General features: G+C 39.8%; 13 protein-coding genes and 1 long non-coding RNA gene across 33 annotated transcripts in view; 8 read left to right on the top strand and 6 right to left on the bottom strand.

Annotated features, from left to right (window-relative positions):
- The window catches only part of CNGA1 (cyclic nucleotide gated channel subunit alpha 1), a 22,395-nt gene extending 13,054 nt beyond the window's left edge, over positions 1–9,341 (bottom strand). For 2 of the 8 annotated variants that reach the window (XM_089525197.1, XM_089525196.1), the window contains exon 1: positions 163–1,219. The gene's annotated coding sequence lies outside the window, so the exon portion shown is untranslated. Of the gene's footprint in view, positions 132–162; positions 1,220–6,630; positions 6,840–9,330 lie in introns of those variants that run through there. The other 6 variants (XM_089525200.1, XM_089525199.1, XM_089525198.1 and 3 more) reach the window with 6 other exon arrangements.
- A 296-nt stretch (positions 9,342–9,637) lies between these two features.
- NIPAL1 (NIPA like domain containing 1) lies at positions 9,638–32,097 on the top strand. Its single transcript, XM_089525205.1, has 6 exons — positions 9,638–9,704; positions 20,554–20,820; positions 24,850–24,906; positions 25,913–26,003; positions 27,295–27,455; positions 29,150–32,097. Exons 1-6 carry the CDS (start codon positions 9,662–9,664, stop codon positions 29,776–29,778), a joined length of 1,248 nt encoding a protein of 415 aa, XP_089381331.1. The 5' UTR covers positions 9,638–9,661; the 3' UTR covers positions 29,779–32,097.
- A 1,495-nt stretch (positions 32,098–33,592) lies between these two features.
- Positions 33,593–113,067, bottom strand: LOC149312710 (tyrosine-protein kinase Tec-like). The gene is made up of 20 exons (XM_089527219.1): positions 113,015–113,067; positions 111,785–111,920; positions 106,834–106,971; positions 76,054–76,236; positions 57,128–57,232; positions 55,955–56,036; positions 54,824–54,952; positions 51,497–51,537; positions 49,917–50,092; positions 49,581–49,646; positions 48,595–48,649; positions 48,150–48,229; positions 46,322–46,449; positions 44,328–44,396; positions 42,728–42,899; positions 41,787–42,003; positions 38,761–38,825; positions 37,695–37,813; positions 36,381–36,538; positions 33,593–35,032 (listed from the first exon to the last, which is right to left on the bottom strand). The coding sequence occupies exons 1-20, from the start codon at positions 113,065–113,067 to the stop codon at positions 34,958–34,960; spliced, it is 2,247 nt and encodes a 748-aa protein (XP_089383345.1). The 3' UTR covers positions 33,593–34,957.
- Positions 113,068–130,379: 17,312 nt separating this feature from the next.
- SLAIN2 (SLAIN family member 2) lies at positions 130,380–177,410 on the top strand. Of its 6 annotated transcripts, none has more exons than XM_089525207.1 (10): positions 130,380–130,921; positions 139,798–139,946; positions 143,057–143,221; positions 146,396–146,557; positions 147,975–148,334; positions 153,484–153,621; positions 160,959–161,036; positions 168,566–168,881; positions 173,238–173,329; positions 177,021–177,410. In XM_089525207.1, exons 1-9 carry the CDS (start codon positions 130,401–130,403, stop codon positions 173,302–173,304), a joined length of 1,956 nt encoding a protein of 651 aa, XP_089381333.1. In that variant the 5' UTR covers positions 130,380–130,400; the 3' UTR covers positions 173,305–173,329; positions 177,021–177,410. The 6 variants fall into 6 exon arrangements, with proteins under 6 accessions (XP_089381333.1, XP_089381334.1, XP_089381332.1 ...); XM_089525208.1 differs by lacking the exon at positions 177,021–177,410 and adding an exon at positions 174,629–176,212; XM_089525206.1 differs by lacking the exon at positions 177,021–177,410 and having other exon boundaries at positions 173,238–176,212.
- A 9,206-nt stretch (positions 177,411–186,616) lies between these two features.
- On the top strand, positions 186,617–212,544 carry SLC10A4 (solute carrier family 10 member 4). Of its 2 annotated transcripts, none has more exons than XM_089526969.1 (3): positions 186,617–186,664; positions 207,992–208,202; positions 211,468–212,544. In XM_089526969.1, exons 2-3 carry the CDS (start codon positions 207,999–208,001, stop codon positions 211,987–211,989), a joined length of 726 nt encoding a protein of 241 aa, XP_089383095.1. In that variant the 5' UTR covers positions 186,617–186,664; positions 207,992–207,998; the 3' UTR covers positions 211,990–212,544. The 2 variants fall into 2 exon arrangements, with proteins under 2 accessions (XP_089383095.1, XP_089383094.1); XM_089526968.1 differs by lacking the exon at positions 186,617–186,664 and adding an exon at positions 205,323–205,541.
- A 4,159-nt stretch (positions 212,545–216,703) lies between these two features.
- ZAR1 (zygote arrest 1) lies at positions 216,704–223,128 on the top strand. The gene is made up of 4 exons (XM_089526967.1): positions 216,704–217,375; positions 221,200–221,292; positions 221,388–221,462; positions 222,925–223,128. The coding sequence occupies exons 1-4, from the start codon at positions 216,704–216,706 to the stop codon at positions 223,066–223,068; spliced, it is 984 nt and encodes a 327-aa protein (XP_089383093.1). The 3' UTR covers positions 223,069–223,128.
- Positions 223,129–225,039: 1,911 nt separating this feature from the next.
- Positions 225,040–408,628, bottom strand: FRYL (FRY like transcription coactivator). Of its 3 annotated transcripts, XM_089525215.1 has the most exons (65): positions 408,609–408,628; positions 398,014–398,195; positions 387,053–387,157; positions 352,428–352,627; positions 339,662–339,715; positions 337,785–337,924; positions 336,986–337,082; positions 334,876–334,955; positions 334,705–334,785; positions 334,035–334,203; positions 332,083–332,175; positions 330,493–330,591; positions 328,352–328,453; positions 325,741–325,785; positions 317,871–317,974; positions 317,633–317,741; positions 315,644–315,730; positions 314,601–314,772; positions 312,376–312,508; positions 311,974–312,081; positions 310,477–310,714; positions 309,968–310,153; positions 309,799–309,885; positions 308,201–308,469; positions 307,459–307,654; positions 303,659–303,783; positions 302,653–302,710; positions 302,281–302,372; positions 300,267–300,439; positions 297,566–297,726; positions 297,123–297,233; positions 296,335–296,489; positions 296,045–296,144; positions 295,350–295,518; positions 292,884–293,143; positions 291,974–292,114; positions 291,252–291,420; positions 289,940–290,024; positions 288,111–288,223; positions 284,615–284,765; positions 281,605–281,708; positions 280,909–281,094; positions 279,198–279,399; positions 277,850–277,971; positions 275,863–276,053; positions 275,122–275,216; positions 266,478–267,085; positions 266,050–266,147; positions 263,745–263,915; positions 262,615–262,755; positions 260,279–260,476; positions 259,441–259,602; positions 259,247–259,321; positions 258,775–258,951; positions 252,838–253,038; positions 250,283–250,453; positions 243,100–243,353; positions 240,335–240,539; positions 239,481–239,630; positions 238,348–238,446; positions 232,338–232,406; positions 229,647–229,664; positions 228,725–228,835; positions 227,376–227,572; positions 225,040–227,083 (listed from the first exon to the last, which is right to left on the bottom strand). In XM_089525215.1, the coding sequence occupies exons 3-65, from the start codon at positions 387,123–387,125 to the stop codon at positions 226,828–226,830; spliced, it is 9,246 nt and encodes a 3,081-aa protein (XP_089381341.1). In that variant the 5' UTR covers positions 387,126–387,157; positions 398,014–398,195; positions 408,609–408,628; the 3' UTR covers positions 225,040–226,827. The 3 variants fall into 3 exon arrangements, with proteins under 3 accessions (XP_089381341.1, XP_089381338.1, XP_089381339.1); XM_089525212.1 differs by lacking the exons at positions 387,053–387,157; positions 398,014–398,195; positions 408,609–408,628 and adding an exon at positions 385,567–385,805; XM_089525213.1 differs by lacking the exons at positions 387,053–387,157; positions 398,014–398,195; positions 408,609–408,628 and adding an exon at positions 375,729–375,786.
- Positions 408,629–421,343: 12,715 nt separating this feature from the next.
- OCIAD1 (OCIA domain containing 1) lies at positions 421,344–433,469 on the top strand. 2 transcript variants are annotated; one of them, XM_089525216.1, is made up of 8 exons: positions 421,344–421,500; positions 423,720–423,804; positions 424,965–425,018; positions 425,852–425,899; positions 427,171–427,297; positions 431,133–431,344; positions 432,285–432,437; positions 433,285–433,469. In XM_089525216.1, exons 1-8 carry the CDS (start codon positions 421,432–421,434, stop codon positions 433,320–433,322), a joined length of 786 nt encoding a protein of 261 aa, XP_089381342.1. In that variant the 5' UTR covers positions 421,344–421,431; the 3' UTR covers positions 433,323–433,469. The 2 variants fall into 2 exon arrangements, with proteins under 2 accessions (XP_089381342.1, XP_089381343.1); XM_089525217.1 differs by having other exon boundaries at positions 421,349–421,452.
- Positions 433,470–437,558: 4,089 nt separating this feature from the next.
- Positions 437,559–450,019, bottom strand: OCIAD2 (OCIA domain containing 2). Of its 3 annotated transcripts, none has more exons than XM_089525219.1 (9): positions 449,862–449,937; positions 449,359–449,439; positions 447,026–447,127; positions 445,635–445,725; positions 443,772–443,825; positions 441,602–441,649; positions 440,359–440,464; positions 438,750–438,836; positions 437,559–437,655 (listed from the first exon to the last, which is right to left on the bottom strand). In XM_089525219.1, the coding sequence occupies exons 2-8, from the start codon at positions 449,374–449,376 to the stop codon at positions 438,755–438,757; spliced, it is 501 nt and encodes a 166-aa protein (XP_089381345.1). In that variant the 5' UTR covers positions 449,377–449,439; positions 449,862–449,937; the 3' UTR covers positions 437,559–437,655; positions 438,750–438,754. The 3 variants fall into 3 exon arrangements, with proteins under 3 accessions (XP_089381345.1, XP_089381346.1, XP_089381344.1); XM_089525220.1 differs by having other exon boundaries at positions 449,359–449,419; positions 449,862–449,898; XM_089525218.1 differs by lacking the exon at positions 449,359–449,439 and having other exon boundaries at positions 449,862–450,019.
- Positions 450,020–457,712: 7,693 nt separating this feature from the next.
- Positions 457,713–482,747, top strand: CWH43 (cell wall biogenesis 43 C-terminal homolog). Its single transcript, XM_089526970.1, has 16 exons — positions 457,713–457,755; positions 459,304–459,495; positions 461,411–461,531; positions 461,800–461,954; positions 462,757–462,940; positions 464,782–464,870; positions 468,946–469,200; positions 469,869–469,994; positions 472,843–472,922; positions 473,622–473,727; positions 476,878–477,013; positions 477,768–477,917; positions 478,802–478,946; positions 479,770–479,831; positions 481,601–481,756; positions 482,380–482,747. Exons 1-16 carry the CDS (start codon positions 457,713–457,715, stop codon positions 482,465–482,467), a joined length of 2,088 nt encoding a protein of 695 aa, XP_089383096.1. The 3' UTR covers positions 482,468–482,747.
- LOC149312718 (uncharacterized) lies at positions 475,004–479,482 on the bottom strand. The gene is made up of 4 exons (XR_016281427.1): positions 479,386–479,482; positions 478,226–478,371; positions 475,923–476,005; positions 475,004–475,267 (listed from the first exon to the last, which is right to left on the bottom strand). It is a non-coding gene; the product is annotated as an uncharacterized LOC149312718 (long non-coding RNA).
- A 7,591-nt stretch (positions 482,748–490,338) lies between the features above and the next one.
- Positions 490,339–519,182, top strand: DCUN1D4 (defective in cullin neddylation 1 domain containing 4). Its single transcript, XM_089525221.1, has 11 exons — positions 490,339–490,479; positions 501,599–501,669; positions 503,443–503,482; positions 507,406–507,520; positions 508,872–508,963; positions 510,396–510,466; positions 511,338–511,429; positions 511,780–511,888; positions 513,380–513,484; positions 514,979–515,081; positions 515,193–519,182. The coding sequence occupies exons 1-11, from the start codon at positions 490,455–490,457 to the stop codon at positions 515,246–515,248; spliced, it is 879 nt and encodes a 292-aa protein (XP_089381347.1). The 5' UTR covers positions 490,339–490,454; the 3' UTR covers positions 515,249–519,182.
- Positions 519,183–523,076: 3,894 nt separating this feature from the next.
- SGCB (sarcoglycan beta) lies at positions 523,077–535,936 on the bottom strand. The gene is made up of 6 exons (XM_089525222.1): positions 535,836–535,936; positions 534,459–534,668; positions 533,522–533,707; positions 532,097–532,288; positions 531,003–531,134; positions 523,077–527,530 (listed from the first exon to the last, which is right to left on the bottom strand). Exons 1-6 carry the CDS (start codon positions 535,881–535,883, stop codon positions 527,327–527,329), a joined length of 972 nt encoding a protein of 323 aa, XP_089381348.1. The 5' UTR covers positions 535,884–535,936; the 3' UTR covers positions 523,077–527,326.
- Positions 535,937–540,714: 4,778 nt separating this feature from the next.
- Positions 540,715–563,434, top strand: SPATA18 (spermatogenesis associated 18). 2 transcript variants are annotated; one of them, XM_089525225.1, is made up of 13 exons: positions 540,715–541,127; positions 543,981–544,086; positions 544,247–544,362; positions 545,766–545,884; positions 549,444–549,539; positions 552,183–552,317; positions 553,226–553,463; positions 554,317–554,475; positions 555,447–555,622; positions 556,632–556,755; positions 557,803–557,895; positions 559,823–559,868; positions 561,353–563,434. In XM_089525225.1, exons 1-13 carry the CDS (start codon positions 541,041–541,043, stop codon positions 561,358–561,360), a joined length of 1,503 nt encoding a protein of 500 aa, XP_089381351.1. In that variant the 5' UTR covers positions 540,715–541,040; the 3' UTR covers positions 561,361–563,434. The 2 variants fall into 2 exon arrangements, with proteins under 2 accessions (XP_089381351.1, XP_089381350.1); XM_089525224.1 differs by lacking the exon at positions 561,353–563,434 and having other exon boundaries at positions 559,823–560,265.
- The last annotated feature ends 13,282 nt before the right edge of the window (positions 563,435–576,716 follow it).

Below are 576,716 nucleotides of genomic sequence, written 5' to 3' on the forward strand. Positions count from 1 at the left end.
TTTTAAGTTCCTGGCTTGATCCATAGATCCTGGCAAATACAGTATGACCAATACAAAAGGAAAATATTTTTCTAGGACTTGTTAACTTCTTGGCAATAATAATATTTATCTTACCTTTATTTGAAGCACATAACTTCTTGGCAATAATAATATTTAACTTACCTTTATTTGAAGCACATAATCATGGATAACCAGAAGAACAGCAACAGCACCAGATTATTTCTGAACAGGTCATCTTTAATCTCTTCTTGTGTCTTGCTTAGTCAGATATTTTCTAATTCCTTTTAATCTCATTAAGGCTGTCGGCATTTGAAAGCTTCTAAACATTTTCAGGAAACAGAACACCAGTTTTTCACCATGCTTCTGGATAGGTGCTAAAGGTTTTGAAGGACTGTAATTGTAGCATATGATTCCCTTATGATTCCCTTATATACTCTCCATGCTAAAGCCTGTTCCAATGCCAGTATTCAGACTGAAGATCAGCTGCTCATGTGCCTCATGTGAGATTTGCACTCTCTCCCCTGAATTTTCAAAAAACCTGCAAATGCTTAATGGATGCTGCCAGAACAGCAATGTTTGCTGAGGCTTAGGCCTTCCCCTATTCTCACCAACATTACTCTGGACATGGTAATGCTAAGAAAATAAAATGTCCCTTTTCCCAATTATACCATCGTACCCATGTAGATGTTTATATCCTGAGCTAATTTTTTACAGTTTTTTTTTCACTTCTTCAAAATAATTTGCATTTATATGCAGAAATAATTTTAAAGATTTAAGACAACACGTATTTCTTTTCTCTAATCCCCAGTTTTTAACTATTATATCTAGACGACTGGGTCTCTGTTATTCTCATTTCCTGTTTGTCAATCTCAATCACATGCAGCAAAACACTGCTTACCTTCTTCCCAGTTAAAGATTTATACCCAGAGATCCAGAATTAATTTTGCATCCTGCTTGTTTTCAGTTTTTAATAGATAACAGAGGCACTGATTTATTCCCATTGCTGTGGTCATCACAGCAATGACTTATACTGAGTCAGATCATTAGTCCAGCTAGCTCAGTGATGTCGACGGTGTGTAGCAACTGTTTCCAAGGTTTTAGGCAGGAATTGTTTCAGCCTTTGCCAAAGATGCCAAGAATTGAAATCCAAACCATTCACTGTACATACAAAGCAGGTGTTCTGAACTATATGGCCTTATCATTCTCATTATCATCATGGCAGCGGTGATACTAGGGTCCTGGGCCGCACAGCAACTATGGCGGCAGCCTGATGGCGGTGTCCTATCTGCACGGCTGCCGCCATTTTCACATAATGGACACATAGCGTCATGGCGTGTGCATTACATCACAAGTGTGCCACTGGCGCACTTGTGACGTAACCCGGGCGCTGGTAAAAGAAGCTGGAAAAACCAGGTTATTTTATCTCCGAAGGGACGTCGCGCGGTCTAACAGCTGCGGCATCCTACCAGAGTTAAAATGGGCGCCTGCAGACCACCATTTTCAGGCGGTCTGTACTGCACTTCAGTTTACAACACTGAAGTAAACTGGGGACAAGGGAGGAAGAGGAAGGGGAGGAAGGGGGAGAAACTGTGACATTTTAAAAGCAACAGAAAAAAAACGACCAATAGAGGATTGATGGGCGGATATAGTATCTAAGCATCCCGCAGGTCCATGGTGGCAAAACTGTGGCATGTGTGGCACTGGGGAAACGCAAAGCCCTCTCTGAGGGCACGCAGCAGAGGCCCGGAGGAGCGAGGGAGAAGGAGAGTGGAGGATGTGCATGGGGAAGAAAGCCCCCGTGCTTCATTCCTCCACTTCTCCAGAAGGGATTCCAAAAGGTACTCCATTTTGAGCAGGGAGGCTAAATGGTCCAGTGCATTCTGGCCTGAGACAGACAGTCCAAAAGCGCCATGCTGCCGCCAATATTTGGGTTCCGGAGCGCGCAGCATCCACATGCTTGGGAACCCTAGGACGTATGGGCGGCAGCCTAATGGTGGCCTCCCATCCACATGGGGGCCGCCATCTTGATGTAAACGACACGCAGCATATAGATATTGCTGCGCGTCGCTTATGTCACGAGTGCAGCAATGGCGCACTCAAGATGGGTGTGCAGCAACCGAAAAAGAACTTGGTTTTTACGGGTTCTTTTTGGGGTGGAGGGACGCTGCGCTGTTTGGCTGCTGTGATGTCCCTCCATGGGAAAACAGGCCACCACCAGCCCAGACTTTTAGGGCAGTCTGTTTCGCGCCTCTGTTACTAAATTTCAGATGCCCTGAGACAATAGCCATGGAAAGTTGCATGTCCTAATGGCAAGCTTCCTAGACTGGTCTTTGGCCGTTTTAGCAAATGAGATACAGAAATAGATTGATCGTTGGTCTAATGATCAAACAGAACCTTTCTTATGTATGTTGTTGGTGTCAAGTCATTTCCATTCTGACTTATGGCAGCCCTAAGGTGATCCTATCATGGGGTTTTCTTGGCAGCTTTCTTCAGAGAGGATTGGCTATTGCCATCCTCTGAGGCTGACTTGCCCAGGTCACCCAGTGGGTTTACGTGGCCATGCTGGGAATCGAACCCTGGTCTCCAGAGTTGTAGTCCAACACTCAAAACCACAACAGCATGCTGGCTCACATCTTGTTTAGTATACTTCCCAGTCTTGTATTATGAACTGATAGCACAAACAAAGGCATCTATCATTCTAAGTAGATATGAGCTACTTGACAGACAGAGGAAGGAATCATTGCAAATGAAAGAAAACAATCTGCCTTTGTTACAGTTCCATTAAAAACAACAAGCATTTTATTTTTCAGTTTGCCAGCACAGCTGTCTTAGTTTATAGGCCCAAGAATTTTTATAGACTACCTCTATTTCTAACATATGCCAGCAAAGGCAGTTTGCCATGTGACTATGGGCCTCCAACAGAAGTGACCAACTTAATTCAGATCCAATAAAACAGGACCAAGATTAAAATACATAACAGTGTTCTTATTTACATGTCTGCTCAGACATAAAGCCCATTAATTTCAGTGGGGCTTTTCTCCAGATAAGCACCTCGACAATTGCAGCTTTAAGCTCAATGACTTTGTTAGGTGTATATTTATGTCTTTATGTTATATGCTGCCTTTCACCTAAATTTGACCCAAGACAGCTCACAAAATATACAGGTGGCTCTCCGTTTTGGAGGCCCGTGCTTATTCAAGCCCCATAGGCTTGAACGGAGTGTTCCCCTGTGTGCACGACAAGGATGCGTGCGCCATTGCAAATAGCAGAGGTCGCCCCTCCGCATAGATTCAAAGGTGTGCATCTGAGATCCGTGCATTAGGAGGGGCGACTGTACTTTAAAAAACAATACTAAAAAAAAATTCAAAACATCACATCAATAAAATAAGTTAAAATGAGGGAAATGATTGATATTTGGATTCAACGCACAAATAAATATATATACATATATATATAAATGTGTGTGTGTGTGTGTGTGTGTGTGTGTGTGTGTGTGTGTAATATATATAGAAGCTAGTAGAAATAGAATAAAGAGTTTAGCCTTTAAATGGGCCTCTAGAATAGAAAGGCAGAAATGGTTTTTAAAATACACACCACACACATGCACCCTGTAGAAGAGTTTTTGGATTCCAGGACACTGCTGGATGAAAAAGGTGGTTATCTTTTGAATTCCACACAAATGTTATAGAGAAGGTAGAACACTAATTAGATGGACACAGAGCCTCAACAGACCAGTGATAAATACTGGCCTGGCGGCAGAGTGGGGATATGGCATCCACACAACACACACCCCGATGCTGCCCTGACATTGCCGTCACACCGTGTGTGTGACTGCAGGTGGCGTTATAGCGCTTCTCTGGCACTGAGGCCAGACGACGCAACACCAAAGGAGCACCGAAAAGCCGTGGTGCCAGCGGCTATGGGGCCATTTCTGCGGTGCAAAAAGGAGATGCTTTTTGTGGGTCCTTTTTGCGCCACATAAAGGCCAGATTAGGGCTGCAGTGTGTAGTCACCGTGGCCCCTATCTGGCACTGAAAGGGGAAGCCTGTTCAACCTCACAATCCTCTTTTGCCTGAGAATCTTTTTGTAGTTAACGAACTAAAAGATAGATAATGCAAACATGAAAGTGAAGATGAACAGTTAATAATGAGACTTTGGCCTGAAATCATGGTTCAAGCTTTGGTCAATTGCATAGCTTGCATGATAGTTAAAATTAAGCCCAAAAAAGTACTTTAGAAGGAGGTCTGTAAATACGATGAAGGGAATTTTATTTTGAGTAGGTGGGAGGTGTAAACAGGAGCAAGGATAATGTATTTATTTTAGGCATTTGTGCTTTGTTGAATATTTTGATGACTTATAAAGTCACAGGGGTGGGGAAATAGTGCCAGGGAAAGGGATTTAAAACTTGTGTCAAATCTGGGGTGTGCCTACTTGCCTAGGACATCCCTTGTTGCAAGACTGTAATTAATAAATGGGATATTTACAAAACATGGATAAATGACTTCTTTTGTCCTGATTAATTTGATTTTGTACTTTGGTACTTAGAAAATTCTATCTCACAAAAATAAAAAATTATTAAAAACATGACACACTTAATGTATGAAACCATTAAAATATATATAAGCCAGCACTTCAATAAGAAGCCTCCCTAGGTGCAATTATATGTTAAAAGCCTTGTTTGAAAATAAAGATTTTTACCTTCAGGCCAAAGAGGAGGAGGGAAAGGTCCAGTCTAGTCTCTCACAGGAGGGAGTACCAAAAGAGAGGAGCAGCCACTGAGAAAACTCTGTATTTAAGCAATGATATGGGTGGTTGGCAAACCCACCCAACTTCAGGTGCCATGTAAAATACCCAAAGGTACTAGAGCCCATCTGATCTTGGAAGCTAAGCAGGATCAGCCCTGGTTAATACTTGAATGAGAGACCACCAACAAATGCCAGATGCTGTAGGCTATATTTCAGAGGAAAGAACTGGCAAAACTATCTCTGAATATCCGTTGCCTAAGAAAACCCTATGAAACTGATGGAGTCTCCATAAATTGACAGGCGACTTGAAAGCACATATACACCCGCTGTATGCCGAAGATCAGTACTGAATTTTGCCTGTTGGCTACAATTATTTCTCTCCTAGAAATTCTCCAGAGACTGGCAGCTGATGGCTCAGGTCCTGGCACTGGTCCATGGGCCACCTTTTTGATTAGCACTGTCCTAAACCATGGATAGGAATCACCCAGCTCTCCAGAAGTTTGTGTGCAATTCCCAGCAGTCCTAGCCATCATATCCAGTGGTAAGAGATGCTGGCAGTTGCAGTCCAACAACATATGAAAGGCTGTATGATTCCCACCCCTGCCCTAAACTTTTTAAAACATACTTATGGTGAAGTTGCCTTGGCTGACGTACAGGTGGAAACACTGACTGCAGTGTTATACTGATCTATCTCATTTTGAGACCCATTGAACTGAATGGGAGCTATAGACATTGAAAGACTTGCATAATTGTAAAGCATGTCTTTAAGGTAAAGTCTTCCTGTTCTTTGCATGGTAAAGTTCTCGCTTGTCATTCCTCTGACTTCAACAGTCATTTGAATAGAAGAGCAGATCTCATAGCCTGACAACTTTTCCTCAAGGCCTGTGGAAAAGGAGGTATCATGGCAAATTGGAGTGTTAACACTTTGAAGTTATACAGCTGAAAGTGGCTCCATTTGGATTGGTAGCTATACTCCCACTATTTCTTGGTAAATGTATGAAGTCAAGATAGTGCAAATTGCTTTCTCTATTTCATAATTAATCTTGAACCGGAAAAACTAGATTTGAGTTTCTGCCAGATGAACTAAGGTAAACATATATAACTCCTGGCAAGTGCAAGAACATAATAAAAGCAGCCTTAATTTAGCCATAATTTAATCAGAACTGATCGTGTTTATAAGAAATTTAAGGTTTATAAGAAACACAGAGGATTGGTTTTTTTAAGTGGTGATCCAATAAACACTACAATAGATTTCTTACACAATCCGGTCCTAGTAGCTATGTGGTTTAGGCAGCCAGAGATTAAAAATTTGCTGTCAAAGTTCTGTTGTCATCCAAAATTAATTGAAAGTTGTTTCACTGTTGCCATCTTAAACAGTACAAAAATATTCATAACCTTCTTTTTAATATACATAATTTATACATCTTTATTTCTCTGTTCTTGCATACGTGAGTGAATGTCAAGAGTGCGTCTTGGTTTTCCCCTGTTAAATAAAATACAATTCATTGAGTATTTGCCTCTGTGGTTCTTCTTGCCTCCAACTTTGGTAAACATAGGGATGATCCCAGGGCTGCATAACACAGCCAATATTTAGAGCTAATATTTAATTGCCCGAAGGCGAGCTAACCTTAAAGGAGAGCTCCTGTCCTGGTTACATAACTGCTAGTTTGGCAGAATCTGGGACTAGTGACGGGAGCTCACTCTATTCCACGGCACTTGGGCCTTGAATTGCTGAGCTGCCAATCTTGCGATCTTCAGAGTAAGCATCTTTAACTGCTGAGAAACCGCATGCCTATGCTTGACCTTCCACATTTGCTGGGGTTAGGGGCACAGGACCCCCGTGAATGTGGAAAAACTGCAAATAACAAAAACACTATGTTTTTACCTGAGAGAACATATCTCTAGGAATCTTTAGATCTGTTGGAATATCCTATTGTTTCCATTTTAGTCATCTTGGCTTTTGAGGCGAGCTAAGGCATTATTTACGCTCGTTCCTCCACATTTGCGGCTTTGACTTTTGCAGATTTGGTTATTCACGGATTTTATTAGTATGTTCTCTCTAGGAATCTCTAGGTCCTCCAGGGAAATTTTAACAAAAAGTCACACCGAAGGAACTAGAGATTTCAAGAGAGAACACTCCACTAGGCATTTGTAGCTCCCCCAGAGCAATTCTGTGATTAATGTCTGGCAAATATTGAGCTCAGGGTTGCACTGGAGGACCTAGAAATTCCTAGAGAGGCGTTCTCTCAAGTAAAAGCATAGTGTTTTTGTTATTTGCATTTTTTCCACATTCATGGGGGTCCTGTGACCCTAACCCAAGAGTATGTGGAGGGTCAGGTATATTTTATAAATGTGATTTAAAACAATTCCAATAAGAAGTATATTTTTTAAAAAAAAATCCAGAATGACTAAACAGAAGCTATCATATTTTTGGACATGAAAAATTAGAAAAGACAGCAGTGTTTGGTAAGATAGAAAGCAGAAGGAAAAGAGGAAGTCCACAATACAGGTGGCAAATGGCATCCTGCACACTTTGGTGTCTGGTGCGGGGTGGAGCTGTTTTGGGTGGCAGTGACCAAAAGGGCACACATGCCTCTCTTTTTTGCCGCTGCAGCAAACCAAAAGGGCTCTTCTGGGGTATCACCTAGTGTGGACCGCATCCCCGGCACCTCACTAGTGACACCACTGGCAGATGGGCCATGAGTTTGCTGGATTTCAGCAGGGCTGCTTATGACCTGGAATGCGTTTAACAAGTACAGTGGGCCCTTGGTATCCGCTGGGTTTCGTTCCAGGACTCAGCTTGGATATCAAAATCCATGGATGTTCAAGTCCCATTAAAGACAATGGCATAGTAAAATGGTGACCTTTACACAAATCATCAAAATCAAGGTTTGCTTTTTTGGAATATATGTATATGTGTGTGTGTGTGTGTTTGAATATTTTCAAACCATGGATTCTTGAATCTGTGGAGGGCTGACTGTACAATCTTTAGAGAGGCAGGATCTGGAGGTTGGAAAACACACACAATGATGACTGAATATGCTCCGTAGCTTAAAAATTATGGTTGAGTTGAGGGTGTGTCTACACTGTAGAAATAATGTACTGTGCCACCACTTTAAGCGCTGTAGCTGCAGCCTATGGAATACTGGGATTTGTAGTTTTGCAAGGCCTCTTGGCTTCTCTGCCAAAGAATGCTGGTGCATCACAAAATTACAAATCCCAGGATTCTGTAGGATGGAGCTGTGGGAGTTGATGTGGTGTCACACGGCATTATTTCTACAGTGTACATGCACCCTTAAGAAATAATGCAGTTTGACACCACTTAAAGTGCTCCATTCTGTGGAATCCTGGGTTTTGTAGCTTCACCTGGCATAGTGGTTTGAGTGTTGTCATACGACTCTAGATATCAGATACTGAATCTCTGTCCAGCCATGAAACCCCCTGGGTGACCTTGGGCAAGTCACACTCTCTCAGTTTTAGGATGGTCATAAAAACCCGCCTCTGACAAGATCTTGCCAAGAAAACCACAATAGCTTTGCTTTAGGGTCAACATAAATTGGAAACAACTTGAAGGTGTACAGCAAAAGCAACAATATCTTTAGCCTTCCCAGCCAGAGTGTTGGTGCCTCACAAAACTACAAATCCCAGAATTCTGTAGGACTCAGCCAGGGCAGTTGAAAGTGGTGTCAAACTGCATTATTTCTACAGTGTAGGTGCAGACAGAATAATTCCAACTGAGGAGGAAGTATGGAGCATCCCTAAAGTGAGCATGGCAAGGCTGCATCCACACTGCAGAAATAATCCAGTTTGACACTGCTTTAACTGTCATGGCTCAATGCTATGGAATTCTGGGAATTGTAGTTTTGCGAGACATTTATCCTCCGAGAGCTCTGGTGCCACAACAAACTACAATTCCCAGGATTCCCTAGCATTGAGCCAGAGTGGTTAAAGTGGTGCCAAACTGGATTATTTCTCCAGTATGGATGCAGCCTATGACTCTGGAGACTAGGTTCGTTTCCCAGCGCAGCCATGTAAACTCACTAAGTGTCCTTTGGCAAGTCACACTCTCTCAGCCTCAGGGGAAGGCAATGGAAAAACCCCCTCTGAAGAAACCTGCCAAAGAAACTCAATGATGGAGTCACCATAAGTGGGAAACGAAGGCACACAACAACAACAACAACATGTTTGTTATATTGTAGATGGATAGATAGAAGAGAGACAGCCTGGTCTAGTGGTTTTAGTGTTGGACGACTACTCTAGAGACCAGGACTCAGTTATGTAAACCCACTGAGGAGACATTAGGTAAGTCACACTCTCTCAGCCTCAGGGGACGGAGTCCATGGCAAACGCCCCTCTGAAGAAACTTGCCAGAGAAACCCCATGATGAGAGTCGCCATAAGTCAGAAACGACGCCACAACAGCAACATGTTTATTATATGATAGATAGATAGATGATAGATAGATGGACAGATGGATAGATAGATAGATAGATGAGATAGATAGATAGATAGATAGTCTGGAATGGTGGTTTGAGTGTTAGACGACGACCCTAGAGACCAGGGTTGGCTCAGTTATGGAAACCCACTGAGTGACTTTGAGGGAGTCACACTCTCTCAGCCTCTGAAGGGGGCCAGGGCAAACTAAGTGTTATTGTTATGGCGCCTGGGTGAGGCGGGAGCGGGGGCCCCCTAGCGGTGGCGCCACAATGGCGGGGCAGCAGCGCCTGAGCCCTGAGCCCTGCTGCCTGCCTCCCTCTGCGCCTGATTGGCCGTTGGGCGGCGGTTGGTTGGGACTGAGCCCCCTAGCGCCGCCTGGGCGTTCTGATTACTCTCCCTTTCTCTTTCTCCTCCTTCTTGGCTGCCGTCTGTGAGGCTGCCTCTGCTGCTGCTGCTGCTGCTGCTGGTGCTGCCGCTGCCATGGGGGAGAAAGTGGTCCCGCGCCGGGAGGAGTGCAGGGAAGGTCAGTCCCAGCCTCGCCTCCTCTTTCCTCCCTTACATGATCCCACAATATGGATGGCTGCTACTTTGCAAGGTCCTGGGATCTGTAGTTTTTTACACAAGGTCCTTAATCTCTGCCCAAGAGGGGCTTCTTGGTACCTCCACACAAAAAACTACACATCCCAGGATTGGGTGTCACACCAGGGAGCTTTAAGACGGCTTTAATAAGTGCCCTGGCTCAGTGCTGCTAAGGGGTCTCCTGGGAGTTGTAGTTTATTCTGGCCACCAAGGAGATGGCTTGATTATAGTATCCTAGGTCCAAAACAAACCACAGAAACGATCCAGTTTTGCAATCCCAATTTGGAGACCGCTTTAATAAGTGCCCCTGGCTTGGTGCTGCTAAGGAAGCTCCTCTGAGATTTGTAGTTTGTTTTGGCCACCAGTGCTAGGAATTGTAGTTTATTCTGGCCACCAAAGAGATTGCTTTTAATTCTAGTATTTCAGGTCCAAAACAAGCCACAGAAATAATCTAGTTTTATAATCCAGTTTTGAGACCGCTTTAAGTGCCCTGGCTCTGTGCTAAGAAATCTCCTGGGAATTATAGTTTACTGAGATTGCTCAATTGTAGTATTTTAAGGCCAAAACTAACCACAGAAATAATCCAGTGTTGAACCCGCTTTAACGGCCCTGGCTCATTGCCAAGGACTGTAGTTTATTTTGGCCACGAGGGACATTGACATTGCTTTTAATTACAGCATTTTAGGTCCAAAACTGACCACAGAAATAATCCAGTGTTGAACCCGCTTTAACGGCCCTGGCTCATTGCCAAGGACTGTAGTTTATTTTGGCCACGAGGGACATTGACATTGCTTTTAATTACAGCATTTTAGGTCCAAAACTAACCACAGAAATAATCCAGTGTTGAGACCGCTTTAATTGCTAGGGAATTCTAGGAGTTGTAGTTTATTTTGGCCACCAGGGAGATTGCTTAATTATAGTATCTTAGGTCCAATCCAAAACACACCACAGAAATAATCCAGTTTTAAGACTGCTTTAATAAGTACATGCTCTCAATATACTAGGAAATTCTGGGAACTGTAGTTTTGTGAGACAGTTAGCCTTCTCTGTCAGAGAGACTGGCGGCCAAAATAAACTACAATTCCCAGGATTCTCTAGCACTGAGTCAGGGCAGTTAAAGTGGTCTCAAACTGGATTGTTTCTGCAGTGTGTTTGGGACCAAAGTGGTGTCAAATACATTGTTTCTACAGTGACTGTTGTTGAGGTTGTTGTGTTCTTTCAAGTCGTTTACGACTAAGGTGACCTTAAGGCAGTGAACCTGTTTTCTTGGCAAGTTTCTTCAGGGTGGGTTTACCACCGCAGTCCTCTGAGGCTGAGAGAGTGTGACTTGCCCAGGGTCACCCAGTGGGTTTACGTGGCCAAACTAGGATTCGAACCTTGTCCTCCAGAGTTGTAGTCCTACACTCAAACCACTATCTCACACTAGCTTTCATGTTTTTGGTTTAGAAGCACATATTCCCAACTCCCCATCTGTGGGTAAGCAGAAATTTGGGTAGTGGTTTGAGCATTGGGCTACGACTCTGGAGACCAGGGTTTGATTCCCAATGTGGCCATGAAACCCACTGGGTTAGGCAAATCACACTTTCTCAGTCCCAGGGGAAGGCAACAACAAACCTCCTCTGAACCAATCTTGCCATGATAGGTTTGCCTTAAGACAGTGATGGTGAAGCTTTTACAGACCGAGTGCCCAAACTGCAACCCAGACCCCACTTATTTATTGCAAAGTGCCACATCCCTCTGGCTTTCTAGTAAAAAACTCTGGCAAACTCTGTGCTGGGGCGACAGCATGTGTGCCCACAGAGAGGGCTCTGAGTGCCACCTCTGGCACATGTGCCATAGGTTCGTCATCACTTCCTTAAGGTCACCATAAGTCGGAAATAAGTTGAAGTCACACAGCAACCAACAAAATTCACCAAGCGAGACCTTCCTTGCAGTGATGGGGAAGCTGCACATGTTGGATTTCTGCCTGTTGTGGAAGTGATTTGTGTGCCTCTACCAAATAAAAAGGAGGAGGGCAGCCCTGTCAGCATTGGACACAAGTTGCAGGGGAGCCAGTGCGGTGTAGTGGAATGTGTCTTGAACTTGGGGAGTCCTGGATTCAAATCTTTGTTCATGAAAACCCACTCAGCCTCAAAGGAAGGCAAACCTCTGAATCATTCCTGCCAAGAAGACCTCAGGATGGGGCCGCCATAACTCAGAGTGGGCACATAACAAGAAGAAGAATTTGAGGGATAAGACGTATGTCCTTGGTCTAAAAGCATTTGAGGAATTTCTTTGAAAACTTCAGGAACTGATTACAGCACCTCAGTATTGAAGGAAATTCATTCTGTGCTTTCTCATGAAGCTCCAAGGCCCTGAATTAAGCTCCAGTGTTGTTACAAAGAGAAAAGAAATAGTAGAGGATCCAAAAGGAAGAGTGAACTTCCCGGAAAGGTGGAGAATAGATGAGAGACTTATGAGAGGAAAATAGAGACAGGATTGGAGAAGGAGCACACACAAGCCAAGGTTTTAAACATGGGACAGTTCACCAGGCCTTAATCCAAGGGCAAAGGAACAAGGTGACCAGATGTCCTCACTGCAAAGGAGGACAAGGCACCACAAAATGTCAGGCATTCAAGAAGAATGGAGGGAACATGACCAAATAAAAAGCTCAAAACACGAATAGAAATGTAAATCCATGCTTTTTAGTCATGCTCAGAATGGAGGGCATTTGGAATTCCTCTTGGACAGAAAGTTGAAAGAAGAATATGTCCTGGAAAAGCAGGATGTCCGGTCATCCTGCAAAGGAAGGCAGTTGTCTCAGGGAAGCAAGTGTTGGGTAGCGTGAAGCAGGAGCAGGTGCTACCTGGCCCCTTTTTCGAAAGACACAGCTGTGTGTTCCACATACACAATTCTTGCCTAGGTCCTTGAAACTCGCCTGGTGCACTTAGGTGGAGAATGTTGTGCCCTTCCTAGTGCTGAAATAATATTTTCATTGCCATCTATAGTTGGAATTCAGAAGAATCCTCACACTGCAGAAAATCTTGGCTCAGTGTTATGTTATTTCCTGTTGTTGCTGTGTGCCTTCAAGTCATTTCTGACTTATGGCAACCCTCTCTTGGGGTTTTCTTGGCAAGTTTCTTCAAAGGGGGTTTGCCATTGCCATCCTCTGAAGCTGAGAAACTGTGACTTGCCCAAGGTCACCCAGATGGGTTTACATGGCTGAGCTGGGATTCAAATCCCGGTCTCTAGAGTCATAGTCCAACATTCAAACCACTACATTATGCTGGCTCAACTATTTATTTATATTTAGCTCCTGGAAAATTGGTAAAGAAAGTGATTTTTCAATATCTCACAAAACTAAAGTTCCCAGAATTCCCTAGCATTGAGCCAGGACAGTTAAAGCAGTCTCAAACTGGATTATTTCTGCAATGTGTTTTCGACCTACATGTCTAGCGTGTTTCTTGCAACTTCATTCATTGCCTTTGCTCACTCCCACTTCTTTTGCCCTAGTACTAAAGCGTGACTTTGAGCATCTTTAAAGTGTCTTTTTTGTTGTTTTTGCATATTAAACACAACCACCTAGGGACTAGGCAGACTGAATAAAAAAAGGTGAAGTTTGAAAGCCAGTGTTTTTAAGTAGCAGGCTGAAGGCAATGTTAATACCAACACTTTTACTCCCAGACAATCCATTGGGATACCTCAGTGTGTCGTAAATAGGTTCTCTTGCTGGTCCTGGTGGGTGTTCAGCAAAGCAGAATGCCAATTAAGGGCATGGGAACAAATCAAAGTTTGGATAAATTCCTTTTTTGGATTTTCATTCCAAGAATCCCCTTGCTGATAAGTTTACTGGCTACGCCAGTTAGAGGATTCTGGGAGTTTTCATCTAGAAGAGTAATTTTCCCAATCTCTGTAGTAAAGCCAGACAGAGATGATCTATGCCTGAGGCATAAAATGCAAAATGACATAATTTTAAAGCAATTTTCTGGCATCATATGCAAACCCACCACCACCACCACAGTGATAGAACAGCTGTGCAGGAGTGAGACTATATATGAGTTTTGAATGAAAACACTTTTACTTGGATGTGGAATAGTAAAGAGATGTAAAGAGTAGTAAAGGGATGGAAATAATCAACTGAAAGGATTATGACTGGAAAACAGAGGGCAAGAATAGTCCCAAGTCAAAGCAATGTACAGAAGGTATGTTAGGATCGCTGCTAGATATTTGGGTAATTTGTGGTAGGTCTGCATGAGTTTCTCTCTCTCTCTCTGACACACACACACACACACACACACATATTATTTAACAACGGTGACATAAATCCCCCCACCCATCATTTAAATAGGCTGCTGAAAAAAGAAAGTTAATCCTTAATTGAATTGAATGTCTATCTGCCTTGAGCCACACTTCTGCACCTGACTTCATTTGGTGGACTATGTGGTTTTGGTTTTAAAAAACTCAAAGTAGATTGAGGAAGCCTGAAATCTGCCCACCTTTGCTGTATGGGAAGGGATGTAGAGTGCCATTGGTCACAGGGTGGGGAGATATTGTTGTACTAGAATAGTACTAGAATAGATTTGCCAGTGGTTGAGTGATCTGGCCTTGTCGGGGAGTTACCCAATAATAGTAAACCGAGATGGGTTGGTGACTGTTTTTGATTTAATTTGAATACCTGAGCATCTCTTTAAGTTGCTTGAAGAACCAGTTTGAAATTTATTGCTGAATTAAAAACCTTTCTCCCACTGTTAGACACAGCACCTGTGTGATATAAAAACTGTGATCTTTGATCTAGAGTAACCAGTATTGTTATTGCACAGAAAAGCTCACGTTAAATGAACATATGCCTTCACCTTAAAGCCCTGCGTGGGATGGGCTTGCTGTAATGTTTCTAAAAATTAGGAGACACATTTTTATAGGCAGGGAGGTATTATGGAAGATAGCTTCATACTGAACAGGCTTTCTGGCCCTTCTGTCAACTGAAACTCCATTGCAGTCGGAAATATGTAAACATTAGTAATTGTTTCAATGTTTGCTTCATACACCTTCCCTGCCTCTCCCTCCACTTCCTTGTATGCATATTAAAAGTAAATAATCAATCCTATCAATTTATGGTTATGTATGGCAGCATACACATTATGTTTGCCCACTACCATCTGACTCCCTTTTACGAAGCTCTTGCCTGCAAAAGTACATGCTGTGACCTGTCCATTAATCCCTCAGATCTTCCATGGCAGGTGGTTCTACCTTTAGTTCCCATTGATTCTGTTGGTGTAGTGCCCATACTGCTGCTCAGCCGTTTCTCTTCCTGAGCTCTCTGAGTTGCTCTCTTCCAAGGAGGAAGAGAAACTGGGGAATTCAGTACCTGTGCTGAGACCAGTAGCATGTGCAGAGACCACACTCTAGACATAATGATTTGTGCTGGGCAGAATGAAGGTGACGTGGGTGTGGTCTGCACCCGCTCCTTTTCACGCTATATTGGGGCCAGGGCAGCCTCACCAGCAGCCCTGTGGCCCCAATTCGGCGTTTTTCTGGACCTCTTCTCCATGGTCTGGAAAAGGGGTGTCATTGGGGCTTCATGCTCCCGGACACCCCGGCCCTTTCTCCTCTGGATCATTGGCAGGGCCATGTAGTTGCCGTGCCAGCAATCTGCTGCCAGGAAGAAGCTGCCTAGAGCAGCCCTTATGATGTCTCTTTGTCGTGCGGATGCTGTGTGACGCGCATAAAAAAGGGACAGGAAATATCCTCCTGAGATCCCCCTTTGCAACTCAGTACACTACAGGTGACTCAAACAAGTTGAGGGGAGTAACAATACTTTTCCTGGCCCGTTTTAGCCTTACACAATAATATGTGACCCATATGGTTGCTTTCTGATTTTGGAAGGAACCATAGCCAACACCACTCCCACGTTAGCAACCTTTTATTCTCCCAACTCAAATCCACAAGCTTTTATGTGGTCCTTTCTGCAAACTTTGAGGGAGCTGGCAGAAGGGACAACTATTATTGGGGGAGATGTGAAGGAGGTGCTTGACTATAAGATAGAGAAATCCCACCATCCTTTCAAGACTAAAAGAAAGCTATCCCTGATTTCAGACCTTATATCTAAAGAAGGGATGCTAGACCCGTGGAGAATACTTAACACATCACCTTCTGTTCACACACCACACCTACTCTAGAATTGATTATTTTCTTGTTTTGCGATCCTCCCTTTCTAATGTCATTGATGTCCAGATAGAATCTATAGTCTATTCTGACCATGCAGCCATAGTGCTGACCTGGCAGTTAAACAGACCCACGGAAACATTGCATTTGGAGGTTTAACCCCAGCCTTTTTCTTAACAAAAAGTACAAAACCCAGATTCAAGATGAAATTAAGCAGTTTTATTTGGAAAATAGGAAGCCAGAAACCTCAGAGGCCTACTGTGGGATATCTTGAAAGTGGTCCTCAGGGGCCTATTAATTAAAGAGGGAGCCACACAGAAAAGGCTCAAAGTTGCCACTAAAACCAAACTCCTTCAAGACATAACTCAGTTGTCACATGCCCACAAAGAATCACTTGATTTTAAGATCTTTCACCAACTCCAAATGAAAAGGGCAGAGTTAGCGGCATTAGATGCTAGGAAAATACAAACTGTCCTACATTATACCAAGGCATATTATTATGAGTTTAACAACAAAAACTCACGCCTCCTGGCCAGAGCGGTTAAGTGCAAGGCTAGGAAAAGTACTATTCTTACTTCCCACATCAAGAAAGTGGTAACAACCTCAGACAAAATACTACAGGAATTTAGAGCTCCCCCCCCCCCCACAAATTATTCACTTTGGAGCTGCCTCAAGGTACTTCATTAGATAGCTTTGTGAAATCACTGACTCTAGGAAAAATTAAAGAACCCCACCGAATTTTCTTGAACAAACGTATCCAATTGGATGAGATTTGAAAAGCAATTGATAAATTGAAACCGGCCAAGTTGCCTGGCCCAGATGGATTTTCAGGTCAATTTTACATGCTTTTTATATGAGACTTTGTAATGGACTTTCAAAACAGGACACATCCTATGAGGATTGAAAGTTCTTTATTGAATTTGTAAATGAACCTTCACACCACCTCCAAACTTCGGACTCTCACAGCAATTCTGGAAGGACACTTTACAACTCAATGCAAAGACTGAACTGACTGCAGAAGAATCCCACCCATGGAATCCTGCAAACTATTGATCACTGAATAACATCACATCCTATGACTATTGTTATATTCGTTATTATGCTGCACTGTAATGTTTGACTATCTTATAAAGACTTGAAAATCAATAAAAATAATTTTAAAAACATCTTATTTATTGGAAACTGGAGTCTCATTTTACAGTTAATACTGGTAAACACAGGTGGAAAGGTCCCTGCCATTACCCTCCTCTTGCAAGTCATCTTTGAGGTATAACTTTCCCACATTTTTAAAGAGACGCAGGAATTGCTGGTGGGGACTCCCAGTGCTCCCCCAACTTTTATTAAAACAACTCTCTAAAAAAAGTTGTTTTTCTATTAACATTCTCTGATAAATAACCACTTGCACAGGAGGTCTGTTGTATTCCTATAGAAATCTGCTCAGAAGTCAGTCCCATTGAGTTAGGTGGTGCTTACTCCCTGGTGAGTGTAGTATTTCAGCCATGATGTTTGTAGTGGAGATACATGGAAGACATAAGTGCTTGAGACAGTGCTTCTATTACCCAAAAATGTCATTGTGGCGGGTTACAAACCGCCATATAGTACGCGATGAGCGTGTACTAGGGTTAGGAAGGGGCGGTGCTTCCGCACCCCCCTAACCCTAGTACGCGCTCTGCGCACACAAAATGGCGGCTGCCATTCCACACAGTCGCCGCCATCTTGACGTAGCAGACGCGTTGTGTCCGCACGTCGCACCCCAGAAATGACACCGCGAGCGTGCGACTAGCGCCTCGCGGCGTCTCTTCCAGGGCCTGAGAAGGAGCGTGATTTCCACACTCCTTCTTTGCAGCGTCCGGGAGCCGTGCGGTTTAAAGGCTGCGGCTCCCGGACGCTGCAAGTGGAGGCGGAGCCAGACCGCCGCTTTTCGCCACCTGTGTATTCTTCTATAGAGCCAGTGTGATGTAGTGATATGAATATTGGACTAAGACTCCTGGTGATATAGGTCTGAATCCCTGCTTGGCCATGGAAAGCTTGGGCAAGTCACACTCTCACTGTAAAAGAAAGGCAGTGGCAAACCTCCATTGAAAACCTCATGATAAAATCACCTTAAAAGTCAGAAACAGCTTGATGGTGCACAACTTTCTCTATGCTTCCATGTCCAGTATTGATTTATACAGTTAAAACAAGTGGGAAATTGTTTAAAATGTTGCTACCGGCTCTTCAGCTTGATGAAGATTTCTAGACAGAAATGCCTCATACATATAAGACATACCTGTCTCCTGTTTGTGTTTTCATAACTTTGCAGTGTAGATTAAGTTTAATATAATATGTATCACAGAATTGTCTGAGGAAGACCCAGACTCATTGTTTGGTTGCTCCAGTTGATGAATCTCCAGCAACATGGCCAAGACCACTGTTTGACAGTGCTAACCCAAGACATTTTGTTGCCTGAAGAAGAGCCTGGATGGCATAATCTCTTTCCTAAGGCCTGTTACAGACTGCCAAAATAAAGCTGCTTCGGGTCTCTTTGAAGGTATGCTATTTAAATTATGCATGGGTCCTAAGAGTCCGGAGGTTGCGCCAAAGCCACACTCCATTCCTAAGCACTGGAGTGCAGCTTTGGTGCAGCTTCCAGATTCTTAGGGTGCATGCATCATTTAAACAGCATACCTCCAAAGAGACTCGAAGCAGCTTTATTTTGGCGGTCTGTAACAGGCCTAAGGCTACCATTTTTAAAAAACCATGCTCAGACTCCAGTTCTGCCTTAACTTATTATACACCAACAGAGGGAAAGAGATCATTGTTCAGCCATCTGGGTTACTTCACTCTATTAGAGGGCAGGATTAGAACTAGTAAGAACAGATTTGGATCAGTATAAGGCATCTTTTATATGCAGCTGTGCAGTCCAAGGAAGAATCTTAGAAGTAAATTTTGTTATTTCTAACAGGTAAGGTTTATTAAGAACAGAAACCCTTACTGTTTATTCTGTTTTACTAGAGCCACATAATAGTTATCCCATATTTGTCTCATTTCATACTTCCCCAAGAAGTAATTCCAGCAGTGGCTTTCTATGGCCATTTTTCTTGTGAAAAGTGAATACTGAAGCCTTGTTCTGTTTTGTTCACAATATATAGATTGAGCAGATGTAAAGCCAACATACATAGGCATATATGTCATAAGCAATATCAGTCCAGCCCTTTGGTATCTAGACATTTCTCCTGTCAGCCAGCAACATCTTGACATCCGTCTTCAAACAACCCCCAGACTGAATCTTTTCCCTGCTTTTATCTTGAATTCTGGCCAAATTCAAGATTCAAAAAACATATTCTTCTGCTTACAACCATGTCCCAAGGTGGGAGAGCGGGGAATGGGGGATATAACATGAAATAGCAGAGGCCCTTGAAATACTTTGATCATTAATTGAGACTGTATTTTCCACCATAAACTGTCAAGTATTTGTACCATCTGGTTTTTACCAGGATTGTCTTCTGTGATTTAATTTTTATTCTTTTTCTTGGGAAGTGTCAAAAGGCAGCCTTGCAAATTATCTAAATGTAAATGGTTAAAACTGGAGCAGAGATCAGAGACCCATTTGTCATGGGACAAATAGTTTCTTCCAAGTCTTTTGAAAATACAGACATATCTCAGTTAACAGTCTTAACACATGATGAAAGAAAGATGAACAGAACAGGAGAGTACTGGCTTTCTCTGTGCCTCATAGCACTTCTGTTCTCTTCCCGAGGGAGACAGTTATAAAAGAGTGTCCTTTGTTGTTCTGGAAAAAATCTATTTGACAGAAGGTGTGCTTTTATGACCGTCTCCCTCGGGAAGAGAAGGCAAGTGCTCCGAGGATTTGTGGAGAGGCGCAGAGAAAGCCGCTACTCTCCTGCTCTGTTTCAATTTTCTTTTTTAATGCAATAAGATTCAAAACCTTTCACAAAGCCTCTGAGGCTCCTTTTTACAAAGTCTTTTTAATCCCTTGCAGCTTTCTTTTCCTCCTTATCCTTGGTCTAGCTGGACATTCTTTAGCAGTATCACCATTGGTACAAGGAGGGCTGGAGAAGCACACACTTTCAATATTAAGTTGCAACAGTGTATGCAATAAAGCTTGAACTGGGAAAGAGCGGGCAAGGTAAACAAAAACTGCCTCCAGAATTTCTGAATGAACATGCATGAACAGCAAAACAGAGAAAAGGAGAGAGCAGATAAGCTTGCTTCACCATCTAGCCGCAGCATGTTTAAAAAACATAGATCTGTAAGTCTGGCCACCAAAATGGAAATCATAAGGAAAGTAGAGGCTGGTAAAAGAGGAAAAAGTCCTCCCTGGATGCATTTTGGAGGAAATTTTCATTTGGTCTCCAGAAGATTCAAAATGTTTTTGTTTACTTATGCATGGTATACCTGACCTGTTTGTTTCATTTCACATATGCATATTGTTAGTTTTGAATAGAAAAGCTGCCTGAAACATGTGGAACTGTTCTTTTTTGTGGTATAGAAACCTATCCCTATTCTTTCCATGTTATTCTGTCTCTGGTACTGGATTTTCTGTTAAAGAAATAATACACAGGAATGTATCTCATTAACTTATGTATACATGGATAGATTTAATATGTGTCAATAAAATATATGTTTCCCCCTCCCCCTTTTCCTTCCAGGTGAGGTGTTTCCTTTGATTTGCCCCAACTCTCAACATGCCTGGTGTCAGATCCTCAACATATCAGAACTCCAAGCCTCCTTTTTTGCCTATTCTGGCAGATACCCCAATGAAACAGAGCTGAGTGTTTCCACACCCACAGGAAGCAAGTACAGTTTATACGCAGGTGTGGCTTTAGCCATTGGGTCCAGCATCTTTGTTGGTTCCAGCTTTATACTGAAAAAGAAGGGCCTTTTGCAGTTGGCTGAAAAAGGATACACTAGAGCAGGTAAGAAATATTAGTGATTCCAAAGAAATAACCTACTTCTTGTTTTGCTACAGAAATATCAAACCCCAAAGTCGGGGTTGAAGTGTGTATTTAAAAGCTTAGCCATGTTATCAAATCAGGAAATTATGGAGAATGTGGCTTCTCAGAAACACCAGGAAACCGCCACCAGGTCATGATTTGATTTGTGCCTTTGATTAGTTTTGTACTGACTAGGCAGCTCTGTTACAGTACCATGTGTTAATGGTAGTCATTAAATCCGTCTCCCTTATCTGAAATGCTTGGAACTAGAAGTGTTTGGAATACCTCTATTTGCATATATGTACATAATATGGGATCTTGGAGATGGGACCCAAGTCTAAACACAAAATTCATTCATGTTACATATATATCTTATCCATACAGCCTGAAGGTAGTTTTATGCAATATTTTTAAATGTGTTCATGAAACAAAGTTTGTGTACATCGGAAAGTAAAGGTGTCACTGTCTCAACCACACATGAAATAAGTTTTGGGTTTTTGAGTATTTTGGATTTCATAATTCTGGGTAACGGAAGTTTTATTGCTTGACAAAAGTAACCCGACATGCAACAAGGGAAAGGTGGCTTTCTCCTTACTCTCCACATGGTGTCAAGCACTTCCATTCTCTTCCTGAGTAAAAATGGAAGGAGAATGGAGGTGCCAAGACATCGTGCAGAGAGGAAAGGAGAAAGCTGCTTCTCTCTTGCTACATGTCAGCTTACTTTTGTTATGCAGTAAGGCTTTCAGCCTTTATAGTTAGGTAACCTTCACAGCTGAGTATCCGACTTGATAAAAGCTTATGCTGGTAGTTTCATTTGTGAGGAGTCAGTGCATTATATTTTTGTTTAATTGTATTTTTGTTGTTTAATTTTATCTCGGTGGTGGCAGTGTTTGATCATGTGTAACTCTTGTATAATCTAGCTTCTTAGAGTCTGGAAAATACAATGATTAGCAGTTGGAAAACATTAGGTGTTCCTCCTTACTGATAAAGAATTTTTTTAATGCCTTCATAGTTCATATTTTACTACTCATATATTTTACTACTAATTCTATAGCTCTTCGGTAACATTTATTATCATGATTATAGCGCATCAGTGAAGCCTGTTGAACTTCTCATATTGCGTCTGTAGGCCTTCATGATGGTTGTTTAACTTCTCATTCCAATTGTAAAAGGACATATGGTTGAAGACTTATTAAAGTGTGAATTTGTAATTTATAAGTGTATCACTATTTCAGCTTATTCAGCTCTTCTCCATACATACATCATAAGTACAACTTTTTAATGCAACTTTTCAGTACTGCTTGTCCAACTTTTCAGCAGAATTGTTAAAGGACACATGGCTTGAAGACTAACGGACAATAAAGTTCTGATGAAAATCATTTGTATTATGGACTTTAATCCTTAAATTTACTTTATATTGACTTCATGTTAACTATCTGATCCCTTTGCATATATTCAGTGTTACTAATTATTTGTTGTACTGTATATTACTTATTATTTATTTGTTTATTTATGGTATTTATACCCCACCCTTCAGCCCTAAAGGCTCTCATATTGCAACGACTATAGTTACACTGTTTACACAGTGACTTTGGTTGATAAGAATTCTTTTATTTTGTGTACAGTATTTATATTTATTACTTCCTTATTAGGTTTAACTGTTTTCCCCCCTGAATTTAATTGGTGTTTTGTATCTGTTTGAGGCTTTCCTACAGTTTTGTTTTGTTTGGAGGCTTGGCCATTTAAAGATGATTACCAAGTCAGGAAATTATGCAAAGTGTGGTTTCCATGCTTCTTAGAAACAGCAGGAAACTGCAAGAAAGTATTGGCTCTTTGTAAGGATTTTTCTCTTCTCTGTAGTTGGTGGAGAATAATAATAATAGAATTCAAAGACATAGCCAAAAAGTGTTAGTCTGGAAAATCATTATGCAAAGGGAACTTCCAGCATCTTTGAAACTAACTAAAAGAGAGAAGTTGTTAACATGAGCCTTCATGGACTTCAGCTTACTTCTTCAGATGCATTTGAGGAAGTAGGCTCGAGTCTAGTAAAGCTTGTGCTATCAGTTAGTTTCAAATAATGCAAGATCCATCATCATTATCATTTCTTATCTACCTTTCCCTGTGGATCAACAACAACAATTAACACAATACATAAGATCATTTAAAAGAGAATATAAGATCAATACTTAATAATATCCATTAATACATACTTTAAACATCATAATATAAAAATAATCTGGATAGGCCAGATTGTTCTTTACTGTTTTTTGCTTCTGATTTAAATACAGACAGTGTCTTGAGCTGACAAATCTTTTCCAGCAGATCATTCCACAATCTGGGGGTGGCCAAAGAAAATGTCCTCTAAGTAACAGTCAGTCTAGTTTTGATTGACTGAAGTAGATGTCTCTTGGAGTATGTGAGTATATGGGGCAGATTATACAGAAGAAGGCAATCCTATAGGGCTTTAAAGCTAATAACCAACACTTTGAACTCTGTCCAGAATCTTATTGGCAGCCAGTTTGAATAATAGCTATATGTAGATAGCGGCTTACATGTTGTGGAGTTGTGAGGAATACATTATAGCAGTGGAACTCAAACATTTTAACCTTGGGACCCACCTTTACATCAAATAAAGAGGTGACAATAGAGTGGGGGCCCACCCACACACCACTTCTGACAGATCTTGCTGTTCTGCTTGCATTGGATCCAGCACTTAGTTCTGCCCCAAAATTGTCATTTTGGGTCTACTGTAATATCAAAAGCTGCTAGAAAACTATGGCCTGAAACAGATGGGCAGACAAGGGTAGCTTCCGGCTGCTCCGCGCGTGTGTTGTTTACAAAACGCACACCCCTGGAGCAGCCAGAAGCCGCCCCAGGGCTGCACTGGAACCGCCTAAGGTGGCCCAAATCCGGCCCCAAAAGGAGCTGATCTTTTCCGCTCCTATTCAGGCTGCAGAGGTGCCCATGGGACCATGGCAAGTGTTCGCTGCAGCCCTGGGGTGATTGGGGTGGGAGCAACTTCTAGCCGCTTCTTCATAGAATTGTAGAGTTGGATCTGCCTGTCTGCTTTGCCTCTATGTTAGACCTCAGAAAATGATATGATTGGTTTAGAATAGTCATTATTTATAATAAAAAGTGTTCTGTTAGGACATTTAAGAGGTGATGCAATAAAATCAGATATTAGATTAATGTTTATTAATGGTAAAAATAAACATGGATTCCAACTGGAAAAAAATCAGGTGTTCCTGGTGTCTCTGAATGGTTAAAAAAGGTATGGAATGCAGCACTTTCAGTGAAGTTGTGTAAGCATCCAAGGTGGAAGGACAGTGCAGAATAGATTAATTAAAGTAATTTCCATTAATTTCAGGGTTGGATTACAACCTTATTGTCTTGTTTTTTGGTTAGTTGGATTTATATCTTGCCTAGCTCCTTAAAATGGGATTCAAGGAAGCCCATATTAATAATTAATAAAATGCACAATTAAAAATAAAATTTAGAAATACCTCACTATGGAAAAGTACAGCACCTAGCTGGTAACAACCTCCTTCCTCAGCAACTGATCAGTTGCCCAAAGCCTGCCTGTTAAAAGAGGTCACTTTCTCACAGTGTGGTAAAACATGGCGCACATAGCAAAACATTGCAACTATACTTGCAAAACATTGCAGCTATATTGATCATATCTCTCACACACTTTTATTGTGCTGTTTTTCATTTACTAGATGACAAAAATAAGACTCCAGACAGGAACAGTGAACAATTACTTTGTTAGCACCAAGTAAAAATTCAGCTGAAATAGCAAAGTAGACAGTTGTTGTGGCTCAGTCTGTTGTTTAAATTGGTCATGGGGATGTTATTACACAAAAATGCATTTGGCTAGAAAAGTGACAGATCCTCCCCCCCCCCCCATGTAAATCCTACAACAGGGTGTGTCTCAAAGAAATTGTCACAAGCCTTGCTATAATATTTTTTTTCTTAAAATAATAATGGCGTGTTTGTGTTTTGTTTTTTCAGGACAGGGTGGGTATTCTTACCTGAAGGAATGGCTGTGGTGGGCAGGGCTGCTTTCAAGTAAGTATTAAAGCATTTTTTTTATTTGAGTTAAAAGTACACAGGAGATTCCACACACACTCCTTTCTCAAGGGATATACTAGTGTTTCTTAGAGTAAAACCTTAAAGCAAAGGTAGGTGGGGGCAACTTATTTCAGCCCAAGGGCCAGGTTTGGTTTAAGAGATATTCACAGGAGATGCATTCCAGGATTGGGCTGGGATCAAAAATGCCAGCGTATTTTTAGCTTTCTGCTCTTAATGCCCAATAACTAAACCTTAGGAGAGCATTACAACTTTTTTAAGAATGGGGAAGAAAACCTGTTTTCCAAAACAGTACTATTATTCATTTTTGTGTCACTCGTGTAAGTGACTGGAAAGGGCTGTGGGGAAGATGGTTGACTGTCCCTCCCTCCCTCCCACTGCCTCGCTTACCTGCCCCCCCGGCCACCTGGGCCTGAGCGGCTGTGGCACCAGATTCTGAATGGAAGGCACACTCCCCCACCCCCTAAGCAGTGGCGGCTGCTGAGGGGAGTGATGCCATAGCCACCAGAGTTCTCATTCAGAGTCTGATGTGGCTCCTGGGTGAGCGAGAAAGGGAGGCAATGCCTTTTTCCCCCTCATCCAGCAGTCATGCCAGTCCCACTGGTTGTACCACCTCACCAGGTGTACACCTCCCCGATATGTCACTCAGTACATCCCCCACCCCCTGCAAGCCCTAGTGATGTCTCTATTCCAAAGCTTGGAAACCATGAAAGAATTGTGTCATGGGAAGGGGGCATGATCATCTTGGGAAGCCCTGAGAATAGGAATCGGCACCAAACGCAAAGGTTCCTTTTCCCTGCCTTAAGATGTAGCTGTCAGACCCTGGTGGTTCCTGCTTTTACAAGAGTCTCCTTCCTTTCTCTATCCATCTGATGCAGTTGCCTTGGCTGAGAATAGGAATGTCAGTAGTATGATCAGAGGGGAATTTAATGCTAAAGATATTGAGAGTGATCGTTTCTCTGCTAACACTAGTGTCTTTTTGCAGTGGGAATTGGAGAAGCAGCGAACTTTGCCGCCTATGCCTTTGCACCAGCAACTTTGGTAACTCCTCTGGGTGCACTTAGTGTACTTATAAGGTTAGTACAAATCGGATTTACTCATTGCATTGGGATATCCACTATATTAGGATAGTCATTTTGTGGCTCAGCTCAAATGATGGACTCTATGTCTGTATCTGCACTGAGAAATAATCCATACTGCAGAAACCACCAGAGTTGATGCCACAACAAACTACAATTCCAAGAATTCCATAGTACTGAGCCACGCCAGTCAAACTGGATTATTTCTGCAGTGCGGATGCATCCTACGAAAGTTGTTCTCCCGTTATAGTTGTATTGTTTTAGAAAGTTCTGCAAACAAGTTACCAGGTTGGCTTGTAAGCTAACAAGTGCAAGAGCAGCTCTGTTGGCACCGTTTATGCATCTTGTTTGCTTGGTCTGGTGCTGAAATAACATAGGAGGAGTATGCAGCAGGCAAGCCTTTTGATTACCCAGTTTTGAACCAGTGTATGTGTTCACCCAGCTGGAGATCCATCATTCATTTTAAGCAGAGATTGGAAGAGTTCCTTTATTGAATTTAAGCACCAGAATTCCCTTGCCAACATGGCCACTGGGGGGGAGGATTCTGGGAATTGCAGTCCAAAACCTCAAGCTTTAGTACTGGGAAAGTAGATATACAGGTATACCTGTACTATTCTGTCCATGCTGCATGTCATGTACTTTGGTACAGATATGATCTGCCAAGGCAACATGACCACAAATAATCTGTGTACTTTTCTGGTGTTTCTGATAGATTATTCCTAATGTGACCAATTCACATTCCAATACAAGCTTTCACTGCACAATGAATTGTCTATGCTATGGAAAAATTGAAAGAAGCAATGGAAACACACAGGAAGGTTACAGATGGATGTGGTCATTTGGAAATAAAAATTCTGCAATTTTGACTGCCCAGCAAAACCCTGGTTTCAAAGCATCTTCAGTGCTGAACAAAACAGAGAAGGACATCAATGTACCTTGTTGTCAACCTCCAGCCAGGTGTACACATGAACTACCCTAAGAGCTTCCATATAGGAACAGCTCTGCTCAGAACATCTGCAGTCTTCTTCCATACCTTTGCCCAGGAATTTGTTCTCTATCTTTCACCCCAGTGTCCAATTGTCTATACTTCTCCTATGCAGATAGCATTAGAGACCAAGTCTGTACTAATCTTTCCACAACTATTTTGGTCTTTAAGATGTTACAAATATGTATGGTATTTTCTTTAGTGCTGATTCTGAACTTCAGTTTTTAGATCTGTTAAAAATGAAACGTAAAATGTTCTTTTTAAAAAATTGGTTAATGCGTCCTTTCTTTAAAAACCCAACAGTGCAATACTCTCCTCCTATTTTTTGAATGAAAAGCTCAATATCCATGGGAAATTAGGCTGCATCTTAAGCGTCTTGGGGTCTACGGTGATGGTGATTCATGCTCCTGAAGAGGAGCTAGTGACATCATTAGATGATATGGAAACAAAGCTAAAAGATCCAGGTAAGTAATTCAAATGCTTACTTTAGAATAGTATGGTTAGTGAAATACCTTGCAGATATTTCTGATTTATTCCAGGATCTGTTCATTCATTGGAGAGAAGGCTGTGGGACCACACATGTTCTGTTCTGCCTCCAGGGCCCCGGCTGCAGGGTTGGGGAATCTTTGGTTCCTCAGGTGGTTCAGATTTCCATCAGTCCCACTCACCGTGGTTTATAATAGTGAGGGATTATGGCAGCAAAAGTCTCAAAGGTCTAGAGGGCCCTCTCACACTCTACCACAGTGTTCTGTCCAAGACTGCCTCCTTCCATAGGAGCCTGCCTGAAATTTGAGATCCTCAACAGAGGTCCTGCTACATCTCCCAACACCTTGCAAGGCTAGGCTGATAAATATGTGTGTCAGGATATTGTCTGTTGTAGTACCACAACTGGGGCAGCTAAGACTGTATTATTTCACCCTACCCTTCAGTCTTTAAATTAGGGGTGCCTGCTCTGGCTTTTTAAATAGTCTGTGGTTTTAAATTAAAGAGGTGAGTCAAGCCTGCTTTAGAAAATGTTATTCATATCTTTAATGTTTTAATTTTTTTTATCATTGTACACCACTTAGAAGATCCTGGTAGGTTAAAAGGCAATGCACAGTGCTTTAAATAAATAACAGTAAACCAGGGTTGTTAGGAAGCTTGAAGACTAGCCAAGTGCATCCAGCACATTCTCTGACTCTTTCCATCCTCTGTGCAATTGGAGCTGTGTGTGACTCAGAGTGTAGACTTTTGTATAAGACATTAAAACTTGCACATACTGTGCTTTCTCCCATCACAAGCCAAAGAGAGAAGATGATGTCTGAGTAAATATCACGTTCTCACCTCAGATCTTGGCTTGGATGTACCATGTGCTCTTGGCAGACAATAAACAGTCTGCCCTGAAGTCAGGAGAAGAGGTGTTTGGGGATGTAGTTTTGAACAGATGTCAGGCAGCCAATCAAATCAGGCAGTGAATCTGAACAAGATTCTTTATTTTCTCTGCCCAATTCTCTGAGCAATGTTCCTCATTGATCAGAGAAGCCCACCCCCTGTGTGTGTGTGTGTGTGTGTGTGTGAGAGAGAGAGAGAGAGAGAGAGAGAGAGAGAGAGAGAGATGCTTTGTTTTGTTCTGAGACCACGAGAGGCTTATGCCAAAGCAGACCTTTGGCTCAATAACCTTCATAGTATCTGCATTCATTCATTGTCTGTTACAGAGCTCTGCTACCTGAAATCCAGGCAGCTGTGAGAACTGGATCTGGAACATGTCAAGTGTATTTACTGTGTGTGCTGAGCTTTGTTAAGAGGTCTGTGGGAACTCAATATCTGTGAAAAAAAATCTATCATGAATTTGCTATTTGAATAGAGCACTATAATGAACAAATTCTAATGGGATTTGATCCAGCTCAGGCTTTCACTTACATAAAACAGTGAAGATTATTTTCATCAGTTGCTTTTTGCATCACTTATCACACTGTGTTAGAGGGTCTTCTAATTCTCCAGTGCAGAGTTTTAGGGGCTGCAGACCTCTTGTCCATTCCTACTTCTGTGAATGACAGCATTCCCTGTGCAGAACTCTTTTTGTGGCTCTTGATACAGCTGGCTGAGTTAATTGTGAAAAACATTTTGGATCATTGCTTGATTCACACGCTCATACAGTTCTTCTTTCTTTTTCTTCCAGTGTTCATTGCCTTTGCTGTTGTTATAATTGTGATCTCACTGGTGCTCATTTTAGTAGTTGCTCCAAGGTATGGTCAGACAAATATCCTGGTCTATATCTCCATTTGTTCAGTGATTGGTGCTTTCTCCGTCTCTTCTGTCAAGGGATTGGGTATTGCTATTAAAGATATACTATATCAGAAACCAGTTTTCCGAAATCCACTGGTTTATATTTTGGCTCTGGCTTTGGTGCTGTCCGTCAGTACTCAGATTAACTACCTCAACAAATCATTGGATGTGTTCAATACATCTCTTGTGACACCCATTTACTATGTGTGCTTCACAACCACAGTGGTGATCTGCTCTGTCATCCTCTTCAAGGAATGGAACAGCATGGAGCTTGGGGATATCATTGGGACACTGAGTGGATTCTTCACCATAATTATTGGCATTTTCTTTCTGCATGCTTTCAAAAATGTCACAATCAACTGGAGCCAGCTGACCTCTTCTTGTAAAAGAGACTCCCTCGTGCCTCTCCATGGTTATGAGGCTCATCAAACTTTACTGGAGAACATGGAGTCCTCGGCCTTGACAGGTGATGAGGATAATACCCTGTTCAGTCGAGGGAAGGAGCTAGGAGATCACCATTGAGTCAACCAATCTGACTGAACAGTTAACTAGAGTGAAAGCCGTCTTCAGAAAACATACCACCATTCCCCCAGGAGAGAGAAAACAGGCGCTATAATGTTTACTCTTGGAACAGAAAAGGAAATGTGAAGATAATGTTCCTATTTATTCCCATCTTTGGCAGCATATGAACTTCAGAGACAATTGTGATGCTGTCTGAAGAACTAATACTTGCTGAATGATAGCATTATATATATGGAGATGTAGTGTATTTTCATAAATAGCACTTTATAATTCTACTGTATTTTTAGAAAGTCACTTGGTTTACAACTGACTTGGTAAAGGTATCTGTGTGTGGAAAATCATGACCTTCCCTAAGGCTGTCAGCTTACTATAGTTTTTTGATGTCACTTCAAAGTTTTTCAGCTAGCAAATGCCCGTAAGAAAAATTTTCTAGCAACAAACAAAATGATTTTTAAAAATTCATTTAAAAAGAGATCTTTCATATGGTAGTTAGCACTGAAATATCTTGTAAGTAATGGGTTGCATTCAGACTAAGTCAGAATTTCCCATCATGCAGTACCTGATTTCCTCTAAGATTAAAATAAAAATTGTTGGTATACAGTATGATAGATCAGCCTCAGGATGATATTTTTGATTTACATTTTTTATTGTTTTACATTTTTACTGTAACTTTAAAACTACTTATTTAGTTCAGATAGCTTTTTTTGTAAATGTGTAATTCGTTGTGAGAAAAAGCTTCCACCAGAGTTATTCTCATTGGCTATTCAAATTCTTCTATAATAATTTCCTACAAACTTCTTCCAAATCTGTGTTTAGTCTATTGCAGGTCAACCTGTTCTTGTTCTTCTTTGCTCTGCTGAAATGACTCATGTTTATTTCAGTGAGGTTTTTCATACAATAGTTTGATACATTCTGTCAGCAGTGGAGGGAATGTGTGACCTTTTGGATATTACTAGACTGCCATTCTTATCAGTGCTGCCCAACATGACCACTGAATGGCAGGAATTGTAGCCCCACAGAATTTGGGTGAACACATGTTCCTCATTCCTGAATTACAAAACTGATGTAATTTGCAGCTGACTTCCATTATCTTTGGCTGAAATCCAACAGACAACTGACAGATCTTATTTTAATGGTACATAATAGAATTACCAGTGAGTACTAGTTCCACTGTAATTTATGGTAGATCTGGAGAAGGTTCTGGGGTGGTTTCAGACCCATCTGAGATGTTTGGTGGTTTCTCAGAAGCCTCTAGGTCTTTGGGTATGCTGAGGTGCATCAGTAGATAAATGCCATGGCTGGTTTCTGTCTGTTAGGCTAGGCTCACACTCCTCCCCTTGGTTAACTAAAGAGTGGGGAGTCTAGGGAAAGGTTGTTCCAAGCTGAGTGCATTCATGGGAGTCTAGCTATAGGACATGTCTGATGGCATGAAGCTTGTTGTAACTAGGACTCAGAAATGTTACCCTGGATGCAGACCTGATGTGTGAATGGGTAGCAATGGACACACATTTCCAGGCAGAGAGGATTAGCATGGAAGATTGCCAGTGCTTTGTTTATATTAAATCTGCAGCCCATTAATATATAGTCTGGGATTTCCTCACCTCCTCCAAATGTCCAGAATCAATCCATCAAAGCAACTGCCTTCACGAAACTCCTTATGCAAGCTTACATGCTGAGGCTCCTTTATAGTAATGGTGTCCACATCAGGGCTGTAGAAGAGTCATTCAGCCTGCTTTATTGAGTTGGATATCAAAAGAGGTGATTGGAGTCCCCCCCCCCCATGGGCCTAACATAAATCTCCCAGCTAAGTACCCAATGCAAAATGTAATCTCCCCCCCCCCATATTAATTCCAGAAGCATATGAGGATATTCACCCAATCTCTGTGTGAAAGAAAATGTTTTTGTTGGAATTACTAGTATGTTCCTGAAAAGCTAGCGTGGTTGTGGGTGCATTTGTAGCTTCCTCCCAGTGTGTAAAACATGTTTGGTATTACACTTACTTGTTTCACCCAGTGTTTCTTCATGTTAGGGATGGCATTTGTCCATTATAGAAACTTGGGCAAGTAAGAGAGTTAAAAGTATCTAATCACTTCAGGAAATATTTTGCTTCCATTGTATTTACCCAGCACTAATATCCAGTATGAAATGATCAAACATGCTTCATTAAAAGTCCTACCAGAGAAGTGTGTGCAGGAAAACCTTGTGTCCTTCAGGAAATAATTTCTTCTTTCTGTGTATACCTGCTTTTTGACTCAAGTGTATTGGAATTAAACTTAAAAAAAAAAACAACCAAAAACCTTTCTGACAGAAGACCATTGAAATGTGACATTGAAATGTCATAAGGAATAAAGAATGTGTTTTATAAAATATGTGTTCCCGCTTTTTAAAAGTATGTTTTTGGGAACTGTACTAGTTCCTTTAGGACAATATAGCTCTGCTTTTCCCATACTTAAATCGCCAGACAGATGTGGTCAGGACCACACTGTTTGCTGTCTGCCTCTCACCCCATTTTCTCTTCTGTATCAAGAGGCTCCCAGGAAAGAACACTTCTGCGGATGTCTGAATGAAATGCTTGCAGGTACATCTGGATGAGGGCTACACAAAGTTAGGCTCAGGACCACGAACCTCTCAGCACTGTTCTTTAAGAAATTTCTTGGTTGAGATATTCTGGACAAGGCTTATCAAAACAAGGTTCTACTTTGGACATGGCTTCTTTCTGAAAGACAATACGTTGGAGTACATGGAGAAGGCTTTCTCTGCAATGGCTTCACTGTTTTGGAGAAAGACTAGATGACTGGTATGCTGTTGATGGCATATGCTGGTGGTTACAGCCCTGTTTGTGCTGGTTCATGAACTATTGCAGAAGGAATCATTCAGTACTTCCTCCTGCAAACCCCCCCCCCCCGCCACTTCCTGGAAGGAGCAACAACTGGGGTCACAGTTCTGTCTGCCCGCCTGATTGCATTCTGGCTGCTCAAGCACACAGGTCCAAAGGATCACTCTTCTGTTGTGGAGGCGGCTCCTTCAACCCCAAGTGCTGAATAGGATCAGAGACAGATTCAGCTAGTAGTTAAATGCCTATACTGCAGCCACTCACTCACAAACCATAAGGTTGTGAGTTCAATACTAGCCAAGAGCTCAGGTTTGACTCAGGCCTGCATCCTTCTGAGGTCGTTAAAATGAGTACCCATCTCGTTGGGGGCAATTAGCTTACTGTTGTAAACCATTTAGAAACTGCTTAGGTGGTATGAAGTGGTATATAAATGAATCTGCTAGCTGCTATATTCAGCTGGTGGCTAGGAAGCTGGAGCTTTGCCTGTAAATCCTACCCTGGCTATTGTTGAGGTAAGCAGTGAGGAGAAGGATCTTATGTTGAGGGAGAGCTACATTCTACCAGATTCTAATGAACATGCCCTTTGGGTGCTGCAATATGGCTGGAGGTCATAATATGGTAGTAGAGATAGCATTTAACTTTTGGAGAACTTCATTTTTAGAGCCATCTTTTAGTCCGTGTGGCAGAGACCTTGGTATCTCAAAAGCCAAAGAAACAGAGGAATAAAGTGTGAGGACAGGTTTGATCATTTGAGGCTGTTCTCCCGTTGCATATAAGGTAGCCTAGGCGACTGATGTACCAGCAGATGATCAATCTCTTATAAGAACAGTTTTTGCCTAGTACAGTAGTCATTAACAGCAAAGTCTTTTGGGAAAATCCTAAGAGGAGGAGCTATGACTTCATTATGTCACCATCAGTAAGTTGAAAATAAAACGAGACAGCAGCCTTTATCAGGATTTTAAAAACCATGTATTTGTTGAACACATTTTATTGCATAATATTTCATTATTAAAGCTATATAGAACATTATCAGCTGCAGAGGTAGAACAACAAACTGACCCAAGAATTTCCCAATTTATAGCAAAGACAAGTAGGTTTGTTCTCTTTCTGCTGCAGGTGTTGTCAAACTGAGGCCTGAATCCTATTGCTAGTTCCGACCAGAACAGGCCCATCTATGTGTGATGAATCACCATTCAATAACCGATTCAGTGGGTTTACTGTAGTTGGAGCAAAACAATAAGATTCTGGCCTGTATGTGCAACGTATAACAGTTCAATGAATTATGCTTTCCAATCTGCTAGCAAAGAATAAATTTCCTCTTGATATAAATACATATGTGCAGTTTATATATTTACACTATGTAGATTATATTATAATTTATTAATTATGAATGCTGTGTTTACAAGTCCACCTTAAGCTTTATTTAACAATATCCTAGACTGTGTACTTAAGGTGAGTTACAGCAGCTTCCAGTCCCTTGGAACAACACTTTATTTTTACTCTACCTTCTCCTTTCTGCCTGGATCCTTTCAATAGCCCTGTGAGGTAGGTTTGGCTTAAGAGTTGTAACTGGCCCACAACCCATCAACCTCCTGGATTTCATGGACTGGGATAGTCTTCCTGGCATACTGTTCTGTCACTGCTTGGACTACATGCATCTTCACTAAGGGTACACTGTTGCTAGTGTATGAAATAACATAAGTGACTTAAGGTTTGCCAGTCTCCACTATGAAATTTGCCAGGGATAGTTTGCAATAGCAAAGGAAAAGCACAGTTGTTACAATGTGATGGAAGAGCTCCAAGTCCATGGTTGATAGATGCTGTAGTGCCCCCTCCCACCTTTGAAAGCATCAGAAATAACATCAAACCCATGAACTAGCAGCAATATTTATAGCTGTGAACAGATACTGTGACTAACAAGGTTTTCAGGAAGACCTCTGAAACATTACTGTGGTAACTAATGGCTCCAGACAGATGCTTAATTATGTTCTTCAGAATCTGAATGGAAACAGTTATTGATGGAAAGGAGAAATCATCTGTTCATAGTTCAGTCAGTGTTTTGCGACTTAGAGTTCAAAGGGTGGATCTAACCCTGCCTCTTCCTCCAGCTTCAGATGCACATTTTCCACCTCAGCACTGGTGTCCACTTCTCAGACGTTGTTGCTTAAAAACCTGAGCAAACTGGGGGTTTCTCAGTAAAACTCTTGCTTTGTTTGAGTAAGGAAAGAGAATGTACTGTTGCCTTTACAATGTAGTCCTTCTAGACCTCATCTCTGACCAGGCTTTTTAGTAAAAGCATAACAGCTGTCCCTTCACTGGTAACCTCTGTGCTTCTGTCATGCCTTCTCAGGAAGAAGTATCCTCTGCTAAAGCATCAATCATTTGCAGCAGCTCATGAAATGTAGGACGGCCCTCCGGTTTCTAGAAATGAACAGAATGTGTTAACTACCAGTTCTTAAACTCCCATTAATACTGTTTTGCTGAAGCCATAAAACAGGAAGCAAAAACTAATGGATGGAGTATGTAGAGGATTCTATTAATCTGCTTTACTGCTCAAAATACTATGAATAATTGTGGGCAGGGAAATACAACTATTTTTCACTTTATAAATTTAAGAGACTCGGATTCAACTTTGTGTAGAGAGAAGGAAACATCAAAAGAGAAGGGACAGATGCCTTGGGTATGAAGTCAAATAATTTCTGTCATGACTGCTGGTCATGATTTCATATCACACAGCTCACACAGCCTCCATGGAAGGGAGACTCGGGTATAAAAGCAACAGGAGGCTCTAACAACAGTGACAGAAGGTCTTTGTTTGCTCATTTTGTTTTTCATGACTCTCGTGAAACAAATTCCATCTAATTTCTTAGAAGTTTTTTCTTCATACACAGCTGATGTACAGTCAGCCTTCCACAGATTCAACCATCCATGGCTTAAAAATATTCAGAACAAATATAAATTCCAAAAAGCAAACCTTAATTTTGGCCTTTTATATAAGGGGCATCATTTTACTATGCCACTGCATTTAATAGGACTTGGGGATCCATTCTGTAACCAAACCCTAGTGGATATCAAGGGCCCACTGTATTTTAGGTCAAGTCATTGCTTGATGCTATATAAAAAGGAGGAAGGGAGAGTGATTAAAAAAAATGGCAGCACCTTTAAAACTATCTGATTTTTGTTTTCAAAAGAGCTTTCGTGGATTGTGGGTTTATATCCAGGAAAGCCCATGCTAAAATAAAAAACAGTCTAAAAGATACAGCAACTTTTTTTCTCTCCCCTTCATCTAGTTGAGAAAGCAAGAGACTAAGATGACTACTTCTTTGAAAAATTATCTTGATGCTACAGGTTTGCCAAAAACTAAGCATTTCATCCACTTACCATTTTTTATGATACTTTTGTTATCCATGATCCTATGAGTGAGGTTTACTCATTCTTACAATTCTAAAATTACCCCACATCCACTTCTGAATCTCAACTAAGTTTCTCACATGCTTCTGTCTAGTTTGTTCCTTAGCCAATATGGCATGCTTATCTGTCTCCCCATATTTTGCAGCAATATTTGTTTTCTCTCATTGCTTCTATGCCTCAGTCACTGAATGACAACTGTGAAGACAGATTTATATTAATCTAGCACTACTGAGTGTGTGATACCTTGGCAAACCACACACACACACACACCATTTGCTAATTCCCAATGCAGCTGTCATAGTTACACTAAAATTTAGGAAGCATCGCATGGAGATGTTCAATGTGTATAGTGACATACCTCATGCCAGCATATCATCATCACATCATAAACACCTGTAGAAGCTAACTTTGGCCGAAACAGGCGGTATCCCTGGCCAATCATAGTCACTACTTCATAGTTTGTATTTGTCTCAAAAGGCATTTTGCCTTCAGTAAACACCTCCCACATGAGAACTCCTGGAAAAGGAAGAGAAACAAATGAGGCTGATTAGCTTGAAGATAATCTGAAATAGACCATATGAGATTTATATTCTGGAATGGCACTTGTGTTGATAGGAACTGAATACCAGTAAGCTACTTAATTGCCATGATCCTCTGTGACAATTACAAATATGTGACTTAGACCCAAAACAGACAGTGCTGGTGCCATTCACACCAGGACCATGGCAACTGCACATGCCCAGTCCCGAAGTCCTGAACCAGGCCACCTTTGAAAACTATGTGGCCTTGGTGTGGCTTCTGGCCATATTTGGGGTATGAGTCATATAAACAGCATATCCCCAACGTGACCTAAAGCTGTGTCATTTTGTCTGTTTCCACTTGTGAATGTTATGTATTTATAATTCCTATGCAGCCCCTAAATTAGGGCCTATATGGGGACCATTAAAGTCCCTCGGTGCCCACTTACTGAGCAGTAGCAGCTTGCAATAAACATGGGCCCACTGGGAAACAGCTGATTAATGTTTCCACTCCCTCTTGCATGAGTAATCTGCAGCATATGGGGGAATTGTAATGGGACCCTGCTTCTGCCAATTGCACCAGAGATCACTCATGGGGTGGGTGGGGTGGAAATCGCAGTCAGCTACTTCCTGAACAACAGGAGAACAAGCCTCCATCAACTGCAGTGACTGCTTCCCTGTAAATTAGGAGGAGGGAGGTGGGTGTGCTGGGATTCACTGCACAGCACTGTAACTACAGTGACTATGCATACATATCTCAAATGCAGGATTCCAGCCACTGTCCTTAAGACCTGCTAGTCCTAATTCTTCTCAGACAATTTCAGAATTAACATTGGAAAAACAAGGCCAGCCAAAGGGACATTCACATTTTTGAATTTTTATTTTTAAATTCCACTTTAATAATAACTGATGTATGGAAACTAATCTGGGCTTTGTCACAAAGTCCTTTGTTTGACTTAATCCAGTCACTGATCATGTTTTAATTCCTATTAAGAAATCATAAAGTTTTGTTTCATTATACCTTAAAATCATTCCTGTTTCAGCTCAGTTTCTGAATAGATTGAAAATTACGTACCACTGAATCTGGGGGAATAATGATCTCTCCATGTTTAAAAACAAAAGAAAAAGGAGGGGGGAATTCAACATCATCTTACCAAAAGACCAGACATCTGACTTGCTGCTGAATCGACTATAATTAAAAACCTCTGGGGGACACCATTTCACAGGAAACTTAGCACCCGAAGAGCTTGTGTACTGGTCATCAAGCACATACCTAAAAGGGAAGGCATTGTGATCTTTGTAGTCTAAAATCAGCAGTAGTAAAACACTCAAATATAGAGTGTGTACCCCTTTCAACAGCTAATAGTAGCTATGGCGATTATGTGATGGCTAGGTGAATACATTTATATTGAAAAATAAATGCTATGATAATCAGAGTTATAAATTCCACCTTAAATTATAATTTTAGGGTGTTCAGCTTGTTGTCCTTGTGCACTTAATGTTTCTCTTGTGATTTTATATTTCTGTAATTCTAGTGTATTTTGTTTTATGGCATAAATTCTATTTTTAAGGTACCCACACAAGAAGAAGCTATTAAAAGTGTATACATATACGTCCTGTATCAGTTTAAATCACCACCTAGTGGCTACTTGTCAACTTCACAAACACCACTTGGAAATTTTGACCCATGGAAGCATATTTCTAAGCAAGACTAACACCTTGCCTTATTTACAGAATATTATAGGGGCAGGGTGGGGTGGGGGAGATGCATCTGATGAAGATTTCCTCTGCCTTCCTCTGTTTTTCCACTACTGCTTTCTCCTTTCCCTCTTTTCTGGGAGGAAAAGATGTAAATTCTGTAGTGTTAGGAGCTCTGCATCTGGAAGAGCCCCATTGTAAATGCAGTCCAGCAGGTATGGATTAGGAGGCTTCCCAGATATTTGACAACCAGCTTCCTGATGTTTTGCAGTCTGAAGTGAGCTGTTGGAGCAGGAGGTTTATGGGGCCCCCATCTTGGGAGCCCCCATCTATAACTGATAAAGAAATGGTCTACCAGGATTTATTTTGATTGCCCACATGTGTTTCAGGTCTGCTTTAGATACAAATGTGGCTTTGCCCTTCCTCCACAGTAACTTACAGTGGAACATTTCAAATATGCCAGTGCAATGTTTGAAAGAAATTTAACCCCATGAGGAAGAAGGGTATAATACTGATCAGTACCTGGTCATTCCAAAGTCAGACACTTTCACCACTCCTGACTCATTCACTAAGCAGTTCCTAGCAGCCTGAAAAACATAAGCATCATACAATTAACAATGAGGATGCATTCAGGTATGAACGTGTGCATCATAAGTGCAGATGACTGCACCCAGGAAGGAGTGGCGCTAACACAATGGAAACAAGTTTGCAACCTGTGACCTCCCAGGTATTGCTGGTTTGTATCTCCCTCCTCTTGTATCATTGACTGCATTCACCAGGTTGTAATGAGGGCTGGAGTCCAGCAACATCTGGAAGGCCACCTGTTGCCCATCCTGATATAAATCAAGCAGCTGCTTCTAGTGTTATACATATTTTGGGTATAATTATGGGCAGATTAAGGTTCAGATGGGCTTTTTCAGAGGACAGACCCTGTAACAAGAATGATAAAGAATTCTGTGGCAGCTAACAAATTTATGTGGCAATGATATACACACTTTTCTGTAGGTAAGCCTCATTAAACACTAACCTCTGAACTGACATGTGAAGGACTGTACTGTTTCTATGAGCCTTATCACACTAGACGAATCCTGCACAGAAACGGGATTTTAAAGTAAAAAAGTGTTGTTTCTATCAACTTTCCATTCGCTTTATTTTCACGTTACTGCTGTTTGGAAAAAAAGTCATCTGAAAAACATCCCACATTTGCGTTTTTCCCCACTTTTAAATCCTGTTTCTGCCCAGGATTCGGCTAGTATGATATGGTCCTATGGCATAAGGTTCGGAAGCTACAGCTAGTTCAGAATGCAGCAGCCAGATTGATCACAGGTACTCCGAGATCAGACCACATAACACCTATATTAAAATCTCTCCACTGGCTACCTATCAGCTTCCGGGCGCAATATAAAGTGTTGGTCGTTACCTATAAAGCCCTACATGGCTTGGGCCCGAGTTACTTGAGGGAGCGCCTCTCCCTACATAATCTGCCCCGCACCCTCAGAACAACGGGGAAATTTTTACTTGATTGCCCCAAGGTAAAACTAGCAGCAACTCACCGGAGGGCTTATAAGGCAACTGCCTCTACCCTCTGGAACACACTCCCAGAAAAAAATCCGACTCTGTTCTACATTTGAAGCCTTTAAGAAGGCATTAAAAACTCATCTCTTTCAAGTAGCATATCCTCCCGGTTCTGTTTAGATTAAGGATTCCCCCCGCCCCAATAGATGGTTTTAAGGATTTGCATATGGTTCAGGTTTTTAGGAGATTGTATGAAATTGTGATTACTGAGCCATTTTATTGTTTGTACTGTGACATGTGTCACATGCTTACTATGTTGTGAACCGCTTTGATCTACAGGAAAGGCAGTATATTAATAAAGTTTTTATTATTATTATTTATAAGCTGTTATTGACCAGGGCCCACATTATGGACATTAAGAGGCCATGTAAGTGGGTAGGTAAATATACTGTAAGTATAGAGGTGGAAAGAAGGGAGGGAGGGAGAGAAGAGTATTCTGTTTTTCCTTCATCCTTTCAGGAAGTGAGCCCAAAGGATCACACAATCTGACAATGTATTTTGCTTAGCAACTGTTATTTTTTTAGCAGTACTGCTATAAAATAATTCAGTGTCTTGAACTGCTTCTGCATGTATATTTTAACTTTTGAAATTTTAGTCTACTAGACAAGGCTTTAACAGTGTAACAAGAGGATTCAGAAAGGAAATAACTGCATGGTTTATAACTTTACTGTTATAAAGTTTCCTATGTGAGGAATTCCTTTGTTTCTTGAATTTGCATTTCTGTATGTGTCAGGAGTTTGCAATATGGTTTTGTCCTGTCATAATGTATATGTAGTGATTATGTGTTTTAAGAATGTTTTAGAACTGTGCACTCAGTCCAAGTGCTGGTGGGTGACTTCAGTGTCTCATTTTCATATTGCTCCCCAATTTGTAGATCTCTACTACTTCCATATCAGAAAAAGATTAAGTATGTCCCCTATGAATTACCTCTGGGGCTGCATCAGCACTGCAGAAATAATCCAGTTAGACACCGCTTTAACTGCCATGGCTAAAAACTATGGAATCCTGGGACTTCTAGTTTGTTGTTCTCTGACAAAGAGGTCTGAATGTCTCACAATACTACAATTCCCATAATTCAATAGCAAGGAACCATGGCAATTAAAGTAGTGTCAAACTGGATTATTTCTGCAGTGTGGATGGAGTCCTAGGGCCAAAACAGACAGCCCTGAAGGGACATCTTGAAGCTGCCCCTTCCGAAGACGGAATGGGGCCGCAGCAACCACACGCCATGGCCCCAATCTGCCTTCAACCCAGCCAAAGAGAGCCGCTCGTTTTTGGCCGGCTTTTCCCACCCTGCCACATCGGGAAGCCACCAGAGTACTTTGAAGCCGCCCATGTGTAAACGGTTAGAGCAGCTTCAGGACATGCGGCGTATAAAGGGCTGCCTGTTTCGGTCGTAAGTCACAATACCTTACCAAAAAAATTAATTTCAACTCTCCCCTTTGTTCAAAGTGGTTTTTAACAGTAACCACTGAATTCTCATATATGATTCCCAGGCAGGAATTTGGGAAGCTTTCCAACATAAAGCAAATGTTTAATGAAGAATCTAAATAACATCAAGTTTATTGGGAACTGTTAAAAAAGTGGAGATTGTATCATGCTGTTTATATAGATGTGACAGTTTGGGGTAGATGTAGGGTGACCACACACTAAAGAGGCTAGGGCTTTATATTTGTGCAGAAGTGAGAATTCTGGCAAATACAGTTGTTTATGCATGGTAAAGAAAATGCTTAAATTTTTCCTACTACAACAATATTAGGAGATGGAGGGATCCTGCCTTCCATGGCCTTCATTCACCTGAGTTGCATAAGAGACAATTATGAACAATCTAAAAGAGGAATCTGAACACCAGTTCTTTATCAATTATGTTTTGTGCATGAATCAAATCACGTTAAATACGTATTATATTTTAAAATACACGGTATATTATATAAAATATAGAATCGCTGTAGAAATGTAATAATTGTATTTACCAGATCTCTATGAATAAAGCTATTTCCCTCTAGGTATTCCATTCCTTCACATACATCCTGGCACATTGTCAGCAGGTTGTCTTTGCTAAAGTGTCCACGCCTTTGCCTAAGGTAATTCAGAAGGCAGCCATGCTCCATGAACTCTGTCACGATGTAAATAGGTCTCTGCTGAGTACAAACACCATATAGCTGGACTAACTTTGGATGAGTTAGCTTCCTGGAAGGAATTTACATACACACATTACTTGAGGTTTAGATATTACTATATAAGCATAGTCTGCATGGGTTGAACTAACTTTACACAGAAAGTATTTAATAGAAATGTGAGAGGCACAGAAGGTGCTGCAGAGAATTTGTGAACTAATTTGCTTCTATACTCATGGCTTTGATATACAGTGGGCCCTTCACTTATGCAGGGGATCCATTCCAGACTGCCTCCCCCCCCCCCCCCGCATAAGGGAAATACTGTGTATGCTCGAGCCCCACTGAAAACAATGGGGCTTGTGCACGCAGTGTGAGGCGGTGCGCATGCCACAAACGCATGTGTCATTGCCTCTTCTGGTGCGTGACTTCAGCATAAGCTTAAAGCCATGTATGACACGCCCACATATGACGCAGGCGCATTGTAATATAAATAAAAAGAAACCTAAACATATGTATCATATTAGTGAAAGTGTAAAGAAGTGTAAAATGTAGTAGAAAAAAAGAATCACAAAATGTAGTCCAAATAACTTCATAAGTGTTGTAAAGTTAAAAGGTTTTCACTCAGTAGCAGCTGGAGCCATGAATGAATATTCATGTATTCCTGCATGCTACATCTGATTTTGTATTTATCATCCAATGGAGTCAGAGCACAGCCTCCTCCAAAATCTCAGAGAGTAAGCATTTCTTGAAATACATGAGGGACACACTGCTTAAGGCATTTAAAACTAGTTATTTACATCATCACTTTAGCTTCTTCTATAAAGTCCTCTTCATACATTGCACCTTCTCGTATTGCTTTGATGGCCACTTTGTACTGTGCTCTCCATTTGCCAAGACGCACCACTCCAAAAAGACCACAGCCCAGTTCTCTCATAAAGGTGAGCTCTGCTGGATTGATTTCCCATTTCTCTATAAGGACAAAAAATGTACTTCAGAAAGTACAGGATGCTCTAGATCCCCAAGATAAAAGTGAGAAGACACTAAACAGCTTTCTCATTCCTTTTAAAGAAATCTCATCAGCCCACAGCACACTGAGCTCTCATAACCACTGTATTTTTGGATCCATGTGAGGATTTCCACTTCCTGTTCTCAAAACCTTCCTGCCAAAAGGGATTTTGACAATATCCATCCTGCCCCTGACATCTTGCCTACAGGCAGCTCCTTTGTCTCCAAATAATGACACTTCCATACTAGGTTAATCCTCATACACAGCACCTCATCCCACATCTGTATCCCAATTTAGCCATTTGGCTTCTCATGAGAATTCAGGCTTGATTTGATCTAAGACTCATTCGTTTGTCTTTTTGGCAGGTCATGGTATCCATAGAACCCTCATCCAGCATCACATTTCACATGAGTTTATTCTCTTCCTGTCAGCTTTCTTTACTGTCCAGCTTTCACAAACATACATAAAAATCAGAAATTTGATGGCACAGACATAGCTTAGTTAACAAAGCTTCTGACAAAGAAGATCCCTTTTGCAAAGTATTTTAATGGGAGCCCAGGTCAACCTACTCACCCCCACACACCTTTTTTTGTTTTCTGCCTAACTGGAGGTTTATAGGCATTGGCATTGGAAGGATGGTGAAGGAGAGCTGAAGAAAGGCAAACTTTCAGTGTGTTGGGTTGCTGCATTGTGTCTCCAGTAAATAATGCAATAAAGCTTTACCCAGGAAAGAATGGTGTTCTACCCTAGGCAATCCTACTGTAGCTGTGTGTGCTTACACACAACAGGCAAGATAAACAGTCACCTCCAGAATCACTTACTGACCATGTATGAAAAGCAAACAGAAAGAAAAGGAGAAAGCAGATGAATCTGCCTCACCAGCTATCCTGCCATGTTGAAAAAGCATAGATCTATGTATTTCGCCACCAAAATGGAAATCATAAGAAAAGTGGCGGTTTTTGACAGGAAAAAAATCATCCCAAGATGCATTATGAAAAAAGTTTTCAAGTAGTCTCTGATTCAAAATGTTTTTGTTCACTTATGCAAAATTTACCTTTAATCTCACATGTACATAATGCTAGTTTTGAATAAAGGATTTGCTGAAATGTGTTAAACTGCTCTTCCCTTTTGTGGTGTAGGAACCTATTCCTATTCTTTCCATGTTCTTTCTATCTCTGATACCAAAGGTTCTGTTCAAGAAGTAACGTCCAGGAATACATCTACTTCATTAACTGAGGTATATCTGTATGCCTTTGCACTTGATGATCTTATCTCGTTCTTTCATAGCTGCCTTTTCAAGTCTAATTAGTCCTCATTTTTGTAGATTTACAGAATCTATTTTCCCCCAGAAAAATAATGAAGCATGTAGTTTTTAATGACATGCAAATTACCATAGCTGAATCCTGCTGTGGTTGGTTTTGTCTTTGGGGTGACTGGGTATCGTAACCTTGTCACAAGACCTGAAATTCATAGAAAATTGATATTGATAATAGTCAACATCAGAAATTAAGAAGGACAGTCAAACTTTTCTGTTGTTTAGAACTAATCATCCTGTTGCATGACTGAGCATGTTTTACACTATGTCAAATACTTTTAAGCACACACAGAATTCTCTTTTTTTATCAGGAATGTAAGGTGGCACCCAGCATTTCCTCACACAAAACTTTTCTTTACAATGGCAGTCAGAAGGCATTAAGGTGCAGTTCTGTCCTCTTGATCACTGAGTAGCCATGGGTATGTGTCCAGAAGTCATTTGGCTTGCATTATGTAGTCAAGCATAGGAGCAGCTTTTGCCCTCTTGGACCTTGAGCAAGTATGTTGGAGAACTGGAATGGTGAAGGCTGTTCCTTTCCTCAGCTGCACACCCTCAAGCTGGATGGTGCTGCTCCACTCTCCCCAAGCCACTAATTTGCCAAGGGGTGCACCTGTGAGCCATTCAACTTGCATTGCTCAGCTGGAGAAAGCAGCAGCCTTCATCCTCCAGCATAAAGAAGAACTTAACCTGAGGTTACAATCATAACTATCTTTATTTGGACGTAAGACCTGCTGAAATAAGAGACAGGACCTCAATCTCTAAGTGAGATTCACTGAAATCAATGGGTATTAATTGCAAATAATGTGGTCTGGGGTGTTACTACTAGAAACATGAATAGATCTGACAGCAAGTGAAGAGTACTAATGGGACCCAGAATTTCACCTGCTTGCCATGTACATTAAAAAAAAGATGGCACAAAAAGCCCTCCCCCAAAACCAGCTGACACAAAAATAGTTCCCCAAAATGTTGCCATGAAGATACATTTTGTCCCAATCAATGCTGAACCAAAAAATGTCCTTGGCCACTCTTTTTGGTAAAAAAGAATTCAAATACTCTGGCCGACAGTAGGATGGCCCAGTTCAGCTGAAGCTGCATCTGTTTTTCATTGAAGGGTAAGAAAATACCCTACATCATAATAAATTTACATTATAAGTAATAATAAGCAATAAGCATTTATATTTCTATACCACTTAATAGTGAACTCAGTACTCTAAGCGGTTTACAATCTGTAAGTCAATAAGCTGGGTACTCATTTTACCAGCCTACGAAAGGATGGCAGGCTGAGTCAACCTTGGAGCGCCGGGATCAAACTCACAACACTTGTGGCTGCAGTACCAGCATTTAACTACTGTGCCATCGGCTCCTCTAAATCATAATTTAAACATAATTCCTACCTTTCAATGTAGTGGAAATTCAGACACTTGGTTTTTTTTTAACGCTATTACATTTTGGCTAAAGCATCCTGTACTAGTTGCTGTCAGAAAGGAGACAGAGGGCCTGAACAGATAGGCCCAAATAAAGCTGCTTTGGGTCACTTTGGAGGTATGCTGTTTAAATGACACATGCATCTTACGAGGCCAGAAGCTACACCAAAACTATGCTCCAGTCCTTAAGACTGGAGCATGGCTTTGGCATGCAGCATTTAAACAGCATACCTCCAAAGTGACCCAAAGCAGCTTTATTTTGGCCTGTCTTTTCGGGTCCAGAGTCTCCAGGTATCATTAAGGCCTCAAACAGATGGGTCAAAAGGACTGCCATCAGGCCATGTTGGGGGCATTGCATTTAGGCGCCCCATGCCCTAAACATGGCCAGTAGCTGCCCCAATCTGGAAGAACCAGGCCAAAAAAGAGCAACCTTTCAGCAGCCCAGTTCAGTACTATGGCGGCAGCCCAGATTGGGACTGGGTGTGTGCAGTTGCTGTGGTCCCATCACAAATGGCGCTGGCGCAGTCCTGGCACAGTCCTTTTGGGTTGTCTGCTTCACCCCTGAAAAAGGTTCTTTTCTCCTATGTTATGAATCTAATTCTTAAAGCAGCACTCATTCAAATGATAGAAACACAGATTCATATACCTGCAGCATTGTGTTTGTGATACTCAATTAATTCAGGAATGGAGTTGAAGAGGTGTTTTTCTGCTAGGTAGTACTGTTTTTGTGGTGTTTCCTTTATATGATAGTGTCTTATACCAGATAACCCTTCTCTAAAAATAAACAACAACAATGAAACATTTAAAATATTGTACAGTATTTTTTAATTTAAACTGAAGAAAGTGGTACTATCTTAGTAACAAATTATTATCATCATCGCCATCACCACCACAACCATGACCATCATCAAAACTATATGATAATAATATATGCAAAACGTTGAATCAAAGTATAAATATAAAAGTTATTTGAAAAACAATTTTACAATATACAAAGTTAAACTTCATTAAAAGACTACATACAAATCTAAAAAAAAAAACACCAGACAGAACTGAAAGCCAAGTGAAGTCAGTTTCTAAAAGTGTGGTGGCAAAAAATCTTTTAACTTCCATTCCTGCTTTCTTTTCAGCAGCAGATAAAAACATTTTTATGCCGCTGGGCTTTTGCACACTGACATGGGTGCTGTATATGGTTATATAAGAAGGGTTTGTTTTTTTTAAAAAAAAAGAGTTTTAAATTTTAACAATTTAATGTTTTTAATCTTTTGAAATTGTTTAATTCTTTTTTAAACTGTGTATTTTTAATGTTCCATATTGTTTTAACTTAGACTGTTTTAAATTTTGTTAGCCCCCTTGATTCCCTATACCGGGAAGAAGGTGGGATATACATAAATAGTATAACAACAACAACATCATCTTGGCTTCAGTAAGGAGTGAGTTCCAAAGTCAGAAGCAGCCACTGAGAAAGCCCTTTGCTTTGTTCCCACTAAATGAGCCTCATATGGCGGTGGTGCTGGACAAAGAGAAGGCATTTCCAGAAGATATTATAACTTGGGCTCATAAAAGGAAAAACAGTCCTTCAAATAGTCTGGACTCCAAACTGTATAATGTTTTCAGATGTATGGAAATCAATACTGAGTTAATTAGGAACATTATTTTCCTTGCATTGTTTACTGATGTGAATTGCCATAAAACAATAATCACTCTAATCTATTCTGTTTATAATGATCATGGAAAGCTTGCCACCTCTGCAGTAGGTCTTAATTGTTATTTTCTGTGAGCAAGAACCTGCCCAAATAATTTCCACTTTACAAAACAATTGAAGGTTTTCTTGGCATCTTCCACAGAAACTACTTCTGCTGTAAAAGCAAAGAGGGCACAGCAGAGGGTTAAGATTTGTCCACTAATCATTTAGTGATGAGTGTGTTCTCCCTTTACAGTTTCTGTTTTCACCACAAGAAATACCAGTGGAACCCAGGTGCTGCTGAACAGAAGTGTTTTAAGTGCAGCCATGTGGCAAAAAAGAAGGGGAATTTTGGCATCTGAGAGATGAATGAGATTGAAGTTCATATTAATAAGAAAAAGGCAAAGTGGTTTTTGCTGAGAAGCTGTTTATATGTGCAGGGGATTTAAGAAACTGAGTCTTAAGTCAGTTTATTTTAAAATGGAAAAGGTGGGATGGGGAGAGAATGAAGGAATTCTGCAGCACCTACTGGTTATTTCAGCTTTCATGGATATCAATCCACTTTCTTCAGAAGCGAATGTCTTATTAGGTTTATACAGTCTCAAAATGTCACTTTCTTTAATTCAGTTGATCCAGTTACCTGCTTGCATAAATGGATCGTGGAAGTACCTATTTCATTTTACTCAGCCACAAAGGTTTAATAAAACACAAAGTATTTCCTTTAAAATCTGAATATCTGTATATTTAAAAGAAACAAAAAGAGAATATAGTAAGAGGTTGCATGACTTACCCTCCAAATTTTGCATAAAGAGATACTGTATATAAACCTGGCTGACTGGAGTCCCTCACCATAAAGCCACCTTCTTTATCCTAAAATGAAAGGGAAAAAGCTGTTGTTACCAAACTACTTCATTATTTTTACTATATGTATGAGTCATGTTTATTAAGAAACATGAAATTCTTAAGGACACCTTTTAACAGTTCTGTTCTGTATTGCAGTTAGAACAGTTGTTGTTATATGCTTTCAAGTGAACTTTGACATATGGTGAACTTATCATAGGGTTTTCTCAAGGTTTATTCAAATGAGGTTTGCTATTGCCCTCATCTGAGAGAGTGTGACTTGCCCAGGGTCACTCAGTGGGTTTCCATGGCTGAGCAGGATCCTGGTCTCCCAGATTCCTAGTCCAACACTCAAATGCTGACTCCCTTAGAAACAATACAATACAAAGGCTCACCTCATTTCTGAGGAGCTGTTCTGCTTTACTCCTGTTCAGATTTCTACAGTACCACCTACAGAGGAAACAAAAATATTAAAATGTGTAATACTTTGGTTATTACTCTTGCACGCTACAGTCTCAAAAAGCCCACAGTGTCCAGACAAAAAGCTGCGGATCTCATTTCATGGTAAAGATATTAGGAGTGGACCGTGGAGTCCTTTTCCATTATTTCTTTTCACTGTGAGTTAATTTGTGTTCTTACTTTACTGTTGGCTTAGAGTTTTATATTTCTACTGGTAACATTTAGTGCTAGTTAGCTTGTTCATGAGAATTTCCAAAATATTTATAGTCTCTAATTAAGAGGGAACTCTTCATTGATAATCAATAATACAGATGTAACACTAAAGCACTGTTAAGATAAAAACTAAAGATGAAAAGGGATTTTGGCTAGAGGAGGAAAGAATAGGAGGGAATAGACAAGACCACAAACTTACTTCCAGCCTCTAAGGTGTAATTAAACGACTGACAGTATTATGTTTACACAAAGCCACAGGAAATTTTGGATTGATTCTGTTCCCCTGTGATGTACTGTATACACACATGGGCAAACATCCAATTTTCTGATGTAATGTAGCAATGCTACTATATTGATTCTATGTATAAATATGAAAGGTCTCACTATGTTCATCGGCTTCTATGGCTATAATTTGTAAATGAAAGCTCTTATCCATTTGTCATCCTCTGTTAATGAAGGTTTTGAAAAGAGCAGACAGGTATGTTAAAAATTTGTTCAAATTCTCCAGCCTTCTGGAAAAATCCAGGAAGTCTGGGATGTGATCAGGAGAAGTTCTTAAAGGTTTCCTTATAAGAAGCAAAAGTAAGTACATCTCAAGAGATTGATGTCATAGGTCACTAGATTTAGTCAATTACTTTCTCATGCAGTTCTCAAAACCTGTAAGAAGTATTTGTTCACATGTATTACAGTATGTGCAAATTTTACTTACTCATATTGGTCTAGATTATTGGACTTCTTTCCTGTTACATAGTTGCTTGGAATATATCCTTTGCTTCTATATATGACAAAAAGAAAATTACAAGGTATAGAGAAATCATAAAATAAAAAAGCCTTGGTAATAAGGTTTCTTAAAAATATTTCATAAAATTTCAGAGTCACCTATCTAACCTATATAGCACATTCAAAATAATATACAACCTTCAACAGACTTATCACCATAGGAGGGGACAGACCTGCTAAAATGGAGCAATCGTGGCTTCAAGATTCCCTGCACCACACAAAGAATTTTTCTCAGTACTAAAAAACTGAGACAGTATTTCCTTACCCATATTTGTCTCTTGCTTTCCACCAATGAATGTCATTTTTTTCAATTATAGTATATTCTTCACCTCTTTCTAGTCTCAAATCATGAGGTTCCGTGGGCTGAAAGTCATACATAGCTATTACTATTTCTTCCTCTTCTTCCTCCTCTTCTGGAGGAATCGGGGGTGGAGGTCTTCTCTGAAAGAAGATATTATAATATATTATTATTATTATTATTTAATGAAAAGTTCTAATAAAGATATTAAATCAAATTAATTATTACATATCCTGACACGTAAAGTAACTAATGGTGGTAATCTCCGTTACTATGCTGAGGAGCCAGCATTGTCAAAGACATCCTGTGGTCATATGGCCAGCATGAATGCACAGAAAACTGTCACCTTACCACTAAAGTGGTACATATTTATCTACTTGCACTTTTACATGCTTTCGAACTGCTAGGTCGCAAGAAGCTGGGACTAGTGGTGGGAGCTCACTCCATCATGCGGTGCTTGGGTCTCAAACTGCTGACCTAGCAATCGTCACAATCAGTGTCTTAACCACCAAGCCACCGTGTATCATATCTTGACATGATTAATTTATAGATTAGATTTTGAATGAAGCTAAGTGAAATAATGTTTTTCGTCAAGAACATTGACATTGAAATCACCTGACAACAGAAGTAATTAAAAACAGTTTAATGCACAAGATACTTAATTATGAGAAACAACAGTCTAAATCCAATTGGCAGTCCCATCTAAAGGTAAAAAGTTTCCCGGTGATATGAATCCCTTCTTCCAACTCATCCAACATCATCCAGCTTCAGAGGGAGAGAGGCAGTCCAGCTCCATCGGGCCTAGCCCAAAGTAAGATGAAGAGCCCTCCCTCCAGCCCATCTGCCATGGCCATGGCCCCAGAGGGAGAGACAGACCAAGGAACTTGATCCCTTCCCTACTACCATTCCCTTATTCTTTTGTGTCATGTCTTTTTTATATTGTAAGCCTGAGGGCAGGGAACTGTCTAATTAAAAAAAAAAATTAAGCCACTCTGAAACCCTTTGTGGCTGAAGAGCAGGGTATAAATACTCTAAATAAATAAATGTCTAGTTTAACAGACTGTAGGAGGCGGTGCTCATCTCGGTTACTAAACCAAAGAACCAGCATCGTCCAACGACAGCTCCAGTGGTCATGTTGCCAGCATTACTGTCCAGAATGCTGTTTACCTTCCCATCAATGTGGTATCTATTTATCTATTTGCACTTTTACATACTTTTGAACTGCAAATGGATTAATGGGATTTACGTAACTGCAGACTCAAAAATTTCCCATGATTTGGTGGGTCTACTTTAGTTGGGAACACAGGGGCTTCTTCTGGCGTGGCTTTCAGCGTATGCTGTGCCCACGTAAGATGTGGGCGCACTGTAGTTGTAAAAAGTTGTATAACCTTGATCCATTGCACATTAGACTAAATGTGAGAGTTTTTTCTTTAACAAGACAAATATATCACAGTTTTTAGCAGTACTGAATGGTAATTACAATAGGATTTAGTTGGATATAAATGCCATCAACTCCAGTTTTTCAGTGTTTTGAATATTTCTCTTACCTTATTTTTATCTGGCATTTGCACAGGCAATGTCTTTATACCTAAAGAAACAATTTAAAAAACAGCAGTCTTTACATTTATAGTTACTATGTGTTTAATACACTTTTAAAATGTTTTGTTTTGTTGCATTCTTTGCTGCAAGTGATAAATATGTACTTGCCTTTTTAGTAATATTATAATTTATTAAAAATTCAATTACCGTATATACTCGACTATAAATCGACCTCATGTATAAGTCCAGGGCAAGTTTTGGGGCCAAATTTATGGATTTTGCTATGACCAGTGGATAGGTCGAGGGTAAAACTTAGGGGCATATAGCAAATGATCTAAAGGATGAAGCAAAGCAAAACAATGTCAAAGAACTTACAAAATTACAGCAGACATAACTCTTTGTGCTCACTCTTAAAGCTGGATGGATGAGAGAGTAGAGAGGGTCAGTGCTTCCAGGACAGATTATACTCTTGCTTTTCCCCAGGAGATGGTTCCTTCTTTAAATAAGAGTTAAGGTACAGTACTTACATTAACTCATGGCTATGTCGACGCAGGGTTTTTGGTCAATTTTCTGACCTAAATTTCTAGACTTATATATGAGTATATACAGTAGTAATACTATCAGCTGTCCAATATTTTTACAGCCTGGAAATAACAAATCACAAGTAATGTAGTTATGTGTGTATGTGTGTTTCTGTGGCTTCAAGTCACTTATCAGTTTATGGCAACACCATGAATGTTTTTATAGGGTTTCCTTAGGCAATGAATATTTAGAACTGTTTTTTTTTTCCAGTTCGTTCCTTTGAAATACAACTTACAGCACCCGGTATTTGTTGGCAGTCTTCCAAGTACTAACCAGGGCTGACTCTGCTTAGCTTCCAAGATCAGACAGGATCTTGGGCCTTTAGCAGGGAAGAACATGAGTGGAACAAAGTTAAACTTTAAAAGTAATGTCATGATTGGGAACAGTGACAAGGTGGAGCTTTTTTGGTATAAGGAGTAACATTTTCCAGATACTTTCTCTAAAGTGTAATTTTTAGGCATTTTAGAGACATTTTGGCAGGATACATACCGCCATTTAGTACGTATAGGATACGTACTAGGGTTAGGAAGGGGCGGTGCTTCCGCACCCCCCTAACCCTAGTACGTATTCAATACGTACAAGATGGCGGCGCCCCTTCTACATGGGCGCCGCCATCTTGACGTATCAGACGCTGAGCGTCCGTACGCGTCGCGGGCGTTGTGACGTAGCGAGTGCGCCCCTGGCGCCTCGCTACGTCGCAAACGCGACTCAAGAAGAAGCTCCATTTTGGAGGTTCTTTTTCAGTCTGCACGGGAGCCGCGCCGTGTGGAGGCTCCGGCTCCCCCGCAGACTAACTGGCGGCGGCGGCAGACCGCCGCAAAGCGGCGGTTTGTATCCCGCCAACGAATGGAATGTTCCATTTTTATGCCATTCTCTTATCAATTTTAAAAAGGCTGCAAAATTCCAGTGAGCAGCAGTATGAGTTAATTTCCAGTAAATAACAAAATCAAATTATTTAATAACATAATGAGTAAAACAATGAATTACGTTTTTAAAAATAAATGTCTGCATTCTGAATATGATCAATTTTATGTGATATGAGCATATTTTATTTAATGCATTACATTATTAGTTGGTGCATGCATTCCCATGACATAACAAACCAAGGATTGTCATGATCAAACACTATACTGATACATGCTGCTAAGCGGCTCCCACTGCTTAACAAGCCATGGAACTTTGACTGTAGTTGGCTTTTTGTGTTGTTTGGAACTGGGCAGCTTCTCATTTCTAGTTTGCTTCCCACAAACCAGAGGAAAAATATTCTGAATTATTTTTCACTTTGTTGGGAGGGAAAAACCAGACAAGCGATGCCACCCACTGTCAACAACACAATTAACTAAACACAGACCAAAGCTACAAATTAATGACAAGACAGGTTGCCAGCAGTTCCCTGGCTGTCTATTTTTCAGCTGATTTATTCATTATAAATTTTCTGTTGTTATTACATCTTTTTGTCTTCAATATGTACATGTAGATAGTTGTAAGTGAAGGCATTAAATTATGGACAAAAAGAAAATTAAAAAATCTACTAACATTTTTGAAAGATCACAAGAAGATTAAGGATATGTTGTTGACTGCTTAACCATAGTTGCACAACCTTTTTCTCCTATGTAATGTGCAGACTGTCCAATCAGTGTCTAAGTATGATCAGCTGTTAAGTTAATTTCACAAGGGCATTATGCAGTCCAGAGACTTTAAAGATAATCAGACTCCATGGAAATGGCAGCAACCACACTGGTTTCATACTTGTAAAGAAGTCTGAGGCCTCATGCAGACTGGTGGCTTGCAGTGTCCTCTGGCTGCTCCAGCTCCAATTAGCCACCAATCTGCTAGGGACCATGGCAATCACACAGGCTGCTATGAAAGCAGCCTGCCACCAAGGTCCCAAATGGGCCACCAGCAAGGAGAGTTTTTTCTTCACTCCTTTTTTCAGCAGCTTCAAGCCAGTTTAGATGGCCTTGGAGCTGCTTCCAGCCAATCTGGGGACATGCGTCATCTACATGCTACGCTCCCAAAGCATCCGGAAGCCGCTCTTTTTTGCCTGTGTTTTTTGCACCTTAGTCAAAATAGAAGGGGCAAATGAAAACAAACTTTAATAAGAAGGATGGGTGAAAATAATCTGACTGGGGTTTTTAAAAAGAAATTCTCAAAATTTGCAGAACCTATTATGAGGGTAGTGTTTAGTACCTTAGATGGCTCCTTCAAATTTCAGATTAAACCCCAGAGTGGATTCACTGTCCTACTAACATGGATACCACTAGTAAGCACTGTTTGTGGCACTGTTGTATTAGAGTTGCCACCCCAAACAGGTCATTCATATTTAACAGCTACAGTGGGCCCTTCCCTTACACGGGGGAGCCATTCCGGACCCCACTGCATAAGGAAAATCCAGTGTATGCTGGAGCCCCATTAGAAATAATGGGGCTCGTGCCTGCGGCATGGTGTGGCACGGCCCCATTACTTCTTCTGGGGTGCACGAGGGCTTTTTCCGGTGCGACTTTCAACGTATTCTGAAATCAGCATAAGGCGCACCCGTGTATGACACAGGTGGGGAGGAACAGTACAATCTGATTCTTCCTGGAATAGCTGCAGCTGTTGAACTTAGTGAGCACAAGTGATTGAGAAATTTGTTTGCTATAAAAATTTCCCCAATTCTGAATTCTTGAAAATTCTACATAAAGAATGCCTTGAATTCAAGAGAGTGAAACTTACAAATTCACCCATCCCTCTTATGAAACACAAGCACTTACCGTTTTCAAAGAGGTTATATTTTTCACAGCCGGGTGCTAATTTTTCTGTCTGTCTGCAACACTGATAGATTCCATCTGTCCAGAATTTAGGGTGGTACTTTACCATTATGTTATTATTATTTTTAATTTCTACCAAAAAACAACAACAGATTTCTGTAAATTAAGACCATTCCAAACTACTGTACTAGTAATAATTAAAAATTATAACATAAATATCAGTGACAACAACGAAATACAAAACACTTATGCAGCCTGGAGTTATTTACAAATTGCCCAGAGTCAAACAATTTAAGGAAAAATAACATGTTTTGGGGAGTTTGGGTCTTGGAATAAGTGTGTATAATGTTTTTTGTTTTTTTGGGGTTTTTTGCCAATCATATTATTGAAACCAGAGAATATAAACACAGTGTGGATGTTAAATAGTCACAAACCTAAAACTATTATCCAGCCTCTAGCAGAAATGTATTCTGATTTCATTCCAAAGTTAGTATCAGAGTTCTTCTAACAAATTTGGGAAATTGCTTGTTAATAAAGTGTTTAAAATTCTCTTAATAAAAAGAGTACTAAAAAGTACATCGTAAAGCAGGAAACAGTAAGGAGACAACCTGCTATCCAAATAACTAAGAGAAAGGGGTTATCTACAACATGTGATATCCAAAGGATTGGTAAAAGCGGCTGGCAAATCTATACTTGAACTGCTACAAAAACAACAGAGACCTCAAACTAATCACCTACACTGTTCCTGACATTTAATCATATCACTAAAGATATACAGGTCATACATAAACTTTGGTGCTTGTTTGGGAATATTCCAGGATGTAAACAAAAACCAATGATTTCATTGAAAAGAACCACACACACATATACATATATATATATATATATATATATATATATATATATCAGGGACTTAGTAATGTACAATGATTGCAAAGTCTTAAAAATGGATTCAACTTAGAGAATTTGGAAAAAGATCAATTTTGGACTATAACTCCCAGACTCTCTTGCTTTAAAAAAAAGTAGGATTCTTTAGTATGTATACATGGAAAAGTTCCTAGCTTTTTAGATTAGAATCACTGCACATATAGTAGACTAGACTCAAATATAAGTATCATGAATAGATGCAATTACCTTCTTTCAAATTCCATACCCACTGATCCCTGCTGTATGCAGTGGGAGCAAAAATATAAAGTGTGCTATTATCGTAAACAACCTAAAAAGAAAAAGATAAAAGATAAAAGTGATTATAGAAATGGCTATGCAGCTATTACACCATTATTATCTTTTCCATAAACACTAAATTGGGATCAGTAAAGGGACTGGATGAGGGCCAACAGTTCTGGCAGAAGGAAGGTTCTGTTGGTGTGTGGTTTGTCCACTTGCCCAAGAAGGCTAAGCTGAGAGAGGCAGAGGTCAGCTGAAACTTTCTCATTTGTAGTGTACAGCTTTCTAATTAATTAATTAATCATTGCTAATTAATAATAAACAAAAAAAAACTGCATGAAAAAAATCTTGCAAATGTTTAAGAAGGGAGTACAGGGGTGCATTGACTTTGGCCACAGGTCAGTACTGGAACTAGTTGGAAGTACAGTGGACCCTTGTTATATGCTGGGGCTTGGTTCCAAGATCCCCCGTGTATAACAAAATCCGTGGATGCTCAAGTCCCAATAAATATAATGACATAGCAAAATGGTGTCCCTTATAAAAAGTGGAAAATCAAGGTTTGATATTTGAAATTTATACTTTTTTTGAATATTTTCAAACCGTGTATACTTGAATCTATGTATAAAAAATCTGTGTATAAGAAGGACCGAGTGTATTTCTAAATAAAAATACATTTGGTGCATGGTAAAATGAAAAACACAGATTTGCTCTTCTTCAAAATGGCATGGAACTACACTATGCCTAGAAAGTTAGCTGGATATTTTAAATGCAAGCAAGAACACTTGGGTGTCTGTTGAAATTCTATGAATCAGATTTTATAACTAAGACTTGTGTTGGAGCTATGGAGTTTATCACATGTGAGGAATTTCTCTTAATTTTGAATAAAAAGAAAGTGGGGCCAGAACACATTCACGTGAATTCGCTAGTTCAGTGAATTTATGTGAATGCGAACTGCGTTCGAACTGGCTTCCCATTGCCTGAAAATAGCATACCATTGCCTGAATTTGCATGTAGTAGTCATTACGCAATAACGTGAAACCCCATGATTGCGTTCGGATTGCCATTGGATTATACTTCCAATTTCCCTTGTCTGATAAACTCCTATGCGTTGTATGTGAAGCAATGTTCACGGAAACTTACCTGAAATGGATATTTATTTTGACATGGAATGACAGCACCATCATTTTTCACAATTTCAACACATTTGATTTTTGAAATGTCAACTGATCCTTTTCTGTATTTTTTCTGCAACATGATAAAAAGTTGTTAAGAGACATTTTAGAATGCATGAAATTCACCTACAAATTGGAATAAAAGATATAACGAAATATAATCCTTTATCAACTTTGCCAGAAGAGGGCCCCTTTGTTCAACTGAAGCTTGCAGAACTCTAGGGCTTTTCACAATGGTTTTGACAGATTCTTGACGGTGGTGCACAAATGAACTACACTTTCTGTCAGCTACTAAGAACAGCACTATACAATTCTAAAGACAGACTTCAACAAAGCAACAAAAAAAAAAACCTAGACAAGGTTGAGCAGTACAGGAGAACAGAGGGGAAACCACATGGGCTTTATTTCTCTTCTGATTGTATAAAAGTATTTCCCCATTCCCACAATTTTCATTACTAGGCGTGTTCTTAGAAACCACTCCTTTCAATGAAATTATTATGATTCATCTACAGCAAGAGGAACAGGTCTGCACATCCACATACATTAATTTTTTCTGTGTCACCACTGTACCCCACAAGGGGATTTGCTGAAATCTGAATCTAAATGGTAAAAAGAAATGCTCAAAAAATGACATTCACACAACTGTTCCTCAGCAGTCATGTCATTTAATGAAGTAGGGAGTCACCTTTAGGAGATAACAAAAAAGAGGACAATAAAAATTGCTGGTGCATGTGTTAACACACCTCTCAGGTGAGGCAATGAAAAACAATATGCTGAACAAAGACTTTCTGGACAATTCCTGTGCAATAAATGTGTACTTATTTTCTATTCACTCTGCGCAGTCCATATTTCCCCTCAAAATACATTATACATGGATGTGGCTTACGTGGCTTTCAGCATATGCTGGAAGCCTGTGCTGGAAGAAGCCTCGGCACACCAGGAAGAAATAATGGGGCGCATGCCGTGGGCACGCACCCCATTACATCTAATGGGGCTTGAGTTTACTCATTTTTTCCCCTACACGGGGAGGTCCAGAACGGATCCCCGCATAAGAGAAGGGCGCACTGTACCACCTGTGCTCTGCATCAAGGCATGTAATAATGCTCCCCACTTACATAGGGGTTGATGGGGGGAATGTAATAGCATGTGATTGTGTGGCTCGACAGACCGCCCTTTGGAGTGGCGTCCTACTGCCCCTTCCAGTACCGGATTGGAGCTGCAGTAACCGTATGCCGCGGCCCCGATCAGGCACTTTGCCACCACTAAAAAGAACGGCAAAATGCAGCTCCTTTTAGCACCAGAAAATAGGTGTATTTGCTGCAGCGGCAGCAGCTTTTCACCACTTCTTTGTCTAAACACAGCGCCAACAGAGTGCCGTGATGCCCCCGCCATCCAGTTGGGCATGTGGTGCAATGCGGTGTGACACCAGCATGGGGACAGCTGGTGTGTATATGCCACAGCCCCATGCTGCCATCATGCCGGCATATAACACTGGTCTGTTTAGCCCCTGTATCATTTTGTGAAAATTCTAATTTCTTTTAATACCATCTATTTAAAACATCTAGTGTATATAATGAGAACTGAGAAGCCATAAATATTTAACTATATTGTTAGGTTTTTCAATTATTTTATCTTTTTTAAATGATTGGGATTTAAATACAATAACTTTTTGTCATTTTTTGTTGTTCTTGTATCTTTTAAAAATTATGTTATAAGCTACATTAGGTCCCTATATTGTGAGAAAGGTGAGATATAAATTAAATAAATTAATAACGCTATAAAGTAATGTCCTCTTTAAATAAACCATTTGAACTCTGCTACAGCACTGCCTTTCTGTAGTGGATGGGATTGTGTGCAAGAGGCTATACTTCTGGTAGTATTACTGCTGGTAGAGTCTCCCGCTCCAGAGTGGCTTTTGCTGGGCCTGGGAAGCCAGAATAAATATGCAAAACAGCTACAGGGCAGCAGCAGTGTGGGGCAGGGGTTTACACTGGTGGAGGATCAAAGGCACTGGCACCATAGCTAAGCCTTGTTAGTACAGTAGCTCTTGCCATATGCAGTGTCTGCCTCATTCACCCCAATGACAATGAATGTACACAGCCAGACCAGCATGGTTGCATGCTGCCACTGGGGACAACGGGACTTGAGGTCCTGAATTTTTTGTTATTTACAGGGAGATCCAGAACAGAATCCCCACAGATACAGAGGGCTGATTATACTATGCTGAAGTAATAACCAGTAAATTGCTTCTTAATGCTTTCTGAACCATAAAAACTTGATGGTGATATAATCCAAAGTAAAATAAGAGACAGAAGATGAGATTCCAAGTCACAGCCAGGGGCACTCAACCAGCTATTGAGGAAGAGCATAGGGCAAGCAGAAGTAGTACTGCGTCCAATGATACAACTAGGCTCAAACCAAGAGGATATTCAGCTGCTGAAGAAGAGGCAGAAGAAGTTCAGAGCTGCACAATACATATAATAGGAATGAATGAATGAATGAATGAATGAATGAATAAAGTAAAGCTCAAAATTTTCACTAAGCCCATCACCATCCCAAATACAATCTGAAGAACAGGTTGTTTAAAGGTTGCTATAAAATTTAGAGACCATATAAATAACTGATTTGCAATACAAAGCTGAAGAAGAGGGAACCAGAAGGAATCTGGACTGAAGCCAAGGAAGGGCAATCAAAATTGTGAGGGGCCTGAAAACCATGCCTTATGAGGAGAAACTTAGGGAGCTGGGTAAGTTTAGCCTGGAGAAGAGAAGGTTAGGAAGTGACAGATAGCCCTGTTTAAGTATTTGAAGGGATGTCATATTAAGGATGAAGCAAGCTTGTTTTCTGATGCTCCAGAGAACAGGACCCAGGACAGTGGATGCAAGCTACAGGAGAAGAGATTCCACCTCAACATTAGGAGGAACTTCCTGACAGTAAGGGCTGTTCAACAGTGGAACGAACTCCCTCAGAATGTAGTGGAATCTCCTTCTTTGGAGGTATTTCAACAGAGGCTGGATGGCCATCTGTCGGGGATGCTTTGATTGTGAATATAGCATGGCAGAGGTTGGACTGGATGGCCCTTGTGGTGTCTTCCAACACTATGATTCTATATACTGTATGTTCATGCATTACAGCCCAGAATCAGGAAGAATGTCAGGATGTAAGAATATAGATAAAGCTAAAAATATGCATGAAAAAGTCTGTAGTTCTTAAAATAAAATACAAAAACTAGAATTGTGCAAACACTAAGATAATCAAGGTACAGAGGAGAATGGAAAGGGCTGGCTTAACAGCAATCAGAGGACTAGTCAAGTTTATTCCTATTCTATACTTCTTTCTTTCTTAAAAGACTTTATTCACTCAAATGGACCCATTCTTCCACCATTGCCACTCAGACAGATCACATGCACACAGACATGGAAGTGAAGGTACATTTCTCTTAATGAACACCATCTCAAAGCTTGCAAACTTTACCTTTTTGGCATTATGATGTCCAGAAACCCTAGCCAGCATGGCCAATGTCCATGCTGACCAGAGGATTCTGAGACCTCCAGTCCATGAAAATAACATTTCAAAGCTTTGCACGGTTCTATCATCAATAGTATTTTAAAAAAAATTAATCCCTCTTTTTTCAAGTTGCTTTGTCTACTTGTCCTCCTAACCTCACCCAGTGCTGAAAACTAACATTTTCTCCAATTCCCCCCTTAAATTTACAAACAGTTTGAATTGGAGACCATTGTTATTTTTGAATAAAGTAATTAGCAGAGGTAGGGTTGAATGGGGTGTGTTTTGGGTCATCAAAAGGGGGCACAGAGTTAAGGAGCTAGAAGAGCAATGCTTGGCATGTTATCTGAGTTCTGAGGTGTTTTGTAACTAAGACATATTTCTGTTTGATCTGGACATCAATTTTGAGGATTTGCTGTTACCTCAGGTGAACTGCAAGTGCATCCTAGAAAGAGTTTATCAAACAGGAAGAATTTCTCTTAAATTTGAATGAAAAGAAAGTGGGGCCAGAACACATTCACTTAAAGTCGCTAGTTTCACACAATTATGTGATTACGCATTGCATTTGAACTGGCTCCCCATTGCCCGAAAATAGCATGCCATTGTCCAAATTTGCGTGTGGCAGTCTATCATGCAATAACGTTAAACCCCATGATTGTGTTCAGATTGCCATCGGATTATACTTCCAATTCCCCTTGTCTGATAAACTCCCTAGAAAGCACCCTACACAAATATGTGCCCCAAGGCTGCTGTACTTATACTAAAAGAGAAAACTTGCAGCATGGATGAAGTACCTTTCAGGGAAGCTGGTATTTTAGGAATGCTTGATAAATGCCAAATGAGCCTCAGGTTGTTATACTGAGAAACTGAAAGAAATGTAGTACATACAACATGTCTGCAACTTGTGCCATACCACCCACAAAATTCTCACAATTTTGTTTATTCATTCATTCAGTGAATTTTGCCTCATAGCATACTGTTTTCAGGGTGACTTATGTAAATACAGACATAAAAATCTATATCTAAAGTTGACACTCAAAAGCTCAATCCTTTCAAGATTGGCATAGAATAAACATAACATGCAGCAACTGCTAAAAGATCTGAGATGTTCCATAGATAAAAAAACACCACTTCAAGGTACCAAGTGGGATGCAAGAATTTACTTAATGTGATATGCTAACAAGATTAATTCCCCAGCTAATAACATGATTCCAATTTGGCCTTCAAAGTTATAAAAGTTGCAGTTTCCTTTGAGTGTGATTATTGCACACATGAATCAGTGCTGTTTGTACAGACCTTTCCCACAGAGTCAGCTGCATCATGGAAAGGTGCCAATTCTGTAGTGAAAATTCATATAGGGTACCGTAGTGAATCCAACCCTAGTGGGCATATGTATGACGGGAAATGGCTTGGGAACACTTGTAAAAGTACATCTGGATCATACTAAGTGCAATATTGGAGAAATAAAGGTCTTTGAGAATACTGAAAAGTTCCTTTTTTGAACGACATCCCCCCAACATTCCCCAGGCATCATAGCCACTGGCTCTTCTGGCCAGGGAATGGTAGAAACTACAGTCCAAAAAGGAACTTTTCCAGATACTCGTAAAAGTGTGAAAATGGGAAGTCTAGGTCCTCCCTATCACTCCAATAGAACTGGGTAGAAATTCCAGCTTAATTATCACCTCACTCCACCCCTCAATTCAACACACAGTGACAGTAAAAAAGATTTGTGTGATTTCATGGTTTTCAGAGCAAGGAGCTCCAATCTGAAAATCAATGATGTATAAGGAAAGAGGGCTACAGAGTATACAACATACTCAAATACACCTTATTTTATAACATGCACATCACCTCCAACCTCTGGACTCTTACAACAACTTCTGGAAAGACACTTTACAACTTAACACATTCGATGGGTCGCATTTGTGAAACCCTGTAGACCTATGACCATTGAGCAATATCACATCCTGTGGTTACTGTTTTATATGTTCCTATATACTGTATTCCCTTTTCCTTTTATCACTTCCTTAATTGCACTGTAATATTTGACTTTTTTATAAAGATTTGAAAATCAATAAAAATAATTTTTAAAAAAGATATTTAAAAAGACAGCAGCTGAGATGCTATCCTGCTTAAGAGTACTCTGATTACCTCTGTTTGCCTGTTTACACAAACTTAGGTAAGGCATGAGAGGATAACCAAAGGAAAAAGAGTAAGGGTGCCGCCCGGTTTTTAGATTCACTGATCTTTTCGGTGGTGTGTGTGTGAAATGTGTAGTAAGAATGTCCTCTCCACCAGCATCACAACTAATCAGAGAGGAGCAGGGTTCCCAGATCTCAGGGCATAGCCCTATGGCTCAGGACCTGGCTCCTTTTCTCCAGTTCTCATGGCAAGGGAAAGAATCTTAGGGTGAGAATGTTACTTTGAAATGTGTGACTGTATATTTTTCTTGTCATTTAGACCTAGTATTTTTTTATTGAACTGAATACTCTGTGCAACTGTGGCCAATGCCAATGCTCAAAATCACATGCTCAGTTTTATCACCAGAGGTTGTTACTTGTAATATCATCAGGAATAGTCTCCTTTGATATCACAAATGGTCATCCCCAGGTTTCAGGTTTTGGCTCTGTTATCTCAGGGTTAGAATGTTCCTCACCTGGCCATCCTCAGCAGAAAATTCTTGAGGTCTCATTCACCATGTTTGAAATGGGGGTGCCAAAGGTATAAAAATTGTAGAAAATCAGGGTAATGACCAGTACAGTAGGTTTAAGGGTGCAAACCCCTTGTAAAAATGGAAAAAATGCAAAAAAAATGCTATTTCTTTTTTTTAACCTGAGAAAATACATCTCTAGGAATCTCTAGGTCCTCCAGCATAACTCTATGCTAAAGGTTCACCAGTGGTTGACCATAGAATTGTGTTGGAGGACCTACACATGTCTACAAAAGTGTTCTCCAGCGAGACTCTATGTACAACTTCTGACAGAGTTGTGCTGGGGGACCTAGAGAAATCATATTAATCAAATCTATGAATAATCAAATCTGCAAAATTCAAAGCCACAAATGTGGAAGGCCAACTGTAATTACAATTAAAATACACTCTCATGTAGAAATTATTTCTGCAGATGCTTTGTTTATAAATCTGCATAAAATCACCCCTTAATAGAATTATCTGAAAGTGAATCACACTGATTGTAATGAATTTGCTTTCCAGATAATGTATTTAGTACTACAATGCCAGGAAGGTTTACAGAGCAATGAAAGGAGGACTATAAAGGAGCTTTTTTTTTTTAAATAATGATGATGATGACTGAGAATAGCAAATGCATTTCTGTACATTATCTTTGAGGAGATCAGATAACAACAGAATGGATATGGAAAGTATTGGATTATTTAGAGATGGATAGATTAACAAATCTGGTTAGAAATAAGTCATTTAGAGACATTTAAGAAAGAATGAATGGGAGTGATAGAACTACTGAAAGGAATATTAGCCAGTTAAAAGAGAGAAGGAAATAGGAAGAAAAAGTTCTGAAAAGAAAAGAGAGAGAAGTCTACAAGTAAATAACGGAAAGTAAAGATAGGGAAATAAGGAAGATGGAAAGAAAGAAGAGGAAAAGATAAAGGTATAGGTAAAGAGGAGAGATTTAGGAAGTCATTTTTATGTGTTAAGTAAGAAAGAGAATGTGATGTTAATGGAACTGACAGATCAAGAAGGAATGAATGGGCTGGGTAACTTGTGGTTGTTTTTACCTTTTAAATTGTTGTATGTGATGAAAATCATACTGAACAACAACAACAACAGAAATCTGAGGAGAAGGACCTAGACTCAAAATCACCTCTCCAACTCACTGCTCCTCTGAGGGCACATACATATTTGTACATATACATGTCATGGTGTATATTATATTTGTGTGTGTGTGTGTGTCAGTCATGGTGGGTGTGAGAGAGAGCTGTCTGTCATTTCAGTCACTTTGGGTTGTGGTCTCACCCACTGCTGCAGTGTAGTCCCAATGTTCTTCATAGAATCATAGAGTTGGAAGATACCACAAGCGCTATCCAGTCCAAACCCCAGACATGCCAAAATATACAATCAAAATACTCCCTATAGATGACCATCCAGCCACTGTTTAAAGACTTAAAAAAGAAGGAGACTTTGGTTTGGACCAAAACTGATAAGCCATGTGTCCTTGAGGAAGATGTCATAGTTATTATGCTCACATTGCAGATGGATGGCATTCTTAGGGCCACTGAATGAGTTCATTTCTGAAGGCAGACTTGAAATGGAGACTTTTCAGTTCACATCAACTCAGTGGAAATTACTTCCAAGTAAATATGCAGAGGATTGCTTGTTGTACTCCACTACACCAGTAGCAACTGGTAGAGAAGAAAGTAAATTTCCTAATGGTGGGAAAAGGTAGACAAGTAGAACCTATGGACAAGTGATTATTCCGTATGTACAATGTAAGCAGGAATTGTGTCAGTCCATTTTTTTCTGTCACACACCAGGCAGACAAACAGGTGTTCGTATACAGCCATATTCCAAACAGGAGGAAGTCCACAGACCATAGATAGACTACATATACATGTAGTTCAATAAGTCAGGCATGCAGACAACCCCTCCTCCACACTCACACAAGCATAGCTAAAAAAAGAAGAGTATCTTTAAGTATTTTTACAATACTATTAAAGGGCTGTAGAATCTAAAAGAAGTAGATAAATACAGCTTGCGTACTGTTGCGGCAAGGAATGCACACTGTTTTGAAAATACTAGAAGATGACAAGGAGTACATACCACATAATTTGTTTCAGCTCTGGAGATTCAAAACAATTATAAATTAGGCCTGTGTTGCCATATGTACAATGGATTTGTGTCACCACTCTTTTCCTTCAGCTCCAATGGACATAACAGCATAATGAGGGAACACAACCTGAGGGGAGGATGGGCAGGTTTGTGTGAATTCACAGATGACCACTTGAAGAACTAGTTACAGGTAAAGAACCTGTCCTTCTTCGTCATGGTCTCTGAATTACACAAATGAATTAGACTAGCAAGCTGTAGTCACAGGAGAAGGGAATGTTGTGACACCAAGCACCATGTGTAGTAAACCAAAACATGTTTTATTAAACAACAAGTAAGAAGCATGCAATAAACAACCCTCAGTACAAACCAGAAAGCAGCACTGCCCTCCCAAAAGCTGCATCATTCCTTGCCCTGGTAACCAGCCTGTAGTGATAGATGAAAATCAATGGGTGGGACCAGATTGCAGCTTTGCAGACATCCTCTTGGGGCATTCCACTGAGAAAAGCAGAGGATGCTACTACCACCCTGGTAGAGTGTGTTCAAATTCAAGTGGGAGGAGTGTTCTTAGGCTAAATGAATGGTAGTAGTCACCCATTTCAAGAAATGTTGAGGAGTGACTGGTAATCCAAGCAGCACACAGCCTCTCAGATAATCTCAAATCCAAAGTCTGGTCAAAATGGGATGCAAGTGCTCTTCAAACATTGAGCAAATGCAAAAAGCGCTCGGTACCAGTACGTAATTGAATTTTGAGCCAATGTAAGTAAAACAATGTCCTTGCTCAGATGGAACAAAGATACCACCTTAGGAAGGAAGGTGATGTCCAGATGGAGAACAACTTTGTCTTTGTGGAAACAAAGGTAAGGCTGGTCCACATGGATTGCACAAAGTTTACCAGCGTGCCTAGCTGAGGTGATGGCAACCAGGAAGGCAGTCTTCCAAGTAAGATGGCTGAGATTGGCTGTAGCCATTGGTTTGAAGGACTGTTTGGAATGTTGCATGAGGGCCAATTCAAGACTCCAAGACAGCATCTGTACTGAAGAAGGAAGAATTTTTTTATTAGTGGGGCTTGAAAAAAGGATGGATGACCGTCAAACTGGTAGTGGGCACAAATGGCTGCCAAATAACACTTCAAAGAAGAAATGGAGAGACCAGCTTCTGCTAGAGATATCAGAAAGTCCAAAAGCTGCAGAACTTGAACCCAAGAAGATGACAGGTCCTTGTCGGCTAGGAACGCCAGAAATCTGGTCCATTTGAGATGGTAGGATTTCTGTGTTGATGGCTTGTGAGCTGCCTGTATGATAGTTTGTATGGAATTGGGCAAAGAAGTCATGGTCAAATCCACCAACCGACAAGGTGAAGCATCTCCAGGTCTGGATGTCGAATTCGTCCTCTGTGTATAGTGAAAAGGTTGCAAGGGTACATGGAGATACTCTTTGTGAGCCAGCTGGAGGAGAGAAGCGAACCACGGCTATCTCAACCACCACAGGGTGATCAGGATGGCATCTGATCTGTCCTGTCTCATCTTCCCCATGACTCTGGTGATGGATGGGAATGGAGAGAAGGCATACAACAGTTTTCCTGTCCACTCGAACAGGAAGGCATTGCCTCGCGAGCCTGAAGCTCTGCTCCTTGAGCAAAACTCTGGGCACTGACGATTCAGGTGGCTTGCGAAGAGATGGACCAGCAGTGAGCCCCAACATCGGAACAGCTTCTATGCCATGTTGGGATGGAGCATCCATTTGTAATATGAATCTGAGGACCACCTGAGCTGGTCTGCCAGTTTGTTCTCCTTGCCCAGTAGTTGGACTGTGTGCAATACAATGTTCCTTGCAATGCACCATTCCCAGTTGCAAAGGTTGAGGTTGAATAATGTCTGGGAACTCATACCATCTTTTTTGTTGAGGTAGAACATGATGGTGTTGTTGTCATTGAGCAGGAGCACAGTTCGGTGTCCAAGGAAGGAATAGGAGAATCTCAGAGCTTTTTCCACTGCTATCATCTCAAAAGTGTTGATGTGGAAAGGTTTTTCTTCTGAAGACTACTTTTCTTTGTAAGATGCTCCAAGTGAGCTCCTCAACCCTCCATCAAGGCATTGGTTGTGAGGGTGAGCTGTGGTTGCAGAGGAAGGAAGGGCATCCCCACATACACATTGGAGGGGTCCAGCCACCAGTCTGGTGTCCTCACCACTGATCTTGGGATTGTGGGTCTTTTGAAGGGAAAGTGAATTCAATGTCTTAAACCAGAGTCTGCCTGGAAGGAGCTGTAAAGAACCAAACATCCAGATATGGATGGTTATACAATGCTGATGAAGGAAGGCAGCTAGGATGGCCATGCATTTTGTGAACACTTTGGGAGCTGTAGAGAGGCTGAAGGGCAAAACTGGTAAGGATGTTGCCCCACTGTAAATGCCAGGAATCTTCTGTGGCAATTTTGGATCCCTACTTGGAAGCAAGCAACTGGAATCGGTTCGATAGCATCCTTAGAAAGATGTGTGTGAACTTTGTCGAGTAGAATGTCAGAGGAGGGTGTAACCCATAAGATTCCTGTAGGGGGAATTTCTTCGAATTTGAGGACATAGCCCTTGTTGATGATATTAAGCACCCTGGAGTCTGATGTTATGGAGGCCCATTTGGTGACATAACAGGCTAGTCTATGTCCAAAGAGAGGCATACAGAGGAAGCACACACAAGGAGAAAGTCACTGGCACTTTTTACCTTGGTTGTCTTTCCTCTTAAAGGATGGTCAGTATTGAGGATGAGGAAGATTGAGAAGGAAATCATTGTCTCCTTGGTTCCAATGGGCTGGGACCATTTGTGCATAGGATGGATGTTGCCAGCCCGATCAACGACATGGAGTGATGCATGGCAAGGAAGAGGACGTGCCATATTTCTGTCCCGTAGTCTTCATTTTATGTTTGAAGTCCAGCTTCTCATCCATTTCCTTGTTGAAAATGCTGGAATCATCAAAAGGTATGTCAGTTCGGGCCTGAAGAAAGAGATCTGAAGCTCTAAGCCAGGCATGGCGTCAAAGAGCCACCGAACCTGACAGCACCTTTTGCACACAGACCGGTATTCCTGCTGGTAAGCTAGGGAAGCAGACAGACAGACGGTCACTCACTCTTATGTGAGGCAAGGGAACTCCACCAGACAAGTGTGGGGAGTGGGCAGAAGGCGGCGAAGGAGACCAATGAAGCTGTCTCACCAGGGAGTCCACAAGTTCGCCTTCCAAAACCGAACCGCTCTGAGTACCACCTGTAGAGACAGGGTAGGAGAGTTAGGTTTGTCAGACAGTTAAGCCTCAGATCTAGTGACCCACTTGGTGGGAGTGCAAAGAAGAATGTTGTGTTTCTTCTTTCTATCCTCCTTGTCTCCAGATTTCTTGGAGGGCTTAGAGGTTGAGTGAGAGACAGTGTCGGTTTTGACTGTCAAGGACTTCCACTTTTTTGTGGGAGTGTCCTTGGATTCATGGGCCTTGGGTTCAAGCCTACACTAACTTTTGGCTGAGGAAGGGGCCTCATGACTCGGTTTCGAAAAGCCAGGGAAAGTGGTGTAATTGTGATGAGGCAATTCTGTCACTGAAGGCCTTCTTGGGACTGGAGAGGGCAGGGGCACAGAAACAGTTGTTGAGGGAGGCACATGCGCCTTCAAAGCCCTTTCATTCAAAATCTCCTGAATTTTCCAAACCTGAGGTGTGAAGGCCCTAGAATGGGAACAAGTTTACATATTGTGCCCCTCACCAAGGCACAGCAAGGATTTTCACCTCACATTCCTCACAACTTGTGAAGGACATGGACTGAGAGGCCATATTTACCAATGGAAGCATCGCCAAACAGTCATTTCAGGGCTTCTTTTTGCTCCGTGCGCAGGCCGTGCTGTGTGGTTGCCGCGGCCTGCTCCCGGGGCTCAAAGAGACGGCATTAAGCTGCCCGTCTGTCAAGCCCCTAAGTAACTATGGTCAAATGATTTATAGACAGGAAGTTACAAACTTATAAAAGAAAAAAAACAGTAATACTTTAAATGAGAATTGTGTTCACTCCCTTCCACAGGTCCCAATAGGCCAGAGAGAATTTTCTTGCTTCCTTTGTTCTGAGAAAAACAGCAATAGTCTTTACAGCTGAATGTGTAGTCTCCTCCTCTTCTACACAATAACCAGTGCCTTATCTGAAACACAGCTTCCTAGCTCTGCATCAGCATTTGTTTTCAATGACGACACTCAACCCAAGCACTTGAAGCAACAGAGGGCAGCTGAACACTATGAACATTGCCTTTCTTCACTACCGTGTGGCCATAACTAACTCATACATCCTAAGTCAAGGGAAGGCATTCAGACAAGAGCATTCTAATTTCCCTTCCACCTGCTTCTCCTTATTTTTGTCCATGCAGTAATTATCTTCAATGTTTCTTTCACAGGCCAACCAGTACACATTTAACAGAAGGAGATAAGAGCAGATTGTGAGAAGGATAAAACAAATGAACTGATAACAATTTGCAAAACAGTCAGGAGGCTTCTGGTGGTAAAATACCAAGCAGTTGACTCACCCTGGAATGAATATGAGCAATTCTTATTTTTTTAAAGCTAGGCTTGCTGTGAAGATGCTCTTGTAGCAAATCAAAGCTTCTAGGCCAGTTTTTATTGGATAATGTTCTTTGTATCATACAGGAGTTATTTCAAAGAACTAACCATGCTGACTACCATTTTGACTTTCCTTCAGTCCAAAAGCAGGATGCAAATATTTTGACAAACAAGCTTTGAAATTGATGTGCTGCAGCAGCACCTACTAAACACCAATATTTCACTGTTAACACAAAATTCCTAGACAACTAGTACCCACGCCATTCCTCAATAATCAGCATTGTCTTTCAAAATCAGGAAAATGTGTTTTTGAGGCCACAAGGACTCACCTAGTCACCCTGTGGATTTCCATGGCCATGTGAGGAACTGAATCCTGCTTTCCAAAGTCATAGTTCAATACTCAAACCACCATACCCAAACCACTGGCTGTAGGTGTACTTCCTAGTAATTCCCATCAATTACTACAACTTTTTTACTTCTTAGCTAACTGCAGCACTCTTTCCTGTCTTGGTATATCAAAATGCCAAATTAAAGCATGCACTTATTGTTGTGGTTCATTTTGGTTTGGAGTAGTGCCTCGTGACATGGTTTCTGGGTATTAACCTTTAATGCCTGTACAACTTGCTGCTTACCCATACTTCATTTTGTTTCTCACCCAATACATTTCAAGAGAAACAGGTCATCTTCCCTTGTAGAGAGGCGTGCTTTTAACAAAACAAAACAATCCTTAGAATTCTAGCAGTATAGCTAAAATTTACTTTGACATGCCCTGTGGGAATTGAAGCACTGAGAAAGCCAAACAAAAACAGAGATGCTACCGTAACAGCTCCTAGCAATGGTAAAATGGTGTTAAAATTCTAGAAAGATTTTTAGAAGATAAAAAGTTTATAGAAATAATACAAAATTTCTAAAAGCTATAACAAAAACAAAAAAAACTACAAAATGAGAATTAGTGGGAAGGAATTTGTTAGGACCAATTATAAGGAAGATTGCAACACATCAGTCATGCAAAACTGAGAAGGGTAAGAGGGGAATGGGCATTCTTGCATCTAACATCACAGACCTTGACACAAGCATGCCATCCATCTGAAGAAATAGACTTAAATCTACAAAAGCTTATACAGTACTACCAATTTCTTTCTTTCTGTCAGTCTCAAAGGTGCTACATGTCACAAGCAAAAATTAACCAAAATGTGTTGCCTTTTTTGATTTATTTTTTTTTAAAAAGAAGTCAGAATTGTCTTTGGATGAGGAACCAACAAGAAGCTTCAAGAAGCTACATGAAATTGCACAGCACCATACAAACACAAATTGCCAGTCTGGATTAACCCTAAAATTCGTATGCCACTTTAAAGACTACATGTTTACTATAGTAGAAGCTTTTGTGGATTGTCGCACATTTCATTAATCACATCTGATGAAGGCAACTATAATCACGAAAGCTTAAGCTATATTACATGCTAATCATAAAGGTGCTAGAGGACCCCATGTTACATATACAACTCTTAATAGCTTTCATGTTATAAAGAATATTTAAGGCACTATGGTCCAAAACACACTGCAGAAATAATCCAGTTTGAAACTGCTTTATTTGCCCTGTCTCTATGGTAAGAAATTCTAGGAACTGTAGTTTGGTGAGACATTTAGCCTTCTCTGTCAGGGAGCTCTGGTGCCACAATAAAATACAGTTCCTAGGATTCTCTAGCACTGAGCCAGGGCAGTTAAAGCGGTATGAAACTGGATTATTTCTGCAGTGTGTTTTGGATCTATGAGTCTTGAACCAGAACTCCCATCAGCCTTACTTCAGTTCCTTTCTTCTGCAGCAAGGTCTGCTGGAGGACTTTCAGGCTATGGGGTGTAACACAAAAGCATAGTAATGCACTATTCAAATATCCATCACCTGACTTGGCAACTGGTTAGGTGATCCAAGCAGGAGTGGGCAAAAGTTAGATCAAGATCTACTAGTAAATCTTACAGAAAGTAAATGTGAAACAATTTCTATGTGACTAGTTCTAGTACTGAAAATGAACTCCTGGTCTGAGCATATGTGCTGAGGCAGTTTTTAAAAGCTTTTAAAAACATTTGTCATCAGTGCTTATGCATTGTGAAACTGCTGGGTATATAACTTGGAAGTTATCTCACATGACTGCACTACAGGATTGTGGCAAAGTGAAGTGGTGTGAGTCAGTTGGTGACCAATTAAAATCCCATCAAAGTTCATAGGGAGTTAGCATCCCAAAGGCAACAGAGTTGAAGTCCTAAGGTCAAAAGGAAACAGAGCCTGGAAATATTTCTTCTTCACAACTTATTCCAGAATCCCCCAGTCAATATGGATATATATAAATAAAACCCAAAGTAATGTTTCCTAGTTTTGGGAAGAAACAAGGTGGTCTTCCTCACTTCTGCCTTCATGGCTGCCACAGTAGCTCAGGAGGGCAGACAAATATCTTCTATAACAGGCCTGCATAATGTGGCAGTAGGTAAGGGCCAAAATTTAAAAAGGATAAACTTCTTTGGGCTGCAGATAGGTTTTTAGCAGCTCACTTTTCTACATTTCACTTGAGAGGTGAGAGTTTATTCTTCCTCTGCTACAGCTGTCCAGTTCTTTTCCGGGAGAAAGCAGGGCAGCAAAGGAACCTTGAGGAGCAAGCATTTAGATCTACAGTGTAGATGCAGACTGAAAGAAAGAGGCTGGTAGCATGAGATTTTGTAGATTTGAGGCTACTTCCTCAGATGCATGAACTTTCAGTTAGTCTCAAAGGTGCTACAAGATGGGTAGAGGTGCCTTCAGCAGCACCCCCAGCCTTCACAGTCCCACGTAGCTGCTGCCTGGTGGGACTCAAAGGCACCACCACCATGCCACTCCCAGGCCCTCAGAGTGAGGGAGAGGGAAAATGAATAGAGAGGTATTGCCTCACTCCAACCTTATGCTACTTTCTTGTGGGGTAAGCCATAGTGGTATAATGACTGGAGATTTGGATTATGACTCTGGAAACTAGGGTTCAATTCCCTGCTCTGCCATGAAATCCACTGGGTCACCTTGGACAAGTCACATGCTCTCAACCTCAGGGGAATGCAATGGCAAACCTCCTCTGAAGAAATCTGGCCGAAACCCCCTGGCCTGAGGGTCACCATAAACCAGAGACGACTTGAAGGCACACAACAACAACAACAACAACAACGAAAGCTCCAACAGGAAAGCCAGAGTGGTGTCAAAGTTTAAAAATTGGAGACCAGGGTTTGAATCCCCTCTTGGTCCACTGAGTGACCTTTGGTAAGCCACACTCTCTCAGCCTCAGAGGAAGGAAAAACCAATCCCTCTGAACAACTCTTGCCAATAAAACTCTGTGATAGGGTTGCCATAAGTTGGAAAAAGAAGGCACACACCCATTAACCTCAATGGGTCGCATCTTCACACTCACATTACCAGTGGCTACTGGGATGGCAGTGCCTTAGGTGTCCCGTGGGTGGGGCAGAAACCCACAGGATTCTGAAGGATGTGGGAGTAAAGGAGTCTTCAAAGCCCCATGGGGCAGAAGCCCCACAGGAGTCTGAAGAGGGTGGGGAGAGGAGCCTTCAGAGCCCCATGGGGTAGAAACCCCATGGGATTCTGAAGGGTGTGGGAGAGCATTCAGAGCCCCATGGGAAAGAAACCCCACAGGACTCTGAAGGGTGGGGTGGAAAGAAGCTCGAGGGAGTGAGGGAGGGAAGAAAATGGCTACTGGGGTCTGTTTTGCAAGGGTGCTGTGGTTTGGAGCAGGTCTGCACAACATGCAACCTTGACTACAGCCAACAATGTCCTCCAAATTGTTGTGAGCCGCTTGAAATGTTTTAGTGGACCGCATGCGGCCCATGGGCCGTATGTTCTGCAGGCCTATTCTATAACTTTAAGTCTGTTCTCTGGAGCTACTATTTTACACTCCAGGGGTTTCAGAGGAAGCTAAGATGGCATTATGGTTAAATGGCAGTACTGCAGCTACAAGGTTGTGAATTCGATCCCAAGGCTCAAAGGTTGACTCAGCTTCCATCCTTTTGTAAGTTGATAAAATGAGTACCCATCTTGTTGGAGGTAACTGGCTTACAAACTGTAAACCACTTAGAGAGTGCTGAGCTCACTGATAAGCGGTATAGAAATGTAAATGCTAAATGCTGGTATTTAGTGAAAGCCTAAAATCTGTCCATCCCTATCAATGAGAGACAGCGTCCTTTCTGTGAACCTGAATGAAGGAAGTGACGAAGTGCACCTTATTTCTTCCCAAAGCTAGGAAACATTACTTGGGGTCTTTTTTGGACTTCCATGTTGTCTAGGGGATTCTGGAAGACGTTGTGAAGAAAGAAATATTTCTAGTCTCTGTTTTCTTCTGACCTTAGGACTTCAACTCTGTTGCCTTTGAGATGCTGACTCCCTATGAACTTTGATGAGATTTTAATTGGTCACCAACTGACCCACACCACTTCACTTTGCCACAATCAGGTAGTGCAGTCATGTGAGATAAATTCTAAGTTATATACACTGTCACAGCAGTTTCACAATGCATAAGCACTGCCAACAAATGTTTTTTTTAAAAAGCTTTCTTTCTAGCTATTTTAAGAAAGTGACCTGTACACCAACTAGTTCTAATTTTTCATATAACTATGTGCTTACGAAGCCTGTTACACCACCCAGGGCTTCCATCCCAAAATCCAGAACATGCTTTTTCAGGCTGACTGCTTCTAAGGATTTTGTAGCAGGCATCTCCAGTGACTGGCTCATACCCAAAGCTTCCCTTCATTTGCTGGCTTCTCTCAGCTTTCCTGCTCTTAGACTTGAGATTCAACTTGTCCAGTTTCTCCCTCTCTCAAGCATCAGTTTCCACTGCTCCTGCTTTCTATATTCCCACCACAGGACTTTCAGACAAGGTCTCATAGGGCCCATTTGCAGTATAGGAACACATAAAGCCATGATATTGATCCATCAAGCACAGTATCATCCACTTTGACTGACAATTGTTGTCCCTGATTTTAGACAGAAGACCTAGTTCAGAATGCCAGTGACTGAAATCACCTACAGAACCTGGGTTATTGGACAGTATTTGAATATTTATCAATCAATGAAAGGGAAAGAACCCAGGATCATTCTGTATACTACATGTGGCAGAAGACAGGATGGAACTGCAACTCCCCAAAACAGAAACAACATTGGTGTGAGAAAGACGTATAGGATGGAGCTCCCTACCATTGTTTCCAGGGTTCCTAAAATTACCCTGAACAGTACAAGATGGAACTGTCCTGTAGTAAATTTACATTTTGGACTACAACTCCCAGATTCCTTCAGGAGGATTTTGGGAGTTGTAGTCTCAATATCTGCAGCTCTCATATAGCAAAATAAAATTAAAAGGGAGTGAAAGAATGGCCACCTAAAAAAACTTTAGATGTCATATATTATGCAAGCCTTAATAGCCAAAGACATTCCAAGTTAAAAATTTAGGACGGGATGTATGCATTCCCATTTCAAGAAAAAGAATAACATTTTTTCATATTATGATAAAACATAAATAGAAAGGCATCACTTACTCCAACAAAATTCTTTCTTACTATAAAATGTATTGTAACTTATTGTAAAGAATATATTATTATAAACTTTGTGATTGTAGTCGTTTCATTTGGTTTTATTATTGTAAAATACCCTGGGAGCACTGCAAGTTGGGAGTTACATAAACATTTGAAAAGACTAAATGCTACCTTACTTTTTACTACTTGTTGGAGAGAACAACACCAATCATTTAGTCAATATATATTACTATAAAACAATAAAGGAAGCAGATGGAACAAACCTATTTTTCCTACATTTTCAGTATGAGTTAGTTTATCCTAAGTAAGATGTAAATTACTAATATAAAGAACTATGATGTCCTCACTATGTGCTAGCCACATGTTCCTAAGGCAGTTATAATGAAAAGACCCCCAACCAACCCTCTCACAAATATTATCTCAAGGAAATGGCAAAATAAATGCATGATTTAAACCCAGTTTCTTACCTCTGGACGACCTTCATAATATGTTAACATCGATTTTGTAAGCACAAAAAGCCTCTCTTTGTAATTTAAAGGAGACGTCCTCTTCTTTTGTTGAGATCTTTTAATCAAAGTCTCTTCTAGAATAGCATTCATATTCATTTCAGCCACTTGATCAATCTTTCCCCAGCCATTGAAGATCCAGTTCTGTAAAAAGCAAAATAGTACATGGATATCATATTTTTCTGCAACATAGAATCATGGTAGTAGGCAGTGAATTTCTCAAAATGCAGTGGAACTGCACTCCTTACACAGTAACTCAGAAATTACAAAAGTTAAACATTAAGCAGAAAGATTTATACTTTACTTAGCTGAGGTAACACATTGCCTCTACCTGAAGGGCTGTACTTCACTGGTATGAGGAAAAAAAGCTTCTCCGCATACTTAGGACTCCTCCAGACTGCCCAATAGTACTGGCAAAAGTTGGGGCATTCTGTTTTGAGATTTCATGCACTGTAATGCCTTTGTTTGCACTTCTGCATTCAGTTGTTTCTGTTCCTGCATCCAATTGTACCCTAAATATTTTTTATCCTTTTTTGTCCTTTTGCTGATTGCTAGCTGCAGTGCTACCAACAAATCTGAAACTTTTCTCATGCCACTTTAGCACTACAATTGTAAAATGAGAGAGGGGTGCAGAAGAAACCTTCAGTCCCTAGGTGATGGAGTATCGGAGGCACTGCATTGCAGTGGTTCCGGTCCTACCTCTCAGGCAGGTCCCAGAGGGTGCTGTTTGGGGACAGTAGCTCCAGAAAGAGGGAGCTCCTTTGTGGAGTCCCTCAGGGAGCTATTTTGTCCCCAATGTTGTTTAACATCTATATGAAGCCGCTGGGTGAGATCATACGGAGTTATGGTGCTGGGTGCTATCAGTACGCTGATGACACCCAAATCTATTTCTCCATGTCTCGTTCGTCGGCCTCGAATTCTAATGGCATCTCTTCTCTCAATGAATGTCTTTGGGCGGTAATGGGCTGGATGAGGAAAAACAGATTGAAGCTGAATCCGAACAAGACGGAGGTGCTCATGGTAGCGGCCCCGAAACCAAGAATTGGGTTGCAACCACCAGTCCTGGACGGGGTCACACTCTCCTCTAGTGACTGCGTTCGCAGTCTGGGGGTGCTCCTTGACTCGTCGCTCCTGATGATAGATCAGGTTAATGCGACGGTCAGGAGCGCCTGTTATCAGCTTCGGCTGATACGCCAGCTGCGCCCTTTTCTGGAAGTAAGGGATCTCGAGACAGTTGTGCACGCGCTGGTAACCTCACGCCTTGACTTCTGTAATGCGCTCTACATGGGGCTACCCTTGTGCCTGGTTCGGAAACTACAGCTGGTTCAAAACATGGCAGCCAGGCTTGTGTCAGGAACATCCAGAAGGGACCATATCACTCCGGTTTTGAGGTCCCTCCACTGGCTGCCTATTGGTTTCCGGGCCCAGTACAAGGTGTTGGTTATTACCTTTAAAGCCCTAAATGGCTGGGGTCCAAGCTATCTCAGAGACCGCCTCTTCCCATACAATCCTCCCCGCGCTCTCCGGTCCTCTGGGAGGAACTTGTTGCAGCCTCAAAAATCGAGGCTTGCGGCGACCTCCCGGAGGGCTTTCTCTGTTGTCGCCCCTAGGCTCTGGAACGGCCTGCCGGACGAGATCCGTCAATTAACATCTTTGGACAGCTTCAAAAAGGCTGTCAAGACAGATCTCTTCAGGCAGGCCTTCCCATACTGAAATATCCCGGCCTCAGGATCTCAGGATTTCCCCCTCCTCAGTAATGTCTCCAAAGCCCCCTTTTCTTTAGAACTGAAGTTGCAGTGGTTTATTGGTTGGTATTATTTTGTTTAATTTACTGTTATTTTAACTAGTTATTGTGGTTTTAAATTAGATATGTTGTTTAATAACTTTTTAAGGGGGGAGGGAAATAAATTGTTTTTATGCTGTATGTTATTTTAATGCTGTAAACCGCCCGGATTGGTTCGCCACAGGGCGGTATATAAATAAAAATTTATTATTATTATTATTATATTGTAAGTGGACATCTAATGGACGAATGAAGTCTCCAAGGGAAAGGTCACAACCCCATTTGAAATGTCCTTAGTGGGACTACCCAATAATACAGCAGGAGAACTGAGATAATTGATATAGGTGTTTATCACACAGAGCTTTTTGCAGCTCAGATCCGAAGTGACTGTGGGTCCAATGATGCGAATTCACGTTATAATGTGAATATTTTATCACACCTGGTTGCCCTTCCATTGCCTTTCCAAATCGGGGAATCGAATCTAAGGCAAGTCACTTGATGTGGATTCAAGCAAAGTGGAGTGAGTGCAAATTGTATTACCACACCGGGGGCATTCAACGATTCGAATCTGCACCCTTGCGCATGCTCAGTGGGGGTCTGAACGCATCGTGACCTTGTACGTTTGCAAGTTCTTGTTCCCTGTTTCACGTAATTGCGTGAATATTTGCCTCGTGAATATTTCTGTGTCTTCTTCATTCCCCTTTTTTATTTTTCCTTCCATTTCAGCAATTTCAACACACACATAGATAGACAGACACAGACAGACAGACATATCTGTATATTCACATTCATGCACATACACGCATGTATATATTCCAAAAAAAATGAGTTGCCCTGAAAGTTGCCCTGAAAGTGAAAGGACCACCAAAAGGAAATGGGGGGAAATTGCAGCGCTGCATCATGGAAATTTGCAACCCGAGGGGTTTGCGGTGGTGTGCCAGAGCAGAAGCAAAGTTGCATTCCACACCAGACCAATTCGGAGTGAAATTGAAGTGAGCTTGAAAGCGAATTCTGTGAATTCACTTTTTTCCGATTTCGCCAAAACGAGGGGTCACTTTGGAATCACTGCGGATGCTCCACAGAAGGAGATCCCATAGAAAGGAATCGTGTCTGATAAAATATTCACGTTATAACGTGAATTCGCATCATTGGACTCGCAGTCACGTCGGATCTGAGCTGCAAAAAGCTCTGTGTGATAAACACCATAGATGTGTGACATTTACAACCCTTGCAGTGGGAGTAAAAATTCCAGACTAGTACTAGAATTTTAGGTGCAGGGAATGGGAAAAGAAGAGTGCTGCAACAATAACAACAACAATAATAACATTTTGCCTTTTTCCCAGTTCGGGATTCAAATATGCCTATCTGTGCATTTTTTTTCTGCAAAGTAATTTGGCAAGTTGTTCAGAGTGAATATTTTGTATGGATTTTAAAGAAATAATACATTAAGTACAGCTACATCTCTGTCAAATCCTGAGCCTTTGGTCCAGGCTGCAAGAGCCCTTGGTGTTGAAGATGTATATGTAATAAAGAACAGAATGTGTGTAGCATATTAAATACCATATATACTCAACTGTACATTAACCTCATGCATAAGCCGAGGCCAGCGTTTGGAGATGAAATTATAGATTTTTATATGACCCATGGTTAAGCTGAGGGTAAAATCTGGAGGCATGTAACAAAGGATGTAAAGGATGAAGCAAAAGAAAATGATACCAAATAACTTACAGGAATAACTGTTTGTGTTCAGCCTAAAGGCTGGATGGATGAGGAGGGAACTGCAGTAATTGGTAGCTATGCGATGTGTATGAGAAGCGACCAGAAACAGGCAGGGCTAAGAAAATATGCACATATCAAAAAGGATGTAAAGGCAAAAAAATGGTGACATAGGGTCTGTACAGATGGGCAGCATGCAGCCGCCCCTTTACTGGCCAGATTGGGGCCGTGGCAACCTCACCTTGCGGCCTTGATTTGTCCTCTAGAGAGCGTAAAAAGGAGCCACAAAAAGTGGCTCCTTTTTTGCGCCCTCCAAGGGGCACCATAGCCACCACAGCACGGCTTTATGATGCCCCTTTGTGCTATATCATGTGGATGCAACACCAGAGGGTATCATGATGGTGTGAGTCGTGTAGGCCAGCGTGTGCCAAAATGGTACCCTGGGGCGGGGTTAGGGCATCCAGCATGTGGACGCTGTGCCCTAACTACACTCACAGGCTGGCACAAAGTGCAGGTCTGTATAGGCCCTATGTTAGCAGGGATTGTAGCCTTTAATGTGGCAACTTTGCCTGAGTTTAACCTAGAAAAACTGGCAAACATACACAAATGCCTTATTCAAATTCCTCAAACCACAATTCTACAATACCTCTTTGAGGGGAAGCACTAAAGAGCTGAGCCAGTATGGTGTAGTGGTGTGAGCATTGGGCTATGACTCTGTAAACCAGGGTTTGAATCCTGGCTCAGCCATGGGTGATCTTGGGCAAGACACACTCTCTCAGCCTCAGAGGATGACAACGGCAAACCCTCTCTGAAGAAACTTGCCAAGAAAACTCTATGATAGGTTCATTTTAAAGGTAAGGTAAAGGTTTTCCCTTGACTTCACTGTCTATTTGTGTCCAAATGTAGGCGCTTGGGTCTCAAACTGCCGCTGTTGACCTTGTGGTTGTCAGAGTTGGTATCTTATCCACCAAGCCACCGCATTCCTTGTAGGTTCACCTTAGTGTTGCCATAAGTCTGAAATGACTTGAAGGCACACAATAACAAAACAACCAAAGACTTGCCACTGCCGCCATTTTCCTATGCAGGCATCAAATAGGCTAAAAGCAGTACTGCGGTAGAGAGAATAGGATGGGTTAGTGCTTCTTTTAGGTGCCTCTGGGAAGGACTAAGCTCTTGCCTTTTTGCCATTCTACTCAGAGAAGGGGGTGGTTCCAATATTGATAAGAGTTAAAAGTACAATGCTTACAAGACCCATCGATAAGTCAACCCAGGTTTTGGGGGTAAATTTTTTTGACTAAAATTTCTAGACTTATACATGAGTATATACAGATAGGCGTTTGAGACGTTGTTTGCATTTGTTGAGAAAGAAGGTATTTGTCTGTATCTGGGCAAGTTTCTTGAAGCACCAAATTTAGCTGAATGAAGTGGAAATCCATCAACTTCTTTAAGAAACTTGCCCAGAGTTCCACTTCATTCAACTAAATTTGGTGCTTTCCATAGTGGTAGAATGAAAAGCTACAAAAGCTCATGTGACAAACTTCTTTCTTTTTTTCAGTTAGTCTCAAAGGTGCTACAAAATCTCTATACATATGACTATATACAGTATGCATGATATAAAAGCATACTTAGGCAAACCAAAGTAAACAAAGTCAGTGGATTATTGTGAACACCTGCAATGGATCCAAGCCAAGCAATGTACATATAGATTTACCAAAAACCAAAATATGAGGGAAAACTTCTCTAAAATGGAGACTAGATGGCACCTGACCCCAGTTAGGCTAGCAAAAATATATAAAAATTGTAACCCTATAAGTTGGAAATGCCAAAAAGACTATGGCTCCTGGTTTAATTTGTGGTGGACATGCCCGGTGGTAGAGAAATTTTGGAAAACAATTCACATCACAGTCTTTAACATACTGGAAATCTCCTTTGAAATGAGACCTGAATTGTACCTTTTGAATATGTTGCAAGATTTGAAAAGTGTACACAGAAACAAGTTTTGGAAAATAATATTATACAGTGGTACCCCGGGATACGAATTGACCGCGTTACGAAATTTCCGGGGTACGAAAAAGTTAGATTTAAAAAAACTGTTCCGGGTAACGAAAGATTTTTCGGGTTACGAAAATCTTTTCGGCGCGTTTCGGCGCGAAATTCAAAGCGCGGCTAGCGGCTAGCGGCTTTCCAGCGGCTTTTCGGGTTGCGAAATGTATCGGGTTACGAACGGCGCCGCGGAACGAATTAAATTCGTAACCCGAGGTAGCACTGTATATGATTTCGATTGCAAGAACTTTGCTGGCACAAACTTGGAAAGTGTCTGAATTACCTTCTGTGGACAATTGGCTATATAAAGTGATTGAAGCAGCTGAAATGGACAAAATATCATGTACTATTGGTGGAACCTCTTACAGTAAACACAATCGAAGCTGGAAAGCTTTATTTTCATATTGTGAAAAGATTTGGAGCTATGACAATTAATTCTTACGAGACAGTATAGTAGAGCTATAATGGAATATATTTCTTAAGGAATGTCAATAAGATAAGAACTTTTGAGCATTCATTTAACTATAATTTATAAGAAGTAGTTTAAATATTAAAAAAATCACAACATCTAAACAAGTCAAATGGAAGATATGAATAGAAGATACAAACTTAGTTTTGTAATAGAACTTTAAAGAATGAATTATTGTCACTTTGCTATGTTTTTTTTCTGTAATTCTTTTAATAATAAAATAAACTTTAAAAAAACACCTGCAAACTTGCTGTTGGGAGACTCTAAAGAGACAAGGTCGGAGCAGAACAGGGCTGGAGAAAGCCTCTTTGGCACTGAGTTCTAATAGTCCCTTTGGCCATTCTGGGTGAGGTTGATGGACGTGGTAAACCAAAACAACTAGTGCCTAAGCTTCCCCCAATGGTGAAGTAGAATTTTTCTCCCTGATGCACTGTTTTTTTTTTATACTGTATATATAATTTGTGATGATCGTATTTTCTGTGGAGGAAGCAAATGAAATTGGCATTCTCTATTTGTACTCTGTAGAGATCTAGAGCCCTTTCCCTCTAACACAATTATAGCACTACAATTCCAATTCAACCACCATGGAGCCATCTTATTGAACCCTGGGGTTTGCAGTTTAGGGGGGGGGGGGGGCATTGAGAATTCTCAGTCAGAGAGTTCTAGACCTTCATCAAATTACGAACCCAAGAATTCCACAAGATGTTCCCATGGCAGCTGAAGTGGAATATAGCACTATGATTTGTTTCGTGAAAGTGCACCTAGTCCATTCTGTCACTTCAGTATTCTAGTACCTCTTTTCTACCTCACTCTGCTGCTCACTCTATCATCCAATCCTAGAGACAGTCCATGTTAAGTCCTTTTCTAAAAAGAAAGAAAGAAAGAAAGAACAAAAAAGAGCAACATCTAGGGGCCTAACTACCAGCTATTTCCAATACCAGTCTGAAAACTAAGGGGCTGTGCAAACTGCCCCTGAAGCGGTGGCCTGCAGCCACCTCCATCTTTGCCAGATCGGGGCCGCATGCTGTGGCCCTGATCTGGCCTTTCCAGGGCGCAAAAAGGAGCTGTAAAAAGTGGCTCCTTTTTGCGTCCTGGAAAGGGTGCCATAATACATGTGGACGCAGTGCCAGAGGAGCGCCATGATGCTACATGCCATGTGGTGCAGCGTGCCACTGGGGCAGAGTCAGGGCATGCGTCATGTGGATGCCATGCTCTAACTCTGCCTCCAGGCCAGCCTTAATGGCCAGTCTGCACAACCCCATAGTGACTAAGAAATAGATTGGCAAATGAGATTTAGAGTTAATAGGTGTAAGGTATTAGTTATTTATTTATATCCCACCCTTCTCCCAGTAAAGGGATTATAGGTAATGCAAATCAGAATAAAACTCCTAACTAACAAGAATGTGAATTAACTCTCAGTTAGACTTTGGGATTGATGGATCACAGCAAGCTCACAAAAATAGATCACAGAAATTATTTTCTTCTGCTAAAAATATCAAGTGCATTTTGGCCTCCTCAAATAATAGTGGGCAGAGCTGGAGAATACGGAATAAGATCACTTTAAAAATATGAAAGGCTGGATCACCTTCATAAGGGACTGAATATCAGGATTTTTATTTCAACTCAATTAAAAAATTAAATTCATATATATTTAAGGCAACCTAAATTAATAATGCAATTATCTCAAAATACATTATTTACAAATGAAGCTCATTTCTATATAGTAGCACGATGGCCACTACCTACAAAAAAGAACTGTATGTAGTATATGCCCAGATGTTGGGTATATTGTCAGCTACTTGCTATGACAAACACAAATACAAAGTTTTCTAAAATGGTATACTGTACTTCAAACCACCACAGTCTGCAGATTGTTAATAGGGGAAATTCCTATAAAATTGGGACTTTCACACTTACCTGTCAAAATCTGAGTTGTGTCTTAATATATTTGTGCTTCAGTGTAGGTTCCTATTGAAAAACGCACACAGCAGCAGTACTCATACAAATCATCCAACAGATTGAAACTGAGAGTCATGTGGCTCATCATGTTTGCAATACCTGTGGGAGTTTCAAAATGCGATCCCTCCCAAATTTCCATAATTCCCAGTGCCACCAACCCTTGTTCAGCCAGTCTAACTTGTTGAGATAGTCAAGCTCCACAACTACAAAAAGTCATCAAGAGTTTCAGATGCTTAGCTCATCAGGTTGCTAAGATGTTTATGACTCTCAACTCTAATTGTCAAAACAACACTTGTATAAGCATATTTCAGATGCAACATCACAATGTCTAGTACATGAAAACGGAACGGTATAGCCTCACAATGATGCACATGGGTTTCATTGTGAATATTAAATTTTTTAGGGTACCACCATAACAGAGAGGACATTGAAAGATGGTGTGTAGGTTGTCTAAGATGTACTTAGTGTTTGTTAAACAGCAGGACATTTTTACACTTGTCTTTCAAAACAGACAAGATGAAGTCTCCCTCATAAAAGCAATCAGCTCCTCAGGAGACAACAAGCCAAGACACAGCTCAGAAGAAGGCAGAGGCGCAATGCTTTATACTTTTCATACTACTTTAAGATTATTATTGGGGCTGCAGTATCATATAAAAGCATACCATATCCACAATAAAATGCAACCATTTCTAGAACTCCAAATATGTTTTAAAAACCTTCAAACCTGGAGAAAGGGAAATTGAAGAAGAACATATGTATCTTTACCAAATGCAAGGGCATTGGACTTAACAAGTACAATTTATATAGTTCTCAAAAGGAAATGAAAGCCAATATACTCCCTCCTACCTTTCCATTAACCTTAGCTGTCTAATAATAATAGTCTGTTATGAACTTAAACATTTTTATCTGTACATCTCAATGCCTGTTTTTTAAAAAAATCTCTAAACTCATTTTCCACACAAGGAACTTGCAGCACTAGGACACTGAGTAACTGTCACTGACTGAGTCAATGGCAAAATCAATCCTAGTCTTCAAAATCTGATTTTTCGTCACCTACTCCTACATACTTTGAACTGCAATGGAAAAATGACTGAAATTTCTGATAGACTTGCCTGAGCGCCTAAAAGATAACCTTAAAAAGTCATATCCATCATCAAGAAACACAAAGAGACTATGTATCCAAATCTGTTTGGCTCTGTGGCAAATTCAGTGCCTTTTAAAATAAAAGATTTTAAACTGACCATGGTTATAGGTCAGTGGTGTCGAACCTAGGCATGTGTGCCAGAGGTGGCACTCAGAGCCCTCTCTGTGGGCACACGCACCATAGTCCCAACACAGAGTTCACCAGAGTTTGTCACTAGAAATCCAGAGGGATATGGCACTTTGCAATAAATAAGTGTGTTTTGGGTTGCAGTTTGGGCACTCAGTCTCTAAAAGGTTCTCCATCTAAAAGGTTATAGGTATTCACCAACTGGCTTCAAGTCAATGCAGTGAATCCTAAATTTTCTTCCAGAAAGAGGGGGGGAAACTATCCTGTCTGCTGGAAAGAAGAGGCAATTTTCCTCCATTTTCAATATTTACTACAGGACATCATTCCTACATGGGGAGGGAAAGAAAAATATTGCAAAAATGATAAGGGGGAAAAATTGGTGTGTGTGTGCAGAGAAACCCTGAGAAGAAGAATCCTGGACTGATGAGAGTCTTCACAGTTCAAGATGTATTCTGCACAAAATGGACATGTGGTGGTTTTGCACAGAGAAAAGCATTTCCATGTAGGAAACAACTTTTTCTATGCACAAAATGCAGCACTTGTGGACATTAAAGATTAAAGGTATAGGTTTGTCCCTTGTCAAAACTGTCCAGTCGTGTCCGACTGTAGGGGGTGGTGCTCATCTCCATTATTAAGCCGAAGAGCCAGCGTTGTCAAAGATAACTCTGTGTTCATGTGGACAGCGTGACTGCACAGAATGCTGTTATCTTCCCACCAAAGTGGTACCTATTTATCTACTTGCACTTTTACAAGCTCTCCAACTGCTAGGTTGGCAGAAGCAGGGACTAGTGACAGGAGCTTACTCCATCATGTGACACTTGGGCCTCGAACTGCCAACCTGCCAATCTTGCCATTGTCAGAGTCTGCATCTTAACCGCTGAACCATTGCATCCCTGACATACCACCCAAAATATCACATGGTTGATTAGCACTGAAAACAGAATTTCATATGCTTAATATAACATTTTCAGGTAGAAGTCCTGAATTGTGAATTGCCTTTGAAAACTGTGGTTTTCGAAGTCTCTCCTGCAGCAGGAAGAAAATTGCGAAAATTGCTTGTTGCTTGCTTTGAGAAGAAAATTAGTGACAAATTACATCCCTGCTCCCACACTGTTTCAGAGGGTATCCCAAACATCTGGAGAGGTTGAATGGTTAAAAGAAGAAGAGATGAAAAATGGCTTTCTCTTTCTCTCCCCCCCGCCCCACCTTCTACCAACATGAAAGTCTGAGGAGTGGAACGCTTCTGTCTCCTTACAACAAGATACTAGATGGGATCTAAACCTCTGTAGTCTAAAAATGACTGTGGTTATTGTATAATTTGGGAGTGGGTGAGAAAGATGTCATGGTTTATATATGTATTTGATTCAGAAAATGTCTTATCTGTTGGAATAAACATAGTCAAATCCAGACCATCTTTACACTGTTCCAAGATTAGGCCTATAGAATGCTATCTTGTTCTTTCTCCTTGATAACATTTAATTACAAAAATTTTCTTTGTGTTACCCAAAACACAAATGTCTACATTCAAAACATCTCCCTCCTGTAGTTAGGCATGGGATATGTTTGCACTGCAAACATAAACTAGTTGATAGAAGCTATGACAAACGAACTTTTTTAAAAACGAATTTGCAAGGTCTGCTAGTGGTATGGGATGTGTGGGCATTTGGACCAATGTATGCCAAACTGAGCAAAATACCTAAATTCTGCAGACAGTGTAAATCATGCAACTTGGGCAAATAGAAATGGTTTCTTTAACTTTGTATAACACTTTCTCCAACGTTTTTACTAATCTGCATAGTGCACACCACTTTCACTGAACAGAGAGGACGAAGAACAAGTAAGCATTTGGGGTACTAAACTTAGCTGATTAGGTTGTTTTAAAATGTAGTAAATAAATGCCTCGCCTTATGATACAATAGGACAGAAAAACTGTCATAATGAATGGTAGTCCTTTGAACAATTAAGGCCGTTTTTCATTAAACAAATATCCATAAAAAATAGCAATTGCTTTGTTCTTCAGTATTCCAATGGTCTGTAGTCATACTAAAATACTGATATATTGTGGAACTGCTACAGAACTAGCCATTTAGTACAAAGTAAAGGAAAATATAAATCACAAATAACTGCTGATTTCCAAATAATCAAACAATTTTCCAAATAATTTATGTTCCACATAAAACTATGTGAACAATAAAAATGGTGTATAACTCCTATTAAAGTTTGTAATACAAAATGTGCCAATTTTCTCATTTCCTGAGTAAATATAATGTGCTTATTATCTATTGCTCTTCAGTTTACAGGAAAATGTAACATGACCTTTGGGTGCTAAATATATTCTGCACTGCTGACCTGTACAAAAAATAAATATTTAAAAGTATTTCTTGCAAGACTTTTCTTAGCAAAGACAGTCATATGAAATGGAAACTGGAAAATATATATTAAAAGGAAAAACTCTAATGCATTGTGGGATTAAAACAACAACAAAAAAGAAGAAGTCAGAACTTGCTTGTCTGCATTTAAAAGGAAACTTACCCAGAAATTCTCAATTGTCTTGCACTTGGCTGTTTTATTTTAAGAATGAAGCAATGATAAACATTTTCAATCATGCTTCTAAATTCTAAAACTGAAGCTTCATTCTAAAAAGGGTCACTTTGGCCCAGAACAGAACGTTGCTTTGCGGTGGCCTGGGGCTAAAATTAGGGTTCGGGAGAACGGAGCAACTGCATGTTCCAGAATCCTAGCATGTGGCGATAGCGCCCCCCACATAGGGGCTGCCATAATGACGCAAGCAGGGCACAGCGTCGACACACCGGGCTGCCATGCCTGTGTCATTGACATGCCACAGTGCACCTATGGCTCACTCATGGCATCCGTCGCAGGAACCAAAAAGAACCCTATAATAGCTAACTACCAGAACTAACTCTGTTGATTATCAGCAAAAGTTCTTTAATTACCAAATCTGAACCGTTTTTCATAAAGTAAATATAATTAATAAATAGTTAAACTACTCTACATAACTAATACTGTAGTTGAATTTCTTTTTCAGTGTTCATCACCAGCTGTTGCAGTTCCATGCCATGTACCCTTTCACAACATCTCCTCTAACAACCAAGAAAACTGTGGCTTCTAATCCTTCCACTATCGCAGTGAACCAAATTTGGGGAGTGAAGAAAATATTATAGCTAAGTTCCTCTTTTTAGCTTCTTCAGAAGAAAACAGCTTTAGGGGAAACAGTTTAGACATTAACTCAAATGCTGACATATTTGCTTTCTTGGAAAGTAACTAACATGAAATTCACCAATATTATGATAGAACTAAAGGGTTGCTTCATAGAAATCTGTTGTGTCAAAGCACATCTACTCTGCTCACAAAAAAACTATGGATGCAGGCCATTAAAGCCTTTGACTTCACAACAGATTGTATTTTCTCACTTTAATTCACCTTAAATATGTTTTTTTCAATTTAATTAGACCACACATTCAGTTACAACTAATTAAATAATAATAATTTAAAAAGCATGTGTAATAAATGAAATTAATCTCTTTCTGTATAGTTATTGTGCCTCTTCAAGTTGTTTCCAACTTAGGGTGACTCTAAAGTGAAGCTGGGGTTTTCTTGCCAACATTTGTTTAGAGGAGGTTTGTCATTGTCATCCCCAGAGGCTGAGAGCATGTAACTTGCCTACGATCACCCAGTGGGTTTTATGGCCAAGCTGGGAATTGAACCCTGGTCTCCAGAATCATAGTTCCAACACTCAAAACACTACACCATGATCTCTATGTATGCATGAGTGTAAATCTGCATTAAGGACAGTACTACAGTTGGCCCTTGGTATCTGTGGGTGATCCCCCAGAGGCTACCAAAATCCACAGATTCTTGAGTTCATGCTGTCTCCATTGGCGGCGTGGCAAAAAAACTTCAATGGCAGCACATCCACATGGCTGCCCTGCTATTAGGGACAATCTCCATTGTCCCCAGTGGCAGCATGTGCACATAGCCACACCACCATTAGAGGCAATGGGTCTCGTTGTCCCTAATGGCAGTGCAGCATCGTGCATGTGCCACCATGGGGACTGTCCCCAATGGCAGCACGACCACTTAGGCTTGCCATCTATGGGTGACTGAATCCGCAGATGGCAAGTCTGTAGTTAATGAGGCACGATTATAGTTCTTCTATCTTGGCTCACTATTTTAACAAGCAGTGCTGCAGAAAATATGACGTATGTCCAAACACACTTGCAAGTAATCCCCTATCTGCCTTGTGAGTAAAGAAAAACTATGTGAGAAAAGAAAAACAAGCTGAAGCCACCATATGGACAGATTGCAGATGTCCTTTGGATGCACTGTTTTGTTTTAACAAAGTGCCACACTGATGAAACCTAAAGTGAACCTTTACATCATACTTTCTTTCTCCAGGGTCGGGCTTTTAGAATTCTCAAGGAGAAAGCACCAGTGCTTCATCAACCTACAAATCCCAGGATTCCACATTATGAAGCCATGGGAGTTAGAGCGAAATCATAGTGCTATAATTGTATAATGTGAAATGGCTCCAGGTCAGTGGCGTCCCTGCCCAGAGTGCCACCTGGAGCAGGGGTGGGCTTCCAGGAGTTGGGCTTCCAGGGGAGAGGCCAAAAAGGTATTGCTCCACCTCGCTGTTATGGCGCCATTCTACTTATGTGGAATGATGAACACGAGGTGCAGCACAGGCTCAGCCCTCTCAGCATCCCCTCTGGCCTTCCAAATTCTGTGTGGCCATGGCCATGTGGGATTCAGAAGTCAGCCACCCGCTTGCCCACCCACCCCAATCTTCCAAGACCCATGTGGCCGTGGCCATTCAGAACCTGGAGGGCAGGAGCAGCAGCCCACCATCCATAGGGTTTACCACCCCAACTCTGAGGTATCAACAGATGTGACCCACACCACTGAACACACACACACACACACACACACACACACACACATATGACAACACTGCTCCAAGTAACTCCTATAAAAGTATTTAAATGGGAAGCTACACAAACAGAATCCTTTTCAGTTGTGGTACTTCTTTTATAAAATGCACACCCCAATGAGGCTTACCTGAAACTCACACTTTTAGCTCTTTTTCTTTCCTTTCCATTTATTTATTTATTTATTTATTTATTTATTTATTTTTGCATCTGGTAAAGATCTTATTTTCTTTCCAGGCATTTTAATTTTTTAAAATGTTTCCCGCACATTTTTTTATTGTGTTGTATTTTTAAAAAATATATTTTTGCTTTTCATAACTCGTCCAGAGAATTTTTGTTGTTGAAGGAATTAAATTCACATGTTTTGCAGGGGTCATTTTGTTTTTGGTAAAAGAGTATCTAGAAAATCGTCATCTTGAGGGAGACTTTTCATGTCAACTCCTATTTCTCTTCACTCTTAATGGTTCCCTCTTCTCACTTAAAATGTTATAATCCGTTGTATATAAACTCCCTCCATCTCTAGCCTCCCCATGCCCCACTTTCCCTCTTCTCTTTCTTGATCTCCTATGTGTGCTCACATGATTCCACAGTTCCTCTCCTGCCTCTTGTTGCTATCAACTCTCCAACCTCTGTGTAAGGAAACGCTACCTATTCCAAAGGCTGGTGTGCATTTATTCATAGATGGCCTACCATTTCTGTCAACAAAATAGAAGCAGCCAGGAGGATGTGACAGTGGACAGGATGCAAAGATACCAGGACAATGAGAGTATTTCTCTTGCCTCAGGTGGCAGGACAGTTTGGGCTCCTACCATTATTTACAAGCATGAAGTCTATAGTCATCTAAAAACAGTGAAATCTTACAGATGTCCTTCTAGAAATAAGTCCCATTTAGGTCAATAAAGCATACACCTAGCTATGTGGGAATAGGAATGCCTCATATACTTTAATCAAAGAATTGCATGGTATCAAACAGTTTCACAGTTGAAAGTGGAATAGGAGAGTCCATCTTTGATAAAACATCTTACTTGCTTACTTGCTCTGAGGTTTCTGTTGCTGTTATTTGTTGTTGTTGTTGTTTTTAGTTCTTACACAATTAATGCAGCTACTTAAAATTCTGGATTTCTTTGAAGAGTGAAACAAATAGCCATCCTTTGCCCAGGTACAGTTGGCCCTCTGTATTCATTGATTCTTTATCCATGGATTCAAGCATTCACAGCTTGAAAATATGTTTTAAATATATAAATACCAAAAAGCATACCTTGATTTTGCCATTTTATATAAGGGACACTATTTTTCTACCCGTTGTATTTAATGGGACTTGAAAATCCACAGGTTTTGATATCCCTGATGGGTCCTAAAACCAAACTCCAGTGAATACCAAGGGATCACTGTATTTCTGTAATGTAATCATATGTATGTTTACTTGGAAATAAGTTCAACTCTGTTCTGGGAAGCTATTCCTAGCTAAAATGTGCACAAACGTATTGGCTCTATCAGTTTCAATGGATACATTCATTGTTTGTTTATTTCTCTCCTAATGAAACCAACACGACTTAAATGTGCTTAAGGGGTGAAGTAGTCAGCCCCAATTGCCACGAGACCACCACAGGATCGCAGCAACCAGACACCATGCCACATTCTCGAATGGGCCGCAAAAATGAGTCGTAAGAAGCTGCTCCTTTTGTGGCTGTGTTTGGACCACATTAGGCGGCCCCAACACGGCTTCTGTGCGATCCAGGTGTGTGCATCATGTGCACACCCTGCCCTCAAGCAGCACGACGGTGGCCCTTTTGGCCCATCTGTTTGAAGCCTAAATCTATCAGTGTCATACTCCCCAAAATAACTGAAAACACCAATTTCTCAGAACAATGAAGTGTTAATTTCTAGTTTTCTTACTCACACTATAACACATTTCACTCATTCTTTAGCTAATGCTATTGCAGGATAAAATGGTGGTACACGATAAAATCTGCTTTATTTTTTAACATTTTTTTCCAGATAACAGTCTTTGTAAGCACAAAGTTCCTCTACTCCATCTACTGGTATCTAAAATTTTAATATGCAAGATGTTATCTTTGACAACATGTCACTCTAGCAGTTGCCTATCACTAAACAAGATTCTTTATGTCATGCCTCATGATCTGCTAAACCTAACAGAAGTGGAAACAACAGGCTGGTTTACTGGTAACACTAACAGAGTTTAGTGGTCAGCATCCTGTGACTCTTTTGATATTATTGTACTGCAGCAACCACCATCTCATTTGCTATATTTACAGAGATTACAGTTAATAATAAGCCCAGCCTTACTCCAAGCAACTATAACTATAATTCAGACAGCTCAAAATAGGCCATGTTCATAAAAATATAATAGTCCAAGTCCAAAGCAAATGGCTCACCCGATATATTTACTAAAATCAGTGAAACTTAAATTACTTGTGATAAAACTTTTCACACTGATTTAATGGGACCCAAATCCAACTATTCTACTGAAGAACCAAACAATAATTTTCTCAGCCAGCAAAGTTTACTAACATTATAGGGGATGAGATGTCATTTCCATCACCCAGACATTGGACAAAGCACCAGAAAGCATATGAATGGGCTTAAGGGCTACTGCCACCAAGAAAACCAAAGCTGAAGTGTATTCCTAACTTCAGTGACATCAGCTAAACTAGTATAATTTCTTCTTCATGGTTTCTGTGACTCATACAAATGGGTCATCTGTACCTATGCAATGCATCTCTCAGAACCTTCTAGAGCTATGTAATATGTGTTCCGGTGCTGCCTCTCCCATTCTTTGTACACAGTTCCTGCTTAATTCCCTCAGCTCCTTTTTATCTGTTGCATCATCATCTTCATTAGGAACTGTTCTTGAGTGTTCATTCTGGGGATTTTCAGCTTAGACTTACAGTTTTTGGTCTTTAACTCTTTCCTTCTATTCTGTGCATTTTAGGTTTGGCATTTCAGATAATAGTGTCTTTTTTGAGGGGAGTGTTACCTAACTCTTCTTGCAGATTACATTTTGGATTTGGAGTTGTGGTTTGACCGCCCTGTCTGTCCATTTCTGCCTTCAGGGGCTTATGGCCGCCTCCAGTTCTTTCAAGAAGTGTACTTCTTGTGGTGGTAAGACATCAGAGAAAGACTGGAATTCTATGTGCCTTTTGTACCTAGGAGAGGGGCACAACGTGGGAACCCATACTGATTGTAAAGCATTTACACTTCAGGCACACTGCAATTGCTCCTCGAGACTTAAGTCTTTCCTTGGGAAAATGCCATAAAGGCAGCATATCTAACCACTGAGAACGAGCACATTCAGCCTCTGTTGGGGTTTTGTCTCATTGTCCATTTTGACCTCTGCACTGCACATTGAGTCCTGCAGCATTTGACTCATCTCTTCGGGTGGCTCTTAACAGCTCTTTGTTGGAGATGAATTTTAGGTCCGTGAGACCTCAAGATGCCATGAAATGCCCAGTAGTGGGACAATGCTTCTTGTCTTCTTGTCGATAGTGTCATGATCCATACAAGCACCAAGAGGTGAAAGCTTTCTATGCCAAGTGTTATGTACAATGCACTGAAATCTCCCTATTATTACTTTGACCAGTCCCTGTCTCTGGTATATTATTACTATTGAGACTACAACAACCATCACTTTCATGGTGAGTTTGATGAACTCTCATCATTCTCAGGCATTGATACCAGCAACCTCAGTACCTGGTCAAAGCAAATTGCCTTCACCTACTCCATCCCAATCCAGGGATTCTGGTGGGGCATGTGAGCTGTCTCCTAGGACTTCTCAGGCCCATCTCTTTTCCTGCATTACGACACTCCGGCCTCCTTTTCCGAGTAGCTTGCTAGATTCTCATTTTGTGAGTCACAGAGACCATGAAGAAGAACAGTTGCTTACCTGTAACTGTGGTTCTTCAAGTGATCATCTGTGAGCTCACACAACCTCATCTGTGCTCCCCTCATTGTGTCCTGCTCTCCTTAGCTCCCTAACTGCTGCTTTGGCATCCAGGGAACTGAAGAAATTGTGTGGGAACTGCATGTACTGAGGATAGGAGGTACTACCACCAAAATGCATATTAGATATTTCTAGATGGTTCCTAGAGATGCAAAGCACAAGTATAGATGACCCATTTGTGTGAATTCACAGAAGACCACTCAAAGAACCACAGTTATAAGCAAGCAAGATATTCTTCATCTTATTGAAATCAGAAAGACCCATATGTCTCAGGGCTGAGGCAGACCCATCTCTATACTATGCATTCACATATAAATAGAGAGTTAATGACAACACCAGCATACAGGAAAGGATCACTAAACCTCTCCCTCACACAATTACCTTGCATTCAATCTATTGCTCCACCACTATTTTCAGTCCTCAGGTCAAAGCCAAGTAAAGGAGGTATACAGCAAAATAATGCAATGAAGGGAGGTAAAGTATATGCGGTTGGACATGGGGAACCATAATTTCTATCCTACATTATCATTTTACCTTTCATGTAACACCCCCCACACACACACCCAATGTGAATGGAGTCGACAGGCAAGTAACGGGCCCATCATATCTAGTTTAGTCTTAATCATTCAGCTCAACCTTTCTTAATGAAAGAGTAAAAGAGAACAGCCAAAAATGTAAAGGGGAATACATTAGGTCTTATTATGCAATAGGAATGTATACATGTTAAAAGGAATCTTAATAATAATTGTACTGGGCAAATGAAACAGCAACAACAATCAACCATAACACTATTGCAATACCCTCTGCCCTCTCACACACCTTTTTGCCTGTTCTTTTTCTCCTGCATTGGTCTCTGATCCAGCACGTCATGACAATGTCGCAAACGGAGGGGCTGCAGAAATCTACCATATATGGAACAGGATCACTCTCTAGAAAAAGAGCCTCCAACACTTATACTTTTTCTGTTCCCTAAAGCCATCAAAAGAGGTAATATTTGGATAGGAAGATCAAGTCTCAAGAGAACGGTAAAGAAGACGAAAGACAATCAGGAAAGAGCAGTGAGGGGGAGAAGAAACCACAGAAGAGCAGGGGGGAAACCACTAGTATACCCTGTGACTATGAGAAGGAGGAAGTAGCATGTGGTGGGTGGAGGAAGCAGTATTAAGAACGGACAGCAGTGGCTTAGCTATCCGAAAGCCCACATAAAAATATGTCATGGTTCAACATCTAAATAGTCTGTTTTCCCTTGCAAATGACCGTATAACTTATATTAACTGTGCCAGACAGCAGCACTTTGTCTTCAATATATAGTAATAAAATCTAGAAAATATAAAAACATAATATGCAAAATGTATCAACTGGGGGGGAGTCAGACTACAATACTTATAACTACTGTGTTTTTATTAACTTCATCATCTATACACATCTCTCCCCTGGAGAAAAAAAATGGTCATGAAAGATGTCATCTCTAATGTAATGGGCTAAAAAAATCTGGGGGTGGTGACAAGAAGGGATGAGCTGTCACAGAGGTAATGCTAGCAGACTGGTTACTATTGGTTGCTCTGATCATGTTGACAGGTAAAAGAAACCGAACAACCTAGGTTAAGAAACTTAAAAGAACTGGGGGGGTCTAAGAAATAAGTTGAAGGGAAGTAGATTGTTTTCTGGAACCATTCTTGGTCCAGATACTAAATATAACCAAACATAACTCGCAGCAGCAGCTAGTATGCCAAATATGCTCATTTCTAGAGACAATACACCTTAGTTATATTACATTTGGGCTATCTTAATGTACCCTCCAAGAGTCTGACTCTGAAGAATGTACAAAAATGATGATCAGTTCAAAAGGAAGTGACCAAATTGTTAATCATGAATGCTTCCAGGGATCATATGGCTCCCTTCCTGAAACATCCACACTGGCTTTCAATCTGCTTCTAGATCCCATTCAAATGCTGGTGATAATCTTCAAAGCCCATGATGGTTTGGGATGTTAGGATATTTGAAGAAGCACCTTCTTCCATATGAGTCTATCTGGATACTCATATGCACTCTTGTTCCAGTGTTCCCAGAAAATGCCAGCAAACACAGATAAGGCCTATCCCATGGCCAATCAATCCAATGCTCTGGAAGGAGCTTATTGCTCACCTTTTAAAACTAGCTCCAGCCTCCTGGGCTGTAGCTGGGATGTGGGATGGAGGCGGGGATGCTCGCTCAATAAATTGCCGCCAAACCACTGGCCACCATCAGCCTGGGTCCTAGCTGGGTCCCAGCCACACTCTACTAGCACTTTTTAGAAGTTGGAGGAAGAGGGGTGGTAGCGGTGACAGAGCGGTAAGAGGAGGAGGAGAAAGGAGGAGGCAGTAGGGAAGAGGAGGAGGAGGAAAAAAGGGGAAGAGCGGCAGTGGCAGTGGGGGGAAAGAGAAGGAGGAGGAGGAGGAGGAGGAGGAGGAGGAGGAGGAGGAGGAGGAGGGAAGAAGAGGAAAAGCAGTGGCGGAGGCAGGGAGGAAGACGGGTAGGAAGAGGAGCCAAGGAAGAGGAGCATGAGGAGGAGGGAAGAGGAAGATGAGTAAGCACAGTGGTAATGGGGCGAGTGAGAGGAGGAGAGGGAGGAAGAGGAGGAGGAAGGAAGAGGAAGACTGGAGGCAGAGGTGGAGGAAGAGTGAAGAAAGAAGAGGAGGAAGCATGGAGACATCGGCAGTGGGGTAGAAGAGGAGGAGGAGGAGCAGGAGGAGGAAGAGGTGGTGAGAAAGAGAAGGAGGAAGAGGCAGCCCCCTGTAATGGTGAGAATGGAAAGGCGGGCAAGGCAAGCTTTGGGGGGGTGGGGGGTGGGACAGTGAAGTCCCATTGACTTCAATGGTAGTGTGGCCGCAACACCATTAAAGACAATGGGACTTCAGCATTCACGCATGTTGATATTCGTGGGGAAATCCGCAATGTATCCTCCGCAGATACCGAGGGCCCACTGTAAAATCTTTGCTTTCTGATGGCTGAATGTACTAAAACGTGCACAAATTTTTAAAAAATTGTGTATAAAATTACCTTCAGGCTATGTGTATAAAGTATATATGAAACAAATTAATTTTGTGTTGAGATTTGGGTCTGACCTCCAAGATAGACCAAGCATTTTGAAAAAGGGGATACTTAACCTGTAATAAACAAATACAGTGGGGCCTCATTATCTGCAGACTTGTCATCTGCTGATTTAAGCATCCTCGGACGGAAAGCATCTGTTCCAGACCCCTCACCGATACCAAAATCTGCAGGACCTCAAGTTCCGTTGTCACCAATGGTGGCACATGCACAGTGCTGTGCTCCCATTAGGAACAGCCCCCATTGTGCCCAATGATGGTGTGTGCACATGACTGCACCGGCATTAAACACAATGAGAGTTCAGGTAAGCCCCATCCTGCTGTCCCTAATGGCAGCGTGGCCATGTGCATGTGCCATTAGGGACAATGAGACTTGATGTCCCACAGATTGGGGGGGGGGGGGTCAGAACAGATCCCCCATGGATACTGAGGTCCCACTTTATATGCTTCAGGGCATATAAGCCTATTAAACACTACAAAACTTTCTTCCTTTAAATGCTGTCCAGTTGGACTGAAGTAGTAAAGATGATCTGTGTTGGACTGTGCTGCAAATCTGCTTTTTGTAGATCTCAATGTCATCAAACGCCTGAGTTTCATTTCAGCTGTCATTTCATTTCACACACACACACACACCCAGGGCACCCTGACACCACACGCCACTCCAGACAGTGCACAGCATCATGGCGCGGTTCCAGCACTGCATCAAGATGATGCAGTGCTGGAGGAGTGTCATATAGCCATGCCGCCACAGCTATGGCATCCTTTCGAGAGTGCAAAAAGAGCCTTTTTTGCTGCTGCTTTTTGTGCCCTCGAAAGGCCAGATCAGGGCAGTGGCATGACTCTGCCACTTCCCTGATCCAGCTAGGAAAGGGGCAGCCTGTCGAGCCCCTGACTCTCCCAAAAAGCTTCTATGCTTTTGCATTAGGAAAATTATAGGTGCTGTTAGATAAAACAGGCCAAATTCAGTCCCAATTAAAAAAGATAAAATAAAAAGGTTTTACCTTTGTTGGAGACATAAACCTCAAATAGTAAAGTCCCAGTCCATTAGCTCCCTCTTTTTTTATGTGTGTGTGGCTAAATGCAGTATCTTCACATTCAGGAAACATATCCAGGGATAGTCGTGTTGGCCATATAGCAAAGTACAATAACGTCCACAATCAAGAAAACAGCAATACTTTTATTTGGCCAACCATAAAATATGTCACAAACTTAAAATAGAATTGTATTCTTAGATGTAAATACTGTACTCTGTTCTGCTGTCCATTCTACTTCATCTAAATGTAAACTGCCTCCCTTTGTATCCAAAGCCTACTCTCAAAAGGCAAAGTCATTGATACGTTTGGTAAAGCTAATGAAATCTAAGCTGAATATTGTGGTACCCTACTTATAAACGCCCCATTCCATAAAAGTTAATAATCCCAATTCTTTCAATTATGAAACACTGGTAGTTTTCTGCCACTGAATTGTAATAGTCTATAGCATTAAAGACTGGGGTATACCTCTGGACGTTACTTGGGGTGGAAGTTTAGATGGAAGCAGGAGTCAAGAATGTGCCCATATTTTAGAATATGCTTGGGAAAGGGAGAATATGGAGTCAATTTCCAGTGTTTTTAGTGGGTACAACCCACCCCCATCCTTAGCTCTAGATATAAATCAGTGACTTTTGTTGTTGTTCCCTTTAGAGAATTAAGAGTGTACCTTTTGGGTTGATTGGTGCTTGAAGTTAAGTTACAATATGGGTCCATCTGTGTATTTATTTCTCATCTTTCTCCCGCAACAGGAGCAAGGTATTGAGTCAGTATGGGAGAGTGGATTTGTAGTCTGGATCTCCTTGTTTTGGAAGGTATAGCTCTAATCATAAATTTTTGTTTTAAAACCAAAGTTTTTTTATTATCATTTTTATTATTATATTACAATATAATTTTATTTAATTGTATGTGCTGTTTGGGGAATTTCCCCAATTTTTGTATTGTAGGAAGATGCAGGGGGAAAATACAACCTATATAGTGGCTAGAAACATAACAATGAACAAAGCAAACATTCAACAAAAATAACCTAATAGCTTAGACTCATTGTACCAAGCAAACAAGTTCAGTTTCTCTGGGTCACCAAAGAATCTATGTATTCAGAAAGAAAAGCAATATACTATTGCTGTTTAAGCTTCTCTCTTAAAGACACAGGTCTCTCATAATATACTCATATATAAACTCCTCCTCATAGGATGTTGCTGTTCAAAGTTTTCTGCAAAAAGCAGAGTAGGTTCAGAAGTATTCTATCAGAAGTTAATCCTACTTTAGATGGGGAAGAAGATATAAACTACCATTTCACTCCCTAACTCCCTTTATACATTGTCCATTTGGGTAAAATGCACAAGTAGAGATTTTTGACTTTCAGGAGGCTGAAACTGAGAGTAGAACTGAAGGACTAAAGGGCTGAGCAGAAGGGCCAGGATAGCACAGGCTGAGCCCATGCTATTCTGGCAGCATTAGGTCTCCAGGCTGATGAAGGGACAGGCAGGTGTTTACATACTCTCTGTTGACCCAGGACCTGCTACCGGCATGTGCTCCTTACCTTGCTACACTGTCTCTGGTATGGAGAAGCATTCCCACCCCATTGCCGTGTCTGATGTGGATCAGGTGCCCTGTTTCCATGTTAGAAACAGCGATGGGGGGCTTCTCGGTACCAGTGAAAGGGCAGCAAGGGGTAAGGAGTGCAGGAGGCTGTATAAACAGCTGGATTTTGCCAGGAAACTCAACGGCAAAACTGGGATCAAATTGACCCAAGGGAAAAACCATTTACCCCAGGATCAGACTTGAACCACCGTATCTATGTCTGATCTGCCAGATTTGGGCTTGATTTTGGCCCCAGCGATTTGGCCTGTGTCATCTGAACTGGACAATGCAAGACCAGTGGGGAGGGCAAATTGGGCCTTTGGCCCTGTGCAGACAACCCCTAAGAGGTAGAACATCTGTGTCAGTGACTAACAGCAGCAGGGATGTAGCCAAGGGGGGGGGGGAATCTGTGGGGTCCGGATCCCCCCCTTCCATTAGATACAATGAATGGTGTGTGTCACTGCGCCCAAGCCCCATTATAATGGTGGCGCTTATCCTGGACTCCCCCCTTCCCAAAATCCTGGCTATGTCCCTGACAGCAGTGAATAACACAGTGACCAGAAATGGGAAGTAGGCGAGAGGACAGCATCTAGCATTCTATTCTATAACATGGCTGGAGACATATGATAAATAATTGTTGTTGCTGTGTGCTTTCAAGCCACTTCCAACTTACAGCATCCCTAGGCGTTTAGCATTTTCATAGCAAGGTTTTCTCTGAGAAGGTTGGCCCTTGCCTTCCTGAGACTGAGAGGGTGTGACTCTTGTCTCTCACAGACCTAGTAATCATTCAAGTCACTACACCATATCAGCTCTCATAATAAATAATACATAGATACAAAAACGGAAGTCCACACAGTCCACATAGCATCTCATCATAGTGAATATGTCTAGGATGAAAAGACTCATACAGCTTGGACCTTTTGTTATATCAGAAGGGTAACATGTACTGAGAGAACATTTCATGCATCCTTTGGAAGAAGTCATTAAATACTGAGCAGCAATTGTATGAGAAATATATGTGGACAAGCACATCATTGTTGAAGGCTGATACACATATTACACCACAACCTAGAGACCATTTTATGTCATTCTACGGAACATTTCACCACATTATTTATTTTATGCAAATCAGACAGTGGACTGTTTTGTCGATACTACTGTAGAGGTGTGGAGGAAAAACTGATCTGCATAATAAGTCACTTCATGAAAATAGTTTATCATGTGGCAAAAGCTATTTAAAGCTACAGGCTGTGGAAGCATCAACCTCAACCCTTTAACAAAAACACACAAGACTTTAGTTAGAAGGATGGCAGAATTCACACTTAGGGGAAGTGTGGAAACTAGAGATACTGGATACACTCTCTCATAGGAAGCCACTGGGGGTGAATATGTAAAGCAACATATCAAGGGCCTTAATGCAGCAAGAGGCTTTTCTTCTGTCCTTTCCACTGGCAGCTCTCTGCATGGTCTGAAAAGAAAACTGGCAAATTCCAATGCATTACAAAAGTATTCTGCATCTAGTCACAAGCCTTCATGGATCTGTACCACATACAAAATTTGTGTGCATTGTCATTCTAGTACAGTGCATTTGAAGTGAACTTGGAAACAGAAACACTCTTTAAGATCAGTAAATTTGGCTCCAGAAATGTTAAGGCCTAAAACATAATATTCCCTCACTTTTCATTTAACATGCAAAGCCCACAAGGGACAACCTTCTTCTATACCACATCTGGAACAACCATGCCACCCACCCACAACTCCACCTCTTGAGGACTGCAATGGTGGTGTATTCTGCAGGCATTTCTCCTCCTGCACATCCACTGCCTAAATCACACACCTCACTTTGCCCAACAGTAAAGTCAGCTCTGTAGAAGCATTTAGTAATAAAATGTAACATGCTTATCTTTATGATGTTGATACCACCATTTGCTTATCTGGGTGTAGTATGTGGATGTATGCATTAGCCTTAGTTCTGTAAGTGGAAAGATACAGTATACTCTACAATTTCATAGTGCCACTATCCTCATTATGTTGCAATTGCATGTTTTATTGGTTAGTATATACTATCTACTTGCAAATGTAGTTAGCAAGATGTTGTATGGCTTACATTTGACAACTATGGTGCTAAACGGTGTTTCCTGGATTCTGGAAAATGGCGTGTTTGATCTGTGTGATTGCAAGAAAAAGGGGGTAAAGGGCATTTTCACATGATGCAAGGCTTAAACCAACATTTCTATAAATCAATATGTGGTCAAGTAATTACCAAAACTATATTACAGTCAGCAAGGAGTAGTTTCTAGGCCAAAGTTGGTTCCGCAAGGATGAAATCTGGCTCTGCAACTGGAAGTCTAGAGAATAAAGATACATGAACTACTTAACTGCCTGTGATATTAGAAGTTGCTGTTCAGAAAAGAAAGGTTTTCAGTCCTGTGAATGAAAAGCAGCACTAGAATTTCTCTTTATTCACCTGATAATGATGGGATTATGGCAACATCATAGCACACTAGCGTGATAGTGAAGGGGGCATCCCACTATGCTCTTACCACTTTTCCCCATGTGATAAAGTCCAGAATGCCAATAAGGATGGAACTGCAGATATCCAGAGAATTAATTCTACAGTTTCAAAGACATGCATGAAAAAGCTTACTCCTGAACACAGTACATTCCACTTTGTGTGAAGGTAATAATATACAAAGAGGTGCCATCTGAGATTTGTGAAACCCAAACCACATGCAAACCCAAGCTGCAAGACCTTGAACTAAACCCCAAAGCTTGCTGGCAGCTAGTGCAGCTAATAAAACAAGACTGCTCAATGGTACAAGATGCAGGACAGAGAAAAGGAAGTACTTCTTCACACAGCACACAGTGATATTGCAGCAGTGATATTGTCGCAAGATGTGGCTTACCAACCTGGAAGGCTTTAAAGGGCGATTGGAGAAAAAGAGGACTGGATAAATTCATCCAGGACAGACACATGAATGGTGGAAGCACTTTCCACTAACTTAAATTCAGATTGTTTCCAAGGTTAATCTCACACAAAGTGCATGGCAGTAGTCAAGCCTGGAAGGAACAAGAGGATGGGCTAATGCGACAAGATCATCTCAGGGTGCATCTACACTGTAGAAACATTGCAGTTTGACACCACTTTAATTGCCATGACTCCATCCTCCAGAATCCTGGGATTTGTAGTATTGTGAGGCACCAACACTCTTTGGCAAAGAAGGCTAAAGATCCTGTAAAACTACAAATGCTAGGATTCCATAAAAAGGAGCCACAGCACTTAAAACAGTGTCAAACTGCATTATTTCTACAGTGTAGATGCACCCTAAGAGACAAAATTAATCACAAAATTAACAGAAAGCACTTCTAGCTGTTACAACAACTGTTACAATAACTGAAGCTGTATTTGAGAATGTCAACTCAGCAGTTCCTTCCTAAAACCAAACTGCTTTTTAAAATTAGCCATAGCTTGTGTCATCAGCAGTGAAAACGGCTAGGGTGAGAAACCTCTGGCTGTACTTACATTTTCCTGTGGTTCTATATTTCTTCTTTAAATTTTAGTCGTTGATAGTTCTGATGATTTCTGCTTAACTCTCACTACTTTGGTGGGGATGGGGGGAAACAGATGTGAATTTCTGTATACCTCCTCTACCAGTTGGTACTCTGTATATTATGGCAGGCTCTCAAAGGAAAGTCGAGAAACAGAGGCAGCTGTGTTAATCTAGGGAGGAACTGACTGGAACAATGTCACCCAGGCCTGTTACAGACTGCCAAAATAAAGCTGCTTCGGGTCTCTTTGGAGGTATGCTGTTTAAATGATGCATGCATCCTAAGAATCCGGAAGCTGTACCAAAGCTGCACTCCAGTGCTTAGGAATGGAGTGTGGCTTTGGCGCGCCCTCCAGACTCTTAGGACCCAAGCATCATTTAAATAGCATAGCTCCAAAGAGACCCGAAGCAGCTTTATTTTGGCAGTCTGTAACAGGCCCCAGTAAGCTGAATTATGTCGAAGTGGTAAATTGATACTGTGAAACCCCAGTCCAAAGGTGCATCTACATTTCAGAATTAATGCAGCTTGACACCGCTTTAATTGTTATGGCTCAATGCTATAAAATTCTGAGATGTGTAGTTTTGTGAGCTATTTAGCTTCCTCTGCCAGACAGCTCTGGTACCACAACAAACCCAGGATTCCATAGCATTGAGCCATAGCAGTTAAAGCAGAGTCAGTGTCAAAGTACATTATTTCTGCAGTGCAGATGCAGTCAGACACTCTAAACCAGTCTTTTCCAATACAGTATCCCCCAAACATTTTGCACTTCAACTCCCTTCACCCATAATCTCTAGTTAAGATTGCTGAGAATGATGGGAGTTACAGTCTAAAACCTCTGGGGGCCTCAGTTTGAGGAATGCTGCTCTAACCACTTACATCACATTGGCTTTTACACAGTAGTAGTTCTCATGGTCACATTAATTTTTTTCTACACATCTCATTAAAAAACCCGTATCAGATCAATAGAAGTTATTGTATTGTGAGTTGATGTTAACTTTCTACAAGGAAAGTGCTAGGATCGATGCAGTAACACATGCCACTTCAGACATCACACAGGACAGGCATGTCATTTGTAAATTCTACATATGCAGAGATGAAGAATAGCCTTGAGTGATGTATCATAGATGGGTCACTGGCAAGCAACCCAATGTACAGTTGGACCTCCATATACACGGATTCCTCATTAATGGATTCAACCATCCATGGCTTGAAAATATTCAAGAAATATATAATTTTCAAAAAGCAAACCTTGAATTTCCCATTTTATCTAAGGGACACCATTTTACTTGTTGCTGTTGTTAACTGCCCTTGTGTTGACCTCAGTTCATGGCAACCCTGTGGATGAGATATCCCCAAGACCACCTGTCCTCAAGCTCTCTGCTCAGGGCCTGCAGGCTAAGGCCCATGTCCTCCCTTATTGAGTCTGTCCATCTAGCATGCAGTTTTCCCTCTTTCTGCTGCCTTCCACCTTCCACCATTGTCTTTCCTAATGATTCATTTTTCCTCATGGTATGGCCAAAGTACGACTGCCTCAATGTAGTCATCTTGGCTTCCAGAGAGAATTCAAGCCTGATCTGTCCTAGAACTCATTTGTTTGTCTTTTTGGCCATCCATGGTATTCTCAGTACTCTTCTCCAGCACCACATCTCAAGTGAGTTTATTTTCTTCCTACTGGCTTTTAACTGTCTAGCTCTCACATCTGTACAAGGTGATGAGAAATACATTGGTTTGGATGATCCCCTTCCCAATCCTAGTCTTTTTCTGATTCCTGGACTGCAGTCTCCATTCTTATCAATATTTGGACATGGGTATGGGAACTCTGACCATTTCAATTTTCTCATGGTCTAGGATGAATTCTTGTAGATCGTCTGTTGTCATTATTGTACAACATTTTGCACCATTTTACTACCTCACTGTATTTAATGGGACTTGAGCATTCATGGATTTTGATCTTCACAAAGGATCCTAGATCCAAACCCCAGTGGATATTGGTGGGCCCACTGTACAAACGAATAAATCTTCCTGATTTCATCTGAGTTTTCCTCCTCTAGGCAGCAGAGTTTCCCATAAGGTTAAGAACCATCCAGCCACCATCTCCATCTCATACCTTTCTCGGTAAAAAGGGTGCACACACATTGCCAACTGTCAAGCCACATGCTTTGCATACACAAGGCTCCACACAAGATCTTCATTTGGAAATATATGCAGTAGCAGGTGCTGCAACAAAGATCTGAGCTGCTTTAAAACAGAGGTGGGCAAGTTCCAGGTCCATAGAATCTCTTCTGTTACAAACCTGAAAGCCATCATTTTCTTGACCATTTGCAAAATAATTGTTCCGGTGCATGGTCCCAAGGAAGAGGATGTTTCTGAGTACAACCTCAGCCCCAAAAAATCTGTGGTCAAGACCAGAATCAAACTCTGAGTCCCTTTGCACAAAATCCAATTCCTGATTCTTCCCAACTACGTACTTTTTCAACACCAAATTGGAGAGGAAGGCTTTATACTATTGTCAGGCAAAGGGAAACACAGAGCTCCTTGACAGTCTACTGAAAATGGCTCTGGAAATCCCAGTCAAAGTTCTTTCCAATGCTCGGAAAAGCTATTTTGGGGACTACAGCACCCAGAATTGGACTAGAAAAACCACAAATGAGATTCTGCAATGGTAAGACAGGGGAGAGGGGAGGAGAAGTTACAATATATATTGATAAATAAAAATTTAAGTAGCTGAATGAGCAGTGGAGCTCCAGAAAGCAAAGGACTGGTGTACCTCATTTTGAAGTGAAATGATGGTATACTGCCTTCTAAAAGGTCTACATCTGGACTGCAGAAATAATCTGGTTCAATACTACTTTCACTGCCATGGCACAAGATCATAACAAACTACACTTTCCAGAATTCCATAGCACTGTGCTATGGCAGTTAAAGTGGTGTCAAACCGGATTATTTCTGCAGTCCGGATGCAGCCCGGATGCGCTAACCACAAAGGAGCACAAAGCACTGCACAATATAGGTTATTCAAGAAAAATGTAGGACTAAAAACTAAAACACTCATATACATGTATCTTAGTCATGCTCAAAATGGATGGCATTTTGAAAATCTCCTGGAAAGAGGGTTGAAATGTAGGACATGTATTGGAAAAATACGACGTCTGGGCACCCCATTAAAGTGACATGAAACAGGTGCCACCCCATTAAGCGCAGATTTTAACATGCACATCCAGCCGCACTGATGAGACTCAGTATACACTTGTGTGAGAGAAAAAACCAACACCAAATGTGGCAACAGTGGGAAGTTGCAAAAGAGGAAAAGCCACCACTAAACTCCCCAAATTTTGTCTTACTTGAAGAAGACTCTGAAGAGGTGAAGTTGCTCCTTCTTCTGAAGCAACAAGTGTCCTGCGGCGGGTCTTGTAGGAGGTCTGCGTTGGGACTACAAGAGGGTCTGTCCACACTGCAAACAGGGTGACCAGATGTCCTAACTGCAAAGGAAAAGAAGGCACCACAGAATGTAGAACAGTCAAGAAAAAATGTAGGAAGTTACCAAATAAAAAACACTCATTTAACGCAATACAAAGCAAACCACCCAAGTGTCCTTTCTCTACCCTCTACAATGCCCTCTCTTTCATTGTCCTCTTCCTGGTTCTTTGGCTGCATCCGCACTGCAGAAGTAATCCACTTTTACACCAGTTTAACCGCCATGGCTTCATCCTACAGAAAATTCTGGGATTTGTAGTTTTGTGAGGCACCGACACTCTTTGGTGGAGAAGCCTAAAGTCCTTGTAGAGCTACAAATCCCAGGATCCCATAAGACAGAGCCGCAGCACTTAAAAGTAGTGTCAAGTTGCATTATATCTCTGCAGTGTAGATGCACCCCTTGTGTGCCACAACAAACTACACTACCCACGATTCTACGGAGCCACGAAAGTTAAAAGCGGTCTCAAACCGGATTATATTTCTGAAGCCTAATGGAGGGACGTTTTGGCATTCCTCCTGGGCAGAAGGCAGAAATGAAGGGCAAGGTCCTGGAAAAGGAGGACCTCCTTCGCTCACCCTGGATGGAGAAATAAAACAGTTTGACAACCCTTTGACACAGGTCCAAAGCACAATGCAGAAATGAAATGGACTTAATTGGTATGGCACACAAGATACTTAAGTAGGATATGCAAAATATTTTAATTGTGACACAAAAAGTGGAAAAACAAGGGGTGAATACTTTTTTCAAGGCACTGTAATATAGGATGCTAAAATTAACACACACACACACACACACACACATATATATATATACGAGTGTCAAAGAAACATGCTTCAGAAATTAGATATAAAATTAGATATAAAATTAGATATAAAAGGCAACACTTTGTGGACCAAAACACTCTGCAGAAATAATCCAATTTGAGACTGCTTTAACTGTCCTGGCTGAGTGCTAGGAAATCCTGGGAGCTGTAGTTTTGTGAGACAGCTCTGGTGGACACAATAAACTACAATTCCCAGGATTTTGAGCCAGGGGCAGTTAAAGCGGTCTCAAAGTGGGTTACTTCTGCAGTGTGTTTTGAACCTTAAGCTGCATCCACACTGGAGAAATAACCTGGTTTGGTACTGCTTTAATAATTACCTCAGCAGCAAAGACCTCCTCTTTGTCCTTCTCCTTCTCTAGAGTCCCTTTTTGTTGTTTTCAGTCTAAAGAGAGAAAGAGGAGGAGGGAAGGAAGACGGAAACCACCGCCTCTGAAACTGCCATTGCTGCTGCCTGTTTCCCTCCTCCTGGCTCCTCCCGCCCCTGACACGCAAGGGAGACTGACACGTGTACTTTTGCACGTGTGAATGCAAATAAGGAGGCAGGAAGACAGAGAGAGAGGGGTATAGCAGGTGTTCAGGGCTGCCATGAGGCTCTGGGTATGACACTCAGTCCCATCCAAAAAAAGTCACTCTTTTTGGACTTTAGTGCAAAACGCACTGCAGAAATAATCCAGTTTGAAACCGCTTTAACTGCCCTGGCTCAGGATTTCATACTTTTATTGTTGCACCAGAGTTTTCTCTGCTAGAGAAGAGCTCAGTGTCTCACAAAACTACAGCTCCCAGGATTCCCTTGCACTAAGTCAGAGGCAGTGACTAAAAATAATAAATAAATAAATAAATAAAACTTTTATTTATATCCCGCTTTTTGTTTCGACAGTCTAAGCGGCGTATAACATTAAAATGATACAATAATATATACAATCCCCCCCTTTAAAAAAGGATTAAACAGTTCTAGCGATTAAAATTACAAAGACTAAAATCTAACAACAATAAAATAAATAAAACTTATGAATAAAGTAAGTATGATGTTAACACACAGAGGAACTGGGGGGGGTATTGTATTTGTAGTGAAGACAATAAGATCTGAATGATAAAAAGTTCATACAAACTGCATTTATTTCATTTCTATGCCACCTTTCTCCGCCGGAGGGACCCAAGGCGATAAAACGATTTAAAGTCTCAATAAAATTAAAAACAATTAAAACATCTACACCGCAGCATTTGTTTGTAGGAGGTTTTGCCATTGCCTTCCTCTGAAGAGGCTGAGAGAGTGTGACTCACCCAAGGTCTCCCAGTGGGTCTCTATGGCCAGAGCTGGGAATCAGAAAGCTAAGCCCCAAAATATTTGTTGGCTATAATTCCAATTACTTGACTTTCATTGGTCTGAGCGCCAAATACTAAGAGATTTGCTTCTTGCTGAATAATTGATATGCAAAACCAAGAACACTTTTGTCTTCATGTGCTTCTCCCTTCCCTTGTATCCTTGTAAAGAAAGGGCTAACTTTGCTTTATATGCACCGCAGAGAAATTCAGGAAAATGGCAATGGAAGATCCTTAATAAGTTCCCTGTTGAATTACTGGGGTTGGATCCACACTGCAGAAATAATCCGGTTTGACGCCACTTGGAACTGCCACAGCTCAGTGCTATGGATATCTGGGAAGTGCTGTTTGTTGTGGCACCAAAGTGGGTGGCCTTGGGCAAGTCACACTTTCTCAGCCTCAGATTAAGTCAATGGCAAACCTCCACTGAACAAATCTTCCAAAGAAAAACCCATGATACGGTCAATCAAATGTACAAATTACAAACAAGTTTAAGTAATGGGTGCATATATGACAAGGAGTCAAAACATGGTGGAAGCAAAGAGGGAGGTCTAGGTGATGAAACAGGAGGCTAGCACAGATTTATGGTTCCCTGAAGAGGCCTCTCACAAAATTTTCACGACCTCCCATGTACCTAAACTATAGGTTAAGGGGATGACTAGGATGTTGTTGAGAATGCATATGTGGGAACATTTATCCTCATGCAATAAATTGAACTGAATTTAAACATAACAGGCTAATTGTATTTAAGTTTTTGCTACTTCGCACTAATTTATGGTACCTGCCACAAGTTTCCAGCTGGTGCAGAGGAGTCATAATACACTGGTCCCTCCACATTTGCAGCTTTGACTTTTGCGGATTTGATTATTCACGGATTTTATTAATTGATTATTCACGGATTCTGTCTAGGAATATCTAAGTCCTCCAGCACAACTCTATGGCCAACTTTAACCAAAAGTCACGCTGAAGGCCCTAGAGATTCCTAGAGAGAACACTCCACTAGGCATTTGTAGCTCCTCCAGTGCAATTCTATGGTCAGTGTATCAGATGCTGACCACATAGTTGCATTGGAGGACCTAGAGATTCCTAGACAGGTGTTCTCACAGGTAAAAACATGGCAGTTTTGTTATTTACAGTTTTTGCACATTCATGGGGGTCCTGTACCCCTAACCCCAGCGAATGTGGAGGGATGAGTGTAATTTTACTATAGACCAGTATCTGTGGTAAAGTTTGTTTCATTCATCTTCAAGCCACAGTCTGGATGGCTTGTTTCAGCCAGATGAACAAGAGTTTGGTAACTCTTGTTTTGTCAGTCAAGCATACTTTATAATGAGCAAATAAAACTATTATTCTAACAGCAAACTCAGGTAACGAATGCTAACATGTGGAGCCAAATGAAGCCACTGAGAAACAAGATGGAAAAAACATGAAAATGCTGTGATCTGGGGAAAATAAGAAAACAAAACAGGCTAAAGAGGACTGGATGTGCTTCTTTTTGGGGCAGGGGGAGTAGAAACTGGTTAAAGTAACAACTGGATGGAATGGAGCATCATGTGGCAGGATATGTTCATCTGGTTTGAACCCTAAACATTTCTGTTGCAGGCTTACTGAAATCCAGTGGTGGTATTAAATTGAATGAAATGGGGAGAAGGTCTTAAAATTATGTTTATATTCAAAGCTTCATTGAAGGAGTAGCATAATTCTTGCCCATCTACAGCAATATATCTTCAAAGCAATATGGAAAGATAGCATCTGGCCCAAATGTACCAGGATGTTTCATGTCTAAAGCCCTGTACACATTGGCTTTAAATGCTGGGTTGGGAGTGGAGTCGGGGTGTAGCGTGTCACGGCACTCCTCCGGCACTGTGTTCGCATGACACAGTGCTGGTACAGAGCCAGAGGAGTGCCATGACACTGCGTGCCATGTAGTGTGGTGCACCGTGTCATGCCACCTGGGGTGCAATAGCTGCACTCAGAAAACTATCAAATTTATAAATCCTTTTCCACAGTGAATTCAAAGTCAATTTGAATTTACATTAGTGTGAAATGCATCTCTAGTTCGGCCATGGGATTCCCTCCTCCTGTTAGAAACAGACCTCTATTCCCATGATCCTTTGTTGTTGCGATTTTCCTTTCTGTACTTCTTGGCTGCCAAGAGCAAGCAGCTGTTTCGGAGGAAAGATCAAAGTGGGGAAAAGTAAAGGCAAACCCCCGAAGAAATCTTGCCCAGAAAACCCCATGATAGGGTCTGGCATAATTCTGAAATGACTTGAAGGCACACAACAACAATATAAAAACTCAGTTTAATGATCTGACAGGAAATGTTTCTAAACAGGAGGAGGAGGAAGGGAGGTGATTGGTCTTTTTGGCTGGTTTCCAGATGCGATCCTGTCTTCCCTGCACAGGTGCACACATGCTAATTCGCAATGAAGAAGCCAATGGGTACGTGCTCATGTGATGAATGCATTCGCATTCGCACTGCTTTCTCTTTGGGATGGATGGTGTGTTGTCTTTGCGTGTGATGAGCTAGTGCGTAATTTCATGCATTTTCGAACTGGGCCCACTTTCTTCTTCTTTCGGGATGGTGATACATTCCTCCTGTGTGAAAAAGTCCATAGTGTCCAAACAGAGGGAGGTGATACTACCATTTTGTTCAACTTTGGTCAGACTTTACCTGGAATGCTGTGTCCCCTGCTGAGCACCAATGTTCAAAGAGGAATTGGACAGGCTGGAATATGTCCAGAGGATGACCAAGATTGTAAAAGGTCTGGAGACCAATGAAGAGGAAATTATTCTCTGCTACCCAAAAACTAGAACACAAATCAATGGATTCCAATGACAAAGAAAAGAGATTCCACCCAAATACTAGGAAGAGTATCTTGACTGTAAGAGCTGTTTGACATTGAAAAAGACTGCTTCAGAAAGTGATGTGGTCTCCTTTGGTGGTCCTTAAAAGAAGTTGGATGGCCATCTCCGCGGAGTGCTTTAGTCATGTAGTTCTGCATAGCAGTTGGTTGGGCTAAACAGCCTTTGATATCCCTTCTAATGTCATGATTCTATGTAACACAATATTATTATTTTTATTTAATTCTATAATAATGGTTTGTTGTTACATATTTTTTGCATTTTAGTAGACTTAGTAGAAAACATTCTCTACTTTAGTGTTATAATCAGCATGAAACAGAATATTTTTTCACTATATACAGATGTACACCTAGAAGACATAAATTAAATAGTCTTAAAAGCTTTATAACAAAAGAAGTTAATGAGAACTTAGAAAAGGATTCATTGTTCTTGTGCCCTCCTGTTAAAGTAAATAGGGGGAAATAAAGAAGCATGTTAAAAAATCCTTATGTTTTGATACACAGGCATGTGATTGCTAGCTGACATCTGTAGCATGACAAGCAATGGATAATTCAATTAACAGTTAACAATACTAGGAACCTAACTGAGAGGAAATACCTCATTCCTGCCAGCCAGCCCACATTGTTTCTTCTGGGAAATCTTGTAAGGGAAAAATGCCACTAAAAATAAGGCCAAGCACAGCCTTTGATTCTTTCACAAAGGGTTTAGCTTTTTGGTGCTTTTGGCATAACATTTTAAGACATGTACAATGACAGGAATATAATTCTTTTGTCTCCATCATGTTGTTGTACAACAACAGAATGGGTTCTTAAATTCATGAATGTTAACATTCTCTTTCCCACATTGGTTGTCTCCATTGTCTCTGACCCAAAGATAGCCATTATGTTGTGTAGATGCCAGTGTTGGGATACATTATCTGTTTCTGAAAATGGCATTTGGAGATACATAGTTCATTGCTGCACCCCATCTTCTTTATCCTACATTTCTTGGGTGTAACAATTGCGTGTGAAATCTTACTTTTCATTAAAGAGTTACAAACCTCTTTGCAAATTGAACATTTTCTTCTTCATACCCATTTTTCCACAACTCCATTATCAGAACCTTTATTTGTTTCATAATTTATTTAAAATATACTCTGCCATTCAACATGGTTCTCCGGTTGTCTTTCAGCATAATGCACACCACCGATTACAAACAGAACCATCAAGTAAGAGCAAAGAATTAAATGCAATGATAATAAATTCAGTAGATGAAACCGATCTGCAATTAAAGCATTTGGCAAATCAAGTTAAACCCTCATTAGATAAATATAGAAGTATTTACTCGAAGGTAAAATGCCATAATACAAAGTCACGACCAGACAAATGACTAGGTATGGTCCTTCTATTTGAGCTGTGGTGGCAAGCAGTTTGCATGTCAGTGGAGTGTTGAGTCCAGATTGTCACTCAAACTTCAAAGGTGTCAAACCCAGTCTCCAAACCAAATTCAGCACCTTGGATAGCTCCTTTCAAATTCAGACTGAAGCTGGAAGCAGATTCAATATGGAGCCACTGCTTCTTAGCCAAAGGAAAAGCTTGATTGATGCCACTGTACCCTTGGGAAACACCTCTAGTCAGCTTTGGAACTTAGATTCATTAATACGCATAAGGGATTGTCTCATGGCATTCTCAACTGAGTAAAAGATGAAAGACGCCATTCAAATATTACCATTTATCCTTCGATGTAATCATCCAAATACGTTTAACTGTTCACACTCTGACCTCTAGTGACAGCAATGGGGTATTTATTTTCATCTTCCTCTACCATTTCCAACTTGTACATATGCAGAATTTCTTTAATTTTTCTCTCTGTCATACATGTTTCCCCCACTATGGCTCTTTTCCTCCTCTAAGACCAACTTCATTTGTCCTTTGCCTTCTTACATTGGTGGGCAAAGTGCAGCCCATGGACTGGATGTGGCTGTTGAGACCCCAAAGTATGACCCCTGAAGCCTTCTAAATTGCTCCAAAGCTGCTAGTTGCCACACTTTTAAAAAAATTCCATACCAATTTTCATGTCAATTTCAGCTCAGAACTGGACAACTTGACCCCATCCCTCAGAGCCTCCCACCTTGAACTCCTCAGCAAACAATTGGCCAAAAATTGACAAAAATGGTACTGAAATGTGAAAATATGGCCCACTGGGTGAGGCGTATGGGAAAAAATGGCACCCATCTCCTCTGCAATTGCCTGCCCTATTCTAATAGCTTGTTTGCTCACTCACACTTCCCTCCCATATCAGTGTGGGCACAGGGTGGACAACTTGTGTTCCTTCAGATACTACTAAACTGAAACTTCAGCCATCTCTTACCATTGGCTGTGCTGACCAGATTGATGTCAGTTGCAGTTATCAACACTCAAACCAAAGCTAAGGTGTGACATATAAGTCTTTAAGGACTATTTCACCTGTTGCTAGAGATAGTACAGATAGCTTTAATAATTTATTGCTATCAAATAATATAATGTTACAACAGAATCAGGAAACGCTTTGCTGCCTGGCAAAACACTTTATTAGCAGCTCAAAGCAAAATGTGATATGAACAGTTGCCACTAGGTGGTGGTGACTGATCACTATGATTGCTATATGTCAGGAAAATGTGTTTCCAAAACACACTGCAGAAATAATCCAAGTTGAGACCACTTTATCTGCCCTGGCACAGTGCTAGAGAATCTACAGGAAAAGACAAAAGTTTGCCCCTTCCTCTTATCTCCCTCTCCTGAACTGCGTGCAGTTTGTAGCAGTAAGCTGAAGACAAAGCAGGAGGAGAGAGAAACCAGGACCTTTGAAAAGCAGTTGAGAAAATGGGACAAAGTAGAATTAATCAGGACTGCCCCTGCCAAATTGGCATATAGACATGTGTATAGGAACAGTGAATAGGTCACAAATGTGTGACATTTGGAGCATGGGGATGGTCAGTTGGCCTGCCTGCCTGCTCCTTCTCTCTCACCAGTGATGGGCCAGGTAGAAGATTGCAAAATCTGGTATTAAAAGTACGGCCTAATATAAGCTTTGTATGTGACACTGTCTGCACAGATATGTTTTAATGATTATAAGTGTATTTTTAAACTAAGGGCCTGAACAGGCAGGCCAAAATAAAGCTGCTTCGGGTCACTTTGGAGGTATGCTGTTTAAATACACATGCATCTTAAGAGGCCAGAAGTTGCACCAAAGCTGCACTCTCGTCCTTAGGACTGGAGCATGGCTTTGGCATGGCTTTTGGACTCTTAGGACACATGCATCATTTAAACAGTATACTTCCAAAGTGGCTCAAAGCAGCTTTACTTTTTTTTTTTAATTGATTGATTAAAAAAACACATATACAAAACAAAGACAAACGTTCTTTATTTTGGCCTGTCTGTTTGGGTCCTAACTTCTCTGTATCCCTGTTGAATTTGGATCAAAGAATCTTGTACGCTGTAAAGCAATGTGTTTTTCACACAATGAATCTGGATTACATTTAGAAACAAGGGAGTGAGTTCAAAATAAATATTTTTAATTTTGAAAGATTTTTTTTTTAAATTGGAATTTGCATACATGCTCAAGTGATACTGCAGTGTGTGTGTGTGTGTGTGTGTGTGTGTGTGTGTGTGTGTGTGTGTGTTTAGGGTGTTATAATTACAGAAAAATGCAGAGAAACTGGTATTTTCCTAATGAAGTTGGCAACGCTAGCAAAGGTGGAGCAAAATCTTCTTGGAACATTGGAGGCCTGTGAAGGGTGGAATCTTAGATCAGAAAGTTGCCTCATCAGGGTGGAGAGTTGTACAAGTTCCAGTGTTTTGTAAAACAGCAAATTATGTTACTAACTTATATAAACGCAGCTATTCCCATTGTTTTATTATTTTTAAATTGGCTATAAGATCACATTCCTATTGCTATGATAGGAATATATTTTCCAGGACACTCAGTTTCTATTCAAATTGATAGTTTAGAGAACAACTATACATCTATCTATCTATCTATCTATCTATCTATCTATCATCTATCTATCTATCTAAACCTAATGACCATTCACAAATAATAATTGATAAACATCCTGGCAGAAAGCCAGCATGGCATAGTGGTTTGAATGTTGCACTAAGACGCTGGAGACCAGGGTTTGATTCCCCACTTGGCCATGAAACCCACTGGGTGACCTTGGGTGAGTCACGCTCTTTCAGCCTCAGGGGAAGGCAATGGCAAACCTCCTCTGAACAAATCTTGCCAAGAAAACCCTTTGATAGGGTTGCCATAAGTCAGGAATGACTTGAAGACACACAATAACAAAAGTGATAAATTAATTTATACACTTCAAGCTACTCATCAGTGATATAGGTGAGTAGATGGGACTAAAATTTGGATGACATAAAACCAGAGGACTAACAGTCTTCAAAGTTGATCCTAAGTGCAACAGTCTGCTGTTCCCGAACCCAGAAGGTAGCAGGGCATGGATGAGTGTTGCTGGTTCTTTTGTCTGGAAGAGGCCTTAGGACCTTATCACATGGGGAAAATTGGGCAAAATTGGGGGTTTAGACAGCAACTATCTCATGTAAAACACAATATTGCAATTAAGGTTTTCACATGACATGGCTATTAAACAAGCAATAAACAGCAACAAATCATTCACGGGGAAATCCTGAAAATGATTTGTTGCTATTTATTACATGTTTAATAGTGATGTGTGTGAAAATCTTAATTGCGATATCGCATTTTGACGAGGTAATAGCTGTTTAAACCCCCCATTTCCCTCGTGTGATGATAAGGTCCATAGTTGGTATGCCTGCTTTAACCTCTGGAAAGCACTACAAATCTGTATCTTCCAACATTTCACCGATGGAAACTGGGATGTGTGGCCAAGCAACATCAGAGTGTGGGAAGTGGCGCCACTAGGGGGTGTGGACTGCACTGAGTGACACCCCAGAAGACACCCAGTGGGGCTCTCCTTTCACTGCTGAGGGTGCAGTGCTGTTGCTGGTGCCTGCTCCTTCTTCTTCACTGCCATAGCTCTCTCCCTGAGGAGCAAGACAAGGCAGCAGAAGAGAAGGGCCCCACTGGGTGACTTCACCTTTCCCCAGCTCCCTCCTCACAAGGAAACTGCGTAGCAACGGAGAGGTGAGCCCAGCCTTCCTGGCTTCACCTTTGCCTGGCTCCCTCCTTGTAGGGAAGCCATGCAGTGGCAAAGGAGGGGCAAGCCTCCTTCCCATCACTTCCCTCACTTACTTGCCCTCCACTCCCCTGCATCCCTGGTCTGGCAGGTAGACAGATAAGGAAGTGGAGGAGGTTACCCTCCCTGCATCAGGTGACATCAAGCCTGGGGACACCACTGACCACGGGGTAAGGGAGAACAGATAATCTAGGAGACGCTGCAGTAGTTAGCTTTCATTCAAATCTACAGGGAAGGGTAAGATTTTGCCTCCTCTTGCCCTCTCCTCCCTTTGGCTTAACTGAGTGAAAACTACTTTTGTGCTTTGAAAATTTTCAGCAATTGAAGCAAGAGGAAGAAGGGAAAAAGTGGGAGAGACATTTTGAAAGCAGCTGAAAAGCTGGAATGACAGGACTCTCCCAGCCAAATCAGCACAGCAGGAGGGTATGCAAACCAGTATATTTATTGGCATTCCAATTTATATAATAAAATCTCTAGGGGGTTTACATTAGAATTTGGGCCTTTGGTGACAAAGCAATATCAGAATGCACCCTCTGAGCGTACTCCTGTCTGGAACACATTGAACCCAGTTGTCTGGTTAAACCATCTGCATAACCATAGTAATTCAATCTTGTTTGGGCTGAACTTCAGTTCATTGGCCCTGATCAAATCTGTTACAAATTCTTCCACTGCTTCACCTGATTCAGTTGTAAAAGGGAAAGAGAGCTGGAGATCATCAGAGTACACACTCAAATCTTGAGGACATTTTTTTTTACCATAAAAGGCTGTCCAGGGGATACTGGGAATAGTAGTCTCCCCCCAAATTTCCCAGACTATGATATACTTCACTCCAAGTGACACAATATCCTCCTCAGAGGCAAGGTTTCACGTAGATAGTGAAAAACAGGGAAGGCAAGAGGGAACATTGCAGGACTCATTAATATTAAGTGGCACAAACCTAACCCAAAATCCCTCCAGGCAGAAGCAGAATAATTGGAACAGTGGCTTGAATTTTACTGGGTAATCCCAACTGGAATAAACTCACTGAATAATTGCAGAATGATGAATCAGGACAAAGCTAGATTCAATGGCTTTACTCCAGTTAAGACTTAAAAAAAGATTTAGGATAAAATACCACCAACTCCTAACCCAAGTTAGTATCCAAGAGTATACCACACCCAAGAGTCACAGCAGTGGGAATTCTAGGGAAATAAACTGTGGTTGTAAATCTGTGCTTATTCCATTCCCGCATGCAAGAATGATTTTGTCATTTCTCATTCTGCAAGAATGTGTTTCCATTTTGTAGGACTATTCTTACTTTTGGACTTCACTGTGGGCAATGTATTTGTACAAAAAAGATGTGGTTTTCCTTTACAGATTTTTTCTGGGCTGGGGTGGGGTGGGGTGGTAGGAAACATTTAGTCCAAAATTCATTTACTCACATGTTAAAAAATGTTTTGGCATAGGAAACAATGCAAAACATAGAAGTTTTTTTTTAATGCAGAAATCCCTTTACCTATACTAATTGTTTAAAGTTATACAAACTGCATAAAATTTAAACGATGCACACAAATACGTGGATTCCTATGCAGAAAAAAGTATAGTTTTCCTACATGTGCTTTCTGCAAATAAAGAAGTTACCTAAAGTAAGAATAGGAATCAGGCATTTTGCTGCAGACAGAAATATGTAATGCCTCCTTGGAACAAAGACTTATAGTTGCAGAGATCTACTCCCAAGGAGATCTTCCCTGTAGGCAAGCTCTCCTGAAAGCTTCAAGTTGAGCCTTGTCTTGCCATGATCTTGCTCCTCCAAGATTACCCCTAATAACCTGACTCTGGGGTCACATTGCCTCTCTAAAGTGGCACACCATTTCTCCTTAGATGAAAAGGGGCTTCACATTCATCCTTACTGGAGGTCTCCTCTTGTAAAGATATGATAAATCATCAGATTTATACAAGAGTGCCTGGGGCAGTACAACAATAATAAAAAGGTCTTGTGTTTTCATTACTTGTGCTCTACTTACCTCTTTACTTGCTTCATAGCCCTAAATTCACAGAGAAACAAAGAAACCAACTGATTTCTGTCCAGTGGAAGAGAGTGCTTAGGAACTATTGTGTCAGTCTCTAATAATCTGATATTGTGACCTTATAAACTAGAACATACATGTTTTTAATGGAACACATATCAATCTTGACCATTAATGTATATTTTTTGGCTTTTTATTATTTTTATTTAATAAAAGCAGTAAAAATAATTAAAGAGAATAAAATCAGATATGCCAATATCTAAAGGAACAATAAACATAAATACAGATTAAACATATACAAACATTGACTAACTACTTCCCAGTTGCTGGTTGTTCTTCTACTATACATGAAATGCTATTAATCCTCGAAACCCAATACTAATATTTCCCCCCATGAGTTTTTCAATTATCAATACATTCCATTCCTTCTTGAAATTTGACAGTATCCCTTCTTTAATCAATGTTGTCAACCTGTCCATTTCTGCCAAGTCATTTAGTTTCATCAGCCAGTTCTATTGCACTGGAATCACATTCTCTTTCCAATTCTGTGCATACAAAGGTATAGCGGCTGTCATCATGTATTGTAGTCAGAATTTCTTTAAAAAGCAAACAGCATAGAAAAGATTAAAAACTTAAGTGGTGCTGAATATTTACCAAAAGACAGGGTCAAATCTACAACTGCAGCAGAACTCTGCAATATTTAACAGAATTTAAAAACAAAACAAAAACATAGTAACATGATAAAAACCATGCAGCAAATCCAGAAAGTACTAGGATTTTTGCCACTCAAAAGTATGCATGTTTACTACAGATCTTTATTTTTAGATACAGATACAGTATTTGTAGTCACCTTGTGATTTCAATAAACTTAGGAAAATACTGGGTACGATCCCGTGGTTAGGAATATTAAAAGAGATGGGAGTTCAGGACAGATGGGAGTTTCCCAAAAGGGAGATATTGAAGGCACAATTTCAAACAGATCCAGTGAGGAGGAAAAATGGAAGGTGTCACAAGAAACCAGGATGGATGGCTAAGGAACTTTCAACTGGGCTAAGTTTTGAAAGGAACATGTATATGAAATGGAAAAATGGGGAAACCCACAGAAGAGAAATTCAAACATATAGCTAGCATGTGTAGGGCGAAAGTTAGAAAACTAAAGTGTAGAATGAACTCAGGCTTGCTGTAGAGGTTAAGAACAATACAACAGGTTTTGGGGGGTATGTTCATAGCAAAAGGAGGGAGGAGGAAATGGTAGGGAAGTTGCATGGAGAGGGTGGCAAAATGCTGAGGACAGTGAAAAGGCAGAATTATTCCTCATGCCTCAGTCTTCTCACAAAAAAGGGTGCTCAATCTGCAAAAATGGAGTAAATGATGCAGTAGGGGAAATGCAGCACAGAATAAGTAAAGAGACACTGCAGGAATTCCTGCTTAATCTAAATGAATTCAAATCTCCAGGGCCAGAGGAACTACATCCAAGGGTATTAAAAGAACTGGCAGAAGTAATCTCACAGAGCCACTGCCAAAAATCTTTGAGAACTCCTGCAAGGACGTAGCCAGGATTTTGGGAAGGGGGGGGGGTTCCAGACTAAGTGCCACCATTATAATGGGGTTTGGGCATGGTGGTGCGGTAGCACGTACCATTGGTTAGGCTTTGGTTAGGCCTCGCCTGGAATGCTGCATCCAGTTTTGGGCACCACAATTCAAAAAGGATGTTGAGAAGCTGTAATGTATCCAGAAGAGGGTGACCAAAATAGTGAAAAGTCTGGAAACCATGCCCTATGAGGAGCGATGGAGCTGGGTATGTTTAGCCTGGAGAAGAGATGGTTAAGAGGTGATATGATAGCCCTGTTTAAATATTTTAAGGGATGTCATATTGAGGAGGGAGCTAGCTTGTTTTCTGTTGCTCCAGAGAATAGGACCAGGAACAATGGATGCAAACTACAAGAAAATGGATTCTACCTCAACATTAGGAGGAACTTCCTGACAGTAGGGGCTGTTCGACAGTGGAACACACTTCCTCAGAGTGTAGTAGAGCCTCCTTCCTTGGAGGTCTTTAAACAGAGGTTGGATGGCCATCTGTCAGAGGTGCTTTGTGCATTCCTGCATGGCAGAGGATTGGACTTGAGGTTTCTTGAGGTCTCTTCCAACTCTATGATTGCATGAAATTCCAAAGGAAACATTAGTCCCATTTTTCTCAGCTCAATAATCTGAGTAAATGCAGTATCAGGGGATAAAAAGAAAACTAAAACAGGTCTGACTTTTAAAAAGCCAGTTTGGATGCTGTTTTTTTCTGAATCTCATAACAGATCTAAAGGAGCATGTATGAGCATGTCTGGATAGCTGGGAGGCAACAGTGTCTTTACAAGTAATCTAAAACATCTTGAAAGGCAAAAAACTGGCATGTAATTGCAGAATGCAGTGACCTTAGAAGGCACATAGGTGCTACTTGTTTGAGAATATCCCCATGGGAAAACTGTATCATATATGAGAACACTTTGTAGCTTAATCCTTATCCTGATAATGTAACTTTCTCATGAAAGGAAGGATTTTGATGCGTCCTTTCCAAAAGAAAGTCCCCCACATCTGAAATGGTCCTGTAAGGAAAGAAAACAGTGAAACATCAGCAGAATCATTGCTGAACTTTCTTTTTTTTTATTTATTTATGAAAAATCACAACAAATATATGCATATCTTACAAAACACATAGTTACAATACTGACAGAAAAATAACATTGCTGAACTTTCTAAACCCTTGTTTCCATATCAGTGAAACTGGGCCTATACTACAACTGTTAAACCTGTAAATTAAAAGGGAAATGTTATCTGGACAATTTGGAAATTATGCTGGTTTCAGAGGCATTACTGAAGTCAGAATGATCAGTTTCTCTTTATCCAAATGAGTTTGATAATGCACAGTGTCAACCAAAATGTTCAGTATATCCATTCCTATGTCACTGTTTTGAAATATAGAAATACTATCCAAGACAAATTATCTATTTTAGTTGGAGAAAGCACAATGAATTATAGCTTCTCGTTGCATAAGGTTTCTGTGTATCTTACAAATTATTTGTCTAATGTGCACATTTCCACACCCTGTGCTTTGAAATGATGTATACAACTGAAGAACTCTAATTCTGTCATATTTCATCCCCTCCCTTCCATCCAGGAAGCTACATCAGCCTGTAGAAGAGAGCTGATGATAACATTTCCAGAGTCACTCCTGTAAGATAATAATCTATAAGCATTTGCAACAGTTACAAATCCTTCACACAACTCAGTGTAGTAGGCTATATGATTCATGTTCTAAAAGCTGATAAATATCTGCCCAAGCTGTCCAATGAGTTTAACCATCCTAAAGAAGGTAGAATTTTCAAGTTATGTATCAGCCTAATACATGAAATAGCTGCTTCTGCTCTGGACTTTCTGAAACCAATTCCTCAGATAGAGCACTTTCAGTTTTATACGTATTTATTTTACATCCTGCCTTTTTCCTACAATGGGATTCAAGGCAGCTTTAAAGCAAGCAGAGAATGGAAGGGAGTTTTGGGGACTACATCCCTCTGAATCCACAGCCTTATAGACCCCTCAAAGGGGGGGGGGGTCAAACGGGCTTGGGCCAAAGCCCTTAAACCTCTAGCTAAGACTAAATGTAAGCTAAAGGGGGTGAGCCCCCCCCCCCCCTAAATTATGTGGCAAAACTGAACCACCAATATTCCTATGTAGTTTTGACTGTTCAGGCATTATCAGACAGAAGCAAACTAAATGATCAGGCATTGAGAAATATTAAGACAGTAACTATTGTTAAGACTTCCCTAGAATAATAAAGGTTTCCTGCAATCTACTTTTGGCAAATTCAGTGGTGTCACCCCCTGAGATGTCATCCGATGTGGGGTGTGGAGCTTCTGGGGGCAGGGCCAAAAGGGAACCACCTACCCCACTGCCATGCGCCAATCTACATGTCAGTAGAAGGGTGAATGGAAGGGAGAGGTGTCTGGACATGCTCCCTCCCTGCCCAGCCTCCCTCCTTACCGTGCGCTGTTCTACCTACTGTATATGTAGAGCAGCGCATGGCTGAGACCGAGTATACCAAGCCCCCTGCTGCACACCATTCTATGTAGAAAGCAGCATATGGCAGGGAGGGAGCATGCTCAGCCCCCCTCTCCCTGCTGTGCACCATTCTACTCATGTGTAGAGCGGCATGCAGCATGGGGGGCTGGCCACACTCTCTTGCTGTCACATGCTGTACCAAAGTGATGACACCAAGGTAGGGGACACTTTGCTCCCTTGGTGCCACTGCGTCGTTCTCCTCATGATACTATTCTCATGAGGAAAACAAAGCAGTGGCAGAGAGGTAAGAGGCAACTGTGTGTCACCCTTCTTCTGGAATGTCACCCATTGCAGTCCGCACCCCCCAGCAACACCATTGGGCAAAATGACTTGGGACTAAGCGGCCCAAGGTATTTCGAAGTTCACACTGTGCTTGTGAAAATCTTCTTATATATGGGTATTTGAATGATAATGGATGGGCAAAATAATTTGTCCTCTCTTTGCAATTAGGTCAAGTTAATGACAACCTGCCTGCCAATGTTGAGCCCTCTGCAACTCAGAAACAATTTCAGGATCCATGTGCAACCCAAAGTGCTGGGGTTTGTGGAAAGTCCAAAATCTGAAAACAGGGCTTATAGGACCTGCAACAAAATGTTCCAAGGTATTCTCAGTTTCTAAGGGAAGTGCTCCTTTTCTGTACTCTGCATTGTTTTCTCTTGGCAGAGAATCTCAGGAGGGGAAGGAAAGGAATACTCCACGCTCTCCCACTTCTCTGCTCTGCTATATCCGGCTACAGGACAGTTGTTTGGGTTTGGTTGCTAAGCTTAACTAGACACAATACAGCAGATTTAACCAAGAGAAACAGGAAAGAAACCCAATGAAAGATCACATGGAAATATGAATGAACTGTAATAATTATACTGTATCATAAGTTCTTAATTGACTGTTAAATAACACAGCTAAAAAATATTACAGTGCCAAGAAACCATACCAAGATGTTGTTAGCTCCTGAAGCTCTGGATGCTCAGGTTGGAATTCATTAATGGAAAATAATGGGGAAAAGAGTATATAGTTGCCCCTCCGTTTTCGTGGGGGATCTGTTCTGGAAATGAAAAATCGCCAATATTCAAGCCCCATTGGCTTTAATGGTGGTGTGTGCCCAGGGGCTCCTATTTTGTCCCCCTCCGTTTGCTGCCCACAAACGGGCAAGAGACGCGGGCTCTAAGTCTGTGAAAACAGAAAGTGACTATAATTATTTTCCTTGGAGAAGGAGGCAGCTGAAAACACACGTATGCTCCTTCTGTCAAGGGACATACTGTAAAAATGAAAACAATATGAAGATCGAATGGAAAGGGGGATGTCAGTCACTTGCCTCATTGCAAAAATACTGGGTATCATACTGGGGGAAAATGTAGGATATAAATAAACTGAAACAAACAAATAAACACTCTTGGCCATTTTAAAGGTAGGATTTAGTTCCAGGTAAATTGGGTTATAATTACTGGTCTGCAACCAGGATCAGTGCATGCTTATCCAGAAATAATAATTCTACATTCAGACTGACTTGCTCCCTGCCTATATCTAAGTTTTTACACAAGTCCCTACTTCATATCCTTACTCAGTAGTATGCTAATTACAAAAGAAAGAGTCTGAAGGCAGCTTGTTTCTAGACTGTCAAGATTGTATAATCTTTTCAGCATTATGTCAAGACTTCTCTATTTTTTACTTTTATGGCACTTGTTTCATGCACTTGTTAAGTCACCTTTCAAGAGTGCAATCTTCTCAAAGAACTTTACAGTATAAAATATATAACGGTACATCAACATTAAAGTTCATAAAACCACAAATTGTTTGTAAAATGAATTTTAGAATGAACGAGTAATAAATCCATATGTAATATAACTCTTTCAATCAGAAGCTCCAAAAAGACCTCATATAAAACAACAAATGGAGCTAGGCTTACATGGCTCAGGCCATAATTGCAACAGAGCAGGTGTCATCACTAGGATTAGACCTTCATAATATGCCAGCTAGTATGACCTTTAACAATGGTTTTAAGACTTAGGCAATTTGTATGGGTGTCAACAGTGTTTCAAATAGCTGGGATCCAAATGATCCAAAATCAATTTTGAACTGGGCCTGGAAATATATCTGCAATCAGAACTGTTACTGAAGTACTGTTAAGACTCAACAAGGAATTTGAGCATCTGTATTCTCTATCTCCTTCAAAGAAAGCTTCAAACACAGTGCATTACTGCAGTCCTGTCTGAATGTAACTAAATACATGCATAAATGCTAGATCTGTTTTGCTATAAGGGCACAGCTGACATAACAAATAAAATGGGTGAAAGTGTCTCTTGGCTCCTTCCACCAGAGAATATTGAATTCAGAAACACTCCCAAGTCCTTCAAAGGGAGCGCATCTCCACCTCAAAGCAACAACTGAATCTTTCTACCCAGATCAGCAAACTTCTCCACCTACAGCCATTCTGTCTTGTTTGGATTAAGCTTCTGCTTGTTTGCCTTCACTCATCCGCAAACCACCTCCAGACATTTCAGACAGGAGCTCTACAGTCACCTTGCAATCTGCAAGTGGAAAATAAAACTAGAATTCAGGAATGAATGAAGAACAGCCACTACTGATAAGGTTCGAGAAAGGGAGGAGGGCAGGGCCAGCAGCACACAATAAAATGCGTGTGGATATGTGTGTGTGTACACACACCTATGCTCACACATACACTTTTTTAAGGCAGTGCTTTCACTTTGAAATTATTCCACATAGGTCACACTAGCCAGGGCTCATCTTTTCAGCTGCTAACATTGCTTTTCCAATGAGCTCTCAACGCCAAATGAACCACACCTATGATGACAACTTTCTACCTGCTGACACTATTGTACTAGTAGGCAGACTTGTTGCTGACATTGCCACAAAACCATTGGAAGAGAAGTCTTGTGAGGCAACTGTGACAATAGCTGCAGACTTTTTTCTTACTGTAACTCTTGTTAACGTATATTAAGGCAATGCGTCTGAAGACCTTGATTTCTTTTTTCTCTTACGTTTCCTTACCTGGATTTAAGTCTCACTGAATACAGAAGAAATAACTTCTCAGAGAACAGGTATAGGAGTGGTTGAGAGGGTGAGGCAGCAAGAAGATAATTAAGAAAACAAAAAGCCTATACAGAAACCTGCTTTTGTCTTTCTTTACTGTTCTCAAAAGCATATCTGGGGAAGGAGAAACAAACACTAAATGGAAGAAAATATAAGGGGGGAATTAGACATTCAAAAGGAAAAACAAAATAGATGACTATTCCAAGTCTTTTTACTTTGTATATTATATAAAGTACGTTTATTTTAAATATTAAGACTGCAATCTTAACCACATTTTAAAGGTATAACCCTTAGTATAAACAACTGGGATTTACTTCGAATTAAAGATGCGAAAGGATTTAACTTGCTATTTGTCTTCATCCTTTTTAAAGACCACCAAGGCAAGCTCTGCATATAAACAGAGTAAACTACAAGCAATATTTTACTTGTAATAATTTTGTTGAAAAAAATACTACCGAAACAGACTGACTTGTGACATAACCCAGTTTTAAACAAGCAGAGTGCCTTTTTGTATAAGCTTGGACCGATTGCCCGAAGGAATCCTACCAAAATTAAAGAAACTATTCAGGCTCAAATGCTGTCAGGAGTTGGTTATGACCTAAATAAACCAACGGAATATATTAAGCAGAAAGCAAACCAAGCATTAAGGAATTAGGTATAATTTTGAAAGGCCTCTAGTTTAGAAATGTTGCCTCAGCTTTTCTGAGTGCCAGTTTTTACAAGGGTGAAGTCAATGTTTCCTAACTGGTCTGATGCTGCCTAGTTCATGGCTACATCATATAGACAGATACGATGACCTAGGCATGGCTTCCTCCCAGGCCCCATTTCTGACTATGTTATTCTAAGTCTGGAGTTGTGCATACTTCTCATCATATGTGAGAAATGCTTTGCTGTATTCTCAGGAGACTTGCGTCTAATGAACTGCGCATCAGGTTGCAACCTCAGGGATATCCTCAGGGATCTGTACCAAGAGAAGGAAATAACAACCAACTAGTTATGTGCAATAAAATAAAAGAAGAAAACAATAGCTAGGAGTGCAGGGACTTCATTCTGCCTGTGTGACCTAGAAGCCCCTGGGTCTGCCATTCCAGACACTGCAGGATGAGGCACTCCATACATGCTCAGATACCCTGCAGGTTCTGATCTGCTGTTGAATATGAGGAGGAGATGTTTGTTTAATGTGGAGTGTAGCTGTTTGCAAGCCTGGTTTATGCGTCTATTCTTGACATACAGTACAGTACTTTTATGTTCCATATGCAACAATTTCATTACTGAACACAGACCAAAAAGGTCAACCAAAGAAGCCGTTCCTTAAATTTAATTCGTTCACAAACAACAACCTCCAAAAATGTTAAAACCAAGAATGAGTGGGGCTGAAGCAGCCATGGCACATTGGTGGCATGTAATGGCTTTTTGTTGCTGCCTGCCTTCAAGTAATTTAGGCCTGATGGCAACCCCAAGGCTTTCAGAAATCACATCAAAGTCTTCTTACAAATGCAAATTTCTTAATTCACTCATTCATTTTTAACATTATGTTATATTGCAAAATTATATATATATCTATATATCTATGGGGAAGCAGGTGAATGCCAGAGCCTCTTTCTGCCAAAAAGGTAGGTGTGTGTGTGTGTGTGTGTGTAAATACAAACATTTACAAGCTTTCAGAAATCACATCAAAGTCTACTTAACAAATATAAAAATTCTTAATTCACTATTTTATTTTAACGTTACCTTACACTGAATAAACTTTCAACATTAATTATAAATATATACATATATAAGGAAGCAGGTGAATGTCACAGCTCCTTTCTGCTAAATGGTGTATAGGTGTGATTACATACACATACACACACACACACGGTGTGTATATGTATGTGTGTGTGTGTGTATATATATATATATATATGGTGTGTGTGTGTATATAAATATATGGTGTGTGTGTATGTATATATATATATATATATGGTGTATGTGTATGTATGTGTGTGTATATATATATATATGGTATGTTTGTGTACATATATATATATATGGTGTGTGCGTATATATATATATATATATATATATATGGTTTGTTTGTGTGTGTATATATATATATGGTGTGTGTATATATATGGTGTGTGTGTATATATATATATGGTGTGTGTGTTATGTATATGTATATATGGTGTGTTTGTGTATATATATATGTGTGTGTGTATATATATATATATATACAGACACACACATCATATGTATATATATACACACACACCATATATATATATACACACATACACAAACAAACCATATATATATATATATATATACAGAACCACAGCATATATATATATATATATATATACAGAGAGACATACACACAATACATATATATGCATATACATACACTCACATCATATATATATACAGATTATTTATATATACGCACACAGACCATATATATATATACACAAACACACCATGTATATATACAGACACACACCATACATATATGTACATATATATACACACTGACACCACATATATATAAATATACACACACCATATATATATATATATACACACGTACACACAGACACATCACATATATATATATGGTGTGTGTATATGTATATATATGGTGTGTGTGTATATATATATATATAGATATAGTATGTGTATATGTATACATAAATATATATGTATAGTGTTTGTGTGTATGTATATATATATATATGTGTGTGTGTGTGTGTTTTCAAAAGTTTTATTAAGGAAAGTAAAAATAGTGGATAGAAAGAAGGAATACAAATAAGGGAAGACCAAGATTGATCCTTTCTGAGTCACAATCTCAGTTCTTCTGGGTTTTGTTTTCTCTGGCTGCATTCATCCCTTCCTGGGTGGCCTTTTAACCTTCTTCCCTTCTTTCCCTCTGTCTTCCCAGATTTTAATCCTAATCTGGACAGTGCTTCCTATTCTTTCTTTCTTGTCAGAGATCCGCCTATCTCTGAGTGTGTTTGCAGTCCTTTTCCTTCTTTTCTCCTTCTCCCTTTTCTTTTCCCAGCTACGTTTTCTTTCTATTAAAGAATAAGAGGTGAATACACTGAGTCTATATAAAGACCTTATCATCCCAAACACTGGTTCTTCCAGATCCTATCAGTGTCCTACAATGCATGGTTTCCTTCCCTTTGCCTTCCTTCTCTTCGCTCTCTCTTCCGCCTCCTGATCTTCCCTCTTTTTCCTTCTCTTCAGTCCTTTCCTCTTTTGTGCTTTTTGTGTCAAGAGAGTCCTTTTCCTAACTCCCATCTTTGCTGTTCTTGCTGGTCCTGTCTTTCCTTGGAGTTGTCTTCTTCGTATCCCTCTCCATGGCCATGGGGCATTTCAGGAACCCTTCTCCATCCCAAGCTGGGAGGCGGCCTTTAGCCAGAGTCGCCCTTGCCCTCCTCAGCAGGGAGAAGAGGACCCCTTTCTCTCCTCACAAGGGGAAAGGCCTCTCTCTCTCTGCCTCGCCTTGGAGGGGCTGCTGCTTCTTCACGTTCCCTCCGGACAGGAACGACATTCCCAGAAAGCAGAGGGAGAGCCCCCTCTCTGTCTCTCTCTGGGAGTCTATATATATATTGCCTATATGTCATGTATACACACACACATGGATCAGAACATAAATATATCATGCCTATGTCAATATAAATCGTCCTGATATAATATATAAGCATAAACTGTATATTATATATATATATAACTTATATATATATATATATGAAAGAAGCCAGGCCCTGCGCCGTTCTTGACGCCGCCGCCATGCTCCCTCCCTCCCCCCCCGAGAAAGGAGGGAGGCGGGGCGTGCTGTCGGGGGGGCCGGATGTGACGCGTGAGGGAGGGAGGGAGGGGGCGGGCCCTGTTCTCGTTAGCAACAGCTCCGCCCCCTTCCTTCCTTCCTTCCTGGAAGGCGAGGCCGCGTCTGGCGCTGCGCTTCCCCCGGGGGCCATGTAGAGGGCGCCCTGGGCCGGGCTGCTCGTGCCGAAGAGGAGCCAGGAAGGGAAGCGGGGCCGGGGAAGGGAAGGCCGAGGGAGCCCGGCTGGCTCTGTCTGTCCGTCCGTCCTTCGGGGGCCATGGAGGACCTGGGCTCCAGCCTCAACGCCGACGCCGAGGTGCGGAAGCTGCAGGAGCTGGTCAAGAAGCTGGAGAAGCAGAACGAGCAGCTACGCAGCCGCACCAACGCCAACGCCAACGCCGCCGGAGGAGCAGGAGGAGGAGGCAGCCCCAAGAGGAGCCTCGCACCCGCAACAGGGGCAGGGGCAGGAGCGGGGGCCCCGGGAGCCTGCTCTCCGCTGCTGACGCCGCCCTCGGCCTCTTCCTCGTCCGCGTCCTCCTCCTCCTCCTCCTCGCCGTCCCTGAGGAGCGGCAGCCCCTCGCTCTCGGGGCTGGACAGCCGCTGCCTGAGCCCCAAGGCCGGGACCCGGAGGCCTCTCCCCGCCGACGACAACGGAGGAGCGGCAGCAGCGGCAGCAGCAGGAGGGCGCCTGGCGGCAAGAGGCTCCGGGGAGAACGGCAGCCTCCTGGACGAAGTGGAGCCCCTCAGGCCCGAGGAGCTGGAGAGGCTGGCCGGCTGCCAGGAGGACGAGACCGGATGGTAAGAGAAGGGAAGGGGGTCTCCTTCTCCTTGCCCCGGACACCCCCCTTTGCAGGGGGCCCAGGCGTCCTCCTTTCCCCGGACTCCGGGCTCCTTTCGAGGAGGACTCCCCAAATGCCTGAGCAAGAAGCATAGGCTCCTTCTTTCTCTATGAGTGTTTTGAGCTTTGCTCCATGGAGTCCTAGAGCCATGAAATGGGGAGAGCAGGCTCCTCTGCCTTTTTAGGGGAGACGTTGTGCAAAGAAGCCTCGGAAGGCCTCCTTCTGGGACACCTGAAAGGGAAGCCACAGAGTTGGAAAAGGGACCCCAAGGGCTGCCCAGTCCAGCCCCATTCTGCCATGCAAAGCATCCCTTGTGGCAGATGGCCATCCAGCTCCTGTGATCACATCCTACATTTCCCCCTCCATTTTGGGGTGCCTTGTCCTCCTTTGCAGTCAGGAGGGCATCTGGTCACTCTGGAGGGGTTATTTAGGGGCGCAGGTGGCGCAGGGGCTGGAAACCAAATTATTTACATGCTGCCGCTTGGTATTGTGGTGCCCATATATGCAGTTATGCCATGGAGGATCTTGAAGGCTGAAGGCCCCCTCTTTCCGACTTGGGTGCTCAGGAGACATTGGGTGCCTGTTCCTATGATAGGGAGCAGTTGTTCCCCAGCTGCCTCAGGCCAAGGGAAGTGTCAGAACTCAGCCTTCCCTTTGGGCTCCTGGATGCCCTATATCTCATCACACACTAGTAAGTAAGTAAGCAAATGCGTTTGCCTGGCCAAGGCCTTGACCAAAAAGAGAAACCAAACAACACACAAAGAGGAGCAGAGGCATTACTAATACATGACATCACCCAGTCATCCAAAACAACATCACTCTTATAGGCTCAAACCAGCCCTAAAAACCTAATCGTGGTTTTCTTTAGGCAAATCCATCTTGTAGTCTTTACCCTTCTTAGGGAGAGAAGCCTTTATTAGATTCCTATCTTTTTGGCTTCTCTGATCCAGTGAGGCTGAACAAAATGTTTCATTACCAGGGAAAGGGTTTGGAAACGGAGGCTCCCTTTGTCCTTTCCGTACAGGACTAAGCGGTGGCTTCCATACACTTTTTGCTGTCCTTTCTTTCTTGTTATATAGCAACCCAGAATCCTAGCAGAGAAGCGTTTTCTTTTGCTGGGCGGTGCTCCCTGACTCTTCAATATACTGTTATCTTGAGAGCTGGGGTTTTGAGAAAGCGTGAAGAGTTCTTGAAAGAAAGGGAGAACATGGCTGTAAAGAAGCTGCAAGATACAGGACCAGTCTTTTATAAGGATCCTTGAACCCTGGCCTAGACCCATCCATGTCTCCAGAATTCATAACACAGAGAGTCTCAAAATGGGGACTGAGGATGGGCAAATAAACCTTGTCCATCAGCTGTCAAAACAGCGTTATCTTAGGCTTTCCACTGTGGTGCTGATAGAAAATAATGTCATGTGCATGCTTCACACACAAAACCTTAGCTTTCAATTCAAAAGGGGAACCAGCAGCATAGATTTAAGAGATGGTGATGCGCTCCTTTCCCATTCGGCGCTTGTGCAAATTTTAAGAAAGAAGCCACAATATATATGTGCCTTAACCAGTCGTAACTCATGTGATATACTTGTGTTTTGAAGTAGAGAAGGTGCCATATAAAGTAATCCTTATGAGGGATGCAGCACAAGAAGCGGACAGGATATGGCACAACCTCGGTTCATTGCTTCTGTAAAAAGGTTTTGGAAGTAGCGTGTCCACAGTAGAATTATATATATGGTACAACCCCAAAAGTAGGGCAGCTGGAAAAGATTAGGAGGGTTGTAATTGTGGGAATGAAGCAAAGTTATAACCAAAGGAATATGGTTTGTGTATGTTCGGTAATATAATATCTACTTCTGAGCTGTTGAGACAACATAAAGAATTGGTCTATAATGTCTTGAAATGGGACATAGGAAGTTTCCTTGCACCAAATAAAATCATTAGTCTATTTAACTAGTACACTTCAGCAGTTCTCCAGAGTATCCAGCAGCTGTGTTTCCAGAGCTTCTTGGAGATATTGGCAGATTGAACCTTAGGCAATCTACATACAAAACATGCTCTTTCCCACAGAGCTGCAACCTGTTGTTCTTGTTGTTGTTGGTGTATGGCTCTAAGCCATTCTTGACTTATGGCAACCCTAAAGTGAACCTAACAGGATTTTCTTGGCAAGTTTCTTCAGAGAGGGTTTGCCATTGCCATCCTCTGAGGCTGAGAGAGCATGACTTCCCCAAGGTCATGCAGTGGGTTTTTATGCTCAAGCAGGGAATTGAACCCTGATCTCCAGAGCTGCAGTCCAGATTAGCAGAATCTTTGGTTGTCCTGTGAGAAGTCCTTTCCTAGCCCTTCTCACTATATGTCTGATTGAAGCCAGATACTACTCTCCCTCAGATACTACAAGCAGGTTGGAGCACTGTATTTCACAATAATTATTTCCCTTGATATGTTTTTTGCTTGGCATGTGTGGTTCTGTGCCTTCAACTTTCTTTTGACCAAAACTATGTGAGTGTTTGATCAACAGAGCCTTCACATAACTATGTAGACTAGCCAACTTTTCTTGCTCTTGGATGTATTTAGAAGTTCAAATAAGGCAGTCTTCCATATTTCTAGAAGGTGGTGGTGACAGTATGGGAAGTATGGCACCCTCAGCAAAAGTGTGCTATGGTTGCAGAGGTGTTACCATAGTTGCAGAACAGTCTTTGGTGATATTAATTAATTTGGCACAGTTCCCATGTGAATTCTAAGTGAAGAGCTTCCAAAGCCGCATGCCTAATAGTGGCCACCCTCAATGTGAAAATGCTGGAGGTTAGATTTGTACTGGCATGCTGTATAACTCACATTCATTTTAAAATGTGTACATCCATCTAATGAGGTATGGGATTAAATACCCTTTTGCAAGCTCACTCCCTTGGCCACATTTTTCATTGGTGGTGGAGATGGTAACAGTTGGGAAATTCTTGTGAGGCTTCAGCGCAGTGCATTGCTTTTATGGCTCAGAGCAGCACCATTTTGGGACTGACTGACTGGAGCAAAGAGTTGGAGCATGTGGCAGTGGGGGAGAAGCAGCAGCAAAAAGGAGCTTTCAAATTTGGGACCCTGCTTAAGCTTTGTGAGCTTTGTTGGGACTTGTCTGGCAGGTTGGAGTTGCTCTGCTGCTCCTGTTTTCTTTCATAGGACTGGCTGAGAGAAGAGGTAACAGAAGAAATAATGTTTGTACATGTCTGTGGGGGACACTTGAAGCTGTGTGGGAAAGACATGTCTTGGGTGAAGGAGAGGAAGGAGTATCTGGGGTTGATTTTTGGAAAGAGAGTGGCTGTTTTTGAATTTGCAGTAGGACAGTAGACCTAATATCAAGAAATATACATGGGGGGAACTAGGGTTGTTGCCCAAGATTAAAGGGGTTGTAGCTGAAAGTTTGGGGACCACTGCAATAAATTTAATGCTTGTGAAATGAGTTGTGCGTAGGCTTATTTTAACTTCATTTTGTAATTCTCTGACAGCATAGAGAATTGTTGTCTATTCAGAAATGCATTCCATCAAGTTAAATTCATAGGTGGAGATGGATGTTCTGTCAAGGTTCATTTTGTATTGGTCCTCATTTCTCCAGTGCTAAGTTTGTTCTGTCACAGCTACAGACATTTTTAGTTTGCAATTTTTTTTAATTCACACTTTATATTCATTAGAGCGGGGTACAAATACACTAAATTAATAAATAAACATATGCATTGTTATGTGCATTTGTAAAAATACAGTGGACCCTTGTCATCCGCTGGGGTTTGGTTCCAAGATCCTCCATGGATAACAAAATCCGTGGATGCTCAGGTCCCATTAAATATAATCATAGCAAAATGGTGTCCCTTATAAAAAAATGGAAAATCAAGGTTTGATATTTGAAATTTATACTTTTTTTGAACATTTTCAAACCATGGATGCTTGAATCCGTGTATAAAAAATCTGTGGAGAAGAAGGGCTGACTATATTTTAAGTGGTTTTTTAAAAATAAATGAAATATTTTCATGGTCATTTAAAAAAAGAAATAACCTGCATGTATGTACACATTTTTGTGCAAGTTTTGTGGACTACATCAGCAACTTTGGAATTTAAATTCAGAGGGCAAACTGTGTTCCAGGATATGTGTTTGTTTAGGAAGTTTGGATTTGGTAAACTTGAAAAGATAAACTATCTGGGCTAGTGTTGAGAGAAAAATCTGTGTGATGATGTTCTGTTACCACTCTTCTTGGACAACATATGCATAGGCACCTGTGATTCAGCACAAAAATAGATTTTGGCTTCTTTTTAAAATGATGGATGTGAACCACTGATGATTGGCAGCTTTCAAGTCTTGCAATTCTCAGTTGCATTGTGGTCTGGGCTTTGACAGGGCCATTCTAAGACATCCAGGTTCTTCTCTTTAAACCACTCCAATGTGTTACCCTAAATGTGTGGGGCTAGTAGAGCTTCCACTTGCAGTTGCAATCTACCTGAATTAATTTGGTGACACACTCAACTTGGCTATGCAAGAGATGTGATGTGCAGGATCAATCATCAGCTATACCAGTACTACATATGGAGATCCCAGGCATGAGGGAACTGTACATATGTCTATTAAGAAAAATAAAAAGTGGCATACACATTAAAGTAACACATTCAGATCAAAGCATACAGAGTTAACAAATACAGAGAACTGGAAGGAGACAATGGAAACTGAGGGTTGGTTGAGGCAAAAAATATCTTTCTTGAAGAAAAGGTCCAAGGAAAACCAGGAAGAATGGGGACTGAAGGCTTGAGTGTGTGGGTTTCAGGAGAAGACGGAAACAAAGGACTCAGACAAAAGCCTGAGGGTGACATGCTTTTGGGGAATGCAGGCTGCCACAGTTGTAGCAAAAGGGTATCATTTGGGGGGGTTATATATATATCCTTAATCCATGAGTGTTCTGTGGGGAAACAAAAGTTTGATTCCTTCTGATGGAACCTCAGAAGGGTTTGTTTGAGTGTTTGGAAAAATGAGAAATTTTAATTGTGATCGATGGTGCTTCCTGGACTTTACAACACTTAGACAAGATCTGGATTCCCAAAACTAAGAAGACAGGTATGGAGTACTCAGGGATACATAAAAGATAAAAAAGGGTTTTGGTCTTGTTTGCTCTCACAGAACTCATCCATAGGTTGTTTCCTGTCAGAAATGCAGAGTAAGGGGGGGAGGTGCAGCTGTGCTCTTTTTTGTGAGCTTCCTCCTCATGTCATTCCTTATGACTGTGGTTACATGCAATTCATATACCCCCAATGTCCAGTGCCATGTTGATCATCTTCTATCACATCTACTCATGCTTGTCCATATCAGATTATACTTGAATTGATAAATACATTAGGATATGTCCAAAGCATTACAAGTGTTGTTTTGGCTGTGTGTTTAAGATCATTGTCCTGTTGGAAGATGAATGTCCACCCCAGTCCCAGGCCCTCTTGCAGAAATGAATCAGGCTTTCCAGTAGAATTTATTTGTAATTAGACCCATCCATCTTGCTTCCAATCCTGACCAGACTGTCAGTACCTTTTGAGGAAAAGAATCCCCATAACAAGATGTTGCTACTCCAGTGCTTCACCACAGTGATGATGTTCTCAGGGCAGTGAGCATTATTGGTTTTGTGCCACCCATAACATTTTGCAGGAAGACCAGAAAAGTTGATTTTGATCTCATCCAAGCAAAGAAACTTCTTCATGTCTTCCATGCCTCCTGCATATCTTTTGGCCAACTCCAAACAGGATTTGATATGCATTTGTTTCAGCAATGGCTTTGTTCTCGCTATTTTCCCATGAAGCCCTGCTTTGTGGAACATACAAGTATGATAGCCTCATGTATCCCTTCTTTCTGCTTCAGCAGAAATAGGACCCTTTGAAGGCACCTGTCTAACTGCCACTACCTTTTGGTTTTAATTCTTGCACAGGAACACAATGGGATATGGCTGGGATTCTTCTGTACTGTGCTTCCCATCTTTGATGCTGCAGAGCTAGTTATACTGGATGGCCCTTGTGGCCTCTTCCAGCTCTGATCTCCCACCACCGAGTGAGGAGATGAAACCAAGCAAAGGCACGTAAGGGAGTGTGTGAGAGAAGAAGTACTTTAAAAAGGAAAGGGATTATTCTAAGCGGGAAATCTCCATTAGCAAAAGATGTCTCTCTTCATGAAAGGGCACCTTTCCTTTCGGGCAAACAGGAAATTATCAAGTTACAGACTAGTCTAGATCATTTTCAGCCAACTCAATAAAGTAATCAAAACTTCTTGATGTGACTAGTTAATACATTCTCCTGTTCTACTCACACCTAACTGGAATCATGAGTGCTTGATGTTCATGGGAATAGCTAGGAACCTGGACATTTCTGTCCAGTGTCAACCATCTTCCCCTGGGGTGGGACAGGAGCCCCTGCCCCAGGTATCCCTTTGTTCTTGTTTCTTAGATTATCTCACTTCGTAGTCACCCAAGGCTTTTATAACCTCTGCTGAGAAGGATCTTAAAGGTTCACACTTCTGTCTAACTGGCCATTTCATGGGGCAGTTGTTCCCTTGTCATGATTCTGAGCCTTATTGAAATGTAACTTAACCTCACCACATCATTAACTCTTTGTTATTAGGGAATAAAGACAATTCCCTCAGCTGTCCTGCCCTGATAATAGGAGCAGCCCCATTATCACAACAGGTGACAGATGTCCAATGGATGGGTTCGCCCATCTCAGCTGCACATCCCTCCAGCTCCATCAGAATTACAATTAGCCTTGTGGTTACTTCTCTGACACGCCTCTTCTAGTCACTGTGTTTTAGTGGACAGCCTTCTCTAGGGTTTGTTGCAATTGATCAATATTCTTTTGATTGTATAATAATGCATTTAACAATTTCTGAAGAATGTTCATCTTTTGCGACTTCTTAAAAAAAAAAAACAACCCTGGTTGATGTTTTTGCACAGCTTCATCCTGGAGTTGCTTTGATAGTTCCTTTGGCTTGGTGCTGCTGTTTGATTGAGTATGCTCTCCAACTATGTGGCCTTCCAGAAACAGTGGCATTTAATTAGAGATCTTGTGACATTGGACTCTTACACAGGTAGACTTCATTCAGCTACCTGTGTGACTTCTGGAAGTAGTGGGTTGCACCAGAGCTTGTTTAGGCATGCCACAACAAAGGCAGTGAATGCTTTTGTCACCAACACAGGACTATTTGTTTTTGTTTATTTGATTTTGGTGTCACAGTAAAGCACCTTCAGTGTTGAATATGTTGTGTACATCACATAGTAACAGTACCTATAAAATTTCACTTCCAGTTTGTAGTAGCACTACAGAAAGTGGAAAGGGCATGTGTATTTGGTTGTGCATGTGTGTGTGAGAGAATAGTTCACTGCAAAGTGTTGCACCTAGCATGAATGCTTCTCTTTCCTTAAAGCTATTTTCCCTCTTACAGTATCCAGAAGGCATTTGTACTGTCTTTTCAGGAATCATGCTATAGCAACAGTTATTGTCCTAAAGAGTATGCTGAAAACAATTCTAGCAAAATGAGAAACAGATATTAAAATCTTGTTTGAAATCTTGAATATTCATTTTTGGAAGGATCTTTTGTAGATGATTGTATTAACAAAAAGCAAAGTGTCATTTTTTTATGGGTTAGTTGCACCTTCCTTCTATGCTACTTTGACCTTTGGTGCCCCAAAGAGCAGCAAAACATTTGTAGAAAAAACCAATGCCAGTCCATCTGTGCTAGGATTGACTTTGTTAAGTAATGACAGCTGCAATTATTATTTTGATTACAATGATAACATGAAATGCCTTGTTACTAAAAAAACCAAAAAGCATTACATCAGTTGCAGTCCAGTGTGTTTGCTGTTTGAAACTGCTGAGTTTACAGCATATGAACTGTGTAGCAAATGCATTGTTATTAAAAAATAAAATATAAATTATAGTCTTCAACTATTGTTCTTACATATAGGCTTCAATAGATAATGCACTTTCTATTGGGTTTTTCTTAACTCTTGACAAAAAATTAGGCTAGCATTTCCCCCCACATTTCATATTTAACTTGGAATCCTAAATACATCTACCAAAGAGTATACTTGAGATAGTGGGAATAACCTTTAAATAGACATGCACTGTACTGTACATATTTTCATTATCTTAATAACAAGCCAAATGTTATATGCAGCTCTGAGTAACATTAGCCAGATATTTTTTTCCATTCCATATCATGAAGGAATCTTCACCTTCAAAGGTGATTTGGAGCACAGAAAAGTTCTACATGGGGACTGGTGCCAAACTGATCTTTACCCTCACTAGCCTTTTCTGTCAGAAACTTACTCATCCCACAGTCTTTTCTTGTCTTCTTGGCTTCAGCTGTACAATTACCTCAAAAAGGGGGTTCTGGAAGCTAGATGTAGGACCTGTAGCCTGCAAGGCAGAGATTTCAGGAGAAAAATAATTGACAAAGGAAGGATTAAGTACTCTTTTATTTACCATAGCCTTTTCATGCTCTTTTTCAAGGTGTATAGTACAAGGGAGAAGTATCAAGATAATGTTACAGACAACTGTGGCGTAGCACCTAGCTTGGCTCAAACTATAAGGGTCTAATGTAGACATTGATGTGGCATTTGTGGGTGCAAAATCAATGGGTATACAGGGCCAACTGTAGTTTGAATGAACCTATTCTTTGATATCCAGCTGCTAACTTATTTTCAACAAAAATGAGGAGAACATAGGATAACATGTCATGAGCTGTGCTCTGTTCTTAATGAAAAATACAACTTCTGCTTCAAGGTTCTAATTTTTTATATATCTGCCTCTGATATTGGCATGTTTTGGTTTCCACTAGGCTGTACACATCACCAAAGAAGAAAGCGACTCCAGTGCAAAAATCCATTAGTCCTCTAGTTTGGTGCAGACAAATACTGGATTACCCAACACCAGATATTGAATGTGCCAAAAAGTCATTGATTCACAGGCTTGAACAGACAATGTCAGGTGAGTATGCGAGTCAATGTTTACGTTCATATATTATACAAAAGCAAAGTTTAATTTTGAAAAAAAAATAGTTACTAGGTAATTTTCAATCCAGTCTACTTCAGCATGAATATTAAAAATCTGGGGAATGTAAGTGCTTAACTATGTATTATACATATTGCATCTCTAAATTGTAACTAAGATTTTGGAATGGAAGTTCTATGGGATAGTCCTGAGGAAGCATAATTTCATAGTAAACAAATCTCTGTGTAGCAAATGGAATGGTGTAACATATGACTGTGATGTCAGTGTTCTTTTTAGTCAACCAGAAGTACACAGGCGAGGCAGCTGCCCACATAGATTAATCTCTGTTCATGCTCTTTGAAGTAATACTCAGTCATAACTTTTTAATAAAAATTGTTCTCATTTAGGCAAGGTAAGGTACTGAAATAGACTATATTAGAGAAGATGAGCTAATATCTTATGTCCAGATATGTAATCAGGAACAGAAATTTAAAAGAAAAAAATGATGGAATTAGAGAGAACCTGTGGTCTCATCAGAGTTAGGTGTTTCAGTAATTTTAAACAACACTCTGAAGGCTGCTGTTACTTTACCAGTTTTTCACAATAGATTTTTAGATAGTAAGAAAGCTAAAGATAGAAAGCTAAATGTCCATATTAACTATAAGTATAAAATTTGTTTGAGATGAGAACTCACAAGAGTTTACATTATTATGCTAAGCCCTTCTTTCCTTATGAGGTACTCACTTTCTCATTACCTCTAACCTCTTAGGTCTTGTCCACTTTGTGAAATTTAATTGCTTTTTTCTTTAATGCCATAACTAATCATATTTGAAGCACTAAGCTCACTACTTTTTATTACTTTTGTTTCACTGAGCTGAGGATAGGTTGAACTCAGAGCATGACTAAGCTAGGGCAGAGAGACAGAAAAAGAGAGAGAGCGAGAGAGAGTTTCATACATGGATGTTTCTGGTTGCAGAAGCAATGCATGGCCTTCAGTCTGTTGATATCATATAAATTCACTGGATGGAAACTGGCATACAATGGGCCCTTTCCTTACATGGGAGATCTGTTCTGGACCCCCCCTCCCCCGTGTAAGGCAAAAAGCGCGTATGCTCGAGCCCCATTGGATAGCTGTGTGTTTGTGCCACACGCACACATGGCATTCTCCCTTTTGCCACACGGCTTCAGCGTAAGCTGAAAGCCACATATAGTGCTCCCAAGTAAGGTGTGGGCACATGGTACATCATTTTGGTCTGTCTTGACATTGTACTGCATTGGTGACGATTGGCATGACATAGGTTCTCACCTTTGATTTTCTTACCTTTGAAACCTTTGGAAGATAGTTGACTGCAGATCACGACAAGACTCCTTTGCATGTCTAGCTGAGGGTTTATGCAAGTAGAAGCAGGCTTCTTCAAATGAATCTAAATGGATAGGGACTCCCTTCACTAAATCCACAAATTGTGAGTCCGGAGAGCTGAGAGATGTCGTTGTATTGAGCCCCTTCCATAATTTACTGAGTAGGGTCCATTCCATTATCTGTTGTTTTCTTCAGTAGAACACATCTTTTCTGCTATGATTTAGTGCTAGAGGTATAACCGTATGGTATTGTGAGCTGTACTAAGGTGATGAAGAGATGTAAAGCATAAGTTTTAGCTTTGTTTCTGTGAGTGGTATATTCTGTACCTCAACCTTATACCCACTGAGGAAGAACATCAATTTCAGTGGAACCAAAGCTTCTGAAACAATATGTGTTTGAATTAAACACTGATAAAGAATATAAATTAGACCCTGTAGAAACAGGAGTCAATCATGATGCAATGTCTTCTTGAGTCAATCAAAAGCTAATGAGCTAGTGAGGTGAAATGGGAGAGCTTAGAATACATTTGGTGGCTGTGAGTGGGTTGTAGTAGTGCTGCCAGTCTTGAGATGGTCAAAGATACTTTTCCCCTTGGCTGTGTTTCTCCACTTTCATTGCATCTTCTCTGCACATAATTCTCACATGTACTCCAAATTATACAAATGTTTACTGAAGTCATTATTTTTCTGTAATGCTCTGTACATTTGGGCTTCCAGTAAGCAAAAAATTAGATCTACTTTTGATTGCTGTTGACTGCCCTCAACTTGATCTCGGCCTATGGCAACCCTGTGGATGAGACATCTCCAATACCCCTGTCCTCCACTGCAATGCTCAACTCCTACAAACTCATACCCGTGACCTCCTTAATAGAGTTCATTCATCGAGTGTGTGGCCTTTCTCTCTCTCCTTCCCTCCACTTTTCCTAGCATTATTGTTTTTTCCAGTGAGTCCTCCCTTCTCATGATATGCCTGAAGGATGACAGCCTTCCAGGGAGATCTCTGGTTTGATTTGGTAGAGGACCCATTTGTCTTTTTGGCTGTCCATGATATCCTCAGCACTCTTCTCCAGCACCACATCTCAAATGAATTTGATTTTTTTCCTATCTCATATCCATAAATGGTAATAGGAAATACAGTGGCTTGTAGGATTCTAACTTTTGTGCTGAGTTGTATATCTTTGCATTTTAGAATATTTTCTAGTTCTTTCATTTCTTTTCTCATTCTTTCTAGTTCTTCAGATTTCATAAAATCTATAGAATCATGCAAATACCAATTAGGAACAAGAAAACCCCGTAGCATAAGAGGAAATAAAAAAGTTAAGGGTAAAGGTAGTCCCTTGACATGCATTTCTAGTTGTAACTGACTGTAGAGGGCACTGCTCATCTCTGTTACTAAGCTGAAGAGCCAGCATTGTCCAGGGACTGCTCTGACGGTCATGTGGCCAGCATGACTGCATCGAACGCTGTTACCTTCCCACCAAAGTGGTACCTATTTATCTACTTGTATTTGCATGTTTTCAAACAGCTAGGTTGGCAGAAGCTGGGATTAGTGACAGGAGCTTACTTCATCATGCAACACTCGGGCTTCAAACTACCAACCTTCTGATCTTCCGATACATAGATGATTATAAATTCTGGACAGTCCAGAGTTCTTCATTAAAGGAATACATGTGATTAAATGCCATAAAGTTAAAGTCTGATTTTAAGTAAACAATGTTTGAATTAATTTTTCTTCTTTTTAAACATAGCCCTCAAGAGACATAGCCTCTATAACAATCCATTCAGCACGGTCAATTATGCAAACTCCTGTAGTTCAAATGCAGGCAGCCCCTACAACAGTAGCTTCAACTCTCCTTCTTCCACACCAGTGAAGCCTCCTTTAGTAAAACAGCTCATACTTCCTGGCAACTCAGGTAAGATCAGATCTTAAGTTGCAAGTGATAAGCATGAAAAAAGAACATAACTATGAATGATTTGATTTCTTACAAGACTTGTATCTTGACAAGGCTGTTCAGAGAGAAAAATTATTTGCATATTTGTATAGCTACGTATAATGCATTTTTCCTATTAGTGAAATCAGTATATTTTCCCTTTGATAGTAAACTAAATTATGTTTGGATCCAATTAATAGAGTAGAGCCTAAAGACTGTAACTGGGCAGATAGTGCTAGTGGATAGCATAAATAATAGAAGGACAATAGGACCAAAATAAGGACAATAAGACCAAAATTAAGACCCAGCAAAATACAAATGAAAACCACCCAGGATCCCAGCAGACAACAGACCATTAATTAAGCAGACACAAATCCTCCATGAATATCTTCCCATCCTGAGGCCTTGCCATTCAACAACCGAACACTAACATATAAATCACTTCTCCCAATCTAGAGTCATCACACAGTGTGTGTGTGTGTGCGTGCGTGTGTGTGTAAACATACCCCATTCACTTACATGCTAGGATTCTCTTAAGATGCAAGCCACAGATGCCGGCGAACTGTCAGGAATAAGCTCTTCTAGAACATGGCCACATAGTCTGAAAAAACCACAAAAAAACAGGACAATAATTTTTTTAAAAGCAAGTTGATAATTGTGAAGTGCTACACTGTAGCTGCTGACACACCATTGTCTGCAATGTGCCTATAAACTTTTCCTACATTTCATGATAGAAGTATCTGTCTGCAGCCAGAATTAATCATAGTGGTAGTTGCAGCTGCAACCTCCACACTGCATACTTATTTTAGAAGATGTGTCATTAATTCATCACACAGAATCAGGTGCACAGCTGCTAGTTCCACCCTCTTGGGTCACTGAAGGACTGCATATACTCCAAAAATTGGAGAGAGAATAAGTTTTTGCCAATTGTAGTCAGTAGTGACCCCAGACCAGGATAAATATATGTCCTGATTTTTCAGGACATGTTCTACATTTCAACCTTCTATGCAGGAAGAATGCCCTCCATTTTGAGAATGACCAAGACGCCCATTGAGTAAAGTTTGTTGGTCCCCTTCAAGAAACGCATCAACTTGGCAGCCTGTACTCACTGCAAATAAGGGGATAAGGTGGATCCTTCTTAACATCCTCTTTCCCTAGGAGCAGCAGCAGCAGACAAGGCTTCCCCCAGAGCTTGGGGTACATTTGTTTCTTGGAGGGGAAAAGCACAACCAATGTGTTATGCTATTGGATGATTCAGGACACAATGCAGATATTGAAATTCCCCCCCCCCCCCCTTAATTTCAGCACAATGGACAAATGAAAGGAATAGTTTAAATGTAGACTTGGTCAAGTGTTTGTTGCTAGCAAAGTACAATTTTAAACAATTGTTCTATAAGTATATTGCAAGCCAGTAAGGCATTTTGATGAAGATAAGTTTATCAGACAAATACAGTTGAGTACTTAATGAAATACAGTGTTTGTAATATAGTTGTAAATAAACCATATGAGATGAATTTATATTTAGATTAGCATTTTTAGCATTTATGTTATAATGTCTAACATTTTCCTTGAATGTCCTATATTTTGTGGTGACTTGTCCTCCTTTGTGGTTATGATATCTGGTGACCCTGCCCAGGACACCCTAGTAGTGGTCTCCAGGCCATTTCACCACATTCTGAAACCTTCTCACTTTTCTCTGGAAGCTAGCTTTCAGCCTATGCACGCCTTTCTTCAAAACAGAAAAGGACCATAACAAGAAATGTGATCTTTTCCTACATTGAAGAATGGCTGAAGGAGGCCTCTAGTAACCTAAAAAGGTGGGCAGTGCCCCCCACGACTGGATAATTTGGCAAAATGATTAGAAGGAATTAGCTTATGATTAGAAAGACTAAGGTATTGAAAGAAGTGAATATTTTCTAGTTTCAGTGAGAGAGGTATGAATGTCTGTATATATGTATAACTTCCGAAAGAAATATTAGAAGTCACTTTATCTTCTTCTTTCTCTTTTCTTCCTCCTCCTCCTCCTTTGTAATTCTTAATATATTTTAAAATTCCTAATAAAATCATTTTTAAAAAAGAAAAGAAAATGTGACAAAATGGTCTGTACTACCCAGAGGCTTGGTATTCTCAACCATTTGTGGGCAAAACCATTTCATGTACACCCTGTTTGTGGGACCATGAAGGCTCCTGAGGCAACAAAAACAGATTTGGATGGGATATTGCCTATAGGCTACACTTTTCCTGTTCATGCCATTGGGGAAGCTGCTGGCAGTGACCAACTGCAGTGTTTTTTGCAGTGCTGTCAGATTCTTGTAAGCATCGTCCCAACTTTTCATTTGATGCAGCTAAAATGGACAAAACATCCATGGTCATACATTCTCATGCTGTAAGTGAACCTGAAGGCAAATTAATTATGCTTGCTCACCATAACTGCTGCCACAGATTAGACTGGAGATCTAGTCTTTTTTTTAAAAAAAATGTTGCAGATAATTTCATAGTTTGAAAATTAGTGTGACTAACATTATGAATGTTGTTCTATACAATTTAAGACACTGTGAACAAGTTTTCTATAATTTTTGTAGCTCTTTGAAATCCAAAGTACTGTATAGTTATTGTCTTGCATTATTGTTGCAATAATCTTTTGAAGCAAGTAACTCTGGTTGAAGTGAGCCATCCTATGAATCTTGGCATATTCAAACTTTTGTCCTTCTACACCAACTAGAGACAGTAAAAGTAATCTATAAAGTGGTTGTTAATGTTTTATATTGAGGTCATTGATACCTGCTGTCTACAATTTTTCTTTTAGCTTGTGGGGGCATAGTTTTGTGTGTAAGTTTTGTTTTTGAGATCTGAGCAGAATAATTCTAAAAAGAATTGATGACTCTGAAATGTGCATCCTCAAGAACAAGTTAAATGTTCCAGTGTTACATCCCAGTTACTTTTGGGTTTTTGATGAGAGTTAAAACTTCTTTCATGTGCACTAATCAAGGTTACTGATATCTGACAGACTGTAAATTGATCTGCACTTGAACTAAAGGAAAGTAAGTTTCTGTGTCAGCTAGTCTGACATCCGTTCTCTTTCCCCATATTAAATTATTTGCACAGGTAAAGTAATAGATGTCTGACTAGCTTTTTTCTGTCTTCCTCTTCTTATAGGTCATTTCAAAAGTTCAGCAGATAGAAATCCTCCACTAAGTCCACAGTCTTCAATTGATAGTGAATTAAGTGCTTCAGAAATGGACGAAGATTCAATTGGATCAAATTACAAACTGAATGACTTAACAGATGTTCAAATTTTAGCTCGAATGCAAGAGGAAAGTAAGTGTTTTTCACAGCTAAAGGCAAACACTGTTTCAAGGCCATTGTCTTTGAAAAATTAATCCTTCTTGTTAAACTATGGAGATTAAATACAGGGGGGAAAACCTGTGTAGTAATATAGAAAGTGATGGGCTTGCTTTTTCTAATGTGTGGAGCAATGGAAGACTTGAGAGGCCTAACAGAGGAGAATGCCATGACCTGAGAAGCCATTAAGCCAAGTGAAATGGGTAGGAAGGCAGAATTAGAAAACAAAAGTAAGCAAGAAAGGAGAGGTATAGATGACATGGTGTTGCAGAGATGTGGAAGATATGTTGAAAATAAGAATTAGCACTTCAGGTCTTAGATGCAAGTATTAAATTCTCCATCCTGCAAATTTCATTTATATGATGTGGCATAAAACTGTTACACTGCAGGTGATGTCTCTCTCTGCCTGTCTTCAGTGTTCCCACTGTGTTCTTAGGAAGTGTTGCAAGGAACAGTCCCCCCAGCTTTTCATATGAATACTTTACAACAAAATTGTATTGATATGTTGATCTATATTTCTTCCGAAATGTAGTGGATTGGGAATGTTGATAGTTTGAGATGGCATTTTCTTTCCTTTTGCTCAAAATAACATCAAGCTTGTATTAGGTCTTTTCTTTGAGCTGTAGAGGCATTTTCAAAGAGGAGAGGTTGCAAATCCAGATGATTTACAGTCTGGTTCTGCCCCCCCCCCCCCCTCCCACCCCAGCAGATGAGAAAAAGCAGGCATGCTGAAACCCTGTTATAGTCAATGGGCAGCAATGTGTTTGTGGTCACATTGGTACAGCCACTTCACTGATGATAATGGGGTGGGGTGATTTGTGGACACTCAAGTTTGTGGATGGCTACCCTACTGATATGGTGCCCCCTCTCTATTTGTCTTTAGTTCTAAGTTGTTGTTGTTGTTGTTGTTATTATTATTATTATTAAGCTTTATTTATATAGCGCTGTAAATTTACACAGCACTGTACATACAATCTTTTAATTAGACGGTTCCCTGCCCTCAGATTTACAATCTAAGAAGACATGACACAAAAGGAGAAGGGAATGGTTGTGGGGAAGGGGATCAGGGACTGGAGGGAGGGCTCTGTTTCTTAAGGATAGGACTGATGGCACTGGGGAGGCCTGATGGCATTGGGGCTACCTTCTCTTCCCCTCAGAGGCCAGGATAGAGTCAGATGCCTTCTGGGAAGGGCTCAGTTCTTTTAGGGGAGGCCTGATGGTATTGGCCTACCTCCTCTTCCCCTCAGATTAAATGACATTTCCAAGGTATGGAGGGGATTCTAGTTGAAAAATCCTTCTCTGAAATCCATGTTTATATTAATTTAGTGTGAATCAGATGCAATCAGAATTTCAAACAAAACTGAACATTTAACCATATTCTTACTACTTTTAGGTCTCCGGCAGGAATATGCTGCTACTGCTTCCCGACGTAGCTCTGGTTCTTCATGCAGTTCTATGAGACGAGGTACATTTAGTGACCAGGAACTTGATGCACAGAGCTTAGAGGATGAAGATGACAGCTGTCATCATGCAGTGCACCCAGCTGTTAACCGGTTCTCTCCATCCCCACGCAATTCACCAAGGCCTTCACCAAAGCAGTCTCCACGGAATTCTCCTAGATCTCGATCTCCTGCCAGAGGAATAGAGTACAGTAGAGTATCACCCCAGCCTATGATTAGCCGTTTACAGCAGCCTCGTCTTTCACTTCAGGGCCATCCCACTGATTTACAGACGAGCAGTGTCAAAAATGAAGGTAAAAGATTTCATCTCAAATTTTGTACGTTGAGCATTAAAATGATAATAGTGTGCTCCAAGTTAGTATGTTGCTCACTAAGTTGTATTTAAAACCAGCTGCATAGTATGCCATTACTGCTGATTTCCTGAGAAACACACAAGAAAAAGTAGAATAAGCATCTTCACTATTCATTAGGATGGTTAGAAATCAATATGCTGAGAAAGCAGTTGAGCTAATTTGGATTTAAGGAAATGTAGATTACAGGTTGAGTATTCCTTATCTCAACAGCTTGAGACCAGAAGCATTTCGGATTTCAGATTTATTTTGGATTTTGGAATATTTGCATCTACTTAATGATCTTGGAAATGGGACCCAATTCTAAACATGAAATTAATTTTATGTTTCAAATATACCTTATACACTTAGCCTGAATATGATTTTATATAATATTTTCAATAATTTTGCTACAGTTGCATAGTCAAACTACTCTAGTGGTACATAGTACTATTGGCAAAATATTCACTAAAAGAGTTTCAAGGCTAGCGTGGTAAAAAGAGGAATAATATATACTTTTTTCCTAATTTTTGCTCATTAATTGTTGGGAATAGAATTGCCAATGAAAACTGTTGTCACACAACAGTGATGCCCATTAAGTAATGCTCTGGCATGCTGTTTAGCTGGGTTGAATGCTCTTTCAGTATATATATATATATATATAGGAAGATAAAGGTTACATGATACACTGAGTTATACATTTATAATGAATATTTAATTACATTTATTTATATATAATTTCTGTTCTGCTTTTCCTTTTGAGGAAAAAATCAATATGCTGATAACAAAACAGAAGAAAACATAAATTGGAACAAAATACAGAACACCATATTAAAAATACATGAAATATTGGCTGGACATACAGTAATAAAGCAAAACAGTGTCAAAAGTCAAAAACAAGCAAAAATAGCAGATACATACTAACACTAAAGTTTATGGGCCTCAGTAAAACTAAACTGGGTAACCTCGAATGGTTGTCCAAAATGTGTTTTTAACTGGACATAATGAGGCAATGTGTGAGACCAGGCAGCTTTTCCTGGGGAGGCATTTCCACAGGGCTGACATTATGACTGAAAAGGCCCTTTCCCAGGTATTCAGTCACTGAATCTGGGTCATTGTGTGGGAACATGGTTTTGATTTGTAAATAACAGTAATAAGATCACACACACACACATACAAATCAAGTGAAGCCTCATAACTAGATTTTGTTTTAAAAGTTTTTCTCAAGTTCATAGTAGAGTAAATATTGAAGTTAGAACTGTCTGTGCATTTCAAAAATCATGAGTTCATTACAGAATAAAAAATAACCTGTATGTATGTTCCCCAAACATTTTCATTTAAAGGGTTTTATCATTTTGTATGGTGTTTAATGAGGTATGTAAAACTAACTTTTGCATGGTAACCACTAAAAATGTGACATCTCACATATTATGGAGAACATATGAAAATTGAGACTATATTAGGAGAGTCCACAAACATTGTTTGGCACTGTTGTTCCTCTGTTGTTGTTGGATGTTCCTGTTCCTCCTCAATGCTTCACCTGCTTAGACCTCTTGATGCATGCTTTCAAATATCTTGCATTGCTAATCTTGCTTTGCAGAATGGGGTAGGTTCAAAAGTGTCATATAGTAAAGGTGGGTACAGTTGGCAACATTTACTCAAGTCCTTAAATTTCTCATGTTCCCATTTGCTTCCTTGAATTCCTTGTTCCAGTGCTTTCAGTTCAGTAAGTCCCAGCTAATGTTGACATACCTGAATTGCATGCTTATAAGCTACACTTGTGCAGGGTATTGTCTAAAGAACTAAAATCTGATGAAAATGGGTAGGGTAGAATAGCAGTCTTCACTGCACCACTTGTCCATGCCATCCATTGGTTGGTTAGTTCTTTTTTGTATGTGAAATTAAAGATTGTTTGAGTCAGTGGTTATAAAATGTGGACTATATTTAGAGGATGCCTTCTTCTTTTTTTCCTCAAAAGGCTTGAAGGTGAAGTTATGTGGAATATTGTTCAAAATACAAATTTTATTTTATTTTCTGCACCTCTTTAACAGATATTGCCCTTTCTGTATCTCTTTATGAGACAATAGGCACCGGTTAAGTCTCTTAACTCCTGTACATGCTCTAAATCTAGAATGGGATAATTTCATAGAATGTTATGGACACTCCTCTGATAGCAGGCCTGTAGTAAAGAATGTACATTTTCCAGAGTAAGCCAAGTTTGTAGAAGTATGAAATTTTGATCCTGGCACCTTAGTAACTTTCTCCTTCATAGATTGTGCCTATTCTTTTCAATCCACTCACCGATATTGAGTGGAAAATGGTTTACCTCCAGGATCTACAGGTAAAATTTCTCTCCCCTCTTCTGCGCTGTCATGCTTCTTCATCCACCTGCACTGCACTTTCTGCCACCCTTCTCAGATGTTCTGCTTGCCACTGACTTAATATCATGCCACTAGAAAAAAAGTTCCTGGGGTGGGTGAAAAAGGGAACAAGAAAGGAAACTGGGATGAAAAAATGAGTAGCGGCATGAGCGTTGGACTACAAGACCAAGTCTGTTTCATAGAAGAGGAGTGGTAGTGTTATTTATTTTCTACAAAGGGCATCAGAGCATGTGATTGTTTCACTTTTGGCTCTTTCCAGTCCTGTGGTAGCCAAAAAAAAAAAAAAAAGTTGCTGAAAACAAACACATCCTGTGATTTCTTTTAAAACTCTGCTAGTGTATCTCAAGCTTCCTTGCATGCTCATATACCCATGCACCAGGAGTAAGCAGCTAGTTAAAAGGAAAGAAAATACAATAACTTCTTTGGAAATGGCTTGAAAATTTAACAGTAGATTCTGTTGTCTCTTTTTCCCAGGCAGATTTGATAGTATGTGCACATAGCACAAATGAAAGAATTGTTGCAGCTTCATTTTAAATCATTGATTCAAGTAGTGTCAATATGTCTGGAACTAGATAAGATTTTAAAAAAGAAAACACTTTGTAGGATGTGAGAGGCCCAAGACCTCATCTTCTTTCTATACTAGGTGGAAACTAAAGAAAAGGCTGACAGCTGCTGGTTCTGGTATTGGGCTGTAAAGATTCTAGTATTTCCATAAAGATATGCCCCTGCCCCTGCTAATAGTACACAAGTAGCTTAAAGGACCAGAGCTTTTATGTGGGTATGATTCCTGTCACAGTCCTTTCTGTAGTCATAGTACAGCTGCATGGAGTAAGAGGTTCATGACAAGAATAAATTTTATGTGTGCATGCATGTTACATACATGTTTTTAGGTTCTGAAATAAAACCCTGGCATATTTTCTTGAATAGAATGAACCATGCTTCTTTGAACAGTCCCGCTCAGCTCCTGCACCTTGCTTACATTATTTTTCTTACTTTGAACTTTTCCTTTTGTTTTCTTTTGCGCTGCCCTGAAAGACAGAGACATACCAACAACCACAAGAAAATCACTCAAATCAAAAGACAATGCAGTAGATGCAAAATCTGTGCATCGTGATATGTGAAAATTTGTTTAACATATTTGAAGAAAATCAGTCTTCTTGAATGTTTAGACCTATGTCAATAGCAGTCAAGGAAACTTGGCTCCTTCATTTGCAAGTCTGATAAATGTAAGAAAATATGTATCTGAGCTTTTATTAAGTGAGATAATTCAACTGATGGCAGCTGCTAATCTTGAGGAAGCAGTGCTGTGCTTTGTACTACTTAACCCAATGGGGACTCAGGCTATGCGGTCACATCCAGTTTTACCTCTAACTAGAGTAGAATCAGTGAAGATGGGATTTATACTAGTGTTCACAAGTCCTGATCATTTCAATGGGGTACTCTTAACTGGAGGTGAAATTGGATTTAGTTTATTTTGTTTTATTAAAGGAAGTTGCTGAATTCTGTGTCTTCTTGTAGGCACTTGTGTTCAAGTATTTTGTTCTAATAAAACATTCTGTGGAATTTGAGTCCTTCAGAGTTGATGACTGGTTATTATTCTCAGTAAGAACAGCTCCATTTGCAGTTATGAAGGAGAGGGCATTTTCAGCAATGGCCCCATACTTATGAAATGCTAAGCCAGTTGAGCTGAATATTTCTCTATTGCCAGGCATTTAATATGGATGAGATTGGCCTTAGGTTAATTGGTTATTTTTATCTTGTTAATTCAGGAGGGATGTTATATACTATATACTGAGGCATAATATATTAAAATACATTACAGTTGCATACTTAACTGTAAGGTATCTTCAGCCTTTTTAAAGAGAAGACATCCAAAAATATATTAAATGGCAATAATATATCTGGCCTCACTACTGCAAGCCTCTAAAAGAGCCGTGAGGACTCACGTGTTTTCCTGAAAGGACTTTATTGAGCTAGTAGATGTTCAGTAAGGATTTAGCTATCATTTTGTGGGGGATGTTGGATTTTAGTGTCTTTAGTGGGGTAGATGTTTGTGCTAGTGTTGCTGCTAATGTATATTATTAATTTTAAGGCCATGGTTTTTGAAACCATATGATTGCATATTTATACGTTGAACATCATCTTCAGGAGGGCTTCCTTGAAGTCATTGGACATTTTTTGTCTGTTTCTACTTCATATAAGTCCTGTTTTCCTGACATAACTATGATAAGTGAAAATTTGATTGTAGGCAAGAAGGTTATAAAGGTAGGCCCTTGTCTATGCATATTCAGTGTGCATGCGCTTAGGACTCTTTTGGCATGATTTGGAAGCATTGTTTTCCAGCTGTATGTACAGCTATTCCATGCAAATAGTGAATACAGATAGCTACTTGCACTTCCTTAGACCATAACCACAGTTATTTTGAGAGACCAGACTATCTTATTATTTTGTTTCCTAGGTCCTAATTTTTCATACTAGATAACAAAAATTAAGATTAGTTTATCTCTGGATGAAAGACAGTACAAGTCTCTCTCCATAGACACATTTCAAAGAAACATTTAGAATGTCTCAAATGGAGTTTTTGTTAGATAAAAATTTGTATTGTGCAGGTTTGTAGCAAACTCTTTTTTTCCCTCAGGTCTTTTGGGCTTCAGATTATCATGGTTGGTATAACAGTTCAGTTTCCTGCATCAGTTGGTATGTTGTGGTGTTCTTATCTTTCTTTAATACAGAAAAACTAAGACGTAGTCTTCCAAACCTGTCCAGGACATCTAACATCCAAGTTGAGTCTGTGAAAAACAGTAGAAGTGACTCAAACTTTCAAGTGCCAAATGGAGGAATACCTCGTATTCAACCTCAGCCTTCATCCAGTAAGTATCTTTACAGTGATTCTGTAAACACTGCTTTGAAAGTTGGCTGAAAATGAAAGCTGTGTGTTTACAGTTTCATGGTAAAGGGATTACACATTTCATGGGGATAATGCTAACTTGGCCAGACCATATATATATATATCGAGTAATTGAATTTATTTCTGAAAACAGTACATAATTATGAAGTCTGTGTTACAGAAATATTCTTACTGTCTGGACATCATGACATATACTTAAATGAGTTTTTTTTTCTCCATCAATTTATTTCTTAATAATTCTTTAAACGCCAGGTTTACTAAGTAGGTATAAGTCATTTTTAATATCAATTTCATCCTGTTTCCTTGTCATACAGCATTCTTCATCTTTGAAGTGTGCAATTGTACATCTTCACATGCCTTAGTACAATAGTGAAAAGTGTGCTAACACTGCATTTCCATATTTTGCAATTATGTCACAGTGCTAATTTCATTGTTTATATTAACTGTTGAGAAGAATATGAAGACAGACAGAATCTTTCTGAACTCTGGGAAATCCTCTGATGAGATAAGAAAGTTGAAAATTGAGATATCAGCTTTAACTCTTTAAAATATCTGTCGAATTGAAAGCCAGATTAGAAAGTCAAAGCAAAAGAAATTGGAATTTCATGTGTTTAGTATCACTTTTCAGTAATTACAACTGGAATTTAATTAGTCCTGAGAGACAGAAAGTGAGAGAGAGAGAGAGAGGTCACATTCTTTATAACTAAAAGTTTGTAATCTGAATGAGAGGTAATAAAAATTAAAACAATATTTTATGTAAAAAGTTTGCACATTTAAAATTTTCACAGCAGGAAAAAATGAGAGATCAGAATTGGCACTCCTTTTCCAAATTGCAAATTATAATCCCTACAGGTAATACTGCATACATGCTAATATTGAACATGCTAAGCATGGTAAGAACTAAAAAAAAACTTGCATAAGCATGTAAATATCCATCTTGCCAAAGAACAAACCTCTTTAAGATACTATTTAGAGGGGATATTATAAAAAAGAAGATCTGACTTCTCAAATCCTGGTCATAATTTCTATGTTTTAAAGATGTCAGTACAGTTTAGGACTAAGAATTCTTTAAAATTTAGAGGGGAATGGAAGTGCACTAAATAATTTCTTAAACGCTTAGGTCCAAACTAGATAAAATATCAATGGCTAAATATTGTAGGCTTCATCTTCCAGCTGCAAATAGTAATTGTTAAGAGGCCTATGACAGAGACCATGCGGGATTGTTGGAGGAAGTTAAACTTTTCACCAGAGCACTGACTAAAATAACTCCCTGAAGCAAGCAAACATTACTACCATGAAAGGATTTTAGTCATAATTGAAGAATGGGCAAATTTGAGCTCCCCCTTCCCACCTACCATTGTCTGTGAGGTCCCAATAGCTGTTGTTTGAAGTTTTAAAATGCATGTTAGGCTAAATTGCATATTTAATATGACATGTAAATTGACTCCTAGTGAATGTTGCAAAGATTTATGTATAGAAATCCACCCATTTTAACTTTCCCTATATATGTATTTCAATCTTTTTGGGTCTGGTGGTTTTTCTTTTTTAAAATCCTGCTGTACTTTTGTAGTGATCTTCCTATTCTTTCCTCAGGCTGCTGCTTTGCATGAGTCAAATTGGGAAGGTTGCTTTGATTTCTGACCAGTTTTGCCTTTTGCTCACTCAATAAAGTTTGAAAGGCTGTGGTAACCTAACATGTACAACTAGTAATAAAACACATTGGAAATCTATTAGTGTAGTTTAAATTAATATAATTAGCAAACATGTACAAGTGTCAATACTTTCCAAACGGTAGAGCTGTATATTCAGAAATGTCATTTTCAGTTTCATTTTTCTGTAAAGTTCTATAGAGTCAGTGGCATTAATACAAAATATTGGAACTATAATGTGTTTCAACTATGGTTTGTCAAACTAGTCAGGAAAGTAAAGGAATTGTAAAAAAAAATGTTCAGTTTTGATTTGATGGTATCCCCAGCTCCTGTGTCAGTAACCAGATGATATCCTGAATGTATTTCTGGCACTCCTAGGCTATCTTGTCTTCAACATAGCAGTAGTTCACTGACTCAGCATTGGCCAGCTGCAAAAATGGAGCAAGGAAATCTGTTTCAATATTCTCTGAACCCAGTTACTTTTGCTCCTTCCTATATGTGTCCTACAATATTGTTTTCAAAATTACTTAATGTTTTACTGCCACTGAATTGGAAATAATTTTTTCAAGACTCCTGCTTTGCAGTTCCAATGCATTTTCAAGAGATATATTGGCAGTTCAGAAAGATAACTGATCAGAGGTGAAGGAACATATCTTATTGCATGGATGCTCAACCTCCCAACATTGGCTCAGAGAAAAAAAGACCCATCTCTCCTTCTTTTGCAATCAGATCTTCTGCTACCCTTCTGCCAAGCATACTAAGTGAGACATTTCACAGTTATTACCCAAACACAGTGTGCACAGCAAATATGGGCATTACTTTACCCATTGTCCAGTTTGCAAGTTGGCTCTGGACTCATCAACCCTAAACCATAAAAATCCGCTCTTTATCCTGGGGATATGTGGTCCTCTAGATGAAATTTGATTGCAGTTTCCATCACCCCAGCAAGCAGAGTCCACAGTGAAAGATTAGTGGAGTTGTAGTCCAGCAACATCTGAAGGGTTACACATTCCGCATTGATGCCATTGGAAGTTGTTATATGTGAGTGACCAAAGCTTTATCAGACGTGATATGGTAATAATTTCTCCTTAAATTTTTCCTTAAACGAAAATGCATCACAAGTTAGGTAGCAAATTCTGCCTGTTTTTTTTTTCCCTTCCACATTTCCTCTTATGGAATACTACCAATCTAGAAGTAATAATGTCATGTTGTTTTATAATTTCCTGGAATGGGAGGACAAATAGAAACGATGTTCATTCTTCCATTAGAGTACAAATGGAGTTTGTTTCAATGAATGAAAAATTGGAAATATTTTCTGTTGGACTTTGTTTATTTTGTATATTGTTGGATGATGATTCTGTAGACCAGGGTTTGAATCCTGGCTCAGCTATGTAAACCCACAGGGTGACCTTGGGCAATTCACACTCTCTCACCCTCAGAGAATGGCAATGGCAACCCCCCTCTGAAGAAACATGCCAAGAAAACCCCATATTAGGTTCATCTTAGGTGCCGTAAGTCAGAAACGACTTGAGGGCACACAATAACAACAGTTGTTCTGAAAATTCACTTTAAATTGTTGAGTATCAGGGAGCCCAAGTTGTAGAATACACTATCAAATCAAAATTGATAATGAAAAAACTCTTAATCTAATGATTAACCTAGTAGGTAAATGTGAACAATAACATGTTCAACCAACTTATTATAGATCCAAGATAGTGGGCCCTTGGGATTTGGTTCCAGGACCCATCCACCTCGTGTGAGTAACAGAATCCATGAATGCTTTAAATAGCATAGAAAAAACTTGTCCCATATATAAAATGGCAAAATCAAGGTTTGCTATTTGGAATTCATACTTTTTCAGAATATTTACAAGCCATGAGTGCTTGAATCTGTGGATAAAGAATCCGTGGATAAAGAGGTCCCACTGTTTGTGGTAGCAGTGTTGCCATAGGAGAGTGCCATTTGTCTGCAATGTCTTAAGCTTCATGTGCCAAATTTCTGGCCTGCAGATGTGAAATTTTTTGAGTTGCTAATTATAATATACAACTTACCCATAAAATCAGTTCTTACAAAAGGATTGAAAAGTAGTCAGCAGGCTTCTGTTCTGGAACCAATGATGTTTCATTGGTTATTACTTATCTGGATGCAGTGGCATAGCCAATTTTACAAATTATGCCTACCCATTTGAGTCGTTGTTCAAGGTGGGAGGAAACTAACTTTCTATATGTTTTCATGGAATCTCAGTCAGCTGTAGCTATCAGTAAAGCGTATTTTGTTTTTAGAATAGGAAGCTCAATGGTTTGTGGAAATTATAAGGACAAAGTCAATGTTAGGAATTATGAAATAATTAAAAATAAAATGCAGGCTGTGCAGTTCCACATAAGCTTGTAGTGCAATCATATTTGAAAAGCAGACCAAGTTCAGTGGGTACATATGAATAAACCCCTTGCAATTACACATAGCTGCTTTGGTTGTTTATTAGTTCCTGCCAATCCACAATCAGCAAAAAACAAAACAAATAAAAAACCCTATGTCCACAATTAACCATATGTTTCTGTTATGTCCAAACTTGGAAATATATGGTAGATAGTTTTCAAACAAGTCAGGATTTAGTAGCCAACCATAGTTCAAATTTGGTTCTAAATCCTGGCTTGTTTGGAATCCATTAATCATTGTTCTCAGTTTGAATATATCAGAAAGCTATGGTCAAGTGTAGCTTCCTGGCTTGTTTTGCTGCTCAGCTCATGCAAAAGAAGAAGCTAAAACATAATGATAAAGCTGTTGTCTGTAGGTACACAAAACACATGCCTGTCATGGATTATCAAGATGGGAGTTGATAATCCAAATACAGTCACTTTATGTCGATCTGCTCAGTCAGTTTCCAGACAGATGCACTTATCTAGAAAGGGGATGGTGAAGATGATTGGGGAACTACAGCAAAAACAGTGTGGAGAGAGTGAAAGACAATGTATTGTATCTCAAGAGATAAATTACCCAACAAAATGCTTTGGTATTAAGAATAGTAAAAAGAAAGAAAAGAGATATTCTCGCAAATTTATGGAATTCACAATGCATGCATCTTAGATTACTTTAAAATTAGACAAAATATTATATGGCTGGCTAGGCCTATATAGTTGGTTATCTATAATAGTTTAAAATTGCATTTACATATGCACAGGGAATGAATTTCTGTTTAACTAATACCAGAGTGGGGTGAGAATAGCATGGTTGTTTAAGCCATGCTGATTTTTAAAATTAATTTACTTGAAAGTTTCTGTCTGGCTACTATTAGAGGCAAGTACTAAATAGATGTTTGGCCTGTCTTCGCAAAATTATTCTTACTGTGGCTAAATGTAGGATTATAAACAGTGTAATACCACTAATTGTATAACAAGGTGCTGGTTAATTTACTGTGTGTATATATTCATTATATCTCAGGAGTGGGCAGTCATTGGAGTTAGAGGGCTGCACTGCCCCCCCAGGAGTTTCTGGGGTTTTCCCCCCCATTCCAACCCCAATGTGATTTTTTTTTAAATATACCCAAATGGTTAAAAGATGTGGAGAGCAATTGTGTCATGTTTTAGGGATTTATAACAGGAAGTAGCAATAGTAAGTACATTTCTATACTGCTTATCAGTGCAGTTAAGCATTTCCTAAGTGGTTTACAATGTGTAAGCTAATAACCCATAACAAGCTGAGTACTCATTTTAGCAACCTCGGAAGGATGCCAGGCTGAGTCGACCCTGAGCCCCTGGCTGGGATTGAACTCACAATCTTGTGGTTTGTGAGTAAGTGGCTGCAGTATTGGCATTTAACCACTGCGTCACCAGGAAGCGACATAGACATCAACTGCCTGGTCAGTTCTTGACATGAGACCAGGCATGATAGGAAATAACCTGTGGTCTATGGGCTGCGCTTTCCCAATCTCTCCTCTAGTTGGTTATGGACGGTTAATTTTGTGTGTTACTTTGACAATAGAGTTTACTCTGATTATTTTGATCTATTTTTGCATAGGTGCTTAAATATTTTAACTAAGCAAGCCATCCATATTTTTTCCTTTCAGTAGAAGTACAGTGGTTTTTGATAAGCAATTTTTTAATGGTAGAAAACTTACAGTGCAGTATTATACATGTATACTCAGACATAAATTCCACTGAGGTTAGTGGGATTTATTCTAGTGTAAATATGTATGGTATTACATCCTAAAACTAAATTCAGTGGGATTTACTTCCAAATAGAGGATTAGGACTTCATTTTCAGAAAAAGTGGTTTACATCCATTTATCCAGAAATAATTGCATTTTTCTTTCAAATAATTATATCTCTTCCTTGCTGAAGGGAGATGGAGACAGATCAAGGACAAATAATAGCTACTCTGTATATATTCATAGTTTTGCAGTTTCTAAAATGTCATTGTGATAGAAGTTACAGTTTTATCTAGATGTTACTCTAATTCTCAGTGCAGTATTGCTTGGCATAAACATATATCCAAGGAAGCAAGGAGCAGATTCTTTTTTAGAAACATGGTCCAGACTTTAACAACTTTATCCAGGTTTTAGGCGTAGACATCAAAATCATATGTATCTCAACTTTTGCATGAAATGTTTTCCTTGCTTCGTTTTTGCTTGAGTATTAGTGCTTGTGTGATTCTTGGCAATGTAGATTAAAATGAAACTGAATATACTGCTAAACCTATGTGAAAAACAAGGTTTTTAATCAGGATTGTTGAAGTGATTTTTGGAGTATGTGATTTAACCTGGGTTAGCAATGATCACATACTATCACAAATCCAGTTAGAAGGTAATGTGTGCACAGGCAATACAGTACTAGAAATATTTCTCTCAGCCTTTGGACTGTATTCCTTATTCAGAACTGAAACTTCATCTGAGGCTCATAAATGCAATGAACCATGCTGTGTTGAATTATCGTTAATGCTCTTTAACCTTTGATTTACCGGTATGATGTTAATTCATTTCCTCTTTGGCAGGCATTAGATTGCACTGTAGTTTGTTTGAGATTAATTTTGTCATTTAAACTTGAGCCTACCTATTCTATGTAAGAAACTGTAGTATTGAATTTGATATCTTGACACATTCAAATGGTAGATGATTTGACAAAAAAAATTGTATGGGTTTTGTAAACTGTGTTTAGCAACACAGTTTTCTTTAGCTTTTGAGAAAAGAGCTACCTTGCAGAGTTGACTAGCTGATGAAACGTGTCTTGAGAATTAAATGTGACAGCTGTGCTTGAGTTGAACTTTGCATGGATATGGCTGTGGCATGTTTGGCTGGTGGTTTGTTTTCACTTCTGGGGGTGTATACTTCTGGCTTCCTAGGCTTTGGCCTGCAGAAGCTCTTTTCCTGCTAAAACACTTAACATATTTTGTACTACAAAACGTTTGACACTTCCCTTTGCAATCCTTCTTAGTCCAATGAACATCACTTCTTTAAAAGGAAACACATCACTGCTTCTGCTACTTCTGCTGGAGCCATAACAGCTTTTGAAAACTTTCTGCTTTTCGTTAGCTTTTTTTGCTTCCTGATACTTCAAAAGCAGATACAGTTCTAAAATCCTAAAGCAAATTTTGAATTGTAGTTCACATTCCTTATCTTCTCTCTTTAGACAGATGTAATATGTCTTTGTTTCAACAGCTCTGCAAAGGCAGAAAAAATTGCCTCGTGTTGCCTTCAAAGCCAAACAGCTACTTCCTTCTCCAGCTACCAAAGGAGGTAATTAGCTTATAGCTTCTTATTGAGCTCCGGCTAAACTTAGAAAATTGTTCCCTTGTGCTTAAACATCTGCAATTGAAATAACAAATCTATAGACTATCAGGAAGTGAATTTAATGGTAAATATGTCACAGGTTCTTCTATATAAAACATTGCTACATTTTTCTAAATAACGACTACTGAGGTCTTCCTTCATATCTCACATTTCTTTTGGAGATTAACAGTGACATGTGGCAATTTTTGATCTTAACATTTATTTAAAACGTTGCTGTGGGATCACATACAAAATTCCTTCTTAATTAATTAACTTGCCAATCATACTTGAATTTTAGCATTTTATAATCTACTTTAGAAACAGATATAGATCATGCCCTGAACCAATCATCACAATTCTTCAGCTACTTTTATTCTAAACTTTCATGTTTCTAGGTTTTGAAGTAATGCCTAGTGGATGCTACTTATATTTTCACTTCAGAACAATAGAGCTCTCACTATCTTACATATTTTTGAAAATTTGGGTATGATTTCAAGGCATCAAGAACTGATCAGTTACTCTTCCTTGAAGTAAACCCTCTTGATAGTTTTAGTAGTCAGTATGGTACTGAGCTACATTCATTTGTTGAATTCTGAAGAGACCTGTAAAATGTAATGATTATCCTTCTTCTTTATTTGAAACTGAATTGAAATTGAATTGACATCCTCACATACCGATGGCATATAGATATATATATATGTCTGTGCCTGGCTTCCACCCCACCAAATGCATCTGAGGAAGTAGACTGAAGTCTACAAAAGCTCATGCTGCCAATTTCTTTCTTTCGGTTAGTCTCAAAGATGCTACAAGATCTCCACGTATTGAAATTAACCAGTTAGACATATTTGGTACAGTTCTAAGATTTCTTAATACCCATCCATTTCTAGATAAAATCTTTGATTGTTGTTTCCTTAGTTAGCATTTCCATTTGGTCTGCTCTGTTTTAGGATATCTGGAGATCTCAGATACTTTCCAAAAACTAATAGGTCCACTTACTTGAGAATAGAGCTATTTCATTAGGATGATTATTAAACAAAATATGCATCTGAAATATCATATTTTTTATTCAAATTTATAATACATCAGTTAACATGTAGTTGTATTTTTTCTCAAATGCTTGCAAGAACAAAGTGTTCTTCCACATTTAACATTGAAGCTTAAACATTTTTTAAATACAGTATGTATTATGCGTGTAACATCTTTCCAAATTATGAGTACAGACATAAGTGCAAAATTACTAGCAAATTCATGCTTCAGGAAGAGTCTCATTCTTTCCTCAAACCAAACTTCCTTCTTTTCCAAACTGGTTTGTTCTTACCTGCCATATTATCTCACGATCTGTGGTCTGAAGAGGGAGAGTTATAAAGCAAGAAATTGAATTGGATATTTTCAGGATTAAAAATGAGAAAGCATGAAACAAGATGGAGTTAGAATCTACAGTTATGCCCCTTTAGAAATCCAGTAAGATAACATTTTTATCCATTGCTGTATTATCCAGATAATACAACTGTTACAAGAATTTGTAGAACAAAGTATCAATGGCCAGGATTTTTACACATTTTGAATAATTTAATTTTCCTGAAACCAGATACACCATTGAACCATGAAAGGTGTCCTGGTAGTGACCTAGAAAACATCTAAACTATTTTCATCTGTAGTCTCATGATGGAATTTTCACAGACACCCCTTATTCAAGTAGCTTATGATGTGTATAAAGCTTGAACTCATTTCATGTTGGTAAGATTGAAAGCACACAACAACAAAATAAAATATTCTCATAAAACTCAAAGTCTAGCCAAGAACGAGTCCCTGTGAAGGATCTGTGAGGGCAGAAAAATGAAATACTTTATTGCAACAAGTCTTAGAACTACTGTAGCTGAGCTGTATCCTTTATAATTGTACCTGTTTAACCACCTCCACATGGGGAATACATGCGTGATGATTTCTACTTCAGATGCTGGTAATTTTATTACATTATTGTTTATCTTATATTTAGATGAAAGATAATACTCTCCACAATAATATTAGAATCACAGACCAAAGCTTTATTCACAGTCTTGGAGAATACTGGCAGAAACACTCAAAAGTAAAATGTACTCTGCAGTAAATCACATGGATGGGTATAGATTTCCATTTTATCAGATGCTTGTGCTTGATAGATAACAAACTCTTTTTTCCATGATCTTAAAATATCAACAAAGGCATATTACATGATTACATGCAACATAGGGCCAGTTATCATCTGCTAAAAACTATTCTGTGCTTATTCTGTGCATTCTAATAAAAAGGGCAACCTCTTCTCCTACCAAATATCTCCTCAAATTGAAACAGTGCAGTTATGGATCAATAACCTGAGAACCAAGATTCTCCTTAACCCCTTGCTTGCTTGCTTGCTTTATTTATTTATTTATTTATTTATTTATTACAAATTTTAATTTTGTATTTTAAAAAATCAACTTACCAAGAAAAAATAATAAATAAAATTCAGTTTAAAACAGACCAAACAACAAATGTAAATGGTTCATTTCAAATTATTGAAATCATTGTAGGTTAAATTTTAGAAGCTTGATGAAACAACCAAAAACCTCTCCACTTAGTCAGGAAGATAGTATTTCTCGAACTATAATTGTAGTCATGGGGCCCGAGCAGACGGGCAGGATACCATGGGCCAAGCCCATGGTATCCTGCCCCTGGTTCTAACCAGGGTCAGTCCCTGGACTGGCATGGTGAAAGGTGGGTGTTCATACATTCTCACATCACTGCGCATCTCTTACCTGTAACTGACATGTCTTAGAAGGCCCGCACCATAGACATAAACAGAAATGAGGTATTTAACTACAGTACACTCACATGGTCAGGCGCCCCCTTTCGACATCAGCAGCCACAACAGGGGCCTTCTGAGATGATGCAGCTGTAGATAATGGGGCCATGTGGTGTGCCCACTGTTGCCACAGAGTCTGCAGCCAACACTAGGTCTTTTTGGCCTGCTCTAAAGCCACTTTGGACCAATTCAGGAAAACTGAATTGGCAATTCTGGCACCAGGCTTTTGGCCTGCATCATACAGACAGAATGACAGCAGGCTGGGGGAAATATGGTCCTGTTGGCCTATGTGTACAGGCCCATGGACAAACTGACAGGCCCGTGGACAAACTTGTTATTAGAAACCATGCCACCAAACTAAAAGCCCTAGATATTGCTTATCAAAAGTTTTGGAATCTTGACTTCATAAATAACCTTTGGTGTGGAATAGAAATCATACTTTTTGATCCTCTAATTGTAACTGGTTCTCCTGCCCTACCCACTGGCAGCAAACCTGAGTCTCCTAGAGTTGTTGCAAAATCTCCTGAATATTTCAACACACATCACATCCAATTTCCACTCTGTTTAACACTGGTGGTTTATATTTTGTATTTAATAGCATCTTATTTAGGTCTCTGTCCCAACTGAAACTTGGTAGTTCTTGTCAGATTATATCTGAGGAAGCTTCATCATGCTCCAGTGCCCTTTGCAATGCCCACCATTAGACTCTTGACAGGAATTCAAAGTAAGAAAAATGTCAGGGTTTTCTGTTGGTTCAGTTTTGAACCCAGTAACTTGTAGGCAGAAAATATTGTAAAAAGAGCAGGTTTAGACTTAGAAGAAGAGAAGTGAAGATAGGGGGAAGGAGCATCAACCATCTGTGCAGATGACACCATACTACTAGTGGAAAACATCATAGACTTGGAACAATTACTAAGGAAGGTTAAAAGAAGAAAGTAAAAAGGAAGGCTTACTGCTGCACATGAAAACAAAATTAATGTCCATGGAGGATCTACATACTGTATATATTCGTGTATAAGTCTACAAATTTTAGTCAAAAAATTGACCCCAAAACCTAGGTAGACTTATCCATGGGTCAATGTAAGGACTGTACCTTTTCTCTTATCAAAAATGTGAGAACTGGAAAGTAAAGAAAGTGGATAAGAAGAAAATCAACTCATTTGAGCTGTGGTGCGGAGAAGAGTGCTGAGAATACTGTGGACAGCCAAAAAGAGACGAACAAATGCACCCTTGAACTTTCCCTGGAAGCCAAGATGATCAAATTGAGGCTGTTGTATTTTTGGCCATGTAATAATAATAATAAATTTTATTTATATCCCACGTCTCCAAGCAGGCCGAAGCAGCTAACAATGTTTGCCCTAAATGTTTGGTCCCACAATAATCCTGGAATATTTATTTGGGCCTGTTGAACTATTAGAAATTATAGCCTTTTCCACTTTAGAATAGTTAATAGGCAGTTAACATATCACTTAGGTTCTGCTTATGCTATACCTCAAGATGTTTCTTACACCAAGAAAGTATTCCAGCATCAAAATATTGATATTGTATCACATGGAAATTCCAGATTTGGATTATTTGCTCTGCTTCATTATGCATTTCCCTACAAAACGTTCTAATCTGCTTTCCGTTTATTGAATTGTTGCTTCCTGATGAGTACACTTCATGTGTGTCAACACTGATTTTGACTGTTCCTTTAGCTGTGCTCAAGGATTTTTTGAACATCTGTTGTTTCATTAGTAATGTACAGTGTGCCCGTGCCATGTGCGGGTGCATTTTATGCAGCTTCCAGTTTATGCGGAAGCTGCGCGGGAGAAGAACAATGGCACGCGTGCCTGTGGAGCACGCACATCGCACCGCCACATACATGCACCCCATTATTTCCTATGGGGCTCGAGCGTAGGCAGATTTGCCCTTATGCGGGGGGATCCACATAAGGGGAGGGCCCACTGTACTTTATTTGGTCAATGCTTACCTCAGAAAAAGGGCCACAACCCTATCAATAAGGTGTTCCATCTGTCTTAAAACCATTGGAGCTGAAAAGGAGCAATGCAGATATGCAGAGTTTTTCTCTGGAAGCTATAGGTATTGGGAGATATTCTCTGAGCAAAAGGCTTCTTTCTGTTCAGAATTGAATTAACTAGGCAGTCTTAATAATTTCATCAGGCTGGCCATGGTTTGGAGCTCAAACAAAGAATTCCTTTTTTCCATCACATGCTTCCTCTTGTAAAGGCTTTATTGTTACAGTGAAATTCACAGCTGTGTACAATAAGTGGGCAGTGTGGTGTGGTGAAGTATTGTACAAAGTCAGTTTTGTTGTGAATTCTTAGAATATCTTAGACCATTTGAAAATAAAGGACAAGAATCTAATTTATTATGCTGTTTTAGAGGCTGCATGAACATACAGGAATATCAGAGAGGGCATTAATCTCTGATTTTATTCATAATCCCATATTTAGAAACTAGTTCAGTATTCAAAATTCTTCCTCTGCTATGCTTGAATTGCATTTCTTATTTCGTTACAGATTTAAGAGCATTGAAAGTTGTGTTTGATATTTCTTTTGTCCGTTTCTCTTCCTTTATTTAGCCATTCTTGCAGTTCATGCTATTGACCTCTTCTAAAAATATCTCATTTGCATTTGGCATTTTCTTTCCATGTATCCATTGTATTAGCGTTGTATCTATGTATCACCATGTTTTATCCCATAATATCACTATGGAATATTTCCATAAAATAGTTTAAAAATTGTTATCTATATCTTGCAACTCTCCTATTTTGAAGTGTTCATTTTGCCAAAGCATGAAAAAATTGAAGGTAAAAGCTTGAACTTTCTGTTCAAACTTTCTTGTGATGCATTCAGTTTCATGATATTTCAGGAATTTTCAGTGAAATATCCTGCTCACTTCTGTGGAACATTGCGCACCATCACTTTCCATTGGCTGTCTCTATACCTCTTGAATCTCTTAGTTAATGTCTTGTACCCTTTCCATAATTATTCTTCCATTGGGTGGTTTTGATTGTCAGATATTACCTTATATTTAGATCACTTTTATTTAGGTATGTAATGTTTACAGTAGAACCAGTAATATAGATCTTATGGGATCTACTTTTCTTTACTGATAGGATTCCAAGATCTGTCTTTAGGTATGTAATGCTTACAGTGGAACCAGTAATATAGATCTTATGGAATCTACTTTTATTTTCTGATAGGATTCCAAGATCTGCCAGAAAGAATCTTTCTGAATATTCTTAGAATTACAAAAGTGTGGTGCTTCTGTGTATATCCTGATAGTTGAGTTTTATTTTTAATAGTAAACCTGAACTGAGCTTACTGTTTTCTTCCACAAGAGTCTACTACTGTTTACTGCAGTGCAGACTTTATCAATTTCATCTGCCTGATTTAGGTGGAATAATAATTTTGTTGTCATCTTTGTTACGTAGTTGGAAATTGAAAACTGTTGTTAATCTACTGCAAACAACTCAAAGATCTAGCTGTAGAACCCAATCTGTCTTCTCCTATGTCCTAATATGCATGGTTTTATAGCTTAGATTTTGAATTAAGAGATGATTGTCACTTCCAGTTCATTCAGACTTAAATGTGCATATTAAAAAGTACTACATTATATTTCAAACTAAGGCCCGATAGAAATGGGCAACAAGCGCCGTCCGGGGGCCAAAATTAGGGTTCAGGAGCGCAGAGCAACCACACACTCCTGAGCCCTACTGCGCCATAATGGTGCTTCCCCATCTACACGGGGGCCACCATGATGATGTACGTGTGGCGCAGCATCCAAATGGTGCCCGGTGCATGGCCTTTTTAGGGCTCTCGGAGGCTGTGGTGTTTGGTTGCTGCAGCCTCCGTGTGGGGCAGAAAAGGGTGGTGTCTCGGTGCTCATTTCTGCCTGTCTGTATTGGGCCTAACTTGGCCACTATATTATTGCATGAAGACATGTAAAGAGTGCCACTTGCTTATATTTTTTCCCTTCCAGTCATCAAATCCTATCTTATGAGGTGGCAGAAATAGTTCGAGTGGAGAAAGTATTCAAAGAGATAGATCTAGTTCAATTATGTAGAAAATTCAGCGTCTCAAATAAGAGCTTAATAAATTGTAGAATAACACTTTTTCATAGATCTGGATTAAATGACTGCAGTCTTAATTTTTGTTGAAAATACCACTTGTTTTCTGACAGGATACACAGCATACGTCTGGGTATCTGTGAACAATGTTTAAAATAACGGTATGTAAGGAACAAACTATAAAAATCAGTGCTGTGCTAACCTGTAGTTGGAGTTACTGAACAAAACAACAATGTCCAAATATAGATGTAATCAGTAATTAGCTTATCTGAATATGATAGAGAAACAAACACATTTTTGTTATGGCTTGCTATGAAAGCATAGCTCACAGCAATCATAAATGGAAGCAGGCTACATGTTGAACCAGACATCAGATTGCTAATCCCTTTGAGTAGAATGTTATAAGCATGTGATAAATTAAGCAACTTCTTTCTCAGAAGTTATTGTTTCTCTCCAAAGATACTTGAGCATCAGCATAGCTCATATTCTGTGTAAATCTCCACTGTATTACACATGCCTTTCAGTTTCTGTCTGTTTTTAATCTAGAAGTATTTTGATGCTCTGCTATTGAAGTGTGACCATTCTGTTTTAATTTTCCAGTTCCCTCTCCCAGTAAATTTCGTTCCCCAGCAGCACCATCTCCTCTGGCTCTGAGGCAGCCTGTAAAAGCATTTAGTAACCATGGACCTAGCTCTGCTGTTCCAGAAGTCATCCAGCTTCCACATAGCAACTCTTCACCAGTGCAGTTAGCAGCTCCAAATTCAGCCTCTCCAAGTCCAGCCAGCAACATCAACAGTGCTACACTTACAAGACCTGCAGGGACAACAGGGATGAGGAGTGGCTTGCCAAGACCTAGTGCCCCCTCCACTGGGAGCATACCAGTGCCTCGTAGCAAACTTGCACAGCCTGTTCGCAGGTGAGTTTGTTGCTTTGATTTTCATATTGTGGAAGCATTTCCCTGGCAGAAAATAAATACATGCATACCATGAACACTAGTGTGGTATTCTATTTTATTTCTAAGCTTAAGGGCAGAGTGAATAATTGGGGAAACCTAGAAGTTTGTGGAGTACAAATTTATATTAAGCAAACTGTATAAGGTGGATTTTACTGTGAATTATTGTTAAAAACACCTGCTTATGTAAATTATAAAGCAAATGCAGTTCATTATCCTTATTGATAGTTGGGGCTGAGGCTGGTAGCACGGCTGATGTCAGCCCTTTAGTTCACATTGGAGGTTTCAAATCAGGCTCAGAGTCATTTAAAACAATCTTCAGTGCATTTATTACTATATATTTAATATATATATATTGGTCATCTTTCAAGACTGTGGTCTTCCAAAGGCATATTGCAACATAAACTGTTACAATATTGCAAGTCATAAGTGGGGTCAAATCTGGTTTAGATCCCCAGTCAAAAATCCCTCATATATCTCAGAATATAAAAAGTCCAGTCAACGTACAATGTCCTTCTGACATCTTTGTTCTCCTCCTCCTGGACATTAGTTATAGGTTTGCTGTTACAACTGTGTTGCACTCTTTGTGCAAATATACTAGTAACTTATCAGTTTTGTGTCATGCAGTCTTTTGCCATGCAAAGGTAGGAATCTCCCCTCCAACCTGGCAAATCTCCAGCTATCTTGTTGGGTGAGGGAGCTTCTCATCCCCTTTTTACCTCATCTTACATTTCCTTTATATGAGCTTACCTTCAACCTGTCATTCTTCCCTTTGTCAGTTAAATATTGATCTCCCTTGTGATTGGATCTAAGTTTACCTGCTTGGCTACACATGTACAAGGCAATGTGCTGAAACCAGAATAATCCACCTCGGGCAAATGAAGCACAGCCTGTCCTTCATTCAGAAGCTCCATTGAGATACATGCAGTTAGGATTCGCTTCATTCACCTCACAGTAAATAAATAAATACTTGTGACACATTGTTAACATCAACATTGAGAACAAAGAAGAAATTTCTGGCATAACTTTTATTAATTTTCAATTCCCTCTGCCACACAGGTGCAGATAACATGGGCATTAGATACCCAGCAGCATTTTGTTTCATAGCCCTATTTGTTCTGTCTATTTTAGATATCCTTATTGGCCCTTCCAATAGGTGACTGCCTGGAATAGCAAAAAAAAGCACTACACAGTGCAGCCTTTTGTCATTTCCATTTGGGCTAACCTGTTGACTTCTTTAAGTACTTTTGGATTCATGCAAAGAATGCAAAGGTTGCTGTGTTGAATTACCTCAGACTCCCTTTTAAATTATCTAAATTTAAAATTTGCCTGAAGTACAGAAAGGAAAGCTGCTTCCTGGTTTTCATGCACTACCTCTTCACTGAGGAGGGGGCTTGCTGAAGGGGTAACTGACCAAATAACCCCAATGTGTATCTTTATCTGTGTTGTAGTCACTCTGAATAAAAGTAGTTATTTCATGGACTTCATAGTTCGGCTATACATTTGAGTGACAAATCTGACAAATATCGAGTTAGCTTTGGATCACAAATTTCAGACAAGTTATTAATATGCGATAATTACTCTCTTTTAACAATTTAGTACCACTAAATAACAATAGACTACCACCAATTAATTCCTGTTACAGCTGAAATCATGTGTGACATCCTCTTGTCAGACAGAATCATAGAGTTGGAAGAGACCGCAAGGGCCATGGAGTACAACCCCCTGCCATTCAGGAAATCTAAATCAAAGCATCCCCATTGACAGATGGCCATCCAGCCTCTGTTTAAAGACCTCTAAGGAAGGAGACTCCACTACACTCCAAAGAAGGAGTGTGTTCCACTGTCAAACAGCCCTTATTGTCAGGAAGTTCCTCCTAATGCTGAGGTGGAATCTCTTTTCCTAGAGCTTGCATCCATTGCTCCAGGTCCTAGTCTCTGGAGCAGCAGAAAACAAGTTAGCTCCTTCCTCAATATGACATCCCTTCAAGTATTTAAACAGGGCTATTGTATCACCCCTTAACCTTCTCTTCCCCAGGCTAAACATGCCCAGCTCCCTAAAATTGTGGTGCCCAGCACTGGACACAGTATTCCAGGTGGGGCCTGACCAGAGCAGAATAGAGTGGCACTATTACTTCCCTTGATCTAGACACTATACTTCTATTGATGCAGCCTGAAATCACATTGGCCTTGTTAGCTGCTGCATCGCACTGTTGGCTCATGTTCAATTTCTGGTCTACTTGGACTCCCAGGTCCCTTTCACATGTAGTCTCGTTCAGCCGGGTGTCACCCATCCTATATCTGTGTTTTTTATTTTTCTGCCCTAAGTGAAGTACCTTTCATTTCTCCCTGTTGAAATTCATTCTGTTAGCTTTGGCCCAGCTTTCTAATCTATTAAAGTCATTTTGAATTTTGATGTAAAATATAAATGATATAAAGAGTGGTTCCCCCCCCCCTAATACAAGTAGCAGTCTGATTAGCCTGTTGGCTTGGGCTCCAGTGTACTGATGTTCTGGATTTTGCAGGACAGAAGAGTTCAGAATGAGATTTGGAACAGAAGTGCACAAATAGCTTTCCAGGATAGCTGTCTCATCAGAGCAAGTGGTTTATCTGTTGACAATTGCCAGGGAAATATTTTTGTCACCATGTCACCTCAGATATATTTAAATTTGACTGTGTGTATGTGTTTAGTGAAAAGTCTGTATAGCAGTTTACTATGGATAATGGCTGACCACAGGGCAACATTGTTTGTAATACACAAAGGCAACAGCAAACCCTCTCTGAGCAAACCTTGCCAAGAAACCACCATTTTAGGGTTGCCATAAATCGAAAATGACTTGAAGGCACATACCAGCAAAAAACTAGTTTCATGCAAAGGTTGTTTGGAGGATTTATAGAGGGAAGAGCTGAATGTAGACTTGGTATGCAGAATAATGTCAAATGCCTTGTCCCTCTAGGCCATAGTCAGTATTTAATGTTACTTGATCTCCACTGATCTTCTGTTAAAATAACACATCCTTTTTTCCAGACCATAGGAAAACTGTGCATGCAACTTTTTTGCAGATGTGACATTATAGCCTCTTTTAGTGAAACTATTAATGGGATCATCAAAGTAAGAAATAACTCAGAGATATTCTGCCTGATTATCATTTTAAAATGTTTCTGTCAATTTGGGTACAAATTGCTTCTAGGAGGATCGAGTGTATGGCACAATATTGGCTAAATGTCATTAAATCTCTAACCTGCCTGCCTACTTGACTGTCTGAAAGTCAGTGTGATTGATAGGTCATGGGGAAAAGTTAGAATTAAGGTTTCTCTTTTCTGTCTTGTTGAATACAAGTGACTTCTGAGTGAATAGTGCTGCTCTTATCAGGATTAATTCTTAATAGATTGAAGGTGTACAACAAAGCTTTTTACATAAATTTCATTAGTTGAATTAAGCACAGTTCACTAGCAGCAAGGCCCATGTTTTATGCAGTTCTTGTGCATTTTGCTTACGTAGCACAGATGAGCCAGTAGCATGTGTCTTTTGTGGGAAAGTGCATTACATTGTTAGGATTGATTTTAGGCTAAGAGGAAGAATGGAAGCAAGTCTTTCAGTAAGGAGCTGCCTGGATGGATGGATGGATGGATGGATGTGGGAGGGAAGGGGAGAGTCCAGAAGGCCAAATAATTCTGATAAAAACTATCTTCAGATCTAGGCCGCTCTAATTCAACATTCTGTTTTCATCAAATGTATCTGAAATATATCAGAAATATTAAAACTGCATTAATGTTAATATTGTTTATGATTCACTTAAACATCTAAATCTAATTTTAATCCTGCTGAAAATAAAACCATTTGAATCAATGCGGCTTAAATTAGAAATGATTGAATTCCTGTTGATTTCAGTGGTCTTTGTTACTGTGGTTAAATCTGGAAGTAACCAAAATGGATTTGTTAAAATTTATCTTTCTATATGGAATAGCTTTTCAGAATAGTTGTTGTTGTGTGCCTTCAAGTTGTTTCTGACCTATAGTGGCCATAAGGCGATCCTATCACAGGGTGATCTTGAAAGGTTTCTTTAGAGGGGTTTTGCTATTGCCTTCTGCTGAGAAAGTGTGACCTGCCCAACGTTACCCAGTGGGTTTCATGGCTCAGCTGAAATTTGAACCCTGGCCTCCAGAGTCATAGTCCACCACCCAAACCACTATGCCATGTTATCTTTCTTCAGAATAGTAGTAGGTGCTAATACATTCAATTAAATGTGATGTTAAAGGAAGACATACATTCATCTTCTGTTGTGGGTGAAGACTTTCATGTGACTACATTTTATTTCAGAACATTGCCAGCTCCCAAAACCTATAACAACGTGAAAGATGAGAGTTGGAAGGACGGCTGCTACTAAACTACAAAGTTGCATTACTCAGCAGGTACTCCTTCACCAGGCTAAATGACAGATCAATATGCAGACTGATCAGATAAGACTTTGGGGGGTTTATAAATCCCCAGATCTCTCTGTCCTTAATTAGCACAAACTGGCAGAGATTATAAAACAGCACTTTAATGACATTAACATCAGATACTTGGTGATCACACAAATCACTTTTACATGAATCACTTTTCACCTCTGGAGCTCCCCCCCTTGCTTCCTAAATTGTTATAAAAATTATTATAAATGCTCACATGATTACAATAACCAACATCTGAGCAAATACCTAAAAATGCCAAAGAAATATCCATTTTGAAAAAGCAGCATGTAAAATAGTAAGCAGTTTTTCTGAAACATCACACGTTACTTGATTTGATTTAAAGTAAAATGTGAACAATTTGGAAATCTAATATATAAAGATTTAACTTATTAATCAAAGCAAAAAAATTGGATTGCAAAGTACTAATGTACTTTTGAGATTGTTTAAAACAATTGTGGAAGATTTGAACTGAGAAACAGTTGAGATAAAATGGAACAGTTGTTTCTGGGGTCTCACTAAAAGTGGTAGGGAAGCCACATCATTATTTTTTTAAAAAAACAGTCTGGATTCAATAGGCTTCCCATATTTGAGTGGGAATGGCTTCATCCTTTTATGTTGACTTGACATATCTGATTTTATGTTATGTTGTTTTGATTGCCAAAAGGGCTTTGTATCAGTTGTACAATCTTTCTAAACCCAGCAGTTCCTGGCTCAGGAAGAGATGGCCTTTGCTATCGCAGCCACATTTTTAACACAATACGCTTTTTTGAGAAGTCCTTTTTTAGAGCTAGTTTCCTTGAAGAAGAAAAAAGGAAGTAGTGTCCATTAAGAAATTACACCGCAGTGCTTATAGCCTGGAACTCAAGTGAGCATGCCTCTAGATAACATGAAAACAACTATGCACTTGTAACCTAGACATTCTAAGGAGATGAGTTGTACTGTTGATACCAAATGATATATTCATGTGGGTAATTGTTTCATGGTATGACGGAGTCTTTATCCTTTTTTCAAAAGACGAACAAAACAAACCCAATTGATTTCATAAAATTTATTTTTACTTGTAAATACTTCTGCTGAAGTTATTGCCCATGTTAATGTTTTAACGATGTACTTTGCCTTACACCTGTATTTTTACATTGTTGGTAAAAGTTTTCTTTTTTAAAAAACAAAACCCTGCCACATATGTTTACAAGGTATTGAGTTCCTCTAGTGGCTGTATACTAATCAATACTTAATGTTTTTGCCTTTCTTTGTTGGTAGGTTACCCTACCCAGTAGAAAAACTGTTACTATTGAAACCTCAAGCCCCTTCCCTTTCCACATTTTAAAGTTGTTTTGGAAGACTGAAAATATGTTATGTGAAGGTAACAGAAAGGGAGGCCCATCAATCACAAGAGATATGCCTTTTGTTATATGGGATGATTGGACAGTCTCTCATTATGACATTTGGCTGTCAGTATGTAGCACTTGCAAAATGTTTAATGTAACAAGAAGCTAGTCAGGATATGACTGAAGAATCCACCAGGCTCTGTTGGAGTACAGGGTAGATTGCCTTTTAACTTCATTCGTGCCTGCCTCTTAAAATGTGCTTTGGAACCTTTCAACAAAGGGTAACTGATTTTGGAATTTCACTCCTCCAATTCTTAGCTAGTCTTCATAGATTAGTGGATTAAAAGCCATGCAACTTTTACTTGAATTGGAAAAGTGAACAAGACACGATAGGACCAGATAACAGTTGCAAAAATCTCACCACCTATGGGTAACCTTTTACTGATTAAAGCAGGGCCTTTCCTATTACCATGTTTAATCCGACTATGATAAACTTTAGAATTTGAGTTTATAATGACACAACACAGGATTTCTCATGCACAAGTTAACTGCCAAGACAGACATGCAGATGCTATGTCCTCTTTCTGATTCTCAGATTAACTAGATTTTAAAAGTAGATATAAATACATTTCTGCTTCATAGTGGAATGATTTTTGCTGCATGAATCACTAGCAAAGTATGGGAAGCAGTGCCCCTTTTGATTGTATACAGCATGAATTATATTTTGCCAGTCCTCACATCCTGTTAGGTCAAAAATTATATGGCGTGTCTTCCAAAATTAACTTAACCTACCTATAGGAAAACAGAGGTCAGGATTAACAGCTGTGTTTTGTAGAGCACAAACTCTGAGGTTTCCAAATGATTTGAGATGAACCTACATGATTCACTTTCAAAACTTAGCTCTAACAAAGTTGTTACTGCATTCTTCAGAAGTAAAGGTATTCTTATTTGTGCTTTTATTGGGGAAATACTTCACTGGTTTTCTTTCATTCAGAAATTACAGATGTTGTCTTTTTAACCAAGTTGCATTACCATATTTTATAAACTACTGTTTTTATAAAACTCGGCTGTTTAATCATTTTGAAGATGTATTAAGTTAGGGAAACATCCTGCTGCTACATCAGAATAAACATCCATCAAATACAAATTTGTCAAAGAAGAAAAACTGCCAGTTTACTAGGGGAGGCTCTGTGCATTACCAGTTTGATTACAAGGACATCCTAGGACTTTTCTGTGTTTAGAGGTTTGGATATATTGGGGAAAGTGTGAAAACAAATTTGATAAACTAGTGCCTATGATTTACTTAATTTATGTTTGATAATAGTTGTAAGGGTTTTATGAATGTGGATTATTTTTTGTGCCAACAGCTCAGAATTGTTGTATGTATGTAGGCAGAAAAGAAAGGAATTCTGCTTCCAAAGTTATTTAATTTTTCCTCAGTGTTTGAATGTTTTTTGTAAGTGTTAATAAAAAAAGTGTAAAAAAAAGGAAAGATATAAATATTCTTACCGTAACATTCTTTGACTCCTTTTTTAAAAAATAAAACTAAATATTATGTAAAATGGAATATTGGAAGTTTCTTGGGGTAAATCCAAATCATTTTGGTCATTGCTGTTCTTTAAAAATGCACTGGCTTAAGTTTGAGAGCAACATTTTTTAAAGTGGTTCTGCTTTAGCCATAAGGGGATGGAAGATCTGATTTGAAGATACGACACATGAATGAGAAAAGGATTAAACCCCCCCACCACCACCACCTTCTGAATCAGTTCCCCAAGATCATCTCTTTGTTTAGTGCTGATACTAGAAATGCGCCCAGTTGTTGAGGGTAACTGCAGGGAAATGAATGATGGAAACTGGGAGTATTCGGCAAATTCATATTTCCCTCTTAAAATACAAGAGCTGTGTGCCTCCATTTGTGACTGAAATACACTTAGATTTAAAAATACGGGCTTATTGCCATCACACCAAGTTCCCAGTATCTTTTTCCCCACACACAACTGTGGGGGAGCCCAGCCTGGGGCAGGATTGGGATAGCACTTCATTTAAAAGTATGTGTTACTTTCATATCTAGTTTCAAGCTCTGTAACAAGCAATATCAGCTGTTTGGAGTACTGAATATATGACCAACTCATGTAATAAACACCTGGCTTGACAACAGTACATGAAAAAGGGATCTAGCAGTCTTAGTAGACCACAAGCTAAACATGAATCAATAGTGTGATGCAGCAGCTAAAAAAGCCAGTATGATCCTAGGCTGCATCAATAGGAGTGTTATTATCTAGATCGAGGTAAGTAATAGTACCATTCTGTTCTGCTTTGTTCAGACTTTACCTGGAACACTGTGTCCAGTTCTGGGCACCACAATTCAAGAGGGATATTGATCACTTGGAACGAATCCAGAGGAAGGTGACCAGAATGGTGAAAGGTCTGGAAACCATACCCTACAAGGAGAAGTTTAGGGAACTTGGTATGTTTAGCCTGGAACAGAAAAGGCTAACGGATTACACCATGGCCATGTTTCAGTATTGGAAAGGATGTCATATTGAGGATGGCTTCTTGTTTTCTGCTCCTCCAGAGTCTAGGACACAGAGCAATGAATTCAAACTGCAGAAAAAGAGATACTACCTAAACATTAGGAAGAATGTCCTGACAGTAAAAGCTGTTTGACAGTGGAATATGCTGCATCAGAGTGTGGTGGAATTGTCTCCTTTGGATATTTTTATATAGGCTGGATGGCTGTCTGTCGGAAATGGTTTAATTGCGTATTCCTGCATGGCATAGGTTGGACTGGATGGCCCTTGGATCTCTTCCAATTCTGTTTCTATTATTCTAATGGGTTGTAATCAACAAAAGCTCATGCTGAAATAAATCTGTTAGTCCTAAAGGTGGCATGAAGACTCCTCTGTCCCCTTCTATTTATACTAAAGAAAACGCACATAGCTATGTCTTTTAAAATGGGTTTTTAATAGTTCCATAACATTCATTAACAGTTTCATTTGATATATCCAGATGGAGACTTCTTAGTGCTGCCTGTCCATATACAACTATTCCCTCTTTTTCTCCTTTGTAGATTTTCTGTAGGGGTTCTTAGTGGTGTGTACACATAGGTAAGTTACAAATGAAGCTGATATCATTTGGAAAAATTCCAGAAATAAGGCAGGACAATTGTAGAGGAAAAAAAATCCCACATTTTTTCTCTAATCTTGAATAGCCACCACTTTATGGAATGGAAATGTAGTGAACAAACTTTTTCAAATGAGCATGTTTTTTTCCCCCAGTTCAGAGACATAGCCATGTAAGTCTGGAATCTTATGCAAAGGGATATTGTAGCACTTTTGAGACCGTGTAGAAAAAGTAGCATAAGCTTTCATAGACTTTGTCTACTTCTTTAGCATCTGAGAAGGTAGACCAAATCTATGCAAGCTTATGCTACAATTTCTACACCATCAGAATCAAAAGTGCTACAAGATCCCTTTGCATACCAGTTTTTTTTTATGCAGAGATCCAGGATAATGTTGCAGGAGCAGGTTAACCAATGAAAATTCCTACTTCTCCCTATCCTATATAGGTACACAGAGCTATGCTATGCAGTATTTACCAATAGGAGCAAAAGGCTTGGTAGAGGGAGGTGATATTCACTAAATTTTCCTCAGAGTATACCACAGTCTGCATCCAGTTGGGCCCATCAGGTATGGTTTGTAAAAACACAGACAACAGAAGTTTCAGCCACAGCGTTCCACATTACCACTAGATTGAGAAATGTATCTGCTTTGCCTTTTGTTGTACGTTTGTCAGAAGGTGAGAAACCCAATTTGTACATTCAGTTGATTCCTCGCAGAAGACTTAGATAACTCTTGAGTGACATCTGCTGTTGGTGTTTTTTCTTTTTATGAATAATAAATAATAATAATAAATAAAATTTTTATTTATATACCGCCCTTCCTCAGATCAGGGCGGTTTACATCTTTCCAAAACCACAATACAATACACATTAAAAACATATCACACCATTAAAAACAATTACCATAAAAACAAAAAGCCCCGAGTTAGCCAGTCCTTCTGCCAGTGAGGAGGAAGGAGGTCCATAGAACTCTTAGTCGGGGAATGCGTTGCCAAAAAGGAAGGTCTTCAGATCCTTTTTGAATTGGGCCAGGGAGGCGGCCGAGCGGAGCTCTATGGGCAGCGTATTCCACTAATCCAAGCTGTATAGCTGTAGGCTATATTTGAGGGGAAGGAACTGGCACCTGTATATTCCCTTCCTAAGAAAACCCTGCGAAAGTCCATAAACCAACAGGTGATTTTAAATTGCATTTTTAAAAACTTTATTATTTATATGTATATAACAAATTCTAAAACAAACAATTCCTCATAAACTAATAAAAATACAGTCGGCCCTTCTTATACACGGATTTTTTATACACGGATTCAAGCATACACGGTTTGAAAATGTTCCAAAAAAGTATAAATTTACCTTGATTTTCCATTTTTTATAAGGGACACCATTTTGCTATGTCATTATATGTAATGGGACTTGAGCATACACGGATTTTGTTATACACGGGGGATCTTGGAACCAAACCCCAGCATATAACAAGGGTCCACTGTAGGATTATCTTCTGTAATCCATATCACATGGATATATATGATATATATATATAATGTATGGAATGTGACATGGAAAGTGCATTTTTTTAAAAAAAGGCAAAAGACAAAACTACATGTACAGCACAGATTTTAAGCAAAATGATTCTCTGAAGATGCCAGCCACAGATGCTGAACACTGTCAGTATACACTCTTAGCCATGCCCAGGGGGTGCCAGAAAAAAATAAACTCTCAATCTGTGGTTAGAGGCAATACTAGAAAGTTACACTTCCCTGGTATCACCATCTGATTGTGTTTGTTTGCATTGCATCTATCCAGAGAACCTTTTGCAATAGAAGGCAATAGGAGCAGGGGAGAATGTGGTAGAAGAATATTGAATAATTCATAAAGCTGTATTAGAAAAATCTTTAATATTTCTAAATATGTATGCACTTCCAAATTATATTCCTGGATGACTTGGAACTTACCTGATGGTCTTACTGTGAAAGACTCTTAGTCCGAAGTTGGAAGGATAAGTACTCACCATTTGGGAAGAAAATAATTGCAGTTATTCATTCCTGGGTTGAAAAAGGTGTTTCCCAGTAGTCATCAACCTCTCTTGGGAAAAATAATAGATGAGCAAGGGCTTTGTATATTTTTCTACTGATAGTCACTGCCCCAAAGTGTGACACAGGCTCCGTAGAGAAAAACAGTTCTGCAGTGAAAAACACATCCTCTGTTGAGAAATGGGTTTTCTGTGCAGGAAACCTATTTTCTACATAGAAAGCAAGGAGGGGTTTGTATCTTTTAAAATGTGCAGAATAATTCCTTTGCAACACTTTGAGACGTTCCAGTACAAGGAGAACAGTGCAGAGGAGTATTATTTTCTTGCCAAAGCAAGAAGAAAACTGTTCATTTGCCCTCGCAAGCAAGAACAAAATAGTTGAAAATTTACATCCCTATTCACCATCCATTGGTCAATAAGATCTTACGGTTTTGATCATCCATGAATGTGGATTCTGCCCATGTAAGCTAAAACTAAAATACCTTTGGGGGCATATATCAGTTTATATTAATGCAGGGGTGAGCAAAGTGTGTCCCATGGGCTGCAAGTGGCCCCCAGGGCTGTTTTTTCCCGGTTCCCAGAGCCCCAAAGGGTAAAAAGAGCCATTCCAACATGTTTGGAGCCATCCTGGACTCCCTGGTCGCCATACGTTGGAAATTACTTGAAAGTGTACAACACGTGTACATCCTAGTTTAAATCTGGTTTAATGTTGACATTTTATATTTTAACTATATTATATTTGATTCAATTTGTGAGCCACCTTGTGTTCTAATTTCATTGAAAGGTAAGAGTATAAATAAAGATGATGATAACATCCTATGTATCCCTTCCCTCTTTTCTCTCTCCCTTTTCTTTGTATTTATAGTTTACAAATCCAATAAAAATACTTCTATATTTTCACCTAGTATGCTGGCATTTTAGAGATTGTCAAGGAGAATGGATAAGGTGTGAGAAAAAGCATTCTAAACTACATTGTTGAATCCACAGCAAGTAAAAGTACAGTTTAGTGGTTAGAAGGTCTCAGAGACATGACTCCAAAAACTGCTTGGAGACTGACTAGGTATGTCAACCGATCTTCATAGTAAGGAGGTATTACTGTGTAAGGAGCCAGTATGGAGTAAATTTCTCCAGAGGGTGTTTGCCTTGGCCATCCTTTGAGACCGAGAGAGTGTGACTTGCCCAAGCTCATCTAGTGGGTTTCCATGGCTGAGCAGGGATTTGAACCCTAGTCCCCCTAGTTTCCTGCTCAAAACCACCATGCCATGCTATATTCAGATTCTTAACATTTAAAAGCTATTGTCTTGTAGAGCCTATTCCAGGGTTCTGTTTCATTATTTAACCAGTTTTGTATTTCAGCATTCAATATTTCAGTAGTATAAGAACCAAAAGAGTTAATCTCAATTTGGCTGGGACTGAATGCTTGGAGGAAGCTCCCTGTGACATCAGCACTGTTATAGATCGCATCCAGCCTAATGTCCCTTGGGAGCATTGTTATAATTTATTACTAGCAAGACAGGCTCAATTAAGGGCAGAATGATGTATTTCTAAGGGAACAAAGGAGCGGGAAAGGTTAGTCATAGCTCTGAGCATTGAGGTCAAGAGGGAGTCGTCTGCAATACGCTGCTCTTCTGAGCCATATGCCAGGCCAACGCACTGAATCCAGCAGCCGTATAGTCAGGGAAGAACAGGCTCTGATTCTACCTTTGGCAGTTTGCAGAAGAGAGAATAAGAACTTCCAAATGTCAAAGAAATAATAATATTCTTTGGACCATTTTTGCACTGTATAGCTCAGCAACTTCATCCCAGGGATACATTGGGGGAGAGGGGTGCATCACCACAACATGTCAATGAAGTCTTGTGCATGGGGGGAAAGTGCAAATCCTCACACCACACCGCTCCACCCCATGCACCTCTGGTTCGAAATATGGTTTGTGACACAAAGGAAAATCAACTTCCAGGAAGCATCTAAACAACAAATCCTCCTTGCATATCCTCTCACCCTGAAGCCTTGCCATTCATCAAGAGAACAATATACAGATTAACACAGTCACACAGTATATGTGTGTATATACACACACACACACCACTCACTTCCATGCCAGGATTCTCTGAAGATGCCAGCCACAGATGCTGGCAGAACATCAGGAACAAACTCTTCTGGAACATGGCCACATAGCCCCAAAAACCCGCGAAAATGTTATGTTTCTTACAAGTCTTGTGGCACCACATCACAAATGGAGCAATGATTGTGGTGATCAGATGTGAAGGAGGCAACTCTTCCTGTTTGTTGTTGTGTGCCTTCTGACTTATGGCAGCCCTAAGGTGAACCTATCATGGGGGTTTTCTTGACTAGAAGGGGTTTGCCTTTGCATAAATAATTCCCAAGATGCATTTTAATGGATTTTAAAAATATAAGTAGAAAAGACGGGGAAAGAAAAAAGGGAAAGTACGTAGGATATGAATGTGAGAATACATTAATATAAGAAACCAGAAACAAGTAACTGCTGCAAACCACATAAATAGTTTAGATAAATGTATTCTTGCTCTGTTTCTTAATACCAACTTGGCCATTCAGCTATTCCTTGTTTTTTTAATGCTTCTTATTTCTATCCCTTTCCTCATTAGGTTTATGTGCAGTTTGGAAAAGAAGCAGTAGAGGGTGCCATTGCTTTTTTCCTCTCATCATTTCAAGGTTGCTGATTAATTTCCATGTGCTCTCTTATTTAATTTAATCTATTTTTTTTTCTGAATTTAAACTTGTTACAAAAATGGGTCCAGTTTTAGAAACCACAGTAGCATTCTGGGAGTAAATCCTGGCAGTGTCCTGTTCCCATGATTGGTTCCAGAGAATGGCACAGTAAAGGAGCAGGGAGCAGCTTGAAGCCAACAGAAGCTCCACTAAGGTCTGATCAAACTGGAAAAAATCTGCAAAAGCAGCAGTGTCCTTAGCTGTATTAACTAGCTTTGTGATTATATTAACCTAGTTGTATTAACTTGGTTTTATTGTTGTTGTGTGCCTTCATGTTGCTTCCAACTTATGGCAACCCTCAGGCAAACCTATCATGGGGCTTTCTTGCAAGATTTGTTCAGAGGAGGTCTCGGCCTTCTCCTGAGGCTGAGAACATTGAGCTGCATTAATGTGACATTAACCTGGCTAGAAAGTAGACAAAACACAATTCTTTTTACTTCAGGAAAGTCCCAAAAGTAAAAAGAATTGTGTTTTGTTGACTTTCTAGCTGGTTTAATGTTGTGTGAACCCCAATGTGTCTGAAAATCAATTGCTCTTTGCTTGTCTTCTTAGGTTTGGGTTTTTTTAAAACCCCGTTTTAAATCCCATTTCTGCATGGGATGCCTCCCGTGTGATAAACTCCTAGGTTATTGCATTCAGTTAATAAACAGATGGTGTCATATATACACACACGCGCACACACACACACACACACACACACACCCCTTCAGCACAATAATGAACTACAATCTGGGTAAATTTGCTTGCGTGAGCCATCCAGACAGAAGTTTCTGAGTAATTTATTTTATCTACATGCCTCATTATTTCTGGCCCTTACTTGCCTTGCATAAATGACCCACTAATGGTCTCTTTTCCAAAAACTCCCGAATCCTCCATATGTCTGGCCTTAAATGTTCTCACTCCAGAATGCCAGCCTTGGGCTGTTATCTAACAGAGGGGATGAAGTTATCCCCTTTGTGCAAAACAGCAATTTGAGTGGAAATCCTGTTTTCACCAGGATAACATAGTACCCTAAAGGCACCAGATCCCTTTTGATCTTGGGAGCTGAGCAGGGTCTGGTTAGTTTTTGGATGGGAGATCACCAATGAGAACCTGGTGCTGTAATGTAGATTTCAGAAGATGAAACTGGCAAAGCACCTCTGAGTATTCCTTGCCTAAGGAAAACCCTATGAAATTAATGTGGTAACCATAAATCAGCAGGAGACTTGAAGGCACACACACAGACCACAGAAATAGTATTGTCTATTTAGGGTTTTATTTATTTTCCATTCTCATGCTCCCCTGAGAATGCAATCTGCTCACTGCCATCACAGTGCTGTCTCTGTGGCATGTTCTTAACATATGGTAATTAACCTGATCATCCAGACTAAATGCAGGCTGGTTTTATTTTTCCCATAAGAATTGTAAAGGCAGCCTGATAGATTAGACTAGTCAGGAAAGTGTTCTCTAAAGTGGCATTAAATTTAAACGCCCCTTGAAAGTCCAATTGACAGTAGCAATGCCAGGTGAATTTTGCCCCTTAACACCCACTACGGCATCTTGCAACTGCCCTGAGGTATAAGGTTACTGTTTTTATATATATTATACACACACACTCACACACACACACCCATTAATGCAAAGGGCCTACCGAGCTGACATACATGTTCTATGTGGATAACATTTTAACAACTAGAAATGCAATTTATTTACAAATTCCATGTTGCTGCACCAGAATGCACATGGCAAGGTGAAGGCAGTTAGGAGTGCTCTGATTTGCAAGACGTAGCATAGGAAGCCAGGTAAATACATAACCAAAGATGGAAAGGAAGAGAGATGTTGGCACCTCTTCATCATGGAACAGTGGTGGACTTCCATCATAAATGCTATACCTTGTAGCTCAGTGGTGTAGGGAATGGGGGTAAGGCAAAGGCCTGCAATAGTATGGGTATATTGGTGCCCACCAAGGCTGATGATGCTTAATACAGAACTATTTCTTATTTGAAAACATGTCTTACAGTCAGAGGAGAAACTAGCTGGGCAAGTACATGGTCGTAGATCTTCCATGGGGGAAGAAGCAAATATGAAAAAACAACACTCAGTTTTATTTCTAGCATGCTGATGCTGTGATTTAAATGAATTTTAGAGGTGCATCTACATTGTAGAGATAATGCAGTTGCTGCAGCTCCATTCTATGGAATCCTGGGATTTATAGTTTTGTGACTGCTCTGCCAAAGAGTGCTAATGCCTCACAAAACTACAAATCCCAGGACTCTGTAGGATGGAGCCATTGCAGTTAAAGTGGTGTCAAGCTGAATTATTTCTACAAAGTAGATGCATCCTGAGTGTAAAACTGCACACATGCAGAGTTATTTGGGGTTTGTTATTCCCTAATTGGCAACCCCTTTGTATTTGTTTTGCTGTAATATATCAGGAATGTAAACCCTGGAACTATGGATAGAGATGAGTAAACCCTGGAAGAGAGGCAAGGGAGAAATCTAAGTTGTGTGCTTCAGAGCTGAAATAAAAACACGTGGCTGGCTAGCTAAAATGGATCCTCTTAAAATTGACATTTACAATCACCTAGCAGCATCATTGCCTCTTCAAGTTTCAGGTTATTTGTACCAACTGTCAAGAGTCTGCTTTTGGATATACTCAGATTAAAATGAGGGGAAACGCAGACTTTTAAGAGTGATTGTTGTGGCTGCTTTATAAATGCCCCATTTTCTTTAAAAAAACACACACATATCAGATAGTCCTGAACAATAAACCACCTGTGGTCTGAAATGTAAGGGAGGAGGACAGCTGTTCCTGACCTCCTTAATGATTCCTCCTTAATGATTCTGGGCCTGAGGCCCAGAAAGGCAGAAGAAAACAGACAACAATTTGAAAACAGCAACACTGGCTTATGTTAATAGTGAACCAAGATATATTCTGATCCTATGGCAAATTGGAAGAAAGCTGGGCCCAGCTTTGCAGAAGGGGAAGCAGGAAGCAAATGAAAGCTGGAAAAGAGCAAAAGGGACCCATGAAGATGGGTGGCGGGAGGCACAGTTATACTGCAGTTAACAATTACGGGGCATTTCTTTTTTAAAAGAAATTTTTGGAGCAGAGGCAAAGATACCATGGAATGGACAGGAATAGGTTCCCACATCATAAAAAAAAGGGGGCAGCAGTTCAATATGTTTCAGCACACTTTATATTCAACATTAAGAATACGCACATGTGAAATGAAACAGCCATCTTGGCTAAGCCTTGCAGAAGTAGACCAAAAACCTTTAAAACCCTCTAGAGACTGTTTGAAGGCTTCTTTCAAAATATATCCAGGGATCCTTTCCTTTCAGTAGTCTCTACATTTTTATTATTTTTATTTTGAGGGCCACACTTAGAGATCTGTGCTTCCTTAGTGTACTGAAGGTAGGCTTATCTGCTTTCCCCCCTTTCCCTCTGTTTTGCTGTTAATGTATACTCAGGGTTTCAGGAGACAGCTGCTGTATACCTTGCTTGTTGTAGGACTTTATCACACGTGAGGAATTTCTCTTAATTTCGAATGAAAAGAAAGTGGGGCCAGAACGCATTTACGTGAATTTGCTAGATCAGTGAATTTACATGAATGCGAATTGCGTTCGAACTGGCTTCCCATTGCCCGAAAATAGCTTGCCATTGCCCGAATTTGCATGTGATCACCTCTCACGCAATAACGTGAAACCCCATGATTGTGCTCGGACTGACTTCCCATTGTCCGAATTTGCGTGTGGTAGTCTATCGCACAATAACGTGAAACCCCTTGATTGTGTGATAGACTACCACACGCAAATCCGATTGTGTTCGGATTGTCATACTTCCAATTTCCCTTGTCTGATACCGTCCGCAGACTAGAGTAGAATCCTACTCTTTCCCAGTGCAAGCTTTATTGCATTCTCTGCGGCAGACATGCTGCTGAAACCTGAATGTGTTTATGTGTTTCTGCAACCCTCCTCCATCCTCCCGGTGCTGATGCTGCTAAACAATTTTCAGATACACAGAAGATGAGAAGACAAAAGGTGTTGAGTAGGCAGAAGATGACTCCGTGAAAAGGATTTGGTTAACTAAGGTATGCCTATAATGTGGAAGAATTGTGAGAATGAAAATAGGGCAAGGGGAAGAGAAAAATTGCTTTAAAACAGATAGAGAAATGAAAAGCCTTCCTTGATAATATTGCCTGATACTGATGTATGTATATATAGGTGTGTGTGTGTGTGTGTGTGTATGAAGTCATCTCTGTAAATCTTTTTAGCTGTTTTGGGGAGGAGGAGTGTATTTCATTAAATTCTCTGCATTTCAAAATTCCCTTATTAACATAGGTTTTGGATGATGGTTGTGCAAGGACATGTGATTTGGACTAAAAACCTTTTATTTAATTTAAAAAATCTTGCCATTCTTCAGTAGTACGTCCTATGCTTGGAACAACATCATTACTATCCATCAAATCATACCCCATTCCTTGCCTCTAAATCTCTCCTTGATACTGACTGCTTCCTCAAGGACTCTGCAGAATCTCAGGTTTTCTTTGAGTCATCAAGTTTTAATGCCAGAGCTCCATTCAAGGACATTTTTAAAAAGAGTGCCTTTGAGCATGTGCAGAACATGTTTCATTCATTGTTACCTACACAATGGTACACAAATAGGATTTGATGAAATAATCTTGAGGAAAAGATGTGATGTCATGAATCATTATTCCAGCATGTGTGTATTACAGCAAGTGAGTGTGTGTAAGTATGAAGGAGAGAACATAATCCTGTTACATAAACAAATAACTATACAAAATTGAATTTTAGCCTCATATAACTAATACAGGAAGCTCCCACTTATCTGATGGGCTAGGGACCTAAACACTGTTAGAAAGTGGAATTGGTTGAAAAGTGGAACTCAGGGTTTTTTAAGCTTACAAATGCATTTTGGCTATTGCAAATCATAAATAACACACTATGGCCCCATTCCCACTTACAAATAAATCTGTGTGTGATCTGAATCGATGGATCAATTCGACAGCAGAGCATTGTTCCTACTACATTTGCCCCGATTGCATTTTCTTCCACTACATTTGTTCCAATCGCATTCTTTCTCTCTAAAATAATCCACTTGTGGTTCCCATTCATGAATGAAACGATTCAAAATGATTTGGTTCCAGCCGGCCGAAGGGGAAATTTAAATCGATTCCAATCCTCATACGGTTCTCACTTGTGCAGATTCGATTTATCAAAAAAGAAGTGGATAAATAAGCGTCAAAAAGACTCAGGTTAAATGGTTCTAGCGTATGCCCCCCCAATCGCTTCAGCGATTTGGAGTAAGCGGGAACCGGGGTCGTTTGAACCAGTTCAAACCAATTCACGATCCAATTTAAAAGGTAGTGGGGATGAGGCCTACATATCATGTTTGCCTTTGTGCAAATGCTATATAACACATCATATATACAAAAATAAAGCAAAATGAGCAAAAGCTTATCTTTAATGTCTTGCTGTATTATAAGTACAAATATTGTACAGTAATGCTGTTGAAGACACACTACCCACAATCTCAGAAGCACCATAGACTGAGTGCAGGTTGACGGAGTAATACAGAGGGGGAGGAAAAGGCACCAAGCAGGACTCACTCGGTTGCAAGTATCTGTAGATGGTTTGGTGCCATTTTGCCCGCTCAGCTAGCAGCACACACATGCAAGCAGTCCAAAGTGAACCTTCATAAGAGGAAGAACTTTTGACATTCTGCTGTTTCCATGCTTGCAAATTATACAGATCTGTTCCATTAAATCAAGGAGGAGTACATTCTTTGTGTAGGCAAGTTGCGGGACCATATATGCACACACACACAAGTGGTCCCAAGCAAGCCTCATAGGCAGGAAGAAGTGATGAAAAAGCAGATCCCTTGTCAAATGAATGGAACTTGTCTTTAATTTATTAGTGACAAAATAATGAGTTACCAGAATCATAGAGTTGGAAGAGACCACAAGGGCCATCTAGTCCTACCCCCTGCAATGAAGGAAATCTGAATGAAAGCATACCCAACAGATGACCATCCAGCCTCTGCCTAAAGACCTCTAAGGAAGGAGACTCCACTACACTCCGAGGAAGGAGTGTGTCCCACTATCAAACAGCCCTTACTGTCAGGAAGTTCCTCCTAATGTCAAGGTGGAATCTCTTTTCCTGTAGCTTGCATCCATTGTTCTGGATCCTAGTCTCTGGAGTAGCAGAAAACAAGTTTGCCCCCTCCTCAATATGGCATCCCTTTAAGTATTTAAACAGGGCTATCATATCACCTCTGAAGAAGCCTATAACTAGTACCATTTAAAAAATTAATTAACTACAAGCATCACTATTTTTATTTCCATCTTCTTCTACCTCTACCATGTCATTCTGTGTCATCTGCCCTTTCTGCTCTGTCCATCACTGCTGAATACAAATTCTTAAAGTGCCTTGGGCCAAAGGAAATATGACTGCAGTAGTTCCATGTGTCAAATAGCAGAACTGACTCAACCATGCAGAAAGAGAGGCAAGGACCTGTTTGTTTGTTTTTTAACAATAGGAGAAGGATGCCAGTAAGGACTGCCCTGTCCTTGCCTTATCTGCACTTTATCTCCCTGCAGTTCCACTCCCTGAATGCCCTGACTGCCATTACTGGGAGAGCAACAATGCTTTCAAACAGAAAACTTATCCTTTCTTCATAACTGGGCTAGTTTCAGTGTTTAAAGATTTGGAACTGCCACCATCATGTCTAGTTTGGATCTCATATATTAGTGGCCTTTGATAACAAATTGTGGTGCTGTCATTTACCTATGGAGTCCTTTGCATCTAGGTCTCTGAAGGGTGGCTTTCCAGTACAGGAACCTGCAGGATGTAGTTATAATGTGAGACCCTCCTTCAAACAAACACACATATGCAACTATTTTAAATTTACATGGCTAGAGATCAGGGCAAGGGTCCTTTTGATTGTGTCTTCATCTCTGTGGAAAGAGTCATACCTGGTGCTCACTCCAACAGCACTGAAATGGCAAGGGCTTTTATTTGTCCAGGAATTTCAGCATGCAAGATAACAATTCTTGACTATGGTTTATCCATTTTGTTGTATGTTATGGGATTATATTACTTCCCCCTTCTAATTCTCATCTTCATTTTTTAAAATGTACTCTGAGATTTTTCACTATATGATAAAATACAGATGTTTTAATGCACATACACACAGAATAGGAGTGGCAACACGGTTGTAAAACCCCAGACCCACAGTACAATATGGATCTGTACATGTGAGCACTAGGCTAAATATAGCCCATCAGCTTTTACTCTGCAAAATCAGAGAGTTGCCCTTGGCAGGCCACAGTTTACATCTGGTGGGCTGCATTCATCTTGGTGTGCCATGACCTATGCAAGGCTACTTTAAGGACTGAGCCACCAAATTTAAGGATTTCTTTTTAACAGCTGTGCAGGAGGTGGAATTCCCTTAGGTGTAGCTTGGCCTGTAAGTGACACTTGCTGGAGTGTTGGACTGGCATTCCAGACCACCATGTTCTAGACTTCATGGAGCTATGAAACTCATTGGGTGAGCTGGGACCAGTCACTCACTCTTAGCCTGACTTTTCTTGTCGTGTTTTAATTAGTATTATTTATTTAAATAAACTTTATTGACAAATCAGTTTACAAAAATTCTCTCAGTGGGTTTTTGAGAGCACAAAAGTGAGGACGAGAGGCATCTATGTTATATTGATCACATGAGAAGAAAGGTAGGATACAACATAAGAGAGAAGGCGGCAGCAGCAAGAATGCAGATTCTCCTTTACCTTTCGATTCCACAATTCTGAATGAAATCAAATGCAGGGAAATCTTTCTGAGTGAAAAATTGGATCATCAGCTGTGGATTGTAAATACAATTCACCCAAGATGACTGGGAAGAAAGGGGAGATGTTATCCTTTACCTTTAACAGCTGTGCAAATTGATGGGTTTTCCTCTGGTGTGGCTGGTCATGTAAGTGACACATGCTGGATTTTCCTCTTCTACCCAATTTTTAAAGGGGCTTTCTGTCCTCCTTTTCACTGGGTAGAGCAGGTGAAAAAAATTAGCACAGGCACACACAACTTGCCATCCAACCAGTGGGATGCAGCAAGTGTGCCACATGTTGTGCCCTTGCCATTTTCCAGTTTTTGTAGTCTTGAACTAACAAGAGAACCATTGAGGTTTATTGAGTCCCTTCTAGTGCACTGTGTATGGCTGATGTTCAGCTTGATAGCTCACCAGCTGTGCAAGTCTGTGAAGCAATGACAGATAACACCTGGAACATATAGACCATGGTAGGCAAAGCGTGACCCTCTTCATCCATCTGGATTACAGCTCCCAACATTCCTCAATATTAGCTATTCTGGCCACAATTGCAATCCAATAACATTGGGAGGGCTGCACTTCACCCACCTCAATAGAGACTAAACAGTGTCCTCAAACAGCTGCATTACATTGCTGAACTTTAAAATAAAAATTCTGGAAACTGCTGTGCTACCTTGTGATTGTGAATCAACTGTTAAAATACATTATAATATTAGGAAGCTGCCAAAGTCCTGTGCCCAAAGTGGGCATATGGCCATGGATGTAAATGGGAAGCACTATCAATCGAAAATAAGGATACATCTTGTGGAACATTGGGTCCTGAGTCACTGTGTTCTCATTTGCTGATTAATGGTACTGTTAAAACACACACGCACGCACACTGGAAACACTAGAATACGTGACAATTTTTAGCAATTGTGTGTGAATAGAGTAGCTAAGAACATGATGAAAAGAGTGTTGTGAAGTACCACAACAAAATTCCTCCCCTGATTATACTGTGATCTTAAAATGAAAGGAGTACAAAAAAAGGAAAAGGTCTTTAAATGTCTTCCCTCAGTCTCTATTTCCAACATTTTCAATTAAGTGTAAAGACCAGATTACCTGTTACATATCTGATAAATTTAACCATTTCCTAACAACAACATGAAAGGTAGATCATGAGAAACTGCAGATTTAGCGGATCCTTTTTCTTCTGACCATTTTCTGATTCAATCTCTCCCTGCATTGTTTTTCCACTTGTGCAAAAATAAATATCAATACCTGTGCCTTTCCCCTGTAAAAGGAAAAATAGCTCAGCACCCATGTTAACACTGTAAGCAGAAAAACACCTGGAAGGGAAAAGATTAAGCTGCCCCTATCACCTACTGCTTTTCACAGAAAGAAAGAAAGAAAGAACTGTTACACACATTTGCTGTGTGATGTCAAGTGTGGCTTTAGAGTATGCATTCATTAATTTCAAATACAGATCTTTGGGAAACACAGAAGGACTCTGTTGTATCTACAAGTCAGAAGATATTAAATGAAGAAAGGACATAACAAGAGAATACATTCCATGCCAGCATTTCATTTTAATGTTTTCATAATATGCTTATCTTGCTGTTCTTCAGAACAATGGAAATGCTCACCCACCCCATTTAATCTTTACAAGAATGCCATCTTTTATTGGAAGATAACAGCAAGCTCAAGATCAGTTAGTAAATTTTGAAGGCTTTAAGGATTCAGCATTCTTTCTGCCACACCTGATCTCACTCCAACTGTTTTTTCCTCCTATCTAACTGAAGCTTCCTACAAGGGTCAGAGAGAACTAATGGCTTGTGAAATTTTCTGCCACATGTTTCAAAATAACATGCCTTGGATACTATGCATCTTGGCTTGGGATTAGTGAGAGGGACATCATCAGCCTTCCTCTGTGTAAGTGTGTGTGTATGTAAAAAAATTGGCACTGAAGAGTTAGTGCATGAACTGAACTATACACCCCTCTGGCTAAGTTCCTCTAATTTGTGAGGGTATCCACCAGATCTTGCATGTGCTTTGACAGCACACTGGGCCGTTCCCTCTACAAAAACCTCCATAATGACTTTGGGACCAAAGAGGAGAGGGAGCAGAGTTTCTCTGCACATTAGCCTTATGGCATTTTACAAACAGGGTGATGTTTGATTATGAACAGTGTTTGACATGGTGTTCATAATATGAAATCAAGATAACCACCTGTGATGGGTTTGGGTCAAAGACGGGTGGGAACCATTTCTCATGCATGCTTCTTGCAATCCACTCCACTGAAGCCACTCCAATGTCACATTCTGTTGGAGTCAGCATTCTAAAAGCTGGACTCCAGAGACAGTGACTACTGCAGCTTCTACATTTGTGCCATTTTGTTATCAGCTCTGGCTGAAAGGAGCTGATTTCCAACAGCAGGGTTCAGTTCTGTGTGAGGCAAAGGACAAAGAGTGGAGCCCTTCCTCATTCCATGTTCAGAAGCTGAATGGGCTCCCAGTTGAATCTTACTCAAGGCAAGTGATGGGATAATTTCCTACTCTACACTTGTGGGCAACATGGCAGTTTAGGAGACCCTGGACATGTTGCATGGTGCACAGCTGTACCTGCCAACACAGAATGGCTGGGGTAGGAGGGTCAAAAGGGAACTGTGTTGGGGATAGCGCTGCTACCCCTCAGTGTCTCTTGCTTGAGGTGGCCATTCGCTTAATGGCAGGGATGGACAGTCTGGCAGAGATCTGGCACCATTCTTCTACTTGAGCTGAATGCTTTTTGGCTCAAGTACAAAATCTGCAGTAGCTGTTCCCAGAGCTGGAAAGTGGGAGTGGAGAGGGACAATATAGAAAGAGAGGATAAAAAGACAAAACACTTTCTCTTTGCATTGACCTTCCTCCTTTCCATCCTAGAAAATAATGTGAGGGTCCTCAGTTTTACCGAACCTTTAGCCTTGAAGCAGTTTAAAATGCCCAGTAGTTAAGTTAGGGGAAACAGTAATAATAACCCTTCAGTTAGGGAAAATAGCAAAATCAGCTTGGAGAAGAAAGAAAAAGAGGAAGGGCTCTCATGACAATGGAAAGGGGACCCACTATCCTGTAAGTGCAAAACTGTTGGCCCCTAGTTAACCAGTGAGTTGTTTTGTATAATTCTCCTGCGCTTACATTTACTCCAACCACGATGGATATTTTTAAAAGAGGAGGGGGAAATCTCCCACTTTTTCAAAGAATAAACCATTCAACTCTTGCTTTTAAAAGAAACAGAATCTTTGGAAATTAGATTCAGATTTATGTCTGCTGCTTGTCCTAGAAAAAAGGGCACTGAAAAGGCTATAAGCTCATTATTTTCCCAGCCATTATGTCTGTGTCCTCTGTCTAGATAGCGGACTGAATGACAGGAACAAGTCTGTGCCACTCATTCCAATCTCTAGTTTATTTTGGGCACAGAGGAACATTAGTCCATCTAACCCAGGACTGCTGACATGGACTGGCAGTGGTTTCTGCTAGGAGTTCCCTCAGCTCTACTGGGAGATGTTGAGCACTGAACCTGTGACTTTCTGTGTGCAAAACACATGTTCTGCCAGTGATCTGCATTCCTTCTCTCTTGTCCCAAAGCCATAAATACAGTAAATAAATAAAGGTTTACTTTATTGAAAAGCTCTCTAATTGAGTTACAGGGTAACACAATGCAACAGGGATGGATATAGTCTCAAGGTGATCACTTTGGAATATCAAGTAAACAGTAAATGTGAGTTAATTTTGAAAGCAGCTTCTATTCTAGAAAATGAAATTGTGAAGATTAGCAATTACTGTATGTTCAGCCTCTGCTCTAATAAGGCTGCAATCCTAGACATCTTTACTATGGAGTTTATCACACTGGGGCTAATTTTGGCATTAAAGAGAGATTAAAGTGCATTTAAAGCATCCCACAAATAAAGCAAAAATGGCAAGTAATTGTGCAAATGATTATCACACACAATTGCATAAATAAAGTGATATCGAAGATGCATTGTCACTGAAATCACGAAAGTGAAACGGTGTACGTTAATGCTTCTTTGTGACCACTTTAGTGGTGGGTTTTGGGCAATGTCGTGTGAAATTGTTTCGCGTAATTATGCGATTTTCCTGGAATATTCATGGGATACACTCCCAATCTCCTTCATGTGATAAACTCCTATGAAAGACCTCAATAGGGTTTACTTCTTGGTAGACATGCCTTGGATGGCATTAGTAGCCTGTAGGTGATCCTTTCACTTTCCCCCATCCTCTGTGTAAATGAACAGCTGCTTTTCCTCTACATGAGGACAAATAAAGGGCTCCTTTTCCAAATTTCACTGAAGTGGGGACAAGATGGGCCCACCTTACCATGACAGTGGGTGGCTTACCTTGCTCAAGTAGAGACAGGGAGGACAAAAACCCTGTTGGCTAGTCCCTAACTAGAGTAAACCCATTGATTCAATTGCTGCATCAACAGACAGGTAAATCCAATGGAGTCAATGGTTCTACTTCAGTCAGGTCTTCCAATAGGATTTAGACCTATATGTGTCTATGTGTGTGTGAGAGAGAGAGAGAGAAGAGAGAGAGTTTTATATGTGGAATACACAAAGCCAGAATGCAACTCCATGCCCACCCCAACTCTCATCCTTGAAATATATAGACAATTTACAGGTCTAACATCCACACATAAAGCTAACACAACAGTAAAAAATTAACCCATTTAAAATAATGATCCATGGAAAATGGTACTTCTGCCTTTTCCCTGTGATTATTGCCAGTACACAGATAGTGTGTGCAGGCCTTATACCTTTGCCCACAATCTTTGGGTCAGCTGCCTGTACTATTTGGAAACATTACTTTATATTGTGCCTCTTTTGTATCCCTTACGGCCCAGTTTTTAATAGGCATTCTTAAAGGACAGGGTGCATGAAGGTGTATAATCTTTTTCATGTATACATGCCCACTGCATTGAGTATTATATATTCAGACATGATTCTCCTATCCAGAAGTGAATGAAGCAGTTTTCTGATCCTGAGCATGGACAAAACCTTTGGTTTGTATCATATAGACACCTTAAAACATTTGCATGCGCACACGCACACACACAGAGTCTTCAGGATCTCCCATGTCACTTTTATTAATCTTTCTTCAACACCAAAGGCTTGAAAGTGATGAATTGACACGAGATGTTGATTTGTTAAAAAATGCTAGACACAATTTATCACTGGATCTTTCCCCCTTTTGATATCAATGCAACTTTTCTCAATGTTGTTGTCTAAAAAAAAGAAAGAAAGAAACAGATCTAAATGATTTATGAAAGCAGTAAACATTTGCAAAGGCATCATGTAAGAGCAACTAGAACTATTTTCTGCAATGTCTGTTCACTTTATTTTTCCTTGCCAATGTGAATATGTGAACATATAAAAATGAACTGTATTTTGCTGAAGACCACTAGGACTGCATCCACGCTACAGAAATAATCCAGTTTGACACCACTTTATCTGCCATGGCTCAATACTATGGAATTTTGGAATTTGTAGATTTGTGAGATATTTAGTCTTCTCTGTCAGATAGCTCTGATGCAATAAACTATAGTTCCCAATATTCCATAGCATAGAGCCATGGCAGTTAAAGTGGTGTCAAACTGGATTCTTTCTGCAGTGTGGATGCAGCCTAGGCTAAAGGGCCAATCTACCAGTATACTATAGTGGTTGGAAGAATGATTCTGGATGACTTGTATTGAAGTTCTGCTTCAAGACCAGATTAAGATATGCTGAGCATTTACATTATGAATTTATGAAGCCACATAACATTACCACAAATCTGGATTATTATTTTAAGGACTTTTCATAATCTGAAATTCCAAAATACAATTTATTTTGTTTAGGTGCAAATCTGACACTGGTCTACCACCTCGCTGGATGTATTTGTATGAGAAAATCTTTTAATCTCATTATCTCTACCTTCTAACTACAGTATTAAATGGAAATAATAACATGCTAGCTCAGCAGGTGAACTATGAGGGGGAACACAATAAAGATCATATAGCTATTTGCAAATACAAAGCTCCGTTTCTTATCTCTTCTTTCACTTTTGTTAGCTGTTGCTGTTGCTTTGAGTCCCAGCCGCCTTTCCTATCTCCCTCATCATTCTAAATTCATTTATTTTCACTGTCATTCCTTTGCCTCACTAGGTCTTCTAGTCAAGGAGTCAGTCATTCTACATTGCCTCTTTCTCTTACATTTTTTCTTCTTCTCTTGCTGTCACAGAAACTTGGATATTTCCAGATCTGCCAACACAAATGTTATTTCTTACAGTTCATTAATCTTTCTGGACTTCCCCCATTTTCAATTCTGGGGTTGGACTTCTCATTTTCCTTCCAGTTTTATATTATTTCTTTTTTCCTTCGATGCTTTCTCTGGTACTGAATCCTTGATGTTCATTTCTTTGTGGGTTTTTGATATCTATTGATTGCTGTTTTGATGTATTTTCCTTCTGACTCTTGTTCAGCCTTTCTTTCCAGTTTTGAGTCTTGGGTTATTTTTTTCCTCTTCTTCTCTTCCTAATTTTGTTTTCAGTTATATTGACTCAGATTCAGATCCTACTATACAGCATTTTCTCTTTTGTATTGCTGGTCACATCTTAGACCTGTTATCTCTTTGCACCACTTTGTTTCTAATCTTGATTCTGTTTCTTTCCCTGTTTCAGATCATTATCTTGCTTCCTTTAACCTCCTGCATTTCATTTTTTCTCCCTTGCTCTCAGGCCTTATCAGGATCTTCATTTGTTATACATCCTTATCAGTTGTTTCCCTTTTTTTCATTTTCTTCATCCCAGACTGCATCCACACTGCAGAAATAATCCAGTTTGACACCACTTCAACTGCTATGGCTCAATAACATATAATTCTGGGATTTGTAGATTTGTGACACATTTAGCCTTCTCTTTCCAGAGAGCTCTGGTGCCACAACAAACTGTAGTTCCCAGAATTTCATAGCATTGAGCCATGGCAGTTAAAATGGTGTCAAACTGGATTATTTCTGCAGTGCGGATCCAGCCCATCATCTTCAGCTGTGGATGATCTTCATCGCCAATTTTCATTCTTGTATCAGAACTGGGAGCCAAGTGTGGTATAGTGGTTTGAGTATCTGATGATGACTCTAGAGACCAGGGTTCGAATCCCTGCTTGGCCATGAAAACTGACTAGGTGGCCTTGGACAAGTCACATTTTCTCCGCTTCAGAGGAAGGTAATGGCAAGCCCCATCTGAACAAACCTTGCCAAGAAAACCCCATGTCATCATAAGTCAGAAATGACTTGAAGGTACACAACAACAACAACAATAACAACATACATCAGAGCCGTTGAATATTTATAATGCAAATTCACCCATTACTGATTTTGTTCATTACTAATCCACACTAATTCACCTCAACTGACCTGTTTCTTTTTAAACAATCTTTCTTTCTTGCTTATCAGTCATCTTTTTTTTTTTTGCTGTGTCTCTCATAGTCACAGCTTCTTCTTTTTTAGTGTTGATATTCAACTTAATTATTTTCTAATTTCTTCTGCATATTTTGCCATTAGAATTTCACTTACTCATTGGTTTTCTTTTCTTCCAGATACAATATTTCTTGTTCTCCTGGTTATGCCTCCTTTTCCTTTTCCTTCTTTTCTACAGTTTCTCCTTCTGGTATTATTTCTCATCCTTCTTCCTTTAAATTGCAATGTCTTCTCCCCGGGACTCCCCCATCTCCATTCTAACTATCATCTCCCTTCTCTAGTACCTCAAACCCATTCATTCCTAGTGCCTTACCTTTTACAAACTCTTGAGAATCTTCAGTCTAAGCTTTTTTAAAAACTACTTTATGTAAAATCAAAGGTTCTTGTCCATCCTTATTCTCTTCATTCTGCCATCACTTTTTATACAGTATGCCAGACTATCCTTTAGTTCTCTTCATTCTATATCACTTGTTAGTAACGTCCTTTATTCCTTTTAAATCGATATCCCAGATATTTATTTTAAAGTTTTCTCCCAAAAATTACACCTTGCTCTTTTCAGATTCCTTGTTTGGTTGGGTTCCCACGTGACTCATTCTTGACTCCTTCTGTTCATTCTTTAAACACTTCATTTTGTCAATATTAGTTTTTCTTTTTCTTTTTTACCTCTTTCAGTTGTGGATATTTGTTTGTTGGGTTACATTGATGATATCTAGCTCTTTCTGTTTCATCTTCCATTCCTCTCCTTTGTACTGTTATTTCCAATTGTCTTACAATGATTTTTTCCAGAATGTTGGGTCATTATCTTGCATTGAGCACGCAGAAGACAAATTCAAATTTCCTCCCAAAACGTAACTTTTGCCTTTTTTCATTCTTTCGGTTGTCATTCTTGCTTTTCAATCTTCTTAGATGTAGGCATCTACTTTGTTCCTTCCCTTCTCACCTAAGCTAATTCTATATTGCCAGCTTAGCTATATATGCTAACAAAAAGCCATATCGCACGAGAAATGAAAGCCAAAATGAAGCCAGAGAGGAGCGGCTTTTCTCATACTTTACCGCATGAAGTCATAGCACTTAAGTTCTCTTCCTGCAGGAAATGGTCATCAAAGCGAGTCTTTTATTCTAGATGGAAAAATCAGTTCAACAAAAGACTCACTTTTATGACCATCTACTACTGCAGGAAGAGAACTGAAGTGCTACGATGTCATGCAGTAAGAAGCAGAAAAAGCTTCTACTCTCTAGCTCTGTTTTATCATATTTTCATTCTGTTTATTTTGGTAGGAACTACACATTATCATCATGTTCACGAGCCTGTTATCTTTGTTTTCAACTCCACCGTTTATGTGATTTTGCCTTCATTGTGCTCTGATTATGTTACTTCTCCTGTGTTTCCCTTCACTGGTTTCCTTTATCATTTCTTATTAAGTGAAATTTCTCCTAATTTTATTTCTTTTCATACTTTGCACCTTATCTGCCTTAGTTGTTTTTAGCAGCATTCTCTTCAGTTTCATTAACCAAACACTGAATTCAATATTAAAACTTCTTTGTAATATCACTTGTCTCTGTGCCTATTTTCTTGGCCCTTTATGCATGGAATGCTTTATCTTCAAATCCAAGGCTAGTTTAATTTTAATTACAGTTGTCCCTCCACATTTGCAACTTTTGTGGGTTCGATTACTTGTGGTTTTGATTAATATGTTCTCTCTAGGAACCTCTAAGTCTTCCAGCACAACTCTTCCACTGTATTAAAAGCTTATTATTTTCCTACAGAATTTGCACTCATGATGGAAACATCTTCTGTGTCTAAGTGCACAAAGAAACTGGTATGGTTAGCTTTGGCAGACTTGAGCCTACTTCCTGAGTTGCATGTTACATTTTATAAGTTAACGTTTATAGATAATAAGGGCAGTGCTTTTATGTTGCCTGCCGGGGCGTCTGAAAGAACTGAACGTATTTAACTTAAAGAAGAAAGATTAAGTGACAGCAAGCAGGAGATAGGTCAACAGTGCTCAGATACCTAAAAGACTGTCAGAAAGAAATGAAAGAGTAATTGCTCATTGTGTCTTCAGGAGACAAGGCACATAATAGTGGGTTTAAATAGCAGGAAGATAGGGAGGCACTAAGCCAGGATGGTTTGATGTCTGTAATCAAGTAGAGCTATTTCACATCAATAAACAGAAGTTCGTGTCTTCCATTCCCTTGTCCACACTGTTCTACATATTATATGGCAACAAACTTAAGTGTCACTGAATCTACAGCAAACTGGGAGGCACAGCCAATCCTGAAAAATGTATTCTTATGAAGGACAACCTTGCAAACATCTATATACAATAATATGTTGCTGGTAGAAAAATAAAAACAGAGCCAGAGTGGTGTAGTGCTTTAAGCATTGAACTATGACTCTGAAAAGCAGGGTTCAAATCCCCACTCAGCCATGGAAACCTACTGGGTGACCTTAGGCAAGGCGCACTCTCTCAGCCTCAGAGGGAGGCACTGGCAAAAAAAATCTGAACAAATCTTGCCAAGAAAACCCTGTGATGGGCTTGTCTTAGGGTTTCTGTAAGTTAGAAATGACTTGAAGGCAGGCAGCATCAACAACAACAGAAAATGAACACTTCCCGTCCCCTTTCCCTCAGTCCAATAAATACAATTGCCTTTGACAAGTAGGAAGAGACCATTGCAGGACTCATCCTAGGCACCTATCAGATCATATCTTCACTGTGAATGAAGATCATTGACATCCATTCTCACTATTTTGTGACTATTCAGTATATTATTTCTGGGCATAGGAACACAGGATGCTGATCCAACTAGTATTGTTTACATTAGCTACAATCCACAGAGACAGTTCTAACTAAAATCTGCAAACAAATATAGAAAATAAAACAGTGGACCACAGATTGGAAGCAATCAATAAAAATTCCCTTCCACACACAAAAAAGGAGACACCAAGATTGCAGTATTACAAGACAAGTGCACTAATTTCACATGCAAAAAAGTCATGCTCAAAATTCTACAGCAAGGATTTCTGCCATATATGGAGCGAGAAATCCCAGAGGTGCAAGCTGGGTTCAAGAAAGGAAGAGGCACTAGGGATCACATTGCAAACATGCAGTGGATAATGGCATGCACCAGGGGATTCCAGAGAAAATCTGCATGGACTTTATTGATTATGGCAAAGCTTTTGACTTCATAGATCACAAAAAAGCTATGAAAGTGCCACTACACTTGATTGTCCTGACGCGTAACATGTACTCAGAACAAGAGGCAGCCATCAGGACTGAATACGGGGGGCGGAAAGAATGGATCCCAGTCAGCAAAGGGGTCAGGCAAGACTGCATTCTACATCACCCTAGTTCTTCAACCTGTAGGGAGAAAATATAATGCACAGATCAGGTTTAGACACAGAGGAAGGAGGTATGAAGATCAGAGGAAGAAACATCAAAACCTAGTATACTGTACTACTAGCAGAAAATAAAGAAGACTAGGAACAATTACTAAAGAAAGTCTAAGAAGACTGTTTTATGGTAAGCTTTATGCTAAGCATTAAGAAAACAAAAATAATGACCACAGAAGTGCTATATGAATTCATAATAGATGACAAGAAACTTGAAATAGTATCTGTATCTTGGATCAAATATTGATGAGGATGGAGACTGTTGAGAAGAAAGTATAAGATTAGGAATGGGAAGGATAGCTATGAATGAACTAGACAAGATCCTAAAGTGCAAAGAGCTCTGGTGGCATAGTGGTTAAATGCCTGTACTGCAGCCACTCACAAATCATAAGGTTGCGAGTTCAATACCAGCCAGGACTCAGGCTCGACTCAGGCTTGCATCCTTCCGAGATTGCTAAAATGAGTACCCAGCTTGTTGGGGCAATTAGCTTACAGTTGTAAACCGCTTAGAGACTGCTTAGGTGGTATAAAGCAGTATATAAATGAAGCTGCTATTGCTGCTATGTAACACTGAACACTAAAGTTAGGATCATTCAAGCCATTGTGTTGCCCATCTCCATGTATGGATGTGGGAGCTGGACAGTGAAGAAAGCTGATAGAAAGCAAATCAACTAATCTGAGATGTGGTGCTAAGGTTACTATGGCCTGACAAACAGATCAAGCCTGAATGCTCCCTGGAAGCCAATATGACTAAATTGAGGCTATTGTACTTTGGCCACATCATGAACAGGGATGACTCACTACAAAAGGCAATGATGCTAGGAAAGGTGGATGGCAGTAGAAAGAGAGGAAGGTTAGGCGACTCAGTCAGGGAGGCCATGGGCCTGAACCTGGAGGACCTATGCATAGCAGTTGAGGACAGGTGGTCTTGAAGATGCCTCATTCCACAGGGTCCCCATGGGTTTAAGTTGACTTAAAGACAGTTAACCATAACAACAACATCAGATGCAGGAAATCTATCCCTGCTTCCACCAATAGCACAAGAGTCACATTGTCTTTGGGAAAGTCTGGGTAGGGGATATATGCCACCAGTTCTGGACCAAAGCTGGATAGGGCCAAACCACCCCACAAACAAACTCTCTTGCACACACACACTCACACCCCATCCATTAATTCCACTCTTTCCCCTTCTCTCTTTTCACCCCTTCTCTTACTCTTTCCCTTATTGCTCTCTGTGTGGTGGGGGAGAGTACCAGGGCAGGATCTAGATGGGGAAACCACATGGGTCCAGGTACATCTAGCCTGCAGGCTTGGGGCTTCATCTGTGCTTGCAAAGGTGGGCTCATTCCAGTCCTTCAGGCTTTCATTGCTCTTCTTGGGGATGCCTGGATTAAACCTGGGATCTTTTCAGATCTTGAAAAACTGTTCATGCTGGTTGGGGAATTATGAGAATTTTAGTGCCAAAAAGTAGCATTGCAAAACTGGAGAGGCGAGCCGGCTAAAGATACCCTCCCTGTACCATCTTAACTAAGGACAGAAACAACAAAATGCAGGCATCTTGCTAACATCTCTAATCCTTCTCCTGTTTACATCTTGCCTGATGAAGGAGCCAGTGGAGCTTTGGAAGCTTGCAACAGATATATTGTGCATTTTGGTTGGGCAATAAAGGTATCACTGTTTGGTGGATTTATGCTTGAATTGCAAAGCTGGGACTTTTTTCTATGCAAAGCATTTGCTGTACCAGACACACCATTGAAACAACTTGAAGGCACCCAACAACCATCTGCATGTAGAACAAGCTTTCTGCCACTAAGCCTGCCCTCCCACTCTCCAGAAAGAGGCACTCAGCCATGTCTCTGTTGTGAGAGTTTAATGTGTTTTATGCTTAAGGGCTATAGAGAGCCATACATTTCTTTCAAGAAACAATGATGCTTGCAGGTTGTAATGGATGGGGGCAGGGTCAGCCTTTCGGTGGAAGAATCACAGTTGACACTTTTCTCCCAATAGAAGGGCATCACCAAAGAAACACTTTGGAGGAGGAGTGTTGCTGGTGGAAACAAAATAGGAAACAAAAATATTAAACAGATGTTCTAGAAATAAAAGGCATTATTTCCAGGGTGAGGTGAAGAGATAGCTTTGCTTGTGTGTTGAGAAGTCTGTGTTCAGGATTTTTTCTGTGTTATTAAGGGGCTACTGAAGGAGTATTGGACTAGGAAACTGTCTTTGAATCCCACCATGGAACCACACCTTGGCCATGTCACACTCTCTCAGCCTCAGAGAATGGCAGAAGAAACTTGCCAAGAAAACCCTGTGGTAGATTTGCTTTAGGGTCTCCATAAGTCAAAAACCACTTGAAGACAGGCACCAACAAAGGATCTGCAAATGCCTCCTGTGTTTAGGTGTTAACCCTTCAGCAATGAGTAATAACCTCCTGGATGATCCAAACATCATGGCAGGGGCCAAAGTGAGCCTTGGAGGGCAAGGGGGTGCCTATGGGTTCAATCCCCCAAGCAAACCTAGGCAGAGCTGTTGTGGCTGGGTGGGCTTTGTCATTCATCTTCCTTGCTGAACCACATCATGGGCCTCTTTCTGAAGACAGTGTTCTGTTTTCTTCAGCTGTAAAATACCGGCAACTTGGAGCAGTGAGAAATTAGAAGTAGGGTTGTGACGATGGAGGCTTTCATGGCCAGCAACCAGAGTATTTTGTGGGTTTTTCAGGCTATGTGACCATGTTCTAGAAGAGTTTATTCCTGATGTTTCTCTGGCATTTGTGGCTGGCATCTTTAGAGAATGCTGGAATGGAAGAGAGTGGGATACACACACACACACACACACACACACACACTGTGTGAACCTGGGTAGGAAGGAGTGATTTCCATGTTAATCTGTGTATTGATGTGTTGTTGAATGGCAAGGCCATTCTTCAGAGGGGCCTTGCCATTCTGTAAAAAATGTATACATATACATACATGTGTGTGTATTATAAGATAGATAGATAGATAGATAGGATACATAGATAAATACATATATACATGTATGTATGTATGTATGTATGTATGTATAATAGATAGATAGACTGATAGATAAGACACATAGATAGGATACATACATACATGTGTGTGTATTTATATGTATGATAGACAGACAGACAGACAAACAGACAGATAGGATACATGTGATAGACAGACAGACAGATAGCTAGGATATAAATAGACATGTATGTATATGTATAAAATGATGGATGGATGGATGGATGGATAGATAGATAGATAGATAGATAGATAGGATACATATATACATATATGTGTAATAGACAGACAGACAGATAGGACCCATTTCACTTTCTCTAGTTTCCAGGGCATTATATATGTTTAGCCTGGAAAAGAGAAAGTTAAGAGGTGATATGATAGCCCTGTTTAAATATTTGAAGGGATGTCACATTGATGAGGGAATAAGCTTGTTTTCTGCTGCTCCAGAGACTAGGACCCGGAGCAATGGATGCAAGCTGCAGGAAAAGAGATCCCACCACAACATTAGGAGGAACTTCCTGAGAGTAAGGGCTGTTCGAGAGTGGAACGCACTCCCTCGGAGGGTGATGGAGTGCCCTTCCTTGGAGGTCTTTAAGGAGAGGCTGGATGGCCATCTGTGCCTGGGGATGCTTTGATGGGGAGTTCCTGCATGGCAGAATGGGTGGCAATTGAAGTCTCTTCCAGCTCTCGGATTCTCTGCAGCAGAGGCATGGGAGGCAGGTCTGGGGAAGGGAGGAGGAGGAGGAGGAGGAGGCGAGGGAAGGAGGCTGCCCTGAGTGATGCTCTGGAGGGAAGGGCTGCGTGAGGACTGGAGGCTGCTGCTGCTGCTGCCGCTGCTGAGCCCCCGGAGCCCGGCCATGGCGCTCTCCCTGGCTGCCAGCCCTGCCCCTGTGGCCCCGGGGAGCCCTCTTCTGGGCCAGGCGCTGGGGGCGCTGTCGGGGCTGGGGCTGGGGCTGGCCATGCTGGGGCTGGGCTGCGCGGTGGAGCCCCCGGGGCCTCCCGGGGGGCTGCTGGGGCTGCTGCGCCGTCCCTGGGGCTCCCTGCTGGCCCTGCTCTGCCAGTTCGGGCTGATGCCGCTGCTGGCCTTCCTGCTGGCCCTCCTCTTCTGCCTGGACGAAGTGGCCGCCGTCGCCGTCCTGCTCTGCGGATGCTGCCCGGGAGGGAACCTCTCCATCCTCATGACCCTCCTGGTCGACGGGGACATGAACCTCAGGTACCTGCTGGGCAGGGAAGGAAGGTCCAGTCCAGCCCCATCCTGACATGCAGGAACTCCCCGTCAAAGCAGCCCCATCTTTGATCCGGGAGTCTTTATCTTTATATTTCTTTGTGCCTTAAAACATTCCTTTCTCGGATGTCCTACATTTGAAGGTGGCTTGTCCTCCTTTGAGGTTGGGACACCTGGTCGCCCTGGGCAAGAGCTCTAGGATCTCAACACACACACACACAACATACACACAAACACAAACACCACCCCAAAAGGTGGTTTCTCTGCTTCCAGAAAGAACAGAGTTATTAGGGCTGCGTCCACACTGGAGAAATAAAGCGGTGCAAAACCAGGTTATTTCTCCAGTGTGGATGCAGACACTTGGGCTTGGTCTGGTTGCCCAGAAAGGCTTGTGGGGCCAGGAGCAGACGTTGCTGGAAAGGGACTTTTTTCAGGGTGGGGCTGGAGGGTGGCCCACAGAAAGAAAAGGATGGAGAGAAGAGATAAAGTGCCCCAGGAAAGTCTGCTCCAGGCAGATGAGGGACCTCTCATCTCTTCACCTCTCACTGCAAAGAGAGGGGAGTCTGCTCCTCTCTTGCAAAATGACATGCCACTCCTTTGAGAGAAAGGAGCAGCATCTCATTTTGAAAAGGTCCCTTTAGTTAAGAATAAGAACAAGTAATGTGTAGCTTTATATGTGACAATGAATATCAAGGATTACAAATGGACAGGAGAGATACAATCAAATCTCTTTGATCGGAAGGCTGTGTTGTTTGAGTGTTGTGTGCAGGGGGCTACTAAGGGACAGGGGAAAAAGGAATTTTTAACTTTGCAGGACCAATATCGCATTCGGATTCGAGGGTTAGAAGAGAGAAAGTAGAGAGGGAATAGTAGGATGTGTAGGAGGGTAAGTGAAAGTAGAAAGCAGAAAGAGATAGAAGGAAGCAAGAAAAAGAGAGGAGGAGATAATGGAGAAAGGAGATCAGAAAAATAGAAGGAGAAAGCAGTTGAAGGGGAGAACCAAAATAGTTCTAGGAAAGTCGACCTCAAAGGGGATGAGGAAAGAGGATTCAGGAAATACAGTAAAGTCAAGGAAGAAACAAGAGAAGATCCGAAAGCTATCTTGGTCAAAGATAACATACGTTCATTTTTGAGTTTATATGTTCATGTAAGCACTTGTATTTTATGTATGTCTGTATTATTTGTAATACATGCAAACATGCAAGAAAATATATATATATTAAAAAAAGGGGGGGGGGGGAAACATGCAAAGGACAATACCATCCCAAATCCACAAAACCATGATATCTTTATCAGACAAACCAAAATGCATAAAATATACGGTATGCTGCAAGCATTTTGTGCATTTTGGTTGGTTCAACAAAGGTATCCCTGTTTTGTGGATTTGGGATGGTATTGTACTTTCCTATAAGGGCCAACATGGCTATGTTGTGTGTCGCTTGTGACATGACACATGTTGCTTGCAATATATATTTTGTGCATTTTGGTTGGTCTAATAAAAGTATCACTGTTTTGTGGATTTGAGGTGTTATTGTACTTTCCTATAAGGATCAACTTGGCTATGTCATATGTCGCTTGTGACATGACATACGTCACTTGCAACATATATTTTCTGCATTTATCACAATTTGGTGGATTTGTGATGTTATTGTATTTTCCTATCATAGCCAACATGGCTACTTCATATGTCACTTGTGGCAAGATGTATGTCATTTGTGATATATTTTCTGCATTTTGGTTGGCTCAACAAAGGCATCCCTGTTTTGTGCATTTGGGATGTTATTGTACTTTGCTATATTGGCCAAAATGGCTGCTCTTGAATATGCACAAGCGAGTGTTAAGGGCTGGGGAATGGGGAGAGGTTGGTGCAGAATTCAGCCAGCTACAGAAAGACATAGAGAGACACAGAGAGGTGGAGAAGACCCTGGATAAGACCACCGGCAGAAGAGAAAATTGGCATGGTGGGGATAAGAGGGCAGGGATCCTGGAAACAAGATCGAAAACGGCAGACTTGTGCACCCCAAGGTGGTGGTAGTGTTCAGCCAAAAAGTGGGAACAGCTACCTGAGTTAGGGTGACCAGATGTCATAAACTGTAGAAAACAAGGCATCATGAAATGTAAGACATTCAAGGAAAAAGTAGATTACCAAATTAAAGCTAAAAACACGAATGCCAATATAAATGCCTGCTTCTTTGTCATGCTCAAAATGGAGGGTATTCTGAACTTCATCCTGGACAGAAGGTTGAAATGTAAGACATGTGCTGGAAAAGGAGGACATCTGATCACCCTGTTCTGAGCTTGTCCAGGGAAAAGTGTGGGGAAGGCATGTGGTTGGGAGAGAGCGAGGGTCAGTTTCAAGTTCTGCCCTGGGTGAGGACCCTAATGCCTCCTTCTCTCCTTTCTCTCTCCTTTCGGCCCACCCTTCGCATCTCTGGCAGTATCATCATGACCATATCCTCCACTTTGCTGGCTTTAATCCTGATGCCTCTCTGCCTGTGGGTCTACAGCCGCCCCTGGATCGACACACCACTAGTGCGCCTCTTGCCCCTGGGTGCCGTCACCCTGACCTTATGCAGTACCCTGCTCCCCATTGGCCTTGGGGTTTTCATCCGCTACAGATATACGCGGGTGGCAGACATCCTGGTCAAGGTAAGCTGGGCCTGTCTTCTCTAGTCGTATGCAGCCACTGGGCCGTTTTTTAACCCCCTTGGACCGATGGCTCCCTGGGGATAGACTTTAGGCTGCTGTATTCATTGGTTTCAGTTGTCTAGCACCAAACATTTCCCCTCTTGCCACTTGCAGACAGCTATCTTATGACTGTATGTGCAATCTTAAATCAACTTCAATTTTTTAATAATAGCTTTCTGGAATACAAGTTGTACCTGAAAACAGTGCCGTTAGATTCTTATGCCAACTATGTTTTACACATATCTGTAAAAAGGAGCAATTAACAGCACTGTTTTCAAACATATTATTTCTGTACTGGACCTATTTGCTGCTTTTCCCATCACCTGCCATCTCTGTCTGGTCATCTGGGGATTATCAGGTGGATTTTGGCCAGGAGGATTCACCTAGCTGTACTACAAACAAGGAACACTCCACAACCATTCAGACAAGTTAAAGGAAAGAAACCTCTTGGTCTCCTGCAGCAGGCCTACCCAGTACTTGACCATGGAGTGAGTCTGGAGAGATAAAAGGGAACAGTGTTGTGAAAGATGCAGTTTGCCACTGATAATACAGTCGGCCCTTCTTATACACGCATTTTTTATACACGGATTCAAGCATACACGGTTTGAAAATGTTCCAAAAACGTATAAATTTACCTTGATGTTCCATTTTTTATTAGGGACACCATTTTGCTATGTCATTATATGTAATGGGACTTGAGCATACACGGATTTTGTTATACACGGGGGATCTTGGAACCAAACCCCAGCGTATAACAAGGGTCCACTGTATAACCAGTGTTCATAGACAGAAGCCACAGGGTGGTTCTTTGCAGCACTTTTAGTTCAGAGCAGCACTGTGATCCTACATACTGACTATTTAATGGGCCAGGCCCAGTTATTAGACATGGCGATCCAAGGTACAATCTGTCTGCATCACAGATACTTATGATAGGCAGAACTAAGCGTAACAAGTGGAGCTAGAGGAGATGGAGACAGGACAGATTCACCTAGAAATATGTGCCAGTGTGCATGAATGCATGTATCTTACACATACACACAGAGATAACTGCTGCTGAAAAACAGCAGCATCAGAAAATAGATGTTAACTATGTATAGAAAGGTTTTTAAAGACTTACTTCTAGATAAATAATCAAAACCCAGAATCTGTTCTATAGCACTTTCTTGGTCCTGAAAAAGGTGAACCTATTTATATAGCAAGACTGCAATTTTGTGTACCTCCCCATAACAATAAACCCCATGGAAAAAAATAGGACTTGCTCCCTAATAAAATGCATGGGATTGTGTTTCTAACAATAGCCCGCTTGTTCCAAATGTCTCTCCCATGCCTACCTATTTTAAATCTTAATTAAATTTTGACTTTGTTTATTTTAAGCTTATCTATTTTTTTAAAGAAATAATTAATTTAAATTGTAATTTGATGATTGCATTTTAGTTAAGGGATAAAGGGATGGAATTTTAATTTTGTGTGTATTATGCATTTGTTATGTATTTCTGTAATACACCTTTATCCTTTGGAAAGGCGGTACATAAATATATTATTATTATTATTATTATTATTGATCAGTGCAATTAATTGTTACCTATGCAGACAATATATCACTTGTATAGAGAACGTTCTATAGATAACCAAACGTTACATGTTTTATAGTCCAGATTATACAATAGCACATAAAAGCAAGTAGGGTTAAAAAATTCTAGTGATGCTGATATCTGAATTACATTTTCCTAAAAGACATTACCGCATCACCTATTATATGAAATTACTTAATGAAGGGTGCATCCAACAAGCTTTTTCCTTTCTCTAGAATAGATAGGCTCTCCAGAATAGACTCAAATCCAAAGATGTCTATGGGGATATTCCAAAGGCGAAAATTACAGAGATCTGGTATGGGGATGCAGCAAAAAGGATAAATAAGGTTTCTGCCCTGTATAAAAAGTGGCAACTGTACATATGATAGATGCTTCCACCTTGACAACATAATGATGTTTGTGTTTGTTTGTGTACTTTGACAACATAATCAAATTCTGTGGGATAATAAGTTCAGTGTGGTGAACACAAAACAAATGCCTTACAATGAATTTGCCTTTAGCTGAATAGAAAACATACTGATAAGTGGGATCTAACACAGAGAGCTGAATGTGCCTTGAAAGAATATGTATAGGGATTTCTATGGTAGTGCTTGCGCATTTTGAAGTGAGATGAAAACTTATCAGGACTGATGCTCAGTTTTTAAATCTCCACTTTATTTGAAAACACCTACGGCGCTTTCCAGTCATGTCATTTTGAACTGTTTTAACTGTTTTATCCTGTATATTTTAATGGCACTATTAGCTGTCATGAAAGCCTATTAAGGGACACTAGCTAGGATCTATAAGCAAACAGATAAATACAAACCCCCGTAATGTGGTGTTCTCATACTGTAACAGATATAGTCTAAAGGTTTTCAGAGGGTATAAGAATGCAGAACAAAAGTAATTTTGTTATTAAGCTCATTAGTCTCCCCAGTGATGATCAAACGCTGGCCATTTGTTGAAATGCCACAACCACCACATACTGATATGCTTTGGCGCAACAGGTAATTTTTATGTAAAATGCTCCCCATCTCTACTCGTTTCTTGCTGTTGATGAGCAACTATGGCAGGGTGAGGGACCCCATTCAGGCATTTGGGACTGCACAGGGTTGTACTTTAAAAATACATTTTCTCAACAAAATTATCTATTATTTTTTCAGGAAGGAGGGGTGGAAGAATTTGGAAGCGCTGACTAGATTTCTGTTGAAGGGGTTGAGCAAAGAGGATTTACATCAGAGATCTGCTGAATGGGTTGAGTAGAGGATTTAAAGCAGGGATCTGTTGAAGGGGGTTGAACGAAGAGGATTTAAAGCAGGGCTTCAAGCAAAAAGAGATGGAAGGAGGGTTGGAAGCATTTGAAGGAACCAACAAGATTGCTGTTAGCAAAGAATTAAACAGCAACTACAGTGAGGAGGTGGAAAGAGTGGGGGAAGATATGGGATTGATTTCCGCGGCAAACAGAAGATTATTTATGCAAGTGATACTGGTTATTTCAAGCACTGATCTCTCAGCTTTGCAGGGGAAGTCAAGAGGCTTTTGTGGCCCATTTGTGGGACTGATGGGCCACACTTTGACTACTCCTGGTTTACATAGTTAAGGATAATTGAAATAAAAGATTCTGCTTTTTCTCATCCATTTTTTTTCATTGCTAGGTTTCCTTGTGGTCTCTCCTGGTGACACTGGTGGTCCTTTTCATTCTCACGGGTACCATGCTGGGTCCTGAACTTCTGGCTACTATCCCTGCCACTGTCTATGTAGTAGCTGTGCTAATGCCCTTGGCGGGTTATGGCTGTGGTTATGGGGTGGCAACCTTGTTTCGTTTGCCACCCCACTGTAAGCGGACAGTGTCACTGGAGACCGGCTGCCAGAATGTACAGCTCTGTACCGCTATCCTCAAGTTGACTTTTCCTCCAGAGCTCATTGGGCCCATGTACATGTTTCCCTTGCTCTATGCCCTCTTCCAGGCTGCGGAGGCTGGCCTGTTTGTGTTGGTCTACAAGATCTATGGCAAGGACATCTATAAGCAAGAGCCTATAGGAGGTGAAGAAGAAGAAGATACAGACATTTCTTACAAGAAACTCAAGGAAGAAGAAGTGCCAGAGATGTCTTATGGCACAGTGACTGTTGAGGACCATGGCTCAGTGCTCATGGAAGCTACACAGACTGCTCTCTAGAGAGAGGGAATACCTAGAAAATCCCATTTCAGGATAAGTGGTAGAGCAAACTGGGAAGGATGGGAAGGGGTAGAGAGGTGACAACAGTATCAGCCAGTTGCTGTAATCTCGATTTCCTCAGTATACAGGGTTTACAACCAAGCCTATATTTTTCTCCACATATTAATGATTCACAGCCTCTGCAGCTGCTATTACAGAATATCATTAAATGTCATAAATGTAACACAGAAACATAATCAAGAAACAGGTCTGCCCATAGAAATGAAGGGTTTTCTGAGGGAATTTTGAAGAGTGGAGGAAAGATAAGCAACACAAGGAGGAAACAATGGCCATATTTGTTAAGTGTAACTGAATGTCATCACCACATCTGCTGTTCAAAAAAACCAGAGTTGTGTATCTTGCATATCATTCAGCTTTTATGTATGTGGAAGGGTTAAACTAATGTTGTGTATCAGTGATTAAATTTCTTCCAAACGTATTAAGCCCTTAAGAGGATGTATGAGAGACCACCTGTGTTGTCTAGTTTAAATTAGAACCACTGTACCAGTTGTTTTATATGGCTTCTATTCTTTCTGAAAACCATTTCCAGTCAAATGGGAGCTTTAAAAGCACTCCAGAGTTTATAAAAATTACTTTTTTGGATTATAATTCCATGATCTAGATGTTGGGTGAGGGATTGTGGGTGCTGAAGACTGTAGACTGAAAAAGGTAATTTTATCAAGTTTGAACCAGGTTTCAAATTTCTGCTTGGCCATGGAAGCCCACTGGATGATCTTAAGCAAGTTGCACTCTCTGAGTCTCAGAGGATGGCAATGGCAAACCCCTGCTGAAGAAACTTGCCAAGAAAACCCCATGATAGATTTGCCTTAGGGTAAATCGAAAAACAATTTCAAGGCATGCAACAACAACACACACGTTTACTCAGTACTACATCCAGTTGTTTCCAAAGGAATTTACTCCCAGGTAAGTGCATATAGGTCTGCAGTCTAAGTATCTGTTGAACCGGGCTAAAAGCGAGCATCATATTTTACAAACAAATCACCTACCTATAAGAGGTGGTAAACAGTGGTATCTCAGTCACACCGAGCAGACATCTTTGAGGCTTCTGATTTTGAAGTAATTTATTTCCATTTGCAGCCAGGCTGAATACTCAGAAGTAAGTACCACTCTGTTCAATGGTTCTTACTTCCATGTAAGTGTTCCTGCGACTGTAGCCTCAGAAGTTCAGTCCCTCTTTTCCATACATGTTGATTATACTCGGTGTGGAAGTGTGAGTGCACACTAGTTACTCCAGAGCAACTGTTGTCTGCTATTATTTATATGTGGTATTGGAAAGCAGGTCAACATCAGGGTCTCTACATGCTTTGTGGACTGAGAGGCCTCCAAGTTGCCCTGTGATCCACAGCCCTGCTCAGGTCTTGCAGACTCAGGGCCCTAGCTTGCTTGACTAAGTCTATCCACCTGGACTGTGGTGTTCCTCTTTTCCTATTGCCTTCTACCTTACCAAGCATTATTGTCTTTTTTGGAGAGCCCTGTCTTCTCATGATAAGACTAAAGTAGGACACTCTTCAGTTGAGTCATCTTTGTTTCTAGAGAGTGTTTAGGCTTGCTTTGCTCTAGTTACTTCAGAAGCAAATCCTAGGCATTCCCTGGTGCCTGCTCCTCCTCGCCAGTAAGGCTCCACATTCACTTTGGAGAAATCCTCATTGAACCAAATGGGACTACTTTGTGCAGCTTTGATTCCTGAACTCCTTGAGCACAGAACTGGCAACCACACAACCCATAACCCACTCACCAGAAGGCAACCACCTAGCCTTTATACCTCCCAGGTAAGAAAGTGCTGGACTTAAGGCAGGGTGACCAGATGTCCTCCTTTTCCAGGACATCATCACCTGGTGTGATAATTCATGGTGTTAAACCCACACCCCCAGTTGACCTTCTCCCATCCCACATCATGCACAGGGTGACCATTTCAGCCTTCTGTCCTGGAGGAATTCCAAAATGTCCTCCATTTGGAGCACAACTTAAGAGGTCAAAAACATTTATATCTCTGTGGTTGCGTTGGGCTTTTTCTTTGGTCATCAGGTCCTCCACCGTTCTGAATTTTGCCTACTTTTTGCAAAATCATAGGACAGGATGACGAGACATCCTCCTTCTTGCCCAGGGCTTGCCCTCCATTTTAGCCTCCTGTCCAGGAGGAAATAAAACACCCTCCATTTTGAGCAGAACTAAAGAAGCGTGAATTTTTACCTTCCTATAGGACAGTGGTTTCCAACCTTCCTAATGCCGCGACCCTTTAATACAGTTCCTCATGTTGTGGTGACCCAAACCTATGAAATTTTTTTCGTTGCTACTTCATAACTGTAATTAAATAGGTGTTTTCCAATGGTCTTAGGTGACCCCCATGAAAGGGTCATTCGACCCCCAAAGGGGTCCCGACCCACAGGCTGGGAACCACTGCTATAGGAGTTTATCACATGGGGTAAAATGGGAATTTAAGCAATGACTGACCTGTGAAAATCATGCAACTTAAAATGACATTAATGGAAGTGCCATTATCCTGTGAAGAACCAGGGAATAACCAGGCAAGAAACAGCAAAATGTCATTCATGGGGGAAATCCAGTGAATTAGTTACTGTTGTTTCTTGCCTGGTTATTCATGGGATAATGACACTTTAATCACATGGGATGGCTCCCATTCAGAAACCTGATTTAAAGTTAAAAAACCCACAAAAATGACGTTTGGGGTTAACCTGAATAGAAATTAGAAATAACCCACAAAAGCTGGCAGTTTTTCAGATGACGTTTGCATCAATGAGAAATATCCAAATACAAAGTTGAGAAAACCTGTTCCTTTTTACTTTTGGGAACTTCCTGAAAGTAAAAACGAGGGTGTTTCGTCAACTTTGCATTTAGATTAATGCCGAGTTATTTCTCATTGATGCCAACGTGTCTGAAAAACAACCTGCAGCCTGGGGAAGAAGCCAGTGTAACTCTGAAAGCTTGCAACATGTAATTGTGTATTTTGGTTGATCCAATAAAGGTATTATTGTTTGGATGTTATTGGATTTGCTATATGGCCAACACAGCTACCTCTAGATATTTCAAAGCTCTGGAGTTTATCACACGGGGAAATTGGAAGTAGAAACAGTGATTAACCCGCAATTGTGTGAACGGTTTTTACACAATGGACTTTAACACCCATAGACAAATTGGAGGCAACTTAGTTAAATACCATGCAGAAACAGGATTTTAACATCCACAAAAACCCCACTTTTGCAGGTAGTTTTTCAGACATCTTTGCATCAATGAGAAATAATGTGACATTAACCCAAATGCAAAGTTTTTCAGACGCCTAGGATTAACATCTTCAATGTCTTCCTCCTCTTTGCCTGAGGAAGAAGCCAGTGCGACTCTGAAAGCTTGTGACATGTCATTGTGCATTTTGGTTAGTCCAACAAAGGTATCAATGTTTGGATGTCATCCTGAGTTTTTTGAGCTTGTGTTGCACTAAGGCCCAGACTTTGGTACTCCATATGTTGTGGACATAGGTTCCTATGTAGGTAGAGAACACACTGAATTTCTCAAGAAGTCATCATGTTTTGCACCAACTCCCCAACAGCCAGGAACTCTGGAAGATGAAGAAGAAGCCAAAAACATCTGGAGGAGCAAAGCTTGGGAAGGAGGGCTGCCATGGGTGTCTTTGGGTGGAAGACCCTGCATCCTGGGTGTCTTGTCCTCCTTTGCTGGGGCCTTAACTGTCTGGTTAGTTCTTTTATTTCAGCTCATTTTGATTCTGGAGCAAGTCAAGGGGAGTGTGTGCAAGTTTCAGGAGAGCACAGCACTGGATTTCGGCAGGCCGTGTCCTTGGCTTTGCTGTTTCACTTGATTCACATATTGGTATAACAAAAATGTGCGCCATCCTACAAGTCTGGCAAGGAAGCAGCCAATTTGCAAAGTGAAAACACGGAAACATTTTGATGTGGTTCCTGGCATATACTATAGATACTAGATGGTAGTAAAATGGAGCACACTCCCTTGGAGTGTGGTGGTGTCTCCTTTATTTGGATGTCTTTAAACAGAGGCTAGGGGGCCATCTCTTGGAGGTGTTTTGATTGTGAGTTTCCTGCATGGCAAAATGGGGTTGGACTGGATGGCCCCAAGTCTAGGATTCTATGAGAAGAAGCAAAGAAAACTCTTTTGTGTGAGAGAGCTTCCTAAGGAAGTGTGCTGGGTCACATCCATGATGCATTTACCAACTTACAAAGTGCATTTATTGCCCCTGTAACGGAATTTCCAGACAGTAAGGGCTGTTTGACAGTGGAACACACTCCTTCCTTGGGGAGTGGTGGAGTCTTCCTCCTTGGAGGTCTTTAAACAGAGGCTGGATGCTTTGATTGAGAGTTCCTGCATGGCAGAACAGGGTTGGACTGGATGACCATTGGGGTCTCTATGATTTTAAGACCAAATGGCATGCAAATAGAGAGAAGACATGCAGGGGGGAAAACAAAACAAAAACCCTATCTATCTGAGGAGAGGGGAGAGAGAATGCAATGATTTTCCATGAGAAGGCCACTGGAAGCCAAGGCTGGAGGCTAGTGCTCACAGCTGCTCTGAGTATAGCAAGGTGACCCTCCCAGGAGCCCCACCTGTGCCTTGGCTTTTTAAATAAGCCCTCCTTCTTTTCCTCCTCTTGCTCCTGCATCCTCCCAGGATGGCTGCCTTGCTGGAGGAGGCCATGGAGAGCTACCAATACCAGCCCCCCTACAACCCCTACCGCTATTACCCCAAAGGAGGCAAAGGGGGCCCTTGGAGGCAGCGCAGTGGCTGCAGCAGTGGCTACTTCTCCAACTATGGAGACAGTGCTGCATGTGCAGCTGCTGCAGCAGAGTACTTGGAGGGCTTCCAGCGGGCGCAGCTGAAGGCCCTCTTGGCCCAGGTCAACCCGGCCTTGACCCCCAGGCTGCGCAGGGCCAACACCAAGGAGGTGGGCATCCAGGTCAACCCCAGGAAGGACGTGGCTGTCCAGTGCTCCCTGGGACCCAGGCCCCTGCTCCTCCTCCGCAGGAGAGGGGCTCCTAGTGCTGTCCAGCAAGAGCAGGGCCAAGGGCAAGGGTCAGGCTTCCCCATCCGCTTCCCCAGAACCCTGGCCCTCTACTCTCCAGTGGCCTCCAGACGCCTCACTGCCTTCCTCCAAGAAGAGGAGAAGGAGAAGAAGGAGGAGAAGGAGCCCCCCAAGGAAGGGGCCCCAGAAGAGGGACCCTCCAGGGAAGGGGAGAGTGGGTCAGAGGCCCCCAAAGAGAAAGAGAAACAGAAGGAGGAGGAGGAGGAGAAGGAAGAAGAAGAGGCCCAGGTTGCTCAGAGCAAGACCAGGGTCCGCTTCCAGGTGAGTGGCTCTCTGAAAAAGGAATTGGAGGAATAGGAGGTCTTTCAGATCGTTACAGTCAAGTCCTGAATAGATTGCATAGGTAGACTGATGCTAACACAATGAATTTCAACAGGGAGTAAATGTAAAGTGGAAAAATGAAAGGCGTAAATATAACATGGGGGACACACCTGGCTGAGTGTGAAAGGGATCTAGAGGAGTCCCAGTAGACCACAAGTTGGACATTTATTTATTTATTTTATTTAGAGTGTTTCTACCTCACCCTTCAGCCCTAAAGGCTCTCAGAGCGCCTTACAGTTATTATTATCATTACTGTTGTTGTTGTTTTTAATTAGATGGTTCTTTGCCCTCAGCCTTACAATCTTAAAAAAAGACATGACACAAAAGGAGAAGGAATGGTGGTGGGGAAGGGGATCAGGTCCAACAATGCTTTTCTCCCTCTGAGGCCTGAACCATGGCAGATGGACTGGAGGGAGGGCTCTGCTACTTAACTGAGGCCAGGCCCAATGGAGCTGGGCTTGCACCTCTTCCTCTGGATAGCATGCAATGGACATGAGTCAACGGTGTGATGCGGCAGCTAAAAAGGCCAATGCAATTTTAGGCTCGCCTCCATAGAAGTATAGTGTCTAGATCGAGGGAAGGGATAGTGCCACTCTGTTCTGCTTTGGTCAGGCCCCACCTGGAATACTGTGTCCAGTTCGGGGCACCACAATTCAAAAAGGACATTGAGAAACTGGAGTGTGTCCAAAGGAGGGTGAGTAAAATGGTGAAGGGTCTGGAAACCCAGTCCTATGAGGATAGGGTTGCCATAACTCCGGACCTCCAAAATGGGAAAAATGTAGGACAAAATTTTCAAATGTAGGACACAGAAAAATGTGTCCTACGTTTGAAAATTTTGTCCTACATTTTTCCGCGGAGGCCAAGCGGCGAGGGAAAGCCTCCACTTAAGGAGGCTTTCCCTCCCCGCCTGGGCCCCGGGCCTCACCGCAATTGGGGCCTCCCTGCCTTCCCCGGCCTCCGCAGAGGCCGCGGAGGAAGGGCCAGGCCTCGCGCGTTCGCCGGGGCCTCCCTCCCTTCCCCGGCCTCCGCAGAGGCCGAGGAGGAAGGCGCGAGGCTGCCGGTGATCGCCGGGGCCTCGCCTCCTTCCTGGCCTCCGCGGAGGCCAGGAAGGAGGGAGGAGGCTGCAGGGAGGCGGGGAGGTTGGCGCGGCTGTGCCCAAGAGGCGCCGCCTCCCTGCAGCCTCCTCCGCCCCAGGCCTCGCTGCCCTCCTTTTCCTCCGCGCGGCCATGCGCGGTGGAGGAGGGCAGCGAGGCCCCCCGGGTTGCTCCGTAACCCCGCTGCAACCGGGCTTTTCCCGGTTTTTGGCGGCACCAGTGCCGTGACCGGGCAGGTGCCGCCAAAACCGGGAAAAATCCGGTTGCAGCCGGGTTATGGCAACCCTATATGAGGAACGACTTAGGAAGCTGGGGATGTTTAGCCTGGAGAAGAGAAGGTTAAGATGTGATATGATAGTCCTGTTTAAATATTTGAAGGGATGTCATATTGAGGAAGGAGCAAGCTTCTTCTCTGCTGCTACAAAGACAAGGACCCACAACAATGGATGCAAGCTACAGGAAAAGAGATTCCACCACAACATTAGGAGGAACTTCCTGACAGTAAGGGCTGTTCGACAGTGGAACAAACTCCCTCAGAGTGTAGTGGAGTCTCCCTCCTTAGAGGTCTTTAAACAGAGGCTGGATGGCCATCTGTTGGGGATGCTTTGATTGAGGTTTCCTGCATGGCAGAATGGGTTTGGACTGGATGGCCCTTGGGGTCTCTTCCGACTCTCTGGAGTTCATCACATGGGAGAAATCCTGTGCAGAAATGGGGTTTTAACTCAGAAAAAAAAAACCTCAAAAGCAGGTTGATTTTCACACAGTATCATTGTTAAACTGGTGTTAACCCAAACGGCAAGTAGACAGAAAGTAGACAAAAGTTGCTCTTTTTTACTTTCAGAAAAATCCATTCAGGTTAACACCAGTTTAACAACGTGTGCGAAAATCAACCCACTTTTGCTGGTTTTTTCCAGCTTTTAAATCCTGTTTTTGCATGGGATTTCCCCCATGTGATAAACTCCTATGATTCTATGAGGAGATGCTGCATCTGCACTGGAGAAATAACCCAGGTTGACACTAGTTTAAATGCCCTGGCTCAAGGCTATGGGATCCTGGGAGTTGGAGTTTGCTGTGGCACCAAACGCAGAGATTTCTAAACTTTTGGTCTTCCCCGATGTTTTGCACTTCAACTCCCAGAAGCCCTGGCCAGCTGCTTGGTCCACAGTCAGGAATTGTGGGGTCTGAAGCCCAAGAATCTTATCGTATGTCATGCAGAAGGAGACAAACACATACGTCTTTTTCTTCTGCTTGGCAGGTATGTTTAATAATGTGATAAGGCTCCAAAACATCTGGCGGACTGAAATTTGGAAGCCACTTGCACCTTCTGACAGAGAAGATGAAATATCTCTCAATAACTGTAATTCCCAGGATTCCACAGCATTCATCCATGGCAGTTAAAGTGTTATCAAATGGCATTATTTCTGTCGTGCAGATGCTTCCTCTAACTCGGTACTCCCTCACTTCTAGTACACTACTATTCTGTGGTCGTCTCCAGCATTTTAATTTTGTTAAAGAATTATGAATACGGTTTCCTTTGCAAGAGTTATTCATTTGCAGTATCAAATCAGATGCTAAGTCCCACTGAATTCCATAGCCTTGAGTCGTGGCAGTTAAAGTGGTGTCAAAGGGATTATTTCTGCAGTGCAGAGGCAGCCCCAGGTTCTTGCTTTCTAAGGAGAACTTTGTTTTTCAGTTCTTCTTCAGAAGCAGGATAGATTTTGAAGGAAGGGCACACATCTTGAGGATCCTAATAGGAGAGAGTTCCCAAAATGCATGTGGTACTCAGTCCCTTTGCTTCCCCCAAAGCATGGACCTCAACAGACCTGTAGGTTGCAATAGGACACTTTTGCATCTGGTCCTGACAGGAAAGGCCAAATGAAGTATGGTGTAAGCACAGGAACTGTAGATGCCTTGCTTGATGGGTTTTACAAACCTTAAGGTTAAGTCCTGTAGTTGTGAAACCATGTGTCTGAGCACATAATGATGAGTATGGGTCCTCAGAAGAATAACTCCTCAGCTCTAGGTGTTTATCTCATGCTCCCTTAGCATACCTCTAGCACAAGGAATTGGAATAGGGCCTCAGAAGTGGTATTGTGGGATTTCCAGAAGTTTGTATGGTGGGTTGAGTGTCGATTGCCCACTTGGCCATGAAACCCATTGGGTGACCTTGGGCAAGTCACATTTTCTCAGCCTCAGGGGAAAGCAATGGCTAATCTCCTCTGAACAAATCTTGCCAAGAAAACCTCATGATAGATTTGCCTTAGGGTCACCATGAGAGAAATGGCTTGAAGGTACACAACAACAAAAACAACCAACTCCAGGCCCCTTGAGCCACATCTAGAACTGAACCCAGGAACCAAGTGATAGCCAATGCAGATGGTATGAAATTGGAGCTATATGACTGGCTCTTGTGGCTTTAGTCAGCCACCTGGCAGCCATATAGTATGCAAAGTACAGGTGATTCGTGCACTTCAGACAGCCTCATTTAAAGTTCATAACATAAGTGACCCAGGAAACTGAGTCACTTATGGACTGAGGAATCGGGTGATAACTCAGACTGGAGTGTAGCAAGTTTCTCTTCTCCAAGCCTTCAGGGAAGTTACGCTGCTGCCAAAGCGAATGCAAACCATTGCTTACATTGGTTCTTGCCTTCCTGTTTGTGCTGTCTAGTTCCTTGAGCAGAAATACGGCTACTACCACTGCAAGGACTGCAATATCCGCTGGGAAAGTGCCTACGTGTGGTGTGTGCAGGGCACAAACAAGGTAGGTATTGCATCACTAGGGTGGGAGTGGAGGTGAAGAGGGGTCTTCTAGTACTTCGGTAAGGTGCTGCCTTTGTTCTCTTTTCCTCTCCGCAGGTTTACTTTAGGCAGTTCTGTCGAACTTGCCAGAAATCCTACAATCCCTACCGTGTGGAGGATATTACCTGCCAAGTAAGCAATGACTGCTAGGAGGCCAACTAAGGTAGGGGGTGGGAAGGAGGTAGATGGGGACCTACTGGTAGATCTCAGGATGACCTGCAGCAGTAGATCTGTTTCAGACTCCAGCTTTTAACAACAAGAATCTTCCTCCAGTCTCTTTCCTTTCCCGAAGGATGCTTGAAGGAAAACAGGACTAGTAATTGTTAGAGGCACATGTATGCTTGAGTGCCTGTGTCTCTTTTGGCTGTAGTGGGTTAATCTCTAGCCCTCTCTGTCCAGTCACTCTTATACAGTGTGCACCTTCCTTTTCCTGGCCCTCTTGTTTCCTACCGCAAAAAGCAAACCTTGATTTTGCCATTTTATATAAGGGACACTATGCCACTGTATTTAATGGGACTTGAGCAAGGTTAATCTACATTGGTGACTTGATGTATGTCATTGAAAGTAGGTACTTCACCGGTTTTATCAGACTGATATGCCTGTCTTTGTTCCAGGCTGCAGTATACATCTTAGTTGACCTTTTGATTAGTCCATTGTTAAGACACTTTGTACATTTTTGTATTTTGAATTTTACTTCTGACCTAGTCTATATATATAGTGGAATGAGACGGCAGAAAAGATTCCTACTTCAGATGGGGAATGCCACTTCGGGATGTTGGCTCATTTAATTCAGCTGATGCTCATAGGTAGTCTAGCCCCATATTTTCTATTTGCTAGGTTTTTAAAACTAAAATTGTACTCTAATTTTAGTCTGCTCCACCGTATTATCCTGCTGCTTGTCTAGTCCTAGATATAAGGTTCAGATACACCACCACCCCAATAGGTCACTGTTGGCCGTTCTGTTTCTGTAGAAAGAGAGAAATTGTCATGTAATCTTCAACCTAGATAATTCAGTAATGGTAGTACTGTATTTATACTGTAAATATTACTGTTTTAGCAAAACAGGTCACGTATAGCTGGCATCCTATTAGTGACATATAAAGGTACAAGTTGCATTATGCATGTGGGAGATATATATATAATGAACATATCCAGCTGATGGTGACATAAGAGGAGTTGCTCATTTGGGACCATTGCATATGAGGTAGTTCATAAAAGTATGCAGATTAAAGTATGCATTGCCTTTACATATTGCCTGTGCACATTGTGTACTGCAGCTGCACACCAGTTTGTCAGCCATAGGCCTTGATTATTTGTCTCTAAAAGTTGTGCTGTACTGTTACTCAGTTATAGGGGTTGCATAATGTAATTCCACTGATGGATGTTTACACTGTATTGAAGCAGTGTAGGAGCTCACTAAATGTTGAAGTTGTTTCAGACAGAAAACTCATAAACCAGACTGCAGCAAAAACTACCAGTGTGAAATTCTGTCCCTAGTTCCATGCTCATTCTTGAAGGAACTGTGTCTGTGGAATTTACCCCGAAACAGTGATTTTCAATTTTCCTGACTGCTTTTTTTCTGTGTCAATTTCAGAGTTGCAAGCAGACAAGGTGTACCTGTCCTGTGAAATTGCGCCATGTAGATCCCAAGCGACCCCATCGCCAGGATCTTTGTGGAAGATGCAAAGGCAAACGTCTTTCATGTGATAGTACATTTAGTTTCAAATATATTATTTGAGCAAAATAGCAGCAAAATAATTTTTGGCACAAAGTTGCAATTTCAGAGATTTTCTTTGGATGTAGCGGGCTGTAGCAATAGAAAGCCTGCCAGTAGGCATGTGGTAAAAGCAAAGTCACAATGCAACCTAATGTCTACCTTATTTGTTATAACAGTATTAAAGGGAGGGAATCTACTTGCATTCTGTGACAAAAGGAGATTTTATTTTGGTCTGGAATGAGTAATTGGGAAGCAAGTTGACTTTAATATACCTTTTTTTTTTGTGGCTTATTTAAAATCACCCTCACAACCGAGATGGGACAGATTTTGTTTCTAACAAAGTTTCTTGCTTGTTAGGAAAAGCTGCTATGTTTGCACCCTGTGGGATTTAAAAATGAGGAACAGAATTGTACATGAAAGCTTCACATTGCCAATTGTTCAGTGACAGGCAGGTGAAATTAGGGGAGCAGTTTCATTTGTCAAAATACTAAGATTCAAAAACAATCACAAAAGTGTTACAGAAGCAAAGAAGCAGCCACATGTTGCCTAATCCTAGAAGCTGTATGGCAGAGCCGTACTGCCTTCTTAAGACTTTTCCAGCTGTTGCGCATACCTAATGTTCAATAAAACATGACAGAGTATCCAGGATCCAATGTGTATGCATAACCTTGGGAACTGGGTAGATTTAATGGGTGTTACCTTGAAAGCATGCTTGTTTAAAGATGGTTTTGGTGAGTGTTCAGGGTGAATCTTACTGCTGAGTATCATCCAGTTCTGAGATACTGAGATTTCTTTTGTCTTAAACCAAGAAGAAAAATGTTATGTGTCTGAATATACTTTATCAGTTTCTGGAAAAATTAGCTTTATGTATAAATAAAGTGATTGTGCCCATTCCTTATGACTTGTACCTGCTTTGTTTAAATTATCTGTTTAAGATGATTCACATTTTAAATCCAAACAGCCCATTTCAATTACTTAAAGCAATGATTCCCAAACTTTGGTCCTCCAGATGTTATGGACTTCAACTCCCAGAGGTCCTAGCCAACTTGGCCAATGGTTAGGAGTTTTGGGAGATGATGTCCAGAACATTTGGAAGACCCAAGTTTGGAAACCACTGATTTAAAGTTTCTGATGTGATTATGTTGGTTCTCTTAACAGTGTTTCCACTGGGTGGGATAAAGTGGAGAAACAGACCACTCTGAGTTTCTCATACAGGTGGAAAATGAAAGTTGGCTACACATTTCTAGATAAAAATCTAACTACCCCATGGCCAGCACAAGGCATGTGGAGATCAATTGAATATGTTAAGTAACATGTCCAATAACTGGTAAAGCGGGGTTCCAGTATCTGACAAATTCTTGCTGACCTATATGACATGCATAGCCTACAACTAAATGACCATGCTTCATTCATGTGAGTTGCAGGATTTTCCCTTTGTGGTGGGGAGTGTTGGGAAATATGCAAGGCCATCTTGATTTTTTTTTTTTTGGTTGTACACTTAATTTGACTTGCTTTTTATTATCTTCTGCTTCGACCAAGAGATTTCTGAAAATATCAGATACTATCGATAGATTGTACAAGACACAGTGGACAAAGTTAAGGTATTAACCTTATCCAGGGCTGGCAACACAGAGTTCGCAGGCTACATGCATAATTTTATAGTACTATCAATGTAGATGCAATACTTCACTAGTCAAACCTGCATCTTTAGTAATAGATGGAGCTGATCTGGAACTAAGCGTGGAGGAAACCATATGGGAAGGAAAGTTTTCAGTTATAGAACTGTTGCAGTTCAGGTCCTTAAACCACACTTATTTAAATCTTATAATGCAATAAGATGTGTGTGTGTAAAATTCTGTATACCTTCCAGCAGGAAAATATATGCAAGACCTTTTTGAAGAAAGTATGTGGTAGGTACAATAATAGCATGGAAATGATATTTTTAATTTCTACCCCACCCAGCACATCCTCTTGAGAAAACAGACAAAGCAGTAGATATGAACTTTTATTTTACCAAGCCCCCCCCAACAAAAACACAAAAATGAGGCCGATAAAAGATGTAAAAAGTATAATACACCACTAAAAACTACATATACCCATGTAAAAACTTATTAAATAATTAAGAAAACCACCTACAGTACCACAGAATCTTCAAAATAATTAAGTTTTATCAGGGCCAAAAGAAAAATACAGTGATTATGATTATGAATGTGCCATGTTTAAGTTAAACAAGAGTTTTGAAATGTAACAGAACTTCTATCAGCAGTCCAACAATATGCACAGTGCCTTCAATTAATGCATTTCAGCATAATTACATGTCTGGTAGGGTTAATTTCCCCAAGGAAAAAAGGCCATGCTAAAGAGATTCATGTCTACATTCTACACTCTGGCATTTCGAAGCCAGGTTTGTTTTGTGTGTGTGTTTGTTTTGTTTAAATCACAGTGGGAAGGACAAATGCCTAAAATACAGACACTTATTCCTTCTTAATTAGAGGAGCCATGGGACTACATTCATTCTTTCCGATTATATAAAAACTGTTTTGGTTTCAACAAAATTCAGTTAATCTTGTGCTACTAATTGTTGAACAATATTGTAGAATTTGGTAGTTGAGTGGTCTTTCCTTTCTACAATCCCAAATTCCTTAGCTTTAAACATGAGTCATGAAGATACATGTGAGTTTAAATCTCTTGAAACTCTGCAGAATACAGAGAGAGTAGATCACGTATTCCGTGAATAATGTATTCTATTAACGGCCACTATTCTTGCCCCCCTCCCTTGCTTAGCTTTATACACTATTTTCATGTAACAGTGCATTGTACAAGAAAAATACTGAATTTTACACTATACAGCTTCTAGAATATGTACAGAATAAAATAAGTTAATTTTTTCTAACGTGTTGCAGAGGGGCAACATAAATCTTTAATATACATTTTAAAGTCTCTGCAGGCAGCTACTTTTTGGTTAGTCATTATCAATATCAATAAGTACTGATCAGAAAACTGAGCAGCATTCTCAACGTTTTAGAGATATATTATTTGTTTTTTGAAAACTGGAAATTCCAGTTTAAAATATTATTAAACGCCATAACATTTACAGATTAGGAGTTACAGCTAAAAATATCCCATCCCCCCAATAATCTTGCAGTGCTTTTTTTAGGCATGCTCAGACCTTATCAAACATCCATACCTTCAAAATGCAATTGTCGGATAACCACTCATTCCTACTTTCACACATGACAGACAAAAGTAGAGTAAATACAACATTTTGATGAATCAATAGGTCTGCAGTCCATCCTACTGCAGTATGACAGCACATACCTTGTGACGTTGCCAAGTATATACATCAGGCATTAGATTATTTTCTTTACAGCCTGAAAGCCTCACAGGTCTTCAGCTAAAATAACCAACCTTGATCTTAGCCTCATTTTACCTGCTTTAAATAGTTCCAGTATGAAGAGGCCATTATTGCAACAACTCTTGCAGCAACTCTGTTGCAGAACATAATGCATTTATAGGCATCATTTATAGCCCTTTTTTAACTAACACAGTTTTTGTAAGGTTATTAAAAACTGCCCATATAGCTACTTTATAAGAAAACATTAAGATGGAGACAGCTCTATGAATGTCCAACATCCTTGCTTCTGAGTGACACAGCTTGTTCCCAGCAAAGTTCTTTACTTGTCATCGTAAGTATGATTTCTTCCAGAGAGCAGGCTTTTCAAGAGATATGAAAGGTGCTTGATAATAATAGGACTTTAGTTCTTTCCATGGGACAGTGTTTCAAAATCCAGTGCTCAAACTTCTCATAGCTGTATGTTTTGCAAGAAGTTGATACGACTGCACCATCCGTAGCGACTCCCGGATTTCTATATTCAGTTCCATCAGTTTTGAACTGGCTTCTGACATATCTTGTTTTGAGCCAACCACTGCAAAACTGCCAGTCTGACCCAGGGTCTGATGCCGGAAATATATGTGCAAGAGTGTTTGTACTGGGTCGTCTTCAGAGTTGCCAAATATATCATTGGGCCAAATACTCCTGAAAGTACAAAATTTATCATTATCTCTCACTTAGATACAGTATATTTAACAAGTCAGACATCTCTGTATTTTTAATGATTTAGGCTTGTGCACACCATTCTCAATCAAATTATTAAAAGCTCTCACATTTCTTCTAAAGTATCATTCCCACGACACATGAGGCTTTAACGTAATCATAAAGTATTTATATAGAACTAGAAACAGCTTAATAGCCAGACATTGCATAAAAGGCCTCTCTCAATTTTGGCTCTTTGATAATGAGAAACTTAGCAAATTTTGCCCCATTGTACCTGAAAGCTTTGACTTGTGCTATTGCAGACACAAATTCCTTATTCCTCAAGGTTTCAATAAGAGAGTGAATGGCAGTCTCAGTGTTGGCCTGGGAAGCTTCTGAGATCTCCATTTCTTCAATACCACTGTCAGAAGCAGATTCGGCTTCCTTTAGAAAGGCTTCTAGCTGTGCTAGCTCCTCTGACATATTTATTACCTACAACAAGACAAGATCAATGCTGAACTGAAATCAATTTAAGCATTAGTGACAGAACATTATTTCTGTTTATCATACATTTAAGAGGGCAAACGCCCAATCCGACCCCTGTGTGGAGCTCTTTGATGGCTTAAGCCAGAACATGTAAGCTGTCTTTAGACACAGTTTTAAGGGAAAGCTGGATATAAATGAATTAATAACAAGTAGTAGTAGCAGCAGCAATGCTAGGACTCTAGGAACCTGTCTCAGAGGATCTGCCCTCTGAGTGCTAGAGGACAGAAATATTTTTTACAGAGGCTGCAACAGCTGCACACACAGAATCTATGGGCCTATTCTATTTCTGCTACTTTTAAAAAGCAACCATGGTTTTACCATGAATTTAACAACTGAAGATGACTGTAACAAGAGTTTAAGCCATTACACTTAAGGTATGCGATGAGGGAATGCATTGTAAACATTTTAAATTAGATGAAACATAAATAAAATATTTAAATTTAAATAGAGGTTTTATAGCAGCTTACGTGCTTGCACCTGTCTATGGATGCACACTAGTGGCGATACCAGATGCAGTTCTCAGAGATGTAACTGTTGTGCTCTCATGTTTTAAGGGTACATAGCTTTTAAGGCACCAGACACTGTCTGATCTTGGAAGCTAAGCAGGGTCAGCCTTGGTTAGTACTCAGGTGGCAGACTGTCAACAGATACGGGTGTTTTAGGCTGTATTTCAGAGGAAGGAATTGGCATTCCTTGCCTAAGAAAACCTTTTGAAATTAACGGGGTTGCGTTAAGTTGACAGGCTACTTGAAGGCAAGCACAGACACAGCCTTAAAATCTCGCTTCAAAAACTCATCACTTTAGCGCCTTGAATGTTTACAATTTGAATACTTGAAACTTTTTGTATGTGTGCATTAGATGTTTGAACCAATAAAAATGTATTTGAGCAATGAGGTAGTAAATTGCAAACTGGTTCAATATTATTAGAAATATTCCAGAGGCACCATGCAAACAGTCCACAATGGATATAGATGGTCTTTTCCCTGAGGATGCACTTTCAAAATGCATTGCTTAGAAGACCACCACCAAGATTTTCCAATTTCAACAATACCTCTATAACCAAAGAAACTAACACAAAGACAGTGGCCTCGTCTTTACCTCTGCCTCTTTTTTAACTACATCCACTTGGCTTATAAGTTTACAATAGGCTTGGAAGAGAAGCAGCAACTGGAAATGCAATTTATATAGCCTCCGACACAACTCTAACTCCTATAAATGAAAAAACACACAAAGTCAATATCTTAAATACACAGTGTGCTAATTAAATTAGACATAGCATTCTGGCACAGAATTTGCAGTATAAAAGGTATTTGCTTACTATAGAGAAGGAAATGTTAACAAGATGTAGTAACAAGATGAAAAAAGATGGAAGTTGCAGTCATGTCTACATTTATAATTAAAAATAAAAAGTGGCACTGCCCTTGCAGATTATATATAAACGTTATCTTTTAAGAAGAGCAATTGTATTTCCAATGAAGAAAAAGGAGAAAGGGATTTTTATGACATTTTAGAAATGCCATGGTCTAGCAGGGAAGAAATTGCTTCTTTTTCTTTTGGTAATGTCAGCTTTAAGTCTAGATCCCAGATCAAAGATAATATTTGCATATAAGCATACAAATGTTTCTTCCCACAATTAATACATTTATGGAAATACATTTATATGTTTTTAGTTTTTTGGTTACTGAGTAGTGTAACAACTTCAAAGGCAGTATGCCTCCTAATCAAAACTGAGTCAACCTTTCTCTGCATATTTTTACATGTAAATGTATCACAGGAGATGGTTAATATTGTTTTAGAATAACAAAAGAAAGCAAATGGTAATGGAATCGCTTGCTATGGACTACAGATTTCTATCATCTAAGCACAGCTGACGACTGAGGAGTTAGAGAATTGAAGCAAACATTGCTAAATAATCTATTATGAGACAAAGCTATATCACATATGGACAAGAGACAAAAATGGAAACCAGTTTGTTTACTGGCATGGTTAAGTATTTGATAAATCAAGAGCCATCACTTACTGCTAGAATTTCCAAATGCTAAGCAAGAAGGTGTGCGGGTCACAAAAAATACAAAAAGGAAAAAGATAAAGAATTAGTATAGAAGTTCATTTTAGATGGGGCCTCAGATGTCCCAGACAAAACTAAAAGAAAAGATAAAACTAAAAGATTCTATGCAAGTATGAAAAATACTAATTAGACTTCAAAGAACTGGTAGATGTACTGTGTGCCTTGCTATCATGCAATATGATGAAATTATATTGTGAAGAGTAGGATGTATCTGTAAAGTTCTAACATTGAACTGGGTTAAGGAAAGTTGGAGATAAAGGGCCCCAAGCATCTATTCATTAAGTCAGCAAACAAACTTCACACATTTTTAATGTACTATATTAACCTGAAGTTTGACACAATCATATTGTTCCCGGCATTAGCAAACTATAGTGCATGCTGGAATGAGGAGCAAAACTGGGAGTGGGGATGGGAAGGAAGGCTATCATTAACACTTGAGAAATATTCAGGAGTGAATTCACCTTTGGTGCTTTACAGACCGCCCAAAAGGGCAGTCTGCCGGCGCCCTCATTTGCTGCGCAGAGGAGCCTCAGCGGCCAAACCGCGCGATTCCTCCTTGCAGCAAAAAGAAGCCACAAAAAGCGGCTTCTTTTTGTGGCACCATTATGATACCGCAAAGCACCACTGGTGCACTTGCAGCGTCATAATGGCACCAAGACATGCGTCTGCTACGTCAAAATGGCGGCGCCCATGTAGAATGGGCGCCACCATTTTGTACATGTTTGCACGTACTAGGGTTGCTGAGCACGTACTTTTGGGTGGTGTAGAACCCGTCTTTGTCTCACCCGGAAGATCAAACACAAAGGGCAATGATCCTAGCTGGGCAGGGCCAGAGTTAGTCTGAACAGCTGCCAGTCTAAATAGTAAGCATAGTTGTTAGGGACAAGGTTTGGACTTGAAGAAAGTTCACTACAGGGCAGGTGCCTTCCAAAGCCAAAAATGTCCCTCTTCTTTAATGTGCAAGTACAGCACCTTTACATTGCACAAATGTGTACTGGGGAGGCACAGACTGTTTGGGATGGTACTTTTACTTAGTGACCAATTGCTCCCCTTCATTCATTCAAAATATGTTGCTTGGTGTTCCTGTTAAATATTAAATTGCCTGCCTTTCTCAGCCAGTATCATTCATATACTAAAGTAACTGGAGCACTACATATTAGGGACCGGAAGAGAAACAAACACAGTTTTTTTCAAAAACACTTTTCAATTAGTTTTACAAAGTGAGTCTGATCCTATGCATTTGTTCCAAGGCTTTGGCATTATTCTTGCCTCCTGTCCTAGGTAGCAGAAGTCATTGGCTCACTTGCACTGATGGGAGAAAAAACTTACTTGGGATGCAAAATCATCAGTTGATAAAAACTGGGTGAGCTCTTGCATCTTAGCACAATTATGACAGCAGCCCTTCTGTCTAACATTGGAACATAACTACAGAGTGAAAGGCAAAATAATGTGGCATGATGTGTTTGGAGGATGGCAAGCAGCATGTCTTAGCTGCTACAGTATGATACAAACCAACAGCTAAAGTACCATTCTATACATGAGAGGAACAGCTAGAAATGTTTACATTAGACACTGATCAGCTCCTTTATTGTCCCAGCCTGGAAGAAAGGAAAGGCAGAAGACCTGACAAATGAGGAGCCTTCAGAAGTTCTATCTCTCACCTTTTTTTGTCTCTCCTACCCCTTAATAAGAGACAGAGAACAAAAACTAGAAGTAGTTCAATTAAAATTAAAAGGATTTTAAAGAGTCTGCTGAATACAACTCCTGCTTCCTATGCAGAAAAAGAGTGTCAGTCTGGATCTAAAGTGAGTTCTTTCCTCTGTTACGGGCAGAAGACAGACTACTTCCAATCATGAAGTGGTGGAATACCAGATTCAGAAACTATACTTAGAATACATGGAAACATCTTTTTGCTATTAAGTATGCTTACAGGAAAGGATTCAAACAGTTCTTACACTGATACAACAGCCACACATTTCTCTTTTAATCAAATCTAAATCTAACAAATACTACCAAGACAAAAGCACACATTTAACTGAAAATGTTTTCCATGTTTTGTATCTGTAGTAATACTGTACTACATGGTACTTAGTACTGTTAAATACATTCCTATAAAACAAACAGCTGTTTGGTACTGAATAGCCTGTTGCAAATAAAACAGACAAGATTTTCATCACCCTAATAATTGTTTGAAACGTACCCTGCTAGACAGGTTATAGGTACGTGCCCAGGACTCATTAGATTAGATCCAGCATAGCTTCTGCACTAGACACTAATTTATCTGATGAGCAGAGATGCAGAATACTAATTCCCTGGCTTGCAACAGCAGCTGCATAAAAGCCAGGCGTGTGCTGGTACGCAAATGCTATCTGCTCTGCTTATCTGCTCTGTGTTATTAAGACCAGACCCGCAGCCTGGCTCCTGACTTTAATAAAAAAGAAAATCCATTATTCTTAAGCCAAAACTTATAAACACTCTACACTTCCCCCACAGATTGTTGTGATAACTGAAATGAAAAAAAATTTTTTTACAAGTAATCTTTAATCTGTCTGGGAATATCAAGACTATTGTCAAGGCGCACACAGAGATTTCTTATTAATATATGACATAAAATGGACTCAGTGACTGGAAGCAGATACCCACCTGAGCATCTGTGGTGGTTCCATGAATACCATCATCTGTACCAAATGTCCTTTTGCAGTCTTTCAGCCACTACACAATAAAACAAAAGCAAATTAAAACCACTGGCAAAGCACAGCCTAATCATAAACAGTAGCACCACAAACAGCCCAAAAGACCGAGAGAATGTATTTTGCCTAGACTTAAGAATGATAAGAATGATTGTTTATTGATTTAACAACCCCATTCGGAAACTATCTGACAGTATGTATGATGGAATCCTTATTCATAGAATGGAGGGAAGGATGCATTATATTTTGAAAAATAATTTGAAGCCTGATGATGAGGGAAAAAAGGTCACCAATACACGCTACATCATCAAACTGCTATCTCATGAATTTTACTGATGCTATAATGACCTTTTCTTTTACCTATATACATCAGGGAAGAAAAAAATGTTATTTCCATCTGCTCAATTTAATATTGACTACTTAAGTGAATTAACTACAAGCATGTACTTATGTGGAGAACAACTGACATTTTCTAAACACTGTGATGTCAATTCCAATTAGTGGCATTGATCCCAATGCATTTGCATTTCTGTTTTTCCCTCCCCTGTAGCTGACAGCATCTCAATAATACACTGTATGAGAATAAATAACTTAAAATGTATATGTAGATTATCTTATCCCTTGCGTAGGGCTGAACCTCAGTTGTTGTTGTTATGCCCTTGAGCATGTGGGCAGAAAAAACACAATGAGATGTCAAGGAAAAACAGGCAGTCCTATGGCTTCCCCATAACATCCTAATGCATTTCGTATGTATGTGCAAATATAAACAGCAGAGGCAGGAAAATAGGGTTCCATGAGCTGTGTCAGAATCCCCCAAACATGCTCGCCTGGGGAGCACATGGAAGATTCCCCAATGTTTACTTCACAAAAAATCTCCCTACTATCTACCTCATGAAGATTCCTTTAAGCAACTGTTTGTATATCTACAGTAATTATGTTTTGCCTGTGATTCAGTCTGTCTACCTATCTATATCTGAACAGATTTACAAATGATCCCACATAATGTAAGTAATGCTTCATTCTTACCATTTTCATACTGGATTAAATACTTTTTACTCAAAACAAATGTGAAGTGAAAGTTAATAGGGTGAAGAGAAAAGCTTAAGAACACAACTCAAAAGAGCTTAAAGCAAAACAAATTCTGTGTCTCATATAACTTTAAACAAAAGCACAGGGTCAATAGCAATGGCAACTTGAAGCTGCTCTCAAGAGGCAGACTGGCTTCCCTGACAGAGCAGACTCCTACAGGCATATCTATTTTTATATAACCTGCTCCACTCCTGACCATTAGGTTGAGTTGAAAGTAGTACAAAATAGGGTGAAGTTGCTCTGGGCTCAGTCTTCGCCTACCTAAATGAAGGATAAACTATGAGAGGATGTACCAGCAAGGATTCAATTTCTCCCTCCTCCATAATATATATGCATACTGATAGTTTATATCATTATGCAATTACTTGCTGCATTCCACAACTCCATATCCACAAATATATAGTCATTCCTCCTTATCCACGGATTCAAGCATCCATGGCTAGAAAATATTCCAAAAAAGTTTAAATTCTAAATAGTAAACCTTTATTTTTCCATTTTATATAAAGGACACCATTTTGCTATGCCATTATATTTAATGGGACTTGAGCATCCACGGATTTTGTTATCTATGGGGGATCCTGGAACCAAACCCCAGCAGATAACCATGGCCCACTGTATTCCTCGGTGAGTATTCAGTGCTAAAATCATCTCTCTCTCTCTCTCTCTCTCTCTCTCTCTCTCTCTCTCTCACACACACACACACACACTCACACACGTGTGGAAGAAAAATGGTTGGCCTTCCAGATTTCAAACTACAACTCCCATTATCCCTAACAATTGACCATGCTGACCTAGGACTGATAAAAAGCTGAAATCCAATATTTGGAGGCATATAGCTTTCCTAACCTGTAAATAAATGGTATACACTTAGTAGGTTCCACATACACATCTGATTTCCTATTTGTGTGAATATTTGAGTTCTAGTAAAATATTTGAAGGAACTAAGGTGTCTATTTAAAATATTTTCCTGACAATCAAAGCATTCTGTTACAACTGCATTTTGGGTATTATTGCTCTCTCTTTATTACAAAAGCTCAAAGTTATCTGTATGTTATTTATGTACAAGAGTCTGATGACTGGTAACTTTAATGACCTCTGTCATCCTAGCGCAAGAGAAGCTTTAAACATGAGTTTTCTATAGTGACGCTGCTAAAGACTGCCTAGGGATCTATTCCTTTATTCAGCCTGTTTTTCGGTGCAGTATTTGTGAGTGATGAGGGCAGGCCAAAGGTTTAAATGGGTCACCTGAGTATTTCTCAAGCAACTGAAGCCCTTCAGAAGATCTGAATAAATTTCACAGCTTGCATCCAGAAAAATAAACTCTTGCTCTGAATACAAAACCTGTACATTCAACTTTTGTCATCTTTGACAAAAACTTTGTAGTAGAATAAGCTAATATTATGAAAATATCATAATAAAACCCTGTTGTTCCTCTGTAGCATTGCTACCTTTAAAATTATGAGATATTTATGAGTCTGAATAAAGGAGGACAGGATGAATGTTAGCATATATGCAGTTTCATTGTTTGCATTAAGTATCCAGTTTTCCACTCAAGGGCAATTAATACCCACATCAATCCTTTTTGTGGAGTCCCCAATTGCAAGTTAAATGATGTCTGACCTCTCACCAGTACTTACAAAACATACTAAGACAGTCCAACATTCATTGATTAAAAACTGCAATTGACACATAGGATACTTACCATTAAAGTCCACTCGTGTATGCAGAAGAAGGAAACATTCTGAATTGGGTTATCTCCTGTCATTGCCCATTCTAGGTAATGGTTATGTGACAGGAAATAGAGAAGATTAGCTCTTGCTTTAGGCTCCATCCCTTGTTTGGGTCTGTAGATGAGCCAGTTTAGGAGAGAAGGAACAAAATAGGTAGAGGAGAAGTGAAGCAGAAGATGAAACAGAAAAAAAATCACTGCAAGGGTGGGACTGATGTCTCCTTCTGTACACAATAATGGACTTTCACAGTAAGTACCCAATGTGCCATTATCTGTATGCTGTGAAACAGATATCTTAAATTGTGATATACCAAAACTAGGGTTAAAGAATTGGGTGAATTGTCATATTTAATAAATATAAATTATTGAACCACAATGGCACACTATGAGTTTCCTCCAGTAATGCATTTGTGGAAAAGGCTGCTCGGGTGACTGCTGACCTAGTGGAGTGGGCAGTGGCATGCAATGATTTTGGGAGAATAAGGGATTCATAGGCTGTGGAAATGAAGCATGTCAGGCAGTTTGATCTTCTTATTGAAGGAAGTGTGAAGGAAGGAAACAAAGAGAGTATCTGAATCCATGCACAATTTGGGAAGACGTAGATATTCAGGGCTTTTCTGACATCAAGCTTGTGCCAGAGCTTTTCTGGCAGGTGAGAGGAGGGAGATGGAAGGGAGGGAGATGGGACATGGACTAATAAAATATGGAATTGATTTTTGGAAGGAATCTGAAATCCAGTGACAAGGTGATATGTCCTTCGAAAACATACCTGGACAGATGGAGAAAGACGCTTTCAATTCAAAGACACCCCTGGCTGAGGTGACAGCTACCAGGAATATATCTTTAAGAAGAAGCAACCTAAGTGGAATGGATTACAACTGTTCAAAATAGAGATTCAGTCAGGACCTTGAGAACCAAGCAGAGATTCCCGGTAGGCAATTTATGAGCTTCAGAGGGATAAATGAGTGACACTCTCTTGAAAAACTTCTTAATATGAGGATGAGAGAATATGAGATCTCTGGAAGTTGAGGAGTGGACAAAAGAGAGGGACAGGTTTTGACATCTAAGCATATTTGGTTTTAGGCCCATCTCAAGATCGATTTGCAGTAAGATCAAGAGGAGATGCACTGTAGACTTGGAAATGCCCACATCTCTCCTGTGGCCCAGCAGGCAAAGACCTTACAGTTGGTTTCATATATTTTGACCATGGAAGAAGGGCGAGAAACCAACATAGCACAGATTACACTTTAGGAGTATTGAAGGCTCAAATATAACTTCCTCTAAGTCTCCAAGTGGCTAGATGCATCCAGGTTGGATATGTGTGGAAAATGGAACCTTGGGACAGCAGATAAGGAGACTGAGATAAGAAACAAGGGCCTTGGAGGAAGAGATGCAGGATCCCCCAAAACTATGGATCAATGAGTATTGCCATGGCTGTCAGGCTACCTTTTGCTTCTGACTACAGTTACTGATGCTTAACTTCTGACTGACAACAGCTTACTGACTCTGGAGTTCTGAATCTTGTTTACAGTTAAGAGCAGGACACATGTACCCTTGGCACTCTACCCAGAAAAGCTGGCAGCAGTAATAATTATGATCCTTGGGGATGGTCCTTGAGAGTGGCCCTCTTGTGGAGATTCCAAGGCTTGGTTCACCAATGGAGAGAGGCTTTTACCACCTAGGTGAGATTCATCAGAAGATGTTGTTTGGTGAGGATCCACACTTTCAAGGAAAGAAAAAGGAATTGGAGAGACCTTGCATGAAATCTGGCAGAAGGGATTCTCATGCTGAAATCATTATATCCAAGAGATGAGCAAGAAGCATTAGATCTGCTGAAAAGAGAGACCTGAAGGCCTTCAACATCTGGAAAGGTTTGTGCATCTGCTTCACAGAGAGAGAGAAGCTAAGTCCCAATGGGTGTTCAGCCGAGCACCCAATTGAATGATCTGCTGGGATCTTTAGAGGGTGATCAAGAGGTCCTGTTTAGCTCTTCCAAGAGAAGAGAATGAATCTGAAGGTTACCGAGACAGCAATAAATGTGAATTCCTTGAAGTCGGAGGAGGGATCATGAGTTTGGAAAAGATCCTGGGGACTGATGTCAAGCCAAAGGGATGGGTTCTGGATCCCCCTATGGATGCCAAAATCCGCAGATTCTCAAGTTCCACTGACCTCAATGGTGGCGTGGCCGCATGGCTGCTCTACCACTGGGGACGATGGCACTCTGCCTCCCCGGCTACCCAAAGCCTACCTCGCCTCCTCCTCCTCCTGTGGCCTGGCAGGTATGGCAAGGCCTGGAGGGTAAGGAAGCGAAGTGGCAGAGCCTCAGCAGGGCCAGAGCTGAAAGGAACCATGAGGTCATCCTGCAGGGCCCCAGAGCATCTTTCTGGGAAGCAGCATTCTGGAGCGCCACCCTCGGACCTTTCTTCCAGTCCCAAGGGACGGCCAAGGCTTGCAGTTCCCACTGTCCCCATCAGGCCTGGCCTGGACGAGCTCCTCTGACTGCCCAATTGGTCATGAATAAAGGGACGGAAGACGACCCGGGCTCCGCTGTGGCAGTTAACAAAACAGTCCCAGCAATTGAGGCATCAGATATCTTGAGGAGGGGGGGCTACCACACAGAGCCAAACAGCTCTTGAAGGCAGCAGTTGGGACTGCGCAGGTGCTATGGACCAGGTAAACATGCTGGGCAAGGACCTAATTGGACCTAGAGGCTTCAATTGCTTTCTTTTGGCTTTTCCCATGCTAGACAGCGGAGAGAGGAAAAGGTGAATGAAAGAGGAAAAGTGAAAGGATATAGGAAGATAGAAGGCTTTTCCCCCAAATGAAGTTAAGGGAATATGAGGAGGGGCTAAAGAAGGAATAACAAAGGAAGCAGGATAAGAAATATACAGTATAGAAATATTAAGTATAAGAGATTCAAGAGGAAACACCATAGACGAAAGCAGACTTAACCTGGGTGAAGAAAAGGAACAAACTGGGAGCAGCACCAAAATCAAGGGCTAATCTTCTCTATTTCATTTCACATGAGCACTGCCTAACTTGGATGGTGAGAGATTACCCAATTCAGGATGTCTCCTTTGCCACATACAGAGAATATCAGTTGTTCCTTTCAAGGCAACCAAATACTGCAATATTATAAATTTACCTGCTCTGCTGCCTCTCTTTTAGCATTGTAAGTATCCAGATGTTCTTGAAGCTCTAGAACGCTGAACTTCAGTGTTTCTAGTAAACCACAGGAAATCAACTGCAAAACAAACATAGTATGCATAAAATATACAAACTGATAGATCTTTTTACTGAATATTTCAGCTTTTGAAATCCAAGTAGATTGTGAATGTCTAGTGCAAAACGTTAATGCTTGGTAATATCACCATGGTAGAACTCCAAGTGTTACTGAACATCTTTGATGGCAATCTGTTTTCTGATCTTTAATCAAACCAAGAACTATGATAGTACCAAGAACACATTTTTACTAGTAATACTGTTACCTGTATGGTACATTATGAATATGACTAAATTATTAACATGGCAGAAATTTAAAAAACGAAAACACTTAAATGTACCTTTAAAAAAAGGCTTCACTGCTTTGTATGTGCCTTGCTGGCAATGGCCTCAACACTACTAAGCTCCAAGGTTTGCAGAGGTACATAAAACTTTGGGGGGAGGACAGAGATACAGCTCAATGAAACTGAGCATACATAACGACCATTGCATACATGTACATAATTAAATATCTTGGAGATGGGTATCATGTCTAATCACAAAATCATACACACCTTAAACATACAGTCTGAAGGTAATTTAATACAATATTTTAAAAATAATTTTGGACATGAAACTTTGTGTACATTGAACTACCAGAAAAGCAAAGTTGTCACTATCTCGGCTACCTGTGGAAGACATTTTGGTTTTTGGAATATTTCAGGTTTCAGAATTCTGGATAAGAGAAATTCAATCTGTATAAAATTCGTATCACATTAAAATTAAAAATACAGTTAACAGAATTAAAAGCCGTTAAAAGCAAGAGTATTAAAAAGACTAATTAAGTCTTAAGACTAATTGAATAAAACCATTAAAGCTAATTAAGTAACGAATTTAGGAGGTTACTGAGTTTTAGTAGTTACAATTTTAAAAAAGTCTGCACATTGAAGCTAACACGGCTTACTTTTACAATGAACTAATTCTTTGTAAATTCCAAAAATACATAACATTCTGTACCTTTACCATAAAAGCCATCACAGAAACCTCCAGGTTATTTAAACAAATATAAATAATTACCGTTTCTGCATCAATAAAAACAGTTGGGCATTCGGAACACAGCATCATAACTTCCAAGGAACTTTTAAATTTTGCTCCAATTCGTTGTAGATTCTCACCAAGAAAACTGACCGATTCATGCGTTATAGCTCCAAACTTCCTTTGAATGGTCTAAACAAATAAGAAAAAAAAGGGGGGGAGATAAACATTTATTTTTTTGTATATAGATAATTCAGCATATATATTTTTTTTGTTTGAGAGGTAACTGGAAATGTCTCCAAAGGAACACACCAAACAGACAGATCTTTTTTAAAAATCCCTATGAGCTAAACCTCCTATTGATACATATGGGTTTCCAACTGTTTGCACTCACTTTCCTTCATGTGTATCAAAAAGAGAATTCTGTCACCACAGAGAACAGGCATTAGCATATTAAACACGTTTCTCTTTGTCTAGTGCTGCTGGGGATGCTGAAGTCATAACTGAAGGAAGGAGAAAAGCAGTGCATTCCTAGGGTAGGGTAAAGTGACACCAGCTTTTGAGGCAAAATTCTGCCCAATGTTAAATCAGCAGAATGGAAAACATCAGTGTCTTACAGTACCTAACAGACAGCGGCCTTAGAAACAGACAATAAACCTTTACAAAGAAAGGTGTGAAGCAACTAGAATTCTAGCTTCATAAACCCCTATTTTATACTGTCCCTCTGCCACCTTGCCACAGATTATATGGAAACTTCACCTGTAGTGGCAACAACCCTTCTGCTGATGGCTAAGGAAAATAGGTAGTTTCCTTCAAAAGAATTCCAAGGAGTACCATTTTACAGTTTAGTTTAAGGTGCCAGATACACAACAAGATTTTCAAACAAAGAGAATTACCTGAAACAATCTAGAAAATACATGAAATGTATAGACAGCAGAAGATCCATCTGTGTCTGTCAGCAATTGATTAACATGGCAACGCCAAGCCTCCTCTTCATCATCATACACCTGTGGCTGAAAAGCTGCCAATATGGCAGAAAGAAATGGAGAAGGTGGTGGAGATGTCTGTACTTCTGGAAAGCCATCCTGTTCTTCATCTTGACTATTAATAAAGCACATGAGAATATGCTGAAGAAATGCTATTTCACATTATTTTATTTTGATTAATTAACCCTATTTTAAGCATGCTACTGAAACAGGGCAGGAAAGGTTTTGTATCCAAAGACTGATAAACAACCAATTTAAATCCAATTTTAATTAAAACCGAGGTGATAGAAACAGATTTTTTTTTATTTAACTTAAGGGGTCATAAAAGGAATACTTGCCTTTTCTGCCATGACTACACAGATCTTTTGATAAATTTACTGATCTTAATGTACTAGGTGAACTTGGGCAAGTCACACTTTCTCAGCCTCAGAGGATGGCAACGGCAAACCCCCTCTAAAGAAATCTTGCCATAATAGATTTGCCTCAGGGGCAACATACATCAGAAACGACTTGAAGGCACACAACAACAACATGTTATATAAAAATATACCGTTTTTCAAATGTTGTTTCTAAATTATTGTATTTCTATAGTGTCTAAAATCAATGACCACTAAGGTTATAAGCATATAACTAACAAACTTAGTTTTTGCTCAGAACAATGGCAGTTATAAAATGGAAAATGATATTAGGAAGAGGGTTATATAAAAAATGTTTTCAGTATCTCTATTTAGAGTACTAAAATAGTGTATTCTAGAATCATTCACAGGCATGTGACTCAAGCACATGTTGAAACTTTGCCTCCTCCTGGGCCATTTTAGGTGCACAAATAGCCTTCTTAAAAAACAGGAATTGAATAAGCTTTTCATTTTTGGGCAAGGTGATGCTCTGTGTGGTGGCCTCTCAACTCTTGGTGTTCCTGGATGAGACAGATTATCTAGATCCATGTCAGTCTGGTTTCAGATCTGGTTATGGGACAGAAACTGATTTGGTTGTCATGGTGGAAACTATGCAGGGAACTAGACAGGGAGAGTTTGTCCCTGTTGGTTTCTCCTGGACCTCTCAGAGGCTTTTGATATCATCGATCATTGTATCCTTCTGAGTCACCTCTCTGGCACAGGGCTTGGAGGCACAATGGCTCCGTTCTTTCTTGGAGGGGCGATCTCAGAAGGTGGTGCTGTTGACTCCCTGGCAATTGGCCTGTAGGTCGGTCCCTCAGGGCTCAGTCCTGTTCCCTATGTTTTTTTAACATCTACATGAAACTGCTGGAAGAGATTGTCCGGAGTTTTGGAGTAAGGTGTCACCTGTACACTGATGATACCCAGCTTTATCAGTCCTTTCCACCTAATTCCAAGGAAGCTGTTTCTGTCCTAAACTGGTGACTGCCTGCTGTAATCGACTGGATGAGGGCAAACAAATTGAAGCTTAATCCAGACAAGACAGAGTTGCTCCTGGTCAGCTGAAAGACAGATCCTGGAATAGGGATTCAGCCTATGTTAGATGGGGTCACACTACCCCTGAAAACTCAGGTTTGTCATTTGAGGGTGCTTCTGCATTCAGCATTGAGCCTGAAAGCCCAGGTATCAGTGGTGACCAGGAGTGCTTTTTGCACAGTTAAAACTCATGCGCCAACTGCGCCTGTTCCTAGACAGGTGAGATCTGGCCACGGTGGTACATGCCTTGGTTAAATACCGTCTAGATTACTGTAATGTGCTCTACATAGTGCTACCTTTGAAAAGTGCTCAGAAACTTCAGCTGGTCTAAAGAGCTGCAGCCAGGCTGTTAACGGGAGCTGGCTATAGGGAATATACAACTCCCTTGTTGCATCAGCTCCACTGGCTGCCAGTTTGTTTCTGGGCACAATCCAAAGTGCTGGTTTTGACCTATAAAGCCCTATACCTCTTGAGTCCAGGCTATTTGAAGGACTGTCTCTCCCTGTACGAGCCACCCAGAGTATTGAGATAATCGGGAGAGGCCCTTCCCTCTGTCCCACCACCCTCTCAGGTGCATTTGGTGGGAACAAGAGAGAAGGCCTTCTCAGTGGCTTCTCCCAAGCTTTGGAACTCCCTTCCTAGGGAGGCCAGGATGGCTCCATTCCTGCTGTCCTTCCAGTGGCAGGTAAAGATGTTCTTGTGTTGGCAGACCTTTGCAAATCAATAATGTCTGGGAATGTTGTTCTATTTAAATTTTAAGGTTTATATTGTAACATTTGATTGTAACTCACAACTGTTTTAACTTTTATGATGCTTTGTTTTTTAAATTTTATATTTATACATCTTAATACTATACAGATATTAAATTGTATTGCTTTAAATCTGCTGTTCACTACCTTGAATCCCTATATTGAGAGAAAGGCTATAAGAAAATAAAATAATAATAAATAATAATTGTGCATAAAATGGTCCAGGAGAGGGATTAAGAATCTGTACAAAATGTCCCCCCAGGACATTTGGGGGCATCTGGGAAACACACACACATACACAGAGAAAGAGAGAGAGACACACAGAAATTTTTTTGAAAAGAAAATTTTTTGAAACAGGATACAGCAAAGCCTCAGACTATTTAGGTATCCATACTGTGAAATAGTTGCTCATCTCCACTCTTAGCCAATAGCTAATGAGCTAATACTGATTTTATTTTAATGAAAGAAAATATGCATCCATGGCTTTAAAAATTACCTAGACAAACCAGAGAAGTCAGCTTCTTCCTCTTCACATCTTTCATCCAGCTCCTTCAGTGCAAGAGTCACATCTTCTTCACAGATTGATTCACTGTAGCTCTCAGTAGCAGGATGCTCTGAAATTTCAGGAGTTTCCTCCAGTTCTAATGGTTCTTGGCAGATCAAGGAGTCTTGTTGTTCTTGCACCACAAATGATCCAGTATCCTCACTAGTTGTACTAATTTGTTCATCTTTTACAGGTGAATTGCCATCCTGGAAAGGAAGGCATATAGTTTTACAATTCACATGGCAGGAATGTGCATGTACCAAACAGTGTAATGAACACTGCTCCCAAATCCCAAAATATAGCATCATTTGATTTTGGTTGCTCTAGTTTTTTATTCTCTCAGTACTACTTTTCTCTTAAAAAGACTATGGCTGCATCTGCACTGCAGAAATAATTCAGTTTGACATCACTTTAACTACCAGTTCAGTGTTATGGAATCTTGGGATTTGTAGTTTGCTGTGCACGAGAGCTCTCTGATAGTGAAGGTGAAATATCTCACAATACTCCAGTTCCCAAGATTCCACAGAATTGAGCTGTGACAGTAAAAGTTGTGTCAAACTGCACTATTTCTGCAGTGCATATGCAACCTGGTGGCGCAGTGGTTAAATGCCTGTACTGCAGCCATTCACTCAAAACCACAAGGTTGCGAGTTCAAGACCAGCAAAAGGGCCCAAGCTCGACTCAGGCTTGCATCCTTCCGAGGTCGCTAAAATGAGTACCCAGACTGTTGGGGGCAAATTAGCTTACTTGCTAATTAGCTTACTTGCTGTTCACCGCTATGATCTTTGGAATAGCGGTATATAAATAAAACAAATTATTATTATTAAACTCACTACTCCCTCACTTCTAGTAAAAGAAACCACTCCACTTCTCTGGTCATCTTCAGTATTTCAATTTTGTCAAATAATTATGTATTCATATTTTCTTTTGCAACAATCAAATCAAACACTAAGGGCCGAAACAAACCACTCCAAAGCAGTGGCTTGAAGCCTCCCCTGAGGAAGCCAGATTGGGGCTATGGCAACTGTACTCTGTGGCCCCAATCCATGTTTTTGCTGACACAAAAAGAAATGGCAAACAGCTGCTCCTTTTTGCGCTGGCAAAAAGCTGGCTTTTGCACCCAGCTGCAGACAGAAGCTGGCTTTCAGACACTTTGGCAGTGTGTATATGCCATGCCACAGGAGCGCCTGGCAGCTGACCCATGTGTGGGCAGCTGGGCGGTGTGAAGCTGGCTTCTAGGCGGCTTCAGAACACTGCACTCTGAAGCCACCCAGATGGAGGCACAAACGGGCAGTCTGTTTCGCTCCATGTCCCCTTGAGTTTAATGGGACTCATTCCCAGGTAAGCAAGTACAGAATGGGAGACTAAGGTCCAAAACACACTGCAGAAATAATCCAGTTCAAGACCACTTTAACTGTTCTGGTTCAGTGCAAGGGAATCCTGGGAACTGTAGTTTATTGTGAGACCAGAGCTCTCTAACAGAGAATGCTAAATGTCTCAGAAAACTACAGTTCCCAGAATTCCCTAGCAGGGCAGGGCAGTTAAAGCAGTTTCATATATGTTATATGAAGTATCAAAATATGTCTAATTTTTCCATAATCATATTATCAAGATTTCTGTTATTAAGCAAACGGAAACAAGATACAGTATGTCCTTTATTTTTAATTTCCTAAAATATCCTCTGAATTGCAGCCAGACAGCCAAATATAAAAATAACAGATTAATTTTAAGTAGGGGCTTCATGTATCTTAAATGAGAAGTATATTCTCATTCTAAATTTTGAGTGATAGACATATGGCAACTTCCTGACATATGAGAAACATCATTTACCTAATGTAAGGGCGGGGCAACCTGTGGTCCTCTATATTTTGTTGGACTCCAACTTCTGCTAGCCTAGCCCAGTGAAATTTGGACAGCAGGGAGAATCTATGATGTTTTGGCTTTTTCAAGATGGTTATTGTATGCTATGGATTGCCTTGACATTGGCTACACAACTTGACTGTAAAATCTATTTTTTCCCCTGAAAGAAATGATTGAGTAGGCCAACAATAGAGCAGGTGCACATATGCCTCCTCCACTGGTTAAATTAAAGGGAATTTATCTCTGTCACTATACAAACACAAAACTGCCTGCCAGACTGTCATGTCATCACCAAATAAGTAAATCCACGAGGAGATAGATAAGGTACCTAATCCACAGCTCTGGTTAGTATTTTTGGCCCAATATTTAGAATGAATTATAAATTATTTTTTTACTTGTTAATCCTTCCCCATTTCCAAATAAGTTATTCATAACTACATACATTTGTTGTGTGCACACTTCATCTCTAGTTAAATGCCCCTTAGACCTATAATTGCCATGACACATGTATGAATGGAAGTTCATGCACTGTGTAAATAAGAACATGAATTAACTGGGCAAAGTCAGTCCCATGCTGAACTAATGAAATATATCAGTGATACCTTTATTGGCCAACCGAAATGTACAATATACTTCTTGCAAACTTTCGAAGCTCCATGGGCTTCTTCATCAGGCAAGATGTTACAAACCAAACAGGAGGGGGAAAAAACAATCGGAGATGTTAGTCAGATCCCTGCATGCTGTTTCAGTCCTTAGTAAAGATGTTATGATGGGCAGGATATCTTTTGCAGGCAGGCTCCTCCTCCTTCTGGCTGTGTGGCAATAGGAGGATTTTCAGTGTCTGGGAAATTTAAAATCTATTTGCATCTCAATAGGGACCCCTCTTTTACAAAAGCTTGCAGCAAGTATATTGTGCATTTCAGTTATGGATTTTGTGTGTATTTGTTAAATGGCCAACACAGCTACCCCTGCATATTTAATGAAATATATCTTAGTTACTGCAAAGAAACCATGAACCTATACCTGTGATAGGATGGCATGTGTATCACTGCTCTCCTATGGCATGTACAATATGTGATGCTATAATATGGAAAATATTTGGTATTTCCTTCTTCTTCCTCCACATTACTGTATTACACATGTCACTCATATCACATGTTTTATGAACATAAATATGAGAGATACACACTTACTGCCCTATAAAAAGGTAAAGGTATTCCCCATTGACAAGGTTGTCACGTTGTGTCCAACCATAGGGGGCGGTGCTCATCTCCGTTACTAAGCCAAAGAGCCAGTGTTGTCAGAGACTACTCTGTGATCATGTGGCCAGCATGATGGCACAGAACACTGTTTACCTTCCCACTAGAATGGTACCTATTTATCTACTTGCATTTGTATGCTTTCGAACTGCTAGGTTGGCAGAAGCTGGGACTAGCAGTTCAAAAGCATGCAAATGCAAGTAGATAAATCGGTGGGAAGGTAAACAGCATTGTGTGCAATCATGCTAGCCACATGATCACAGAGTAGTCTTTGACAACGCTGGCTCTTCAGCTTAGTACAGTCCGTCCTCGCTTTACGCGGGGATCTGTTCCGGATCCCTCCACGTAAGGCAAATTCCGCCTATGCTCGAGCCCCATTGGAAACAATGGGGCTCATGCGCCCATTCAATTGAATGGGACGCGCCGCCACTTCCGCCCCGCGCGCGCCCCGCGGCTTGAGCGCGTATGCTCAAGGCCGCGTATGGCGCGGGCGCACTGTAATGGAGCTGACCTGTACATTTATAGAATTGCATCTCTTCTCTCAATGAATGACTTCAGACGGTAATGGGCTTGATGAGGAAAAACAGATTGAAACTGAATCCAGACAAGACGGAGGTGCTCATGGTAGCGGCCCCGAAACCAAGAATTGGGTTGCAACCTCCAGTCCTGGATGGGGTCACACTCTCCTCCAGTGACTGTGTTCGCAGTCTGGGGGTGCTCCTTGACTCGTTGCTCCTGATGACAAATCAGGTAAATGCGACGGTCAGGAGTGCCTGTTATCAGCTTCGGCTGATACGCCAGCTGCGCCCTTTTCTGGAAGTAAGGGATCTCGAGACTGTTGTGCACGCGCTGGTAACCTCACGCCTTGACTTCTGTAATGCACTCTACATGGGGCTACCCCTGTGCTTGACTCGGAAATTACAGCTGGTTCAAAACATGGCAGCCAGGCTTGTCTCAGGAACATCTAGGAGGGACCACATTACTCCGGTTTTGAGGTCCCTCCACTGGCTGCCTATCAGCTTCCGGGCCCAGTACAAGGTGTTGGTTATCACCTTTAAAGCCCTAAATGGCTTGGGTCCAAGCTATCTCAGGGACCGCCTCCTCCCGTACAATCCTCCCCGCGCTCTCCGGTCCTCTGGGAGGAACTTACTGCAGCCTTTAAAATCTAGGCTTGCGGCGACCTCCCAGAGGGCGTTCTCTGCTGTCTCCCCCAAACTCTGGAACGACCTGCCGAATGAGATCCGTCAGATAACATCATTAGACAGCTTTAAAAAAGCGGTCAAGACGGATCTCTTCCGGCAGGCCTTTCCAGACTAACCATCCCGGCCCAGGTTCCCTGATTCCCTCATTCCTCCCGTGGCCCCATCTTAGTGATAGTCGAGGATCAACAGAGGGATATCAGGGTTTTTAGTTTTAATTGCTGTTTTTATGCTTGATATTGTGTTTTTAATATGTTATACTGTTTAATATTGTCTTAAGGGGGGAGGGATAAAGTGTTTTTAATTGTTATATTTTATATTTTACTGTTGTCAACTGCCCGGATTGGTTTCCCATAGGGCGGTATACAAATAAATATTACTATTACTATTATTATTATTATTAATTGCACTTTTTTTAAAAGTTTCAGTAAAAAGAAACGTATCTCTCTGAGCAGAGAGAACGGCTTCCAGTAATCAGGACCAGGACTGGGGAGTAGTGGTGATTCTGGAGTTACTCCTTATTCTACTCCAGATATTTTTTCTTAATGTTACTCCTACTCCTATAAAAACCTCATACTCCTTTACTCCTACTCCCCAGCCCTAGGGAAAAGCCTCAGTTGCTTTGGAAGGCTGGCATGTGTGTATGTGTGTGTGTGTAAGTGTCCCTCTTTGCCTCCCAGTCCCTTCCCCAGTGCAATACAACAAAATTATTTTTTGGTGTTTGCATGTGTGAAAAAAATAACAGGAATAAGGAGTAACAAATATATTTTGTTACAATAAACTCCTACTCCTGTAAAAACCTCTTATTCATTTACTCCACGTGACTATTTGGATGATTTCCCCACTAACAGGTTGATCTAGATTTGACAAAGAGGTTGGGCATGATGGTACAATTAGTCAATTAGTATCTGTATCTGCATCAATATTATAGATACCACCCAAATAAACACAATTATTTATTCCTTTACTCCTCACTCCTACTCCCTGATCAGGGAGCCATCAATTTTCTGCACTCCAAGAAAGTGCTACTGGCTTCTATTGCCTTTGTGCATTTCAAAAAAATATATATGTTTGATTTTTCCAAACACTGCACACAAATTATATTTACCCAATATCACAACAAAATTCAAATACAGACATGGCATTTTTAAACTCGTACCTATCTCAAAGATCATAGTATTTATAAACACTATAAAGAAAAGGCCTCATATTCATAGCTGAAGTGAAGGCTCTGACAAAAGGCACTGCATATTTACATGTATCTTGGAATACAGCAAGTTAAAGCTCCCTAGCTCTGTTAGAATTGTCCATCTCCAGCAACTCCTTCCCCATTTTATAGGAGTTTTCTGCTATTACTGTGCTACCACTTCTTGCTGCTGCCACTCATATTCTATCTGACCAGCTTACCAGACTAAGGGGAAAAAGAGAATAACTACTTTGTAATTGCCTGGAAACAACAGGACAAAAGGTCCTATAATCATCAAATTAACTGAAGATGCCAAACTGGAGGCACTTTTATCCATTTCCTCTGACCCTTTAAAATGGCTAGGCTTAAGTCATGATGGTACACAAGAGCCACAGTTTATTATTTAGCAGTGTATCCTGCCCTATTTACAGAAATGGAAACGGGGTGTCCAGTTCCTTATTTCAATTACAAAGCCATATTCAATATTTTCCCTATTAAAAATTAGAAATCAAAGATGGATTGCCTTACAGTTCTTATACAGAAATTGCTGTTTGCAATGTCAAACATAATCTTGAAAGGGCAAGACAGAAGGGGAGAAAAAATGAAATCTAGCAGCACCTTTAAGACTGATTTATATTTTAGAATGAACTTTTGTGGATATCAAGCCACTTCTTCAGATGCAATACAGAGTAACCTTAAGGCCCCGAATTATTAAGTATATTTATACAGTTGTGCAGTTAGAAGGACTCATGAACTAATATGCACATACAACAAAAGGAATCTCCTCAGAAATGGTTTTGATTCCAAGGGAACTTTGAATAAGCAGATTTATTGTTTTCATACATCAGTACTAACTATAAAATCTGAAAGACCTGTATCATCTCACACAGCCCTCTGTGAGTGATTCGGGATAAAGGTCACAATTTGTATATTGTATGTATCCCACTCCCACAACTGTATAAATATATACAATGACCTGGGGCTTTATCACTCTTAATGATGCTGGTAGATTTCTTTATTTTCTCCCCCTCCCTTTTTATTTTGCATGCTGCAACAGACATTGCTACTTCTTTGAAAATAACCTTGACATACTCACTGATTTCTTTTCAGCGACTGGATGAGATCAGGCTTACTCCAGAGAAGCATTTCCCCCTTTTTTTACAAAAATGCCACTAGCTCAGAGGGGACCTGTTCAAAAGGACTGGATGAATCAACCAGTTGCTAACACAGCTGGCCTGAGGTCCATATCAATCAAAGCACCAATCAAAAATGCAAAGGCAAAGCAAAAAAATGGAGGAAGATCATGAGAAAGGAAACATCACAGGGAGGTCATTACTACACCCAGGAAACCACTTTGCTTATTATTCTGCACCACAAAATATTCATTACTTGCACTTTAAAAATATTTTTAACCTGTGGTGAACATTTTCAATCCATAAAGGAAGAGATCCATTTCTAGGAGACATCTTCATTCCTTTAGGCCACCACAACAGGTTAGAAATACAAATGTTAAATCAAAATATTAAATCAGTAAATCAGATGAAAATTCTTATTGAAAGGAAGCAAAAGACCACTGTGCAGTGCTAGAAAGAGCCCAAATCAGCCATGCACCAGCCCACATTTCTCCCCACCTCAGGCAGCTGGTTGCTAGCATTATCTAGAGGGGAAACCTCCAAACTTGGGGTCTCAGCTCTGATTTGAAGCACCTCTTCCGTTCCAACACTGCTAGTAGAGTCTTGAGACTGCAGCAGTGACCCCGAATGGTCTAGTACTGTGTCATCAGCAGCCGAGTCACAATTTAGCTAAGGAGAAAAAAAATGCAGTTTCAAATAAGCAGAGGAAAACCCAACCAACCATACACTGATGTACTATATATCACAAAGCAAAATGCAGACATTTTATAATACCTATTTAATAATAGGTACAGTCGGCCCTTCTTATACACTGATTTTTTATGCATGGATTGAAGCATACATGGTTTGAAAATTTTCAAAAAAGATAAATTTCAAATATCAAACCTTGATTTTCCATTTTTTATAAGGGACACCATTTTGCTATGTCATTATATTTAATGGGACTTGAGCATCCATGGATTTTGTTATCCACGGGGGATCTTGGAACCAAACCCCAGCGTATAACAAGGGCCCACTGCATTATAATACCTGTATAAATGTATAATTGATTGGGAAGCCAAACTTGCTGATAGAAGTCAATGGCCCGTTCCGCATGGGCAAAACGTACGTACTAGGTACGTACTAGGGTTACGAAAGGGCATCCCTTTCGGACGCCCTAATCCTAGTACGTACCTAGTACGTACAAAATGGTGGCTCCCTATAGACATGGGCGCCGCCATTTTGACGTTGCGGATGCTTAGCATCCGCATGTCGCGGCTCACTTATGATGTGCCATTGGCACCTTGCGGTGTCATAAGTGCACCGCCAAAAGAAGCCTCTTTTTGGGGCTTCTTTTTCGGTCGTCAGGAAGCCTCGCCGTTTGGAGGTTGAGGCTTCCCGGCAGCAGAAACGGAGGCACCGGCAGACCGCCCTGTAAAGCGCCACCATTATCAAATAATCTGAGAACAAATCCAGCAATATCAACAAAGTCCAAATTGTTAGACAAGAATAGCTGATGTCAAACCAAGTTAAAAACCAGGAAAAAAACCCTCTATGCTAATGCCAAAATCTGATGACAGAAGTCGATATCTAAAGCCAAAACCGATCAGAAAAATAGTTATAACCATTATGAAATTCAAATGGAGAGTAATTCCAAGAATCAGTTCCTTTGATGCTGCTAGCATGGCAGACAAAAAGGAACTGAGGGAAAAGAGCAGGAACGCTAGGGGTATATAGGGTGGGTGGAGCTACTGCCAAAAAAAAATCTTCCCTAACAATTCTAGAAGATTCCGAATGTCTCTGCACAGATGCAGGAAAACCCATTTGTGTGATTCACAGAGACTACGACAAAGAACAGCCAGTCACAGAAATATCTGTGACCTGAGTATGTCAATGTTTCCACACACACAGTTATTCCAGATCACATTACGCCATTGCTTTTAGCACTAACTACTGAGTGCTTCTCTGCAATTCTCACTGACAGAATATCAGCACTTAACAAGCCATGTCAATAGTAACTCAGGGAACTATGAGGACTACAGGAGGTTGCACACGCATCTGAAAGCTGCTCTCCGCCACAAATTTGAGTTGAGTTGCAGATATATAGTAGATGGGATTTGCAGTATAAAGTTATATTGGTTAGTTCAGGGGTGGTCATGTTAGATCCAGGCCTGTCCTGGGACAGTGCTTCTGGTCAGGTATTTTTGACAAACCTGGGATGAGGGACATATTGTTATATTGTTAAGATATTATTAGTTGTTAACTAAGGACATATATAGAAAGGACTAATGTACAAAGGTTCTGGTGGTTACATGAGAGCTAGGATGGAAGCTATGGTATGTGTAGGAAGCTCTGGCACTAGCAGCGGATACAGGCTTGTAAAAGAAAGTGGGGGGGGAGGAGACAGATCAAGCTAACTGGTTTAGGGTACACACACACACACGTTGGGGATAAACACTTATACTGATAATGTGTTTAAGTTTGAGTGTCTTAAAGATAATATATATATTAATGATAAGAGTGCTAGGTTTTATAAGGTTAAGATAATTGTTAAAGTAGAAAAAGGTGAGAACAGAACCATGTATAATAATTTCAAAGTTGGATGGTTGTGGGAAAGTTACATTATCTCATAGATATCATCAGGTGCCAGGCACATGGACAGTTATAGGCTACGTCATGAGAATGGGCTAAGCGCGAGAAGTTTGGGGTTAAATTTACCAATAAAACCATTACACAGACTTGGGGAGGGGGGGGAGGGATTGTAAATAGCCACTATAAAAGTTCATGGATCAAACTGTAACCTTAGATCTGACACAAAGCCGCAGGGCCTGTATGCTAGGTTTTTCTTTCAATAAAGTTTCATTTTGACTATATGTCCTGGATCTGCTTTACTGCATGAAAGGAGAACACTGGCACACAGTTCCTGACACACACACACTCTGTTGTGGTCAAGTCTGTACTTGCTGCCTTCCATTTTTGCAAAAGGCAGTTCTTAATGAAAACAGTTGACAGTTCCATTATTTGAAGGATTAAAAAAAGAAATGCCTGATTTTTATCAATAAGAAATGTTTTACCATCTGGGATCGTGATAAGATCTGACTTGCAGTTAGAGCTTCTTCTTCTGAAGATTCATCAGTATCTTCTTGATTGGTCAAGTTCAAGCTTGGGGTGCTACCAGAATACTGATATTCTTGAAGGGATGGTGTATCTCCTTTGTCAATGCTGTCAAGAGAGCGCCTGCGGACTCCCCAGTTGAAGTTATCCATGCTTTCACCCTGCAACAAACAGAAAAAAAATATATTTTAAAGCTCTCAGAATATACAAAGCACAGACATGAACACAGCAAAACAAAGCCACACAAACAGCAGAGTTTCAATCAGCCCTTTAAGTTAATAGTAGATTTAAATTTAATTCAATGTATTCAAATGGTTTTAATACATGGCAAAAACAATTTCCTTAATGTTCTTTTGCACATACCTTATAATCAGAATTAACTCAGTGTATAATTATCTATAACCATATTTCTTAATACAAGATAGATGACTATCAAGCACAGATAGACAAATACATCACAGATGACAACAGATGAAACAAGCCACTGCACCAGGCTGCAACTTACCTGCAGCTCCTGGTTTGCAAAAAGAAAAACACACATAATTAGAACGAGGACAAACGCTTATAAGATACTTTATAATGGGGGACATTTTCTATTATGTCTGTTTGCAAACAGTTGAAGACTGATTCAAGCTCTAGAAAAGCTTTTGTCAAAACTGCTGATATTTAATTCTCTCCAAATTTTAGTAAAATTCATTTAAAAAAACATGGTGAGACAAACACTTAAAACAAGATGGCCATGGCACTTTTTTGTTTGTGTAAACATACATTAAAACAGGTTTAGTGAATTCCTTGAGGAGAACAGAGATGAAATCTTAAATTGACTTTTATCTACATTTATTTGATAAAACATATAATACACAAATATCATTTACAGTGCATGGAGCCATAAGGTTTTACCTATTTGGTCTTATTTTGATTATGCAGAGTTTTAAAAATGAGCACACATTTTTCATGTCAGCTTGCATGCATCAGCAGACTTTGACAGAAATCACTTTTTTATTCCATGGTCATAACTGAAACTTTTAATAATAGTTGTCCTTTAGTTCCTTTCTAAACTGACAGGAACTATTCTTAAATTCCTAGATGTTTCATATCAGACATTCAATAACACTTGTAGTGTGTCTCAAACATCTGAGTGGTCAATCTGAAACATCTTATTTTGTGAGCTATTCAGCTTTGGGTATTACAAAAGCCATGATGGCTGGAGAAGTCTATCATTTGAGGGAACTGAGAACTTTCTGAGGGACTGTGATCTTCTGCTTGCTCTTCCAAGTAATAACCTCTTGGTGTGATAGAAGGAGCCACTGTAATGGAAACGTGTACAGGGGAGATAGTCATCTAAAGTGAAATCCTTGCTTTTGGCTACCTTGTAACGGTATGGACAGCCCTGATAATGGCTTCAATTTTGGTCCTAGGGGAGAGAGACAGTCCCCAGTGTTGTATCTATTCTGGCCTACAGGTGTTGAATTTGTTGAGTCAGTGTAGTGCAACTCTTCTCCATCTTCATGAAAAATCCATGTTGCCTCAGGGACTGGAGCACTCTGGATCTCCTGCTGTGCCTGCCGTTCTGACTCTAAACAAAGCAGGAGATTGTCTAGGTAGAGAGACATGTGAAGCCGCATCCTCCTCCAATGAGCCACAAGCATGACCATAACTTTGGTAAACACTTGGGGGGGGGGGGGTAGAAGATAGTCTGAACAAGAGGGCCTGGTACTGGAAATGACAATCACTGTAAGTGAAGTGGAGGAACTGCTAGCAATCTGGGTGAATGAGAATGTGAAGATACACATTCCGTAAGTCCAGAAACGACAGGAAATCTCAAGAATGGTCCACAGTGTCTCCATCTGGAATCTCTTCATCTGGACAAATCAGCTGAATCCCTTCAGATTTAATATGGACCACCACAAGCTGTCCTTTTTGAGCAGCAGAAAAAAGGTGGAGTAGCAACCCTTTGTTTCTGTGCAGGTGGTATTTCTTCTGAGGTTTCCATGAGCAGCAGTTGGTTGATGGCTTCCAGAAAGAGTTGATGTTTTTCAGGGTTTTTTGACTTGGGAGATGGGATGAACCACTTGCAGCAGGTGTGGAAGAACTCTATCGGGTTTTTGTGTTTTAATGTGTCCAGCACCCACTCACCTGATGTGGAGTTCTCCCATGCTTGTATAAACTCTCGAAGCTTGCCTCCTACTGGGGACACCCTGTTATGCCTGCTGGCTGTTTTGGTGGCCCCTGCTGGCACTGTACTGGCCTCTGATTGAGAAGGTTGAGCGGGTCTGTTTGGGCTGGAACCTGACATCTTCCCAAAATTACCTATACAATCTGGAGTCCCTGGCCTGAATGGAGGTGCTTGGTGTGGAAGAAAAGAGAGATTGAGAGGGGAAATGCAGTAAAGAATAGGTAAAGAGGTAGTACAGGAATATCTGGTTAATCTAAATGAATTTAAGTCTCCGGGACCAGATTAACTACATCCAAGGGTATTAGTTGGCAAATTAATCTCAGAGCCATTGGCAATAATCTTTGAGAACTCCTGGAGAACAGGAGAGGTCCCAGCAGACTGGAGGAGGACAAACGTTGTCCCCATCTTCAAAAAGGAGGAAAAAGAGAAACCTAACAATTATCACCCAGTTAGTCTGACATCAATACCAGGAAAGATTCTAAAGCAGATCATTAAACAGAAAGCCTTTGAACATTTAGAAGGGAATGCCATAATCACAAAAAGTCAATTGAAAAACAAGTCATGCCAGACTAATCTGATCTCTTACAAGAGGTGTCAGTTGGTGAAAAGTTCTCCTATTAGGACTATAGGCCCCTCCCACATGGGAACAGAAGGTCTTTCTTGTTCCTGCTTATTAGGAGGAAATGGGAGGAGCATTCCATTCCAGAGGATGTTCCAACCTTCTCTGTTGGGAAATGAATGGGAATATGTTGAGTGGATGTGTGTGGAAGAAAGTTTAGGGGTGATTCAGAGGGAGTATGTGGATCTGTGTGGTTAGATGAAGGGGGTGTCAGAAAAAGAGAGAATGAATTTGAATGAATTTTGTTTACAGTTTGGGGACAGAGAGTCCGTACTGGGGTGGGACAATGCTGAAAGAGGGAGCAATTTGTGAGCTCAAAGGAACAAATGCTCTGTAAGTTGGAGAATTAAATTTCACTTCCTTCCTGTACAGTTTATTTGTACATTAGCCACTCTGTGTTCATATTTTGTGACTGGTCATGATCACACACACAAACACCTGCAAACAATTTGTGAATTCAACCTATCCTCACATTTTAATGCAGTCACAAAATATTTCAATATTCTAAAAAGGTTAGGGGAACGAGTTTTGATATTTGGCAAGGCAGTTAAACATATCTTTTTTTAATATTGTTATTACAAATATGCAATTTATCAAGAGACATGAGGATGATTTTAAAGCGTATTTTTTTCTTCAAGAATTTTTGTCTGAGACCGTAAGCATGTGGCTACTTTTTTTCTACTAGTCATTCATCTCTGTATTCTAAATTATACAGAGGAAGTGTAGGGTGGTTGTACTTGCCCCCAAAAGCAGTTCTTTCTGTTCGATCTGCCATTATCTGCCCTACAGTCCAAGCGAAGAGAACTGTTAGGTCCACAGCAATAGAGGCAAAATCAAAGATTTGGGATAGGCAGAATCTCTTCTACTGTAAACTTTCATTACAGGATTTCGTCTTATATCACCATGTCAGCAGGAGTCAATAGGCTGCAAAACCTCCTAACTTTATCTAAACAGGGAAGAGGTCTGGGATATTCATTTCTCCAGGAGTTTAGGCAGCTGATTCTGCTGTCTGTAGGGTCACCAAAACATTAAAAGCCACTTCCACAATGTCCTACTGTTTGCTAAGGACATGAATGGAGAAGCGTGAGCAGGAAGAATGACTACTGGGGCATTCTGAGAAAAGAAAAGGGTGACAGAAAGAAAGAAAAGAAAAAGAGAAGTGGGAAATAAGAAGGGGTGGGAACTAGAGATTTCTAACTCTTGTGAAGCTGGGTACTTCCGATAGTATAAACTATTTTGCTTATTTTTGTATAATTTAGATATCACAAGAGGCAGTGTCTTGGGATACAATTTTGGCTTTTTAAATTGTATAATAGACATAGCTTTACCCTTAATCTCCAATGAAATTCAAAATATTTAATACTACCTTACACAAAAACTGTACTTTACTATTTTATGCATAGTTCAGTACAACTTGAAAACTGGTTTCTCTTTTCTTCCTTCTCTGCTTTTGGTCTGTCCAAATATTCTGTCCAAATAATAAAATTCTTAAACTTTCAAACAACATGGCATTGAGCCCTCCATATGGTTTTCATGCACTGCAATAATATATTGTATACTGAAACAGTTACATTTTACTACTTGAACAGAGATAAATGCAGATAAAGATGACAAATGCACTATGAAATACGATATGAATGGTTAAAGATCAAAGCAGTACCAACACAATCCTTGTGCAAAGATAATATTACAGAAGACGATGAAATAACAATGCATTCAATTTAAAATGTTCACTGATATGGTTGTTGTTTAGGCTTTGATCCTACCAAAGGTTATATTTTGTGCTCTCAATACAACTATACAATTTCTTTAGGCAATATTATCCATATTTTCAGTTCTATTATTAATTACAAAACACTAAGGCCATATTCCTAAATAGAGAGTCAGTGTGGAGCTAAGAAAAGTTCAAATATACACCCATTTCAGTGGATCTGATAAAAAAGAAATACATTATCTTTACATTAGAAATCCACTTTGGGAGAAGGGTGGAATATAATCAAATCAAATCAATAAATAATACACAAAGGCTGCATCCACACTGCAGAAAAAATCCAGTTTGATATCGCTTTAACTGCCATGGCTCAATGCTATGGAATTCTGGGAATTGTAATTTGTTGTGCCACCAGAGCTCTCTGATAGGAGACTAAAAGTCTCACAAAATAGAATTCCATAGTATTGAGCCATGGCAGTTAATGCGGCATCAAAATGGATTATTTCTGCAGTGTGGATGCAGCCTAAATCAGGAAAATTTAAGGTAAGCAGCTATCATGAAATAAATATATTTTCAAGCATACTTTCAAAATACGAAATCTAGAAAAGCTGCTATTCCTTCAAGAAGAGCACCTCCCTTCCCTAGAAGGAAGATTCTATTTGCTACATTTTTTCCATGGCTTTGACTAATCATAATACAGGTTCACATTCAAAGGGAATTGCTAGGGTAGTGGTTCGCAAATGGTTGGGCTGGACCTCCAGGGGCCACTCGAAAGTTGCTCAAGGGTGGTGGCGGCGTGAGACTTGCTCTGATCCCCTTCTCTTCTTCCCAAACTTTTTATGTGTGAAATTAACACATGTGTTGAATTAAATATTGAATTAACCTAAGATGTTTTAATTTTAATGATGTTATTTCTTCATCAAATGTTAAAATATGGATATACGGTGCGCCCGCGCCATACGCGGCCTTGAGCATACGCGCTCAAGCCGCGGCGTGCGCGCAGGGCGGAGCGTCCCATTCAATTGAATGGGTGTGCGCGCCTGTTGCGCCCCACGCGCCGCCGCACCTGAGCCCCATTGTTTCCAATGGGGCTCGAGCATAGGCAGAATTCGCCTTACGCAGAGGGATCCGGAACGGATCCCCCGCGTAAGGCGAGGACGGACTGTACATAAATGTGGGGATGAAAATATGCACACTAAATAAACAAAAATATTTTTATTCATATACTTTGTCAAATTGGGAGGGAGGGGAACGTCTGCATGTACATGTAAAGGGGGTCCAAAGGGTAAAAGGTTTGAGTATCACTGGACTAGGGTCACAAAATATTTTCTCACTTGAAGAAAAGCTTTGTGGAAAAGTGTAGAACTGGAACTGTGACAGTTCAGACTTACCTCTGCATCTTCCAATTCAACATCTAAAAAGTCAAAATCTTTAAAAACCCCAAACTGTTGTTCACTGGTGTTATCTTCTACAACTACTTCTTCTTCCTGAATTACTTCTTCTGTTGCAGAAATAAGACTAGTCTGTTGATCCCCGACCTCTAAATCTTCATTAGAAGAAAATACAACCTGGAAAGGAATCAGCAATACAGAAGAGCATAGATTTAATTAAAGTATCAAAAACAATATTTACCAGTGCTGCATATTAAACATGGGAGTAAGTCGAGGCAACTTCCAATTACATTGTCAACAAGACATTGAATTGTCCCCCCCTCAAATATTAAAAATGTCTGGTTCCTAAACTTTCTAAGGTCACAAAACATAAAACAACACTAGCTGGTATGTAAGTATCTCACTACTTTCAGAGTTCTAGTTTGTCTGATGAATGAACATCATATTCCATTGAAAATCCCCAACTACTTACAGATGGATTTTTGGGGAGACCAGACTCTGGACCACACAATGACAATACATTCATTAGCTTCTCCCTAGTTCTTCGCTAAAAGAAAAGGAAATAATCTAATCACTTATCAGAGACAAAATGTTTTAGATAACAGTAGCATTTTGATTTTGTATTTAATTATCCTTACTACATTACATTACTTTTAGGTCATTCACCTGGGATAACTGTGGCCTCTTCCAGCTGACAGGTACCAATGCATTAGAATTTGAACCTGAGGAAGTTGAAGAAGTACTTCTTGTAACAGCAATGACTTTAGGTTTTCCATTTCTGCCAGCTGCACTGTGCTGATCACCATATTTGTTCCCGATAATTGGTGTCTAAAAATGAACAAATGTTTATAGTATATATAGTATAGTATAGCATAGTATAGTTATACAAGAAAGTTTATAGTTCAATTTTTTCAGCTCAGCATTGAATTTCTGAGGTCTCACTTTCAGAAACTGAAAGGTAGTTGGGATAACGCAGAGTGGATTTATTTACTACATGAACCAGATAATTACTGAGTGACTTGTGTAGTCATATATAAAAGGCCTGGAACACAAGTGATGCTGGTGACTGATTTTCTGGGGGGAAAAATCCTTTGCTTGATCTATATGAACTGTGCATTTAAAAGCTATTTCCTATCTAAAAGCTATGCAATTATTTCTGAATTCCCAAAGTAGACTGCATCTTTTATGATATTTTCCCATAACTATCATAATCAGATTTTGAAATTCCACCAAAACCATTCAGTACTTCTAAAGTAGATCTTTGGATTATGCCTGCTGTTTTCATTCCTATGATCAACCTGTGCAGAATGTTTAAAGAGCTAACTATAGACCATATTTACTGTGTATGAATAACAGAATTAAGACTTAACATCACTTATTTCTGGTTATTCAGGCATTAAGTGAAACAGTGGCTAAGCAAACTAGTCAAGTGTTTCAAATCAAAACATCATAATAGAGAAATCTAAGCATGGAAAATCTTATGCTTCAGTTAAGATGTCCTTACCTCTGATATATCAAAATGGAAATCTAAGGTCTTCCCAGGTAGTTCTTTGGAGACATTATTAAAAATTTTTGTGAACGAAATTTCGGGAGAACTTATATCACCACCATAAGACTTTGGAATATCATTAGGTACAACAAGACTTGCTGATCGAGATACCACCAGTTTCAAAATATTAAGTGCTTCCTTCCAATATGGACTCTAACAGCAATAGAAAAAATGGTATAGATATTACTGTTAATGAAAAAATAGTAAAGAAACTTAAACTCAAAAATTATTTCCACCTCAAATTGGAATTAGATCTGTATTATTGGCAATTAATAGATTTTTTAAAAAACATGACATCTATATTCACGAAACAGGTCAATGCAAAAATATGATTCTGAAATGCTTAGCATATGGAGACTTGCTATCCAGTGCAGGAAATTATGAATATCAATTTAACATCATTTGATTCAAATAGCTTTCCTAGAGTCACTTTAAATCATTCAGTTTAATTGAACTGCAAGTTGCTAACATGATGTATGAAATAAATGTTTGTTGCTAGAATGGCTGTTTCAATTGGCTCAGCGTGATTTTGAAAGGAGTATACTAATTCCACATGGGGTCAGACTCCAATTTCTTTAGTAGTGATCAAGTTGAGAGGAAAACACAACAGGAAGAGTCTCAGTTAAGAGCATTCTCCTTGATTTTGCAGTGATGAACTTCAAAACAAATGTGTACATCCAACTGAGAGGTCAGTAAAAGGAAGGGGGGAAAATCCAGAAGTCTTACAGTGAAGGAAAGAGAAAATAAAAGAAGGAACAGAAACACAGCAGGGCTTGCTTTTCAGTTGTTGACAAACTGTAGAATTTTACTTGATTGCAAAGACTTCAACTCTGGCTAAAAAAAAGTGATTAATTAAACAGACCCTTTTATCACAGCATTATTCATTACAACAGTGTAATTTTAAAATGCCCTGTCACACAGTGTAAATATTGGGATGAACGTGTTATCTCCATAATAGCTTGAGATATGCATAAACTTTTTTTCTGTTCTCACATATCCTTTAAGTGAACTGTGATTAAACTAGAAACTATGAATACCTGGTTTGGAACAAGCAGGATCTTAAATGAACTTCAAGCCATGATTTATGATCCATTTTATTTCTCCCCTTCGGAGGCATAAATCCAGAAATGAATAATTTAATCTTAAACTATTATATCAAAATATTACCAGTACTCAATTATGGTTTTAAAATGGACATAAACTGAGCATATATATATATATATATTCCTCCTTACTAAGAAAGAAAGAAAGAAAGAAAGAAAGAAAGAAAGAAAAGGATGGCATACTGGTAAGTCTTACTCTATTAAATAATCGCTGATTGTAATATCTTTAATATGATTGCCATCTTTTATGTAAATAAGATTGATTAAAAATATAAGCCAATAAAGCAAAAGAGTTCCAAATGAGAGGTCAGAGGTTCAATGAACAGATGGCAGTCTATGTGAACCCTGGTTATAGTGAACATCTACTTTGCTTAACGTCTCTCAACTATAGTTCAATAAGCTAAGTGCATAGTTATCAAGCGCAAAAATGAACTAAGATGGGCACTAACGTTTCCCCTAGTTAATTAGGATTAAAATTCTTTTTGTACTGTAGTTCAAAGGTAAATAATAGCATCAGTACTTGGTAATCTGAAATAATTGTATGCCTCAGGCATTCTGAAAACAAAACAAAAACAACAACAACCCAGCTACAAAAAGCCTAAATCTCTTCCAGGAATTATACTTTCAATGAATTATCTTGAAAACCTTGCTTCCTAAATGTAAAACAGTGAATGGATTACCAGAACTACAAATTGTATTTGAATGCTTTGTTATAAAGCAATATACTCAGTGTTTACTTACTGCAAGAACTACAAGTCTCTCTTATGACTGAATATGCTCAGAACAAGAAACATTTTATGCGGAATTTTTATGCTGAAATCCTTCTCCAGAACTCTGTTATAACATTCAGCTGACTCTTTGTTACAGCTAAACTGAACAGACCAAGTTCAATGATGGGCCAATGCACATTCAAGGTTCATCTTTACTGTCTCAAAAAAGAAAAGAAAATCTAAAGAACACATTCAATATTAATAGACATTCTGTAGAACCAAATATAATGAATAAAATACATGCATTAATAAAACTGGTTCATCCCATCATTTATTTATATTGTCACAGAATTCTATTTTGAACTTACCTAGACTAACTAGGTAAGTTCAAAATATCATTCTATGGAAATATATTCACTGTGTGAATATATACAAAAGATAGAATGTTCAGATTCAAGTTGTTTTAAATAATACCCACCTGAACATATTTACCAATGACCTTTATGATTTCTAGATTAAACTGCTTCACTGGTGCTGCAGACAGGTCAATATGACTCAAAAGACTGTAGATAATCTGAAGTAAAGATTGCTGCATGCTGGCAATTCCTTTCTCTAAAAGCTAAAATAAATGTATAAAACAGAATCAGTCTATTGTCTTCAAAACAAAACAGAATCAGTCTATTGTCTTCAAAACAACAGGTATTTATGTGAGCTAGGTTTGTTATGCGGTGTAGATGTTGGGAATATGTTTTCTTGTTTTTGTTTTTAAATTCTGATAGTGGAATTAGAAAGCTGATGAACAAAACTGTACTCTCTAGCCCACTATATTCAAAGTGCTTGCAATATGATACTTGGTGGAATTGCTGAATTTTACTCCTAGCAAGATCTTTGTGTTATGATTATCTACAAATCATGCCTTCTTCTAAAGTTGATAAAAGAGTCCCTAATTCATCCATTACTTTTGAAAGTGTAAGTTTAGAAGCATTACCGTTCTGTTAAATTTCTTGTGTTCTTTACATGGATGATAAAATGAAGTAGGGACTGGATCTAATGTAAATCATACTTGAAGGAGGCTCATTAAAATAAATTAGATTTATATTAGTCAAGACCAATGTAAGTCCCATTGATTTCCATAGATCTAATTTAAATGTGACTCTGTCTGGATCCAAACCAAGCTTTTCAAAGGAAGGGAAAGGAAAGATGATGAGGAAATGGTAATTCTATATTCTGTGCAGAGCACAGGCCCACAATTTTCCAAATCATGGACAGGGAAAGGAGGGGAGTAATTATTCCAATCAGCAGTGGGATTTGTGTGCTCTCCATATGTTGTTGAACTGCAAATCCCAGCATCTCTAGCCAGCAAATGTAATGGTGAAGAATACTGAGAGTTGAAATTCAACAATATTTGGAGAACTCCAAGAGTTTCATTCAAGACATGAACCATGATGAAGATGCAAAACAATCTCTTATACAATACATGAAGAAAATCCCCTACCCGAATTGTATTTATTAGCATTCAAATACAAGATGACAAAATGCTAAGTGGAAATAGTATACCATAACTGAAAGTAACTTGGAAATATATAAAGTCATAGATTATTTCATTACCTCTGCAAGGTATGTTACAAGATTAAAAGTTGTTTCTGAGAAGGAATCATGCAAATATCTACACACTACATTAATCCAGTTTGAGCAGTCTCTGGAATAACTATGTGTACTGTATAGACTCATCATATGGGCCAAATTAGCAAGAGTTGGGGACTTTTCTTCCGCACAAACCTATGAAACACAAGGAAAAAATTGTTACCTAAAAGACCTGTGTAAGTATAATTTTTGATTTAAAATTTCACTGTCACTCACTAAAAATAATACTCTGAGATTCAATTAAGATTGTTGTTGTTAAGTAATATGACTGGAAGACCACAGCATAAAGGTTTGTGTTCAATTAAGTTGATTAGCAGAATGAAGAAACATTAGCAGAAATATCAGCGTTAATTTGGATAGTCTCAACCACAATTAAATCTGTAACACACATATCATGTGGAACAACCAGCTGAATGAGTTTCAGATCAGATATGCTTTACAGATGGTTTTGCAGTGCTTGGCTTATCAACTATCCAGTTTCTATTTGTGATTTCTCCTCCACAAAGAAAAGGCAAAAGAATGTGAGAGATTGTGAAAATAGGGCATGAGTAGATAGTGACTTGGAACATATGAGTCTTACATCTAGACCAATGCTCCTCCAAATGGCAGTGTGGGAACCAGTACTGGCCTTGAGCGATCTTGCTGCTAGTTCCTGGGGAGTTTCCAGTTAATAAAGGAATAATTTTAGCTGATTGGCACAAATAGTTCAGTCCCTGGCACTCTGGGAGAAAAAAACACAACTGCTGGTTTCCCTTATCAGCTAGTTTAAGAAGCACTGATTTAGAGCTGTGCTACTCAAAGTGGTGGTTCATGGACCAATGTCTGAGCCAGCTGCTATAAGTCCCTGGAGAACTTCCAGAAGTAAAAGAAACAACTGTAGCCAAGATGCACAGTTACAGTATTGGTCCCTGACACACTGGGGAAACTACTGATTGTCTCTCACTTCAGATAGCTTAAGAAGCACTGGCTTAGAAGATGAAGCGAAGGGGGGGGGGTGTCCTTTTTTCTCCCCCATGTGAATGTCAGAATTTGGCCTACAGACTGTTTTCCTTCCCCCAATCATAGACAAAAAGTCTAGACAGCACTGCTTGTTTCTTATCTTTTTCTTCACTAAAATACCCTTTAATGCACAGCCTCTAAAAACCAACCTATCTTGAAAGATGCTATAGCAATATTATTTTTTCAAGTGTGCATTTGTTTTCCTCTGCCTTCAGCCTACAGGTAAAGTGTTAGTATTATAGAGGTTACTAATCTAAAAGAAATCATGAGTTGATTGCCATTACCAAACTGCACTTTTTCATTAAACTCTTATAGAGTGAATTACAATACTTTTTTATTATTTAGTATATTTTTCAGCTGGATAAACAAATGGGTCTTTGAGTGAATCAGGTGAGAAATACCCCTCTCCTGGAACTTGGTCAGAAAAGCACAATGAAGTATACAATAACACCCCAATATATGTACTACCAATCTACTTCTATAAACCAATATGTATAAAAATAAATATACATATATCTTGGTATATTCTTGACAAAAAAGTATATTCACAAGTCAACCAAGATAAATATACATTTATTATTATATTATATATACCAGTTTATAGAAGTAGAATTGTAGTTCAAAAAAGTATCCAAGTATCATTTAGTGTCCAAGAAGAGGCAGCCACCATTACAGACTGGAATTACTTGTGATATTGCGATTTTTAAAAAAGCATGTTCATCTTCAAAGCAAGCTTCTTGATATTTTTCTTTCCACCCCAAAACGATACTTCAAACGATGGAGAAATAAGAATTTAAAAAGAAGGAACCCAGATAAATACAGAGGAAAAAATAACAGAATCAGGAGAAGAGTAACTGAAAGTAAGATCAAACTGATTAAGAGGCAACTTTTCCAGTCACTGTGGTGTGGCAGGAGGAAAACCTGACAAGATGGGCTTAGAGTCACAGCAAACAACAACAGATTACAAGGCTGCCTCATTCTGGGTAGTGAAGGGGTAACTCATGGTTAGTAGACTGGTCCTCTGTGCCAACCATATAATTGCTTTTTAACAAGAGATCTGATTTTATAACTACAAATATAACCTTTCTATTAAATAAATATTTTGACTGAATGTGTTTGGGCCTTTCGAGTGAGGATCCACAATAATCTCCCAGCAAATTGGATAAACAATTCCACATTTATTAAAACAAGTTTTTAATTAAGTTTGTGCCTCTGCTTTCACTATGGAAGCTAGAAATCAATTTCTAAATCTTTTCAGGTTATTACATACCTTTGCTATTCTGTCTGCTGTTTCTTTGCAGAACTGAGTTGGATTATCAAAATGCTGAATTAGATGAGGCAATAAACACAAGATGTTGAGAGGAAATCCTGCATAAGAGGATATGAAGCAGAACACATCTTTACAGGGAATACATTTCTACAGTTTTCTGACCGCTTATACTACGACATGCTTCTTGTAAATGCTATTTGACATAAACACAGTAAGAATGACCTTAATTCTTTGAGAAATCTATCATACCAGAATATCTCAGATATCTCTTTGTTCTGCACCATTTTCCAAGAACTCTTCTCAAATAATACTTTACTGCTTTCTGTTAAAAGTCAGTTTTACATGGCTCCTAGATTATAAAATATTCAATTCATTATTTTCAGCATTTGATACAGCACGGCTACATATGTTACATTTGAAAAGTATACCTGTTAATTGAGAAGGATCCACCAGTGCATGCTTGGAGATTGTGATGAGTTTGCTCAGTAAATGAACTGTCATTTCCTGTGTAGAAACTGAGGTAAAACCCTTCAGGAACAGCTGCTGAAGGCCTGGAAAGTTATTCCATTTTAATTTACTCTGCATCTTTTCAATTTTCTCCCTGCTTTCAGACTTATCCAGAGGCAAATGAACCAGAAGTTTGTTGAGCAGCCTGAGAGCCAGGAGGTACTCGTATTCATAATCTGATTCTAGCAAAGATGCCGCAATCCAGAATATGGTAGCCATCAGGTTCATAGGATCAGTAGTGGGCTGCACATCATGCATTCCTCCCTCTTTCAGGGAGGAAAGGCTTCTAGTCCTTGCTAAACTGTTGGAATGATTAATCCTTCCATCCATTATATCCAGTGTATTGCTCCTCCGCCGATCAATCTTTCGATCACCTATTAAACTCAGTCTCAGAGAGTTGCTTCTCATGTTACTATAGTAGCCTAAAAAATTGCCACTACTAATGGAACTTGTGCTTAGATTTATCTGACCAGTGCTTTTCCTGTTAGCTGCATATTTGTTTCCCATTAATGGATCATAGTATGAAGCACTGAAATGAGAAGAGAATATGGCAAATCAAAGTTTAAAAAAACCCCATAAAGAACACTACAGGATTTATTTTCCTAACATCCTTTAACTTGAGATACTAGCATGCAGCATTTTACCAGTTTAATCAAGTATTGTAGACATCTTAATGTGTCTGCATATTTCTCTTCTGCAATAGGTCCGCACAATGTGAACATATGATCCCAGTATTTTAAATTCCAGCAGGACCTACTTGGAATCTAGGGACTGAGAAACAGGCTACTCAGGAATTGATGGCTTTCCATTTGGATGGCTACAGAGATTATATCTGCTTTCCTCACCACCAGGCACACTTTTTATTCCTTCTGCCATGGTTGCGGCCTATATCTGCATAGTTATACTGCCCAGTAAGATTTCACCCATAATCTTTAAAAATCATACAACCAGTGTTATAACATAATAAGCCTGTATTTTAAAAATCAAGGAAAAGCTTGGTGATTTAAAAAAAAAAAAATTCCAGGTCCTTCTAAAATTATCATAAAGGGAAATCGATGAACTTCTCAGGGAAGACAGTTCTAAAAGTGTGGGGTGATCATTGGAACAGCTTAGGGAAGAATCAATTTATGTTTTACAAATATCACATGATGCATTCTGAATATTTAAGATTATACATAGGAACACCGTGTCCCTCACCAGGAACCACATCCGACAGACGTCCTACATCGAGTGTATTTACCTGACCCTAAAAGCGAGGGACAGTCTAGGGATTCTGTTGGTGTATCGGCCACCCCGTGCGCTAACGGACTCCCTTAACGAGCTGACACAGCTGGTCGCTGAACTGATGCTGGAGACGCCCAGGCTACTTGTCCTGGGTGACTTCAACATCTCCCTCACGGCCAGCTATGTTCCACCCGGTGCGGCTCGCAAATTCATGGATACCATGGCGGCCATGGGCCTGTCCCAGCTGATATCGGGTCCTACGCATTGCGCGGGTAATACGCTTGATTTGGTCTTCTGTTCGGATGCGGATAATCCGTGGGCGGAAATAACTAATATTTCCCCCCTGCCATGGACGGATCATTTCCTGGTAGAGGCTACAATCAAGGTCTCTACCCAGATCCCCCCCGGGGGTGGTGGACCTATTAGGATGGTCCACCCTCGAAGGCTGATGGAACCCAAAAGGTTCCAGGAAGCTCTAGAGGGACACATGGTTGGTAGTGACGGCGACTCTGTTGATGCCCTGACTGGTATCTGGAATACCGGTCTTTCTAGGGCTATACACAGTATCGCTCCCAAGCGCCCTCTCAGACCCGCTTCCAAGTGCAAGCCCTGGTATACGGAAGATCTCCGGGCAAGGAAGCGGGAACTGCGACGGCTAGAGTACCGTTGGCGGAAACACCTTTGCTTAGACGACAAGGCTCTCCTAGACCAACTGTTAGAGGACTACGGAGAGGCGATACGAGCAGCAAAGAACTCGTTCTATGGTGCTCGTATTGTGTCCGCGGAGTCGCGTCCAGCAGAGTTGTTCAGGGTGGTCAGGGAGCTAACTCAGCTCCCTCCTGCCCTGAACCAGATCCTTGAACCTTCTAAGGTCTGCTGTGACCAATTTAATAACTTCTTCGCGGATAAAACCTCTCGGATAAGCGAAGGTCTTAACGCCGACATTATAGCAGAACCTAGGGTAGAGGCGTCCAGAGCCTCCGTGGACTCCATTAAACTGGATCGGTTTGAGTTGGTAACTACCGATGATGTGGACAAGATCCTCGGAAGTGTTCGGAAGACAACCTGCTCTCTCGATCCCTGCCCCTCGTGGCTAGCGGTCCAGGGGGGACCGGCAGTAACTTCACTGTTACGCCGGATCATTAATACATCTTTGAGGGAAGGGCAATTTCCATCTGATTTAAAATTGGCCATTGTTAAACCTTTATTTAAAAAGCCCTCCCTCGACCCCCTGGTACATAATAATTATCGGCCAGTCTCGCTGCTGCCATTTTTGGGGAAGGTGAGGGCGGTTGCAATCCAGCTTCAGTCGGTCTTGGATGAAACGGATTATCTGGACCCATTTCAAACTGGCTTTCGAGCGGGTGACGGGGTTGAGACGGCCATGGTCGCCTTGGTCGATGATCTCCGTCTGGGCATCGACAGGGGAAGCGTGTCCCTGCTGGTGCTCTTGGACATCTCAGCGGCTTTCGATACCATAGACCATGGTATCCTTCTGGGGCGCCTGGCAGAGGTGGGAATCGGGGGCACTGTGCTTCAGTGGTTCCGGTCCTACCTCTCTGGGAGGTCCCAGATGGTGCAGCTGGGAGACGTGTGCTCCGATGAGTGGGCCCTTAAAACCGGGGTCCCTCAAGGAGCCATTCTGTCTCCCATGCTATTTAACATTTACATGAAACCGCTGGGAGAGATCATCCGGAGACATGGGGCGCGGGGTTATCAGTATGCTGATGACACCCAAATAATCTTCTCTATGTCTCCGACTGATGCAGTGACTGAGAATGGCGTCTCTCCTCTCGTGGCCTGTCTGGAGTCAGTAATGGGCTGGATGAGGGAAAACCGACTCAAGCTGAATCCAGAGAAAACGGAGGTACTTGTGATAGGTTCCCCTGGTCCAGGAATGGCGGTGGTTCCACCTGTCCTGAACGGGGTCACGCTCCCTGTGAAGGACTCCGTGCGCAGTCTGGGGGTGCTTCTTGACTCGTCGCTTCACCTGACTGCTCAGGTGAATGCGACGGTCAAGAACACCTGCTATCAGCTTCGGCTTATTCGCCAGCTGCGCCCATACCTGACCCAGAGGGACCTTGAAACTGTGGTACATGCTCTGGTAACCTCGAGACTGGACTTCTGCAATGTACTCTACATGGGGCAACCCTTATACCAAACCTGGAAGCTACAAATGGTGCAGAATATGGCAGCCAGGCTGGTCACTGGTACTTCCAGGGCCAGCCATATAACACCGGTGTTTAAAGACCTCCATTGGCTGCCCATTCGCTTCCGGGCACAATATAAGGCGTTGGTGATCACCTATAAAGCCCTAAATGGCTTGGGCCCGGCATACCTGAAGGACCGCCTCTCCCCGTATATTCTGTCCCGCACCCTCAGAACATCTGGGCAGCAATTACTTAGGGTACCGGGGGCTAGGCTCACCTCCACCATGAGGAGGACTTTTTCCATCGCCGTCCCGGCCCTTTGGAACACGCTGCCCATAGAGCTCCGCTCGGCCACCTCCCTGGCCCAATTTAGAAAGGACTTGAAAACCTTTCTATTTCAGTCTGCATTCCCCGAGTAAAGTCCAATCAGACCTCCATTCCTCTTTAAGAGCAAGAGGATCGGCTAACGGGGCTTTTAGTTATTTTTATTTTTATTGTATGTAATTTTATACTAATGTATGTTGTTGTATGTATTGTTGTTTTTGCTGTGAACCGCCCTGATCTTTGGAAGGAGCGGTATAAAAATAAAATTTTTATTATTTATTATAATCCAATGAACACCACCCTGAGTAGAGACTATTGAATATGGCACATCAGAGGACTTACCATGAAGGTCCATTCTTGCCAAGGAGGAGCCATCCATGAAAGGGTTAACTCCTGTCACCATCCAGACTAGGCAAAATGTCATGTGGTTTTAAACTGAAACTTACTTTTGGTCCTCATCTCCTTCTGCCTCAGTTCCTTCACAAGCCAAGACAACAGGAAAGTAGGAAAAAAAAACTCTCCAACACCGAGCAAAGAATTAAGATCTTGCCACCTAGAGTGGGATTGGGTGGTTTCTTTTTCTTGGTAAGAATGGACCTTCACAGTAAATCCTTCAATGAACCATTCTCACCCAGCAGACAAGGCACAATTCATGAAGGGATCTACCCAAGCAGATATATGTATCCAGATGGGGAGGTGGCAAGGGAATGCTTCAATGGGGGGTGCCTTGTAGAATCCTCCTGGCAAAGGAGGCCCTGGCTAAAGCAAACTTATTATTATTATTATTATTATTATTATTAAACTTTATTTATATAGCACTGTAGATTATCTAGTTAGTTTGCAATGTTTTGTGAATGTGGAGGTAGTTTCTCATATGGCTGCTCAATCTTGGGATGCACTGGTTGAAAAGGCACCAGTCATGCCTGCTAATCCAGATGAGTATGTTATTATATTTTAAGGTTTTGGATAATCTAAAGTCAAATATGGGGGGAAATGCATGTTTTAATCCACTGGTTAGTATGGCACATGACATCTTCATTCCCAAGGAGGTGGACAGAAAGAAGACTAAAAGGACTTTTCTTACATGTAGTCTGTGTTATTGTTTTTGGAAAGGGTGCTTTGGATGAGGGCAAAAGGAAAGGAGTACTATGGGCTGTGAGATATGGGAGGTAGAGTTGATCTTGGGCAAGAAGATTGGACAAAAGGTCTAGCCATAGATAAACTCAAACTTAGTGAGATGGGATTATGGACAGGCTAGCCAGTTCTGAAATTTGTCTGGCTGAAGTGACTGCAAGAAAAAACTGGGTCTTGGTAGAAACAATCTTGAATAGTACACTTCTAAGTAGCTTGAAGGGAGGCTTGGGCAGGACTTTGAACACTTTGTGAAGGTCCCAGGGCAGAACAGCTCTACTTAGTGCTTACAGGAGGACTAAATAGAGTTGCTTCTCTGAGATGTCTCCTAATGTGCAGGTGGGATAAAACAGAGTATTTGTTAGGATGGATGCTAGTGCTGCTGTTTAGCAATGAAGTGTGTTTTGCTGGAGCCCCATGTATAGACCTGATTAGGAATTCCAGAATGTCCTTAATCTCTGTACAGTGGACCCTTGTTATACGCTGGGGTTTGGTTCCAAGATCCCCCGTGTATAACAAAATCAGTGTATGCTCAAGTCCCATTAAATATAATGGCATAGCAAAATGGTGTCCCTTATAAAAAATGGAAAATCAAGGTAAATTTATACTTTTTTGGAACATTTTCAAACCGTGTATACTTAAATCCGTGTATAAAAAATCCGTGTATAAGAAGGGCCGACTGTAGTTTAGGGGAAGATGGATTCTCTACAAAACTACCTAAAACCGTTGTTTCATTGCTTTAAAGGTTAATTTCCATCTGTGGAAGTAGCCTTCTTTAAAGTATGCGGTCTACTCAGCTGCCAGGCAGCTAAGTGAAGTGAGCCATCCTGGATCTGGGTGGAATACTGGACCTTGACTGAGAAGTACTGGATTGAAGAAGCACATACTCCTCAGTCATTCCTAATCTTCTTCTGATTTCTTGATTGCAGTCTCCATTCTGATTAATTTTTGATCCAATGTATGGGGAATCTTTATCTTAATTTCCTCATTAGCTAAACTGAATTTATGTAAATCCTTCATGGTCATTATTTTTGTTTTCTTTATGTTTAACATTAAGCCTGCTTTTGTGCTTTCTTCCTTGACTTTCTTTAGTGATTGTTCCAAGTCTGTAATGCTCTCAAGCTAGTAGTATAGTGTTGTATGCGTAACTTAAGATGATTGATGTTCTTATCTTCACTCTTCCTTCTTTCATGTCTACACCAACTCTACATATATTTTCTGCATACAAGTTGAACAGATACAGTGATAAAATACAGTGTTGCCTGGCCTCCTTGCCAATTGGGAACCATCCTGTTCCTCCATATTCTGTTCTTACAGTAGCCTCTTGAATTTAAGTTAGTTATGTACTTATGATTGCATGTTGTATGTAGTTCCCCCCCTTTTCTGAATATGCTATGAATTGATGTTTATTGAGAACTGTTTTTAATATACAAAATATTAATAAAGATGATTTTATTTTTTCAAAAACCTCAGGTAATTTTGTGAGGAAAGATGTATAGGCCTATGAAAATAGGCTTCTGCTAGTCCAACAGATAAGAGGAAGTATCCTGTGAAAAGGCTCTCTTGGACCATCTGGAGCATTTCCATCCAGAATTTTTTTTAGCAATTTATGAATTTGTTTAGAAATGTGAGTTTCAAAACAGGGCAGATTCCAGCCTTCCTTTTTGGACATGATAAATAAAAAAGAATAGACCTGGGTGAAGCACTTGTTGGGAGTACAAGTTCTGTGGCCCCTAAGTCTGACTTAGTGTTAGGACTTCTGTGTGACACTTTGATGTTGGAAATTCTAAGACGTACAGTTTGGTGAAATTCTAAGGTCTATCTTTTCTTTATTGCCTGGAGTACCCACTGATCTGATGCACAGGCCTCCTAGGCATTGAGGAAAGTCTTCCACCTATCTGATATGTATGATCAGTAAGCATAGGACTTGGGCTGTAAACAGAGTCAGCAAACTAAGAGGGGCTAAATCATCATTTTATGCAAATAATAAATAGAAATTATTATTATTATTATCATCATCATCATCATCATCTAAATTAAAATGGCTCTCTCTTGTTGGTTCCTCCTATTCCCCAATGTCTGACTATTCTTCCAACTCTAAATCAGATTTTTATTTATGTATTTGATTTATATCCCACCTTTATCCCAAAATGGGATTCATATGAGTTCCTCAGAGATACTCCATAAAGAGAAGCTACACCTGACTCCCGATAAGCATAGAAATGTTGAGTCCTTGCTACAAGTTAGGAGTTCTCATCAAATGAGTTCTCAGCTATTATATTTGTATTGGCTGAGCAGGCTGTTTGGCATGCTTACTATCTGCATTCCTCTGTGGAGGGAGAGTATATATTAACTGTCTGACAACTAGTAGAAAGAGGTGGGTTGATGCCTTTTAGTCCCTTTGCCTTCATAGAGGAAATCTGCTAAATCCACTATAGAGGAAAAGGCATAGACACTGAAGGATATATATTACCTTGTTCAAAATGTCGGTTGTCTGTATTGCGGGCTTCAAAATGGCCACTGCAAAAGGCCACAGGACATGGGCATGTTCTCTTGGGCTTGGGAGACACCTTGGAAGTATCTGAGGCTATGATTATAGTAGCAAGGATTTGTGGACTTGGATGGCCTTCACCTCTTTCTCCACAGCCCCTTCTGAGTATTCAAGCTCATTAGCCCCTTTGGATGCTAAAGTATCTTGCTTTACCTGTTGCCCAAAAAAGCAGTCTCTGCAAACTCAGCCATTTCACAGTCACAGGAATAGGAATGAGCTATTTCAATCTGGACTGCATCAACAACTTCATCAGCGTAGGCAGCTCCAGAGGAGGTAGCCATTTCCATAGAAAATGCTGTTGTGGCTCCCAGGGATGGCAGCCAAGAGCATTTAAATTTCCTGAGCTACTCTGAAGTACTTAGGACCATGACAGCTCTGGGAAGTGAAGCTTGCTTTATTATATCCATTTCAATTTTGCCCACCTCAAAGGGTGCATTAGAGAAAAGGGCAAAAAGGGAAGAGAGAGAGAAAGAAAAGAGAGGAAAGCAAGGAAGGAGAGTTATGTCAGGAAACAGAAAGCTATGGGCATGGTAAAGCAGAGGAGATTGACATATGACCTTTCTTGGGAATGACAAGATGAAGAACCGAAGCAGGAGGAGATGAGGACCAACAGACAGTTTCAGTTTAAATTCACATTCATCCTGCCTAGCCTGGGTGGAGACAGGAGTTAACCCATTCATACATTACTATTTCTCTTCTCGATGAGAGTGAATGTCATTATAGCTCAAGCTGTGCTGATTCCATCCAGCTTTGAATATTTCAGCATTTTTGGCCAGTGGAAGAAAAATAAGAATGTGGAAGAAAAGGCATACAAAGCAGAAAAAACCACTTCCCCAACCCACAGAAACTATGATCCAAAAAATATTCAATTCTGAATTTTCTAAATTATGGTGGTCAGATGACTAAGGAAACAGGGCTTCTGCACTTTTGTTGTGTAGAAGGAATTTGCATGACAAGCCATACCTGCTAAAATTCCCCTTCTTACACAAGTAGTAAAAGTGCAGGGCCCACCCTAATATTAAGTAGGTAATACTTTCATTTCTCTTCATAGCCTTGATAATTAGTAACCTTGAAATCATATCATCCCCTTCCTCATGTAGTAAAAAATAATTTTTTGTTTTTATGGCCCAGATGATACCATAAGCATTTGAAACACATGCTAAAGATGACTACATTAATTCTTACTGGGAAAGTGCGGTGAGAAGATCATAGTGCTTCATGGTGTCTGCCAGTGTATCAGCAGCTGACTCTAAAGTAAGAAGTAGTTCTATGACGAAACCCTATGGGGGAGGATTTGAAACACATACACAACAGGTAAAAAGATTTGAAGAGAAATCATTTTCCCCAAAGAGAATATGACGGCATAGCTTCAAACTTTCAAAACTACAGTTTGTTTTTAAAGTACAATAACAGCTGAAACAATTACTGCAATGTCTTGGAAGTGAATCAACTCGAAGTGCAGACTGTCCAGCTTCCACCCGTCAACTATTTACTTACAGTATCATGTTTTGTGCCTCTAGGAAACTTAGGAATCGTATTCAAAACTGGTTCACTTGTTTTCAAACACAAAGAAATATTATGTAGGAGAAGCATATACCTGCATTGCTAGTTCATTTTATTCTTCAGTTATTATTATATTAGCATTCAGTATTGGCTTTGTGTGATGAAATGTCAGGCATCTCCTTTTAAAAGTGTATGCAGAATCATATCCAAAATATGTCTGTGATAGCTGCCTTAACAACACTGTCAGCATGGCACAACCTAAATATTATTCTGCATAATCATGATTTACAATGTAAGTCTTACATTCTTTCACAAAAATATACTTGAACAAATGCAATCAATCAATGAATATTTGTGAAATACATTATATTACAATGTTAAGCTGTCTTAGAAGACCACCCCACTCCACCCCAAATGAAGTACCTGAGCTTCTTCTCCTGCATCTCCAACAGTTTCCACAAGCCTGGACAAGATGTCAGAAAGTGTAGATGCAGAAAGAGGTTGCTTCAGTGCTCGAAAGATCTGAAAGGATCTCCCAGCGTAATGTCGGGAGGAGCAAGAAAGCGCAGTTTGCAGTGCAACTTCACTCAGATGGTGTTCCAGCTGAAATCCAACTGCAAATAAAGTAACTATACATAAGAGCATGCAGTAAAGAATAGAATTGAGAAAGTTTTATGAACAGTATTTTAATTACTTGGGCCACTACATTTCTTTCAGCAGAAATTATTAGAAGTGGGAATTTAATTATTTTCCTTTTCTTTTCTTCTGTGGAAATCTAAAGAAATACCATCTGTTTACTATGTATTTGTTTGGGCACTAAATTAACTTTAGTTGCCCAACATTTTAGAGTATAATTATGCCAACAAAGGTTATACATAACTTCTATTGGACCATTAAAATATCATTTAAAACAGTGATTCCCAAAGCAGGCAGTAGTGATCCACTGGGAGCAGTGGAAAAATTGCGGGAGGGTGGTGAGAGGGAAGAAGGTGCTGCGGAGTGTGGTGAGGAAAAAGAGGATGACGGGGGACTTTTAGTCAAAGTGCTGGTGCACAGGAAAGACAAGGAGAACCAGTGGCCTTTAGGACCATGGTGGGGATGATGAGCATGTAGCAGTGGGGAAGAAGTGATGGCAAAATGAAGCCTGCTTAGGCTTTGTGAGCTTTGCCAGGACATGGCTGACAGGTTGGAGCTGTGCTGTTGCTCCTGCTTTCTTTTGTTAGACAGGCCAACAGAAGAGAAGCATGTTTGTGTATGTGGGAAGACAATTTGATGCTGTGTGGGGAAGACACATCTCTGTGGAAGGAGTATCTAGGGTTGATTCTTCAAAAGAGTCCCTTTCCTCTCTCACTTCTCTCAGATTGAGAGTCCTTCCTAGCTTGGAGGGGGGGGGAGTGGGAAGCCAGCTACACCTCTAAGATGGATTGAGAATCTTCTTTGCAACTAGTCACCTTAGGAGCAGCAACTGAGCAGCCAGTGGAACAGTGACTGAGAAATGTCTCCCTTGTGTTGGCAAGTAAAAAAGGAAAAGGTAAAGGTTTCCCCTTTGTCAAAATTAAGTCATGTCTGACTGTAGGGATCAATTCTCAACTCTGTTACTAAGCCAAGGGCCAGTGTTGTCAAAGACAATTTTGTGATCATGTGGCCAGCATGACTGCACAGAATGCTGTTGTCGTAAGACTTTAAGATTATTTCTGGAGTTTTCTAGTTCTGTCTTCATTCCTAGTCTAGACAATTGAAAAGCTCATCTTTTAGAAGATATTTTAATTGTCCAAGGAAGATGTTATCCAATCCTGTTTATGGATTTTGCTTACACAGTGCACTTTTTATTTACTGATTCTATTGAGGCTTCCAGAGTTAAATGTGTTGCTGCTTTATGATTTTCCTGTATTTCTTCTGCTTTATAATGATTTAATATTATTTGTACATTATTAGTATTTACACTATTAAATACACCTAGTATATACAGTATAGTTCATGTCTCCATCCTGGATACTGAGCCAAACATAACATAAAGTTTATTACATGTATTATCTGTAATACTTTGGTAAGAGCTGAAAACGCACACACACATTTTATTATGCAATATATTGGGATGGGTGGCCTTACCTCTGCTGCTATTCTACAGAATTTTTAGTGTTGTAGCAACAAAACGTGTCATAATTTCCTTAACAAATAGGTTGCCTAGAAAGCTTGATAAAAGGAGTCTGTTTATATACTTTCAAAGACAATGACATTTGATTTTTTTTTTTTTTGGCAGTTGCCATACCATTGAAATTCAGAGATAGTAGGATTGAAAACGGGGGCCTTATGTTGCCAACTCTTATAGTAAGATTTACAGTATTCTTTTTCCATCTTGAAATATTCTTTTATTGAAAATGTATCATGCATTTACATTTGTAAATCATACCTGAACTTGACTGTTTAAATACAGAAATGACATGCTTTAGAAATACAGTTAATTGATCTGCACTCTTTATGCTTGGATTCTTTGCTGAAACATCTTCATGATTCCAAAATGGTCCTTGTTTCCTAAAAGAAGCAAAAAAGCGAACCTGAAACTCATTTATCAGAAATGTTATTACAATGAAATAAGCCTGAAAGCTTACCATTTGTTGAATGATAGATTTAACCAAACTGTTAAATAATTTCTTATATAAAATGCAGTAGTTGCAAGAAATCTGATGAACAGGGAAAAAAAGCATTTGCTTCCACCCATTAAGTCTTCCCGTATATAAAATACAAGAGCTGCAACAAGTTTACAGGAATGCTGAAAATATTTAAATCTCCTTGGCAGAAACTGTACAAGTACATTTCTAAATAGCGTCTAGTATATTAGTCATGCTTACAAGTGTTTATCAACTTTGAAGAGAAAATAAGAACATAAATCTAAGATTACACAAGAAACTCAAAAAGAAAAAAATCATGACAATTTTTTAGAAAAATATGCTCAATGAGTCTCCTTGGACTCATGGCTTCTTTATGAACACTGGTTCTCAAGTTCTAGCAGACCTGAGAGAGATAGCTAAGCAATCAATCAATCAGTACAAGAATATTGAAGTCTTCCACCTCCCCACTTCTACTAAAAATTCAGACAACAAAGTCTAGTTAAAGTGGAAGTATGTATTCTTTAGCAATAAAATTGTGCTGGAAAAACAGCTGTGCAAAGATATACAACTGAACACTAAAGTTACAATTGTCCAAACTATTGTATTTCCCATAATCATGTATGGGTGTGAAAGCTGGGACCGTGAAGAAGGCGGATAGGTAGAAAATAAGTTCACTTGAGATGAGGCGATGGAGAAGAATGTTGAGGATACCATGGACAACCAAAAAGATAAACAAAAGGGTCCTAGAACAGATTAAACCTGAATTCTCCCCGTAAGCTGAATCTGAGGTTGTCTTACTTTGGCCACATCATGAGAAGACAGAAAAGACAATAATGCTAGGGAAAGTAGAAGGTAATGGAAAGAAAGGTAGACTGCACGCCAGATAGCTAGACCCAATCAGGGAAGTCATGGGCTTGAATTTGCAGGTAATGGGTAGTGCAGTGGCGGATAGGGGGATAACCACAACAACAAATAGCTAAATTTGCTGATTTCTCAGTTTGGTTTGCAGAATCATGATTGGCATCAGAAATGTAGAAACTGGTAAATTTGTCAAATATGTGCAATTTTCATGCAAGACATGACCAGCAATGTTGCACATGCTCGCAGTACCACAGAACTGAGTTAAAAGAACCAAGGTTTGAATGTTACCTTGTAGTAATAAACTCCATAAGTGTTTTCATTTTTTCATCCTGCTCTCCTGAAATGTCAACTTCATTGAGGATGGTGGTATGCATATGTGAAATGGCAGCACTGGTATTTCCTAAGCTGATGCTAGAAGAGGTAGAACTTGAACTGAGCCCTGAGTCTGTCATAGGGGAGGGCTGGTGATCCGGTATAAAATCATTAACACCTAATTACAGAAAGACATTGTAAAGTTGCAATGTATGGCAATAAACATTTACTTTATTAACACAAATTATGAATATAATTTAATATGTAATGTCAAAAACAAAATTATTATAAGATCAATTAGCTGAATGATAATACTTTGTGGTTAAATGCTGCCATCTGCTGAAATAAAATACATAATGCCCATGCAGAACAAAACAGTTTTGTATTAACAGACCTGTATTTCTTTATGCATGCAACACAAAAATGATCAGTGTAAAAAAAGCATGCCCACTAAACCTAAGAGTTCAAATAATTATGCAACACAGTGGTACTCAAATGGTGAGGCAGGACCCCAAGGTTTCCCCTGCAAGAGTGTTTCAAGGGGATGTGAGACTCAGAAGCTCTGATCACGCCTCCTCTTCCCAAACTTTTTTTATGTGTAAAATTTACACATGCATTGAGTTAAATATTGAATTTATTTAAATAAAACTGTTTTAATTTAAATAATGTTATTTCCTTATAAAATGTTAAAATATGAATACATATGTGCAAATGAAAAGATGCACATTAAATAAACAAAATATTTTTATTCACATACTATGTTGAGTGGGAGGCAGGCAACATCCCAAGGGTACCACTGTTGTAGCAAATTGCATCTGTTCCTATATTCTTTAACAAAGGGGAAAGAGCAGATTGCTTATCTGTAACTATGTTTTTGAGTGGTCATCAAGAGGTTTCTGTACCTGTACAGTCCATTGAAACTTCAAGAGCTAAATGGTCTTTTGATGGCAGATCTGTCTCTTTCTACTGACATGATCTGCTTGATTCCCACTCAGATCTCCTCAGATCCTGTCCACCAAAGCAGCCAAAAGCCAAAGACAACAAGCATGGTGTGTGGGTTCACAGATGACCAATCAAAGAAATACTTATAGGCTAGCTATCTGCTCCTCTTCATGGACAATGTGACTCACACATATGGGAGACTGACAAGCTACACTGCTGACTGATGCTCTGAATGAGTCAAGGACAGAAAATCCAAAGGCAGCAAAAGCTCTTGCCCTGACATCCAATCTGTAGTGTTTTAATGAGTGTCAGCGATTGTTTAGCTTGACATATAACTGATATTGTAATAGCACCCTGACTAAAAAAAGGCATTAATCGGTATGGCCACATCATTAAGATCTATAGTACTGTGTGACGTGGCTTCTGCCTTTTTCCAGTACAAGTATGTAGTTTAATTAGGTTCTTCTGAAAGAACTGTGGAGGAGGCATTCTTAATCTTTTCCTTCTTCTTCTTAGATGGGTCAGTAAATTCAACGGACTGACTGACGACATTACATTCAGGAGCATAATGCTACAGGGCTATTATCTTTGATCAAGTTTGTTACTGAAACATTAATTAGACAGAGTAATTTAGCTTCATCAATCGTCTATTAATAGCTTTTAGTTGTAGCAGTTAACAAGTACATCATTATGGACAGTTCAAGGTTAAATCCCACACACATTCAATTTATTAATTAGAAAATACCTGTGAAGATGTAATCCAAATGTGCTGTTTGTTTGACAGTGAGCACCCGGGGTTCATTAAACTCCCTATTCCTGAGAAGGATTGAAGCCACAGACTGAACATTACTGCTAGAGCCCATCACTATCAATAAATGCAACAGGAGATGTTTACAGTGTTCATATACTTCAGGATGATGGTGATCAAGTCCTACAAGTAATAAAAGATAACACATTAGATATAGTATAGCCAAGATGATATGTGTCATAGTATTATTATCCAAAGGTAATGAATTGCTTATCTACTAAAAACCAGACCAGGGTATTGATGTTTGGGGAAAAGGAGTATTCACTAATTACTACTGTAATGTATGAAAGGCTGCAGCCCACAGCTGAAGTCCTCATTTCAGGTGGTCAAAAGAGAAATCATCTCTCAGTCACCTCTGTGGCTTTCTGGGACATTTATTGCTGTTTCAGAAGGGTATACCCCCCCCCCAAAAAAAAAACCCACAATTTAAATGTGCTAAAGCTTTTCTGAAGATTCTTTCAGATTCTTTTGGGGGGGGGGATTTGTGTGGGGTGCTAGGGGTGTCACTGGGAGTCTCAAGGGCAGTACTGCAAAAACAAAGTGTGCAAAACCCAAAAAAGGGGGGAAAAGAAAAAAAAAACACAGTGACTCTGGGTTAACATTACCCTCAAATTTTAATATAAATGTAGTTACCTATAAATACTGCATGAAGCAAGAGGTGCAGGTAGTTCCCCCAGTCAACCTTCACACTGTGGTCAATTATGAGGTCGGTCAACAGAATCACTGCTATGTTACACCTACGAGCAAAATAATAATTACTGGTTAAATGAACAAAATGTAATAACAGTGTTGTTTTTTCAAATGTGACAAATTTTAAGAAAACTACTGGTATCCTAGCTGCAAAATTAGTATTGATTCTATAATCAACATCAGTAAAAAATAATCCAGTTCTCTCAAGAATTACTGAGACAAGTTTGAGACCATAATATCTAAAGGAGCACTCCTCTCACCATATATGCTTGCCCAAGAACTAAAATATGCTACACTCTTCCTCTAGTGAGAGAAAATCACTGTTTGAGGACATAGGAGAGGGCCTCTCTAGATGTGGCTCCCCAGTTGCAAAATGCCTTCCCTTTAAGAGACTCAACTGTAGCCAATACTAGCCTAATTCTGGCATCACCTGAAAAAAATGACTTTTTATGGAAACCTCTGAGGTCTAATGACAATTGTTTAACGTGTTTTATTTTAAATTTTATTGTCCTATTGTACTATATTTTACATTGTCCAAGAGATTTTATTGTTAGCTGCTCAGAGATACTACAATATCAGGTGGAAGAGAAATACTGCAAATAAAATAAAAGTATTCATTACAGCAATAAAAAAAGGTAAAGGTAGTCCTTTGACATGAATGTCTAGTCATAACCAACTGTAGGAGGCAGTGCTAATCTCCATTACTAAACTGAAGAGCCAGCATTGTCCGAAGACGACTCCAGGGATGATGTGGCCAGCATGACTGCACCAAACACTGTTACCTTCCCACCAAATATAATTTATTTTATTTTATTTTTATCCCGCCTTTCTCCCAAAATGGGACCCAAGACGGCGAACATATATAAACATAAGTTAAAATTGTACAATTAAAATGATAAAAATATAAAAATTACAAATATAAAATTTTTAAAACATACAGAGTTAAAATTAAAAAGTCCAAGTCCAATCCTCTCATCTCCCAATAAACCAAGCCTGCCAGATCTCAAAAGGCCTGTTTAAATAAAAATGTCTTTGCCTGCTTACAAAAGGCCAGCAGTGAGGGGGCCAGCCTAGTCTCCCGTGGAAGGGAGTTCCACAGGGAAGGAGCAGCCACGGAGAAGGCTCTCTCTCGGGTCACCAGGCGAGCCTGGGATGGTGTTGGGACTGAGAGAAAGCCTTCTCCTGAAGATCTTAGGGTTCTAGGTGGTTCATATGGGAAGATACAGTCTTTCAAATAGTGATACCTATTTATCTACTTGCATTTGCATGCTTTCAAACTGCTTGATTGGCAGAAGCTGGGCCTGGTGACATAGGTTCACCCCATCCTGTGGCACACGGGTCTCAAACTGTCAACCCTCTGATCTTCCAATTGTCAGAATTGGTGTCTTATCCACTAAGCCACCGCATCCTCATGATGGTAGTGGTACATCAAGGCAAAGGTTTAAGATTCTTAAGTTACAATTTACAGTGCCTCTAACAATCTGTTTATCATTTAGGAAGTAAAGCTAATTCATTATCCCACTCATGACACATATACAGATGGTGTTATTAAAATTCAATTCAACAGAGCATGTAAAAGACTTGTAAAAGAAGATTTAGAACACTACTACCACTATATTTCAGCTAGCTGAGATGAAGCAGTGAGAGTCTTGGTCACCATTGTCTTACACATGAATCCATCCCAGTAAGAGCAGACAAAGATCCATCTTATCTAGCTTCCTGTTTTCAGCAGTAGTCAGGCAGATGTTCTTGCAAAGCTCAAAATGGGTAAAATAAAAGTTGGCCTCTTAACCAAGGGGCAAAACAAACCGGCAGAATACGCTGGCTTGGGGGCAGTGTGGAGGCGTGGTGGTTAGATGATTCACGCTCTGATGATGCCCCCAAGCTGGCATCACACTGCCTGCCCACCCAGATGGGAGCAGCATTACAGCACTCCGGCAGCACACCACTTATACACTGCATGCTGCAGGAGCACCCAAAAGCCAGTGCTGTGGCAGAAAAGCAGCCCTTTTTCTGCCCCAAAAAGGAGCAGCATTTTGCTGCTTCTTTTAGGGGCATAAAAACACTAGATTGGGGCCGTGGAGTGTGGTGGCCACAGGCCCAATCCAGAGGTCAAAGGGCCACCCCTTTAGGGCCATCTATACTGGCCCCAAGAATCCTTACTGCTGGTCACTCCAGAACTTCCAGAAACAGGAAGTGAACAGGAAGCAGCCCTAGTTCTCCCTACAAAGTGTTTGGGGGCATTTTGGGCCTACGATTTCCCCTTAGCATTTTTGGCAGAAAGCAAAATGTGGCCCCCTACCATGGAGTAATGGAGTTGGAAGAGGCCTATAGACCATCAAGCTCAAACCCCTGCTTAATGCAGGAAATCCAGCAGGTAGCTGTCTAATCTTTGTCTGAAGATGTCCAGGAAATGAGTTGTCACAACCTCTTGAGGTTGTTCCACTATCATACCATTCTTATTGTCAAAACTTTCCCAATGTTCAATCAAAATCTACCTCTCTATAACATAAAACCTTTAGACGGGGTCCTCCCCTCTGGGGCAGCAAAGAGCAAAGTGTTCACTGTGACAGCCCTTGAGGTACTTAAAGAGTGCAATCATGTTACCCTTCAAGACTTCTCTTCAGCAGACTGAACATGCCCAATTATTCCAACCTTTCCTCATATGTTTTGTTCCCAGTACCTCCTAACGTCCTTGTTGCCCTTCTCTGAACTTGCTCCATTTTTCTATATTTTTTTTAAAATGAGTTGCCCAGAACTGAATGCAGTACGCAGATGAGGCCTGACTAGCACAGAATATAGTGCTTACTTATCTTATCACTTATCTTGGGAACTATGGTTCTATTAATGAATGTAAATTATTATTTGCCTTATTTGATCATGAACATGGGTCATGCTCATGATCAACAACCATCCCCAAGTCATTTTCACATGTACTGCATCTATTGCTTACCGATGAAGAGCCATGCCAGGAGAAGATGTTTCAGGCAAGTAATCCACTAATGGTGACCAACAACCTCCTGAAGGTGGAAACGGTAAAGGTTCTCCTTCATTGTGCTCCATCACTTTCAGTCGCCAGTTTGAGTATAGCGGCATTGAATCACCTATCAATTATCAAAAGTATTATTTTCATAGCTTGATATTCACTTTAATATATTCCTGCTAATTGAAACAAACTGTTTTCAAATACGTACACTGTACCATTTGAACCCCCACATGCTTCCCAATTCTGCTGCCTTTTGACAGCTTCTTCTTAACAGATCACCCATGACAACAGAGGGGCAACTGTATAATTTGGGGTCTGAGATGGAAAGGGGGCAGAGAGATTAAATGTCTCCTGAAAACACAGTCAAAATCAAGATTTTGAGGGGACAGTGGACTTCCTTGAAGTGTTGTTCTCAGAAAGAACAGCATTGAGAATAAGAATGAAATGAGGTTTCAGAAGCCTGGGATGAGACTTAGATCTGAAGAAAGATGAAGATGGCTGCTTCCAGGAAGATCAAACAGCTGCTGTTCGCTGAAACCCATTTTCTTGGCTGTCACCCTGACCTTTGACAGATGTTCTATCCCCTTGTTGGTCTTGGAATGAAAAAATTCATCACCATCAAATGGCAAGTCTTCAATCTGTGTCACCTGATATCTTCCATCAAGCCTGCGGAACAGAGTCAAGCATATCATTGTAGTGCCAGTGCCTCTACCATCACCTTAGCAACACAATGAACTGAGCAACAGACTGTATCTGCTGTTCTGCTGAAGTGTGAATTTCCTCATGCAACTGGAGAGCTGTGGCTTTCTGTTCATCTAGAGGTACAGTATACAGTAAATGCCTGCATCTTGTCCCAGAGGAAGCATTGGTAGGCTGATATCCAGGCCTGCATGTTTGCAACTCTGATGGAAAGGGCTGCAGATGGGTAGAACCTCCTCCCAAAGATATCTAGCCTTCTGCCCTCTCTTTTTAGAGATGTGGAATGTGACTTCATCCCACTTTTTGCCTGACAGGCTTCTACCATGATGAAATTCCATGAAGGATGGGTAAAGAGGTAAGCAGCTCTCTCCTGTTGAGTCCTATAGAGGTGTTCCAGTTACTGTAAGGCTGGAGGTAGACATGTTGGTTTGACCCAGGATTGCTTAATTAGTTCTGGCAGCAGTGAAATGGTTGCTAGAGTAGGCATCTACATGTTGATCATCTGGAAGACAAGATTAAATACTGGCACTGGAAGAGTCCAACAGCTTTAGTCATATCACTGACTATTCTGACAGAGAGATAGGAGTCATATCCTCTACTGTCACCAAAGTACATTAGAAGAAATGAAGAGTCTGGTGAAGAAGAAGCAGAGTGATAATTGGGGTCGGATGCGCCTGGCGCTATCTCTGTCTGCTGGAGTGGAGGAGAAGATGGAGAGCCATACTAGTTACTAGTAATTTAGTAAAGATGGATGCTGAAGAAGCACTTGGAAGAAGTGCAAACTTGGCAGGCAGTGACAAGCAGGATAGTGCAGTCAAAATTGGTTCAGCATGTATAGTCAAGGTAATCAGAGCAGTCGACACAAGCACTGTGACTGGAGGAGGAAAAGGTGGAGCCTTAGATAAAATTACAGTCATCCTCAGCGGTAGAGATGGAGGATGTTGCTTCAGTGCCTGAGATGGATGGCTATGTGGAATCAATGAACCTTAGAGTGATCTACATCCAGGTAGGTTGGAAGGTAGGTATGGAGATCAAGACTGGCTGCGATATTGAGTGTGGAGAACACCTGGTGGAGTGTTAGTGAGCCTTACATACATGGTATCAATCCTTGTAGGATGGCAAATATGAGTAGTATGACCTTGGAGCTTCCCTCCAGAGATATTCTTGTCGATATGAATCCATATACAATACACTGTTGAATCTTACCTGCACTGATATTCCTGATATGATGGATGAGTTGACGCATAGGAACATTGTCCATAGAATGGTGATTTGCCTTGTTTCAGGGAAGGTGGAAGTGGTCTTGTGAGGAATTATGCTGGAGAAGTAACAGTTCCGGAGCAGTGCAAGGGGGATTTGGTACATCCTGCTCTCTGAAAGTTCCTGGCTTTTACTAAAGATTGGGCACAGTCAATACCAAGAGAGGGTTGGACTGTGCTGCAGCAGATGGTAGAGAAATAGTTACAACCATTGGTAGCAAGCTCAAAGGTGTCACTACTCTTTCTGATGGTTGCTCTGCATGTCATGCTTTCCTCTTATGAGACTCCAGAAGGCTCAGTACTGAGTGAGCAGAGGCCTAAAGGATAAGGCTTTGTATGGGTAGTTTTAGAAGTCTTGAAGTGATGAGTTTCACTGTTGGTACACAATCATCCACTACTGAGATAATAGTAGTCTGTGGAGTAGCTGCTGGCAGAAAAGAAGCAGCCAAAGTTGGAAGTGACACTGTAGTTTTTGTTCGTACTAAAGATGGTGGAGTCAGTCTCAACGTCATCAGTACTGAAGTTATCTTTGACTCCTTAAGCAGTATAGTAGTCATTGTTGAGGTGGAGAAAAGGGGCTTGCTTGGCACGGCTTGATTAGCAACTTGAAGGAATTACACTCAGCAATATGATTTAAGCTTGAAAGCTTGATTTTTCAAAGTCTGGGCAATGAAGCTATGACAGATGGATCACTGCTGTATAATCTGCCCCTCATTCAAACAAAAAGGCATTCAGTATGAGCATCAAAAAGGGAGCCTTTGCACTTAAAAAAGACACAAAGCTTGAAAAAAGAGGTAAAGACCATAAAAGATGAGGAAAGAAAGAAGAAAGCCCTAAAGTAAAGCGAAATTTCTTTTAATAGCAGAAGACTGAATTAAAATGGGTAACTACAAGAAATCAGAAGATAGTAGGGTAAGGAAAAAAAATAAAACTAAACGAGAGGAAGAGAAGTTACACAATACCAGAACACACTGCTTGAAGTTACTTGTTTGGTAGAGAGAGAGAGAGACTGAAGGAATAGTAGCTTGGCAGGCTAGGGCATGAGTGGCAGGTGGGAGGGGGCAGGGTACCTGCCAAACTACCCAGTTTTAGAACATTCCGGTAGGGTCTCTGAGTAGAGGCAAAAATACATTGTGTGAGGCTCAAAGAGTAGGAAGAAGAAGAGGTGCTTATGGCATAGTATGACCTAAATTCTGTTGTTAGTCCTGACTACAGTAGACTCATGGGATTTACTCGTCAGTTAGATTTACCTATATGTGACTCACCAGTCAACAATTGATCAAATAGGTCTACTTTAGTTGGGACTAACTAACAGGATGTCAGGCTAAGTGTGTTATGAATATTGAGGTGCCTGCCCAACTGCATGCTGCCTACCTCATACTACATAAATATCAGGTCTCCCTCCACACTGCTAAATACTATTTTTGCACACAATCCACCTCACATTGCTTATGTGTGCTACTAGCTATTAAAATGGCATTAGTAAGACAAATATAAGAACATACTTTTCTCCTCTTCATACGATCCTCCAGAACTGCTGCTATAGCGAGATTCTAGCCTGTGGTGCTGGCGGTTTAGATTACTATTCAGTCCACTGTAGATATCTAGATGTACATAGCTAAAGGAACAGTAAAAGTGGTGGTTTTATATACTGTACACAATTATCTAAGATAATACCTCATTAATGCAATCTTATTTCCATTATCCCTCTACATAAGTGCTTTTAAGAACCTTCTTTTTCATTTCCCTTATAACCAGTGTCTAGAATGAGGAAACCAGGAGCCAGAATTGTAGACAGTGTTAGAATGGAAGAATACACAAAAGAGTACAAGACAGAAGAAAATGGTAAAGGCCCATTTGAGACAGGAAGCACTTTATTGTCCTTCCTCTACACAGGGTTGCCATAAAAATATATCTATTTCTCTGACCAATGCCTGTCAATTTCCCTGTCCAACATTAAAAATAATCCCATTTAAAAATGTATTAAAAAATCAGCATCCATCAGCCAGTGAATCGAGACAAAAGTTGTCTTTCAAGGAGAAGGAGGGAGACAGCTTGGAAGGGGGGGATTCTAGAAAAGAAAGAAGCAAATGAAAAAACAGTGTTTTTCCCCTCAAGAAACAGCGGAGAAATGTGTGAGTATAGTAAAAGAGTAACTAAAACTTTTAAAAAAAGATAAAGAGTAAAAGGAGCTGCAGAGTAAAGATGTTATGGAGTGCTCAGAGAGTAGCTTTACAGGTAGCACCTTTGAGACTAATTGAGAAGCTTATCATAATCTGTTTTACCTCTTATCCAACTTAAGTCTTAATTCGGGCTGCATCCTGATCTTATCAGAAGGTTTTTGCCACCAAATCTGCTGCCCAAATACATCCCAGGTACATCCCCACTTCCAGGAGTGCTCGGGCGTCCATTTTCTTACGCCAGAAAACTCCCAGATACAAAAAGAGCCGCGAGGACCGCTCCTGGGAACGGGGATGCACCTGGGATATATTTGGGCAGCAGATTTGGTGGCAAAAACCTTCTGATAAGATCAGGATGCAGCCCGAATTAAGACTTAAGCCAGATAGAGGTAAAATGAATTATTAAACCATGTGATAAACTCCTGAGAAATAAAGAAGCTGGGCCTCAGATGCATGGGGTAAGTTGCAGGATTTACACAACTTTACCAGGCAAGCAAAATTACCATCAACTATGTAGCAAAGCCTACAGATTTTTTTAAAAAACGAAATTGCTGATAGCAAAAGACAGATCATTTTTGAGGTAATCACCTTTGGGCATTCTAAAATTCTGGAAAATCGGCAAGGGAACAGGAAATAATTACTACACATAAAATCTTGAGTCCAAAAATAGCTCATTCTCATTTCATGGATTTTTAAAATCAACTATGAATACTGTTCAGGAATTTTTTTTTTCATTAGTTGTGGAGTTATGGTCTATTGTACCATTCCTGTGAAATAGAAATCTTGCCTATAATGTAATGTAAATTCACCTGTGTTTATAAAATTTAAACAGTGCTGCTAACCCAAAGGTTCTAACATCCTCCAGGCATCAGAAAATAAGTGCTTATTTGACAACTTAGAAAGCATTCATTCCACTTGAGCTTTCGAAGATGAATTTAATTAATATTAATTAGCATAACAGCATATTCTGTTTTTTATAAGTCATTTTAAGAGATGATATGGCTGAAAAGCAAGTAGTATTTGCAAAACAAACTGGCCAAGTTTTAATTAGCTGCTTGAATATTCTTTACTAAAGTCATCTAATTTTCCTCTAATAAAATAAGTAATTTGTATTTAAAATTTCAATACTGTTATTTCAAAGAATTACTACTTACTTTTCATCAGTGCTATCCTTTGTATTCTTGTTGTCAAGATTACCATCCGTGGGTGCCACCATTGTATTGCTACTTGAAGTAGTACCTAAAAATGTGAAATAACAAGTTATTTAGCATGTTTTATATAAAAAACTTGCAAAATGCAAGTGGATTTCTGAACATTACTTATCATTTTGATAGGCATATGGACTTTTACTTGTCAAGTCTTGTACAATTAGAAAGCTATGAAATGCTTAAAAGAAAATCACAGCATCAAGATGCAGGGCATCATGCAATTAGTTCTTGCACATCCAAACAAGCTTTGGTGCTTCTGGAGACCATTCCTCCATGTCACACTGCAACTTTTTGAAGCTGAAGTGAAATTTCACAACACTCTGTGAGATGGCCAGGGTTGGGAAACATTAGACTTAAAGCTTATTTGATAACAGAGGCATTAATTTTGAAATTAATTTGTTAACTTTAACTGGTTTTCTAAAATGAATACAGTGCACCCTTACTTTACGTGGGGGATCCGTACCAGACTCCCCCGCATAAAGCAAATACTGCCTATGCTCAAGCCCCATTTAAATGAATGGGGCTCATGCACGCAGTGGCGCGCACCCCATTTGTCCCTATGGGGTGCGCCCCCCCTTCTCCCCGCGTGGTTTTCAGCATATGCTGAAAAGCGCGCCCGCGTATGACATGGGCGCACTGTATTACAAACTTAATTTTCAATCATTTCATTAGATGTTAATATTATATTAGCGATACATTATTATTTTTTAAATTTAAATTACTCAATTTTACTAAAAATGGCAAAATAACAGCTTCTATTTAAAATGTTAATGAATTAACAAATTAATTTCCAATCATTTTTTTCAAGCTCTGGATATGACAGCTGTTTCAAGAAAAAAAGCACCAGGCATGCACAAACCCTTAAGTAAGTTTGATTAGTTCTATGTACCAAAACAGAAAAACATAAATATTTTAACTATTCAATGCTGGGGGTGGGGGGGTGGGGAGGGGAGCACTGCTTAACTGCTCTTATTTCATTAATCTTCTGTCAAGTCTTCAAACATTTGTGGAAAATACCTCTGCATCTAGAGCTAGCCTTCTCGCTTCCTATTCCTTTGAAGCGTGGGGAGTGAGATAGCACCAGCTCAATTATACATGTCATCAAAACTTCCAATTTTAAATATAAAAACCCTTTATATCCATAATTCAAATCATATTTTTTCATAATTATTAATATAAAAGATGTTGTAAATTTATCAACAATGAAGCATATATATCCATACATAAAGGAAAAGATTGATTAATTTAATAATCCTACCTGAGGTAACAGAAGGGATTTTAAAACTGGAAGTGATGCGGTAATATGGTGGGTTATCCATATGAGTGATTCCAGAACTGACAGGGTCAGTAAGCTGTAGCTCACTCACCAGCTCTTCCAAAAGTTGCATGGTTTTATCTCTACCCAAGTAAACAATTACCTTCTTTACCTGCCATTCAAACATTAATGAGAAATCACTAAAGGAAAAACCAAGTACAGTCCACAAAATTCCTTCTGCTTATTTTTTTTAAAACTTCATTTTCACTGATATCTAAAGCTTTTATAACTAGACACATTACAAAATAATTCCTCAGCTCTTAAGCCAATTTATTGTAACTGAATAGGTTTCACTTTTTTCTGAAATTAAAGAATGTGTTTTATAGAGAACAAGAAATGTAAACTAAAGAACAACTTGGGTTTATAATGTAATTAATTGAGATTCTTTACACGACAGTGAATATCAGTACAGTATGACCAATAATAGCATGTTGTACACACATATTACTTCAATTTTTGAAATGTTTTATAATATGGAATTTTGAACTGAAATCATTAATGGAAGATTAAATCAATGGCAAATTTTGGAATGAAGTTTAAAAGAATGGGCTGTATCTTCTCAAAGCAAATTTATTATGTAAGGACTAAAACACTGACCACTTTGCAACTTAAACCCAAAACAATATCTATATGAAACAGGTAACAAAGAGCTTTGTCTCACTTACATAAGGCAACAGGCTGGGTTCACTATTCACTCCACAAATGCCGATCAAAAAATGCAAGATTATTTTCAAATTCTTTGGCCAACTGTCTGCTAGAGTAATCCAAACATTCTCAATCTCTGACCATGCTACTTCATCACCATACTAGAAAACAATGTTTAGATATTACTCCATGTTCAAGAAAGGTATGCACAGGGCAAAATAATTACTATTAATGTTTCAGAACCATGTAAATAAAACCATGGGGTGCCTGATAGTTAAATTCAACACTGTCCAACAGAAACTTAATTGAATCATATGCGCATACACATTATTCAGTGGTACTGTTCTACTTTGTAAGTAGAACTAGTGGAATCTAGTACCAGACTATATGAATGAGAGGAATTTAAGAGTTTCCTGCTATACACCTTTTGCCTTTTACTATCTAACTAATATATAAGCACATAAACAGATGGGAAAAGGAGGGCACAATTTTAAAAAAACTTCACAGTTTTTGCAATAGATCCAATATTTGCTCTATATGATTTCAGGCCTCAACTCAAACTGAGATGTAGATCCTTTTTGTGACAGCTTGCTGTAATAGTGTAAAAGCACCTGCACCTCAGTTTGGATTGAGGCCCATGATTGGGTCCTTTGCCCCTATTGGGTAATTTGCTCCTATTTTGGAGACTACTGAGATAGCTCTTCATGCAAATTAGTAGTACTGTTGGACCATAACAGTTTCTTTCTACAGGTAGACTAAAACTTACTGTAACTCCTAAACAATTTCGATAACGTGGTTGCTTCAAAAAATGAAATATATCAGCATGATTAAACGTCGGAAATAAATTTTAGTATTAATTATTAGCATTTCTACACATAATAATACCGCTTCATTAATCAACTGATGAGATAATATGTTGGTTTAGTTTACCTTTGCCGTCATGTACATTAGGTTGTTTAACACCAAAGCAGTAGCTTGTGGTGATCCCCACCCTTCGCCTCTTAACCAGCGCCTGCTGTTCACCATCAGCTCTCTGTCCTTCAATGAATCTTCTTCATCTTCATCTTGCCGTCGAATTGTGGGTAAAGGTTTCAAATCCACTAGTTCAATATTATTCATCCATGGAAGCAAATAATGTAGCATCACCTGTCTTCCAGAGGGGTGCGCCACTTGAATTCTCTGGCTTACTTCTGTATTCAAAAAGGTTTATTAGAAAAAGGTGGGGGGTGGCTTTCTTCTGTTTAGATATTTAGACATATAAAAACGTTAAGGACTGCATAGAACAGCTGCTGATATTTTAGTCTGTCTACAACACCATTTTTTTTTTAAATCCTCAACATAAAATCTTCCTCTACTTCTCTTGGGCAGACCTTGGAAATAAGCCGCAGCAAAAATGTAAAAATGAAGCTACTGATGGACCTTCATAACAAGACTCTACAAAACATGCCAGCCTAATTTCTCTTACAGATGGGCATATGCATAAGACTTTTGCCACTGGACTCAAAGGTAAGGATGCTTTGACTTAGTTAGCTATCAATATCATAATTGAGATACTACCATTTGTTTAATTAATGTACTCGCTTTCATAAAGGGTGACTTCAAAGTGAGTACATTAACTAAACAAATGGTAGTACCCCAATCATTATATTAATAGCTAACTAAATCAAAGCATCCTTACCAACCTAACAGTACATTTGAGTCCAGAGGTAAAAGTCCCATACATGTGCAAATCTGTAAAAGAAATTAGGTTGGCAAGTACAATGGGTAGGGCTGTTTCATTACCAGTTTCCTGCTTTTTGAACTCTATTAGAATTTATGTTAGCAAGGCTCCCTCATTACAGGCCTTCATGAGGTTCCTAAAGACTCTTCTTGGTTTATAACTGAATTAAGAGTCCATTGGACTCATTCTATCTTCCTATTTATGGCATAACTTGGTTTTAACTGCTAGTGTTGCTTCCTTATTTTTAGCATTCTCTTCCTGCGTTTTGTCAAATACCATCACACTACCAATCACATTGTTTGAACTGGCTTAAGGCCCCATACAGACAGGCCAAAATAAAGCTGCTTTGTGTTACTTTGGAGGTATGCTGTTTAAATCACGGGTAGGCAACCTTTTTGAGCCGGGGGCCGGGTTGTTGTCCTTCAGACAACTGGGGGGCCGAAGCCAAAAAATAAATAATTAAACATTTTTTCAATAAATAAATAAATCGGGACAAATGTAGGACAAAATTTTCAAATGGAGGACACGCGAAAAAAGTTGCTGATTTTTTAAAAAATGTTAATATAAATGCATGTTTCTGGGGCTTCTATAGACAATTGCCCCCCTTGCCCACCGCTTGCCCCCCTTGCCCACTGCTTGTGCCCCCTTGCCCGCCTCCTCCTGATAGGCCAAAGGCCCCACACCCTCACGCGAGAGGCCAAAGGCTCCGGCGGCAATCGGCGGCAGAACCGGGCTGGGGCCGGTCTCAAGGCCTTGCCGGGCTGCATCCGGCCCGCAGGCCGCAGGTTGCCTACCCCTGGTTTAAATGATGCATGCGTATTATGAGTCCAGAAGCTATGTCAAAGCTACGCTCCAGTCCTAAGGACTGGAGCGCAGCTGTGGTGCAGCTTCCAGACTCTTAGTACGCATGCATCATTTAAACAGCATACCTCCAAAGTAACACAAAGCAGCTTTATTTTGGCCTGTCTGTATGGGACCTGTGTAACCATTCAGGAATCCACCTTCTTCTGGGTTCAACCAATATAATCTAATGGAATGTTGTTAAGTATCTGATCAATAAGACCTAACCGAATGTTATAAAGGGAGAGAAGAAAGAAAAACAGTTTATCAATTAATAAACAGTCAGGATTTTGCCTAACTGAGAGGAGGGTGGTAGCAGAGAGAGCTCAGGGAAAGTTTTGGGAACTACAGGGGAGAGCTAGCATTGCATTATTATGTGATTAAAAACAAGCCTTTAAATAAAAACTGTCCTTTTATGTGTTGATTCACTGCCTGAAACCATACACAGACATGGGGGAACACATACCTATATATTTTGGAGTCACCTTATTTCCCTTGGGATAATCTAGCAGTGGGTTCTAGATATGGTGGAACAGAAGCGCCAATATAAGGCCCTCTCACATATGGTCAATGAAGGATTTCCTGGTTTAACTGTGGGTTGCCGAAAAGGATGAATGAAAAGGCAAGTTTGTTTTCCTGTCATGTTTTAGCAAGCAATTTTTTGTTCATAAGAACAAAATCTAACCACATTACTATTAGGTACAATTAGACCCTAACTCTACAACTAATTGACACAAACTATTGTGAATGAAAAGCAACTAAAGACAGATTGAAAGTACACTGAAGAGTCTTTAGATAGTTTTACTGTCCTGGAATAATCAAATTCCTTAATATACCTGAAAATATTGCAAGAGTTAGTTCAGGGTAGGTCCTTGCTAATTCTTCAGAAAGTTGATAATAGGACACAGAATACAAATGTGGCAAAGGAGAAGGCTGGCCCAATATTCCATCAGTTCTCTGAACCTCCAGTTTGTGAGCATAGCGAAACATCTTCGGCTCTAAAATCTAGAAGTATAAAATATAAAACAATTTTCATACAAGAAATGTCTCACATCATACATTTTAGAATATTAATTTAAACAATAAACCTATAAGTAATTGGTTCATAGAACAAAATATAGGCATATTAAACATTGTCACTTTTTATTGAAATAGTGAAAATTTTGCAAACTTTGTCCTAAATCCAACTGTCAACTGCAAACAGAGTAGATCAATTAAACCAATGTAAAGACTTCTAGATTTGAGCTCCTGGATAGTACAAACTGAAAAGGATGAAATTGGGAAAGAAAATAAAACTGAGGATTTGGGGCTCCAGGAGACATATTATGTCTGTGCCAGTCAGAAACACTAAACAGTTTCCACCATTTATGGGTGTGTGTCACTATCCCACTGAACAATCGTCACATAACTGATCTGTAGAAACTTCAGTGAAATAAACTGGAGTGATATAAGAACTTGTTAATTATTAATATCCACCCAACCATCTCCTAGTTTTACTTTAAGAAACAAAACAAAAGCATTTCATACAAACCTGTAACAGCTGCATAGCAACTTCATATATTGACCTAGAGGAGTCAGCTGCTTTAAATAATATAAGATTAAGAAGGGTAACTGTATCACACTGGTAATCTCTGTGAAGAAAACAAAAGATAAACTTTCAGATGTTCAAGAATTAACAAATGCCGTGTTAGAATGGGAAATTAAAGTGCAGCTCTATGCATATCTACTTAGAAATAAGCCTGAACATCAATGGCTCTTATTCTCAAGTAAGAATGTACAGGATTTCACCCATAATTTATTGCAAATAACTTTTTCTATTACCTGTTTTGGAATACACTGGCTATGGCTTTAAAACATCCAGCTGCTACTCGCTTAGAGCCTGTATAACAGCGATCTACAGCCCAATACATGAGGTTACTCTGGTCAGGATTAAGCTCCAACAGCAGCATCACTGCCTCACAGCCAAGCTGATGAACCTAATTAAAAAGAGTGTAAAATCTGGTATACATCTCCAATACAACATTCTGGTATACATCTACAATACAACATTTTAAAATTAAACACTCTTGAAAAGATTTACTTTCATTATTAACAAAATGCAAATGCTTTAATAACAGGGAAAACAAAGAAAGGAAATTTATCTATACATATAGCAATTTGTTTTTAAATAAAGAAACACATAATTAAATTAAAGCCTTCAGTAATTATTATTAAAATATTAACAACTGCTAATAAATTACAGTTTAGAGTAATCTTTAGTTTTATTATGTTACCCTTCAGAGTAATATATTCTAACTGGGGTGGGGAGCTAATGCAACTCCCTCACCACTGGCTACAGAGTTGATGGGAGCTGCAATCCATTAATATCTAGAAGGCTAGTATTTCCCACCTCAGTTTAACTGAACCCATTCATTATATTTTCTATCCTCTTAACAATGATTCAGATTTAAAATGATGGAACACACCAAACAATATTTAGAGTTCTCTTTGTTAATTTCAGTGGAGGTTAGGAGCAGCTACTTATTTTAGTGCTTCTAAATTTAAGTCACAGGTTACTTGACTAAAAAAGCAAAATATAGTTTATAAATTATTGACACTATATACATTACTTTCTTATCCTGTGAATCCAAAATATTATCCAGCCATTTGTATAGATAGCCATCTGATGAGAGTCCTACGTTATCTGCAACAGGACCACAACAAAGTACAGCAGACATAGCCTTTAAAATTGGAGAGAGAAAAAGGTCAGACAAATTTAGTTGTTACTTACTGATTTAAATTCAAGTACTATAACATGTGTTTGCTGTAAAGATTTAAGGTCTCACTCCCCAGGCAAAAACAAGTTAATATTTTTTTTCTGTGTAGGTGATGAAGGTTACGCAAAAGGTTATCTGGAACAAGACTGGATTTTTGTCACTTTGCAATTGGTGCCTTATCATCTTCCCTATACCTGGTACAAATATGGCAGTATTACAGTTTCAGGTCAGTCATGCATATACCACAAGCTGAAATTTCCAAAACATGTTTCAAAAGTTCGGATAAATATTTTTACCTTTAATGCACAGTACTGATGTCTATTTATTTGCATGTTTCTATCACTGTATCTGTCTAGAGGAGTAAACATGATACTGAAAGGACCAGCCCAGTGACTGAACAACATAAAGAGGCTGTGGCGGAGGCTCTGCTGTGGAAAGACACTTCTTCTCTGGTGCACTACAAGAGAAATACAGATTGACTATTTTATATCAAATTCATATATCAGAAGAAGACAAGAGAAACCAAATGATAGGTTTGTCTGTACAAATTTACAAATTACAAAATAAAACCTCCTTATCAGTGTTGAGTACTTTTAAGCAAATGAAAGCAGAGTACTAGATTTTATTACATATGCCTTGGATAAAGAAACATTCCTTACCCAAGTGATAATTTGACATAATTTCAGTCCCTAATTGAAATTATCAATGTTCTAAGAACAACATAGGAAAACCAAATAGGCCAAGACCAAGACAACTTCAAATTAATTATAAAAACAAATATTTATTGTCTTTCCAATTTCAAGTTAATGAGTATGTTCTAATGGCAACTGGGGCTGTCCCCTTACTGACATGTAAACCTAAATCCATGGTAACATTTTGCAGTGAACCTTGGGCTTTTGCACTACATCTCAGGCATGGCTGGAAGGATAATGGATGCTTTAATTTGTTTTAGATTAAATAAAGGTTATTATAATATCCAAATCTAGACAAACCATGAGTGATGAAGTCTGCTTATTTCAAGAAATAAGAACTAAGACTAAACAGAGTTTTCAGTTTGGGCTTAATTCAAAAGCATAGGTAAAAGCTTATGTTTCCTCAAGGCTGCACTGGAGAAATGGGAACAGCATGAGCCAAGTCTTGCTGCAACTTAACTTTGCAACGAAACACTATGGTTCAGCATTTAGTGTGTCCAGCTGCTAGCTCCTCAGTGTTACAGAACATCTGCTGATGAATAAGACTGTATTTGCGCTGTAGAAATGATGCAGTTTGACATCACTTGCCATGACTCAATGCTATGGAATTCTGGGATTTGTAGTATTGTGAGATATTTAGTCTTCTTTGTCAGAGAGCTCTGGTGCCACAATGAACTACAAACCCCAGCTTTCAACAGGATGGAGCCATGGCAGTTTAAGGTGGTATCAAACTGGATTATTTCCGCAGTGTGGCCACAGCCTGAGCAGAGCTCTCTAGTCTAGTGCATAATTCTCTAAATTTCTGGATTGAATTATACACACACACATACACACACACCCACACACCCACACACACACACACCCCTTTGTGTGTGGAACGCATGTATTTATTTATATCCCATTTTGCTCCCAGTGTTGGGATGCAAAACAGCCAACAGCATATTAAGAACTTCTTAGTAAAACACAGCAACTTATACATATTAATATGTACATTAAATTAAAGCATTCATTAAAACAACTTAAAGCACCATATTAATAAAAACATTCAAAGTTCAATTCTTTAATTTCAATTCAGTCAATGAACTGAACAAAATATATGTGTAAATAACAAATATTTTTTGAGAAAGAATAATGAGGGGGTTAGCCTGATCTCCCAAGGAAGGGCATTCCAGTCACAGAACAGCCACTGAGAAGGCCCTATCCTTGTGTCTCTATGAAATAAGCCTTTGAAGGTGGTGGGATGGAGAGAAAGACCCCTCCAGCAAGTCTTAAAATCAAGACAGGCTCATATAGGGAGAGCTGGGCCTTCAGATAACTTGGAACCAAGCTGTATAGGACTTTACAACTCATAACTAGTACTTGTCTGTTTTGTGTCTGGAAATGGAAGTGTTGCCAATGAGCCTATTGTACTATGGAATTTACATGTAACCAGCACCAGTGGAACATTCTTAACTGACTGCACTTTCCAAACACTCCTCATAGGCCCTGTGTACAGGATGATACAGATCAGCTTTAACTGCAAAAGCTCTCCTCACAACTGCTGAAACCTGGAAATTGAGGCTCAAGACTCAATCTAGGAACACAACCAGACTGCAAACCTGTTTCTTCAAGAGAACTGTAACCCTATCCATCATAGATTAAATAGTTATTTCCTGATCTGTGTTCTGAATGACCAAGAAAACATCTGTCTTCCCTGGATTAAACTTCAATTTAGTCAATCTCACTCAGTCTATTACTGATATGAGACAATGATTTAGAATATCCCCATCAAATTTAGATGAAAAAGAGAAATATAGTTGCAAGTCAACAGCATATCAGACACCACTGCTAAACCTCTGGACAACCTCTCTCAGTGATTTCATATAAATATTAAACTCATGAAAACTGAGACACAGCCATGAACAATACCCAGGAAAATAGATAGGTTATCACTCTGGAATGCCTCAACACTACCTTTTAATCTAAACCCATCCCTCCAGGAAGGACCAAAGCAGTGCATCCACAACAATGCATCCAAGCGCGTCCCGCTATGGAGCACGATTTTTAAAAGCTGTATCCACGTTTTATTATCTGATAGTTGCTGAGTCTATAGAATGCTAAACTGAAATGAATATGTGCATATGCACTGTGGATTCTGAAATACAAAAAATATGGGATATTCCAAGGGGCATCAAGTAGGATTCATCTTTTAGTAGTAGTTTCCAAACTATAGGTATAAGCAAAAACACAATTTGCTTAAAAATACAGCTATTTCTTGTCCCTGATGTATTAAAAATAAAATAAATACCAATCTTATTGGGAATACCTGGAACATTCTGAATGATATTTGCCACTAAGGCACTAAAATGGCATCGGATATCTTTCAGTGTGTCAGAGTCTTTTTCATTTTCTGCTTCTAGGAGTTGCCGGGTAAGATCCACATACTCCAATAAAGTGTTGTTGAGAGAATGCGTTTCGTTATCAAGGCCACCACTTGCACTATGAAGAAAGGGGAAAAATTACAACATATACACGGTAGAAACAGTCTTCTGAAATGGGCAGTATTTCTGAAATTTCAAAACCTATTTGATGAGAACTAAATAGCATTTGAGAGCAGCATGGTATAATGGTTTAAATGTTGGACTGGGACATTAGGAGATCAGGGTTTGACTCCTTATTCAGCTATGGAAACCCACAGAGTGACCTTGGGCAAGCCACATTCTCTTGTTCTCAACAGAAGGCAATGGCAAACCCCCTCTTAACAAATCTTGCCAATAAAATTCCATGATAAATTTGTCTTAAGGCCATCATAAGTTGGACATACCATAAAGGTAAAAAACAGACAGCATTTAGTGAAAGGGATTTGCCAAGTACCTGAATCACAAATTTAGTGTCCATTGTACAGCAATTCACACCTCTACAACTAAAACTAGATATAGTGTTCACTCTTCTGTTTCCAGGATTACTTTTCAATCCTGTGAAAAACAGTTCTATGTTTCCTAATAAATATGACTGCCTTCTTCTGGAAGTTCATAAATGTGTTATCAGCATTTTCAGAATATTCACAATATATAAAAAAATTCTGCTGATTCCTTTGATTCTTCTCCCTCTCATCCTGATGAAAAAGGAAAACAAAACACATTGAAATGTCAACTGCTCAGACTTTAATTGGCTCCTACGTGACAACGGTACTATCACAGGGACCGTGATTAGCTCTATTTTACCATCAGTCACTACCCCATCCCCTAGGCATGCTTACTGGATTTGTTGTGTTGCTTAGGTTTGGTAGCAAGCTGTGGTACAAGTCCATTCCAATGTAAATTCCAGGCATTATATTGGGGGAGAGGTCTAAAACAGTTGTAGTCCAACACAGATCTTGGGTAGTACTTCAACCTCCACCCAAAAGTATCCCCTGCCATGTGTATGTGTATGTAAATGAGAGAGAGAGAGAGAGAGAGAGAGAGAGAGAGCTAGCAGCTACAGGACATGGAGCACTTGGGGAGCTGCAGAGGAAAGATGTTAACTTTGGTGAGATCTCCTAGGCTGCATGGGCCCTACTGTTCTTCACCTTGCTGGATAATACCAGGCTTGTTCTTGAAAGATCTGAATGACACCAGGATTACTGTGACAGTTGTACACTGCTTAACTTTCCAACTCATAGAGATGGAAAGACTATTAGAAAATATTCATAAAATCATCAAACAGCTTGTTTTTTGAGTCTTAAAAACCTTACTTAGAAGATGCCTGGACTGGACTTCACAGTTCAGAATTTACTCTGTGCAAAATTCACATGGCTATTCTACACAGAAAACAACATTTTCTATGCAGATTTTTTTTTTACTGCACAGAAAATAGTATTTCTGTGTATATGTCTGTGCAGAAATATATGTCTGTGTATAAATATTTTCTTCTGTGCAGAAAAAACTTTTTTCCTATGCAGAAAAAGCTGTCTTCTGTGCAAAGCAGCAGTGCAAATTTTGTGCAGAACAAGTCCCAAATTGCAAATAGGTTTTTTAAATGGTGGTTTCCAAAGTCCTTCTTGCAGCAATGAAGAACATTGCTAAAATTACTCATCCTTCAAGAAGACAATTAGTGACAACTCATAAAAACATCTATATTAAGCAAACCTAGTCCTGATAGCACCGTAATTTACCGCTCCACATTATGGAGTCACACATGACTCTTGACACTTGCACAGCACAATTTCATGATGGTATGGCACAGAAAGATTCTCTCTAAAAAAAGGATGTTCCATGAGTGCGACCAGGTTCCATAGCAAATCAGCATGGCAATTTATCTGGTGTCATCTGCACAAACCTGTTCAGAACTTTTATGCCTACCTGTGACTAATGACACCAGCATCTGCCAACAGTTCAAATATTCGTACAAGTTGTACACGTAAAATATCTCGACGCCTGCGTCGTTTCATATTCTAATAGGGAAGATAGAGCAGTACAGTGAAACTACATTCATACTGGCCAGATAACAAGTTTGTCATTAATGTACATTATTTTTTTAGCCACATACATTAAGGAACTCCAGAATTGCAATTCACATCTTTTCTGCCAGCTGACCCTGCTGGCCGGGGACTTGAATGTCAACTACATCTAGAGAGCCACAGGTTCCACAGTGCTACATTAATGTTTTCCATTCATTATGAAGAATTTATATTAAATTAAATTAGAAACCTCAATTTTTAAAAAAATGATTACCTCTGGCCTTCTTTCAAGTGCTTCTTTAATTATAGGATGCAATTCTTCTATTAATTCCCTAGATGAAAATTACAAATCAGTAGGATGATTGTGTATGATCAATATCTCTAGCTGTAAATATTAGAAGCAAAAATACTGGACAAGAACTATTGACAATGATTTAATAATCTATTTAAATCAATTTATTATAACACTAGTAGATTTTTTTTAAAAAACTCAATATTTCTTCATAGTTGATTAGAACAGATAAAATGGATCTCTACATAAAAATAGGGATTTTAAAATGGTGGGATAACAATGAGGAGCTTTTTAAAGCTACTGATCTGTTCTGCAAATACTGATCTGTACATATTCATGAAAGAAACAAGGGACAGACTGGGTCAAAGGAAGAAGTAGGATGCCTTTTGTACTAGCTTCCTCCTGCCAATTTTTTTCATCAAGAGAAGAGTGCCTCCTAGTGGATAGATGACAACAAGACCTCTGGATAGCAACAAGCAGCAAGAAATACAACTGTTACAAGTCTATCGCCTATATAATACTATACTGTTATAGCATTATTATTCCACTTTAACTGCTATGGCTGCCTCCTGAGGAATCTTGGGATCTGCAGTTTAGGAATGGGCATTTAGAATTCTTACCCAGAGAACTCTTTGGCTTCACTGAACTACAAACTCCAGAATTCCAGAGGAAGCAGCAACAGCAGTTAAGAGAAACAACAATGCTATAACAGTGTGGTGTGGTTTTGACCTGTGATTCACTGAATCATGATCAATCTAAGCATGCAAAGAATAACATTCCAAAATATTCAATCATCCAAGCATTCCTGCTTTCAGCAGCCAGAAAACTCATGGGCACAAAATCAATCTTAACTCTTGAACATACAGGATTTCCCATTTTCATAATAGTATTATTTATGCTTCACTTGACAGAACTAGCAGCTTTAAAAATGCACAGAGCATTTGTGTTTTTCTTCTTGTTAAGTAAATGTACAGAATATAATGATTACCTAAAAGCACCTGGACTGGTCCTGCCAAGGCCCAGCACAAGGGATTCTGTGATTTCCATGCTCTCAGAGCGCATCATTGGAACAATGTGCTTAAACAGGGATGAAGGGGACGGAACACCAATTATCTGGGAACAGAAATAGGAGCATCAGCATCTACTCAGCATCAGAATTAAATGCGATGTCTGGATTTCCATATCATTATTATGAAGAAATATGGCTGGTCAAGATAAGTTAATGAAGGATGAAAAAGGAGATAACAGCTGCTTCAATGTCCATTTAAAAGGAAACTGCAAATACTCAAGTAACCATGCTCACTCTTTTCCCAGGTTTTGTAAGTCATTTTGTGTGCCTTCCTATTATTTGCAATGTTTGTTATTTTCATTATTTTAACACTGTATTACATAAATCTAATTTCAGCATAGTTCTATTTTTATTTGCATAAACATGTTTGAAGCACAATTATTTCTTAATGTACTAAGAATTTATAGCAAAATCTCCAGGAGGGAGCTTAACATTTTCTTTTGAATATTGGAAATAACTTATTATACAAAAATATAAGTCATACGTTGTGTTAGTTGATGTTACTTTTAAATGAAAAAGTTAATCAAATCATGATATATTATAAAACTCTTAAACAAACTGGACTATGAACATTTCCAGAACAGTTCTTCAATTTTACATTTGCTAATAGTTTTTGGAGAATCCAAGAAGGTATCTAATCACTGTGTGATTCCAGGTATTTCATTACTCTTTATAATTTCTTACATTAATTTTTATAGTGTTGGTGTGCCCAATGTATGAAAATTCTTTTAATCCAAAAGAATGCGGCTTGTTATGTTTTGTGATAATATGATTATACAGCTAATATCTTTCTGAAGCTACAACACTATCAGAGAAGAACAAGGCATCAACTTTTTTTTGTTTCAATGACTATGAAAATGCCATTTATAATACAATATCAAAATTTGATGTTGGTTTTAAAGAAATTACCAAAAAGGTACCTATTTGCTATTCCATATACTATATTAATCAGAGAAGTCTTGCAAATTTGTCAGTGCATGCTTTGTAATTTGAACTCCTGCTTTATAAAAAGAAATAGTTTGGCTCTTTGGATCCATGGTGTGTGTGGGTTTCAATTTTGGAACTCCCCCATGGTGGCAAAATAAATAAATAAATAAATCACACCCCGTATTACTGAATGCACAAGCTTCAGCAGGTCCATGTTCATGTCGCTGTCATTTAATAAAATGGGGTGTGATGATCCGGGAACAATTGAATTTGCTAATCCAAAGGGCCAACCATATTTGCACTGCATATGATTCATTTTACTAATAGATAAAGCCCTGATCCCCTCCCATCTGAGTCTGTGTATAGATGCATAAATGCATACACACACAATTGCATTGCATCACACACCACATGATGGGATATAATACAAAATCTCTATGCACTATTTATAATCACAGCCATCCTCCATTTGGTAAAGGATACTCAGGCTGTGAAGATACAAGCACCCTGCCCTGAGCATAGAGGGAGGGCTGGTAGAGTTTTGGAAGATAACAAACTCAAATTCGCTCTAACATTTCTGGGGGTATCTCCCATGCATGCAAGTGTACACACACAGACCATGAGAAAAAAGAGATTTTAGGGGGGCCCATCACAACTCTTCATGTACACTTGCTCCACCTACAGTGGACTTCAGTGCTTACAAAACATTGTTTACAATGGATGCAAACTGATATTCCCACTTAGACTTTTCACTATCTTTCTGTTGGCTGGATCTATTTCTGTATGTGATGGGCCTCCAAGTATTTTTCATACAACTTGTAGGCATTTTACCTTCCATCCTTTCCCTTCCTGTCCTTCTCTTGTTTATTCTATCCCTCACTGGCTTCTCCACGTCTAAACCATGGACTGTAAATTCTTGGGGCATGTCTATTTGTTTTTGTGAAGCATCAGGGACACCTGTCAGTACAGTATAAATAAAAAAAAGATTACTATTTCTCTTCCACTTTCTTCTCTATATGTCTGTAATCTTTGTAAGAAAGTGAAAGTGCTGCCAGTTGTATTAAAAATACATTTGTAACAGCCTTATGTGGCGAACCAAAAATTAGTAATGTAAGTGGTAGCTCATTGGGAATGCAGCAGATAAACTACAATTTATAAAATATTTTACTTTCTTAAAGGGATATTACACTGGAAAGAAATTTATTTGATACTTATGATCAGAGCTCTCTGACTGGGCACCAAGACACAGTTTCAGTTTTCAAAGGGACAGGTAAACCATGGTGTACAACTGCTTGTATGCTTTTATCTTTCATCAGCTCTGCACTCTTGTTTCAGGCTTCCAGAAGACCAACAGCCATAATAACGTATGGAGTTCATTTTAAAAAAAAAATCTAGTAAATACCTTTATTGGGCCAAACAAACACACACAAAAAAAATCCTGCAAACTCTTACATGTCATTCATCAGATGAGGTGGTTGAGCTAAATTTCATCTGGAGAATCCCCTAAGTTTTTTTGCAAAGTTCTGGTTATGTCTATAATGCTCTATAAAGCTCAGTTCCAGGCTATCTGATGAAAATTCAGCCCTAAGAGGCCTTTTTCTTGGCCTCACCAGCCTCACTGGCATATCTGGCAGGAACATGAGAGGGTCCTTTTCAGTGCCTGCTTCTTGGCTCTAAGACCTCATTCTTATAGAGCAGTGGTTCCCAAACTTTTTTGGGCTACCACCCCTTTCCTGTTGGGTGACAGTCTTACCACACACTTTGGGAATCACTGGTATAGAGCCCAGTTCTAGTCATTCTGTTAGCAAAAAATACTTTTGAATAGGGTGCTGTAAAGGTTTTGTAGCTGTCTTCTAAGATTTTTAATGCATATTTAAATATATTTAATGTTACTGATAGTTTAATTACTTTTTAGGGATAACCTTTTTAACAATTATAGCCATATTGTATCAAATTTACTTTGTAATGTGTTTTAAGTTAACTGGGAAAAGCTGAAATACAAATAAAGAGAATACTAAGAGTAGTAAGCTCAATGGGAGTGAGAAAATAATTAAAAAAAACTCTCTTCAATCTGAAGATAAAGCCTCTGTAAGTTCAGACGATCCTTCCTGGTGGAGGTTATATGAACATGTTGAAAACTTGCATATATTTTTGTGCTGTTTTGCTTGGCTCAATAAAAGGTATTACTATAATATGGATTTTTAATTTTTCCTATTCCTATCATGACCATTATTACTTGCAAGACTCATGAACACAGTATCACACCAAACCTACTTCACTCAAATGATTGTAGTCCTGCTTCAAGCCCTGGTTTCTGATTCTCGTGTTTGACTAGAAACTAGATCTTGCCAATTTAGATATAACATCCAACCACAGTGAGACATTCTTAATAATGGTCAGGTGTAGTATCTGTCTTTTAACTGCAAAGACCAGCCTATTTATGATTTTGGTTATCCACAGAACAGTTCATTCACTTTTAAGCGCCTGTTGCAGCTTAACTGGTAAAATGTTGGCTTTATTGACATTAAAGGAAAACAAGAAAAATAAATCCCAAGAACATAATAAAGTAAATTTGAAAAAAAGGGATGTTCAGGTAAAGAAAGCTTTTGGTAGAAAAATGCTATCAATCAAGATGATTTTGTAGGCAAAGCTATAAAATGTTTTTATATATCAATTCACACCTTTTAATGTTATTTCTTTGCATATGAAAAGAGAATGAGAGAATGAGAGAAAATAACACCTATGTATTTCTCAACAGTATACCACTATGCAGGAACAATAAATGAACATACTTTTGAATCAATGCTGTAGCCACTATCTGGAGTAGACGCCAGCGTCTCAGGAGGGGAACATCTTACAGAACCTGCAGATGCAGAAGAGGATGCAGAAGTTGCTGCACTGCAGCAAAGAATCAAGTAGTTTCTCCAGAGCCCAACATAAGAGTCGCTGCTTATAGCAGTATTTACTTTCTTGGCATTGATAGGGCTGCTGTTAAAAGAAGATAAAGGAAGGGTTTTTTTTCTTTTCAAAATGGTATTTCATGAAGAACTGAATGTGTCTCGTTAATATAGCCTCATGACTCAGGACAGTATGAGCAATTCAGAGCAATGTATAATCTGCATATGTAAACAATAAAATTCTAGCATAAGATTAGTTTTCTAGAATATATTCAAATCCTTAAATATTCTTTCTAATCTTCAGTGTTGCAGGGGAAAAACAGGAACAACAATAATCCTCTACCATTACTCTTTCCTTAAATTCTATGAAAATCTTGATACTGCGCGTACTTTTTAGTACAGTTTATACTCAGCCATGTGGATAAAAACAACACTGAAAATATGTATTAGTCCTGCTAAATAAATTTTGTTCCATCATTCCATTTATTTCCAAGAATTAATCCTGTCTTTATTCTGTTTCATAACCAAAGTCAAAGTACAACAACTGAAAGACATACTGAACTCCTTACGTTTCCACATGCATACAGTAAAATAAAACAGGTTAATTTTAAGCAGTTATTTTAAGAAGGGCACTCACTTTATGTCAACCTGTGGAGACAACAATTGGAGGCGGGTATAAGAAAACATCCAAGCATAGCTCACAGCTGTAGGGCAATGCTTTGGAAGATGTTCCTGTTTCATAAAACTGGAAAGGCTAATAATCCAAGGGTCCTGGCCCTGAGTTACATGTGCAAATATCCATATATGTGATGGACTGATGACATCAAACTGGTGGCTAATAGGTGAGGAGCTCCAATCAGCTAATGTTTGCAAATCTATTGAACTGGGACAATATAATAACATGGTCTGTGTGAAGAAACAAAAATATATCAGTTTAGTACAGCAAAAATTAGAATTTTTCTCTGCAGCTAGAGACAAGATGTCTCAATCTTTTCTTTTTATTTAAGATACTTTTGCACAAATCAACCTCCTTAAACCCTCCCACCTCCCCCAAAATTAAAACTGTAGAAATCCAGTTTGGGTGTTTTGTTGTTTTTTGTTTTGTTTTTTCTTTCCCTTTGCTTTTTTGTTTTGTTGTTGTTGCTGTTGTTGTTATTATTATTGTTGTTGTTGCATTTTCAAAATTGGCACTTGGATACATGGAGTTGTTCATCCTTGCTTTAGATGATGCCTTAATGCTGAATAAAAATAGGCTGTTTTTAAGATATTCAGAGCTTTTCTGAAATAAACAGGAGGTTCCTCACAGTGGTTCCAATTGACGTGTTCTAGTCCCCAAATGTCAAAACTTCTTCAGAGTTTCATATGGCATTAGGTAGTGCTATCTCCACTACCTTGTACTGGTGGAAAATCCAGGCACAGTCAGACACATGTTCTAGACCAGTGGTTCTCAACCTGTGGGTCGCAACCCCTTTGGGGGTTGAATGACCCTTTCACAGGAGTCGCTTAAGACCTCAGAAAACACATATTTCTGATGATCTTAGGAACCGAGACACCGGTTGAGGGTTACACCCCAGCATGAGGAACTGTATTAAAGGTTGCATTAGGAAGGTTGAGAACCACTGTTCTAGACTTGGTTGATTTCAGTAAACTGAGGGAAATACTAGAGGTGATCCTGTGGTCAGGAAAACTAAAAGAGAAGGGAGTTCCTCCATGGCAGGGGATTGGACTGGATGGCCCTTGTGGTCTCTTCCAACTCTATGATTCTATGAAAAGAAAAGCTATGTTCCAGAAAACTGCTAGGGAAAGGAAAGACTAAATCAACAGGGTTGATGTTAGGTTCATCTACATGTTTTTGGGTAGGCACTTCATAGTTTGCCTTCTACCCTAATACACACATTCAGAGCCATCTCTACTTTTGCTAACAGTACTAGCTGTCCTAGAATAATTCACCAGAGAGACACGTCAACTTTTGAAAGGTCAAACAATAATTTTTTCAAGTTCGAGACAAACCAAGAGTTTTCCAAATTAGATTAAAGTGAAGCATATGCCTAACTGAAGCATGTTCCCTGTACACTCCCTGTAAATTTTGAGATCCAGAAAGTATTCCACACCATTCAGTTCAATATAATTGCTTTTACAAAACACATTAATGCTGCCCAATAAGAAATCATCTATTTCAGCATCTATTATTGTTCAGAAAACTTCAAATATGAAAACGTTTCTTAAATATCTTACCTGATCAGCACCAGTGAGATGTATGAAACTTTCCAGAATGGATGAACTCAATCTGTCCATTACATCTATGGCCAACTCGTCATCACCCTAAAATTACAAATATCTAATGCATGATAAAGTCTGGGAACAATAAGATAAGACAGTTAATTACATGCAACAATTAGCTTACCTTGGAAATGTCTAGGACTGTGAACAAGGCCCTTATTTCTTTAAGACAACTGACAGCTAGTCTTCTAGTAGCGGGTCTTGTGCTACAAAGAATGACGAGTGCAAAGCCTTCTACCACATGGAATACACTTGAATAAGGGTTTTTTTCCAGAGGAAGGGTAGGAGCAGTACCATTGCCTACACCACGCTGAAAGGGAGAAAAATGCACGAGTTATTAAAATAAATTAGGATCTATTATGTGTAGGAATTTATTAGCTGTTAGGAATGGGACCAACAGCACATGTGCTCACTCTTTCCTAACAGTGTGTAATGAATAGGAATGCCAAACACAGAAATATAAATATTTAATTAGCTGTAGGAATTGTGCAGCTCATGGGATTCGTGCATAAAATTTTGTGACACTTGGTAGAGTGATGAACACTTATGCCATTTGGTCACTTACAAGTGAGAAGCATTAACTGCTCTATGACAGAACAATATTTAGGAACAATTCATGAAGCACAATTATACCTGAGCTTCTTGAGTCTTATTTTGCATTTGGACTGCTTGTTTCCACTGATTAATTAACTGCACTAACATCTTTACTGCGTTGTCGAGAAGAGTTGGGTGAACATCAGTGACTTCACGGACAATAAAGTAAACAAATCCTGACAGAACATCTTCCCGCCAATCTGGAAAATCCAGCATTAATGCTTGCAAAGTATTGAAAGCCAGTGCACGCAATTCTTCATCCATATGAACTGTTAGCCTATTAGAAAAATAGGACGCTGTTTAGAATCCAAATAAAGTGTTAGTGCTTTTATATGAAAACCTGCTTCCATCTGGAGAAGACAGAAAATAAACATAAACAACAACGATCTGGCACAACCTGAATTGTTTATAGCCATAGTTCAATTACTGGGAGTTGATGCAAAAAAAGTGCTATTAAGTCATGGTTGAGAGATCAGAAACGAATTATGGGGTCATATTTCCCTCCAAGTCCTGCATTCCCAGGAGTCAACCACAAGGCCATCTAGCCTAAGTTCCTGTTATGCAGAAATACACAACAGACTCTTGAGAAATGGCCCTCCAACCTCTATGTAAAGAACTCCAACCAAGTAGAGTCCATTAGCTCATAAGGCAATGCATTCTACTGTTGAAGAGCTCTCAGAATGTGCTTCCTAATGTTTATGTAAAATCTCTTTTCTTGCAACTTGAGTCCATTATTTCATGTCCTAGTCTCTGAAGCAGTAGAAAACAAGCATGCTCCCTCTTCCCCATGACATCTCTTCAAATATTCAAAGATGGCTGTCATGTCACCTTTTAATCTTCTCTTCTTTAACATAATGGTAACCAGCTCCCTAAGTCATAACTGGATGGTTTCCACACCTTTTATCATCTTTGTAGTCCTCCTCTAGACATGTTCCAGCTCATCAATATCTGACACCTTCCTTTTCTTTTCCAAATGCTCAGCAGCCTCCAATGCCACCCCCACACCATTAATAGTCAAACAGAAATAGAGGGAAGAATAGGAAGGGGTCTTGTTTTTTTTTTAAGAGGAGAAATCAGTTTGATAAAGTGTTGATAGAAGAAGAAAGAGAGAAGAGAAGTCAAATAAATTTAGCTTAGAAAGTTCAGGTTAGAGAACAGGTGTGAGAGACTTGAAAAGCTCTGATAACAGGCTAGGAAGGATTAAGAAAAGTGAAGAGGGCAGATAGCCGTCAACAGTTGAAAATGACATATATGATTATGTGACTCCTGCCTCTGAACTGATGTAAGAGCATACAGCCCATGATTGTAGATTGCTTTTTTCTTCACCATCCAGAGAATGTAAATAGCTTTTCAGATCTTGAGTGGAAAGGTGAGATAATTTTTTAACACACCAAACTATTCTGCCCTACTGCAACAATATCTCCACTTTAAATACATTTCCGATTTGAAATAATCCATAAAATCCAAAATTAAAAACGGTTTCGCCACATTTTAAAAGAAACAAAAACTAGGGATTTCTTTTCTTCTTCTTTTTACCTTGCAAGTAGTTCAATAAGGTCAGTTCTGCTCATGCCATCTGGAATTAATCTTGGGATAGCAGCAATACAAGTTCTAAATAAATCAATTTTTGGTTTTCTTTCCCCCCTGTGAAAATAAACAGTTAAAATAACCAAATGATAGCCTATTTGGCTATTAGCATGATGTATATGAATAATGGATTCAATTAAAGTTTTCTTTTTTCTATGATGGATAAATTAAGACACATTAATGCAACTTTATGGCTGAAATGAAGAGAACCTATGTTCTTCACTATACATTAAGTCCTGAATTAATGAATTTCAACAATGTTTTTGTGGGGAGAAATATGCCCCAACTTCCTTTGAATGGCACACAGTATGACAATGAATGAGATGTAAATATAATAAATTGGTTACATACGTGATCATGTCTTCAGGTTCCTTATTGGACATCTGTATACTAGTCATGCACATGGGTCTTCCAACTTCTTTGTCTAGATGCCTAAGGATGCTGTCTAATGCTTTTCTTACTTGAGGATAATATATTGACATTCCTGAAGAGGCAATTCAACAGCATTTGATGTTCAAATCTGTGCTTCACTATCTTGATACAAGACTAAGACAATTAAATATAGTTCATTTGTTTTAGTTTTTCACATTTTACACTGGCTACAATCACACAGCATAAGGAAAGATTTATGCTCATTAGTCATCCTGAAACTCCCTGAATGTGGCACAACATCGTATCTGTTAAAACATGCCAAGATTCAGAAGCTTTCACCTTCTCTTCTAGCTTTAAGTTGTTTCTCTCTGTGTTATTGGGAAATGGGACTTATTCTCCTATCATATTGGTCTTTGAGGTTTCAAATGTTTCTTCACCAGTCTCTAGAAAAAGATTCTCATTATATTTTGCAAATACTGAATTAGCTAGTGAATACACTTGTGAACTTCTGCACAGATACTTTGTAACACAATTCTTTCTATAAAGCTATAATATTTGCGTGTGATTAAAATTAAATACAATTAGCCTGGGACTTATGAAAAACGAGATCTTTTCTAGGTGCATGTGAGATATGCAGCAAAGTATCACAGTGCAGAGGGCTCCTATAGAAGTTTCACCTACCATTTATTCAAGGTACTCAAAATCCAATCACTCAAAGCCACATAGTCAGGATTCTGCAAACAATGAGCATGCTTAGTCCTCATTGGGGTGTTTTGTAGGGGAAGGTTATTTCTTGGGTGTCTGTGCCTGAAAGTCTGGGGTTTATTTGTTTGCTCTTTTGGTGTACTTCCACAAACTATGGGATTTGTCCAGCTTTGCTGATACCTCACCCTCTAAACTTGGGATGCACTGCTATTAATATACAAGATTATTCTCAAGGACTATTCTTCATGGCCTGAAATAGACAGGCCAAATAAAGCAGATTTGAATAGTTTGGGGGGGGGGGCATGGTGTTTACACGATGCACCCCCCCATAGTGGCTTGTAGCCACACCAAGGGCACAATAGGGCACTAAAAGCCAACCCAAAAAGATTGATTCCTGGCTGAAGAAGATCAACTTTATGGCTTGAGACTGCGGCAGCCACCACTTTGGGAATAGCCAGTGCAGTCAGTACGGTCCTGGTTTAATTGCAGCCAGAAGCTGCTCCTACAGGGTCATCTGCTTCACCCTCATGATTTGAACAAGATTAATGAGCACCTAGCAACAGCAATAGCTAGAACATTGCTATACCGCTTATCACTGAACTAGCCCTCCCTAAGCGGTTTACAATGTGTGAGCCAATTGCCCCCAACAAGATAGGTGCTCATTTTACCAACCTACAAAAGGATGGAAGGCTGGGTCAACCTTGGAGCCTTCCTCTAGGATTGAACTTACGTTGTGACTGCAGTACCTGCATTTAACTACCGTGTCACCAGGGTTCCACCGGGGCATCTGCCTCATAGTTTGTGTTACGTACTTTATGACTTGGTGTGCTACATGTATTTACTAGGAATAAAAATTCCACAGATAGAATAATTTAAATAATTTAAAGTCCACTAGCAAGATAGATTCTACTTAGAAATAAAATACATCACCAATTCTGTATCACTATGATTCTCAAATGATTTGGGATTTAGTTGTTTGAAGCAATAACTCTCCTTACACTCATCTGACCACAGTCTGGGGCAGGTTTTCTCAACAAGAATTCCCTAGAACCCTAGTGTTCCATAGTTGCTAGGGAGTCTATTGAGATTGGGGAAAATTGGAAAATGGGGGGGGGGGGGCATTGAGGGAAAAAAATAATATTTTTTGTACTGTAAATGCAGCAATGATTTCTCTGAGCAAAAAGTTTTGAGAAAGGCTGATGATTTGTGTGGGAGGAGTGTTTCATTGTTGCAACACTGGAGAAATACAAAGTGGTTATACGAAATAGGGCCTTCCTTGCAGTGGCAACCCAACATTGGAAATGCCTTTTCCAAGTATTACACATTACTGACATTTCAATACTAGACTGAGATCTATGTTAAACTCTGCTGTGGATTAAGTGATTAAACTTTTATTATTGAAAGTTTTCAAGGTCTTTTTATTTCTCCCTGAGAAATAATACATGATATGCAAAGAGTGAGCCAACCATTGTTTTCCTTGAATAATATAATGGACAAACCTATAACTTTTGCTTCTTCATCTGTCAGAGTTTTATTAAGAAAAATTTTCTTTACACGGAGAGTGTTTCCTGAGGGAAGTACAACTCCTGTAGTTGGCATAGGTGGCTCGCCATCCTTCTGTTGTAAACTGTCTGCTATCACAAGGAAGACTCTGAGGCCTATATTCATTCTCTGAAGAAGACAGGGCGATGTTAATTAGCAATTGTGCAAAATATTGTAATATATGGTAGATTACATGTTGTAATGCGAATACAGACAAAGAGAAGTTTACTGTGATTCCTAATTCACAGTTCAGAAGTTGACAAACAGCTGGAAAAAAGATTTTGAACCATGAAATGCTATACAGCAGTGATTCTCACACTCTGGTCCTCCAGGTGTTTTGAACCTTAGCTCCCAGAAGTCTCAGCCATCTTGGCCAATGGTCTGGGATTCTGAGAGTAGAAGTTCAAAAAACCTGGAAGGCAAGAGTTTGGGAATCACTACTACAGAGGGTCTGTAGTGCAGAAAAAACAACTTATTTTCCATTACTTCTAATGTTTCCTTTCACAATGAGTTTTAATCTAAAAATTTCAAGTGTTTTTCTTTCCAGACTAATCTATGTAAAAGAAATTGATTTCCAATGCAATACAACAGATCTTGAACAAAGGTTTGTGCATATGTATTTAAGTGCATTTGGTGGGGAGGGATTCACAGCTTTTATCTGATTTTCACAGGGGTCCATTAAATCTAAAACCTAAGAACTGCTAAGCTAAAGCGAAACAGAAACCTCGTGTCTTCCTCCCCCTGACTGTAAAGGAGAAATGTAGGAGATTATACGGTCAAATGCAGTGGTTAACACAAGCTTATATATATAGGACTAAACTATATTTTTAACAGTAGATGTCGATATCCATAAATACCAGCATATTTTTAGACTTTTAGGTAACTTAAACAGGTAAATGAAGTTTTAATACTAAAAACATCTTGAACTGTAAACGTGTTCATAACTATATACTGAAAACAAATAAAAAACAAAAGAATAAGAATTTGGAGCTCCAGTTACCTCTGGATTAATTGTGAAGGTTTTCGGAGATTTGCCAACACTGAGAAGATCAAAAATGATTTCTTTCATTGCAAAATCCAAGCGTTCCTAGAGGAAATTATGTCTACATGAGCTTTGTACACTGTAAACTATACATGACTTTTGTAAAGTATAAAATATACTGTTACATATTGAGATATTCCTGTCAAGGAAATGCAACATGGGACATGCAGTTATAGAAATAAAATATGTATGTGAGAGTCAGAATGACTAAGCATGAACAATTAAGAAATCACACAGGTGTAAAGGATAATATAATTTAGAAGTCTTGGGAGCCAAGGACAAAATTAAGGAATGTACATTGGTAACACCTGAGACTTGTTACATGTACAAGGTGATCAGATGATGTTCATGGGTTGGACTTGAGTATGGGATGAACAAAAGTCAACCAATCATTGTGAATGTACACACCCACTGGGTGGTAATTGTCTAGTGGGTGGTAACAAACATTTGCTATAATAATTGCCAGTTTTGCTAATGTAACTTGTGGGTAGTTGTGGAGTATTGGTAGAGTGTAGAGATATTGTGGATTGTTGGGCATATAGAGATAGTAACTGTATATAGTAGAATAAAGTAGATCTTTTATCTAAGACTACTAAGTTGTGTTGGTGTCTTGAGTGAAGATACAAGAACCAGCAGAATCCTGATGGTGTTTGGAGACATCTGAAGAAGAAGAGTGAGAAGGCTTGAAGAAGATTGTCAGGGTCTTCAGCCTATTCTCAGAAAACTCTGCTGCTTTGGGAGAAAGCAATAACCACTGACCAAAGCTGGTCAGCTCAGCTTCATTAACAAGGTGGTGAGTTACAGTCTGAGGTGTAAAGCAACAACTCCCATCATCCCTGACAATTAGAACCTTGTTTTCTATGATTACTGAGTTAAACACAGTTCGTCTTCTGGAAAGAATGTTTTTTACTCTATCATAATCCAATGTACCAGCATCTTGCATAGTTCAATGGGAATTATTAAAATAATCATTCAGTATGCTTTATAGCATGCTATGTCACACTAACACAGATATAATTTTTTGTGTCAGCTAACTCTAGTGGCAAACAAACCCATTTAAGGAAAAATGTAGTTTTTATTCTTTCCACAGAGCAAAAACAGAAACAGTAATGGTACAGTTGCTTTACAAACTCATTTGAGTGAAACCACTGAGATTTCCAAAGGCTTATCCAGAGGTTCTTCAGTAAAAAATTCATTAGTCGCACACAAGCTTTGCTGAAAGACAACTAATGATATCCTCCTGATATATGGTATCTGTTGCTACTCATCTCTTTACAGGTATGTCCTAAGTCCCTCCTCCTTCAATTGATATGGCATCATTGATACTTATCATCTACACATAGCAAGCAAGCATCCTAGAACATATCCCTGCATTGATCAAACTGACAGATTTTGGTCCAAAACACTGCAGAAATAATCTAGTTTGAGACCACTTTAATTACTCTGGCTCAGTGCTAAGGAATTCTGGGAACTGTAGTTTTGTGAGACATTTAGCCTTCTCTGTCAGAGAGCACAGGTGCCACAATAAACTACAATTCCCAGGATTCCCTAGCACTGAGCCAGGGCAATTAAAGCAGTCTGAAACTGGATTATTTCTGTAGTTTGTTCTGGACCAAAGTGATACCCATCTGCATGCAGAAAACATAGTCTGCAGGCAAAAAATTAATCTTCCAGTCTTCTGTTCATCAACACTGCATCTTTAGTAACTTTTGGCATGTCTCAAGCTTATCTACCTCACAAGCTGCTGAGATGATAAACTGAGATTTCTACCTATTACCTGAACTTCATGAGGAAAACAGGGCACAAGAATCCAATGGGGGTACCTGTGTTACTAGAACTGAGAAGCCAGCATGTGCAACTCTGAGCAGAGGTGATGGTGAGGAACAAACACTTCCTCTAAGTTTTTAATGTACTATCAAAATGAAATATAACACAAAGAGCTATTACCTGAGCAATGAACTGAATAATTTTTACAAATATGTTCAGAGGTGTGTCTCGAGGGACTACACTGCGAGATCCTTTTGGGAAAAGTGCTGATACAATGCTCATGAGTCGGCTGTAAAAGAAAATATTTCAAAATCAGTATTAAAATTTAAAACTTTGCTTTATCAAAATAGGATCAAAAATCCATTTAATTTGGTAAAAAAAGGTAAATACTTTAATATATTGAAGTATAACTACTTACCTTTGAGTTACAGTGTTGCTTTCACATTTTATTCTAATAACATAAACCCATAATAATCTATATAATGATTCCAGTGCAACTCGAGACATTTTGGGATCTTTATTCTGTTAAAAACAATTTTAAAACAAATGTTAATGCCCAAACAGGTTTTCAGTCAAAAAATAATATACTTAAGTATGCTAATATAAATAGCTTCAGTCAAAAGAAACTACAGTAATAACATCATGGTTGCAAATCAACATAGTAACATATATTTGTCTGAGAATATTGTCTATTTTTGAACTTCATTTGCATCAGTCAACTCAATTCAATTTCAATGGCACTTCTTTAACGCATAACTACAGCAAACTACAAAAATTACAATACGATAAAACAATCATATTTTAAGTCACATTTTCTTCACAAGGCAATATACAGAAAATTCCATAACAAAATACAAAAATGTATAAAACACCAGATTAAAACCAACATGCCCACCACTTAAAATGACTAGTAACAATTAAATTATGCATACATTAAAAACTTAGCATAATGCACACTGAAATAAAAATATGTTAAACCTCTTTTAAAACCTACAATGATGAAACCATACATATTTCCTAGGATTTTTTTACCAATACAGGACCACTTCCAAATGACTATCACTTGGACTGGATGGCCCTTATGTTCTCTTCTAACTCTTATGATTCTATAATTAACTATAACTTTCTCTGGCAAAAGATGTAGTAAGAACTAAGAAGCTTTAATTTCCAGCCATCTATCAATCAATAATTTATTACAGTCATAGATCAGCACAAAAGGAAAGGAAAGGACTGCTTGCATATTTTGAAGAATTTTGGTGGTAGCCTTGCCCACCTTTGGCAGACCTATATACGGGGCCCCCGCTGAAATCCTCCACTTCTATAGGATGCCAATGTTGCCATCCATGTGAGCCAGCAAGATATGATGAGGGCAGGAGTGTGTGTGTGTGTGTGTGTGTGTGTGTGTGTGTGTGTGAATTCACAGATGACCACCCAAAGAACTATAGTTACAAGTATGCAACTTGTCCCTCTTCTTTGTGGTCTCTGTGACTTACAGAGATGGGAGACTAGCAAATTACAAGAAGTAGGAGGCAGGACTATTAGTGCAAAGTTTACTGAAAAACATGTATATGATCAACAAATACAACAATCCCCTGCTCCAACAGAATTATCAGAGTTTCAAAGGAAGATACAGCTCCCAAAAGAGTAAAACACAATCTGAAGTAAGGCTACCTTCGAAGGCATTCAGCAATATGGTACAGAAGTAGCATTCAACAGTACCCAAAATAAGGCTGGATTCAAAGCTATTCAGCAATGTGTTGCAGAGGTAGTATTCAATCAGTACCATCAGTTAAGGAATGAATGAAGTACAGCTTTACCAAACTCAAGACTGCAAGTCCACTCTATAATGAGAAATACAGTAAAAGTCATGGGCTGGGACCAGGTAGCTGAATGGCAAATGTCCTTGATCAAAACACTAGATAAAAAAGCATAGGAGTTAGCAACTGCCCTGGTGGAGTGGGCTCGAACATGACTCGAACAACCGGATAGTTGATGGTACCCACTTCAAAAATGCTGCAAAGATACATGCAGCCCCCTCCTTGATGCTGAATAGCAAACAAACCTGGATAGGAAGCCTGCAGTCCTATCCACACAGAAGTAAAAAAGTCCAACATATGTGAAACAGTAGCTTCAACCAATATCAATCAACTGCAGACGGTGTCAGGTAATCTCTTCCACTTGTAGTCGTAGGAGTGTCTGGTCGAAGGTCAATGATAACCTCTCTCATTGCCACCGATAGGGCATCTAGGGTAGGATCCTCTATACTGACAGATGGAGAGTGTCAAGATCAGGGTGTCGGACTTGGCCATCATTGGTATAGGTGAAAAAGATGGGTAAACCACAGCTGTCTTGTCCACCATGAGGTGATCAGGATGCATCTTGCCTGGTCCTGAAGTAACTTGGCAATGACTCTGGTCAGAAGAGGGAACATAGGGAAAGCAAATAGCATAAGTCCAGGCTAAGTGAAAAGTAAGGCATCTCCTCCCAACCTGCCCTGAGGTATCGATGAACAGAAATCTGCACACTGGGCATTCTGATCTGAAGTAAAAAGGTCTAGCCTGGGAACACACCACTGCTGAAAAATGGGCTTCAGTGTCCACTCATGGCTTGAATGCATGATTTGACTGAAAACATTTTCAAGGACGTTTTATTCTCTGGAAAAATGGGCAGTGAAAATGGAGATGTATATCTGAAAGCACCACTCCCAAAGTTGAACTGTGCAGCGAAGAAGGGTATGAGATCAGGAACCATCTTGCCTGTTTAGGTAAAGCATGACTATAGTGTTGCTGGTCAACACTTAGAATCAAAGAGTTGGAAGAGACCACAAGGGCCATCCAGTCCAACCCTCTGCCATGCCTTGCCTCTCGATAGTCTTGGAGGGAAGAAACACTCCCCCCCCCCCATGGCCAACAATTCCAGAACAGTAACATGAAAACAATGTCTTCTGACAACCAAAGACCTCTCACAAGAATTCTAGATGGGTACCCCATCCCAACACATCTATTGGGACAAAAACTTGAGACCTTGGCATGATGAAGGGTAGTTACACGAGCAGGAAGGGTGCCAGGAGTTCAGAAGCCAAAGGAACCAGCAGAATCTAACATCCATCAGTCCAAAGATCAGAAGCCATAAATATTATGGACAGTCCACAGTAGCAAAAAACAAGGTCAAGGAAAAAGTCCAGGGTTGTAAATCATAGAGTGAGGTCTCACTGTAAACACAGGCTTCAGAAAGAAATTCCATTTGTTTCCAGTAACCAGGAGGGGAAAACCCAGGCTGCTCAACCCACCTTCCTTGCAGACCATATTTCAGGAAGGCGTTTCCCTGCTGCATGCACATAGCCTCTCACTTCCCCTGTGGGTGGGAGAGTGGGGAGGGACTGGGTCTATTCAAGATACCACAGCCTTCTCCTTTCTTGAGGTATTATCAAACCACCTCTTCCTCTGGATCACTTAAGTGTCTGTCAGACTGAGCTGGAGGAGGGCCCACCTGTGGTAAGTGGTAAGTCAGCTTCATTTTCAGAATCCAAACTTCCAGGTGGATGAAGGCTCCAGGTTGTTCAGTATGGACAGTGGTGTGTAGTGTTGATACTCAGCCATTGAGGTGGGGCTTCTTCTTCATCTGCCCAGATTTGAACATTTGGCCTGAAGCAGTGGGATTTTGAGTGATAGGCAGAGCTGCTTGGTAGTTGCACTGGAATCTCAGTGGAATGTATGACCATTTTGAGTACTGTCCATACTTATGGCCTCAATGCTGAAATCGGGAGGAAGACTGCACAAAAAGATTCAAGCCCAACTTCATCACTGTGGACTGCATTTTATGAGTGTGTTCCAACCTGGATTCAGTCTCCAAATTGAACGGGGCAGCATCGTCTATGGCCATTCGGGCTTGGTCAGAAAGACCTGGTGATTGAAGCCAAGCATGGTAATGGAGAGCTACTGCCCTGGCCATCACTTTGCCCCCCCCCCCCCCCCAGTCAGCGACATATCAAGCAGTTATGATCTGATGACTTGCCAGCTTCTGTGCTAACTGTAGGAGAGCCACTCTGCAATTTTTGTCCCTGAGATTATTTTAAAATGGTGTCATCTTTTCCCAAAGGAGTTGGTTGTAGGCTCCGCATGTAAGATGAGAGCAGCTGAACAGTAGAATTTTCTCCTCATAGCATCAAGCTTCTTGTCCTTGTCTGCAGGTGTAGAATGAAGATGGTGTGAAGCTCTCAACAATGATAGAATTAGGCTTCAAATGCCACCCTGGAGGAGGAATGACTGAATCATCTACCCTGTAGTGTCTCTAACTTGCTGGAAGTGGATGGGATGGGCAACAGTGTTGACCAAGACTTCCAAATGACTTGAAAGATTTACAGAAGCATGTTATCTATTACTATGCAGAAACTAATTTACATTTCACATAACATTATTTTAATTAATTTATATTAATTAAATGTGACTTAATTTCAAGATTCATACAAAACATGGATAAAATAGATATGGAACATTAAATAATCATTGAACTCAATAATACATGTACAGTATTACCCCATCTGATCCATATACAGTAATCAATTAATGGTTCCCAGTCTTCATTGAAGCTCGCTATTGTATTTTGTCTTAGTAAAGAAGTTAGTTTGTCCATTTGGGGTTAGTCCAATAATTTGATAAACCCATAATCTGTAGACAGCATGTTTGAGACTTTCCAGTTTTGTGCATATGTAAGTCTTGCACCCATAATCATACAGAATGTCATTTTTGTTGCGTTTTTCAATGTATTCATTGATCATGTTTAATAAATAAAATTCCCATCTTAACTGCAACTTTATCTTTAAGATTTCTAAAATTACATTATTTATTTGGGTCCAGAATATTCTAGCCTTTTCACAAATCCACCAGGCATAGGAAAAAGTACTCTCATTGGCTGTACATTTTCAGCATTTATTGCTCTGGCCTTCGTATAGCTTAGCTAACTTGACATCTGAAAAACATTTTATACCAGTTTTCTTTTAATTCAAGGTGAATTTTATACCCTTACTCCATACTTTTGCTCATTCTTCCAACTGTATTGTATGGCCTATATTCTAAGCCCATTTGATCATATTATCTCTTATGAGTACTTCCTAATCATTGAACATTAATGTGTACTGTTTGGTGATAGTGTGATTATGCTCCAAACACATAATCTTATCAAAGTCAGATATCTAGTTTTCTAATCCATCCACATTTACATCCATTTTATATCTTTCAAACAGCTGTCTGTGTAAATACCATCTTAGTCCTTGTTTAGCTTCAATCTGCTTTTATTACCATCACACCACAATATTTCTTCATAAGCTACCCAGCCAGATGCTTTGATTTTTCCCTTTTGGACAAAGCTTTGTGCAGCAAAGCCCATAAAGGTAGTTTCCTACATAAGCTAGGTTTATATTTTATCCAGATCCTTAATAAGATCCATATGATATAATTATTATTGAATTTCCTGTTGACCTTCATTTTACTATAACAAATATAAGGAGGTCATCCAAAAAGAAAATCAAAATCCTCTAACTATAATACCCTATTCCTTTTTAGATTCACTCAATCTTTCAGCTAGTCAAACAGCACATGTGGTAATATAATTTTAGATTAGGGAGACCAAGACCACCTCTTACTTTCACATCTTGAATTGCTTTAAAATTTATTCCTGCCCCCCCCCCCAATAGTAGCAAGTATAATGCTCAGAACAACTATCGCCATTGGAAGAGCTGACCTCAGAATAACAGGATTCCCAAGAAGAAGATCTGTATCTATAGTACTCATTGTGTCGTCAGCTATAGATACTCTATGGACGGGATCAACGGTGTCACCTGCTTCAGTAATATTGATGGGAAGAAGCCAAATCAGTGTCTAAGCCAAATAAGAGTGTGACCTGAAACAGTACTGGTGTCAGTTTTGATGTAGAAGTGGAATTCCCAGAAGAGATTTCTCTCAGATCAAGATTAAGGCTGGAAAAAGAGAAACTGTATCACTAAGTAAAGAAAACTTCTGTATTTCTCCCTCTGAAACATGGTCGCCTGACCTCTTGTCATGAATGGAGTGTTTCTCTGTCACAACAGAACACTATTTCGGAGAAGCCAGGGAGCAAGAAACTATGGCTTCACAAAAAGCTAAAGCCATAGCTTCAGCCTAATGCAAAGAAGAAGGCCGAGGCAAAGAGTGTTCTTTCTATCTCTACCTCTTATGCATGTGCCTTAGGTCAAACAGTCTCAAGAGAGCTACCAAGAGTTAATGGATGATGAGATGATTTATTTCCAGTACTGTCTCTGGCCTTCTTAGTGGGCGTATAGATGGTCTCCATCAACATAATTGTGGACTTTCATTTAGAGGAACTGATCTATCAGGACAGAGGCCACCTTCTCCATACTTGACTTCAATTTCTTTGAAACTGAAGATCGATGTTGAGGGCCTGCTGCGTCTCTCGAAGTTGAAGGTTGCTAATGACACACAGGTAATTGTGGTTTCATGGCCTGCTCAAACAGAGGAACTTTAAGGTGGCATTCTCTATTGTATCTGGCCTGTAGTATGAACATCATACAGTGCACACAAGAGGCAATGATATGGGACTTGCTTAAACACTGAAGGCATCTCAAATCCCCATCTCGGCCCAGAACCTTAGTGCCATTTTTGCGCACTTCTTAAAAGAAACCAGAGACACCAAGAAAGCGCTGAGGGCTAGAGTAGCTAGAAAGCCCACACTGACTATCAGGCCCTGTACAAAAACACTTGAGTAACAAAAGGAATAAGGTGCACCACTTTCATGTACAAAAAAATCTAATCAAAGCTGGCATACTTCTCTGAGCATTCTCTACTGCCATTTTCTTCTATGTGTTACATTAGCCAGAAGAGTGAAAAACTACACCAAGATTACTATAGTTTGTGACCTGTACAATACAAGTTCCATTTGTTCTCCATTCATAAACAATCTTCTTTCCAGTGAGCACTCATAGGGGCACACAGGTTCTCCCAAGGGTTGCATATGACCCATGAAATGCATCATTTCCACTCATGTTCCAAAGTGATAGTCCAAAGTTATTGCTGGTTTGTACAAAGATTCAAAGGAGATTAGTACTATTTCATTCTTCAGTATAATTTGCACAATGATGTCAAACATTTCTCCTTCTTAATTACCATAAGTATTACACATGTATTGCTTCACTTTCTTTAAATTCCACCCTACTATGTATAGATCAGAGAGGAGGACAAGGTACAGTGGGCCCTTTCTACAGTGCGCCCCCGTTATACATGGCTTTGAGCATATGTTCAAAGCGGCGCAGGAGCGCACTGGGTGCAAAGGGCAGCGCGTCCCATTTGCTGCTGCCACAGGCACAAGCCCCATTCATTTGAATGGGGCTTGAGCATTGACCTTTTTTCTCTTATGCGGAAGAGGGTCCCGAATGGTATCCAGCCCTCCTTGCCGCCGCCGTGGGAAAGGCCCAGTGGGGGTGCTGTTTGGGTCAAAATGCCTCCATCACCACCATCGGGCCCTTCCACGGTGGCGGCGAGGAGACTGAAGCTTGGCCTCTGCCACCGCCACCTGGCTTTTCCCGTGGCGCTGGCACCAAAAGGTAAGTAAGAGGGAGGGAGGGAGGGAGGGAAGCGAGGGAAGGGAAGGGAGGAGAGGAGGCCAGGGACGTTTGTTCCCAATGGCGGCGTGTACACGTGCGCCACCATTGGGAACAACTTCCGGGTTTGCCACCCGCTCAAATCCACGGATGGCAAATCCGCGTATAGGAAGGGCCGACCGTATAGCCCTTGAAGAAAGACATTCAGTATTACAAAGGCCAAAACACATTGGGTTCATTATAAAACAAGATAATTATAAACCTTTTAAAGGAATCAAATTCAACCATCAATAAGCATATGAGTACTTGATTTTTCTTTTGCTTGTAGAGCTTAATATATACTTTCCAGTACGGCTCTGTAATTTTTGCAACTTGCAGTTGATCAATATTTGGAGGTGCACACGATTCACACACTCTAGCACCTTTGAAGGTAAAATCCAAAACTGCCCCCCCCCTGAAAGTAGATAATGTTTGTAAATAACTGCCACAAGAACGCATTTTGTTTATAACTGTATTTGTTCTATCAGTCCCCAATAAGTTACTGGCAATTCAGCTTTCATAGATAAGGACTCTTAATGCAATCGCTTCTTGAGAGGTATTGCTGTTTTGTACAGAATCAAACAAGATACACAATGCAACAACAGAAGACAAGACAAAAAGCTATTTCTTACTTTGCTATTACAACATATTAACTCACCTGAAGAGTTTCTATTTGTTTTCTGATACTGTTGTTAGATGGCATCTAAATAAAGCAATGCAAGACAGCAAAACATAACAAACATGAGAATGGGAAGCACATGCATGTTAGATGAAAAAATAAAAGCACAAACAAAAAGCTGTTTACTAGGGCTCTATTCAGCAGAAATCTAACTCAGACACAGCAAGGATCCATTAAATGTAAGATGCGCTTATCTTCTAGCTTTGACCATCAGTCTCTGGCAATCAGGTTAAAGAATGCTGAACTTGGATAACAGTCATTAAAAGGCGTAATTATCTGTGGCCAGCATCCAAAGATCCAAATAACTAGTTTTGTGAAACAAACAGCCCATTGCGTTAAGCATCACAAGATCGCCATCCCATTCAATGGTATGGCAATTAATTTTTGAAAAAGAAAAATTTCAAAAGTTACTGATTGAAGCAGCTATTTGGATGCCAGTCTATATATTGTAAGGTATCCTATCATCATCATTTCTGTTTTGAGAAGAGAGGTTGGATATAAATAATTTTTAAAAAGAACATAATAAAGTGTAGCCATGCTGTGCCACTGAAATTTCACCAGCGTAAATAAGATTTTACATATTTAGTAACTAGAATTCCCTATGGTGTTGCTTATTTTTCCTTGTGATGATTAAGCAAAAGAGTGCATGGATTCCAGGCTTAGTCTCAATCTCTCTCCAAACAAAATAGGAGACATGGCATAAAACGCATGATACCTGAAGCCAATATCTATGAGCCTTCATTAAAAGCTCTTCAGTATTCTATTACTGACTCTGATCCCCCAAACTGATGTAATTTATCCACTGTTTCTCTTATCCTTTCCCCAATCCTGATAATTTGAATTCAACAGATTTAAAAACTAAGGGCATAGTGTAACATGAACTTAGTGTGAAATTTTAATAGCTAGTTGTTTAAGTTTACAGTAATTCAGCATTTTAAAGTATTAGCACATTGCAATACAAATCATAAACAGTCATAAATCCTAGCCTGAAGGATTTTCTGAGATAAAATCCTAATAAATAAATAATATGTAACTAGTATGAAACATTTCTATTGAACAGAGCCCTATAATAAAATGTTATGCTGTTAAAGGACAACAAAACTATATTAAATGTATAATACATGCTGTGTGATTACTAGTTTTGGCAATGGAAGTCTTTATGAATCCACTGCCAGCAGAATAAAATTCCCTAAAAAGAACTAAGTTATCAGCATTCCCCTCTATATTCTAAACAGAAAAGGCTTCCATAGCAGATAGACACAGACAAATAAAAAGCAGACATTGGGAAAAGCTGCAAATGGGCAAAAAATATACAAAACCTTGACAAAGTAAGTATAAGATGATGTGAGAGTAAATGCAATCTTATAAAGACCTGGCTGCTGTATTATGTATTTTTCATATTCATTTTTAATTTAAATCACTGACACAGGTTTGACATTGTCACAAATATAACCAAGATGAACATAAGAAACAGGATGAACAGGAATTAAACCATTTAATCCAATGTAACACTAACAGAAACCTATTAAATTGTTTGCCAATTTATCTACAATGTAACACTGATTAAACTGATTACAAGAGCCAGCATGTCATCGTGGATATGACTCTGGCATTTAGGGTTCAATTCCCAGCTCGGCCATGAAATCCACTAGGTAACCTTGGACAAGTTACATGGTCTCAGCCTCAGGGGAGGCAATGGCAAACTTCCTCTGAACAAATCTTGCCGAGAAAACTTTTTGATAGGCTTGCCTTTGGGTCACCATAAGTTGAAAATGACTTGAATGCACATAGCTATAACAACAGCATTGATTTATTAATGTATCAAAGAAGAGATGCTATAATTCTGTGTTACAAGATTGCCATGTTTTCTGCTCCTCATGACTCCACTTATGCTACTCCTTATAACATCATAAAATAGAAATCACAAAAGAAATCAAGTGTACATCAGAAGAACCATTACAAAACCTTATTTTCTGCTATGAGACTGTCATGTTTCACTTCAGAGAATGCTTCCCTCTTCCTGGTTGTGAACCTAAATTTACCCAAGTGAGGTAAAGAGGGGAATACCCCTTTCCCTTCTTTGCCTCATAGAGTACTTTACAAAAGTTTACTTACAAAAAATCTTGTTCGAAGTGGTTCTGGGGGCTGCCAGATAAAGGAGGGAAAACCCTATCAACAGATCATGCCTATAGTTTCTATATTCCTAAAGAATAAACTTACAGAAATAATGTGTTGCTATTTTTTTAGAACCAGTGTGACATAGTGGTTTGAGTGTTGGACTAAGACACTGGGAGACCAGTGTTTGAATCCCTGCTTGGCCTTAGAAACTCACTGGGTGACCTTGGGCAAGCACACTTTCTCATCCTCACAGGAAGGCAAGGTACACTTGGGTTCATCATAAGTCAGAAATGATGTGAAAGCACACAACAACAGCAACAACCACAACAACCTCCTGTAACAAAAGGCCCAACCCTTAGGCAAGAGACACAACAATTTTGTACTCTGGTTGGAAATAGCTTTACCTCAGTTAGGAGATGGCTAACAGCAAAAAAATGCTTTCTGTTAGAAATGTTAAAAGAATATTCCTTACCTTTAAATGGGACAGACAGTTCTGCAAGAAGATATGCCAGTTATTTAAAAAAAACTGCTTCTGACTGACACACAACAAACAGGTGATCAATGGATACAAAGCCTGTAAGAAAAGGAAAATAATTGATAACATTTATCTTTTTAATGGAAGTTGTGAAATATTTAAGGCATGTTCTCACATGATCCAAGAATCCTGGTTATTTAAACCACAACAGTCTATTCACTTCTGCTACCAAAGGCCAGTTCGGTTTTGTTTATTTAACTTTTGCACCACATATTTTATGTTTTGACAGTGTTGAATATCTTTTATACACCAAGCAGTAACAATGTCAATTAAATCCATTTCAATTCCGGGCTGTAATAGTAAAATGTGGCAAAGTCAAATAATGATGAATATTTCTCCAAGATGTCATCCAATGTTCAGACAAAACATAAGCTATCCACTGTCTTGCTTTTTTACCTAGCTAGTTCAAACAGAATAAGCAAAATAGCAGAATGAAATGCATGCACATGTACATGCACCAAATGCACACTGTGGTTTAACAAGCCAAGATCCCTGGCTTTTTGTATGTGAAAATAAGACTACTTAATCAGTTTGGTAAGCAGTTTTAAAACCCTCTTTAAACCAGATTTGATCTTCAACCTTCCACCCTCAGCTTGTAATGAAAGTAAGAGTGGTTGAAGGCACACATTCATGGGCTGAGTTCCAACAACACAGTAAACAGGATCCATAGGAATCCTAGTTTATTATGGAAAAACAGTGTACAGTTGGCCCTCTACATCTGCAGCTTTGTCTGCGGATTTGATTATTTGTGGTTTTGATTAATATGTTCTCTAACAATTTCTAGGTCTTCCAGCATAACTCTGCGAGAAGCTAACCATAAAGTTGTGCTGGAGTACCTAGAGGTTCCTAGAGAAAACACCTTTTTAAAGACATTTGTAGGTCTTCCAGCATGATTCCCTGACCAACCTCTGGCAGATGTTGACCACAGAGTTGCACTGGAGGATCTAGAAATTCCTAGAGGTGTTCTGTCAGGTAAAAGGAATAGTGTTGTTGTTGTTTTTAAATTTGTGGGTTTTCCACATTCACCGTGGGGGGGGGTCCTTCACCCCTAACCCCAGTGAATGTGGAGGGGCCACTATACTAGTACATGCCATCCACTTGCACCATCTTGCAACTGCAGATTTCTTAATAGCTGAGAAGTCACAGGCTATAACTGCACCATGCAATTTGCAAATGAATACCGACATTTTTGAAGAATCATAAAAAGTTAACAGAGGTGTAATTAAAGCTAAAATAAGCTAAAGTTATAAAGGTACAGTAGACTCCCCAGACTACCTGATGCAAATTAAAACCAGTGACTTGACATGCTGAAACATCTAGGCAAAATTTATTTATTTAGTTATTTACAGTATTTATACCCTGCCCTTCAGCTCTACAGGCTCTCAGCTCTTCCACACACTGAAAAGACAACAAGTTTACTACCATAGTAGTATCCCGGGAGGGGGGGTTGTCACAAAAGTGGAGTAGCGGCATTAAAGAAGTCCCTTATCCTGTCATGGGACCTAACCTCCAGAGGCTGGAGAAATTCAAATAATGGCCTATGGTCATCTCTGCAGAAAATGACAGTATATTCTACAATATAATTTCACAATTAACTTCTCTTTACAATTTTACATGGTTAGGTACAAGTAGCAACCATCAGAAAGAGTTTTCATCTAATAATGCTCATCCTATTAATTTTATTTTACAGTGATTAAAGCAAATTTAGTCAATTTATATTCAGCTAGCATTTACACAAGTAATAGTTTGAAACCCTACTTCCTAGTAATTCAAGCAGATTTAAGTAATATCCAACTAGATTCTTTTTTTTAATTTAATATATTTTTATTATTTCTTTAAAATGACATACACACATATAACATACACACATATAAAATACAAACTTAAACAGATGACAGATCAGAAGTAATCATATTCATAACATAAACAATACATGTATTCAACTAGATTCTTGTGGTATATGCTATCCCTGATAGTCACAATGCTGAACTGCACACATGAACTCTAACATGGGGATATATTTTAAAAATTAAAACAGATTAATTAAAATGTTCCTAAATAAAATATTTCTTAAATACCAATGAATGCTTCTTTCTTGAGCTCAGCTCAAAGGTAGTCTGGTAAAGCATCTCCACAAAATTTTTCAGACATGGCACATTCACTTCATTTTTAACAGCCTAGTATGAAAATAAATAAACACACATAAATCTCTTCAAGGAGAGAGCTGAACAAGGACATTCAGGAATGAAAAATATTTTCTAAGAATTAAGAGTCATAGAACCAAGCATTACACATCATCACAGAGACGAAATCTTCCTACTTGGGTGAGATTACTGTATATACTCATGCATTCATCTAGAAATTTTAATTAAAAAATTGACACCCCCCCCCCCAAAAAAAAAACCTGAGTCAACTTATTGATGGGTCAATTTTAACTCTTATTTTAAAAAGGAACTATCCGCTCATGAAATGCAAGACTGTAATCTTTCCTGGAAGCACAACCATTCAGACTTTAGGGAGAGCACAAACAATTATGTCTGCTGAAATTTTGTATGTTCTTTGGCACTATTTTCTTTTCCTTCTTCCATTAGCTCCTTTGGAATATGTCCCTAAATTTTACTCTCAACGTATCCAAGGGTCATATCAAAATCCATAATTTTGGCTCCCAACCCTATCCTAGACTTATACACGAGGACTTACACATGACTTATAGTTGAGTATATACAGTAATATATAATCAGTCATGCTACTGCAACACTTAACTAGTTAATTAAAAAAAATGAAGGTTATTTATGCTTAAAAGTAAGGCAACATTGAAGCCTGTTGACTTTTGCTTACCATGGAGAAAGATAACCCTGGTAAGAATTTTGCACTTACATGACCATTATGCCAAATGCTAACAGGGATTGAGTGGATGGAGGAGAGGTCTTATCCAAGTAGTACAACACTTATTTAAATGTAGTATCTCCCTAATTTTCCCTGAGCAATGCTAGTCTTTCCCCCTTTAAATTACTATCAAGGTGACATACAATATAGCTTGGATCAAATGCTCTTTCTCTCTGTGGCAATGGCTGCATACATGCGCCAGACTCTTACTGGGCTAAACTTTGCCACCAGTAAGTAATTTCTGAAAGATCATTGCACATAAAAGGTAAAAGACTAATTAAAGCCACATACGTTAATTAACAATCTTTTTAGAAACCTAGTTATCAACTAGAATGTACACATGTTGGCAAACATCAGAAAAATTTAATTTCTGAAGTCTCAAAATGAACACATTTATTCCATAGAAGAATATGGTATAGAGTTTATACAAGACAGCAAGTTGCTTTAATTTTTTTTAAAGACTAGTTTACAAAAAATAGATAAGTTTGGTTTTGTGCAGGGTCATCAAAACAGAGAAGGGGGCTATCTATTTTATCAGTTATGAAGGCAGCGATGCTCTGATTTACTTCAGTTTATCAGTGTAACTTATGGTTTGAGGCAAGTGTAACTAACTGCAGTAGAACTGCACAAAAATCTGAATGTATCCTTCAAAGCTATATCAAAGGAAACTGTTTCCATGATCTCAAAGCCATATTCGGGGAGGGGGGAAGGCAGGGGGACAAAACCTTCCTTACTCCCTACATCCCAACCAGAATTTTTGTAGAAAAACATAATTAACTTACAGCAGCAACAGGGATGAGAATTTCTACAAACAATCCAGCAAGCGAGTGCTTTATGTCTTTATCTTTTACTTCCAAGAAGTACTGTGCACATTCCTATAAGAAAGCAATGATCAGGTTTTTTGTCATTGTACAGCATCTTGTTTAGATTCAAGAGTAATAAGAATGTCTGAAGGTTATAAAGTACAGGCAACTAAAATAGCCAATAGCAGAAATATAACTGAAATGAACTTTGAAAAACGGTTATATTTATCCTGCAACTTTCAATGACGTTCATCACATTTTAAATGTAAGAAATAAAAAAAAACTTGTCTTTTAAAATACAGGTTGAAGCTCCCTTGTCCAGAAAAGCAAAAACCTTCAAAAAAAAAAACTTTCTGCCAACAAAGCTTTTGCCTGTGAGTAAAGGGGATTTAATCACATGTCCAGTGCCCACTAAGTTGGTTCTCAAGGAGCCATTGCTCCACCATTGTAAGAAATTTGACAGGAGAAGAGAAGAGGGAGGGGGGGTGGAGGTTCCTGCAGATCCGCTCCCCCAAACATTTTTGGTCTCAAGCATTTCAGATAAGGGAAACTCAACCTCAAATATGACTACTCAGGAAAAACATTTATGAACACACCCACTGCAAGCAACTCCGCCCAATAAGCGTCCCATGTTTCCACAGGAGTAACGGGTCTTTCAAGTTATTTTATAGGAAAGGCCACAGCTCACTGTAACAGCACATGTGTTCCCAGGTCTAATTACAGTCGGCCCTCTATATCCACGGAATCAAGTATCCATGGTTTGAAAATATTTTAAAAATATATAAATTCCAAAAAGCAAACCTTGATTTTGCCATTTTATGTAAGGGACAACATTTTACTATGTCACTGTATTTAACTGGACTTGAGCATCCATAGATTTCGATATCCACGTACTGTCTTCTGCTTATGGTACTGGGAAAAACTCTTATTCAATAGCCTTAAGAACTACTGCCAATCATAGCAGACAATACTGTGCTAGAGTTGTATGAATACAGTAAAAGGTATCCACCTCTGTTCATAAAAGCTACTTCTAATACATATTTCAGATGTAGTGATTCAAACATGTGTTGTCTCTCATCATCAGCTTATGAATAGGTATAAAACTATCAAGTTCAAAAAACTGAAACAAATAAGCAAACCTTCACTCCAATTCAGACAAAGACAGTCATGTTTATGTGTTAATGCACTGATGATTTCAGTCAGATTCAATATGGCCCGAAAAACACGGGCCAAATAAGGCAACTTCCGGCTGCTGTGGGTGCATAGTTTCAAATGGAGCACACCCTCAAAGCAGCTGGAAGCTACTCCAAAGCTGAAATCCAGTCCTTTGGAAGAGTGGAAAAAATCCAGCTCCTGACGCCAGCTACCTTAGGCCTGCAGCAGCAGCTCGCTTTGGAAGTTGGTCATGGAGTTGCTATGGTTCCAGCTCAATCACAGTCTGATTTGTGGATCAAAAAGGAGAAGATAAAATCCAGCTCCTGGTGGTTGGCTTGGTCAGGGCTCCTTAACTTTACATTAAGTGTAAATTACTAAGCTTTGCTAGTTTTACTAGTTAACTTACTGATCCCGTTGTAGTAGATTAATGACACAAAATAAACAAAATTGTTCACTGATGAATGAAACAACAGATACAACTCCTAATATCCCTACTCCAGTCCCAGATCCAACATTAGCTCCTTATTCTTGCCTTCAAAATTATGCATTGCCCTCCCCAGTTTCTTTGGCCTTACATCCCAGTCAATATATTAATTCTTTCAGCATCACCCCACCCCAGCCATCCCCACTCCTCAAAAGACTTATCTTTTTTCCTTGCTTCCTGATGTACTTGGAACCACCTCCCAGCCCATTTGTATGATGCCACCACATCTTGTTGTTGCTGTTGACATTTTATTGTGTGAAGTATCATGGACACAAATGGCACTCTAGCTTACCTGCATAAACTGAAACGATGCTTCAAAATCTTCTACAGGATACATTTTTACTCTGAAAAATTTCATACCCATAATTAAGCTGATGATGCTTTGTACCACATGAGGACTTTGTTCCTTTTGTCGCAGCTCCTTTAATTCTGTGACAAACTTCTTGCGAACAGCCTGAAACCTAGATCATGGAAAGAGAGACCAAAACTGTTAGAAATGGCAAACAATAAATATTAGAAAGACATTTCCTGGGTGTATGAGTGTGCAGATGTGTGTGTGTATTTATGAATTATGTCCCCAGACCATTTGGAGAACATACAAAATGACATGCAGAACACCAAAATGGGTTCAGCTTATGTATATGAAATATCTTTGTACTAGAATCCATGCTATTGGGAAGTCAGTTCTACCTTTAGTAATTAAATTCATCCAAAACCAGTTTCCTATATTCAAAACTGAGGGAAGATGTACTGCTATTCAAACACGATGAAATTATCAGGAGTGATATTCCCATCATAATTATATTACCAAACTGGCAATTAATCACTGCAAGATGCCAAATCCCTGCCAGTAAAGCAAAGATTCACATTAACTGTATCACTAGTCATACAAATTTAAATACAAAAACAAGTCATGGGTAACAGCTTCAGAGTAAAAACTATAATAAAAAGAAAACACTTACTTTGATTGAGCAAGGACCCCTATTACTTCTGCATATAAATCTGCAATAATATGCACATTCCCAGTGTTAGTTCCTGAATACCTGTAATAAAACATGTATAGAATGAACATTGGAGATTTCTTCCCATCAGAATTTTAGAAGAACATTTGTCATTTTAAAAAATATACTTACCCTTCCTTGTGTTTAAAGTGCTTAAAAGCCAAATTTAGAACATCATGAACTATAGGGTCAGGCACTGGATGAACAGGTATCTGTAACACAGAGACAGAATTTGGAATATTACTTTTTAAAAGGAACTAGTTGTTTGGTCAAATAATGAATTACTCAAATAAAATTGTTAGGAAGTTAATTCCTAGCTTTGTAGCTAGGACATGTGTTCCTTCCTTTTACAGTTTAGCAATTGTATCAGAATAGAACTTTCTCTGTTGGTGGACATTTTCACTACAGACATAAGGATGTACCTTTAAAGCCATACAAATCACCAGCTTAGATAGCTTTAAAAAAGCCATCAAGATGGCTCTCTTCCGGCAGACCTTTCCTGAATAGCACTCAGCTATAGAATGATTACGCCTTCAGATCTTATATCATGCTACCACTCTGCCCATTGTTTATATTGTTGCTAACAGCTTATTTTAAGAATTAATTTTAATTGTAATGTATTTAATTCTGTTTTTTTTTGGGGGGGGGGATTTTGTAATAGTATACGTAATAAGTATTGCATGCTGGATGTTTTAACTGTGTTAGCTGCTTTGATTGTTCTTTTACAGAAAAGCGGGGTACAAATACAAGTTTTATTTATTATTATTTATTATTATATTTATTGAGAGTGGGTATTTAAATGAGTAAATTTGCTTCCTACTACAGTTAGCCCTCGCTTTACGTGGGGGAGCCGTTCCAGACCCCCCTCCCCCGCGTAAAGCAAAAAGCCCCATTTGACAGAATGGGTTTGGGCTTCTTGGTGGCCATGCGCATGTGCCACAGGTGCGTGCACCATTGTTTGTATGGCTGGGCGGCTTCAGCGTACGCTGAAAGCCACCTATAATGAGCCTGCGTATGGCATGGGCTCACTGTACTTACATCTCTTTTTTCAATGAAACATCTGTTTTACTGACATCATTGAGGTGTGTGGACTCCACTGAGTGATACCACAGAGGATGGGTGACACCCAGTTGGTCCCTCTGAGCCCAGCAAGCCAAAGCAATAGGGAAGGAAGGGCAAGCATGTGCATCCTTTCTACCTCCTCCAGTGTTTTGGCTGGCTTGCCTGAGCTGGCCAAGGCACCAGGAAAAGAAAAACAAGTGTGCATGCCCCTCCCACCTTCCTCGGTGCCTCACCCCCCCCCGTGCAGCCCTGGGTGGGCAGCTAGATGGCAACAGCCCCCCAGTACTGCCAGGCACCTGCACCGGTGGTGACACCAACGCCAGGGATGACACTGAACCATTTCGATTTAATGGATGGAAATTTTAAACGGCAGCGGTGGACAAGTCTACATTGGGTCCACCAAACACAGTGTACAAACACATTATAAACCATTCTGGGCATAAAATACTGTTTGCTAACACTGAAATTTTGGACCATGCCAATAACAGGTAAGCCAATGAAATCCATAAACATCTGGATAATTTCAACCGGAAAGAAGAAACACTTAAAGTGAACAAAGTTTGGCTACCAGTCCAGAAAAATAACAAAAGCAGGACTCAGCAAATGCAAATGAGAAACCACCTAGGGTCAGGGGCTTTCCCAGCAAACAATGATCACAAATTAGCAGACACTAATCCTCTTTGCATATCCTCCCAGTCTGAGGTCCTGCCATCAACAACAGAACAATACACAGATTAACATGGAAATTACTCCCCCCTCCCCAGGGAGTGGGTATATATATCCTTCCATGCCTGCATTCTCAAAACATCAGGAATAAACTCTTCTAGAACATGGCCATATAGCCTGAAAAACCCACAAAAAACTATTTTAAACGGCACATTGTAAGAGAAAAATCCTGGAAGCATGGAATGTTTTGAGCAGCTGAACTGATTCATATTCTATATCCTCGGCTTAAGCTGGCCTTGGTTTTGAACATAAGTACTTAAAGCATAATAATAATAATAATAATAATAATAATAATATTATACCCTGCTCTTCAGCCAAAAGGCTATCAGAGTGGCTTACAAATTGTTAGACATTTCCCTGACCTCAGGCTTACAATCTAAAAATACTCAGGTGTTTAAACAAACAGAAATATTACAAGACAGAGCACTTAGCTTGCAGAAATTAAAGAGCTTACCTGTTTTAGAACTTCTACTAAAACTAAACAAAAAATAAAATCTACAGCTAAATCCCTCCTTTCAAGTAGATAATCCCTCTCACGCTGCTGCTCATCCCTGAAACAAATACAAACATTAGGTTATTTAATATACGCAAGTCTCCTTTTAAAAAAATTATATATATAATTCACATTTCTTTCTTTTTGGCATAAGTAGTCAATACTATTGAACATGGTTTTTAAACTGTCTCATCCAGTCAAAACATGAAATTTGATACCAACTTTAATATGTCATATTAACAAAAAGGAAAACTTTAAAAAGGAAAAATCTACTAACCAGACATTTACCAATAGAGAAATTTACATGATTTATTCAATATAGTTAGAACCAATCAATATTACAAATTGCAGCAATGTTTACCCCAACAAATCACTGTATTAACTGTGATACTGCCCCCTTAGTCTTGGCATTAGGACTGCCTTAGTTTTTTCTGTATATTTGTCAGCAACAGATAAAACTAGTTTTTGTCCCAAAATGGTAAAGCTTTCTTTTTATATGTGCCATATCTGGTTTTCCATGTTATCACTTTTACTTCTTATTTAATGTTCTATTGGTCTTCTTCCTATAGCTAAGTATTACATCTCATGCATTTATTTGTTACTGCAGATTGATTTATATGAACATACAGGTAGGATGTCTTTTAGTTGACACACACAGCTAAGTGCATGTTGAGGCCAGAAAAGTATTATTCATGTTTAATTATTCTAACTGTAGACATCACTAATAACCTAAAGGTGGCAATCTCTGATATAAACTTACCCCTTAGATTTTGTGCTAGACCGAGGCCTGTACTCATAGGATTCATCTTCAGTTCCATTTTGGCGCTTGTACCAATCAAACAAGGTGCGTAGTAAGGAGGGGAGACAGTGCTCTGCTACTGAGCTCATAGAGCTTATCAACTGTAAAGATAAATGGTTTAGGTATTTCATAGAATGCTTCCTCTATTCAAACATGCATGCATGCAAACCTCTGTACCTTTGGCTTATGTTAAGACAAGAGTTTAGGCAACAAGTACCCACTTGCACTGTGGAAGAATACCAGCTGCCATTGATGCACCCAGAAAAGAGATAAAGTAATAACTATATAGACTTGGTGTAAAGATTTTGGCACCCTACTATGCAGATGGTATCCTATGAAAACAAGACACTGCAGAGATTTGTCATTATCAAGTGCTTCTTGAATGCAATCCATAGGTATTGCCCACATGGAACATAGCATACATGCCAAAGCACAGTGTCTACACTTACACTCTTGGAATAAAAGACCCATACAAAGTCACTTCTGGGAGTTATTTAACACTATGTTCAACTAATGTGGCCCCTTTGTATCTGTTGGGGTTTGGTTCCAGAATTCCCCGTGGATATCAAAATATGTGGATGTTCAAGACCAGTTATATACAATGGCGTAGTAAAATGGTGACCCTCACATAAAATGACAAAATCAAGGTTTGCTTTTTGGAATTTATATGTTTTCTGATTATTTTCAAGCTGTGGATGCTTGAACCCATCAATAAAAAATCCATGGATACAGAGCGCCAACTGTACTTGTATATATGAATACTGATGATCTTGGGCTCCCCACTTTGTATGCTTAGAACAAATTCTTGTTCTGAAGCATTTCTGCTCAGAAGAACCTTACTACTTTTAGGCCTGCCCTGAGTTTGTTTGTTTGTTTAGCATTTTAAGATGTGCCTTGAACATCAACAAAAGTTAGCAGCTGGCTGGATGGGATGGAGGGAACATTGGGTCCTTGGTATCCACTGGAGTTTGGGTCCAGAATCCCCTGTTCAAGTCCCATTATATGCAATTGTGTAGTAAAATGGTGCCACTCATATAAAATGGCAAAATCAAGCTTTGCTTTTTAGAATTTATATATTTTTTAAATATTTTCAATGTATGGATGGTTGAATACATGGGTAAGGGATCCATGGATATGGAGGGCAGAGTACATATTGTAATGGTCAGCATACGCCTGACCTATAATCACAAGTAAATGTTTACATAAGATTTTTGACATCATGTCAACCACGTAAATTGATTCAAAGGGTTAGGGACTTTTGTTTGTATGTATGGGTGGATGGCATTAGTGTAAACGGAACATGTGACTAAACTAAGTTTTCTAAAACTCTGATCAGTTGATATAAACATAATCAGTTGGCATTAACACAACATAATCTTAGTCTAGTCAGTTGTAATTGGGAGTCTTCAATTAGTCATGGTTCTAGTAAACAGGAGAATTCCAGATATAAATGACATGTGCCACAAAGGCAAGGGAGAGGCTATGCAAATCAAGACACAATTTGTTTGCATCTATTTTGTTACGCTGACATAGGATCACCTGGACCACCTGAAACTACAAGATCAATAGAGCGATCATGGAAGACTGACCCAACTTGTTGTAAACTGCCTCAAGTCAACCCCAACTCATGAAGGCCTTATGGATGAGGCATTTCCAAGGCCCTGTTCCTCTATTGCTCTGGATCCTGCAGGATCAGGCATGGTCACCTTGATTGCACCCAGTCTCTTCTGTCATACATTTGTACATCAGATTTTAATAAATATTGAATAATTTAGGTTTTTGAACAAACACTATATTTTCATGTCACATAAAATATTTTAAATCAAAACTTGGCCAACCTGGTCAAACTGAAGATCTTCACCTCTCTGAAGAGATCTTGACAAGGGTTTTTCCTAAAATCAAAATAATAAAATTAAATCTTCAAATCACAGTCTTCAAATCACATCTGACAGTAGATCAAGCCATCATACACATGTAAAATAGTTAAGGCTGATTCTTGTTATGTTCCTAGATAGTTTTAACAATTAAAAATGATCAATTACATCAAATATTTGAAATTAAGGTAAGAGAATTAAACTCCACATTGCACCAACACAAAGGGTCTTCCCCTTCCCCTCTGCTGCCCCACAACTTGTTCTGGAGGTCTTGAGACCTTCAAAGTAGATTTTTAAGGCAAGCAGGAGGCTGGGTCTTGGGGATTACTGTTGCTCTTGGTTCTACTGATAGAAGCAACTTCAAGTAACCTTCTTGCCTGTATTGTTACATATTTAGTAACATGGATAATTCTTTAATAAACATTTCTGAACCCTTTGGTTTTAGAATCAGAAAGGAAATTATGAGAATGGCAAAAATAAAATGCAATAAAAAGAGTAAGGGGGGAGAGTAAGAATTATTATTCTAACAGACCGGTACAAAAATTTAAGAAGAAATGTTAGGTTGCTACTTGAGCCCTACCTCTCCTCTTTTGAAGCTCACCTTTTTCAGAATTCAAGACCCCCTCCCAATAATGCCCAAAGCCCAATGGCAAAAGCAGAGTAGTAATTCATAAGTACACACATTTCTATTCCAATAGTACTTGTTACACTTTTGAGGATTAATTTTGCACTTTCCAAATAACAGTACAAACAGCTACAAAAACTTACAATCACCATCTTACTAAAGCCCATGGATATTCTAAAGAGGGCTTCACAGTGTCTCCACTAAATATCTGAAATGTGTGTGTTATGTATACAAGCTTCTTGTTGTTCTGTGACTTAAAGTTGTTTCCAGTTTATGGAGACCCTAAGGCAAGGCTATCAAGGGTTTTCTTGGCAAAATTATGTCAGGAAGGGTTGCCTTTTCCTTCCTCTGAAGCTGGGAGAGTATGATGTGCCAATCTAGTGGGGTTTCCATGGCCAAGATGAGATTCAAATTATGGACTCCAGAGTCCAACATTCTAACCACTAAACCACACTGGCTTTCATTCAAGCCTCTCATGTCACTCACACAAAAAAACAATGTCATCTTCTCTATCAAGTCCATTTAAAGCGTTGAAATTGGTCTGCATTTATTCCATCTTGCATTAGATTTCATTTCAATTTGATTTTGGTGGCAGGGGTATCAACTGCACTTATCCTTGTCAGGGCACAGGATAACCTTTCCAAAGCTGACCCTGGAGGAAGAACAAGTGCCTGCCATTCTGAGCATGATGCTCCAGTCACCCAATCTCTTTCTCTCTACAAATTTTCAGCACATGAAAAAAGCATTTGTTTCAAACATCTTGAAACAAGTCTTTCTCTGCTAACAAGTGCCATATTTCTTCCTGTGCAATCTTTCTTCATTTTCATTGTTTAGTAAAAATAAATGCAAGGAGTATCAGGTTCAGTAAGACTTATTGCCTTCCCTCACTGCTGTTGCACTGTGCAATTTTTCATCAGCTTTTTGTTACTGGTTTTCTTGCCAGCATTCTGTTCATGCATTTGCTAAAGTTCAGTAGCACTTTTATGATGCCATTTTATTGACAATTCCAACAGTGACAGCAGACGGTCCCTGCTGCTATCATGGAACTTGGTACATGCCAAACAGGTTAACTGTGAAAGAGCAACACAACTTGTTCAAGCAATACAATCAATATGCACCAGATGTCCACTTGACTCAAATTACAATTTAAAGAATCTATGTAAGCAAACTGTGTGTCTTCTACCAGTTCCACGTTTAAACACTGTAACTTCCTGAGGTCAAAATTCACAAAACTAGATATATTACCATTTTTTTAAAAAAAGGACCTACTCTTCTTTTTGTACATCCCCATATCCCAGATATATAGTTTTTTCACAGATGTTAAAACCATTGGGGGTAAAACCAAAATAAATTACATAAAATACTGCAACAGTGACAGAGAAGATGACTGATTTTTAGAATCTTAATTGGATTGTGTTGGATAAAATACACAGAAGCCGCATCCACACATATTTAGGCCATTAGAGTGTTCCAAACATTTGAGGAGGGCACCTTATCCCCAAAATTTGGGTGTGGAGGCAGCCAACCATACCCCTTTAGTTTGATCATGAGCTACCCGGATGCACACCCTCCCAAACACATACAAGGATAGCCAGAGTAAATAAACCCAAATCACACCCAATAATCAGGTTCTTTTTAAAGTGGGACCATAATGAGAACCCCAGTTCTTCTTTCTCAGTTCTCTACCCCTACTCTTCCCCCAAAGTTGCCAGCTGGAGAAAATAGCATGTTTCCACCCTTACAAGAGAGTTTGAACACCCAGGAGGCAAACTGATATGACACTATCTCCTAGTTTGTGTGGAAGCTGGGATGAAAGAGGTGGCAATGGTGCCTTCGGTTTGTCTGCTTTGCCCCAGTGATGTTTCCACTGTATGCCAGTGGTGGCATTCACTCCATCTTGCAAAAGAGCAGGTGAGGGCAGTATGGGATGGGGGAGAAGCGGCAGGCAAGGTAGAGAAACCGGCACTTGATGGTAAGCTTCACAATTTTCTTCCCTTCTGTCAGTGTGTGAGCCACTTCTCCACCTGTGTGCTGATTTGTTGGGTAGGGGAGCAAAACCTGCAACTAAGAAAGGAATACTTTTCACCCCTTCCTCACCAAAGCCTGCCATAAATGCTCAGTTTTAATGCAAGTTTCCCCTCACTGACTTCGGGGGGGGGGGGGGGGAGATTTTGGAGCAGATCTGTGCAGTGTTTTTTTTAAAAGTATTTATTCCTGTTAAAAACTGTTCTAAAAGTGTTTCATGATCCTTTCATACTATACCCTACTCTGAGGTTTTATTCTATGAAGAGGCATGTTGATATTATCAATATATGTATAAACAATAGAAGGAACCATATTATAAATCCAAACGTAATAGGAGTTACAGTTATATAAATTTAGGATTTGTGTTGATATAGGATTTAGAGAAATGTAGAATATAAGTATTTTAATAAAATTAATAATGTACTGTATATTGTGTACTATAATAGCAATTACAACAAAATATTATACTATACAATAATATATGTATTAAATTATTATATATTAATAAATAAGTTTAATAAATATATCATTATATAATAAATATACAATTTATTATATAATATATGGCCAAACTTCTTTCTCTGCTTCATTCTTGCTTGCTTTCCATCTATATCATACCCTTCCCTTCAGCTATTTCTTCTCCTAGAAAAGAATTCATTGAAATTCTGAGCTGTTTTCCAGTCTGAGCTTCTACCCTAGCAAGCACTAATAACATTTACATGTTATTTGTAGGATAACGAAACAGTCAGTAAAACTAAACTAAAGCACTTTTTACAAAGTGCTTCCTTGAAGTTGATCTCAACATAAGCAAAGTTCCCGCTGTTTCATGCTTGGCTGGAGTGACCGAATGTAAAGAAAACAGGTCTCCGGCACCTTTAATAACTGTGCAGAAGAAATTATTTTGGCATGCTACAAAATCTGCTTTGTTGTTGTTAACTGCCTTCATGTTAACCCCAACACATGATGACTCTGCAGATGAGAACCCCCCCCCCGCAAAGCTGGTGGCCATGTGCGCACTGGCTTCAAGAGGCCTCTGGAGTCCTGTAAAGCCAGCAGTTGGCCTTGAGCGTTGGCTTCAAAGACCCTCTGGAGGCCTGCGAAGCTGGCAGCTGGGGCCGTTGGAGACCTGAAAGGTGGTAGAAGGCCGCCGGCAGCGCAGAATAGGCCAGGTGAGTGCACCGGGCCACAGGGCTCTCTTGTTGCCAGGTTCAACCCAGCGTATAAGATGACCCCCAACTTTTGACCCAATTTTAGAGGGTCAAAAAGTCATCTTATACATCGGAAAATATGGTATTTCATTACAAAAAGCTAAAATACATGAATTTGTGAACGAAAACACCCACATTAACAAACAAAATTTAATTCATATGCAGTTAGGTGGGAGGCGGAACATCTTCAAGTAAATGCCATTCCCTTCTCCTTTTGTGTCTTGTCTTTTTTAGATTGTAAGCCTGAGGGCATGGAAATGTCTAATTAACAAACTGTAAGCCGCTCTGATAGCCTTTTGGTTGAAGAGCGGGGTAGAATTATTATTATTATTATTATTATTATTATTATTATTATTAAAAGGGGTCACAAGTGTAAAAAGTTTGAGAACTACTGGTGTAAGCCATTCCCTTTTAATTAATAGTCATTAGATGGAAAGAAGCTTGCTTGGCTTTAGTGAATTTGCTGCGTTTTTCTCAAAAAGAGTGGCAGATCTAAATAAAGTTTTCCCTGCTTTGCTTCCCCTTTTCTTTCTAATCTATCACGGGATGTTTGAAATAAACTCAGCTTCCAAGAATTTCCTTCAAAGAAAAAAATTGTTTACAGCACTATCCTGCACAACTTCAAGGAATTCGTGTTTGGTTCTGAGGGGAAGTTTCTGAGGTGTGTATGACTTTGATTCAGATCAGAAATGGCCAGTCAGTAATCCATGGGCTGTATCTGGCCAGTGCCAAAGGTTCTGGTGTGCAAATCCCATCATCCCTAGCCATGTGGTTGTGCATGTAGGCTTGATGAAAACTGTACTATAAAACATCTGGAGGGCACATATTGTAGGAGCTGGCAGCTGCCTCATGTCGGGTTGGTGGTGAACTTGCCCAGGGTTTTAGATGAAACATTAAAGGAATTACGCAAATACCAAAACAAACTCAAAGAAATGTATAGCACTGTTAAAGTTAAAGCCAGAGTGGATAACCACACCACATCACTGAACTGGAAGCTGCCAGCATTATCCTGTTGGGGGAATGTTGTTCTGAGCCATTATATACCTTGCACCAGGAAAGGTTTTTCGTTTCATTTTTCAATGGAAGTGGTGGTTTTCACTTGGAGGGAGAGTCAGTACTTACAAAGAGGAGGTCCATGGGGGTGACACCATTAGTTAATGCACTGTGTGACATCAGCACTAGTGATGCAGATGCCACTGTACAGGAATCTAAATAATTATGTTTATTGCAGTCTAAACAATACTGAAATATGCTTATCAGTCCAAAGCTTTAAGACTGTCAAAATTTTATACGAAGACAAAATAAGCACTGAATGACAAAGTGCAAAAATAAATATTCTATGTAGCAAAGAGGAGCTTCTAATTTAAGAAATGAAATTAACTTCCAGATTCTTGAAGAGTTGACATGATCAGGGCAAGCCTAAACATTAGGCAGGCTGTGATAGCTGCACAATAGCTTCTGTACTATGCACCTTGTCTTGGGGACAACAACAATTTCAACAACAATTTTATTACGGCATAGAGGCAGTATAAAAATAACACAGTGACCAAGAATCCATGTAGACATAATACAATGTCCATACTTATCAGTGAGGGAACAAAAATGGTATAAAACTCTCAGTCATGTGTCAATTGAGAAGAGGATTTAGGGGGGTTATAGAAATTTTACAAAAAGGTTACTTTAGCATAATCATTTAAGTATCAATTAACAAGAATATCCACCCATTTGGGGGTGTTTGGTCAGGCAAGAATGTATGTTAAAAAATTAAAGATTAAGAGAAAAAATATAAAAGGTATATCCCATCCATATACATATAGACTGACATCATCAGTCGATTCATAAAAACAAATAGAATTTCATATAACAAATGACATAGTATCTGAAATAATAATAGTAGCTATAAACATTTTTTCAAGGTTTACTGTATTTGTTTCAAATATCTTATACGGAGAGTAATAGCTACTGGTTACATATTTGTTGCAGTCTGCTAAAAGATATTCAACATAAAATATCTTCTGGGTAGCTGCTTAATAATAGGAGTTATATAAAAAGCATGGGACTCCATATAAAGGGGGCAACAAAGAAGGACATGGCTGGTTGATTCGACTTCCTCAAGACCACAAGGACAAAACCGACAGTGGTAAGATACTTTTTTAAATCTTCCTTCCAGAACTGCTTTAACCTTGCCAACATAACAGCTCTTTTTTGCTTAGGAATATTTAGATATTCAAAATACCTGGCACATTTACTAAATTTTCCCTGATATCCTAATAGTAAGATGTAATAATGATTGGCTTCTATGGGTTTGCAAGTCGATATCCTTGATTCGCTGGGTAATGGCAATGTTTGCCTTATTGTAGCCTAACGCGGATATGACTGACAATGATAGCCCAATGGAGGACAGCTTCAGGCAGAAATAAAAAGATCCGTTAGGATTAACAAGGCCAAACCAACTGGTATGAAAACAATTTTAGCCAAAGGTTGAATTTACAAATCCAAATGCCTTGCCCAATACTATACACAGATTTAAATGTATGCCTTAGGGTTGCCATAAGTTGGAAATGACTTGAAAGCACAAAGCAATGCGCTGATTAACATGCAATCTGCCTGCTCAAACAGCAGATGGAGCCAATAACCTCTCTTTTTCACTAGTAAAGCTTGTTTGTTCTTTCCTCCAGGTTTAAGGGGGTCAGTCAACTGGGAAATGTTACCACTCAGGAGATATTTCTGGGAGAGGTGGGACATTCTGCCAAAGAACTACTCTGCCTGTCATAAAAGCCCCTTCCTTTTCTAGCTGCCAACTTTTCTGCTGAGTCATGCTATGGAAAGCTGCTTACAGTGTGAAGCTGATAACAGATATTGAGACAGGAGCTCGGTTCCAGTGCTTTATGTGCCTAGAAGTACTCCAAGTACCAATGGTGGAGCTTTAAACTAAGGGCCATCCAGTCCAACCGCTGGCTATACAGGAAGACACAATCAAAGCACTCCTGACAGATGGCCATCCAGCCTTTGTTTAAAAATCCCCAAAGGAGAAGACTTCACCACACTCTGAGGCAGCATATTCCACTATCGAACAGCTCTTACTGTCAGGAAGTTCTCCCTAATGTTGAGGTGGAATCTCCCTTTGAGTAGTTGGAATCCACTGCTCCCTGTCCTAGTTTCAGGAGCAGCAAAAAACAAGTGTTCTCCATCTTCAATATAACATCCTTTCAAATATTTAAACTTGGCTATCAAGACACCTCTTAACCTTCTCTTTTCCAGGCTAAACAAACTCAGCTCCCTAAGCTGTTCTGCATAGCGTGAGGATATGAGACCCTTCACCATGTTGGTTGCCTTCCTCTTGACATGTTCCAGCTTGTCAATATGTTTCTTGAATTGTGCAACCTAACACAGTATTTCAGGTGAAGTCTCACCAAAACACAACACAGACATCCCTCCCTGTTCGTGGACTTGGGATCTGCGGTCTTGATTACTCACGGATGGCAAGTGGGGAGGAAAGAAAATGGCAAGCACGGGAGCGCACAGCCATTGAAATCAATGGGACCCCAATATCAGCGATATTTCCAATTCGCGCGCATGTGTGTGTGCCCAGAACAGATTCCCTGTGAATCAGAGTCCCTGTGACTGTAGTTTGTTTGGTACTACTACTTCCCTTGATGTAGTCCACAAGTCAAGGGAGAGACTTCTTCAAGCAATTAAGTGCTTGATTTTCACTGAGGAAAGGGGGCAGAGGCAGTGGTTAAGTAGTGTGCCCATTGTTGAAAGCTGAAGAGGTGTTTTGTTTTGGACCAGAATCCAAATTTGCCTCCATTCTTCCAATGTACAATATTAACAGAGGAATATGTTGTTGGATTGTGTTATACTATTTTCTCAGTCTCAATCTGACTCCCAAACTGCGATGCGTAACAGATTTGCTCTTTGAAACAGTTTACCAGAAGACTACACTGCAAGACTTGTTGTAAGTCTTCTGCTAGCTAAAGACTATAAAATGTACTGATATTGGAGAACTAAAACATATTGCATTGTTCACTCAGTGTAAGTCTAGTAATTCCAGAAGGGCTAACAGACCCAGAAAAACCCATAGGAGTGAAGACAAACAACCACCCAAAGGGAAGATATTTTTTACCATACATCAAAAGTGTCACAGACAGAATAGGGAAACTGGTGAGGAAACACTCCAAAACATCAAAATCAAGACCCAGCCCAAGGAAATGAAAACCACCCAGGCTCAGCGGAGTTTTCCAGCAGACAATGGATCACTAATTAAATAGACATCCTGAAGCCTTGCCATTGAACAACAGATCAACAAAGAGATTAACATGTAAATCACTTCCTCTCAACCAAGAGTCACAGAGTATATATACTCCACTCATGTCCATGCCAGCATTCTCTGAAGATGCCAGCCACAGATGCTGGTGAAATGTCAGGAACATCTTCCAGAACATGGCCACATAGCCCAACCCCCCCCCCCACACACACACACAAAAAACGAATTCCTATTTGTACATGAGGGCTTAAAGTAGACATACATTTCTTTCCAACCATAGCTTTGTTAAAATTCTAGATGCCCTCACTGGCTTTTATGGGCAGCTCTGACTTGTGCACTAGAGGAGATTTAAAATGAAAACCCTTATTCCAAACTTGGTTTGTGTGTGTATCACTCTTATAATTGTGCGCCTTTGTTCACTGAGTCTGGCTTTATTAGGTGGTGACAGTTTGAGATCCCTCTCTATAAACTGATAAACATTCCAGATTATTTTTGTGGGTTTTTCGGGCTATGTGGCCATGTTCTAGAACGTTTTCTTCCTGACGTTTCACCAGCATCTGTTTCCAGATTTTTCTTAAAACAAAGATTATAAACACTTAGGGGCTCTACGGACCGGCACTTTGTACACACCTTTGCACAACACCTAAACATCACTGTACACAAGGGGCATCATCATGGCGCATGAGTGTGCCTATGGCATCCCTTCAGGGATGCAAAAAGAAGCTCCTTTTCAGGGCTTTTTTGCTCCTTCTGGAGCCGGTGGCGTATGATTGCTGCGGTCTCCATATAGGACTAACGGGGCGGCGCTCAGCCACCCATCTGTAGAGGCAAGTCGTTTCTTGTTCTTTTACCCAACTGCCATAGTTTTACATTTTCTCTACTTACATGCACTGCAATGCTTCTTCCTTTAGGTGGCTATTTTGTAATGTTTTTAAAATCAATTTCTCTGAGCAAAATAACTAAATAACTAAAATAACTCCAAGTCCACACAGATATCATGTGCTTTTCATAATATGTGACAACACAATTTAAAAACGAAAAAGAATAAAATGTGTGTGAGAGCTTGAAAACTAATTCCCAGAAAAGATCCAGGTGGCATATGAAAATGAGACAATATGAAATTTATATTATTTTATTACACTACTGCTAAAGAAGTAGGATTATAAAATGTGAACTCAGCTAACGATACATCAGACAGTCTAAGTAGACACAGCAGGTGAACAAACATAGTTTATTATACCCATACTATTTACAGTATCAAATCTAAACTATTTTATTATACTACTCCTAAAGAAGTAGATTTTTAAAATGTGAACTCAGGCAACAATAAATCGGACGGACTAAGGAGACACAGCAGGTGAACAAACACAGTTTATTATACCTATACCATTTTCCAAGAAAACGGATTAGATTTTTTTTCTTGATTGCTTATCAGTAAAAAGTGGAGCAAAAGTCAACTGTCCTCAACAAGCATACCAAACAGCAGCATTTTGAAAAAGTGTAGCTTAAGTGTATGTTAGAAAATAACCTTTTGTCTGCTTTTAAATTGCCCTTTTCAATGGCACCATGCAAACCCAAGTATTTTCTCAACCATAGAAACAAATTATAATAGAACCTGAGAGTTACATTTAAAGATGAACACATTTAGAGGAAAACCTCAAATACTTCCCTATGTATAAATACTGAGCTGACGAGTCCAATACTTAGGCGCGGGACAGACCATCCAAACAGGATGGCCTCCCAGCGCCTAGCTTTGGTCCGCGGGGGAGCCGCAGCCTCCAGACCGCAGGACTTCCCCACAGACCAAAAAGAACCCACAAAAAGCGATTATGACGCCGCAGTGTGCCAATGGCGCACTTGCGATGTCATAATAGCACCACGACGTGCGGACCCTAGGCATCCATCACGTAATGATGGCTGCGCCCATCTGTACAGGGCGCTGCTATTTTGACGCCCTCATCATGTGTGAAGGGCGAGGGGAGCCTAGAAGCACTGCCCCTTGCACATGACGAGGGCGTCCTATTGCGCCCATCTGGACTGGGCCTTGGAGAGTTCACCAATGCTCTATCTCTGTACATGTAAAGCATACACTTCTTGTAGCTGTCAAGTTTACAGTTTTAAAAAATTAGACACGGTCACATTCACACCATGATCCACAATATTCACAAATGTACCCCTATATACAAATCAACATTGCCTACCACCATATAAAGAAAGACAAATAATCAAATCAGATAAATATTTACTTTGCTCCACTGACCAGAACTTTGAAAAATCATATGCAGCAGTTCATACTATTGGTGGATACGTCTGAAGCTTTCTTACTTGGATGCTTCGTACCGTAAGCATCTTTTTCTACAGAACTGAGCTGTGGCAGCTATAGTTTAAAGTGTCTAATTAGATTTTTATACTTTTTATACTTTCAGGTATCCATCAGAACAGACAGGCCCATCCCCCTCTAGTCTTCAAGTGGATAATTTCTGGCTTCCATTTATCAATAGTACTGCATTAAACCACATATCTATGGGGACCAGGATATCTGAAAAATAGTATTCTTTCATAAGAGATGTTCCAATGCTAAGATCTTTGGGCAAGACTGCTTCTTGTGTTCCACTGACAAAGGCACATTTTGTGGGGATGCATGGGAGGGATTCCTTGATGGCCCCACTCAGACTCTGTAATCCTCACAGAAGGAGACTAAACTGGTCTTCTCTGCTACCTTTCTACCAGCAGACAAAGATCTTTACATATAGGGGCAAAGCAGGCAGGTGCCTTGGAGTGGCCTCTGGCCCCAATTGGCCCGGGACTGCAATAATCAGACAGCCCACTTCTAAAACGGGCTGCCTCTATGGTCCTAAACAAGCTAACAGCAACAAGCATTTTTTGCCCCTCGTTTTGCTGGCAGCTTTCGGCCACACTGGAGGCGTGCATCGTCTGCACACCATGCCTCTGAAACAGCCAGAAGCTGCTCCTTTTGGCCCTTCTGTTTCGGGCAGTAGACTAATCTTTCAGATTTGAGATGCTGTAGCTGAAGAGGATTTAAATGATCACTTATATACTCATGTATAAGTCTAGAAATTTTAGTTAAAAAATTGACCCCTCCAAAAATATATATATATTCATAGATCAATGTAAATACTGTCCTTTAACTCTTATCAAAAATGGAATCGTCACCTTTTCCGAGTGGTGAAATGGTGAGAGCTAACTTTGTCCCAGGAGCATCTAAAAGAAGCATCAATCCCCTCTACTCTCTCCACTGTGGCACCACAGCTGACTTTTTGAATGCCTGGGAGGGAAATTGGCAGCAATGGCAGCTCCTTGACATTTCCCTTCAAAAGCATGCTGAGAGGAAGTGGACTTTGAAGGATTTGAATGCGACATCTATGTATATTTTGTTAGCTTTTCTAGGTTAAAATCAGGCAAACCTATCAGGCAAAGTCCTGAAAGCCAACTTTTGGGGCTCATTTAGCCAAGTACAGGTCAACCTCTTTTGTCTAACTGTTTACTGGACTCAGACAATAAATGTAAGTTTTTCTTTTTCACCTTACAAGATCATCCAGATTAATTTCCCCATCTCTACCACAAGTTCACGTTGCACTAGTCCCGTAAAGGTGAACCTATGGAACAAGTGCCAGAGATGGCACACAATGCCATTTGGTCCAGTACCTGATGGAGAGAAGGTGGAACAAGTGTGCATGACTGTTCCTCCCCCCCCCCCACACTCTGGAGGCAGCAGGAGACCAGGAAAGATGCAGGGGTAGAAGTCCTTCCCCCAGGGGATGGAAGTCTTGCCCCTGGCAAGTATTACCCTGGTGCTGGAAAAACCCCGGTGCTGGAAAAACATTTAGTTGGGGCACTTGGCCCTGAAAAGGTTCACCACCACTGCACTAGTCCCTCTGCATTCTGCTTAATATAGATACCAAATATTCCTAGAAGGAAAGTGAAGGATAATTGTTCACTTTCCTGCTACAGCCCTTATGTACACAAGTCACTACTAAAGTGAGTAAAGAAACTACAAATAATTTGAAAAATCAACATAGCCTTTGCAGCTTCACCAAACTGTAAAAAGAAGCTGATATTCAAGCCAAAACAAGAAGATGCACCCATAGGCTCTCTTGATTGTCTCTGCCTAGTAGCTTTCTTTCAGTGCCTTACAATATAACATTTTGTCACATCTAAATTAAAGGTCTGTGGCTCATTTCAGCTTTCCTTCCTGTAACCAATGGTCTCTGGTTGCTTCTCCTTACAGATTAAAAGAAACAAGGTAACAAGTCACAATAGTATTTATAAAAAATAAATTTCATTGAGACAGGAAATGAGTTCTTTGATACAGTTCTATTTTGCAGTTTCTTGTATATCTCTAAGTAATTCTGCTTTACTAAGCATTCTGTTATTTTAAAAACCTTCATGATCCTTCTATACAGGGAAAGAGGGAAATCCTATTAGCTATCAGGAAGAAGAAAGTACAGTTGGATTATCTGGTGCTCTACTGTAGACCAGTGACAATTTTCCCATATTGTCTGTTTCACCGACCTCCTATTATCGAAGTCAGGTTAAATAATTTTAAATAAACATGAACGAGTCAGTGCATCTTAGAAAACTCACCAAAGGTTCAGCCATTACAACTTCAATTTTCTTTTCAGCCTGAACAGCAAACTCAGCAAAGAGGCTCTTGATAACATATTCACCAGGTTTGACATCTGGATCAATTGTAATATTAGACATGATGACACTTCTTTTTTCCCAAGTAGAATTGATGCTGGGAGAAATCCTACGTTTAGTAACACTTCTGGCTGGTGCTGATGCTAGTGGAAAGAGAAATAAGCATCATTAATAATAAAGTAAACAAAAACATCAGCATTTTTCAGAAGTAGCAATAGATTCTAGAAAGTTACAGATTAATACACTCCTCTAACAAAAGAGAAAAATTACTCTAATTTTGTGATCACTTTCTTATGTTTTCATTAGAAAATATTTATGAAGTCAAAGTTATAAATCTCTAACAATATCAGATATAGAAGAAGTGTTGGAAGGATTTTATAGACAATGTTACTGACTTTTGTTTTACTTTTGTTTCATTTCTCTCTAAATTTTCCACTTCAATTAATCTAGATTGTAAACTTTAAGACCACCTGACTAACATTTAAAATACAAGTGAATACATCTTCAGTACATGCTCTGGAGATGCAGAATAGGATCAGATGTAAATTAAAAGGGGGAAATACAGCAATATAATTTACATTAATTTACAGCATATTCAAAAGATTATATATTCATTCTTGACAAGGAAGTGTTCACTGGAAATAGAAACTAGGAGCATTTTTAACTTTCTGATTTCTAGAAATGACATATGGTACAAAAGAAAGCTATGTGCATTTGTATGCCTTAAGAAAAGAAGAACACTAAGAAGGAGCAAGGCATCAAAGAAGAGTTCAAAAGTGCTTAAAGCAAATTCTTTAAATTCTTGGAAATCAGAACTACAGAGAACAGTGGGGTATGTAATGTGATGGACTACAGCACAGCTTTGGCTCAGCTTCCAGACTCTTAAGATGCATGCATCATTTAAATAGCATACCTCCAAAGTGACCCGAAGCAACTTTATTTTGGCCTATCTGTATCGGGCCTAAATTCATATCTACAGAATAAAAGTGGTTTAAGAACTTATGTAAAAGCTGGTGAAGATGGGGATGCAAACTTCTTCTGACCAACTATTCCACAGCTTCAGCATCGCAACAATGCTCTCTTGGAACACAAACTTCATGCTCTTGTGTGTATAGAAGCAGTATGGCTATTTTTTTATTTTCAGTAGTAATCCATCAGAGCAGAAAACAGATACGATAAGTAAAATAATAGATCACAGGGGGTTAACTTGGCAAAATTGCCAATCTTTTCTAAATAAGCACCCCCCAAAAATGCTGATTTTTTTTATTTTTTAAATTTATTTAAGGCATCTATATATCATCTCCCAACCCATCAGAACCCAATGAATGAAAGCATTTTTTTAAAAACGATATAAATAAAAAACCCTAATTAACAATAATTTAAAACCAAAGAGTTAAAAGAGCCAGAGCATGTTCAAGGTCAAAAGACCCCATGGAACATCTTTTTTTAGCTGCCTGCCAGAAGCTCAGAAGAGATGGAGCCAGTTAGGCAGGGAGACTTCACAGTCAGCATGCTGCTATAGAGAAAGCCTTGTCACATGTAACCAGCAACTTAGCCTTGCAAACTGTTAGGACACACTACAGGACTTTCATGGAAGATCTTGAATTATGGCCAGGCTTATATGGCAAGAAGCAGTCTGAAATTTCAAATATTCTGTTCCCAAACTGTTTAGGGCTGGTACCTTGAATTGAGCTCAAATGCAAACTAAATGCCAGTACACTTCTTGTAAGATTGGTGTTACATACTATGATGAACACCTATTAACAGTTTGCTAACCACAGCTTCCATTTTCAAAGACAGCCCCACATACAGCACATTGCTTTTGTTGTTAACTGCCCTCAAGTTGTCTTCAACTCATGGTGACCCTGTGGATGTCCTCAACTGCTCTACTCAGTTACTGCTGTTTCAGGCCACTGGCCTCCTTGATTGAGTCCAAATATCTGGCATGTGTCTTCCTCTCTTTCTTTTGTTCTCTAGCTTTTCCTATCATTATTGCCTTTTTGAATGATTCATGACTTCTCATGATGTCGTCAGGTATGAGAGCCTCTGTTTAGTCATACTGGTTTCGAGGGAGAGTTTGGACTTAATCTGTCTAGAACCAATTTATTTTTCTTCTTGGACATTCACGGTATCCTTAGCACTCTTCTCCAGCACTACATTTCAAAAGAGCTGATCTTTCTACAGGCTTTCTTCATTGTACACCTCTCAATCTGTACCTGGTGATAGGGAATACAACGGCTTGGACGTTCAGCATTATATCCTTTAGGGTTTTGTCCGGTTCTCTCACAGCTACTCTTCCCAATTTTTTGTTGTTGTTGTTGTTGTTGTTGTGTGCCTTCAGGTTGATGACCCTAAGATGAATTTTTCACAAGGTTTTCTTGGCAAGTTTCTTCAGAGGGTTTACCATTGCCATCCTCTAAGGCTGAGAGAGTGTGACTTGCCCAAGGTCACTTAGTGGGTTTCAATGGCCAAACCAGGATTCAAATCCTGGTCTCCATAGTCATAGTTCAACCCTCAAACTACTACACCATGCTGGCTCTAGTCTTCTTCTAATTTTTGACTGCAGTTTCTATTCTGGTCTATATTTGATCCAAAGAATGGGAACACTTTTACTATTTTAATTTTCTCGTTATCTAGGATGAATTCTTGTGTATCTTATGTGACCATTTTTTCCCCTTTAATGTTCAACATTAAGCCTAACTTAGAACTTTCCTCTTTGATCTTCCCCAGTAACTGCTGCAGGTCTTTGCTTCTGCTACTAGTAAATCTTAGGTTGTTAATGTTCATACCTCCTGTCTTTGAGTCTAAGCCTGTTCATCGTATGTTTTCTGCATACAGGCTGAATAAATAGGGTGACAGTATGCAGCCTTGCCTGACCCCTTTGCTGAATGGAAACTATTCTATTTCTGACAGCAGCCTTCTGTCCTCAATACAAGTTACACATCAGTACAATCAAATGCAGTGGCACTCTGATTTGAGAGCATTCTCTAGCTGATCCATGAAGTCAAAGCTTTTGCTGTAATCAATAAAGCACATGCATACATGCATATTTTATTTTGGCATTCCCTGGTGCACTCCATTATCCATTGAATGTTTGCAATGTGATCCCTAATGCCTCTTCCTTTCCACAATCCAGCTTTTGCCTCTGAGATTTCTCTTTCCATATATAGTGGGAGTCTTTGTTGAAGAATTTTGAGCATGACTTTGCTTGCATGGGAAATTAGTGCAATGGTCCTGTTATTACCGTAATCTTTTGTGTCTCTTTTTTAATGGATGGGAACATCCACTGCTTTGTTTTCCATATTTGTTGGTATATTTTAGTTAGAAGGGTACTTGATTCTGTCTCTGTGGATTATAGAAGTTCTATTGGTATGCCATCTGTTCCCAGGAGCACATTACAGTAGTCTAATTTATGGCACAAACCATTTTGGCTCGAACTGCTCTCACCAGGAAAGGGCAGAGTCAGCTGACTTTCCAAGAGCAACACTATGTGCAAGTGAACCTGATGTTTCAGAAGGAACACAACCCCATATAGATCAGGCTGTGATCTTAAACCCATGTTAATTTTCCTACTGACTACAGGATTTCCCATCTTGCCTGGAGCCTCAGTTTATTCACCTCCATCCAATCATTCTCTGAATCCAGATTATGCTTCACACCTCCACAGCCCTTTTGCCATCAGTTGTAAAAGAGAGAGAGCTAGGTATCATCACCTTACTGAAGACATCACCTCCAAAACTTTGAATAATCTGACCTAGCAATTTCATATAGATACTAAAAAAGAATAGGAAACAGTACTGAGCCATGTCAGACTCACAAGCTAATGGCCAAGCCACTGAACAGTTCCCCAGCGCTACCTTCCCAGTCAAAAAAGACCAGAACCACCCATGTCCCATATCAGCCACGTGTCCCATAATACTATTATCAAACGCGTTGAATGCTGCTGAGTAGTCCAGTAGGACCCGTCCAAACTCCAACCTCCCCTAGCCGTTTCAAGTGCATGTTAAATAGCCCAGGGGACAAAACCAAACCCTGAGGGACCCCCCCCCCCCAGGTCTATGGTCAAAAAGTCAAGTAGTAATCCCCTCAACATTGCCTTCTGGATTTGCTCTTCAAAGAGGATAGCAGCCATGCTGAAACATTGCCTCCAAGCCCCATCCCAAGGCAACCCAGAAGGATACTATGGTTGCTCCACCCCACAGTATCCTTCCTAAAAATGGAAAAATGGCAACTGCCCAATGAGTATCCAATACAGATCCAATTTAAACATGTTTTCATAATTGCATACTTCAAGGCCAACATTAGTATTATTCAACTTACAAATGGCTATCAAGAAATTCTGAAAGACTATGAAGTCTGTCGTGAAAGAGTGATGACTAACATACATTATATATTGTTTCTCCTGACTCCAAAGCCACCACTGGCAAACATACCCCAGAAATACAGATGAATTCTCAGTGTAAATTGTGCTTAAAGTGATTTTGCTGACAAATATCTAGTTTAAAGAGGGCAACTTTATTAATATCACTTTGTAAGCAGCTGTGACAGATCTGTGTTGAAATATTATTTTTAAAGCAAAAGACAATCACCAACAAGCAACAACCAATTTCAATAAAGGTGCTCTCCTGCAAACCATTCCTGCATCTGAAAACCCCACAAGTTCAAATTAATTCAAGTAGCAGATAAAGGGTGCAGCAATTTCTTGTAACTCTGCAAAATACATACCTAACTAAATTACTTAACTACTCACAACCAGGATATTTTCAATGTACAAAGGAAGGAAGGAGGACTTCAGTTCCATTGTCCCCAATGGTGCTGTGGCTGCATGATCGTGCTGCCATTGGGGTCAATGGAACGTGAGCATCCACGAATTTTGGTATCCACAGGGAAGTCCAGAACAGATCCCCCACAGATACCAAGGGCTTACTGTATAACAGACATCCAAAACACACAATCTTGAAGACTTGCAGTTAAACAGTCATAATGTAATAGAGAGAAATCCTGAAATCCAGAAGTAGATATTTTTATCAGAGGCAACAGATCTGTTTGTTTGTTTTAAGCAAGGCAGGTTTATCCAACAAGGAGGACTTCTTAACTGGCTCAGGAGGCATCTGAAATACAGGAGAGTTAACAAATTTGTGAAAAGAAAGAATCTGGGAGCTGTCTAAAATAGGTGGGAAGATAAGGTCCCATGATGACAGTACCACAGTACAATACCACATTGTACATAAAGCAGAGCCGAGTCATTACATCAAAAAGCAGACCAGTTCCAAACGTCATGAAAAAAGCAGTCCAAAGTCAGCCAAAAATAACTTCTTCCCTCTACATCTACTATTAAATAGGAATATGAAGGTAAGCATACTCAGAGATAGATGAAAGTCCCAAGAGCCAATGACATTCACTGAATGAAGAGTTGCAAAGGAATCTGAGAAAACTAGATTTTAGTACTAGCTATGACAGATGCATTTATTATGTGGGTAGGCCATCCTTGGTCAAGTTTATTTCTCCATTTTAAAGCAGAAAACACTGTTGACTGTGAGTCCTGTTCTAAAAGAAAGACAGGATATAAATCAAACCAATAAATAAATGAACTAGCGGTTTCATTCATGCCTAGATGAAAACATTAGGAGGAGCAGCAGGTTAGTACTATGAATACCACTCTACCTGAGCCTGGATGATAAGCAATAATGAACATTAATGGTTCTTGTTCATATAAATATAGCCAATAAGAGCTCGTGGCACAAACATACAGTATGTAATACAACCCTGGCCTTTCTGCCAATGTTCAAAAGAAACTAATACAGTTTGATTTATTTTATCTCTTACAGGAAATAGCTAGGAAACTTAATGGATAACGTCATCAGGTATAAAGTTTATATCCCCTCTGAAAACAGGCAAGTGTCCAAGAAAAGGCTTTCTGGCATTTTGTCCTATTAGCGCAACTAGGCTGTTCTTTTGCTTGCTTCTATTTTTTGAAACAATGGCTTCCTACCAATTTCATCTGTCCTAAGAACTGAATGCAAAGATAGATTACAACATCTCCTTCTCCTTTGAAATAGTTCACAAATGAAGACAAATTAGAACCCATTTATCCTTCCTTTGAAATTTGAGTGTATATTGTGGAAATGAATCCAAAAATACCTCTGAACAAGAAACAGTGGTCAAAACAGAAAAAAGCTCTTTGTTCTCAGAAGTTTTAGATCAGATTGCTTTAGAATGACAGCAATTGCTTAATAATTTTAAAAGTTAAAACTATTGAAAATATTCTGAATTAGCTGGGCCTATGTACAGTATGAATGAATAATTACATAATACATCATATTAGTAGGAAACTGGCTGCGTGATAGCCATACCTGTTCTATAAAGTTACTTACCATTGTAGCTACACAATACATTATAAGTAAATTTAAAGAACATAAGTGACTTGTATCTGCTTGCACTTCCTCCCCCCAAAATATGTTTGCCTGTCAGAAATTAAAAACTATGTATGTTAAAGAAGCTCCTAAAATAAGTATAACATTTTTTCTTAGCTCAAAAAGTCTATTCATGTCACTGCATGGTAATTCTCTATGCTAAATTTTGTGTTCAATCTGATTAATTCAGCAGCAATTCTGATTACTTGGAAGAGTCAGTAAACAATCCTAAATAACCCAAGAAAGTCAACACCAATGCTGCTCCATGCCAAATAGAATATGTATACAAAGAAAAGTATAACAGAAAATAGGTAAAGCAGAAATCTTACCCTAAACAACTAGATTTCTAAACAGATGTAACATATGGGAGAATAAACTACCACGTGAGCCCTTGTCTGTAGTTTGGGATGATACAGCCTATGCCAGCATTTCCCAAGCTGGGTGCAAAATGCCACAGGGCACCTCAGGAAGCTGATGGGACATTGTGAGATATTTAAATTTTTCACTTTCTGGAGGCAGCCAGAACTAGGGGAGATCTTTGGTGACAGGGGCTAAGAGATGTAAAAGGGACTTGTGATGATGACTTTCACACTGCAGCTAAAGGGAAGAGTACCTGAACCCTGCACAATGCAGGCAGAGGTTGCTGAATGAGTCAAACTTCCCTTCCCTCTTCCAGGGAAGTATTCACTTTCATATTTCATTGCAGCTAAGGAACATTCATCCTCTCTCAATGTCCCTGACTAGTTAGTGCTGTACTGAGCCAAACATTGGCTGCTTACCAAATACTCATTCCTGCTTCTGTCTTTTAGGAATGTAGTGGGGCTGCCCTTATAAAAATGAGCTTGAATCTGTACAGAGCATCCACAGCAACTGTGGGAATAATGGGACAACTCAGTCTACACCCTTTTCAACCGACTCCATCAGCCTTTCACCACCCCTGGCATAATTTCTGAGAGCACTGCCACTTTAAGAAAGCTCTTTTCTCCCCCTTCCTCACATTCTGTGATAAGGCTACTTGCCAATGTTATGCCAATAACATAACTGTTTCTTGTCTCTCTTTCTGTCTGTTTTCTTCACTGGCAGCTGATTTATAGGTATAGCTCACAATCCCATCAGCCTTGCCAGCCACAAGCCAGTACTGTACAACCACAAACCAGGAGGCTGTTGTCTACTGTCTGTGCCCTTGTCAGAGCTTCTGCCCTCACTGTGCTCTTGTACCCTTGCAATGCCCAGTCAGAAAGCTATGGGTCAGGTGTAGCATTTGCTCATGTAGCCTAGCAGCCCAAAGGCATGGGATTTATTTTATCCAAGGTACAGGAGCATTACTGTTGGGAGATACTGACAACCAGACATGCTGTTCACTTGACTCTAGAACCATTCACTTTTTGCTTCCTCAATAAAAGCCCATGTAGAACAACTGACTCATATTTATTGGAAAGGGAGGTGGTATACCCAATTTCAGCAAGAAGTAAGGTAGGAAGACATGGAGGAAACTCAGCTTTGCTCTCAATTATATCCTGAGGGACTGAAGAGGAGCCATACCCAAACACAGTATAGAGTGGCTCCCACACAAGCACACTGGGCAGTGCAAGGATCTGCTCCTCAGTCATGTTCAGGAGGAGACTCAGTCACAAACTGCAGAGGAGGAGAAGGCACAAGCCTAGCCCCAACCACATTGCTGAGGCAGAAAGGGAAGAGCCAAGTCACAGACACCCAATCAAGATACAGAAAAGGAGCAAAAGAGGAAGGAAAGATGCTTGGCTCCTAAGCAGGGCCCAGAGGGGGAGGGAAGAACTCAGACCACGCTCTGGCATTCAGTAGGAAAGGCCTGAAAATGGTACATGATTAAAGACCAAGCATGGGCACAATACTGTTTGGCTTCCTCAGTACCTCAACCAAAAGAGATGAGGTACCTCGGGTATTCCAGGAGTTAAATACTACCTAGGGGATTCTGGGAGTAAAAACTACCTAGGGGATTCTGAGAGGTAAGAGTTTGTTCCTCAGCCCTAAACAAATCAAGAAGGTCCAGAATATAGGCTAGGCTATAGCTGCAGCCACTCATGACCCAAAATAAACATGAGTAGCACAGTTCCTTATCAACACACCACAGGGATCCTGGCCTTGCTGCCCTTCCCTCCCTCAATATCCACATGTGTACAAGCTGCCCTGATGGCTGGTGATTGTAGCTATCAGCATAGTTTCTAAAGACACTACTGGAAAGGTGAGTATTTTCCCCCTGCTGACATTTACTCCTTGGACCAGCTGAGGCACTGCTCTACTCTGATGGGGAAAGGTTTACATGCAGCACAGTTTCAGATGCCTTAGTGTCAGCTCAGCTGGCTCTCAGCCTACTTATTAAGTTTGGACTGCACTGCAAATTAGCGTCCTTAGTAAACCAAAGAGTGCTATTGGGCTTATATTTCCAAGTATAATGCAAATACTTAAATAATGAAAAGAGAACAAAGATGACTTTCTTAAAAATTTCTAACATTTTATAGAGAGAAGTGAGTATCTGCTGTCTTATTTTTTATAGGTTGGAGTTATATTCCAAACAAATATTCAATGGTAATGCAATGAGATTAATATATAGGGGGCTCTTTGTATCCACTGGGTTTGGGCACTCGGACCACTCATGGACACCAAAATGCTCAAGTCCCATTAAATACAATGACATAGTAACATGATACCCCTTAATGGCAAAATCAAGATTTGCTTATTGAAATTTATATTTTTTAAAAATATTTTCAAGCCATGGATGGTTGAACCTGCGGATAAAGGAATCCGTGGATACAGAGGGTTGACTGCAAATTGGACAGTGTTCGGGCTGTGACGTAAAGGAGACTGAATATGCAAGGTGTTTTTGTCAAGACGACGTCCATTCTGGTAGAACAAAAGGGTACCATATATACTTATTTTGGTAAATTATGGTAAAAAATTTGACCCAAAAACCCTGGGTCAACTTATACACAGGCCAATACAGTATCAAACCTGCTCCCCAGCCCAACTGTCTCCCAAGGGGACAGCCAGGGTGGGGAGGAGAATGGAGGGTCAGCGCTGGCTCCCCAAGCCTCGTCTCTACCTTAGCTGTCTCTCGGGAGACAGCTGAGGGGAGGGAGGGAAGGAGGGCAAGCTCTGGCCACCCCAAGTCTCGTCCCCACTCTGGCTGTCCACAGGAAAGTCAGTGCTGGCTCCCCAAGCCTTGTCCCCACCCTGGCTGCCTCTCGGAAGAAGGGCGGGAGAAGATGGAGGCCACCCACTTGCCCCCCAAGCCTCTCCCCAGCCTGGCTGTCTCCGAAGGAACACCTGGGCTGTGCAAAGGAGGAAGGGCAGGCGCTTGACCTTCAAGCTTCTTCCCCAGCCCAGCTGTCTTCCAAGGGGATACCAAGGGCGCTAGGAATTTTGCCCCCAACTTATACACATGTCACATCAAAACCCGTAAATTTGGCCACAAAAGCTGCCTCCGATTTATACATGAGGTAAACTTATAGTCGAGTATATACGGTAATCCCTTTGGGAAAAGTTGGATACAGATGCTAGCATTTGGTTTATAATTTAAGCATGTGAAGTTTGGTAGCCTGCCAACATGCTCAGCAATGAAGAACATGTGAAATCATTTTGAGAGAAAGAAAAGGGAGCATACAACATTTTGGTTACTCAAAACACCAACTAGATATTTGCATAGACAGCAATAATAAATTCAACACTGCTTAATAAAATGACTTATATCCCATTAATGGCTCATGCTCAATGCTCCTAGTGATAGACAAAGACTAATGCAAACAGGAAGTTGACAGTTTTGCTTCCAGTAATGATGGTAAAACAAAATATTGGCATACTGTTTGACAGAACAGCAGACAGATTTAATACCATATTCAGCTAGAAAAATATTAATGTATCCCAATTTTCAGATAAAATATACCAGGACAGAGCACAATAAATCAAACTGATTAAAGAACACCCATCAAAATTTTGAAAGGTAGAAGTTTGTTATAAATACAATTTAGAAAGCCAGTGTAGTTTAGTGGTTTGAGAAATGGACTACGACTCTTGAGACTAGGTTTAAAATCCCCATTCAGCCATGGAAAGCCACTGATAACCTTGGGCAAATCATACTCTCTCTCAGAGAAAGGTCATAGCAAACCCATTTGTGTGATTCACAAAGACCATGAAGAAGGTAGGAAGGTGGAGACCTGGCATCAAAAAGAGTATCCCACAGACAAGATGAGGTTCTCTCGCTGGTTTGCAACACATTTCAGTCAGCAGGAGTCCCAGAGGAGAGTGTGCAAGGACAACTTCTATGAACAGGGAAGGGATCTAGCACCACCCTTAATACTGGCTGATTTGTTTTAGTGTGACTTTTCTGAAATCTCACTCCTCTTCCTCAGTTACACTAGGGAAGTTGACTGAAAGTCACAAAAACACATGCTAAAAGAAATCAGTTAAAAGTGTGACTAGTTTCCTCACCCACTTTCCTCTTCATTGCTCTTGTGATCATTGTGGTGGGTTTACAATTATTTTTTTCAATTTAAGTATATTCGAAAGAAAGATACATAAACAATGCATCAACCATTTCAAAAGTTACTCCTACATTGGCTCCATGTTATCTGGATTCTGAAACCTTAAGACAAAGCCCTATTTCTCCCCACCAGCACCCTCCCATATGGTGGGAACATGCGAAAGGGCCTTCTCAGATGATATTTCCAGGTTGTGGAACTCTCTTCCTGAAGAGATTGGGCTCGTTGGTGAAGGCTTTAGTTTGCTTGTTTCAGTAAATCTTTGAGAACTGACTGTGGTAAAGAACTTTCAATAATGTGCTCATATTTGTGGGTTTTTAAAAAAATGAATATGCTTTGATTGCTTTTAATACTCTAGAACAGTGGTTCCCAACCTATGCTCTGAGGAGCTCTTAGGGCTCTGCTTGCATTTTCCAGGTGCTCCGCAGCCACTCCAGGAAAATGAAATAAAAAATGGATGAAATTAAAGAACAAGAAACAAAAAAATAACACCACTCCTAAACACCACTAATTTGTAAGACGTAGGGTAGGCCTCTTAGGGGCTCCTCCATAGAAAATGATTGTAAAAAGGGCTCCGCGAGACAAACCCTGCTCTAGAAATTATGTTTTAATTTCTATCTGTTTTAGTGATGCGTATGTTTATCTGTACCTGTTTTAATGTCTGGAAGTGAGTTCCAAGGCTGTGAAAAAGATGCAAGATAAACAACAATGGCACATTATTTTAAAAAAATACAATTTCAAATTCTCATGTAATATCTTGATACTCGTACTCTACTTTTGTGAATGATACCGGGATTCTTTAGTGGATTCAACAGACCTTAGCAGTAGATTGTCAAGATGTCAGTAAATTGTCAGCATTTTTAACTTGATACAATTCACAACTGAATTCTGAGTAGCATTTAAAATTTAGCTTCAACACATCACTAACTAGATAAAGTTAGGTTAACTGTCCTACACACAAATAATTCCCACGTGCTATCATATGCTGTTCTAAAATACATTGATCTTTAGAAATATATAGTAAAATATGATATGAACACACAATGAACTATACTTAACCTACACAAGAGTAGCTTTTACAAGAGGAAATATGCTTCCTGCAGAACTCTATGTTTTTTTATAATTAAGAGACTCATAGAAAGATAACCTGAATGCAGTGCAAACTAAAACAAAAGGTTGTCTGAGTTGCTAAACCAGTTTTTTCTTTCTTTCAAATTCCATGCAACTGTAACACACTGCTATACATCAGATCTAGATGAATCCAGATCAACTCAGGCTTATCTGGACAAATCTGGGATTTATTAAAAGAGAAGCATAGGTCTTCCAGATCACACTAATGAATCTGGTTCTTTCTGAAGCACTCAGCATGATCTGGAAGATGCTAGGATGCATTTGATGCACTCCCATGATACCTTTACAAATAAACAAACAAAATAAAACGCCAGGATTGGGGCAGGGGGATTGAAACTTTTCCAGCAGCAACCTACAGCTTCCAACCAGGAGATAACTAGGACTGTCCTTTTTACATCTAATCCAAGCCAGTTTGCACCAGGATGTAAAAGGAAACGCTTTGTCCACAGAACAATGAACAGTGAAGCCCTTTTTAATCCAACTGCCCCAGGCTAAAATAGGCATGCAAGATAAGAAAGGGCATCAAGCTACTCAGCTTTAGAATATTTCAAAACATTTCTCAGCCAAGGTGTGGCAACTTGTTTATGTGAGGCACAGAGACCATGAAGAACACCAACTATAAAACCTCCTGAATCTATTCTTGTGGAAGTTTGGAAGTCTGATGGTCCATCTATGCTGTAACCTGAATAAATATAAACTACCCCAAAATTCAAACTGGGGTAAGCAATTTGTTGAAAAATAAAGACTAAAATGTGTATTTTTGAATGACCAGGCCCAGCAAAAAAATCATTATGAGAACAGAAACACGCTTCAATTGATGTTTTATTTACCCCTGTCAACTTGTCCGAAATTTCAAATAGTCAACAAAAACCTGGAATGAGACATCTTTTCAGAACAGGAGAGAAGATGAGCCATCCTTTTGCCTACATTGGGAAGATGTCAGGGAAACAAAGTACTCTCAGCAAGCGCTTCTTGAGGCACAGGAGTTACACTTCTCAAATGTCACTGATGTTCTTCATTTTCAACACCCTTCTTCTACCAAGGATCATAGTGATCAGATATTACCAGCCCTGATTTAAGCTTATTCGGCTGCTTCTGGGAACTACGTTAAGGGGGGAGGGGCAGGGTTCTCATTCTATGGATTCCGTGGACAAGGGCATCATGTAGTTCGCAAGGGAATGAGAAGAGGGTGGTGCTGCTCCTTCCATCAGTCATGACCTACATGGGCTGAATGCCCTTGGCAAAAGATCCCACTGATCTTCACCATCCTACCACACCAGTGCAATGTGAAAAAAGGAAGACAAGATAGAACTAAGGGCCTAAATACCCTAAAGGTACCCAATCCTGCCTAATCCTGGAAGGTAATCAGGGTAATCTCTGATTAGTACTTGGTTGGGAGACCACCAATTAATACCAGGTGCTGCAGGATATATTACAATGGAAGGAAGTAGCAAAATCATGTCCAAGCAAAGAACACCCTATGGAATGGGGGGGGGGGGTCACCATAAACTGAAAGGAGACTTGAAGACATGCACACGCACACATACACACACACAAGAACTCATGCACTGTTACTGCTCCCATGTGTACTTGGGAAGTTCCACTGCTATCGTATTCCATTCCACTTCTAATGTTATTATAGTTACTATTAGTATCCCAATTCTGGCACAGAGCACTTGGCTATATGTTACAACTGCACATAAGCATTTCTGTATTCCCTCTGTGATGAGACATTATAAATTGGCATAGAATTCATATCATTTGCAAGACAAATCCAAGACACTGAAAGAACATTGCCCTTATTTCATATACATGTTGAGTGATCATGGTGATTCCACTGTTAATGTAGCTTAATTAGACGTGTGTGTGTGTGTGAGCGCATGTGTGTGACTGTCTTCAAGCCACCTGCCAAGTTATGGTGACCCCATGAATTTCATAGGATTTTCTAAGGCAAGCTTTACGACGGGGGTGCTGAAATGTTCTCAGCCTGACTCCAAAATATGAGTAAAATTTTGTCACTGTAACTTGAAAAGGTTTCGTTTGTATCACAAATTGCCAAACTGCTCTAATTTCTGATTTTTCCAGATCGTTGATAGAACCATGTCAACAAAAATTTTCAATTGCTGAACTCTAGTCCATCATTAGGTTCCTGCAGAAGAACACTCCAAAGGAAATCCATGACTGTATGATGCAAACATTGAGTGACACATACCCATCATACAGAACTGTAAAGAAGTGGTGCACCAACTTTCAGCATGGCGATTTTGAAAACAAAGATGCAGCAAGGTAGGGGAGGCCTTAAACAGTGTCAACTCCTGAAACTGTTGAGCATGTTCATGATCTGATTTTGGCATAGTAGTGGCAAATATCAGCTAAAACAATTGCTGAGACACTAGAGATATCCCAGGAACGCACTGGGATTCATAAGCAATCACACATGCAAAGGCTCTCAGCCAAGTGGGTGCTGAAATATTTGTATGCTGATCAGAAACAAAATTGAGTGGATAAATCCAAGTTGATTTTGTATCATTTTTAGAGTTCTAGTGATAATTTGTTTGGAACAACCAGTCACTGTTGATGAAACCTAGATATATCACTATGATCTAGAGACCAAAAAACAGCTCTTGCAGTGGTAGCACTTGAGTTCTCCACAGCCGAAGAAATTCAAGACTCAAAAGTCAGCAGGAAAGGTCATGGTCACAGTTTTAAGGGATAAGGAAGGTATTTTGATTACTACTAACTTCAGATGGGCCAAGGAGTTAATGCAGAATACTATTCTAACTTGCAGTGCTGATTAAAGGAGGTATTGAAGAAAACAGTGAGAGAAGCTGTGGGAAAGTGTTGTTGTTGTTGTTGATGTTTGGAGGACAATGCACCTGCTCACAGGGCTGACAAGATGATGGATGTTTTGAAGAATTTGGGGTAGGAGTACATACACCATCTACCATATACACTGGATCTTGTTCCATCTGGCTATTTCCTGTTTCCAAATCTTAAAAAACAATTTGAAGGAAATTTTTGAATTATTCAGAGGTGATAGCAGCAGCATAGCAGTATTTCAGTGATCAGAATTTGTTAAAAAGGGGGGGGGAGGGGGGTAAAGAAACTTCAGAAATGATGTGCCAAGTAAGTTTCATGGCTCTAGGTCATTCCCTTCTTGGTGAGGCTGACAACTTTCCAACATCCTCTCATATTCAGGGATGGCTTTGCCAGTTCTTTCCTCTGAAATATAGCCTAGAGCACCTGGTATTCATTGGCAGTCTCCCTTCCAAATAATCACCAGAACTGATCTTCCCTAGCTTCCAAGATCATACAGAATCTGGTGCCTTTACTACCCATTTTCTCCACATCCAAGAAAGAAGTTATCCATTTGCCTTAATGTATCAAAACTTAATGAATAATTCAAGAAACAAAGAAAAAGAAAGAAATGCAAAGTTTTACTCTTCTTATAGTTTATGTTCAACACGAGTGCCAACTTTGTTGCTCTTGGAGAGGACGTTTTTCATGTTCAACACCCCATCTGTTTTTTTAGTGTCTGAAATCATTTCAGAGTCTGCTCCACTGATTGCCGATTTGCTTCAGAGGAGTCAGAAGTGGTTTGCAAGGCTGAACTAAGTGAAAAAAATAGCTGGCACAACCTGAAGAGAAGGCGATTAGCTGCTAAGGCAGCTATGACAGAAACAAATAGGAACCAATAGGACAGAACACATGGTCAACTTTAATAATCAATTTGTGGTGTAAATTGGTTTCCAAAAAGAATTTTAAAAGAGCACTACACATATAGACACCAATTAAATCATTATCCTCTTTAACATACCGAATTTTGTCTTCATCAAGGTTAACCTACCAAACGCACGTTTATAGCCATCTTGTCCTTCAAAATGCAGAAGCTGGAAAGGCCTCTTATAACCAAGTAAATTAATCAGACACTGATGGGGCAGTGCCTCTAGTGGTATGCGATGTTTTAGAGCTAAGATACAGAACCCTGATTGTCCAGAACTACAGTTTTGTAGTTTTTAACTTCCTATATTTACATACCAAGTTAATTAACAATTAAAGGTATTGTGAAAAGCTTAGAATCATTTCCCCCTCTCTCTTTAACCACTGTATTATGAACCTATCTAACAGGCACCTATACAGCCTCACTGGTCACTTCTCTCCAGGATAAAATGGAACCATTGTTGAGCACCCTTTGTGTTCGGCCAGACAACCAATTATAAATCCATGTAACAGCTGCCTTGTTTAGCCCACATTTTACAAGTTTGTTTGCAAGAATATGTTCTCTTATGAGAATTATCACAGTATTTACAGTCGACAACCTCAGTATATCATTCTAAGAAACAAGTTATATAACAGTGACCTTAAGTAGAACAGGTCGGTTTGCTTTATACTTAATACTAAACACAGTTACTCATCTGCACATCTAAGTGGATTCAAATTTTACCAGATTATTCATGACCAACATTAAAATATCAATTACAAAATAACACGTTTTAAATAATCTATTCAGAATAAAATTGAATTTAAACAGCTTTACAAATGATTTAAATGATGGAATAGTATGCTCAGGTCCTCTGGCGGATGTTCACTCCAGTCAGCCAGTGCACTTTTTCCTCAGCTGCCCCTAGACTGTGGAATAACCTGCTAGAAAAGATTTGACAGCTGAATTAAAGACCAGCCTCTCCTGGCAGGTTTAGCCAGATTATTTTCAAACTCTGAGCTTTAAATGTGGATCGTTTTAGTATGTGTATGTCTTATTTGTCCTTTTAATGATGTGTGTTTTAACTGATGTGTTTTTAATGAATGTTGTTTTTTGTTAATTGTTGTTGTTCCCTTTCTCAATCCATGGGGAGAGGCAGGTAAGAAACTGTTGTTGTTATTGATTCAAATTACAAGGTGGGCGGTTCTTACTAAACATTAGGAAAAACTTCTTGACATTGAGAACAACTCAATAGCAGAAAAGTCTACATTGGAATGCAGTTGACGCTTCAGTTTCCAACAAAGAACACTTCTCATTACTTTTTCCAGGTGTGTCACTAAGGGGTTGTGGAGCTGTGCAGACTACACTAGGTGATACCCTGGGGGGTGATGCCACTGCTCCCCAAACATCTGCCTTTTGGTCGAAACGGTCTGTGGCATTCGACTGTGTCCCTTTAAAATGCTGAAGAAATGGTGTGAGTGAGGCAAGGCTCAGTGGGAAGAGAAAGGACAGGCCTCAGGGTTTTTTTTAAATATAAATTTTAAATTAATTTTAAAAATTTAATAAAATAATTTGTTATTTATTTAAAAGCATCACATCTTACCAAATACTTACTTTAATCACATAGAAATGTACATGTAAATACATCTAGACTGTGCATAAGACACTGTAATTTAAAGGTATAATTTTAATTTTGCTATTTGTTTATATCACAAATATTGCCTTTACATTCAGTGATATATGGGAATTACAATTTATGAGTAACTTTAGTACAAAACGTTACTAAGGATTCTATATAGTGTGGTATGGGTAGAGGTCAATGGGGGGGTGGGATGACACCATGAGATACCACACTGGTAGGGCCCAGCCCAATGACACCACTGCTCTTTCTTCCTTCTCAGCTCCCAAAAACCCTATTTAGATAATCTCCATTCCCATCTACCTAGTTGCCCTTATCCAACTCTACTTCTAATTGGTCTTCACTATATTTCTGCCTGGCACTAACTAACCTTTTTACGGGTAAGCCCCTGGTTTTCATCTTTGTCCCTGACAAGCCCCTCCTCACAAAATTCCATGAACTATGATTTCAGGGGGCAAAAATTACATAGCGTAGGTATTATTAGTGTTACTGTCAACAGTCTTTTAGGGTTTACAAAGAAAAGATGGGACAAAACTGGAGGGAAGCTAACTATGCTTAGATAACAAATATCTATATGCATGTCAGAGATCTTTGAGGCTCAACAAGTTATAGTCAAGGTGACAAAGAACTGCCAGAAGCAGGAACTCCATTATTTTGTGCAGAGCGTTTCTCAATACAGTCAGCCCTCCTTATTCACGGATTTTTTTTATCCACGGATTCAAGCATCCATGGCTTGAAAATATTATAAAAAAGTATAAATTCCAAATAGCAAAGCCTAATTTTCCATTTTATATAAGGGACACCATTTTGCTATGCCATTATATTTAATGGGACCTGAGCATCCACAGATTTTGTTATCCACGGGGGATTCTGGAACCAAACCCCAGCAGATAACAAGAATCCACTGAATCCTCCTTGGGAAAATACAACAGGGCTTCTTACTTGACTCCCATGCCAAGAGCTCAGAAGGCCAGAGGAGCCTCTCTCAGCTGGAATACAAAGAGTTAACTCAGGGTCTGCCAAGCAGCTTCTGTGCCTGCCTCATTCAAATTCTCATCAGCAATTGGTCAGAGAGTGCCGTCAATCAGCTGGCCCTCCTCCCTGGGTGACTGACGGCTTCTTCCGACCAGTGGCTGCCTCTGCTCACGCCTCTTCCACATTCTCGTCATCCATGCATGCTGAATTTTTTTGTAAAATAAAAATCTATAAAATAATGGATAATCAGGATTGGGAAGAAGAACTTGGTATATCAACACTAAGATAACTGCACCAGGAGAATACTGCTATAGGTTCCTTCTAAACTGGGCTGTGAGTGATGGGAAGATATGGTTCATCCTCCCCTTCCAGTACCTACATTTCCCTGCTCTAACTGAAGTACTGTGAGTTCATAAAACAGAAGTCTCTGCAGACATTCCCAGGTTTAAACTGCTTGTCTATTTGTGAAAGCAAATGCCCTTGGATAAGTCATTCTCACACTCTGCCTCAGAAATCTAGAGAGAAGGCAGAAAGGGGAGCAAAGCATTTTACCTTCAGATTGTTGGAAGGAGGGGATAGGGCACACCTAAGATTATAAAACATACATTATGTACAATACAACACTATAGGCAAAGGCTGAATATCATATATGATGTATTTTTTTTAAATTTGTTACTCATCTGTTAATATGCTAGTGAAAACAAACTAGTAAGACACCATCTCTGTTAAATTCATGAATGAAATAAATGAAAGCTTATTTGCTAAACACTCTCACTGCACAGCTGATTTAACAGAATGTTCCTGACTCAGTGTAAAAAGAATGCCTCAAACTCTTGGCAAAGACACAGCATCCTGAATCTAGGCCATATGAATGTCACTTCATTGTTGTTAGTGAAAGAAAAAAAGTGCAACTACAATCAAACCCTAGCCAGCACTGCAATGACAATCTGCCAACTAAGCAAGCCTTTAAAAAAAATCAGTTGAAAAAAGTGTTGCTGAGTGCATACATTCAGTCATTTAACCACATATAACCATATATAGAAGAGATACCAATAAAATCAATTTTAATTTAAGTCACACAAACACTTGTTAATGAGCAACCAAAAAGAATGTCAGGAAGCAGCCCATCACCAGCACATTACATATACTGTAGTTTTACGTGACAAAAATAAGAATTTTGCCATTACAGCCTAATGGACAGAATAAAGGAAACCAAACATCTCAATTCATCATCAGATCATGTAAACCATAAACTTCTTCATGAATGTACAGTCGCCCCTCCTTATCCACAGATTTTTTTATCCATGGATTGAAGCATCTGTGTCTTCAAAATATCCCAAAAAAGTATAAATTCCAAACAGCAAACCTTGATTTTTGCTCTGCCATTATATTTAATGTGGAACCAAACCCCAGCGGATAACAAGGTTCCACTGTATTGGTAACAAATTGTTCATATATTCATCATAGATGATCCACAGCAAAAGAAATAGTGGTGGAGTGGAACCATATGAACCTACAACTAATTCCAAAGTCACTGGAAAGCAAGTAATCAAAGATGGTAGAAAAGTACAGAACAGTGGCCCAGTTCTCCTTAGTATTAAAAGGAAAGGACAATGTATACAACCACCTCTAATTATTGCCTGCAAAGCTAAGCATTATGCTAACATCCAATTCAAAAAAGAACATTGTAAAAAAAATTTTAGAAAAAAGATCATACTGTTTTGAATTATCCACAATTCCCTAAAGAGACCCCCATCTCGCTATTGCTGTTACTGCTAAATGCCCTATGAATGAGACGTCTAGCAGGTCTTACAGACTCAGAGCCCTGGCCTCCTTGACTGAGTGCAATCTTTCTCTTATCCTACTTTCTTTTACCATACCCAGAATTATTGTCTTTTCTAGTGAATCATGTCTTCTCATGATATGGGCAAAGTACAATAATAGTCTCATTTACTCATCCTGGCATCTAACTGTTCAGGCTTGATTTGCTCTAGCACCCATTGATTTGTCTTTTTAGCAGTCTATAGTATCCATAGAACTCTTCTCCAGCACCACATTTCAAATTAGTTGATTTTCTTCCTTTCAACTTTCTTCACTGTCCTGCTTTCACAATATGATGCCACGGACAATCCTAACTTTATTACTCAATGATATAGCTTTACATTTCAAGAATGTGCATAGTTCCTTCATAGCTGCCCTTCCAAGTCCAGGTCTCCTGCTGATTTTTTGACTGTAGGTTCAAGCAGAAATTCGGATCGGATTCTCCGAGTAAGGGGAAATCTGCAAATGCTCGTACCCCGTTGCATACAACAGGGGTGCATGCTCATGGCTTGGGGCAGTGAACGCACAATTTCTTTAATTGCTGCGTAGCCTCCGCGTAAGCTGGAAGCCACATATAGTGCGCCCATGTATAGTGCAGGCGCACTGTACCTTTATTGGGCAACCAAAATACAGAAAGTACATCATGCAAGCTTTTAAAATTTTCACTGGCTTCATTATCAGACAAAGATGTTAAAAATCATACAGGAGAAAAAAGAGATGATGCAAAATCACTTTTCTTCTCCTGTATGATTTAACATCTTTACCTGATGAAGAAACAAGTGAAGTTATAAAAGCTTGCAGAAGGAAAGTAGTGTGTTGAAAGAAAATGTCTATAAATCTAGTGCTGCAGAAGTCTGCCTTCCCCACTGCTTCTAATATTTGATAGCTTTAGTATACTTAGGAATTGAAGTTTTGTTTCTTTTGTAGGAAGTGTATACTTTTTTGTGCATTCTCCAATTTTCTAAATCTCAGGTCCAAAACACAATGCAGAAATAATCCAATTTGGGACTGCTTTAACTGCCCTGGCTCAGTGCTAGGAAACTCTGTAAATTCTATTTTATTGTGGCACCAGAGATCTCTGACAGAGAAGACTAAATGTCTCACTAAAGTACAGTTCACAGAATTCCCTTGCATTGAGCCAAGGCAGTGGTCTCAAACTGGATTATTTCTGCAGTGTGTCTTGGACCTCTGATGATATTTTTGTTGTCTGTTAAGATGCAGGGGTTCCTAACCTTTTTGACTCACTGAGCCCTTATTTTTATGGCGGAACCCCTAAGAAGTCTACCCTATATCTTACAAGTTAATGATGTTTAAGAGTATATATAACAGTGGTTCTCAACCTTACTAATGCTGCGACCCTTTAATCCAGTACCTCATGTTGTGGTGACCCCCAACCATAAAATAATTTGCATTGCTACATGCAAATATGTGTTTTCCGATGGTCTTAGGCGACCCCCGTGAAAGGGTCGTTCGACCCCCAAAGGGGTCCCGACCCACAGGTTGGGAACCACTGATATATAAGAATATATTCTTATTATTTCATTTCATTCAATTTTAATTTCTTTCATTTTCTTGGAGTGGCTGTGGAGCACCTAGGAAACGCACGTAGAGTCCTAAGGGCTCCTCGAAGCACAGGTTGGGAACTCCCGGTCTAGAAAAATATCAATGCAGGTTGAAGCCACTTCCCTTCACCATGTGGAGATTGAGCAATAAAGGGCAGATAATACAACTGAATTCCATTATCAAGTGAAAAGTAATTTCCTTTGAAGTAACATCCATCTTATACTGATAACCAGTCATGTCCCACTACTTTTAGACAGCTCATAGTAAAGATGTAACCAAGAAACCGTCTAATTAAAAAGATTGTATGTACAGCACTGTGTAAATTTACAGTGCTATATAAATAAAGCTTAATAATAAGATGAACTTCTCTCTCAGTGGTAGACAATACTGAATTTTCATTGTTGATTCATGCTACCATGCAAAGGATTACTTAGAAAATGCCTACATATTACATTATACGTAGCAAAGTAGAAACCAGAGTGTTCTATTGTCCTAATAGGTGAAGATATAGTTTCTAAAACTTTCTGAAATCTATGCCTACTTATAATGTTGCACCATCCTCTGTTCCCAACAGTAAGATATGCAAAAGGGTGAGGTGTGTTTTCCATAACACTGGAACGTGTGTTAGTATGTTGTCCTGTGTACATAGTGTGTAGATCTATGGTCTAGGATACTATTTCTACCACTAAAAACTGAAGATGATCTCTTTGGCCCACTCCTAAAACCACTGACATCTCAAAATGTCATAAGGGCAAACAGCTACTGTTCTGAGTTCCTTTCCTCCTCAATTACATTCAGATGATAAATTTCAGGGGAGATTGCATTCCCACTGTCCAAATACTTATTACAGGGCATTCAATCCACCAAAATCCTGGGTAAAGAGAGTTGCAGTCTCCCTTGACTTATTATTACAGCTATACCAGTAAACATACATTCTCTTCCAGGGGCCTCAAGGAGCAGGGGACTGCACAATTTGAGAATAAATGAACTAAGGACAACAGTTCCCCAAAAACTGCTGAATGCACAGCAAACAAAGATGTGTCTTTAAAAAAATAATTATTGGGCTTACTGTGAAATAATTATATTGATTTAATAGTTCAAATAAAGCCAAGTTAATTTGCACAAGGTTTACATTTGCAATATAGCTTATTCATGGTCTGCAGAAAATTGATTCACCTTTAAAAGAACATTTTGTGCTAAAGGGAACTATGGAAGAATGCTGGTTAGATCATCTGCAGAGGCTGGGATATAAACGGTTACCTTTCATTGCAAGAAACTATGCCATTTTAAAAAAAAAACTCACAGAAAAAATATTGTAATTCTAAAAACTAGAACAAGGAAGCAGATGCTGCAGTTGCCTGTGCTTATCTATATTTCCCATTTGTCTTACACAAAATAGTCTGCTTTTCCCCAGCTTAGCATTCAGGAATTAGCATGCAAGGAGGAACACCCATGATGTAGCTGTCTCAGACAAGATAATATACTTACAGCTGCTGCTCCATGACTTTAGCAGGGATTTAATGTTAATTTCAAAAAGCACAGAATCCTGTAGGCTCAACATCATGTCTCAAGGAGCAGCTGCTGCAGCGGCAGCTACAATTATGTTGGTATGGCTTCTCTAACGGTCATCCCTTTTTTTGCTCACAGGCAACAGTTTTGGCCCACAGCATCAGTGCTTCATTACCATGCAGTCTCCGAATGACGCACAACTATAGTAGAAATGCTGCTGAATGCAGATGAACCCTCCAGTAAGGAAAATAAAACTTGCATGCTTGTCATAATAGGATGCCCTTCAGGATGCTATTTTCCAGTGATGACACACACTGATCCAAAATAATACAGGGAAAGTAAGTTCTAGTCACAGCTGTTAGTTTGTCAGTTTGTTAGTAAACAGAGGAGGGTGGGAGTTTGGCACTTCAGGCTGTAAATTTTTGAATCAGCTTTCATTGGTTCAAGACTAAAACAGAAGGAGGGAACAATCTTATCAGTTTGCAAATTGCAGATCAAATAATTTTCTATTATTGTGTATTAGATTTCACTGGAAATTGTTTTTCTTCTGCTTATCTGCAGCCAAGTCAATCTCTTCATAACCCCTTATGCCAGAGAATAAAAGCAGACTTCTAAGCAGGCTTGTGAGTTTATTTAATCCAGTAGAGATAATGTTAGCTAATAGAATAAGATGGACAATGGAAGTGTGATACCAGCTTTCTAAAATTAAAGCTCAAAGCTGATTTCTTCCTGACACTCAAATCCTATTCTCCAAAATTTCATTCCCAAAGTGTGTGTAGTAAAAAAAAAAGATTGTAGTGGCACATATATAGACAGTTTCTACAGAATATATAGTTTGACCCCATATAAAACTGAAAGCTCTGAAACAATGTAAAAATATAATAATTATTCTGTTTAGCGGTTGGCATGAAGTGTCAGGGAATAATCAAGATTCTATTTTTAAAGAAGTTTGGAAGGGATACAAGAGATAGAAATATTGGGGTCACTAAAAAACTAATAAGCTACAATTTAAAGCAAAGCCATTACAGATTTCACAATAAAATTTGAGACCCAACCCCCCTTTTTTAAAAAATTGTAACTACAGAAGTTAAACTATGTTTATATGACTAAATATTTGAGTTGAATAAATTTGTAATCTCCATCCATTTCTATATACCCATGGTGGCAAACCTGTGGCATGCATGCCCTCTCTGGCACGTGAAGCCACGTCTGAGGGCACACAAAGGCCACAGCACATAGGGGCAGGGGGTAGGGTGCACGTGCTTGGCCTGGCTTCTTGTCGTGGCTTGGTTCTCCCTCAGAAAACTGAGCCACATTCCTTCCAGCCAGAAGTCCCACCCTTTCCTGGTGGAAGCCCTGCCCCTTGCTATGATATGGGATTCTTAGAACTATAGTTTAGTGAGGTGTAATGAGGCCATCCATGGGGTTTTCTTGGCAAGATTTCTTCAGAGAAGGTTTGCTACTGCAATCCTCTGAGGCAGAGAGAGTGTGACTTGCCCAAGGCCAGCAAATGGTTTCATGGCTGAGCTGGGAATCAAACCCTGGTCTCCAGAGTTGCATGCTCAAACTGCTGGCTCTCTTTGTTCTTGCATGTTGTGCCTTCTGTACTTTATTATGCTTGTTGTTGTTGTTGTTGTGTGCCTCCAAGTCATTTCCAACCAATGGGCCCAGAGCACCTTCCCTCCTTTCCGAGCACTGATTCATGCCAACCCTAAGGTGAAACTATCATGGGGCAAGTTTCGTCAGAGCCATTTCCAATTTCCACTGCCATCCTCTGAGGAGAGAGCATGACTTGTGTGTGTGGTGCCTTAAGTGGTTTTCGACTTATGGCAACCCTTAGGTGAAACTGTCATGGAGGGTTTTTTTGGCAAGTTTCATCAGAAGGGGGAGGGGGTTGCTATTGCTAGCCTGAAGCAGAGAGAGTGTGCCTTGGGTCCCCCCCCCCCAGAAGTCCCATGACTTGGAAGTGGAAGTCCCGCCTCCAGAAGGCAGATGACCCACCTCCGGAAGTCCCACCCTGGCAATGGATAACACTGGTGTAGGAAAGCCACTGAGTTTGGGCAGTCAGTCTCTAAAAGGTTCGCCATCACTGCTATATACAATACAATTGTCCCTCTATATTAAGCATTCACGGATTACTGTATTTGCTGCGACCTCCACTACTGCCCTATATGTGAATGTTCTCTCTAGGCATTTCTAGGACCTCCAATGCAATTCTGTGACCAACATCCGGAAGCTGACCACAGAATCATGCTTAAGAACCTAAAAATGCCCAGAGAAGTTTAAAAAAACAAACAGTGTCCTATATTCACAGTATTTCCATTTTCACAGTGATCCTGATTCCCTTACCCCCAGAAAAAAATGAGCATCATCTGTATAAGTCAATGAAGTCAAAAGTAGATTTCTTTTTACAGAACAGCACAAACCCCAGTCCTGAATATGACTATCAGGAAGTTCGGGTTCAGGAAGAACATCTGATTACAAGAGTTTAAAAAATATATAAACTCATGCAAACATGGGTTGGTCTGTTCTGAGAGGGCTGAGGGGGTGATTTCATGAATGTTAACAAAAGAAAGGGCCAAACAAGTATCAAGTGGATCATAAACCGTTATGTTTTTGCCTACTAAAAGAAGCACAGTTAAACGAATTATATGTGATACTGTTTTTCCAAATTGTCAGCTTATCTGGTAATATAACACTCCAGCCGTGATCAGGCCAGGACCATGGTGACTACATGGCCCGCTCTCAATGCAGGCCACCACCGCTGTCCCAAACCTGCAGCCATCTGGAGTGGATTAAATCCACTCCTGGGAGGGATGGCTCTTGCTGACTTGGCACAGTCTCACTGTGGATTCCAGCTGCTTTGGGGGCATGTGTCATCTAAACATCATGGCCCCAAAGTGGCTGGAAGCCGCTTTATTTGACCTGTCTGTTATTTCCTGTCAGTTCAAACTTACTAGCGTTCAGATATGACAATGTGTTGCCGCCCTCCAGACTTGCCCTAGGATGACTGAGCTAAACAGAAGCACACCTAGGCACAATAGTTATGGGTGGGTGGATGGATGGATGGCTTTTCTTGTTCTTGAATTAATACATTTTTGTAAGCAGCACTGAAGGTCACTTTAATTAAATTAGTTGTATTTCTTTAAAAAAAAATTAATCCTGGTAGTCCTTTTTGGACAAATGTATATCCTTCCTAGTAGACCATCACAGATACAATCACACATTTTATTTCTGGCAACTTCTTCAACATTAAAAAAAACTAACTCTGAATCATATTCCAATATTGCCATCATGTCATAAATATCATTCTAAATTATTCCTAAAATTTATTCTAGCAATCTGTAGCACAGCTGTGGTTTTGTTGTCACTCAGTGCCATGACCCAATAATGTATGATAGTTCATTCCACTACTATTGAACTCCAGATTAGAATAGGAAGGCCCTGTCTGTGAATCTATTCATACCAGACATGAGAATTTTTTAGAACATTTCTACCACTTTACATTTAAAATATCTCAAATTAGTTTAAGACAAAAATAAATCCTATAAAACCAGTAGTTACAAATAATAAAACAAACCACCTTCAGTCCTGAAAAGAGGGAAAGACAGGATAATAACAACAACACAATAAAACAAACAAAAAAATCCATGAAAAACTAGGGAGAACTAATATTAACAAATTAGGAAAGCAATCAGAGAAATGCCTGGATTTTTTTTTTAAAGTTCTTATTTGATGAAGAAGCACCAAAAAGTGATCCAAAGAAACACTTGGCACAATATAGAAGAATCTTCTTTGCACTACAACCAAAGAAGCCTCACACCGTGATAGTCATGTCGGATGATTTTTGCAAATTAAAAATGGAAGTCAAAACTTCAATACAGTTTTGACTTGGAATCAACAGATTAACTGCTAACTGTACAATTCTACGTATTTTTACTGAAAAACATGAATTACTGAATTACTCCTTTAATTAACTTTTCAGTTCATTTTGATATTTCATAATTGAGAACCAGCTGAATAATAATAAATAGGGAGCAAAACATGAAAGATCAAGGATAGTGAGACACTTAAATGTATAAAATCAGAATGTATGGGCTAATCAATTAATATATGGCTTATACAGTGCGCCTGCATCATATGTGGGCGCCTTTTACGTGGCTTCCAGCTTACGCTCTAAGCCCCGTGCCATTTAATGAATGGTGCACGCGCCGGCAGCGCACACACCACCGCACACACAAGCCCCGTTATCCTCAATGGGACTCAAGCACAGATGGAACTTGCCTTACGCAGCAGGGTCCGGAATGGATCCACGTATAAGGCAAGGGACCACTGTACTCTTCTATAGTCCTCACCTCTTCTAATCAAAAAGCAAATCGTTCAGATATACCTACTTGGATAAAATGACCTTACATTTAGTTGCAACTATTATTCAGCCATGGAAACCCACTGGGTGACTTTGGCCAAATAACACTCTCTCAGCCTCAGAGGAAGGCAAAATCAAACCCTCTCTGAACAAATCTTGCCAAGAAACACCCCCCATAGTGTGCGGTGCTCATCTCTGTTACTAAGCTGAAGAGCTAGAGTTGTCAGAGACTACTCTGTGATCATATGGCCAGCATGACTGCACAGAATGCTGTTTACCTTCCCACCGGAGTGGTACCAATTTATCTACTTGCATTTGCATGCTTTCAAACTGCTAGGCTGGCAGAAGCTGGGACTAGTGATGGGAGCTCACTCCATCATGTGGCACCCGGACCTCGAACTTCCAACTTGCCAATTTTGCAATCAACGTAGTCAACGTCTTAACCACTTGAGCTACTGCATCCCCTTGGAACCCTTAGGGTCATCATAAGTTTAAAAGGCACAACAATAACAACAACAACAGTTACTACATGATATATTCCAAAAGAACCAGATACATCCAGAACTGGATTCTTAATCTCTGATTTGTGAAACGATAGGATTGTCTTTATATAGGTTACCTACAGTATGTTATCTAGCAGCCCTAACAATTAAAGTTTGGCAGTAAAATAATTATGCTGTTGATACATGGGTGAAGTTCTAAGGAGTGAGCAATCTACATTTCTCAGTGATTATACATGTCCATTTAAATGACTCTCACTTTACTTGCATATGGTGATTCAAAAGCCAAGTGAACACAAGCACAAGTTGCATGTCACCAATGATTGATGTTTTTAAACATCAGTTCCATGAAAAAGTCCATTTCCAGTTGCTGGGCAGCTGCTATTACCAGATTACAATTAGCAGAGATCTAAATGCACTAGACTGAGTGGATTAAAAGGGTTGGTGGATGCAGTAAAGTAGATACAGAAATAATTCTGAGCACTGACAGCTTGCAATGATAACTCTGGTAACAAGATGGCTCATTCTCACCAAAAATCTCTTTCAGACGTTACATATAATTTCAGTTGTCTTGAATAGCAGATACATTGGAGTTGCACATGTGGTCAATATACAGCTGAAGATATCATACATTCTTTATTTTATATACTTTGTGCACTGCAGTCAAGACAAAAAATATAGACCCCTGAGAGGAAGCTATCAGGACTTAGGGTCTTTCAAGTTATTTATTACCTCATTACTGATGTGGCTAAAATTTGTTACCTTTGGGGCAGCACTATTTGCAATGCATGGTTTGAAAAACCAGGTATACGTTTGTGTATACCACTGGAAAACCCAATAACAGAGAGCATACTATATGAATGTCCTGAAGATAATTTCTCAACACATGCCTTGTTACCACAGCTACAGTACTTCAGGGATGTAATAGAAAAAATGTGAAAGAGGAACAAAGGGATGCAGGAAAAAAGAAACCTGATGTTTGCACATTTATGCCTAAAATTATTGACAGAAACTAATCTATTGTAATCAAAGCAACAACTTAATACATGCAAGCCTTGACAGAATATAGGGCTGCTTAAAAAAAAACCCTACTGTGACCAGTCTAATGAAGCAATATCCTATTTTTTACTTTAAGAAAGCCAAAGTTACTGCTATTGTTTCTATTTAAAGTTTCAATATTTAGCATTTCTCTTTCACTTGAAAGCTAAGCAGAGTCAGCCCTTGTTAATATGTGGATAAGAGACTGCCAATGAATACCAGATGTTATAGGCTATATTTCAGAGGAAGGAACTGGCAAAACCATATCTTGGCTATTCCTTGGCTAACAAAACTCTATGAAATTCATGGGGCTGCCAGAAGACAACAGGCAATGTGAAGGCAATACACACACAATACAACAGAAAAATTAGTGGTTTAACCTCCAGAGATGCCTCCCTTTTTCATTATTGTAGTTATATTCAAAATCCATCACTTTTAGAAAAAAAATTATAGCTACAAATCCCATATTAATAAGATCAGTTTACCAAGTATCTACTTTAGTTATACAGGTTATAATGAAACATCATCTTTAATAAAAACAATTGACAACCTGTCCTCACTGTTTATCAATTTGTTTATGAACCATAATGACACAGCACTGCATATCCAAACTACAGACTAAATGGTCTATACATTTATACAGCTTTGCACTGCTATTATCACATCTTCAGCTACCTTCTCACAAGTCCTTAAAGTAGGGTTTTGTGTCTCATTTTATTCATTACCTCTGTCAGACCCCCATCTTCCATTAACATCTCACTGGTATTTCTGCAGTTTGCTGCTGTGTGCTAGGAAGAGCATTTCATTCCATTATCAGGATACAAAAATAGAAATAAGAAGATAATTTAAAGAGGATTCAGCTGCTGTCCACTATTGTAAAAAGCATGATTGCAGAATACTATAAAGCTGTATTTCACAAATGACTACCTCACTCACAGTTTTCTGCAATAGTAGCAATGCTGACTGATTTGGGAACATTTCAAATGTAATGGCCATTTGGCAGCATTTAAACAGTCCAAATACAGAATTAATCTTCAACTGAAGGATTAGAGTATTCTGTGCCAGTTATTTCAATTGCTCAACCAGCTAGAGTATAACCAGTGTAAATGTTCCAAGGCCTAATTTACTTCCACTGCTGAAGATTGCCACCTGCAGTCTTACTATCTATCAGTCATATACCACAATAGCATTACTTCAACATTACTATGAAAAGTAGCCAAAATATGAAAAAGTAGCATTTCAATGTTTAGTTTTCTGGATTGCCTGTCTATTACACTAAATAGCTATGTGAAGTGCACCCCTTGACAAGACTTTGTAATAACAAATCCGTGCCAGCAGTCAAGGCAGGGGGGTGGGGAGAGACAGGGCCACATTTGGCACAAGATGTCCTTTAAACCAAGGAAAGGTTTGAGCAATAACACTTTACAAATGCAATTACTTCAGTGCTAACAAATATAATATAGTTAATAGTACAGCTTTCAAATATGCCTACCTTTGGTAAACATATCTCCAATCTCTGATCCGTATGAATACTCCTCACTGCTCAGCCTACTGAGATATTCCACATGCAGTACAACAGCTTAGCTTCCCTTTAGACAACAGAGTACTGGACACCTAATGTCAAACCAGATTATATTTGCACATCCTTAATGTTTCAAGCCATTAAAATATCAGACGTTAGAGGAAGAGAGTCTAAGGCTGCATCCACACTAAAAAATAATGCAGTTTGACCCCACTTTAACTGCCAGTGCTCAATGCTATGGAATGCTGGGACTTGTAGTTTTTGTGAGATAGTCTTCTCTATCAGAAATTTCTGCTACCAGAACAAACTACAAATCCCAAGATTCTAATCAATGGAGTCATGGTGGTGTCAAACTGCATTACTTCTGCAGTGTAGATGCAGCCTAAGTGGAGGTGACGTGGTTGCTTCATTTTCCTTCTTGACAAAACCTACTACGAACCAACTGGACAGCTGATTGTTCAGACACGTTACCCATACCTTAACAATAACAGAACTGGGTAGGGGCTACAGCGCTAGAACACAGTTTAGGTCCTCAACCAAATTTGAGAATATAGTATGATGAAATTAACAATGCATTAGAGCAACTCTCAACATATAAATACATCTCCAACTATCTCATTAAGCTTAAAAATATTATACAGTACAGGACCTCTTTCACAGTTCAATGAATCACCATTTCATTCACTTGCAACACATTTGTTTTGAATATTCTATTTAAAATGCAGGTACTTTGGCTTCATTAACTACAGTAGCTGGCTGTTCAAATGTTATGATTGCTTCAGCTTCCCACCTATAAAACAATACTGTCTCATGTGGATATTGAAAAGATTGTCAGGAGAGCACAAAGGGCAGTTTAGAAGAGCTATACGGAATGAGAGCCTTGAATAGAATTAAACATTTCTAACTGAAAAGCAACTCCATGCTTCTAGTATTAGATTACGGTATTTCAAGAAAAGAGAGTGTTAAGTACTGAGACGTGCTGAAGAACTTTGATGATTTCAACCTGGCTAGGAAGACTATGGTTAAAATGAACAAACTGTTTTCTATACAAAGTTCTATATAATAATTTCTCCAAAATTATATTGTCAGGAATGTTCCCCCCACCAATGTTCAGAGAAATTAAGTGTGCCATCATTACAAAATGTGAGATTTGTTTAGGGAACACTGCAATCTTGGGATGACTGCTAGTAAAACAGACTGATAAAAACAAAGATCACTTTAACAGAATAACTCTCATACTCAGAACAAGAGGGGGAAAAAGCAGAATGCTGTGTTAATGAAGAACATCATCTGCTGTATCTCTAAAAGGGAAAAACCAAATTTTAGAGACTTTGAGAAACAAAAATACTTGCACTACTAACTCAGGTGAGATAGCAGTTATAAAAAAAATGAAATAAAAAATAAAAATCAAGATACATTAGCTAGGATATAAAACAGAAGCCAAAATGGAATTCAAATAACCCTATAACAGAGTATCACTTAATGCTGAACATACTTTAGAATGAATCCAGAATTCCAGTGAGCAGAACTTTGCTCATGGGAAACACCGGGGGACCCTCTGCAAAGGAGGTACCAGAAGGAGAATCAATGCAATTCCATGTCCCTTTTCTCTAACAGGAGCTTCTACTGATAATTAAAGGAATTCTTCAGTTTGCAAAACAGATATTATAGGTCTAATTCCATATGAGGTTTTTAAAAACATACTAATAAAAATATGTTTACAAACTGTACAATGCCAATTGAAATTATGCTGTGACCACACTACCAATTAATAAGATATTTAAAGATTGACCACATTTCATAAGGGCTTGATACTCTGCCATCTCCAACTGAAGCTTCAAGCTGAGGACAATGAAAAAAAGTTTCAGCAAGGAAACCCTTAAATGCTTCAAGCTGACCACAACCACAAGAAGCTGTAGTCCAAGCATTACAAACCTGTACAGACACATACACACAGAGTGCTGCATCTTGCATCAACCATAATTCAATTATATTTTCTATATTAGTTGTGCAACATTTGTGCCTGTACTAGCTACACTAACAGTATACTTAATTATACTCATTTTTGATTAATTTCTTCACAATAATATTCAAATATCCCTTCAACTTTCTTACAGAGTATGTACAGATATACACCTTTACACTCAGAAACAAGATTCTCAAACGTTAATGGTTCCAAATTGCATGAATACACTGGGAAACACTTTTAAATAAACTTATTCTTTCTACAGTAATGGGCACACAAACATTTATTAGAAGGTCAGAAAACTATTTGCACTGTTCTCATGTATTACAACCCAAAAACAAAAGCATCAGATGCAAAATACTATCTTTTTTAAAAATATAGTTGTTCCAAAACTTTAAAAAATTAAAAGTTACACAGATACATACTGTGATTAGGATGCCCAAGATGAATGTCATCTTCATCTATAGTATGTCCTAATGAAAGCAAACTGATTCGCTTCATTTTTAGCAGCTTTGGAGAGCTTTCACAGACAGTATTTTCAACATCCAGAACCACATCTCCCGACATGACAGAAGGCATCATTTTTTTGAAAAAATCCATGCTTCAACATGGATTCCTTCAAGAGTAAAGTCTTCAGTTTAACTGCACCAAATGCAAGCCCAGGTGCCTGTGCAAACTTCCTTGAAGAGACTTTCCAAAGTTGCCCTGTTTGTACTACTTTACATAATGATGTCATACCAAACTTGGGTGGTGCTCAAACAGCAGCAAACCAACTGCTTGCTAAATGGGAAAGCTTTGAAGACACACATTTTCCTGACTGAAGCAGTCCAGCCATTAGAAATACCTCCAGTTTGTTAACTGTAACTAATATAAACTAGCACATACAGCAAAATTAAATTTGAAAGCATCATAAACATGCCATATGTATACACATATAGACTTATTTCAATCCAAATAATTGGCCATTTTACTTTTATCTTGTACAGGGAGGGAGGAGTATGCATCTGCACTCAAAGATAACACTTATCACAGTGAAAAGTTTGCTAGCCATGCAAGCAGAGTTACCAGAATTTCCAATACAGAAGAGTTGTTTGTAACACAAATGTTTAGAAATTATTATTGTAAAGCTTTTATCTCAAAAGAAACAATGTTAGTGAACAATAATTTAAATGACATTTTGAATACCAGTGTTAAAGATTTTATTTTTATGGTGGTAAATTAATCATGTATATAGCTCTTATTTTTATTCTTCAAAAGATCAAACACAGTGGTACTTACAACATAAATCCAAGGGCATGCTACTGTCTGCCCACTAGCATAAATGAACCTAACTGTCATATTATCTAATAATAAATAAAACAGGATTTTTTTTTACCGGGGACATCTTTACAATAATTATCTCCCACCACACTCATTTCCAACTATAAATTTTTCCTTAATGTAGGCAGCTATTCAGTTTCTTTATGGGCAACGGTTTCTTAATCTCTATACTCATAACAGGTACAAACATGCATCCATCCCATTTAATTCATCTGCAACATGCACAAAAAGCGAGAAACAATTGTGTGTGAGACTCCAGGGTTAGTACACACAAGTGAACACTTGGTGCCACGGGCTATAAAATCATGGACATGTATGCTTGTATAAGCCTGCTGTCACCAATCCAGTCATTCTATATATTCATAGTATTACACTTCTCCACCACAGTTCTGGGTCTGCAAAACAGGGAGTCATCAATAAATCTAAAGGGACAGGGGAAACTGCCATGAGGCCAGCAATATATAACATGACTGCATGCTATTCCTGTTTCATTAAACAGTATTTTTTGTTCACTCAGGATCACCATACAGATATCCAACACATCTAGATACATATATAATTCATATGAATATTTCATACATACAGACTTACCAGTTTCAGCCAAAAAACACCTATCGAGATTTGCAAATGATGGGATGATCAGCCAAGTCAAATTTTGAAACATACACCATCACAGAGGAAGATTAACCATTTTAGCTAAGAAAAATAAAAATAAGGTATTTTAATATCAACACTGAATAACTACTAGTTAAGCAAACACCGCTGCATAAAAAAAGCTATCACATTTTCCAAATATATTTTTTATTAATTTCTTTTAATCAAAAGACACACATGCCTGTTACAGACTGCCAAAATAAAGCTGCTTCGGATCTCTTTGGAGGTATGCTGTTTAAATGATGCATGCACCCTAAGAATCCGGAAGCTGCACCAAAGCTGCACTCCAGTGCTTAGGACTGGAGTGTGGCTTTAGCGTGACCTCCGGACTCTTAGGACCCATGCATCATTTCAATAGTATACCTCCAAAGAGACCCAAAGCAGCTTTATTTTGGCAGTCTGTAACAGGCCACAGTTAAAATGCAGTACCAAAATGTGTTGAAGCTATGACTCCATAAGTAGCCTATTCAGAAGATGGGAGCACAGATCATTTCCATCAGAAAGAAAATAAAGGGAGCACAGAAAATGACGCTAAATCTGTAATACAAAAGTAGTATCTTTGGATGAACTTACATGGCATTTGTTAAAGCTATACATATGTTGTAGTTCTTAGTGTGCCTTATGGTGGCCATAAAACAAATACATATATCTGATATAAATAGAATATCATGGGGCTTTCTCAGCAAGATTTTGTCAAAGGTGATTTGCCCTTGCCTTTCTCAGAGGCTGAGAGTGTGTGTCTTGCCCAAGATCATCCAATGGTTTTCCATGCCCGGGGGGGGGGGGGGGGGGAGGGAGGTCAACCCCTGCTCTCCCAGAGTCTAGAAATTCAAAAAAAATGACCCCAAAAACCTGGGTTGACTTATCCATGTGTCAGTGTAAATAGTGTATCAAGTCTTATCAAAAAAGGAAACATCCCCTTCTCTAAGTAGAGTGGAGATAGTTGAGAACCTAAAAGAAACACCAACCCCCCTTTTCTCACAATGGCACTGCTTCTGGACTTTTTGAATGCCTGGGTGGGGAAATGATGGTGGCAGTGGCACTTTAGCGCTTCCGTTCAAAGGAGTGCTGAGAGGAAGTAGTCTTTGAAGGATCTGAATAATACATTTGTGTATGTTAGCTGTTCCGGATTAAACTCAAGCAAAGTTATCACATTAAAATTAAAGGCCATAATCACTGCAAATGTAACTAACATTTGCTCTGCTTTGCCTTTTCTTCTTTTTTTGCCATGTGCATTTTCTTAGTGTCACTTGTGCCTGGTCATCTCCCCCACACATCACAAAGCCACAATTTAGGGAGAGCACAAACAGTTATGCCTAGGAGCCCTGGTGACGCAGTGGTTAAAAGCCTGTACTGCAGCCACTCACTCAAAACCACAAGGTTGTGAGTTCAAGACCAGCAAAAGGGCTCAAGCTTGACTCAGGCTTGCATTCTTCCGAGGTCGCTAAAATGAGTACCCAGATTGTTGGGGGCAAATTAGCTTACAGTTGTAAACCGCTTAGACACTGCTTAGGCGGTATGAAGCGGTATATAAATTAAGCTTGTTTGTTTGTTTTGTTTGCCAAAATTTTATAAGTTCTTTGGCATCATTTCCCTTTGATTCATCTTTTACATAATTTGTTACATGCCCCAAAGTTTTGCCCTACTTTATCTATAATCATATCAAAATCTATAATTTTGGCACAAAAACCTGCCCTCAACTTCTAAATGAGGCCGACTTATAAATTAGTATATACAGTAAATAATAAAATGTTTGATTTCTATTAATTATTTTCTATTTATATCAAATATGTGTATTTTAAATATACTAAAGCAACGGGAATTTAGTGGAACACCATTTTACTATGCCACTGTATTTAATGGGACTTGACCAGCCACAGATTTTGGTATCCACAGGAGGTTCTGGAACCAAACCCCAGTGAATACCAAGTGCCACTGTATAATAAATAGTACATAACATCAATTCTTTCATAAAATATGCACTATTCAAAATGGCACCAGGCCAATCCTCTTCTACCATTTTTAAAGATGTTTCATGTTATTCATCAATGTTCAATTACATTTGAAGTTTTTATTTTACCAAAAAGACTTGCATCATTTTACTGTGACAGAGGATGGCTTTAAACCTTTCCTCGTAATTCTAGCTTTGGCCCCCACCCCCACCCAATTTCAGATGTAGAAAGCTGAGAGATGTATTATGCTGATGATTATAATTACAGATTACAGCAGGCCATCTGCTACAGAAAGGCTCTATAAATGGTACTGAAATGCAACAATCTCAGCTGAACTTCACCTGATAAAAATCTGGATCTTTCTGCTGATAAAGCAATGTTCCTTATCTATGGCTGGATCTGTCAGCATTGTGCTGATTATACACTTTAAAAAGAACAACAGTGCACTAAGGATACAGCAAATTTTCCATTCAGGAATTAAGGAGAAAATGCAATGTCATACAGCACAATAAATCTTGGACCATTGCATAAAACAGATTGTGATAAAATGCACTACAGAATATAAAAGAACACATATTTATGGCCCAGGTAAAACCTATGTTTAATAGAATATGAAAATAAATTGCTGCATGATTCTTAAAACTTCCCTTGTTCCTAAAAGATTAATATTTATCCTCCATGCCAAACACATTATGAGTCTTCTGTTTTTAACATTCTGCAATCTGGTATATTTTGTTCACAGATGAAGACACATTAAATAACAGTTGGAATTTTATATTTTAAAGAAAAAGATGTCAGGCACTCTTTCACAGCACCTTCTTGCTGTGCCCCTTCAAGTCCTTTCCAACTTAAGGTGACCCTAAGACAAACCTATCACAGGGTTTTCTTGGCAAGATTTGTTTATAGGGGGTTTTGCCTTAGCCTTCCTCCCAGGCTGAGAGTGTGATGTGCCTAAGGTCACCCAGTGGTTTCCATGCTTGAGCAGGGATTTGAACCCTGGTCTCCAGAGTCATAATCCAATGCTCAAACCACTACATCACAACTTTAGAACCTAGAAGTGATGAATGAATTCATTCTACAATTTCTATATTGAGACTGGCCATCTTGATCCATTTTTGACCTTTTTGTGCCCTTCCCCTACCCTTGGTGTCACCGAATCAGATAGTTCTGGAGAACTCAAAGTTCATTTTATGACCATTTGCTTGGATCTAATAATGGTACTGCCCGACAGTGGATGTTTGTCTATTCATGTACATTAAGCAAGGGACTGAAAGAAAATAAAATAGTAATAACAATTAATATTGCTACAGTTTTCGTTTTACTATGTGGAGTCTTCTGTAGGACCTCAGAAGTTATGACTGAAAGAAAGACATAGAGGAACTGTATAACAGCATAACATAAAACATGATTCTAGCAGCAGAAGAAAATGGAGATTTCATAATTCAGTACAGTAACTGTTTCTGTATTCTGCACAGACAGACATTTCTAAAGAAAACTTTCTATATATCATGCTACGAAGACTGACATCTACTGGTAATATGCTGCAATGTTCGAAGCAGCTTAGAAGCAGTAGTGCAAGGTACTAAGAGAAATTCAAGGAAGACGGTCAAAATATAAACACCTGTACCCGAAGAGTAAAATATGAATGTCCTGAGTATGGTAGGAGAATCAAACAACAACGTCCTATATCAAGACCACTATCCTCCTGCCCAGTCACCACTATGTTAGGACAGCATCAAAGTTATATGATTCCCCATTAGATTGTGTATGTGTGTGCATGTCAACTTATGACAACCCTATTAATTTCACAGAGTTTTCTTAGGCAAGGTATACTCAAAGGTTTTTTTGCTAGTTCCTTCCTCTGAAATATAGCTTGATACCTGCTGGCAGTCTACCATCCAAGTGCTAACTAGGGCTGAGCCTGCTTAGCTTCCAAGATCAGATGAGATCTGGTGACTTTAGGTTATTTAGGCCTCCATTAAATGTTAAACAGCTCAAAAACATCAGCCTTGGAATGAATGTTGAGATTCAGCAGAGATTTCAGAGAAGATAAACTTTTCCATCCAGATCTTGCATCAAATTCCCCTTCAACTCATTCCCCTCATTAGCAAACCATATTCTCTAAAACTATATCTTTTCATATCTATATCCCTTCTACTGATGCTCCACAAATATTTCCTGAATAATTTCCCCTTGTACATTCCCCAAAAGGGAAAAATCTTATTTTTCTTACCGCAACCATGTTAACAAACAGCTGAATCAGTGGCTTTCTCAATCACCACCTGAATTCATGCAGCTATTGGATCTACAGAGAAGGTTAGAGACAAGCAATTCATCTAATTTCAAAGAGAGCAGTTGGTAAGCCACCCATCCCTCCTTTTCCCCAGCAGTGACCTTTCTCTACACACTCTGTTCCATTAACAAGCGAGAAAATAAACACAATTGACTGGCATTTTCACTAAAAGACACATTAGAACTTCCAGAGACCTGAGCCTATTTATCTTAAAAATAGGAGCAGACAAGGATGACAAAGGCCAACTTTTGGCCCTACCTCAAGATTTTTCTAGAAAATCAGGCCCAGACGTGACGAAAGTCTATTTTTGCTTTTCTTTTCTCAGGCTGGAAACTAAAAACATTTCAAGTATAACACTTGTTCCAGCCAGAGTTTTGAGTTAATCTGGGATTATCCCCCCCACACCTTTAAAATAATTGGTGTCTAGTTACTTTGGTATGCTAACAGGCTTTCCAAAAAAGGCTTGCATCTGCAGCTGGCAAAGGCCCATATTCTCTGTTGTTGTGTGCCTTCAAGCTGTATCTAATTTAGGGCAACCTGAGAGCTGGCATGGTGCAGTGCTTTGAGCATTGGACTATAACTTTGGAGATCAGGGTTCAATTCCCCACAAGCATAGAAACCCACTAGGTGATCTTGGACAAATCACACTCTCTCAACCTCAGAGGATGACAATGGCAAATCCCCTTTGAAGAGCCATGCCAAGAAAACCCTATGATAGGTTTGTCTTAGGGTCGCCATAAGTTAAAAAAGGCTTTGAGGGACACCACAAAGAGAACTCATTACTGAGTTTTCTGGGGCTGAGAATGTGTGACTTGCCCAATGCCACCCAGTGGCTTTCCATGGCTAAGTGGGAAACCAAACCCTGATCTCCAGAGACACAGTTCAATGCTCAAACCACCAGAACACACTGGCTCACATTTTCAGTAAACCTGCTTTAAAAATCATAACCACTATCAATAAAAAGTGATTTCCATTTTTATTGGCCACTAGATGGCAGTGCAGATGACTTCATGAACACAAGCCATATTGACCAAAAACAAAAGCAAAAATACACAAAGTATTTTCTGATGTCTTTTGGGGGGGTCAACCAAGAAGGGACAAAATACATCACACTAGCTTTCAAAAGCCACTACTGCCTTCATCAGACAAAAATGAAAAATCACACTGGTAAGAAAAGTTATGGTCTTATGCGTCACAGATTTAAATCTCATGTTTGCTTATGGTGGCACTGAGGGTGGGTCTATGCTGATGATGGGTTAAGCCAAACCCCCTCATGACTGTGAAATGAGTGGGACCAAAGGCAGTAAAAGAAATGCAGCATTTTGTAATACTGGCAGCAACAAAGCACCTCTTTTGAGAACTGGGGCTGTTCCTGTCCTGTGTGAGGCCACATGGGATCTCACAGGAAGTCTAGTGAGTTTCTCAGGTTTTGTGCTCCAAGCCCCTGAGTAAAAAGGTAGGTCTAGCCAACCAGCTTCTACCCACATGCTCCCTGTGCCCTCTCCCTCCTTCTCCCCATTGGCAAATGGAATGAAGAATATATTGTAGCAGCAAAGTCACTTTTTCCCTTACTTTGTTGTTGTTGTGTACCTTGAAGTCGTTCCTGACTTAAGGCAATACAGTACTGAGGCACCATCTCACAAGGTTTTCTGGGGTCCAGAGGGCATAAGTCACACAAGGTCACCCAGTGGGTTTCCACGGCCAAGCGGTGAACTGAACTCTGATCTCCAGAGTCACAGTCTAACACTCAAACCCCCAGACCAAGCCGGCTTTTCCTCTCCTCTTTCTATAGGGGGAAAGAGGACCCGGGCAGCCATGTATAGTGTATAAAAGCTGGTGTGTGTGTGTGTGTGTCTGAGGAGAGGGATGGAGAAAAAGAATTTTTCATTAAGATCAGATAAGGATTCTGAAAGGGGAGGGAGTTCATTTCAATTAGTCCAGAGGGGACTGTGATTCATTTAGACTAGACAGGTCTGGTTGGTATTCCTACTGAGAGCAAGAGAGTAGGGTACAGAGTATTTAAAAGTCAGCAATAGTTGTAGTTAATGTAACCATACTAAGCTTGAAGCAAGCTACATAAGCCACTTTCTTTCATCATATTATTGAATACAGTTACAGTTTGGTTTTTTTACAATAGATGTCTCTGTCAGAGTGAAGGTCCTGTCAAAACATTAACAAGATTGAACAGAGATGGATGAAACATATTTTAACCTAAGTAAAGTGGGTAAGCCATACAGCTTGGAATGCCTCTCCAGGTTAAAGACTTAACATATGGTTCAGATATAAAAACAAGTTATACCTGTGTATTTTGTGTTCGAATGTTAAGCAATATTTTAGGGATTAAGATTATTCAGTAAAATAGAACTTTCATTTGACTGGGTACTTTCTTGCAATTTCTGTTCCCAATATCAGCAAAAAATTAAGTTAATTATACAGTTCCCATCTTGCATTTGTTTAAGGAGCTGAGGAAAATGCAACAAAACTCCTCAAATTTTAGACCTCTCCTGCATGGGGCTGCACAAAGAGCATGTTAAAATAATATAATTATTATCAATTACCTATTTTCATAAGCAGAAAAATAAATCTGAAAGCAATAGCAACAAATCTAACACAGAGAGGCCGAAGAAATAAGCAATTCTCCAATGACAGCATTATTTTTAAAGACGCATGTTCAGCCTTTCAACACAAACAGAATTATTTTTAAGCTCTTCAATTTCTCCCAAGTAAACAGTGCTTGGATATGTCCTTCTTAGATCTAGCCCTCATAGGGCAACTTCAATTTTCTTCCCCATCCATTCCTTCCTATTAAGGAAAGTTCTCTACTCTGTTATGCATTCTGATGCTTTCGCCAGGAAATAAAGCAGCTAAATGTTCTCTTTTCCAAAGAGAAGACAGGCATTCAGAAAGCAAAGCACCCTGAAGTCAACAGTAAAAAGAGTAAGTTTAGATCACAGCCAGGCAGTTAAAAGCTTTGCAAATCCCATTATCTCTCAGAAGACTTAGCAGAGCTGCACTGTGTCAATTGGTTTGATTATCTTTTTAAAAACCTTACAATCAGTTAATAATCAAGTACATATAAAGGTAATTCACAAAAGATGGAGGAGAGGGGGGGCTGGTATCATCTGAAAAAGACATTCTCCCTTCTTTCACACAAAAGGAACACTGCCTGTAAGATTATCAGTTTTCACACCTTAGCTGACCCTATGTCAAAACAGAGGTATAGGATGAACCACTGTTTTTATTCATATGCACCTAGAAATCAACTGCAGCTCAACTAACAACAGTTTGTTTAATCAAAAGCTCATCTTATTTCTTAGTATTTGTACTTATTCCCAAAGTCCCTAAATTTTAATAGTTATTACTTAGGATTGGAAAACAGAGAGAGAGATTGCTCCTCTATGAGAGAATACCTGGATGTTAATTACTTCAGACTAAAGGGCTCAAATAAGTAAACTTGGATTTCCACCTAAACATTAGGAAGAACATTCTGGGAGTAAGAGCTGTTCGACAGGGAAACACAGTCCCTTGGAGAGAGGTGGAGTCTCCTTCTTTGGAGGTTATTAACAGAGGCTGGATGGCCATCTGTCAGGGGTGCTTTGACTGTGCATTCCTGCATGGCAGGGGGTTGGACTGGATGACCATTGAGTCCTCTTCCAACCCTTTGATTCTATGACTGTGGAAGTCCAACATTTCCTTCAAATTCAGCCACATCCCTACTATAAAACTATTTCTTCAGTACCAGGAACACACAAGGTGCAGTACAATAAAAAAGAATAGACAAAACCTGAGAGACAAGTTCAAACTTCCTTTGGCTTACTAGTTTGATAACAATTTGTATTTTCTTTTTAAGCCAAGAAGCTGAAAGTGACACAACGGCATATCTGTTGCCAATGATATATACACTCACACCATTTCTACATCCAACAACACATGCTGGAAATAAAGTACATGAAATACCTTTTACTGCATGAGGTGATCGTGTGAAAAAGCCAATAGGTATTGGAAAGAAAAAAGCCAAGAGATATTGGAAAGAAATTCAGAAATAGATGTAAAATATTTTAAAATATAAAATACAATTGAAGCCAGAGCTTTTTTTTTAGGCAAAGCAAAAGACAAATTCAAAGATATTTTAGGGTGATGCACTATATGATTATTGCAACAACACCATTATATGCTCAGATGTGAAATAGTGAAAATACATCATCAGAAGGAGAATGGAATATGGATATACAATAACACTGATCAAGGAGAAGGATTTACTATATATATTCATGTATAAGTCTAAAAATTTTGATCAAAAAATTGACCCCCAAAAAAACTGAGTCAATGTACTTGTAAGTACTGTATGTTAACACTTATTTTAAAAAAGGAACCATCCCCTGGTGAAAGGCAAAAACATAATCTGTCCTAGAATCACTGACCCCCCCTTTATTCTTTCATCCATCCAGCCTTTATTTTGAACAAATACTTATGCCTGCTAGAATTTTATAAGTTCTTTGGCATTGTTTTCCTTTTCAACATCCTTTGTTACATGCCCAATAGATTTCATCCTCGACTTATCCACGGGTCATATCAAAATCCATAATTTTGACACCAAAACTTACCCTTGACTTATACATGAGGTCAGTGGATAGTCAAGTATATACAGTAGGCAATTTTTTAGAAGACTAGAAATTATTTTTACCTTATATCGAAAAGAAAAAATTGGAAGATTATGTTTGCAGGATTTGATGCTTACAGCTATATTGTTATACTTTAGGTCAGAAGCTGTATCATGGTATTGTATTGAATGGTATCAATACAATAAATAAGTTCCGTATAATGAATAATTCATTTTATATTCTTTGATTTGGACGGTGGGAATTCAATTAAGTGTTGTTCTGTGTTGTGGGGGGGTTTAGGTATTTGGTTTGTTCTGTGCGTGGGTAAGGTTGGGGGACAGGGAGAGGATATTTTTAAGTATATGTATGAGTGTATAATAGCGTAATGTATTGTAAGATGTTTAATTTGTTTATTAATAAAATATATATTTTTTAAAAGAATACATATTTTAAGATGGCTTATGAAATGTATTTAGGAGACATCTGCACAGGTGAAATATAAAAGCTATTTATTTACATCCTAACCTTCTTTAAAGGTAAACTGAACAAACACAACAAGCCTTTGAGGTCAAGAAACTGATTTGTTCAATGCAGATTCAAAGCTCAACAAGGATTTGAACACAATTTCTCATATCAAGAACAATACCTAACCACACCTTGTATAGAAACAGGTAACTTCTATCAATAGAGGAGACACAGTGAAGCTTCCATCTATGTTTGAATAATCCATACATCTTAATGAACATTCTGGGAACCACTGTGTTTAGCAGTTATAAAAAATGAAAATTTCTTAGAGCATTAGTAATCAATACTGGACAATCTCTCCTCTGGATGCAAGGTACTCAAGCAAGTGGTCACTGCTCCAAACATTTCTGAATGACAAACCATCCATTTTCATTTCAACCTATCTTCCAGCTCTATTTTAAGAATAAAATTGCTTCTTTTATGGATCAGAACTACCAATCTATTTGGCATGAAAATCCTCTTATTTCTAACAAAGGCAGTAGCTCCTACTCAGGAAGGAATCGTTTCTGCTTTGGCCAAGGTTAAAAAGAAATACTTGCTGAGAGAAAGTCTGCAAATCAGCTGCATACCCTTAACCTGAACTGTTTCAACTGCCACTTCTGCACAACTCTATTGCACCTTGGTCACAACAGCTGGTGAGAGGCCCTCCCTACATTTCAACTGTCACTGCTGTGGCCTCAGAGGGACAGAAGAGCAGCCAGCATCTGCTGGACTTAATCCCCTCTGCACTTCCATCCCCTTTTCACTGTGTGTCATGTTTTATTAGAGTATAAGCCTGAAGGCAGAGAACTGTCAAATTAACTATTTGTAAGCTGCTCTGCAAGCCTTTTCGACTGAGGGCCCAAATAAATAAATAATAAATACACTCTTAAAAAGCCAACAACGGGTAGGCTGCCCAGTTTAGTTTTCACAAGCAAGCCTGTGAAAAAGGGGGAAAAACCTAATTCATTGTTTATAGCCAAACTATGTCAGAAGTCCTTTTAAAATTGTTGCTAATATTAAGAATGAATAAAATAAAAGCATTACAAGTACTACTTTAATATGAACAATAATTTAGGGCCACAACAGACTAGCAAAATATGCTGACTTCCTGGTGGCTTGGGGGCATGGCATATACACAGCGCATGCCCCCAAGCCGTCAGGAAGCCACAGTGAAGCTGCTCAGCTATTTACACAGTGGCAGCTTTCTGGAGCTCCAGCGGTGCGGTGTTTAGACACCACATGCTGCAGGAGCACTGAAAAACTGTGGCGGAACGGGCGCCCTTTTTCCAGCACAAAAAGGAGCGGCATTATCCGCTTCCTCTTGCGTTGGAAAAAAGCTGACTGGGGCTGTTGCATGTGGTTGCCGCAGCCCCAATCCAGCACTGCTCTGCTTTGGGCCGGTCTGTTTCGATTCTTAGAAGCATATGATTGTGTGAAAATCTATAATAGCCTTATTTGGGGAAGAAATCTAAGCATTTGTGGGGAAAAACCAGAAATTAACATTTTTAACATATAAAATTTGTTCAAGATGATATATAATCTTACCAGTATAAAGCCATTTGTAATTGTACAATGGACACCATCTGGAATGAACCCATCATGACATTTTCCCTATCGTAGGAGCCAAGCTTGTGCTTTCGGTGTGCAGGATTAGATATAAAGATGAAAAGAAATCTGGACCACTTGCTGGATAGACACAGGTTTTTAAGGAACTCAGGTGCAATAAGCTAGAAAAGAAAAAAGATAATAGATCATTAATATATACACACGGAGACTATACTTATTTATATCATGTAATCTAACCTAACAGGACCCTCAAGGCAGCTTCTACTTAACTTCTTTGACCAGCCAGCAGGTTTGCCATGAGGAGACCATGTCACATTCCACTTTTCATTTTCCCACTTCAATTTGATTCTACCTAGCAATGATTCCATCTCTTTTCTTTCCATTTGCTCAACACACGGAGGACCACTGAAACACAGCAGGCCACCACAGAGATACCGAGATTTCCTCTTCTGCCTATTTTAAGGGGTATTTCATTCAAGACATATACAGTCAGCCCTCCACATCCACAAATTGTTTATTCATGGATTCAACCATCTATGGCTTGAAAATATTTTTTAATATATATAAATTTCAGTATATAAACCTTGATTTTGCCACTTTAAGATAACATTTTACTGTGCCACTGTATTTAATGGGACTTGACCATCTACAGATTTTGGTACCCACAGGGTTCTGGAACCAAATCCCAGCAGATACCAAGGGCCCACTGTACAGCAGAATATTATTTACCTAGCATATGGCTGACTTCTAAGCTACAGTGGAGACATTGTAGGAAAATGGGAGGTTTGATTAATAGAAGTAGCTATGAATTCTTCCATTTAGCAACTTGTCAGAAAAGACACTTAAATTTCACATCTGAAAATATCCATTAAGTGAATTGTTGTAAATGCAGTAAGTATGCACAAAAAAACCCAGTAATCATATTACAAACAAGAGGGTAATCTCATTTTTAAAAAAAGTTAACCATGCTTCATTAATAACCTACTGTAAAATCACAAGAGAGCATACCTCAGACTCATGTCAGTTACATGCTTGTTTTAACTTGCATAAGCTGCAGGATGCTACTCCTCCCCACCACTGCCATTCCTCTTCCCTACTAGGAGCTACAGCAAGTATTTTAGTGTTTAGCATTTATTAATTTCACCCTGCAGGCTGCTCCAACAAAGTCCAACTGTTTACAACAATTCAAGTCTCAACATGCAACAGCAGGGCTTAGTTTAAAAAAAAAACCAAAATATTGTTAATTATCATAGGATAAAAGACTCTAGATGTAAACAGAGCTGTACTCAAATGAGTTTTATCAGTGTTCCAATACAAGAATTTACTGATTTCCTTTTAGCAGTAAACAATGGAGAAACAGTCAGACATGGGAAGCCCACTCCCTCTTAATCATCCTCCACATTTTATGCACAATTGATTCAACTTCCTGATCAGGGCTTTCCAGAGAACAAGATAAGGATCTGTTTTCAAATCACGCAGACAAAAGCAAAAGCAGACATCCATGACATTTTAGTAATACACGTGGCTTTGTATTTGCGGGGCACAAATAAGAAAGCTAAGACATAAGTCAGGTCACCAAAATGGAAATCCTAAATGGAGGCTGGTGAAAGGGAAAAGTTAACCATGGATGCATTTTGGAGGAAGCATTCAAACAGTCTCAGAAGGAAGGGTGCAGATAAGAGGAAGGAACATCAACAATCTAAGATATGCAGATGACACCATACTACTAGCAGAAAACATTACACACTTGGAACAATTACTAAGGAAGGTCAAAGAAGAAAGTGCAAAGGCAGGCCTACTGCTGAACATAAAGAAAACAAAAATGACCACAGAGGTTCTACATTTGAAAGAACTAGATAAAATCCTAAAGTGTAAAGATATACAACAGAGCACTAAAGTCAGAATCATCCAAGCCATTGTATTCCCCATTGCCCATTTCCCTAGAAGGTAAAAAAAAGCGCCAATAGAAAGAAAATCAACTCATTTGAGATGTGCTGCTGGGGAAGAGTGCTGAGGATACTGAGGACAGCCAAAAGGACAAATATGTGGGCTCTAGAACAGATGCCCTCTAGAACAGCAGAAAGAGAAGACCACAGGGCAGATAGGGAGGTCGCAACCCTGAATTTATAGGACCTAAGCATAGCAGTGAAAAACAGGGAGCTTGGAGATGTCTCATCCACAGGGTTGCAGTTAGCACAGTCTCTAGACAGTTCAACATGTTTTTCTTTACTCATGCAAGGCTTCCTTGACCTGATTGTTTCGAAACATGTTGATCAGCTCTTTTTTATGTTTGTGTGGTATCCCTATTCTTTCCATGCTATTTCTGTACTGGTACAAACTTCTTTGCTAAAGAAGTAATGTCCTAGAACACACCAACTTTGTTAACTGAGGTATACCTATATTGGCCCAGGTTAATTTAGAACAGATAACAAGGTAGTTCCATAACACAAGGTTTCCCAGTGTACTCAGATTCTAAGACGGTTGGCACTCATGGGGTGTGACTATGATTAACTGTAGCAAGTACCTGACCAAACCAAGTATACAAGAATGAGAAGCAGGCAGTAAATTAAATGAAGATCCTGGTCCAGGACATTGCACAGATAGAGCCTGAATAGAACGAGCAATTCAGAGCTGGAAGCCAAACTGTATTCCACAAGAATAGGCTGTTAAAATTTGTAAGGGTGGTTACCTCTCCACCTGTCAAGATTTATTAAAACAGGAAGGTCTGCTGGCTCAGGAGGATTAGGACTAGAGGACGTGCATCACATGGTTCTTATTAGGAAAGAATATTTGTTATTATTTATTTGTCAAAATGGGATTTTTGATGATTAGGACAGATAACACATGAATGAAAATTTTACATAGCAGTCATATTTCCCAGATTTTTGAGGAAATTATTCTGCACAGAAATAGATGCAGTTTTTGTGCAAAACCCCATACCTTTTCAGCAAAATGTTTTGTTCTGTTTTTTTTATTGCACTAAAAAAAAACCTCTACTGTTTTTGGATAACCACAATTTTTTTTTATGCAGAAGTGGTGGTATTTCAATGCCCAAAAATGTTCTGGGTTATATGGAAACAAATCTTTTATGCAAAACCTATGTGGCTATCTGGACGTTTTCACACAAAACCCATGAGTTTCACACACATGCACACATACAAATGTATAGCACGGGACGGACCGTCCAAAAAGGACAGTCTCCCAGCGCCTAGTTTTGGTCCACAGGGAAGCCGCAGCCTCCAGACCACGGGACTTCCCCGCGGACCAAAAAGAACCTGAGAAAAGCAGGTTCTTCCTGCGACGCCATTATGACGTCACAGTGCGCCAATGTTGCACTCGCGATGTCATAATGGCACCGCAACATTTAGATGCTATGCATCTGGCATGTAACGATGGCTGCGCCCATCTGTACAGGGTGCCGCCATTTTGATGTCCTCGTCACGTGCGAGGGGTGTCTAGAATCGCCACCCCTCACACATGACGAGGCCGTCCTTTTGCGTCCGTCTGGACCGGGCCAAAATTTCTGTGCAGAATAATTTCCCAAACACTTCAGGATGTGTGGCTACCAGGCTAGAACTGCACAGATACATTTATTTTCTCCCACTGTGGGGAAAAAATGTGGAAAAATTTGGTCCTCATTTGAGGGGATGAAAGAATCAAACATTTAAATTAAAAAGTGTTTCATGAATAAGTGAAGTGTACGTGTTGGGGGAGTGTGAAAAGTGATCCAAGCGAATGACTCGTCTAACTAAACGGGTTGGAAGATGGTATCCCATGTTTTAAGACAGCCTTTCCCAACCTTTCCAAGACATGTCAGACTCCCACAATTGTGAAGCAACAATGATATTATGGGCTCTGTTCACCATGTGGAGAAGAAAGTCTAGGTTCGAGCAACTTTAGAAAGACAAAAATAAGACTTTTGAAAGAGCCAATAAAATAAATGCGCCCATAGGATCAACAGCTTCATGCCATTCCACGTAAATCCCAAGGTATGCCCCAACCTAACATCTAATGAGTTAAATAATTATAACGCACCTAACTCATTTTTTATTATTAATGCATCTTAATTCCTTTCTATGCCTTCTGCTTGTGAATTAAAATGTTTTACTTTCAATACCTCTCCATTAATAGTGCCACCCGATGGAGTGAGCTCCCACCACTAGTCCCAGCTTCTGCAAACTTAGAAGTTCGAAAGCATGTAGAAGTATAAGTCAATAAACAGGTACCACTTCAATGGGAAGGTAACAGTGTTCTATGTGGTCATGCTGGACACATGACCACTTGAGTCATCTTCAGACAACACTGGCTCCCTTGGCTTAGTAATGGAGATGATCACCACCACCTATTCAGACATGACTTGACAGTCATGTCAAAGAGGAAACCTTTAGCTTTTTATGTTTACTGCCATATAATGTATTGACACTGCCACAAAAAAGCATGCAGAAACATAAATGGCTGTGTGCCATACTGACTCAATTTTGTTGTGACACAAAAAATTATGGGCTTCTGGTTGCTTCAAATCACATTTTGAATACTTTTCACTCTAAAACACTTCTGTGAACACAGCACCTTTTATCCCTTAAAATATATTAGAATTCCCATGATGTTAAAGAATACTGCAGAACCAAGTCAATAAAATTTATTTTTAATTATCCATTTGGAAACGGGTTAGGTATCCCCTTCATATATTTCTCATATGCATGATTAATCAACCTCATTTTCCCCCTCGATGTCCTATTTGTTTTATATGACTCTTTGTATGTGAATCCCTGGCCTAGAATCAGGACATCTACAGATCTAGGGCTAATATTTCCATAACCTGCACCGTATTAAAAGTGGTAGGAGGCCCCCTTCAGCTAAGCTATCTTTAGATGGTTATCTCTCCAACTACACTACCTGTTTGCTTGGAACGAACCATGGCTATATAACGATGCAAACCCGCTATGCTGCAAGATAAGGCGCAGGTTTTAACTTACAAAGCATTTAGTCATAATCTCGCAAATGGTAGCCGGCTTCTTAGCAAAATGCTAATATTAAATGCATTTCTTCTTTCCTCCTTCTGTACCCCTCCCATAAGCATGTTTTTGGCTGCAGTCTGTTTGGGTGCACAGTGGGAAGAAACATTAGCACTGAAAAACTGTGAAAAATAAGTATGTAGAGATCTTGTAGCACCTTTGAGACTAACTGAAAGAAAAAAATTGGCAGCAAGAGTTTTCATACACTTCAGATTTCATAGACGAAGTTATACTGAATTGCATATTCAGTATAATATCTGTCTGAGGAAGTACTGTAGACTGAAGTCTACAAAAGCTCATGCTGCCAACTCAAAGATGCTAAAAGATCCCACTATATACTGATTCTACAGACTAATATGGCTATATCTTTGAATGCTACCTCTGTGAGAAATAAGATTAAAGATAGTTCGGATTGTATTGTCTGATAAACTGAGTGTACTCCTCATATCATTCCCACCCACCACCCAACCCTTAAAAGATCTAGGATGTTGGTAAGTATAATATACCAATTCATCCACTAGACTTTTTCACTATGGTGGCTCAGGAGGCCTAGTAGAGCGAATTCCACAAGTTCAGAATTCAGTTACTGGCAAGAAACCATAAGACATTTGGTATTCTTTATTGGTATTTTCCAGTCTGAACATTAACAACCACATACCTATATATTCTTCTTTACTCATCGGCCAAATCCTAATAATGCTATGGCTATACATCGGGAGGCATGGAGACGCACTATCCATGATGCTGCAGCCTTTTTCAAAAACTCACGCCGAACGAGTCTCGAAGAGAAACGACAACGCAGAAAGAACCACAACCCGGAAACATCACTCAAGGAGACTTTCCGCTGTGTTTTCTGCAACTGGACCTGTTTGTCCTGGATTGGCCTTTTTAGTCACCAACGCGCTTGTACAAAGCGCGGGATGAGTCCTTCCTGAATCTTCGTTCGCGAAGCAAAGCCAGAGAGAGATACAAGTCTTCTTTTTCCATCCCTCGCCAATCACTGCTTTGAACATTATGGAAGATAACCAGAAGGACTACATTCTAACCAAGACAAGTACATCAGGTGCTATTTTAAAAACAAGTCTGTAGGGTTAATCTTCAATGTTTTCTTTTCCTGCACCCAAAAGCAACAGCAGAAGCAAAGATAAGAATGTCAACAACCCTCCAGTTGTTGCCCTGTAACCTTCTGTGGAAATTCTATAACTTACACAAAATTTATTTACCGTACGTTACAAAAAGAGGAGACATACTGCAATATAGTAATGTATTTGTGGAAACCAACTTCTACAACAGTGCAATTTGGCTTTTACTAACTTACTATAACCAGCTTACTGTTTGGATTTTAGTTATCAACTCACCCTCTCTGAGTACGTAGATAATACAGAATACATAGAAACTGTATTACAGTGGTCCACGAGGGTTCGGTTCCACTCCAACTGTCATGTGGATAGAGAAAAATATAGATGATCAGGCCCCATATTATTAAATAGCAGCAACATGAATGAGTACATGCTGAAGTGTGTACATTCATGCCACTGCCATTTAATAATGAGGCATGATGATCCACAGATGAGGATTCACTGTATTTCTATACCATCCTGCCATTGCTTGTATTACTTTGATTGAGAGTTCCTGCATGGCAGGGGTTGGACTGGATGGCCCTTGTGGTCTCTTCCAACTCTACGATTCTATGAGTCTATGATTCTACTTTGTCAATAAATTTATTGTTATGTTAAATAACTCCTGTATGAATAGTTAATTCCATCTCCAGTTTTTCAGAAACAGAAATAACATTTTTAAAAAATCAGTGCATTGCTAATCCCAGCAAAATGAACACAGTAAAGCAAAGCGTAATAACCAGCCCAAGGGGAAGGGGGAGAAAGAATGGACTTCTGCTCCCCACCACAAATATGACAGACTTGCAATTATGGAGGCAGGAGAGAATAAATATGCACTTATATGATCTCAGAGTAGTGGTTATAGGTATTTAAAGCTCTGCATCTGAGCTCTGTCGTCACTGTTCTTGAGGATACCCACCACCACCCCCGCAGAGCCGGGGTAGGGAAAACAAGAATCAAAAGCCTCAAGAAAACACTTGCTTTTCTAGCTAAGGGATCCTGAGACTTGGCTTAGAGGGAAGCACACCCCCAAATCCCATACTTTTGATATATTTGCCTGACTGGGATGGGAGTGCATCTACACTGTAGAAATACAGTTCTGGAATTTTGACAGCATTTTAAGTACTGTAACTCCTACGGACTCCTGGGAGTTGTAGTTTTACAACGTCTTTAGCCTTCTCTGCCAAAAAGTGTTGGCACCTCTCAAAACAACAAATGCTGGGATTCTGTAGGATGGAGCCATGGCAGTTAAAGTGGTGCCAAACTGTATTATTTCTACAATGCAAGATGCACTCTGCATCTGATTTGACTGCTCCTAACAGCAATTCCTACATGAACAATAAACAACAGATTGTAGTTCCTGTTTGTATACAGGTTCTACTGAGACACTAAGTATGTAGCCCATTAATAGATACTACATACTGGTATCACAACAATACATTCATTAACTAGGAAAGTTCCACCTTGTTCATAGGTTACCAGCCATGATCAAGGCTAATTTCTCTCTCTTTAAAGGGTTTTATTTTTGTACAGTGGTTCTTTGGTATCCGTTGGGGTTTGTTTCCAGGACCCAGGTGGATACCAAAATCTGTGGATGCTCAAGTTCCATTAGATAAATGGCATAATTAAATTGTGGTGTCCCTTTTATAAAATGGCAAAATCAATGTTTGTCTTTTGGAATATAAGAACTAGAAAAGATTATAAAATGTAAAGATATACAACTGAGCGCAAAAGTTAAAATCATACAAGCCATTGTATTCCCTATTACCATATATAAATGCAAGAGCTGGACAGTTAAGAAAGAAGATAGGAAGAAAATCCATTCATTTGAGATGTAGTGCTGGAGAAAAGTGCTAAGGATCCCATGGACAGCCAAAAGGACAAGCAAATGGGTCCTAGAGCAAATAATAATAATAATAACAATAATAATAACAATAACAATAATATTTATTTATACCCTGCTCTTGAGCCAAGACTATCAGAGCGGCTTACAATTTGTTAAATAGACATTTCAAATCAAGCAGGAAATCTCCCTGGAAGCCAAGATGACCAAACTGAGGCTGTCGTACTTCGGATACATCATGAGAAGGACGGACTCACTGGAAAAGACAGTAATGCTGGGAAAGGTGGAGAGAAGTAGGAAGAGAGGAAGGCCACATGCCAGATGGATGGACTCTATTAAGGAGGTCACAGGTATGGGGTTGCAGGAATTAAGCAGAGCAGTGGCAGACAGAGGGTCTTGGAGATGTCTCATCCATAGGGTTGTCATGAGTCAAGATTGACTCAAGGGCAGTTAATAACAACAAAACTCATGTATAAGTCTAAAAATGTAGGTAAAAAAATTGACCCCAAAAACCTGAGTCAACTTATCAACAAATCAATGTAAGTAGTGTACTTTAAATCACACACACACACACACAACCATCCCCTGGTGAAAGGCAAGAGTTTAATCTGCCCTGGAAGCTCTGTCTGCCTTCTACTCTCATCCATCCAGCCTTTAGTATGAACACAAATAGTTATCCCTGCTGGAGTTTTTTAAAGTTTTTTTGGCATTGTTTTCCTTTGCTTCATTCTTTACATCCTTCATTACATGACCCTAAGTTTTACCCTCAACTTATCCATGAGTCATATCAAAACCCATAATTTTGGTACCAAAATCCCCCTCAAGCTTTACATGAGGTTGACATATAGTCAAGTATATACACTACATATACTTTTAAAACATTTTCAAGCCGTGGATAGTTGAACCCGTGGATGTGGGTTTCATACCTCTGGACTGGACCTACGAAGCCGTATGAAGTGGGCTGTGCCCAAGATCCTGGACTACTCTTCCTTCAAGGGACAGTTGTGTCCTGTTGCTCCAAAGCAGGAGTCCCACCCACACAACTTTTTAAACAGTTTGAGCAGCAGTGCTGGGCCTACAGAACAAGACGGCAAGTTCCAGCCAGCCTAATAAAGACCCATTGTCTCACTTGTTCCACGCTGCCGATCAACAGAGAGAGCCCTTGTCCTCGCCTCCGGTGTGTCAAGTGCACATGCCATGGAGGGAGGGAGGGAGGGAGGGAGCAATGCCAGGCTGCTAACCAATGCAACAACACCCCCCCATCACCATTCCTTCAGTTTTATACACATGCACCCGTGCCCCCCAAAACGGCAGTCCAGAATCTGAGCCGCCTCCAAAGGCAGCTCCTACCAGCCACCATTGGGGAGAGGCTGGCCTCTGGTGAAGGAATTACAGCCTCCGCTTGGGGCAAACCAGATGTCCTAACTGCAAAGGAGGGCAAGGGGCTGCGAAATGGAGGACGTTCAAGGAAAATGCAGGGCATGACCGAACAAAAGCTAAAAATGCTCAGATAAATGCATGTTTTTAAGTCATGCTCGTTGTGAAATGCCTCCTGGACAGAAGGCTGAAACGTAGAGCATGTCCTGGAAAAAGAGGATGTCTGGCCACCCTGACATTCCTCCTGGACAGAAGGCTGAAATGTAGGATGCGTCCTGGAAAAAGGAGGGCCTTCTGGTCACACTGGGGTGCAAGGAAAAGAAGGTTTGGGCCCAAAACACACTGGAGGAATAACCCAGTTTGAGGCCGCTTTAAATGCCGTGGCTCAGTGCTAGGGAATGCTGGGAATTGCATCCCTCCACATTTGTGCTTTGATATTTGCGGATTTGATTATCCACGGATTTGATTAATGCGTCCTCTCTAGGGATATCTAGGTCCTCCAGTGCAACTCTATGGTCAACTGTAACTAAAAGCTGCACTGAAAGTCCTAGAGGTTCCTAGGCCTTTGTAGCTCCTCCAGTGAAATTCTGTGGCCAGTGTCTGTGGGACGTTGACCACAGAGTTGCCCTGGAGGACCTAGAGATTCCTAGAGAGGGGTTTTTGTTCTTTGTGGTTTTCCCATATTCACGGGGGTCTTGTGCCCCTCACCCTGATGAATACGGAGAGACAAGTGTATTATGTTTATTTATATCCCGCCTTCCTCCCAGCACAGGGGCTCAAGGCGGCTTACGAATCTAAAACAGCCCAAGCCAAAACACTACAAAACACGCAAAACACAAGTTTGAAGAAACAAACAAGCATTTTAATTCTCCACAAGCGAGACTCTGAGAGAAGAAGGGGCAGCTTTACACAGAACCGACACACACACAGAGGGAGACTTGGCCGGCTCTGTCAGGAAGGTTTGTTTGTTTAACGGTCTGTTTCCTCCGAGAAACGCCGCCAAGCCTTTATTTATTTATTTATTTCCTCCCGTTGGTTTCCCTCAGGCGCCACAAAAGAAGGGCGTCCACGCGGGGGCAGGGAATAACGCGTTCTGAGAGCGCGTTACTTTTATAGTGTGGACTGTATGTGTGTGAGGAGAAAGAGAAGACGACGAGGGCGCCTCCTTAATCGTTTCTTAAGGGCGACCATTAGGGAAGGAGCGGATATGGCACTGCGTACTGTATTAATCTCCTCCTCGCACCAAAAAGACGCCCGACCGACCGCCCCAGTCTGGCTATACTATAAACAAAAGAAACGGCGGCGGCTGAGGAGAAACAAGAAATATACATATAGTAATCCCAACGGACGTTCGAAGGGGCGTGGCTCGAGAGAGCGCTTCTCCCTCCTCTTCCCCCCCCCCCAGCGTTCCAACGGTTTCCTTGTTTACGGCGCGTGCCTCGCGCGGCTGAGCGTTCCATTTCCCTTGGGCGCGAGCTCCCTTCAGCCACTCTCTCTCTCTGACCTTCGGGATGGAGCCCCCCTCCACCAGCCTTACAAACCTGCTGCTGCTGGTAGTGGTTGGTTGAGTCTTCTCCGACGCCGACGCCGCCCTTACAGACCCCTCTTCCCGGCCACCGCCATCCCTTTAAGGACTATCCTCAATGCCTCTCTAGTCTCTGCCTTTATCCAGACTCCTCTCTTTCTCTCTCTCGATCACTGGGCAGCCCAGCCAGCTCCCTCTTCTTCCCGCCTCGTCGCCTCCCCCTTCAAACAGGAACACGCATCCCGGCCGCTCATTCGTCGACACGCCTGCCATTCTTCTTTCCCCGCCTCCTGAGTGGCTTTCGCTGCGGTTAAGTCCCGCCCCCTAAACGTATGCTCGAAGGCGGGCGATCGCTTCCGCCAATCCCTGCGCCGCGTCGGTCAAAGCTCGGCGCTGATTGGCCGCCCGGGGTCGTTTCCTCTCCCGCTGAGTCGTCGAGGGGGACGTCACTCATCAGCCCCGGGCAGCCTATTCCCGAGCAGAGGGGGCGGGACTGCCCAGCTGTTTAGCCCTGGTACAAAGGCTGGGGGCGCCTTGCTCTTTAAAGTGGCCCTGGGCTGCGTCCACGCTGCAGAAATAACCCAGTTTGACACCACTTTAACTGCCATGGCTCAGTGCTTTTGAATTCTGATATATTTAGCCACCACTGTAAAATGGCTCAGGTGCCACAACAAACTACAATTCCCAGAATTCCATAACATTGAGATATGGCAGCTAAAGTGCTGTTAACCTAGGTTATTTCTGCACTGCAGATACAGCCCTAGTGGCTGCCCTTGATCTGAAGAACAGTTCAATTCACACATAATTGTTATACTATGATAGCCCTGTTTAAATATTTTAAGGGGTGCCATGGTGAGGATGGAGCAAGCTTGTTTTCTGCTGTTGTAGAGAATAGGACCCAGAGCAATGGATGCAAGCTGCATGGAAAGAGATTCCACTTCAACATTAGGAGGAACTTGCTGATAGTAAGGGCTGTTCGACAGTGGAACAGACTCCCTCGGAGAGTGGTGGAGTCTCCTTCCTTGGAGGTCTTTAAACAGAGGCTGGATGGCCATCTGTCAATGGGGATGCTTTGATTGAGAGTTCCTGCATGGCAGAATAAAGGGCTTGGACTGGATCAGGGCCCTTGCAGTCTCTTCCAACTCTATGATTCTATGTTACAAATATGATTCAGGCAGCCAGAAACTACACACAATAAAATATGGTCAAGGCTAAAGGATAATAATTAATCCTCCCAATACGCACACATACAAGTTCTTTCTATAATCTAGCTCTAGGCTATATAAAGCAAAACCCAAAAACTAGGTGAACCAAAAAATAATGTGATCTATGTATTTCACTTCAGAAACTTTTTTAAAAATCTATTCTTGATGGCGGGGTTAACAAGTTTGTTACCAGGCTAAGACAAGTTATGACTATTATTATTATTATTATTATTAATAAATAAAGGTTAATAATAATAATAATGACTAGAGAACCTATTGTTGTGCGCATGGTGCTCTTCCCACCCTTGCGCATACAGACACATATTCAAAGGAGTTGTTCCTGCCGTCACACCTGGACTGATATAAAAGGTAATATGAAAGCAATACTTGCCTTGGGACATTCACACACGTCATTACGCAGATCTGTGGTTAGTTGACAGACTAGTAGTGTATATCATACTGCTGAAGAGCAGAAAGCATGTTAGTCATATGTCTCTTTTTAAGGTCATGGGGAGCTCAACATTGGTAGGAAGAGTTTTATTAATTTTGCCTACTTGTAGAGGGAGACTAGATTATACTTTCCATCCATTATCCTTCAGGGATCCTTAAATATGACGACTCCAACAAGAACAATGTCTACTTAGAAGTGCCCTTGATATCTTCAGTATAACTTACTCCCAAGTAAATGTACATAGGCTAGATTGCAGGCAGGCTTTATTATTTCTGGGATGGTTCAGTGACAATCACTGTCTTAATATTTCTTAGTGTTTGATCATTTAGTTCACTTCCGCATTACGATTCTTAGACTCAAAGAATGATAGAATCATAGAGTTGGAAGAGACCGCAAGGGCCATCCAGTCTAGCCCCATTCTGCCATGCAGGAACTCTCAATCAGTGCATCCCCATTGACAGATGGCCATCCAGCCTCTGCTTAAAGACCTCTAAGGAAGGAGACTCCACTACACTCTGAGGAAGGAGTGTGTTCCACTGTCGAACAGCCCTCACTGTCAGGAAGTTCCTCCTAATGTTGAGGTGGAATCTCTGTTCCTGGAGCTTGCATCCATTGATTCGGGTCCTAGTCTCTGGAGCAGCAGAAAACAAGTTAGCTCCCTCCTCAATATGACATCCCTTCAAGTATTTAAACAGGGCTATCATATCACCTCTTAACCTTCTTAACCAGTCATGTCTTAATATTTCTTGGCGTTTGATCATTTAGTACACTTCTGCATTACAATTCCCTAAAAGGCCCAACTACATTTGTTGTTGTTATTGTGGTGTGCCATTAAGATGTTTTTGACTTATGGCACCCCTAAAGTGAACCAATCATGGGTTTTGGGGGCTCAGAGTGTGTGATTCGCACAACTCAGTAGGTTTCCATAGCTAAGTGGGGAATTGAACTCTGGTCTCCGGGCCTTAGAGGGAGAGCAAAACCACTGAACTTGATCCCCTTCCCCACCACCATTCCCTTCTCCTTTTGTGTCATGCCTTTTAAGATTGTAAGCCTGAGGTCAGGGAATAATGTCTGAGGCCTGTTACAGACCGCCAAAATAAAGCTGCTTCGGGTCTCTTTGGAGGTATGCTGTTTAAATGATGCATGCATCCTAAGAATCCGGAAGCTGCACCAAAGCTGCCTTCCAGTGCTTAGGAATGGAGTGTGGCTTTGGCGCAACCTCCGGACTCTTAGGACCCATGCATCATTTAAATAGCATACCTCCAAAGAGACCCGAAGCATCTTTATTTTGGCAGTCTGTAACAGGCCAGAATAACTATCTGTAAGCCGCTCTGAGAGTCTTTGTGGCTGAAGAGTGGGGTATAGATACTATAAATAAATAAATCCAAAGTTCAAACCACTACACCAAGCTGGCTCTCTCATCTACATAGGAATCATACACACATCCAGCAAAAGGCTTGAGATAAGTTAGAGCGCGTGGCCTTGATCTACCCAAGAGCATTCGCTGGCTGAGCATGGATTTGCACCTGGGTTTTCCCATTCCTAATCCACCCCTCTAATTGAGGGGCAGGCAAACTGGTGCCTCCCAGTGTTTTGTACCATAGCTCCCAGCCAGTACTGCCAGTGGTAAGGAACTGTGTGGGGGTTATAGTCCAAAACATAAGGCATATGGCAGCTTTTCTGCTCTAACGACTTACACTGACTGCCCTTTGTTTTATGGGAAATCATTAAAATATTTCTTTTGAAACTGTTGAAAACGTAAGGAAGTAATCTCTGAAATTATTCTTCACTCTAATATACAACATCTGTAAAATTCTGCAGGATGATTTCCCCCTTGTATTGTGTTTAAAGAAAGCCTGTATAATACAGTGGTTAGAGCAAAGGATTGGGACTGGGGAGATCTGGGTTCAAATTTCTAGTCACCATAAAATACACTAGTGTTACCTTAGCCTGTGATCATCTTCCAGCAGCATGTCTTCAAAACTTGGAACTGGGGAAGAGTATACAGCATTTTGAGTTACTTCTAGGAAACAAAACAGTCTATAAATGTAATAAATAACATTGCAACATATCTCTCTTGTAATAACGATGTTTTTCTCTGCCCTTGCAAAATTAGCAGATATACTTACCATTAGCTCTCTATTGTCACCTTTCCCCCCTTTCCAAACTTCAGGCTGTCTTTGTACCTTTTTTAAGCCCCACATGTACAGATATTGAAACTAATGTTAATAAAAAATCACAGCCATATTTTTATTCCTCCAAGATGCTAATGCTTTAATGGTGAGTGGATATAGGTGTCTGATGTATGAACAAATAGCAGTCTGCACAGACAGACTCTGCTGCCAACTTACATAACCAGTTTTCCCTAGATTCCTCTGTGAAGAGGAAATTGTTCTTTTGCACACAACACAATGAATGTGCTTCCATGGTGGCTTTGTTGGTCAGATGTTTCATTTCTGTGCAGCTAAAAAAACTGAAATATGATAGCTGTTCTGGAGTGCAATCATATAATTGTCTTCTCAGAAATAACCATTACTGGCAATGCAAACTCTTCTGCTGCTACCACTACCACCTCATTGCTGTTGTCCATCCTCTTTCTTTGAGGGTGATACAGAAGGATGCCATTGGACTTTGTGAAGATCAGCACTAGTTGGCCGAGTCCCAGAGCATGGATCTAAAGAGTCTTTCTTCAAATCCAGACATTGTGCAACAGCACAGGCAGTGTCCTAAGGCATTTTGAGTACAATGCAAGGGCACTAAGGATCCCTTGAAGCAAGACATTTGGAGCCTTGATGGCATTGGAGGGCTTGGCCAGCCCATCTGCCTCCAGAATTTGTCACAGATAGGGTTGCCATTAGTCAGGACCTCCAAACCGGGACAAATGTAGGACAAAATTTTCAAATGTACGACCTTTTTTTTGGGGGGGGTGTCCTACATTTGAAAAAGAGCCTCGCTGAGGGGAGGATTCCTTCTGCGCTTGGGCTCCGTTCACAGAGCCCAAGCGGAGAAGGAATCCGCTCCCTTTCCTGGCCTCTGTGGAGGCTTGGCCTTCACAGAGGCCAGGAAAGAAGGAGGAGAGCACCCGCGATTGCGGCGATCGCGGCAATCCCCCTCCCTTTCCCGGCCTCTGTGGAGGCTTGGCCTTCACAGAGGCCGTGAAAGAGGGAGCAGAGCCAGGCCGCCTCCCTCGGCGGAGGAGGCCAAGCAGGGAATGGGCCTCGCTCATGCGAGGCTCCTTTCCCTGCCTGGTGTCTGTCGCAGGGGGAGGTGTCCCGGGGGCGGGGCCAAACTGGGGCAGGACCGTGCAGACCCGCCCCAAACCGGGAAAGTCCCGCCCCCAGGCGGGATATGGCATCCCTAGTCACAGAACCAATAAAGCTCTCCAAAGCAGCAGGGTGCACTTGGGTATGTAGGAGGGACAGTCTACCTAAAGCAATGATGTCCAAACTCTGGCCCTCCAGGTATTGCAGGTATTAGATCGTTAGAGAAAAAGGGATACACCTGCATGCCTTTTCTAGAATGCTATTCCTATAGGACTCACATAGACATGGTTGGAAATTTATTCCATTGCCAGGGAGAAGCATATCTCATGGCCTGATTCCGCTCCCTAGGACCATTGGGCAAAGGGAGGAATCCTGGGGCAAGAACACTGGAAAATGGGCTTGAAGAGCTGCCAAAAGTGGTTGGGGGCTCATGTGGATGTGAGCGCACTCTCTGATGTATTGGATATGACAATCCACTATGACCTGACCATGGTGTAGCTTTGGTGCCAAGGTAACTGTAACATAAGATCTGAAAAAGTGGCTTCTACTTATTAAGGGTGCTGCTTATTTTCAAAATGAAAATAAGTTTTCACTCCCTAAAACTCATATATTTTTTACTCTTGGAGGGAGGCTAAGTAACATCAAATATGTAGCCATTGTCCTTTGCCAGAAATTACTTACCTTGTTTTACTCAGATAAAGCACTGAACTTCCCAGGCTGTTCTACTTCAGCTATGAATTTAGAAAAACATAATGCCTGGAGAAACTTCTTTTGAAATAATTGTACCTTTATAGTTCCTCACAATTTATGTACTTGGAAGCAACTATAATTAACTTGCTCCCAATAATGGAGGTATAACAAATTATATAATGATTATAACTTGATGACGGATAACTTCACCTCTTGCGCGGTATAACTGTAAGTCTTTGGGGTTATGTGGTGTGATGCCTCTAAACACTGGAAGACTGTCACATATTTCAAATATTACCTTATGCTGTTCTTTCATGCATATTAAGATTATGATAAGATGGACAACAGGAGAGTGTGTTTTGTTTAAGGATCAATGTCTTGTAGCATTCCAATATGTTTAGAAGTACCTAGCCAACTATTTTAGTTAATTTTCAGAAAGGGGAAAGTGACTATTTTTTTTCAGTTGCAACTATATTAATAAATAGCTACTATTGAGCCATGGAACTATAATGACAGTTACCTCTTATGGTACATGTGGGGAATAGATAATTCTCTTACTATTTATAGGTGCTCTGGAAATTATATAATTTACTATTATAACTGGTTACAGACGTGTTTGGCCCATTTTTCACAAAACGGTTCCACCAGCTTTATCCATTGTTAAAATGTCTTTAAATGCTTTTATATAGTATATAACCTTCTAACTATGATAATGAAGTACTTGAAGATCGGTGAACATTTGCCATATTATATAATCCAGGAAAGAGCAACAGATGGTTGTTGAGATGTTACTGGACTGCTAGGCACATTGTACCTCACCACTGGCTATGAAAACTGTAGTTCAATAACATATGGAGAATAACACATGATACCCTGATACAGAGGTTAAGCATCTCCTCCCTTCACTGCATCCTGCTATCTTTGCAAATGATATGGTTTTGATTGAACTGATATGTTTATTTTATGGACATGTTAGAACAGAGTTGTGAATTTCAACTGTGGAAATAACTTAATCCAATTACTTAAATTAGTTCAGGAATTCTACAGTATCTCCTGAATTTGATTAAAAGTGTAAATTTACTGAGGTGTTGGAACTGGAGTGGCTTCAGTGTGTCACGACATGGACCAGTGGTCTTCTTGGAGGATTAGGAGGTGGAAGAGGACTCCCAACAGATTCCTATAGACCCTAAGGAGACTTTAGACACTGATATGGCAGCCATTAAGCTGGAGCTTGCTGTCACACTTGCCTAGCTGTCTCTTTTTTTATTATTACATTTTTATTTCAATTTTAAAATTTACACATTCTTTTTCATTCATTCTTTCAGTATGCATTTAGTCAAGACTTTTCCATACCTATAGTCTTTATCCAAGATAGCCAATAGCCAAGCTGCATATGGTGGGGAAATATATGCAAGTATCTGGTCAGATCAGGCCCTGGCTAAGAAGCAGGAATGGGTGGCACCTTCAGAAGTGTTTGAAGTGAATTGGTGCAGAAGGATGTGTTCTAAGCTTCAATGCAAGGATTTCCTGAACTAGAAAAACAGCTGTCTATATACCTTTAATGGTGTCTACAAATCTCTGCATGAACAGTGTGAGAAATAGGAGATACTCTTGCCAAAGGCTATAATAGCAATTTGACAATCTGACAATTTTCCCTCTCCCACAATTGTTTTAGGACAGAGGGGCCTTGTTTAGAAACCAGAGGTGACTTCTAGTCATTGGAAGCTGAAAAACTCAACGGAATTGCTCCCTATAGTTTCTAAAGAGGAGTGTGGGATCTTTTTTACTTTAAAAAAAAGTGGGTGAAAGATCAGTGAAGTGAGTGAAAGTGCTTTCAAAGATGCTCATCACTGTCTTAGAAAAAAGCATTTGTACTTTGTTGGACCTAGCCAGTCAGTCAGTAAGACATCTCCCTGATGCTAAGACCCAAAAAGGTCAAACAAGAAAGTTGCTAGCCACATTTTCTTGATGGTGAGCATACAAATCATCCCACAGTATTAAACACAATGGTCCTTTGGATATTTGGATATGTCCACTGGGTGTAAAGATAAAGCTAGGTTACTACAGATGTGACTTTATATTTTAAATGTCTAGTAAATGTGTCACAAGACATCATCTTATTGGCAAGACTGGGAAAGATCATGTACTCTTGGCAAAGCTCAGTTAGATTGCACTTATGAAGATACCACACTAGTGAGAATTACTCCTTGCCCTACTATAGAACTGTCTATAAGATGAAATCTAGGCTGCATTTAGTCTTCTTCACATACATACCACCTTCCATATTTCCTTTGTGTGCATTCCACCTGCGGCTGCAACTACTGTATGTAATTGTTCCCAAAACTTGTTGAACCAAGAAGCTGAATCAGCTGCAAATTATGGAAGTGGCTGTTTTGACAAGTCACCCCAGAATCCCAAAGAATGATCAGGACTTCAACAGAAGTCCATCTAGATGTGCTATGTAGGAACTTGCCACTGGCATTTTGGAATCCACCCAGATGAATTAGTAATTCATAATTATTTAAGCATAACTCAGTAAGTTTTGCTTAGTATAATTCTTTCCCTGTTTTGTTAATAGCACAGGTAACTGCATTAATCATGAAGAAAATCCTCAAAGTTTCTCAAAGAATGCTAGAAGGAGAGCTTTTCAATTGCACAAAAGGGAAAATTTGCAACTTGTAAATCAAGGATATTTGACAGTCATTAATTTTATACTTATAAAATCAGTACATTAATTTTATTGTGCTAGATCTCAGAACAGTATGACTATTGTGTTCACCAGGAAGCAGTTAACCCTACAGTTAACATATTCATCTTTTAAAATAAAAGATCTTCTGGGGAAATTGTGACTCCTCTTTCAGCTTGTCGAAAGCAGCAGCACAAAATGCAGTATGTCAAGAGGGATGTCATGACATAATGACCTAAGATCCAGCCTTCCTCTTTTACTTGATGCATTGGGGGAATCAGAAATAACACAGCTTGCTCAGAAATGAAATAGGTCTATTGTGTCAACGCTTTAAGGTGGGCAACAGAGTATGCCAGACACAAAAGGTACTGCTTACGCTTTTTTAACATCATGGTAAGACTGAAATTCTAGGCTAGCCATCAGAACACCAAGCCACTTTCATTCTTCTTCTTCTTCTTGTGTGCCATCAAGTCATTTCCAATGTATGACCACTGTAAGGCAAACCTATCACAGGGTTTTCTTGGCAAAATTTGTTCAGAGGGGGTTTGCCTTTGCCTTCCTCTTGAGCCTGAGAGAATGTGACTTGCCCAAGGTCACCCAGTAGATTTCCATGGCTGAGCAGGGATTCAAATCCTGCCCTCCATAGTCTTGTATGCTTCTGTACTCATAGACCTTGGGAAAACCTGTGTGCCTTACCCCAACGCAGCTGCATTTTGCCATTCATTTCTTTGCCTTCCTCTCAGCTCTCTGGGGGAAAGGGAAGCAGAACAATATACAGCTATTAGAATGGTTTTCCTGTGATTCCCAAAGTCCCTAACTTGTCATCTGTAAAGTGAAACTGGAACCCTGCTTGAGAGTCAAATCTCTATGACCAAGACTTAACATTTACCCCCTCTGAGCACAACAGATGATATTCAGGCACAGGCAACATTTTGGAAAATGATAGAAAATGAGATATTAAATATTCCTTGCCTAACAAAGGAGCAGTTTGCACATGTCAGGAATCTGTAACTCAAGAGAAGTTACTTTTCTATTGCTAATGGGAGCTGAAAATTTAACACCTGTCTTTTATTGCTCTTTGTTTCTAATCTTCACATGGCCAGTATGAGAGGCCTCTGCACTGAAATCCTTCAGTATCACCTTAACTGACAGAATGTGGCTCCATTCCACATTCCAAACACACTTCAGAAATAATCCAGTTTGAGACCACTTTAACTGCCTTGGCTCAGTGCAAGGAAATCCTAGGAATTGTACTTTATTGTGGCACTAGAACTGTCTGACAGAGAAGGCTAAACATCTCACAAAGCTACAGTTCCCAGAATTCCCTAGCACTGAGCCAGGGCAGTTAAAGCAGTCTCAAACTGGATTATTTCTGCAGTGTGTTTTGGACCATAATTATAATTTCCCCCCTGCGTGCTTTTTAACAACCTCGCCTGATGAAGAGGCCAATGCAGCTTTGAAAGCTTGCATGATATATTTTATGCTTTGGAGGTGACAAAAAATATAACTATTTGTGGTATAAACCAACAACGTAAAATAACATGAAATGTGATTCAGACAGTATTGTTTATAGTGATTTGACGCTATATGAAAAGTAAAAGTTAAAACAGAATTATGTTGCCACTGGTCTCTTTTAAATTGCTTTGGGGATGGAGTTGATGAATACATATTTTCCACTTTTTCTTTTTATTACCACTTTCAGGGCTTTTTCTTCCCTTAGCCAAAGGGAACAGTCATAGCTTCCTATAACATCAATTTTTTGAAAATGGGAAACATTAAAGAAACTTTTAAATGTCTGCAACTAAGGATATGTGGTGTCTTGATGCACAGGTGAACAATAGTTCACCATCTACAGACTTGTTTGACTGAGATGACTGACTAGTGCAGCTTCCACCATCTGCCCCAAAGTTATTTCAGCTGCCAAAGACAGCAAGCTTGTGCTAAATAACTTTCTAGGGACAGAAAGCATGTCATTTTCAAAGCTCTGCAATAAAAGTGAGTGTTTCAATCATCCTTTTAAACATCTGTTCCCCAGGTCCCTGCTTCTCTTTCCCCGCATATGGAGACAATTCACCAGTACCAGGAGTTCATTTCCATCAGGAAGAAAATGAAAGGAGCACAGAAAATGATGCGAAGTCTGTACTTTGTTGTTGTGTGCAGTGTGACCAGATGTCCTTCTGTTCCAGGACATGTCCTACATTTCAACCTTCTATCCAAGAGGAATTTCAACATGTCCTCCATTTTCAGCATGATTTAAGAAGTATGGATTTATTTTTACCTTAGTGTTTTTAGCTTTTATTTTGTAATGTCCTACATTTTTCTTTGAATGGTCTACATTTTGCAGTGCCTTATCTTCCTTTGCGGTTAGGACATTTGGTCACCCTTATTGTTTCCTTTGTTTCCAACCTATGGCAACCCTCAGGTGACCCTATCATTAGGCTTTCTTCACAGGATTTGTTCAGGAGAGGGTTGTCACAGCCTTCTCCTGAGGCTGAGAGTGACTTGTACACAAAAGTGGTATCTTTGGATCCAAGTACATGGCACTGATTTCATTGCTTAAAGTTAGCCATATGTTATTATTGTGGTGTGCCTTCAAGTCCTTTCTGATTAATGGATACCCTGAGGTGACCCTATGTTCAGAAGAGGTTTGGCCTTTGCCTTCCTCTGAGGCTGAGTGTGATTTTCCTATGACTGAGTGGGGACTCGAACCCTATTCTGCACATCCCAGTGCTCTCAAACCACTGCACCATGCTGGCTCTTAGCAAGTGCCTATTTCTATCCAAAATTCAGGCTGCATCCGCACTGCAGAAATAATTCGGAGCTCTCTGACGGAGAAGGCTAAATATCTTATGCTTTCCTTTTCCATAAACACATTGTGCCTAGTTTAATTTTTCCTCCCTGCCCATCTACTTGGTCTCCTTCTTTGTTTGGTACATAGTTCCACCACCTGAACAGACTCTTATCTACCTAACATCCAGAGGTAGCCGTGTTGGCCATATAGCAAATCCAGTAACATCAAAAACCCACCAAACAGTGATATCGTTATTGGACCAACCAAAATGCACAATATACATGTTGTAAGGACTCTGTTCCATTCAGATATTTATGGAAAGCCCATAAGGAGGCCATAAATATAGCAGCATCCTTTTGCTCTTTGCCCCAGCAACTGCTTCTTTTGGTACTTCCAGGGCTGCATCTACCCTGCAGAAGTAATTCAGCTTGACACTGCTATAACTGCTGTGGTGCCATGCTATGGAATTCTGGGATTTGTAGTTTTGTGGGACATTTAGCCTTCTCCGGTTCGACACTACTTTAACCACCGTGGCTCAAGGCTGTGGTATTCTGGGAATGGCAGTTTGTTGTGGCCCCAGAGCAGAGCCATAACAAACTACCCCCAGAGCACTCCCAGAATTCCATAGCCTTGAGCCACAGTGGTTAAAGCGGTGTCAAACCGGATTATTTCTCCAGTGTGGATGCAGCCTCAGACTTTTTCGGCTCCTCTAGCCTTTCCACCTCTTCTTCTTTTGTCCAAAACACACTGCATAAATAATCCGGTTTGAGACCGCTTTAACTGCCATGGCTCAGTGCTAGGGGATCCTGGGAACTGGAGTTTATTGTGGCACACCAGAGCTCTCTCTGACAGGGAGAAGCCTAAATGTCTCAGAAACAGTTCCCAGGATTCCCTAGCATTGAGCCAGGGCAGTTCAAGCGGCCTCAAACTGGATTATTTCTGCAGAGTTTTGGACCTTGGTTATTGGGATGACTTTAAGAGTGTTATTATTTAAGGGTATTATTATTTAAGAGTGGTCCCCAAACTATGTGCCCTTTAAGAGATTTTGGACTTCAGCTCCCAGAAGCCTCAGCCATGTTGGCCAATAACCTGGGATCCTGGGAGCTGAAGTCCAAAATCCCTTAAAGAGCTCAGTTTGGGGCCCACTGCTCTATACAGTCTCCATATAGACTAGAGAATGGTCCCCTTTAAGAGATTTTGGACTTCAGCTCCCAGGATCCCAGGCTATTGGCCAACATGGCTGAGGCGTCTGGGAGCTGAAGTCCAAAAGCCCTGGAAGAGCACCTCTAGAACGAAGGCCTCTCTGGGAAAGGGCCGCCCTTGGTGCCCTTCCGGTTAATGGAGCTGCGCTTCCGGTCTGTCAGCTGTCTCCTCCTCCTTCTCTTCCTGGGAGGCCTTGAACCTTTTATTGCTCTTCCTCCTCCCTGGAGCCCATGGAGCCTCCTGGGCAGCAGGTGAGGCAGGGGAGCCCCCACAGCCCCGGCCAAGGCGGCCCTGGACAGGTACTCCCCGCCCCCTTTTCTTAAGCTGCATCCACACTGGAGACATAACCCAGTTTGGCACCGCTTTAAGTGTCTTGGCTGAAGGCTATGGAATTCTGGGAGTTGGGGTTTGTTGTGGGCACAAAACCAGAGGACCCAGAATCCCCTAGCTTCCAGTTAAAGCAGTCCCAGGCTGGGTTATTTCTCCAGGACCTAAAGCTCAGAGGTGCTACAGGATTTTCTTTGCATGCTGGCTTTAAGTGATTGGTGCCTAAACAGAGGTTCAAGGAGCTGAACCATTCGATTTCCCTTCTTATACAAAATAATAATAATGATAATAATAATAATAATAATAATAATAATAATAGATTTTATTTATGTCCCGCCTTTCCAGAAGGATCAAGGCAGGTTGCAATAGAATACAGGTACATAAATAAATGCATAAAACATATGTAACTAAAATGACATGTCCCTTCATCCCTTACTTTAAAACTAAAAATGTCAACACTATGAATACAAATGAAAATCAGTTTAAAATAGGCACAATTGGGGAGAGACATTTGGGCAAATGAAGGGTAATCTATATCAATGTAACGGGAAGGTCAGTCTGGAAAGGCCAGCCGGAAGAGATCTGTCTTGATAGCCTTTTTAAAGGCATCAAAAGAGTGGTACTATGATGGATATCAGGAGCTTTCAGGATATAACAGCCCTTGAAGCAGATATAACAACACTGATGTTGCAGCAAAGAAAACATTACAGTTTTATAATGGTAATCCTGGTAGGTTTCTTATGACCCAGAGAGCAAGAACCTGTTGGAACCTGGAAGCCTACTTGCAGAGATTGGATAAAACTCGGCATGAAAGATCAGTCTTTCACAAGAAACTGCCCCCATCTGCTGTTGCTGGAGGTCTTTTTAGGGTTCCAAGTTGTATAGTAACAGTGTCAACACAGGATTACACTTTCGGCTTCCAAATCTTACTTAAATGTTATACCACTATGGTCAAATGATAGCTTGTATTTCTTTGTAATGGTATCATTTGGTTTATTTCAAGCTTTCAGTCCCCGGCTGCTGGGGGACTGTCACAACAACACTGGCCTCCATCTAGATGAGGGTGTGAGTGTTTATATGACAAAAGTCTTCAGATACCAGCTTTAAAAACGACATGGGAACATTGCATAATGATCATTTAAACATGTTTAGGATCATGAGCCAGGGGGGCCTCTTTAGATATTTCCAGCAGGACCTCAGGCCTTTTTTTCTTCTTCTTTTGAAGGCAGGCTGTGTGCCAATGTAAAGTCGAAGGCTGTGTGCCACATTGCAAGTTGCTTTGGAGACTGCGCTGTTTCAAATGTGGTTTATTTGTCCGTTCACAACATAGCTACTCATTAACAGTTCAGCTAGATGCATTAAGACAGGCACAGAGTTCTTGGGAGTGAAATGTGGTCAACACTATAGTAGGATTTTCACTGTTAACTGCCTTCAAGTCAACTTTGACTTATGGTGGACCCATGAATGAAAGATCTTCAAGTCACCCTTTCAACAGCCCTGCTCAGGTCTGGCATACTCAGGGCCATGGCTCTTTGGATTGAGTCTTTCCATCTGGAATATAACCTTTTTCTTTTCCTCCTGCCTTTTACTTTACCAAACATGATTGTCTTGTCTTATGAGTCATATCCTCTCATGTTATGTCCAAAGAATGACCATCTCAGCCTAGGTATCATGGCTTCTAGAGAGACTCTAGGTTTGATTTGCACTTGGACCAATTTATTTGTCTTTTTAACAGCCCATGATATCTGCAGATACCAATATTCTCTGTAGTCTTAAATTAAGACAATGTTGCTATATAAACTCCCCAAGTGTAACTGTTCACTAACATATGCTCGCCATCAGCAGTTTTCAAGACAAATCCAACTGGGACATAAACTTGTATGAGTTACATAAGCTTTTGTCAGTTGTATGGAAGATGCATTTGCATGGTTGAAGTGGGAAAATAACAACACATGGAAGCGTTTCCAAAAAGCAAATGACATCATGTAAGGCACATCAAGAGTTCCCATGTTCCAATACCCTGTAAGATCACAAAGATGTCTTACAATGAGTTTTACTTGTTTTGAAATAGCACATCTCATACACATTGCATGTACATTGTTGAAATGTGAGCAAATGACTTTGTGTAACGTTTTATAGTGTTGCTGGTATATTTTATACACTGACTTAATATTCTCTGTTTTGATGAAAGAGCCAAATAAATATGACTTACATACCCACAGAGGATGAAAAGAGAGTCTTCAGAGAATGCAATGAGGAGAGCTTCTGGTACAGATGTAAGTTAAATGTTCTGAGAAGTAATGTGTACTTATTCATATCTCATGTTTCACCAGACAATTAATGTTAAACGCTCCAAAAAGTATAGCTTGTACTAGGAGATTCAGGCAGTTTACTGAGCTCATCAATGTTACGTGAAAATATAGGATCCATTAATATTAAATCTGTTTTCATAGGAACTGGGCCACAAATTACTAGGAAAATAGTCCTTTTCAAAGTGACACTTAACACTTTATCTGTGGGCCCAGGATATATCAAGACTCTTTGATACCCGTGTAGTATAATCCAGTAGATATGCCTTGGCATCTTCTGTGATGTATCAGAGAATACTGGGGTATAATTTGCCACATGATCTGATTTTTGATCCCTTTTGACTTAGGTGCTTCAGAAGATCCTGTAGTTGAGTCCTCACATCCTATACTGAAGTCATTAGGCTTAGAGAAAGAGTGGCTGACCCAAGGTCACCCCATCAGCTTCTTGAACAATGGAGCATTGAACACAGATTTTCTCAGTATAGATCCAGTATTTTATGCATTCTTGACTTCCATAGGTATTCTCTCCTTAAAAATATTGCTGCATTTACTCCTTATCCAGAATAGGATCCTGTTTATTATTTATTTAATGATAAAAAACAAAAGAAAACATACAGAGACATGAGTAACACTCACTTGCCTTAGAAAATTTTTGCTCAGTAGAATTGAGACAGAATTTCAAAACTGAAAGAATCTGAGATGTAGCTATAAGAATCCTTTAGAAGGAAAAAAAAATCTATCCGTATTCTTGCATTCATAAGGACTTGGAATTCTTTGTGAATGACACCTCAGAGTCTTTAAAAACAATTTTTTAACATTTCCAAAATATTTCTGAGACTGTATATTCTCCATATTTTTTTCTAAACAATATTCTACTTGATCTTAGGCAAAAGGCCAAGTGATACAATGCCAGCATCATAATGAAGGCATTGGGCCCCTCTTAAAAAAGTCAGTGTATGCTTTAGAAAGGATTCAACGCAGAACATTCTTAAGGATGTTTACTCAAAAGTAAATCACACTGAGTGCAATAGGACTTATCCTTTAATCACTTTAAAGTTTTACTGCCTGTTTTTGAGAAGGCACTGAATTTTAATCTTAGTACATTTTTTTTCTTTCCCTGCCCACAGCCTTGCCTCTCTCTGGCATAAGCATGTTAATCACACAGGCGCTAATCAAGAAAGGTAAGCTTCTGTTACCTTTGACTGAATTTGGACATCTGCTGTTTACTAATTTTCTTCATTTTATTTAGAAACCTAATTGAAAAGAGGATTAAATATAAAGGGGGGGGGGGGACCAGTTCAGAACAAGAGAAGTGGAAGTGGAGAGGGAAAATATAAATTGAATGAATAATAATGCATTTTTAAACATCAAAAGATTCAAAGAAATAGAGATTGGGCCCTGTAATTATACTGATTGGTAAGTATGTCACAAAAATGGTCAGCTACAGAAATTACTAGAAAAATTTTGGTCATTCGTTGCTCTAAAGGAATAGAAATTTGAAAAGCATTATTTTTTTGTTATCTGTTAGTGATTCTACACTCCATAGCATACTAGGAATGGGCCTATTTATGGGCATGTGTGAGAAGCATTTATAAAGGTTAGGGATATCATTGTTTGCAAATTAGTTACCTTTTTAGTTTGCAAAAAAAGATTAAATATTCACAGATACAGAAATAATTTTTCTGGCCCTTACAACTTTTATTGGACTTTGCCAGCAGGTGTAGTTTTAGAAAAATACCTGGGCATTTTTTGGATGATTCAAAGTTTAGACCTTATCTCAAGATGTTGTAGTACTTTTTTAGGCAAGCGAAGAGTTACCTTAACAGTCTTCACACAAAGCTCTGGATCATGGCATGGAATGACCAAGCTTCCTAAACTGAGGATGATGAGGATTTTGTGTCTAACAAACACAATCTGTGCTACTGAATAGGAGTGTCATAATGTATTTTGTTCTAATCAATGTGTAGTTCATTATTTTAAATGATTACTCTCTTGTTACTCTTTGTTTTTATAGGAATTCTTACAACACATTCAAGATTTGGCTCATTACCAAAAGTTGCATGTGAGTTTTATCTTTTTGTCATATTTCAATTGTACATGATATTTCACCACTGAGAATTTGGATTGTCAGTACAGTTCAGGTATTTTGAGATGTATTTTAAATAAAGATGGACTGGATTACTGGTATTGTTTCTCACTAGGTTTAATAAAAGGTAGACAAAATTAGATAAGATTCAGATTGAGTAGATTGAAGGTCTGGAAGGTAGATTTCTCTTTCTTTTTATCTCTGCCCTTCACTTTTTTTCCTCTTACCACCCCCCTCCCTTTTTATGTTTTCTGGCAGACCACTCTTATAGAGTCTACTAGTGCCACAAAATCTCATAGACCTTACTTGTATGCTGGTCATTTCTCTACTCTTGAGGCAATATCCATGGGTGGCAGGACAAGGCTCCCTTTGCAGCTGCTGGCCTTCTACTCCTCCAAGGCAGTGGCGCTTTGCTCATGAGGCAAGTCCCAGCCTCCAGAGACCACCCCTGGGCTGGATCACACTGGGCTGGGCTTGGCCAGGATGGGCAGGGTGACCACCATCTGCAGCTGGGCCTTGTCAAAAGTATCCCAGGCGCCAGCTGCATCCAGCAGGTAGGGCAATGGGAGACAGAGTCAGAGGTAGTAGGTGACTGGGAGTGATGAGTTGACCTGCAGCTCCCACTTGCGGACTCCAGCTGGGCTAGGACAAGGAGCAGAGCAGAGGCAGATCAATGGTGACCACCACTTGTTAATGTCAGTTAATTCACAGGCATGGCACTATGTACTTCCTCATCTTGAATATGATTGGAAGTCTCCACTTCTTTTAGAAAATGTTCACTCAGTTATAGCAGCAGACCATCTGGACCCAGTTCTTTTCTCACTGTCAGGCTGTTAGTTCACTGGAACCCTCAGTCTTTGTTATTTTAGCCCTAGTCTTGTAAAAGTGAGCTTCTCAAGAAGTACTTGTCATTTTCTAGCAAGTAGTCGGGAAAATAGTTATTTGCGAAGACGTAGCTAGTAGTTCATCTTGTTCTTTTGGAAGAGACAAGACTTTATGTTTCTTAGTTGCTGCCTGGTGATGACCCAGTTGCCTCAAATCCTTTCTGAGGTCTCTGTTTTGTTGCCATGGAGGCATGGAATAGAGAAGAAGGCTCCAGGGACTAAACAAATCATTTTTTAGTGTTTAAGTTAAACAATTGTTTCATTCTTTTTCTTACATTTCATTTTAAACGTAACTGTATATTTTAAAAACATACCATAACATCAAACGGCTTAAATTGATGTTTGCCTTCCTTTCTAAATAAGTTGCTGGCTTATGTGGATACATCGGAGGGAAGATTTCCTATATGAAGACATGCCAAGAGAAGTTTAAAAAGCTAGAGAATTCCCCACTTGGAGAAGCTCTGAGGAAACATCGACCATTTCCACATGAGTAAGAAAGTTTGTTCACTCAAAATGTTAGATTTCTTTTAAAAAGTTTACTGTCTTATGAGTGCTGCTGTTCATTTTTCCTGCTGCAGGAGCTCATTGTGCCTCAAAAAACAGTATTGATCATGTACCATCTATGAATTTTACTATCAGCTTGAAATTTTGGAGTGTTTTAACATAGAAAATAAGATATTTTAGACCACTGCAAAACAATCTTGCAAAGCATGCTTGCTTGTTTACTTTTTATTTTATTATGTAAGTATATTCTGAGTGTTGGGGATGGCATATATTTAACGTTAACAGGCATTTTGTTCAGTTTCCTGTAAGTAAGCTTTGATTGAGAGAGAGAGTGGTAAGTATTTGTGCTCAACTCATCCAAAGCTAAGTGTTCTGGAGGAGCCTGACCTAAAGGGGAGATAGTCAAGAAAATATTAAAGTTTCACATTGAAACTAATGGGACCTCAGACTGCTTGAATTTGGCTAGATCATGTTCTTTGTATATTATAAAGTGGTAAATAATAGGAAATACAATAATCAGCTTCTATTCCCCATTTAATTTATTTTAAAATAAATTCCAGCAGTTTAAAATGAAGCAGGAGTATGGGCTTCTTATTTCTTATTTGGACCATGGGAAATCCAAAACACATATGTAGAAGACTCATTAATTTCTTAACATTTTCCTGTTCTTCAAGTTGGTTTTTACAAATTTACATCAGATAGGGATTTCATATACCTATTATATGTTATTTGGACTACATTCATGAATTGTATAAGAATCAGTTTTTTCACCATCTTTATTTTAAATCTTTCTACATCTATTTGCACAGTAAAGCAAAAGTATATAGAAATCATTATTATAAGAAAATGATTCTGCTGCCTATTGGAATAATGTCGTTTCATCCTCTTTCCTAGGGTGTAGGAAAAGCAAATGTAAATTTCTGCTTTCATAACCATAGTAAGGCTGTATGGCAAGCCATTCCTCCTGCATCTTCCCTTGTACATACATATTTTCCCTGCTGTCTTTAATTTTGCTTAAAGTGGACAGTGACAGTAAAGTTCACACTGACAGCCTAAACCCGGGCTTTAGTTTTAAGCAAGATTTGAGATGAGAATTTAAAGCTGATTAAAATAGATTCTAGTTCAGCTAATAGAACTACTTTATCAACAATAGTCATGGTGGGTTTGAAAGTGGGCATTTGAAAGTGAATTGTGGTTAGGTTCAAGGAGGGAACTTGCCCTAGGGAGAGGATGAAAGGAATGGCAAGTCCTATTTTATGCTTCTTTCTTTTTATCCCATTTTATTTACTGTTGTTGAGAGACTGAAACCATTGTATACCAAACAAATATTTGAAAAAAAACAATTCCCCTTGACTTCAGAAGAAAGCTTAGCTGAGATTCTAAACAGGAAAAGCTTCAGCGGGATGTGGGAAAGTGTGTCAGTCCTATATATTTCCTTTCAAAATAAAGTTTTCTTAGTATAAAGATACAGGCACCGTGTAGATTAAGTACTAACTATTGTACGCAGATAAATTGAATTTTCATGCACAAAGTTCAGTTTGTGATTCATACCTTCCCACTGCACATTCAGTTGACTGCAAGGATAGTAGTGAGAAAAAAAGTCTGAGTTGGAAGGAAGGGAACAGAAGAAACTTTTCAGTTCTGTAAAATGAGCTCTAGTTAGCTTCACTAGCGCCTTGCTGTTGTCTTTTAACCTCAAAGACAGTTACAAAGCAAAGTAAAAAGTATGGGTTGGGACCACAAAGCACACACCAGAATTTGTGGTTTTGAGAGTTCCTGTACTCAGGGAACTCTTTTGAAATTGACCATGTGTCTACCTCTCTGTTGCAGAAGATTTTGAAGTGTATTCTGAAACACTCTTGTCAGTACACTGGGCTGCCAGGACATCATACACTCCTAATTAGGATAGAATTCCATTCAGGCCTGTTAGTCCTGTATCTCTGTGCAAGTGAAAGTCCATTTTAGATTGTATCCAGTGCACACCCATGTTTGCAACTCTTTAGGGGAAGGTTAGGTACTTTGTCTTCCAAGGAGGGTTGTCTGTTGCCACAAGTTTATCGAATGCAAGACTTCCTGATTTCTAGAACTCCATTTGAACACCAGTACATCAGGTTATAACTTAGCTAGATAGAGCTAGAAAAAGTTCTACGGTTTAATCTCACATTGTTGTTCATTGATGCAAGCAGAAAGGATTAAGAGATCAAGAAAAAAAAAAGAATTTGTTTGGCAATGTAACTTAGAAAGATAGGGTTGGAGTTAGCAGGATACAAACTTTATGGCACTGCAGGCTAAGAACAGCTGGGAGGGAAATGAGAATCAAATCTGGTTTGCAGTTGATGTTGGAATATGCTTGTTCAGTGCTATATTTGAATAATCAAAACAATGAAAAGGTAACCCAAAATCTAAAACAATGAAAAGGTAACCCAAAATTTGTCCTAAGACATTTGTGCATCCTTCATGAACAGAGTAGTTATGGAGAACACTGAAGATCTGCCACTGAGTAGCTGAAAATCTTTCTGAGTGACGCAAGCACCAAGCTTTGAAAAGCTCATCAGATACTGTCGGCATACTTATTTTCTATCATGTCTTTTCCAGACATTAAGAACACAATTGTACTATTTTAAAATGAAAGCTGAGATTTCCAGAATATTATATATTTGCCCAGGGTAACCGTAGAAGAGACATCCCTGCTCATGGCCAGACACCGGTCTAATCTGCACTGCAGAAATAATGCAGTTTGATACTGCTTTAACTGCCATGGCTCAGAGCTGTGGCATTCTGGGATTTGTAATTTGTTGTGGCACCAGAACTCTCTAAGAGAGAAGAGGCTACCAGGAAACATTTCATAAAACTATAAATCGCAGAATTCCATAGCATTGAGCCATGGCAGTTAAAGTGGTGTCAGACTGCATTACAGTATTTCTGCAGTACCAATTAGACCATAGTCAGGAAAAGGAGTTTTTACATTTTCTATACTTAAAAGTTTAGCATGTTTGTGCAGAACAGATTCCATAGTAGTGAGCTATTTACCCTGAATTAAAATAACACAGGGCATGGGCTTATGTATTGATCTAGGATTGTGCTTGGATAACAGAGGCTTTGAAAAATAGAGGCCTGGACTGGTTGTGTGTACAGAAGTGAGAAAAATCTGAATCCTTATTCTTCTCTGTTACATATAGATATGGATATTGACATCTTGTGAGCTGGAACTCAGATTATTTATTTGCTTCTATCAATGTGTGTATGTGTGGCAAGTGGTTCCTATCTAGTTTCTAACATTTAGAAGTACTTCACTATTGAATGGAAGGTAGCTATTGTGGGTTTTCATATTTCCAGGAGCATGGAATAGTGTGGGAAGCCTCAGGTCACATGAAGGACACTTGTCACTAAAACAAAGCTGGTGGCTTGAATTCTATGGTTAGTAACAACTAGATTAGACCCACTGAATCTTATGGGATTTACCTAAGTGTTAACTAGTCAACAGCTAATTCAGTGGGTCTTCTGTAACTGGAAGTACCAACAGGGTTCAGTCCTGTGACTTGAGTGCTAACTAAACTATACAAATATCTTAGATTTCTACCCAGATCTACTTTGGGACTTCAGATTGATGGCAACACGTGTATCCATATCTATATGTAACAGAGAACGAGGATTCAGATTTTTCTGTCAGCTATAGTTGTTTAGCATATTATTGTTTGTCCCAAGTATTACAGACTTGAGTGGCTTGATAGGAAATACATTTAATGCATTATACAGATACCTTGAAAAATGGGAAGATTTTTTAAAAATGCATTTCTGATAACTGTTGCATTTCTCTTCAGGTATAATTCTCAACAACCAGGATTTCCAAAAGTGCCTTCACCTTTTGAAAGCGCTCCAGCAGCAGAATCATTAGAGTCTTCAAAATATGCTTCAAAGTATGCTGTTGATAATTATGGAGCAATAGACTTTCGCTCTAATTATGAACCTGTCCCATTTAGTTCTTCTATGAATGAATCCTCACCTACTGGAATAACAGATAGTACCCCTCAAGGTATGATCTGTCTTGAATTTTATAATGCATTTCCTGTCAAAAATGAAAAACATATTGTTCATTTCACTGATAGATGTGAACTTTTTCAGTTTTAAAATGGTGACATTAGGATGTATATTAGGGATATGATATGTGTGTTTTGTGAATGTAGCATTTATCTGCTACAGTTGGTCATCTTTATGATGTTGGACCTTTGCTGATGGTATACACTTGGAAAAGACCAGGGGAGAATTGGTGGGTGGAAGGAATCATACACTCTGTACTATCTGGTGGATTCTGCCCTGCAAATTCAAGGAATTGCCATAACCTGACAGGTGACTTGAAGGTCTGTTCACACAGACAACCATTTGCATAGAAATTGTAGTGGCAGCATCCATGAAGAAGTGTGCTGGAGGCTGCTTATGAATGGTCTCTTCACCTTTCGATAATACACAGCAACACTTTCATTGTTTACAGGATGAAGATGACATTTGTCTTCTATACAAATAGAAATAGCTAAATTTAACCTGAATTTAACCTGTATCTTCCATTTACAAATATATATAAAAATTACATTGACATTTGACCTACCTTATGGCTCATCTCACAGTGTAGTGCACTGAGGAGCAGATCCCTGAATTTAGAGCAGTGTTGAAATGTATGGCCTATAGGGAGCATCTAAAACAAAGGCAAGCAGGCATACTGTTTAAACCTGCATTAATTGTAATTTCAGTTACTTTTAACTCTAGGGCACCAGTTCCCAACCTGAACTCCATGGAGCCCTTAGGGCTCCGCGAATCAAAAATGTTGGGAACTGCTACTCTAGAGAAATCTGTGTTTTGAAACCAGTTGAAGTCAGCTACTCACAAATAAAATATTCCCATATTCCATTTGCATGTAATGTTATTCATTTCACTGCTCCTTTCTCTCTCTTTTGTATTTATTTCTTTTGTTGCCTAAGAACCTACACCACCACTGGAAGAAGGTCCAAAAAGAAGAGGAATTACATATGATGAACTAAGGAGCAGAAACAGAGAAGTGTATGAGGCAGGAATAACGCAGAGGTCAGATGTTCCATCAAAGTCATCACAGGAAATACCATTAAAGAAAGAAGGTAAATTGTTAAATAGCTGAAATATTTGGTAATAACATCTGCACTGGTTGCGTCAAGGACATGGGAGTTTCATGTTTAATCTTGCCTTTCCACTGGGGACTCACAGCATTGTAAGGAGTAAACAAGAAACAGTGTTCTTTTTAGAACTCATTTTATGTTCATTTCCTTTCAGTGGTATGGCCTGATTTATCACTGGGTACCATTCATATAGGTTCAGCTAAATGAACCCAAATGCCCCCTTCAGTTCTTTGGACCTGAATAAATCAGCACAGTAAATTGGTCCAGATCAGGTGTTTGGAAACTTTTTGAGGGGTTGTTTTTAATTAACTTTTGAATTCATAGCAGACCTCTGAAGGATGTGCCATTGTTTTCTTCTGTTTACCATTGTACTGGAAGGAAACTGTACTTGGCACCAAATGTGAAACTGTGCTTCTCTGATTATAAAAAGTCCTGTACAAAAAAACAAAGACTGATATGAGCTAGGAAGTCATACTACCTTTCATTTAATAGAAATGGTATCTGTGACAACAAAAATCTGAATAAGAGTTTATTCTGTCGTTCAGTGTGCTTGCCAAGTCATACAGCAAAGGTATTGTGTGGAATAATACATATCTACAAAATAAGCCACAAGCAATACCATGTCCTTCTTTTGAGGAAGGAAATTCACTAGTGAACTGGGGGTTGCAGCAGTGAAAGCAGTATAGCAGGTTATACTGTTATGACAATCAAGGTTAGCAAGTCCAGTGCTGCGTCAGATAGTAATCTACTGGCAAGCAGTTCATCTTGTTTCTAACATGCACATAGTTCATAAGTCCTTTTGTGCATTACTGTCTGTTTTCTTTTGTAGGTAAAGTCAATAAGTACGGAGACACTTGGGAAGAGTGAAAATCTTTGCGCCTTCTTAAGACATTTCTTCAATCAACTAATTCACCTTCCTTATCAGGATGGATTAAATATCAAAATTTTCTGTTTTTTGTGGAATGCAAATGTATGACAATAAAAGATATAGGCCTGCCTCTTTCACTTGGCAAAGTGAGTTGGTATTGGATTGTTAGGCTAAAACTGTTTAATTTTCAAGAAACAAATTAATTAAAAAAGCAACAACCACCCACAAGTTTGTTTTAAGGCTAAACAGTGACTAACAAGAAGGAAAGTGGGTAACAAGCATTCACAGAAGGAAGCAGTTAACATTTCAATCCATTTATGATTTAATTGAAAATAACTACTTCTGAAAGGAGAGTCACAAAATTTTAAATCTACCATCCCCTTCTTTCTAAAGTGTAACATAACATGTAGGAAAACAAAAGAGAGATAAAGTTATGTGAACAGTAAGAACAAGGGCTGTAGTTTGACTTGAAAAGTCTTAGTTGATTTTATCATAGGTGTGTGCTACTGAGTGAATCTGACATTTAAATTTGTAGATGAATAAAAGCAGTCTTTCTGAAATGACAAAGTCAGCCCTCCATGTCCACAGATGCAACCATTCACTGTGTGAAAAGTTATTTAAAAATCCACCCCCCCCCCAAAAAAAAACAAAACTTGATTTTGCCGTTTTATATAAGGGGCATAATTTTACTACACCATTGTATATAATCGAACCAAGGGCTCACTGTATTAGATACGTATCATAGCTGGCATCTTCCTAGAAGAAGCATTACTTCTGTATGTGTGAAAAGAGAGGCCTCTTAAAATGGCACTTGCCAGTAGCAGTTTTCCTCAGCATTGTGTTACCGTAAAAAAAATTGCTTAATCAAAAACATATTTTAAGTTTTTTTTACTCTTTTGACCATAAGCCACAGCAACAATTTGCAAATAAGATTTTTTTTTTAAAAATCCCATCTTTGCAAGTTTGATAAAATCAAAGTCTTTGGAGAGAGACCTATAGCCCGTGCTTTGCATTCACAAGATGCATTCTGTTATCTCTTGTTAATGGATTTTGAGTAGCTGTGCTTTGAAAGACCTACCAAAGACTAAAGAATATGGAAATTATGTAGTACACAAACAGAACTACAACTTTTCTAAACATGTGAAATTTCTAATGATAGTGTTTGATGCATATCACAAGATTGTATATATAGATGTTTTATACCAGGCCATTTGGATATTTAATGTAGTCTTTGTGTGATCAGCAAGTAAATCAGTACAACCTAGCTCAACTGAGGTTTAGTTTGATTTTATATTGAATTGGAGCATTTACTTAATCTCTTTTATGACTGAATGTTATATACATTTGTATTCTTTTGGCACTTATTTGTCCTACCATCTTGTTTGTTTAATCTGGCCTAAACAGCTGGATTTACATTTTATTTCCGTCTTTTCCAAACAGACACAATTTCCTGGGGGTAGGGTAAAGGTATTGAGGTTAACTCTTATAATAGATGAATAGCCTGCTTCTGTTGAAAAAGGATACAATAGGCTTCTTTTTATTAAAACCTGATTTTTGTGGGCAAATACTTAAATGGATTAAACTTTCGTTTTATTAAGTAAAAGATATTTGAAATGTATGTTGTTGTCATATTTAAAATATTTATATTCTATCTTGCCATCTGACAACAAGCCTTTAAGGCAGTTTATTTTTTAAAGGCAGTAACTTTTGAAGGTTTCTGCAGGAACAGTGGTTGAAAAATATCCACTTGCTCAGCCTAATGGTGATGCTGTGATTGTTTCTACTGCTGTTTTGTAATGACAATAAGGGAGAATAATCACCCAGTGTATGTTATATAGCCAGATGCACTTACTCCTTTAGAATATTTCTCTCTCTCTAGCCTTTTGGGATGCAGTGGCTCAAGTGGTTAAGATGCTGACTCTGTTGATTGCAAGATCAGCAGGTTGGCAGTTTGAGGCCTGGGTGCCGCATGATGGGGTGAGTTCCCATCCCTAGTCCCAGCTTCTGCCAACCTAGTAGTTCAAAAGCATGCAAATGCAAGTAGATAAATAGGTACCACTCCAGTGGGAAGGTAAACAGCATTCTATGCAATCGTGCTGGCCACATGATCAGAGTAGTCTCTGACAACGCTGGCTCTTCAGCTCTTAGTAATGGAGATGAGCAACCCCCCATGGTCTAACACGACTTGACAACCTTGTCAATGGGGAATCCCTTTACCTTCAGCCCTTTGGCCAAAAGGTATCCTACAATCGCTTATAAATTGTTAATTTGATAGTTCCCCGCTCTCAGCCTTACAATCTAAATAAGACATGGCACATAAGAAAAAGGCAATGGCAGTGGGGGAGGATATTAGGTCCAGCAGATACTGACTGCTTCTATGTACCTCTGAAGCCAGAGCAATGACAGTTGGAACATGGAGGGAGGAGTTCTTGCCAGCTGCTTGACCAAGACACAAAATGTTTTGTTGTGGAGGAAGGCATCTGAGACCTATCCCTTATCCAGGTTGCCCCTGTAGTTCTAACCTCTAAGCTCCTATCACTCACCTTAAAATCCCTACTTTGTTCTGGAACTTGGGCCTCAAGGTCTCAACTATATTGGACAAGTAATACATGTGTTGGTTGGGTTCAGTGTGGCAAAGTGTTTATTAATTAAAACTTCAGACAGCTTAAGAAAATAAAACAATTAAGATTTATTGTGATAGATAAGAAACATCTAGTGTTAAGCTGGTTCCACACAGAACATTACAACATCTCAGGTTTCAGACAAAAAACACTTCTCCCTGAACTTTTCCATGTTATCAACTCTCAGAAACCCTATTCAGATCTTATTAATGCCCCTCTTTACAACTGATCCTTACTCATCTGATCTTCCCTAGATTTAATATATTCCTATTAATCTCTGCCCCATCTCTATTTCTACCTGGCCCTATCTAACTGTTTAACAGACAAGCCTGTAAGTTATATCTTTTCCCTATGAAGTGGAGAGGAACCTCCTAAATGTGGGTTGGTTCACTCAGTTGGAGGAATCATGAAAGGCAGGAACATGGAAGCACCCATCTCCATTATTCCCTGGGCTGTGATTGACTGGTTCTATCCAGGTTTGCCTGGCTTCTCATGTCACAGTGTCTTCTCACTCTGAGCACTGAATCATCTGCAGCTGTTGGCTCTAGGGTGGCAATGATGGAAAATGTCCACTCTTGAGGTCTAGGAGACTTATGCTGCTGGTTTCACTCTTCCAAGTGAACTTTTCATATGAAATTATGCTGAAAGTTAGCTCTTTGGCTTCATTCTATAAAGCTACAGCACAAAAATGAAAAGCTTGACACAAATACTTATTACTGGGAAAGCTGCCAGTGTTTTGAATCTGAAATTATGGGAATATCAGTAATTATGAACAATGTAGTGCTTATGCATTCTGTAGATATTCAAATGAGTTTTTCTACTTGAAAACCAAGCCATTATAAATGCTGTATGGGTAAAGTAGAAGCAAAACACCACTTGGGCACCCAAATGGATATAATTTTTTATTTTAGGTCCCATGGATTCTGATGCTGCACTGTATTTAACAAGTTGGTATTTTTTTAATACAGTAGTATGTTGTATCAGATCATAATATTGTAGTTCCTTTTATTATACATAAAACACTCAGTTGCTCCAGATTTTTACAAATGCAGTAGTAATTCCTATGCATCTATCATGATCTATTATATGAACATATGAATGACTATACTTCCAGTCAGTGTGTAATTCAATAAGTTGCACAAGTTTTTCCTACTAGCTTTATTTTACAAAGAAGCTATGTACATTAATATCAAAAACATTTTCCCTTTGCCAGGATGTGTAAGCTCTCCAATTCACGCAGCCCCCATACCCATGTGCCTTAAAAACCTGCTGAAAAGGACTGGGAAATCCCACAGAGGAGAATTTTGGTGCTACAGAGAGCTGAGTGGGGGAGTTCAAATAATACAAACTGGACAGTCATTGGATACTGACCTTGATTAGCAGTTATAAACTAAAGATTTTTTTACCATTAATTATTTACTGAGTTGTTCAGTGGAATGACTTGCTTCCACCATTTGTTGTGTAACTTGATTCTTCAGCTGACAAATTTTCTTGACTGCAATTTTAGGGTCCAAGTGTAAAACCAGAGTAACACTCTAAAATAATAGCGATCCTATTAAAAGCTTGCATCTATTAAAAGAAAAGTGACAAAAACATCCTCCTAATTTTATTTAAAAGTTGCAATAAACATTTTGAAAAAGACAGATTTTACAAAATAATGAGGCCATATTCAAGAATAGGTACCATGACAAAACGATCTCTTCCATGTTATCTGTAACAGAAGAGTAATATAACATCTTTAAGATACCTTCAATCCATATGGATGTCACAATTAAAAAAAGAACTAAGCCACCCTTTTCATATTGATGCAATAATTCATAGGTGTGGGGGGGGGGGTGTCCGGTTTGTTTGTTTTTGGTCAGGCAGAAGTGTTTGAAGTCTTAATTGCTAAAATACAGTAATCTTATGTTCATTAGAGAAATATTTCAAAAGTGTGCTATAGAAGAAAATGTAAACATGAGCATATCTATCCTGGAATTCTCCCAATTTTCAGAACCAAATACTTGACTGAAGGGTTTGTAAGGCATGTTAATACAACACACATTTTAAACATGGCATGTTCCACAGTATGAAGATAAGGTAATATTCATGCACTAAGTTAGAACAGCTTTAAATGTTACTGAAGAACCACCATTGAAATCTACTTGAAAGGAAATTTATAAAAGGGGTCAGGTGTAGACTGTAAATGTAGACTCTAAGATAGATATTACAAATACTGTGATCACTTCATCATTCATTTAGCATCAGTTCACATTTGTCTCAAAAGCAATGTAAAAAACAAACAAACCCTGAAGTCTTACGCTTGTGGGAATACTTGAAAGACAAGCAAGGCTTTGCCCTCTACTGCATATTATTGTTAAATAATAATATAATACACAATAGCCAGTCTGAAACATTCTCTGTCCTACCTCTGAAGCATGTCAGAATAGAAATAGGAAAGCAGTGCAGGAAGGGGAAGAAACAATAAAGTAAAGACATATATTCCCAGGCTGGGAAAGGAAACAATAAAATTTCTGGCCAATTCCCCATCAGATGCCAACATACACAAAGTGGATGTTTACTTAAACTGTTACCATTTGAGGGCATCTTTGAGGCCAAATTTAATGCAGTAGTATTGAACTATCACATGGAATTGCTTGTTTTAAAAACACTTGATTACTTTGCATCACTTTACTGCACAGTTGAAGAGAATAACTGTTTGCCAATGCAAGTGTGCAGTTCTTGTTCTACAGTTGGTAATTACAAGATATTGAGAGCTGAAAAGAAGCAGTGATAATTAAAACTTGAAATTTCATAGATACATACCGGTTTTAAGAAACGGAAGGCTGTGTTTGTTCCAGTTGGCTTGCTTTAGACTTAGCTTTACATTCCTCACACATGTGATGGCAATGCCTAAAAACATTGGAAAGAATTTAGAAATAACAGTCAATATTGCATCAAGAATTTTTCCAGAGAAGTGAATCTGACATGCAAGCGCTTCAATCCAGATATTCTCACATGAATACAGTAGAGACCTTGTACATGGTCCCATTGCACTGGAAGTGAAAAGATCAAAGAGCTGAGCCTTTCACACCAAACATGATCCTACTACAGTGGAAGGCCCAAGTTATACATTGATTTTACATATCTGGGTAATCACAGTTCTGCTATAGTGCAAATAGTTGCACCATGTTAGGGCCTAAGTGCCTTTCTATAAACAGAAAGACCTTTTATCCAGTCTAGGCTCTCAAGGGGGTAACAGCAATTTTTTGCTGACTCCGTTCCCATACAGCCATCTACATGCTCATACTTTCTAGTAATTTCCCCTATCCTCTCTGTGAAAATCAACCCCCATAGGTTCACACAGTATTTAGTATTTGATGAGGGTTGTTTTCAGGACCCCCCTTGGATACCAAAATCTCTGGTTGCTCAAGTCCCACTGTACGATGGCATAATAAAATAGTATCCTTTATATAAAATGGCAAAATGAGATTTGCTTTTTGGAATAATTATTACTACTATTGTTTTGGAATATTTTCTAGCTGTGGATGGTGAAATTTGTGGATACAGATGACCAACTGTACTGAGAATGTAGATGCCCAAGCAGAGATTTAGGGATCCTACTCATTGTCTTCCCAAAATGTTTTTCTGCACAGGAGGATTACCTCACAGGATCCCCAATTATCATCTCCCACTTCAGGCACAAAACTATCCATGCACAAACATGTCCTACTTATTGTTTATTGATAATCATCCCCCTCTTCCTCATCGCCCACATGGAAATATTTCACTTAATATTCACAAAATGTTTCACTTAACATTCAAAGTCTTTTCAGGGGGAGAGGTTCTGGAAAAGAAACTATAGCTGCTTTCACAGATTATGATAAAACATGGTTTACAATGCGAAGTACAAGCAGGAGCAACCCACAGAATCCTTTTTGTGGGCTGATGAATGAAACTGCCTGCATAACAGGATTAAATGGTGGTTTGTCTGAAATATAGTTTTGTAAATTCAAACAAAGCAGTGCATAATTTATTGCTGAACCAAGTATGGAAGCTTAATTGTTCCATGTGCAAAGAAAAGGGAATGTGTGACCCATGGCCCATCTACACTAATGATAGCAAACCATTATTTAATGCAGGGATGGGAACTTCTCCCTCCCAGTATCCCTAGCCAACATAGACAGTGGTGAAGAACACTGAGAACTGTAGTCCAACATTAACTGGATGGTCATATGATTCCCACTTTTGATTGAGAGTGACAGCTGACTAGCCCCACCAAACCCCATGACAAAAGTAGTGGAATGGTTATGTTTATAACCAAGTTCCTCTCCAGACTATCTGGATCCTATTACTGAAAGAACAAGAAAAAGAAAGGAAGCTTAACTTGCACTCAGTGTATTACTTTAAGAAAGCAAAATGTTATATTCCAAACCATTTTTTTCCTGGGCCAAAAAATTGTACGCCAGCATGTTCAAACTTCTTCTGGCATGTTCTTATATACGACATTGTCCCAACAGCAAAACCCAGGGCACCAGCAACTGCCAGGGAGAAAAAGCGAAGCATGATTCTCTTACATATATAAAATATTGTATAAGATATAAACCGGTAGTTTAAACTTCAAAGAACATTTCCCAAGGAGATTTTAAAAAAACTAAGAAAAAAAAAACCCAACACTAACTCGTAAAGATGAAAACCCAAGCATATCTGCTAGTTTGTTATAATCACATTTCTCTCTATGATTTGGAGGTGAGGAGTTAGATAGTACTGGATAATCTCTACAATTCACTGTTCCCTGCGTGCAGTAGTGCCATGAACTGGAATGAGACATTCACATCACAAATAGTAGCTAAACAGTAGCAGGATAGCAGGTCATTAACAGATTATTGCCAGTCAAAAAAGAAGTGGTTCTTCAATTATTCTGGTGCTGAAGGTAGCCCTGACCCTCCCCTTTCCCATAACTGTCTGTAGCTGATGAACTTTGTGTATGTTCTCTTTCATACACCTTCTTTTCTATTAAAAAAAAAAAAACAAATAAATACAGGAAGCTGTAATTGTGCTGCAGTGATATCCGGCCTCATATCATGTCTTGTGAATATTTTCCTTTCACTGTCTTTATGTGTATGGGAAATGTGTTTTTGTGTGTGTGCATGCAGGGCAAGGGGCTTGTGTGTTAAAGACTTTAGGGATGAGTGAGCAGTGCAGATTTAGTTATTCCTAACTGCAACCAGGGATGCGTGGGTCAGATGGATTGTGCTTTTAATCTTTGCCCATGTTGTAACTCTAAAAACACCCCCCCCCCCTCGAATTACAGCTCTATGGAAGACTCATAAAAACCAAGATCATATATATTTTAGGCAATAAACTGACTAACATCAAAATGAAATAAACATAAGATGAAAGGAAGCATGGGCTGCAGAAAGTCAGCCACTGACCAAGACATAGATTCCTTGAATACAGTAGCAATATGATTTGAAAGTCCTCTCTTCAACCACAAGGATTACAAAACTCTTTCAAATACTGAAAAAAAAGACAATCCAGGAAGACAGAATTGTTATATATGCCCAGAGTGAGCATGCAAATATGGCAGCATTCCAGTAATACTAATCTACACCACCTGAAGCTTCAACAGTGATAATCTTTTCTGCCTTAACTTTAGAAGTAGGCTTTGGACTTACGTGCCATTTTAGGAAGGGGTCCAAGTTTAGGATTTGGTTTGAAAACACCTAGAATAAGATGCAGTTATCAGAAAATGCCATGTATTCCATCAGTTAATCATGCAGCAAGCTTGTGCATTCCCTCACAGAGAGGGACTGGATCCTTGAGTGTACAAAGCAATTTTACTATAATTCTCAGTTATAAGTATGTTGCTCAACATAGGATAGCAATGCCTTCTTTACCTATGTGAAATAATTCTATTTACTCAAAGGGCTTCCTTCTTGAATCGAAAAGTTATTGTGTAGAAGAATCCTTATCTTTCTACTGCACAACCACAGTCTTTTAATCCAGTACGTAAAAGTACTAATAACTTCCAATAAGAAGAACTACCTCTATCTTTACCTCTTTCAATTAAAAAAAATAATGGAAACAAATCAGAAAAATTAATGGATGCAAGGCCCAGAGGTGTTACCAGAATAAAAACATAGTGCTCAAAGACATGATATGGTTTTGCAACATTCTGGCCTCCCAGTTTAAAAAAAAATCTGAAAAAACATGGTAGTGGTGATAATGGGATCCTGGAGTGTGTGATGGGATACATGTGCAGGATGCCCTAAGGACATCACTAGGGGTGGGTAGGCAATACCAGGTGATACTCTAAGGGAGGGGGATGATACAAGTGTTCCCAGACATCTGTCTTTTATCAGAATCAGGGTGTGGTGTTTGCTTGTGTCCCTTTCAAATGCTGAAGAGATGGTGTGAGTGGGCAAGGCTCAGTGGAAGGAGAAAGGAGAAGCCCCAAGTTTAATTTTAAAAAATAATTTAAAAATAATTTTTAAAATAATTTTTAAAATAATTTTAAAACATCACATCTTACTAAATTATCACTTTAACCACATGCAGCTATATACATGTAAAATACCTTTAGGCTGTGTGTGTGATATTGTGATTTAAATGTATAATTTTAATTTTCCTAGTATTTTATGTCACAACCATTACTATTACATTCAGTGATATATGGGAATTGTGGTTTATGAGTACAATTACTACAAAAATTTTACTAAAGATTTGTATGGCGTGGTATGGAAGGAGGTCAATGTAGGGGGTGACACCATAAGTTACACCACACTGGGTGATGCCAACCCCAGTGATGCCACTGCTACAGACATATCTAGAAGAATGGTGAGAAAATATGTAAGGGTACTTGTATTTTGTTAAATGTTCTTATTTTTCAGTAATGAAAGGTCTATAGAGTTGTTATCTCATCATGTTCAACCAAAATGCAAAAAAGGGACCAGACTATCTCTGCTCCTATTCCACTGCTTTCCTCATGTAAAGAGTGAGAAATCAAAGCATAGTTTACTTTATATGTAGATCCTCTCCATGCAACTGGAGGCCCTGACATTTTCAGTTTCTAATCATGCATAGAGCATCCACATCTAAGGGAACTTTTTCTATTTATTTGGACTGACCACATATGGAAAAAAAACAGAATTGTGGAGAATGGGGGCATAGCTACTATGCTCCTCTCTTCAAATATCGATAGAACAAATGTAGTTTAAAAAAATACTGCACTAGGGTATACTTTCTTCCAGATTAACCCTCTTCAGATGCTGATAGAATATGTCTAGATTAAAAAGTGTGTAGGGCTACACTTTCAGATTTAGCCATACCATCATGCACAACAGAGGCCTATTTTGCTGTCTTTGCAAAATGGAGAATAGGTCACATCTTACTTTTTAGGTGTACTTTATGTGTACACCTGAAAGTGAAAAGTGTGTATCTGTCAAAACTCTTATGTCATACAAGTAAAATATGCTAATTGGAGGCTCAAATTAGATTGTACAGTCTTTAGAAAGGAACAGAAAGTGGCAAATTTGAGTTCACTGCTGCATAGTTTATGAAATGAGCCATGGATTTCATATGTTCTGTTCTTCAATTCTCCAGATTTTAAAACCCAAGTTCAATGGTTAGTCACAACTAGTATAGACACACTAAATTAATAAAAGTTAGCAAAACAAGTATATTCTGGTTGGCACTAAATACAAGATTTGAACCCTAGAGTTTAAGCTTCATTCAGATTGAGCTCCTCACCCGATTCATTACGGCACAGCAGTTGATAAATGATGTTTCTACAAAGTTTTGTGTTCACCTTTTTTATTTTTAAAAAATGAGGAAAAAAGGATTTACCTTGGGCAACTAGTCCTTGAACAACAAGCATACTTCCCAGAGATAGAGGAAGAGCTGCAAATAATAATAGATCAATTATAGCCTATAATTATAGCTTTTACCAACATTATAATAATAATAATAATAATAATAATAATAATAAAATTTTATTTCTATACCGCTATTCCAGCGATCACAGCCAACTCCTCCTCCTGCCCACCAGCAGTGTTAAACAGTGTTATAAAAGTAATTAAATGTATTTGCTTACCATAACTGGCAGATATGAAATGAAATGGTGGAGGGGACAATGGGCAGAAGTTAAAGTGGGTAGGAGATCACCACTGGGGTAGACAGAAAAAAGAAAGGGGGTCCCTACAGTCAGGGTTGATATAGGTGACCACATCCCATTCTAATTTTTGGACATGATACATTGATCGGCTAATGCCCAGCATTAAAGTTTAACTGACCCACACAGCTTTCCACTCCCATATAGACCATTAGCTGGTCCTGACCCATTGGGCCGCATGGACCCTCCTCCTTAATGTCATACACAACTTGTATAACTATATGATTTATAATTACAATATTTACATTAAAATTGTGGTAAATTTTACAACCCATAACATGGTTCCAGCCTTTTGTCTTGGTACACTTCAATGTCCTTGCTTACCACAACAACTCTGATTTGGATGTAATATGAGATTATGGTGAAACAGAGGATTTTGGACTGATTTTATACTATTAACCTATTTTTATGTAAAAGATCTGAATGATATTTTGTCAATTACATGATGCTATTTTCCATTTTTCTGAAAATGTTTTTACTGCAAAGGTGAGGTGTTTTTTTAATGATACATTTAGTTGTTATGTGGATTGTGACAATCAAGGTGGTGCCCACTCCCGCACCCTATGAAAATGTTTCCATCTGTTTCCCTATTTCCCTTCTAAGTCTCCTTGTAATGTTTACACAGCTTCTAGAACAGTTGTTCTTAATCTTTGGTTCTCCAGATATTTTAGTCATCAACTCCCAGAATCCCTGAAAACTGAGAGCATGCTGGTTGGGCTTCTGGGAGCTAAAGTCCCAAACATCTGGAAAACTGAAGGTTGAGAACAATGTTCTTGAGGGTTAGTGATGATAAAACAGTAGATTCCTGTGCTTGGAAGAATTAACTCCTCTTGCCACTAGTCATTTGAACCTATAAGTGAAAGGGAGGGGGAACCCTTCACTGGGTTGCCGTGTGTGTGTGTGTGTGTGTGTGTGTGTGTGTGTGTGTGTATGGGTTTTGATCTGTTTGAGCAGAAGAAAACTACTGCTTTATGCAATGAAAATTTTTTTTTCTTAACTGCCACCAAGTTGACTTTGACTTATGGCAACCCTATAAATGAGAGATCTTCAAGTCACCCTGTCATCAGCACCCCTACCCAAGTCTTGCAAACTCAGGGCTGTGGCTTCCTTGACTGAAACTATCCACATGTACTGCAGTCTTCCTCCTTCCCTGCTGCCTTCTACTTTACCAGACATCATTGTTTTTTCTAATGAGTCAAGTTTTCCCATGGTATGTCCAAAGTATGACAGTCTCAGCTTAGTTATCTTGGCTTTTAGGCAGAGTTCGGGTATGATTTGCTTTCATATTTTTTTTTGGCTATCCATGGTATCTGTAGAACTCTACTCCAATACCACATTTCAAATGAGTTGATTTTCAAAAATGTAGGACATTACAAAATAAAAACTAAAACAGTAATATAAATATAAATTCATGCTTCTTAGCCATGTTCAAAATGGAGGACATTTTGGAATTCTTCCTGGACAAAAGGCTGAAATGTAAGGCATGTCCTGGAAAAGGAGGCGGTCTGCTCATCCTGATTAAAAATAGAACAATGTACCTCTGTACCAGAAGCTTTCTTCTTTACATTGTTGACGAATCTTTGCAAGCTCTTCTGGATGAATATTTGTAATGGGACAAGGCCATGAACTCTGAGAGTAAACAACACAGATAAATTGTAACAAAATGCTGAATTATAAACAGAGTACTCTAATGCTCTTTTGTCTTATATGCCCTCCATATTTCTGTGGCTAGGAGCACAGGCCCCCCTTGAAAATGGAAAAACCACAAATAAAAAACTATTATTTTTTTAAATTTGAGAGAACATCTCTCTAAGAATCTCTAGGTCCTCCAATGCAACTCTATTATTAGCATATGTGGAATATAGAATTGCACTGGAGGACCTACAAATGCCTAAAGAAGTGTTCTCTCTAGCAAACAGTATGCTTCCATTCTTAAACTAGTGCGATTGTGGCAGGACAACATGCTGGTGTGATAAAGTCCTTAGACAACATGTACATTTCACTGCTTGATCATTAATTCTCATCTTATATTATATGACAGGAAGTGCACCTAGCCTTCTTGCTATCTGTAACTTTTTTCTTGTTGAACTGACTTGCTTTCAGCCTGCTTCGGTCTCAAAGGGGTAACCAAATAAGATAAGAAAGCTTTACTGTACTCAATGACAATATAGGTGCTAAGAAGATAATCTTATATCTGTTTAGTTGTCTCCAAAATATCCACCCACTGTCAAATAAAGTAAACTTTGGTAATATAAGGATCTATGGTTTCATAAAGGACAGGCACAGATTCAGATCACAAAGGAAGAGACTTTACAGCTGCAACATGGATAAAGGAAATTTTATTATCTTCATATATTGCTTTTGTTATTTTTGGGAGGCGGGAGTGTATCCATACTCTCTCTCTCTTTCTGTAACTTTTCAAACAAGTAAGAAGTAGAGCTATGACTCCAACTTTGTCATCTTGCTTTCCTCACCTAATTTTTTTTACCATCTCCACCTGCTAAAGAAGCCACTGTGCTTCGAAAGCTAGCACAATTTTGTGCTTTCTAGTTGGCCAAATAAAGGTATCACCAAAATATATATTTTTGATTTTGAAAAAAAGAGAGAAAAGGAGCAAGTGTATATAAATTACCTAAACAGTACTGCTGGCATCTAAGAGAGAAAGGAAGAAGTGACAATGATGGATGATGACAAAAGAGAAGGGAGAACATTACAAAACATATTTATGCATAGAAAAGACCACACACATAGAAAATGCATATTATTTTGCTTGGGACACAGTTAGAGAAAAATCGTTCAGTAGGCAAAAGGACAAGAGTACCTGGACTGCCAAAACAAGTGCTGGACAGATTCTACGAATTCTGTAAATCCTTTGACCAGTTTCTACACTATAAAAAGCAAGCTTCCCCCAAGCCAAAGCGCTACAAACCTTGCTTTTTTGTTCCACTGGAGAAGCCTGAACGTTTGCATTATCTGGAACAGAAGCCATGACTATTTTAATGTTGCTTGGACCAAGTAAAATATGAGTGCCCTAAAAGAGAAGACAGTTATAAGAATTCAATATATAGTTTGAAATAATGTCTTCTTTTTTAGCCATATTAACATATTAAACTGCCTTTATATCATAAGAGATCACTGGTGAATCCAACTCAGTACAGCCTATTCCCTACTCTAATGAGTAGCAGCTTTCCAAGTTGAATGAGTTGCCATTTTGTTTGTTCGAAATCTATTTTTAATTGGAAACAAAATTATTTGTTTGTTGGATATGATGATTATTATTATATGTATTTATATCGCAAAACTGGGGATTCAAAAAGGCACACAATTTAAAAGAACAATACAATTAAAATCATACAAAACGTGAGCATTAAAAAAGATTTAAAATAGATTTAAATTAGTAGAAGTAATTGATTACAGCATTAAAACAAATCATACAATAAAAGAATAAAATGTCACCTTCCTGACAAAGATGGAATGTAAAGTATTCAGAATAATATTAGACAGCAGAAGAACTCAGTTAAAACATAAAAGACCAACTATTTATAGAATCAAATTAAAAGAAAGATTTTAAAAACTTACAAGGTATTAAATCTAGGACAACCTGCTTGCATGTGCTACCACTGACCTATGGTCTCTCCACCAAGGCAATCACGCAAGAACTGATACCCAATGGACTTTGACTGTTTTGCCTTTACTGTAGTAGTTCCATTGGACATGGTCAGATTTTATGGTTCTGAAAGCCATCTTGAACACAACTGTACAATAATTCAGCTTCAGGTTTTATATAACAAAGATAAAGCAACAATCTATAATGCAGTAATGAAACAAGTAGTAATGAAATCACTATTATCAACTCTTTTACAACAGATTTTACTGTATATACTCATGTATAAGTCTAGAAATTTAGGTCAGAAAACTGACCCAAAAAACCTGAGTCGACTTATCCACGGGTCAGTGTTAAGTACTGTATCTTAATTCTTATTTAAAAGAAGGAACTATCCCCTGATGACAATCTGTCCTGGAAACACTGACCACCTCTGTTCTCTCATCTATCCAGCCATAAGAGTAAGCACAAAGAGTTGTGTCTGCTGGAATTCTGTAAGTTCTCTGACGTTGTTTTACTTTGCTTCATCTTTTAAATCCTTTGCTATATGCCCCTAAGTTTTACCCTCGACTTATCCATGGGTCATAGCAAAATCCATAATTTTGGTCCCAAAACCCGCCCTTGACTTATACATGAGGTCGACTTATAGTTGAGTATATACGGTAAAATAAGAATAGTTGTAGGAGTTAGTGTGTGCCTTCAAGTTGTTTCCAATGTATGACCACACTAAGGTGACGGGTTTCACAGGTTTTTTTTCTGGGGGGAGGGGGCAGGATTTGTTCAGAAGGGGGGGGGGTTGCCAGTGCTTTTATCTGAGGCTGACAAAGTGTAACTTGACTAAGGCCACCCAATGGGTTTCCATGGGTTTCCATGGTCAAATAGGGATTCAAACCCGGTTTTGCAGAATCATAGTCCAAAACTCAAATCACTATACCACACTGGCTCATCAATATAAAAAAACATAATTTGAGATAGAGTTAAAACATTCTAACACTGCATCTAACACTGTGGACCATTGTTAACTTTTTAAAAAGAACATTAACATACACCCATATGATTTAGCCTTTGAGTTGCAACTTATGTAAAACAAGGCTACAATCCACACTTTGTGTAAGTGCCACTGAACTAAAAGGTACGCAAACGGATCTTGCAGCACTTTTGAAACTTAATAATCATTTACCTGAGTAAGTGCCACTGAACTAAAAAAGTATGTAAAGGGATTTTGCAGCACCTTTGAAACTTAATAATAAATAATTTACCCAAGGAGTAAGTGCCACTGAACTAAAAGGTATGCAAGGGGATCTTGCAGCACTTTTGTAGCTTAATAATAAGAATGATGATGATGATGATGATGATAACTTACCTGAGGAATTAGTGTCATTGGACTAAAAGGTATGCAAAGGGATCTTGTAGCACCTTTGAAACTTTATTATTATTATTATTATTATTATTATTATTATTATTTACCTGAGGAGTAAGTGCCATTGAACTAAAAGGTGTGTAAAGGGATCTTGCAGAACCTTTGAAACTTAATAATAATAATAATAATAATAACAACTTACCAGGAAAGTAAGTGCCATTGAACTAAAAAAGTACACAAAGGGATCTTGCAGCACCTTTGAAACTTAATCACAACAACAACAACAACAACAACTTACCTGGGGAGCAAGTGCCATTGAATTAAAAGACACACAAAGGGATCTTGCAGCACCTCTGAAACTAATTAATAATCATAATAACTGAAAGATAATAACAACAACAGAAAGATGGAAGTTGGTAGCTTGAGCTTTCCTAGACTTGAGCCTAGTTCCTCAGATGCATTTGGTGGAGGAGAGTCAAATGGGGCTTACATCCCACTTTGGGGCGAGTCACACTCTCTCAGCCTCAGGGGAAGGCAATGGCCACCCCTCTCTCTGAGCAAACCTTGCCAAGAAAACTCCCATGATAGACTTGGAGGCACACAAGAATGTTCAAAGTGGAGAAATGATGCGGTTTGAGAGCGCTTTAGCTGCCATGGCTCGAGGCGGTGGAATTCTGGGAATGGTAGTTGGTTGTGGCACCAGAGCGAAGCACCAGAATTCCACGGGCTCCTCGAGCCATGGCAGCTAAAGCGCTCTCAAACCGCATCATTTCTCTGTGTCAGAGCCAAGCAGTATCTCACCCTCGCCCTTTCTGTGCTCCTTCCTTCCCTTAGGCCTTGAGGAAAAGAGACCTCTCTCTCTCTCCCGTTAGTTGAGCTGACAGAGGAACCACCAGGCCCCTCTCTCTGGTTACATAAGATGGCCTCCATGGAGGCGGGGCCTTTCGCCCTTGCTGGCCTCCTCCAGTCTGTTTGTTCTGGGTGACAGGAGGGCGGGGGCTGTGTTTGTACTAGGCCCAGGGTGGTGCCCAGAGGCCCTGGTCCTCAGTACTCAAGGAGGACAATATGGAGGGTGTGACCAAACAAAAGCCTTTCAAAACACTCATATAGAAATGTAAATCCAGGCTCAGGGTGGCTTTGAAATCCCTCCATGGAGAAGAATAGGCCTCGGGGGTCAGCTGAGGAAAGGTTTGTCACACCCAGAGTTGTGGTTTTCAAAAGCATGTTTCACAAGTACAACCACACACACATTTTTCTCTCTTTTAGTTGTGCTGTTATTTCCCTCTGAACAGCCATGGCTGAATCCTATGGAATCCTGGGATTTGTAGCCTAGGGAGGTGCTAGGGCCCACTGGGCGAGTTTAGTGGTCCCCAGACGGTGCCCTTTACAGCTCCCAGAAGCCTCAGCCATGTTGGCCAATAGCCTGGGATTCTGGGAGCTGAAGTCCAAAATCCCTGAAAGAGCACAGTTTGAGGACTACTGCTCTATATAGCCTCCATATACACTAGAGTGGTCTTCAAACTGTGCCCTTTAAGAAATATTGGACTACAGCTCCCAGAAGCCTCAGCCATGTTGGCCAATAGCCTGGGATTCTGGGAGCTGAAGTAAAAAATCCCTTAAAGAGCAGTTTGGGGAGCACTGGGCTAGTCACGCTCTCTCAGTATAATACCACACTACATGATTATAGTGCTGCTATTACACTTTAACTGCTCTGGCTGCCCCCTGTTGTATTCTGGGATTTGTAGTTTAAGAAGAGGCATTTAGAACATTCAGCCAGAGAGCTCTTAGGCCTCACTGAACTACAAGCCTCAGAATGCAACAGGAGGCAGCCAGAACAGTAAAAGTGCAATAGCATTATGTTTCTCTCAGAGGAATCCCATAGTCTTGTCTTGTTGTTGTGTGCCTTTGAGATGTTTCTGACTTATGGTGACTCTAGGTGAACCTATCATGGGGGTTTCTTGGCAAGATTTATTCAGAGGGAGGCTTGCCATTCAGAATCGAACCCTGGTCTCCAGGGTCATAGCCCAGCTCTCAAACCACTGCACCACACTTGTCTAGACATAAATAAATCCCTCTGAATTTATTGGGACTTGATGTTGTCATGTGCCTTTAAGATGTTTCCAACTTACAATGACCAGAAGGTAAACCTATCACAAGGTTTTCTTGGCAATATTTGTTCAGAGGGAGGGAGGTTTGCCATTACCTTCCTCTGAAGCTGAGAGAGAGAGAGTGACTTGCTGAAGGTCACCCAGTGGATTTCAATGGCTGAGCAGGGCTTCGAACCCTGGTCCCCAGAGTCATAATCCAATCCTCAAAGCATGAGTCTTGCTCCCTTGTAAATGTGGTCCAGAATGCAGAAATTGTGTAGACATGACTTTAAGCTCACGGTGAGGATTGCTTGCTTCATCCTGGGTTTTTGTTTGTTTGCTTTTGGAACATAAAGCCTGTTCTTACAATAAGCCTAAGAAGCAAAATTAAAAAGGTGAAAGGAACAGGTAAAGGAAATTATTCATACTCAGGAGAAAAGGGCTTCTATTCTTAATTAACTAAAGCAAACATTCTGGAAGCAATGCCACACCTTCATTTCTTTTTGCCTTTGGCCTGATTTCTCTTTCATTCATTCTAAAGTGCAAATAAACTAAGAAAGCAGCTAGTGCAGTTGCCTCTGTGCTCCACTCCTTGAAGCAACACCTGAAAAAAAAAGGGGGAAAGGTTTTTGTCCTTCCTGTAACTATGCAGTGTACATCTGATGTATACTTACCCAGAAAAGAGTCATGTTTTCAGCAGAACTTCCTCTTTAGAAAGTGTAAAAAGTATCTTGGTTTTATGTTCAAAGAGACACACTTTAGCTGTTTCAAATACATTCACAGGAGTTTATCACCCGGGATGAATCCTGTGCAGAAACTAAATTTAAACTGAAAACTGAAATACATTTGTGGGTTGTTTTTCAGACGACATTCAGGGTTAACCCAAACAGAAAGTTTAAAAACCCCGCATTTGTGGGATTTTTTTCAGACAACATTTGCGTGAAAGACAAATAACACGGAAATAACCCAAACGCAAAGTCACCAAAACCAGATCCTTTTTACTTTCGCTAAATTCGGAAAGTACAAAGGAGCTTTCCATTTGTATTATTTCTGCGTTATTTCTCTTTCATGCCAACACATCTGAAAACAACACTGGGATTTTAACATCCCGTTTCTGCACAGGATTTTACCAATTTGCCCTCCATGTGATAGACTCCATAGATTGTATTCTTTTGCTGGAGGATCCTTAGTTCTTGTAACAGGCATATCTTCTACAGCAGGGATAAGCAATATATGGTTCCCTAGATATTTTTGGACTGCACATCTCATAAATCCAGCCACCACAGCCAATAGTGAAGTATGGTGGCAGTTGTAGTTCAGCATCATCTGGAGAGGTGCACTTTCTTTGCTAAATCATTTTCAAAACAGAGCTCTTTTTCTTACTCCGGAAACAAAAGCATATCCTCCTTTACCTACCAATGGTGCTATTCAAGAATTCATAGGTTTTCAATCCAAAGTCCATTCTTGTTGTACTTCACTGCCACCTTCTGGCTGGTAAAGTGTACAATAAAAATGTGTGTGTGTATGTGTGTTCATTTCTAAATCCCACTTTTCTGTAATAAATCAGACTTGCAAACTCAGGAAAGCAGCTTGCACATAAACATGAAACACACACACACACACACACAAATAAAACTAAATCATAAGAATAACTTGTTTTAAGCTGGTGAATGGGGAAATGTGCATAATAAAAGCTATATCTGTAACAACAGACCAAAATACAGATACATTGTAAGAAATATTTATACAGCTGATTCATCTGTACTGTATTATATTTTTGCCTTTAAATTATTATTCAGGCTGCAATTCAGAACAACCGCTCAATCTGCATGTTGCCCTTTTAAAAGGGCACATAACTGGACCTCTCTTGCATGAATACCATACTGTTGTTGCCAAAACTGCATGCTTTACTTGGATATAATGCCATTTGGGCACTGGTTGATTGACTGTGTGGTAGTAACTAATAAAAAGGTTCAGAACTTTGCAACATATGTCATTATTGTGTTGAAGGCAAGTGACTCTTTTTAACCTACTTATTCTCAGAATTATACAACAAAGGCTTTAACCATAAATGGAGCCAGAAATGTTAGATTGTAAGATAGGTTCAGAAAATAAAGAGGCGCTGAGGATCATATTGCGACCATGATATCCTTCTGAGCCACCTCTTTGAGATGGGACTTGGGGGCACTGTTATGCAGTGGTTCCGGTCTTTCTTGGAGGGGCGGACTCAGAAGGTGGTGTTGGGGGACTCCTGTTTGACTCCTTGGCTGCTGGCCTGTGGCGTCCCACAGGGTTCTGTTTTGTCCCCTATGTTATTTAACATCTGCATTAAAACACTGGGAGAGGTCATCCGGAGGTTTGGAGTGTGGTGTCAACAGTATGCAAATGACACCCAACTCTATCCCTTCTTCCCATCTGATTTCAAGGAAGCTGTCTCTGTACTGAGCCAGTATCTGCTGCCAGTAACAGACTGGATGAAGACAAACAAACTGAAACTTAATCCAGACAAGACAGAGGTGCTCCTGGTCAGTTGGAAGGCAGATCAGGGAATAGGGATGTTGCCTGTGCTGGATGAGGTTACACTCTCCATGAAATCTCAGGTTCGCACCTTGGATGTGCTCCAAGACTCAACTCTAACTGGATGTCTGGATTTCAGCAGTGGCCAGGAGTGAATCTGCACAGTTAAAACTTGGCACCAGCTGTGCTCATTCCTTGCATCATCAGATCTGGCTACAGTGATACATGCCTAGATTACATCTCATTAGAACTACTGTAATGTACTCTGTGTGGGTCTGCCTTTGAAATCTGTTCAGAAATATCAGCGTGTGCAAAACGCTGCAGCCAGAATGCTGACCGGAGCCAGTTACATGGAGCATTTAATTCCCTTGTTAAAACAGCTTCACTGGCTACTGGTTCATTTCCAAGTACAATTAAAAGTGCTGTTTATGACCTATAAAGCCCTACCCGGCTTAGGTCTAGATTATTTGAGAAACCGTATCTCCCCATACGAACCTGCTAGAGCCCTAAGATCTTCCAGGGAAGGTTTTCTCTTGGTCCCTCCACCATTACAGGCTCACCTGGTGAGGACACGAAAGAGAGCCTTCTCAGTGGCTGCTCCTGCCCTATGGAATGCCCTTCCACAAGAAGCAAGGCTGGCCCCCTCCCTGCTTGCCTTTCGCTGGCAAGCAAAAACAGCTTTATTCAGGCAGGCTTTTGATGTATACTCATGAGGTGGCTTGGTTGTTTGTTATAAAGGGTGGGTATCATGGTTTTACTGTGGTTTTATTGACTGTAATTTTATATTGTTTTAGATGATATTTTTAATAATAATAATAATTTGTTTTATTTATATAGCGCTATTCCAAAGATCATAGCGGTGAACAGCAAGTAAGCTAATTAGCAAGTAAGCTAATTTGCCCCCAACAATCTGGGTACTCATTTTAGCGACCTCGAAAGGATGCAAGCCTGAGTCAAGCTTGGGCCCTTTTGCTGGTCTTGAATTCGCAACCTTGTGGTTTCGAGTGAATGGCTGCAGTACAGGCATTTAACCACTGCGCCACCAGGGCAGTGGTTTTAATTGTTTTATTGTAATATGTTTCTATAATTTGTATTTGTGAGCCACCTTGCGTCCCTTTTGGGGAGAAAGGTGGGATAGAAATCGAATAAATAAAGGAGTGCATCAAAGAATTTCAAAAGAAAATCAGCCTCAACTTTATAGATTATAGCAAAGACTTTGATTGTGTAGATCATGAAAAACTATGGCTTGTTCTTAAGGAAATATTTTTTATTACTATGTATGATTGTGAAAGCTGAACAGTGAAAAAAGCTGAAAGGAGAAAAATTAACTCACTTGAAATGTCTGTGGGTGTCATGGACTGACAAAAAGACAAATAAAGGAATCCAAGAACAAGTCAAGCATGAGCTTTCCCTGGATGCTAATATGACTAAATGGAGACTGTCATACTTCAGACATATCATGAGAAGACATAACTCATTAGAAAAGACAGTAATACTTGGTATACTAGAAAGCAGTAGAAAAAAAGAAAGAGTTCATTCTAAATGCATAGACTCAATCAAGGAAGCCACAGCCCTGAGTTTGGAAGACCTGAGCAGAGCTGTTGATAACAGGGTGATGTGGACGCCTTTCATTCATAAAAGGTAAAGGTAGTCCCTTGACATGAATGTCTCATCGAAACTGATTGTAGGGGACGGTGTTCATCTTAGTTTCTAAGCCAAAGAGCCAGCGTTGTCCGAGACTGCGCTGGTGGTCATGTGGCCAGCATGACTGCATCAAACGCTGTTATCTTCCCAACTGAGAAGTAGTACCTATCTATCTACTTGCATTTGCATGCTTTCAAACTGCTAGGCTGGCAGAAGCTGGGACTAGTGATAGGAGCTCACCCCATCATGCAGCACTCAGGCCTTGAACTGCCAACCTTCCGATAATCCGATCATCAGAATTGGTGCCTTAACCACTAAGCCACCAAAACACCCCCTTTCATACATAGGGTCACCATAAATTGAACTCAACATGAAGGCAGTTAACAACAATGAAATCGAATTGAGCTTGAAAGTGAATTCTGTGAATTCACTTTTTTTCCAAATTCGACAAAATGAGAAGTCACTTTGGATTCACTGCAGAAGCGCCATGGAAGGAGCAATAGAAAGAAATCTCGTCTGATAACACATTCACATTATAACGTGAATTCACATTGTTGGACCCGCAGTCACCCCGGAACTGAGCTGCAAAAAGCTGCAAAAACCTCTGTGTGATAAACACCCTTGTTGCTGTGAAGGGGATTCTGAAGGCAACTGCTGTTTACTTGTCTTTTATAGCAGGCACACATAACTACAGTGGGATTTCCAGAGTAGAACTCCATTCTTTCCAGTTCGAGCTTTATTGTATTGTTTACTGCAAATATGATGCTTTAATAGTCTGATGTTTCTCCACTCCTCCTGTTGTTGAAGTGTGCCTGCTAGTCATTTCCAGCTCTAAGGTGAACCTATCATAAGATTTTCTTGACAAGATTTGTTCAGAGGAAGGTTGCTTCTGCCTTCCTCAGAGGCTGAGAGGGTGTGCCCAAAATCACCCAGTGGGTTTCCATAGTTTAGGGAGGATTTGAACCCTTGCCTCCAGAGTCCTAGTCTGACACTCAGACCATTGCACCATGCTGGCTTTCACCATCCATCTTTCACCATCCTCCAAATGCTGATGCTGTTAAAAAAAGCAAATACCAAACCTCAGATAGACAATGAACATGGAGGAAAAGCAGGGATGGGCAGTCACTAAAAGTCTTTGTAAAAAGGAGCTTCTTTGTCAGAGGCTTTGTAAATTGAGGTATGCTTGTATTTATAATACATTTATAATAAATTAGGTAATCAGATAATCTTTTAGTTGTCAGCCATAGCCTAGGTATAGTTGCCAGGCAGCAACTTGCATTGAACTCGATGGGATTTCTGCATAACCACATTTATGCTGCATCTGCACTGAGAAACAAGGTATTTTGGCACCGCTTTAACTGCCATGGCTCAATGCTATGGAACTCTGAGGTTTGTAGTTATGTGAGATATTTAGCCTTCTCTGCCAGAGAGCTCTGGTGCCACAATAAATGACAAATACCAGAATTCCATAGCATTGAGCCATGGCAGTTAAAGCAGTTGCAAACTGCCTTGTTTCTCAGTGCAGATCCAGCCTAACAGCAATCTAGAAAGACAAGAATCTTGTAGGACAGTGTAACAGGGACTAGGAATTGCTGGAGATCCCACGAAGCCTTAGGAATGCATGACTGTTGCTCCAGCAATACTCATCTCGGTTGAAGAGACTAAAAAGGAATGTGCTCCTGAGATATTTAATCCCAAGACTGCTCTCATCAATGCAATAATGGGCACTGTGCTCATGTAAGCTTTATAAAAGTGACAACTCTTGCTTTGAAGGCGCTAGAAGAATTTTCATTGCCTTTAACTTGATCTCCCTTTGTGCAAAGATAGGCAGCTGCTACAGGTGAGCTCTTTGTTTGTTGTAGACACCCAACGCAAAGGTTTTAAAGTCTGATTCCAGGAATGGAGGGGGGAAATTCCACAGCCTGACAAACAACGAATGCGTGCACTCTCTCTCTCAATCCCACCCCCCAAGTTATAAAATAATACAAATTAAGTTATAATTGCTTGAGGCCTACAGAAAATGAAGCAAGTTGATACTCTGTTGATACTTTTGTAAGCATCTGCATTACAAAAACAAAAGAAAACTGTGGAGTTTAGTGTTCTGTTAATGCTCTCAACAGTGCCAAATATGGCAAGCCACTGTTTGGCATGCATTCATCTCCTTTCTAGGAGTAGCATCTCCTTCCCTTGACACTAGATGTTGCTGCTGTGCTCAGGTGCTTCACATGTCCCACAAGTAACCAGTTTTACAATGGGTGTGGGCTGACTGGCTGGCACAGGTCTAGCTGTGACATTATGCACCACAACACCATACATTCATCTTAAAGGCAAGCCTTTTCTTTAATCACATTGGACTGTATTGGCACTTCTGAACAGCAGAGGAAGAGAAGCCTAGAGTGAAGCAATGGTTTCCCTATGGACAGAAATTCTAATGGAAACACTCCTGGGTTTGTATTTTTTCCAATCTATGTTGTATACTTAATGAGTATGAAATTATATTTGCAAGTGGGTTTATCTCTCAATTAAAAAAAAAAGGTTTATTTAAGCTGACATTCTTCATGGAGGACATTAGATTTTTAAAGTATTGCCGCACTGTCAAATGGCTCTGGGATTTTCTTCTGCAAAAAGATAATATTTTCAGCCCAAGTGTTGTAGACAAAAGAAAAATACTTTTGCTTTAATTTTATTTTACAAATTACCACTCTTAAATTGCCAGTGACCCAGCATACCTGCCTCTGTGGATTGAAGTTGTAGAGCAGCAGGAAGATGGTGTTATAGTGGCTGTGTGACCATCCTTTCTATAGTGACTCCTTTCTAATAATTGAGGTGACTGGAGTGATATTTATATGGTGGAAATGACTGGAATCTTTACTGGGGACCTAAACCACCTTATGTGTATTAATCATGGGAAGAGAATCACTAAAGAGTTTCAATGTAAATTTGGAGACAGACTAGACGGCATATAATCGTAAGAAATCTTTTGCTGAAACCTAAAGTTATTTCCATGTCATGGATAAAATGGGACAGTTTTGAAAGCAAAAACAGGCTGTGGGGCAAAGGAAACTGCCTGCCTGAAACATTTTCTCTTCCCACTATACTCACTTGTGGTACTGGAACCTGGCTCCATGGGGGATGAACATTTCCTCATTTGTATTTCCCTTTGACTTGTATAATGAAAGATACCTATTTTGCACAGCATGCAGGGGTTGAGGAGGAACATAGCTTTAAATAAAATGCTGTGTCTCCCTTATGTTACTTGAACCTTAAACACAGAGTTGAAAGTTTTCAGCCAAAGTTAGTTTTGGGACCTTATACAAGATTTGTGAGTGTGTTGCCTGTTCACAGAATCAGTGTTCTTCCCATATGAACTGCTTGCATATTTAAAAACAAAATACTGTACATATTAACAAAAAGAAAGAAAAAAGCTTCAGGCCTACAACTTCCTTCTGGTCCTCAAAAGAAACTAAACCTTATAATTCTGCTCCCAAACTTCTCAGGAAAGGTGATCAGCACCTTAATATCTTCCACTATGCTTTTAAGTGTCTAGCTCCTATAAGTTCTGGGTATAAATTTATTTCTGATCATAGAATCATAGAGTTGGAAAAGACCAGAAGGACCATCCAGTCCAACCCCCTGCCATGCAGGAACTCACAATCAAAGCAGTCCCAACAGATGGCCATCCAGTCTCTGTTTAAAGACCTCCAAAGAAGGAGAGTTTTGATTAATTGATTGATGATTCAGGGCCCATACAGACAGGCCAAAATAAAGCTGCTTCGGGTCACTTTGAAGGTATGCTGTTTAAATGATGCATGCATTCTAAGACTTGCATGCTTTCAATCAAACCCTGGTCTCCAAAGTCCATAGATCAACATTCAAACCACTATGCCACACTGGCTCTGTTTTAATATTTGGTACCCTAAAAATCTTTACAAAATCAAATAAGATCTATCATAGCAGAAGCATAATACTTACTGGTACTTCTCTCTTTATTTCAGGTTATATTTCTTGGTCTCTTTATTATGCCCTTCCACCAATGATCTATTATTTTCCTTTACAAACATTGAAACTTACTGGCTTGGAAGCCTTTGCTCTTGCATTCTTCTCTCCAGCGTTCTTAATTATTGGTGTGTTTTGGCGGCTGGCAAACAAGAAATGCACTCTAGCTTTCCTGAGACTGAGTATGATTGGTAAGTATCCTTTCATAAAATGTACTGTATTTTTGTAATACTGGTCACATGGCAATAATAAGGGGTAAAAATCAAAGCATGTGAATATTTAAATGGCTGAAAGCATCTTGTAGTAGGCAGTTCTTTCTTTCCCCACTCTCTGATTCCAATACGAGATATTGCAGGGTTTCTAGCACGCACGAAAGGAAGGAGTGTTGAAAGTTTAGGAAAGGGAATATACAGGGGCAGCTATAATGCAGTACAAGTAATTGGGTGTTTTCAAATTAATCACCCGATTCCAAGGTTCAAATGCAGTGCCTCACTCATGCAATTTCATATTGCGTTTTCCTGCTGCTTCCTGCATCTTTTCCCTACCAGACTACCAACCAAAGTACTATTGGGAACATACTTCTCATCAAGCAAAAAGCAACAGGTGGCCCCATCCCCAATTGGGGGTTATACTGTTAGTTCCACCTCCCTGATTTTGGGGTTCCATTTGAGAGATTTTGGGGGTTTTACACCTGGTGTCCCCTAGATTCTTTCAGAGAAACAGTATAAAAAGAGGGTCCCAGAGCAACTTTTTATCTCTCCTTCCTAGCTGGCCATAACAGAGGATGAAAACCACTTAGGTGGTGAATAACAGGGGAATACCATGGATGCTGGGATGCTCATGCTACGGTTAATGTCCTGCTGCTGGCTGCCTGTGGGGCTATTGCAATGGGAAAGCTTTTGGTTTTGATTTCCGATTGCTGGTCAGCTACAGCTACTGTTTCTTGCCAGTGGCTGGTGGTTTGTATTAGTTGCTGCTGGTCAGCTATGCAGCTTTGCAAGCGGCTGTTGCTGTCCAATTGCTGGGCTGCAGATACTTCTGTTGCAGCTATTTCTGTATATTTCCCATTTCAGAATGAAGCTGGCATTTGGACTAAATTAGTTTCTGTTACGGTATTTTAGTAGGAATTAAAAGTGTAAGATGGGTCCTTTTCAATACTTTTCAGATCATAATTTTTTATTTATTGGCAAATCATTATAGTACTTTTGAGGCCTATGTACATACTTGTATTCTTGTGCTGTGGAGGATTGGGAGTACAGCATGTACCCTCTCCCCGCCCAGCAGCTCAAGAAAACAAGTATGTAGAAGGTTTATATTGCTTTGCAAACTTCTTTCCCCAGCCCCCGCATTGTCCCTTGAGAGTAATAAAAAGTTAAAATTTAAAGATATAGCCATGTAAGTTTGTAGAATCAGTATGCAGAGATCTCTTGGAGCACTTTCGAGACTAACTGAAAGAATGCAGCATGAGCGTTCATAGACTTAAGTCTACTTCCTCAGATACATTTACAAAAAGTGAAATGTACTTTATTCATTTATTCTCAAATAAGTCTTTATTATTTAGAAAACTGCATTTCCATAGTGTACTTCGGTATACTTTTAAATGGCTTCTTTTTAAGCTGTGCTTTACTAAGATTTCCTATCTTAACCTCCCTAAGCACCCCCCTTAAAAGAGACAAAGCATGCTGACTTTTGTACACTGTGTCCTTGAAATTGGCCCATGATTGACTAAGGCCTGCAGAATGAATGTATGCAAACGTGTCAGCTTGAGATTTGAGGAGCTGACAGATTCTTGCGGCCAATTTGCTTGGCCAACAGTCAGGAATTCTGGGAGCTGAAGTCCAAAAACATCTGGAGGATCAAAGTTTGGGAACCACTGCCTAAGTGAATGTACAAAAGATCAAACAATTGCTTAGAATTCACCTAAGTACCTTCTCCTTGATATCAAAGAGAGAAACTGAAATACATGATTAACTCTTCCAATTAAATTAATTTTATTTAATAGTACTTTTGTACCATTATATACTATTATGCTGCATTGTAACATTATGCTGTATTGTACCATTATGGTGCAGCTTTACATTAACAAAACCATATTTCCTCTTACAGGAAGCCTTGCTTCTTACCAAGTTCCAAATGCTTGCCTTCGACTTTTGATCTTGGCCATGGGTGTTTCTTCATCATTGGTGGTTCAAACAGTAACATGGTGGTCTGGGAATGGTTTACAAAGGTATTGTATAACAGAATATAAATATGCATCACCAAAACTGCAGATGATCTTTTTTGATACCACTGTCAAAAAACAAGAACATACTTTTAATTGAAAATAACAATTATACATATCAAAGTCCATATTGTGGAAATGCTTTTATGAGGCCAACTAAAAAAGCACACAAATATCATGGCAACTGTTGAAAATTCCCTTACCTTTATACAACAGCTATTGTTTTTGGTTGTTGCATTGCTTGTAAATATTTTTTAACATTGTACTTTTACAGATACTGCAGAATCTGGGGATTTATACTAGGAAAAATTCTTCTTGTTGTTATTCGGATTTGGTATACATCATTGAACCCTCTGTGGAGCTATATGGCTTTCAATGCTGCTATAATGATTTTAGGTTTCATGGCAGTTCTTGAACGAACATATGCAGGTGAGTGTTTAGAAGTGATCCATCTCTCAGAAAATTATTACATAATGCAGTAACGGTGGTACATCACCCCCTCCAAATTAGCAAAAATTTACAAAAATTATGATGATGGTTGTTGGAAATGTGGAACTGATTTGGGCACTTTTCATCATATGTATATAGAAATGGTGTATAGCTGCATATATATTATATCTATATTATTGTGTTTGGACCATTAATAAAAATAATTTAATCATTTCAGAAAAGGACAGTGGGACTGCTTCCACCACCCAAAAGTGGGAAGAACTGAGGCAACGGCTGCAGATGTGTGATTTATTTATCACAACTTGTTATGTGAAACTACTGAAATAGGGGACGGGGACCCTACTTTATGTATTAGAAGTTGCATGTTACTGGAATTTCAGTGGGGGGAAAACAGGACAGGAAGAATGTTGTATGAACAAAACTCTGCCCCTCCTCATAAGTACAGGTACAATTCCTGCCAAATCCCAAGGTTTGGGGGCATCTGGAGGAATCCTCAACTACTTTCAATAACTGGTCTGTTTAATAGCAGTCTTAGGCAATTCCTTCCTTCAGAAGGCCCTTTGATTTTAGAAAATGTTTTAAAATTCTGGTTCAGCCATCTTCTAGTATTTTAATGACAATAACTGTTCACTGTTTTCCAGACACATATTGTTATCTTGCGTCACTATCACAAACAGTGCGAGAGAACTCATGTCATGCATGAAGATATTGTTAGAAGTTGCTCTTCTTCATCCATGTGCTTTACAAGGCTAACGTTTCACATTTTTATGTCATCATTTAGGTGCCAAGAATCAGGCTGATAATGAAGCAGAGTACATTTTACTTAGACCTAACTGGCTTTTGTCAGGGATGGCTTTTGGCAGCTTGATGTTCCTCACCTTCTGGATTTTTGGAGAGCTCTCACTAGTTTCTAGATGGGCAGTGAGTGGACACCCAGAGCCTGGACCAGACCCTAATCCACATGGGTAAGTGTTGGCTATTCCAATATAAAAGAGGTCAGAACAGAGAGCTATGAACTCAGAAAAGTTCAACATTTTGTGTTTGTGGATCATGTTTGGATGGTAACTGCTGAAGTTTCTGCAACTGAAACCATAGACTATATGCAGTGGGAGCAACCCACATTGAACTCAGTGGGGCTTACATTTGAATAGACATGACTGTGGTACATCTACACCTTAGCAATAATGTACTTTGACAACACTTTAAGCAGGGACGTAGCCAGGATTTTAGGAAGGGGGGGGTCCAGACTAAGGGCCACCATTATAATGGGGCTTGGGTGCGGCGGCGCAGCAGCACACACCATTCGTTTTTTCTAATGGAAGGGGGGGGTCTGGACGCCAAGGAACCCCCCCCCCCTTGGCTACATCCCTGCTTTAAGTGTTGTAGCTCCATCCTGTGGAATCCTGGGATATGTAATTTTACAAAGTCTTTAGTCTTCCCTGCCAAAGAGTGCTGGTGCCTCATAACACTACAAATCCCAGGATTTCTGTAGGATGGAGCCATGGAATTAAAGTAGTGTCAAACTGCATTATTTCTACATTTGCTTAATTTGTTATCATTTGCATTGAGAACAGATGCTTCATCTTTGAACAAGCTTTGCATTAAGTGGCTTCTTGAAAGCTTTGCCTCTTGCAGTCCTTCTGACTTGTATGATACTGTTCATGCAATGTTTGAAGGAGTGGTTCTTCTCTTTTCCTTTAAAATACTAGATGTTTCTCTTACTAATGGGCAAGACTGAGGTTTCTTGATGGTCTTTTGGAGTTGTTTTCCTATGGGAGGCTTCTTGTTTGCCATTACTATGTTCCACTGCCATGATCAGTTTACAATTAATGTGGTTTGACACCACTTTAACTGCAATGGTTTAGTGCTATGGAATTCTGGGAATTTGTAGTTGTTGAGGCACCAAAGCTCTTTGACAGTGAAGGTTAAATGTCTCACAAAACTACACTTCCTAGAATTCCTGAGCACTGAGCCATGACAGTTAAAGTGGTGTCAACCTGGATTATTTCTGCAATGCGAACATCCCAATATTTTCTTCTGGTGTAATAGGTTTTCAGTATGAGCTTCAAACCTTTTTCAGTCTTTGAGTAATTTTAACACCTTTCATCTCTTTGCTTTGTAGTGATAATTGTCTAATGTATTAATACAGTAGTTTTAAAATGGTGAGTCATAAAGGAGTACCACTATTGTGTGTCTCTGTTGCCAGGTTCCAGCCAAACCTTAAACCTGTACCATTGGTTTCAGTGAGATAAGCCTATGCTTAAGTCACCTCAACTTAAATCAATAAAACTTTAACTGCACATATTTGTAGATGCTTACTCAGCAGTAAGTTTTTGTGTCCACAATATCCATACAAGAATGCACAAACATTGAGCCTAGATATCTAATTTCACTAGATTTGGGCTTATAAAATATACTCTTTCAACTTCCTTTACTTTTACTCACCCAGTTTCCTTATTTTCTCTTCCATTGACTGAGCATTAGAGAAGTTTTTCTTCTTTCTTAAAAAAAAGTAGAAATTTTGCCTTTCAAACCATAGGGTGATGTCTCAGCAAACCATTTCTGTTCCCATAGATGCCAAAATGAAGCATGTAGATACAGCGAAGACAATTGGCAGCAAAACCCAAGGAGCCATATTGTGAAAACTCACATTTCTTTAGAACAGTCTGAAAAAGCCCTTTTGTATGAATGAAAAGAAGTATTATATATAATCCAAATTTTGCAGTTTAAATTCCACCTCATGTTTCTCTGATTTCTAACAATTTTTTTTGCAATCTTCTGTTCTTTCTTTTGCTTCAATATATAGAGGGGCAGTTCTGTTGGGACTGGCTCATGGACTAATGCTTTCCTTTTGGTCTTGGTCTACCCCTGCACTTTGTGTCTGGTGTGTGGCAGGTAAGATTAAATGCATTGCTGTAGTCCTTAAGCCTTTTAAAACCAAGTTCATAAAAAATGTGTTGTATCTACTGTAAACTTTCAATAAAGATCATTTAAAAAATAAAATAAAACCAAATTCATAAACTGGAATCCTGAAATAAGCAAAGTCCAATTGTGCTTACATGTATGGAGGTGAGATTTGCTGATCTTTACCTGTGGTGAAGTTTATGAACATTTATGAGTTCCATTTAATGTTACTAGAAAGCAGAGGATGAATAGATATTTTGAAGTGATGTGATAAATATTTAATGAGAAGTTCTGCAAGTTGAGTGTCAATTTGTTTTTGTTATTATTTGCTATCGAGTCAGTTTCAATTTACAGCAGCCCTATGAATGAGATACCTCAGAGAGCTCCAGTCATCAACAACCCTGTTTGTAAAGTTTGTAAACTCAGAGCCATGGCTTCCTCTACTGAATCTATCCATCTGTAATATGGTCTTCCTTTTGTCCTATTGCCTTTCACTTTATTTCCATGACTGTCTTTTCCAATTGAGGTATGTTGTTTCATGATATGCTCAAAGTATCATATGCCTGTTACAGACTGCCAAAATAAAGCTGCTTTGAGTCATCTTTGGAGGTATGCTATTTAAATGATGCATGGGTCCTAAGAGTCCGGAGGTCGCGCCAAAGCCACACTCCATTCCTGAGCACTGGAGTGCAGCTTTGGTGCAGCTTCCGGATTCTTAGGATGCATGCATCATTTAAACAGCATATCTCCAAAGAGACCCGAAGCAGCTTTATTTTGGCAGTCTGTAACAGGCCCTTGTCTCAGTGTAGTCATTTTGGCTTCCAGGGAGCGTTCAGGCTTTATTTGCACTTGGACACATTTATTTATCTTTTGGTATCAGTAGAACACTCCTGAAGCACCACATTACAAAAGATGTTTTTTTTCACTGTCCAGCTTTCACAAACTGATAATAATATGGCATGGATGAGTGTAGCTTTAGTATTTAAAGTAATATCTTTATGCTTAGGGTGCTTACCTAGTTCCTTCATAGCTGTCCTTCCAAATCTTAGGAGCTAAATGCATGCGCCAATAGGCCCATGTTTCCCCTGGCCTGGCATCATCCTGTATGCCAATAGCCCTAGGCCAGGGTTGGATACTCCAGAGGCTAGTCCAACAGTTCTGGACTGACTCTGGCCCAAAGGGCCCTAAACACAATCTAAAAATACAAGCTGTTTGTGGCGTAATTTCCTGAAACTCTGCTGCAATAGCCAGCAGATGGCATGGTCCCGTATACCCCTCACCTACTGCCACTGGCATATCTGCTCTGAAGGCCCTTGCCATAGCCTGTGATGTTGCAAGGGGGTGCCTGGCAATGTGGGTGTAGCCAGGCACCCCATTTCTGCCCTTGTGGGTTGCACCAGGAGCCTTCAGAGCAGACATGATATTGGTGGTAGGTAAGGAGTGTGTGGTGGATCCATGGTGCAGTGACGGGCAGATGTGTGAACACCTGCCTATCACTGCACCAGTCTTAGGATAGAACCAGGTTGGACCTATGATGAACAGGATACAATGCGGTTGACCTGTGGTGTGCTTGCCATCTGAATAAGCCCCTACAGATAACTGAGGTGATAGAAAATATTTAAAGTTCCATTTTGAAGTTATGTAAATAATCTCTGATCCTTCCTTTCCCTTAACAGTCAACTGTAGTCCTGCTTTTCACTTTCTTCTTCAACTTTCATCTGAGGCCATTCCAAATCATTGCTATTTTCTGTGAGTAATATGGTGACATCTGCACATCTTAGTTGGTTGTTGTTCTTTCCTCGAATTTTGACACTTAACTCCTTTGAGTTTAATCCAACTTTCAGTATGATATGTTCTGCCTAGGAATTAAATAGACAGGGTGATAAAATGCAGCATTGTTTGACCCTCTCCCCAATTGGAAGCTATGATGTTTCTCCATATTTTGCCCTGAGAATGCTTTCTTGTCCAAGACAGTAAAATATTGTGGCACATGTATTTCTTTTAGAGTGATCCATAGTTTTTTGTGATCTACACAATCAACAGTTTTGCTATTATATATAAAGTACAAGCTGATTTTTTTCTGAAATGTTCACTGCACTCCATTAGCCAATATATATTTGCAGTATGATCGCTCGTGGTGCCTCCTCATTGTCTGAAACCAATTTGCATGTCTGACATTTCTTGCTATTTTATGGTAAAAAAAATCTTTGTTGTAAAATTCTGAGCACCATTTTGCTGTATGGGAAATTAATGTAATAATATCCAGTGGTTACTGCAATTTCTGATGTCCCATTCCTTGTGCTGATATAAAAGAATAATACAGTAGAGACTAATCCAGTTTTCTAAAACTTCAAGAAGGTTTCATTCTCATATTATCACTGACTTAATAGATGAAGGAAAGTATGCATAGTTCTTTATGCCAAAATTACTTAACCTAGCACTCAACAAAATGTTGCACTGTGTCCCTAATTCTAGCTATCTCAGCTGTCTCAGTGGGGATGAGAATTATTGTCAAATACATCTTGTGCGCTGCATGTTGGGGAAGGAGTAACTGAGGAAGGCTGAAAGAAAAGCAGTTACATGGGCCCTTGGTATCCTCTATGGTTTGGTTCCAGGACCCACCATGGATACCAAAATCTGTGGATGCTCAAGTCTCATTAAATACAATGGTGTAGTGAAATAGTGTCCCTTATATAAAATAGCTAAATCAAAGTTTGCTTTTTTGAATTTATATATTTTTGAAATATTTTCAAGCTGTGGATGGTTGAATCTATGGATAAAGAATCTGTGAATATAGAAGGCTGACTGTAATTTTGGATTGTCCAGAGTAAAACTTGCTTGGAAGCTCTGATATGTCTAGTTTACTTGGGTAAACTGACATTGTTCAGACATTCCTGTGTTACACACTTGTCCATGATCCCTATCAGCCTAGTTTCTGGCCCAGTTTCGATGATGGTCTCAGTATGCCCACCCTGGTATTATCTTTTTCTGGGACAATTCTATCCTCCTAATCCTCCTCATCTTCTCAGTAATTTCCCTTACAGTGGATCATTAAGTACTGGGTAAGCTATCTGTAGAATTTCTGAGTTTAAAAGTTAATTGAATCCTTTCTGTTGGATCACTGTCAGACTGTTTTTGGATCATTATTCTTCTTTTGCCTGATAGTCTTCTTGTGGAGCCAAGAGACCTTTATTATATTGCTTGCTATTTGATACCTATATGAAGTTGATTGATCCCTATATGAAGGTTGCCTAGAACAGTGCTTCTCAGGCTATCTGATGTGGGAGAAAAGATATTATTTTTTTCCAAGGTGCTACAGTTCTTTCTTTCTTTCCTGGAAAATTGTGTGGGACGAGTAGAAAAGGTTGGGTTGGGAGTGTCTGGTTCTCAAGATGTTGTTAGACTACATTTTCACACACTAGATTTTCCATCAGCCTTAGGAAGTAGAGCCAGTGGTGAAGACTAATAAGAGCTGAATTGTAATTTGTAACAATTCCTGGAGTGGCCACACATTCCCCATCTCACGTCTAGATGTTACAAGGCCAGTATCACAGTGTGTTTCTTTCTGTCTTTCCATCAGGCAAGGCATTAATTGACATTCTTATTGTTGGTAAAATCCTTACAGAACATAAAAATAACTATCATTATTACCTCTATCCTGTCCGGCTTGCTAGAAAACTAGGATAGCATGTCTGTCTAGTGGTATTTATTTGCACAATAACTCGGGGGGTAAAGAAGGTGGAGAAATAGTCCCTGGCCCAAAATCATTCAGTGAATATAATGTGTCTGAGTAGGGATATGAAGGAAGCCAACCTAAGTCTGAACATATGATGCACAGGGAGAAATGAAGACAATAGCTTTTCACAAGGACACTTGGGAATCTCACTTTTTAACTCTAATTCCTGTTTTAATTCCTGTTCATAATACTTTGATTACATGTGAATGCTGTTGTGTTATGTTTATTATGGATTGTGATCCATAAAATATCTTGGTGCTCTATGCACCAAAATGAAAATAAACAATAATTTTCCATGGTGTAATATTATTTCTGTTGGATTCTTTTTAGGGGCAGCAGGAGCAGCTGGCCTTCTTTGCTTACAAACATGGTATGCAGCCATTGCTGGTGACCTCCTTGCTGTCTTTACAATGTGCATGTGGCCACGCATAACTGGATGTTTTATTAGTTGCTTATATCCTGGAAAAGCCATGAGTACGGCCATGCTCATGTTAGTGCTTGAAGTGTTCTTCTGTGTGTGGTGTACAGCTTATAAATTTGTGCCTGGTGGAATTTATGCTAGAGAAAAATCCCACATTCTTCTAGGTATGTTTGCTCTTTCCTAACCAAAAGCAACAATCAAATTTGCTATACTTGATCTCTAAAAGCTGTAAACATGTAATTTAGAAGAGTTTCGCAAGCCCTTCCTATTTGTCTTCACCACTCAAGTGAAACCCAGCATTTATAGAATATTACGTAGAACTCTAGATACTGTTTTGATTGTTAGGCATTCAGAATGTTTTTAAAAGAGTGGCAAGAAGTAAAGCAATATAACCGCATTCTTCCATTACTTCTGAATGAAATATTGAGATTCATATTACAGAGAGTAGATAACAATAATATGATTGTAGTTCACATATCACGGATAGCTCCCGGCTTTGAAAAGTGGCCTCCAAAGTGTGCCTGGGACCCGGGATGCAGTCGCCTGGTGGAATTGGTAGCAAATTACAAGCAATAATACTGGCCTACATCCCGCAACCCGGCTGCATCTTGTTAGGGAGCAGTCGGGTTATTTGTCCATGCGATAATCTCCTAACTCAGCAGGGAGAAGAAGACAGGAGTGGCAGTCTTTCCCTTCCCAGTATGCTCAGGCAAAGGCAAACTGCTGCAGTCTCTCCTAGCTTGTGTCTTCTTCCTCATTAATTACTTTTGCCATAAAGCATTACAGCAAATACCATGTTAAAAACTCTGTATCTGTCATATGTTCCTTACAGGGATTGTCATGATGTTTATTGTCTTAAACGTGCTAGTTGACTGCAGGAAAGATCTTCACTGTCTGTTTAATGTAAAAAGCAGTAACAAACATGACTTCAAACTAAGTGAAAAATACATCAAATTATGTAAGTATAACTTTGCTTCATTCCAAAAAGCAACTTGGTGGTTGACTTTCAGAATATTAAAGTAGCACTCCTATACATACTTACCAGGGAGTAAGTCCTGTAGAAATCCATGGATCTTATATGTGAGTAGACATGTATAGGAATGTGCAGTAAATGTGCAGGGTTACCGGTAGGTGAATATGTTCGTGTCCTGTAGGCATAATTAAGTGTTAGATGGGTTGGACAATGTGTTAAACAACCCTACCCAAAGAGCTTTTGGTCAACTGTAATAACTAATTTGACAATAAGTCAGGTATTAGTGTATTTGCAAGTGTGTTGTGCTTGGTAAACACTGTATATCAATTCAGTATATATGGGATTAATCCCTCCTCCCAATTTATGCTACTGTTTTCTCTTTCTTCAGAATTTACCACTTTTGTACTGAAGTATTAGGTAGATAAACGAGAGGTAGGCAAACCATACTTTCAAGAGTGTTTTTTCAAAGGCCCCAACTTCCTCAGACTTCTTTAGACTTCTTCTGGAATGGGATTTCAGCTTTTAAACAAATCCTAAGAGGTGCCCTACTCTGAAGCATACATATATACACAGGCATATTTAACCCCCCCCCCCCAAAAAAAAAAAACCAAAACAAAAAAAAACAAAAAACCCACAACTAAAAATTGACTTATGGTTCATTCTTGATAATTTTTTTTGTGGAATATGTTTTGTGCCTTTTTTGCTAGCCTCTGTGGCTCACAAAAACTGGGCCTCAATTCCACTTTAGGTCAAGCATGTTTTTGCTAAACCATGCTTGACCTAAACTGATTTAGACTGCATCTGCACAGTAGAAATAATCCAGGTTGACACCACTTTAACTGCAAACTGGAATCTTAGGAACTGTAGTTTGTTGTGCCAACAGACCCCTCTGACAAAGAAGGCTAAATGTCTCACAAAACTACAACTCCCACAATTCCACAGCATTGAGCAATGACAATTAAAGTGGTGTCAATCTTTCTTCAGTGTGGATGCAGCCTCAGAAGAACAGCTGGATCTAGCTACATAACTCTAGGTTTATGGATAACACAGTGTTAAATGGAATCAGAGCTACTGCAAGAAGGTATCTCTTTGAATGGAGCCCTGGTGGCGCAATGGTTAAATGCCTGTACTGCAGCCATTCACTCAAAACCACAAGGTTGCGAGTTCAAGACCAGCAAAAGGGCCCAAGCTCGACTCAGGCTTGCATCCTTCCGAGGTCACTAAAATGAGTACCCAGACTGTTGGGGGCAAATTAGCTTACCTGCTAATTAGCTTACTTGCTGTTCACCGCTATGATCTTTGGAATAGCGGTATATAAATTAAAAAACCAAAAAAAAACCAAAATAGGTCTTCTGTGATCAAGGCCTCGTCCAGAATGGTCAAATTATTGTGACAAGGCAGTTTTCACTGTTGTCTTTAACTGCTGTTATTTCTGAATGATGTTTCTTTTGTCATTATATATTTCTTGGAATTCTTGTCAATTAACACAAGTTTTACTAGAAAACTGAGTACTGCACTTTTTCTTGGGTACAATGTAGTACAATTTGAATTCCAAATTTGCATGTGCACCTCTTGTTAGGGTTCATTTTGTTTTGCGTTGGGGCCATGCTTTCTTTGGACATGTCTTTGGACCAGCTTTTAAGCTCCATTTTAGAAGTGTGTGTGTATGTGTTTGAGAAAGAGCATTGGAGTCATTCTATGGGGTTATTCACACTGTGAAAATAATCTAGGTTGAATCTGGGTTGAATGAAGCTGCTATAATATCAGTTGTTTACATGCATCCTGAATACACTTGATTAAGTTGGGGGGGGGGGGGGGGCTGCCAAAAAACCTACTTATTCCCGGATAAGCGATATCAGTTTTTCCCCTGAGTTTTTAAAAAAGACCCGCAGCATCCGTAGTGCGAATAACTGATGTGAATAGACCTGGGATAAAACACTGCATACCTTGAACATGTTCTGAATGCATTCACATTGTCAACTCTATCTTTACTCGAATGTTTGCATGTGTAAGCAATGGAACTTGCAGACATGTGCAATGATGTGGTTCCATAGTGTGAATAACAAACCCAGAATGCATGAATGAGATTATTTGCATTGTTGAATTAAAAAAAAACTGACTGATCCTGGTGATATGGGGAGAGTGCTGCCTACAGCTGTTTCCTTGACAAGAAAATTGTTGTAAATGGAAAGACAAGGGGAGAACAATCACATATTTGTAGTAAATATGTGTTGTGCATCCCAGTCATTACTCTGGAGGGCAGTACCTTGGACCTATATCTGTAAAGACTTTCTTTTCAATACTAATTTACCAAGATGAGAGTAAGGATAAACATACACAGTGGGCCCTTGGTATTTGCTGGAGTTTGGTTCCAGGACATCCCCCTCATGGATACCAAAATCCATGGATGCTCAAGTCCCATTAAATGCAGTGGCATAGGAAAATGGTGTCCCTTATTTAAAATGGCAAAATCAAACTTTGCTTTTTGGAATTTATATATATATTTAATATTTTCAAGTCGTAGATGGTTGAATCCATAGGTAAAAAATCCATAGATACAGAGGGGCAACTGTAATATAGAGTTATGAGACACTATGGACTGAAACACAGGTGAATATGAATTAATATATTAATTTGGCAAAAATCTGCCCTGTTTTGGTCTGTTAGAAAAATTCTAGAATTATGGTTGTGCTGAAGTCTGTATGTTAGGTAAGCTATTATTAATAACTGAAATTAGTAGGCTCCTGAGAAATCAAAATTGGTGTTATCTTCCTTGTGTTCATATACTGTATGCATTTTTTTTTAAAAAAACCCTCTTCTCTTCTGTTTCTAGTTTTGTGGCTACTAGTTGGTGTAGGTTTACTGGGACTAGGATTGCGATATAAAATTTATGAGAAAAAATTAGGCCATGGGGTGAGTGATTTCCTTCTTTTTGTAATGCATTTTATTGATATGTGTTTAATATTTCATCTTTGTTAGCTTCCACTAGTGAAAAAATAGTATTTTGGGATGAAGTGAATGGAGCAATGCATAGAATTCAATGTGTGTAATTCTTTGGATATATATAGCAATGGCAATTCAGAATTTTTGAGACTTTGATACATGATTTTTCCAGGAGCAAAAGTTCCTAGATGTGGCTATGAACCATCAAACAATGATAAACCAAGTGAATTACCACATAGGGCTGTCAAGTTATGCCTACAAACAGTAGATTGAAATAATTTAAATAATTTAAAATTATTTCCCTAGGTTTTCAGTAAATTAGATGTTAATTTTTTGAAGCAACTCCTCTTTGCCCTCTCCCACAATGTATTTTATGAATTGTGTATACCTCAGAATGAATGAATGAATGAGTTTGTGTGTATTGTATCTATTGTATGTATGTATGTGTATAGTACTTTCCAAGTGTTCACAACTAAACAAGATAGACCCTGCCCTCAAGAGAGAGTTAATTGCAAGGGTAGCATGTAAATGCAGTTATTTGAGTAAGGTCCAGTTGGGTAATATCTAGTGATGAAAACTGAGATTGTCCATCTTTTCATTTGATGCCATTTGATATAAGTACCATGAAAAGAAAACAATAGACCCTTTTTCTCTTTTCAATTTTTCTAGCCTCCAAAGAAAGACTTCTCTGCCTTGATTTGGCCATTCAGGTTTGGCTATGATAATGAAGGGTGGTCTAGTTTAGAGCAATCAGCCATTCTGCTGAATCAAACAGGTACTTCCAACAGAATTATGTTTGTTTGAGTGACTGAACATTATGCCCCATTGTCTTCCATAGCAGGCTCTTCCATTTGTTACAGAGGGAACAAGGGCTTCCTCTGCAAGGAAGCAAGAGCTAGTGGTAGATTCTTTGCCCAACAAAGAGCTCTTGGACAGGAAGCATCTCTAGATCTAAAGTCAACCATCAACTGTCATGGGAACATAGGAACATAGGAAACTGCCTTATGCCATCTCAGTCTGCTTGTATATCTAGTACCCACTGTTTTCTAGTACTTTGACATAGAGCTAAAAAATATTAAATATTCTAGAGGGAAGCTCCAGTGGCCATGCCATCTGGGGATATGGTTAGCAGTAGTTCATCAGGGTCCCAGGTGAATATTATCTCCGTTGCATGAGTTACGTCCTTTCCCTGTTTCTGATGACATGGAAAGCAGGTATTCCATTACACTTTTGACAGAGGAGTGAATTTACACCTTCAGGAAGTTGAAGTGACAGCTGTAATGTAGCAATAAACATCATGAATTGAGAATGAGTGTAACTGCTCTAGTTCTTCCATCCAAAGAACCTTGGAGAAATTGTTACTTCTTTGTCCCAGTTTCCTGGTTTTATATGTAAATAATATTACATTATTACACAGAGTTTTCATAAGGATTATTAATTTCATTCTGAGATTCCAGTGATGGAGTCATGTTGAATCTCACTGCTTTTACCAGAAACAACAATCCTACCCTCTCTTGCAGCTCCTTCATGCTCCCTAAACACATGCACTGGGAAATGCCCTGGAGCAAGTGTTTGGTACCAAGGAAGACTGTAGCAGGAGGTCAAGGGAAAGAAGGCCTTGGAAGGGTTGGATGTATAGGAAGGTTAAAAAAGAATGGTGCAAAAGTAAAGCTGTTCTTAATTCAGTTTTACATCACTGTTTTTGAGTACATGTATTACTGGGCTTTACATCTTTAACAGAAAATTTCACAACATGGAAATAATAGTGGCAGGTTCCTATGTCACAAAAGGAAAGAGCAGTTGTTTCAGCAAACTTTTTATTCAAAACTAACAATATGCACATGCAAAATGAAACAACCAGGCCAAGTAAGCTATGCATTAGTAAACAAAAACACATCGAACCTTTGAGATACCACTTGAAAGCTTCTAGAATGCATCCCAGGATTTTTTTCCTCTTTAGCCAGTCTCCACTTTTCTTATAATTTCCACTCTTGGTGGGCAAATGAGCAGATTATGCTTTGTAATATGTTAAGAATAGCTGGTGAGATAGGATTATCTCCTCTTGCCTTTTCTGTTTTGCTGTTCACACAAGCCCAGTGAGGAATTCTGGAGGCAACTGTTGTTTACCTTGCCTGTGGTAGATAATCAGGCACACACAGCTACAAAAGGATCATTAGAGCAGAATCCTGGTCTTTCTCAGCTCAGGTGTTTCTTCACTTTATTGCAGACACCATATTACAACCCAGTATCACAAGTCTGTGTTTCTCCAACCATCCTTCACCATCCTCTCAATGCCAATGTTGCTAAAATTCCAACTAGAAAGAAGGCAAGGAAGAAATGGGGATTAGGAAGATGTAAAAAGGCATTGTAAAGAGGAGTTTATCATAGGCTTTGTAGCGTGACGTAGTGGTTTGACGTAGTGGAATAGGACTCTGGAGATGAGGGTTCAAATCCCTGCTCACCTCTGGAAACCTACTGAGTGACTTTGGGCCACTCTCGCACCCTCAGCCTCAGAGGGAGGCAAACCGCTGCTGAGAAAATCTTGCCAAGAAAATTATTTGAAGACACACAACTGTTGTTGTTAATTGAGGTATGAAATAATCATTGCTGGTGTTTGTCAAGGGTATGTACTGTGCAATGTTGATGTTGTTATTGCTAGCATTATTATTATTATTATTATTATTATTATTATTATTAGCAGCATACCTTTTGCAGGTAAGTAAGAAAAACCTGTGAAATTCATGAGGTTGTCATAAGTTGACAGGTGACTTGAAGGCACATAAACCCAAGAATGCATTTAGTAAATAAAATAGGTACTGGGCTCAAAGTAGTAGACTGAATATGTGAAAACATTTATGGTCATTAAATATTTCATTATGCACCTGTGGCATTACTTGGGGGTGCGGGAATGCTGACCACTCCAGGTGACAACCTAAGGGAGGGTGACACCACTGTTCCTCAGACACCTACCTTTTGGCAGAAACAGGCTGTGACATTCATCTGCTTCCCTTTAAAATGCTTTAATTGATGGTGTGGGAGTGGGGCATAGCTCACTAGGAGGAGAAAGGAGAGGATACAGAATTAAAAAAAAATTAAAATGTAACAGTTAAAATGTGATTTTTTAAAAAAAAATAAGTTTGAAATTTTTCAAAAAATATTCTTTTAACATTTTCTTTAAAAACATCACATTTTAACCAAACCTTCACTATGTATAGGTAAATACATTTAGGTTGTTGTGTATGATATTGCAATTTGAAGGTATAGTTTGAATTTTGCTAGTTGTTTATGTCACAGCTATCAGCATTACATTCAGTGTTATATGGGGATTAAGATTTATGAATAAAATTAGTACCAAAAAAAGTTTACTAATGGGAGGAGGTCAATAAGGGGGGAGGGACTGGCAGCATGAATTACTGCACCAGGTGACACCGGCCCTAGTGATGGTGCTGTTATGCACATAAAGATTTGTTGCTCCTGTTGCCAGCCACAGATACTGACAAAACATCAGGAATAAACTCTTCTAGAACATGGCCACATAGCCCGAAAAACCCACAAAAAACTATGGATGCTGGCCATGAAAGCCTTTGACTTCACATTGTAATCAGAGAGTTAGATCCAGACTTAATCCTACTTGGACTAGACCCCAGTTATACTCCAATTCATCATGACCTGACCAAACTCAGAATGTTTTTAGTTTTATTTCAACTTTTTACCCAAAGAGTCTACCAGTCAAAGCACTGAAGGATAAATAATATTTTTGATAGTTTTCTTTTCTTTTAACAGGAACAAAATGACATATCTGATGCAATGAAATGATCTTCCAAATTTTTCATTTTCCACTTTCCTTAATTTGTACTGGGGAAAAAGTAAATAGAAGGTCATTGAATTAGTTACACTCCTGTTTCAAAACATTTGTCTTTCTCAGGTGCAGATTTCATCACTATTGTGGAAAGTGATGCCTCTAAGCCATTCATTGGGAACAATGATCCAACTATGTGGTTAGGAGAAAAACTTGGTTTTTATACAGATTTTGGCCCAAGTACTCGAGATCATACTTGGGGGTGAGTGTGGGATATGTGAATACAAAGACAGAGAAGCAGGCAATTAAAGACATGTGTGTTGTATAAACTGCAATGGGAATTATATTGTGTTGTGGCAAATTAAGAATTTGCTATCTGCTTAGGCTGTATATAACAAAACAGCTAGAAATGCTACTGGCTGGAAACTAAAGGAAACAACAATTCTAAATATAGCTGTGAAGGTTTGCTATTAAGTGGAACTTGGTGAACATGAAAAACATGTACTGTTTTGTTATACAGAGGCTAGAAAAGCTCCTTTGGGGGCTATAACACCCCAATTCTGGGAATCATAGTTCAAAAATAATATTTCCAAGCTTTGGCTACGAGGTCGAGTTTTAAACTGTTGATCACCTTTAATTCATGAACATGTAAATAAACAAACAATCACTTAGTCCTTGTAGCTGACCTGATAGTGGAAGCTGGAAAGTATAGGATGCCTGTGAACATTTCCCCCATGATTTAATCTAATAAAGCTTTTCCCAGAGCTTTAATGTTCAATCATTCCATGCTCCCCCCATTTCCTTCTTTTCCTTTGAACCTTGCATTTGTGTCCTATCCTACTTTGTAATGACAGAGGTTCTGTTGGCTCTTCACTGCTAGATGAATCATTCTCCTTCTCAATAGTGGGGCTGTGGGCAACTCTCCTGGTCCAGTAAACTTCAATTGACAGTATTATTGGTTTACATTATGCTTTGAAGCTAAAAGTCTTAAATCATTTTATTTTATTGTATTGCAGGATAATGGTTCTGTCAAGGTACCCAATTGTGAAATCCAGGCACCATCTTCTCCCCTCTCCTGAGGGAGAGATAGCACCAGCCATCTCCATGACTGTAAACTTCACAGGGAAAATGGTGGATTTTGTAGTTGCTCATTTTGGGAATGAAGAGTATGTATGAAAATCACTTGCTGGACAGACAGAAAATGAAAAGTTAAGAAGCAGAGTTGTACTATTTTTATTTTGGTTTGTCTTTTTGCTGCAATCACATATAAGAAAACATACAGGGCTGGTTTGTTTGTTTTTAACCATGGTTTGCTGTGTGTATGGCAGAGTTATAGTGCCTGATTAGTCCAGGCATAAAACTCCCCATCACTTCCAGCTGGAACAGCATGACTGGTTTGGAATGACAGTGTTTATAATTGAACACATCTGGAGGATACCAGATTGAGGAAGACTAGATTAATATGTTCACTTACACATGAATTTCTCATTGCTTGATTACTCAGTGTAGATTAATAGCAGATGCTTCCGTGAGGTGATTCCACTGGAGAGTGTTGTGAAGTTTTACGAAGCACCCAGCTGTGGGACTGCATCTGTGATGGCACTGTTAAGCACTCATCATCTGCAGATGAAGAGACAGGGAAAAGATTCAGGAGGGAAAAGTAGAGAAGAGAAATTGCCTTTCTTTTACTTTGCTTGCTACGCAAAGATGATACATGTCTCATGACAAACATATCCTGAATGTGCATAGGAATATTCTTTAAAGATTAGTGATGTTTGTTCATTCTTAAAATGGATAGGATCTATTATTGGATAGAGTGGAATCAACCATGCTCAGTCATAGTGATCCTTTGGTATCCTGAACATGTTCTCAGAATAGCCTGCCTCACGTGTGTAAGCCCATCTATGCACTCAAAGAAAAGATGTGATCATAGATAGATAGATAAGCTCTATAGCAAGTGATAGCCAAGATTTTTGCAATGCCCTCCATTGTATATCACCCTTCCTTTCTTTAGAAGTAAGCCTTTTAAAAATATTATTAAATTTTTCAGGGAAGATTTGGACAGAAAGCTCCAAGCAGAAGCTGTTTCCAATCTACTGAGGATGAGTTCTGATCAGATTGCATTTCTAGGATATGTCACTTCAGCTCCTGGTTCCAGAGATTACATGCAATTAATTGAAAATGGCAATGTTAAGGTATTATAACACTAACAATTTATCAGTGCTTAGTAAAAAAACAACTCAAAATCAATACCAGGACAGATTGGTGGCAGAAATATATATTTAACTCCTAACAGTAAATTAAAGAAAACTGTAGATTCATAGATAAAAGACGTCAAGATTCTTTAAAATAATTTTGTGCTGTCCTTTTCTCCTTATGTGGACCTAGTAGAGCAGCTGGATACCAATGAAGATGCACAGCTCCTGTTTGGTTTTTTAACAATTGTGTGGCTGGGAGAGGCCAGCTGGAGTTTTGGGGTTGAGTGGCATCAGTATGCTGGTGGTACCCAGCTCTGTCTCTCTTTTACAACTGATGCCAAGGAAGCTGTGGAAATACTGAATTGTCTGGATGCAGCAAAGGACTGGATGTGGTTGAATGGACCAAGGCTTAATCCAGCCAAAACAGAAAACCAACCTGGGATTAGGATTGCAACTTGTTCTGAATGAGGTTGTTCTCCTTCTGAACGAGAAGGTTCATAGCTTGGGGATGCTCATGGGCTGGTTTCATACTATCAAAAATAAAAATACAATAAATGAGAATAAAAATCCATGCCCACTTCAAAATGTACTGCTGTGATTACAGAAAGTGCAATCAGTTGTGCCACCATATTGTCCAAACTCAATACATTTCTGTACCCATGTACAAGAATTTTGTAAAAGCCCTGTGTAAAGTAGCCTCTAGCTTCACATTTACCAAACCACAGGCCTCTGAAAACTTATTATGTAGATATTTTTGTTGAATCTGTAAAGACATAATTTGTTAATCATTTTTTCTTTGATTTGTTTTACTTATGCTTAGGATATTGACAACACAGATCACGACAGGTGGTGCAGTTATATAATGTATCGTGGATTAATTAGGTATGTCCATCAAATGAATACCTTTATTATTTGCTTTCTCTGCTGTTCGTAAAGACTGTTTATGGCCTATTTCTAGTCCTTACTTTATGACATATTGCATACATTTCAGGAATTTCACAAGGGGGCCATGCATTCAGAGCATACAGAATCAATTGTATAAGAAATAAATGACTGCCAGTGTGTTTCTAGGCCCAGTGGAAAGTGCTGGCAATTATCTTTATGGCTTTAAATCATTTGGGAGGACCAGTTTATTTGAAATATTACTTATACCCTCTGTGGGAAGGAAGCGTCATCTTAAATAGGCCACTATTATGGTCCTGGATAGTTTTCTGATATTCCAGCTGAGTTCCACAGAGAATTTATTGGTGGTGTCTGTAAACCACAGCCAAGACCTTACCACTAGGCCATCAAACCAGTAAAGGTATATATGGGGAATGATAACTAACACAAAAATGGTTTAGCTCAATGACTGTGTTATTTAAGGATCTTTTAAATCTATGTATATGAAAGTCCAAGGCAAAAGAGAATCCAAAGGCAAATCCTGAATATGATGAGTTTTATTTAAAAGGGGAAAATACACACACACACAAAACTCACACACTCACAAGGACTAGAGAACTTGGAATAGAGAAGGCTTTATACAACACCTGATTGGATGCTGCTCCTCTTGCAAATGGTCTGGAAATGGAGAAAGGAACTCACTCCCAAGTTCCAAGACTGAGTGAAAGAGGGGTTAGCAACAGCATCTTTGCCTGCTACCAAACTAAGCTGCTGAACAGAAGAAAGGTCAGGGTTTAAATAAGGTTTTTATGCCCTGGAACAAAGTGCAGAGGCTACATGGCAAAATGGTTTAAATCTTTGTTTAAGGATCTTCCAGGGTGTGAACTGGGGGTATGAATAGGCATATTATCTCTCCAGACCTGATAGACAAAAAAGATGTTTATCCTGGCCGGGATCATCTCATCATCCATGATCAGGTTGCATCTTACCTCCTTTGCTACATCCAAAAACTAAATGTCTCCTATGCTGGCTGACGTGACTCTCTAGCTTCCAACTTATAGCATTCACATTAGGATCATAGAGGTGGAGTTCATAATATTTATGATATTAACAAAGAGGGGTAGAATGAAGCCCAGAACCCCATAACATGTCCTAGAACAGTGCTTCTCAATTATTTTCTGTCATGCCCCCCCTAGGAAGAAGAAAACATTTCGCGCCCCCCGCGCGACTGTAAATAGTATCATTTGTCTATAGGTGTGTCCAGGCCTACAGATACAATCACACCAAACGTTCTCTGTCAAAAATCTTCTATCAGATCATCTCCTTGGTATTGTGATGAAATTTGTGCAGTAAAAGCTGGAATGCAGACTTGAAACTAACGTAATTAAATGCCAGTTTTAAGTGTCCATACCTGAAGCTGTCCAAAAGCAAGAAGGTGGGGCAGAACAGGTAGAAATACATATTCCTAGATGTTATTCAGAGCCCCAGACCTGAAGGAACTGCTGTCTAGGAAGTCATTTCTGATAAAGTATGCCTAGGCAGAAGAGTGAGGCTGAGCACCTATTATGCAATCCTGCCTCTGTAGCAAATTATTCCCTGTTGATGTTGAGTTCTGCTTTCAGATCATGTTCAGAAACTGTTAGCTACAGATAGATAACCATCAACTGCAATGGCTCACAATCACAAAGGCCAGTTTGGAAATCCTGATTAAGCAAAAAAATTATTTGGATATTTTATTACATTGAAAATATTATATATCTTTATGGCAGGTTGGGCTATGCTCGAATTTCTCATGCTCACCTGAGTGATTCAGAACTCCAGATGGCAACTTTTAGAATCCCAGATGACCTAGATAATTATGCTGACAATGACAAAATCACCATTGATTCCAGTGAAGTTCCTAAAGAAACACACTTCAGTTCACGGTTAGTGTATTTTAAACAAACAGTTTGTGAGATTTTCAACAGAGTAGCTTTGAAACTCCAATCATACTCTTACATAAATGATATATGAGGAATTAATAAATACAGTTTAGCAGCCCATACCTAGAGTATGGAATGAAATGACCCCATTTTCTGATTCTATCAAGATCACTATATTAAATAAATAATTTGCAGATGTTGAGGTTTTGTGTTTAGTTTTTCCATTTGAAATCTAACAGAAGCTAGTGCAGTACTGGGATATGCATTTTCTCATTTTCAGATGCAAGTTTCTCTAAATTCAGTAGGACTTACGTTGCAGTCTTACACATCTGCTCAAAAGTAAACCCCCCTGAGTTCAAATATGCTCACAGGTAACTGTATATAAGATTGTTCCAGGTAAGTTTATAAACAAATGAAGAAAGAAATGGCTTAGGCATGGAAAACCTGTAGAAATTAATAATGGGACAGTATAGAAAAAGTCAAATTAGATGATTTAATTAAAATCATTTTGATTCTTGTTACAAATTAAATATTGATTACACGATAAAAATGAATGATCAGAGAAGGATTATCATGTTTGTGTGATTTAGCAAGAACATGTTCTTACACAGATTTGTTTTGTATAGATTTGGATCCTACAAAGAGGGACACAATTATGAGCTGAATCATCACTTTCACATGAGCACACCAAAGTATTTTAAACAAGCTGGCTAGAACGATGATACACCAACACATTTTCAAGAAGGAGAAAACGATGATGACGACAAAACCAAAAAAGATCAGAAGCCCTTATTTAAAAATAAGGCACAACTGTATGAATATTTCATAGACCAATTGAATAGATCATGTTCAATCAAGTAATTTATAGTGCAATCCTATAACTATCTCCTCAGGTACAAGTTCCATATCATTCACTGGGTTTACTTCTAGGCAGTGGCATCACCCAGTGCGGGAACTCATGTTGTCACCCCCTATTGACCTACTCCCATTTCACACCATACAGAATCCTTAGTAATGTTTTTTACACTAATGTTATTCGTAAATCATGGTTCCTCTATCCCACTGAATATAATGCTGTGAAATAAACAACTAGAAAAATTAAAATTATCCCTTCAAATTACAATATCATATGCACAACCTAAGTGTATTTACATATACATAGTGAAGATTTGGTTAAGTACTTTTAAAGAAAAATTTAAAAGAATAAAAAGGTTTTAAAATGTCAAAAATTTAATTTTTTTAAAAAAAATTAAAATGTTGAATATTGAAATTTTAATGAAAAAATTCAAGGGCCTCTTCTTTCTCCTCCCACTGAGCTTCACCTCACTCCCACCATCTCTTAAAGCATTTTAAAGGGAAGCAAATGAATGCCACAGCCTGTTTCTGCCAAAAGGTAGGTGTTTGAGCAGCAGTGGTGTTACCTGGAGTGGACCACACCCCCAAGTCAGGGGAGGATAAGCCTCCATCTGAGGTGTGACAGCAGGGCCCACTATTGTAACATTTTTTTTTTGTAGTACTGTACTATATACCGTAAGCTACCATTTTTAGATACTTTACCGTATGATGGACGATAGAAAATGCTGCATTTTTATGCTTAATAAAGCAAGGAGATAGCGCTGTGGCTGGCCATCACAATCTCCAATTATCTTCTGAAGCTGTTCCAGCTGGCAAGGGTCCTCTGGGACCTGTTTATCAATTCAGTATTCTTGATTCTTTGTCCCCAAATGGTCTTTTATGTCTGTAGGCAGCTGTGGAGCACCTTCGTGGACAAGGACTTTTTTGCTCTAGCTAGAGAGTAGATTAGAAATATGTTCCATGCTTCATCTATTTGCAATATTATTCTACTCCCCATGACTTCTTAATATCAGGAGTTATGCAGAGTGCATTTCTATTGCAGTTTCATGCCGATGTTACCATTTTTTGAATGCTCACCTTCAGTTTAAAATATCTTATTTTTCTTTTTCTTTTTTAAAAAATAATAATATTCTTGTAATATACAGTACAATACAATACATAACATTTTCCTTTGTGTGTGTGTGTGTGTGTGTGTGTGTGTGTGTATGTATATATAATTTGCATTCTAACATCTTATATCTAAATATCTTTAACATACCATCTCAGTGCTCCCCTTCTCCACAGCCATTTCCATCTTTATACTCCATCCAAACTTTTAATTCATTTTGTGGTAATTTTCCATCTTCTTTTCTTAATAGTTTTTCAATATTTTTTCCATATCTCATCAAAATCATTTTTACTTTCAATTTACATGTTAATTTATCATTAATCGCTAATTCCCATACTTCTTTATACCAATCCTCCAATTCTACATTTATTTTCATTTCCCAACATTTTGCTATAATTAATCTTGCTGCTGTAAGCAAATTTGTTACCATTCCACAGTATTATATATTGATAATAAAGCTATACTTGGTTTTCTATCTATTTTTATATTCATAATATTTTCTTTTTCCAATATCACATTTCCACTCACATTTTGTACATTGCCACCACATATGCATATATGACCCTACTTCATGATTACCTCTCCAACAATTTTTGACTTATTCTTATCTATATTATGTAGTCTCACTGGTATCAAATACCATTTCCAAATCAATTTATAATAATTTTATTTTATCTGTATCAATAAATTTTTCAAATGTCTTTGTTCCCAAATTTTATTCCATTCTTTTTCACATATCTTTCAAAATATTTTCATTTATTTTCTTTCCTTCATTCTCTACCAAAATTTTAGAAATTTTACTAATTATTCTTTTCATATTCTCATTTTTCCTCCATTTCTCTACCTTTCTGTAAAATATCTTATTTTTCTAAATAACATGGTACAGTTAATTTTCCCTTACAATTTCCCCAATATGAGAGATTTTTTTCAGTTTCCAGTAGACTCAGTTAGAATGATTAACTATACTAATGAATTTATTTGTATCCTTTCAACTATGAAAAGAAATCAGAAACTATTTCAGAGAGAGAGAAAAAAAGGAGAGGGATCTTAGGAAATGTTAAACAGTTTTTTAAAAAGCCATATCACTCTGGAATTTATACATAACTTTAGCATTAATGCTCCAATCCTGACATGCCGCTGTTCTACTGTTTACCATCAATAGTCCTAAGTAGCAAGCTAATTTATGGTTAGTAGCCTATGAAGAAAACTCATTTAAGAAATCAGTGCTATTCATAGTGGCATCACTGGGAATGGTGGTGCTAGTCATCTGCATATCTTAAATTGTTGATGTGGCTCCCTCTAATTTCCATACTACTTTTCCTCTGAGTCTAATCCTTCTTTATCTTTACATATGACATGTTCAGCATACAAGTGAAACTGATAGGGTGGTAAAATGAAGCTTTGCCTGACTTTTTTGCCAGTTGGAAACCATTCCATTTTCCCACATTCTGCCTAATGGTGGCATCTTGCCCCAAGTACAGTTTAGGTATCAGATGTTGTGGCACACCCGTTTTTTAAAAGAGTGATGCATAGTTTTTAATGATCTACACAATCAAAAGTTTTGCTATAATCTATAAAGCACAGGCTGGTTTTCTTTTGAAATTCTTTAGTCTGAACTTTATCCAATACACGTTTTCAGCATGATCCCTAGTGCCTCTTCCTTTCTGTGCAGTACTAGTAAGTATTAGCAGTGGTACCATTGCTGTTGTCTCTGACATATCCTCCTCCAGTGCCAGGACCCTCCCATGTTCCCCCCAAGGGCCAAATGGAGGACACCCTCAGGAGAATGGAGGGTGTGGTGCCCAGCCGGAATGCCCAAGCTGCTGCTCCTGCTCCTGCTGCTGAGCCCTATGGCTTCCCCCAAGGGAGGACCTTCTGGGGAATGGCTCCTGGATGGGTAAGGGGGGCATGGAGGATCAAGGATCACCACCTTCTGAATCAGCAGCAGCTGTGTGCACATTCACACAACAGCCAATTTTGAGAGGTGGCTTGCAGCCACAATCACTTGTGCGGGGCTGCAGTGTGAACATGCACACAGTAGCTCATGCTTTGGGAGATGGGAGGAGGAGTGATTGCATCCATCAACATTTTCCTGAAGCTGGCTGCTGTATTCCAATTCACACACCAGACAGCTTTAGGACACAGTTGGCAGCTGTGATCGCTCATTCCCTCCCTTCCTCCTGGAAAGCGGCATTTGGCAGTGTGGAAAACAGATCACATAACTATGGATTGTGAAAGTGCTAACAAGTATAAGAAATTACGCCAAACCAGTATGCTTCCATTCTTAAACTAGTGTGATTGTGGTGGGACAGCAAGCTGATGTGATAAAGTCCTTATTCCATTGGGAAAAGAAGAGACAGGAATCCACATGGTTAATGATGAAGTGTATTTTATTCTTTAAAAATCTTGATAAATATCCTGTCTCATTTGAATTGTTTAACACTCTAGTTTATGGAGAGATGTATATTTTTTTGCCGACTCGCAAATTTCTGCTGTTGATATATTGCTGCTTTTTATATGAATGGTATGTACATTGAGACCTCCACATTTGCAGCTTTGACTTTTGGGGATTTGATTGTTTGTGATTTTGATTAATAGGTTCTCTCTAGGAATCTCTAGGTTCTCTAGTGCAGTTCTGCCAGAGGTTGATCATAGAGTTGTGCTGGAGAACCTAGAATAGAAAACACTTCCCTAGGCATTTGTTGGTCCTCCAGCACAATTCTATAATGAACCTCTGGCAGATGTTGACTACAGAGTTGCACTGGAGGACCTGGGGATTCCTAGAAGGGTGTTCTCTATGGTAAAAAGAATAGTGTTTTGTTAGTTGCAGTTTTTTCACATTCATTCACCCCTGAACCCAACAAATGTGGAGGGACCACTATACATGTTTTTGATACTATATATAATAAATGTATTTTACATGAATGCAATTTGCATTATTTTAAAATCTGGAAACTTTATTATTGATGTTTATGCTTGCTTCTAATGTAATTCCTGAAGAAGGCCAGCCAATTCAATATATATCCCAAACTGGACTGGGCTTTTTAAAAAACAGATAATCTATCGAACTTTTTAAATAATAAAATACAGTATCTTACTAAGGATGTGCAGACTTATCTTTTCTTTCTCAGCTTTAGTGCCTCACAAGGCTTTAAGCCCAAGGATTCCCACCGGAGGCAGCCATGGCTGTTAAAGTGAAATAATAGCACTATAATTGCATAGTTTGAAATGGCCTCTGATTCTGAGCTGCTCAAGTGGAACTGGCTGCTGTTGGCAACCAAGTGCTAGACTAGAGAGACCTGTCATCTCAACTGACAGGGAGAATTCTTCTATTAAAATAGCTATTCCAGTAGAGCAAATTATTTTAAAATGCTGTTCTGTAAAAGGCCTCACTAATGAGCACCTTAAAAACTATGGTTATCCTCCAATAGTCACTTGCTTTGCAGCAAGCTTCATTGATCCGGTAGTAACTGGTGGTTTCTGTGCCAATGAAACTGGCAATTGGCTCTGGATTTCAGTTTTGTCCTTGTTTTTGTGTGCCTTAGTTTGCGACTTATGACAACCGTAAGGTGACCCTATCATGGAGTTTCCTTGGCAAGATTTGTTCAGAGGTTTGCTGTTGTCTTCCCCTGAAGCTGAGAGAGTGTGACTTGCCCAAGGCCACCCAGATTACAACAGCTATTTGAAATGTGCAACCTATTTGGGGGGATTGGAAAGCAATAAAGAATCATGGAAAGATAAATGGGAAATTGCGATTAAGAAAGCGGAAGGTAAAATGGGGTATGAAGAAGTTAAAAATATAATTAATGATATTTTCCACATCTCTGATAATGATTGTTAACTTGATTGGAATGTCTTTCCCTCAAATGCTGTTTTTGGAAGGGGGGAAAGGGGAGAAAAGTATATTATGAAATGTGGATTGTACAATTTGTATTATGTGCTGTGTACAATTTTAAAAAAATAATTAAAAAGAAACCTGTTTGGAGGGATAGCATTCAGCAGCTTGGGCAGGTACTATAAATTGAGAGTGAAACTCGGGCTGCATCTACATTGCAGAAATAATCCAGTTTAAAACCGTTTTAACTGCCATGGCTCAGCAACGCTGAGATATTTAGCCTTCTCTGTCGGAGAGCTCTGGTGCCACCACGACAAACTCCAATTCCCAGAATTCCATAGCATTCAGCCATGGTAGTTAAAGCAGTGTCAAACCGGTTTATTTCTGCAGTGTGGATGCAGCCTAAGTGGGATAGCAGAAAGGGCTCTTTGCAAATATATTTAGCATTGGCCAAGAAAAGCCAAAAGCCAAATTGAAATTGTTATTTTATTAAAATGGTAGGGAATATCTGAGGCCTGGGAGATGCCCCTGGGCCCCTCTCCCCCCCCCCCCCAAATTAATGCCAAAAAATAAATCTGTTTATTCATGCTATTAGGTTTTGTAAGTGGCTGCAACAGAACTCTCCATTGTTTTTGCTATACTCCCCTCATAATAACCCCCTCAGGGTTAATCCAGCATAGTTCCCTCAAATATTTTTCAGCTGCGTCAAAGAGCTAATAGCCCAATTATATATAACCTTTTCACGTTTAAAACACACAATGTCCCAGTGTTTCAAAGCACTAGAATTTAAAGTGTCTGAGGCCTTCCTTCAACTGAAGGAACTAAAAATTGACCTTGCTTTGTGCCTAGGTCAACATAACCGACTTTTGCTCCTCATTAAATGGACTTATGTTTTAAATACTTGTTTATTTTTACACACAGAAAGAGTGTGGTCAAATAAAAGTGATGGCGTTGAATGTTTTATGTTGCCTCCATTGCCACTGATGGCAAAGCTATGCCTTGATGCAGTGTACAACTTGTACCTCAGCTTTGTGCAAAGTGGCACCAAGTGAAAAGGCCACGGCTGCCGTCTATAGGGCTTTCTGAGGGCTATATATTTAAATATATAGCCGTGTTAGTCTGTAGATTCAGTATCTATTCTAGAGAGATTCTTGTAGCACCTTTGAGGCTAACTGAAAGAAAGAAATTGGCAGCATGAGTTTTTTTCTGCGGAAGTAGACAGAAGTCTAGGAAAGCTCATGCTGCCAACTTCTTTCTTTTAGTTAGCCTCAAAGGTGCTACAAGAATTTCTCTAGATCAGTAGTCCCCAAACTGTACTCTTTAAGGGATTTTGGACTTCACCTCCCAGAATCCCATACTATTGGTCAACATGGCTGAGGCTTCTGGGAGCTGCAGTCCAAAAAATCTCTTAAAGGGCACAGTTTGGGGGCAACTCTGCGCTAGACAAGGGCAAACCCTCTCCGAAGAACCCCCAATGATAGGTTCACCCTGGTGTGGCGGTTTGAGGTGACCGTCATGAGAACCTATCACGGGGTTTTCTTGGCAAGATTTCTTCAGAGAGGGTTTGCCCTTGCCATCCCCTGAGGCTGAGACAGTGTGACTTGCCCAAGGTTCTCCCCCCCTTCAGCAGAAAGGGAGCCTAGATAGCCTTACTGACTTTAGGAGACCAGGGTTCGAATCCCGGCATGGCCATAGAAACCCACTGGTGACCTTGGGTGAGTCACACTCTCTCAGCCCCAGGAAACCTTGTGACTGGGTCTCGAAGGCACACCGCAGCAATATGTCTTTCACCTTCCTCTGTTCCCTTTATTGATTTATTATTATTATTTATTATTATTATTTTATTATTTTATTATTTTATAGTTTTTATAATTTTTAATTTTAGTTTATTATTTATTATTTATTATAATATTATATTATTTATTATGATGTAATTCCACCTCGATCTGCAAGGAGAGGCAGGAAATATAAATAAAATTATTATTATTTCATTATGTATCTTTATTTTATTATTTATTATTATTTATCTTTTATTTTAATATTTATATTGTTACTTTATTATTTTTGTTTTTTGTTATTTTTATTAATTATTGTTTATTTTATTATTTATTTATTACTTTTATTGTTATTTATTTCATTATGTTATTTTATCATGTTATTTATTTATTTGTGCATCTTTATTTATTTATTCATGTTGGGGAATACATTTATTCATAAATTTATTTATTCATATATATATATATATATATATATATATATATATTCAATTGAGAGACTGAAAAAAATGTTAGGGCCGAAGCAGTGCGTTCCTACAACAAGTGCTTAATACAGTTTGGGGAGAGGCCTGTGATGTGTCCCATTCAATATGGGATGGAATAGCTTTATTGGCTGACTCTTCGACTCAAACATTTCCCTTAATGACCAACAGCCCAGCCGCCCCCCCCCTTAATACCCTCCGGGGCGCGCGTGCCTCCCCGCCTTAGCCAATCACTTCACGTGGTGGGCGTGGCCTCGAGATAGCCCCGCCCCATAAACCCCGAGAGGCCTTTAGGAACGGCCTTTCCCCACACGCCGGCTTGTGGTGATTGGCGGCGGTGGCAGCAGTGGTAGGAGGAGTGGCCCAATCGAATATCGCGGAGCCGGTGGCCCTTCCCCTTTGCTAGAGCCGCCGTCCAATAGTAAAGTCGCGAGGGCGGGGCCAGCTAGGATGGACAGCCGAGGCGCCCTATCGCAGCGGCAGCGGAAGAACCCGCCGTCCAATGGCGGGGCGGAAAGATGTGGCTTGTGTGTGGGAGGGTTTGGGAAGAGCAAAGCGGAACAACGGAGGGAGCCGGGCCGGGCCGGGCCCCAGTGTGAAGGCGCGGGGCGGTCGGTCGGTCGCCTCTTCAGACCGCTGCCCAAAAATGCACTCGGATGCCGCCGCTGTCAGTAAGTCGGTTGGGGGCGGCTGGGGGTCCAGAAGGCGGAAGCGAAGTTTCTCCTCAGAGAGAGAGAGCGAGGAGAGGGAGGCGAAGAGGAGGCGAAGGCTTCCTCAGAGATGAGGGGACAAAGCCGTGACGCAGTTCTTATAGAAAGGGCTCTCGGGGGCGGGAAAGAGGGGCCTCTGTGGGAGGAGGAGGGAGAAAGGGACGCAGGAACACCCCTCTTTCCCCTTCTCTCTGTCTTTCTCTCCCTCCCTGCGCTGCATTGTGGGAGTTGTAGTCCCTGCCTCCTGGTTCCTGCGCGGCCCCGGATTCGGCTGCGCCCTACAACTCCCAGGGTGCCCCGCCGCGTTCCCGAATGTCTCCTCCCCTTCACCCCCCTTCTATCCTCTGGCCCTTTATTCTCCTATGGGCCACCCCTGTTTAGGGTCTGCAGTTGGGGACTTGTGTGTCTGTGGGAAGGAGGGTTCCTTTGGGTCGTACTTAGGATGACTCCACTTGCCCATGGGGAAACCATACTGGCCCATACAGAATCATTGGGCGAATAATTCCCCAATCATTCCCTGTGGGCAAGTATGGCTTCCCTCTGGGCAAGTACTGTCATTTGTTTTAGAGTACCAGGCTTGTTTTGCGGGGGGGGGGGGAGGGATTATTTATTACTATCTATTTAGCTTATACGTTGTACACCGCTTAGGGAGTGCAGTCAAAGGCTTTCATGGCCAGCATCCATCATCATAATGATTTATTTTTATCCTGCTCCTGTGTGTAACACAACATTAAAACATACATTCCTGTATCCCAAAAAGACACTGATCCTCTTTGCATATCCTCCCACCCCAAGCCTTTGCCATCAACAACAGAACAATACACAGATTAATATGGAAATCACTTCTCCCTACCCTGAGTCACACACACACACACACACACACATATATACCCCGCTCCCTTCCATGTCAACATTCTCTGAAGATGCCAGCCACAGATGCTGGGAAAACATCAAGAGTAAACTACATAGTCCAAAAAATCTACCAAAAACTACACTTGGGGAGTGCTTAAATGCACTGATCAGCAGCATAGAAATATACTTGCTGTTGCTATATCTGCTCCTTTCCAGGAGGAACCAAACTGGCAGCACCAGAGGAGAGAGGAAAGCCTCTGTTGTTGTGTGCCTTCAGGTCATTTCCCAACATACGGTGGAGCCTAAGGTGTAAACCTATCATGGAGGGTTTTTTTGGGGTGGGGTGCAAGATTTGTTCAGAGGAGATCTGCCATTGCCATCCTCTGAGGCTGAGAGAGTGTGACTTGACCAAGGTCACCCAGTGGGTTTATGGAGCCCAGCACTTGAAACATGCTACCATGCTGACTCTTGAGGGTCTCCTGGCTTGGATTAATATGATCTTTCCCCCCTCACTGTTTCCGTAGTGTTTTGCCTTCTTCACTGGGCAAAGCTCCCTCTTGGATGATGTTGCTGGAGAAGTCAGGGAGGGCGAGAGTAAAGGAGCCTTTGGCTGTTTTGCTAAGCAGGAAGTTCCAAGTCAGTAGGTTCAGAGTCAGCTTGTTTTGGAATGGATTTGGGCATTCACCTTGTCACCAGGTAGCATTTCCAGGAGGCAGTTAGTCCAGCTTTACCACCAGTAACCTGCTTCCTGAATACATTGAGTTTTTCTTGCATCTTTCTTAAACATTCAGGATTTCTAAATGAATCCCTCCTAATATTCAGATTTTACAAACGCACATTCAGCCTTTAAAAATTACTTGCAAAAGTTACTAGTCTACTAAGAGAGACAAGTTATTTCTCATGGTAGCTGTCCAACTCTTCCACAGCGATAATAGGAATTCAGGTCACTGACCTGCTAGAAAACCACCATTAAGGCCTACCAGGTGGACTGTAATGAGAGATATTCATCTGCCTGGATTGATTTTATGAGCTTTATAAATATGCCTGCATTCTCTGCATCATTGTTCTTCTTTTAGGATCCAAGAGTATTATATTCCAATCTTTTCATATGACTTCAATGAAACCTCAGACTGAAGCCTGATTTGACCTTCAGCCTGTGTTTTGTCTTCATCTTCTGATGGAGGTGGGGGTAATTCTCAGGCACAATTTAAGTTTGTGGAAATGTAAAAGAACCATTTGGAAGGTGAAGGAGTTCAGTTTGAACTTCATACAAGGAGTAGGATGCATTTAGGGCTGCATCCTACTCTTTGTATGAAGTTCAAGCTAAACCCCTTCACTTGTTCTATAATAAAAGCTTAATGTAGGATATAATGCTTAGAAGCCAAGACTGAAAGCAAGAGACTCGCTCATCTCAGGCAACTGAAGACAAACTCCATAAAGAGATTTTGTGATGTTTTAAAAAAATCCCTTGAGCTTACAATATGAAATCTTATATTTTCAGCATGTTCACATGCTGTTTACAATAGTTCAGCAGTTAGGCAAAAATGTTTTCTAAATAATATAGAGTTACCATCAATCTTTGTGCCAAACATGAAAGAAATCACCATAAGGTTAAAAAAACCCAACAACCCACAAGCAGGATCTGAAATTACATATTTAGCAGAACAGGGAAAATATTTTAGACTGGGTAATGCTTATGGGTAAGTAAACCATAATTAGTATTCTTTTGTTAGGGCTATCAGTACCATTTTTACAAACTCAGCTGCTGTCCAGTACACACTTACTGTAACGTGGGTCCCATTAAGCTTAATATTACCAGCTTACGTACCAGAGGCTGCAACTTCTTTTGGCCTGTGCGTAGATTTATAAACTGAGAAAACTGCCCTAGATGCCTCAAAAAATGGTTGCCATGGGGTTTGTAGCTAGTGACATTAAAAAAAAAGCCTGCCTGAAAGACCGAGTACAAGGCTGAGGTCAGTTTTCAGTCCCAATAACCAAACAATTTCTTTGACGCCATGGTTTTTGATATTAATGGGAATGTATTTGATAAAAGGCAGGTTCCTTTGTTTGCCTTCTCCCTCTGCCAGCCATTTCATTCTCCCAACATTTCTTCTCTCCTGCCTCAAATAACAACCCGTGTGCATCCTCTCACCTTGAATCACTACTGCTATGGTCGTGGACATCTTTGCACTGGACTACTACTGTGCATGCACACACATGGATTTGCTCACTTTCTCACATATGTCCACAAGCAAGGATCTTGTGGCCTCAGCAAGCATACAGCCATATACCTCCATATGCAGTTGGTCATTCAAAACAAAGATGGTTGTGGTAGGAGTTGTTCATTTTACTTTTTACTCTTCATGGTGACCCAGACTCTTGGTGACTCTATGGATGAGATGTCTCCAAGACCCCCTGTCCTCCACTGTTCTGCTTAGGTTGTGCAAATTTAGGCATGTGATTGAGTATCCATGTGGTAAGGGGTATTCCTCTCTTTCTACAACCCTCCACGTTTCTCAGCATTGTCTTTTCTAATGAGTTGTACCTTCTCATGATCTGGCCAAAGCACGACAACCTCAGTTTGATAATCTTGGCTTACAAGGAGATTTCAGGCTTGATCTGTTCAAGGACCTGTTTCTTTGTCTTTTTGGCTGTCCATGGTATCCTCAGCAATCTTTTCCAGCACTACATCTCCAATGAGTTCATATTGTCCTTGCTGACTTTCTTCACTATCCAGTTCTCACACCTGTATGTGGGGATGGGGAATACAGTGGCTTGGACAATTCTAAATGTTTGTGCACTGTCAGCTGTATACAAAACCCAAGTTAGCAGAAGTCTTTACGCTTCAGGATCTTGTCTAGTTCTTTCATACCTGTATTTCCCATTCCTAGTCTTCTTCTGATTTCTTGACTGCAGTTTCCATTCTGATCAATGTTTGATCTGAGGTATGAGAAATCTTTAACTAGTTTAATTTCCTCATTGTATAGGTTGAATTTATGTATTTCTTCTGTAGTCATTACTTTTGGTTTTTTAATGTTCAGCATTATGCCTGCCTTTGCACTTTCATCTTTGACCTTCCTTTCTACCAGAAAGAAAAAAAAAATGTTTTTAAAATAAAGATTAACAGAAGGAGCCTCATTGGTTGTCAGGGAAGGTGTCTGAGGTCTGTAACCATTGTTGAAGATTGTTGTTTCAGTTAACTTCACAGTCTTAATCTTGTAGTGTAGTCCTAGTGCACATACTTAGGCAAAAACAATTCTCATTGACTTCAGTGAAGCTTACGCTCATCTAGCGAGTCTGGTTTATGTATAGAATAGTGCTTAGAAACAGCATAACTATGGTTATGCAAGCCAGTTTGGAGTCAATTTCTTTTTAAACTCATCTTCCTTGTATAATGCATTGGAGTCCATTACCTTAGTTCTGCTTGACAAAATGATTTAATGTGAATCACTGTAAAATGTGCCATGCTTACTAACTTATGACTCAGCAGCTCCTTCAAAAAGGTATTCTAAGGCCTGTTACAGACAGCCAAAATAAAGCTGCTTCGAGTCACAGTGGAGGTATGGTGTTTCAATGATGCATGCGTCCTAAGAGTCCAGAAGTCGCACCAAAGCCACTCTCCAGCCCTAAGGACTAGAGCATGGCTTTGGTGTGGCTTCTGGACTCTTAGGATGAATGCATCAGTGAAACACCATACCTCCACTGTGACTCGAAGCAGCTTTATTTTGGCTGTCTGTAACAGGCCAATATCTCTTTAGTCAGAAGTGATCTCATCATTAAGACATTAAGAGGTTGTGACTTTTCTAATTCAAAGATATAGCTGTGTTAGTCTGTAGAATCAGTATGTAGAGTGATCTTGTAGCACCTTTGAGACTAACTGAAAGGGGGAAGTTAGTCTCAAATGTGCTACAAGATCTCGCTACATACTGACTTGCCCAGTGGGTTTTCATGGCTGAATGGGGGTTCAGACCCTTGTCTCTGGAACTATAGTCCAGTGCTCAAACCATTACACCATGCTGGCTCTCAAGCAAATGCAACGGAAGGGTAAAAGTCTTGAAAATCAGGCAGACCAAATTTGTCTGAGACACTTCCTTCCCACTGTACCTTCCTGTATCACATCACTGGCTTTTTCTGAGAGTCCCCTTGCCCCCTAGATGGTCCCTGACTACACTTTCCCCAGCTAAGTGTTAGGAAGATTGTTCCGTAAATGTTTCTATTACATCACATTAGTTAGTGTTTTCTAACCTATTATGAAACCAAAACGAAAGACTTCAATATTGTTCAGATGAAGAGCTAGAGTCATTAATTGGCAGCAGAATGTTTCCAATAGTAAAACAAAGCTTTATTGTAGATTCAAAGCAAGCTTTTTATTTTAAACGTATTCTGAAAAAAAGAGAACCAGTTCACCAAGTTCAGAGAAATGTCTTTGATTGGTCACCTGGTGATTTCGCACAAATGAGAAGTGGAATGGCTATGACAAGCCTGATCAAGAATGATAAAGTGGCAAGAGTAATCTTGGGTTAATGTAGAATATTGTTAAAGAAACTTAATGTACACTTAATTAAAATGTCAGACACTTCATGAGTTGGTTGTGAGCTCTAGCATCTTAGGTCCAAAAACACAGTAGAAATAACCCAATTTGAGATTGCTTTAACTGCCCTGGCTCAGTGCTAGGGAATCCTGGAAATTGTAGTTTACTGTGTCACCAGAGCTTTCTGACAGAGAAGGCTAAATGCTTCACAGATCTACAGATCCCAGAATTCCCTAGCATTGAGCCATGTCAGTTAAAGCAGTCTCAAACTGGATTATTTCAGGAAGAGTCTTATAAATTGTGTTATAATATAATTATAAGTTATAAGCTTCTTGTGGGGAACTGAGGAAAGGATTGGCAAAGGGCAGAGTAGAGGACTGTAATCATTGGCAACTGGTGGCTTCCATGTCAGTGTGCAAGTGACTCTTAGAAAGGCAGGACTAAAACCACTGCCCCAGTTTTAAATGCAAGCCACAAGCACCTGCAATTTGCTGTTGTGTGTCTTCAATCTAAGGTAATGTGAACCACTAGCACTAATTCTCAATAACCCTAGAACAAAAGTAGAGAAAGTGCAGCTGTGAGCCACAATGGAAAGTCTTTTGGAAGAGCACAGAACTATTTCAGATTCCAGTGACTAGATTTTACCTAATATCTTGACTTCTACAAAGTTAACTGACATAAGACATATTTATACTACAGTTTCAGTGTCACTCAGTATTGTGAGCTACATACAGTATACCAGGGTACAGTTTTAATTAAATTACTACAAAATCCAGTATGCACATCTTCCGAATTTCTTTAGCATGCATGCTAGGTTTTTTTTTGGTTAGATGGTATTTTTAAGCAGAAATGTTAAACTTTAAAATGATTTTAAGAAAAGTAATAAGAATTAGTCAAATTATGTTGATCAACTTGTCTGAACCCTGTAGCTATGTTTAGGCTTTCAGCAAGATTTAAACCAAGTGAATGAAGAGAGGAAACACAGCGGAAAACAGGTTTGCAAGAGGAAATCACTTGTAAATCTACAAAACCTTAATTTGGTGTGTGAGAGAGAACCTGGAAGTTTCAGGGTCTTTAAAAATAGGATTTAGGGTTGCTTGTGGCCCACAGGCTGCACCTTCTCTATTCTTGTTCTGATTATTGAGAATTAATGCTGCTTTTAAAATTGCTTTAAGTCTTGGTTTTCTAGTCTTTGCTGATGTACAAATGGGTGACTTAATCACTTTAAAAGCTTATTTAGATGCTCTGTAGTGGTGGAGAAATGTGCAGTGAGCAAGCTTCTGTAGCCTGATGTTAAATCTGGAAGTGTGGAATTGAAAAACATTTATTTAACTATGGTAAAACAAAATTAAACTCCAAACACTTTCTTGATGGGCCAAATAGAGTGGCTTCTAGCCGCTTTGGGGGGAAGCTGCTCTGTGGCCACTTATGGTTCTCCAAAGCCACAGACAAAAAGAGCGGATTTAATCTTGTTTGGGACTGCAGCAGCGGCCTGCTACAGGAGTGGGCCATCCAGTTGCCACAGTCTGAGGCTGATTGGGGCCCCATCATGGCTGAAGCGGCCAGAGGCTGCTCCTAGCCACCCATCTTCTTCACCCCTAAGTTGTGTGGCTAATTTTCAGCAAATCAAACTTGTTCAGTAGTAGACAGGCCAGCTTGAGCACTACCCCATTCACATAAATATACCTGGCTGATATCTTGGCAGGTTCAAGAGTCCCTGCTATGTTGGAAGTAGCATATAAATCCAAATTGTGATGCTGCTGGTAGGCTTTGGAGATTAAATAAAAGGGTTCTATACTAGGGATGTGGAAGCTGCAGCCTGTGGGAAAGATCCCCAGTCCCATTTTTGAGATTTACCCAACCACCCCAAATAACCCCCAAAACTAAACATCTTAGGGAGGTGATTTATGCCTGAAAATTGCCCCTCCAGTAGTACATGTCTTCAAAGTATGATGGAATTGGCTCCAAATAGGAGCTGAAAATTATATGATGTCACTTGTAGCTCACCAGTACAGCCAATTCACAGGACTAAAAATCGGACCCGGTCTTGATGCAGTTGCTCACCTCTGCTCTACCTTATCACAGGAGCTTGTTCACCCCAGGCTTAGCAGCAACCAGCCTTGCTTGTCTGTATCTTGTTTCATCGTTGTATACAGCCATGAAATAAGTTGACCCTTACTGCACTGATTTAACATCTTGCTGAAGCTTCAGATTGCTTTTCTATGTAGAATATAACTAGTCATATGACGAGTCTAGCTCGAATGTGTGTAACATCAAATGTCAAATGCTGCATTCTCTGTCTGGGGAATTTATCAAATGGAACAGGAGTCTCTCAATTTCAAAAGAGAAGATAGCGAGGTCAATTCAAAAATTCACGCAATTACATGATTACTTATCACACCTTAAATTTGCTGTAATGGCCTCCCCGAACGCGACCCAAATTCTGTGCAAAGTAAGCCATAGTGGGTTCTTAATTGCAAATTGGCACCCTTGCGCATTCTCAGTGAAACTCCAGATGACTGGAGCATAGCATATTTAGGTGAGTGAGAGAGAGGAACCAAGGAACCCTACAACTTACAAAAGAGGTTGGAGAGGGGGGCGGGAAGAATGGTTGAAAGAATATGCTCTATTCATGTTAAAATGAGCATATATTCACTCTTGTCATGTTAAAACGTGAATATAATGGTTATCTAATAGCTCCTGGTCCATGCCTCTTAATAGCAGGCAGCAGCTCCCCTCAGCAATGCTGAAGGACAAGTGGAAGCAAAATTGAAGTGGAATTGCAGTGTGGCTTCATGGGAAACCCCTCCCCTTCCGGATTTGGGGGGGGGGAAACCAGGACCAAAGGAGACATGCACATCACACCAAACAACAGCGCACTGAGTGTGAAGTTGCCTAGGAATAGGGTTTGTGACTTCGCTAGTTCAAAAAATTTACTTAACTGTGGATTGATGCGTGATTGCATTCGGAGTGCATTCAGACTGCCAGTGATCGCGTGTGGTAACCTTTCACGCAATAACATGAATACGCATGATTGCATTCAAGATGACACTGGATTATACTTCCAATTTCAGTTGTGCGATATCCTCCAAAGAATGATCACATCAGAGGATTGGAAGAAACATTGTATTTAAAAAACAATGTAAAAAGAGGGAGGAATCTAGTGGCACATTTGAGACAGATTCATTAATATTGATGTGAAGTTTCGTGGATTTCATTCTGCTCCTCTGGATGCATGGAAGAAGTTAATTGAAATCCATAGAAGCTCATGTTGAAATCAATCACTTAAAGGTGCCACTAGATTCCTTTCCCACCCTTTCTCTTTTGTACTGAAACAATAGGACTAATATGGCTATCTTTTTGACATGTTTTAAATTTTACTACTCAATGGGCCCTTGATATCTGCTGGGGTTTGGTTCCAGGACACCTTGTGGATACCAAAATCCATGGATGCTCATGTCCCACTAAATACAGTGGCATAGTAAAATGGTGTCCCTTACCTAAAATGCCAAGATCAAGGTTTGCTTTTTGGACTTCATATATTTTTGAATAGTTTGAAGCCATGAATAACTAAAGAATCCATAGATACAGAGGGCTGGCTGTATTTTAGGTTTATAGAATGAAAGAATTCAGGAAAATGTCCTTTTATTAGGAACAAAGGCAGTTAAATGAGCATAATAGCCTTAGTTCTGTTTGTGTAAATTTCACAACCAGAGGTTTGACACACATACCCTCCTTTCTGTGGTGTTTCTTTGGTTCAGATAATTGCCCAGCTCTTAACTTAGCATTCCCAGTTATGAATGTAACTTGAACCAGTAATCTTGTAAAGCCATATTTGACTGAGTATACTCATGCAGAAAGAAAATCCACAAGTTCTGTAGAGCAGTTTAACACAGAACCACATGGAATGTTTCTCTTCTGTGACATAATTTGAGTGATCATTCTAAGTACTGTCTAGTCTGTATGCTTATAGGAATTAGACAGGTGCAACATTCATATCAGCATGTAGCAAGGTTTATTTATTCCATGACATTTTTGTAAAGCTAAAATTAACTTTATATTACTGAAGATGGAAAACTTTTTCACATTACATCTACAATTTGTATGTTTTGAGAGAGCTGAAGAAGCCCAAGAAAAATATCCTCTTACAAGATAATGTAATGGCGTTTATGGGGGGTAAGTGACCTTTAGCCCTAATGCAAAAATAAAAAAGCCGATCTTACCAAAAGCTGATCTTAAAATAAAATTGACAAGCAATCCTTTGAACAACTCTGCCAGTAGATAATTTAATTTGCAAGACACCATGTCTGCTGTTGAGCAAATCAGGGTTTTCTGCTAGTGCAGGAAGATGCTATAGAGTTGCCATGCCAAAGTGAAATATCACTGCCAAATGTATTATATATAGTACTGTAAATCTTTCAGGGAAAGGGACCTTTCTCTCTACACAATTCTAGAGATGTTTTTCACCATGGAGTCAATTGTGTTGACAGAAACCTGTGTCAGTTGTGAACTGCTATAGTGGAATTGCAGTTGACATACACTATAGTTATTCTTGCTTTTTATAAGCTGGATCTCAGTATCTCCAGTAAGCTAGTCCTTCTGTCCTTGCTTCATAGCTGGAAAGTTCTAAGTGTGTGTTATAAATCTCTGTTGGTTGTAGCCTTGTGAAGACTCTGGTTATCCTTTTGCCATGGCTTGAACTAGTTTCAGATAGCACTGAAGCAATTTATAAGCACATCTGTGTTTCTGGAACTGGGGTATGTTATTACTTTGGTTATTTTATTTATTTATTTATTTAGTTAGTTAGTTAGTTCATTTTTATGCCACCTTTTACCAGAAAGGGAACCAAGGCAGCTCACAAAATAAAAACACTTTAAAAACTTTACATCAAAAATTTAAAAACAATATCAATCGTTATATGTGATTAATATTTTCATCCCTTGTGTACTGTAAAACATTTCTTTTGTAATGTATACAGAGTACCATATTTAGCTTGCCCACAGTACACAGGCATGTAAAATCATTGTCATTATATAAAAGCAATCCTCTTGAAGTGCAGAGTGCATCATTTTTGGAAAGCCATATTTGTATCATTTATTGAACTGTATTCTTATTAGATTGTCTTTAAAATACATTTGTGTGCAATATTGGTATATCTTACGTGGTTCCATATTTACATTAATTACATATTAAAATATTTTCTAAATGCTTGGTTCTTTGAAGCAAACATGTGATATAGGCCAGTTCTCTGTTTCCATGTCTGTAAATTGAAGCAGGAAGTAATGCTGGGATTTCAGTTCAGTCTTAATTAATCAAACCTGTGATACAGGTTAATTCTGTGTTCTCCTGTCTAAACATAGGTCAAATGTAATACAGTACCAGGATTTCAATTCAGTCTTAATTCATGAGTCTGCTTGCTAAAGTGCATAGCTGGTGAGCTGTATTGTGTTTGAGATGTAGGATATGTAATCAAAGTATTACAGCTTGAAAAGATCCAAAATCCAAATGGCATCCAAGAATGGCTGTGAATGGAGGAAGCATTTGAAAAGCAGCACATAAAAGGACAATACAGAATTAAGAGCTTTACTTTACGAAATTCACCAGCCTTCTGTTTACCATTTTTAGTCTGTTCTGTGCAGAAGTCTTAAAGATGTTTCATAACCAAATTAAGAAAATATTTTATCTTTTTCTTTCTAGATTTTCAGCTGAACTCTCATCTGTCAACACTGGCAAATATTCACAAGATTTACCACACTCTTAATAGGCTGGTAATCACATGCTATTTCTTATCTGCTATTTTTGTAGTGTTCAATGTATAGTTGAAGATTCTTCGTCTGTTAATATGAGAAAAGAAATGAAGACATATGTAAACTTGAGCATGTGCAGTGCTTGCTTCAGTTCCATTAACTCCTCGCATCCTTGTTCACCATCGCATGACCTTTCATAGTGTTTACACATATACAATATCTCAAATACATTGTTCATACTATATCTGTAAAATTACCATGTGATAGTAGTAATGTTCTGTCACATTCCATCCTTTGCCAGAGGTAGCAACATCTATTTGTACACTGACAGTAATCTCCTGAGCTGGTGCAATGGCTTAGCCTGGAGAAAAGAAGGTTAAGAGGTGATATGATAGCCCTGTTTTAATATTTGAAGGTATGTCATATTGAGGGAGCAAGCTTGCTTTCTGTTGCTCCAGAGACTAGGACCCGGAGCAATGGGTGCAAGCTCCAGGAAAAGAGATTCCACCTCAACATTAGGAGGAACTTCTTGACAGTAAGGGCTGTTCGACAGTGGAACAAACTCCCTTGGAGTGTAGTGGAGTCTCCTTCTTTGGAGGTCTTTAAGCAGAGGCTGGATGGACATCTGTCAGGGATGCTTTGATTGTGATTTCCTGCGTGGCAGAATGGGGTTGGACTGGATGGCCCTTGCGGTCTCTTCCAACTCTATGATTCTATGAGCTGTCGGTAGTGCAGCTAAGAGGGCTCATGCTAATGAAATCATGCCCATTTTTGTATTGAAGCCATTTAGGGTGTACCACAAACCACCACTTGTGTTTAACTCAGATTCTATTGTATTGTATTTTTCTTTTCACTCAAAAGTTATATTGGTTACATTGCTTTCTTCAAATATGTCTATTTGTATTTTTAAGCTTGATACCTCATTGATTTCTCTCACTTTAAGTGCCCTAATAGGTTCTCTTGAGCTGGCTATGCCCCTTGAAGGAGCTTTTTAATTATTAGACCCAAAACTCTTACCTTATTCATTTATATACAGCATTTGGAGATGGATCAACACCCCCCCCCCCGTTACCCTTCTGGAAACATGACACATCTTCTGAATTATAATAGAGAGGGAGATTGCTTACATTTTTTCTTCACAGATGGAGGTGGCTGGGAATGAAGCTGCCCAGCCCACATTTTTATTGTTAATCTTGCTAGAAGGAGCAAGTATCTCCTTTTTGTCAGCCACAATGTCAGCAATCCGCTTCCCTGCCAGTGAATGAGTTGAGGTATGGTTAACTGAAAAGAATGCTTTGTCTCCCCAGCTAATTGTAGAGATATGGTATGTGTGAAGATGTTGGGACAAGCAAGATTTCAGCTTTGCCTTTGCATACTTACACCCAGCTCACACACTTATCTCATTGTTTAACAGGGTAGTAGAAACTTTGGCTCCCATTCTTCAGCTAAGTCTTCCTACCTTGGTATTGCAACATCTACTAGAACTTGTGAAAAGTCAGTGTCCAGAGGTTTCTCAGGCAATAGACTATTTGGAATAATGCCTCTTTTCAAGGATTTGTTGGGATATCCTTGGTGTCTTCAGCCTATTGCTTTCTTGGTCATGTTTCCAGAAACTCTGTTTTCCTGTTATTGGAATTTTAGAAGGCTCTGATTTCTGACACTTTGTAGTCCCAACTATATTTCACAACTGTTACTTGAGTTGCTTCAGACGATACAGGTTAGCTGATGCTATTTGAAAGCTACCTAGGAATAGCTGAACTTTGTGTTAACTGCACTGATTTGAATGTTTTGCAGAATTTGACAGAAGAAGCTGGTCAAGACGATCGCCAAACAGGTAGTGCTTTTAAGTACAGATGCACTGTAGTGTTTTGGACAGTATTGGATATAGGGGAAACCTATTCAGTTTCTGTTTTTTATTTCTAGAAACTGTGTACCAACAACAGAAAAGATGTAGGTTTCCTAGAAATTATAATGGTATAATGGCTCATTGTTAGGAGAGAAAATGGCCACATATATTCGAGTATTTAAAACTACTACATGACTTTCTCTTTGTGTCTCGTAATTGACTAGATGCTTATAAAGTGACGGCTTTTAAAGATAATCTTGAAAAATTAGGTTAAAATTTGGTTCATTTTTTGTGACTGATTTTTCAAAAATATAACTTCAACATGCAGTAATAACACACAGCATTCTTGATACCTGCAGTGTTAACATTCTTTACAGCAGGCACCCATGCTTATCATGTTCATGTAAATAAAATTGCTAAGGTATTCCAAGTACCGCATATCCTCCCTTATAAGTTGATCTTATAGCCGAAGGCTGGTTTTAGGTCCAGAATTAGGCTTTTGATATGACTCCTGGAAAAGTCAAGGGTAAAACATAGGGGCATGTAAGAAAGGAGGTAAAGGACGAAGCAAAGGAAAACCATGCCAAAGAACTTACAAAATTTCAGCAGGCACAGCTGTTTGTACTCTCTCTAAAGGCTGGATGGATGAGGAAGGAACTACAGTAAATGGTGGCTGTGTGATTTGTGTGTGGGCTGACCAAGCACTAATGGGGCTAAGAAAACATGTACATATCAAAAAGGATGCAAGGTCAAAGCAAAGAAAATGGGAATTATAGTACATTAGTGGTGATTGGAATAACATTGCTTCTCTGAGTAGAGTGGCGAAAGATGAGAGTGAGTCCATCCTGAGAAAACCTAAAAGAAGCACTGATCCCATCTACTCTCAATGTTCCTTCGAGAAGACGTTCCAAAGAGCCACAAGCTGCTATTTTCCTATCCAGATATTCAAAAAGTGGTGCTATGGTGGAGAACGTAGAGGGATTGGTGTTTCTTTTAGGTGCTCTGGGATGGATTGAGCTCTTGCCTTTTGCCACTCTACTCAGAGAAAGAGATGGTTCCATATATATAGTACAGTATATTGTCCCATGTGTCAGTTTTTTGGGAGTCAGTTTTTTGAATAAAATTTCTAGACATATCCATGAGTATATGCAGTATATGTAATAACATATTGTTCTGTTTCTGTGATGTTGCTAATGTTGGTTGTATAGGTTCCCTGCCTTATGTGGATGCTGGGTTCTGTGAATAAACATTTTAAACATAAGGAGGGGTATTATTACAAGTGGGAACGTTAGTTTATTTAGTCCAGTAGTCACAGTGGTTCTCCCTGGTAGGCAGGTAGCCAACCTTCTTACTGTCTGTATGCAAAGGAAATCTTCTCTTGTTGTGGTCCTACATTTGGATTGCTTATTGTAGTTTTAATTTAAGTACATTCCACTTTACATTTTATATTAATAGTAAAAATATTCTGCAGATTGCATATTGTGTTTACTTTTAATTTAAAGTTTGTACACTATGTTATTTTTAAGATCTTTCAACTGTAGTCATCTTCCACTATTGGTTGTGGTGCAGAGAAGGCAGCAATGAAGCTGAAGATATCACAGGGACAGTGAGCACCCTGCAGTGTCCTGAACCCTGTTTTTTTTTAATGTGATGGGTTGGTGTGTGTGTGTTGTGTGCCTTTAGTTTCTGACTTATAGCGACCCTAAGGCAACACTATCCTGGAGTTTTATTGGCAAAATTTGTTCAAAGGATGTTTGCCATTGCCTTTCCCTGAGGCTGAGAGCATGTGACTTGCCCAGGATCAACCAGTTGATGTCTATGCACTAAAAACTGTTAGTTATATATGAACAAGGTTGGTAGCTGCAGCATGAAGAGAGAGATGTAGTGTTTGTGGCATATGGGCATTGGGTAAGCAACACATAAGTCAGCAAGAGAATAAAAGTTAAGTTGGGTCCCCAAAATGGCTGGAAGCCGCCCCAAGGCTGCAATCCGGTCCTTTGGACCAGATAAAAAAAAGAGTGGAAAAAATCTGACTACTGGCTACAGCTGGCTTGTGGCCATGGTGGCAGGCCACTTTGCAAGCGGCCAAGTAGTCACTGCGGTCTCAGCGTGATTGTGGCTGGAGTGGTCTCTGGCTGCTCAGGGCCATCAAGCCTGCCCCCTTGTCACTGAACCGATTCCTGAAACCGGTGCAAACATAGTAGGAACCACATTTTTTCACAACTGGTTTCAAAAATTGGTTCAGGAAACTTATTTTCCTGTAATTCGGAACAAGGCCTGAAACTCTTATATTCTCTCCCTCCATTCCCTGCTATGGATAAGGGACAAGCATCTGCATAGTCCCTTTGCCCCACGAGGCCAACCAGTAATCCCTTACTCCCTGTTGCAGAGTCCCCAGGAACAACTTTACTCACTTCAGAAAGATGCACTCCATCAGCCCTGTAGAGTTCTGGCTGCCCAAAGGATGTGGTAGAAAGTTGCCCAGCCCCTGATTCAGTGTATTCCTGATTTCCCTATTTACCCTTTTTCTGGCTCTATCCCTCCATGCACAATGTCTTGGCGACTTGCGCCAGATGTCATAACCTCTGGACTCTGTTCCTGCAGGCCATCAAACACAGCCCCTTGCCCTGCAGTGTTGTTCACCATGCAGGTTTTCAACCATATTTTTCTAAATTAATTTTTTTTTGATTAAATTTTTTAGAGAAAGTACATGGAATCAACAACAAAGAGTAATAGATTCCATCTAGATAAGACAGAGGTACTGTTGGGGACCATGAAGATAGGACTCAACCTGTTCTAGATATGGTTGCAGTTCCCCTGAAGGATCATATTCACACTTGGAGATTGCTTTTATATATGTCCCTTATTTTTGATGTCCACAAAATTCATGGCAACTCCTTGGGGGCTGTTGTAACTAGGCATGGATAACCATAAACAAAAGACAGTTTCCTTAATATAGTTCCTGACTTGGTTTGAGGATAATGTGGAAATTCATTAGATGATAAATCTTTCTTTAAAAGCTGTTTTACCTCCAGCCCACCAAGGACCAATTTACTGTATATTGACTACTGTGCAGGCCCATTAGCTACCAACTGACAGTGCAGTGGAGAGACAGGCACACAGTGGTAACAGCTGGAGGTGGAGTTCAGCATAATAAGGTGGCAGTTACTGCTGTCATGTTATACTGGTATGTTATCTATCAATTTCTCTAGGGAGTTCAGCATTCCTCAGGTGAAATACAGACAAGGGCTCTGGAGGCATTATGACTTAGCTTCCCTGTTTCAGACAGAATTTGCTGATCTTGAGGACACATTATTTTGCCCTTTCCCTCTTGCACCTTCCACCTCACCTGCCTTTTAAAGCATACTCACGTATCTCCTCTCCTTTGTTCTGCCCTTCTCCTTCTTGTTTCCTGTATTTAACTGCAAGTTTCTTCCCAGTTTCCTCCATCCTTCTCTCTCTCTGGGAAGCTTTTCTTGGGGGTGGGCCTTCTATGAAGTTTAGTTGACAGGAAATGGGGTGTTTTTTATTTTTTTGGTAGTACTGACACACTGACTTTGGAACACACTCTAGGTTTGTACAACTGGCATCTACTCTTTGCAGTTTCAGGCACCAGGTAACAATGTTTATATTTCCCCAGATCTTTTAAATTTCAGTCTGTTATTTACTATTTACTGTTTTTAGAACTGAACGTATAGTACTTTGGATTCTTCCCTGCTGCTTTGCTGTTTTGACCTTTCTGCTGTGTTCGTTATGGTTTATTGTTCAATGTATAAAAGTTTGTGTTCTTAGTTTTAAAAATTGCTTCAAACACTTTTGAGGCTGAGCAGACCTACATTAAATAAATATTACTGACTGAGTTTTTACATCTATTTAATCTGTTCTCTTTCCCCCGCTTAATTATTTCACAGGAAGTCTCAGGTCTTGCAGTTCTTCAGACTGCTTTAGCAAAGTGATGCCTCCAAGAAAAAAGAGGCGACCTGCAGCTGGAGATGACTTATCAGCTAAAAAGAGTAGACATGATGGGTATGTGATTCTGTTTGGTTGTGCAACTACCTTTCTGTCAGGACACATTGCTTCTGGGTGGACAGGAGATAATTAAGTGGAGGTGGCAGATTTATTTTGCTTATACTTTAGTGTTCAGCAAATACACTTGGGTTTTTTGTTTTTTGAGGAATTATATAGTACGCAGTTATGAAAACAGTACTTTCTCTCATAAGGAACGGTTTTGATGATGCACTTCTAGGATTGGACCCATGGACTTTACAGTGCTTTGTGAAATGAAGAGATGTCACTGGTGACCCTGGAATTTAGAGCAGAATCAACCCCCCCCTCCATTCCTGTTCCTCCAAAAGATACACCCATCAAAATTATATAGAGCAGCTCACATTGAACATCTCTTGTATTCATGTGCACAAGCTGTGGTGAACACCACAAGCTCCTTTGACCCCCATTCATATCCAGAGAGAAGAACATTTAAATTCTGGTCCCAGATTGCAAAAACTGTAGTTTCTGGTTTCATCCCAATTCAAGAAAGTGGTTTGCTGGATATCAAGTCATGATCAGCCCTGCCTATTTTTCCTTACATATATATAGAGAGAGACTTGATTGCTGAAAATTTAGAGAAGAGGTCTAGAATATGCTGGAAGATGGGTGTCCCAGTGTTTCCCTTTTCCTTACTTCATTTTATGTAACTGTGGCCTGATCATCTCACAGAGTGGTATCAGTTCTTATGGCCTTTCACTTTTTTCCAGAGTGTCAGTTTTTAATGGCTTTAGGTTCCAGTGCAGAAATTCATTAGTTAAATTTGGAATGCTTTGTTACATAGTTGTGAATTGTCATTTTGCATTTGTGTCAAGGCTGTGAAAATGTGTGGATTACCTAAGAATGAGAGTCTATTTCAAAATGAGTTAAAATATTTTGATATCTCATGTAGAATTCAAACATGCAGGTTAGAATCCTGTTAGTCAGTTATATCCTATCCACATTTATAATTGTACTGTTGCTATGATGTAAATTCAGCCAGCTGCAGTGAGGAGTGGAAGTCTGCAATGCTGGCAAGTGAAGAGCTGAAGGATGTCAGGTGCATTATCCTTCCATTAGGAAGCTGCAGCATGCTGAGGAGTTGCATTGGATCCTGCAGGGGTCCCTGCTTCTGGTTGATACACCACCAACTTCTGGCAGGAGGGCAATGGATGCATCCTTTAGTGTCCTGCTTTCTAGTGCCACAGATCTCCATTCCTCAGTGTAGGTACCTGGATTTTAAGATGGGTTTGGGGGGTCAGATTAGGAGAGAAATTGTAGCCTTGTAATTGTGGCTACATGTTTTATGCAGGATCTCGGCCTACATTTTTGTCTTCTTTCTTTTCATCACTAGTATGTATAGAAAATATGATTCTGCTAGAATAAAGACAGAAGATGACATGTTCTCAAGCAAGCGGTGCCTAGAGTGGTTCTATGAATATGCAGGTAGGCAGACATGTGCTTTGCTATTCCTAATGCTAACATTTTAAGAGACTTCACATTTGTATATAAAGATTACATAATAAAATATGCAGATCACTGAAATAACAATGAAAACAACAACGATGTTGTTGTTGATGTTATGTGCCTTCAAGTTGACCTTATAATGTAGCTTTTTTGGCAAGATCTCTTCAGGTGAGGTTTACCATTGTCTTCCTCTAAGACTGAAAGACTTCATTCTCTGAAGATGCCAGCCACATATGCTGGCGAAACGTCTGAAAGAAACTCTGCTAGAACATGGCCACATAGCCTGAAAAACCCACAAAAAACTATGAAAGACTGTAACTTGTCCAAAGTCATCCAGTAGGTTTCCTTGCCTTAGGGGGGATTTGAATCCTGATCTCCCAGGGCTCTGGTCCATCACTGAAGCCACCACAATGTTTTTTTGTTGTTGTGTGCTTTCAAGTAGTTTCCGACTTACGTGATCCCTCACGGGGTTTTCTTGGCAACATTTCTTCACAAGGGGTTTGTCTTAGTCTCCACAAAAAGGTAAAGCGTTTAATTTCAATACCGATACTACTCTAATTGCAGACAATTTTGCATATATACTTGCTAGGAGCATTTATTAAAATCATAAAGTGATTCACCAAATTATAATTTAATTGCTCCATATTTAATATTTGTGTAGCAGTTTCTGTTAATTAATAGAGCAGTGAATGTAAATCTTCAAAGATAAAAGAAAGGAGCTTGTTTATCGTTTAAACACTGTTGTGTAAGAGACAGGCTCAATTTTTTTTTGGGGGGGGGACAAAATCTGTTGAAATCTGTTTTAAAATTTGAGTTTTTGCATGTTGTGAAAAGGTATACATGGATGTATATCATTAAAGTAACATGAGTGATGTGATGGCTTAGTGGTTAAGATGCCAGTTCTGACAATCAGAAGATCGGAGGGTTGGCATTTCGGGTCCTGAGTGTTGCATGATAGGGTGAGCTCCTGTCACTAGTCCCAGCTTCTGCCAGCCTAGCAGTTCAAAAGCATACAAATGCAAGTAGATAAATAGGTACCATTTCGGTGGGAAGGTAACAGTGCTCTGTGCAGTCATGCTGGGTACATGACCACCAGAATAGTCCTTGGACAACGCTGGCGCTTCAGCTTAGTAACGGAGATGAGCATCGCCCCCTACAGTCAGTTACGACTAGACATTCATGTCAAGGGACTACCTTTACCTTTATAACATTCTGTAGAGGGTGAGGTAGGACAAAAGGATTTGAATCTTTTAAAAACTTATTTACAGATATGCTATCCTATGCATACTACATATTTAAACAGTCACATGTTCATTGGAATGCAGTATATGAACAACCCAGTATTTTGAACATTTGTAAATTGTAATTGTAGTTTCTCAAGTGAAAGTAACACAATCTCATTTGCTTATAGGAACAGATGATATTGTGGGTCCTGAAGGAATGGAGAAATTCTGTGAGGACATTGGGGTTGAACCAGAAAATGTACGTTCAGGCTTATTTACAGGTGGCAGAGCACTGACTTGCTTTCAAATAATAAAACAATGGGGAAGTACAGTCTTGTTTTTTTATCCATTTTTATTCATTCACTCATTCAGGTTATATCCTGCTCCCATTCCACAGCTTTTGGGCAACTTATGCATTGCAGTTATTTTAAATTTTATACTGGAGAAAAGACTGCACCATCCCTTCTTCCTCGATCCAGTTCATACTGATGCAAATGAGGGTATTCTAGTTGTCTAAAAATTGTCTTTTTTATATTAATAAATTTCCCAAGGTTGAGACTAATACTCACTGTAATCATGGCTTAACAAATGATGTAAGTGTATGCATTATTTACATTTTGAAGACCAGTAAGTGGTAACACAGAAATACTGGGCCACCATCAGGAACTTTCCACTTTACATACAGTGTGGACCTAAGGCCTCTCCTTACTTTGCACCTCAGTCTTTTGTCTTTCATTACAGGCTAAATATTCAAGCATGGAACAGCCTCTTTACAGGCTAAATATTCAGTGTCATCGTCAACAACAAAGGCCTGGGCCAGAATTACTTCATCCAAAACCTCACTGTGTCTTGAGGTTTTCCTGAGACACAGAGAATGCATTCTTTAACTCCCTTCTCTCTTCATTGAAGGCTTTGAGATGTTTTGATAGAAATCTCCTGTCCACGTGGTTCAGCTGTTTTTTTCCTGCATTTCTTTGTCCTTGAAAGTAGGTGTGAGTAGCTTAAAACTGACACCTTTCAAGGTACTTTTAGTGATGAGAACTGGTGATGAATGCTTCTTAAACTACGCAGAGCTTCATATAGAAATCTGAACTTTCTGTATTGTAATAACTTTTTTTGCTTTTAATTAGGTAGTTATGCTTGTGCTAGCTTGGAAGCTGGATGCTCAGAACATGGGTTATTTTACGTTGCAAGAATGGTTAAAAGGAATGACATCTCTACAGTAAGTATTATTTTAATCAATAGCAATGCATTGTTATCTTAGAAATTGTAATCTCACTGTCCACAGGAACTAACATTTCTGTATCTTTTGATTTTTTTTTTCAATATTCCTTGTCTGTCTGTCTCTGTTCCTGCTCCCTCCCCCCGCAAATTCTGAGAACTGTATGAAAAACATATTGTAGGTCTCAACTATAGACTGATTAGTATATATGACAAGGTTAATTGGCACAATATTTTTGCTATACATTTTTCTGGAAACACAGCCTGTAAGGACCATAAAATTGTATCATGGTTATTAAGTCTATCTAAAGTTCTAAAATTTAAATCGGTATTTTATTTTTAATTCTGCAGATGTGATACAACAGAGAAGCTAAGAAATTCTTTGGATTACTTGAGATCTTTATTAAATGAGCCTACAAATTTTAAACTTATTTACAGATATGCATTTGATTTTGCACGGGTGAGTAGTTTGAGACTGGAATTTTTTCAGTTTCATTTCATCACTTTTCTTACCAATGCTTTCATAGAAAGTAATTTCTATGTTGGTGTTAATGATTCCAAATGTTTATTCAAATGTCCTATAGTGTGCAGAATTCTATTCCTGATTTAGAATTTTTGTCCAGTTTATGTATATTTCCTCATATGTCTGGTTATTCAGATGAATCATTTCCACATCAGTGTTGTTTTTATGCTCATTTTTGGTTTTCCTGTTTGCCTTCTGTACATATTTCATTACTTTTGGAAGTCTTAGTTTTAAAATTTACAATTTTTAGATAGTGGCCTACCACTCAATCACAGTTTTCTACACCCAGTTCTCCCCAAGACAGTCCAGGAATCATGGTTTGGAATCATTTATACACTTTCCTCTGGCCAATCCATTTTATACTCAGAGAAAGGACTAGTGTTTGCCATGCAGAAGTGAGTATAAGGAAAGAAAATACTGTATAGCATATTCAAAACCTCTGCCGTTCCCAGACATGCCTGGGAGTGAACAATATTCTTTGCAGAGGCAGCGTCTTGTAAACTTTGCTGAAAGAGTTGTTGGAAAGCCTTAATACTTCTTCAAGACCTTCTTACAGTCTGATATACTGAGCACTGATATACTGGCTGCTGAAAAGCTCCCAAGCTTTGTAGGAGAAAAAAAGGAATGTATTCCCAGGTACCTCTCTGCTGTGACAGTGCAACAAAATACAGATACTCATGAAAATAAGACATTGTTTATATATCCATGTTAGAAAATTAATATTGACATAGAATGAATTCTTATATCTGATGCTGGTAAAAGAATGTAAAAACTTTAGTAATTTTGTAGGGGGTGTCTGGCTTCACTGTTTGTATTTAAACACCCCCCTCCCCCAGAACTAAGTGAAGATAATCACATTTTGGTTGAGATCCTGCATCATTGGCTGAGATAACTTTATAATGATGGAGCTACTTCACTGACATGATAAAAAACCATGTTAAAAATGTTACTGTCACTATAGGTCGCTATGCAAGATGCTCCATTGCACAACGAGGACTTGCATCACAGCATGCAAGATGTCCCTTGTGCAGCAGGGGCATCCGCTGCACAACAGGGCACTGCAAAAGGTGGGGGCACTTTATTGGCTGAGAGAAGGGCATCCATAACTTCACTTATGATTCTGTTGGGGTCATTGCCCCCCTCTGTCTGCTGTCATTGCACAGAGGCAGCCCATTAAGCAAAGCGAAGTACTATTGCAAATCACAACAGTTACACAGCTGTGCTTGTTACTGTATTCTGCCTGTGCAATGATCTTAATGGTGCACTTATGACTGGGAATAATACTGTTGCACAGTATTGCAGTTCTAAACGGTGATTGTAGGTTGGGTGCCAGCCATAATTCACATATTCTATCTTGTGCAGACTAAGCTACCTTGGTTATCAGTTCAAATGACAAATATGGCAAATTCCCTTTTTTCATTGTGACAGGAAAAGGACCAGCGAAGCCTAGATATAAATACTGCCAAGTGTATGTTAGGACTTCTCTTAGGAAAAACGTGGCCTCTTTTTCCAGTATTTCACCAGTTCCTAGAGGTAACAGTAGAAAAACCTTTTTTATATATTTTAAATGCTTGCGGGAGTGGGGGGGGGCACTAGAAATTAAACTTGAGAATTTAGTAGTAAGTGGTTTGAAAATGTTGTCAAGCCTGAGTATTTACATCGCTAAAATGAGTACCCAGACTGTTGGGGGCAAATTAGCTTACTTGCTGTTCACCGCTATGATCTTTGGAATAGCGGTATATAAATAAAACAAATTATTATTATTATTATTATTATTGCTTGTAAAGAAATTTACACAAACATGTTATATGCCACATTATAATTGATTGGACTGTTGATAATACCACTCATAGTTTCAGAAGAAACAGAAGTTGAGTGAACTAAACGTCACTTATGTTAGACATACAAACTATCTCCCAGTCTTAGTTTCCTATCTTTATGGTACAATAACATCCAAAATCCACAAAATAGAGATATATTTATGGGGCCAATTAAAATGCATAAAATATATGTTGCAAGCTTTGAAGCTCCACTAGCTTCTTCATCATGGTGTTAAAAATGATGCAGGAAAAAGAAAATTAGGACGTTGTTATAATCACAGGTCTGCAATTTGTGGATTTATGCAAACTTATCATGCATAGTTATAAAGGCAGCACATAATGTGAACTATTTGGGGCACTTAATATTGTATAATACATTTCCTAAGTATTATGCAAGGTCCAAAACACACTGCAGAAATAATCCTGTTTCAGATTGCTTTAACTGCCCTGGCTCAGTGCTAGGGAATCCTGGGGATTGTAGTATATTGTGGCACCAGAGCTCCCTGACAGAGAAGGCTAAATGTCTCACAAAACTACAATTCCCCTAGCATTGAGCGAGGGCAGATAAAGCGGTCTCAAACTGGATTGTTTCTGCAGTGTGTTTTGGAACTAAGACAGAGGTACAAAATCTGCAGGTCCTGAACGTCTGTTATATGGCCTCCATGTTTCCTTCGCTACCTTATCTCCACCACTTCATCAGCATTACTGGTTCTCACTAAAGCTGCACTGCATCCTCCCCTTTCCTCACGCACTGCCATTGGGGACAATGGGACTTGAGCCCCTGCAGATTTTGGTATCCTGGGGGGGTGGGGGGCTTCCTGCCTACTTCTGATATACGTTTGGGCAAAGTGAATGCCTCATTCCCAGCTGTGAAGATCAGCTATGCTGGCTAGGGCTGTTGAGAATTGCCCAACAGCATCTGGAGAGCCACGGCTTGTCCTCTCCCGTTCTAGTATTTGAATTCTTTTAAAAATAGTAGTTCCTGACTTTTTTCTTTCCTCAAATGTTAATATTATAGTATTTAGTTTTTAGTAACTTCTACCTACCTGCTTGTCATTGTTCAAAATTGGCTTCTATAGGGGGCTGAACCCAAAGTTATTTTATTAAAAAGTGATTTGGAATCTTTGAAGTATTCACAAACCCAAAGAACAGAATTTTAAAAATTAGACATTCATGCTTTCAATAACTCTCACTTTTTTTTAAGCAGCAGTCTAAGTACAAGGTGATCAACAAGGACCAATGGTGTAATGTTCTGGAATTCAGCAGAACCATTAATCTTGACCTCAGCAATTATGATGAAGATGGTGCATGTATGTAGCTGTGTGGAAAAACAAAAATAATTCAGTATCATGCTATATTTGAAACTTTTATTTAAATGTAAACAATCTTCTTAAATAAACATTTAATTTTCTCTTTTTCAGGGCCAGTGTTGTTGGATGAATTTGTGGAGTGGTATAAAGAAAAACAAATGACATAGGAACTTTAACTATGCACAGCCGCTCAAGAGTCTTTGTGACTACAGTTATGTTGACCATTAGCCATAAACTGCTATTTGTATAAAAGCGCATGCTGCTTTTCCTGCACTGTATCCCATTTTCAGGGACCTTTTGGTGTTTTGCTGTTTAACAGGCCAGCTCTGTTTGCTTAGTAGCATTGTTCTCTTTGAAGGCTGCTTTGCATTTTGTATCTACACTACAGATGGTGAACTTACCAGCATCCTCACTGTGATTAATGTGTATATTGCTGTCTAAACTTTGTATATGTGTATAAAAAAGCTTCACCTAGGAATTATTTCAGCAGAAATGTATTGTAAAAATAATTTTGTGGCATATTTCTAGTTGCAGTCAGTAACCATGTAACTTAATTTTTAATTTTCACACGATCTCAGACATAGCATTTCAGGAAAAGTGATTGTTGGGATGGTGACTATGTAGAGCTATTGCCAGTTAGCAACATGCCAGTTTTTGAGAGGAGATGTTGCAGTATGATTTCTTCACATGCGGATGCCCAACAGCAGTTTTGTTAGTAAGCGAGTATTGGCTGTCTTTTTAAAACTGCAAACTTATTACAATTGTTACAGCTTCTTGAATAGAGTTGTACATGTTACAGTGACTTCCATTTGGTGATAAAGCTGATTTTCTGATACTCAGAGTGCTGTAGATTTCAAATCAGTACAGCAGATCAAATTAAAACTGATTAAAAAGGGTTTTAGACTTGCAAATTGGTATATATTTCTTTATTTCAGTTTTGCTTTATTTTGTTCCCAGAATGTTTTAGTTGAAGGTAAAGTGAAGTCCCTTGTAAAATTAAACAGATTTGTGGGTGTATTTCATGTTATGGAATCATTTGCTAAATTTTACCCAGAAAACCTTGCAACTTGTGAACCAAAAGAATACTACTGGCTTCTACTATACCAGAGATTGGATTTCCTTGTAGGTGTCTATTGCAGGCAATGGGCAAAGTAATCACCAGCATTGTCACTCATTTGGGACTACTTTTCTTAACTGTTTGCACAGGAAAGTTCAAGCCATTACTTGCTTGGGGAAACTAGATGATGAGGACAAGGCATGTCTCACCATATTGTTTTTACCCCAGACTTTTCTATATAAATTCCAGTAATTGATTTGACAAATTTTTGCTAAATAGAGGGCAAACTTCCATGGAAATACTTCCAAAATGCATTGGTGTATGTTTAATGGACAGTGTGGTAGCTGTAGTGTTTGCAATAAAAACATTAACTGGCATTTTATCCTAGCAGAAAACTAAAATAGGTAAATCTCAGTTCTAAAATTTTGGTTTGACAGAAATAAGTGGTCAGTACTTTACCCCTTGTTCTTCATTTTTGGGTTACTAAATAACTGACAGAACATGTATAGGCATAAGCCTCTTCAGTTTTGAGTGCTTCCAAACAATCATGGTTGAACAGAAAAATAATGGACTGGCATCTCAGGATGCCCATGTGCAATGTCATTCTACATTGAAAAGGGAGAGAGTGCTGAACTCTTCCACTTCTCAATGGAAATCTGTCTCATCATGGAGTATGCCCCTCTCACCTTCAGAAGACTTCTTGGTAGTATTGTGTTATGCCAGCTCATACCAGACTAGTGAAGTTGAAAAGATTATGTCCAGATTCTTATTTATGTACTACACTAGCATAGACAGTGCTACCAAGAAGAAAGCCACAAGAATGGTTATTATGAAGGGAAAAGGCAATGCAGAAGTATGGCTATGAGTCAGTAGATTTTGTCTGCTTTCTCTTACTATTACTGTGTGCACCAGCAAGCATAGTGCTCCAGTAGGATTCTGCCCAGGTGCTCATAGTTCTCTCCATCTTAACTGTGTTAATTGTATCTGAATTCAGATTTCAAGAGAAAATAATTTCTGGGTGTTATGGGTAAAGAATTATGATTTATTCATAAAATTCTATCCTATCTATTTGTCTTGTTATCTGCAAGCAGATAAAAATAGTTCCTTGTATATATAATACTGTAACATTACCTACAGGTATGTAACATTTCCATAAAGTAATTTGCAGCATCAAACTATTTATTAATTCCTTTAAAGATCTGCTATGTTAATTACAGTTGGGGTAGGCATAGATGAATAGTTGTGAAGGTACGAAAGGTGGAAAATACAGGATTTACTGCATGTTATCTTGCTGAGAAGTTAAAAAGTTGCCAGGATAGACAAAGTAGCCCAAGGGTTCACGAGATCTAGTCTAGTTCCTGGTGCCAGTTCTCAATCTATTTGGGTGTGTGATATGCAAGAAATTATGAAATGAACAAACTGTATAATACTTCCTTTAAAAATTGAAGCAAAAATGGGAATTAATTGAATTCTGGTCCCAGGTATTACTGACAAATCATGTGTGGGCATTACTTGAGAATGTTAAGTTAATCAGTAAAGTAATGAGCTAGAATTCAAGGTGCACATGGAGAATTCTATCATCTCTGACTTCTCAGAACAAACCATTGCCACTTTGTGAAATGCTTTGTAAAGTTCTGTCATGTGCAGAATTTTATAGATCTTGTGGCAATTAAATAAGACATTTGTATTTATATTTTGCTACCAATACCTGAGCAAAAAGAATTGGTCCTTGAATTTCGCTGTGAAAAGCAGACTGTCTTAACAAGCACATTTCAAGATTAGAATATTCAGAATTTCATCAGTATACAATTTTTGTTACAATTGATACAGGCTTTAGAAATAGAAGAAAGATGAATGTGCTCTTTATGTTCTAAAATCTAGCCCATAGATTATTAATGGAATGTTTAACAAACCTTGTATCTTTTTTATTTGCTCAAAATGTCAAGCATCTTAAAGGTATTGACATCATGGCTCAGTTTGTGATTAGGAACAAAGTGCTCCATTGGAGTTTAAATGCTCTTCACATTCACAATCAGTGTTTTCTGTGTGTGGTTACCTAGTGTACAAACTGATTTGTGAGTGGTAGACTGGTCCATGGGGAAATAAGACTCCAGATACTGTCAAATAGGCTTTTTCTGTAATACCAAAGATAGATAGGTGTATTTCATTGGCACACTGGACTTTCAGAATTGAAAATTGAATTCTTGGGCAATACAGTACCACCTATCAATATAATCTACTTTCTTGCTAAATTAGATTGAAATACAATACTGAAGACAAACTTGGTCCTCCTGATGTGGTGTTGATTTGTATGATGTAAGTTCTTGCTTTTTGTTCATAAAGGCAGCAAAACTGTCCATTCTGTATTAGAAAAGCAAGATAATAGGATGAATGGACCATAAAAATCTGAATAAATGTAATGATATACAGTACTATTTTCCTTTTTGCTTAATGCACATCAGTTTCTTAAGGAGAGACCTCCAGGATTCATTTTACTGCATAACCAATTTAGAATTTTAAGTAACTCTGTGCCTGCAGTTAGTTTTTCCCTACTTTTGGATCATTGGTTATGTCTCCATGGTCCCTTTAGAAGTAGTGGAATATAATATAACTTGTTCCCAGTCAAGAACCTAACGGTGCTTAAATCCTGTGTAGCTGAATTGTAAGAATTTGCTTTGTGCCTGGGCTAATTACAACTGCTAAATACCTCTTGAAAGCCTTAGACTCTGTCCTTCCATATGGTTGTGTAAATGCATAGAACCACCAATTTACACTGGCATTCTTTCATTTGAGACAAAAGTGTGTGTTTTCAGAATTTATTCTGTCACACACTGTTCTGGCAGAAAGAGCAGTTTAATGACACCAACTGCTGTTTTTGTCTTAGGTGTTCCTGTATTGCAAACTTGAGGTGTGATTTTCAAGTCCTGTGGCTCAAACTGACTAAGTACTGTTAATTCCATCTTATTTGAGTTTGTGCACTGCAATTTTGTGTAAAAAATGATGTTCCATAAATAAAACAGTATTTGTGTTTTTTGTTTCAGAAATTGTTTTTATGGCTCTCTTCCATCAGTTTGTAAAAAAAAAAAAAAAGCAAAAGGAATGAGAATAGATGAAAGGAAAAATGAGGAGGTGGAGAGGGAAGGCTAAGAAAATGCACTTTGTTCTCTCTATGGCAGTGCTCAACCAGCTGGAGGAGAGGGATAAGCTGCTCTACCAAAAGGACATTGTTGCCTGAAGGATGCCTGGTAGGGATGGGTTCCTCATCTGTTTTCCATCTGGGTAAACAACCCATTAATGGAATAAAGAAATTACTCTGTTAACTGAGGATAGGCATGACCTGGCCAAAAAATGAGAGGAGGGAAACAGTACCTGCTGCTTTAAAGGTAGGGAGGCATTCCAGCCTGCCAAGTTTAATACTTCATTGAAAAGGAAAGTTAACTCACTTCACTTGAGGAAATACTGCCAAAATTGGGTGGAAAAGTGTGGAAACTCACATTCAAATCTGGGTTGGGCTGCTCTGATTTCTGAGGTCTTTTTGGCAAGATATTCATAGAATCGTAGAGTTGGAAGAGACCAAAAGGGCCATCCAGTCCAACCCTCTGCCATGCAGGAACTCCCAATCAAAGCATCCTCGACAGATGGCCATCCAGCCGCTGTTTAAAGACCTCCAAGGAAGGAGACTCCACCACTTTCCGAGGGAGTGTGTCCCACTGTCAAACAGCCCTTACTGTCAGGAAGTTCCTCCTAATGTTGAGGTGGAATCTCTTTTCATGTAGTTTGCATCCATTGTTCTGGGTCAGGTTCTGTGGAGCAGCAAAAAACAAGCTTGCTCCCTCCTGAATGTGACATCCCTTCAAATATTTAAACAGGGCTATCATATCACTTCTTAACCTTCTCTTCCCCAGGCTAAACATCCCCAGCTCCCTTAATCGTTCCTCATAGGGCATGGTTTCCAGACCCATCACCATTTTAGTCGTCCTCCTTTGGACACGCTCCAGTTTCTCAATGTCCTTTTTGAATTGTGGTGCCCAGAACTGGACACAATCTTCCAGGTGGGGCCTGACCGAAGCAGAGTACAGTGGCACTATTACTTCTCTTGATCTAGACACTATACTTTTATTGATGCCCCCTAAAATTGCATTGGCCTTTTTAGCCGCCACATGGCACTGCTGACTCAGGTTCAACTTGTGGTCTACTTGGACTCCCAGATCCATTTCACCTGTAGTCCGTTCAGCCAGGTTCCACCAGCCTATATCTGTGCATTTCATTTTTCCACTCTTAAGTTCAGTACCTTACATTTATCTGTGTTGAATTTCATTTTGTTAGCCTTGGCCCAGCTTTCTAGTCTATTCAGGTTGTTTTGAATATTGATCCTGTCCTCTGGAGTATCAGCTATTCCTCCTAATTTGGTGTCATCTGCAAATTTGATAAGAATGCTTCCAATTCTGTCATCCAAGTCATTGATAAAGACGTTGAATAGCACTGGGCCCAGGACAGAGCCTTGTGGGACTGGTCACTTCTCTCCAGGATGAAAAGGAGCCATTGCTGACCACACTTTGGGTTCGGCCAGTCAACCAATTACAAATCCATGTAATAGTTACCTTGTCTTGCCCACATTTTACAAGCTTGTTTGCAAGAATGTCATGGGGAACCCTGTCAAAAGCCTTACTGAAATCAAGATATACTATATGCACAGCATTCCCTTCATCTACCAAGCTGGTAATTTTATCAAAGAAAGAGATAAGATTTCTCTGAAACCCATGTTGGCTCTTTGTGATTATGAAATTGTCTTCTCAGTGTTCACAGACTCTCTATTTAATGATCTGCTCTAGAATCTTTCCTGTTATTGATGTCAGACTAACTGGATGATAATTATTGGGATCCTCTTTTTCCCCTTTTTGAAGATGGGGACAACGTTTGCCCTCCTCCAGTCTGCTGGGACTTCTCTTGTTCTCCAGGAGTTCTCAAAGATTATTGCCAATGGCTCCGATATTACATTTGCCAGTTCTTTTAATATCCTTGGATGTAGTTCATTTGATACTAGAGACTTATATTCATTTAGATTAACAAGATATTCCTATACTATTTGCTTATTCTGTGTTGAAATTCCCCTATTCTGTCCTCTGCTCCATTATCCTCAGGTCGAGCACCCTTTGCCTTTTCTGAGAACACAGAGGCAAAGAAGGTGTTGAATAATTCTGCCTTTTCTCTGTCTTCTGTTAGCATTTTTCCATCTTCTCCACGCAGTGGCCCTACCATTTCCTTTTTCTTCCTTTTACTGCGGACATATCCCCAAAAGCCCTTTTTATTGTTCTTAGCCTCTCTAGCAAGTATGAGTTCATTCAACACTTTAGCTTTTCTGACTTTACCTCTACACATGCTAGCTATTTGTTTGAATTCCCCTTTGGTGACTTCCCCATTTTTCCATTTCTTATACATGTTCCATTTAAAACTTAGCTCAGTTGAAAGTTCCTTAGTCATCCATTCTGGTTTCTTGAGACACTTCCCAGTTTTCTTTCTCACTGGAACTGTTTGAAATTGTGCCTTCAGTATCTCCCTTTTGATAAACTCCCATCCATCCTGAACTCCCTTCTCTTTTAGTATGCCTGACCATGGGATCACCCCCAGTATTTCTCTAAGTTTACTGAAATCAGCTCTCCTAAAGTCTAGAATGTGTGTCTGACTATGCCTGGCTTCTCCTTTCCACTGTATAACAAACTCCTGAAGAACATGGTCACTTCCACCTAATGATCCTATCACTTGCACCCCATTAACCAAGTCATCCTTGTTGGTTAGGATCAGATCTAAAATAGCTGACCCCCTTGTTGCCTCTTCCACCTTTTGGACAATGAAATTGTCTTCGAGGCAAGTGAGGAATTTGCTAGGCCTTGAGGATTTGGCTGAGTTTGAATTGCAGCTATATCAGGATAGTTGAAGTTACCCATCACTACTACATCTCTCCTTTCTGAGTGTGTGGTCATCTGTTCTAGAAAAACATCATCCAATTCCTCAGTCTGACTTGGGGGTCTGTAGTGGACTCCCACAATAACATCCTTGTTTCTCTCCCCTTTAATTTTTATCCAGATGCTCTCCACCTGGCTTCCAGTATTGATGTACTGGATCTCTTCACTGGTGTAAATATATCTGACATATAGTGCTATTCCTCCTCCTTTCCTGTTTGGCCTATTTCTCTTAAAAAGGTTATACCCCTCTATTTCTACATTCCAGTTATGAGACTCATCCCACCAGGTTTCAGTGATGCCTATTATATTTGTTTTGTTGTACTAGGAGTTTGAGTTCATCTTGCTTATTTCCCATGCTCTGCATTAGTGTAGAGACATCACAGACCATGGGTCCTCTTTACTTGCTGCCTGTGCAAGTTTTTTTGCCTCCCAATGCTGGGTCCTTGCACTATTTGTCTTGTTTCCTCTATGTCAATTTGACTATTTTCTCCATCCTTTTTGCCTTCCATAATATTGTTTCCCTCCTCCACGTAACTCACTTTAAACCCTCCTGATCACATTCTTGAGACTGTTGGCAAAAACATTTCTTCCAATTGCCATGAGATGCAACCCATCCAGTTGTCCCAAAGCATTCAAATCAGTCAATTCATTTTTCACTGGACAGAATAGTTTTCTGAGTGCCCTGCTCAAAGGCCCAGGCCAACTGGATGACAGACAGTACATTGTACATTCAAGCAGGTAGGTCAGAAATTGTAGTTCACAGTGCTGCTTGTTTATGTTCAGTAATCCAACATCTCATTAAGGTCAGCAGAGCTGGGGAGGGGGCACAGGAGAGAGCGTGGTTCACCAAAGGCATTTAATAACGTCACACCTGAAATGAGGTATTTCACGCACAACCACTAAACCATCCTTGTATAGGATGCTGACTTTTAAAAAACATCACAGTAATTTATTAATATCCTTTATTTTTAAGGAAAGTTTGACAAATGCATACTAGAGAACTTCCCTTGGTATCTGTTAATCAAAATTTGCTTCATAAAGCAGAAATACATGGTTCATATACAGCACATCAGAATCAAAAGGCATAATAAATGCATTTTAAAAATCTTGTCTAACTGTCACACATACAAAGCAGCACAGATAAATTCATGTTCCATTTTGTATACAGTAACATGTTTGCAAATAAATAGTAAAATCCTCACAGTGGAAAATACAGTGGCAAGTAATGTTTTGTAGTATTAAAAACCCATCTACATTTTTAATTGCCAGGTTTTTTAAAATTTGCTTTTAGGAACTTACTAGAAAGTTTGCAAAATTTTACTTTTTTACATGTTGCCTGTGGATAACTGTCAAAAGTTGACCTGTACATTAATTTGCACTGCATCCTCTGAGCCAAATGTTTATTACAAATTAGCTTTACAGTGATTCCCACCATCTAATTTTCTCAAACTCTGCATGTACAATAGAAGTTATAATGCCATCCCCTTCCTATCCATGCCTGTTTACACACTAGCTACTCTTGAAGGCTGTCATACCATTGGCATATTGTGCACCTAGGCAAATACAGTAGGAAACGAAAATTAGTAAATCCCCATGAGCTTACCTAAGTGCTTTGAGGTGAATCCAGAGGCATCTCTGGATTGTGGAGTGAGTGCATCAGACATACCATCACTTGCTAAATATGGTCAGTATTAAAATTATTATTAAAAACATTCATTGACATACTATTCATTTTTATTAAAAATTAAATGTTGTAATGTTTTGCTATTGGCAGGAAATATGTGAACTCTGTTATTTCATAATCAAACTGCTCTAGAGAACAAGCTGCTCAAAGACTCTGTACTGTCATGAGCCAGAATTAAAATCTAGTAGTTGATTGCTTTGTTCATTCAGGGGCTGTGCACATGGGTCAAAAGATCTGTCCCCGGTGAGATGATGCAGGTCAGTCAGGCCAACCCTAGCCCTTAGCCCAGTTTAAAATAACTGGCTGTTTGTGGCTGCGTTTCCCAAAAACTTCACAGTGACAGCTGGTAGTGCAGATGGTCATATGCCCCCTTAACTGCCACTGCCATTTTCTTGTAGTTGTGGCCTATAATATCGGAAAGGGGTGCCTGTCCATGTGGATGAAGTCAGATACCCTCTTGGTGGGAGCCTGCACAGAGAACACTTGAGATAGTGACAATGGCTCCACAGTGCAATGGGTAGGCAGGTGGGCATCTGAACACTTGTCTGTTGCCATGCTGGACATGGTAAGTGCTGGGGGCAGGAATGGGCTGGATCCATGGGCAGAATATGTCAGGGTTGGTCTCTTGTATCCTGCCTGTTTGTGCTCTCAGTTACAGTACAAATAAGAAAAACACAATTTTCTTTCTAGTCTGCAATTACAAAAGCCTGATCCAATGAAAGGGCATCCTTAAAACATTTTGGCCCTAAAACCTCACACATAATTTTATTGGAGTTTTTCATTGTGCACTCCACATATTTCCTGCCCTCCATTACATATGAATCTGACAATAAAGCACATAAGTAAAAGAAGAGAAAGTATGGCCACTGTGAAGAACTTTGGCCAAATGCAACAAAACTGTTTCGCATACAAATCAGTCTATAAATTTTGATGAATGCTTTGTTCTCTACCCCCATTTTATGGGGCTGAGGTAGAGTAGGGTTAAAACTATATAACTATATTAATAGTATTTAGTACATACATAGCACATTTCAAGTATTTCAAACCACTTCATATAAACACGATCTTACTCCTTACAACAGTCCTGTAAGATAAGTCAGTAATATTATCCTTGCATATAGAGCTAATACATAAATAGCACATTAAAATGGCGGGTGGTGGTGGTTATATCCAATATCAGGTTAACAGAAAAATGTTTCCACTACTCTGCTAGTGCTTGACAATAGCTAGCAGAACAAGTACTGGCAACACGAAGTTATGTACTGTGTAAGCAGAATCAAAATACTGGGTTTTATAACCTTAAAAGGATGAAAACAATTTCTTTAACTATTGCCATAACAGAACAATACCATTGGATAAACCCCCAAATTATTAAGAACAATAATTTAAAGTTCAAAGGTAACAGAACAGCCTAACATCAAACCTTTAATTTGTTCACACCAAAAACATTAAATATGGATAGAAGCTGCCATAATTATCATGCAGAAGAATAAGCTATTTCAGCATGACTATCAAGCATATACAACCAATACTGAAATGCTGTACTGAATAAAGTCCTGAATTGCTCATACAGTATATAGTTTTGCATGCACTGGGAAATGAAGGGTCATGCAATTATGAATTAATGTTTGCTAGCTGCAGACAGTGGAGATACAAAATATTCTATTTGGCACTGCTTATAGCATCTTAGAGATTTTCTTTACCTTAAAATGCTGTTGGAGGTTTGAAAGATTAGGATTCTTAAATATTAACCTTCCACTTATCTTCCAAATTACGTACTTCTGCAGTTTTCTATACCTTAACCGCCATCAAAACTTGATTGAGGATATCTTCAGCATCTATCTACATGTTGTTTTTGCCAAGTTTCCTTTCCTCTTGTGCCAAACTTTCAAAATATACAAGAAGAATTTGGGGTTTCAGGGGCTAAGAAGCCCTTAATATTAATTTAAGGTGTTTGTTAGCATGTGGCTAAAGATAATCTAAGTATGTCCTTCCTGAACCCCAAACTATATTCCTTGACAGGGAAATAAACTGGGTATAACATAAAATACAATATATTCAAATACAAGCCAGAACCTATGTAAAGAATGGGGAAAGTATATAGCAGTGGTTTTCAATCTTTGTTCTTCAAGATGTTTTGGACTTCGACTCTCAAAAATCCCAGCCAGGATGGCTAAAGCGCAGCAATTATTTTTGAAGTCCCCAAACATCTGGAGGAAGAAAGGCTGAGAACCATTGCTTATAGAGTCTTCCTTTTATCCCATAAAGTCTTTCAAAACACTGCATTCAAGACAGATCTGAGTGGGGTGTGTGTGTGTGTGTGGATAATATCATAGCTAAAAAATGATAGTTCCTGATGCCTTTCTTTGAAACAGTAATCCCGCCTTTCATGGGATATTTTCTGGAATACAATGCAAGCCTATTTATATATGAATTTATGCAAATAATGGTATGTATAAATGCTACAGAAAGGAACACAGAGTTCAATCAAGTTTGATGTTCACAAGAAAATGCTCAGCTTGTAACCTCTATTAGGCAGTCATTCATTTTAATATCTTGGCAAAATAGTATAGAAAAAGAAAGGTTAGCACCTGTTTGCTTGCATCCCTACAAGTACATATAACTGTAATCAAAAGCAAGCAATTGATTGCCAAGTAGGTGTACAAGTTTTAGGGACATGAGACTCTTTACATTTCTCTGTTTGCATTTTTGTAATTATGAAGGCTAACATCATTCTCTTCTTTTGCATACAGTATCATACATGTATGCTTCAGTACACACAAAGTTGCAAGAGAAAACTGAATCTGCTCAAGACCAAAAGTTAGGGCAAATAAGGCTTATCTGTGAAGATTCTGGCAGAACATTTGGGAAAAATTTAACTTTGCAAAGCAAGAGTATCATAAAGAAAACTATGCTTTCTGGAAATGGCTTTGGTAACCTCAATTCAAAAATATCCTAAAGCAGTAGTTTTCAAATGGTGGGGTGGATCCCCCAGGGGGCATATGAATGTTGCTCATGGAGGGCATGAGACTTGGAAGCTCTGATCACTCTATCTCCTCTTCCCATACTTTTTTTATGTGTAAAATTTACACATGATTGAGCTGAATATAGATTTTTTTAAAAAAAACTTCTAATTTGAATAATATTTAATATAAAATGTTAAAATGTGAATATATACAAATGTGCAGATGAAAATTTGCACACTAAATAAACAAAATATTTTTATTCATATACTGTGTTGAGCATGGGGGGGGGGCGGTTCAATATCTGCATGCAGATGTAAAAGAGGGGTCTTAAGGGTAAAAAGTCTGAGTAACACTGTCCTAAAGCACTTCGGGAGTGAAATTGGTGCCTAACGTATTGAGATGCACTCGCATTAACTAATGGCTTATTTTAAACATGATTGATTATATCAATCTAATACTGTGTAAAAAGTGCTTCATGTAATATGCTGTAAAAACAACAACAAACTTCCAAACATGCATCTGTTTAAATCTAATACAAATGGTTCATCCTGTTCCCACTGTTCATAGCTTTGTCTTTAATATGTATTGCCACAAGGGTTAACAGAGGTTTGACATCCCATGTTGCGGGTTTTAACTTGAACACGGAATAGAGTCCCATCAGCACACATGCAAAGCTTGTAACGCTCCCAGTCACCGTTGCTAAATTGATCTTTGGGGGAATAACTTGGCAGTCGAGAAGTACTCACCATCACGCTTCCATTGAGGACAATGCTCTTATCCTACCAAAGAAATATGTATATACATTAGCACAAGTTATTCTACATGAAGAAGAACTTAGGTACTTTCATATCCAGAGTGAAGTCCTTAGGAAGCCTTCTTATTTAGTATTAGGCCAACGTTTCATTTAGTCTAGTATTATCTATTCTAGCATTGGCTCAAGTCCAAAAGATACTTTCTAGATGCCAACTCTGGGAGTTGTTGTCCAAACAGCTATGTTCCCAAGTTTTATTGTGATCCAAGCTAAAGGACTTTCCTAGTCCTGCTAGACAATATCCTTTAACTAGAAAGATGCCACTGATTGAACTGGAAATCTTTTGCATGTAGAGTATATACAGTACATGTTAGACCAGTACCAAGTGTCAGTTGCTTCTTTTTAATCACTTTAATTTAAAATGTAAGAAGTGCCATTCAGAAACAAATTGGTCAGTTAACACAGTTCAACCAAAGCAGTTCAACCAAAGCAACTTGCTTTAAAAGCACTTTTAAAAGAAGAATTATTATTTGAGCTAGTGGCCATAACATATGAACTGCATCTTGATACTTAATTTTCTGATTTAATCCTATATTGGTATAATCCTATACTCCTATATACAGGCTACCAACTTGTCAATTCCCAAAGTTTTATTGAAAGATGTAAATCATATCAAAGGCCTAGTAATTTTGGATTGTCAGTGTTGGGAAGCATTAAAACATACTTGATTAAACTTTCTAACACATAATATAATGTTTCACAGTATTAATATAATAGGCAGGATTCAATTTTTTTATTCAAACAAATGCAAAACCAAAACCATTTTAAACATAAAAAAACTCCTTTGAAAAAAGTGCCCCCCCCCAATCCTGTGTGAAATACACAATCTGAAACTTCAGTGTGCAACCTACAATGCACAACATTGTGCATGGGCAACTTTGTCTGTTTGGTTATGGCACATTATTTTTCCTATGTTTGTCTTGTGCATGCATATACTACTAACAGAATGCCAGCCTCTGTGATGAGAATGGAATGAGGAGCACAGTCTTTATTGCCTTTGCCCAAAGGGCCTGGAACACCCTGAAGACTTGTAGAGTTGTTCTTCCCTTTTTAAAATCTTCCCAGCAGTGTAAAACAAACCAATTCCAAAGGGCTTCTGACCACTAAGTGTTAATGATATTAAAATTGCAGTTGGGAATTATATGGATTTTGTGATTTGTCTGATTATTTAAAAACACATATTTTAGTCTTTCTTTGAATTGCTGACGTAAGCTTTAGAGAGGTGAGATATAAACATTTTATTAAGTATAGTAAAAAATATTGCCAGAATAATCAAATCAATTCATTCACATTTGTACCCCCCCCCCAGTGGGAATTGTGCAGCCTGTGGCCTACATGTAGCCATGTAGGACTTTGGTGTGGTCCCAGAGCTTCCATCACTGAAAAGAGCTAAAAAAATGGACAATCTTTCATGCAAAACCTCCTGAGTTCATGTTCCTCCATTAAAATGTGATTTCCTCTATGCTTCATTTGCATCTCAATAGCACTTTTAAGAATTCATAATCATAACTGGGTGTGATACATGGGGGTCCAGAGGGTATTTGGAAACAGGGCAAGTGCTGCTCTTGGTCTCTCCACAGATGTCTACTCTTACCTCCACAATCGTCAGTAGACCTGAAGTGGTCTAAAAAGACCCCATATCTTAGGGGAGGGATGGAAGAATAAACTCAAGAGCTAGTGCTAGCTTTGAAGTAACAAAGCAGTCCTATCACACATCTTTCTTTTATCACCTTCACAGGAGGGCAGTAATTAATGGGTGGGTGTTTTGTCTGGTCAGACATTTTTAAAAGTAGCCACTTCTGTGTTATCCTGTTTTGATCATGTGCGTGTGTCCGGGGGGTGGGGGTAGGACTTGTATCCAGCTAGTCTTTAAAGTTAACTTAAAAACAAAAACCTTTTTGTTCTTCTTTCCAGGCAAAGCTGTTTTGATTTAGGACTGGCATATAAATATTCTAAATGAAGTTTTTCTTTTATAATATATGAGTATGACTTATTATCATACTTTTCTTGTGAGGTGTATCTAGCTGGAACCCTGTCAGTGACATGTTCAAGTGTACACTCCTGTTATACCTCTTAAATATTTTAAAGGTCAGTATTCAGTACATCCATACCAACACCCACCAGTCACACACAGCCATTATAACAGACAGAGAATATGCTTATACTCGATTAGTGTCCAGAGTAGAGAGGGGTGCTCACACAGCATCTGATTATTTGATTATTTGATTTATTATATATTTATTTCATTTCTATGCTGTCTTTCTTCCAGAAAGGGACCTGAGGCAGTTACTTTTATACAGCCAAGAGCACAATCAAGACACCCTCTCCCCTGGTTTTCTTGAGATCTAGGTGTATGAAGTGTTTGTCCTTCTGGCTGCAGAAATGTACTGCAGATTCTAGAGTTAATATAAGATGTGCTAAAATGAGCTAATATACTCATTTATAAGTCTAGAAATGTTACTCAAAAATTGATCCCCAAAACCTGGGTTAATTTATCCACGGGTCAGTTTAAGTACAGTCTGCTCTCCCTAGTTCCAGACTCCCCTGTGTATGGGGAAAAGAGTGTATGCTCAAGCCCCATAGGAAATAATTAGGTGCGTGCACGTAGTGGCACACGGGGCGCATAGTGCAGGTATGCACCTCATTATTTATAAAGGGGCTTACCTTCTGCGTAAGCTCAAAGCTGCAGAAGGCAAGCCCACCTATGAGGAGGGCTGACTTTAACTCTTATCAAGAAAGGCTTCATCTCCTTCTCTGAGTAGAGTAACAAGAAGCAAAAGCTTAATCTGTCCCAGGAGCACCTAAAAGGAGCATCAACTACCTCTATTCAATCTGGTGTGGTGCCACTTCTGGCTTTTTAAATGCTTTGGTGGGGAAATGGTGGTGGCGGCAGCTCTTTGGCACGTCCCCTCAAAGGAACAGCACGAGGAATTGAGTTTTGAAGGATCTGAACAAGACATTTATGTATGTTTGTCCGCTTTTCTGAGTTAAAAGGCAAAGTTATCACATTAAAATTAAAGGCTGTAATCACTGCCAACACAGTTGCCATTTTCTTTGCATTGCCTTTTCATCCTTCACTGCTAACACAGTTGCCATTTTCTTAATCCCACCTGCACCAATTACCACAGTTCCCTCCTCATTTATCCAGCCTTTAAGGTGAGCACAAATTCTACCAGAATTTTTTAAGTTCTCTGACACAATTTTCCTTTGCTTCATCTTTTATATCCTGTTTCATGCCCCTAAGTTTTATCAACAACTTATCTGTGGGTTTCAATTCATAATTTGGCCCCCAAACCTGCCCTCAATTTATACATGAGCTTGACATATAGTCAAGTATATGGTAAATCCATGGATTTGTAGATTACCTAACTAAAATGTGACCATTTCACTATCATTTCTTTAATTCAATTGCAGCCCTATATATAACTGGAATTACTCACTGCTCTCAGTTCCATATCACCCCACATATGAAACTCAATGGTTTTGCCCATGATGAAAACACCTTCATTTCCACGGACAATAGCATGCCCATCCACCTTTATATTTAGATCACTGGTGGCATTGCTGGTAATCTGAAAAGAAAAAAAAACAGCTGTACCAAAAAAAAAAGTCAAAATAGCTTGCTTCAAAATTCATTTTATTCTTAAACAGAGCTGCTTAACTGTTTGGTTAAAACAGACAACAGTTGTTAAAAATATTAATTTGATTGAGGCTGCAGCCCTAAGGCTGAATCATAGTGAGTCTAAACTAGAGTAGACCCAAGGAATAAATAGGATTTACCTATGGGTTGACTTACCACTTAACAATTGATTCAATGGGTTCACTCCAGTTAAGGTTAACTTATAGGCATTAGGCCATAAATACACTTACTAGGAGGTACCTCTCATTGAATTGCAGGATTTATTTTTAAACCAGCATAAGGGTTGTACAAATTTGGAGACTAGGGTTCACATCCCTGCTCGGCCATTGAACCACACTGGGTGACTCTGGGCAAGTTACTCTCTCTCAGCGCCAGAGGGCAAATACAAACCTCCTCTGGACAAATCTTGCCAAGAAAACCCTGTGTAGGTTCACCATAGGTTAGAAATGACTTGAAGGCATACAACAAAACCACGTAGAAATTTTAAAAAACAAAAACAAATTAAAATTGGTATATAATCTTTACATAAAAATAATAACAGGATTTGACAGCATGACAATATTGTCTATTCACACTAATCAATTTTGAATTATATTAACACAGACTGAGAATACTATAGGATTGAGATGCATAAGATCTGACTGATTTTCTTAACTGGCTTGTGTATCACTTAATTGAGTTAGCAAAAGACCCAGCAATTAATATTCCCTTTCAAATATACTGGAAACATATATATTAACTGCCTGTGAAATCCTGGAATCTGCCATTTAGGGAGAAGTAATTAGAATTCTCAACCAGAGGCTCCAGTGCCTTCCCAAACTACAAACCCCTAAATTACATAAGATATTGCGATGGCAGTTAAAAGTGCATAAATGGACAAAAGATAGTTCATACCCTCTCAGTTGATGCTTTTTGAACATTCAGAGTCTTTACTCCACTTGGCAAGTGAAACTCATGTGTATTATAGTCGGTGCTGAACAAGGTGTTCTGAGTCCGTGGATCGACAAATTCCATACCAATATCACTGGTAATTGAAGTTTGATTTTTTTCAACGCTGAGCTTTGTGTCTCCTTGCTGAAACACAACCTTCAGAAATAAAGAAAGTGTGTTATGTGCAACAGAAAATCAATTTATTGTACTACTTTTAAGATGTTTGAATGGTCTACCTGTTTCAGTAAGCAGCATACCTGCTGTCGGTAAGAACATAATTTTTAATTTTAATTTATTTTTTAAAAAGATGTAGCATTCTTATCTTTATAAGTAAACTCAATATTGCTTAAGTAATTTTTTTACAGAATCAACAAAACTGTAAGAAGAAAAGATAGCAGTTTCTTAAAGCATAAACAAAACATCACCCCCAAAACAGTTCCAGCCAATTGCAACAGACAAGCTACTCCTTTTCAACCTTGTCTAAGTATGCAGTCTGTGAGCTAGATGGGTAGGTCTCCCTCAAAATGGTATTCCACATTGCCTGTGCCACTACTGAAAAGGCCTTGCCAAACTTCACTGAATAAGGGTGCAAGGAGCAAAGCAGAGGTGGCCAGAATCAGGGCTCGTGAGAGCATCCTAGGGCCCAAGTGAAAAATTATTTAAAGCCCCCAACTATTTGCCACCAGCAGATCTATGCAACAGGTGGGGGCTATAAATGGGCGCCAGCCAGTTAAGTGGGAATGGGGATGTTAGCTTTACATAAAACGGAGGGATCTGAGGAAGGGGCTTCTGTCCTATTCCCCTCCCTCCTGCTCTACTCGTGGCCTGAGAAGAAATTCCTGAGATCTACTTCCTGGGAGGCATCTTAGTGGAGTATTTCCACTGGCTAGGTTGGTGGGAAGATGGGACACTGTGGGACAACAAGGTGGCCAGTTGATGTGGTGGGTGTAGGAGAAATGGGAGAGAGGCCTCAAGGGCTATCCAGTCCAATCCCCTCTCTGGCACTTGGAGCAAAGGAGAGCATGGCTTCATGGAAGGACTTTCCTCTTCTGCTCCCACAGTCAGGATGCTTCCCTTGGCAGCTCTGGATATGACTCCTAAGGTGTGCAGCTTCCTCTCCTATCCTGCCCAGTGGCAATTTTGAGCCCATGATGAAATGGCTAAAAACATTTACATAGGCTTTCAAATTTTGTGTATCATAATTTTCTTTGATATTCATTGATTTTACAACTGATGTCAAAATCAACAGATCAATAATAATGCTAATGAGAAAGACAAAGACATATTGAAACACATATGGGGTCCAGGCCCTTTCCAGAGTACTGGGTCCTGGCAATTTGTACCTGCTTCACCCTGTCTACCACTAAACCTAGCTGGGTACATACTTACTGGCTGGTTTTCTCCCACAATCACTAAATCTTCATTACGTCGACCTCCCACTGTGCTTTTATACAATGGATGTATAATTCCCATATCAGAATCTTGTTTAAACCGCAATAAGCCACTGTCGTGAAACTCCATGCTGTCACAGCCATTTGGTCCAATACGAATCACAGCCCAGATGATGAGGGTGATCTGAAAAAGATGAAACCAAAGTTAATTGACACCTTAAACAAAATGTGTTTCAGAAAAAAAAGTATTTACTTATTGTCTGATATGCCAAGCTAATTGCAGCTTGCTAGTCATATTAGGACAGGCCACTAGAGGCTTAATAAAGCTATCGAAGGTGAGGAATCTATTGTGGGACTAGGTTCAGCACCTTGGATAGTTCCTTTCAAGTTTAGAATGAAACTCAGTACAGATGCACTGCTCCCCTGAGATGGAAACCATCAGCTGCCCCACAGTCAACTTGGATACGTTTAAAAAGGGATTGACTGAACAAAGCCACAGGAGATGGGGCTACAGAAGTCATGATGGGTCAATACACCCTTCCCTATCAGTAAACATCTGTACATCAGTTGCTGGGGTATATGAGCAGGAGAATGTTATTGCATTCATATACTGCTTGGCCAGTATCTAAACAGAATATACAACTGGTCTGAGCCAGTATGGCCCTTCTTATGGGTTCTGTTTTCATCTTCTGTCTGTCTCTGTGTGTTCTCCTTTATCTGTTTTCCCCACTCTCTTTCTTGTATATGTATGAGAGGAAACATGCACCCATGTGTGTATGCGTGCACACATACATTTTTATGCACTCCCAACACTTTGTAGCTGCCACATTCTCAACTGAAACCATTATGTGCTTACAGCCACTTTTTTAAATATTTGCAGTTTTTGTCTAGTGAAAACTACAACCGAAATGTCTTTTGTAGACTGTTATACTTACAATCAAATTGATGACTGCTAAAATAAATAGGAGGACAATTACACAAATTGCCAAGTTTCCCTTCCTGCCTCGCAAACCAGTTTTGTGCAGACGATCCTCATCAATTGGAATATATCCAGCCTTGAAGTTACTGTTGTGTTCTTTGTTAATATTCCTCCGCTCCACAGCCTTCTCACGCATTGATTTCTTCACAGGACCATTAGAGCTTTGCTTAAAAAAATTACACAAATTTATAGGAAATATTAATATGTACATTTCTCTGGTTTTCATGGTTGATGTAACTGAAAACACACATTGTAATTCAAATCACGATCAGGGTTTGGAGCATTACTGTCTCTCCCCCTCCCCCCGAAACATTAGCTGTTACTTGTAACACATTGCTTTGCATCAATAAAGAATTAGTAAATCCTAGTTCATTAATTTTTTTTTAAAAAAGACCCTTAAATGTAAAAATGCTTTCTCTCCAAACAAGCATCAAACCCTTTACCTTAGGAGTAATGAGACAATACTTGCCCATAAGGAAACCATACTTGCCCATAGAGAATCACTGGAGAAACATAGGTGACACATACCTATTAATCTATGAATTCCTATGAGCAACTATTCTCCTAGGTTTCCCTATGGGCAGGTTTTCTCCTATGTTTCCCTAAGGCCAAGTGTCATCTAATGTTTCCCTATGACCAAATGTTCCAAATGTTCCCCCATGTATGGTTTCCCTATGGGTAAATATTCCCCTATGATTGCCTATGGGCAAGTATTCCCCAATGTTTCCCTATGGCAAATATGGGTTCCCTATGGGTAAATATTCCCCAATGTTTCCCTATGGACAAGTATGGTTTCCCTATGGGTAAATATTCCCCTATAATTCCCTATGGGCAAGCATTCCCCAATGTTTCCCTATGGCCAAGTATGGTTTCCCTATGGGCAAGTGTCCTCCAACGTTTCCCTATAGGCAAGTACTGTCATTTGTTTTAGTACCTCCCCTATATAGGTCCAGAGAGGCAAATAAATGCTCTGAAGCCACCCCCATCTACATTTCTGTCTGGTGCCAGAACAAACTACACTTCCCAGAATTCCATCGCAGCAGGGCGCCGCGGCCGTTAAAGCGGTGCCAAACCGCATTATTTCCACAGTGCGGATGCACACAGAAAGAAGCAGCAGTCCAAAAACAACAACCCACCCGGGGAAAGGAGCATTTTAAGCCAAGATATCTGCCTTGAAGGAGACCGTGACAGGCCTTTGGGAGGCTCTTTGGCTCCCCCTTCAACCAGGCCCCTTCCCCTTCCCCTTCCCTCAGGACCATGGGGCAGAGGGGGAGCACTGTCCCCCTCCCTCCCTCCCTGACCCCGAGGCAAACCCTGGCTGAGGGCTACAGACCTGCTCTGAGGCCCCCGCCGCTGTGGCCGCCGTAGCCGCCGCCGCCATTTTAGGTCCCTCCCTTCCCTTTTGCAGAAGGAATGCTGCCTCTGACACTGGAGCCTGGCCTCCTCCTCCTCCTCCTCCTCGCCCTCCTTCATGGCCATTCCTAGGGGTTGGGTGGCGCAGGGTGTGAGAGCCCTCCTCGGGCTCAGGCTATTCAGAGAGCTGGAAGCCTCCATTCTGCCATGCAGGAACTCTCCATCAAAGCACCTCCAAGAGATTTGCCATCCAGCCTCTGTTTAAAGACCTCCAAAGAAGGGGACTCCACTACTCCCTCAGGGAGTGTGTTGCACCAACAGCTCTTACTCTAAGTGCCTCCTAACATTGAGGTGGAATCTCTTTTCCTGTAGTTTGAATCCATTGCTCTGGGTCCTGTTCTGTGGAGCAGCAGAAAACAAGCTTGCTTCATCCTTAATATGACATCCCTTCAAATATTTAAACAGGGCTATCATATCACTTCTTAACCTTCTCTTCCCCAAGCTAAACATCCCCAGCTCCCTTGAGCGTTCCTCATAGGGCATGGTTTCCAGACCCTTCATCGTTTTAGTCCTCCTTTGGACACGCTCCAGTTTCTCCACATCCTTTTTGAATTGTGGCGCCCAGAACTGGACACAATATTCTAGGTGGGGCCTGACCAAAGCAGAATACAGTGGCACTATTACTTCTCTTGATCTAGACACTATACTTCTATTGATGCAGCCTAAAATTGCATTGGCCTTTTTAGCTGCTGCATCATACTGTTTCCTCATGTTCAACTTGTGGTCTAGATCTCTGAGACCTTATCACACTAGTGAAATACCACTGAGAAAGGGGATTTAAACTGGATTTAATTTTTTTAAAAACCCAAAAACGCGGGAGGTTCATCAAACAACATTCCTGCAAAGGTGAAATAACGTGAAGTTAAAAGCAAAGGCAAAAGGGAGAAAAACAGCAGCTTTTTAATTTCAGGAAGTTCCAAAAGGAAAAAGCTGCAGTTTTTCTCCCTTTTGCCTTCGCTTTAACAGTGACATTGTCTGATAAACTTCCCGCATTTGCAGTTTTTTTTTCTAATTTAAATCTAATTTAAATCCCATTTCTTAGCAGGATTTCACTAGTGTGATAAGGTCCTATGATCTCTTTCATATGTAGTCTTGTTAAGCCAGGTGTCCCCCATCCTATATCTATGCATTTCATCTTTTTTCTGCCTAAGTGCAGTACCTGGCATTTCTTTGTGCTGAAATTCATTTTGTTAGCTTTGGCCCAGCTTTCTAGTCTATTCAGGTCATTTTGAATTTTGATCCTGCCCTCAGGGGTATTAGCTACTCCCCCTAATTTGGTGTCATCTGCAAATTTGATAAGTATGCCCCCAATTCTGTCATCCAAGTCATTGATAAAGACGTTGAATAGCACTGGGCCCAGGACAGAGCCCTTTGGGACCCCACTGGTCACTTCTCTCCAGGCTGAAAAAGAGCCATTGTTGAGCATCCTTTGGGTTCACCCAGTCAACCAATTACACAGTATTCCATGTGAGGCCTGACCAAAGCAGAATACAGTGGCACTATTCCTTCCCTTGATCTGACATTATACTTTTATTAATGCAGCCTACAATCGCATTGGCCTTGTTAGCTGCTGCATCACACTGTTGACTCATGTTCAACTTGTTGTCTGCTAGGACTCCTAGATCCCTTTCACATTTAGCCAGGTGTCCTGCATCCTATATCTGTGCATTACATTTTTCTTCCCTGAATTTATCACACGGGGAATCCTGTACAAAAAACGGGGGTTTAAATTGGAAAAAACCCGCAAAAGCAGGTTGATTTTCACACAACGTCATTGTTAAACTAATGTTAACCCAAATGGAAAGTGGAGGGAAAGTAGACAAAAGCCACTCCTTTTCACTTTTGGACTCTAGTAAAGGAAACCTGCGTGACTTTGGGCAAGTTGCACTCTCTCAGCTTCAGAGTCAGGCAGTGCAAACTTGCTCTGAACAAATCTTGCTAAGAATAGAGTCATCATAAGTTGAAGTGGACTTGAAGGCGCTTAACAAGAAGAAAATGCAGTTTTGGGATCAAAAATATAGAGTTTATATGTCATAATAAGTGTGTACATAAAGATCAGAAAGAAAACAGTAATGAAATCTGACTACACTTGAAAGATCATTTTTATCATATCATAAAAGTTTTGTGGGTCAGAGCCTTTAATCAGTGAAACATTCTACTGTAAAGGTGTGAAATGCGCTTGGTCTCTTGATCCTTTCTCAAGGCATGTTCCCTTGCTACGTTTCCATAAGAGACAAGGGGAGCATCAGCAGAGGTTTCCTGCTTCTGATGAACATTTAGTTCTCAACCTGTACACTGGAGATTAATGATTATTTTTAGAAGGTCAGCTGAATTCCTTTGGCTTAGGATGTGCTTGAGCTACCACAGGGCCCAAAGAAAGCCCTCAGCTGACGGCATTTTCCTAGTTTGTACACATGAGAATGAGAGCCGGCGTGGTGTAGTGGTTTTAGTGTTGGACTACAACCATAGAGACTAGAGTTCAATTTCCTGCTTGTCCATGAACCCACTGTCTGGCATTGGGCAAGTCACATACTCTCAGCCTCAGGGGAAGGTCATGGCAAATCTGAATAAATCTTTGGCAAAAAAATCCCATGATATGGGATGGCCTTAGGGTTACCATAAATTGGAAATGACTTTAAGGCATACAACAACAACTAGGGAATGAGAATCCTTTGGCCTTCTGGAAAGGTTGCAGGCCTACTACTCCCATCAGTGCTCACCATTGACCAGACTGGATAAGGCTGAGGGGAAATGTAGCTGAACAATTTATATAGGGCCATAGGTCTTGCTTTATAGCCAAAGAGTGCTGGTGTCTCACAAAACTGCAAATCTCAGGATTCTGAAAGATGGAGTCATGGTGGTTGAAGTGGTGTCAACCTGCATTATTTCTATATTGCAGAACCAGTGTGGCACAGAGGCTTGAGTGCTGGGCTATGACTCAGGAGACCAGGGTCTGATCCCCGCTTGGCCACGAAACCCACTGGGTGACCTTGCACAAGCCACATTCTCTCAACCTCAGGGGAAGGCTATGGCAAACTTCCTTTGAACAAATCTTTACCCCATGACAGGATCACCATCTTTAACTGCCCTGGCTTAATGCTAGGGAATTCTGGGAACGGTAGTTTTGTGAGACATTTAGCCTTCGATGTTAGAGAGCTCTGGTGCCAGAACAAACTACAATTCCCAAGATTCCCTAGCACTGAGCCAGGGCAGTTAAAGTAATTTCAAACTGGATTATTTCTACAGTGTGTTGGACCCATACTACAAACCTCATCGTCCCCAAATTGGAAACTACTTGAAGACACACAAAACAACAAAGATCCATAATTCCCAATCTCAGGTTAGTAGAGGGGTTCAGATTACAGTTTTCTTTATCTATGGGCAGGTTGCCTGGGGACGATGGGGTTTGTACACAGTTGTTGAGCAATATATTATTCCACTTTAATGGTGATGGCTGCCTCCTCTGCAATTCTGGGGGTTGTAGTTTAGGGAGGCCTAAGAGCTCTCTGTCTGAGGGTACTAAATAGCTCTCCCCTAAACTACCAATCCCAGAATTTCACAAAAGGCAACCATTGCTGCTAAAGTGGAATAATAATGCTATAATAATGTAGTATGTAGAGAGATCTTGTAGTCCCTTTGAGACTCACTGAAAGAAAGAAGTTGGCAGCATGAGCTTTCCTAGGCTTCAGTCTACTTCTTCAGATGCATTTGCTGGAGACATCTGAAGAAAGCTAGAGTGAAGTCTAATGCTGCCAACTTCTTTCAATGAGTCTCAAAGGGGCTACAAGAATATCTCTAGATACTGATTCTACAGACTAACACTGCTATATCTTTGAATAACAATCTAGTGTGATTCTCTCTCTCTCTCTCTCTCTCTCTCGTTGGTGATTCCCAAACTATGGTCTTCCAGATGTTTGGGACTTCAGCTCCCAGAATCCCTCACTGCTGGGCCTCCTGGGAACTGAAGCTGAAAACATCTGTAGAACCAAAGTTTGGGAACTACTGGGTGATTCTCTGTGTTTTTTTTTGTTTGTGAGCCGCCTTGGGTCCCTTGCTGGGAGAAAGGCGGCCCAGGAATAAAATGAAATAAAATATACATAAATATCCAGCAGAGAGGGAGGTGCAGCCTTTGACGCAAGACCCCAAGAGGATGTCTTGCTTCTCCCTGAAAGAAACCCTTGCATCTGGGGTAAGTAAGAAAAGGGCAACATGAGAGATGAGGGGGTCCCTTAGGAAAGAGGAAAGCATGGGGGGGGGGCATGGGAAGGCTCCCTAGGGGTCCTTAAAGAAGAAGACCCCCCCAAAGCCTCCCAAGGCAAGGGGCTGTTCCTCTTTCCTGGCTCTCCAGGAGGGGATCCAAGAGAAATCTCTTCTTGGGGTCCCCAGGGCAGGGGGGGGCAGGCATGCTAGGGCAGGGCGGAGGGAGTCTCTTTCCTTCCTTCCTTCCTTCCTTCCTTCCTTCCTTCCTTCCTTCCCTTTTCTTTCCTCCTCCCTCCCTCCCACCCTCCCTTCTTTCTTTTCCTCCCTTCCCTTTTCATTTCTTCTTCCTTTCTCTCTCTCTCTCTTTTCCTTTCTTCTTTGCTTCCTTCTTCTCTCTCTTCCTTTCCTTCCTCTTTTTCCTTCTTTGCTTCCTCCCTCCCTCCCTCTCCCTCCTCCCTCCCTCCCTTCCTTTTCCTTCTTTCTCTCCCTCCTTCCCTCCCTCTCTTTCTTTTTTTCTTTTCCTTCCTTCCTTCCTTCCTTCCTTCCTTCCTAATCCCAGCGTTGCTACAACCCAAGGGCGTCCCTGGCACCCAGGCCAGGCCCACGTCAGTTGGCCAAACAATCGCCGGGTATAAAACGCTCCCATCACAGAGGAGGAGGCTGAGGCTGAGGCTCACCCGAGGCAAGCAAGGCCAGCAGCAGCAGCAGCTGCTGCAAGGGATCGCCTCCTGGCCCATCGTCCCCACACTTCCCCCAATTTGGGACCTAAGGGGGGGAGGGAGGAGTAGAAAAAGAAGCAACCGAAGTGGGAAAGAGGGGAGATCGATGCTCGTTCTGGGGCTGGCAGGAGAGCCACCCCTTCCCAAAGCCCAGATCACTCCATTCAACCCCCCCTTTTTTGGGGACCCCTCCGCTTTTGGGGGCGATGGCGGAGAGCTTGAGGAGACTGACCCACAAAGAGACGTGTCGGGTTTTGCAAGAGAAGCTGGAGCGTTGGCATAAAGATTATCACGTGAGTGGGCGCTCACACGAGCGGTGGGAACACGCGTGTCGGAGGGAAGAGGGGGCTGGCTGGGTTTTTTTTCAGGAAGGAAGAAAGAAAGAAAAGGGGAGGAGGGAAGGAAAGAAGAGAGAGAGAGAGAGAGAAAAGAAGGAAGAAAGGAAAGAATAAAGAAAAGGGAAGGAAGGAAGAGAGAGAGAGAGAGAGAGAGAAAAGAAAGAAGGAAGGAAGGAAGGAAGGGGAAGGCGGGAGATGCCTCTGTAATGATTTTGGCAGCTCCAGGGATTTTGGGATTTCCCGGGAATTTGGTAACTAAGGACGCTGCTTTGCAGATCATGTGTTGTAGTTGCCACAGTGACTTCTCCAGATCTCTACTACAAGGCAACAACAACACAAACAACGCCTTGTGGGCAGCAGGGATTTGCAAGCACTGCCTCCCCAGCAGGTCTGTCTTCCTTCCTTCCTTCCTTCCTTCCTTCCCTCCTTCCTTCCTTCCTTCCTTCCTTCCTTCCTTTGTTTCTTTCCTCTTCCCTGCCAGGCTGGGATTATATGATGGTCATTATTTTCAGTGGTTAGACTAGGAGGAACCTCAGCTGTCGAAATGAACTCTTGAGTCTCCTCTTTGGAAGAAGGGAGGGATGGTGGAACAAGAGGACACAGGACTCTGGTTTGCCTCCTCTAGCAGACAAAATTTAGCTTGGGGTCTTTCAGCTGGTGAAATGTCTTGCATTTTTCTCAAATGCCCTACATTTTGTGGTGCCTTGCCCTCCTTTGCAGTTAGGACATCTAGTCATCCTGTTCAAGACATAGATTTATGGATCCTGGCTTCTCCAATCCAGTTCTGGAACCAAATGGTATATATCCAGCTGCAGTAAAAAAGAAAAAGACGTCAGTTCTTTTAGTTACCCAAGTTGTAACTTCCACTACAACTTAACCAGTGTCCTGACCTCACAACCTTCTGTGCCTTTCCTTTCTCAACAGTGGCAATCAACAGCCTATACCCCTCCACTAGAACATACTTGCTCTCTCATTATTCTTAGATATGAATGCTGAGGCTATTTCCAACTTTTGGATACACATCTTGCACTCACAGATAGCAATAGCAATTTGTTGTTGTTATCCGCGCTCGAGTCGGTCTTGACCCATGGCAACCCTGTAGATGAGACATCTCCAAGACTCCCTATGTTCCACTCAGGTCCTGCAAATCCATACCCATGACCTCCTTAATAGAGTCCATCCATCTAGCATGGCCTTCCTCTCTTTCTTCTCCCCTCTACCTTTCCCAGCATTATTGTTTTTTCCAGTGAGTCATGCCTCCTCATAATTTGGCTAAAGTACGACAGCCTCAGTCTTGTCATCTTGGCTTCCAGAGAGATTTCTGGTTTGATCTGCTCTAGGACGCATTTGTTTGATTTCTTGACTGTCCATGGTAACCTCAGCCCTCTTCTCCAGCACCACATCTCAAATAAATCAATGCTCTTCCTATTCCCTTTCTTAACTGTCCAGCTCTTACATCCATACATGGTAATAGAGAATACAAGGAGGGCTTGTATGATTCTAACTTTCGGGTTCGGTTGTATGTCTTTACATTTTAGGATATTTTCTAGTTCTCTCATAGCTGCCCTCCTCATAGAAAGTACTTTTCTGTACTGCTTAGCAGTGAACTAGCACTCCCTAAGTGGTTTACAAAGATCAAGATTGCCTTTTGGGTGAATCATCTCATTTGTTGGGATGTGTCCTCCCTCTGTTCAGTTATGACCCTATCAGCAGGTTCTAAAATGGTTCACACAGGCATGAGTACCACTTGGTTACATTTGGTGACTGAGGGCCATGTCAAACTAAATAATTATAGAATTCAAAGATCTAGCCGTGTTAGTCTGTAGAATCAGTATGTGGAGAGATCTTGTAGCACCTTTGAGACTAACTGAAATAAAGAAATTGGCAGCATGAGCTTTCCTAGACTGTATCTAAGGAAGTAGACTGAAGTCTCCGAAAGCTCGTGCTGCTCATTTCTTTCTTTCAGTTGTTCTCAAAGGTGCTACAAGATCTCTCTGTGTACTGATTCTACAGACACTAACAGCTATATCTATGAATTGCTTCATATATAGATTGCATAGATGTTTATATCAAACACTTTCAGTGTCTATATGAATGGACACAAAAATGTGAGCTCTGATTTGACCTTCAGCTTAAACACAAACATACAGTGTGTAACAAGCCAGAACAATTAGAAACATTGAAATGTAAAGAGATCATAACTAAACAATTAAGGTTCAAACTGAAATAGCTCCCTCCCCATAAGATCTGACTTATTAAGTCAGTGTACATCCAGACTTCCAAGGGCAGGCGATTGTGGGAAGCTGGGAGTGCATTTAGTCCCACAGCACTGCCACTGGACAGCTGCATCTCCCCACTGTGTCCACCTCTGGAAAAAAATATCAAGAAGTGTTTTGGCTCCCTAATGTCACATTTTTGCAATGTTTTGTGGCCTTCCTTGGCCTATTCCCCCCAAAAAAGTTTCCCTGGGGCCTAAATTGATCCACACACACACCATGTGGAAATGTTAGAGGGCTTTTTGGGACAATAAATTCATAAAATGATCCTTGAGGGACTTGGGGCTGCCAAAAATGGTAGAAATGCCCTCCACACACCCCTAAAAATAATTTTGGGACTTTTTTTTAATGCATTTTGTCCCCCTGGGAGAATCAGGACTGCAGAAACAGCCTTCTCTATAGCATGGATGGGCAACTATCCAAGGATGTTGGATGACCACCTCACCCTAATTGTTTTTTTATTTCATAAAACTTACTGTACATGCAGAATTAGAAGTATTATAACTGAAGTATTTAATATTTTATTTTTTAGATTAACTCATGTGATCAGAATCTGACCCGATGCTGTGAGATTATGGAACTGAACTCCATGATCCAGGGGCAACTCTTCACAATCCTGAATCAAACGTGTCAAGAAGGTGAGGTTGTTCCATATTCTGTAATGGGCAATGGCCAGATACATATTGTTGGCTCGGCCCTGCAATGTAGACTGGAGGATGGTCAGATTCTATATGGTCACTTTATCATATAGATTTTCATTCCTTTCTTTTTTCCTTTTCCTTTTACTCCATGACCTAGGTGGACATTATGCCGGTGTGGAAATAATTAAATCTCGACTCCTGCCATGGCTAGGATCTTGTTTTTCTAGCCCTGCTCCAGGAAGGTCCTTTGAAACAACTTCTTCTCTCTTGCAGGTACGAATTGCTCCAATGAATAAATCAAAACTTTGGGGGCTTTGATTCCTGTGCCAGTAGTCTGTGCTGAAAAGCACAATGCTTGCTTTAAGTGGTATGTCAGCACAGACTATTAGCACTGGGGCAGCAGTGGGAATGTGGTCTGTGGTGGATCTCAGGAGGGCAAAATTGTTCCCAGAGCCACTGAAATTGCCCATTTCTGCTGTAAAATATCAAGCAACTTGAGCTGGAATTTGGCAGTAAAAAGTGAAGCATTCTGTTGATAACCTTTGCTGTGAATTTCCCTCATTCATCTCAGTCTGGCAACTCTCAGCTTACACACTGTAATAGACAAACTCTTGATGTTAGTGTTGCCCCACAAAAAATGGAGCGGGCTCACAAGATTGTATTTCGGCAGATGTTGCTTGTCATGCAACCAGGTAACAAGTAAAATCCGCTAAAGTGCCCTGTTCTATACAACCATGAACTGTCTCTAATTTTCACTCTGACAACCCTACTTGGTGTAATCTAATAGGCACCCTGGAGTTTATGACAGGAAGGCAAATTACATAAATACCATGCAGAAACGGGATTTAAAAGTCTGAACCCCCCCAAAGCGGGTTGTTTTTCAGACGTGTTTGTGTAAAGGAGAAATAATGCAACATTAACCTGAATGGAAAGTCACCCAAACCTGCTCCTTTTTACTTTCGGAAGTTCCATTTGGGTTAATGTTGCGTTATTTCTCCTTCACACAACCGTTATCTGAAAATCTCCCCGCATTTTCAGGTTTTGTCCACTTTTTGTTTGGGTTAACCTCCAACGCCGTTTGAAAATCTACTCGCTTTTGCGGGTTTTTTTCTAGTTTAAATTCAGTTTCTGCACAGGATCCATCCCATGTGATAAACTCCGTAGTGTTGCAAACAGGCTTTTCTGTGTCACAAATATTCTCAACTGAGATACTAGAAGGCAGTGGCTATTAAATTTGGGGGGATCTTGGACACTTTTGAACATCTGATGAAATAATGGGCCTGTGGCCCAGAAAAATGCACTTAAATACGGTTTTCAAAGTAATAGGAAAGAAACTAAAGAGGAAAAAAACCCCTCCAAGTTTCTTGGGGTTTCATGAAACTTATCCACAGACTCACTGAGGTCCAATCGCGGACTGCTGAAGTTAGCTGAAAGGTTAGGAACCTTTGCTATAAATTAATCTATGCCTGGGTTTCTTCTTTCTGAAGAAATGCAACAGTTTTATGTAACCTCGATTTAAGATACCTGCAACATTTGCCGCAGCATTTCCGATTAGTCTTAACAGAACTAGCTTTCCTTCTTCTCCTTCTTGTTCTCTGTCTTCCTCTTCTTTTAAAAAAAGGAAGAATACAATATTTAATTTCTAGCTTTGATTCTGTATTTATATTTCACTATAGGAGTCGCTCGAGAAAGACAGGATGCTGAGGGAACTGGCCAACTCCCGGAGCCATGATATACAACAGCTGGAGAAAGAACTGAATGCCACTCGTTTAGAGCTCAGTTTTGTAAAGCAAGAGTAGGACCATTAACTATTTTTCATCTATTTTCCCCTTTCCCCTTTTCCTGTAAGAAATCTGAAACTATTTAATTCTGTTAAGTTTTTAAAGCATATGCAGCCATTAGAATTTGTGAATCAATTGGTAAGAGAGTGTATTATTATAATATTGCCATATTATTTTGTATTATATGCCTATCATATTTAGTTGTGCACATGTGGAGTTCCTATACATATTTTTCTACACAAGAGTGACATTTGTAAATAGGGTCTCCGAGGAGGTAAAAGCATTGGGGTCTTCTTCCCTCCCAAAGAGAGTAAAGAATACAGTGTCCTGGAATTTCTTGTTTTAAAGCAGACCACTTTTACTGCACATTCTAAGGCTGAATAATTGTGTGATTATTTACAGAACACATACATGGCTCCAGGGCCAACGCTACCATTAGGTAAAAAGAAGTGGCTGTCTAAGGTTGCAGCAGATGTCAGGAAGCAAGAAGCAGATGTGCTGCAGGTCAGAGCTATATATTCCACACAGCCTGCCATTTGGTTCCTAAATTAGTGAGGTGAATTTAGGAATGCTGTCCCATTGCTAGTTCAACTGCCTATCTGGTCAGCTCTGAACATGCAGTGGGAAGGAGCATGGAAGCATTGCCTTGGATTGCTTCTACATGGTCCATATATAATTACAATCTATTTGTGTTTTTTTAGGAGTGGGACTGGTTGATGCATCCAACAGCATATTGAATTATACCTCCTGTGTGTGAAGTGTGACCTAAATACAAATCAACTTATGTAGAGCTACAGCTATACAGTTTCCAAAGGCTGTTGTCATCCAGAAACATTTTTGGCATAGTGGATTAGCTAGTCTTTAAAGATGCTAAGAGATTCTCTGGTTTATCTTGAGCATAATTGAGGGACTCCCTGTGAGAAATGCAGTGTAAACTGAGGAACCTGAGTAGCTTTGGCCTGTATGTTGCTAGGAATGAGCTGCCTCCAGAATAGCATTTCTCCATGTATGGGAGCTTCATAGAATTCTTAAGGAGATGGCCTTAGGTCAGAGCTCATGTGGAAAATCAGGACTGGAAGTGAGGTCCCCTGTGAGATGGAAGGAAAGAAGAAAACAAATATAAGAAAGACACTGGTGGGTACGATTCCACCAGGGAGCCCCGATGGCGCAGTGGCTAAATGCCTATACTGCAGCCATTCACAGCCACAAGGTTGTGAGTTGGATCCCAGAGCTCCAGGGTTGACTCAGTCTGGCATCCTTCTGTAGGTCACTAAAAGGAGTGTCCAGCTTGTTGAGGGCAATTAGCTTACACATTGTAAATTGCTCAGGGAATGCTTAAGTGCACTAATAAGTGGTATAGAAATGTACTTTCTTGCTATTGCTATACTTAGTCAAAAGATCTTTCAGACCCTTTGAGTCTTTGGATCTGAGAGCCCAAACAGACAGGCCAAAATAAAGCTGCTTCAGGTCACTTTGGAAGTATGCTGTTTAGATGACACACACATCTTAAGAGGCCAGAAGCTGCGCCAAAGCAGCGCTCCAGTCCTTAGGACTGCAGCATGGCTTTGGCATGGCTTCCAGCCTCTTAGGACACATGCATCATTTAAACAGCATATGTCCAAAGTGACCTGAAACAGCTTTATTTTGGCCCGTCTGTTCGGGCTGTGAGTCTTCTTTAATTTGGTGTGGGCTGGTTGGTGAAATATTTAGCAGGCCATGGGTTGCCCATTTTAGCAGTCAATGCTCCAGGTTACTCTGACATATTTGATATGGAACATTCAATACATGCCAAGGTCCGTAACTATTAGGATCACCGTATTTTGGCTGGAAACACCATAAACCACTACACTCATGATAAGCCGTTCTCTCTGAACTCTGATACATGTTCAAATTACAGTTTCAGTATGGAGAGTTGTTTTAAATTGTATATTCTACCTCTTTGGCAGTATAATTTATTCAAACCAATTATATTAACAATCTTAGGGTGAAATCCAATGTTGTGCAAACTGACTTCTGACTGTTCATAGGGGCTTTTCCTTCCTTTGCCCCCACTTCCAGATGCCTCATGACCCCAAATTGTTCTTTTTTTAAAATAGGAATCATACAATCATAGAGTTGGAAGAAACCACAAGGGCCATCCAGTTCAACTCCCTGCTCTGGATAGTTCCTTTACCATCCAGAGCAAATGTTGAGGGTATGCACACAGCTGAAATTTGGAGGAGAAATAGCCTTTACTCATTGCAAATTAAAGCCATTCTCTTTGTGGGAGAAGTTAACTGGATACCTTCTATTGATAGGTGGAATTCATCTAGTTTGTTTTAATAATCACAGATAACACAGCAGTAATAGGTTATTGTTATAATGCAAGGATCAAAAGGAATTGATTTTATTTTCTTGTACTGTCTGGGTATGAAAGACAACATCAATAAACTGCAGTTTGTCTACCCAGCTGAGATTTGTAGAGGGACTCACACCACACTGATAATTGTGTGCATGAAAATTTTCAGTGCTGTGACATCTTGGCAATTCTGTAGAAGGTAACTGTCAATTTATGAGAAGAATTCAAATTTAGGCAAGTGGCATCTGGTAGCTCCAAGATCAATGTGGCAATGAATCTGCTGTGCTAGAAGAGATCTAAGGTGTAGAACCTATTTTGGAGATGGGATTCAGCACCTTGAAAACTTCATACTAAAACCCAGAGTGGATTCAGAACCACTAGCCACCATGGAGATCAACAATCAGTTTATATAGTGAAGAGGACCCATAGCTTGACCCAGAGTGAGTGTTTGGTACATAAAGCCCAAGATTCAATCAGCAGCTTTTCCATTTAATTGATTTTTTAAAAAAAGTCTGCATAAGACCTCTGCAGATACTCAGATACTCAGAGTAGACAAGCTGGACAAGCTGACCAGTAGTTCTATTCATTATAAGACAGGTTCATTCATGATTATATATATATATATATATATATATATATATATATATATATATATATAATGATCTTATTAACAAATATGAACACAGCATATGGATAAAACATGACAGAAGAAATGCCATAAAAGTCTCTCTCTGTGTTACATGTGCTTGTCTGTTTAAAGATTTATATAAGTGCCTGGCATTTGTGAATAACAGTTTGCATAGATTTTTTTGGTTGGAGATAGGCCACTAAATATTTTTTAAAAAGAATAAGAAGCTAACTTGAATTTAGCAAGAAAGTGGCAGATTTTGGTGTTAGCTGATGCCTTCTTTTGGTGTTTATAGTTGATCTGATTTTGATAAGCTGCTTAGGAACTAAAGGACTCTTTGTGTTACCTACCTACATTCTAACTGTAAGAAGTCTTCTTAGAAATGGCCTACATCTTATTGGTGCATCGTGTCTAGAGGAAATTCATTCAGTCAGATGATGAATGGTGAGTCAACACATACTGTAGGTTGACTTTGACCCTTTGACTTAATGGGTCTTCTCTGATTAAGACTAACAATAGGATTCAGTTGGTAGCTTTTTAGAGTTTTTGAGCAGAATTTGTGCCCATTATATTAAAAGTGTGCATCTGGTGTTGATTTCTCTTGCAGTCTTGCAGAAGCCCAGTCGGCTCTTGAAGATACAAAGGCCAAATCAGCCACCACTCTTTTGGCAGCCGAGGATGAAATTGTTCAGCTCAAGGCAGAGTAAGAAAAATACTGATGAATATAAACTGGTGACAGCTAGTGGCTCCCATGTTAGTGGACTTTTCAGTCTCCTTGGATTTCAGTCCAAACTTTAGAGGCCTTTTTTAGAGAGCTATATAAAATCACAAAACAGCAACATACATACAGTATAATATCATATTCTGTAAATCATCTTTACATTGATACAGTGATTGTAGGAAGTCTTCTAGACCACACATAGAGTGAAATCTGTCTGGCTTTTCTACTATCTTTTGAACATCCTGAGATGAATTTCTTGCTTTTTCTGTGAATTCCATTGGGTGCTCCCCAGGTTTTGCTGCTTCTGCACATATTTGAGACTTTAATGCATATGATTCTCCACTGGTAGCTACATTAACTATGACTGATGGGAGTTCTAGTCATGCAGAGGCTGTTAGGTTGAAAAAGGCTGCTTTAGACAGATGGTGGTGATTTTCCCCCACCTGTACCAGTTGCCTGAAAATGACTGTGATGTCAGTTCGGTACAAAGATAATAATGCCTAGCTGATTCTTTAGTTGATTTGAAGCAGGGGTTTTCCAGCTTAGGTCCCAGATGATGTTGGATGTCTACTCTCAGAAAGCACAGCTAGGATGGACAATAACCAAGGATTCTGGGAGTTGTAGTCTAACAAAATACATCAGGACCCATGTTTAGGAACCATTTTTACAGGACATACTTACATCACAACTTTAAACCACTTCAGTTCTTCCATTGAATCTTAACCACAAATTCTTGGCATAAGCCTGAAGTTCTCAGACTTTTTCAGAAAAAACATCAGGCCAATTGAACTAGTTTTGTGCAGTTTATAAATATACTCATAGTCTTTAAGCAGGTCAAAAATACAGTCTCTATGGATTTTCAGCATACCTGGCAAAATACAGTTTAGCCTTCCCCTTTATATTTTATTGACATTGAGCCAAAAACTGGTACTGAAAACTTGTGGATGTAATTTTATATACATGCTTGTCAGGGATGATGTACAAGTGAGCTGAATGGGGTAAGATACAGGACTGCATTGTATGAAGCTTTCTGGGTTTTGTTTTGTTTTTTGCTGCTTTTGAAGCATGAATGCTCCTGCCTAAGAAATTAGAGTCTAGAAGCATGACATATGGCACAGGGATTTGGGTAGAGCATCAACAACTAGCCATACCTTGTGCTTTGAGAGTCAGAATTGTTTCCTCAGTTAATCAATTCTTTTATCTGGGTCAAGGTTAGGATTAGGATGCTTTGGTGGTATATTTCTGGGTATGGGTGCTCCAGAAACTATATCATTAGTGCTTCCTGAAGGCTTCCTGAAATACTGTTAGATCTGTGAAGAAGCAAGGCAGGGTTCCCTGGTGGTGCAGTGGTTAAAAGCCTGTGCTGCAGCCACTCACTCACAAACCACAAGGTTGTTCAATACCAGCCAGGGGCTCAGGGTTAACTCAGCCTTGCATCCTTTCGAGGTCGCTAAAATGGTTTGCAATGTTTAAGCCAATTGCCCCCAACATGCTGCGTACTCATTTTACCACCCTATGAAAGGATGAAACAGTTGACCCTGGAGCCCTGCTGGGGATTGAACTTACAACCTTGTGGCTGCAGTATTGTCATTTAACAACTGCACCACCAGGGCTCCCTTATACATGTAACAAACAAACAATCAACAATTAAAATACCAGCACAAAATAAAATAGAAGTCAGCCAAAGCTCAGAGGCCTCCTTCAATGGACAGGAGGGATGTGGATCCCATAGAGGTGGTTCGAACCCAGTGGTGAAAGTGGGGAGATAATTTTCACTGATTTCCCATTCAGTTCTCCCACACCATTTCCCATGGTAATGTAGAGGATGCTCCAACTCTCTAGAGCACATTCTCAGGAGCCAGAGAATGCTGAAGCATGCAAAAGTATTGTCCCTTCTAATACCAGGAATCTGGGCTCCAACCTATTCTCTCCACAGTCAGTGCAAGAACCTTGTACGATACTTTCATCATTGATATTACTTTCATCATTATCATCATCATCTTTATAGATGGAGGACACAGAAAATAGTTGCTTCCCAATACCATCTAGCATATTCAGAGTCGAAAAATACTAGCTTGTATAATTCTTACTCTTAACAATTATATTACATAATTATATACCTCATTAGCAAATTTTATTGCACTTACAAAAAAAAGATTAAAATATTTTGAACTGCTTTTTGTTGGCTGAGAAGCAAAGATAACAAAAAGGGAGGACAAAATATCCAATGCTGAATGAAATGAATGCAATAGCTTATAAATAGCTGGCACAATTTGGAGAGAAATCTTCCTCTTTCAGGAGCTGTGAGATTTAAGCAGCTCAACCCCAGACATGTAGGATTTCCATGTTATCTTATGACTTCTTTTTTTAAAAAAGTATTATGGACAGGCTGTTTGCCCACAATTGTTGCCACATGCAAGAAGCAAATAAAGCAAAATGTCAAGAGGAATGCAAATAAAGGACAAATGTCATTCATGAACCCTTTGCTATGTATGGGTAACTCTGAAATGCTTTCTGCTTATCAGCTTTAAAAAATTTGAACAAATTTGTTAATATAGTTTTTAAGCAATGTCCTTATTGTAGTAGAAATACCCCTTCTGTCTGTATTTATCCTATGTGGTTAAGTCTAAAGGCTTCTCAAGCAAAAGAAGAGTGTGCTCTGATCAACCTGGAGCGAATGAATGAGTATGAGCAGAAGCTTCAAACACTGAAGGATGAGATTGCTGTCCTTGGCGCTCAGAAATCTGTTTTACAACGCAAGTAAGGATTCTGTCCCATCTGATTTAAGAGGCAATGAAAACCTACTTTTCCTATAAACGCAGCTATTTTACAATGCAGTTTAATAATGTGAAGAATGTTGAATTTCTCCCAATGGTAAAGCATGTAGAATTTCTCCTGAAGAGGAATACATTTATACAAATGTACTTGCTATAATACATTTATCATTTTTAATTTGGAAAAAGAAACTTGTAATGGTTTGACCTTGTTTTTTTAAAAGTAATGTTGAATGTGAGAGATACCTAAGGAGGGGCTGGGACTATGCTGCTCCATGTTGTACTCAGGCTTCCATTACATTAGTGCCAGGAATAAAGGGAGATACATTGACTACAACTCTGGTGACCAGGGTTAAAATCGCTGCTCAGCCATGGAAGCCTGCCCTGCATGACCTTTGGAAAATCGTATTACTTCAGCTTCAGAGGAAGGAAAAGCCAAACCCCTCTGAACAAATCTTGCCAAACTGCCTCCCCCCAAACGCCATGATAGTTTTTGCTTTAGGGTCACCTATAAGTTGGGAATGATTTTAAGGCACACAACAACAATAGTTCAACAACGTCTGGAGGTAATATTTTATTGATCAAACTGAAGAAAAGTGTAGCCTAAAGCAAAAAAGGAGGGAAAGAGTAGTCTCGTGGTATCTTTATGACTAACCAACATATTTCAGCATACGTTTTTGTGGACTATAGCCCACTTCACATGCAAGGAGTATTTCGAGATAATGATGTGATATGTGTACATGGTGCATTATAGAGTAACGTAAGCAAAATAGAGAGATCTTTTCCCAAGGATGATGATAATGTAAAGTAAATTATACTTTAATTTCTTCTTAAGCGTACTGTCTAGTGCAGAGAAAGCTCTTCCATTATTACCATTCTACAATTCTGTTCTAGACTTGCACGGAGTCGATCTCCTTCTCCAATATCTGCCCGGAGCAGGTCACCTAGTCCACTTTCAAAGAGGAGTTTCTCACCTGGCCGTGCCAGACTCACAAATGCTTCCCGCCACGCTTGCCTTGTGGAACGTTTCAGTGACATTTATTCTCAGGAACGCTTGAATGCTCAAACCCTTTTGAGGAGTTACATTGACGATCTGGAGATGGTGCAGAGAATAATCTACATTGCAGCTGTGGTAGGGTTGGAATAAGACAATATTTCTTTCCCATATCACTCATGCTCATAATATAACCATATGTAAATACCTCATACTTCAATGAGAATGGATAATATTCAGGCCTAAATCCTAATGTTAGTTCCAACAGAACAGAACCATTGAAACATCTATACATTGACTCATCATTTAACAGTTTTCAGTGAGTCTGTTCTTATTGGGACTGATGAACAGGATTCCAGCCTCAGTTTGTTAACCTTTCTCTTTAGTACTGGTATTCCTGTTGCCAAATCTCACTGTTGAAACTTTCAAAAATGAGTATTGTGTTTTATTTTTATTAAAAAGAATATGACCAGCACCCATTTAATAAGTGCCTAGTGTGGAATATATCAATAGCATTCAGTATGTATACAATATAACCCAATTAGCCCATATAATATAGATACTTAGGATGGGTGAACTGCCAATAGCATTTTACCTTAAAACATGCAGTGATAGTAAACTACTGTAATAGAGAGATGTGGTGAGGTACCATTTTAGATCCAGGATGCCAGTGCTCAAATGCTATTTACTTATAAGGGAGGGGAGGATTTTGTTGCAGTTTTGCTTATGATCAGAATTTACCAAAATGTTCACAAATACAAATGTAGGAGAGAGTGAAACTGACATTAATTTGTTAAAGAGGGACTGCATATGGTGTCTAGATGAACATTAATTTCATCTAGATACCAATTTCTAGTATATTCCTAGTATCAACAAATTCTGTATCGGAGAATATGACTCTACTGTTGAAGTTTTGCCTCTGATAATTAAATGACCTGGGCTTTTTCTGTCCTGGACTTCTATCCTTAGCTTGTTATTTTATTGTTTGTAGGAATCTTTCCAAGCAGCAAAGAGGGCATTCAGACAGTTCAAAATACGTGTTAGAAAAACTCTGTCCCTGAGTCACTCTGGCTGTGAATCACTTGAAGACATGGTAATGGACTATATCATTCGCCAGGAAGATCTCTATGATGTTCAGTCCAGTGTCAGTGTAAGTTTCAATGTGAATGGATTAGCATCTGTACTCAACACATGCGCAGACAGACAGACAGACAGACAGACAGACTTAATGTAATTTTGCTACTATTTTTTTTCTTTTTATATATGCAGCAGTGGATTTATGCAGTATCTAGATGAAGGATGGCCTTTAGAATGGCATTATATATTCTAACAACGTTGGAACGGGAAGATTTCCCTCCACTCTTCAACCTAGGGTGTCCCCAAAACCAGCTTTGGAGACTTAAGAAACCCTGTGGAACTGATTTTTCAGTGGTGTGGATGGCAGCATGGGGGAGCAGAAAGAGATTTTGGCCCTATGCTACTAATGCTCATGATTAATCTCTCTACTGAAAGTACTAACCCAGTGGTTCTTAAACTTTTAACCCATTTAACCCCTTTTACATCTATAGGCAGATGTCGCTCACTCGATGGATGCTTCCCACTCCTCCCCGTTTTTTGTCCCCTCTAACCAGGGCATTATATCCCCAATGATATAATGTTGTGGATTGTATTATATGAGGACTTCTCTGCCCCAAATGTACAATCTCGTGAAATTATGTCAGAATTTTGTGCAACCAAAACCAAAACTTCTGTCGGGATTCTGTGCAACCAAAACAATTCTAGTGGTAAAAGATATCACCAGGCAAAGCCATAATACACAGCACTAATTAATTAGTGTGCTCATTTCACTAACAATATTATTCTATTACATTGTTATTAATCTTCTGCAGTGTCAATATGTGGATGATACTTTTATAGTACTGTTCTATAAAGAAAATATTACTCTGTCTTAATATAATGCTTCCATTTCTTTTGTGCTCCTTTTCTTGTGTGTATGCATGCACACACGCAGGGGTGTGTATGCCTTATTAGCTTTTTATCTTAACTCTTACTTCAAAAGCATTTGTAAGTTCAGATTTGTTTTCTCATACCAATAACACTCTATGTTCCATTTGCTTTCAGGAAGTCATCCGTGCAATGAACATCAATCCTAAGATTTCCTTCCCCCCAGAAGTTGATTTTATCATGATCAGTGGTTTAATACGGGAGTTGTGCCGGGTAGCATTTTCAATGCAGACTTTGGATCCACCACTTGATATTTCATTTGGTACAGATGGAGAACTCTTCAGCGAGTACAAGTAAGGGAAATTCAAGCATACAGACTTGCATTTCCAAAGAAAACATTAATGACATGGTAGTTATTCTCACTCACTGCAGCACAGAGGTGGGCAACTGCAAAGGCTTGGGAACTCTGTTGAAATATTGCAGAGAAATTGCATTATAAACTACAATAGGTATGATGAACCTGTTAATAGTACATAGTGACTCCATTATTTTTATTTTTTCTGTTTTACTTTAACCTGTTTGCTTTGGAACATCCCCATCTTCTGTTGGTTAAGGTAATCAGATATGGTTCCACACAGTGCTTCTTAAACTATCTGATATACAGGGTCCAGTAAGACCCCCCTCCATGTGCCAAGAAACAAGGTCATAGCTGTACCTATTGGTTACAAATGGAAACTCTCCAGCAAAAAGCAGCCAGTCGCTTAGAGACCAGCACCAGTCCAGGGACCACCACTTTGAATAGCACTGACACAATAGACAACAATAGAGTGCCCTTTTATAATCGCTACACGATTATAGCATTTGATACCTCTTTAACTTCTATGGCAACATCCTATGGAATCCTAGGATCTGAAGTTTAGAGAGAGATGTTTAGAATTCTCAGCCAAATCCCAGATACCATAGGATGTTGTTGCAACAGCCAAAAAGTGGGAACATAGCACTATATTTATATAGGGTGAAAGAGCCCCTGGACCAAGCAGATCAGTTTTTTAAAATTTTATTTCACTTATGAAGCTCAGTGGATAAGCTAGTTGCCTGGGTTAGGAGAGGTGTTTCATCTCTTGAGGTTAGAAAATTCCTTTCCTGGCAGTATGCAGGAGTGTTTCAGGAGGAATTAAAAGAGAAATCTTGCTATTGTATAGAAGCAACATACTTAGGGCTCTAGTTCTGTATAGTATGATGGTAGAAAAGAGTGGGGATGGAAAGAAAGAAAGGAGTAAAAATACTTAGTTCAGCGGGAGTAATCTGTCACATGTGGACTGCTAACTCAGGGGTAAATGGCATTTCCTTGTGTGTGTCCAGATACCGCCACAGCTATGACTCTGAATTCACAGCTCCACTGGTGGCCTACCATGTGTGGCCTGCTCTCATGGAAGAAGATTCTGTCATTGTAAAGGGAGAGGCAGTCACAAGAAGAGGTGCTCTAGTAAGTGCTTTTCTCAAATGCTAAATAAGTGTGTTGGCTTGTATCCTAAATTGCTCCTATGTTTACATAAGTGTTGGTCAGGGGTGGGTGGGTCTGCCCTTCAAACAGCAGCCTCCTCATATCACATCCTAAGCCATTCTTAAGGATTCCCAACATGCAGGAGCAGATTTGAGGATTTCAGATGAAAGGTGGTGGTGGCAGAGCCCCATTCCTTGAATGTGGATTCTGGCTGCATCTACACGGCAGAATTAACACAGTTTGACATTGCTTTGTCATGGCACAATACTATAGAATTCTGTCACTTCTAGTTTTGTGAGACATTTAGCCTTCTCCATCAGAGCTCTGGTGCTACAACAAACTACAAATTTCAGGATTCCATAGGATGGAGCCATGACAGTTAATGAAGTGTTAAGCCTGCATTAATTTTGCAGTGTGGCAAGAGCCTCTGTTCTCTGTTTCCTGTCCATTGTCTAAGACATTAGTGTGCCTCCAATGGTTTGTTTAGCCTGACATCTGAAGCCAACAGCAGGTAGTATTCTGGTTCCTTTATACATCGGCAAGCCAGGGAAAGAAGCCCAGAACAAACTCTGGGTTATTTCTGTGGCTTGCTGGGAGAAAACCAAGGCAGAGCACCACTTGCTTCTGTGTTTGGATATACAGTAATGCTAACTAGACCATTGGCTAAGGGTTAGCGTTTTGTTATCCGCTCCTTCTGCAAGTGAGAATGGTTAGGCTGTGTGCAGTAGCAGTATTCACGAATAGCAAGACAGAGTTCCCCAAGACTCATGGCTTGTCATGCTGTACAAACTGGATTAATGACTACTTTACTGCCTTGCCGAACATGTTTTTTTCAGTGGCATTTCCAATGGGAGTTGAAATTTCCAAGAACTTCCACCCAACATTTGGGATGGGGACCTTAACCTAGGAACATGTTACTGCCAGTTTAGTCTCTCCTTCCACGTAACATCCTTGTCTTCTTATAAAGTAACTGCAGCAAATGCTCTCTGCTTAATATATGTATGTCTCGAATTCTTTATTTTGTTTTAGTGGTCTCACAGAAGTAGAAGTAGGAGCAGGAGCAGAAGTCGCAGCCGCAGCCCGAGCCCTCTGTCTCGTAGTGGTGGCTACTCCCGACACGTGGTAAAGTAGAATGCTTGGATTAACATGATGATCCAAGATAAGATACAAACCCAAGCATTGGAAGTGAAAACAGCATTTAAAATTTAATATCAACAAGAGAGGGAGGTGGGGAGATTTTAATGAAACGTCCAGGCCATACTCTCTGACTCCCTCCATCTTAAATCCAATTGTCCCCTCTCACAAAACACTGAGTATGCTGGTAAGGGCTTCAGCTTGGTAAAGATGTGGGACAGTAGGTGGGAGTGGATAGGGCATGGATCCATTCCAGGCTTCAGCCTGACCTTTAAAGGAGTTATCTAAGGTGCTGAATCTTTTTTAGGGCTCCTTTAAAATTTGGTCTGAAACCCAGAGCAGAGGCACTGCCCCACTGACTTGGAAGCCCCAAGCCGCTCCTGGCTTGGGCCTAAGCTTATTTGGATGTGTTAAATAAACCTGACATATTTGTGACCACCTGCATTGCATTAATGAAGGGAAGTGCATATATACTTGTTTGGGAGTACTTTGTACCATACGTCCCTCTGTTAGTGTTACTGCGCTGTTACTGCTCCCTCATGCTGTCTTCTGCCCTTGTCCTTAACTCTTGCTTCCCTGCCCTATGCCCTACCCAGCATGACTTTCTGTTTGTGAGTGTGTGTGTGTGTGTATGTGTAAGAGGAATGGAAGGAGAATAGGAAAAGCAGGCTGAGCATCTGTCTTGCTGATTATGATCATCTCTGCTTTTCCCCTGGTGAGACTCATCCTTAATACTTGTTCCCCAGTTTTTGGCCTTTCAGCTTTGGGGAGCTCACTGTTAGCTTCTAGCTGCTGTGTATCTCATAAATTGAACTAGAATTATTGAAGGCCCTGAGCCAGAAGAGGCTCTTGCCCAGTAATGTGTGTCCAAAATGTGACACTGGCAGTGTGGGACCTGCTGCAGCACAGCTTCATCTTATGACCACAGTAGGGCCTTGGTGTTACAGTGGTTAAATGCATGTACTGCAGCCACTCACTCTCAAACCATAAGATTGTGGGTTCAATACCAGCAAAAAGGCTCAAGCTTGACTCAGGCTTGCATCCTTCCGAGGTCGCTATAATGAGTACCCAGATTGTTGTGGGCCATTACCTTCACTTTGTAAAACGCTTAGGGAGTGCTTAAGTGCACTGATAAGTGGTATAGAAATGTACGTGCTATTGCTATTGCTAGGGTGAGCAATGGTAGGCCATATGGGAAAAGCTTGTGTTAAGCTTCCTCCAGAGCTTAGAAAAGTTACATTTTAAACCACAGCTCCCAGAATTCCCCAGTGAGTATGACCACTGCTCATACTGCCTGGGGAATTCATGTAGTTGTAGTCTAACAATGTAACTTTTTCAGGCTGTGACATTCATGCAGACACCATTCCTTTGGTGATCTAGGGTTATGTTGATGTGGGAAAAGTCAGTAGTGTAGCCTTTTTCTCCCCCACATGTGGCCAGGGCTTTTCTCATGTTACCGTGCCAGGGGGCTGGCCCTACCTTTTGAGGGCAACCACTGCAGGTGGCAGAAGCTGGAGGATAGCAATGGCTCCTCACCAACCTTAATCTTTTGTCAGAGGATACTACACAGCCTCTTTTTTGTTCTCTAAACTAGCCTGTTCTGCTCAGGTGCAGGAGATGCTATTGCCTCATTTCCAGTCTGCTAGTCTGGTTCATTTGTGCATGTGTGTATGTTTTGTATGCATACCCACTCTTATCCTTTGCCTCATGTTGGGCTGCCCAGCCCTGGTAGTGTGAGAACAAACTGAAGTGCAGGACTTCTGCGCTGACAGCGTAGTATAATAGAATGGTCCACATTTTTCCACTTGTATGGCATACATATAGATTAAAATTCAATTTGGATTTATACCTTTCTGGACCAAAATGAGTCAGAAGAAGTCATTATTTTATTTTCCTTTTATTCTTTGTCTTTCAGCCAGCTCGAAGCCGCAGCCCTTCCCCGTTAAGAAATGGAAGCCCAAGTAAGTGGGCGTATTCAGAACTTAGAAGATCATGGCTTTAAAATGCTCAAATACTCAAAGTAAACAGAAAATATAACCATTTGCCTAGTGTTTTTGTTTAAAACTGCACGCTTCTTCAGTTATTCTCAAGGCTTTTCATTCTTTTAGTGTCGTTAAAAGGCTTTTGACTTGGGTCTGGTTTGGTCTCCAAACCTTTGGTCCCCAATTCTCAGGTTATTCAAAATGGCCACTCTCTCCATACCTGCTGCACTTAGAGTGCTTTGCAGCAGTATCTGCTAGTAACTCCTTTTAGAGATCTCTTTGTGGATATACAGTTCACCCTCTATATCCACGAATTCTTTATCCACAGATTCAAGCACCCACAACTTGAAAATATAAAATCCAAATACAAACCTTGATTTTGCCATTTTATATAAGGAAGATCATTTTACTATGGCATTGTATTTAATGGGACTTGAGCATCCATGGATTTTGGTATCCACAGGGGCTCCTGGAACCAAACCCCAGCGGATACCAAGGACTTACTGTAATGCCTAATATCCACTATCCAACACAGAACTAAGTCCACTGATGCCCACTAAAGTCGATGGACAGGATCTAGAACTGTCATTCTGCCACCGACAGGGGTGTCCAGATGCTTCTATCTGCAGTGAATCTGAATCCTGTCCCCAAAATAAATTCAGCAGCTTGGATCATTCCAAAATCCAGGATGGCTTGATCTCACATGGAAGCCCCTGGCCACCCCTCGCTAATGGAACAGTTTTCTTCAGTGGAACTGGAGCTGGGTCATTTTTGTCTCCTTTGGCATTGCCCTCTCTGAAGATGTTCCAGAGAACTGGGAAACTTGCCAGGTTATGTGTTGGGATGGGTGGCAGGGGAGGAAGGTAATGGGAAGAAAGAAGAGTTTGTTCTGCTAGTCGATGTCTGTTGCACTGAAGACAGTAGATTTAAGTACACACAGTTTTATGATGGATAATAGCCATTCAGCCTAAATGGCTCTACCTTTCTGGGAAAAGCCAGTTTCATGGCCTTCGTTACACTTCATAATGGATCTTCAAATGATCAGTAGGACATCTTCTATGCATTTGGTGAATTTGGTGAAGCTTGCTTTCAAGTATGTAAGAATGCACCCACACTGTAGAAATAATGCAGTTCAACACCACTTTAATTGCCATGGCTCCATCCTACAGAATCCTGGGATTTGTATTTTGTGTGAGCCACTAGCATTCTTTGGCAGACAATAGCAAGTACATAGCAATAGCAAGTACAAGGGTAAAGACCTTGGAAAACTACAGATCCCAGGATTCCATAGGCTGGAGCTACAACACTTAAAGTGGTGTCATACTGTATCATTTCTACAGTGCAGTTGCATCCGAAGTATAATATTGCATCCTACTGGGAGCAGTGTGTCACACATGGAGGTTGAAGCACATTGTTGCATTTTTTTAATGTTACATACTGACATGTTTATTTTTCTCCAATAGGAATTTAGGCTAGCTGGATATGGTTTTTTGATTCTATACCTCTGGATCAATCGGCTTCAATGGTGTCTTCTACTGTTCCAAGAGTACCTCAGACATCACTTAAAATAATGTGAACAATAATTCTGAATCATTCCAAATGGAGAGTGAATTGGGAATGATATTTAGTGTGTTTTTATAATGTTAGGATTTTTTAAAGGCATGAATGCAACAGATTTGATCAAAATTACATATGCATTTTAGGATCATATTCATTTGATTTTTTAAAAAAATGTTTACATAAATCTTTGGGGCAAAGAGCAAGGGTCTTCCCCCTTCTTTTTAGGAAAATGTACAGGCACAAATAATACAGTGTCAAGACAGTCTATCTTCCATGGTCATACACTTAAGAGAACAGTTATGTCTTGAGCATTACAATGCATTGAGACTGTAGCTCTCTCTATATACTGTATGAACCTGGAACAAAGGTCCATCAAATTCATTGAATTTGTTTCCAAGAGTTAAATCAGATGCTATGTTCACCACCTTCAAATCTCTGGATAGAAGATGGGAGATAAATGTTTTAATTAATAAATAATTTTTTTAAAATAGTATGTTAAATGCATGATGTTCAGATGTATTTTTTTCACAAATGTGCAAGTGAATGTTCTAGGGACTGCTTAACCTCCTCCAGATCTGTTTTTAAAACTAAATTCACACTCTACACCCAGTTTGGTGACCCCCCCCCCCCCAAAAAAAAGTGCAGGGAATCTCAATTCATGCCAATGGAGATTTGGGGCCCCTGTTTTGGTCGTGGTGATTTTGGGAGAAAAATGGCTGCAGAGGAAAGTTTAATCTTCCATATCTGTCCATGGTGGATCAGATCCAGATTGGGTCCCCAATCTTATAAATAAGAATGGAAGGGGAAAACAATTTGCAGCCGGGTGCTCCTTATGTAATATAAGATCTCAGTTAGATCTTATATGAGATCTTATATATCTCACTAAGTCAGGGTGACTGGTTGCTCTCATGCCAGTGAAGCAGGGAATCTACTACAGGTTTTAATCCAGGCTTTAAAGCAGCTATGCAATGTGATGAATTAAAAAAAATGGTTCAACACTTTGAACAGCTCCTTGAAAGTTAGGTAAACCCTGGCTTGGATTTTCTACCTCACTAACATGGGAGACAGCAGGACACCTGCTCTGAACATACATGCATAGGCTTGTATTATAAGACTGCCCATCTCTTGAAATTTAGCAGTCACTTGATGGTGCTTTTTGTGGGCACAATCTATGTGAAAATGAGCACAATAAAGTCCCATTGAAATCAGTGGGATTAAATGGGACTTTATTGTGCTCAGTTTCACATAGATTGAAACCAATGAGATTTTAAAAAGTTTAACATTAGAGATCATGCTCAATAAAAATGGGCTGTGTTTGATCCAGATATGTTCAAATTAGCATATGGATTTCAGAAGCATGTATGCCTGTTGATCTATTGGTTTGGATCCTCATTTAGTCACAGTTGGAATAGACCAATGGAAATCAGTGTGACTTAGTTTAGGCTATTGATTTCCATAGAGCTAGTCTAAATATGACTTAAATTTGGCTCCAGTCCATTGTTTTATTATAATCCTTGGTGCTGATACAATACAATATATTGTTTTCTTAGTGATCTGTTTTTTAAAAACCCTCTTTTCTATACCTCATTTGTACAAACATTACAGACAATCTTTTGTGAGTTTACCTTTTTTAAATAGAACTTCAAGACTCACCAGATGATTAATCTAATAAGATTAGTCTCTTACTTCTGATGCTGACCATGGTGCTTCAGTAGTGTGTGGAAATGCCTTGATTCATTAATACAAAGCAGGATGGAATTTACTTAATTTTCATCATATAGTTACTTGTCTTTGAGGGGAAAAAATCAGTGAATTAGTTCTCTGGTTTCATTTAATGACTACATACAAATTGATAAACACTTTTATTTTCTTCTCAGTTGAAGTGTGCTTTGAGATTTTGTTTAACACTGCAAATTTTATAACTAGGTGAGGTCCTGTTTACAACAATGTTGCATCTTCTGAGAAATGTATTCATTTATTTGAAATAAAAGATTGAATTAGATTTACTTGTTATGTGTCATATCATCTTGAATTCAAAATCAAATACTAAAAATGTGGGATTAATTAAACTGTTGCTCAGGAGCAGCCCAGATCTTTTAAACTTCATTGTGTAAGCTACAATAAAGCAAATGGTCAATGTGTTTAAAGCTGAAGTTCTATGGACTTTAAACTCAATGGCTGGGTAACAGTAAACCAGACTCTGTGTGTGTGTTTGTTTTCTGTCCACAAACCACAATTACAAGTACAAGTTTGGGCTTGTTAAAACTGTGATTTGTTGCATATCTGAACTCCGTATGCTTGGCTTGTTTCCCCAGCTGTTTACCCTGAAACAGTAGCTCACAAAAGGGTTGGGAGAGGAACAAACCAGAAATGAGAAAGATAAACTATGGTGCATCTGATGAAATAAACTGGGATACACAAAGGCTTATGCTAGAAATTTATTTGTCTCTGTCCCAAATGTGCCACAAGATTCCCTTATATCTTTTCATGGCTTCTTTGTTAATATTTGGGACACTCTAACAACAGTTTTTGGGTGACCTAACCAATGGCTTATTATTATTAATTATTATTAACCTTTATTTATAAAGCGCTGCAAATTTACACAGCGCTGTACATACAATCTTTTTAATTGGACGGTTCCCTGCCCTCATAGCATGATGTGCAGATGTACCCATTGGACTTCTAAGCAGACATGTATAGGATTGCTCTATAAAAGATAGAAACATTGGCCTTTGTTTATGGTGATGTACCGTAATCAAATTTTCTGTGCACAGAACCAGTTTTAGCATTATAACCAGCAAGGGGGAAAATATGTATGCATTCTAGCAGATTCGAAAGAGATGAAGGTTTGAAAGAGGTTCAGATCTGAAACAGATGTAAGGGTTTCCTCTTAACCATGGAGGCAGAGTTGCCTCTTAATCATTTCTACAGTGTATTTGCACCTTTAAATGTTTATCAGAAATAAGCATATTCACTATATATATTTTTGAGTCATAGATTTTAGATTGCGGTTTCAGCTATGGAATTGTTTTTTCTTTTTAGTTTGTTCTTAAATATTTTATTTTAGTGAACACTAGGAAAAAGACGTTTGCAGCTATCTTGCCACAAACCATTTGAACAGAGTGCTGTTGTCATGCATATGTTTACAATGTATTATGTTGTATTATGTTGTATGAGCCACAAGTAAAAAAAAAAACATGGCCTGTACATTATTTTATAACTGAAGTGTATAATAATGAACATTTGCAGTTATATTGTGAGACAATAATGTGCCACACAGTTGATGGCTTCTGCGACTGTAACTTTTGCGAACAAGAAATGCAATAATAAATTCTTTTTTTAAACATTTTTATTAAAATACATAAAAAGACAGCCAACAACATTGTAGACATACATACATACAGACATACATACTTATTTCTAAACATTTAAATAAAATATACTTCCCCTCCTTTACTTTGGATATTATATTTAAATAGAAACAAAGGCTTTTGACTTTCTGATTTCCCTTTTCCGCCCCCTTTCTATTCCATATTATTAATTACAATCATATTTCTTCTTTTAATTCTTTATGTTTAACACAAGCCCCTAATCTTATATCTCCAGTATAGAAATGCAATAATAAATTCTGATTCCATTCTAGAATTGTTGAGAATACTCAATTCAGGGTTTGTTGTAATATTTAACTTGCAGACTGGGATGGTATGGAGGAAGGAAGCAGCTGTGTGTTTATACAGGCACTGCAGTCTTCCCATTGAAAGTAATGTCAGGAAATAGTAATTCCAACCAAAAATTCATGGAATTGGCTCTGTAGTTCAAGGAGGGCAAAAAGGTGTAGTGAAATGCTCATTTCATCCTGACATTGTTCTAGTGATTCACTAACATCTTTGCTTGGGAATATATCCCATTGAACTAATCCAATTGCTCATCTCAGTTAGGGTGGACCCACTAAGTCAACTGCTGAATAAGTCAAATCTATTCAAATCCATTGCTTCAATAGTTTGGTGCTAGATTGGACTAGCAATGGGATGTAGGCAAATGGAGCTTACTTCTAGAAGTAGACATGCATAGGATTATGCTGTCTTCCCCTCCACCAAATAACATCAGACATCTTCTAAACTTTCAGATTTGCTTTCAAACAAATAATTTTTTAGGACGTCCGGTTTTGTTTTTGTTTTTGTCAAGACGGTGATTCTTTCACAAACACACACACACACACACACACACTGCAAATCAAAACTGAGACAACTCTTTTCCATTTGAGCATAATAGCTGCAAAATTATCACGGCCATTTTTTAGCCTTAACGTGGAGCCTTACGCTAATTTACTCCCACACATGCATTTGCATATGTGGCAGATGACTTTTGACTGTAATGTTTTACCTCTATCCATAAAGAACAAAATTTGAAAGAGACCTTTTGCATCATAAAAGCCAGTAATAAATGGGGTTCCAAGGAACAGGTGTAGAAAAAGCATTTGCCACACGATGGCACTCTTGTTCAACACATCAGTAAATGATTTCTTTAAAAACAATGTCCATTTTCACTACCAAGACTTTCGAAGGCCAATAAATGTTTTGAGATCATATATATATGAGTAATATAATAAATATGACCAGGGTCAGCCAACTTGACCATACAACAAAATATAATAACATCAAAAAGCCAGAAAACAGTGATACCTTTATGAGACCAACTAAAATGCACAAAATATATAATGCAAGCATTTGAAATTCTATTGGGTTCTTCATCACACACAAATATTGAAATCAGACAGGAGAAAAGGAAAGAATGACAATGAGTCACAGGCCTATATTCTGTTAGGATGATGATGTCAAGATTTTCTGGAGGGATATCAATGCAGGCAGAGGCCATTCTTCTCTTTGGCCATGTCTCTGGGAGACAATAAAATGTAAACTCCATTAGCAACAGAAAATGTAACTGTTGAGCCTAGATCTCAAGGGAACTTACTTTTTTGTTGTTAGTGGACTTTAAATTTTATCATCTGGATTTTGCAACACATTGGGCATGTCTACATGGCCCATTTAAACCGGTTTCCCTCCCACCCTCATGTCGCCATTGTCTTAAATGACAACATCACAAACAAAATCTTGACAAAATGTAGGCCTGTGACTCATTGCCATTCTTTGTTCTTCTCCTGTATGATTTTAACACCTTTGCCTGACGAAGAAACCCGTAGAGCTTTGAATGCTTGCATTATGCATTTTGTGCATTTTGATTGGCCCAATGAAAGTATCACTGAATTTTGAATGTTATTGTATAATAAATATGACTTGCAGCCCTGAATCACACACTGGTGCTGTTTTAACCTCATTGCAAATTAATGTAGCACAGGATTGAAGTTCACATTGTTTTCAAATAGAAAAATGGCTTTTTTAAAAAGACAAGATCAGGAGAAAACAGCAAGAGCTTTCAGGGACAGCTGCAACAAGCTACAGCCAAAAGGTTCCCCCCCCCTGCTTTTAAAAGATAACCATTATCACCATGATATTAGCTAAGAAGGGAGAACAAACTGTTCTGGGAATGCAAAATTATGACAAATGCTACTGCCTTTCTGAAGAAACTTGCCAAGAAAATCTCATAAATCAAACATGACTTGAAGATACATGACAATGCCAACAACAACAACAACAACAGCCTTTTAGTGCTGAGGAGAAGAACGGTTACAAAAGCTAGAACATAGGATGCTTGTAACAGAGTCCTTACATCTGCTCACAAAAATCTTTACATCTTGATTCCTATCCCTATGACCATTACAGAACTGGACCCTACCATTATACTGAATAAAGGAATAGTTTCAGCAGCAAATTCTGGAAGACACAAATGGCCAGCAAGTGTTGATTTCATCTATTTTACAGTCAGGGATGTAAAAGTCTGGGATTATCTACATTATGTGCCAAAATAACAATGGATTTGGGTGCTATGTCTCTTGGTTTGGATGAGTTGGAGGAGGACAGCTTTGGCTACTTTGCCTTAGGCAACAGAATTCCTTGGGCAGCTCTGATCAGTGTTACCATGTGAAATAAATGACAGGGCTCCTGTACCTCGAATGGTTGTGTAGAACAGCCTATGTTCCATGAACTGCAGCCAGCACCATCTGAAATTCCCTTTCCAACTCAACTATTAAAGGTAGGAATTATTCCTACATTCATCGGTTATCAACTACCCCTGGTTGATAAGTATGCAATAAAAAACCTTCTGCCTTGCATGCCACTCAAAACGCCACTCTGGAGATTCCCTGGAGTCCTAGACATGTTTTTTACAAAGCCACAAAAGAGTGCAAATGGAGTATCAGCACCCTTCACCTGAGCAGAAGAGCTTCCCTCTGATACAGCAGAATCCCACATGCTTAATCCCTCCACTGAAAATTATGAAGCAGAAGGGCTGAGATGGTACCTTGAGATGCATAACATAAATGTGTACATGCACATTATGTATTAGTAGGGTTGCCAGGTAAACTTAGGGACAAGGTTCCTGTACCTTTAATAGTTGCATGACAACAGGTGCAGGTTGTCATGATGCAATACCTGCTGAAATTCCCAATCCTATTCAGTCCTTAAAGGTACAGGAGCCCTGTCCCTTATATCACCTGGCAACCCTGTGCACTGGTTGTGTTATGTGACTCTTGTGCCTCAGCAGGAACACTGTCAATTTAAGCAGCGGCAGACGGATACACATTCATTAGGGACAGACTGGATATGTATTTGCATGATCAACAGCACCACCTGCACAATTCTGCTTTCATGGCTTTGAACTGAATGGGGACATTATCAACTGCTTCTGTAGGGGAATCTGCAGCCATAGTTTCCACAATTTAGCCCCTTTAAATTCAGTTCGGTTCTGGGGAATTATGCACAAAACTGCAGTCTGAAAGGTGCTTCCCTTTGGATGGATTCTGTCCATCATTTTAAGTGGCAGTGAAAGTCACAACAGCAACTAGCAGTGATAGCAGGAGCAGTAGCATTCCTTCCCAACAGAAAAACTAGTACAGTACTAGTATCTAATGAACAGTGATAGGGCTGGAGGATTTGGGGCATTCTAATCCCAAAAGTAAATTTCCCACGCTCTGGAATAGTACTAGCAGTGTGAAGAAAAACAGTTGACAGTTGCACCCTTGCTGATGACATGCAGGATGTGAGAGGTCCAGATTCAAGTTATGATGCTTGCTCAAAATATCTATGATGTGACTTTCTGTTTGTTCTGAAGTACACCATGTATTTTATCTAACTCTTATGCATCAACCTTTCTTCTCCATGTATCTGAAGGCAGCCTCTTAGCATAACTGGAACACACAGTGCATTTTAACACTCAAATCCATTGGGGACGGAGGAATGAACCAAGGACGGAACATTGTCACAGGCAAGCTTCCTCCCCCAGCTGCTGCCAAAAAGACTTTTCACAACCAGAATGAGTAAGTGATTCTCGTTCTCACTCTCACTCTCTTTCTATGAAGACAGTAGCAACCCGTGCCCTTCAGTTTGATAAAATAAACCATGGGTTCAATGAATGGCAAAAGTTGCCTTAGAGAAACAGCTGCCGGCGACTGCCCTTTCTCATTAAAATGCACATTGAAAACACTTCAGCCTCTGAGAATGATTAATAAAATGCCAGCCATAGATAAAGGACAGCTAATTCTTTGTGCTCATTCACTTTGCTTCGCAGTTCAGAAATGTGAGATCAGTCAAGATAATGCTGATTATTTCATGTCATGAAGGAAGGTTTTTGTTTTTGTTTTTACACTGAGGTCATTTATTATCCTGCCCTTTCACTTTGGAATAGAAAGATGAATTAACAGGTTATATGTGGCAATGGAAACCAAAAATGCAACTATTATTATTTTTCATTTTTAAGTAAAAGGTTCTAAAAATAAAGACTACTCAAACAATAAGCCTTTAAAAGTTGTTTTGGATATGTATTGGTCTACAACCAGGGGAATACAAATCCTGCACAAATAGAGCAGTTTGATACCACTTCAGCAGCCATGACTCTGACCTATGGAATCCTGGGATTTATAGCTTGGTGAAGGACTTACAATTTCCTACTAGATAGCTTTAAATTCACTCTTGGGTACTACAGCATTATTTTTCTTTCCCAGAGAATTCACCTCAGGAACCTACTAAATCTAGGGTGCCAAAGGCTGCAGGCACAGGAATTAAAGTGCTATAATTGTGTAATGTGGATCTCACCACTGATTTACACTTAACCTCTGTTAACCAGTTCAGAAAAAGTGTTTGGATAGCAGACATTGGCGGGTTACAGACTGCCCGTTTGGAGCGGCCTGTAACTGGCCCTTTACCCGCCGGATCGGGGCCTCAGCTGCCACAACGGCAGCCTCTGAGGCTCCAATCCGCTGCTTTCCAGGCAGCGGGGAAGCGGCAAAAGGCTGCCTCCCCGCGGCCTGGAAATGGGTGTCTTTGGGGCTTTGAGCCCCAAGGACACCCAGCAATGGCAGGGACCAAGAGAAAGGGGCCGCATGGCCCCTTTCTCATTTGCGTTGCTGGCGCAGCCGTGTAGAGGCTGCGCCAACGACGCAAATCCTGGAAGGAGCTCCGAAACGGAGTGCCCCAGGCGCTCTCATGCGGCACGACTTGTTTGGAGGCGGCACGGTCATGACGTAGTCATGGCGGCACCCGTGTGCATAGGGCACTGCCATTTTCTACACATTCCGCGCGTATTAGGGTTAGGGGCATCAAGAAGTGACACCCCTTTCTAACTTTTTGCCCATATGTAACGGGCCATTGATCACTATAACTCAGCAAATGAAATCTGCCTGCAGCTTCACTTCCTAGTTTGAGCACTACATGCACAGAATTGACACATATGATGTATCTTTTTTATTTTATATTTTTTAAATGAAAGACTAGAAGGAAATAATGATGGTGAGGGAAGAGGAGGAAACTCCTTCTCAAATTCCAGTTATTACAGTTGAATATGGTTCTTTATAATGACCAGCTGGAAAAAGGTTCAAGCCCAGGACTGAGAAATAACATGTTGCAAATAATAATGTAGGAAGCAGCAAAAAGTAATGGCCGACAACCTAACTTTTTCTGTCCAATGGATTACATTTATGTGCTATTTTTTCATTACTTTTTTTTGGGCAGAAGATTTGAGGTCATTTTGAGAAGGCTTTCCCTGGCGTCTATTATTATTATTATTATTATTATTATTGCCATGTTCTTACTTTTTTAGATGGATTTCGTTTTTTTAAAAAACAATTGAAAAAGCAATTAAAAAGTAAAGGGTAGCTCAATGAACCATTTAGGACAAAAGGTGTAATTTTAAGGAGTTAATATATTTTGACCTGTTTGCAACCAATCACCTCATGGAAGCCCTGAGTTTTATCATTTAGTCCCAACTAGTGTAGATCTGTTAAGTAAGGCAAATCCCACTGATTTTGTGTCTTTAGTTTAGCTGGGACTAACAGGATTTAGGGCAATGGTGAGATTGCTGTATTAATGCTCTATTATGTAATGCTCTATTATGTCCCAGCATAAGGTGCACTTTGGTACTGGAGTTTAGCAGAGAGGGTGGAGCAATGGAAGAGAAAGCTGCCTCTGTTCCTAGAGAAAGCTATCTTGACTTGGATATCAGCCAGTGGTGTCACTAGGGGTGCGTGTGTGTGCTTGGGTATGGACCGCACCAGGTGACACCCCACAAGTGGAGGTAACATCCAGTCAGCGGCCCCCCACCTCCCTGACACATGCCAAGGTGGAATGTATTAGGGGAGAGGGTCCTGTGTGGCTTTACCTGCTTCACATGACTTTACTCATGAATAAAGCCACACGAGACAGGGAGGAAGAGCCCCCGCCACACAAAAACACACAACCTAAACACTCTTGAGAGATGGCAATTGAGCCTCTCCTTAAAGAATGCCAAAGAAGGAGAGTATGAAGATTATCACACGTGGAAAAAAAAAGACAGGAGCAAAGCAGATAGTTCCCATCCTTATCCCATCCTTATTGCATGATTGCATGCTTGTGCAAAGATTATCACACATGTTGCGCTTATCATTATAATTTCAAATTTCAACAATTTTAAATTTTAAAAAATTGATTTTTAATTTTTTAAAAAATATTATTTTTAATTTTTCTTTAAAAACATCACATTTAAATCAAATCTTCACTATGTAGGTATAATTTTTAATTTTGCTAGTTGTCTATGTCACAATTATTTGCATTACATTCAGTGGTATATGGAATTATGGTTTACCAGTAACATTAGTGCCAAAAAGCACTCTTTAGGATTCTGTACAGTGTGACATGGGAGGAGGTCAATGTGGTGTGTGTGTGTGTGTGTGTGTGTGTGTGTGTGACACCATGAGTTACTGCACCAGGTGACACCAACCCTAGGGATGACACTGAATGTGAGTCCTGGTTTGGGGCTGGGGGCTGTAATCCCAGGGTCCATACTGACAGGCCAAAATAAAGCTGCTTTGGGACACTTTGGAGGACACAGCTTTGGCACAGCTTCTGGCCTCTTAGCATGCATGCATCATTTAAACAGCATACCTCCAAAGTGACCCGAAGCAGCTTTATTTTGGCCTGTCTGTATGGGCTCCCAGGCAGTTCATCTTGCAGGATCCCTGGGCACAACCATGTTGTAAAGAGACTTTTGTACAGAAACAAGAATTTGAGCCCAAATCTCTCTCTTTCTGATTGGTTTTAAACATATCAAGTACATAAACATTGGCAGCTTTGAGGGTCATGTTTCCTTGTGATCCTAATTAAAGCAAGCAGCAGACAGTTTATGGGCTCTCCCAAGTTTAACCCACAAGAGCTTATTTGGCACAGTCTGAGTTTCTGACAGCTCACTGCACATCTAATCAAAACCAGACTTGTTCCAGCATGGAAAAGACTAATGAGCAGGTTTTTTTATAATTGCAAAATGACCAGGCTCAACAAGGAGCCACTCAAATGGCTATGCCATTTATTATTTCCTCTCCGCTCCCTCTCCTCCATCTTCCTCCAGATATTGAACTTTCAACAATATATATAGGTTTACTTTTATTTGAAATATCCCATTGTTGAAAAACATTTTAGTGCTTGAGAGCTAAGCTCATGTATGAAAAGCTGGTTTCTGATCTGGCTTGCATTTTGTCTAGGATCCTAGACTCTTTGGCCTAATGCTTCATTGAAGGCAGACTTGCTGAGGGAACCAAAGACTTCCAAACTTGTGCAGTAGATTTTGAAAAAAAATTACACATTTAGACTACAATTCCCAGAATTCACCAACCAGCCACAGAGGAATTCTGAGAGCTGCAGTCCAAAACTCTCAGAGCTTTTCAAGCTCTGGACTTGAGAGTCACTGTATTGGACTAAAATGGATTGATGGTGTTACACTGAACCAAAAAGTTTCATAAGGGTATCGTACTCTCCAACTGTTTCAGTTTGCCAGAGACATTCAGTCCTGATTAATTCTCTGTTGTCCCACTTTATCAGCTGCTTTTAAAGTGTCCCAGTTTCTCTCTCCTCCCACTTTCCTCATTTGCCCACATCTTACTTCAATTGTTACAGAAAGAATTCAAAGACAGAGTCGTTTTAGTCTGGAATATCAGGATGCAAAGGAATCTTGTAGCACCTTTGAAACTGAGAAAGAAGTTGTAGCATAAGCTTTACTAGGTTTAGAAGATGATCACATGTGACTATCCCTGATGGGATAGACATGCATTTAACCATCAATGATGGATCTTACCACATTCTCCCATGGTATATTGCTTGGGAAGACATTTCCAGTTTTCATCTGTAATATTGGAGGATATGGATCATGACTCTCAGTTCGATTGTAAAAGTAACCTATGACACTCAGGTGGAACTACAAATCTTAATATCTATAAATATCAGTGGCTATAAATTTTGCAAATATTGGTCTATAAGGACTGCTGCTCCCACTGCCTCTAGTTTTACCTGCCTTCCTACTTCTTGCCATTTCCTTTTGCCTACAATCTTTTTGCACCAGAAGCTCCAGAGCATATAATTCTGCACAACACAGTTTTTTCACTCTGGAGAAAGGAGGCAGGGGGCAAGGAAAGCAGGTGGGCTGAGAACCAGAGAGCAAGGAGATATGTCTGACTGCCTGACCATGGCTGTGGAGACTTGTTTGGTCCATGCATCTTTGTCACAGGTGTGTCTTCTTGCTGTTTTGTTTTGGAATTCCTGGAGAGACCAGAGCAGGCTAAAGCAAGGAAGTTTGGGGAAATGGTTTGGGAAGGTGGATGTAAGAGAGGGGTTAAGGACCATTGTTTTAAGATCCTCAGCACACACACGGTGTTAGGTAAAGAGGCTCATTTTTACAGGTTTGTGAAGTGCTTTTTCTCCCCTTTCTATACATGCTGTCACCTTGGTAACAATAGAAGTGCTAGAACTGCTTTGTTGACAGGGACTAACCCTACTGCCTGCATTTTCATACTCTATTTGGCTTTGGGTTGGCTATGGGCACTGCCATCGTGATGAATTCCAGCATGTCAGCATTTGCCTCTGCACCACTGGCAGAGAGGGCTAAAAGCGAGGAAAACAAGAAATGGGCAAAGGCAAGGAATATATTCAGCCTTCCTTTTGGTGGAGGATGATTTTGTAATATCTTCAGGTTTTGAGCTCTTAGCTATTTAAATTGCCAGGCTTCAGGGATTTCCAGTTTCCTCAGTGTTTATATATCAAAGGGTTTTGTCTCTCTTCAATCCTTTGAAATGACCTACCCAAACAGGCCTGTTGTGTGTCAGGGGATAATGTCTGTACTATGGTGTAGACACATAAACCTTTCTTTTCCAGATTCAAACACAAAGGGCCAATAGGTCATTGTTTCTTACCCACTGGAGAGAAATCTAACACCAGAAGAGTTACTGTTTTGGATAGCAACTCTTAAAATTGGCACTGCTATGGCCACCAGTCTGGGAGTTGTAGTCCAAAAAGTAACCTTTTCCAAGTCTGGGTATAATCCAGGATTCTTCAAGATGACTTTCATTTTGAATGTAGTGACTGTGTCTTCTTCAGGTCACAGAGAATTAGTCTTTCATTTTTTATTTTCAGATTATCTGCTGTAAAGTTTGAAGCCCTTCATGAAAAAAAAACAAAAAACAGAAAAATAAAAACCCAGCTTGAACCCTAAAGTTGTGCCTTGTGTACTCTGGCCAATCAGTTTTATGCCAGGAGTTTTATGCTCCTGAACTGGTCTCCCGAACTGACCACAACAGTGGCTGCTTAGTATCCTTAAATATGTAACCTCTCCTGGTCCATTCTGCCAAAGATCACAACAGAATGACATTTCCATCAGGTTTTGAGAGAGGGAGTCAGGCCAGGAGAGGCTACTTAGTTGTGGGCCTATGTCTGTGCCTTCAGGTTGCCTGCCAGTTTATGGCAATCTCATGAATTTCACAAGGTTTCTGAGGCAAGGAACTCAGTGGTAGTTTTGCCAGTTCTTTCCTCTGAAATAAAGCCCATAGCATCTGGCATTACATAAGTACTAACCAGGCCTGACTCTGCTTAGTTTCCAAGATAGGACAGGATCTGGTGCCCTTAGGGTATTTAGGTGACTGTGAAGATTATCGCACTGCGTTCTGAGACCGTTCTCATCACGTGATGAGAACGGAACGCATTTGAGTATACCGCACGTATGTGTTCCAATCGGGTTCTCAGAACGTTTAAATGTGTTCCAAATGTGTTCCAGGAGGGTACAGATATGAATGTGTTCCCAGAGAGCTGAAACGTGATGAGAACGTTCCAACAGAGGTGTGTGCGGTATTCTTATCTGTTCTCAAATCCGTTCTCTCATTCCTCCGTCTCCTGATTGGCTGAAAGAATGACAGGCAGGGAGGGAGGCAGGCAGGCGAGCGACTGCAGTGAGGGAAGGGGTGTGTGTGTGAGGGAGGGAGGGAAGGGAGGAAAGTTGGGACAAGTGAGAGAAGAGGAAAGAAGGGAAAGAGAGAGAAAGAGAGAGGGAAACAGGGGGGCCAGAGCAGAGAGCAAGAGGGAGAGGGTCTGGCTGCTTCTGCGGGGGCCTCTAGTGTCATGTCCAGCGGGGCTCCTGTGCTGGCAGCCTGCAGGAGGCAAGGATGGCAGGAATGCCCAGGACCTTCTCCTCCTTCCCTCCAGGAAGGAACCCACAAAAGCTCCTCTGTTTGGAGCAACACACAAAAGCAAGCAAACAACTCCCAGAATTCCATAGCAAAGAGCCAGACAAGAATTAAAGCGGGGAGGGAAGCTCACAGGCCCCACCTGGAATATTGTGTCCAGTTCTGGGCACCACAATTCAAAAAGGAGCGTGTCCAAAGGAGGGCGACTAAAATGGTGAAAGGTCTGGAAACCATGCCCTACAAGGAACGACTTAGGGAGCTGGGGATGTTTAGCCTGGAGAAGAGAAGATTAAGAGGTGATATGATAGCCCTGTTTAAATATTTGAAGGGATGTCACATTGATGAGGGAGCAAGCTTGTTTTCTGCTGCTCCAGAGACTAGGACCCGGAGCAATGGATGCAAGCTCCAGGAAAAGAGATCCCACTTCAATATTAGGAGGAACTTCCTGAGAGTAAGGGGTGTTCGACAGTGGAACACACTCTTTCCTCAGAGTGTAGTGGAGTCTCCTTCCTTGGAGGTCTTTAAGCAGAGGCTGGATGGCCATCTGTTGGGGATGCTTTGATTGTGATTTCCTGCATGGCAGAATGGGGTTGGACTGGATGGCCCTTGTGGTCTCTTCCAACTCTATGATTCTATGAAGGCACACATTACATGCGCACACACACAGGAGGCAAAAGGCTGACAAGCAGCCAAAATGGGGAATTGGGATGACAGCAGAGGACTCTTCTTTTCTAACTGGTTTAAAGAGCTGCTATGGCTGCCGGGGCTCTGCCCTTGGCCCAGTCCCCTTCCTGGCAACTTGCTTTCCTTCGGCTTGAAGAGACCTGCATGGAGCTCCTCCTTCTTCCCAGCCTTGCAAAGGAGGTTTGGGATGTAACTTGCAAGGCTCATCTCTCCCCATTTCTCTTTCTCCCTGCCTTCCTCCCGATCCCTCCTTCTTCCCTCCCTTCCCTCCCTCCTCCTTTCCCCCCTCTCTCTCACACACACACCCCTTCCCTCACTGCAGTCGCTCGCCTGCCTGCTTCCCTGCCTCCCTGCCTGTCATTCTTTCAGCCAATCAGGAGACGGAGGCGGCCTTGGTGGAATATGTTCTCGGAACGGTTTCAGGAATCGCTGTGCGGTAAAATGCAGTTCTGATCACGTTCTAGTTTACTAATGCAGTAATATCTGTTCCAGGAACG

This window comes from Sceloporus occidentalis, unplaced genomic scaffold (genome assembly GCF_023333645.1).
Source record: "Sceloporus occidentalis isolate IW3139 unplaced genomic scaffold, rSceOcc1.0.p SCAF_5, whole genome shotgun sequence".
Classification (NCBI taxonomy): domain Eukaryota; kingdom Metazoa; phylum Chordata; class Lepidosauria; order Squamata; family Phrynosomatidae; genus Sceloporus; species Sceloporus occidentalis.

Bases quoted from the DNA above. Each gene is read 5' to 3' on its own strand.
- NIPAL1 (XM_089525205.1), top strand. From the start codon at position 9,662: ATGGGGGAGAAAGTGGTCCCGCGCCGGGAGGAGTGCAGGGAAG. The intron at 24,907-25,912 runs GTAAGTATTAAA...GTCTTTTTGCAG, and splicing joins GTGGGCAGGGCTGCTTTCAA to TGGGAATTGGAGAAGCAGCG. The intron at 26,004-27,294 runs GTTAGTACAAAT...AAAACCCAACAG, and splicing joins GCACTTAGTGTACTTATAAG to TGCAATACTCTCCTCCTATT.
- LOC149312710 (XM_089527219.1), bottom strand. From the start codon at position 113,067: ATGGAGTTGTGGAAAAATGGGTATGAAGAAGAAAATGTTCAATTTGCA. The intron at 44,397-46,321 runs GTATATGAATCT...TATGAATTTCAG, and splicing joins TCACAAACACAATGCTGCAG to GTCTTGTGACAAGGTTACGA. The intron at 38,826-41,786 runs GTAAATACAATT...TATGTTTTTCAG, and splicing joins GCTTTATTCATAGAGATCTG to GCTGCTAGGAACTGCTTAGT.
- SLAIN2 (XM_089525207.1), top strand. From the start codon at position 130,401: ATGGAGGACCTGGGCTCCAGCCTCAACGCCGACGCCGAGGTGCGGAAG. The intron at 143,222-146,395 runs GTAAGATCAGAT...CTCTTCTTATAG, and splicing joins CATACTTCCTGGCAACTCAG to GTCATTTCAAAAGTTCAGCA. The intron at 168,882-173,237 runs GTGAGTTTGTTG...ATTTTATTTCAG, and splicing joins CTTGCACAGCCTGTTCGCAG to AACATTGCCAGCTCCCAAAA.
- SLC10A4 (XM_089526968.1), top strand. From the start codon at position 205,399: ATGCCGCTGCTGGCCTTCCTGCTGGCCCTCCTCTTCTGCCTGGACGAA. The intron at 205,542-207,991 runs GTACCTGCTGGG...CATCTCTGGCAG, and splicing joins GACGGGGACATGAACCTCAG to TATCATCATGACCATATCCT. The intron at 208,203-211,467 runs GTAAGCTGGGCC...TTTCATTGCTAG, and splicing joins TGGCAGACATCCTGGTCAAG to GTTTCCTTGTGGTCTCTCCT.
- ZAR1 (XM_089526967.1), top strand. From the start codon at position 216,704: ATGGCTGCCTTGCTGGAGGAGGCCATGGAGAGCTACCAATACCAGCCC. The intron at 221,293-221,387 runs GTAGGTATTGCA...TCCTCTCCGCAG, and splicing joins GTGTGCAGGGCACAAACAAG to GTTTACTTTAGGCAGTTCTG. The intron at 221,463-222,924 runs GTAAGCAATGAC...TGTCAATTTCAG, and splicing joins TGGAGGATATTACCTGCCAA to AGTTGCAAGCAGACAAGGTG.
- FRYL (XM_089525212.1), bottom strand. From the start codon at position 385,741: ATGGATTTTTTCAAAAAAATGATGCCTTCTGTCATGTCGGGAGATGTG. The intron at 302,711-303,658 runs GTAATCATTATA...ATTTTCATCTAG, and splicing joins ACCAGTCCAGGTGCTTTTAG to GGAATTAATAGAAGAATTGC. The intron at 239,631-240,334 runs GTAATTCTCTTT...TTATTTGTTTAG, and splicing joins TATTTTCTAGATTGTTTCAG to ACCATTCAAAGGAAGTTTGG.
- OCIAD1 (XM_089525216.1), top strand. From the start codon at position 421,432: ATGGAGCCTCCTGGGCAGCAGGTGAGGCAGGGGAGCCCCCACAGCCCC. The intron at 425,019-425,851 runs GTAAGCTTCTGT...TTGTTTTTATAG, and splicing joins ACAGGCGCTAATCAAGAAAG to GAATTCTTACAACACATTCA. The intron at 427,298-431,132 runs GTAAGAAAGTTT...ATTTCTCTTCAG, and splicing joins CATCGACCATTTCCACATGA to GTATAATTCTCAACAACCAG.
- OCIAD2 (XM_089525218.1), bottom strand. From the start codon at position 449,990: ATGGAGGCCATCTTATGTAACCAGAGAGAGGGGCCTGGTGGTTCCTCT. The intron at 443,826-445,634 runs GTACATTGTTCT...TATTATTTGCAG, and splicing joins AGAAAGCTTCTGGTACAGAG to CTCTTCCTCTATCTCTGGGA. The intron at 441,650-443,771 runs GTAAATCCTTTT...ATCTTATTCTAG, and splicing joins TCAAGGACTAGTTGCCCAAG to GTGTTTTCAAACCAAATCCT.
- CWH43 (XM_089526970.1), top strand. From the start codon at position 457,713: ATGGTTTCCCTATGGACAGAAATTCTAATGGAAACACTCCTGG. The intron at 477,014-477,767 runs GTGAGTGTGGGA...ATTGTATTGCAG, and splicing joins ACTCGAGATCATACTTGGGG to GATAATGGTTCTGTCAAGGT. The intron at 479,832-481,600 runs GTATGTCCATCA...TCTTTATGGCAG, and splicing joins ATGTATCGTGGATTAATTAG to GTTGGGCTATGCTCGAATTT.
- DCUN1D4 (XM_089525221.1), top strand. From the start codon at position 490,455: ATGCACTCGGATGCCGCCGCTGTCA. The intron at 510,467-511,337 runs GTACGTTCAGGC...GCTTTTAATTAG, and splicing joins TTGGGGTTGAACCAGAAAAT to GTAGTTATGCTTGTGCTAGC. The intron at 513,485-514,978 runs GTAACAGTAGAA...TTTTTTAAGCAG, and splicing joins TATTTCACCAGTTCCTAGAG to CAGTCTAAGTACAAGGTGAT.
- SGCB (XM_089525222.1), bottom strand. From the start codon at position 535,883: ATGGCGGCGGCGGCTACGGCGGCCACAGCGGCGGGGGCCTCAGAGCAG. The intron at 531,135-532,096 runs GTATGAACTATC...TTTTCTTTTCAG, and splicing joins AAAAAGCATCAACTGAGAGG to ATTACCAGCAATGCCACCAG. The intron at 527,531-531,002 runs GTGAGTAATTCC...TTTCTTTGGTAG, and splicing joins GTGATATGGAACTGAGAGCA to GATAAGAGCATTGTCCTCAA.
- SPATA18 (XM_089525224.1), top strand. From the start codon at position 541,041: ATGGCGGAGAGCTTGAGGAGACTGACCCACAAAGAGACGTGTCGGGTT. The intron at 553,464-554,316 runs GTAGGGTTGGAA...TATTGTTTGTAG, and splicing joins TAATCTACATTGCAGCTGTG to GAATCTTTCCAAGCAGCAAA. The intron at 555,623-556,631 runs GTAAGGGAAATT...GTGTGTGTCCAG, and splicing joins GAACTCTTCAGCGAGTACAA to ATACCGCCACAGCTATGACT.